General features: G+C 35.6%; 1 protein-coding gene and 1 long non-coding RNA gene across 9 annotated transcripts; both read left to right on the top strand.

Moving 5' to 3' along the window:
• The first annotated feature begins 18,007 nt into the window (after window positions 1-18,007).
• Window positions 18,008-482,826, top strand: SGCZ (sarcoglycan zeta). Of its 8 annotated transcripts, XR_010472224.1 has the most exons (12): window positions 18,010-19,218; window positions 41,847-41,897; window positions 262,949-263,143; window positions 345,299-345,400; window positions 392,223-392,310; window positions 419,449-419,571; window positions 442,884-442,956; window positions 458,111-458,234; window positions 471,042-471,177; window positions 471,313-471,378; window positions 472,614-472,677; window positions 473,270-482,826. XR_010472224.1 is itself a non-coding variant. In XM_065061006.1 (11 exons), exons 1-11 carry the CDS (start codon window positions 19,180-19,182, stop codon window positions 473,271-473,273), a joined length of 999 nt encoding a protein of 332 aa, XP_064917078.1. In that variant the 5' UTR covers window positions 18,011-19,179; the 3' UTR covers window positions 473,274-482,826. The 8 variants fall into 8 exon arrangements, 5 of the variants coding, with proteins under 5 accessions (XP_064917079.1, XP_064917074.1, XP_064917078.1 ...); XR_010472222.1 differs by having other exon boundaries at window positions 18,009-19,218; window positions 471,313-472,677; XM_065061006.1 differs by lacking the exon at window positions 471,313-471,378 and having other exon boundaries at window positions 18,011-19,218.
• LOC135579352 (uncharacterized) lies at window positions 51,256-104,371 on the top strand. Its single transcript, XR_010472221.1, has 3 exons — window positions 51,256-51,315; window positions 100,571-100,642; window positions 102,072-104,371. It is a non-coding gene; the product is annotated as an uncharacterized LOC135579352 (long non-coding RNA).
• Window positions 482,827-499,812: the final 16,986 nt, after the last annotated feature.

The raw sequence follows: 499,812 nt of genomic DNA, 5'->3' as shown, positions 1-499,812 counted from the left end.
GCTGATGTGACCCCAGGTGAAAACAAGTTTGACACACCTGGTGTAAAGTTTCACCGTCAACAGACAGTAAAAAACAGTTCTGTGGAGATTTAACAGAATATCTGAAACGTCTGAAGAACTTTTGTGGGGATCCACAGGCAGAATTACAGGCCCTCTGAGAGCTGGGTTTAAATATTTTATCACCAGAACTATGGTTTTCAGTAAAGATGATATGCTCGAAAACCACACAGAGGTTGTTTTTGCCATAGCTCAAGCAAAACGTTACCTTCATTCTGTCTATAATGAGACTGATCTTACTACCATGATTAATTCAGTACATTTCCCAATAAAAATCACCATAGCTCCATAGCTGTTTCCTAATTTCAGCAAAGTCAGTGTAGGAACATGGACACTGCTGCTCCCAGGCATCAGGAAGCACCTGCCAGAGCAAGCAGGGAAAGGAGAGAGCCTGAATTTCCAGACGTAAACTGGAAGTGGCCAACTCCTTAACTGAGCTTGATTTTAATTAATCAAGGGGGGTGGAGGGAGATATTTTTTTTTTTTTTCAAAAAACGTATGGGTTTGTTTTCTTTTGTTTCGACTTTGCAGCTTTAGAAGACACTCTTTAGACTGTTGGGGGCTTGCTGGTTTTGTTTTTGGCTGGTTGGTTTGGGGCTTTTTTTTTGCTAATGAAAATGCTTCCTTCAGGCTATTTGACCATTGCCAAGGGCCTGTGGTTTATTTGCTCTCCAGTGTAGCGGCTTCTGTTTAGCTCGCTGGATGGCAGCCTGTTTCCTGGCAGCTGCTTTATATCTGCATGACTAGGAAGGCTGGGAGGATGAGAATGAACAGCCCCATGTGCTACTCCAGAGGTAAAATCCACTGAAGTTTTAAAATGTTTTAGGCATGAATGCACTGGGAATGTGACTAATTAATCTTGTAATATATTTCTGCAACAAACCAAGAAGTGCTTATTTTCTACAAGCTAGCAAAGCAGTAGCTACTTGTGGTCTAGTTTGCATATTAAAGAAAAAAGGCTACACTAAGAGTTTTTACAACTGTGCTTTTAACAGCTTTTATATTTCTCTTTTCATAGTTTAAATGAAACAAAGAGGTTCCTGTTTTAAATTACAGAGCCTGTACTTTGTGTTTTGATGTCAATATTGGAGAATATTAAGAAGCTAGTATGCCACTACAAAACTCAAGAAAAGTAAAGGAAAGGACATTTTCCTTGGACTGTCTGAATTCTACAGGAGCCAAAAGCAGCATAAGCATGTTATGAAACAAAATGTTTCTTAATATAATAGGATGTGGTTATGAATGTGTTCAAAATTTGCCTGTTCAAACTGAACTCTCTTTATGACTTTTGTCGTAAAGTCGCTTGCTCCTTGCATCAGATCCTGTCATACAAGGACCAACCAAGCCCAGTATGCTGCACAAAGTCCTAGAGCTCAGGTTTGAAAAGGAGAACCACTTCAGAAGAAGCACAGAATAAATCCTGTGTACTTTGCCCAGAACAATGAATTTGAGCCTATAACATGGGATATCAGGATGTCTGTTAGTCTTAGTCATCATGACAATTCCTCTATTTGGCCTGTGTAAAGAGGGTGATAATTTTGCTCTTTTGAACCGAGAAGCATAACAGGTGCCTAAATATCTATTAAGTACCTATTATGTACCCATTAGGTACAATAATAGTCTATCCGAATGTGACCTTAATTTCTTCTATGTAAATGCTCCAGAAATTTGTGTGTTAACAACAATACAGACTTTAACTGCTGGAAGAAAACCTATGAACACAGTCGCAGCTTCTTGATAATGGGCCATTATCCATTAGCTGTATGCACATAAAAAGACATCTCTTTTTGCAAAATGCCCTTACAATGAGACTACAGCTGAGAGTATAACAAGTGTTGTCTAATCAAACAGAGGCAGCAATCTGCAAAGGCCAGAAGGGCAGCAAAGGAAGGATTTTGAAGGGCTAAAAGGTGAGTTGGGTGCTGGTGAGATGCCTGTAAAAATAAGTTGATGAGATCTACAGGGTCCTCTGGGCAGGGAAACCTGGACAAGTGGGCCAGGTGGAGTAAAAGACATGTAAGAAAGTACAATCAAAAGCCTGAAGATGAAGTTGAGAAAAGAGTAGCTGTAACATAGAGAGTGTCCAGCTTCAGACCTTTGCCTGCAATAGGGACTGCATATTGTTCCTCTGTCCTCATCCTTTTCCTGCTGAAGAGCAACCAAGAGCAAAGGAAAACTTTTTCACTGGATATGAAGGAAATAGGTTTTCTTTTTATGTGGTCAACATTCTTAAAGTCCAAGTCCAATTCCATCAAACCTTATTTTTACAATATCCAAAGTCACTTAGTAAAAAATCACATCTTTTGCATGCAGAAGTGAAACTCTTTCTTCATTTTTTTTAACAACAGAGGAATAAACGGCCAGAGGATCCCAAGCAGGAGACTGAAGGCCTAGGAAGCAGAACCCAAGTTTCACACTTTTGTACTTTTGTACACAAAGAGATTGTATGAGTTTGACACGTACTGTAAGTAAAAGAGATCCAGAGAGTTTTCCCTCCTCCTCATTTTTCTTCTCTCAGTGATCTGGGGAACAAATGAAAAAGTGCTGTTATACATGAGTAATGCTGGAGTTATCACAAGGCCTGTGATAGAGTATTCCAGTGAGTCTTCAGGCATTTCTATTGTTTGGAGTGAACACGAAGCCATAAGGGCATTTGAATGAGATAAAGGGTATTCTGAAACTTACTGTATTCAGGTGATAACCAGCCTTCTGTATCCTCATACATGTATTCTCAAGCAGTTTATTTATCCTGGCAAATCCCAGTGCTGTATCTTGGCTTTGAATTATGAAATTATTGTTTTGATCTTTCACCTGGGGACTCCAAATGACAAGGACTAATTAAACATACCTGTGATGTGAGATCAACAAGCATAACAATTTTGATTTTGCTTTTGACCGTTACCTAATGGGATTTTTTTCTCTCACTGAAAAATTCATATAATTTTTCATTAAAAATGCCACAATTTGAATGACTTTTTGATGACAGTGAGGTTAAAGAGCATTCTTTCTGACAGCTGTAATCACAAAGTCATGAGACCAGCATGCACTAATAATACAGTCAAAATAACACACTATATGCTAGTAATGATTTAATGTGTGCCACTTGTTTGCTTAATTTCTGTTTATGCAGAAAGAATTATGGCATCTTTTCCTAACTGCATAAATAAATGCATCAACTTCCAGCTCTTTTTCACATGATATCTCTATAAAGTAATGGAGCCCTTAATGTATCACAATGCTGCTTTCCTACTCTTGACCTGTAGTTTGAATTAAACCCCCAAATGACTCATCACAGTATAAAGTTTGTTTTCCAGTCCATGGGCAACTCACTGTAATAAAATCTGGCCACAGTTGTCAAAAAAGTTGAACAGTCCTATTTTATACCACCCTTATGCTAGCTAAGTTACACTGAGCTTCAGAATGAATGCAGAGTTACCTAGTCATCGGAGGGGTTAAAAAAAATATCCCAAGGTAATCAGATGGCTTTCTGAAATCTTTTATCCAAGCATTATTACACAAAAAGCTAAAACTGAAAAAAAAAAATAAAAAAAAATTCTTTCCACATGTAAGGAAATACCTTCCTTTTGTTAATTTAGGGCAACTGACTTTCACAAGATGCACAGGAGCTTTTCTCTTGGCAGCATTCCCCTAAGATGGGAGGAATGACCAGTCAGGGTAGGTAAAGGATGTATTATGTTCAACACGTACCCTTGTATTTCCTAAGGGAATAAAGTTTAGAAAAACACTAATATATCAATGCATGTATTTCCATCATCTGGATCTCTTCTAAACTAATTCTAGATGAGGAAAGTTTGCATCAGGTCTTTTTTAAAGTTTCTATTTTTATTTTTAAAATCTAGTAATTGTAAATATGCCTCTAATCTTGTGTATCTTACACCTGAATTTAAAAATAAAGCAGTGCAAAACTGAATTATCTTCTTTATTCAATAGATCAGGTAGTGAAGCACTGTGCTGAAAATAAATTACATGGAATTGAAGGCAACACCATTCTAAAATATTTGATGCATTTATACAGCTTGTTACCTTTGAGTTTTTGTCAGAGTTCTGAGAAGTCATGGTTTATACCTGATTGTTATCTTGCTGTCTTTCTTCACTGCTGTAGTTTTCTAATAACAACTGATATAATTTCTTTCTGAACAGATTTTGTAGCATTACTTTCATATGTAACTATTATGGCTCATACTGAACGAATGATGGGCGAAGCTGGTGAGTGCACTAGTCATGGTGAGTTCAAGATTATTCTAAAAACCTGTTAAAGCCTAATTTCTGTTGGGTAATTCAGATTTAGCTCCTATGTTGGATAACACTGTGCAAGGCTGGTCACAGGCAGAGTAATGAGAGTGGAGGCTGGATGAGGATCTCGAACACAGCAGCAGTGCCTATGGTTTGCATCAACAGGCAAAACAAATCTCAGAGCATCACAAACTGAGAGAGGCGAGAGACTTAGGGAAAAAAAACCCTTTGGAAAGGAGACCTTGGAACTCTAGGCAGGTAAACTGCCCTAAACTCCCTGTGTTCAGGGAAACAAAGACGTCATATCTATCAGCTGATGCTAATGAAACAGTGGGTAACAATATCTTTTAACCAAAATAATTCAGTCATTTTATTTATTTGATATCAACAGATATTTTTGCATTACTTGGGAAAAATACCCTAAGACTTTGTAATTCAGAAACAGAGGTTATCTCAGGGAAGGCTTTTTTTCTTTTCCACATCCAAAGCTTTATGAGAACAAACAATTCTGAGTCCTGGAAGCCACCTAGCCTCCTAGAAAGACTGAAGTGGCCAGCATGTCCCACTTCCACGAGCCACGAGGCTTCTGCTCTCCCAGCCTGGGTATCCTTGCCCCAGGCAGCGCTGCAGGGCAGCGGGGAAACATCTAGTGCTGGGGCTTCCCAGGCCAGCAGGGAATTTCCTTCACTGCCAACCACTTTGGGAGCTGCGAGAGTATGAATAGAAGCCATCACCTCCTGGGTCTATCGGAGGTGATGGAAGAGGCTAAATTAGTTGCATCATGGAGGCGCTGGCAGGCGTCTGTCATACTGCCCGGCGCTGTGCCGGCGCGGCAGGTATGGGGGAGCGTGGCAGCTCTTGGCGAGGATCCAGCCAGCCCTGGTTGTGTGAGGCAGAGACGGTGCCTGGGAGACTTGGAGATATTTTTCTTGAATAAAAGGGAAGGTTTCCATAGAAACTTCTCTTTTATTTTAAACAGATTTAAAAGAGAAATTTAGCAAACTCTAAAATCAAGCTTTTAGAGCCCAATTTAAGCTATTCCTTATTGATTGCATTACAAATGAACATAAAAGCCTGCAGACTGGAACTGACAGCAAGAGACAAGCTTTTGCCAGCTCCCTTGTTCCCTCTATCAGTGCATAACCTCTATTAGGTGATAGTGGCAGTGAGACACACTTTCTAGCACCCTCCATTTTATAAAAGGAGCTTTCTTAGTGTCTCATCTAAAGGCTCTTTGTTCGTTAATGAAAATGCATCTCTTGGATTTAACATGCAATGCAGATTTCACCCTTATTTTGAACATCCCTTACTTTAAATGCAGTTATTTACAAACAAGTAGAGCAGATGTAAAATGGCCACTTCACTGCTACACTACATTTCCCAGAATACCAAAATGCAGGAGTGAGGGCCAACACTTCTCTACCAGCTGTAGGTGTGGGAGGTGGTATCCCTCCCTTGCAAGGGTCTCATGCAGGGGAGAAGGTATTTGGAGGAGCCAATTAAATCAGCATCTTGGACACAGAAAAACACAGTTTGCTTCAACAAAAGCATACTGAGTTATCCCTTTGAGAGTTATTCAATTTTGCACATACTCATTTTATGATATTTTTGTATTAATTTTATAATATTATACTTATAATAATTTTATAATGTCACATACAAGTGCCCTTACCCTTATAGTTCCTTCAGAAACCTCTTTAATATTCAACCTACAGTAAAAGGGGAGATCTTAAAAATATCCTTATTTTTTTAATATATTTACAGGCTTTTATTCATTGTTTACTCTCATCCAAGTGAAAGCAGTTTGTTGATGAGGAGGAACTACAAAACCTTCTATGCTGTTTTAAAGCAGCATTATGCACTGGCAGTGCTCTGCACACTCCCCTAAGTGCATTGCTACCATTCCACTTCATCCCATTCAAGGTACTACTCTCTTTACCCACTTCATAAAAAGATGCTTAAATTTTCATTAAAGAACAAGTATCTGTGACCTGAGATGATGGACTAATCCATTAGGCATGACAGCTGTGGTCACATAATTCTTCAGTGACCCAGTAGAAAGGTTGTTTTGCATTTCTTTTCTTCCAGTGGAAAATTAAAAAAACCACATGCTTCATAAAAGGGGGGCAGCTTTTGATTGTGAAATGCTTTAGATATTGGAGGCTAGCACATTTGCCCATATATTGCTCGTTTGCATCTGCTCTGACAAAAGAGGAATCTGAATTCGAGTTTTTGCAAGCGACACAGAGCTCAGTAGGCTGAAAGGGCAGATGGCACAACCTCAGCTGCAGAGAGGGAGTGAAGGATGGGATTGCCTGTACAGCCAGTTCTTTGTAATTTGGCATCACTATGCTTTTGCCACTTTCTTTCGTTCATCTTGTGAAAGGACCCTGAAAATGGGAAATATTCCCACTTTTAGCAAGAATAAAACAAGATACTGGTCTGAACGTTTATTTTTCTTCCACTTCATTTTAAAGCTAGACTTCAGACCTAGAAGTCTGCTGCCAGGTTTCTGATGTGAGAATAGGTAGAAAAAATTGAAAGATGGGGTAGCAGAAGCGTAAAAGAGGTTTGGTGGCATAAGCTACCTGTGTATGCCTGTTCAGGAGAAATTATCTTACCTGTCTATCGTTAAAAGAGCCAAATGGATTTAACATCTCAGAAAAGAACTGTGCAATTCAAACTGCTGCTCCTCTGCCTTTTGTTCTGTGTGATCTTAAATCTCTATTCCTGGTAATAAAATACAGAACAGGTTGGAATTCACATATGCTGACTCACTGTGAATTGTTATGAGTAACTTAATAGCTTAGTCATCTAACATAGAGATACATTTGCAAAAATATTGAAATCTGAGAAGAGGAATGAAGTGCAACAGAACATAAATAAAATGGTCTTGTGTTTTTCTGAGATGAGTGTTTTGATTTTCATTTGATATCTGACAGTTGTTAGAAAAGTACTGCCTCAAATATTGAAAAAGAGTAATAATACAAAATAACCTCTTTTTTAATATATATGTTTCCATTTGAAATAGAAAAGGCACCCTGAAAAGGAACTGTGTTCTCACATTTCAGTTACATCTTGAATAGTTAGAATTTTAACATATTGACAGAAATGATGCCTTTTGCAAAGAGATAAAGTTTCATAATAATCAGAATCTTACTTTTTATAGTCATTTGTTTTAAAGTTAAAAGTCAGTAGGAAGTGGACATAAAAAGTTATGAGCAAAGATCTCTTCATTATCTGAGTGCCAATCAACATATATCTAAAGAAATTGTTGATTTCTGGCTTTGTTCCTTAAACTGCAACAATTGGCACAATTTTATTTTTCTTGTCCCTAGTCGACATCTCTGCATTTACTCGTTCCTCACTAATTTAAGTATAAGCATGTTTGCATCATCAGTTTGTGCCTATATATCCTAGCAAAACGTGAGACTGCATGTTCATAGGCATTGCTCCAGACGACATGCGTATTATACATAAAAATAACTTCCTTACACATTTTAACTCCATCTGTAGTTACATTTAAAAAGATAAGCAACTTATCTTCATATGGGCTGTCTTTAGATTATTAAATTTTGTCTTCGGCTTGGCTTAATGAAAGGCATGTTCTACTGGTGCTAACAAGAAAAATAAAAGATGTTGGCTGGCCAGCTGGTGGCGTACAGATAAAAGACAGGCTGGATGCTGCTCTTACAAGCCACTAAGACGGACAACATTTCAGAACAAAACAGCTGGAACTACTGACATCGGTGGAAATACTTAAAGCAGTTGCAGTGAGCACTTCTAGTGTTTCAGATGGAGGAACTTCTGAAGGTGCCATGTATTTATGTTTTATAAATATCAAAAAGATCGTTTCACATTTGCTTGTAACACAGTTCATTATATAAACTTGCATGAAGTCAGAGAATATTTCAGAACATTGATGTATTCCTACTATTATTAGTAGTTTATTTAGTTGTCCTAAAAAAATGAAAAATACATTCATTGGATTTAGAGTGGTTGATTTAAACACAATGCTCTGAAAAGGAATAGCAAAAACAGGAGAGGATTTAAAAAATCTCTAAACCAGTCATTTGGATACATAGTTTGGACAAGTGCACATCTTTAACTGAAAAAGGTTGGGAGTTTTTGTTTGTGTTTAATTTTTGTGTGTTTTTGGTGGTTGTTGTTGGTTTTGGTTGTTTGTTGTGTTTTTAAGTTTTGTCCTTCAGAATGAAACCCTCCTTTGGAAACATTTCATTATTTTGTTTCTTGCAATTCCTATCCACTGCAAACATTCCTCACACGAAGAGGCAGTATTAATCCCTTGGAAAGGAAATGAGAAAAACTAGGTAAGGATTATGGAAAAATATTAGCAGCAGTAGGAAAGTTAGTAGCACAGTTAATATTCTGTCATTCCTGGATTTAACTTTCACTATCGAGCTTGTACTGTTTTCTTTAAAAAATGAATTACTACTGCTATCAATCTTTGCTGTCAGAGATAACCCTATGCATACATTCTCTATATTAGCAGGTGAATGAATGGCTTGTAAAAAGCAGATAAAAGAGCAGATGCTAATAATTTACTTAAACATAGCTTTCTTGAAAAGGTTAACTTGTCACATTTCATCTTCAGTCATAAACCCCCTATTTTTATAATCAGCAATATTGACTATCTGCTTTTCCTTTTATTGGATGGGAAAGAACACATGAGAAGTACTAAAACCAGCCTAAAAAATAAGTCTTTCTCCATTTGTGAAAAGTGCTGCCTTGACAATAATGGAGAAAGTTCTTAACATGTACAAAGATGTAGTTTCAGCTTTTTCTGCCACCTAAAATTTCTTTATTTCTGCCTCTTGCTTCAAAACATTCAAACCCTAACCCTCTAAAACTGCTAAGCACTGTGAACACATATTAGACTGCTGTTAGATTTGCTATATTTTAAGTGCTCCTGAACTGTTCCTGCATCTTATTCGTCTTTTGTTATCTTTAAGACAGATATTTTGCTCATTAAGATTTTATATAATTTGAGTACAAAACGGAGAAAGTCTGAAATACACCGTGCTACTCAGTCGTAACTTGTATACGTCTTTTTTCTGGGAAAGCATCCTTTCTTGTGCAGTTAGACATATGGCAGCAATAGGTGGTAAAGCTCAGTTTCGTAATTGTTATGTGCTTATTAGTGCATGCCACATAGCTTTCTAAACAGTCGTTAATAGTAATTTATTAGGACTAGGTTGGATTTGAGCTGGTGGCCTGAGGAAACAGAATCTGCAGCGAACTAAAACCCTCAGAACAACCCAGTCATTGTTTGTTGCAGGTTTACTGAACATCAGTCAGAAATTAAGATGAGTATGGGAACCTACATCTGTCACAGGGTGTTCAAGAAATTCCCAGAGTCTGCCTGAATCTGAGAGGAACAGTGAAACTGCAGAAGATTTCCTTATGAAACTTAAGAGTAATGCCTCGCAGAGATTAAGCAAAATGGCTTCTTTCCAAACTTCATTTCGCAGAACAAAAAGTATCTCCCTCCAGCATTAAGACTTGATTATGCCCTCAGATATGCACAGCACTGAAAAGAGGAATAATTTATGCATGGGAAGGGCTATCAGCAGCCTCCATGATGAACTGTTGCTCCTTAGGGATACGGTCTTCCAAAAAGTGGTGCATTATGCCAGTTATGCATAGTGTATCCACACTTAAATATTTCCCCAAATGTAGAAATGCGGAATAAGTTTGACCTGATGTTGTGTTCCTACTTTTTTTTTTTTTTTTTTAATGCTGTTGGGGATGTATATAATAATTTTTGTTATGTACTTTTTTTCTGTACATAAAGGAATAGAAAATGCCAAAGATGAGTGTGGTGAGTTGATCCTGGTTGGATACCAGGTGCCCACCAAGCCTCTCTCTCACTCCTCTCCTCAACTGGACAAGGACGAGAAAATATAATGAAAGGCTTGTGGGTCGAGATAAGGACAAGGAGATCAATTACCAGTTACTGTCACAGGCAAAACAGATTCCACTTGGGAAATTAATCTAATTTATTGCCAATCAAAATCAGAATAGTGTAATGAAAAATAAAACAATCTTAAACAGCTTCCCCCCACCCTCCCTTCTTGCTGGGCTCCACTCCTGCTTTCCCTACATCCTGCCCCCAGGGGCACAGGCGGATGGGAAATGGGGGTTATGGTCAGTTTATCACCCGGTCATTTCATTACCCGTTTGCTCTGCAGCTCCTTCCTCCTCACTCTAGTCCCCTGCTCCATTGTGAGGTCCCTCCCACAGGAGACAGTCCTCCACATGCTTCTCCAACATGTGTCCCTCCCAGAGGCTGCACCCCTGGGTGTCTGCAGAGTTGTTTCTCTCATGTATTCTCTCTCCTCTCTCCAGCTGCTGTTGTGCAGCAGTTTTTTTCCCCTTCTTAACTATATTACCCCAGAGGTGCTACCACAGTCACTGATAGGCTCCTCCTTGGCTGGCATGGGTTCTGTTGGACATGGGGGAAAATTAAATATGAGAAGAAACTTCTTCCCAGTGAGAGTGACAGAACACTGAAACAGGCTGCCCAGGAAGGTTGTGGAGTCTCCTTCTCTGGACACATTCCTGTGTATCCTCATCTAGGTGTTCCTGCTCCAGTGAGGGGGATTGGACTAGGTGATCTTTCGAGGTCCCTTCTAATCCCTAACATTCTGTGACTCTATGATTCTGTGAAACTTCTAGCAGCTTCTCACAGAAGCCAGCCCTGTAGCCCTTCCCCTACCAAAACCTTACTGTGCAACCCCAATATAATGTGATTCTTTGATTATACCATTTCAGCAAAACCAAAGTTTGAGTGCTAAATTCCAGCAGAATGCTGGAATACACATCCAGCAGTAACTTAGACCAATAAGCTGATATATACAAAAATAAGCAAGCTATGTGCTTTTCGTATTGCCCAAAAAGATGTATGAGAACTCCAGGCTGTGTTTGCCATTTGACAGGACTACAGGATGTGGCCAGCTGCATTCAGTTCAGTAACAGAAATGCTTCTTAATGATTTTTTTTTTTTTTTTTTGGTAATAAGAAACAGAACCAGATTCATACACTCTAGTACAATTGACATTCTATTGTTTACAAGCTGTATTGATGCAAGCCGGCCTGTTGAAGGCATTAAAACAGATAAAATAGCGTATATATGTTTTTGAAGAGTATATAGTGGGAATTAAATATATACATTTAGTAAGTATAGCAATATCCTTTATACAATGTGTAGCAAGAAGCTGCCTGAGCGCTGCACCTAACAAAGCTTGTTTTCAGTTTAATTTGTCTTATGATTGATTGACATTTTAACTGAATTATACTAAGGCTGCAACACAAGCTCGCCCCTAATTAGACAGCAGAGAATCCACTGGAGAGATAAACATAACTGCAAAACCAGCTTTTTATCAAAGACTTATCATTGCTAGACACAAGAGGATCAGCAAGGGGCACTAAGCTTGATTGAATAGGCACTGCTCTTGGGTCTGATAGATTTATAATTAGACCTTTTTAAATTTATCATTTTCCTGCAGATTTTTGCATACCTAGTAAGGTACACTGACTTTACCTTGCAGTTGTCCCTTTAGTCAAGGTGTCAGCATGGGCTTTGTTCTCTTCTGTATAAAGTTGTTTACTTTCACAAATAGGTGGTAGAATTTATTTAAGTCCTCTATTAATGTAGGTTGAAGTTGGTCATTAGGTTCAAAGGTTACTAATGGAGCTCAGAGAGGTGTCCGTGCACACATACAGACACGCACAATCTCAAACCGCACAAATCCCATCTACTCAGAAATCTGACTTACAAATATGTACAGATTGCAAATACACAGGACTTGGGTATTTCTTGGTATTACTTTGGAATAGCTCCAGTTGCAATTGTAAGACTGTTATATTTACATTCCAAGCTGTAGTCTAACATGATTTTGTGAGAAAGTATGCTCCTCACTCAGAGGTATTATTAATATTTGGGTATTAAATATTAATGTATACATGTATCTTTGCATGGTACTTTCTAGATATTAAAAAGAAAAGGTCTCTGTCCTCAAGAGCTTACAGTCTAAATACCATTGTTGTAAAAAGCATTTACCTTCTGACAAAACTGAACATACTCTGAAACTATTTATTTCATATGGAAATGACCAACTTCTCTAAGCAGTGCACTAGAAAATGGATGCTTCTTCCTCTGTGAAGTGGGAATTTTTTTCCTGATTCATAACATTTATTTTAATTAGAGCTAAAAGTTTATAGATTTTTCAACCTATTTATCTAATTCCATATTTACTCATTAAAATGCTCACATTACTTGCTAGAGATCAGTAAATAATTTTGCTACGAAGCTTAGTTATTCAGGAATTGATATGCATTAAAAATAATTACACATATAGATTATGCATTATTAGAATACCTTACATTCTTTGAGCTACAGAAATACGTAATTTGTTGAACTGGAAGTGTGAACAGTGTTTCTTTCTTGAATATCCAAACTGATAGGCTGCAATTTGGATTACTATATGGTAATACTTTGCAGACTCTTTCATTCATAAACTCACACAGTATAATTTCCTTCATTTTACAGCTGTGGAAACTGAAGCAATAAGGGAAGAGAGTTGTTGAATTGCATAAGGTCACAGAGCAGGTTACTCTAGTGCAAAAGTAGTATTCCTAACTATGTCATCTCTCAGTTGGACTATTCTATGCATAAATCTGATCTCTTTGAGCAATCTGGTAGAAAATGCATCTTTTCATGACAAATACTACCTTATTTTTGCCCTGAAAAAATGAATTCCTTATTGATATCAGCTTGCATTTTGTCTAAATATCATATTGCCACTGTGTGTTAATTTAAATGGCAAACTGGGCATTATAAAGAATTTTCCAACAAGTATTATTTTTACCGTACAATCTCTAACACATCAGGAAACTGTAAGTTTGATAGGCAGCATTTGCAGCTCAACTCCTAAGAGTGAATGCAATTTAAATTAGTTGTCTTAGAAAGTTAAGAACTACTCCTGTATTAGCTTTCAAACAGGCCTTATACTGGAGTCTTCACATGTAACTTAGCAAGGACTTAGTGGTAAAGTCTTTGGAAAATGAGAAAGAAGCAGCATACGGATGAAGAAAAAGAGGAAGAGTTATTTGGATTAGGTGGAGGGATGACAAAGGCAAGTCCAAAAGTTTTGGGAAGGCAGCACTTGAACTTTCCAAGCCTAATTCAAGTTGACATGCTTCATCTCTTAAGAATTCCATATTATTAATTCAATTTAAATATTGCCTTTTTTTTTTCCTCCAGATTTTCTATTTGCCTTAAGATTCCATTCATACATTCCAAAGATTTGTAGGCTTTTCTAGGTTGACATAGAAGGGTGGCCTAGAAAAAATTATATGACCCACAAGTTAGAAACCAACACGCAGTATAGTGCTGCAACTATATTCTTTTGTATTCATGACCATAATAACTCCAAGTCAATGCAAACTGAGAGTATCACCCACAACATATCCTTAAATATCTGATATTTTGTTCAATATAAAATGACATCTGCAATGAACAGAATGATTGGGATGAGTTTTAGACATTTTAGTTGCCAACACATTTACCTGGTCACATGCTAAAGCTAAATGTAACAGTTCATGGGAAACTTATTTCTTTGCTCTTCGCTCTGTTTTTCTTGTTGCAGTGTTATGGTTCTTCCTTATTCTTCGCTCTCATGAGCCCCAGGGCACAACAAAGGTTTGCGAGTCCCCTGTACCTTAGAAGCCTTTGCAAGGCCGAGGAAAATTATTCTTTCCAGCTCGTGGTGGGTTCTGAAGTGTGGGAGAGAGATTGATATTTTGTTGACATCAGCCCAATGGTCTCCAATTTTATGTTACTCAGAATACTCTTACTAAAAGACAATTATAATGTAACATACGTATACCTATCTTAGCCTGGCATTCACTATTAAAAAAAATACACATTGTGGAGCAATACAAAAAACATTTTCAGCTATACAGATTTCCTTTACAACTTGGGAAATATGTAGTCATTTGGTTTAAGAACTATATGAGTACTTATATGTACTCATATTGGATGCTGAAGTCTGTATTTCTTGCCTTAAATGTTAGGTTTGTGGGTTTGAGTGGTGGTGGTAGGGGGGGTTGTTTGTATGTTTGTTTGTTTTGTTTTTCAGAATGGAAGATACCTATGAAATGTATCTGTATTGGGTTTTGAATTATTCTTTCCTTCTTTCTAACAGTACATTTTGAAAACTGTCCTTTGTATTTTAAAAGGATGAGAAACAAGAAAGCATAACACCTGTGGCTTTACTATGTATTTCCATAATTTTTCATGGTTCCATTATGACTGACAACTTTTTTCAGATGCATATGTGTAACCCTGGCTTGAGTTCAATCATATCTTTAGTAAGTTACTGAGCATGTGGTCCTAAATTCAGCTTTCTAACTTCAGGTTTTCCCCGTACCATCAGAAAGAAATAGTCACTTTCAGAGATGTTTCAGACCTTTATGAAATAAAACACCCTTTGAAAGTCTTCTTCTTGCATAGGCTATACTAAGAGCCTAAAGCAATCCAGTAAATTATGTGTGCCTAGAGAATACAAACTCATCCAAGAAAGTCTTCTAGGCAACCCTACCTTTGAAACTCTTCAATCCGAGAAAAAGTCTCTTTAAAAGATGAGATCAATGTGCTGATGGGAAGACAAACCACTCTACGCCATGTTATTTGGGACACATGCCCGTCTCTGCATATCTAGCACTGGAACTACTCTGCGTGTTTAAAAAGCGTGATTTATTGCTGAAAAGCTGTAGCTTCTCAGTGCTCCCAGCACAGGTTTGAACCTCACTTGCTCACTATTTGGATATATCACAGGGGGACTTGGCTGCAATCCCTGCATTAGCTTGCTAATACCTTATGTTTATAAAAGTGTTTTGCAGACTTTATTTAGGAAAATATGCTCCCCTGTTGTTTGCATGCAGTCTTAAATGACTGCAGAATTTAATTTTCTTAAGTCCAGCAGGCAACTTTTCCAGATTGAGTAAAATTGTGTTTTGACCTGGGTGACCGTTGCAAAGTCCTGCATCTGTTCTCTATCCTGCTCTTGTACTTCAGAGTCAACTCTGCTACAAAAACTTACAACAAGGATCTCCAGAAAGCAAGTCTGCTTAGCCTTATTAAAAGGGGAAAAAAAAAAAAAAAAAAAGAAAAAAAAAGAAAAAACCACCACAAAACAACCTAGAAGACTAAATATTAAAAATAACCTAACTTGACTTTAACCCAAGTCAACTACTTCAGAGTTAAACACTCAATTTTTAAAGATGCTTATTCTTCCAGGATTCTCTTTCTCATACGGTCTTCAATTATATCCTGACAATACAATCCTGATCCTGTATCCTATATGTAATCCTTACTTATACTTACCAGGAACGCCTGACATAAGAAGACTGAGGCACAGGAAAGACATAGGACTAGGCAGTGAATAACTTTTGTACAGTGGCTTGTTGGCTGGCAAAAAAAAAAGCTGGAAGGCTTAACAGATGAATGAAACAGATATGCATACATGAATAAAGGTGATACAGTAGCTAAGGCAGTTGGATTTACACAAAATAAAATAACTCTTCCATTGGTCTGTCACATGTTGACCTGCTGAACAAAGGGCCAAAGGTCAAAGTCACTGCTTGGTGACTCTGCAGACTGCTGCTTGCTTCGTGTTTTTCATTTCCAGATGCTCATTTGCAAGCACCAGGCTCTGGGCTCATTTTCAGAGCTCCGACTGTGATCTGCTTAAAGATTAGCTGGTTCCTCTTTGGATCTAGCCTCTTGGTTTGGCTTCAGTTTTCCTCTGTATTAATGGTAATGCTAATATTTAACCTTATAGTAAAATTTTGCATTGACACTTATGCAGAATACAGTTGTTAACAGTGCTGAATGAAATGGAAAGCCCTCTTTAATGAAAATTATAATTCCACACTGTATGCAACAACTAAGACACAGGGCCATACATGAATAATTAGGATGAAAATGTCATCCTTATCTTCTGAATGAGGGCCCTGCACTGAGAAACCAGATGGCTTACAGATTATTCACAAGATAAAAAATTAAGATATTTTAAGCAACCAGAAATTTGGTATTAATCAACTTTAGAATGCCTGCGTTAGCAATAAAAAACACTTTTAAAGACACTTGTGAGGATATACTACCTATGAAGACTGCAACATATTTTAAAATATTAGTCAAGCTACTGCAAAAATCAATTTGTTTTGTCTTGTTTTCTAAGGAAATTAGGCTTATATGATTGTCTTGTCGATTTTCCTCGTCTCTTCCCTGAACTCTTGACCAATATCAACCAAATTCAGCAGAGGATTCTCAAATGTATCACATTGTCACACATTTTGTGCCAATATGAAAGCAAACTGAGGAGTGCCCCATCCAAGCAAGTTGGTAGTGTGGCAGCAACAAGACATCAGAAGGTCACAGTGTTGCAGCCCTCTGTTTTTATAAAGCTGAAATTTGTGCAGCTGCTTGTTGGTCTACTAAGAGTCATGCAAACAGGTGCGGATGTATGGAGGAGATCAGGTGTCTTGGGGTTATCCAGTGGCACCATCCAGGGCACCACGGTTCTCTCATACTAGGTCTAGCGATAGGTGTCACATACTACAGCAGCCCCCTCCTCTTTCCAGGGCTGCATATTGACACATTTGGGGAGGCTTAGAAGTGCCGAGACAGGTTTTCCTTCAGCGTGGTCTCTCCAGGTTTTTTTTTTTTTATCTGGGGAGTGGGTAGGGTGGTATTTTTCTGTCAGAGAGAAACACTCTTTAAAATTTCTGCAGCTCCTACAGCAGCTTGATTTAGTGTCCACTTTGGCAGTCTTTTATTTGGACATGAGTCTGTTGGTTCAAATAGAAACACCAGACCAAGTCTTTAGTATTTACAAATTGCAGTTCTAGATTAGTAATATTTACAGTGCATTCACAATGAACCTGGAAGTCACGTACAACTTGAGCTGAAGAGAAATGTCATTTGCCTGTGTCTGCCTCGCATCTGTAGAGTTTTCCAGAAGATGAAGGCTGTATTCAGCCTTTAGAAATGGCCATCACTTGCCATCAACCAGGTCTTAAGATTATGTTACCCTTGAAGTGTTGGAAGCTGCAAATAAATCTATATTGAACTGGAAAGAGAGTATGCACTTTGAGCTATTAGATCTGTCTGCTTATGTCAAATTATTCAGGAATTTTACTTCTATGTAAAGTGGTGTAGAAAGGAGGTGGTAGTACTAGAAAGTGATAGTTTTGAATTTGTGATTCATGGAGTTAATAAATAAGGCCATTGAAAGACTGAGAGCATGAAACCAAAAATCACAGCCTTGTTCCCCAAAACTGCAAGTGACAGATTTACAATAGAAGGCCATGCTAAAATCAGGATCTTAGTGGGGAGGAATTTGAATTTTTAGATCTAATTGTAATTCTCCCTGAAGTGATATGAGAGCCACAAGACAGCGAATCCTTTGGAAAAAGAAATTAGGAAAGTAAGACCCTGAGAGAGACTCCAACTTAATCCATGTGCTATCAGAAATTCTGCACCACCAAAGATGCAGCACATTAATGGTACACTCAATGGCTGAACGAAAACCATGCACCTCAAGCCTAAGACTGAGAAGTTTCTAATCACCTTATTAGTTTAGACTCACTTGCAGAGATATATATATATATTTATATTCATATAGGAAGCGGTATGTGAGGCAGTAACAGTTTCTCACATGGGTGAGTGTGGCTGTTATCCAAGACACGTGGGTCTAGCAAAAGGAGCCATTTGGCGAGGGTGTCGGGGCCCTGAGGAGGGGTGGGGGTAGGGGAGCGGGGGTGGGCGGGCGGGGGCCGTACCCGCCCCCGGGCCGCGGCGGGGCGGTGCTGGCGGCGCGGCGGCCGCCGGCGTTAAGACCCAGAGGCTGCTCTGCTGTGGAAGGAAATGTTGCTTTTTGGGAGCTTGAGAAATCCCCCCGCACGGGCCGTGAGGCGAGAGGAGGGAAGCCAGTCACCTGGCGGTGAAGGACAGTAAAACAGGAACGCAGGGGGAAATCTCTCCCTCTCTCCCTTCTCTCTTCTGCAAGAGATCCACCTCCTGTTTTTCTCCCAACTCTTTTAGCATAACCTTCAAAGAAGACCATCCCCTACAGACTTTTATTATTATTATTATTATTATTATTATTATTATTATTATTATTATTATTATTATTATTATTATTGAGAGAATACCTTTAGCTGCAACACAATTTTCGAGACTATGCAGGACTTGGGGGATTTTGTTATCTTGTCAGCGAAATTGTTCATCGCTAATATCTTGCGTTCACAGGGTGCTAAATTAGCTACCAGAGTAGGCATGACGGAGAAAGGCTTATATCATGTACTATTCTCTTCAGTTTGAACACATTTGCTTGAAATTTGCTGCATGATGCTGTCCAGGGAAGCAGGATTTTTTCTCGGGATGCAGCGATTCGCCGGTTTCTGAGCTTATTGCAGAAGAAAAAATAATCTTTAAACTGAGTGGATTTTTTGTATGTGTGCTGTCTCCTCCTTTCTTTGCCAGAGGACGTGAATCTCGTTCACCAGGGAAGGATCACCTGTCGCTTTAATCCTTGAGGGAGTTATTATTTTTTTTAGAAAAGTGAAATATTTATTTGTTTATTTATTTATTTATTTTAACCGGTGGAGGCGTGATCGCGGAGAATGAGACTGAGGGGAGCTGCCAGGGTTTGGAGGACAAGGCTGAGTTTAGACTGGAAACTGAGAGACTAGATTCCCCCCTCCTTTTTTTTTTTTTTTTTTTTTTTTTTTTTGGCAGAACTTCCCTAGTTTCCCATCCGCTCCGCTCAGTTTCGTTCTATGGACAGATCAGCAAACCTGGACACGGAGGAGCTCAAGGTAGGCGACAAGCCGGGTGCCGTCATTGTGATTTGGGTTGGATCCCGTCCTGCCCTCTCCGCTGCCCGGCCGCGGGGGCGGGGGCTGCGCGGGGCGTTCCGCGGGGCTCCCGCGGCGCGGGGCGGTGCGATGCGCGGCTCCCGCAGCCCCGGGCGGGGGGCGCGGAGCCGGGCGCAGGCTGCCTGCGGTGAGGGGATGCGCTGGAGGGCAGCCGCCAGAGCCGAGCGCGGCCGCGAGCGTCGTCATAAGAGTATTAATAATAATAATGCTGGTGATGATGATGGTCATGATGGTGGTGATGATGGGTATGGTGCTGCCCGTGTGCTCTAGGCATTGCATCAGCACTGGGGGCAGCGCCGGGCACAGCAGTAATCTCGCCCTGGGAGGAGGTGGCAGCGGACCTGCGGGTTTCCCGACAGAAGTTGCCTCTGAAGCCTTCCTCGCCTGGGCATCTCTTCTTCCTCCTCCTCCCCTCGCCGCCGGGAGCAAGGGGGAACCCGTCCTCATCCTCCCGCCCCCGGCGCGGTGCCCCGGTCCCCTCTCCGAGCCGAGGAAGCGGCGGCGGGGCTCGAGGCAGGGGGCGCTGGGTCAGCCCCCGGCTCCGGGGCCGCCTGAACAATAAAACTTTGCATTAGGACGGTGCAAGTGTGAGGATTTCCATCACCTCCCCCCGGCCCAGCTCTGGCTCCCTCCCTGCTGAAGGAGCATGCCTGAGAGCGCTGAGCATGCTCCTTTGCGGGGATGGAGAGCCTGCCCACACCTGCTGTTAGCTCCCCTCCCCGCCCAGCCCTGAGCGAAATTGGGCTAAAATAATAATAGCAGTAACATAAATCTCTCTATCCGTCTATACGGGGGTAAAGAGGGTGGAGCGAAGGGCGGACGCAGGGGGCGATGGCAGCGGGGCCGCTGGGCGGGAGGGGAGCGACGTCCGAACAGGAGCCGGAGGGGCAGGGAGGGGCAGGGGGACACACATCTCGCCACGAGGGTGGCGGAGGTATCGCTGTACGGCTAAGTAAGTGATGGGAGAGAAAGGAGAAGATAGCCTTCCTCCCCCGCCGTATGCACGGCCATCCTCGGGACACCCACTCAGGGCGCCGGCTTCCCCGTGGCTGAGGAGGGCTCTCCGCTGGGGAGGTGTAACTCGGGTGAGCACTGAAGTCCTGCCGTGGGCTCCTTTTCTTCTCTGACAAGCCAGATCTCAAAGTACTTGTCTGTAAGACATCAATTAATAGATTGATTCACCCCCCCGGTCTTGCTCGCAACTGCCCTAAATCTCTTAGGGAAAGGCACACCAGAACAGTACCACTGCTTGGGTATTTGATGCGATGGAAGCACAGGACAGAGAAGGTAATAAAATAATTGCTTGAGAATCACTGATCTTCATAGTGCTTCAAGTACCGCCACGTCACAAATGCTGCCTGCCTGAGCCGGAGAGTCCTCTGTTTCCTTCCTCAGCCCTTCCAAGATTTACAGGAGACAGCTGGTGTGGGAAAGACAGGAGCTGAGTCTTCCAGTTAAGGGGGGGAAAAAAAAGTTGTATTTCAAGGGATTATTTTTACAGGGTCTTTGAAGAAAATATGTTTATACTAAAAAGGGACAGCACTTTGCAGGAATTGTCCTTTAAGCTTGAGAAACATGTCCCACTGTGAGCGGGGCATCCAACACAGGGCTGGTGTAGAGGAAGGGGCTTCTATTAATCTTGTAGCCATCCGTGCTGCAATTAAGACTAATGTTGCAGAGTGTACAGGCTGACCGACCTTGAGCAAAGCAGCGCAGCTGAGAAGTGCCACCGCTCCTAAGCATCAGCACTTTCATTATTTCTTTTTTCCCCTCATAAGAACGAGAAGAGCTTCTAAAGGAGGCATTTCTGTAGGCGCTGTTGGGGCCGGGGCAGTTCTCTGGGACGAGCCACTTTGGCACAGTGCATTCCCTGGCTCTCCAGGGTGTTTTGTTGGGGCGGGGATCCTGGGGGTGTGACCTCAAACCTCGCGGGGTGTCGCGCGTGGCGGGCGGGCGGGCCGCTGGCTGCTGGCGGGCCGCTCCGCCCGTCACCGGCAGGGGGCGGCACGGGCTCGGCCGTTGGCCTCGCGCCTCCTCGCCTCGCGCCCGCTGGCGCCGGCAGGGATTTCCCGCCCGAACGGGACCCCCTGTGCCAAGCGGCGATGCACAGCAGCCGCGCACCTCGCTCCGGCAACTCTGGGTTTGCCCGCAGTGCGAAGCGTCCGGCCGCTTCCCCATCAGCAGGAATGTAAGGGGAGCAAAACTCTTGGGGGACTAAAGCCCCTCCCGGCTGGTGACCTTGCTGTAGCTGGGCACAGTGAAGAGCATCTCCAACGCTGCTCTGAGTTGTGAAACGCTTTCATCAATTTCTGGCCAGTCTCAGGAGAGCTAAAGTCACTTAAGTGCTCCATTCCTTCTCCCTTGGGGCAACGCAGTCCCTTGCCAGACTAAAGGGACGGAGTCAGGATGTCTCTCCTGCATCCCTGCTGCTTGGAGGGTTCATGAAGGATGCCAAATATTGCAGCAGGGTGTTACAGCAGAATTTGCCAAGAATTTAGGAAACAGGCTGGATGCTTCCATGATACTGGGCTTCCTCCACTATGACAAATGTGTACCAGTAAGTATCAAAAAGAACAGTGAAAACTTCTAGTACTGCAAGTCAAATGTACTGGCTCTAATGATAATACGTAGTAATGATATTGAAAATATATACTATGTGATGTATAAAGTTTTTATACATCTCAGATCAGGCATTAAATATAAATTTGAAATGTGTGTTATTTATTGCAATAATTGTTATGAATTCTGAATTATATATATAATGACGTGTAATGAATATGTGTTTTGAAACGTCATTTTGTGAAAAACTGATCATCTTGTGTGCTACGCCTGCTGATGTGGATAGGTGTGCTTTCCCTTACTAGTCCATGCACGAATTCCTGATGAAACAGATCAGTACTGAAAAGAGAGACTACTCTCTTGAGCTGTTCCGATTTTCCTTTGATCTGTCTCATCTTCTGTCTCAGATGCATATATGAACTTGCCTCTGACTTTTTAACTCACAAGCCTATGGGGCTTTTGTTTTAAAGTACTAGTACTGAAAACACAGACTAAGTAATTCTATAGTGGTTGCACTGTAGTCTTGGGTTTCTATGACCTGAAGTATACGTGATTCTCTATACCTACATTCTGAACATGCATGAAACTGCACGACTATTTTATGTATATTATTGGGCTTTGTAATTTGTGTATGTGTATAAAATATGATTAATGATGCTTACAAACTTTGCATTTAATGTATACAAAACTTACATTGATGCATTTGTATTTAATTGCTTGAAATTGTCCGAGTTTGGTTTGCAAAGAAGAGTGGAGAGGCCTTTGTTTTTGCTGAACTGCTGTTGACTTCTGATTTCCACTGGCAGTGGATAGGCCATCACAGTTTTTGTCCTTCACATTTTTTCAGTCATTTGGCATACAGTTCCTCTAACATAGATGGTAACCACCATTTGTGTGTGGTCTTAGATAGTGGGAGATAGTATTTCTTGTGGTCTATAAAACACTCTTGACACTTTTATTGAGGGAAGTTTGTAGTTGAATGTATGATAAAAGTAAGATTATTAGCATGATAATCCTGTGAACCATTTCTTATTAGTTGAAGATGCTGGTTCAGCGAGAATTTTTCATTACAATCCCACAATGTTATTTTTAATAGTATGTTTAAGTGTCTTGAAATTATTACTTTTAATATGTAAAAAATGTTAAACACTACAGCATTTCTGAAGCGGCTTGTAAACATTAACTGAATTTCTTTATTCAGTTAATGAGAAAATATTTATAGTCTGTTTACAGTTTTACATTTCCTGGTGATATAAAACTACATACTTAGTATCTGCATGACACTGTTCACAGATGGGTTTTTGTGATAATAGTCTTCCAATACGATTTATGTAATTTATGAAATATTTGATAAAGGAATTCAAACAAACCACAAGAGATTAAACAAGAAGTTGATTCAGTAGGTTTGTGGTCTTAAACATGTGAATCACTTCACTATTTATAAACATTTAACAGGAGAACTAGTACCCAGAGGAATTATGTAATTTTTTGTTTTGTTTTGGTTTTGTTTTAAAAGAAGGAGCCGGAGAAACTCATGTGCTTGCTGTGGTGTGGGAGGACTTTTGATGAGACTAGTGGGTGGTTATATTTCTGTTTTAAGTTAGTCATTCCATAATAAAAAGTATAGTACTCTATAACACACCACATATTCTTATGAAAGTCTACTTCATTTATTTGTGTCTCTGTTTGGGACATTGACATCTTAGTGTGGATACTGTGGGATTTGTCTTCTTAATGCAAAACCTACTCTCTTCTACCCTTCTCTAGCTATGCTCCTCCAAGAAACTGTCACAGTTTAGTAGGGTCCAATCAGCAATACTCAATAAAGACTATTAACCTTTGCATTCACAGTCAGAGAATGCAGCCTTGAAACCATTCTTTGTGAAGGGTCAAGCAGAAGTGGTTTTAAAGAAATACACATGCAAATTCCTTTTCGTTGTGTTCCTATTGTGGGATTTCCTGTCTCCCAGTATGTATAAGGACTAGACATAGTCCAGGAGGCCAGAGAGGATTCTATGCATAAGATATACTTGTTCAGCAGACAGAAAAAAGGTCAAGACAACAGCAATGCTCTCAGTGTACATTTTAGGAATCATTCCTGTACTATGACTACCAAGAAACAGCACTAACCTGTGGCCAAGCTTTTTGACAGTGTACATTACAGCTTTGCTAAGCTCAACACTCTTTAAATGGAAAATACATCAAAATCTGAAAGCACAGTTAAAGGGAAAAAAGCACTTTATCTTCCTGTTCTCCATGGCTTTTGCGATAAATATTGTTGTGTTTTCCTCTGCCACTATATTCTATATTAAAAAAAAATAGATGTAAGAGATTTACCTAAAGGCTGGCAACACATTTTTTTTTTTTCCTGAAATGGAAGATGTTTGTGTGTGATGCTACAGTACTACAGTTCTGAATGTAAGACTTGTAGATCATGTATAACTTATGCTATAGCCTTTCAAAGTGAAATCAGTCTAATGTGAAGACATATTTGGGAATCCTCGGTCATACTTAGGATGTCCCTTAACCTTTAGGAGACGGATGTTACCTTCCCAGGTTCCTGTTAGGCCATGAGCAAAGCTGCTTGTGAGGTATTATGACAGAAATGTCACAAGAGACTTCTGTGAAACCATTTTGCCTTGTGCTATTTTATGTAAACTTTGTAAATCTATATCCAGCATAGTTGTTGATACATCCTCTAAGGATCCAGCATTCCAAAGGACAAAGACAAGAATTCAAATGTGAAAGAAAAACAAACAAACAACAAAACCAAACCAAACCAAGAAACAACCCACTGAGTTATGAATAGACTTTCTTTCTTGCTTTGATGTGAAAGTTCTAGGGGCTTCCCCATAGGGCAGTCACTCTCATTTTCTTCTCTCTTCATTTGAAAGAAACCTGGAGAACATAGCTTAGAATTTATGCCATTGTATTTATTTTGAAATGCTCAGTACATTTAAAGAGCTTACAGAAATGTACTTAATGTCCTGTTGTACATTTGACTGTGGCCAAATATAATGCCATTGTAGAGCTAGAATTACTTAACAGCCCAAGAATGAAGATTGACATTTATCTACTAAGCCATCAGATTCTTTGCTAGTTCTAAGATATTACATGTTAATTCTTTGTTCCACAAAAAAATCCTTTGAGAAGAAATATGTTGTTAGGTTGCTTTTCATGGGCACTGGGTTTTGTTCTTTGTCACAGGAAGGAATGTCTGTTGGCTAAGCCACAGCAGTGAGAGATCCAAAATGTAAGGCTTTATTCTCAGTTATCAGTATTACTGGAGCTCATCACAGAAGGCCAAATTTATAAAGGTACTGAGTGAGTCAAAGCAAGCTGTCGGTGTTCAACAACTTTAACCAAAAAAATGTTTTCTGTCTGTACCACCCTTCTTGTACCTCCAGATAATACAGTAGAGAGGATTGTGTGATATAACTCCTGTGTATTTGCTCTGCTTGAAAAGTACTATGTGAAGACAGAGCTGCAATTTTAAATTAGCAGTACGTTGTTGAATCAGTGCAGTTACACCAGCAGTACATCAGTGATAAGTCTAAAAGTCAGTGCCACAAGCAGTAGCATGCCTCAGGCATAAAAATCTGGCCTTTAGCCATATTTCTGTGCTTTATCAGTCCTCTTCAATTCATCTGAGCAGCATGGTCCGAAATTTATAGGTTCCACCTTCCTGCTCCTACAACTCTTTAGCAGGCAAATTATGTTAGTAAGCAGAGGCTGCCACTACTGAAAAATCACTTCCTTTCTGGTTTGCAACCGGATATTCTGTGATAGTTGTAAAAAGGTAATTGTGTACATTTAATGAAAGCACATAAACTGAAAATACAATTAATTTGAATTTGCTTTCCATATGCATTGTTCTTTTTACCATTAGCCTGAGTATGAAAATGTGTGGTTACAGCATTATAGATTCTGCACAGTTTTTTAGGCCTCATGATGTCTATCAGGGTACAAAGTGTAGTTTATTGAACCAGATACACACAGGTAATTTTGCTGTTTTCTCTCTTCAAGATCAGTGTTGATGATACTTGTATTTCTCAGTTATATAGGTTTCCTACTCAAAATTGTTCATAAGTTATTTTTAGTTGGATTCAAGAAAAGGGAAAAACTTGCTAACTTCATCTTGAACACAAGCAATGCAATGCCTTTGGTTCCGTTGGTACATAGCACAGCAGCTCTTCAAAATCAGGATAGGTTTTAATTCAGGAAAACCTTTATGGCAAATCAATTTAGCTTAAAATAGAAAAATTATCTGATTGGTGAATTGGCAGTTCATTTATTTTGGTGTATTGGGAACCCATAGCTGAGAAAAAATGTCATAAACCACTGAAATTACAGGTAGCATTATTTCCAAGTGAAGTTATTCAGTAATACTAAATTGCATTATTTCTAGTTAAAGGTAGTCCATATACACAAAGCACTCTATAAACAGCTCTGCCCTTTAACTAGTTGAAAACAAGTAAATTAACTGTGTTTGAGGAAGTTTTCATGTTTGCTCAGCCTAAAGTTGTATTTAGGGAATTGCCAACATATATAAAACAATCAAAACTAAAAGTAAACAAATCAATAGAACCTTTGCTTCTTTATCAGCTTGTATATTTCTGTACATGGATCAACAGAGATGACAGAAGTTGAAAGGCGATCTGAAATTTCAGGAGTTAGCTATGTTAAAGATTAAGAAAGTCAGTTGAATCAAGCCTCGGAATCTGGGTTTCAGCTTGTGTTCAATTTAAAGCCTTATATTGGAAAGGGTGTTGAATCTGAACTCAAAAAAATGCTTAGCCATCACTTATCCAGCCTGTGTGCTGTGTGCTGGGAGGGTGTAAGGGCTGGGTGACCTCCTCTCCACTCTCTGTTTTTCCTGATTGTGCTTCTGGCTTGGGCCTAAACATGGTTTGACTGTAAGAAGCTTTGGAAGCAGTCAAGCCATTAAGGGGCTCATTATGAGAACTCAAAGTCCTGTGTTTTCCGGGAACATTTATTAAGTCCTTTAGAATCTGCTATGAGGAGAGTGCCCACAGTGCAATAGTCTCGGAAAGCAATCCATGAAGACCCCACTTCACCCACCAGGCACTGAGCATCTGCAGATGCCTCAGTTTTCCCTAGTGCTGCTTAGGCACATCACGCTAATGACTAATGCATTTGCGTGCGTGTTTCCCATCTGGACTCAGAGGAGAATCTTAGGATTTATCCTGCTCAGGGGCATTGATATTCATCTACCAGATATGTAAAAGTCTCCTGAGGACTGCAATCCAAGGGTGCTAAAATGATGAGCATGAGTTTTGTGAGCATGAGTTCAGCACACACTAGTAGCCCCAATGGCTTTCACTTGATAAGTCGCCAAACAAAGTAAAAATGTTTGGGTCTTCCCTTTAAAGGGATTTTTTACTATTAGCTTAAACTATATATATTTTTAACAATAAAATGTGATTGTAGCACAACTTGGAGAGGTTGTTTCTATTTTGAAGAGAAGATTGAGCCAATTTTCTGTACTCAAGATGATTGCTTGGTGATCATAGTCCAGTAGAACATTTAAGAATGTGAATCTCAGTCCATTAGAGAAACTAAGTAATATATATATGCAGTTGGATGATCTATGCCCCAATAAACCTCAGAGAGCATTTCATAATGCTTTACAAAGAGACTGGAAGTTTTTCTGAGAAGACTACTTAGCCTTAAAGCTGAAACTCATGGCATCATGTATTATTTTCATTAGTTTGAAAACTAGCTGTGAACAAGTACAAACTAGGAGCCACTCATTACAAAAACACATTCCTTCAAAATGACACAAAATCCTAATCCTCTCTGATGTTTGGAAGAGTTCAGGCAAAAAAGAAAAAGACAAAAATTTGGACTAAGATCCATCTGTGCTTTGTTTTGCTTGAGTCATCACCAACAGATGGTAAATACTCTGTAGAAATCACTCAGCTGAGTTACTCCAGTTTGTGGGGTACCTAAGGCATCTACCCTTAGTTGTAAACTTATACTTTTTGTCAGAAACTCAGTTTCCTTTGGAGATTCAGACAAGTACCAGCATGCGGGCTTGTGCATAATTATGGCTTCAGATACAGTATCTGTTATGTAAATATTGGTAATAATTATTTTTCCTTGTATTTCTTCTGAAACAATAGGTTTCAGTCCTAACACAAGACTGCCTAGCTGTGTCAAACTTCATAGGTTGCTGCAAAAATAGCTAGCAACAAGCTGGTATTGACTGTCACTTCCTGTAGGTCTCAAGTTGACATCTACCATTTCAGATATACTTCAGTTTAGAAATATTCTGCATGCCATTTTCCAATGTATTCTGCAGTTGAACAGACATGAGATGAATGCAAAAGCTGTCTATTGTGTAGACTCATGTTTTCACTTAATCTTCATGAAGGGAAAATTATTATTCTATTTCATCAATGTTTTATTAGATTTTTTTGAAAAAGTTGCAAAGAATATCACTCTTCAGAGACTAACAACAAGTTAGCTGGTGTGTGCTCTTTTCTAAATACTGGCTTTGACATTCTCATTTCTGTAAGTATATCTTATTTTCAGGGGAGTGAGACGCTATTTTTAGAACTGATCTCATACCTTCCTTCATTTCTCCCCCAACTCATCATGAGGTGCAAGTGAGTATGTGATTCGAAAATGATCTGTTTTCCCAAAAGAGACCTCTACCTAGTTAAGCTCCCTATTTTGTTCAGTATTAATTTAGATGAGGTAGATAATATTCATTGTTCATGTAAATATGTCATCTACCCAGCCTACCAAGACCACTTGTGCTATTGCTTAATAAAATTATGGGTATGTGAGTAGTGTCTCTGTGTCTCAGGATAAAATTTCCATCATACTGCTGACAGGCACAAAACAGAAGGCATCCTTTGCCAAGGTGCTGTCTGTCCTATTGAACTTGGACTTTTGTAAGCCTTGATCAATGAATGAATATATCTAGTAGGCAGCAAACTGCTGCATGATGAGCAGGGCAGAGGGAGCACCTAGGAGAGCTACACTGAAGCCTAGCACCTGATATGTCAAGAATTATAGATTATATTGAGTAAAACTCCTTTCAGTTTTGGGCATATGCAGCTGCATCAAACTACAATGCTATTACTTTGCAACAGACATACAGAGCTTGCCAACGCAGTTTTAGAATGGCCAAGTGGAATGTAAAGATTTCAAGTCGGAAGGGAAGGCTGAGCAATAACAAATGACAGCACAGTGATCACGTGCTGAGCTGGTGGCCAACTGAATCCAAATGGCTGTATGGCTGTCTGCAGTGTTGTTCATGCTGATGCCTGGCTGACATATCTTAATTATTCACAGATTTAGAACTATGGTTTGTAATTTTTAAAAAACAGCATAACCACATGCTTTGTGATAATATTGCCATTCAGTAAACAGTGTGTGTGTGGCATGTGCAACATTTAAATGCATGTGAAAAATAAGGGTGAAATTTATTTCTCTAAGTGACAGAAAACTCAAATGACCACTCAGAAACTTTGTGGGAAGTGTGTGCCTGTGGGCATGGTCTTGCATAGGAGGTGATGGAAGCAGGAAAATCCGAGAACCTATGAAAGGAGCTGTTGTCAGTATAAGTTGTCTGTCCCAATGGAATATTGCCACTGAATTGGCATATGATATATTTTATAGTTTTCTGATCTAAGTATAGGATCAAAACTCATGCTTCTGGGCACTGCAGTTTTCCCCTAAAGCTATGATTCAGACCCATTTCACTTAGCTTTCACTGGACATTATTTTAGGGAAAACTTGTCCTCTTCTGTTGAACCAGTATACTTTTCTTTTATCTCATAATGCCAAATAACATTTTTGCTACCTCACCCTTTAATAAAGAGTTAATGGCACTAGCACAGACTAGCAATTATGGGTATCTATAATGTTTCCATCTGTGGAGGAGATAGCTTAAGTCTACTCTTAAAACTAATACAATAAATAGACTTATCTTTGTCTTATGATGATGCTGTGATTTTTCTTTAAAACAGAAGTCTACTTAAATTGCAATTTCCATTACTATAATCACATCTTTGTCTATGTACATAAAAGGACTTATTTACATTTTAAAGTATGGATTTTAAAATAATTCATCATAATGCCAAAATACTCTATAGCATTGATACATACATGCTTCCTGCACCTTCACATGATTCTCCCCTGATAAAACCAGTAGCATGAAGATGAAGGGAAGAAGACAAGATGCAGGTCTACTGGAAGAAGCCGGTACCGCAATGTGAGCCAAATGAAGGTGCCTTCCACTGTCTTACCCAAGTCAGTTCAATACAGGTCTGTGCTTTTCTCTCACCTTTATCTGACCTTCCAGCAAGTTGCACAGATTGGGTATGCTTAACTTTTCTAGCAATGATAAAGTGCCATATAGTTTAATTTTAAGGGGCATGAACAATTTTAAACCAAGATCCAAAGTAAAATGCAGCTTAGTCCAGAGGTAGTAAGCTCTGTTGGAGGGCTGGCAGCAGACAGCTCATAGCTGGAGCATCTTAAATTGAATCACTACTCACAAAACAGAAGCAGGGAACCACTGTGTTAAGTGCCCCTTCTGCATACAATATTTTTCAGATTGTGTGTATGCCATGAGTTGCCACTATGCACATTATTTCAGGATTTGACCGAAGAGGAATGGCATATGGACAGATAGTTGGTACATATTTTACACAAATTGCCTGCTTGCTGCAGAAGGTTATGATGATGGTTTTGCTGCTTTTTTTTTTTTTATTATTATCATTAGATGTCTGGTTTAAATAAAGAGGTCTACAATGGCCTGATTTGATCTTGTAAACAAAAAGAAAAAATTGTGAAAGTTTCACAATGAAAATAATATTTTCTACATGAGGCTGTTAAATACCTATTTCCACTTTAGATAAAAGCCCAGTTTCCCCTACCTTGCAATGATTTGGTGTTAACTCATATGTATTTTTCCCCTTCTAACATAGATTTTTCTTTGTGAAATAAGTTATGTGAAACAAATTTAAATGTAACCTTAGAGCACAAAACATGAACCAAGAAAACAGAGCTAAACTTTTAAAACAAACAATTTTATTCTGCACACATCAATTACGTCTGCTGTCAGCAGGAATAAAGTTACTGCTGTCAGAAACTTATAAAAAGTCAAATATGTTCTTCTAAAATGCCTTGCCAACTGCAAGTAAAAAAGACCACACCTTTCAAGACCTAGGCATCTCCTTATTTTAGTATCAATAAGGTTCGTGTCCTAAACACCTGCTCAGAAATAGTTACGAAAATGTGATTTAAACAAAGGGAAGGAAACGCTATATTGCTATGTAGCAAAGAAATCCTGCTTATTGACTTTCTGAACTGCCTCAGCCAGAATGCATGGGATTCAGCTGTTCATCTGATAGGGAGCTGATAGATGCCTATATCCAAAAGTTGAACTGGAATTAATACGAATATCTTTGTGATAGTCCACTTCAATAAAACTAATCTTTATACCAGTACGAGTCATATCACAAACAAGTTTAATGACAGACACAATCCCTGTTTTTAACGAAAATAATACCTTCTGTGAACCTTTAAGGGGATGAGGAGACAGGAGGACGAACTACCTGTCTGCTCAATTTATTCTATTTGAATCTAGAGCTGTTTATTTATTTATTTATTTATTTATTTATTTAAAAGTAAAAATACCTTTTAAAAGCTAGGCCATTTTCACAGGCTGGAGCTAAGAATGAGATGGCAATGCTGTTTACTGGGATAAATCAGGTGCTACTAACAGAATTTCAATACCAAAGGTTAATAATATCATCATCAGTAGCTCTTGAAAGAGACCTTACTGCCTAAAGGCTTCTTAATTTTAAACACTGAGACAAGTCAATCAGTATACACCTAAAAATATGCATTGAGAGATGCAGTTTGCATATATTAACTCCTTGTTTGTTCTTTCTAACCTGTGAGATCTTGAATTCTTTTGTTCACTTAGTCAAGAACATAGGCATATGCATATTTCTTTGCAGGGTATGGGTCTGTTTGTTGCTGGTCACTGCGTAGAGAAGGAGAGTTTCCAGGGGAAGGGCAGGGCACAGAGAAATAGCTTTGTGCTTAAAATCCTCCGCTTCTCATGCTAGTGTTAAAACATCTTTCTCACCAGGCTGTTTGTCCAGTGGTGGGTGGGTGTTGATGAGTTGAAAATGGAAACGTCATCTCAGCCAATGTACATTGACTATGGCCTGAGAGGTTAGAAAGTGGACCCATTTTCCCATTTTTACATTTTGCAGTATCAGAACTGATAGCCTGTAACATTTAAAGTGGCTAAGGGCACAGTGGAAAGCGAAATACAGAGATGTCAGTAAAGTCATCTCAGTGCTCTTGGGAGCACTAGGCTGGATCATGACTAAATGGATGTTTCTGACTAAGTGCCAACAATTTTGGCAAGGCTGTGTGAAGGAATAAAGCTGTTTTTTTTTTGTTTTTTTTTTTTTTTTTTTTTTTAAATTAAAATGCCTATTATCAGCTCCAAATGTATTTTTGTGTTTTATGGAACCCAGCATCAATGGTGCAGGGAGGAACCCACTTTCACATGATGCTCTTTGTTACAATTTTTTCTATGAATATGATATGACTACATTAATTATGTTCATGGTCATAGGATAAATTAATAAAAGTGTTATTTCCTAGACATCTGCTTTGACCATCAGCCTTAGAAAGAAAATAGCTCTGGAGCTTTTCAGTTACAAGGAAGAATAAGATTTATGGAAAAAATATATAATAACCCATTGACTCCTGGAAGGCGGTACAGCAAACCTGATTTTAGGTGTGATTTAGGATATAATGAATTCAGGAAAGTTACAGTTTTATCAAGGGCATTGCTCTTGAAGCTCTTCTGAATAGTCACTTTGAAAGACTACCGCTTGGCAGGCCCAATAATTAGTACTGCAGCAAAATATCTTTGAAGAAAAATAGTTGGTGGCAAAATACCACATCCACAAGGTATCAGTTCTGGAGCTTCCTCCAGTTTTTCCGTCTGTGGGACAGATGTATGCCTGCATGTACCTCTCCCTGAAGAAGTAGTATGGAGGAAGCAGACCCATCTGAAGTGACCATGAAGTGGGTCATTTCTCCACTATGAACAAGGTTAAGGTAAAGAGAGACTCCTATAAATCAGTGACTGCTTTGCCTGGTTTCTGCCTAGGTCCTTCCACCTAGGCTTCTTTTGCAGAGAAATTGACATTAAAGCTAATAGGTTATGTTACATTTTTAGCAAATTTAAAATTTCCTTCTGGGAAAGACTTTTGTTTCCTGTCATCTCTAAAAAAGGCAAGACCTGCATGAGACATTTGCTTCATCTGCACAATTTGAAGGGAAGATCATGTGCTATTTTACAAATACATAAGCAGAAAAATTCTTCAATAGCTTACAGCTGATATGGCTAAAGAGAACTGAACATAATAATTATAGTAGAAGACCACTGGTTCTGTTTATTTTCCCTTGCCTTTTTACCATACCTCTTCTGGGTTAGCTTTGTGGCCTTTCAATAGCTTTCTGAAAACAATCCCTAAGTAAAAGATTTTTGCTGGCCAGTTTGCTGTATAGCGTACTATATTAACTGAACCAAAGCCATCTTTTGCTTTGAATTATGCTCTCCTCTAAATTCCTCAACCTTTTTCTAAGTAGTATGTGTATCAGGAATTGTAGATCTGTACATATAGAGCTGTATGTGTGTAAGCTTTTATAGGCCTGTACAATTTTTCTTTTTTTTTTTTTCTTATTTTAGTTTTTAAACTTCTTTCTGACAACAGTGCTATAAAACTATATTACTGTAGAATTAGTCTGTGTTAGTTTGCATCTGATTTTGTAAGCCCTTATTAGAACAACCTCATTAATTTCAGTAAAATGATGAAAATGTTTCTGAGATTTTTAGATTAATATTAATTTTCAAGACTTGAAAATATGAGCCGTGTATTGTGGCATGATTGCAACAGAACAAATATTCACAGATGCAGATGGGAAAAATTTTCCTACGTTATGACCGGTGAGATAGGTTCAAGATTTGTGCCCACTGGCCTTTTTGCTATCTAATGGCTTTCTTCACTACACACCCTCGTTAATGGCAGCAGAAGTTCAATCAACACACAGAACCAGGGTAGTGTGTGTGTGTGTGATAGTGAGTATTTTGTAGCTGAGAGCGTAACAACAAAGACCATAGGTGTCAAAATTTTAAGTTCTCGACAATAATGGGCAAGGACACCTTAGGTTTTGGTAACTGCCATAGCAGTTAATCACTGAGAGGATCTTTTGATTGAATCTTTCCTTGGCCAATGTTTACTGAAGAGGGAGGGGCTTTGTTCCCACCCACCTCCTGCTTGCAGCAGTGCCAGGGACAGACAGACCCAGCCTCCAGGGAGGTGTTGGAAGTCACTGGCTCTTCCACAGCCATCTCCCTGCATGGTGCAGCACCCATGTCTCTTCATCTGTCTCTGACACCGAGACACTTCCCTTATATGCTATAAAATCAGCTCTGTTAAAAACAGAGAGGTCTCAGGCTGTATTATTTTTCATTTATGATAACTGTAAAGGAAGTCAGTCCCTGTTGTTACCTTTTCAGCTTTGAGGTGGCTGACTCTTCTTTAACAAGGTGATGGGAAATTGGCATATATGGAGGATGTATTCACCCCTGCTACTAGCTTTAATTTAGAAGATTAGGCTTCAGCTCAGCTTCAACTCAAAAAACTAGGCACAAGCGTATATTTTACAGCTCATCAGTACTTACAGTTGATGGAAGAAAATGTAGGCTAGTCATAAAAATAAGGGACAATGTTACAGCTTTTGTAGCCATGTCATCAAAAATATTATTTCTTTCTTTCTTTGTACTGAGCCACTTGCAGTCTGTAATACATTGAACAGTGATTTTATGTCTTCTTTTCCCCTCAGTTTCCAGCAAGGAAAAAAAAATGCTCTCCTTCAGCAAGTGAATCCAACCATGCTTGTGATACATATACAGGCTGTGTGTGAGAGTTACACCAACAATTACTGTTTAGGAGTGATCTGCATGCAGATGCCACATAGAGCATTGAAAATGTATCACATAGTTATGGGAAACACAATAGGAATCTTTCTGCAAGTGAAATAATTATATTTCAGCCACATTGGAACCAAACAATCTAGCCAGCTCTAAGTCTTTATTCACATGTAAAAAGAGCATTTATGCATTATAATGCACCCTTGTCCAAATAATTGTGCTGGAATATTGTATGAAAGTTTTTGAACAGCTCTGTAATGGCCATACTGTTGGATGACAGCAGTATCATTAGTAGCCTGCACTAGTATTTCTAATCATGTGCAAATTCATCTTTTATTTCATTGTAATTTATGACAGAGTTTTCACCTTCTATATATTTCAAGATAAATTAACTGTACTTGAAAGGCTTCCCTAGCACAATCAGCTCCACACATACATTAGGTGATTTCATATCCGTGTAGGGTGGAAGTGACACCATGTGATTTTGCAAGACCCACATCTGCAGAAGGATGCTGGAAGATCGGGTGCTTCAGAGGAAAGTCACAACATGGGGAAGGTTGCCTTTCAGGGTCAGTTGATCTGATGAGGCACAGTGTTGGGTAAGACAACCACAGGCTTCTCTCAAAGATCTCTAATGTGCCCATTTGAAATACTTTTGATGAGGTCCTTCAGTAAAGGTTCTTAAAACCTTTATAAAAATCCTCTCATGAACAGTAACTGAATGAAAGAGCAGACATATATAATCACTGCTACTTCTCCAGGAATGGAAAATGAAGAAAATATCCCTGAATACTTGTCCTGTATTTATATGATGTCCCCAAGCATCATCCTACGATGATCCATTATTTGTCTGATCTGCTGTGGCTGCTTTTTTGGTCCTAAATAACCAAACAACATTGCTTCTAATGCCTGTACTAGCTCAAGTACCTTGAAACAGGAACATCTTGAAAAATAACTGCCAGTGAAAGGCTGAATGAGCTTTGCCTGTTTAATTTAAAAAACAAACAAACAAACAAAGGAGACTTGACTTGATAGAATGCAGAGTAACTTGGGCATATTAAAGGACTTCATTCATAGTGGAGAAGGACATAATAATATGTGCTCAGGGCACGAACATAAATGTATCCCCAGCAGGCACACGAATTTGTAAGAGGAAGCATGATCAGCTGCTGGAGTAAATTTACGAGGAAAGAGATGAATTGTCATTCCCTTGATGTTTACAGGTTGAAACTGAATGCCTTTCAAGATGATTTGCCTGAGGCAGTAATAAATTATGCTTTAATCTAATTTATGTTACCAGCTTAATATGAGTAAATAAGGTAAATGGGTGAAATAAACCTGTGACATTGAGAATAATCCAATTGTTCCTCAAGACATTAAATATGTGGAAAAATGGAGTGAGCTCAAAGCCTCTGACTGAAACATAAACAAAATGAAGCAATGTTTGCAAGTGCCATAAGCACATTTTCAAATAGGCTGCAGATTTTTTCGTAGGTACTTGCAGAGTAATTAATTTTCTCACTTTTTATTTTGGCCAAGGTTTTGTGGAAGAGATGTATTGCATTTCTCAGAGTAACGTAGCCATCCCAAAATCAGCTGAATGTATGTGCTATAGCACCTTTCACAGATGCATGTGTATAGTATACAAATTGCAACCATGGCTTGATTACATTTTTTGTGAAGCCCAACTTCTTGCTGACTTTTTCAAAATAATTCAGTTACACGGAGATTTAAAAAATATATTTGTAGGACTTTGTCAAAAAGACATAGCATCTTTCATTTGGAAAATCAACCTCCCTATCCTTCTAGAATCTAACAAAAAGTAATTTCAAATGGTAATAGTATTTTAGGCAGAAATCCAGAGCACTATATTTGCTGTCTGAAAATATAATTTAGGAGTTGTAATATATTCCCTAATTAAAAATATCATGCACAGTAGTGATTTTATCATTCATTTATTTTCTGGACCATTGAACTAATCTGAAGAAAAACAGCATTATCAGGGTCACAAGTGAAGAGGTTCCCTATCTGTTTTTACAAACAAATGATTTACTTTTCATTAAAAAGGACAATAATTTTTTCGTTTGAAAAATAAGAACTTACTATACCTTGCTATGCAATTATTGTTAGACTTTAGCTAAATATAGGTTATATTTCTTATCCGAAGGAACACAGAGGATTAGTTTCATGTCCTTTTTGTTTTGTGATATATGGATAATACTTAATAAAGGTAAATAGATAGGAGATTGAGAACCAAAATAAATACCACATATAAAACCTAATTTTCAATAATTTGAAAGAAATTGGAGTACATAAAAATTAAAAATCAAAAGTGGTTTTTCTATAGTTATTTTTTGTTATGCCAGCCCTACACTTATAAGCTTGTGTTTCATGTGTGTTACGAGTTTTTGTGTTTGTTAATGATGAGTGGAGTCAAGCTGTTACAAATTCAAGCTGCAAAGACTTGGCTTTGAAGCTCAGTGTAGCAGCAGATCCAGGTGGGGTCAGCAGGTCCCCAGTTCAGCCCCCATGGATGGCCCAAAGGCATAAATTAACAGATTCTTCTACCTGGCAGAATATACTGGTGAATACTATATAATATAGAAAACATAGTATAGAAAAAATCTACTATATTATTTCCAAATATTTGTCCACTTTTTCAGTTGTATTAGGTGGTTTCAAGAAAGATGTTGGTCTGTTTTTCCTTTTACATCTGTGCCTACAAATACTACTGCTTTTGCTCTTCTCATCATTCAGAAGATGTCTATATGTCATGAACAAAAAATGATAAAGGAGAAAGGTTTATGTCTTCTAAATTTTATTAGACCCGCTTTTCATTTTCCAGAAAATAAATTTTCCATATCAAGTTTTTGAATGTTCATGTCTTTTTTGCTACACATCTTTTATCTAAAACGTCTCTGTCTCTGCTTTTCAAAACCATGAAATCAAGAATTCAAAAATTTGTTTGTGTAGCACAAACATATGTTTCATTTTTAGTTTCTTAGTAAGTTGATATAGGATAAAAAAACTGAGATTCAGGACAAATAATTTGAAAAACTGAAGTCTGAACCCCAGAACTGGGCCATGCCACAGTGACACTTGAGTGATCACCTTTCCTGTGTAGATCTCCACATGCTAAGATTCCCTATGCTTTACAAGAATTAAAATAAAACGTCAGGTATGTATATATTATCAAATTTATTTCTTTTGGAAAATAGCACTATTTGTATTGTAAAAATTTCTGCTTAGTTCATTTTATTTTATGTTTTTGTTGTGTCATGAGTGACTTTTTTACAGTATGTTACTTCTGCACTACACCACAAAAATAAAAATATTTATTTTTATAATATAACCAAATTCGTAATAATGTTTATGCAGCTGAGTTCTAATTTTGATTCTGTCTAGCTGAAACTAATGCAAGTTCCAAACTAATTCTTCCAGACTAATTGTTTGACTCATGGCAAGGCATTGTATTCAACAAATGCAGCATAAAATGTTAGGATTATGTAGACAAAGCTCAAAGGTAAGCTCAACGTTCCAGTCTGCTGACAAAAGTTGCTTATTTGTCTTAAATTTCTGAGCTGCTACACTTCAATAATTCTCTTTTACACCACAGAATATATCTAAAGTATTCCACAGCTTTTCCGAATTTTCTGTCAAACACATCACAGAAATTATATTGCCCTTTTATTTGCTGAGTGCTGTTTCACAAAGAAGTCATCAGATACAGAGAGAAGATAGCCTGAAGCCTAGGATATGGTTGTGGCCTAAAAGCGCTTTGCTTTTTCTCAGCATGAGTTTGCTAATTCGCATGTTAATTGGGTGTTCACTTATCATCACTTTGTCATTAGAAATTCAGTTACTGCATTCAAGCACAATATTAAGACTATCTCACCATATTTTCTGTTGGCACGGTGTACTTTTCCTTTCTATTAAAAAAAAAAAAAAAGAGCAAGTCCATGCAATACTGAAGTGGAAGTGCCAGTTATAAAAGCTTATATATATGTATGTGTAGAATTCTTTTAATAGTTTGTGTGCTAATAAAATTTAATAAGAAACTTCTGTACCTATCTGTTAAATCCATTACTAAATACACCTTTACCTTCAGAGAAAACCAGATTATGTCATTTAGTGTTGTCTAACACTATGCAATGAACGTTTTTTTTCATTCATGCTAAAGTACCTTAATCCATTAATCATTATGCAAAATATAAATGTTTACACTGGGCAATTAAAACCTGGTTTTGTTGTGCTCTTGTTCTATTTCTCTTTCAATATACACCTAAATTATTATTCAATAATTTTTGTCTTTCATATTTTTTCTCTCTGCACTATAACTCTGCTATTTGAAAATCCAGATGTGTGTTCTAGATGACACTAGGAAAAACTAAGTTTTCTTCTGGCTGGAAATTTTAAATAAGTGTTTGATACATTGAAATCTGAATTTCTATCTGTTTTGGATTTTTCTATTGAAATAGCTAAATGTTATTGATTGAAGGTTTGACGCTATTCCTTACTCTAGCAGGCAAAATAGGCAGCCAAAATATGCAAAATAATTACAATACACACATTAAGCCCCCCAAAATGCAGAATTCTGGTGGAAACTATATTGGTGTTGTGGAAGTGAAAAATTCTTGCATGGTACTTACTAAACCAAAGAAATCCAGGGAGAATCATCTCAAAATGGTATGAGATGACATATTCTTTTGTATAAAGTGAAAACGGATGGGGACATATCTGCAAGTACTTTGGAGGAGAGCTTTAAGATCTAAAACAATCTCGTTAATTGGTGATTTGGTCTGAAAAGCAAGATGCAGTTCAAGCAGGACAAATGCAAATTACTGCACTTCAGTAAGAATAATCAGCTGAGCAATGAAAGATAGAAACCGGCTAGCTAGGCAAAAGTTGCAGAAAAAAAATTGCATGTTTTATTGAAGGGAACACCAGTTGCCAAATTCATATTGTTGTGAGGGGGACAAAAAAAAAACAAACAAAGAAAAAAATTTCAAACATCTGGTATCCAAGTTTGGTTATTGAACTTCAAACAAAATACCAGACAGCTGAAGAGACTGTAGAGAAAAGCATGGAGATTGATCAGTGGTGTAGAAAACATGACCTCAGGAGGAAGAAAGCTGTTTACTTTATCCAGTGACAAGAAGGAATGAGCTAATGTTGCAAGAGGGGATTAACAGACATGTTTTCTAAGATCTGAGATGGACTGAAGAGAGCTGTTGTAGACTGTTCATCCTTGGAGTTTTTTACAGCTGGGTTACACAAAGGCCTGTGAGGATGATTTTGGTGCAGTTGATACTGACGTAGGAGGAAGAAATAAATAAAGATCTTATTAAATACTTCAATTTCTCTTTCGTGCGGTTAGTAAATATGGGTATTCTAGTATGGAAATACACAAAAGAAAGACCTATCTTAAAAAAGAAGCAAATGAAAACTACTAGTTCAAAATATTTACAAGCTTTTTTTTTTCTTTTCTTTTTTTTTTTTTTTAATTATGACTTTCCTTGAATAACTTCACCCTTCATACTGTGTAATTCAGCTTATGCTTTGCCAGTTAAACCAATATCAAACCTCACAACAGTTTTTTCCTACAGAACCCCTTCTGCATGATAGGAACTTCCCAAAGAGATCTATGAAGGCTTTGTCTTCCCCTGTCTCTCTCCTTAAAACTTACCATGGCTCTGAGTCTTACCCCATCTTCAGCAAGTTACACTCTTGGAAGGATGTAAGAAAAAATGTTTTTTTGTGATTTCTATGAGGAGAATACTTTTTTTTTTTTCCTTTCCTCTTTCCACATCTATTACTTGCAGCATAACAATATATCTTTAGATATATGAAGAATCTAAGAAATCTCTCAAAACACTCTCTCCCTGGAATGCCCACTGAATTTATCAATATTGCTATAAAATCCAAGTCTCAGCTCACTTGAGTTTGTTTCTGTCAGCTGATTTATGTTTCTAGTCAAAATGTATTGAAAGCAGAAAATGGAGCTAAATGGCCTTCAAAAGAAGTGGAGTACAAATTGAAACTCTGAACGTAAGAAAACCTTTCTAATCTTACAGTTTCCTTTGGATTATATTACTTGAAGATTTTATTCTTCCTTGAACATATTTTCAACCTTCTTTGATTTTTTGCCACTTTAGAAAGAAGGCTGTTTCTTTGGCAAGGTTACCTTGGGAAATTACATTTTCGTATACTCTACTGCAATGTGCTCAAATGGTGCTTAGGTCTAACGTTGTCTATAATTTACAATTGTGAAGATTCTAGAGGAATGAAACAAATGAAGGGAATTTCCATTCTTCAACCTCTCAGATCCAGCACTGACATCTAAAACAACCCTCCCCAGTTCTTTATTTTACTCTCTTCTCCCAAGTTCACTGTATCTCTTCTGTCCTTATGCTGTACCACTACATCTCTGAAAACAGAATTGCAGCCCAGTACTCTTTCTGTAACTTAAAGCACACCCACCTCTCATTTTCCCGATTTTCTAAATCTTCTATGTCCATATGTGGTCAGGTAGGACAAGAGGTCCTAGAACGAAGTCCTTGTAACTGGTTCCCACACATGTCAGCATTTCCCATGCTTGCTCTTACCTTCACATATTTTGTCCCAGGTACAACTTCTTCCACACAGCTGTAATAAATCCCTAGTAAAAGGAAATATACCTGTTCAGTAAGCCTATATAGAACATGAATTTTAGAAGCACAATTCTGGAAAAGTAAAAAAAAAATAAGGTGGAGAGGAGTAATGGAAAAAAAAAAAAAAGTGTGACACAATTTGCTGATACAGAGTAGGATTTCTGTGTTAAATCACTCTCTTTCTCTATTTAGCAGGAAGCCAAATATGTTTTGCTTCCTGAGGTAGTGGGAGTATGTATCAAAGAAAGAAAAGGAAAGAAACCTTTTATAGCACAGTTCCTCTTTTATGGAAGTCATGAATTAAAACACTCCACAAGACTGAGTTTCTCATTCATGGCCTCTGTTCCCCACAGATGGATGAAAAGTGGATAATTACAAGTGAGGAAGTCAGAAGACCTGGTGCTGTAAGTACTGTTGCTGTGAGTCATGAGCCTGGAGCAAATTTTTTTATGGCAACTTGGTACATCTTTATCCGTAAGGTTATTCATTCCAAGACAGTAATCAGCAGCACATTGGCTCAGTCTTGTTCCATATATATTCTTCTCTAGATAAAGAACAACATGATGTAATCATGGAGATACCTTTCTTTGGAGACTGCTTTAACTGGTAATAACTATTAGACTTCCTTTTCAGACATACAGAAATTGTGAGAGGTTGAAGAATGTCTCTAACAAAGCATCAAGCTTGACTTACCAAGTTCTTTCTTTAAAGGGGAGCTGATCAGCAGGCCAATTATCACAAGCAATCTGCCCCCTTTGGCTACTTAAGTGTAATTTGCCAGATGGTTGAAATTTTTTTTTTTTTTTTTTATCAGATTGGCATATTTCTTTCCACAGTCACAGATATTAAACTAGATTTTTGTGGCATATATCCAACTTCAAAAAACACCCAATTCCTAGCCCATGAGAAACATTTTTCTCCTCTACTGGAGAAGGACTGACTGCTCTTCAGTTCATAATCTAATAGACATTTTGGTCTGTCTATAATTTTATCTCCAAGCTGTTGGAGTCAAAAGCATCACCCCAGCTTCTGGCCCCAAACCACGAATTTGTTGAGTTTGATGGAGGTTTCAGTACTGACTCTGTAGAACTAACAACTAGAAATACTTACTTAAAGAAATAGCAAGATCTTTTCTTTCACTCTGTTCAGTCTTTATAATTTAGTTGTAGATTAGAAAATAACTGAATTTTCCAATATATAATTCTGGTACAATTTTTATTGAAACAATTTAAAAATCAGAGTGATAATCTTGCACTTTCTGGCAAGATTCTGGAAAAGAATGAATCAAGACAAAGCAAACTTGAGAGTGCTAAGGTGCACTGCATTCTTCCCCTGAGGATTTTAAACCCAAGTGTAATGCCCCACATGGAAAACACACATTTTTTTCATGATGCCCATATGCCAAAGTTTTTGAAATTATTCTCACAGTTTACCATATTTTTGTTTTTCTCCTAATTGTTTTCATGTAATTCGCCAACACTAAACACATGGCAGTGACAAAGATTATTTCACAAATGGTACACCTTTCTTCTCTTGCTATATTTTGTTTTCGTGCTTCTTTCATTTTTACAGTCTAGGCAGGTTATTGAGAAAGATAGAGCAAAAGAGCCACCATTTTGAAGCTCTCTCTGTATAAGAATATATGTATTTTCTTGCTAAGGCAGATCTTGACTGACATTCACTGTTGGCTTATTGGTATATCTGGAGCGTCCAAAGCTCCACACAACCAGGCAGCTGCAGGGCAGGCATACTAGATCAACACTGAACAGTTTGACTTTCATGTCAAACAGTTCATTGACTGCATAGCTCAAGAAAGCCAGTGCAATACATAGCTGAATAACTATGGAATCAAAACTTTGTAAAAGTGTAAAATTCACATTTATTAGCATAAATATGAAAAGTCAGCCAATTGTAGAATTAAAATAACTTCCAGGGATAAAATAATTTGTAGAGATTATTCTACATGTTACTGTTGAAGAAATTTCTTTTGCCCAACTTGGAAACAACAGATTTTAGCTTTTGTTTAATTGTATAGTCAGATATTAATTCACCTAAGGGATAATTTATAGGAAAAGGGAGGGGAAAAAAAAGTTGGAATATGTGCCTAATATGTTTCTCTTGCAAACAGATGGAAGAGTCTATTTTTCCCACCATTGGTGATAGAATAAGATTATCTTAACCAGGATACTTACAGAAAAATTAGCAAAGAAAAACTTAATTTTGCAACAAAAAAATGATTCAACCTACTTGCTCTAGTTTAGATTCTTCAATGCTAAAATAAAATTAGGAAGCTGCAGAATAGCATGAATACCTCAGTATCCATCTTTCCATGCTTAGCATATAGTAAATGGCTAGTTAATCAGGAATTGTCTACACTCCTGTTCTTTAAAGAAGGTGCTTTTTATTCATCAGATTATTTTAAGCCTATAAGTGTGCTCACAAAATGACTAGAAACCTTTTAGCTTAGGTACTTGTATGTATTATGCTACTTCAGACTTGGCAATTGAGTCCATTTATTGTTCCTGTTATAATTTTCAGTGTAAAATATAATCTGTTAATGTTGTCTACCTAATGTTACTGAAAGCTTGACTGTGTTTTTTCAGTTCATTCAGTCACTGGTGAGACAATTCATTGTGGTGTCTTTGATAGATTCAGAACAGAAAATCACTGACATGAAATGGCAGAAAGTTTCTTGTAAAATTTTTTAAGAGTTTGCACTTCTGTCTTTGAAAGTAACTGAGTTGAAAAGTACTCATAAAACTTGTTGGATGCTCACTTAAAGCTGAAAATTCTAAGACTGCAATACCCCAAATTCTAAGCAGCTCAAAACTTCAAGCTTTAACTTGTTTTCACTGAACTTCTTTCTATGGGAACACTGCTGATAAACTGGTTGACTCCTTTGAACCACAGAATGTCTAGTTCAATTTATGCAAGTTTGCGTTTTACTAAGTTGCTCATTCTTCTATCATAGGGAGGAAAAAACAGCATTCCTCCTCCCTGTCCTTTCTGTAGTAGATGGCCATTCATTGTATATAGTCAGCTCTTACATTTTAATCTGTAAGAGAAGCAGCAGGAAGTGTGATCAGAAGTTCACATAAAATTGTGTCTTTTCAGATGAAAAAAGAACTCTTCAAAAGGTGTCAATAGGAAAAGAACTTACAAATGTACTTGCTAATTGGTTGTGGTAGTAATGTGTGCCTAATTTCTAATTTTAATATGTGTCATTTTAGCTTCTAACCTTTGCTTCTTGTTTCATTTTCTAGATTAAAGAGCTCTGTACTACCTAGATTTATCTCTCTATGGAGATACTTTCATAGAGTGTTGTTTCTCTTACTTTTTGTTAAAAGAAGCAGCTTGAGCTCTTTGAATCTTTAATTGTAAAACAGGTTCTTAGGTATTCAAATTTTATTAGTGGCTTTCTTTCAACATAGTTCGCAATCCTTCAGCATCTATTATGAGCAGGTGCGAGGGTGAAAAATCATGGACTCCACACAATCCAATATGAATTCAAGCGAAGCCATTTATTACAGAAACAAGCCTCCTTATATATGCAGTGATTTCCTGATCTAGCATCCACGCTCCAAGCAGGCATTAGCTGATTGGATATTGTCCATGTTCACGAGCTGTCCACACGCCTGAGTCTCACTGCTAATAGGTCTTGTTAAGTTACGTCTTGTTGAGGCCCTGTTATTATAGAATTGCCTCACTCCCATAGCAGGTGCTGTTTTTCAGCCTTCGCGCTGGCCTTAAGATTCCTTTGGCTAGTTCAGAAATAAATCTCCATCTAATAGAAACCCATCCACACAACAACCTCAAGAAAATCTCTCAAATCTCCCACAAGCAGGGAGCATGAGAACATCTTTCTGATGAACAGAAAAGTCAGATACACTGCAGGGTCTACTTCAGAGTATATGTTAATATGTACATATATTTTTTATATATTTATATATATGTGTTTTTGTGTGTGCATGCAAAGGTTATATTAGTCCTTTTCAGGATGGTATTTCATGGGTGACTTGGGTTCATGAGCATCTTTTCATTGATGGCCAGTGCTTTCCAGAGCACTAGTCTATTCTTTCCTCTGTTTAGTCTGTATTTAATTTGTATCTTTTGTTCCTAAGTATGCATGTGAATTCTGTATTATTCAAATCCACAGTCAATACAGGCTCTCTTGTAGTACACAGTATCACAGCTCTTGAGGTGCCAGATGGGTGGCACAGTGTGCACTTCTTCCCCTGTGCAGCATTTGTTTCCTTGGTCATGCAGACCAGAAGGCTGATGTGCACACTCTGCTGTGATACCAAGTCTTGACAACAAGGAAGATGGAAAGAAACAATGACTTGACTTCTCCAGTACTTAAAATAAACCTATGTTTTTTCAGTTTATATTTCCATGGTGAACTGCTTCATGCATATTTCGGTTCACTGTCTCTTTGTGGATTGTTTCTGGATGTCAGTAATATTCACTGATACCCAGTGGCAGATACTACAAAGATCTTAGATAATCCAAACTTTTCGGAATGCTTCTATAAAACAACAAAAACGTGAACCCCAACAGTAGAAAAATTGAGTGCTACTATCCTGGAATCTGGCCCTCAGCAAAATAATACATGAAAGCACATGCAAACACACAGTAAATACGTGCTTAAACCGCTCGGTGATGCACATATGATTGAGCTGATTTTTAAAGTGTCTCTATATTTTTCATAGTATTCCTAAAATGATGAATAAATTATGAAAATTGTCACTGTACATAATGTACTCACACTGTGACAGTAAATCCTTGAACTGTAATGCCACATTTATAATCTATCTTTTCACATTTACTGTAATATTTTCAGCTTGGACTGTGATTAGATGTAGGTTCTAGCTATGGAAATATTCTGGATTTATGAAGTGAAAATTTAGCTACTGAAATGTTGTATAATTGTGAAATTCAAATATTGAGGGTTTTTGTTTTCTTTGTGCAGATTTCAGCAATAATATGACATATCTCATAATAGCATTTAATAACTGTACAGTATGCTCCCTGCAGTACTGTGTAGCTCTTTATGATCCAAGAAAATATGTAAGACATTTACTTACTGAATCTTTCCTAGTTGAACGCCATTACTGTGGAGCTCACATATTAAAACACATTAAACACATTGAAATTAATGAAGTACTGTCTTTCTGTGTCCAGTGGGTGCTGTATTAAGCTTATTTTTAGGCAGGTATAGAGGTAAATTTACAGAAAGAACAATCAGCTTAGATTGCTTAGGATTCAGTACCAGATAGATAGCCACAGGCACAATTCCTGTGCTTTTTACCGGTCCTACCACTATCAGGAGGACTCTGTGTTCCTGCTAGTTCACTTTCAGTATTACAGTCTGCCTTCTGATTTTTGGCATAAAGCAGATCAACAGATTTCCTGCAAAGAAATTGCTCTAACTTGGTCAGTAAAATACAGTAACTATGGAATATGTTTCGTACCTTGCTGCTAATATCTGTGGCTGGGCTGTAAGCAGTGTTTCTATTCACTGTTAAGGATGCTGAAAAAATAAGTATACCGAGTTGGTGTTGAAATCTTGGTGGAAATAGAATAGATATAAAAGATCCTCAAAAAAAAAGCAGTATTTTCCACCTTTTTTGTGTGTGTTTGTTTTTAAATCATGGAGTCAGAGTAACTCACTTGGGAAGGGACTTCAGGAGGTCTGCAGCCCAAGTTTATGAAAGGAGATCAGACAAGGTTGCTCAGGGCTTTATCCTGTTGTGTTTTGCACAATGTCACTGGGCAACCTGCTCTACTAGAAGACCATACTCACAGTGCAAAGGGTGGGTTTTGTATCCAATTGGATGGTTACTGTTGTGGGTTTTTTTGTTTATTTGTGGTTTTTTTTTTTGTCATTTCTTTTCTTCTTTTCTTTTTCTTTTCTTTTTCTTTTCTTTTCTTTTCTTTTCTTTTCTTTTCTTTTCTTTTCTTTTCTTTTCTTTTCTTTTCTTTCTTTTATTTTCTTTTCTTTTTTTCTTTTTTTTTTTTTTTTTTTCCCCTCAGTGTTACTGGGTGTATATACTTAATACTGTATTATGTTTTTTCAGGTAAGATCAATGTTGTTTTCCAGGGAAAATGAAGTAAGTATATAGATAGTGTCAGAATTCAGAGTCCTGGGACCTCAGTATATAGGGAACTCTTCTGCAAATCTTTGTGCTTAAATAACAAAAGTCTGTTGATGAATCATATTTTGCATTGCAGAAATGGCAGAAGTAAAACCCCTAGTCTGTTGTAAATAACTTTTATTTTGTTTCAACTTTGCAAGCATTTGGAAGTGTTTTTGAATAACTAGGACACATATTGATACCTTCAAGCATTTCCAATTGTGTGTTGCATGTAGAAAAACTTCAGACAAAAAATAAAACTGATCTTCTCTTAAGAGATTCTCCAGTTACATTTGCGGTAGTATTGTATGTTGTATGTATTCTGAAAGGCAATTGCATAGGTGAACTATGCTGATTGCTCAACTTATCAATCATTACTGAAGGAGAAAAACACACAAAAGGAACTGGAACATAGAAATAAAATTATTAATTGCAAAGGATATACGAAGACAATTTATTACAATAAACAACTGTCCTGGTTTTGGCTTGGATAGAGTTAATTTTCTTCCTAGTAGCTGGTATAGTTCTGTTTTTTGGATTTAGGATGAGAATAATGTTGATAACACACAGATGTTTTAGTTAGTGCCAAGCAGTACTTGCACAGAATCAAGGCCTTTTCAGCTCCTCACGTCAGTGAGTAGGCTGGGGTGTGCAAGAAGCTGGGAGGGGACACAGCTGGGACTTCTGACCTCAAATGGCTAAAGGGCTTTTCCAGATCATATAACATCATGCTCAGTATATAAACTAGGGGGAAAGTTAAGTTAGCCAGGGGGACACTGCTCAGGGACAGGATGGGAACCAATTGGCAGGTGGTGAGCAAATACATTGTGCATAATTGTTTTGTATATTCTAGTATTATTATTATTATTTTTTCCCTTCCTTTTCTGTCCTATTAACTGTCTTAATCCACAAGTTTCACCTTTTTTTTTTGTCCCTGATACTTTCTCCCATCCCACTGGGTGGGGGGAATGAGTGAATGGCTGTGTGGTGTTTAGCTGCCTGACAGGTTAAATCACAACAACTGAGGATGTTAAAAAATATTAATACATAGTAGACAATTTGCACTAATAGGCTGCATTTTTGTAAACTTGGGCTATCTAGTTTATTCCAAAGGCTGCTGGCCTGTTCACTGTTCACTATATTTTCGCAGTGCATTGCTACATTACTTGAAACACAGTAGGTGGTATTCTTAAGTCAGTGTAGGAGAGAATCAAGCATGGTTTCCTGCAGAATGCCTGCACAGCATGTATGAGCTGCAATTTGCTTATGTAACTTTAACATAATGTGCAAGCAACTTAGGGAGTAGGTGCAGTGTCTGTCTGATTTAAACAGTGACTGATTTAATGATTTTGCCTGTTTCAGCTTTCAAAGGCCTAATTATGGCCATTACACATAGTTGCATTCTTCATCCTAATTATATGCTAGCTCAATGATTTCTCATGATTTGACTGCTAATTGCTAACCAATGGCATGGGACTGTAATGAACTGTGTTCATTAGGGCAAGTATTCTCAAATGTCTGTTTTTTTTTTTTTTCATTTTTCATTTGAAAATTTAGAAATGCCAGAATCAAATAGTACAATACCTGTTTTTCTTTGTATCTTATGCTATATGGATCTTATATAGATCAAAATGAAAACGTTAAAGAACATTTTCTTTACTGTACTATACTGGTGTGAAAGACTGCAACTTTCAGCGTTCAACTCAGTGATAGATTTTGTTTTTCTAGAAACTTTCTGTTAGTTCAATTATTTTCAATAAGTTCTTAATATCTGTTTTTATGTTTCTGACATAGTGCAACTACTACATGTTAGAATTCATGATCTACAGAACTTCTCAGGATATCTGAGTGATTGAAGTAAAATCTCCTGTGTAAACATAACCAGAATTAGCCACTTTAAGGTCCTACCTTCATCTGTGAATTAATGAATATTTAATGGGTCTTATATTTAATTTCAAATCAACCACAACATTTGGGCTTTGTCCTTTTAGGCTTCCTCTTCAAAGAAGTAACATCAAGTGGATCTTTTGATCCAATGGTCTGGCTGCAAGAGGTTCAGTTTTGTCAGCTCTGATGAAGCACTTGAATAATTCTACTAAAGATCTGGACCTGAAACTTAGAACTGAAGATAGTTTAATGAGTTTAAGTATAATAACCCCTGTAAAAGTAAATAAAACCGTTTGCAACAGAGAGCACTATATCAACTAGCAATCTGCAGGATTTGTTCCTGACAGAGATTACTAACTCTTTCCCACTTTTGACAATTTCAGGTGCAGACAGATAGGAGAAAAGGGTTTCAGCAGTGACAAGCCACTGGTGCTGAAGAGTATTCGAGCCAGAGTTTATAAGCAGAAATACTTATTAAGAAATAGTGCATCATATATAAGAAAACAAAATTTCACCATCAAATATCTAGGTCTTTAGTAGTGTGCTATTTTTTTTTCCTCTGCCTCCCCCCACAAGAAGAACGGAAAAGAGTATTGATTTGTAAGAGATTGGTGTTGAGAGAATTTCCATAGTCCTGGGCAACCACCCACCTTTCTGTGATTACAACTGCAGGGCTGCTGTTTCGTGTTAGTTAACCTTGTTCTCTACTCATACCATTTGTGTGTGGTAGTTTCATACCATCACTGTAGATGTGGAGCAAATGCACATTGAAAACTTCTCGGCAATATGCACTGCAGAAAACAAGAAAGGACAGATTTAGCACCTGAGAAACTGGAAAATATTGTTAATCTGGACCAAATTCAGTTGTCTCTGATTTTTTAGCCCAGCTAAGAGACCAGAGCTTTTATTTGAATATAGCTTTTGCATTTTGCTCTTCACTAGGCAGACAGTTGCTAGTCCTTTAAGAACATTTATCTCTGAGAAACTATTGCTGTCCAATATCAGAAGTACAAATATTTGATTACATACTTTTAAGATTCAGTTAGTTCATGATCCTTAATATAATGTCCCTGAAAGTCAGAAATAGCTGTGACTGATTATTTTTTAAGGTATGTTCATGTAATGAAGAGGCTGCACTCCTTCCTATATTGCTTTCAGTTTATTCAGTGAAAATGGAGATGGTGTGTTTTCTGTTAGATTTCCTCTCTTTCACAGTTACAAAACTTAATAGCCCCATAAAGTGATATACAAAGTATCTACAATCTTATGTTTTCCAAAGTCAGTGCAGAATCATGAATTTTCATATACGGTACTTAAAGTACGTAATTTTAATTATCAGTTCATAAAAAGAAGTGCCTTTTTGAAAATAGGGTATTTCTCAAGAAAAGCAAACACGATTTATATTCAAACCTAATATGATCACCTAATTTAAATGCAATATTTTTATTCCTTATATTAAGTAAACTCTGCCATTTTGTTTGAAGTATTGTATATTACCTTAGCTGAGTCAACACACTGCCTGATAAGCATGTGTTTGCCTTTACTAATAATTGCATTTTCATACTTAGAACAAAAGAAGTTAATTTCTCAGGGTGAAAGGTAAAGTGAATTAAGAGCATTAGGGCATTAAGAAGGCCCAGCTGAGTCAGAGCAGCGAGCTTTGTATTTTCCAGCTGTGAGTATGGCAATGGGAAGTGTTACTTAAGGGAAGTACCTGAGGTTTTCTGTTTTCTGTAGTCTACTCTTCATCCTTCTTCTTTTTTGCACTGTCCCAGAACTGCTGTTTTAGGGGTTTTGGCAGGTAAGATCTTGCTTGTGCTTTTTAATTTATCTTTATGTGCTCATTGACTGTGAGGGGGTTTTATGTTTTGTGGTTTGGGTTTGGTTTTTTTTTTTTTTTAATGTTTGTCTCCACGAAAATTTGTCTTCCTTAAATATCTGCTTACTAATACCTGACGATACTCCCCACAGGGTTTGTAAGTAGAGTTTCTCTTTACTGTAGCTGTGCTGATGCTTTCTCAGCAGACCTGGTCTTTCCATATGCTAACTTGAAGAGATGCGTCTTAGTCTGTTTTTCAGAAGACTTTTTGTTTGTTTGTTTGTTTTGTGAATGATTGGTAGATGAAGGTGGTTTTGGTAGAAGCTCATATTTGTGTAACAGAATAGCATGATTGTGAAACAAGACCTAACATGATACCGGGCCTAATCCCACCTTGGGAATTTTACTGAAGTTTTGGGACTGTGTACTGTACTCTGACTTAAAATGGTGATGTTTTAACCGTTATGCCTCAAAGATGATAGCTACTGGCACCTGCTATGTTCTTCAGATAGGCTGAATTTATAATTGGAAGAAATCCATGACTACATGGATTCCTGATATTGTGTGAGATCACCCTTGGGCTCCTCTTGTACCTTGTCGAAATCCTTTCAGTTTTGGGAACAATTCTAAGAAATAAATATTGTTTGTATAGCAACTTGGGCTACTTATGCTTATGTGTCTGTGTATTTCTATTAAACATATTGAAAATATTATTTGAATGTAGAGAGTGCAAGGCTCTATTGTTAAACACATCAGAACATTGTAGTTCTGGTTGTCTGTGCCACTTCAGTCAGTAAGCTAAATAAGTTTCTAATTTTACAATTACATATTTTTCTTCACCATACTAGTTCTTTATGTTGTATGTAGATCCAGTTGGTATTAACAAACTGTAAGATTAAAAAAACTGGAAAGCTCTTTTAGTGTTTTTCTCCAAGAAAATTCTATTTCCTTGGGCACTGAGTCCTCAGCGTGGGTGTAAGTTTTTCTGTTTTCTTATTCAAGTGCTCTATACAGTCAAGAATTATATTGCTTCACAGTGGTCTCTTGTGCTTTGTGGCTGGTAATTCAAAAAAGTATCACTCTGGCTGTTTTTTTGGTCATGTGGAGATTTCCATCTCATCCTGGTGTTACTTATTATTGACTATGTAGAAAGCTTCAGGTCTTTTGATGCTGTCTTATATTTGAAATACGATATCTGTGAATACAGGTGACTGCTTTTATGTGATACTGATTTTCCTGGCCAAAACTTCATTGAGTGTGAGAAATGCTTTTAGGCTGATGATAACGCACATAATGCGGCTCCATGTCTGTGTATATATATCTATATATATATATATATAAAATGCACATAGGCAGCATATGGCTTGCTCTCCAGACTTGTAATACTTAAGTGTGTGCAGCCAAGACATGTTTTGTCAATTTTTAAGTTAAATATTTTGACAGCTCATTGGTGGATATTAGTAAAGTGCTAATGTTAGATGAGTGGACTGATTCTGAAGAGCAGATAAGAGAAAATAGCTCAGATTAAGTTATTACCCTTCTCATTATTAGTGTGTACTTTCATAACTCACACAAGACTCCTGGTGCTGCCCGTGAAGATAATAATACTTCTTCCTTGCTCCAAAGAGATCATAAGAAGTGCAAGTAACAGATGACAGATGGAAGTGAGATTATAAATGGCTTAAAATGAAAATCAGCTATTGCCAGCTGCCTGTCAATTTGTGATCATAGTGAAAGCAAAATGTGGAGAAAAAACGAATTAATTAAAAACACGAGAAAGAGGAAATCAGAAATGTAAATAGATAAAATTTACATTCAATTAATCTAATGGTAGCTTCTCTACTCATGTATAAGCTTCCCTCAAGAGGAAAAGTCTTTCAATAAAAACTCCCATTCAAATAAATAACTTCCTTTCAATAATTTAAAATGATCACAAAATTGAAGCTAAGTTTCCAAAGCTAAACCAGGCTCAATGCACTGAAGGAAATTTCTAGAATAAGGCTAGCATTTTATCCAAGAGGGTTTGCACTATTTTGGTACTTTGAAACATGTTGCCAGAAGGTCTTAACCTATTTCTAGGCACCTTAAAACAAGACATTTATGCAACAATGTCTTGTGCTTTCTGCAAGTTTCCACACACCTTCACATTTAAAATGACACTCCAACTATTTCTGCATGTGTCTTCAAACTTGTGTTAGATTTCTCTTCTGTTTTGCTTTTATGAAGTAAATGGGATAATATGACTTTCACCTGTCTGTAGCCATCTAAAACAAAGAGATCTAGTTTGAGCTCGTCTTCTACTATCTGTTTTTGATACATAAATCTCTATTGCCATTCTTAATGTATTGGAGTTGCTTGTATGGCTCCATCTATCGCTCTAGGTGAGTGAAGATTGTTCCCATGGTCCCCTGTCATATGTGACAGCCCTGTACAGAGACCTGAAATGGCACAAGCAGCTTGTTTGGGCACCTGCCATCATTCTCTCCCTCAGCCAGCTAAAAATTACTTTCTCCTGATCATAAAGTTAGCCAAATAGTCATCTTGGACTAAACAGCTAAATTTTAGGTAGTTAAAATAAAAATTATTCATGATGTAAGAAAATGTTGAAAGTAATTCCTCTATGTTTAGGCTTTTCCTCTCCTTGGTGTTTTTGCTGTATGTAAGAAAAAAGTATGTTTATGCTTATTGTCTGGTATAGTTATAACACACAGCAGTAGTGAATTTTCCTGTAAGGATCTGTTTCAAATCCTACAGTTAGTAGCATTTTATGAATTACTAAATGGTAATTATAATGCATAGGAAGATCTACTGATTCCAGTTCTTTCTGACATGGCATGTGCTGGATACATAGATATATGAAAGACATTCCTCTTTCCCGAGTTCTGCCTTTCAAAGGTGTATTTGTTATGTAATTGCTTTCATATTTCCTAGTGAATCACTTCTATGGTGTCAGGAATTTAATATTGATATTAATTATTATGTATTAATTTATTAATTTAATATTGATACTATTCCCTGCAAGCTCACAAATAAAGTTAGATCTAGCTGTAATTAAGTTTTATTTCAAGATGTGTATGGTTGTCTTTACACAGGAATTACTTTTTCTACACATGGAAAAATTAGTCACTCTAGCCAATTCCGAAATAATAAATAATGTCAGCTTGGTATCAAAGTTCTAAGTATTCATTAAATATAGGTGATGTTTATTATATAGTTAAATAAAAGGAGTATATTTTTCCTCAGATATTTGATTAATGCTGCTGAAAGTATTTGTAAAATAACTTATTCAGAGACTTTTCTGAAAGTGTACTTACTCTTTGTTTAAAAAAATGGGCCAGTCAAAAGCATTCAGAGCTGTGTTGCGTGATTTGTGCTGTGTATCAGTGGATTTTTAAGTGATGTTTAAGCAGCTGTGTATAAAACCAGTAATCTTTTTTGTTTGTTTCTGTAGAAAGGAAGAAAATAAATTACTATTGCGATGAAATGCAGCATAGAACCAGCGAAAGACATGAAATGCAAGTGAAGGGCTTAGTACATTCCAGGATAAATAAAGGCTCTTTCCAATACAGGTTTTTGTCTAAAGAGGCTTGTAGAAAGGAAGCAAATCAGAATTGTTAAGAAAATATTCTGGGGAAAAAAACCTACAGATTGGTTGTTCTAAGCATGTGTACCTAGGAGCCCAAGGATGGTGACTACACTGCCTGTGGTGATTTATGAAAAGTCATGGAGAACTGAGAAGCTCCCACCATGATATAAGTGCTGCTGATTGAAAGCATGATCCTGAAAATTACAGCACTGTGCAAGAGTCCTGACTTTAAGTCTTAGTAATGTACTAAAAAAAACGTTTTTGCAAACACTCAGAGTTTACTAAGCAATAGAATAGGGAAAGAACAAAGAATATCAGGCACACAGAATTTTAAAATTGCCTAATAAATAACTGACAAAGGGGATTTAGGAATACAGGAAACTTAATGTATGTAGAATTTAATGAAGTATTTTTGATACTAGGAATTAATAAAATAGTGGTTTGCAAAGTCTCATTGAAGAAATAATGGAGATTGACTTAAATAACACAGGGGTTGAAAACTGTCCAAAAGGCTGTAAACAAAATATAATAAGCAACAGCATATTGAGCTGGGATGTGAAGGGTGAGAAGCGTTTAGTGATGTGTCACAGAGATCAATTTTATGTCTGATCTAATTTAACATTTTCACTAGTGATTAGCAAATTATTTATGGAGTATGTTAATGAGTTTCCTCAGATAAAATGTACTAAGAAGAAATACAGTCCAATAAAGTCAGGTCAGAGATCTAGAAAGGTTAAAAATATGAGCAAGCTATTTGATCTGAGAGGCCACAAACTTGCATATGTAGTGAAAAATCATTAAATCGTAGGTAATTGTGGACTTTTTGTATTAAAAGAACACCTAATGTTGGGGTAACAAGAAAATCATTGTGTGCAAATCCTGATAAATAGGTACCACAAATCTGCAAGTAGAGCTGTGTGCCAAGTAGGACTGAAATGATCAGTACCTTGGTGTTCCTCTTCAGAGCTTGCACATGGATGTGGGCTGGCATTTCCACATTTGCCATAATGTTAACAATTGCTAGCTTTTCTTTGCTTTCTGGCTTCATCTATATTTTCCAGTTGCCTATAGACAGTGACATAAACTGCTGTAACTAATGTGAGCAGACGAAAAGAATGATCTATCACTTGAGTCTATTTGTCATGGACTTTCAAGCTCAGATAGGAAATCCTTCTCTAAGGACTGAATCAGAAATTTGTGCTTAATGCAAAATTTTCACAGGAAAAAAAATTGAAATGCACGCCTGCGCATTTTCCATAAAAATTTACAGGTCAAGCTGAAAGTTACCTTTCAGGAGGACAGATCTTTCCTTTTCTCCTGGCTTAGTTTCCTGCCAATGAACCCAAAGTGACCTGGCTTAGCAGTAGACTGGAGAGCTATGAAAGCTGCCATGTGTTTTGTAAAGCGAGAAATAAATCTCTAGACAGAGGCATTTAAAAAAGTTTAAGTATACTTTACATAAGACCTTAAGTGCTTATCCTGCTGTGTGATGGAGTTCCAAAACTTGAATTCTCAAGGCACTGGACTGTGAGATAGCACAATAGAGGTGGACGGCTTTTCCCTGTTACTTAGTAGTGATGATGGAAAGAACTTCATTTCTGTTTGTGCGTTGATTTCCAGACTCTCACCTTGAAGAAAGACGTGTTGATATCAGCTAAGAAGAAAAATTGCAAAACACTTGATGAGAGTAATCACCCTAGTCTGAGGCACTGTCAAATTCAGAGTTTGATTTCCACTCTTTGCTTTTTGACTTTGGATGCTTCATTCTTAAACTGTGAAGGTTAAAGTCTGCCTTTATTCTGCCAATTGTAAATGGATGATAGGTTTTTCTAATATGAGTGGATCTTGGAAGGGTTGCTGCATTGTGTGTGCTGGATCTGAATACTGTGTACTTATGCTGAACCAAATAAAATGCAGAATTTCTGGGTCTCATAACTTGTTTTGTAATTTCATCTACTAAAAGACACAAAGCCGCATGGAGTGTGGAAGTCAACTTAGTCAGAGCTTGTGTGAGTATCCTGGTTGTTCTAAGCTTATATGTCAAAATGGAAAGCTGACTGTGTCTTAGCTGAAGTGGAATGTGATCAATGTTTTAGCTTAAAACATTCTCAACTTTGCTTCCATTTTGTACATAACTTTCTATATGCTCTGGTTATAGCATAAAACCATGTCTGCAGTGTTCCTTCAGATAGTTGTGTAATCATTAACATACAAATTATGCTGCCATGCACTGCATTCATTTTTATCTTTAATGTATGTGAGTGTATATGCCTGGATTGTCAAATGCTAATAGAGTAAACTTCTTACATCCATATTTAGTCACATACTGATGTATAGATGTGCTTTGATGCATTTCAGAACTGTGAATGCTCTCAGCACAGCTGGTAATCAGGAAGCTATATCTACCTCATTGAGGACTGGTAGCTAGGGATAAGCTATACTGATGTTTGGGTTTTGATATTCTAATGGTTTATTCATGTATAGATCCCTTACTGTGTTTTTGGTTGTTTTTTGTTTTTTTTTTACAAGACAAAGAATTGGAAAACTCTTTTTCAGACTTGGAGGAAAAAGGAGGAGGTGTATTCTTAATGTAAATCCTGCTTGAAAATGGTAGGATTAAAGATCAATTTTCTGTGCTGAGTTAGTTAAGAAACATATTCATAGAAAAATGATCTAATAATGACACTAAAGCTCTGCTAAATTACACAGCTAGGTATTTTCTTATTATTTGACTGATGATCTTTAGGCTGTTTAGCTTGCACTAGCAAACTTGCAATTCAATAAATCTCTTCATTTTCACACAAGGGATATATAATGCAAAACACTTTAGCACAGGGTGTTTTAGACACCTGTCCATGAGTCAGTTATCTGTGCCATTCCTTAAATAAACTGGAGTAGCATCAGATTTCCAGAGGAGGGCACTTGTGGCCCTCCAGTCATTCTGTTCAAACAAAAACACTCTGTACTACAAAGTTCCTGTGACTGGGGGAAAAAAAGACTTCAGAGAGTCTTATCTGATTTGAGCCAAAGTACTATCAAGGAATTATGGGCTGTGCATGGCATCAGTTTGAAGATTTGCTTACAGGTTTCTGCAATTAGTTGACATACTTATCACACTACCTGATATAAAAATAGAGCAACACCTTTCATGTGCTTTCAGAACTGCAGCTGGTGGCTGTGGAAAGCCATCCTTTTACCATGAGGGACAAAAGCATATTTAGCCCAAAATTCAGTCTAACCTATTAGGCTTGATAAAAATTTAGATGGTGACACTGTGTTGTGTTGTTGTGTTTGTTTTTTTTAACAAGAAAAACTTGTTTTCTACTTTTGTTGGAGGAAAAAAAAGAACAAAAAGATCATGGAATGTTACACTTCATGCAAAAAAAAAAAAAAAAATCAGTATTTTGGGTCTCATATGGAAAAATAATTTCATGTAAAAAATCATTCTCTGTTAAAGTTTTTAGTCTCCTGCTTATTATGCCTGCAAAGCCAAGGTAGGTATTTGAGTATGATAGATGGATATGATGTTGTTATTTGATCATGTGGCATCAAAACCATGACACCTAAGTTCTACACAAACACAGCAGTCCAGTTTGTTCTTGAAGAGTCTGTAGTCAAGTGAGGAAGACTAGTCTAAGACACTAACTTCTATGCCTAATAGAGGAGGCATAACACATCTTCCAATAGAGTTACTACATTTTAATGTGTGTGAGGTTAGAGAAATAAAGCTTAATCTCAGTTTTTTCCTCAAATAAGCAGGTTTTATAGAGAACAAACATTTTGAAAATGCTATACTACAAAAAAATCATAGTTTCAGTAGACAAAATTCAATAGGTCTTCCAAGTACTTTCCAGTTAAATATTTTTATTAAGAAACACGCTATGAAAAGCTACAGCTGAACTGAGACCCTGTATTACTATTCAAAAAAATCCCAGCCTTAGTAAATCACTTTTCCAAGGGTTGCTGAAGCTTTCTAACAGTGTTTTTCTTCACTGCTCTGTTGGAACTAACAGACTGACTTCTGAGATCTGTGGATGTGTATCATGTGTCACACAGAGCATTGTGAAGACAAGAATTTAATGCTCTCCTGGGCTAGAGAAAAATAGGGTTTTAAGTAATTGCAATGACGAAAATGTGCTTTTATTGTGCTTAGTTTTTCCTCTGAGATTTCAACATATCAAACTAATTGAATAACACTAGATACAGTTTGTAAAGTATTATCAACAAATTCATTCCAGTTATCCCTCTATACAGTGTTTCTCACCAGTGCCCTCTTCAGTTCTCATTAAGTGAAATTTGATCAGCTGTGATGATAGGAGGGTCACCTTCCCTGATTCACAAATAAGCTGCTGAGTAACAATATCCTACAAAGGATTACAAAACTAATCCCCTAATTTCTCTTTCTGCAAAGACTGTGTTGCTTATCTATTCAGGCTGGCATGACAAAAAGAAAAAATACAACTGTTATTAACATATCTGCACAGTACATGTGGCTGAGGTGATCCTAAGTATAGACTGTCATCTTCTTAATGATGACTGAAAAAAATAGGTAATAAAAAGAAAATAGGTGTATGCATCCTCAGGAGATAAGAGAGTCCTAGAAGATGTTTAACTGATGCAAATGTCTGCTTAATTTAAGAGAGCAGAGCTGTGCTGTATTATATCAGCTGAGGCTTGTCTTTTCCAAATTAAAATTCTACGTGTTGAAGAGCACACAGGAAAGCTGTAAAAAAGGCTGCATGGAAAATCTTGTGTACGTTTCTTCTGTGAGATGGTAGGGATGATGAGTCAGGGCCATGAGGGGTTGAGGAGGATGTCCATGCATATTAGTAGTGTTTTACAGTTCCAAAAACCCATGAAGATCCAGTCTGGTATCTGCTTTTTAAAAAAATCCCATGCATTTAAAAGTGTCAGGCAGATGTCCATTATAATGAACTTAGCTAATTTTATTATGTTAAATCAACAGGATTGTTCATGGTTAGTGTTTGTATGACCAAGAACACTTTTTGAAGAGCAGTCAGAGGAGTACTGCGGTACTGAACATTCATTCTTGGTGTAGGTGGCTAGTTGTTAAATAGCTCAAATACGTGGCAAATACTTAGACTACTCTTGTAACTGGTATAATTTTTTCTGTTCCTTTTGTTGTTAGAAGATAGCATGAAATACAGAAACTACTAGCAGACCTTTCTGACAGAAAGTATGCTCTAACTAAAGCATTATTTATTTTTCTTGATGTTTTCAGAGATACTCCTCATTCAGTTATGAGTCTGCCACTAATGAATAAGTATGAATCTGCCTTTGGTCTATGATCAACAGAGCTGGTACTAATTAATATATCCAACAGCTCAAATTCTTTAGCTTGCCAGAAGCTTTTTTCTGCCGGAAAGTTGTCTGAATTTTCTGCATCAAAATTAAGTTTTTGAACTTTTTTCTGAGGCTCTGGATAAGCATTTTAAAATAGCAAAAAAAAGACAGCAGAAAAAACTTTGCAGAAAGTGTAACCTATAACGCATTACTTAAATTCAAAGACACATGTAGTGGTAAGGAACCCTGAAACTACTTCAGGCTACAGAGACCTTATGAGAGAGCAGATATTTTTACTAATTAAACAGTATTGTAGGTAGGAGTGAATAAGGAAGGATGAGGAGGATGATTATGAGAAGCTTATGCTCTGTCACACATCTGATCTCTTGCCATCCAAAATATGCACATACAACATATTGCTTAGATCACTGTCATTTGCTCAAAAATATAATTTATCATTTATTTTTTGTCTAATGACCTGCCTCATTCTCTAAAACTCATGCAAATTCTCATGTCAGCTAATAGACATTTAATTCTACTAGAGGGTGCTGGAAGGTATGGGATGGCTAGAGAATTTTTGTAGCCAGCTGGGTCATTATCTGTGAAGCATGCAAAGAACCCTGCATGTACATAACAAGATATCAAGGTGCCCCGGTATGGAATGAAACAATTTATTATACAGTTATGTCAGTATACTATAACCTGTCCAGTTAAGTAAATGTTTTCTTAACTAATGCAAATTATATCGTCAACACTAGTGAATTTTATTTATTCTTTAGTATCACTTCGACATATTGATTCAATGAATATAATCTATTTTAGCAGCAAAACAGATACACATAAGGATGTCTTTGGCTTAATCTCTTTTGCAGTCCATCAGTCATTACGACCTCCAGTAAACTTATTCTTCTGTCACATATGTTCCCCAGGCACTGACTGTATGTTTCTTTCTTCCATCAGTTAATTCTTGTGCCATGCTGGTTCCTTTCTTAATTTGACTTCAGTCCCTTTCCACTAGCTTTGTTCCTTCTGCTTGTCTCTTTAATACAAAATGCATTATGTTTTTGTATAATCTGAGAAGAACTTTGAATCTTAATTACTTTGTATGTCTTCCCCTGTACTTCCTCTCTTTCAGAGTGTCCTGCTTTGCTTCTGTGAATTTCATTGACTGCCTTTCAGTTTGGCTTTTTCTACTAAGAGTGTAGTAGTAAATTCTCACTAGAAATGCAACTGAATAAACAGCCTAATTTACTGTCTTTACTGTCAGCGCTTCTTATCTGGTGGTTCTGGTTCTGATAATAATTAAGCAATTACCTCTGAGCAACCAGTTCACTCCTCCTGTGCTTCTGCTCAGTTCTCCAATTATTTTGCCTTCTTTTCCTCTTAATAGAGTGATTTAGAGAAAATTACTTGCATAGATTTAGTCAAAATAGAATAATGCAAGTGTGGAATATTTTAGGTTGCAAGGGGCCTCTGAAGCTCTCTTATTCCCACACCCTGCTCAAAGCAGGTCCAGTCCTCTCAGTTTGTTCAGCTGAGTTTTGAATGTATCCAAGGACACAAATTGCACAACCTCCCTGGGCAACCTGTCTCAGTGTTTGGCTGTTCTCAGTAACTTTTTTTTTTTCTGTCTTCTAAGGATTCTGTATAGTTGCTGAGAGTTTGCTCTCTCCTAATTGTCCAGGGGTCTTCTACTTTGAATGAAATATGCTTTGCTGCTAGAAAGAAACTTCACAGTTGAACTGAAGTTTGCCAGTCTAGAAAATTTGAAGGTAACTTTTCTTAGCACTACATTTACCTAAGAAATTAAATAAAAATTATTCATTTCAGAAAAAAAGTTTGCTTAGGAAAAATTTCAACTAAACCCACAATTACAAAATTAAAGAAAAATAACATAAAACTGCCCTGATTGTATTGTCCAATAGATAACAACTCAATGTGTTTTTTGGCAAATACAATAGTGATATAATAGTAATAATTTCAATGTTGTTTATATTTACCTGTGTGTATTGTTTTGAGTATTCAGTAATTGTTTTCTTTGACATCGAAGTAAAGAACATGACAGCTGCATTTTCAAATTTTGAAGCACAAATTGTCTGATTTCTAGATGCATATTACAGGCAACTCTTGAAGTCAATATTGATTTAGGTACAAAAGTACCTTTCAGAGTAAGGGTAAAGTTGAGAACCCAGAGGAATATGTGAGACTAGTGTATGATTGAGTATGACAGCATTTTATCATAGGTGATAAAACTGTCTGTAAATTAACCAGTCATAACTGAAATAATATGAAGTCTACAACTGCAACCATTCACAGTGGGATATGCCTACTCCAAGTGCTGTCATAACTACTACTGTGCAGCTCCCAGTTTTATAACTCTGGATGATTAGATGGGTACTGCCTTTGCATTATTATTACTGTATAACTAAGACACTGTTTCCTATGTATTCTTGTTTAAATCCAGTCCTTCAGAGCTGAAAACTAGGCTCTAATCTAAGGTTTCCACAGGGCAGATCTGTATGCCCATGCAGCTTACAAATATTAAGGGATAAAGAACCTGCTTGGACAGAAAAATTTTATGGGCCAGGATATACCCATATTGCCTTCCTTCAGTCTGAAATAGTGTTAATGACTTTTAAACTCAAAAGACAAAGCTAGAAATTTCCTTTGGATTAATTGTCTTCTTTCTAGTGTCTCTTAATCTTACTTAGTGTTTCTTTCTGAACAGATTGCTTTCAAAGACTAATTGATTAATCCTACTTGTGCCAAGAACAGAGCTAAGAAGTGAAACTTAATTTGATAGTTGCCAAACACTTGTTAGAGTAGGCAAAACTGTGAGAGAAGCAAGGTAATTTTGGAAGTAATTTGTGAAAAGAGTGGTTCTTCCCATTTCAGTTTTGCTTGATTGGTATCTTGTAGCAGATTTGAGCATTAATGGAGTAATTTCTGTTGGCTATTCTGTGCTTCCCTTTTTGATTAAAGTGATGATCTTGGTGAATGTTCAGAGTGTTCAGTTGTATTTCTGCCATCTGCTTCTTGCTGGAGTTACTGGTCTATGCCTGACAGACAAGAAGGGCTTTTCCTCAAAATCTGTCTCTTGATGCTGACATGTGGAGTTCAAAGAGGCTTACCCCAATACCTTGGCCTTTCAAGTTTGTCTCAGCTTTGTGTATGCGTGGTTTAATGGGATTTACAAAGACTTCAAACAAACAAACAAAAACCAAACCAAAGCATCTCTATCCTTATTATTTAGCTGAATCTATTCTCACCTTGAAAGCTAGGCAAGATTAAATTTACAACACAACAAGATTCTAACATAATAAAGTCTGATTACAGAGATGGAAAATGGTTACTGAAAAGAACCAGAAAGTCATGGAACATTTCCAAATTATACTTAATAACAATTCATTTTTATCTTGATGCTTCTCTTCCAAGAATCTTGAGGAAAGTTTTGGCCTTAAAGGCTAGGCAAAACGACATGCTTAATACTTCCAGAGTGTTTGACACTTATCTTGAAGTAGCCTGAAGGTCTAGCTTGTTACCCCCGCTTCCTATTTCTGAGTATCTTTTTTCCTTTTTGCTCCAGGTAAAATGTTCTCCACCTTTTCTTCTGAAGCTTAAGAAATGTAGTTTCCTTATTCTTATGAATGCTCTTGATTTATATATCTTTGTTAAAGTTGATATGGTAACTCATGCTTTTGCCAGTTTTCTTTTGAGATGCTTCCCTTGCATATAGGTATCCTTTCCCTTCAGGAAATAGCCATGGAGTCTCTAAAGACCACTGAGCTCTATATAAAGAATAAGTTTGAAGATAGCACCTCAGTCAGTACTTAAATTGGGTTTTTCTTGTTGTCTCAGAGAAATAAGAAATCTTAATTGATCACCTTCAGGCTAAGTAAATATGCCTAATAAATCACCTTCAGGCTAAAACCTGGGCTTTTGAGATCTTCCAACTTATTTTGACTGTCCCCATTTAATGTGCTAGATCTGTTGAGATGTTATGTTAACATTGTTTCAGGCAGTTACTGCAGCAATGGGGTAAAACTTGTCAGTAGATAAATGCTTTGGTGTGTTTATGGTAGTGTTCATATCAATAACTGTGTGTGTTATGCTATGGCCTGAGCTTTACTGTATGTTTCCTGTTGTGTGTTTCTGTACCTTTAATTTGGAAAACAAGGGAAATAATATTGTTGATCAAATCAGCATCAAAGCTGAAAAATTACAGACTGTCAGTAAAACATTTGGGTTTCAGTAGGCCATACCTCTTTTCCTGTACACAATATATTGGCATAAATATTCAGCATTTCTAACCTTATTGTGTCAGAGATACTTTAAACAACATACCAACCAACACAACCAACAGCAAAAAATAGGAGATGCAAATGAATCAGGAGAAAACCCATTAAAAAAGCCATTAAAATGACAGCTGCCTCCTGAAAATGGTCTTTTAAAATATTAACAGAAACCTTCCTATGTGCACTTCCATAGCAGATGGGATGGAAATACAGGCAGCTTTAGCAGAGTTAGGACCCAAAATCTTGCAGATTCTCCATGCTGAAAAAGTGGTGCAATAAGCAGTTGACAGTCTGGCTTATCGCTGCAGAACAAAGAAGCAAAAAATAATTAATTTTTCTTGTGCTCATCCCTGTTCAAGAAACATAACAGGGAAAGAAGGATCCCAAAAGAATATTCCTATAGATGGGAGCTGTGTCTGTCATAAATTTAAAGTAGCATTTCTATGCCCTACCTAATTAGTTACTTGAGTTACACTTCAGTAACTTTAGAACTGCTTTTTAACTCTTTTCAGTTTGATTGCTGAGAGTAGCATTAAAATCTCACTCACTTTGTAACCAACATTCATCATGGTCAATTTATATAGGATTATCATCTGTGAAAGTGCAAGAATCTTTATTTTCCTATACTCTCCTTTCCCCTCACAGTTCCTTTAGGTACCCTGGTTATCAATAATGGCCTGGAGTTCCTTCTCAAACTGTTAATCTCTGTTTTCTTAATCTATTAATTAAAAGTTAATCTTTCAATTTTAATGTACAAATATTTAAAACCAAAATAGATTTAGAAGTGGATAATTGTTTCTGTTTCCACTGAACCATGAAGTATCAGATCTGTTGTATCTGTATGGGACCAAAATGAGCAATGGTGAGAGAGCCGCTACTGTAAACCTAAAAGTTTAGCCGTTACTTTGGTGTGCCTCTGGACTCTTGCATGTGTAGCCATATAACATTTAATTTGTACCCAAGTACTTTTCCATGGATTTGGGAAGTGGGTTTGCCTGTTTTAAGAAATGTATGTCAGAAACATTAGGAATAAAGGAGTGTATGTTTACAAGTATACACACGTGTGTATGTATATCTAAAAACTACAAATTAACTGAGCAGAGCAGTAAAACACCATCATTCAACATCTTTTTGAAACCTGAATGATAGATCTCTTATCATTGTTGAATTAAAGGTATAGATTTTAGACTCTGGTAAGCTTTCATCAAATATTCTTCTCCTCAGCAGTCAGTAGTGGGAGAATGGGCTGATTAATGATTAGATTGCTGCATCTAAACTTTTTCCCATTTGAGCTCATCTTGGTTCTCAAATATTGTTGAAGTGATGTTGACAACTTGCCCAGACTCAAAATTGGACATGGATTTTTTTATCCTGTCGAAATCCATCAATAAATATGCTAGCCTTTACAAAATGTGCAAATAAACTACGTTCATAATGATTTTCCTTGCAAACTAGCAGAATTATTGGCTGCAAATTTATATTTATGCAACACACAATGGAATATAAAAGGGCTTCGTCTGCCTTATGGGTGTTGCAAGTTGGTATAAACATCTCTCTCAAACTTCCAGCTTCCTGGAAATCAATATTCCAGTGTAGTGCATGATTTATTTAATTCCATGGGCATAAAAAAAATGGGAAAAAAACCTCATGTGTTGGAGACAATGCATACTCTTTTCAGATTTTCTACTTAAAAACACAATGGTAATGTAATAAAGGGTATATAACCTCTGAGTGTTTTAAGATGTGATGAACAGATCATACAAAAATGTCCATCCATGTGTATCTGCAGATGCATTGATTTTTTTAAGAGAAAAAAAATATATTTAGTAAACAAAATACATCATCACTCTTATTCTTACCAAGCTTAGAAATCAAAATCTGCTGAGCAATCAATACTGATGTTTAGAATATAAAAAATGAAGCCTTACAGCTATTCGAATGTATCAAGCTTTAAATTATACACACATAATATGACATATAAAAATTCTAATTCAGACTTTCTCAACACTTTACATGTGAACCTCTCTCATGATGTAGGGGGTGATAAGATGTCTATTTTCTTCAGTAAAAGTTCTTTAAATGTAACAGTCAGAGGTAACAGTAGTAACTTTCTTAATCTGTAATGCGCCTATTTTCCTTCATAATCTTTTGTTGGGGAATTTGCATAGCAAATGAAAGAGCAGGGTTGCTGTGGAGGTATGAAGGCTACTAGAGAGTGAGCAAGGAGATGGGAGTAGACAGAGAGGAAAAAATGATTAAACTGAATTGAGGAGTGGGAAAAGAGGGATTTTTTCCGATAAGACCAGGTTGGGAAGTACCTGACAGGGACACAAAAGGAGGCACCATACCAATGACAGACATATTTAAGAGTGAAATTGAGCTGGAATCATAAACTAATGCTGACCTACTTTTTTGTGCATGTAAATATTTTATTAGAAAACAAAATGGCATTTTCCCTGTATGAACTTCTAAAATCTCTTACCTTTTTATGTTTTAAATATTTTGTCACCTTAGACCTGTTACTCTCATAAAAACATGAGATAAAATCAAAGCTGGTGTTTTTCCCAGACAATTCTCAAATTTGGAAGTAGCAAGTGTCTTACTGTGCTTTTAATAAAGTGAGCAAACTAAAGGACAAATATGAAAATGCATTTCAAAAATATATTTAGGGATGTAGTTTATTTCAGCTTAATTTGCTAGTGGTGTCCTTTCTAGTCAAAAGCACATTGTGGGAAATGACTGCTTTATGTTATAGAAAACACAGGTGCTGCAAATATCACATTGGTAAGTACATGACTTTATTTGGAGCCACATACTTACTTCAATAGTGAAACATAGATATAAAATGTGCATGGATTCACTCTACAGATCTTCTGCTTCCTTATGTAGACATAGCCTCAGAGTTCAGGGAAGCAAAGGAAAAGAAAGAAAAGCCTTGTGGGACAAATTTGGATGACAGCCAGAAGGAAGAATATGATAAAACTGGAGATAGGTGAAGAGAGAGAGAAGTTGTGGCAGTTCTCCTCCAGCCCCTTTAAGTGAAGTGACAGAGCTGTAAGGAGGACTTGAGTGCTGCTTGTGAAAAATGATACTGGAATGGGGCAGGCTGAGACATGCATGAGGTAGAAGAGCAAAAGTCTGAGTGGTGAGACTTGGGAAGAGTGATTCTGGCTGCTCTGGAGAACATCACCAATATGTAGTATGAAAGCTAATACTTTCTTGCTGTTGACAGTCTATTTTTGAAGTATAGAGATGAGCATTGCTTGTTCCACCTCCTATGCTAGCCCATGGTGGTATTTTGCCATTGCTAGATAATCTTCCCTATACTTATGCAACAGCTCTGAAATAGATTCTAATGCTTCAGTTTTGGTGCCAAGTTTTGCAGACATATCAAAAATGTTATAGATGGAATACAATTTTAGTTTCTAAATGGCAAATGAGGCAAGCTTTGCCATGATGGTGTTGATTTATGGCATCTTTCACATCGTGAGCAGCTGACTTTGCAGCTTTCCCCTTTTAAAAATGTTTTATATTTCAGCCTATGTCAATATACAACGAACATGTTGAAGAATTTTTCTAGGTTAAGGTGTCTGAATACCTCTAGATTCCACTAATGGAAGTTTCCTGGAATTTCATTTGGGTTCTTATGCTGCTGTGTCTTTTTAAAAACAAATAAAAATTAAAAAGAAATTGAAGGGTCTTCAAGCTTCATATCTACCGAGTAACTTTAGCATCTGAGCTCATTTGTTGCTGTAGGTTTTCACCATATGACAAGATATATCAAGATTTTAATCTAGTAGCTCAGTAGCTGATACCACTGTGGCATTAGGAGTTAGTCTTTAGGTATACAAATGTGCTACTCAATGACAGAGACATGACTTCAGCCACTAAAGGGTAAGAGCAGCTGCCAGGTGCTAAGGCTGCTGGTTACTGATGGCAAAGGCTGTGAATGCTCACTGACGGGACCACACTTCAGCCAGAAGCTGGAGAGTGGTACTGATGAAGAAGCGGGGGGGGATTATCCCCACCACAGTGTAATAATTCTGCAACCATTGAATTTTTTTTAGCTATAAATAAGCGAAAACACAGAATATTCTGTTCCGTGTGGACCTCTCTATGATAACAATTAAAGACTTTGTATCAACCACATGCTAAGAGTTTCTGCTTTTCTTTCTAACTGATGATAGTGATGGATATTAGACAGCATGTTACACTAACAGTTTTGCAAAAATTTTAATTTTCAGGTCCCAAATTTTCAGGTTAAACTTTCTGCAGTTCTACTTTTCAACTCCCATTGTCAGTTAAAAAAAAAAAAAAGAGCCAAATACAGAATTAATCACAAGTTATCAACTTTTAGTTTTGGAGACAGAACAAGCAAACTTTGATACGTATTATCAGCAAGTTTGCTGATGATACGAAGCTGGGAGGAGTGGCTGACACGCCAGAAGGCTGTGCCGCAATCCAGTGAGATCTGGACAGGCTGGAGAGTTGGGCGGGGAAAAATTTAATGAAATATAACAAGGGCAAGTGTAGAGTCTCACATCTCGGTAGGAAAAACCTCAGGTTCCAGTATAAGTTGGGGAATGACTTATTAGAGAGCAGAGTAGAGGAAAGGGACCTGGGGATCCTGGTAGACAGCAGGATGACCATGAGCCAGCACTGTGCCCTTGTGGCCAGGAAGGCCAATGGCATCCTGGGGTGTATTAGAATGGGGGTGGTTAGTAGGTCGAGAGAGGCTCTCCTTCCTCTCTACTCTGCCCTGGTGAGACCGCATCTGGAATATTGTGTCCAGTTCTGGTCCCTTGAGTTCAAGAATGACAGGGAACTACTGGAGAGAGTCCAGCACAGAGCCACTATGAAAATTAAGGGAATGAAGCATCTCCCTTATGAAGAAAGGCTGAGGGAGCTGGGTCTCTTTAGCTTGGAGGAGACTGAGGGGTGACCTTATTAATGTTTACAGATATATAAAAGGTGAACGTCAGGAGGATGGAGGCAGGCTCTTCTCGGTGACAACCAATGATAGGACAAGGGGTAATGGGTACAAACTGGAACACAAGAGGTTCCACTTAAATTTGAGAAGAAACTTCTCAGTGAGGGTAACAGAGCACTGGAACAGGCTGTCCAGGGTGGTTGTGGAGTCTCCTACTCTGGAGACATTCAAAATCTGCCTAAACGCCTTCCTGTGTAACCTCATCTAGGTGTTCCTGCTCTGGCAGGGGGATTGGACTAGATGATCTTTCGAGGTCCCTTCCAATCCCTAACGTTCTGTGATTCCCCAGGCTGTAAATCTAACCTAAGATTAACGTGTTTAAAGAAAATCCAGAAACATTAAAGCTTATTTTGTGTGGTGATTTTTTGTTTGTTTTGTATTTTTTTTCTTTTGTGGTGGTGGTGGGTGGTGGTTGTTTTTACGACCCTTTTCAGCAGATCAGTATGGCTCTAATTGCAGACAAAATGCATCTATATGTTGTGTTTTCCATCTTTAATGCAAACTTTTTAGTTTACATTCAAATATGTTCTCTTCATATATATATATATGTATAGATGAATTTGTAAGATTACACTATTACAGCAAATTCTATTACATTGAATTATGAGTAAGAGATTTTTCTTCAGCTTTTAATTACATTGAAGCTAGTTTTTCAGATGAACTAGGAGAGATCCACCTGGTAGCTGAAGAAATTTCATTCTTGGGTCCCTCCTGGGACAGCATGAGACTGTTTGTTCCTGTTTTCAGGACCAAGTTCTAATCCCAGAGATTGAAGTTCAGTTTACTCTGGCTGTAAAGGAGCCCTACTCTGTCCTGTGAGTAGGAAAGAAATTGTGTGCTTCATTTTTCTGTTGGGCACTTGCATTAGGGGAGGGAAGTTGTATATTTTTAAAGAGCTTTAGCAGTTATGAGGTCACTTGTTTTGTGAAGGTTATGCTCTCTCCTTTGTGTTGGAGTTGGTAGCAATGGAAAAGGGGATTTAGGTTCTTATCGACTTTTGTAGCTTTTCATGTTGGTCACTCCTCCTTTTTTCAGTTCTCTCAGTGTGTGTGTTAGCATCATTTTTGCCGAGGGAAGAGAGATGAAACCATAAATATAACACTGACTTTTTCCCACAGTTACTGCTTAAGATGAATGGCCCCCTTGTCACTTAAAGGTGACACCAATCAGGTAAAGAGGAAAACTTCATTACAGTCCTTTTTGAGTGGAGATGTTACTTTAGCCTACTTGAGTACATTCATTTTTCATGCTTTCTAAGCCATATTGGTGATCTAGGCACGATCTGGAAACGCTAAAGACCTGAAAATATTTTTGCCAATGTCTGTCCATAATATCTTCACATTTTGACATAATTGTGTGCAGGCTTCTGCATGCAGGATGAATAAACAGTTTTTGCTTACTAAATAAAAAAGAAGGCACCCCCCCAAAATAACACCAAAAAACTCCTATCAGGCTTTGTATAATTGCATTTTTCACAGCACTGTCAACTGAGAAGAGTCTTTGACAAATAAGTAGTGCTCAGATTAAACTTAAGATGCAGTACACCACTAAAACTGGCAACTCTTATCTGAGTAAGGAAAATAAACACATTAAGCAAGAAGGTACTGTGGTGCCTCAATAATTACTTATTAGTAAGCTAAGAAACACTTTCTCTGCTTTTGTGGTGACCAACCTGACAGCATTGCAACAACTTCAGATTTTCAACTTTTGCTTATTTCATTGTTGTTACTGCTAAAAGACAGATGCACAGCTTGTGTTTTGTTGGAGTAATATTCCTTTCTCTGTAAGCCTTGGAAAATAAAAATACAATTTCTATCTATAAATAGACTGTGAAAACTGGAGAAGCTCCCTGCCAGTGTGTGTATGTGGGAGAGTGAAAGATGAGTTTTCTGGGAAGCTAGGATTATAAATGCCAGAAGAGAAATGTTTGATTAACATTTCTATATGCCTACAACAGCACATTGGGTTTGGAGTTGTTTTTTTTTTTTTTTTTAATTAAACTTGCACAATAGACACTTCATGAAGGTTAAAGATGAAAATCTGTTTTATGGGACAGATACTGATTTGACTGAAGTCAAAGGCAAGTTTCCAGTAGTATAAGGTCTGATTTTTTTTATTTTATTTTATTTTTTTTTTATCCTTAGGGGCATAATCCTAATTTAAGGAGAAATGCCCTGTAGTTTTAATGCTTGCAGAAATTATATTGCCACCATTACCCTTGCCAGATGTACACTTTTCATGGAAGAAAGGAAATGTGGAAGTGGGTGCTGATTGCATCACAGATAATATGAGAGAGACTTGTGCTTGCTTACAGCTATTGTATCCTGATTGCAACTCCATCTCAGTTATCACAAAATCTTTACTGAACATTAATGCCAAAGGCCACTCTTCTGTAGTTGAGAATATTCAAGATAATCCTTCCAGATTTAGTTACATATAAAATGAATTTAGGTGTTAGCTAGACTGGGAGAAAATAACCTGGAAAAGTTTTGATTGTGAGGGAAAAGAAGTATTACAAGGAAGTTCGAATGTTTGTAAACTACATTGAAAAGAAGGATGGTCATGGTAATGTGCAATTTTTTTTTATTTATTTTTTTTTTAATTCAGCAAATGTTTTGAACTGCTTGTTGAGCATGTGCTTACATGAGCTGATTTTAGGATTCAGATGTTATTTCATTAAATCAGATCTCATGGGCTTAGAATATTATGTAGTGTAAAGACTACTTCACAAATCATGAAGGCAAAAAATGCCTGGAAACTGTCTTGCATGTTAAGCTTTTAAGCAGACCTATGTTTTTCATCATATTAAGACAGTCATAAAATAGACTTTTTCTCAGAAATTTTTAGCTTCCTATCATTTTGACTACTTATTTTCAATAACTTGAATGAATTGGGATTCAGGTCTCTCATTTAACTTCACCTGCTATTGTATGCCTTTATCCTCAGGTAGTAAAGCCAGCAAGGGGAAGAGAGATACTTGGACTTGTTTATTGAGAGAAGTAGAACATATATGTGTCTGCATACGCCAGTCTCAGTTACTTAATACTTCGCAATTAAAATGCATTTCAGTAGAAAGTCAACGGAATCACTCGCTTATGATTCTGATAAATTTAGAAATGGTGGTACACATAATTTTGTGAGCAAGGTGGGGGAAGGAAATTTAGTCACACAAAGGGTAATGTTGATCTGTTACTGAAAGAACTAATAGTGATAATTGATATTAGATCTCTTCCACCTATGTTCCATTTTTCTCTTTGAAATATTTTCTTATAACATCCTCTATAGCTCTTAATTTTGTACAATACACAGTACAAATAGATTAAAGCATTGAACAATCACAAAATACTATTCAATATTCATATAGCATTTATGACAAATATTGCACTTTATAGGTGAAATTTATTTCAATGTCATGTCATTCTATCTCTGGGAATGATTTAGATGTGTACATTTGTTATTTATCCATGGCAAACCAAAGGTTATAACTATCTTGTTTTATCAGTTAGTTTGTATTTCAAATGAAATAAAAAATATTTTAAAAGCAAGCGTATAGATCTAATCTGGATAGATGGGAGAAATAAATATGCATTTGGTTTGTGCATCAAGTGATGAGGAGTGTGTCTGATTTCTCAAATCTTGATAAATTTAGGTTTGCAAAATTATACTAGTGAGCTACTCTAGTTCTCACAAAACAGTATGGTCTGAGGATCTTGTTATTCTTGTTGGGCTGAAAGTCACGTTCTGACTTCTGTTTCTGTGTGCTGGCAAATACAATTTTCTGCCTCTGTTTCTTTTGGCAAACTGGCTCCCCATACTTTCTCCTTCTGCCTTCTTATCCTTTTCCTTTTCTTTGTTCCTTCTTATGGTTGCTCTTGTTCACTCTGCAAGTCTTTTCTGTTCCTAGCAATTTTGTTATGATGTAGAACCTGAAACTGGGCTAGAACAACATCAATTCAACAGCTTTCCCTGACTACTCCCTGCAATGCGCCTACTGTGTACTGAAGAGAAACAATGTGGAAGAGCATCAGCTGATGTGAAAACATACAGTGTATTTTTTAAATATTAATTTATGAAGATGAAGTCTATGTCTTGAATTCTGAAGTATCTAGTAACAGTGACAAGCTTATCAGTTAGCAAGGAAATCAGTCTGGTTGTCAAGTGTTTCAGCACACTTTCTTGAGAGCTTGAGAGAGTTATGAACATTTCTCCAATGACATGAAAGGCCAGTTTACAAGTGAAAAGTAGAATGCTATAGCTAAACATTATGCAGAGTTATATGTAAGTATTTAAAGGGTGAGAAGAAAGGCATCAGTCTAATTTCCAAAACTCAAACTATTCATTACTCAAACTATTTGTTTCTCCTCTGCAGAAAGTGAGGAGAAAAAAATGTAGGTTAAGAGCAGTAGTTTCTAAGAAGCTGACTCACATGGTTTGCTTAAGGTTGTGTAATCCAACAAATGTTTTATCTGATTTTTTCTCACAGGAGTTTTCTATTTGTTAAATAAGTAGGGAAGGACAGTGTGCAGACTGATCTGTTATATTGACTGTTAGGTACATGTTTTAGCATGCAATCTGGCTATACCTGCCCTTCTGGAGCACAGTGCACCTAGTTATATATATTACATATATAATTCAAATTCAGTAGATATGCAGTGAAGATAGGGAGGCTTTCCATCCATATCTGCTGCACCGAATGGGTAAAATGTGAAATCTCATTCTGCATGTGAAGTTGTGAAGTGGTTCCTGGGGCACAGCTCAAGCTGCTGCCTCTTCTTTTACAAGTCACTTCCAAGCAGCTCCAGCAACTGCCTCTGAAGGAAGTGCTTTGGTCATGGGCTAACCTGACCCAGATCTGCCTTGCCTCCCTCTTTGATCAAACTGAAGAGGCAACTTATCCCAGAAGTGTTACACTATTCATTCTGCAGGAATTACTGAATTGCAAAGTTACCTTTGTGAGAACAGGAGAAATGGAAGCTACAGAAGGTAGAGGAATTTTCAAAAAGTACAAAATTCCTTTTACATAGAGGTTCAGTCTTTTTGGGGCATTGAGGCTCAGGAGAATTGTGGGAGGCCTGCTTGAAGGAAGGAAAAGAGAGGGAAGCAGATGTAGCTTTTTAGGCCAACAGCTCCAAGAGTTGTACTGTACACAGAGCAGAACTACAGGCTTGGTATAAACAGCTGTAAATCTCATTTAAAAATTAAAATTCTTCCCCTTCTATTTTTTTTGGTAGTTTTTTTTTTTCTCCTCTGTTTTGTACCTACCTGTTTACTATTAAGGGGCTTCTTGTTACAGTGTTAGTGTTAACAGGGAGTATGTCAAGAAAGAAGCTGATGGAGAAAACCTTGCACAATAGTACATGGCACTGTGGCCTTCCCATGTATTAGAACTACTTAACACTTTGATGTGTAATCAGAAAATGCTTATACGAACACTTCAGCAGAGAGGCTTAAGAGAAACAAAGATTGCTAGAACCGCACAATTTGCAGAAAATAACTTTATGCCCTTGTTTTTGCCTGGAAACATGGATTTTTCAAAGCAAAAGCTACTAGGATGAAAGAGAATAGAAAATGAAAGAAACATGCATTCCTCTAGCAAAAATAATCTCAGACTTCTGTAGTGATTATTTACATACATTGGCATTTGAAAACTGGTGTGTTGTTTCCTTGTGTAGTCCAAAAATGGATCTATGCATTTAACCTAGGATAGATGGCAATGATCATGTTGTAAGACAAAAGTAATAAAACAAAGAAAACCTTAAAAAGTCAGCTATGCCTGGCATAAAATAATTGTCCCTAGAGGCAAGAGAAATAACATGTAGAGCTAGTAGAAACCACAGAGTCTATGGAGTATTAATGAAATGACAGTAGGAATTGCATATAAATCAGGCCATACCTTCTTAAAAGCAAAAATTACTGTGTTAATGCTTAAGTGCGAAGTGCATTATTTAGTGGTAGCTGTACAATTCATGTAACATATACAATAAATATTATGCCTCCATGATTCTGTACTTTTGATGGCAAAAATGTAGGCAATTCTTAAAAAGCAGAAACCTCAGGTTTAAAAGGAAGGTAAGTGAAGTTGTATCTTGAGAGCTATGTTTATTACTTTTCAGAAAATACAATACAGTATTGTGACTGCCTTTCAAGATTTCAACATACAATAGACTTGTCAGAGCATATTGTGAAATAACTTGAAGGAAAGACTCATTGTTTAGAATAAGAAATAAGAATGACTTCTGGTAAATTTTTGCTTGATCTCAAATTACAGAACCATATGTGAACTGGCAGATAGAAAACGGCTTTTTTTTTTTTTTTTTTTTAATAAGTATTGATCAGGATTGTAGAAGCACTTCTTAATGTCCTTGTACTTAAAGTCTTAAAGCTTATAAAACAATTGAAGAACTTAACAACTATGACCTGAAACAAACTAGAGTTTCATCCATTAAATCTTCTTACTTTGCCGAAATAGGGAGTTAATGGATTTTTTAAGAAGTTTTCTTAAAACTCAAAAGGGTGTTTTATAATACGAAGTCATGCAAGACAGGATCCAGTTCTTCCTTAAGGTCTATTTTTTTTTCTTTATTAATCTGACTTGTTTAAATTAATCTGGATTTCAACAGTGTAAATTACACCAAAAGCTGAATCACAATGTTTTATTTTAATAGCCTGTAAATACTATGAAAAATGTGAATATATGTAGACTCTGTAGCTCCTTTTATATTGCATTATATTGCAATTAAGAATGTGAATTTTTGTCATGAATTTCACTTCCATTTAATGTACATTACAATAAGTTTTTTTTAGAATGCAACTTTGTTAATGTCCAGAGATAATTTACAGTTATTACTCTCTTACATTTCATTCAGTAGCATGAGTGCTAATTACTTTATCACTTATTTGAAGATACTGTACAGCCATCAGTTGATGCATAATTAGTGCTGGCCTCAGAATTTAAACCTGATCCTTCAAGGTGTGTAAGTTTCAATCAGAATAGGCTTTAAGCAATTGATTTACTTCTGATGAACTTGTATTTGAAACTGCAAGCACTAGGAAAGGCATGTATGTGCTCTTAAACTAGGTCCTTAACCCTTTTTGGAATTTATACCTAAGGGTCATTTCAGTGAAGAAATGAGAAGCAGTACTTGAGCATTTTGCAACCTGATGTGTTACACTGAGCAAGTCTTCTGTGTGGGGTGGAAGACTCCTGATAACCAGAGAATGTTTTCTTTTAATTTGGTAACTCTCTGTGGTTATGCCTACATGCACACGTGATACATGTACCCTCTGCTCCAACCCGCTGCCTGCCACTGGTACACATTCAGAGTCCAGCAGGTTTTTTTTTCTGAGTAATTACAATAAACTTTCCACTCTCCCTGGCTTGTGTGCTAAAAAGAACATATACTGACTGAGTGGAGTAAATTAAAGAGTATGGACATACTTCTATCCCTCAAGTTGCTGTTACTGCAGGAAGATTTTGCATGTTTGCAGAGCAATGCCACAAGATCTCCAGCCTGTGTTCATCCCCACTCTCTCCAGAGAAAGAGTAAATCACGGATGCAGAGCTCATATTTATTCTCACTTGCAGTTCCATACTACTAAGGAGTCCCAGTTCTGTCTCCTACAACCTGAGCTGAATGTTACCATCTGCTTCCCTACTGTGCCATAATTTCAAGACAATCCTAGGAACAGTGTTGAAACCTTAGGAAGGATCCTGGTATCAGTCTAGCCATTTTTATAAATAAATTTACTCCATCAAAGCATAAATAGGCTTTCAGAGTGTGGCGGAAAATATCTAAAAATGATGTGCCAAAATACATTGACTGCATAATGTACAAAATCAAAGGATTTGTGTTGCTTTAATGGCAACAGAAAGTGATCTAGAAGAATAAGTTAAGGCATTGTCAATATGTAATGAAGTGGTGGAGTTTATGGAGCAAACATGTTCCTCAACCATAAGAAAAGAGTGACAACGTCTCATATGTTTAAATAGGGAATGTTCATTGAGGGAGAGCAGGCTTTGTTTTCATTTCTCTTGCTGAACACTCTGCAGCTCTCCCTGCAGCTTGCATGTCTCTCCAACACAGAAGAGTAGGAATTCTTATCCTGGAGGACCTTGCAAACCTCTCGCCCACACCTTGCATTCTCCTTATTTATTCTACCTCTAACAGGAGTAACGTGATTGTTAACAGCAAACAGGTCTTAACAATAGCCCACTATTTAGAAAAAAAACACAAACCTTCAAATATATTCTGGGCTGCATAAATGTAATCTTTTTTGGCACTAAAAAGACCACTTTCATGACTGTTTTGTCATATTGAAATGAAATAGGAGTTAAATGAAAGCAGGAATTACTTTCTATACAATATTTATTCCAATATGCCCTGTCCAGCTTTTAGGGTATTCTATAAAAAGGCAATGATGTTGATATTATTACTATGACTGGTATATCTACTTCTGTGTACAACTATTGTTGCTGTTTTCACAATAACAACAATAATAGCATTATAATGTGGCCACCGATCAGTTGTCATACTAAATAATTGATTTCTATAGAGAATCAGTAAAGTAGTGACATATATTATGATGTTATTAACATGCCCACAGAATTATGTGGCCTTTGAGAAACAGTGTTCAATTTTATTAATAATTTTTAAGCATATGATTTTTGTTTTATTCAATTAATTTCAAAGGTAGTTCTCAAAGAAAAGAACTATGCTGAGGAAGATTAATGAAGTAGTCTTCAGTAGTCATTTAGTTTAATGATAATTGTTTTTGCAACACTTTTAAGAGACGACATTGAGCTAAATGTAATGCTGTTTTTAGTTTGCTAATTTCTGAAACTGGTCTTTATGATAATTGTTGCTCACAGATGAAGAGTAATCAAAAAGAATTCAGAGTGAGTAGCCAAAAGAATAAAGGTGTTATGTCTACATTCACTTAAACTGTTGGAAGGAAAGCACCATGTTTTTCCTTACTGCTTCAAATAAAATTGCAGAGCAGATAAATTCCTACAGATCCTTATGCTCAAAGGAACTAGCAAGCAGAAAATATATGTATTACAATACAGACAATTTTTTGGGGCTAGGGGTGGAAATAGTATTTTAGCAAATTCATAGTTGTTTCAATAAGTTTCTTGGTTTCAAATAGACTCCTTCAGAAACAAATCTTTGCTTTTAGATGTGTTGAAGATTTCCTTTGTTTCTAAAGGCTGGTTGTTTTTCATAGGAGCATTTTTAAGAGGCAAAATGAAACCAAGTATTTCAAGTTTCTTTGAGCATTTTTGGCCCAGCTTTGTGGTGGTGTTTCTTTGTGTTTTGTTTTTTTTTTGTTTGTTTGTTTTGTTTTTGTTTTTTAATTTTAAAGATGGGCTGAAAAAGATGTGTCCACTTGTGTCTCTGAACAGAAAAAAGAATTTTTGAATGAGTAATGTTGTATGCTTTGTCTGAATAGAAAGCTTTCGGAACTTTCATTGAATTCTTTGGTTATTCTCAGAGTTTTGGAAAGTTCTTGAGATTCTGGAAAGCTTTTGGACTACAGTCTCACATTGCTTAGATCAGACCAGTATATGTCCCTGAGTTGTGGGGGGGTAGAGGGTTTCTGTACCTGAGAGACTGTCTGAATTGTTTCAGGTGTGCAGCTCAGGTGAATGGTTGAACGGGAGCCTTTGAATTTCCATGTGATATGAGAGAAGTGTACACAACTAGTTTAAATAGATTTCTACATGTGGACAGCCCTCAGACAATTTATCTAAAAATGTGCAGGGACTGATTGTTGAGTTTCCTTCCTCCTTTCTGCTAGTGCAGATCATGAGATGTCTTTCTAAGGAATGGTTCTGTGCTCTTAATTCAGCTCAGGGTTGTCTCAAGATAACTGTATGTGCCTGAAGATCTGATTTTAGAGATTCAGGGCACAAGCCCCAAGTGACAACGGCTTGCTGTGGAGAGAAGAGTTTCACACCTGAGATAACTGACTGGGGAAAAATGTTTTGGTGCATTCAAGTATATAGTAAAGTGCAAGGGCAGAAAAAAAAAATAGATCAAAGTATGAAAAAGTAACCAAAAATGTTACTGGTGTGAGATGATTTCTCACTCTTAGTTTTGTTTTTAAATTGAACTGTCATTTCTAAATAACTTAACTCCCACCTCCAGTTCCAGTATTGCACTATATTGCTGTTTAATCTTGTTATTGTCCTTTATCCAGCTAATCAGGCTGCAGACAAATATAACACAAATTCTCATTCACTATAGTAACAGACATTGAATGAACCTAGAGGTTCTTTCTATAACCTCTAGGTTAATATGTCCTAATATAGCTTAGTGATTCATTATTAGAGAAATGGAGCACATGAATGATGTGCAAAGGGCTACTGAGTGAATACAAACATTGTTAATCTTGGACTGAATATTTTTCTTCATTGAATATTCTCAGGGGAGTAAAGCACATGAACATGGATTTTGAATCACTTCATTCTATATGGGTTGTAAAGAGCAGCAAGATATAACTTACATTCTACTGGATTCTCATTGAAGGAGGTCACCTATATTAGGAAAAGGTGTTAATAACTTTGCTAATTCTGTTAGCCACCAGCCTTCCAGCCTGAATTTTTCATTAATCAGTACTTAGGTGGGTGAGTGTTTTTTTTGGTTTTGTGTGTGTTGTGGTGGGTTTGTTGTTGTTGTTTGTGGTGTGTGTTGTGTTGTTTTTTTTTTTTTGTTCCTTTTGGAAGAACATTCCTTACTTTCAGTTAACTTTTCACTCTTTTCAGATAGTTTCAGTTAACAGTACAATGACAGATTATTTATTTTTCTATAAAGTATCAGGATTTGTACCCTGTGCATTAAATAATGAAGCAATTAGAGAGGGGAAAAATAATTAAAACCTACATTTACAGATGTATAGAAAACGCCTCCTAGAATTCTACACACAACCTTTTTTTTTTTTTCATTTTTATAATTTCCAAATCGTGTGGCTTTTTTAAACCTGCTTTTAAAGCAGGCTTTTATGTGTAGTTATTTGTTAAACAGCAGCATTGTGGTCATCTGTGTTTGAGATAAAATATTATTGTCCTTCTTTGCAAGGAATTTCCCTTCTAATAGCAATTCCATCTAAGTTAATATACTTCATGAAATATTCAATATCCCGTCCCCCCACTTCAAGGCTGCCGCTTGTTCTTCATTCATCGCACTTCTGCTTTCTGTCTTTTTTTTAATGTGGTATGTATTTGATATAAACACATTCTGTAATGATATTGAGGGGAATTTTATTAGATTAGAAAAAGAGCTTAAGAAACCACGTTTCACTGAAATGCCCAAAACCCCCATATGTATCACCTATGACCAATGCATCTATTGAAGAATAGAGTGCTACCACCACTTTTAGAGCTGACTTGAAGTTATCATATCCAGAGGGTAAAATGAACTCAAAACATTTTTTTTAACATCTTCCACTGTAGTATGTAGCTGAAAGTTATTTTCTGAAGTTAAACTTTTAAATCAATGCAGTCATGCATTGGATTTTATGAAAAAATACATTGAAGTACTCTGATTTAAGGTTTCTAGAGCATGTTAGTCTTAAATGCCTATCAAAGCAAACACAAATAATTCACTTTCTTCCTAGTTACTTAATAAAATTAACCTAATTACCCCAGTCCCACAGCAGAATTTTTTTCCAGCTATCTAACATATAACTCTTTAGTATCTTTGAAAAATTCCACCCCTCCGGCAAATTTGGTGTACCTGAATTTTGGCTGGTTTTTGACAGAATCACATTTCTAAGATGACTCAAAATATTTTAAAATCCTCTTGAACACTCATCTGCCCCTCAAATAATAGTATTTAATAAAAAAACACCACACAGCAAAAGAAGAAGAACCCAAAACACAACAACAAAACCCAAAACAAAACTGCAAAACTGAAAAAACCCAAACCCACAACAAAATCCAACAAATAATAATAAAAAACCCCCAAACACTCCCCCCAAAAAACCCCAAACCAAACCAAAACAACAAAACCAAACCAACCAACCAAACAAAACCACACAAACAACAACAACAAACTCCAGATCAACACATATGCCCCCCCCTTCCCCAATCAGGTGCTCTATGTGTTAGGAGGAACAACTGTCACATATTACAGCTGTAATAAGTGTCCCATCTGGCACAGATTTTCATCAGTCTTGACAGATGTATCACAGTAGGTCAGTACAGGACAACCCAGCTCATCAGATCAGACTAATGCATTGCTTCCTTTTATGGCAGTAGTAAATTTTAATTTTGCAGTATTCTTGGACACTATTCCTGGCAGTAGTTCGGTACATGTTGTTGTGTCTAAGCATATTTTAAACTGTTGAATGGATAGGTTACTGAAGGATAGTTTTCATGTTTGCTTAAACCTCATTCATTAGTCAGTTACTACAGCCCTTGGATGTTTTTTCTCCTCATTAGCCACAGATAAGTCTATTAAACTTTGCCCAACATGTGCAAGAAGAACCTAGGTGGTGAATGTTCTGTATATGCTAATATACAGTGATTCTTAAATGGATTAAATCTACTGAGGCATTCAATAAATGACAGTCTCATGCTAGAAGGTTAAAATTTGCTTGTTCGTTACAGTTTTTTAAAATGATGCAAAATTGCACTGGAAACATCTTAACATGTTCCCTACCTTCAGACCTGTAGCAACATTTGTCTATCTTTCTACACACAAATACTGTATACTCACAATACAATAACCATATTCTTGGATCTCTCAGTCACAATTGTTTAAAATTTTCTGAAGGCCTCCCTAAGCCATTAAGGTAGCATAATGCATTCCTGCATATCTGTGTAATTAAAGTTCTAATACTTTGTCAGATAGTGAGTGAAGTATTTGTCATTTTAAATTAAAATATATTCTTTTGTATGTCAGTATGCTGATAAATTATTCAGAATTAAGCTAAATTTCATAAATTACAAGGAATCTAACAAAAACAAAAGGATTACTGAGAACTTGAATAAAATATTTTGCCTTTTAATCTTCTTAGAGTTGCTTGCATGGGCTTCAGTCTGTGATAAACCTCTGCCAAAGAGAAAACAATAGTTGGTAAAAGGAAGAAAAAAGAGGAGGAAAAAAAAAAGAGAGAAATTAAAACTCAGAAAAACATCATGCCACATATTCAGAGCAATGTTACTTATTTTTTTTTTAAATAGCCTTGGAGGTATGATCCCAAGTCTTAAACAACTAAACTTTTGTGCATTATGAGAACTTCTAACGCTGCTATAATGACCACACTGCTTAGTGGGACTGAGTCAATATTATATCTAATAGGTAATATCTGAAATTGAGTCTTCTGAATTTGAGTGAAACTAAATTCTTTCAGGAACTGTAGGAATTCTACAGTCCTCAGTGGCTGTTGCTGGGCTTTCGATATCCTTTCTGGGTGAAGGAGCCATAAGGGAGAGCTTATGCCTGTCAATTTTCAGACAACTTGCATCCTTCTCTATCTTCCTTGTAGCTACAGGAGCTGTTATGACTAGGAAAGAAACTGCATAAATGCCTTAGTCTTTCTCTAGGCATCTTAATCTTCCTTGGAGCCATTTAGTGATAAAGAAATAAAGTAGGTTATCTAGCAGAAAAAGCATTCTTATTTTCCCTTCACAGATGTCTATATGCAACTCTTCAGTGTTGTGCTACAAGGGTTGGCTTTTGATGGGTCGTCCTTAACCTGTCCAGTGTGTTCATCTGCCATGGTTGGTGAAATCCAAGTAGCATGCCCAAACTGCTGTATATGTAGATCTGCACAATAGATCACTATGGACTAAAGATGAGAAATTTTCAGATAATATCTGTCAAGTACCAAGACTGCTTCTTTTTAGCTTATCTCATATCTGCGTTTCTCACATGTCCATTGCCATGTGATTATTTTGTCTTTATGGTATTTCAGCAGTCACTCAGAGCTGGAGACTCTGGTAGAAATATGCTTCATTTTAGAAAAATTTTTCAATTAGAATCTACCTTCTAAATATTTATCATTAATTTCTTTAGCATTGACCTGGTCCTACTTCCTCTAGAGTGGTACAGTTCCTTCACATCATCATTTCAGTCAAACAACACTAATGATAATTATCAAGTGTATGAAACCAAATGCAGACTGAAAATACTTGTAGCTCATCTGCTTAGAATTGCTCATCTCATGTGTTTTGAACTGTTAAAGACATGTTGGGTCTCTAAGAATCAGGAACTACTGCTGTAAAAGAGCAAGAAATAGAATATTTCTGCTTGTATCTTAAAGGACTATATGTGGACAATTTATATCACAGCATCTGATATGCAGGTGTTTATTATTATTTGTTTATTATATCCTTCACTTTGAAAATCTGACTCATAAGTCCTCTGCTACAATGATACAAATGCCGTTTTAGTATACAATCCAGTAGTTGAGCAGGAAGAAAAAATATTTAGGCCGCTTTAACATAAGTCAGAAGCTTTTTTAAAAATTCACCTCTAATTGTTTAGTGCTAGAAGCTTGGATTTTCTAACTCCAGGACTGAAGGAAATACAAAATAAGGAACTCGGAAAAATAAAAGCTTCTTCACATTGTTTTTGTACTAAAAGGTACAGTTACTATATCTATTTAATATTAACTAAAACTATTTGTATAAATATACTTGTAAGAATTCTGGCCTAGTGCTGTCATCTACCAGGTGTAAGCTGTGCTTACAATTATGCCCAAACTAGAGTAAACACAAGTAAACTATTTTCTATTAAATAAACTGCCTTTTACTCATGCCCAGGATATCTACCCAAAGAAAATAACCAGTTGTTCACCAAGTAAGTTTCACAGAACCTTAGGATATTTTAATAACTGAAATTGTAAAAGATCTCAAACTATTATATTCTGATTAATTTTTATATGCAACAGGAGAATTTGGAAATAACTGACCCTTGTATGGTAAAACCATTTCTGCTGCAGGTTATATTGTAAATGAAATTCCATTATAATGAGGGTAATGTAGCAACTATAGTAATTGTATTATAATAAGGAAATTTTAGCCTTGAAAGATTTAAAAGGTAATTGCCGAATGCTGTAGTGAAATAAATGGAATCCCTATTTCTGTTGTGGTAATATCTAAATTGCTACTAAGCATTTACTCAGTGAAGACACTTTCTAAATGATGGTAGGTTTAAATATTCCTGTTTAAGTTCTGAGATAGTTTTTGTACAGTAGCTGCTTTCAGTCTCATTGGCAGAGTTTCCTGCTGCTCTCCAGCAGAGTAGCAGCCCTGAGGAAAAGGTGAAGTGTTTCTTCATCAGGGTGGGTGGTGAAGAAATTGTCCTCTTTCACAGCGATGATGGGAATCAGCTCGAGTCCTGTCCTGACAGAGCACTCCAAGTCACTCCTGCCTTGTTCAGCTACAGCTTCCTAGTTGCCCCTGGGACATCAGCACGGATCTCTTGTGGGGATTCTCTGTTCACTGCAGTCATCCCTCATTCCCCGTGCCCCGCCAACCTCCCCCATACCCTTTAAAAATATTTTGGGAATAATATGTTCACAGAACAACACTTTTGAAGGGCAGTGGGAGGACTGACCAAGTAAGTTGGGTTTCTGATGTGATATATAACACAAAAAGAACCTTCTATCCATATGTAATTTAAAAATTTTTAGATTGGCTCTCTGTATTTAAACTCTACATAAAAGAAAAAATAAAGGAAATAAATAGCTCAGTCTGAATTTTGTTTATACTTTAGTAATTTAAATTTTAAAGTAACCTTAAATTATCTTCAGGGAGAGTAACTACTTGAAATTATATGTTATTCTCTCAAATCAAGCAGGCAAACAGAAACATTCCCAGTTAATGCATTTTGAGTTTATACTCTCCTTTAAACAGTGAGCATAAGTATTTACCAGAGTGCCTTCAGAAGCTAGTGTGTGCAGACTAAACAGAAATTGGCATTTCAACATAAAGGATTATTGTGAAAAGCAGTGAAAAACTCTAGTGTATGTGTGTCTGCTTCTGTTGTAAATTACTTATAGAGGTTTATAATATTTCTGTTGTGCCAGGCTCCTGGAGTCTGTGAAACTGTTGGGTTAGTGGCACTAGAAAGAAGCATTTTTATCTTCCTGGAGAGAAGCAAACATCAGGAATGTCAGTGGGACACAGACGTGCTTCATAGCTTTCCAAGGGAACAAGGTTTCTTCCTCAGTAGCTATAAAAATAGGATTACAAGGAGTTGAGCCCCTGTCTGCTTTCTCACCATGCTCAGCAATGTTTCTGGAGGGTGGTTATGGGAGAGTAGTGTATAACATTTCATTGACAGGATTCTTGTGCAGCTTGGTTTTAATTAGAGGCCAGCATTAGAAAATCTCTTTCGCATAGGAAGGTGGTAATTTATTTTGGAAGGGAAGAAAGACATCAGATACCCCATTAAAATATTTGAATCTTGGATTATTTGCCTGTAGGGACCATTTCAGCAGTCAGACTTTGAAGAGGACTGACTTCCACAGCAAAAGAACAGTGCACAGTTCAGGGTTTTACAGAGAAAAGAGAACCAAAATATCTCACTGTGTGTTCTTGATTGAATCTCTTTGGTCTTTTTCCACAGTGACCCGCATTCTTTTATTGTAATGCATAACTCTTGTCCTCAGAGACCCACAGACACTGTGCCTCCCTTCATTAAAGACAACAGGAAATTTGCCAGAAACTTCAACAGAGACAGGAACAAGTCATTTATTCTTTACCATCCAAACACATAAAAGCTTGTCAGTGTATGAATAGGTAGTTTCATTGTTTTATTCTTATTTTAGACTCTTATTTTCAAATGTTCAGGCACTGGATCTTCAATGAGAACTTTAACTAGGCTGGGCTGCTTAGAAATCTGGATACTATGAATAACTCTAGCCTGAAGTAAAGCATTTGACTCAGTCTCCCACAGCATCCTCACAGCTAGACTGAAGAAGTGTGGCCTGGATGATCAGGTAGTGAGGTGGACTGTGAACTGGCTGAAGGAAAGAAGCCAGAGAGTTGTGGTTAATGGGGCAGAGTGTAGTTGGAGGCCTCTATCTAGTGGGGTGCCTCAAGGGTCAGTACTGGGGCCAGTGCTATTCAGTATATTAATCAATGACTTGGATGAGGGAATAGAGTGTACTATTAGCAAGTGTGCAGATGATGCGAAGCTGGGAGGAGTGGCTGACACGCCAGAAGGTTGTGCTGCCATCCGGCGAGACCTGGACAAGCTGGAAAGTTGAGCAGGGAAAAATTTAATGAAATATAACAAGGGTAAGTGTAGAGTCTTACACCTGGACAGGAACAATCCCAGGTTCCGGTATAAATTGGGGAATGACCTATTAGAGAGCAGAGTAGAGGAAAGGGACCTGGGTGTCCTGGTGGACAGCAGGATGACCATGAGCCATCACTGTGCCCTTGTGGCCAGGAAGGCCAATGGCATCCTGGGGTATATTAGAAGGGGGGTGGTTAGTAGGTTGAGAGAGGTTCTCCTTCCTCTCTACTCTGCCCTGGTGAGACCGCATCTGGAATATTGTGTCCAGTTCTGGGCTCCTGGGTCCAAGAAGGACAGGGAACTACTGGAGAGAGTCCAGCACAGAGCCACAATGAAAATTAAGGAAGTGGAGCATCTCCCTTATGAGAAAAGGCTGAGGGAGCTGGGTCTCTTTAGCTTGGAGAAGAGGAGACTGAGGGGTGACCTCATTAGTGTTTATAAATATATAAAGGGTGAGTGTCACAAGGATGGAGCCAGGCTCTTCTCGATGACAACCAGCAGTAGGACAAGGGGTGATGGGTTCTGACTGAAACACAAGAGGTTCCACTTAAATTTGAGAAGAAACTTCTCAGTGAGGATGACAGAACACTGGAACAGGCTGTCCAGGGGGGTTGTGGAGTCTCCTTCTCTGAAGACATTCAAAACCTGCCTGGATGCCTTCCTGTGTAACCTCACCTAGGTGTTCCTGCTCTGGCAGGGGGATTGGACTAGATGATCTTTCGAGGTCCCTTCCGATCCCTAACATTCTGTGAATCTGTGATTCTGAAGTAAGCTAATTTTGTCAGACACTGATATTCTACAGTGATGGTAATGAAGGCTGCATTGTTTACAGATTTTCTAAAAATTGTAACTGCCCAAGATATTTCTATCTTTCTATAAACATCATCAAGCGAAAATCAGAATAACTTCAATCACATTGTGTGGTCTTACCAAGCTAGCTGTAATACTGAATGTGTTTATTTCTTAGTCTTTTCTGCTTCTCTGGTTAAACCTGCAACTGGCAGCTATATTACACTCTATACAGGAGACAAAATGGAACCCAACCACAGAAATGCCTTAAGGGAACCCTTCAGAGGAATATTTGAATTGCAAGTTTAAATGCATTTTCACATGTAATAATCCTTGCGGAGTTAAATTTCACGAAAGAGTGAACTTCGTTTGTAAGACTCAGGAGAGAAGATTATTAGCTGAACAGCTTTGTTTCATTATATGACTGCTAATTTAATATTCTCTTATAAGCTTAAAAATAGACATTTTCCTGTCGTTTTCTTAAATCATGCTTGTTTGACTTCTCTGTCTTAAAAGGTACAAAGATACTTGAAAGACCAGTTCTCTGTATGCAGAAACATTTTTCTGGCAGCTATAGAGATTTGTTATATTTGGATTATTTCACATTTATTATATTGTTGCAGAAGGAGTTTTTTCAAAATTACCATAACACATTGGAGTTATGAAAGAAAAAGTGAGGCTGGCAAGGACCTCTGGAGATAACCTAATCCAACTCCCCTGCTCAAAACAGGATCAACTAGAGTAGGTCAGGACCATGTCTAGTTAGGTTTCAAATATCAGCCAGAATAGAGACTCCACAACCTCTCCAGGCAACATGTGCCTGTATTTAACCACCTGCATGAGAAAAACGTTTTATTACACTTAAGCAGAATTTCCTGTATTGCAAGTTTGCATCCATTGCCCCTCGTCCTGTCACTGGGAACCACTGAAGAGGGTCTGGCTCCATCTTCTTTGCCTCTTTGTTTCAGATTTTTATATACATGAGATCTTCCTAAGCCTTTTCTTCTCCATAATGAACAGCCCAAGCTTTCTCAGCTTGGACCTCATAGGAGAAGTGCTCTGGTTCTTTAATCATCTTTGTGGCCCTCTTTTGGATTTGCTCCAGTATGTCCAATCATTTCTTGCATTGGGGACCCTAGCTCTCCAGATGTGCCTCACCAAGGCTGAGCAGAGGGCAAGGATCCCCAATTTGACTTGCTAGTAAGGCTCAGCAGCCCAGGAGGCTGTTGGCTGCCTTACCCAGAGAGACACATTGCTGGCTCATGGCCAGCTTGTTACCTACCAGGGCATTTTCATTGAAGCTGCTTTCCATGGTTTAATTTTATATATGTTAAGAGGAAAACATTAAAGGAGTTATTGAAGAGACCAAATTTTCTTTCCAAATGTGACTTCACTCTGTGTCTGTGATGACAGAAACCAGTCCAAAATGGAAATATAAGCATCTAATTCTGATTAACTTCCTTAAATCTAATTAATCTCACCAGCTCCAAACACAGGGGAAAAGTGTGAGTTGGTGTGTTATTTAAAAGCTGCTATGGGGTTACTGGAGACTGCAAAGCAAGGAGGTAATTTAGTAGGTGCACTGAAGTTACTGTGGTGGAAGTAGCAAGGCTTGGTTGTTGGTGTTTGGTGTGTTGTTTTTTTTTTGTTTGTTTGTTTTTTGTTTGTTTTTGGTTTTGGGTGTGTCTTGTGTTTTTGTGCTTTTTTTTTTTATGAGAGATATGTGCTATGTCTAAATAGCTTGTAATTTAAGACACAAGGTAGGGTGAGGGAGAAGGGAAGCACAAAGAAGGAAGTTCAAGGACTGCCTGTGTCTTCAACAGTTTCTCAAACTGAAATGCAAGCTTCTGGAAAAAGCAAGTTAAAGTACAAGTTAAGTGGCTAGAGTAACCTGTCCTCCTTCTTAATCTAAATCTGCATTATAGGTGTGTCCTTGAACTGAAAATGTTAATTTCCCAATATAAATCTGGATTTTCTTGTATTTGAAATGTTTTTTTTTTTTTTAGTAGTATGTGTCTATGTGCCCTCTTCCCTCAGTTAGCTCTGTGGTGCTCAGCCACCCTCAAGAGAAAGCAGCGCTTCTGAAGGGTGCTGCCGGTACCACGCATGTGTAATTGAGCTACACAGATGCAGCAGCTAGGTCTTTCTTAGAATCACTGCTTGTGTGATTGAGCTGAAATACTGGAGTTGTGGTGCTTATGCAGATGAATTATGCTTGTTTACACAGGACTATCCAGTACAAGTAAGGCTGCAAGTATAAAAAAAAAAAATCCTTTTATATCACCATTGCCAAAAGCACATCTGCTTTAGAGTCCTGTCCAAAGCAGGTGCAATGATAGAGCTTTCCCTCTAGTGATCTCAGAGTATCTGGCTGTGCCTTACAGCTGTCTTTAGACTTTTAAGGATTAAATAGCCGGATAAGATACAGGCATTAGAATTCTATAGATAGCTGTGAAAGACTGAGTGTTTGTAACTTCTAGTATTTTAACAGTATTTGAGCCTGCCTAAAGGTCAAGCTTTAGTGTGTGCAGGGGAATGTTAAGTTGTTGTTTGCTGTCAATACTGAAATTACGCTAGGCTTCTGTAAGAGCATATGCTGCATACAGACTATGTTTGGTTAAGGTGTCAGTTACTGATCTTCAAGCAAGCCAAGGCTTCCTATCAAGCTTCAGTTTTTGCTTTTGACTTTTCCACAGTTGTATCAGCACTTGGTGCTGATACAGCAAATTTTTACTTGTAGTGGGGGTGGTTTGGGTTTTCTCAGTTTTTTCAGTTGCTTCATTTCTCTGAGGCTGTGTCAAGGTTTAAGACAAGGTGGCAATAAACTGTGGCAGATGCTTCCTGTTACCCTCTTACCTCCCACCACCCCTTTTCCTTTATATCAGAAAGATGATAGGGAAGATAAAAGAGAAGGAAGAGACACTTAGACTTCAAGTTAAAAGCTTCTAAAGGCTTTTACTAATGCTACTAATAAATAGAGAATATATATACAAAATATACAAAACCAATCTTGAATGCTCAATGTGGAGCTGGCATCACTCCAGCAGCGGCGGAGCTGGGTGTGCGGAGCTGGCGGCTCCAGCAGCTGCAGCTCAGGCTCTTGGAAGTCATGGGTGGGACTTCACAGCAAACCAGAAACTGGTTGCAGCAATACAGGGCCTGAGGCCTGTAGATCACAGGCAGACAGGCAGGGTCCTCTGTAGATGCCGGCCATGGTCAAAGAGAGCTTGACCGTCGTGATCACCCTCTTATATAGGGGGTGTGACGATTATGGTCCTCAGGTGACCAATTCTAGTCACCTGTTCCATCCACCCCTTCTCAAACACGCCCCTCTTACAACGAAATGTGGGAAAACTTATCTGTCTTTCTTGGCTACCATAGTAATAAATCTAAACACAAGCTTCTTCAGCATTCCGTTGGTCTTCTTATCAGCACTGAGTACAGCATCTGAGGAAAAATTTTCAGGCTAAAACTCAGAAAAGTACAGCCACCTAGAAGAACTTAGCTGAAAGAAAAATCACTAAAAGAGAACTTGTCTTGTTTTCTACAAAACCAGGACAGGCTGACTTTTCTGTGCTTCACTGAATCATTATCTGTCATTTTATGATAGCAACATTTAGTTAATTCTGCATTTAGGTTTTAACTTTTCAGGGTAATATTCAGTGTATCGAAATGCCTTGAATAACACAGGAAATTGCGCAGTTCTATCTGTTGATCTCTTTATGTAAATGCCCATATTTAAAGAAAGGCATGACCTGGCTTATCAGAAAGATCTCATTGCAAAACTCACAACAGGTGAATGCCATTCCTAACTTGCAGTTCTTGCCTGCTGGAATGACTTCTCTGAAATCCCAGGTGGTCTAGAGTGGTTTCTCACTGTTATTGGTGGATGTACTTCTTTGTTGCAAGATGATTCAGGTAGCTGTTATAGAAACAGCACAATCATTTTGCCACCTCCCTGAGACATCTGTGTGTGCCAAGATACTGGAAAAAAAAAAAAGTTTAATGTGGTAAAACCTGCTTTTTTATTTAAGCTGAAAAAACACTGTCACTTTTCTTTGGTGCTTCTTGCTCACTCCTGGTTTTATTCGATGTTTTTAGAAAAAAAGCAGTAGCCAGGTTAAGATATAAGGGATTACAGAAGTCAGTGTGGTCTAAACTCTGCCTGTTTTGGTGGGTTTTCTTCTTGATGTTTTTTTTTTTCTTTTTATATGGATTGTGTGTGAGAGGTGGTGTTTGTTTAAGGTTTTACTTAAGTAGCCTTAAATGCAAGCAGTCATTCCATCAGAAGTCTCTTTTTATCTTCATGGTGTTGTAGCATGTCTCTGAAATCTGACATGACTGACAAATCAGATTTTATTTTCATTATGCTACTCAGGAGAAAGTGCCTTCACTCATGAACATCCCTTCTGTTTTGCTGTGACCATGGGTGTTTCACTGTTACTTTGACTTGCTATACAACAGTGCAGATGTTCCATAATGCCATCTGATCTTTCTACTCCAGTTGTTGAAAAGCTGCTGTGTTTTAAGCCTTGGAATGGAAAGAAAAGCAACAGCAGTAGATAACTGATTCTACAGTGTATTTAAGGCAAGGAAGAGCTTTGTTCTCACTTGGGTCTTTACTCTCGTCTGCTTTGCTCATGGGACTGCCATGGCTCTGCCTGAAAGGGTTCTCCTGGAAAAAATATCAACAGAAGGGGAAAAGGGGAGAGGCATGGAAGAAAGAGTAGGAGCAGGAGAGGAGTAGGAAGCACAAATGAGCCTTTAGTGGTCAAGACAAAATAGCCATAAATCTGAAGGCACTTGCCATTCATTCAGCAGTGTGTGACAGAAACAAGTTGACTCTCACCTAATGCTCATGCAAGCCTTAACTGTTTACAGGAAACATAGTAAATTGTAACTGAATGTGTGGGCTTGAAAGAGAAAACATTGGGTTTTGTGTGGAGTAATAACAGGGGCTATCAAAAAAGTGGAAGTGACTATTTGTCTAACTTATTTCCAGAATAGTAATTTCTAGCATAAGCCGCTGTTGACATGACAAGAAGCACTAAATGAAATTTAAGTGCTGTATTTAGAATCTGCTTTCTGCATCTCAGTAGAAGCGATACTTGACTCCTGCCCTTTTGACTTAATGTTTTTTAGACACCTATATCTGAAATGTTAATAATGAAACATTAGAAACTCAGCTTGAAATGCTAGTAAAAATAGTGTCTTCCTAAGGAAGGTTTTTTTCAGACTTGGTGTAAGACTGCAACTTACTGAAGTGTGTAGTACTTGTTTTTGAAATAACAAAATGCTTAATGGCTTATTGCCAAGTGTTAAGAATGAGAAAGTTCTAAAGAGATGCATCAGAATGCAGAATAGTTGGTCTTGATAATTCACTTAAAATTTCTAATGTTTTGCTATAACCTTTGAGTTGTGTGATATTAATCATTTCAACTGTCTATGAAGAGGGAAAACTTTGTATACTGGCTTGTCACTTTTCAAAGAGCTGTTTGTAAACTGTTATTCTTCAAAGAAATTGTGGGTTTTATGAGAGAGTTTACAACACGCTGGCGGTTGTAACATGAAACGTTCTTTCCACAATGAAAACTTGATGGAAAACTGCTAAATTCTGTGGTATTCATTGGTAAACCCAGAAGAAGATAGAAGTGACAATCTGGAACACCAGTGCAAACCTACTGGTAAGGCAACAAGGGAGTCTAAGGAATAGCTCTTGAGTATTTGATAAATTCTCCCCAGTTAGGCACAGTAAGAATATTTCAAGCAAGTATTCAACTGAGTCATAAAAATAGATAGCTACTTGTTTATTTTGTCACAGCGATGATATTGGGCCTTGACAGTAAGGGCAAACAGCTTAGCAGCTCTTTACTGAAATCTTAAAGAAAACAGAGGTTTGCAAGAAGGATTAACTTGTGGAAATCCTCTATGCCATGGCATGCTGGGATGGTAGCAGATGCTGAACGGTCCTTGCAGCAAGGCGTGCTGACGGCTTTGGTGCCCAGGACCATCAGCTTTTTGGAAGAAAATAAAAATGACACCTGATACCACATTTGAATAGCAACAAACTCTAATGACAGTGCTTTAGGCCAAATACAGTGAAAAGTTAGAACGCTCTACCAAGTTTTGCATGATCAATGTGCTGTGACATGACAACTAAAGATCATTTGGACCAAGTAGTAACTGTCATATCTAGCCAGTAGGGAGTCTTTCACTACCAATTTGGCATATGAGCATATGGCTGGAGTCCATAATGGCTAATATAGTGGTAGAGCCCTCTGAATTTGCAGCTGTGCCTCATCTGATGATAAAGCAATTCAAACACTATGAGATAAAGATGTCAAAATATTTCATGTTGCCACGACAAACTGTGTAAGCATGTGAAAGTTATGCCTGTAAGTTTCTTCAATGTGTAAACTTTCAAACTGGTCTATTATAACTATTACATATATAATTCCTACTTATATCTAACCAACACGAAGTATGTGCAGTAATTCTTTCAACTTTATAAAAATTGTCAATACATTCAGCAAAATTAGGTGACTATGCCTTTTATTTTGGTAAGGTTTGCACTCCTAAAATAAAACCTGCCCCATTTGAAGGCTGCTTTCTGATTATCTGCAAGAGAGGAGTACTTCTACACATGCATTAGTTATTTGCGATGGTATCAAAATATCTATGTAGGCACCAATTCAGTATTTTACTTAATTACTTCTGGAATGTATTTTAACAGAATTGCAGATAAATGTAGTTCATTGTAGGAATAGTGTCTTGAGAGTGGATTAATACAGCAAAGAACTTAACAGCTTAACTACAAATTAACGTGAAAACCATACCCCACATAAAACTTGTGCTGGCAAAAGATCCAGAGAAGAACCTCTCTGTGCCCAAATGTAGTGAAATTAAGAAATTAAAAAAAAAAAAAAAAAAAAAGCTGCTGAATTTTAAACTAAATCTCTACTGGTTAGGTCTGTTTACAAAAATGTGTAAATGGTAACTCAGTAAAGAGAATAAAAAGTGAGATATGTGTACTTTTCACTGAAGTTATTTCTCCTCTACCTATTTAAATCAACAATTACCATCAATGCTAAATACAGTTGAGTGAAGATGACATTTGCAGCTCATTCTGGTGAGAATTTTACTTAAACACCTAGTATCTGAGATATCTAGTCAATAACTCACAACAGACATAATGCCAAATGTGCTTAGATTTTTACTGCCTATGAAAGGCTTCATAACAAGGAACCTTGTTTTATTTGCAAATGTTGCACCATCTGACTTTTTAAAAAGTTGTTAGGTCCACTGTGGAATTTACAAAGAAGCCACTTTCCTCAGTTTCCTTCATTAGTTTGAAAATACCTTATATCTTCTGAAGGCTGGGCCTACCTGATTTAGTTGATATTTGCTCATATGTTGCCACTAACAGTCTTTTGTTATGCTTTGCCACCCCTTTTAGGACTTCAGGTACATCAGTTCTGAGAGATCTGCCTACAGCCCGTTCATAATGCCAAAGATTTGTTTAATGGAACATGTGGGAGCACTGGGCAACCAATACTATAATTATCCAAATGTTTACTTATTGCCAGCACACAATGTGTGCTTGGATAAAGGCAGCTTCTTTCTCATAGGCTTCTCCTTGCTGTGGTTAATTTTGTCTTCATGGAAGTGCGGGGGGTGGTTTCTGTAGTTGATTTGTTGATTCATTTGCTTTTCTATTATGCTACAGTAAAGTTTATTCTTAATCTTACAATCTTATTTAAAATCTAGCTATCTCATTGCAAGCCTCAGACATAATTACTATGCAGTCCTTATTTTATGGATGAGGGTGTCTTACAGCCCTAGCCTTTTTGTTTTAGTAATTGAAAAAGGTTACTTTTGCCAACAGGGCTAAACTCTGTATCCTGCAGCTACTAGTTTCATTGTTCACTTGAGCAAATAAACCATTCACATCAGGGAAGAAACTTCTCATCACAATTTTTAAAAGGTACTTGAAAAATAATACTAAAATTGTCTAAAATTTGTTTCACTGGTAAACAGGCAAATTAAACTTGTGAACAAAGTATCCAGATGATCTAATTATTAAATAACTTATTATCAGACTCATCAAGGCAAGATTTAGTGCAAAATGCTCTCTAACATTTTGTATCAAAGTATAGGCTTTAATGTGCTTTTAAATGTATGCATGCATTACACAATATGTACACAATATAAACTAAGTTTTTAAAGTAATACTGCTGTCTTAGGCTCATGTGATCTACAGTGAGAGAAGTCTTAGTTCTAGCTGTTAGTATAACCTTAACTCTGCCTCCAGTTGTGCATAGTACTACACACTACATATAGAAGGGAATACTGCTGTTGTGTTGTTGTCTACTCTAGACCCTATTTGTGCAGCAGTATAAGAATAAACATTATAACGAAGCCAGATCTGGTTTGTTCCAGTGGCTTTGTTGACATAACTATATTCTTGGCTATAACCCACTGTGATTCAATTTAGCCAGTGATTTCACTTGACTTACTTTTCAGAGAAAGCATACTATGCCACTAGTGAAATATTACTTAATATATAGAAAGAAGTTGTTGAAGATGCTTTCTATTGAATGCTACTGTAGTGATAATGAACCGCTGGAGTTCTTGCTTGTGCAATGAACAAACAAGTAGCACGCATGTGTAGCATGCAGTGCATGTTGCAGAGTAGTTTTTGTTTCAGCAAAATGTAAGGCCTCCATGTATGGCTGTGAACGCAGGTCAGAACATCCACCTGCTATCCAGCACTAGAGCTCTAATGCAAACTGCTTTCAGAATCAGAAAGGGAGAGTTTCATCCCAGCAGCCGCCTGGGAATCACTTGTACATATCCTTGTTACACACTATAATTCTATAATAATATTATGAAATCTAGGAAGTTCTTAACAGTTGCTTTGATGCCCTGAAGACTAATTAGAAAGAATCCCTTAATTGCATATGGTAGAGTGTCATGCTATGTCATTGAAATGGATGATTTGTTGTTCGAGTTTCCTGGAACTCAAACTAAGCTAGCAAAACTGAGTGTACTGATCTCACAGACACTTCCCACGTGGGAATACCTTTTTCGGTGATATATCTGCATACTGAAGCTGTGGACTGCCATTTGATGCAAGCAATTGAGGGTGACTATGTTACCAAGAGGAAATCTGTCTTGGCAGCCTCTGAAAAGTACCTGAAAAGGCTTTCAAAACTGTAATTTGGTTAAAAAATAATAATGGATCTATTAACATGATGTTTGAAGCATCACTGAATTTTTCTTCTAGGAACAGATAGAGAATAGAGAGGAAATATTTTAGGTGCTCTTACGTGGAATACAGTTGTTTATTCATCTAATTTCTCATTTGAAAATATGCATCCTTTTGAGGGCACTACACCCAACATTTTAGACAGGTGACACCAATATTGCAAAATAATATGTAGGAGTGTTCCTTTACACCTGAACAAAAGGATTTGCCTGATGCCATTGTCTGTTGTGGCAATAAGGAGCCTGATTCTCGGCTGGGGCATGCTAATGAACTTGCATTGACTCTCTGAGTGGGTCTACAAAGCATTGCTGCTATTGATTCACAGGATGAGTCATTCTTGAATGTCACCATGCAAGTATTGCAGTATAACTAATACTAATAAGTCAGAGCATGCAAAAACTTAGAACCCTCTATAAGCGAAAGGACATTTTATCCTTGGTCAGGATATGTAAATATGCATGTGTATATATGTGTATATACATAAATGTCTATTTATTTCTATACATATGCACATTGGTATGCAAATATGCCATTAGTGATTAAAAAGAGGAGGGCGTTATTTATGATGAAGATGCTAACCTGCTGATTTTTCTAAGGAAGTAATTTGCAGTAGGTTATTAGAACACATGCTAGTTTGTCAGAGATGGAAGGCTACAGTGACTTCACGGTCAAATGTATCATCATGTTAATTGTCATAATTAGCTTATGTCATAACTAACTAATTAATTCTAAGACTTCTACTTTTTTGGGGTAGATAGAGGAGTAAAGGAGAATCTCATAAAGTTGACAGATGTCTTAGCAATGACAACTGGGGCTGATAGCACTCCACTTTTTTCAGATGGGTAACTTATGTGTTTTTTTTCAGTGTTTTGACACTAAAAATTCAGGATCAGAAAGTACAAAATGCCATCACCAAAAGAAGTACTGAAAAATCTAGATATCATATCTATCAGTAATGTTCAGTCCATGCTCGTTATTAATTTTCTCCAATAACCTGCATGTATTCGAGCACATACTAGTGTTTTGGCTACTAGTCTGCTCCTTTTTCTTTATGTCCCTTCTACTGCCTCCTGCATTCAGAAAGAAAACATAACTTGTTCGGCACTGAATTTGGAAATGTACACTTTATGATTTTATTCAAAATCACTTAATTTTCCAACATTTGAAGTTGGTTTATATTTCAGCTTAGAGCCTTGTTTTTCTTTAATCTTTTTTCTTATTATTTTGATTTATTTTTCTTATAATGTTTGTCATTATGTGTTAGCCTTATAAGGAAGATGTTGAAGAAATTATTCTCTAATAAGGTGCACAATAATAATGTCTTCCCTTTAATTACTCTAATACAAAATTAGCTATTGTTTGTTTTGCTTTATCTGCAGCTCTGGATCACCTCTGGTGAAATCCCCCAGTCCTCTTCTCTTCCCTGCCCTCTGTGATCTCCTCCATATCCTAAGAGCCTAGTTGGCCAGAAGACTTGAACCCTTTTGGAAAGGAAAGAAATATCTGAGGCACAGGTGTTTGCCAGAACACTTACACTCATTGAATAGCTTGTCATTTAAGAAAGTGATTCAACTGAAGACTGTTCTTCAAAATTATCTGAAGAAAATGTTTTCAAACATGTTTGCTGTGTTTTTTCCCCATAAAGAGAAACTTTTGCTTTGTGTAGCTTAGGTAGTAAAACACTAGAGGAAGGTATCCTTTCAGATAAGACATCTTTTACAACAGGTGTTGACTGAAAGCGAATGCATACCTTTTTTTGTGTTTGCAGCAGTATTGTGACTGGCGTACTCCATCAGGTTGTTTTAGTCTTAGATTACCTTTTTTGCCACACCACTGACTTACATGACCACAGGCACTTAAAAGTCAGGAATGTAACTAAATATTCCTGTACTACTAGCTTTGCTCCGATTGATATAGACTATGATATCACAAAATAATTAGTAAGGCAAATAAGGAAATGTTTTTCTTTCCTAAGTTGCAAAACAGAAATGAAACTTTGTAGCTCTTAAAAAGCAAGCACTAAGGAATTGTATAAAGAAGGGAGCTATAAAATTCCTTGTTTAAGACCTTATAGTACAAGTAATGTTTCCTGAACATCTGGTTCATGAATCCTTTTTTCATGGAGGTAGCTCATTATCAACCTCTGTCATGCACTGTAGGTACTATTCCATCTAAAGTCAGTAACTGGCTGTTAAGTCTTCTTGAATCACTTCACCTATAAGGCAGTTAATCTATGTGGACTTAAGTGGCACTCAAAATAACTTTTCTAAGTAGGATCAAATTTTCAATGAAGAACAAGCGATTTTTCTTTGCAGACTTTTTTTTTTTTGGTGTGTGTGTGGGATGGCTTTTGCACATTCAAGTGATGTGAAGGAAAAAGAGAGGATGAGGACCAGTTTATTTTCACAGTTGCACCTGTAATTCCATCCTGTCATTTGGGTGAACCTTTCAGGCTAAAAAACCTTTCTGCAGCAGTGCTTGAATGAAAGTGCCTGCTAAGATACACATTTACTTCAACACGTCTTTTTTATTTTTTTTTTTTTTTTGTGGATGTCAGTAGTTTTGGATCAAAACTGAGGGCACCAAACAACAACATGTAAATGTATATATTTTTAATCTGACATCCTTGTCCTTCTCTGAGTTTCTGGAGAGCCTTACTATTATGAGTGTACTGTTTTGAGCTGCCAGCCTCACTGCTATTCATGCTGAAAACCTACTACTGACCTTTCACATGCTGTCTGTACTGTCCAGAGTAGGGTTGCTGTGATGATAGCTCCACATGAATGCCAAAAACAACTTAAAAACCATCTAATGGAAGATAAAAAATTTGAGTGACTCAGCATGTGCAAACTGGTGGCAATCTCAGTGGATGACTCTGCCAAATTGCATTTAGTTAATAGCCGAGCTTTTAAATCACAAGGAAGTGTGCAGCAGCTGTTCACCTGATGGAAGAGGGGTGTTTTCTACACTGTGCTGAACTGAGAATCTGTGGTTTTGAGACAGTTCTCTTTTCAGTGCAGTTATGTGTTTTGTGCCACGCAGTTATCTCTTTCAGCTTATTTCTCAGTATTGTGTCATGTACATGACTCAAGTGTTTGCATCAATAATGCCTGATATGGCAGCCTAGCTGAAGTATTTTGCTGACCACATAGCTGGGTTATGCTCTGAGGTGTTGGGGGACACCCATGTGTTGCTACTCTTCATGCACTTTCTTAAACTTCTTTCACAGAATCACAGAATCGACTGGGTTGGAAAAGACCTCAGAGATCATAGAGTCCAACCCTTGGTCCAACTCTAGTCTGTTTACTAGATCATGGCACTAAGTGCCATGTCCAATCTCAGTTTAAAAACCTCTAGGGACGGCGAGTCCACTACCTCCCTGGGCAGGCCATTCCAATGCCTGATCACTCTCTCTGTAAAGAATTTCTTTCTAATGTCCAGCCTAAATTTCCCCTGGTAGAGTTTAAGCCCATGCCCCCTTGTCCTATTGCTAACTGCCTGGGAGAAGAGACCAATCCCCACCTGGCTATAACTTCCCTTCAGGCAGTTATAGAGAGTGATGAGGTCACCTCACTAGCTGGTAGAGTGACCCAAATTCAGTATTGAAGCACTTATACCCCTTCAGTGTATGTCCACTTTCTACTTTTTTACTATTGCCGCTGTGTAAACTCCTGCAAACTAAAAATGTCTGTCCTCTATCAGGCTGTTTTAATCTTCCTACTGCTGTTACGAATCTGTTCCATTCCTCAGGCTGTCTGGCAACTGAGAAACAACTATGGTCTGATCCAGGATCTTAAGATATCGCTGTACTTCAGCACAGAGGTGACTTCTTTTTCTGAATGTAAGATTTTACTTGGGTAGTAAAACACATCCAAATCACGTATGAGGTTTTAATATAACTCCAGATCAAGAGGAAGTGAATTTATACTAACCCACAATTATCATTAAAGCTTGTGCTGATACATTAGTCATAAGGTATTAGCTGGAAAAACAAAACCTGAAAATGACAATGGAAATTAGATTCAGTCATTGAGATTTCCCTATGCTTTTATTTTACTGAACAAAACTTGTTCAGTCTCCACTTTTTTGTCTTCCCCAAGCAGGAATAGATGTTCGAGGACAATTTCCTTAAAATTAGCTGTGGAAACTGAATGCTATCTGGTTGCTAGGAGATCACTATTTGTTTCTCTAATGAGGGATCACTTCGGCTTCTTCGTGGGAAAGACCCCAGTTACAGATCTCTGCTGTCATGTTTTTACCTAGAGATAATAGGCCAGCAAAAGCTTTTATACAGAAGTACATGTCAGTAGACTTAAGCTAAAATCAATTATACCAAAACAAGAACTCTTAGGAATGTTAGCTGTCCTTCAGACTTGTGCATCCTTTCAGGAGAAAGGATGACTTAGAAATCTGAGAAGAAACAAAGGAGGAAGAAAGCTTCCAGTTGTTATAAAGATTAAATTTATACACGAACTGTCCCATGTATCTAAAGTTTGTGTACGCCGTATTCTGTGGTTCAATTTTAGCAGTATAGTGTGGGTGGCAGTTTCCTGAAAGGGGAAAACATACTTTTGGGGTGTATACAGATGTTCATTCATGAATGTTGTAGAGAGTAGTGAGTTCTTGAACAGCTGAAGTATGCTGTTCAATGTCTTCTCTGTTCAAAAACAGCAATTTTTCTCCTGTGAGATTTCTCAGCATTTATCCTAAGAAACTGCACAAGGGGAAGAACTTAAATTGCTGCTTTCAGTGTTCTGTCTGTGTACTGAACTCTATGTTCAAGGACAACACTGAATCAGCACTGATATGCTATGTTAGAGTCCCAGAAAACCTACCAAATTAGTCACACGGAAGAAAATAAAAGCTATATAATGGCATGTCAGCAACTAAACCTATTTTTGGATTGCCCTCATGCCCTACTGCTAGCTCTCATTTTTATTTTATTTTATTTTTTTTTTAATTCTGCTTGCTTTGAAAGCACAGCAAGTCTGAAAGAGGATCATTTTATAGTGAATATTACTCAACACAGACCTGGGACTGGATATTATAGTCTTTGGTGTAAATGTAAGGTCCCTTAAATTTGACAAAGTAAAAGCTGGCTGAGTTACTCTTCAGCTTGTAGCTATCCATGTTATAGATGACTTAAAATTTGAAATTATTCCTGTTGGTTTTATGTAATTTAAGCCATCTTGTTGGTGAGAATAGTCTTACTGAATGTTTATTTAATGTTTTGGATTCTCTAACTCTACAGGTACTCACTTTGGAAGACAGAGAACTAACTATTAATTATCTGCGAAGACACTGCCATCATCTGGTATGAAAGCTTTCCACTTGCAGAGAGCAACTTGTTGCACTATGTTGGACAGAGCACTTGATTACTCTGGGTGCTCAAACAAGTTAATCAGACTACCTTGTCAGTCTGGTCCTTGATCTACTACCACCAGTTTGATAATAAACTTGCAGAATTTTGAAAGAAAACATTTAAAACTTTGTTCCTCCTCAGAGTATAGGACTAGAAGGCATATGAAGAGGTCATTTGCTCAACCTTAGTGGAACTGATCCTTTCAGAGCATTAGTTTTATTTCTGCAAGGTTCTGCTTCTGCAAGGTTGGGCTCTTGCATCCCAACATACATTAGAAGGGTACACAACTTTCCAACTAAATGCACCCTTTGCTCTGAAGTGTTGATGTTCCCAGGCTTGACAGCAAGGCTCCCAGCTTGGTCTCCTCTACTCTCCTCCCTCTGCCTTTTCTGAGTCCAGGTCTCTTCTCATCTGTCCCACTCAAATGACTGTCTCATTTTTTTGCCAAATATGCCAGCAGTGGAAGCCTGTTTCTGTGGCTATTCCCCATGCTGTTCTGCTTGCTTTGATCCCAGCCCTTACATAAGCAAACCTCCTGCATTTTGCTGTGTTGTCACACAGTAACCAGACAAGTGGTCACAACTAAGTTACCTAAATTGGTTACCTAATGCCTCACCTGAGGCGTCTTAGATTTTGAATCATCAAGCCTCTACAGTACATTCACCTTTGTTTACCATGTTTGCTAAATATTTAGTATCTTGTCTTGCAAACAAACTGCAGAATTACTTGTTATCTGGGGGCTATTTTGTTTCTATAGTTTCTATTCTAACTAAGATTGTTGGTTGCCAAACTAATATTCATATACATGTATCTCTATGTGAATATATTTATTAGTTTGGCAACAGAAAGTCTGTTTGTTAAACATAAATCCTGAGTACAATTTACTGGTGTTGCACGTACTTAGTGTATCATATTTCTGTATCGTTTTGCTATTATGCTTTAAAACCTTTGACAATCAGGGAAAAACAAACAAATAACAAAAACAAACAAACAAAAACACACAAAAAAGTGAGAGAGCATCTTGCTTCATTTGTACAAATGGTATCCTTTGCTGCTTGCTTGACTTGAGGACCGCTGTAAAAGTTATAACTAATTGATTTTTTTTTTTTTTTTTTGAATAAGGTTAAAAAAAACTGTGCTTTTTTTTTTTTTTTAACAGGCTTTTGCTTTTATTGAAGGGATGAAGGTAACAAATTATCTTCTTTGGAAGACAGGCTACCAAATTCTTAATTCCCCCATCATTATTTTGCTCAGGAGCTAGAATACTGTTTTCAAGCAGCATAAATCAGCTTTATGTCACACTGATATGCGTGTTTGATTTTCTCCTGTTGCTGTATATTGTATGATTGCTGCAGTTCACCTGTTTGACAAAGGACTGTGTCCTGAAGCTACAGTTTTCAGTTGATCTAACAAAAAACTAGAGTATGAAAGTAAGTTTAAGAACCTCTTTTGAAAGACATTAGTGTGATCATCATTGTACCTAGTATATCTCTGTAGCTGAGAAAATAACATAGAGCTGATGTTGCTGATTAAATGCTTTCTATTAATGACACAAGTAATTTGAAATGGAAATCTTGCAACTGTCTTCTGTAAAGTCTGTATAAATGTCTGCACTGTAGAGTAGTGCCTGCATCTTTATGTAGAATCTCTTCCAGGGATGAGGCATCCACAGCTCCTCTGGGAAGCCTGTTCCAGTGCCTCATGGCACTGGTGAAGAGTTTCTTCTTTGTATCTAAATCTGTTCTCTTTCAGTTTAAAGCCATTACCCTTTGTCCTATTGATACATGCTCTTGTAAAAAGTCCCTCTCTAGCTTTCATGTAGGCCCCCTTTAGGTACTGTCAGGCTGCTATCAGGTCTCCCCAGAGCCTTCTCTTCTCCAGGCTCAACCACCTCAACTCCCTCAGCCTGTCTTCGTAGGAGAGGTGCTCCAGCCCTTTGATCGTCTTTGTGGCCGCCTCTGGACTTGCTCCAACAGTCCTTATGTTGGAGGTGCCAGAGCCAGGTGGGGTCTCACGAGAGCGGAGTAGAAGGAGAGAATCACCTCCCTTGACCTGCTGGCCATGCTTCTTTTGATGCAGCCCAGGATACAGTTGTCTTTCTGGGCTGCAAGCGTACATTACCATCTCATGTTGAGTTCCTCATCAACCAACACCCCCAAGTCTTCTTCCTCAAGGCTGCTCTCAATCTGTTCTCCACCCAGCCTGCATTTGTGCTTGGGGTTGCCCTGACCAAGTGCAGGACTTTGCATTTAGCCTTGTTGAATTTCTTGAGGTTTGCACAGGCCCACCTCTCAAGCCTGTCAAGGTCTCTTTGGTTGGCATCCCTTCCCTCTAGTGTGTTGACCACACCACACAGCTTGTTATCATCAGCAAACTCACTCAGTCCTACTGTCCATGTTGCTGACAAGGGTGTCAAACAGCACTGGTCCCAATATTGGCCAATATGAACACCACTTGTCACTGGTCCTTAGTTGAAGATTGAACTGTTGACCACAACTCTTTCAGTACAACCATCTAGCCAATTCCTTATCCACCAAGTGGTCCATCAGTCAAATCTGTGTCTCCAATTTAGAGACAAGGATGTTGTGTGGGACAGTGTCAAATGCTTTGTGCAAGTCCAGGTAGATGATGTCAGTTGCTCTTCCCTTTTCCACAGATGCTGTAACCCTGGTGTTAAAAGGACACCAAATTTGTTAGGCACAATTTGCCCTTAGTGAGGCCAAGTTGGATGTTGCCAATTGCCTTCTTATTTTTTATGTGCCTTAACATAGTTTCCAGGAGGATGTTCCATGATCTTGCCAGGCACAGAGGTAAGACATGTCTATTGTTCCCTGGGTATTCCTTTTTTCCCTTTTCAAAAATAGGGTATGTTTCCTCTTTTCCCATCGGTGGGAACTTCACCTGAATGCCATGACTTCTCAATATGATGGACAGTGGTTTAGCAACTTCATCTGCCAGTTTCCTCAGGACCCATGGATGCATCTCATCAGATCCCATTAAACTTGTGCAATTACAGGTTCCTTAGACAGTCTTGAAACTGATCTTCTACTGCAGTGGGCAGTCTTTCATTTTCCCGGTCCCTGCCTTTGCCTTCTGTGCCCTTTTTTTTTGTCAGTAGTAGCATGGTGGCTGATATTCAGTGCTCATTTTCTATAATATGCTGCTAAAGTGATGCAAGCAATGTTAACAGATGTTTTAACAATAAAATAATTAGAGGTCAGTCCTGCAATGCTTGGAGGCTAAACATTGGTGCAGGCCACAGCAGTGTCCAAAATACCTGAAGCAGAAAGGGTTTGGTTCTTCCTTTAATATCACATTGAGTCTAAGTTTTCTAAAAATAAGATAGAACAACCTGGAATTCTGGATAATTTGATTCCATGGCACCCTCATCTACATAACCCATCACATTCTGTCTTTTATTTAGCAGTCTCTTTTTGTAAAATACTAATTTTTAGCACCATAACTCAGCTGTTCCAGGAGTTAATCTGCAGATTTAGGAAACAATAATGATGGCTTAAGATTTCTGTGTCCTAGTGCTTGGTATATGTGAGCCATGAAATATCTTTTATTTGACATTTTTTGTATATTTTGTAATATGCTTTGGAAATGTTTCTGCCAGATGCTGTGTCTCATGAAATAGCTGGGACACAGGTAAATGTGCTGAGTATTTGTGAATTATAGTTGTCTCTGTAGCAATTGGTAGTACAACTGCTATCACAGTGTATAGTGAGTCAATCTGTCAAACTCCACCATGAAGCTGTTTAGTTTGTCAAAAATGGTGGATTTGGAGTTGACTCTCATTTGTTTCAGTGCAGGTGATCCTGTTGTGTGGTGTTTTTTTTTTTTTTTTTTTTTTTTTTTCTGTGTGTTGTTTTTTGTTTGGTTTTTTGTTTTCTTTTTTCTAAATAATTTCATGAGTATTTAACAAGTTAGAGCTTAGCACAACCTTTTTCTAGGAATAAAATGAAAAACCTTATGTTGGCAAAAATAGGGCTCTGCTGTTGATGGAATATTTTAGGACACTTCTTTTGTCCTTATTTTTTTTTTTTTCTTCCCTCCCCCAAAGGTTGTGGTCAAATTAGTCATTGCAACAGAGTGCTGTTTTGATATAGTGATGTGGTATTGAAGTTCTCACAGGCATAATTTTAAAGATGAAGAGATGCACAGATTAGAAGACAAAAATGGTAAAAGAATAAGGGTTAGATAGAAAGGGTAGGAGGAAAAACTAATATCACCCTACAGAAACAATCTGAGGAAATAGGTTGTACAATTTGTCCGTCATCTCGGACATTTTAATAATAAAACTGTGAACTCCAATACTGATTTAATTTATTTGTCCTAAACTTTTTCTGCCCCAGTATTTCTTATCTGGTCTAAGTTATATTTTTAGAAAGTATTGGTAAAACTCTAATGAATTTAACTATAGGTCTCACTAAACCTGAGTAGCTAAACTTTTTGCACAAATTGTTGATAATTTCTTTAAATTAGAATCAGTATATCAGTGTGCGTATAAACAATCTTTTTGAATATATATCCGTACGGAAAATGTTTGATAATACAAAGTAAACCAACAACGTGTGAACATGTTTGCAGATCTGTAGAATCACACAATGGTTTGGATTGGAAGGGACCTTAAAGATCACCTACTTCCAACCCCCATGCCATGGGCAGGGGCACCTTCCACTTGACCAGGTTGCTCCAAGCCCCATCCAACTTGGCCTTGAACATTTCCAGGGATGGGGCATCCACAGCTTCTCTGGGCAGCCTGTTCCAGTGCCTCACCACCCTCATGGTGAAGAATTTCTTCCTCATATCTAACTTAAACCTACCCTCTTTCAGATTGAAGTTAAATATTTTTTAGCCTTGGAATAAACAAAGTTGTGGCTGGGCAATTTATACTACAGTCAGATGTCATTAGAAATCTGAAATTATGATGATATACCAACCATGAGCAATTTGCAATTAAGTACATGCTCTGAAAATTATTAAAGATTACTAACATAATATTCAGTGCCTAGGGACTGTACTTTAAAAGTGTCTTTACAAATCTTTTCGTCTTAAATTCTGTACAAGATATTTATTAAGTGAAAGCCTTAACGTTTGAGCACAAAAATATGACATAGGTTTTATACGTCTGGCTATGCCAGAGAACCTGCCATCCCGTTTGCCAGAGGCATTGTCTATTTGACTCCAAATTCTGCTCTGAACTAGAGTAAATACCCAAATTTCATTTTATCCGTGCAGTAGGTGAAAAAGAAAGGGGAGGAAATGTGTTCGCTATCTCTTACAAAATGTTGTGTTTGTCTTTTGCAAGCAACATTGTTTGTATCTCTCATAAAACATTCAGTAGCTACTAAGCCAGCTGTTTTTTTTTGGTAACTAGAGTTAGTAATCAGTCAGCAAGATGACAAATACAGTGTTAGCCAGGCCCAGCTGTCAGTATTGTCATCAGTACTGGAAACGTGAGGAAGCCCATGCAGTATAAACGTGGAACTGTTGGGTTTTTACAGACAGTGATGAGAACATGCATGTGAATGGCAGCAGGGCAGTTGTGACCTACAGCTGCAGGTAAGACAAGGTTCCTCAGTGGACACAGTATGTTGTTAGGGTGTCAGTAGTGACTCGGAAAAGTGAAGATTCCATTAGTAGTTTGTACTTCAAACAGATGCACACATCCTCCTAGTTGAGGTGATGCTTGGTTCAGGTTGTCAGAGTTAGAACTGTTGTTATTTCTGACAACAATTTAGATTACAAAGCTGTTATGAAATGGTAGGATAGTTTCCTACAGCTCTGTATTTACCAGTGTCATGGACTTCAGAGTATTCCTAGAAGCTAGAGTTCCCATTGGTCATACACTTCAACAATATTGACTTTTGAGGGCTTCTTCACACTTTGTTGTCATGGCAAGGATTGATTTATGGTATATGTCTGTACTTATTTTGCACAATAATTTTCTTTTAGTACTAGGTTTGCTTATTCCTCTTTTGCCTTTGCTACCCCATGTTCTCTAGTCCCATCACAGTTTGGACCTCAGAATTTGAAAGTAAGGTTCTCCTTAGGAGAACAAAGAAATTAAAGTAACTTCAAGTTAAAACATCTGTTTTCAGAATGCAGGACAGGGTACTGCTGGAGAGAGCCCAGTGCAGAGCAACAAAGATGATTAAGGGAGTGGAGCATCTCCCTTATGAGAAAAGGCTGAGGAAGCTGGGTCTCTTTAGCTTGGAGGAGACTGAGGGGTGACCTCATTAATATTTACAGATATACAAAGGGTGAGTGTCACGAGGATGGGAGCCAGGCTCTTCTCAGTGACAACCAATGATAGGACAAGGGGTAATGGGTGCAAACTGGAACACAAGAGGTTCCACTTAAATTGGAGAAGAAACTTCTTCTCAGTGAGCACTGGAACAGGCTGTCCAGGGAGGTTGTGGAGTCTCCTACTCTGGAGGCATTTAAAACCCGCCTGGATGCCTTCCTGTGTAACCTCATCTGGGTGTTCCTACTCTAGCAGGAGGATTAGACTAGCTGATCTTTCGAGGTCCCTTCCAATCCTTAACATTCTGTGATTCTGTGAATACTTTCTTACAGGATCAGTTAGTGTTAGCACTTTTATCACATCACAGCTTTCTCCTGGCACTGCCTCATATGTCTTGTTTTGATCCACAAAACTGCTGATAAAACACCATGTTTTGTAAACTGATTATTAAAATCCCACATTAACAGATTTACATTCCTGAAATTCTGACTAATGTGTGATAACTATGTAGAGATAACAGAAGTAACTGTAATACAACAAAGGTAGTACTGGCTTTATCAACTGTAAATTGTCTGAGATGTAGCTGATTCTTAATAAGCCACTTCTAAAGACAAACATGGGATATTATAGCACTATCAATATTCTATGACATTGTTAATCCATGCTCTATACTTAATTTATTGTAACTGATAACTCAATACTTTAATAGTTCATTTAATTTAATTAAATTGAGTTTCTGTGCAAGTGAAATAATTCTAATTCTCATTATGAAAATATAATTATGAATAAAACTTAATATTTTCTTTTACAATTATCTGTGAACATAGGCTGTTTGACAAAATAATCCATGGGTATTCTGGGTTTGTTGGTATCTTAATTCACTGCAACACCTTCCCTTGACTATGTTTCACCTGGAAATATCAATGGACAAGTTTAAGATGCTGAAGCACCAGGAGATGCATTTAGACATGCTCAAAAAGAGCACTTTGGCATTCATCCTTGAGCAGCCATTACAGCTATGATATTGTACAAGCCATTATGCATAAATGCCACTGGCTAACCACTAATGGGTAGCACCAGGAATTTTGTGTGTAACTAAGGGCAGAGGAAAACTGTCAAGGTCAGGCCAAATATAGATACTATAAAACAATGTGTGAGGGGTGTTATTATTTATATACATCTGCACACTTAGTTTTATGATTTCTGTGTTGAATTTCAGAATTTCATCCATATTAATTTTTTCTGAGAGGGAGGACACTTAAAGTTTCTGTGTACCACATAAAACGTTAACATATAGTAACTGGACATATTTAGATACAGAAAAATATTTAACAATGAGTAATGTTCAGTAATATATTCGATATAAAAGAATTTTCTCTGAACTATTTCTCAAGTCTTGAAACCACCCCAAATAATTTTAAATATGTGAGGCTTTCAAGAGTTTTTTCAGATAAGGTCTCTGTTTGTGTGTTTGTGTGTGGGGTTTTTTTTTTTTTTATTTATTTATTCTGAGGTGATCACTGCAGCAAATACTTAAATACTTTTGCCAGACTTGTTAATATCCTTAAGGTTAAATGCTGAGGTTAGTGAAACTCCTGATTTTTGTCAGTGAAGTGGCTTCTTAACTGGTATATTTTTATGTAGACATGACTGAGTTTGATTTACTAAACAAAATAAAAGGATCCATTATGCTCTCTATACAATGAGTTTCTGTAAAATCAAGTAGTTATTCTGATTGTTATTCTTGCTAGAAAATGATTTGTTTCCTGTGGCGTTACATAAAAGTGTGGCAAAGGGTAATTCAAGTTCTTTAGTCATCTTTAAAAAAAAATAAATTAGGTGTGTTAGGATTGGTTTATACATAAACCTGTTTTAAGTTATTAATATCAATATTCTTGCTATATCTTTATTTCACTTTCACTTGTTTTATTTCCTAAAATTGTTTTATGGTAATCTCAAAACCAGAATGATTTAAAGGCTTGGAAAATACCAAACTCGCTGAAGTACTTACAGCATATAATGCAAGCACTGATCAGCTTCAGTAGTATCTGTCATGATATTTAATCTGTGAGTTCTGCACATGAAGTAGACCCTCTAATCAATTGACACATCTCAGTGTTCACAAGACTTGTGCAAATTGAGGAGTAAAAATGTTTTCAGTGTGTACAATTGAAAGAGCTAACGCATAGAAAGGAAAGATTGCAGGTGCTACTTTTTAAAATGGAAGAGCTAGAGAATCAGTTTACTACAGACAATTGCACATACGCTCTTAACTTGTTGCTTTAATTTCACAAATACCGTAAATAATGAAAGTAGCTTTTACATGTCCCTGTGGAATGTAAATAGCAACTGTTGTTTACACGCTTACTGCCTGGAGCAGCCTCTACATGGAGCTACGGAAAGAAAAAATCTTGCTGAATAATATTCATCCCATGGTGAGAGTTCTTCTTCCCTAATATAAGCTTTACGCAAAGACTATTTATGTCTCTCAGGTTCCAAATGAATGAAAAATATTACCATTATAGAAAGGTCGAATCACTTGCTTCAAACACTAAGTCTTGAAATGGAGATCTGCTTATGAATGCAACTGGCAATGTCTTTGCTGGTTTGTGTACTGTATATGTGTTTGACTCTGGTTGCACAAACCTAAGTGACTGATTTCCACCACTGCTTCCACACCACACACAGACTCCCCTCTCTGATTTTCCATAGTTTTGTATTATGAATGCTAGGCATGCAGACAAAGCTAAATTTGATTTCTTTAACGTGTTATCCACTAGGGTGCTATCTTACCTGTGTTATCCAAGTTTCACAGTTATGTAGGGGCTAGTAGAGGGCTGTAGAAGAAGAGATTGGAGGTAGACAGCCTGGGGGATTCATGTCCCAAATATTGGCATGCTGCCGAAAAAAAAAAACCCCAAAAACAAAACAACAAACAACCAAAAAACCAAGAAAGAGTTGGGCTGAGGAACAGCACGTTAAAATTCTGTTCTGGGATAAGCATTGAAAACAAGCCTCCTGTCTTTCACCAAAAAGGCTTTCCAGTCTGATTTTAACAAACAACAACAAAAACCACAACACACACACACACACACACACACACACACACAAAAAAAATCCCCAACCAACCAAAAACACCACACCAAAACTAAACACAAACAACAACAAACAAAACAAACAAAACCCCAAAACCAATAGCAAAACCAACCAACCAAAGAACAACCCATAAAACAAATGAACAATAGCAATCTCCTTTTAGTCTACCCACTAGATTAAGCATAAGTTATGTACTTGGTGTTCTAAACTTGATATATTCTATTGTGTATCAATTCTGTTGGTGTAAGACTTTTCTCTTGAATCAGAACATGTATGTGGGTTTAAAAAACAAAACAAAAACTGGTTTAATTGCAGTACTAGACTGCATAGTTACTGTTGTGTTACTGTGAATAATGCTGAGAGTTTATGGGAAGAGAAACCGAAGAAATGGTGAACTTATGCATTATTGTTTGTGTGTTACTCATAGTTATTAAAAAAAATTAAAGCAAATGAAAAACCCAACAAAACAAAAATGGAGAGCAGTAAGAAGGGTAAAGGGTCTAAAGAATGTAAACACAAAGCAAAACATGAATGGATATCTTTGCAATTATATTGCAGGTGTCAGTGGAAACACTAGTTAGATTAAAGATCTTTCTCACTTTTGTTGTGCTAAACATGAAATAGAATTTTTAATTGTTGATTCTGTGTACTCATCAATTCTGCATTCCATCTGCAGTGTACTTCCACTAAAAAGGAGCTCATTTACTGCTTGCGTGTTTACTTTTATCTCTATTTAGTGGTAAGTGGGAATCAAAGCTTTGGCATATTCCATATATAACACTGAATAGAAAACTTCAAAATGCAAATCCAATCACAGCACATTTAAAAAAAAAAAAATCAACCACAAAAAAGAAATTGAAGGATGTTTGAGAGGATGAGGTGAATAGGACTGGTAAAAGCTTGTCAAAAGATGAAAGAAAGTACATTCTGGGCAATTGAACTATAGAAATAGTAAACAGGAGCTAGATGCAAATGTTTTTTATAAACACCAATGGGCCTCTGTGCACTTGTTTCCCTTGGTATGAATAGCTAACTTCTGCTCAGAGCGGAAGAGGTGCAGGGAGAGAATTAGCTTCCTATAGTAGATCTGGACAAGTAGCAGCTTCCCCATCCCTTAGTTCTTTTGCAGCTTTGTAAAACTTCAGTTTCATTCTGATGTGAAGCCCTTTGAATTTATTGCATGGAGGGCACCTTAGATTGCATTTTGGTGTGTATCTTGGTGACACTCAACACACATCCAAGACTGAGGAGAAAAAAAGGAAAAAGTGCTTCCTATTTTATTGTGGTCAAGGACTTTGACTCAGCCTCCCGTATGCTGTGAAAGTTTTATGATAACAGGTAATCTTTGCTGAATTTCTGCTCTTGACTTTGTGGAATTTGGTCACTATAGAAGAGCTATGCTAGAACATGCTAGTCTTTACTAGCATGTTCCAGATTACTTGAACATTAGAGGTGATGTGGGATAATTTAGGCATGGATATGATTCTTCTGTGATTTCCACAATCTAGACCAATTGGCTGCATAGGGCAATGAATCTAAGCAGAAATCTACTATGAAAGAAGTAACAATCTCCGTGTGAATGCACTTGCCTGTAAATTCCCAAAAGATTTAGTAGATTGAAGATAAGACTGAGAATAAGATCCTGCAGTTTACAAAACAGTTTAGAAAATTATACCACTCATTATAAAACAGTTTTTCTTCACTAAGTTCAATATCTTCTCAACAGTGTTTATAGTTTCTAATTGAGATAAATATTGGAAGAAATACGCTTAGATTCTTCAAAGAGATAAGCAGCTGGTGGGACTCCTGAGGCTTTTTTCCTTTGCCTTGAAGTATTAATAGTCTATTTTTACCTGAAGTTAGAAGATAAGACAAATAACTCTATTTTACTTGTAATTCCACACTGAATCACTCTGTGACCTTTGAGTTGATCACTCAGAGCTGCATTTTTCCTAGTCTATAAACAATAATAGTATTTCTGTGAAGTCCTCCAGGAAAATGTTTCAGTAGCATTCTTAAGCTTGTTTCCATACATAGGAGTGGTTTGGCAGCTCAGAATGTGACTTTGGAGTGTTTCTGCATATTGAGTAAAGCTTCCATGAAATGCTGGTGCTATAACAAACTTAAATGAGCCAATAACTTTTGCCCCACCATGCCTAGAATGCTACAGACATTATTCTGCTTAGCAAAAACAACTACAAGCATACTGCAGCGTTCATTTCAGGACAGTTTGTTTTCTCGGTAACATACTCTGTTTGAGTATTTCCATATCACTTGAAGTCTTCTTCCTGTGCTGCTGAGGAACATGTCATATAAGGCAACCTAAAATGGGAGAAGCTGCCATGTAAACACCTAGTGCCACATCTAATTCATAGCTGAATGTAACTTGTCCAAAGCAGAGAGAGCTCCATAACCTGAGCTGTTCAGAGGCAAATGTTGCTGGGCAGATGCAAACAGAAATTAGTACTTCAAGTAGCTGTGAATCAGCACATTACTTTTAACAACTGTTCAAATTTATTGTATAAGTAGGTCAAATGTATGTATAGTGTCATCCAGAAATTTTGCAGGTGGAGATTCTTGGATCTGAAGCAGCTTACCTAAGCAAAATTATTTTAACCTGGACTGTTTCTGTTTCTTAGTTGATCTTGCTTACATTTTTTATTTTATTTTTTTTTTTTACTTCTCTGACGGAAAGTACAGAATACATTTCTCTCAGAAAGCCTTGATGCCTCCTAAAATTATTAGATGGTGAGCGTAATTATGTTAATGTGTTTACAGGATCAAAAGAAAAGCCATTCTCATATTATGAACATCAAAAACAAACCATTTGAGGAATTATTGTTGGAACTTGATGTAAGGGAAGCAACATATGAATGTAATTGAATCCTTTGGTGTGAGTGTAGACATTATAGTAAAGAAGTATACAGAACATCTTATTTCTGTGTTAGCTTCCTGAAAATAAATGGTAAAGCGTCCTCTCAAGATTCATGGCTTCTTAAATAGAATTAATACACTTCCATGCATGAAGTCCATTTAATATTGGCTGGCATCTTGGAACACAGAGAACTCTGACTCACCAGAATTTTTCACTCTTCTATCTGATCTAGTCATGGGTCTGCATATCAGACATGTTAGCCACATATTCAGTGGTCTTTCTCTTAAGGCTTTTGGCCTGTGAACTCTGTTACTAATATAATTGTTTGGTGTGGGTATTAAAGTTATTCTTAATGTCAAAAAGCCTCCTCTTTGCACTCTTATATTATAGGAGTGGCTTTGGAGAAATCTTAAGAGTATGCACAGCTTCTGAGCGCCACTGTTCTTGACCTGACTTTAAGTGAAATTAGAGGCTGGTTTGCAGTGAAGGTAAACTGATGTAGCTTTGATGGAGCTGTGGGGGAAAGCAAGATGAAATAAAAAGTCTAGTGCTGTGAAAGCCGTAAGACTTCTTTTCGAGCATGACTCGCATCAAGGACTGTGGTACAAGGGAACTACACTAAAAGAGATGGGCTAAATACGAAGGTAGCAATCTTATTTGCTAAAGAATAAATCATGGTAGTGATTGGAAAGTTAATGGTTCCTTAATATTTGTACCTGAGCTACTGCATATAAACAGGCAGTATAGGTGTGGGAAACAGGAAAAGAGGGAAATCACTGAGCCTCTAAAAGAGAATAATTTCTCAAGGCAGAATATACACGAATTCTGGTAAGAAAATAAATTGTGTAATAAAAATAATTTGTTAATTAGCTTATCTGCATATAAGAACATTATTTTTTTTAAATGATGAAAAAAATGTGTTAATCGGAGCATTTATTAATGTAATACATAGAACTATAATAAATGCTTAGCAAAGAATCCTGCAGGGTCCAGATGTGAGGAATGTCATCATATTAAGAAGCTTCATACAAGATCAGAAATGTTTTACAGCCTGGTAACAAATTCAGTAGTTTGCTGTATGATTTCTTGAGTTTATAGGACCTGTATTTGAACTGGGCCTCAACTTTTAATAAAATAAGGTACTCAAACTGTCTTGTGTCTGTGATGTAGAATCACCTTCTGTAAACAGGGAACTATACAGGCATTTTCAGCAATCACTTGAGCAAAAAACTGCATTGGATTTCTTCCTTTTTGTGTCCAGACTGAAGAGAATTGTATGTCATATGTATTTTTTGAGAAAGGCTGATTTTTTAAATTCTTTGCCAGGGCAGTTCTCTGGGGCAGCTGTCTGTCTTGGGCTTGAACACGTTCTCTGAACAATCAGTGCAGAACAAAAGACAGCACGTGGGATCAATCAGATATCCTTAATGGTTGTCTAAATGTGTTCACTTAGAAAGGAGAGATCTGGTGGACTAAATCCCAGAGAAATTTGTGAATGTTAACTTGGAGCAGGTTGTTTGGAGATTGATGTTAATCAGTGTGGGTAGCTGCTGATGGAAGATGACTTTGGTGAATTCCTTTGCTGTAAGGCGTAATACATCACTGCAGCAGGCAATGAACAGGGTTTGCTACAACTGCTAGCTAACCCTGAGGGGCAGAGGAAAATGGGCTGTAAATAGAGGACTTTTCTTCAATGCATCTGAGGCCAGAATGACAAGGAGCCCTACTAATAGCTTTAACTTTTATTTGATCTAACCATATGTCTATCTCTTGTGTCTGGAGCAGCTGCTCGATAGATATTTGTCAGAGACTTTGAATAGTATTAGTTTTTTCACTTTCTTTATGCTGTACTGTACCACTAGCTTGTAATCCCCAAGTACTATGGTTTCATAACTCAAGGTATATATTCATTTGCTAAATAGACAAGGAATAGTCAAACATATTCATATTTGAAAAATACTCAAAGACTGTTGTAGAAGGAGAAAACTTTTGAGAATTCTGGAAAACTTTTTTACAGTTTTTACACAGTGGAATTCATAGAACTTGTAAGGTTTTAACTTTTGAACTTTGTAACAAATAAAAGTATTTATATTTGGCAACAAATAAAATGAAAATTAATCAAATTAGTGACAGCAGGTCTGCAACTACCAGGCTAGGTTGCCTCATGGCTACAACTTTGTTAATTAACCAGTTTGTTATAGCCAATGTTTCCTTGAAGGAATATAGGGCAATTAATTGCTGCCTTGCTATGGGCTCCCTTTCTTCTTGCCTAAAACCATTATACAATGCAGAGTTGTGACAGAAGAAGACTTCAAACTCCTACTGCTTATACAAGGGAGGACAATTGAGTTTTAAAGTGTCTTATGATTGTGAAATGACAGCCTGTGTTTGGGGTGAGAGTGACAAGGAGCAATGGGTGTATACAGAGTTCACCTGCTATGAGTCAGAGTACCCTCATGGGCATGTGGGTTTAAACTCTGTGATATTTCAGAAATTTCTGCATATCTATGCTTTGAAAAGTAGTATTTTACACTGGGTCCAGAGAGTCATTAAAGAAGAAACAAGGTGTTTTGTTAAACTGTGCTGCGTGTGCCTCATTTTGATGCTACTGCACTTGAAGACCTCCTTGATCATTATCCAGACCACGTGCACAAGTAATCAAAGGTGGATGTTAAACACAACCATTTCCATTTGATCATACTTTGTTTTGCATTTCCTTTAAGTTTATATAAATAACCTCAGAAAATGAGGGGAATTACAAACTAGGCTTTAAATTCTTTTGCTTGCTAAAGGGAAGTGCTGAAATTATGGTTGTCCTCTATCAATGAAAATAATCTATAGCCATTTTCTCCAGTGGGATAATAGGCAAATGTATTCATTCTTACATATTATTGTTTGATGAAACACTAATAGTGATTCCTACATCTAATATAAAGAAACATACACCTCCATCCGACTCTTAAAAAAATAATCACCATTAAAACAAGGAAATAAAAATATTGCTCTGTCCTAAGAAAGAGACATATAACTTTACCTTTCCCTTTTTAAAAGCTAGCTTCTTATTTCATGGAGGAAGGAGTGAAGAACATATAAAGACCCTCATAATGTGTTAACTTCTCAACTTAAAACAAGCATAACATGAATGAATAATAATAAAATGTGGAAGCTGGGCACCCACTGATATTTAAAATGTCAGGTACCCTTTTCCTGCCATCTAGGATCTTGGAACAGGTACTCAAGCCCTCAAAGGAAGGTGAGGCCCAGCTCAAGCTACTGCCTTGCCTCCCTGGAGGAGTGTGCACTCTGCCCCTCTGCTTGGGAAGTGCAGCTCATGACTGAAAAGATTACTGTCCATCTCACCTGCATTTTCTTGCCATTTATGAGGAGATGGAATTGTTAGGAGTGATAAAAGTTAGTGTGCACATATTTTAACTAAAGTACCTCTCTCAGGTTCAGTCCATATATGAAAATGAATTACCCACCATTGCTATATTTAAGTTTTTTCTAGGCCTTTGAAAAATTACCATCTGAACTACTTGATACAGGCAAAACTGGCTACTTTCAGTATTCCATAATATTCTGTGGAATTCCTGCTGGATCAAGTACTGCAAAAAAGAAAAGTAAAATTGCTTATCAAACTATGCAGAGTATAAAAATGATGCCTGCATATACTGAGAGAAGGAAAAGATAGTTCTAAGGAAGCTGCTGTTCTAAGCAGAAAGAAGGGCATGCACAAATTGTTAATCCATCCTGCAGCTTGGCAGATTCACAAGACATTTTCCTTTTTGACTGAAAATATAGTAATAAAGCACTAAGACTTAAATTATTCAAAATCAACTACCAAACTGGACATTAATCTCTTAAATGTAGATGTTTCAAATACATTTTCCATTCTAAGGTTGCATGATACATTTTTATACTTCATAAAATGTATTTCTGTCAAAATATACAATGATTTTGACAGAACTTGAAGACAACAGTATGTAAATCTTTTTCATATAAAGTTTATGCAGACCCTTTAACTCAATAGAGTCTTATTAGAAGACGGATGGTTAAAGTTTAAGATTATTGCAGTATTCATTTCCTAGGAGGAATTATATGAAATGGCATTCATGTGTTTTACCTGAAATTACTTGAAGATCAAAGTGGTATGTAAAAAAATTTTCCTATTAAGGACAAGCAACTCATTAAAGAGCTATAAGTAGGTCTGGAATGGTATAAAGAAATGGAATACAGTATCATCTTGTGAAAAGGTTAATAAATACTTCCTAAGGCCATTCTACAAAACAGTCTTTTTTTCTTGACATTTATCAGCTTAATACAGGCTTCTAGGTACAGAAGAAGAGTATTGATCTGATTTTTCTAAAGTTTTGAGGCTCCACACATGGGTATCTGACGGTTAAAGAGATTTGGAAAAGTTAATGCAGAATAAAATTGTATGCCTTGTTCTGCATCTTACAATTGCTAGCACCAGCAGCAGTGCTTGAGCAGGCAAGAGGAGATAATTAGTTGCTCCAGCTGTGTTTACTTACCAAACTTTAGAACCTCTCTCCCCATTATTTTATGTGAAATATGGTTTGGTTGTTTTTTGCACTGTTCTCCTAGTATAATCAGTGGAAACTCCATCACTCTAAGCCATAAATGTGTACCAGAGTACACATTCAGAAAACTTTACAGCCCTAAAGCCCTACCTTTGCTTGACTGTTTCAGATGTATTGTAAGTCTGAATTCAGGAATTGCTTTGTGGGTCCTGGTGTGAGCTTGGGATATGTCCCCAGCATGCAAACTCTTACTGCAGTTTGGGGGGGATGGTTAGCTGCCCTAGAAAGCTCTGATCAGTGTGTTTCAGTGCTGGAGGGACCAGAAACCTGGCAAACCGAACTGCACTATGCAGTGTGTCACAGGCCAGTCTACTGTAGCTGAAGGACTTTCTGTCTTTGAACTTAATGGAGTTCCTGATGGACCGTTCTCTGCTTTGTTGTCCTGTCCTTGATCGCATCAGTCATGCACTCAATAAGTTAGATAAGGCAAAGAGAGAGAGGAGGCATTACTGACAGCCTTGATGTTTCCCTGCTCCCTCCGTCAATAGTAGGAATACCGGTAAAAAAAGCTGGCAAAATTTAAACCTTTCCTCTGTGTTGTGACAGAAGCTTTTAATTGATTTGTGCTTTTTTGTTCCTTAAAATATACCCCACTTTCCAAGCTCTGCTCTTGTCCCTCCAATGAACAACCCTGATCTCCTTGTGTTGCCTCCTAATCTCTACCACAAAGCACCCTGGATCTCTTCTGAGGCTGAGAGAATCTCTGGTAGGTATAGAACTCATTTGAGAATCTCAGTGTGGTTTAATTTCATAGATTAGTGGCTGTGATTGCAAAACCAAGACAGTCTAGAACTTTGATTTTTCATTAATAACTGATATTTGACAGAAATTATTCTAATTCAGATTCTGACAAAAAAATTAAAATTCCCGAATTTGCACATCAGCTTTAATATGTGATTTCAGTTTAACAGTATGAAATGACACCTGATTTCTTCTAAAATATGTATTGGTTTTCACAGTAATCTGATTATGTTGATCAATATGTTTGGTTTTGTTTTTGTTTTTTCCTTGCAATTATCATTACACAACCATGTTTTTTTCTTTGCCACTGTTCAGTACCTTGTTCTCTTACGCTGCTGAAAGAGCTTCTCCCCTTTGTTCTGGTTTAGCGTTCTAAGATTTTATTATTTTTTATTTTTCAGAAAACTGTGTATTTTGGTAGCAAATGGGATTGCACATACCACAGAAATAATGAATTCAGATTCTCAGCAAACTTCTTAGCTTCAATCTCTGTCACATCAATGTTCCTTATGTTCCCAGCCCACTAATTTTCCTCAATGAAAACCGAAGTATTGTTGTGTTGTTTTTTTTTCTTTCTTTCTTTTTTTTTTTTTTTTCTTTCCCCCCCTTGTTGGAAACGTAATCAAGAAGAGGCTGTGATGACGATACACCTTATACTCCTTATACTTAGCTTGATTTCATATTCAGTAACAACCACTGAGTTTCTGCCACCAGCTAGTATCTCTGCTTTTACTATGTAAGCATTATTTCAGCCCACAACTGTGCAGGCGGAATTCATCAACTCTTATTTTTGTGCTAAAGATCTGAACAAATTTCTGAGGCTGCTATTTGCTTTCCACCTTTGTCATAATCTTTGGGTGATGCCTTACTGCTTCAGTTTGTTGTCCTTGGTTACTTCCAAAGGTCTTTTGTTTCTGGTTCTAATGCAGTTGGTTTTCTTCCTTCTATGCACTTAAACATTTCTTCTCATGTTCCTTCCATGTAAGATGATGCAAACCTTAAATAATTTTATAAATCCTATAGCTCGCTCTTCAGAGGTGTTTGCTGCTTAAGGAATGCATGTAATTCTACATGTTAACTCTTTTCTGTAGAAATCCAAGTTTGTTTCACCTTTAGTAATATTGCAAAACTATTTTCTTTGAGAATAAGATCTTCTGTTTGTAATATTTAGTCGCTTACTAACTCTAAGTAAAGCATAAACTCTTGGTTTGAGTTATTTTAAAGTGCATGCTAGAGAGTTTTGAAGACATTGTAACAGTTTTTATTACCTGTCTTCTTTTTATTTTCCAATTAAGTGTCTTCCTTATGTCACTTTCAAGTATAACCTTAGATGTCATTTCTGTGGTTAAGAGATGAAATTTTATATTCACTGATTCTTTCCAATTATTGTTTTCTCCCTTGTTCAAATCTGTTTGTTCAACATTGGCCTCTTCAGATTTGCAAAGAAGCAGTTCTTCTACTAATTACAGGTTTTGAACACATTTGTTTTGTCAGACTTCTCAGTCTTAGAAAATAGAGAAGTCTAGGTGTCTGATGCCTTTCATTTGTTTCCAAATGATTGCTATTATTGTAATCAGCTGAATGACTGATCTTCATTCCACTTAAAGAGAAATACAAACAATTCACTTAATTACTCCAATCCTACCTTTGATTTCTAAGCAAGATATTATAGATACAAGTTTTGTAGACAGGGACTTGTGGAGTAAAGTAATCTGGATCATAATACCTAAACAACTTACTAAGTTTACTAAAATATCAGAGTTATTATCAACTTATTTTATTTCCTTGTTTCTTGCTAACTAGAATGATTAGAAACAAGAATAAAAAAGCCCCAAAACTTTATGGATCTTTTTATCTCTTCATTAGCTGTAGTTTGGCAGAAACAATTTAAGTTAATCGTGCCTACTTAGACAATACCTGCTTAGACGACAGGAGTATTTCTCATGGAATTTTTAAAAATAATGTAAAGGAATTCATAGCAGAAGGATTTCCCTGTGGATGAATTAGTATCCAAGTCATCATCTTGTATTATTTGCAAGTGCGTTGCTCCTAATTTCTTTCATTCTGCAAAACTGAGATTACTGAGTAAAATATCCAGAGCTCTACATATATCCTGTAACTGTAAATGTGTGAATGTATTGATTTTGGTGCAGAAGGAATTAATAAACAATGTAAGTGTTGAGTCAACTTGATAATTATCTTGTATCTGTTTTGAGATGTGTGGTATGAGCTTGAAAATTATATAAAAAAATTGAGTGAACACTGATACCTTCACCAACAGAGAGAAATTAAATTCTGAAGGAAAGTGTCATCCATCATCACTTCTCCCTTAATTTATGAGATATTCTTGAATGGAATCAGCCACTGTACAGACATGATGGCAGTAACTGCTGGTTATTATAGCAGCATTACTTGAATATAAGATGTGTTGTTTTGTGAGTTAGTAAAATCTTGACTTTTCTGGAAGAGGAATGTTTGCAAAGAATACGACTATTCTGAGAATTTGCAAAATCACTTTGTAAGTGTAAGATCACTTTGCACACCTATACTTCATCTTAGATGTTTTCCAGTACTCCAAGAATACTTTTGTGGGTGACATTTCTTATATTTTTTTTCTATTGCAGAAGGAACAATTAAAATACAAACTTTCTGATTCTGCCAGGCACTGTGTAATTTAAAAGATGTCACCTTGAGATAAAGCTGGCAGGAGATTTGTTGGTAGTGTACATTATTCATTTTATTTTCCTTTTTGCTAACTGATGAGAAAATAATTGTTATTATTTATTTTTTAAACAAGAAGTCTTTCAATAATAATTTTCATTAAATGTTTCAAAAGGATTTTAAAGTGTTGAAATGGTACATCATAGCAGGTCTTTCTTTTGACAAATGGTGTATATTGACAGGCACTAGGTATTACTGTCATAGGCAGAGCTATGTAAATAGTGCCATTTTTGCTACTAATGGAAGGTGGAGGAAGGAGACTTATTATTTTCTTGTTAGACATGAAACGCTTTTACTCAGGAGAACAAACAAAAAGTCTGTTTAAATTCTTTACTCCAAACAAAATGAGACAGCCTTAATTATTTGGAAAATACGTCCTCAAATATAAAGCTTGATTAAGTTGTTGATACTTCACTCTTCAAAAATTACCTGAACAACAAATCATTATTTTCAATTATTATTATTACTGCTACTCACAAATACCTAAATCAAAAGTCTTGATTTTTGTGTTATTTTCCCTTAGCTTTGGTTGAAATGTTTTGCCAAATTTAGTAATTCTAAAATTGCTGACATTTTCTACCAATTTGTCTGTCCAAAAGAAATAATTATTTCTACCATTTAGTCCAAGGGAAGAGGTTCCATGCATTCATCAGTGTGGTGCTTTTTTTTCCCTTTCCCTCTCCCCCCAGATTACTTTAAAGAATGAAGACCTTAAAGTTTGTTCCTCTTTACTCATGTTTACTTTGTAGAAACACTAGCTCTTTCTCCAAGTGAAGTATTTGAAAATGCTTCAATTTAAAACCTAGTCTTTAAAACCACTTAGGCCGTAACATATATGCATACATTTATGAATTAATTTTTATTTATTAATTGATAGCTTAGACTAATATTTCTTGATCTCAGACATGTAACTGAATTCAAATATATCTTTCAGGTTAACATCAAAATGTTTTGAGACTGTATCCAGATTAGTCATTAATAGTCATTTTTTTTCTTTTATGTGGAAAAACTAAATAAAAGCAAAATACTCATCTAATTTTAAAAACAGTGACTGTAAACTAATTAAACTGAGGATGGAAGCATATAAACACTAGTTTAAGATCTCAAAGGAATGCCCTGATTTTCACTGTCATTATTATTTATTTTTTTTTTTTATGAGCATGTTTGTCAGGATCTATGATGTATTTTCATACCAGCTAAAATAGCCTAACTGATTTTTCTAGTTTTGCCCTTATATTCCCCTTTACTTAAAGAGTAGTTCAACACACTGAGGAGATTTTTATTCTCTTAGCTTTTAGTGATTGTTGTGATATTTTTGTGGTTGTTGTTTTTTCCCCGTTATCAGTATTTCACGCTGATCATATAAGAGCTGACCTGAGAAGCAAGCACAGTGATGTCTATAGTCCAACATATGCTGTTCCTGACAGTAGAAGATGTACAAAAAGAAGGTACAAGGACCTTGCACAAATTATTATGGAATAACTTGATGACAGGGAAAATTTCTTAATACACAGTATTTTAAGATATGCTTATTCCCCATAGGTTTCTAGAGCCTATATAACTAATATCCTCATTTATTTAGTTTTTGCATTCCTGCTTTTTTGATCTCTGAAAGCATTGCTGTCTGCTATAGTTATTTCTTGCAAGATATTATATTTAAGCTGCCAAATGCAATATTTCAGTATTTTGTTTGTGGTAGCTGATATTTGAGATTATTATTATTTTGTTATATATCTGTTGTGGTTTAACCTGGCAGGCTCCTAAACATCACACAGCTGTTCTCTTACTCCCCTCCCGCCTCAAGTGGGATAGCAAATAGAATTAAGAAAAACATGCAAACAACAAACAAACAAACAAAACAACAAAACAAAGAGTAAAACTTGGGGGTTGCGATAAATACAATTTAATAGGACAGTGAAGGAAGAGAAAAAAATAATAATATAATTAGATAATATAATAAACAAGTGATGCATAATGAAATTGCTCACCACCTGTTGGCCAATGACCAGCCCATGCTCAAGCAGCAATCTTGTGCCCATTCAGCTTCCCCAAATTTATATACTAAGCATGATGTCATATGGTACAGGGTATCCCTTTGGTCAGTTGGGGTCAGCTGTCCAGCTGTGTCCCCTTGCAGTGTCTTGTGCGCACCCAGTCTGCTTGCTGGAAGGACAGTATGAGAAGCTGAAAAGGCCTTGACTTGGCATAAACATCTAAGAGAGCAGTGTAAGAGAGCAGTGTAGGGGAAAGGGACTTGGGGGTCCTGGTGGACAGCAGGATGACCATCAGCCAGCACTGTGCACTTGTGGCCAAGAAGGCCAATGGTATCCTGGGGTGTATTAGAAACGGGGTGGTTAGTAGGTCGAGAGAGGTTCTCCTTCCTCTCTATTCTACCCTGGTGAGACCACATCTGGAATATTGTGTCCAGTTCTGGGCCCCTGAGTTCAAGAAGGACAGGGAACTGGTGGATCACTGTCATAATGTCTGGGAGCTTCTGAAGTGATGAGAAGCATCATCAAAAGCCAAAAGGAAGTGTTTTTATACTTAGATAAATTAAACTGAATTTCACTCAGGTTAATTTAAATGGTTATTTTTAGCTTCTTAACAAGAGCAGTAGGAAAATAATAAAAGTCAACAAGAGGTTAAGGATAGCAAGTTTTAGAAATGTAATCATATGTAATTTCTGTTTCTTCAACCAATCGATAGGCAGTGGCAAAATTTAAGTGTGAAATGGCAAGGAACAACCCAGAGAGTGAGAGTCCCAAACAGGCTGAAGATACAGAGAAAAGAAAAAGACAAAACTGTTTCAGTTGCAGGTGTTGACAAAATCCATGAGGGGACAGCAGGATGACCATGAGCCAGCACTGTGCCCTTGTGGCTAGGAAGGCCAATGGCATTCTGGGGTGTATTAGAAGGGGGGTGGTTAGTAGGTCCAGAGATGTTCTTCTTCTCCTCTGTTCTGCCCTGGTGAGACCACACCTGGAATATTGTGTCCAGTTCTGGGCCCCTCAGTTCAAGAAGGACAGGGAACTGGTGGAGAGAGTCCAGCACAGAGCCACAATGAAAATTAAGGGAGTGGAGCATCTCCCTTATGAAGAAAGGCTGAGGGAGCTGGGTCTGTTGAGCATGGAGAAGAGGAGACTGAGGGGTGACCTTATTCATAGTGATCAATATGGAAAGGGTGAGTATCACAAGGATGGAGGCAGGCTCTTCTTGGTGACAACCATTGATAGGACAAGGGGCAATGGGTGTAAACTGGAACACAGGAGGTTCCACTTAAATACGAGAAGAAACTTCTTCACAGTGAGTGTAACAGAGCACTGGAACAGGCTGCCCAGGGACGTTGTGGAGTCTTCTTCTCTGGAAGCATTCAAAACTCACCTGGATGCCTTCTTGTGTAACCTCATCTATGTGTTCCTGCTCCAACAGGGGGATTAGACTAGATGATCTTTTGAGGTCCCTTCCAATACCTAACGTTCTATGATTCTGTGTGATCTAAACCAATCAACATTATAATCATCCTGAATCCAAACCAGAACATTATAGCAGCTACTTGGAAAAAAATGAACTCTCTCCCGGCCAAAATCAGGACAATATTGTATATATATGTTTTTATATAAACATGTTTTATATTTATAATATATACAATATTATGTGATTGTTGCCTTTTATTTAATATTTTACACTGAGTTATAAACAGGAGGGTTGTAATATTATGCCTTATACTGCTCTCACGAAGTTTAGTATTTTTGCCAGAATCTCAGTGTGGTGGGTATGTCGAAGTAGCAAGGACTAGTTTTACATTGTTACATAGACTTGGCATTTCCTTGTTATTCCCTTCCTCTTGCTTCCCCTCCATCCCAGACCCCCTTCCCCAACCTTTTCTGTGCCTAGGATTTCAGTGTGCTTACTTGGCAATTTGTAGAGCAGTGTTGAGATAAGTGAGTGCTATAAGATTACAGCTTCCTGCTATTTTTGATTTGACCTATGAAGGTGGGTGAAAGGCTTGAGTTGTGAGTTCCTGCCTCCATCTTCACCATTATCCAACTTTATTGGATCCATTCACAGCCTTCCAGCATGATGCTGTTTTCATACAATCATACAGCTCTTGGCTGGAAGTGACCTCTGGGGATCCCGAGTCTCAAAGCCCAACTACTGCAGACAAGTGGGAAAGTTTTATCTGTTTGCAGTTTTTAAAAATGCCAAATAGAAAGTTAATGTGATAAGTCCCCTACTTCAGCTACATTCACATCTATCTGTCTATATTAATAAACTGGAATTGGGAAATTATCCAAAACCCAGGATTATAGTAATGCCAGAGGTAGCTTGAAGGGCAGGAGGCAAGGTTTCCCATTTGGGGAGAATATAACTGGGGATTAGGTGACTCTATTTTCATTTGGAGTACTTACTGCATACAACTTAGCTGTATACTGGAGTGCAAAACTGATAATTAGTCTGACGGGACATGGATATATTCCTAGAAACTTGCTTAAAATATATCCCAAGTTGCATCTGTTATTTCCGATGATATCACACAAGATATACAGATGCATATTAGATATTGCTTTTGATTTATTTTGGTGGTCTTTGTTTAGAAAAGCATGCTTTAGGATGATTATACAAGTAATTTCTTACTGTTTTCTGGAAGGCTCTAACCTCAGGGTGAAGGACAAAGAACAACTACTTAAGCAGAGCAAACAACAATGTCTAATCAAGCACAGTAATGATGCAAAGCTGATTTTCTTGTTTATCTAATCTGTCTGTGCCAAACCAGGGCCTGATTCAACACCTCTGTAAGTTTGTGACTGGCAGTTTGATGTCAGTTTGCAGTATCCAGCACAAAATTTTCTTACAAAACCAATTGCTTAGGTTTTACTAAAAATTTGGAGACAGTATTAAGTAATTCACAACTTTTTTGTTCTTCTCCATTGTCATGTCTGTGGTTGATTATTTCTGGTCCTTTAATCAAACAGCCTGCCCTCAAATAATGAGTCATTACCAGATCTGTCTGAAAATTATCTGCATAAATATGATAGGCAATCATGAGAAAATTATATCCTTTTATCTTAAGTAGCATTATATGCTCTCAATAAATTAAGGTAAAATATCATGCCATTGTTAAAATGTAAAAATGCATGGAATGGTTGATTTCTATAGACATAAGGCATAAAAGTAAAAAGTATCATTAGGGAAATAATAGAATTAGTGAAAACAGTTATAAATATTATTAAGTTTATCTAAGAGTTTGTTAGTTTCCTCTTACATAATATCTTTAAGAAAGAGGAAGATTAGAGAGAAAAAATCTTTCCATCTGTCCCACTCTCCTTTTTGGGAAACAAATCTCTTCAGGGGCACTCAGATTTCAGTTTTGATGGATTTCTAGGCATCATGTTGTGCCTCCTTCTCCCCCACCAGTCTCTTCTACTCCCCATCCTGATACTTTCATTGCTCTTACCTAATGTTGCTCTGTACCTTTCCTAACAAACTCTCTGCAAATGTCTGCAGCCTTTGGAAGTTATTCATCTGTTTTAGCATTCTCCATGTCTTTCCCACATCCACAATCAGAATTATCTGCTCTGACTGTAAACTTGTGCAGATAAGCGCTGTTTCTCCTCAGGGCACTTTCGCAGTCTTGGCTGGGTCCACAACACCACTGCAGGGCTGTGCTATAATGATGATTAATGAATCTGCAAAAATCCTATTACTACAGCTGCCTTGAAATGTCTCGATGAATGTTTCATCTGTAGGTGCTGATTTGAGAGCTCAAAATGTGTCACCTGAAACATCTTCAAACTGACCCCCTGAGCTGCTGTCTGTCCCTGACAACTGCCTGAAACCTCATCCTCCTTACCCCCACTGGTGTGACACTGCTGTGCACTCAGCTGTTTAGCTCTTGTGGTGGCTCTTGTCACCTCAGATACCTCACTGACAAGCCACTGGACCATTTGCAGTTTTGCTCAAGAGAAGTAGTGTGTTGTTTTTCTCTCTCCTTGCAGTGGCTGAGAACATGTTTCAGTGTAAAATACTGACTTAGCTAAGATTTCTGCTTTGTACCAGCCTGTACACAACAAACATATCTGGTTCAGAATTCTGCCCAGGATAAACATGCAGCACTCATTACCGAAGTGACAGTGCGTTTGTACTGATTCCTGACATAATCCTAAATGCTATAAAATCTGGTGCTGGATCATTTGTTTATGTTCATGTACACAGGTCAAGAATCATCTTGGGCCAAACTCCAGAACATTCTCAGGGGCCTGGGCTGGAGGTTGAATTAGCTCCCAGCATTTTATTTGGGTCAGATAGGGTGGGGAAGGTAGAGATGCAGAATTCCAGGGTGTGATGCACTGTAATCCATCAAAAGATGGATTGATATTGAACTCTACCTATGTGCAGTATGAGTGTTTTGATTCTAAGCAAAAAACAGTGTTACAGATGTAAGACATGGAAATCACAGGGCTCTTGTGTGTAGACTGGCAGACCCTAACTGACATGCTTTGGGACCCCTGAGAGCTGTCTCAAACTGGTAGGTAATAAATATACAAAAGACTTGGGAAGAATTTTTTTGACTTCCCAACTTTGTTCTAGATTGAAATATTTGAATTCCTTCAGAAGGACCAATTTTCCTTTATCTTGGAAAGGCAATAGTCCACAAGAATCCTTTTCTGATGACTCTTTATGATGCATCTGATATCTCAATGCTGAAAAACTCTCCACAGTTGTTTGCCTTCAAAATTAAATTTGTGTATGAAATGTCTGCAGTGAGTAGTGAGTTGAGCAATAGGGAGTTTCTATTGGTGTGAGTGTTTTGAGAAGTGAAATACACTTTTGGTCCTAGTACTTAAAATTCTATCTGATTTAAGGTTAGGAATTAGATTTCAAAGTTCACTTCTGCTGTGAATACTTATGCAAGTAAATTTCAAATGTATGTTTGTTCTTGCAGATTTTTTCTTTCATTCAATTACAAAGGAGAAATATTATCAAAGCTTTCAGATGAATAAAATATTACTCTAAAATCTCCAGTTGGGAATAACTAGAAAAGAAAAACTGCCTGCTGTATCATAAATCAATCCTGAAATTTAAAAATATGAATACTATGAAACTGAAATGATTCAGTATGTTATATTAAACAAAATATCGTTCATACTTAATGATTAGGAGAAACACTGAATATGTCAAGTTTTTCTTATTATTTTTCCTTTTTAATTTTACTTTAACATAAGTTCATTCATAAATCAGTGCCTCTTTGTTCCAAAGTAAAAAGTCTATTTGACAGAATTATGCCAGGGTTCCAAAAGAAAATGAAGATATACACACTATACCAAGAAGTGCAGTAACTGTACTCACCAGTTTAGGTCCTTGTTGACCTCTGGTCAGGAAGGCACTGATATATTAAGATATTTATTTTATATGTAATTTGTAGCATGATGTTAATCGGGTAATTAAAGTTAGCTACTCTTTAGATGCTGAAGGAAACCTGTGTGAGTGAGTAGAAGATTTTAGAGTGATCACTCTGACTTGTTTGGTTCTACTTACTAAGGGAGTGTCCTCTCTGAGTGTTCATTCAGAGCAATGGAATAAAAGATTTTCAAGGAAAGTTTTGATCCACAGGAAACTTTTATCAGTACTAAGATCAATGAGGAAAACCTTGTTTATCTGTTCCATAAGGAATAGTAAATCAGATAAAAGATGTGAAAATGTACATGAGAGGAGAAAAAATATTGTTTCAGGTAAAGCATCTAAGAAGGTTGTTTTGTTCTCAGCACTTCTGAATTTAATATTTGAAGAATGAAAGTCAAAGTAATATTTTGAGTTCAGCAATAATTCAAACATTTTTCTAGTCTGCAATGTTATGAATATGCCATCTCTTACTACCATTGTTTATCTCAAACTTGCCTGATATATTCAGAAGGAGTACCAAAACATATCAAGACTTCCTGGGCAAAAGATAAGCTTTTTATTGTTCTGGCTGAGGCATTTTGTTTTTAAACTAATGTACAGTCTTAGTCTCATTCCTTTCATATTCTCTACAACAACCTTTTATTTAATTTCCATTCTTTATAGCAATTCTGATATGACACCAGTTCTGTTTTCTCTGACATAAATGCATCCTGCTGGAAAGGGCCCTTGCTGTTGAAGTACACAAATTACAACATGGCAGTTGTTCAATTAAAAAAAAATTCATTCTTGAATGATTTAGAAAATCTGATCATTCTAGGAATAAAGACAAGTAAAAAGAGAGAAAAAAAACCCCACAGATGAAACACACACACACACACACAAAAAAAAAGCATAAAACCCCCCTGAACAAAAAACAAACCTGGCATTTTAAGCTAAAAATCTTTTGACTCAAGTGAGGACCTTACCATTTTTCTAGTCCATACAGTATTAATTAACATGAAATGCGTCCAATTTACTGAAAACAGTCACATTTCTTTAAAAGGTGCTACACAAGTCTTGCACATACATGATTGGATTAGAAATGCCAGTCTTTATGCAATAGGCACGTCTTATTTTATTTTTCCACATGACATTATTTGTTAATAATTTATGAGTTAATGTGATATTCATTGGCAAATGTAGTTTTAAAGTACTAACACAAACTACATATATTTGGCATATAATTGCATTTTTATTTTTGTATGAATCCCTAAGACTCAGTTACCTCTTTTGGTTTGAATGCAAGTATCTTTCAGAAGGTGCAACTTGTTATTCAGGAAGCATCCTCAACTGTATCAAAAAGGGAAACAGATGACTACAGTATATTGCAACAAGGTGGCCTTTATTTGCAGCAATTAGCTAAAAGCTCTTTATGAAGTGAGAACTGTGCAGCAGTACTGAATAGGGAATTCAGAATTAAGAATCATTGGAGATCTAAGGACTCTATCCTCAGCAATTTCTTAATGTAGCTTAAATTGCATGATGGGAAAAATCTATTTTGTGTTATAAAATGAAACAAATATTTCTTTTCTGGTTAAAGCTTACTGCAGTGCTAGTGTGATTCTTCTTCTCCAGCTTCCACTATGGTCTATAATTAAGGAGCTTGCCCTTGTCCAAAATTTTACCATGTTTAATTTAGTATTGTTTGGCATGCTCTACTATTGGCTTCAAGACAAAGAATGTATTTGAAACATATTTCTTAGGAATATATGAGACAGGTCTAAAGTGAAGGCTTTTTTTTTAACCTGTTAATTAATGGACTTGACAGCTGAAAGCTGCAATGTTTGAGATATTTACACATAAACCATAAATGCAGTACTGGTGAAAAGTGGAGGGAGAAAAATCTTTTCACTATCCCAGTAGCATCATGAAAATAGTTGCTCCCTTGTTTCTCTGGAATTATTAATTCTGATAGGCATAAAATGTAGCTGGAAACATTTTAGTATTAGCTATAACCAGCAAAAAGAACTCTCCTGGGAAAAGGTTTGGATCAATTTACTGATTTTTAAATGCTTCAAATTATGAACAAGAAGTACATTAGTGTTCAATTGTACAAATTATCATTGTATTTTCCTCTGCCTTAAGGGAAAGAATATTGTAGTCCCTCTTGATTGCAGTAACTAGCCTGCTGCTATTTGGTCCTCTCTCTATGGCACTTTTCCTGATGTTTTTACATTGTTTCTGTGGTGGCTGTGTAATTCTGCTCTTTATGAGAATTGGCCTGAAAGAGGAAATTCTTCTCTATGACTAAGCCTGTACAATATTGTACAGTATTTGCTACAAATGAACTTTTCTTCGTCTTGCAAGACATGCAGAAAAAAAGGCTGTAGTTAATGGTAGTCTTGTCATTTTGCTGCCCAGCTGTGATAGCCAGAGTTAGCTATAGGCTTAATCAGAGCCCAGAGAAACACAAGCTCTGTGGTTTCAGAAATTCTCCAGTCTTGCAGTGCCTGTTACTGATACCACAGTTGTTTCAGCAGTTTCTGGGTTCTGTCAAATCCCCAGCAAGTTATTGAACTTCTGAAGGTGTCATATCCTTGATAAAAGGCAAAAGGTCTGCTGCGGCCTGTGTTGCCTGCTGGGATGTTGATCTAACTGCTTGTCCAAGCCTGTGAGGCTTTGCTTGTTGAACGAGAGTACCAAGGGGCTGGGGAAAAAAAAAAAAAAACAAAAAAAACAAAAAAAAAAAAAAAAAAAAAAAAAAAAACAAAACAAAAAACACCACACTTTTTCCTTTTTTCTATTCTTAGAAATGTGGAGGACTTAAACTTTTTAAATAGCTCAGGTTACTTTCCACCTTTATCCCTGCTACACAGTTTTTACAAATAATATATTTATATTCACATCATAACAGTAAAGTCTGCTAGAAAAATGCAACGAAATCACAACATAAAATTTAAACATTTTTTGAGTTGAATATATGGCTAGACCAGTAAATGGAATGTGTGAAGATCTAGCTGTAGCTGTGGTTCCTAAAAGGATTAGAAGATGTTAGAAAAATTGCAGACAGGTTGAAGTGTTTAATATCAGTACAGGTGAGAGTTAAAGATAAAAGGAATGAAAAAGCCTCAGGAATTAGCCTGGTCCATCTTTCTATCCACAATTAAGCCACACTAAAGGAAATATAAAACCAGTTGGACATACCCACAGCTCAATGAAACTGATCTCGTACATCTAAAGCATTGCTCAGACTCCCAATTCCTCCAAGTCTTGTCCTTGTATGGTGTATGTTGGTTTCAAAAAAGCAGTCACACTACTACTGCAAACCAATCCCTGGACTCTTTGGAAGCAATGGTAACCAAGTAAGTAGTAACACTTACCTTCTCTCAAATATAATTATGATAAGTATCTGTACACCTTTTGAGGACTGAGCCTTATACCTCATCTAAACCTTTTAGCAAAGGAATATGAAATATAAGAGTGTAAAGTCCACATATTTTCTGGGCTTCGAAAAAAAATCAGGTAATGCAAGTATTCTTCGTCTTTGAACTAAATAGCAAGGTGACATCCCTAAATTTTATCTTCCACAAAAAGCATCACTTCAATATTTTATCAGCACTAGCACATGCTTATATCCATATAAATAATTTCATTGACATTTCATGTCTCTAGGCTGGGACAGGAAAAGTATTAAACAATGCCAAACATAATATATAATTATTTGGTTGTGAACAAATACTACTTTTTTTTTTCTTTTTAAAGTGAAACTGTAACTAGTCATTTTCAGTCTTACATTATTGTTCTGGACGGCAAAATATGTCTTTTGAGAATTCCATAATAATAGACACTTAAAAGTACATTTCTAAGAAATTATAAAGTAGTCTATATTTATTTATAATACACAAGCAACATATTCACTCCAACAGCTTAACCTAGTCAAAGATTTATGTTATAAAGATATATAATTAGGATTTACATGTGCTCCGTAGACCTTGTCGCTTTTTGCATTTTCCATGGAAAATTTCAAGTACAGCATATTTTCTAATTTCGTAAATATGTAATATTTGCACTTGAATAAAATAATTTAGCAAATACATGCTGTGAAGAGAATTAGTATCTAGTGTTCAGTGAAGTTAGTGGATGGCATAGACCTCTTACATTAGTTTCTATTGCTGAATATGCAAAAAGACTGGATTGCTCAGTCTCACTTTTCTGCTAATGTACTTGGTAGACCACTTCACGTACCTAAACTTCGTGTAGGGATGACTACTGAAATGCCCTTTAAATTAAATCTGCAGTTTTGCTAGTTCTTAGCAAACCATCGTTTTTGATGTTTTTTGGTTGAGAATGTCAATTAGGTTCTAAAGCACAACATTGCTTTCAAAGTTTATAATTACAAAAAAACATCCAATTTAATGGTAACAGTAGATGGTAACAGTGAATATCCTATGAACTACATACACAAAATTAATAGTCTTAGTCTATTCTGCTAAAGGGCAATGTGTTTAAGGAACTGCAGCCTTTTAACTCCAGTGGTGTTCCCTGGTGAGGATCTGCTTATCTACAGCACAGCCAGTCCACAAAAGATTGAAGCTGAGAAAAGTTCTATTTGGATTAAAACTTGAAACAGGTTAAATGACTGAAGTATTTTTCTTTTTAGCTTGGTTTCACATTGCAATGACAAACTGACTGGTAAAAACATTAAGAAAATACAAGCCTATAGGTAAGTACGAGCAACAGTTCAGTAAATCTAATTGTAAACATTAGAAAGTCATACTGACTTGCAGCATTAAGCAGCATGTATGTTTCTGGGGCGTTATGGTATAGATTTATACACTGTGGCATGTGAACTCTGTAGGACTGTTTATGCATCTTTTTATAAAGAGTGCTGCAAAACTCCTGGTTCAAGAGGGAATGGTCTAATTAGACCTTGCGGGAGATAGAGAAAGCAAATGGACAAACGTAATTTTGGAAAAGGCAGTCATGGTCGAGTCTGCTTTACACAAGGAGTTAGGATTCTTTTGCTTTTACCTCTGATTCATCTTGCACGTCTTCTAAGACCTCTAGGTTATACACAACTCTGTTACAAACTCTGCACCTTTCTACTGACAAAGTTCTTGAATCTCTTGTATCGAGTTTTCATTCTTTAGCCGAGCACAGAAAATGGTACTTGGCAAGAAAATGAATATAGCATAGTAGAATACCAGGTTGGAAGGGGCCTCAAGGATCATCCGGTCTAACCTTTCTTGGCAAAATCACAGTCTAGACAAGATGGTCCAGCACCCTGTCCAGCTGAATCTTAAGTGTCCAATATTGGGGAATCCACCATTTCTATGCGGGAGATGATCCCAGTGGCTGACTATTCTCATTGTGAAAAATTCCCCTCTTGTGTCCAATCAGAATCTTCCCAGAAACAACCTGTACCCATTACCCCTCATCTCTTTCATGTGAATCCTTGTAAAAAGGGAATTGCCATCTTCTTTGTAGCCACCCTTTCAATACTGGAACATGGTGGTATGTCACCTGAGCCTTCTCAAGGCTGAACAAGCCCAGTTTTGTCAGCCTTTCCTCCTACAGCAGCTTCCCAGTTCTTTGATGATCTCTATGTCCCTTCTCTGGATCGTCTCCAGCCTGTTTGCATATTTTTTGTATAGCAGGGACCAAAACTGAACACAGTATTTCAAATGTGGCCTGATAAGTGCTGAGTGGGATAATGACTTCTTTGTCTCTGCTGGTGTTGCCTTTATTGATGCAAGCCAGGATAATCTGGAGAGAAGTTAACTTTCTGAGATGCCAGTCTTTAACTCTACAATGGTTTCTCTGGAGGAAAAGATAAAACCAGAGTGTATTGTAAAAAAATCTTTCAGACTTTTTTCCTTCTTGTCTACTCTCAAACATGAATACAGAGAAACAGAAGTGTGGGATATTTCTCATCAGATTTTGGAAATTAGATGGCTCTATCTTACATGTTCAAATGCAGGTATTTCCCAATTTGCTACTAACAACTTTTTTAAAAAAACTTACTGAAACCCCGATAGTTCTAATCATGAATGCTAGCTACAAAGACAGGGATGTGATAGTTTATAATGTGACAAGACTATTTTCAAGTGAATTTGCTTTTGATCTGAAATGTTATTGTACCTAGAGCTAGTTTTGGGCTTTATTCTGAGCACATTGTGGTCTACTACAAGCTACTAGACATTGCTTTTATCTGCTCCTACCTTTGCTTTCTCAATATGCTTGTCTGTATGTTTAACCTTCTAAACTACCAAGACCTTCTGGCTCTTTGTTTCACCTGCTGATCATGAGGAAACTCATAACTTGAGTGGCCAGCTGTAAAGTGACTGACCCAGAGAAGCAAGTTAACTACTAATACAAAACAGGTGTTTGTTTTATTTGCATCCCAGTGAAGTTATGCATATTGGCAAGATTTGCTCTGGAGGATAAAACCCTCTGCAATGCCCTGGCCAGTTGTTTCTCAGCCCTTACATTTACTGTAATTTTAAGCGGATAGCTGGAAAATGAAGCAAACTCTCCTGCTTTCTTCCTAATCTGAGAGAAAGCTGATCTCCAAGATGGTGCTGTGGAAAGCAGAAGAATATGGTATGCCTCTGTGAAGTCATTACCTTATTGCTAATCTACATTTAATGGCTTTGGTCTCTTCTCTGGCTGTAGTATATGCTGTTTGTTTTCATATCAGAGGATCATGGTATGTACCATGCTGAGGAAGCCCGAATGCCACTCCTTGACCATACCTTTCTCTTTTGATGCACTTTGATTTTGAGAAACAAACCAAGTAGCTGTCAAGCTAATTTTTTATTTTATGTTATCAACTAGGCTGACCTGCTGTTTTTCAGAGTGTATTTCAAGAAACGCGGGTTTTGGAAAAGCACTGGTGTAGAAAGCAGGTTGTGAGAGACTGCTGTATTTTAACTTGTAGTGATTTTTTTAAATCCAGTTTTGTAAGCTTGAAGAGCTTTTTCTATCACATAACTAGATTATGGAAGCTGAAGACTCTAGTTGAGTTTTGTGGTTGTTGCCCAAGCTTCACAGAACTGTGTAGAAAGAAATGTGTGTAGTGATGGGGGTCCTTAAAAGGCAGCAACTTGCCCAGGGTCCCTCTTGTGCTTCTGAAGTGGCAAAGCGTAGGGCCTAGCCAACACTGCAAGAGCACGTAGGCAGAACAGTAGCTTACTAGGTACTATTCCTGTTGTGTAACCTGAGAACCCATATGCTTACAGTTTTCAAGTATTTCTGCCTTGGAAATCATATGGATACTTCTGGTGGTTTTCAGATGTGGAGTTTTTTTCTGTTTGTTTGTTCTATGTTAAAATATTAGGAGGCAAAGCTTTTAAGATGAACCCAATAAAACCAGATGTATTTAGAAAGCAAAACTATACATTAGATATCATAACGTTCAGTTGTCTGGAAAAGCCTCTTGATAGTCCAACCAATGGACTTTAAGAACAAACGTCATATTTCACTTTCTTAATACTAAGTAACTTATGCACTTGAGGAATCACAGATAAAAGACTACTTGTGCCATTAAAAATATACTGGTGTAAGCTGTTCAGAATGAGGAAATATCAAACAATGTTCCTAGAGATATGCATTAACCTCATTTTAAGCTGCTGATATCAGCACTGAAGAAATCAAGCCAGAAATCAAATTGGCTTTCAGTCTGCAAAGGGGAAAAGACAACAGTGATTTTTGTGGAGGGGGTGTGGTTACAAAAGAACTACCTTTTAATTTATTTCTTGTATCTTCATTTTCATCCCTGGCTCCCTAAGTAGTTAAAGATTTAAGTCTCATGAATCAGAATAGAGAATATGTTTGTTGGAATGAAATGGTGATGACCAAAATTCATTGTTGGTGTGCAGTAATATTGCTGTTGAATCATAACTGTGGCCCCATTGGTCCACAAACTGTGGCCAGATGTTGGTGACATGGCGTGCACCAAAGAATCAAAAGATTGTGTTACTGTCATAACCAAAAGTTGTTTAGTTTTAAAGCTGTGTAGATTAAAGAAAGGGAATGTTGAACGAATGGTTGTGTTATAAAGGCTGTTCATTAAGAAAACTAAAGAAAAAAAAAAGGAGGTGAGGAGGAGCAAGTTAGTGTCATTAAGACTACGGTGACAAAATCCAAGCCACAGCATAGAAGATCAAGTTGGAGAGGTCAACAGTTCAAGTTGATGATAGCAAGTACCTCCAAATAGTAACGTTACAGACAATTTCTAAGCAATTTTGGTGTTCTATTTTGCTTATACGTCTTTTTATTATTCCTGTGACACTGATGAATAATGATTCAAAAGAAGTAAGATTTGCTTGGTAGCATTCTTGATTGGCCAAATTTTTCTGTTGTCTCTCTGGAATAAGCCAACACATCTCTTAACTAATGGATCTGACAGATATTCTGACAGTCCAATCAAGAAGGATCAACTGCTAAGAAGAATCCACAATTTAACTCAACAGATACTGGTTCAAATATTAAACTTGACAGAGAATATTTTTTATTTAAATGAAAGTTAAAACTAGCTAATAATTTTGAGATTATGTGAAATAATACAGAAATTTGGTGATTAATGCATTTTTAGCATTGTGCTGTTCATTCTTTAAAACATTTTAAAAAATATTTTTGCTTACTTGAGTTCAAGGTATTCAGTCACCAGCTTGTACTACTGTAGCTGTGGGTGCTGCTGCACCAGTTTAACCTTGGTCAGGTCATCTTCATTTTAACAGAAATGCTAAAATTAGTCTCTTTTCTGAGTATAGGTTAGTGAGCTGTTAGGATTTGTAGTGCTTATTCCAGAGGATAGCCACTCTGAAGTGAAAGCTTGTAGCAGTCATGCCCCTCATGCAGACTTGGATACCTTCAGTGTTTTTTGTACATTTTGTCATTCACATGTTTGTCTTCTTCATGCTTCTTTCAACACCTATAACTACCTTTTTCTTCTTCTCACTCTATTTTCAGCCTGTTCATTTTTGCTGTATAACTTGTATTAATCTTCACTCTGATGTTATCTGTTCCTTCTCTTCAACCCAGATAGTTACTTAAGCGTTGCTGCTTTTGAGCATAAACACAGATATTCTTACAAGGGTTTTAACACCTACAAGTCTGACCTGTCAAAATCTGTATTATGTTCTATTTCTTACCTCTTCACACTTGTGATGTAAAATTTGAGTTGCTTCCTTTCTGTTTTCTCTCTGCTGGAAGCACAACGGTGTGCAAAAGCAGAATGATGGTTATATGTGGCTTTTAAGTGCCTTATCTATAATCGTGCATACAAACAAAAACTGCAATATATGTATATTCTTTGAACAATGTATTATTTACCTACATATATATTTTCTTTAGGTTTAGTCTGCCTGACAAGTTCATTTGATAAATATATCTTTCTAAGGAGTTTTCATTAGTAGAATAAGAGTTTAGCTATAGTGTGAACTACTTGCACAGAAATGGAGGAATTGTTTTGCTGACACAGCAGCACAGATGACTGAAAGAATAGAGGAGTTGTGTACATAAGTGCACATAGAGTTTGTTTTAATTTAAAGCCTTTGATTTTTTTTTTTTCCTACTTAGAAATGTGCTTTTAGTATTTTAGGCACTTTCTAGTGCAATGTAATACCTTATTCAGTGATTGTGTCTGTAAAGGCTTGTAAGGACTTGAAGAGTTTTTAATATATATGCATAGATATACCTCCTATTGAAAACAATTTGTAAAACTTTTCCTTATATTTGACTTTGACTTTAAGTTCTCTTTGGACTGCTTTATCCCAGAAACTTGTTAACTAGGATTTTTATCATTCTTTTGCTAGAGATAGATGCTACTAAGTGTTAAGAAAACACCGTTTGTTTGGTTTTTTTTCAGGATATGAAACTGTCTTTAAAGATATATATACTTATGGTTCTTTATGTTCCTTCATAAATAGACATGGAGAAATGCAGTGGAAAAAAATGGGGAACTATTAAAAATTTCCTACTCCACTGAAGATAAATATCTCATTAGTGAGAATAAAGTTTTTAGCTGTCAAGCCATGTTTTTGGCTGATGTTATATGTACAATTTTAGTCTCTACATTTCTCTCTCTGGAGTTTATTCATTTCTTTTTTAGGCATTTACAGTGTTATCTTTTTGTATTATGGCAAAGGAAATGTGTATTTCAGCCTCATGCCACTTGGACCACCTTCTGTGGAGTTTTACATACCTCTGTGCAATAAGCTAGTTAGGATGGTGTTGGTTCTTGAACTCTCAGTGGTGCTGTCAGAGTTGAACACTGTTTTGTAATGTTTCTCTCATGCTCTGCTCAAAATATTCTTAATGGGTTAGTAGAAATTAAGCTTAGTAGTACCATTTTAAACAGGAAAGGTTTTCTTTGCTCCATAATATGTTCTACTTAAGAAAAACCATGACCTGTTTCATATAGAGTCCATTTAGGACCTCCAGCCGATCTCTTCTCACAATATATGGCATTTTTCTATATATTATTTTTTAAGCTCATTAAGATAGTTTCTTGTTTTCTTTCTTCTTGCAAACTTGATCTTGCAGCTGACACAGTTTACAGTGAATCAAAACACTGTGTAAACTTGCGAATCCTGAGTTCATAGATTTCTATCACTCTATTCTAATTTGCTTAACTATAAATGCCTGAGTAGCCAAGATATCCTGCTAGGATTTGAAAATGTCTTGTCATCCTCATGGTGGGTGCTGCTGCTTAGGTTTACAGGTAGTGAAGCTGAGTTTATCTGCTTCATAGCCTGAGATCAATAAAAATAAAAAAAAAAAAAATTAAAAGTCACTTGAATCTGAATACTTTTGTATTTTGGGTAAGCACTGGATGCACAACACAGGTTTTCAACTAGTTCCTATCTCAGCAATGATTACAACAACTATCACACTGAAAATATTTACAAAGAGAAAAGGAACTTGAGTAAAATACAGTAAAAAAAAATCTGTCATGTAATCCAAACAAGACAAAAGGCAAGGAAATAAAACAAAAACCAAACCACTTTAAATCATTTTTGCCATAATGATAAAAGCCTGTGCAGAAAGGGCTGCTCTGAAACAGTTGCCACTTACTGCTTTTGATTGTGGTCACAAGATTGAAAATTAATTGTTCCCTGTTATACTATTTTGGAAAGCTCATAGCAGGTAAATTCGCTGAAAGAGTTAAAATGGAGTTGTGTAGCAAGTGAACCAGGTTCATTTGTGTTCACTCACTGGGAAACAGTGATGGTGTTTTGTGGGTTTTTTAGAGACAATATAGACTGTATTGATGTATGGCTATACTCTGATTTTTGTGCACAGTTTCTTACAACTTAATCTGTCAAGTAGCATGGAATTATCAGCTAAAAAAATATTAGTTTTAAAACTAGGGAAACTTAAGATAAAGTTTAGAATTGTGTGTGCATATTGGGTTAAGTCACCATGAGAAAAGCTTCTGCAGTGGTCCTAGTTTCTGAAGAGGCAAAACTAAAATGTGAGAATAGATTATTTTTTTTTTCTTTTATACTTTGTTGGTCTCTAGACAAGATAAAATAGTTGAAATAACTAAAAATGGAGGACAAATTTAACCATTTCAATGTTAAAATACTTTGCCCTTCTATTTCATAATTTATCCTGAAAAGACCAGGAATGGAGTTTTGGCTCTTTCTAAACACATTTCTACTAGTTAGAAGTAATTTTACTCTTTCAAAACAGAAAGATCAAATCAGATCCTCTAAACAGATTTCTTCATATAAAAAGGTCCATGTGCAAATTTTTTATACAAGCATTATAAATATTCTCATTTATGTTTTCCTCAGTGCATTCACTTTGACTCGTGTGTTCAAGTTTCCTTTTTATTGTTATAATGATGCTTGGTGTTTCGTCTTGCAGATATTTCAATAAAATATAGAATTTGAAAAAAGTATTAGCATTGAAGCAAACACCTCACCCACTTCTGTTGCCATTTCCATGGGAAATTAACTGAACAAGTTTCAGCAAAGTATGAGTTTACTCCACAGTTAATGTTAAGAATCTGAATAAGAAATAATAGCATTTAAAATACTGAAGTATTGAATTAATTTTACGTATTGAAGTTGCTACCCAACATGGTAACAGGATTAAAAAAAAAATAATTGCATTACAAAAAGAAAATACATGCTGACTGTGTTTTTGTTTTATTTCTTCTTGCACTTTGCATGCTCTTGGTTTCTGTTTGGAAAGCCACACTCTGAAGCTTCCTATGAAACAGAGCTGTCTGTCTGAGATACCTTTTATCCATTAAAAATATTCAAGCAGAGAATCCTTTTTTGCTCAGTAGGATTTGAAGGGCATTGCTAAGAAAATACCTATTTCTAAATTTATCTCATTTTATGTTGAATTGAAGTCATGTGTCAATAAGATGAAAACATGCCATATTTCCTGATACCAGAATTTCCCCTTTTGCCCCAGCTTAGTTTAAGTACAGTGAAATGTACTTAATGAATCTACTGAGACAGTGATTCACTTGTTTTCCTTTATTTAGAATCAGAGTAGGATGCTTTTCAAAGGTACTAGATATCCACTCATCCTAATAAAGTCAGCACAAGCTGCAGGTGTTTCATACTGTTAGAAATAGGGCCATTTTAGTGAAAAATATATAGCAGGCCTGTTTAAACAAATACAGCGTAGAACAGCGTTTATCAGATTCTGATAGCTAGCCAAAAGTCTTATTCAGACTAGCACCATATTTTAATGAGTTATACTAATCTGTCATACCTCTGGAGTTTTAGAGAAATTGTGACATAAATTATTTGGTTTGCATGCTTAGCAAAAAGTATAAAAGAATCAGGAGAAAAATATATTTCCAAGCTAAGAATGCAGAAACAAATAGCTTAAGAAATTCTACTGGCTTTTTGCCAAGAAAAAATTTTGAGCCTTCCTAGTCTATGTCTGCATTTAGTTGATGAGGTTCAGCTTCTCATAGTTCTTGTTTGAATTGTGTTTTCTGCTCTGAAGGTGCTCTACACTTCAGAAATTACTACTACTTAGTCTCTTGGTGTTTCTGTCTGTGCCATGTGTTGAGTTGCATCTGTAGACATTCAAGGCAAAAATGAGCTTTTCCCTTTCAGCTTACTTTGCTGCATCGGCAGCCTTAAGAAGAGGAAACACATTCTTTTTCTGCATAAACAGTACAGTTTTCTGGTTTTCTCTGGAACAGAGTGAAGGGATTTAAATTTCATAATGGTCTCTGCAAATAAAACAAAGCCCCTCAGGTTTCAGCTGTGAATTGTCTCTTGCCTGCAGTTCTGATGATGCACTTTCCTCTTGAATGTTGTAGCGAATGTGAAAAGCTGATGATCCCTTTCAAAGTGGGAGCGCCTCTGGTTACACACAGAGGAAGTACTATTGCTAGGGAAGGGCAAAAGCAAAGTTATATTACATTTATCTTTTGTCTCTGTATCCAACTGAAGGAAGCAAACAGCTACATTTTAAGGTGTCTTTCAGAGATAATACCATTCCATAAAGTTGCGAAGTACCACAAATATTCAGAAAAATAGTCAGTACAGTTAATTACAGTCAACACCATAAATATTTTACAGTACTTTTTACAGTTAGAATTTTTAGTTCCAAAAATTTAATGAAGCATTGCTTAATTTTCACTATGAGCTTTTTCTCTTATTGTTTCTATATATTTCAGATATATGATATTGATGTAGTAACTGTGGATTTAGAGGTGTATGTTCAACTTTTGAAAATACCACCATAAAGAATGTTTAAATATGTTCTAGTTAAATATGTGCCCAAGTAAAGACGAGCTTTATCTTCTGGGCAATAGCTACCATTTATTTAAAATAATAATAATTTAAAAAATCTGACACAAAAAACACAATGATAGTGATTCCACAAACCAGTCTGTGCAATTTGTTGCCTTACTTCATTGTTCTCTCCTTTAGAAATATTTTTCTAATGCCTAACCTGAACCTGAGCTCAAGTATGATCCCTTTCTCATGTGAATGTTGACAAGTCTAATTTTCCTTCTCCTTGCAGTTTTCTCTGTATTAGAAGATCCTTGTGTGATTTGTTGTCAGACTTCCATTCCAAACTGGCCAGATAGGGACTCTCATCTTGGTTCCTGTCTACATGAGGCAGCCAGCTCTTGATTCTTGCAAGCTATGATGATGTACAAAAGGAACTTTCAACATACCGTTGTTCCAGCATCCTATTATACTATTCCTAATGCCCCACTAGGTAGCTTCTGAGTTAAATATATTAGTTCTGCTGTCAGTTTAAATGCAATGGAGAGAAAAATGAAGAGTCTTGCTTTCTCTCTTAAATATCGACTTCTTCTTTTATTCCATATATTTATTGAACCAAAAAGTTTGCACAGAAGTTCTAAGTTAGTTACAACCTGATGGCAAGCTGTTACGGTGCATTTCTTCTACAGCCTGATTCTCAGATTGTTACCTAGAGACATGTCGAAAATCCTCTGTGGTCCTGCCTTAAGATGGTACAAAAATATCTTCAAGTTCCTGGCGTAAATCAATCTGATGGGAATGTTATCGCAAATAACCGTATCATAACAGGACATGTGTTGATGTTTCTACAGTACTTGTAGCTTTCAACCAAGCACAACCCCCGTAGTCTTTTGCTAGATAAAAGTGATATTAACATCCCTATTTATGCTCGTTTAAGTCTGGTAATAGTAATAGTTGTGAATTTGCCCCAGGAGGGAATTCACCAATTTCATGGAAATATGTTGTTCTTATCATGGTAGAGAGACTTTCCTTTAGTGGAGGAGCAGTTGAAGGGAAAAAGGAAAAATATTATAGAATTTTTTGTGCTGTCATACTAATAGGCTTTTCTCTAATTTTTATTTATAGTTATTATTTTGCAGAGCTTGAACACAAATTTAAGGCTCTTTTTTATTCTTAAATGGGTAGAAACTTTATATTCTTGGTACTTCTCTTGAAATCTAATTCTGTGTGCATTTGTAATTTGAGTTAATAGTATTCACTTATTTGAAAAGGCCACAGCTCCATGTCATCAGCTGGATTTCTGTGGGTGGTTAACAAAAAAATAATACATATGCAAACATGAGCTCGTGTTTGACATGGCTATTCTCTTCCTTGCTGTCTAAAAGCATAATGATAACTGCTGTGCAACTGCTGTTGCAAATGCAACCACCACTTCATTAATCAGTTGAGAGTAAACAAAGAAGGAAAAACAGTATTTTCCATTTTTCAGAATGGACAGTGTATCTCTTCCTAAGTCTTTTTGGCATCTTAATAGCAGTTCTTAATGTGAGTGTTCATAGGAAAAACAAGGTGTCTGCCTCATGAGGATGCAACTTCCCCAGTGGCTCCTACCTTCTACTGGGAGGCTTTTGTCATGCTCTTTGGTAACCCATTAATCTTCAGGATTTTAGTTGCTTCTGTCTTCTGATTGACTTTTATATAAGCATTACACTGCTACTTCAGTAGTTGAAAGTGGCCTGCCAGGCAAGTGGTGGTCACAGCAGCATTTGCAGTTTATTGCTTCCAGTGACCTGACTTCTGTGTGGTATGAAAAGGAAATATTGCTTGCTCTGTCAAGTTTTCTGTTTCCCAAGCCACTTTTTATGTGTCATATTCTCTCTGCTCTGCTGTGATAATCTATTGGGCTGCTGAGAAGAGGGAAAATGAAATTAGGGAAACAATAATCTGAGGGGGAGGTGGGGAAGAGGAAAATGCTACTTTGATGTTAATTTCCACCTGATTTGCTAAGATAGCTGCTTCTGCAGAGTACTGCTGCCAGGAGTACTCTTTGCTCATCATGGTGAGAGGAGACTTGTGCCCTGGTTGTCCTGTGCCTGGGCTGTCTGTGGCCCCTGTGGCTGTGAGACGGGAGGAGGGTGAGCTGCTGCTGTTGTGTTAATGTCAAAATAGAAACAAATTGTATTATCTCTTTCTGTGTCATCAACCAGGAGCCTTAGTACAGTCCCTAAGACATTTTGAAATGAAACTGAGTAGAGGCTTCTTGTTTAGGAGCTATGCTATTTCTTGCATTCCCATGCAACAATTTCCCTCTTGACTGGAACAAATTATGTAGCTCTCACTGCAAAGAGAGATATAAGAAATGCCAGGGCTATTCCATCTAAGATGGAATTCAATTCTTACCTTTTCTGTTATGTAAATGTGAAGCAGAACTATTAACTCTTTGATGGAGGTCATACTTACTGAACATAAAGTAATACAGTTCAAGTGAAATCGTTAATGATTTTACATATAATTACCGGTAGGGAAAATAATGGTTTTGAGAAAATATGGCTTACTAAAAGATGATTCTCACCTTTAGACAGAAATATTTACCATTATCATATACTGAAATAAAGAACTTTGTCCTTTTTCCTCAGAGTATTCAGTTTTAAACCCAATTGTTCACCTTAATTAGCAGATATTTATCTTTCCTGCAGATTATTCCTTGAGAACTTAATGCTACACATATATGGGTTGTTCTAACACTAAGGCTTTCTAGAGGGAAGTATTAGGTAGTTAAATGTAATTCTTATTATTCTTCCAGCATCTTTACCTTTCTACTTCCTGTTGTAACTGTTTGGTTTTGCTGTGCTTTGAAATACAGTGATGTAAGTGTTATATACTTTAAAACATTCACTATATGTACCTAAATACTATCAAGCAAAAACAAACAAACAGACTAAATCTGTACCAGGGAGTATCTTCCCATTTGTATTTGTCAGGCATTATTTGTATGATTGCAGAAAATTTAATAAAAATAAGTATAAGTCAATTGAATTAATTTTGAATCCTCACACCATTTTAATTCTTGTGGGGGTGAATGTGGGTCGTGGAGATATTATCTAATAATAAACTATTTTTCAGTATTTTCTCTGTATTTTGGCATAATCCTTGCATTGAGCCAGCATGATGATTCTGTTTTGTACTTGACTGGCAGTTTATTCTGTTTAATCAACTGTCACAAGTTAGACATTTCATTTTCTATAAACCCGAGTCATTTTCTCATCTGTCAATAAGCTCTTGCCATCTTTTTCATATATAATTATATCTTGCTCTGATAAGGGTAAAAAACACACGAGTACAAAAGATGATGATGGGCCTCAACTAATCCTGGAAGGGGAAGGAATTAGTTTAGTTTGGGGCAGATCCCTGTGATGGAAAGCTCTTCAGGGAAGAAATGTATGCACTTTTCCTGACACTACCTCTTCTGCTGAATACATTACTTTGAAAATACTGGATTATCATTAATCTTCCTGTACACATAAATAATCAAGAAACCGTGCACTTCATCCTCAGCATAACCACATCAACAGTACAAATATCAGTGTACAACCAGCACTGAAAATAAGGTAACACTGAAGTACTTCAGATCTTCTGCTTTATCTTTCTCCAAATGTACTAATCCATTCTTCCCCCTCCACTCGTAGTCCTCAAGCCACAGCCCTGGTTGAGCACACCTTCTGAAATCACTACCCATTTCTTTCTGAAGATAACTCAAGGGATAAATTTTTGGTTTTTTTTCTGTGTAATGAAAAATAAGAGTCTGATACTTCCTTTGATACTATGGTATTGACAGTCAATTATCTCTTCAAGAAGAGGAATTAGGTTTCAGAAAATGAATGCGTGTAATTAAATGTACACTTTAAAAGATGTCTAAGGAAAGTGATGAGAGGATTTGACTTCATTGTTGGTGACCAATGCTTTTATAATAAACTCTTGCCATTTTTTCCCTCTGAAACTGAAGTATATCTGAACTTTTTGAGGAGCAGAGGAAGAAGGGTGAAACAAAATCATGTGTATATGATGAACAGCATGAATTTTTCATATCTCCTTTTTGCAAGCATGAATGGCTCCTTTCTTTTAATAACTTTGATGCTATTCCTTTAGGAAATGTACAGTACCTCAAAGCAAATTTTGTTCCCATTCAAAATACTTCTTTTATATATACATAATATGTATGTATTTTTTTTTTAAGCTGCTAGCTCCTTGATTTTATTATTTTCCCCATTTGACCCTGGTTGCAAATATATTTTTTTAATATTATATGCATAATAAACCCCAAATTACTTTCATTTCTACCTTATCCACAGAGGTCCACACTTTCCCCAAAATTTCATGTATCTTTCATGTATCTGTGTTTTTCTCATTAGATGTGTTATTTCCAGATCCGGAAGCTCAACAGTGTTAAGTACCGTACAGCACAAATGCAGAGATTATTTTGACTTTAAATACTGATAGTCTAAATGGACGAGGCAGGACACAATGTTCAGTAAGTTAAGGACAATTTCTTCCAGTGTAAATGAAAGGAATGAGCCTTTATCTATATTGTAAATAGTGTATTAAACTAAAACATGCCAAGGCCTCTGAAATTTCCCAGGAAGTTTCTTATACTATGACCTCTGTGTACTTTTGCTTTCTGTTGAAGGAATTTCACCAGGTCATATAGGTGTATTATCTCACCTAAAGCTTTGAAATATATATTAAGAGGATAATACTTCATTTGCCTATTTAATCTAATTTATGTTTTTACATATAAAATAGTACTTGCAATTAACATAAACATACAAATTACTGAGAAAATGGCTGTATGTTTGCTTAGAATATAATAATATCTGAAGATGAATTTTTACCATCCTCACTCACCCTCTTCTTTAATCTTGAGTGGCAAAACTGTGTGCTCCTATTTGCCCACAGTAAACTGTAAAATGTTAGTATCGTTTCGTATCTCTGGTGCACATAAGAGGAAAAACTTGACTGAACTGCATCTGGCTTTAAGTTTTCACACAGACTATAGCTAACAAAAAGCCTTGCATTTCTGCTTAGTTCATGTCTTTAAGCACACATTTCTTCCTTATTTTGGTAGATACAAGGGAAAGTGCCTTTGAGAGCCACGTAGTATGACTGAAAAATGCATGATCCTGTGAATATCCTGTTTCATATCCCATGCATAATAGTTAGTGATGTTGCACGTTAAGTCGGCAGGCCATTTATGAAGTATGTACATCAGACAATTACAGGTTGAGTAATTAAATTTGGTTTGGAATTTTGCCCTCTGTTTGCAGTGTAAGGATTCATTGAAGTACTTGACAAATACTGTACTGTCAAGTTCTGTCATAGAAATTAACACCTTATGTAGTTTGGAAAAACAGTTGAGAGATTTGTAAATCTAATCAGCATACCTTCTGCGAGAATATTATCATATTAGCCTTTTAACATCTTTCCGGCTGTATGCTCAAACAGGAGGTGGGACTGCTTTAAACAAATTTTCATTTATGTTCACATGTATGATCAGAAAATCTGGTAGTGTTGGTATAATGGTAAAGTTCTGGTATTATCTTAGTTCTATGTTTTTTAAAATAAAATATTTAAACATGTAGTGGAAATCAATGATGGCATTATTCAGTGTCTTTCTAATTAAAAATCATGATCTGCAAACAGATTGCAGAATATTTTTAACAATTTTGTTTAGTACCTAACCCCTCATGTTGTGCTGTTTTCCCATGTAGGATTGTGCTTTGACAAACATCAAACATATTTTAGAAAAAACAAACAAACAAACAAAAAACAAACCACAACAAAAAACCAACAAACCTTGACAAGCTGGTTTGACTTTTTTTTTTTCTTTTTTTTTTTGGAAATATTGCTGTGTTTGTAACTAGTAACATAGTTTTCTCTCTTGTGTAGATAGAAGGGGGACTGCAGTCCGACAACCACATCCTAGAGGAACTCCTTACTACCTGTTTCTCTTTTCCTTCTTTGTCTAGTTTTGTTTCTAATTTTCCTGTAAAACAAACTAGACAGATTTGATCTCTTGATTCCTCTGTACACTTCACCTGAGCAAGTAGTACCTTGCTATTGCATGTTTTACATGCATCGCAGGTTTACCTAGGTTGTTCACATCAGTTCTCTTACTTAAGACTTTGAAATTTCTGATGTTTTCTGCCATAATTTAATTTCAAGTGATATTAGATTTAACACCATCTCTGAATTAAAAGAGCATATTGGAAGTATTTTCTTCTATATTAGATGCAGGAGAGCAGGAAGTCTAACAAAATTTCAGCAGCAAGTTCATAGGAAGACTAAAGAAACACCAAACATAAGAACAGCATACCTTTTATAGAGATCTTTTTCACTATAAAGCATCTATTTATGGCTGTCCATGTAAAAAGGAGTTCACATCTGTGATGAGATCACAAAAAAAAAAAATCTCATTTCCAATTGTGGTAACTCTGAAACAAGCATTTTTAATTTATTTCCACCTGGCATTCTAAAATGTGCCCTTGGTAGCTCAGCTAACCACGAGTCCTACAATTTGACAGATGCTGCTCCTCTACAGCCTGCCAGGCCAGCCAGCAAAGAGATCCCAGAGACCTTGCACATAAATGTTTAAAGAACTGAGGAAACCATGGGCGTTGGCATTGAATGCACAATGAATTTTGACTTGTGGGATGTAGAATTTTTTTCTTTCTGTTCATGCAGTACACAGACATTGTTCATATGTACATTGACAGCTACCCAAGGGGACTCTGGCAAAATAGCAAAGCAAATAAAGATCTGTTTTGGTTAACTGACAAGTTTGAATAAAATATTTTGTTGGCTACCTGTATGGGCAAATGATAAACAAACAAAACAAAACAAAGCAAACAAACCAAAATCAAACAAATAGTAAAACTGCACCAAAACCCAACATCAAAACCCTTTTATTTGAAATGTTTCAAGGACTGGTAGCCAGATCACTAATCAGATCAGAGATCAGAATGTTTAGCTACCATCCTGCTATGTCCTTTTTTTTTTTTTTTTTTTTTTTTTTTTTTACCCCCCCCCCCCCTTTTAAATGTATCAGCCTTGATAAAGTGAAGGAAGTAATTTCTTTAATATCTGCTAATGTCCCTGCCAAAACGTTTGTGGGAGAATTGGAAGACCTAAGCTCAGATCCCCTTTCTTTCTGTTTTGGGGGAAGGATGTTGGCTATGTTTTCTCATTCTAGAGGGTTGACTGTTGGGTAAAGATCAATAGGCTTTATCAGTCTGGCTAGGCCTTGAGAAACTTACTCCAAGTTATTAAATGCAAATCAAATCCTCAAATAGTTTTGGGATAAGAAGGAAATACAGGTTTGTGGTGTGGTGTTTTTTTTTTTTTTTTTTTTTTTTTTTTATGAATGAAGCTAATTTAATTAGAATTATAGGCTGTTGTAATGTTATTTTTATAGACCCTTTACAAGAGTAAAGCAATATTTTGAAATTTTACTAAATTTCCTCTTGATATCTCTTGTTAATTTTGGAAATTTTCTGTTAAGGATAAGAGGTATCCATGTCATTATTGACCTTTTAGTCTGAAAAAAATGTTCTGTATCTGAACAACTTTATGCTTCGCTCTCTACGTATGAATATCTGAACATTTTGGTTTATAGCACTATCGAACTTGGTCACAAGTTTGCCAAAATAAGCTTATTATAGGACATAAAATATTTCTGAAGAATTAGGAGCCACAGAACATGACCATGGGCAAATTATAACATCATCTTTCTTGTGTTCATTGTTTAAGTATAAATGGACAAAGTAAGAAAATGCAGGAAAAAAACACTCTGGAACAAAAGATACTGTCAGAATTGGCTAAAAATAAGTGATCAGCAGTATCAGAAAAAAACAAACAAACAAACAAACTGAAGAGGACTGTTAATCCTGAGTTTATATGCGTGTTTCCATATGCATACCTTTAGGTCTAAGAAAAAACATACTGGGTTGTGCAGTAAAAAAAAAAAGAGTGTAACGTAGTCCACCTTAAAATTGCCATGACTTTCCAATAACATTGTAATTCAAACTCTTCAGTGATCCTGAACACCTTTAGTTTAAGAGAATCTGACTGCTCTATATATGCTACACAAGAATATGAAACACTAAATTGTTCGTGCTTTAAAAAAGGTAATGCCTTGCCCTTCATTTCTTAGTGTCATAAAAGTCATGCTACATCAGTTCTATAACCTGCTACAAAAAGGACATGCTGTAAGAAAATCCTCCTAATAAATTGCCATGCAGAGGGCTAGAGTTAATCTGAATATCCAAATGTGAAATAATTTTGGAATGCTTTATAAGGTTTTTGTGTGCTGTATTTATTAATAAATTAAATACATCGAACCCGAAGCTTACCATTATAGGACATCCCATCTTTGCCTCTATAAAACCGATGTAGTTTTTTTAAGAGTCCAATTTTCTCTTCAAAATCATAATCTATTGCATATAAAAGCACTATAAATATACACACACATATAGATAATATAGAGGTACCAAGTAGCAGTTGTATGAAATGATCTGTCCTTAGTATACAGATTTGCTGGTGTTTTCGTAACCTGCTTCTCAAACTGTGGACCTCTATTGTGCCTATGTATTGACTCTTACTAAAGAAAAAATGATGTTTTGTTGCTTTTTTCATATTTATTGTTGTGTGATGAGAATTGTTCTGGATGAGGTGAAATACACCATTTATTTTGAATTTGTGCACTTTTTGGTTTTACTCTACTTAAATGCAGAAATTCTAACTTTGCAGTGCAAACTTGGGTTAATCTAAAAAATGTGTACTAGTGGAACTTTCAAACTAATATTATCATCTGTTATTTTGCTTTTGTTGGTACAAAACCACATTTTCAGCAGGATGTTACTTAAAAATGGTGTTATACTAGTAAAATTTAAAGCTAAAACTTTTGCAACTGTTAGCTAATTAACAGAGGACACTTAAGTGGTGAGCTAGTTAAATAGCAAATGGCTTAATCTTAGCTTGGTTGTTCACTCTTTCTATATCAAATTACACCTAGAACTGATGTGGATATAGCTTGTGCTCTCTTCCTGATATTGAACTTTTCATTGAAAATTGGTGGTTTTAATCTTGGGGGTTTTGATTTAATTTGTTTTTAAGGGAGATTATTGCAGTCCTGATCTATGAGGTTGTTTCAAAGCCACTTCTTTACATTAATTTTAATACCTTCTTTCATACTATGTTGAGTTTGCTATATTGCTGAGCAGAGATTCTGAATCTCTTTATCAGAATTTAGTTCATCTCTTTACCTGAATTTTATTCTCTTTTCCAAAGATTGTTTCCAATCTTACTGAATACACACAATCATTTCATTATTGATTTCTCCTTTGGAGAAATAAATTGTAATAAGTGGAAGAGAAAGAAACTGGGGATAGAAAAATGAAGACTATGAAGATGCACGCTTGGTTTTGCTAACTGTTTAACACAATTTTGTCCATAAATTAAATGAGCTTACTTCAATGAAGTTGTAATAAACCCCCTAACTCACACAAGAACGTGAAAAAGACCACAGGCACCTGATTGCATGCATTTCCACGTTTCTAATTGCTACTCCTGAGAAATTGGCCTCTTTGCAATATATATTAAGAACTTTTTTAATTTGGCTCACAGCCTTTTTATCTGATTATTTAATTTCATATTTTCTGTTACATTACTCTGTGTGCATATATATGTACGTATATATATACTGCTTTTGAGATCCCAAAAGGCTGAGAAACATTCCTGAGCTGATGCCTCAGGAGCCACGTGTTAGAATGCCACTACAACTTCAACTATGCATTTCCTTTTTAGTATTTTTGATAAATTTTCCGGTAGTTTGTCTGCAGTGATAAAAAAGACTGCCAGGGTTATCTTGAGATTGAGAAGCCAGGAAGATAACTTTTCTGTGAGAGTTTATTTTAATCTGAGCCATAAGCACAAAATGTTTGTACTCTGAGGAGGAAAAATGTCCTAGTAGAAGATACCCGAAGAGAAGGTAAAACAAACAAACAAAAAACCGAAATGTGTTGGTGATTATTAAGTCTCAGAAGAAGTTGGTTATTCTCTAGCTTGATCAAATCTGGACTATGATCTTACAATGCAGACTTATACAATTTTCTTTTCTATGTTTCCTTCAAGATTTTCATAGCAGATTTTTAACAGAGTTATGGTAGCTTCTTTCTAATGTGTTTTGTTTTGTTTTTAAGAATATGTAAGCCAGTGTCTTGTGTCTTACAACATAAACATTACTGAAGGGCACTGTTATTTTAATCTAATGTTATTAGAAACATTCTAAATGTATGGCTCAGTTTAATTATTATGATTTAATGTATTGGATGTTGCAAAACAAAAAATTGCTTTAATAAAAAATACACATATGTAAGATTTTTCTTCATTAAATTTTAAACGTAGCTGAAATGACAGACCAAAATGTGCATTCTCATCTTTTGACTTTATTGTAGCAGCAGGCAATGGCTATATAGTTGAAACAAAAACTTGGCACAGTATCTCTTTGTTCATTTGTTCTTGGTAACTAAGAAAGGGTGCCTCATACTCTGAAGCACAGGATTAATTTGAGTTGTTGGACTTTATGGCTTGAATGCCTATTAGGAAAGGAAACCAGCCCTTTACTGATGATTACAATATTACTCTGAGCTTTTCTGCAGATTTAGCTTTCTTATTTAGCACTGGAGCATAGACAACCTTAAAGATCCAGCACTGTCATATTATATGCCATTTATGATAGATTATGATGCATTGGAAGAATTCTCAAAAGGGCAAAGTAAACTGTCTGGGTGACTAGAATACTACTTAATTTTTTTATACTCTTACCTTTTCATGACTGTCTTCGCATAGCAATCAGAATGGAAGAGAATCACCAAGTCACCTGCTCCTCAGATCAGAAGGTGATTGTGGCTTTGAATAGCTATTAAGCAGCCACAGCACTACCTGGTCAGAAAGAGCAAGTGTACTAGCCTTTTACTTCTTGAAGATATTGGTCCTCACCAAGCACTAAGGTTGATGACCTGGAAGAGAGTGCTGTCAGTTCCTTGTGGTTACCACATCACAAATTGTCTTGCCACATACAAAGGTATCTTTAATTAAAACTTCTCTTTAGAAGAATCCAGAGTGGAGTATCAAGACAATACAAGTGAGTGACTGTGCCAGACTCAGTGATGGAAAGCATTTCTTGTTTGTTGCCCTAGGAAGGTAAATTAATTTCTTCATTTTCTTGAAGTTATACCCGTAATTGCATTTGCTGTTAAAGACATGCTCAGTCAGGAACACTGTGATGTAAAGTTTGTCCTCAAATGTGAACAAATGCAAATTTTTATGGAGCTGGTGCCTGGTTTATTTCTGTTACAGAAATAAATAACTATATGGATGATTTCAAATACTAAGAATGAACACAGTGCTTTGGAAGAGCAATACTGTATTTTCTGTAGAATAAAAACATATACTGTGTTTGCATTCAGGTAGCATTAATACTTTTACTGTTTGTGATCTTATTCTGAAGAATGTGTATACATGGGTATGTTGCTGTACTTGTGCATACCTACCTTAGCAGGCTTAGATTGCACTGACCTGATGCAAACCTAATGACCTTGAGCTCTGTGCATGCTGAGAACTACCTTAGGTTTTACAGCCCATGCTAAAATTACTGTTTGTTGCTACATGATCTAAGTCAGAAAGTTAGAGCTAGCCTATGTCTGTAGGATTCACCACATTAATTTAATCTTTTCTTTGTCATAGGATAGCCTTGGTATCCAAGGGATTCATTTTTATTGGTGGTATGTGCTTTATATTAAAAAATCTTCAGAATCTGTATTAACCTTGCTAATAACAGACTTTTCTTTGCTTCTGCTTTTTTCCTGTTGTTTACAGTAACTAGACTCCTCTCCTGTCTCATCTGTAAAGATCAAACATACATATTTAATTTTTGTACAAGGAAAGGGGAAGAAAAGTTCTGATGCCAATCAGTGATTTAAAAGAAAAATAATGCTTTGGAAAAAAATGTTTACTCCATTTATGTTCTTATGCTTCAATTTAAGGAACTTGTTTTTCATTGTTTCTCATGGTTTCTTACTTTGTGTAAGAGTGTACTTTTCAAAGTACACTTTTCTATTATGCAGTATGTAAAATATTAACACATTTTGTCATTTGTGTGGCTTTCAAATGCTTTTTTATGTCACATGTTACTATTTCTCCGCATTTGCCAGTGACAAGAATGAATTCTTTGTGATGTAATATGGTAAGGAGGTCCAGAATGCATTCATTGACCACCTGCCACCAAGCTTGACTTCCATACAGTTGAGGTTCTTTCCAGGAGGACTGAGAATTGGGGTTTGCAGTAAAATTAAACTGGCTGGCTGGTGCAGAAGACAAGGAAGGGAATGGACACCAAATTGTTCAAAACTCAGGGACACTCTGATAACTCATGGTTGTGGGTGTTTTGTGCATGACTCCAAACAAATAAAAGTGGGGTCTCTTTGTTTGCTGATTTCTCTTTTTTTTTCTCTGGCCTGTGGGTGTGACAGGCTATATAAAAGGAAGTCTCCAGTCATTTCTACAGGTCTCTTCCACTAACATTTTGATAGCTCTGTGTCCAACCTGTAAGCTACTTCATTAGTAGAATTACAACAGGGATACATATACCAGACTATTTTAAGATTCAAATATAAACTTCATCTCAAACTAAAATCAAATGCACAAATGTTCCATGCATGTTTGACATTAAAAAATGCTAAAATGTCTAAATACCACTTTCATGAAAATTAGTAATTTCCAACAAACAGGTGACAAAATTTGCAGTCTGATACCTTTTACTTTAAAACAAACAAAGAAACCCACAAAAATACCTGCCCCCTCGTTTATTTAAAATTTATGTTAAAGACTGCAGAAATATGTGTTCATTATATTGCTAGGATATTTACGCAGCATAGGGAGAACAATTTGAGGTAAGCTTGTTTATGGTGTGCAGCTTTTAACCCTTTCTGAGCATTGCATTCTAAGGAAATATTTTGGTTTTTTTTAATATATATATATTTTTTTTAATATTTAAAAAAAGACAATGCTATAAGTTTTGTCATTAGGACAAGAAAAGAAACTCTTCCTATTTTACTCAGGTCAGCTATTTATAACAAATATTTTATCACATACACTTGTCAGTTAAATTATTTCCTAGTTCAGAGACTAGAATTTTATGAAAACAGAAGTGTCTATCAGTTTGTGTGAAATAAGGACTTAAATATAGGATGTTAAAGCAGAATATCATCTTTATTCAGTCCAAACAACAATTGGAAATAAGGAATATTTCTTCTCCTGCCTGAGACAGAGATATAGAAACTAATGATAGATACATGTAACTTTGGAGATTTCATTTTGGTAATCTTCTTCTGAGCTGGTTGTAGTAGTAATATTGAAATACTAGTGATGCTGTAATGAAAAATATGCAAAGAAGTTGTCCATCTTCTGGAACACAAGAGCTTGTGTGTATCGTTCATACCTGTGATTGTAGGGAATTGTGCATGCAAATTATTTGCTCATTTACAGCCTTAGCCCATTTGCATTCAGCTGAACTGTACTTAAACAGAGTTTAAAACCAAGTATGGAATCAAAGTTTAGGAAGCAAGTACAAGTCAAATTAAGGAACTGCTTCATTATCTTTCCACCCATCTTTTGCTACGGGCTATATGTATTTCATGATGCAGGTGTTAACTGTTGTATACAATGTCTTTTCAGCAGTGAAAACAATCATACTAATGGCTGCATACTCTCCAGAGTCATTAGTCCCATAGCTGTTACTTACTGTCATGTCTGTCTGAAGACCTTGGTGCTGGGAGTTAGAAAGCATAGATTTTTAAAATTTTTTCTTCTTCTCATTGGCTTGTAGGTGTATTGTTTTAAATGCTGCGGCCATGTTTCCAGTTCTCTGCATACACAGGAACTCCAGGTGCAAGGGAAACGCGGAATGGCACTACTGAGTGTTAAAAAAAAAAAAGCTTGGTTTCATATTGTTCTGATTTTCTTGAAATCTAAGTTCCAAGTTTAAATTTGACACTGCTCAATAGATTGTTCCTTAGGTTGAAAAATTATTCTCTATTGCAGAACTGAAGACCATACTTCGCAAGTATTGGGAGTGTGTTTTCCCCTATAATCAGCAAAAATGTATCTAGAAAATGGAAGCTTACCAGTGGTGATAAATGAAATAGAGAAAAAACATGACTGTTACATCTTTCCAAGCTTCAGTATCATTTAACCAAAGTTTAGAATGATATGTACCTTAGAGAATAACATAGTGACTAAAAAGTAGCTAGAAGGACCCTGTTTTGTATGTGAAGGCCATTTCTTCCTGCTGACTACAGATTACTTGCAAGTTACTAGACAGAGGGAAGCACAGTTGAAATGAATAAATGTAACCGTATACTGCCTGAATCGGGAAAATGGGGAGAAAACCCAGTGTCTTGTTTAACTAGAATACTTAACAGTGTAGATCACAGGATTAATTCTAACATTAAAGAAAAAATTCAGTGGGTTCCTTAGAAGGAAACAAAGTCTGTACAAAATTCAACTGTGCATTTTTGGAAATGAAAATGCTCAGCCACATCTAAGCATCTGACATCAACACTTCCTTGAAAAGAAACTCAGTATGTCTATTGAATGTGAAAATAAAATATCTCTTTTGCCAGAACCAGTAGAAATCATCAGTGCCAAGGAAAAGTGCTTTAGAAAGTTTGGCAGGAGTCCACTAAGACTTACTTTAATCAGATATAAGGAGAAAGGAAAAATGTCAAGCTGTTATTTCATGTTAATATTTACTCAAGTTAGCTAAAATCCCCCACCAAACAAAACCCCTACATACTTAAAAAATGTTTCATTGATTAAACTATGTTGTGATTTGTCACAAAGCTGCTTCTTTTTATTCTAGTATAGTACAGTATTTCTTTGAAAACAATGCTGATATTGGCTACTAACAGATAATGCTTTGCATTCCTATCAGTTTTACAGCCTAGTGCCTGATGAAGTTTTTCTTCACCTCTCACTCCATTTACAGTGGTTTGTAAGGTCAGTGTCTTCAGGAGCTAACTGTTCGAAGAACTGCTAAAGTTTATTATGGCTGAAATGTAAAAGACCAAAGACCACAGTGCATTATCCATGCCTCAACAAATACGTTTAACTATTGATAAGTGCATATGTTTCTGACTGGAATGGCTCATTCTGTATGTTTGAATTTACAAAGATTATAAGCTGCTACAGAGTAGACCAAAAGAATCAAGTTGTGGGACACAGTTACATTCATATTAGGGAGTCTTAGGCTCAGGGGTTCAGTCAGAGTATCAGTAACAAATGGGGAATAGGTGAGTGCTCACAAAATAAAATATTACTGTGCCAACAAAAAGAATCTGACTCTTTCCTCTCGTGCATCTAAACAAGCTGAGAAGGACTTGCTCAGGAAAACACCTATTGCTCCCCACTGAAACGCATAAATTGTTGTGTGTGACACAGCTTCAGGTTTCTAGTGCCTTCCTCTGACAAAAAACAATAATTTTATTTATTGTTGAATTTAACTATTTACTCTGACCCTATATGAATTTTGACTATATCACTTCACATAGGTTTTAATAAAGCAAAAACATCCAATATAGCATCACAATTTATAATATTTCTGAGAAGTTTAATTTCTCGCATTCTAAAACAGTTCTAGAAATATCACTGGGTCTGCACTGCATTAGTTCAATTACCCCCAAGTAAAGAATAAGGAAACCTGTATTTTAGCTTTGCTTCTGTATATTTTTGACACTTGTTTAAAAAACAAAACAGAAAAAAACCCCACAAATCCCAACCACTTCCCTGCCTGCCCCCCGTCACCACCCTCCTTCCCTTATCACAACAGTTGTGGTACTTCACAGCTTAAGTATAATGATTCTAAGGAACTATTTATGTAAAGAAGTAGTAACGTTGTAATTTCACAAGTTGAGAAGTAAAACAGATGAAATTATTAATTTGCTGTACTTCTTTGGAAAACTAAAAAATATATGCGAATATCAGCAACACACTCAGGCATTTAACCACACATTCTTACTATATCTATTTATTTTATTCTCTTCACATTTCTTCTCTTTTACTCAGTCTAGAATACTAATTTGCTCTAGAATTTCACATTGTATTAAAAACATTAAGTATTTTGATGTTCTGTGCACTCCTACAGAATACACCAATGTTGCAGAAGGCAAAATATTTACTATTAAAAGAAAAGGGAAATAGGTTTCACAAGCAATTTTAATTCCAGCTATAAATGAAATTTGCCTGTTTGTTAGTCTTATTTGTCCTAATTTAGATTTTGCTAGTTTTTATTTTGGGCTACTTTTTTTTTGGTAAACCTGTTTTCACTTTCATTGCTTTCATTGATTCCTTTAACTGTTTTTATCACTTATTTTGATTTATTAGATTGTATGCAACTGTATGTGAAGATATGAAAGGTGTTATATATTTTTTTCCCATTTATACATCAGTTTTCAGACTATAGATAGATTATATAGTTTGTGTCTGAAGCTACTGAGAAAATTGGAATACATATCTTGCACTCTTTTACCTAAGCATGAAGTAGTAGCCCTATGGAAAGTATTTCCTTCCAGTATTGAAGGGGAGGATATTTTCCAGTTTTAGTGAATGGGCTTTCAATTCACTAAATAACTCTGACTTGTTTTTTAGTTTAATGGTAAAATTTACTGTTTAGTTAAATCATTCAATCCATAAATCCTGAGAAGTCTTACTCTGCAATAGAGGTTCACTGTTTATTTTTTATTCTAATAACTTATACTAATGCTTATTAATTCTATGCTAATTCCTCAAGCCTTTACTTAAGTCTCAGATAGCAGTTCCTCTACATGTTTCACAAACCTTCATATTTTAAAAAAAACAGAATAATGAAACTGGTGAAAGCCGGGAAGTAATTTGATTAACGAAATATGAATATTTGAGAGCCATCGTATATCTTTGGTGGTTCAGGTTTGATGAGGCTTTTATTTGAATAAACTCTAGTGTGTTTAACCAGGTAACATAGGATCAGCTTATACATTACACTTGATTATATGTAAAAGCCTCTAAAATATTAGATGGAAATGTAGCATATTACTGTCAATCACTACCTGTTCTTTCTGTTAACAATACAACATTAAAAATGGGACAAGGTGTGTGCCTATTGTAAACATTGGGTTAACTGATAAAAGCACATTTGAGGACTGCTACTGAATGAGCTAATGCTGCCTTGTTTTAAAAAATATTGAGTCTGCTCTTTCAATTTGCATTCTTGCTGCCAAATTTCAAACTGTTTTTATCATATATTAACAAACTGCTTTTTCACAAAATTTTATCTTTGAACTATTTTTCCTTTCATTTCAATATGGTGCTCCTCTCACTCGGTAGAATTTTCTTTCTCTGTCCCATCCTTGGAGGGAAATATAATTTTAGTTTGACCTACCTTTTTCAATTCTTCCTGGCCTTAAATAGTAATGGCTGTTCCACAGGATGTAGCTTTCTTATGGGGCTTCCCTACTGTCAGTTTGCTTTTTGTTTCACCTAGTAGAAGGTGGTGGCTTTGCTGCCTCTTTCATTATAAAAGTCATCTCATCCATGAAGTATATTTTTCTTTAAATAATAATTTTTTTCTTTATAGCTTTGTCTATGATCCATTTCAAAACTCTGTTCAGTCTTTGTTAATGGAACTATAGTCTCTCTGATGGTATACTCTCATCCCCTCCTTCTTTCAGGCATGCTAAAAGGAGTAAAGGATACAATCAGAATTAGTGAAACTTGAACAAAATGTTGAGATTTCTGTGATCATGTGCACTCTGGGACCATTCTCCAAAGGCTCATCTTGTTCTTCTCTGGGTGTCTTGCATTTGCATCCAGAGACACCAGTATTCCTCATCTGAGGTGTTAAACAATCCACTTGCTCCTTAATGTAGCTCTAGGATGTAAGAGCCACTAGAGCTGACAGTGCTGGCAGGAATCATACTGGGCTTCTGCAAGCAGTACCATGGCATTCCACCTGGTCAAGTGTCTGACTGATTAGGTAGTCTGAAGGCTTTGTAGCACACATTCAATGGTATGATTAACAGCATGGTTTCCTTGGTTCTTTTTTTTTTGTTTTATCCTTTCCCTAAAAAGGGAATTGTGTACAGCAAGGTGCGTTCTCCTGCATTGTATTTTTCTGACACTTTATTTTGGCTTCATCATCTTCTGTCCTCCACTCCAACAAAAAGGGAGTAACTTCTACATCAAACAAATTGGGAGATTTGTGACGGTCTTTGCTGAGAATGTTAACACTGTTGTATTGAACTGGTTCCTGGGAAAGATTTAGGAAATAGACTGATGTAAATCTCTGAGTTATATTGTGATTGCTTTGAAAGTAGGTTCTTGTGTGTTGAACTAGGCTTGACACCTTAAGAAACTTGGTGTTGCATTAAATTGCATTTCAGTTTTACTCTGACAGTTGTACACAATGTCAAGGTTTGCTACAACATACAGATTAATATGTATAGTCCATGGTTCTAAAGTGCAGATCACAATGATTTCTGTTCATCTTCATGAAAAGATGCAGAATATCCAGAGGTGCCAAAAGATGGCAATCTGAGGGGATTATGACACATCTCAGATAGGGACACATGCCTGGCCTTGCACTGCTGCAGTTTCATGATGCAATAAATCTTTCACTGTCATCAGCTAACAGCTGCCTTGCAGCATGGGAAAAACAGAAAAAATGGCGGAAGAGTTCTGCTGTCTTTGTACATTCACCAGGGAGATTTGAATGGGAGAATATGAGCTTTTTTTCTCCTGAGTTTGTATTCATGCTGAGTAGTCTCTGCAAAGTAGTCTCTGCAGCCTGTAGCAATAAACAGTGAACTTTCTAATCCACCAACTCCAAACACTTTCAGCTGACCCATCTGCTATGAAAACAATAGTGTTTTCCGCAAATATTTGCACATATTTGATACTGTGAAATTATACGTGGCTGAAAGGCTATTGATTTTCTCTTTTCTATGCTTATTTTGAGTCCCTAGAACAATACATTGTACATAATGTTTTGAGGCTTGTCTCTTCTGGGAGTCCATGCTTTTTCAGATCAGATTGAGTAATTTTGAAAGTTGCTGTTACTTTATCGATTTTCTGCCTGAATCCATTTAGCTAAGTAAACTGATATAGGAAGTAGGGCTTGAGATCATCTTGCAGGTGCAATAACCAAGCCCTACCTCTTTCCAAAACACCAAAGCTTTATAATCTTTAAAACTGATTTTTATTAGATCTAGGTGACCTGTATAATATGAAAACCTCAGATCTGCTGGGTAAGATGGAATAAAAATAAACAAGTTTGCAAACCCATTTTCCCTTGCTCACTATGTCCTTGCAGGGATGAGTCCTTCTCTGTGAGCTTTCTCTCGGTCACCTGAGACAATCAGCAACCACAAACTTCCTTCAGTCCCTTCCTGGTTCCATGGATTTCTGACAGTATTTTCTAAGTGTGGATGGAGATAGAAGGGCATTGAGAACTTCACTTTTGTGGACAATGTTTTGGATTGGGTGATTTCATAATTTCTTCTGACAGTTCTTTGGGAAGGACTTACAGTGGAGTGGAAGGGGAACTAGTTTTTCCATTTCCGTGCTACTGTCCTGTCACATATCTGCTCCATATGGTTACACAGGAAGCTGTGTTCAGCTTGAGCCAAGTGAAGAGGGAGAAGCCTGACTGATTGCAGGCTAGAGGGAGTAAGGTTGTTTTTTCAGCCACTGGAGGAAAGAGTGAGAATACTCTTGGGTATTCTTACCCAAGGCTTAGCAGCTCCTGATTTCAGTGAAAGCCTAAATGAAACATTAGTGAGAGGTTTGGGTCAAATGAATGACATGGGTCCAAGCTTTGATGAAAGTCTACTTTATAAAGATTGGTTTTAGGGAGAACGAAGATAAACTTGGGGTGGCCAGGGTCCAGCATCAGGTAGATTTTTCCTTAGTGATTATAGAAGAGAGATTGACTGGCTGGCACCTACTGCTTGACCATGAGACTATGACATTTATATTGACAATCCACAGTACGATGTAGGAGGAGAAGGTGGGCTGTGGTCATTTTAGTATTTAAACTTTTTGATTTGTGTATTTCATAAGCCATTCACTCTTCTAATTATATGTTTGGTACCTAACTTCTTTTAATATGATTAATTAACAGCAGGTATAATGTCATGACGTATTTAAGCATTTGCACTGCTTTTAAATGAAATTCCTTTCGTGAAAAATGCTAACTTTTGATTTTTCTATGAATAAAGTACATTTTTGTCGTTTTGTTTACTTATGTATGGGATTCAGATTTTTGTTAGTCAGCTTCATATTTCTTTGTGCCCTGGCTACAAAAATTGTCTGGCTCCGTCCCACCTTAAATGCAGGGACAAAACTATCATATTTCTCCAAACCCAGAAGCTATGTGGAACAACCGTCTGCACATCCAAAACAGCTTTCTTTTCTATTTGTTCGCAGCTACGCTATTTTACAACATAAAGCACACAGTAGTGTTTGCTTTTACAGACTGAAATTACATCATTATTTATATTTTTTCATTTTTCTTTTTTTCTTGGAAAGTAACGTGTGCAAAGTTCTGTTGTGCATTGTAATACTGTTGGTCGCACTGCGTTAGGCAACCCTTTTACATTACTGAAAGAAAAAACATGTCCTTGGATTCATTATTGCTTAGTTTTGATAGAGAATATTCCAGAGAGCTAGTTTTCTGGTGGTTCCGAACTGTTCATTGGAACTTATCACTGGAGTTTCCCAGGGATTAGCAAAGGTTGGACCTCAAAATGAGAGTACTATATGTAATATTCTGCTATGCTGCAATGAACTGCAAACAGTGTCGTCTGTGTTGACTTTTAATAAGAATTAATGTTTGTTCCGAGCTGTTTGAGAACTGACTGTATAGTATGTTGGAAGAGGAAAGTTATAATACAAAAGGCACTTTGTGTCACTTCTGCATTTGTTTTGGCAAAAGAAACTGTGAAAGAAGTCTGAAAATCGTGCAGCAGCTTTTAACTAGAACTGCCATTAACAGCTGAATTTCCCTCACTTCTTAGGGACTTCATGTCTGTATTCTGTTGCAACTCTGTGTAAAGGAGAAATTAGGTGGTATCCTGATTTCAGGGCAGGAGGTTGTGCCAGTGCAGCCCCTGTGAATGAAATGCGTCTCTCTACATCAGGAGCAGAAAGTTGGCCTGGTGCATTTTCAGTCAGAGCTTTAAAATCCCCTGTCATGACCACTGTCTGTCTGCCCCTGTTGCCAACATCATGTCCTAGCACTGCCAGTATTTGTGTGCTGCAGCTCCACTGGAACCCAAATGCTCCTGGTACTCCGTGAGTCAGACAAGAATGGTGGAGGCAGTAAGCTGCTGCTGAGAGATGCCCTAGTGTGTCAGGTAAATCTGTGCTCAGCATGGCTGTTGTCAGGCAATATCCAGGATGTATAGAAACAAAAACTACTTGGCCATGAAGCTGACATAAAGAAACATCATCTTTTTATCTAAAAAGCATAGTATACATTTAGAAAAAAAATGAAGACCGTTGGTACAATGTTAATTATGGAAATATACAAACTGCTTTTTAACTACCAGTTCAGATTTTTATGACAAACTGCTTTATGAAAGGTGCAAAAAAAAAAAAACAAACTTGCCACCTGGGAGCTGAATTCTAGTTGTTCATATGTAACAACCAAGCTGTATCAAGACAGTATTTTGCCAGATATATTTTATGATTCTTAAAGATTATTTGAAATAATTTCCCATAGAAATCATGAAGGTCTTAAATATAATTGTATGATTAAATCAATTTTAAATAGATTGCTAACATTTGGTTTTGAACATTGTTAGCTTTCTTTGGGAATAGCATGGCTGGAACATTCTTTCTGTTTCAGATCCCTGTGGCCACCACAACATGTTCAGGAGTTAGCTCATACAGTTTTACATTATAGCAGGTGTTCTTGTGATGTTTGCTCTCAGTTGCTCAAGCTTAAATGTGAGAGTAAAATGAGTGAGGATTGAGGAAAGATGAAAAGCAGCACAACACTATGATTTCAATTGAACAGATGCAGCACTATTAAGCAGAGAAAAACTTAAAAAAAAACCAAAACCAAAACAAAACAAACCCCACCAAAAACCAACAATAAACAAAAAAACCCACCCCAAATGATGAAACAATAGCAAATCAAAGTTCTAGGATTATGTTAATGAATTAACCATTAAGTATGACACTGTGTTCTTAAATACATATGATTAGATTGAGATTAAATGGAAAGAGAAAATAGCATAACAATGTTGATCTCTTAGAGAAAACTAGACTGACATTTAATGCAGCTTTTAAGAGAGAGAAATCAGTTTTATTGTGTCCCATGCATGTTTTATAACCATTAATACCCTTGAAAAAGTGAGAAATTTTGTGACTGTAATCTTCTTTACATTTACCTGTATTCAGTTTATAAGACCTGACTTTCCTTCTTTTCTCCACCTCATCTCTCTCTTTTCATCTTCAGCAGTTTTATCAATTCCTTGGGTTTGCTTTATTAATCTTTACCATACCTCTTCTGGTCCAAGAAGGATATTACTTTTGCTTGTGAACTGGGATTAACAAATAGTAGGGTAGGTCTAGCTAGCAAACAAAGATATGTCATACATTTTAGCAGTTAACAATAGCAGTGAGGTAAAGCAGTATGTAATTTAAAACATGATAACAACTCACATATGGCACAACCTGCTATCGGACACATTTTAACCAGCCCAAGGCCATATCACCATGGTATCTTTCCCACTGTTATTTCTGTTAATAATGTCATTCATGCTATAGATAAGCCTTGTATGTTTTGAAAATCTTTAATCAGTTTCTGGATTTCTTGCATGTAAGTCTAGGTCCTTGATCATTGGACAACACTCCTTTCTCAACACGCAGTGTATGCTGTTTCATTTCTAAAATGCAATATTCCTCATTTTGTGTTACTTGCAACAGCTTTTGCCAAACACTTATTTCTCTATGTCTTCTTCTTAAGTCACTATGAAACTGCAAATGATTAAAAAAAGGTGAAAGGGAGTCCAGAAAAAAATGCGGTGGGGAAAAAATAACCTGTAACCTGGTTTGTATGTTTAGTTCTTAAATTCAAGATCTAATAACACTAGATTGTGGTCTCTGCTTTACTTTTAATTCTTTCTGTGTTATATTTGTATAATTCTTGATTAGAATTTAGTTCACCAAAAACTGAAATTTATGTCCAGCATGAATTTTATGTAAATTATTTTTGTAATTTATATCAGCTGTTAATACTGAAGTGAATATTTCAGTAGCTTAATCCCATTATGAGTTATTATTGTTGCAGGAACATAATTGAAAAGGATCCTAAGGCTGAGCAACTGTGAATAATAGAGACAAAAAATATAATAGCAAGTTAGTGGCATTGTGCATAGACACCTGTTGCCAGAGATGTTAAAGAACCTGTCTATCTTGAAATGGGTCTTATCTGGAGCAATGTTCTCTGCTTCATAAAAGAAGTTTTAAGCTATTTACATGTGAGCCTTCATGATGGCTCTAATTTCACTTGATACCTTCCTCTGCTGCAGAGGCTATGCATGTTATTGTTGCAGATTAATGTACATTAGACATGAATGCAAACTCATACTCTTTTTTTTGTTGTTTGTTGTTTTTTTTTCTTTTTTTCATGTTCCTCTTTTCATAGTTCTACTAGAAAGGTAAACATATATGCCTAAGATTACACCTTAAAGAGCCTTTTGTAGCTTTGTCTAATGTCTATGGGAACTAAGCCAACTCAGCTATTCAGTCTGTATCAGTTTTCTACTAACATGTGCAAAGTTGCACTTTTTTTGGGAAAACCAAGAAATCTGGCTATGTGTGTTTGCTTATGCATATGTCTCTGTTTTAGAATGATATACACATTTGTGTGTGTACTGTAATAATTGTTTATGTATTTATGGATATACATATTTGTACTTCTTTAAATATGCATTCATAATCTTCACCACCACCTTATCATCTTTACTGCTCTAGTCTGTAAGATGATGCTAAATTTCTATACTCTTTGATCGTATTTTACCTCATCGCTCTACTAATAGTTTACAGTTCAGAATATATATATGTGCCTTTTTGTTGATTAAAAACTTGAAGTCCACGTAAGGTAAGATCTTTGTCATCTTTGTCCTAACTTATATTGAATAGAATACAGCATATTCAATATTTATGAATTATTTTATTATTTAGTGCAGGTTATAAAGAGCATTTTGCTCTTACTTTCACCTAACAGTGAAAACAATTGTGATTAATTTCATCAGGTAAAGCAGTTAGTTTCCAGCAAATGCCAAAATGTAGGCTTTTCAGATTCAGGTAGTCTTGATTCTTTGTCTCTCTGAATATCTGTTTGAATATGTATATTCACACATAAAAAGACTAAATCTATTTAATGGTGTGTTGAAGGCAATTGGTAGAGTGTTTAATTTAATTTAGTTGTGAATAGCTTGAGTCTAAGAAATGAAACAAAGGTAGTGATATTAGATATGATATTAGATGTGGTATTATGATATTAGAATAGTGAACAACTCACCCATCTGCAGAGTATGGTCTCACCTTAAAACACGCAATTTGCTAATATCATTATTCCTGGAAAAGGAATTCAATTCAGACATTTTCCTTATGTATTGGCTGTCTGTCACAATCAGTTTTGTCTTGTTAGACTGTAAATTCTAAGGTTATTTGTTTATTGTTGTGCACATATAGTAAGCCCAACTGTGATAAGGCTTTCTGGGTGTAAATATCTATAAGCAGTAAGTTTTTCACTTTAAGGTAAGAATAGTCCAAGAAGCATTCCCTTGGCTGCTGACTGACTTCTTCACTTTACTTTACATTGATTTACTATGAAACCTTAGAAACATCTTAGAAAGTTGTTTCAAGTGGCAGTAAGTCAACTGAGAGAAAGAAGCTGTTAGCATGGACACTCTGAATCACCGTCTGGAATGGTTTGTTGGTTTGGGTTTTTTTGTTTTGCTTTTTGTTTTGTTTTTGGTTTTGTGGTGGTGTTGTTTTTTGTTTTGTTTTGTTTTTTTTCTTGTTTATTTTGTTTTTTGTTTACTTTTGTTTGTTTGTTTTACTGGAGAGATAAGTGGAATATACATGCTTGAATTAGGCATGTAAACTTGCCAGCTAAGGTTAAATGACAGAATATGAATGTGCTTAAAACAACCAAAATCCGAAGTAACTTCAGTATCTTGTGAATTTGACAAAACTAAAGAGAAATTACGATGACAGATTTTGGAAAGTAAAGTAGTGTCTGGAAAGAGGATGAATACCTGGAAAAATGGAAAGGCCACGGCAGCAGGATATGAATGTAAAGGAAGCTGGATTCATTTTTGGATTACAAGAAAAGTAAGGATAAGTAAAATGTATCAAAAACTGTTAAAAAAATCACAGGGAAATATGTGAAGTTGTATGACAATTCTGAGTATTTCCAGAGGTTCTAGAGAAATGAGAGAGGTTCAGGAGGGGCTTTGTTACTTTCAGCATGAGTTATAAACAGCTTTTTGTTGAGGGGGGAAAGAGAAGGAATGGGTGGTGGTGGAGGACATGGACACAATTTATATTAAATTAGGCATTATTTCCTGTGTTTGAACTGAAACATCCATTTCTTCTCCTAAACATAATTTCTGATTAGACAAGTTAATGTCTTGGGGTGTTATCTACTTGTTCTCAAACTAAGTCCAAAGTAATGACTGTGCTAGCTATGAAAAAGAAAGGTTTCTTTAACTGCATGAAGAAAATTAACTCATTTTCAGTCAAACCAGCACATACTGGCTATTCATTTATTTTCAAGAACATGCAGCTTTACACGTCAATTCTTTCTTCAAATTCAGGCTGACAATCTTGTTATGAATAGTTTGAAAGACTGGAATATGACTATATCATGTTACTGAAGCAGAACTACTCAATATTAATTTAAATGTGGGGAAACTGTACTGTTCATCCCAATATTATTTTCTAGATTTTTTCCTTCAGAATTATTGAAATGTGGGTAAATGTATATACAACTAAATAGTAGTACATATAGCTAAATAAATATAATAATGAATGATACAATGTAGTGAAAAATCAGTTCCTTGGTTCTTCTGGAAAAGAATGGTTTACACAAAACTATTAGGAACAATTAGAGTTCTTTGCCTCCAGACCATTGTTGTGATTTTATCTTGATTTAGGACTGACTGGAAAAGTATTACAATTTGATTGATGATTTATGACATAGTCACAACATTGGAAGAGGCAAAGGGGTTGAGTGGAGCTGTAAACATTGTAAGCAGAAGAAAAAGAACATTGAGGTATAGTAAAAATTTTAAAAGAAAAAAAACTGTGATTGTTTTGGATCTAGCAAGAAAATTAGCTATCAGTGATGTTGTTTTGAAAGCTTTTCAAACTAAAAGGAAGGGTTTTTTTCCGATTATGCTCATAGATTGGATAGAAATGTAATGAAGTAGTACCTCAAAGTAAGTTAACTGTGGATGCATGTGAATAAATGTAAGTTTGATAATGCTTTTATAAAACATACAATATATCTTAGTTCCTCTGGAACTCTTCTGCTCAGTACTTACAAACCTAAGAATTTTGATCATTAATACTCAGATTCAATAAATTACTAGTTAATTATAGGAAAGAATTTTACATTTGCTACCTTGCATTATCAAAGGAAATAATACACTCAAAGTATTTTAAGTATTATATGCTTTTAGAAGGCAGGCTATTCTGATGATCATAAAAGGCTTGTTTTATAAAGTGGGGAAAAAAAATAAATCCATGACACCACATACCACAATTAATTAACCTTATATGAGTTAATCTTAAATCAAAGAGAAGTTGTGTCATGATAAGCAACAGCAACAGAATATATGTATGTGAAATCTGATCTTGCTCTGATTTTTGTCTTTTAGAAGGGCTCTACATAACAGCAATGAAGCACTGTTACTTAATGTTCGGAAATATATAACAAGTTTATTCTTCAGAAATGTTTAAGACTGAGTCTTTAGAGATTGCTGCACTCAAATTGAAATTCCTCTTGAGACTCAAAACTCACTGAATAGTGCATACCCACAGAATAATAATCTTCAGTTCTTACCTTATACTTTAATAGATGAAAACACAACTGCTCAAACTCTTCCAATGTTCTGTCCTCATGTATAGTGGCTTTAGGGCAATTTTAAATCAGATTTTTGTAAAAAATATTTTTAGAAGGCATAAAAACTTTATTCATGCTTCTTTTTTGAAGAAGCTGTAACTGTGAATGAAAAACTGAAGTGGACAGGAAACTGTTTTTGGAATGGTGGGGAGGAACAAGTATTACGAAAGAGCAATGATAAAGTTTATAATGGAAAATGTCTCAGACTTATAGGGTTCTTGTTCCTCAATCAATTTGTTTAGAATTTTATAGAGGTGGTTGTTCATTTGTTTGTTTTAAATTTTTGTTTAGATACTTCATTTCCCAGAAATCTATACAGACAGTAGACAGAAATGTGTCTGTGTCTTCTGCCTCGTACATTTCCCTAACCTTCAAGCTCTGTTGCAGAAATCCAGTTCCTTTCTGCATCTTCACTACTGTACTACTACTTTACTACTGCCTTATTTTCAGACTTTCTGGTTTCAGAAAAGGCATGTTGTCAGATGCACTGCTGAACTTGTTTTGCATCTAGAGTCTGTCACGATTTGCAGCTCATATCATAATCATAAGAAATTAAATATTCTCATATTAAATATTCTCGTTTACTGGCTACTTGAATTCACACTGATTATGTAATTAGATGTAATGACACAAACTGTTGTGCAAAAGTGATCAACAATCTAAAGATGAGGAAAAAAACCACAGCAATTTACAGGATAATACCTAGACATGAGGCTGTGAGATGAATGGTTCCTGATTGCTCTATTTTGCATTTTCTTGGCATTGTGTACTTCAGTTTGAACTCTTAACTTTCTGTTTAAAAACTTGCATGTAAGATGTCACAGAAATATTTAGAAAGGCACAAATGCTCTTGAGAAAGATATCAAAGATTGTCCCAGTGATATACTGCATTAGGAGAAACTGCAGGAAAATTGCTTTTATGGTTCCTAACTGAAAGTATGAATTTTGAGCATATAAGAGAATTATGACTCTGGCTTCTGGGTCACTCTTCCTCAAATTGTAGGTTAAATGACCACACTCGATCTCTTGAAAAGAGATCAGAGTGCCCTTGTATTGGTAGCCTCTTCAATACATTTCTGCATGTAATTGTTACAGTTTTGGCTTTAATAACAGCTTCTTATTTAATCTTCTATCTACAAATTAGGTCTTTTACAACTGAGTGTAAATTAAGGGATGATGATCTGTTATGTGCTAGTCTCATTTGCTAATACATATTTTAATTCAAAAACTTATGAAATATAAGCCTTCTCCATAGTCAATAAGAATTATTCATAACTTATTCTATCAGCTGTATCTCCTGAAGGATTAAAACATTTGTAGAGTCTTTGCAACTTCTATGCAAAGTTATCAATGTTTTCCAATGTGTGCTGTATGTATAATGTCTGCCACTTTGAGTGAAGCCTGTCTCACACAAAAGATTTTGTGTCTAATGATATTTTACAGAGTTTTTTAAAATGATAAAATATTTGAAAGCCAGCTAATAGAATATGCTGCTCTAGCTGGACAAATAAGCGTAAAAGATAACTTTTATTGTTGCTAACAATAATGTCTAGAAGAATGGATATTTAAGTTCTGTGCATCTCTTTCAGACACCCATCCTTCTGCTATCACACTCTTTAATGACAAAAGATCATGAATTATTTACTATATAGTGCCATCTAATGTTTTTGTTTTTTATCTACTTTCACTATATCTGGTGAATTTGTTCCTATTTCCTAGTTCTACTTGCACTACTCTGGCTTTTGGATGAAGCCTTGAAAACAAATCTTGCAGGTGTTTTCACACTAAAAAGGTCATATCTTTGGTGACAATTATTTCTGCATGGCAAGGGGCAGTGACTTCTCTTACATCGTATGTTAAATTCTCTTACATTGTATGTTAAATCTATCCTATAGGTTCTGCCCATAGTTAACTTCAGTCAGTCTCACAATTTAAAATAAATGGTAGCCTTCAACATTCAGATTAGCTGAATAATGAGTTCAGGAGTCCAGAGCTCCTTCAGGAGCTTCAGCCTTGCAAGCTGTATCTTATGCTGATAATCTGCTTCTCAGGATCACTGTTTTCTAGGGCACCTGACATAGTGTCCTTTTATTTTAAGCATGTCCCTACTATCATGACAGGAATGTTGGAGAGTAGAATCAAATGCTGTGTTAGCAGCAAGATCCCTAAGACATTCAGTTCATCCTTCCTTGAATAGCTCTAAAGATATTTAGAATAAAGTATTCATACTGGCAAGTTCATTATATCAAGGAACCTTGTCTCTATAAAAGGTGAGTTTATTTTATATTTCACTAGACATTTCCAATTAATTTGAAATTATTATTTTTTTTTGTTAGTGAAGTAATGATAAGGTTGATAATGATAATGAACAGTTTATTAAAAAGGAGGAAGGTGACATCAGTCAGATTCATAGGAAAAGTGTAAGAAGGGCTATTAGACATGGGAGGTAGAATTATTTTACAGTTCAGGTATCTCTTATTAACACAAATTACTGACATTAAAAAGAATTTACTGGTGAGTGTAGTGCTCTGTATTTTCCCTGTCTTTATGCTCTCTTTCTGCTTATTGTCATCTTGATGTTAACAGACACACAGGACACTGAGTTAGATGGACTTTCCCCAATATAGTTTTGGTAGAATCATAGAGTCATTTAGTTTGGAAAAGGCCCTTTAAGATCATTGAGTCCAACTTTAAACCAGACACTACTAAGTCCACCACTAACCCATGTCCTTGAGCATAACATCTACACTTCTTTTACACACCTCCAGGGTTGGTGACTCAACCACTTTCCTGGTAAGCCTGTTCCAATCCTTGATAGCTCTTTTGGTGCAGAAACTTTTCCTAATCTCCAATCTAAACCTCCCCTGGTGCAATTTGAGGCCATAAGGGGATAGTGCTCACTGTTTGTGATTTTTTGTACTGTCGTAGTGGCTATTGATATATGACTCTGATACTCAAAGGTAAACAAGAAAAAAATATCCAAAAGAATCTCTGTAAATGTTAACAACCTAGTCATTTTGAGAAAATAAATATAAATTTCCCCCCTCAAGTGTATTGTTGAATAATGTGGGTCAGAGCTTTTAGAAATACCATGCCAAATCTGTACATATTTCAGGAACTTATCTTTAGTCTTTCACACTGGCGAGTAAGAGAGGAATGAATTTAAGATACTCATGGTTAAATGTAGGTATTCTATTATGAGTTTGAGTCAGGCCTGGTATACTAAGAAAAGAAAAGTTGGAAGATTACATTTGTATTTGAAAATTTAGAAGTGAAATGCACTCCATCTTTATTTTATAGTTGCTGCTAATTGTCAGAAATGTTAGTCAAAAACTATACATTCAAACTCCAAAGTAATTCTGGTTCAAAATCAGCAATGTTGATGTGCATATCATATGCAGACTCATATTTCTAGGTAACTCTTTATTAGAAAAAAATAAAGTTCCTGTTCTGATTCATTTTTAAAAATGTCACTCCTTTACTACAATTCAGTGAAAGAAATATAGGCCTGTCATTCTTCTGTTGTTACTTTGTGTGGAAATCATTTTACATGTGATGGATAAAAAAAGGTTATAGAGGATTTCAACAGGAAGAAAATATATGCAGTTACTCTTAAACTTATTAATATTGTGTCTTCTGATCCAAATTTGCATCTTTCTTAAATTGTTAAAGTGCTGTTCTAAGTACGCTTTTATATTGCAAACTCAAAAAACCCCCTTGACTTACCTGGCTACCTTTCTGAAGAATCTACTAGTTAATAAAATCTTTTCCATGAGACTTCGTGCCAATGTATAATCTATACATTAAAATAGCTGTAGTTCTATTAAAATTAGTATAGGAAGAAGTAGGCTTAAGAATTGCAATGTTATGTCTTTGGTAAATGGCAGTGGTTATAGAAGTATGTAGATGATCCATACTTGACATATAGGGATGTATATTTTTTATTAATTGCATAATGAGGAAATAAACATTGTATCTTCAATTATTGGGACTTACAAGACTTTACACTAATAGTACATTTGCTTGCATGCTTACTGCTATTACAAAAATAGAACTCCTTACCATAATGGGGATTTAACAGGATGGCTATAACAAGCTAATGAACTTTCCTGCTTAGAAGCTAAAGAGCTACAGCATTATTAATGTTGTGATCCACTAAACTCACTAGACTTTTGTGGAGAATGTTTATCTGACAGTTATTTCCCTGTCCCACTTTTGTATATTTTATTATTTTAGGGACCCAAACAAATCCCTCATAGAAGTGTAAATAATTGTGGCAGAAATCATGATGACTGACCTTGAGCTGCTGGCCAGATCCGTTTTATGTTACACATTTAAAAAGAAAACATTATTTAGGAAAAAAAATAGATGCAATGTATAAAATTGGCCTCTTAAAGGTTAATAGAATTACTCCAGTGGTATGGTTGGCTAAGTTTAACGATATAAAATAGTATTTTTTTGCAAAGAAAGCTTTTTTAATTAGTTAGTGATGAGTACAAGTGCCAAGGGAGGAGATATTTTTTTTTTTTCTTTTTTCCCAAACTGGTTCTGGTTCTTTGATTTATTGTTTTTTGCTAGAGAGACAGGGATAGTAATGAATTTTGTGATTATGACAGGAGAAATAGATGGATTTTGTGACTTAATAATTGAGGTAAGCACTTTTTTATGGTAATCATTAAATAATTCAAGACAAAAATAACTGTGCCATTTTGATGTAAAACCCATAGACAATGTGAAAAAAAAGAAAATTGAATTCTCCTAGTTACAAACAATGGTATTTGAAAATGATCCAGACCTATATTATAATTAAAAGCTTACTGAAGATCCAAACATTTCCTTGAGAAAATGTTTTCAAAAATGTAATTAGATGCATCCATCTTTTATTCAGACGTGAAGTTTTTTTTCTAGTTCCTTGCTACTGGATAACTTACTCTTCCCCTGTGGTGGTCTAGATAAAATAATTGATAAATAACAAAAACAATTAGCACAGATACCTAATTGTCCATTTGGATTAATTTATCTGTAGCTCAATTTGTTTGCTGCTAGCAACAAATAGGAAATGTGGTTTTATGGAGAAGTCAATACTGAACAGAGCTGAAATCAAACATCAGGAAAAAAAGAGACATTGAAGAGATAACAAATTGTTTGAGAAAAAAAATCACATTAGACATAAAGATGAAAACAAAGAGGTATTGTACTGAACCCAGCTCTCAGGTTGTTTTTTTTTAACATTTTGCAGCAGTTTTAAGGTCATATTTTCATACACGAATTATGTGAAACTGGGAACTTACTTTATAGCTTGCAAGGCTATAAATTCATAACTTAGAAAATTAATCTTTATTGCAGTAAAATTGTGTTTTTCACTCTTAAAACCTGTGGGGAAATAGCTTCAGCAGCAGCTACAAAAGACTTAGAGAAAGAAGAGACTGTTGAGGACCCTGGGGTATCAGCATGGTGAGAACTGTGGCTTGTAGTATCTTCATTTTAACGATTAGTGTAGAGTGGACATCAGTACCTCAACACAATAAGGTTTAGTGTGGTCATGTGTGCAGATTTTTATTATAGCTTGTTTTATGGTAATTATAAAATAGAAGTCCAGTCTAAATTTAAAAATTCGTCATTCAATTACTGTGTATAATCACCTTGATAGAAGTTATGGTATAGCTTTGATTTTTTTTTATCTGAGGACATAGATTAAAATTCTATTTTTATTAAAAATGCCATTCATTCTGTAGAAAAAATCCCCATCAGTTTAGACAAAGCTCTCAATATCCAGTAGTTCAAACACTTTTTTCCTGCCTGGTATTCTTTTATGATTAGGATGGTGGTTTCTTAAAGCACACACTGTTTTTCTCTTTTAGGAGTGGGGGGGAAGAGAGAGAGCACAAGGTAGTGGCCTAGAACCCAAAGTCTGAAAAAGGATGAAGAAATCAGTATCTGACGGCAGTTTTATGACTGGTTGTTGCAAAAGTAATTGCAGTTTTTGCGTTGTTGAAATTCACCATTTGATATTGGAATATATAAATGTGTATATCTTATACCATCACTTCAATGTACTTTATTTATGTTTTTGGGTTTTTTTGTTTCTTTTGCTACTGACTTAGTATTTGTTGTTTATTTTATATTTATTTTAACTATGAAAATGATGTTAGGCAAAAAGCAAATTCAAGCAATTTTCTTACTCACGTTCAAAATGAGTCATAAAGCAGTGGAGACAACTCACAACATCAACAACGCATTTGTCCCAGGAACTGCTAACGAATGTACAGTGCAGCGGTGGTTCCGGAAGTTTCATGAATGAGACAAGAGCCTTGAAGATGAAGAGAATGTTGTCTGGCCATCGGAAGTTGACAATGACCAATTGAGAGCAATCATCGAACGTGATCCTCTTACAACTAAGCGAGAAGTTGCTGAAGAACTCAACATCGACCGCTCTATGGTCATGTGGCATTTGAAGCAAACGGAAAAAGTGAAAAAGCTTGGTAAGTGGGTGCCTCAGAAGCTGACTGAAAGTCAAAAAAATAGTAATTTTGAAGTGTCATCTTCTCCTATTCTGTGCAACGACAGCAAACCATTTCTTGACTAGATTGTGATGTGCAAAGAAAAGTGGATTTTATATGACAACCAGAGGTGACCAGCTCAGTGGTTGGACCTAGAAGAACCTCCAAAGCCAAACTTGCACACAAAAAGAGGTCATGGTCACTGTTCAGTGGTCTGCTGGGTCTCTGATCTACTACAGCTTTCTGAATCCCAGTGAAACCATTCCATCTGTGAAATCTGCTCAGCAAATCAATGAGATGAACTGAAAACTGCAACACCTGCAATCAGTGCTTCCAAAGTTGAACAAATTTGGCTACGAAGTTTTGCCTCATCCACCATATTCACCTGTTCCCTAGACAACCACCTACCACTTCTTCACACATCTCGATAACTATTCACAGCGAAAATGCTTCCGCAACCAGCAGGATGCAGCAAATATGTCCGCCAAATCCAGAAGAACAGATTTGTATGCCACAGGAATAAACAAATATATTTCTCATTGTCGAAAATGTGTTGATTTTAATGGTTCTTATTTTGGTTAATAAAGATGTGTTTGAGCCTAGTTATTATTTAAAATTCACAGTCCAAAACAGCAACTACTTTTGCATCAACCTAACAGGATAAGAGCCAAAACAGTTAAATAACTTTTCTAGAACTGCTATGATTTTTTGGCGCGTAATTCTAAAATTGTCTGTTTTGTTTTACTTTGACCGTTGTAAAATATAAAATGGGCGATACATCAATATGATACAGCTTTAACTCAATGTACTGTTTTATATTCATGCGGCCTGGAGTGTACCATTGATCATAAAGTGGCCATTAAAAATTGTGTTTGAAACATTGCTCTTTCACAAATGCTTTTATTGACTTTAATATGTTCTTATTTTCTCTCCATGGTAGGATTCAAAGCTCTGTGTTTGCTTTGTAGGTGTTTCAGTATAGGGAACTTGAACCTCTCCAGAGCAGCCTTAGAAAATGAGAGGACACATTTTGATGCTTGGAATTCAGGCACTGGAAATAAAGCCGCACTGATGATAATGTTGAAACTGGAGCTTTCTACTGGAGTGTACCAAACTGAATATAACATCAAAACATTCAGACTTAGTTGTTAAAACAGTTAGACAGTTAAATTTCTGGCTTAAACAATTGTATGTAGGAAGAAAATAAATACACATTTAGAACCAAATTTTAATGTATAATATATCACAAATCTTTCTTAGCTTTATGTAGAATTTGGTCAGGAATTTAATCTAATTAAATACGAAATGAATATTCTTTTGTTTTGGATTAAAGTGCTGGGGTGTTAGCAAGTACTGGAAGCTTAGAATATATGTGACAGAATATTGTTGCATAATGTTTTAGATGTGTATCTCATCCTGTGATGTTTGCTTATCCTAAATATGGCAAATAGTAATATCTCAGTAATATTTCAGCATTTCAGCTTGGTTTCATATTTGCTTAGTATAAAAAGGATACTGAGGGTAATTTTTACCTTTGTGGGAAAGCAAGTTTTTGCATGATACTTGCATAAAGAAGCTTAGGCTAAATGGTTTAACCTCCAAAATCAATACAAATGAACTTATTTAAATGGCTGCTATCAGCTGCCCCTCAGTAAAAATATGCTTCTAGAGAGCAGAGGAACCCCATTTAGTACTGTTTTGTGTCAGGTTTGTATTCACAATTAAATGAGGGAGATAAAAGTTATAACAAAAATAGATCTGAAATGTATGCATTAGATGTGGTATTTATGTATCCAGATGCATGAAAAAAGCACGTACAAGCTCAGTTTTCTCTCTTTTTCTTCAAGCCAATTGACAAACAGCTCACGTGGAATAACAATGGCAGATTTCATATTTAGGAAAAATGAAATTCCAATTTAGTCTTTAATGATTAGTCTTTAGGAGAAGCTCCTGTTATTAACCATGTCAGTCTGATTGCTTTTCTGACTGCAGTTTTCAATTAGGTGTAAAGTGTTCTTTTCATGTGTGAAAGAAGAGGAGATAGCGAAGATTTTTGTTGTTAGCAAATCTTGAATTTGAGTAAGCACTTAGAAGAAAACAGCATATTGTACTTATATGCAAGTTATTTTCTAGACTGAAAAAATGTAGCTACCTTGGGGAAATATTATAACGTGGAGAAGGGGAGGACCTGTGTTCAGAATCCCCAGATATGCATATGTCTCTTTATGAAGGAACATATCTTGTTGAAATGTCCATTGTAAACCCTAACTGGTAAGTTGTGAATACTCCCACATAAGTTCTTATAACCGAGAACCGAAATGACTGCTCAGTAATGCACTGTGGCTGAATGAGGAGTAGTAGGGTTCCTTAGAGTAAGAGTGGAGGCCTGGAAGGAAAAAAAATGCACACCATTTGGAAGAGCACCTTTGGAAAATAATGTTAAACCAGCCTACTTAGAAGAAAAGTACTTATAATTTCATAATACGTGGTCTTACCTCTTTTTATAAATTGTTTTTCATAATGCATCTTCTACTTCCTTCCTACAAGAAATGTGTCATAGATTTGCATAGATGTACTCTGCCTGTCCCTCCAAACACCACAACATTCTACTCAAACCTCCTTCACAATCTGCAGTGACCTATTGATCATTGTATGGCTTCCTGCTCCTGGAAGGAGTATGTTAGAGAGAATCACAGAGGGATGTGATTCCAGTGTTACCAAAGTGGTAACACTGATTTAGATAATTGCAATTTATTACTTTTAAGAGTACAGTTCTGTCTTTTATGCACCCTGCTAGATTAGAAATAACTACAGTGGCAGAAGCTGCAACTTTTCCTCTGATTGTAGTGCCCAAGAGCTCTTACTCTTCAATTTTTTCTAAAGAAGTCCTGTGACTTTCCAGGTGGGCTTTGCTACAATAGTAGGTAAAACTTGAAAGGGTCCCTTACACAGGGCAGGATATCTGTTGTCTTTACTGTAGTCCAACTCAAATGAAACATGCTAGTTAAAACAGAAGAATGAACAAAGCAATAAGACTAGGTACCAACTACAAAAAAAAAATATCTGGAGGTGGGACTTCCAGTTCAACAAAAACCCACTCATTTAATTACTGACTGGTAGTTAACTAAGTGTTCCTTTCTACTAAACATGTTTATTTGTCTGCCTCTGCTTTTGGACCTTCGTGCATCATGACATGTAACTTACATTAACATTAATGGCAGGCTTCAGCTTCGTTCATTTTTGGTGGTGCAGATTCATGATTCTTCCTTTATTTATGTTTCCTTATCCATATAGCCTTATGTCATACTCCTAAACTTTACCAGCCATGGGTAAATATTTTGATGTGAACTGCACTCATCCTGTAACTTCAGAATGTCAGTTAATACCTTCCTTTTGGGTCTGAGATCTAGTTGTTACTTTCCGGGGCAGGGCAAAACAGTCACAGAAGCTGTCTTAGTGCACTTGTTGGCTAAAGGCTGATTGATAGAGCAACTAAAGCCCTTTTGGCAGGGACCATATGTAAAGCAGCTGATGTTAGTTTGCCTTGAGCTTTTGCCTCCAGCTTTTGTTGACTACCTTGTTTTAAATGCATTTTCACACATTAGTCTTCTTTAGGCAGGCTGTAGTTCTACATTAGGATGCTGCTATTAATTTTTTTCTCACTGGCTTCACAGCCTCTCTGAACCTGTCTTCCACCAATCTAGCAATTTAGTCTTCATATCTTGGGTTTCAGGCATCTCAGTGCAGTTTTCTATGTTGTCCTCCCAACTTGCATTTGTTCTTTAATCTGTCTGGGTATAAACCCAACTTTTTAATATAAAAACCCTTGACTTTAATTATAGGATTAGGATTAATGTATAATTAAATTTTCAGCTCTGTGAAAACTGACAATTATGACAACTTGGAAGTTGAAGTCATGATCTTAACCTGAATATTCAATTTTAATTCTGCAGATCCATTTTAGGCAAATGATCAATTCAAGTGAAAAAGTTTTTAATTTATACTGTTAACATTAATAATTTTTAACTCAAGTACTTTGAATGGAAACTGTGCATGTTGTAAGATTTTTGTTTTCCTCTTTATAGCTAGAAACTTGCAATGGAGTTGCAGGTTACTGTCTTGTGATTTCCATTTGGCCTTCAGTGACAAAATATTAAACTGTCCTCTATTGAAAGAAATGTATTAGAGGTGGAATGATCTTACTGGAACGTCTCCATGCTCGGGAACATCTTAGGTTTTAGATAAAATTAATTCAAAAACCTCTTACAGTTCGAGTAACTTTTTGTGGTAACACTTCTGTCTTTAATGCTCATGACACTCTTCTATGGAACACTGATACCACATTAAAAAAAAGGCTAGATCAGTACTTAAATTTATTAAAGGATGACCATCTGGTACGGTATACTATTTATCCAGAATTTGTTTTATCTGAGAAAGAGGTGCTGTAGTTGCAGGAGTTAAAGAATTCACCTCTGGTTTTAGCCTTTCCGTTACTTTTCACAGAAGACAGGCATTCTTAAAAAGACACTTTGTTCCAGTTGGTTTTGTTTCTGAAGAACAGTAATCCCTATGCCTTACTGTCATTGTGCTGATTGCCAAAGCTCTTATTTTCACACCCCAAAATGCTAGTAATTATATATTCTTTTAATGGATGGTCACTGCCATTGACCTAAAAACGTGAAGCAGCCTGTCAGTCTTTCTTGAAAGTCAAGGACTTTTTGTTATTAGACACATTCTTTGAAGGGTTTTGAAAAAAAAAAAACAACCAACCAAACAAAATGACCCAGGCAGTTTCAAGTCAGAGACCAGTTCAGAATTACTTCAACATGTTGTATGTTAACACATTCAACTAAAAGCAACAAGTTTCACTGTATAAATATTCCTTTTTAGAGAATAAATCTCACAGAAGTTATTGTTTCCTCATATCTATATGAGCTTGTTGCAATCCTAAGTCATATTCGCCAGAAGCAGACGTTACTGAATTATTTCATCATTTCCCTGAAAGTCACATGTGTGAACTCGAAGTCAGGAAATCTGAGCAGCGCTGAAAATAAATTAATCTACATGTTATTTTTTTCAATGTGTTTGGTTTACAAACTAATTCTGAAAGATAAAAGCAGTACAGTAACATACTGCAGAGGTCTATCTTCCTCAGCTGCCTCAATACAGTTCTGTTTGTGTGACTCATAAATATTATTTAAGAAATGCTTCCTTGGCCAGAAAATCTTAAAATGAATCAGAACTCATTTTTTTAAAACAGCATTTAAAAATATTTTTAAAACATTTGGTGTCCATTTTACCTGAGCTGGTGTACTCAGAAGTTATAACTGTATCTTCCCACTTTATAAGTTAAAAATGGAATGTTTCATGAATGAATATAGGAAATGTTGTTATGCTTCAGTGGATAGCATAGTTGAAGGTAGTTTTCTTTTTATGTTCATAAATAGGAATTGTAAGAAAATGCTGTACATTTTTTATTTGTTTACAAGTAGAATCTATTTTAAGCATTTGTATTAGAACTAAAAATAAGTTCTTACAAACAGCAAATTACACGTGCTTTATCATATGCAGGAATTGGAATCTAGCTAGTTCATTGTTTTTTGACAGGATTTTAATTTAATTTTGAAGCTCCGTGACAACCTCTTTATTTGGACAAATCATGTTAAATATTATTCTGCAAGATTTGTGTAAATAACATGTTGTTAAGGCACCTGAAATCATATATTTTATTCAGTGGTTAATAAACTAACTAATAACATAATTGTCTTTTGGGTTTCTAGAGTGCTGTGTACTTTTGGCAAAGAAAATTATATTTTTAGAAATAATTTACTCAATTTACTAAAGGATTTAGATCTTTTAGAGGAAAGTAAGCCTCCAAGGAGAGGGTGTCTAAAAATCTGATTAAGACTAAATTCTAAGATCTGTACCTTGCTTGTGGAATGTAATTTTCCTTACTTTCTCAACTCTGGGCAAAAGACTATCTTTTTGGAACCTTAATGTTGGAAACGAAAGTGATTGTTTGAAACAGCTGTGCAAATTCTAGAATTACTTTAAATGGTTATAAGTAAACTTTAATGTAATTTTCTAAAAATTACTGTGAGTTTCTAACTTCTACATTTAATCTTCGGACAAATACTTTACCTTTATAGTCCCTGTCTAATATTCTTACAGTGGGATCATGTATTACGATTCAGATGGTTTATTATGTCAGTGAACATATAACCAGTTATCATGCAGGAACTTTTGTTTCATGCTTCACAAACTCTGAAATATCAATACAGAGCCAGTATTTTCTAGCCAGGCCTTCGTGGCACTTTGGATATTATTTAATGCTTTATTGAATAAACATATATTTTAAACTGTATTAATTTTCCACATGATACTGTGTGACTGCAAGAAAAATTTTCGCTTCAGAATATAAAATGGTAATTCCCAAACTTTACTGGGTTTGACTACCACTTGTTCCAGGTTTGCAACTACAAGTATGGGCCATTTATCATTCTGTAAAGCTCTATATTCCTCTTCTCTTTCCATTGTCTTTCCACCTTCTCCCCATACCTGTGACCCCAGGGTTTTGGAACTGGGATTTGACCTGAAGAAGTGCAGTTTCACACTGAAAAAATTCAGATCCTTTTTGCTAGTACTTGAAAAGATTAATTAAAATTTGAAAAGGAAACTCCAAAAATAATCGCGATTACATCAAAAAAACATTGGTGTTTTGGTAATTGTGCTGTTAATCTGGAGTTTACATTTGTGAGTGAATATTCATGTTTATGCATATATTCAAAATGTTAACTGGATGAAAGTGAAAGATGGACTGATATGGCATTAGTAATATAGGATAAAGAGGTTTTAAAGAGATGTCAAGCTGAGTACTAAGGAAAAATAAATATTATGATTAAATATGACATTTGAATATATTTAGATGAAGGCATCATTAAGACAGTCAACTTTCATTCTGGCCTTCTCTAGCACCATAATTATAGTTGTGATATTTCAGTATTTCTGCAGATTAGATTAAAATGATGAAAAAAAAAAAAAAGTCTGTTTCCTTTTCTATCTCTCACCTATTTTTTCAGATATTTCCTGTAAGTTATTTTATTACTTTTCTGTATCTACTATAGAGATGTTTTTACAGCTCACAGCCTTGTTTTGCTCAGACAAGCTCCTGTTGTTTCTAAAGGTTTAGAAAAAAAATGTTTTCTAAGAGTTGTATTTTTTCATTAATGAAGTTGTCCATAATAGAGAATTTATATTAAGTTATAATTGCCTTTTATAAATATATATTTTTGAACCAGCATTGATTAAAACATTATTTCGTTGTATCAAAAGTTTGTATTCTAATGCAGGTTATGGTTATTAGTTTATAGAAATAGATTATAGACATTAGTTTAGAAGTAGAAATAGACTATAGAACTAGTGTATAGAAATAATTTCCTTTGAATCTAAAGTTATTTTACAGAAAATATAAGTACTTTGGTTAACCTAAAAGTTTTAACAAGTTCAATTAGAAAGTAGTGTTTTAAGCATTTAAATCAAATTTTAAATGCTTAGTTAAGCCCCCTATAGATTATTCCTTTAAACAATTTAAACTATAAGAAAACAAGATAGGAAATAGTAAAGGAGACAGTCTACTGCTTGCAGGATTATAGAAGATATTTCAGAGAAATACTGAATTTTTCACCTGTGATATTTCAAATTATTTGGTCTGAGTCCTTAAATATTTGTGAATAAAGCATGCACCAGTTTTTAATTATTATCACTTCAATCTGTGACGATTTAAAATCAGTAGGATGAAGTTAGTCAGCAGTTGTAAGAAAATGAGAGGCAGTATTAATCTATGTTCTGTCCACTGTCTGGATCTTAATTATTTTGAGGTTCAGCACTAAAAGCAGGTCCCATGTAGTACAGAAACTGCTAAAAGTTATGCAAAGCAGCTGTTGCTGAAGAGTCATTTTGTGGAAGATATTTTGCTAGATAAATGGTATTAGTGAAATAATATAGTATAATAGAACCTTCTTAATCACCCTGATAACAAAATAATATAATTAAGGATTTCAGAGTTAGGAAATATCAGAAATAAGACTGACTGTATTACCTTATATTGTATCTAATCCCCTTTTATTTATGCATTATCTGCAATTCTATATGTATGTAGCATTTCTAAGGAAACTCCATTCATTTCATAGGAGGGACAAATTTCAAAGAGTAAGTGCAAATTAATATATTTAGATATTTTTTTTTCTTCTCATTATTCTGTTCATGACCCCGTTCCTCATGCGTTAGTAAGTATTAAGTCATGCTCTGAAGACAGAGTTCTTATTTTGCCCTACCTTTTTTTCCCTACAACACTTATCTTTGTGGAACCCAAAAGCTTCACAATTCTTTATTAATTTATTTTTCTATTACAATGGAAGGTAGTATCCCCATTTTCATCCTTACTCTCATAGTAATTTACAAAGTATAAGTGGCAGGATTTTTAAGTCTGAAATATCATCTAATGCTAAATATTCCACCTGGAACAGTGAATATTTCAAAGGGGTGTCAGTATGGAAGCTTAGTATGTTCAAGCACATCTCCTTTGGCTTCAGTTGCAGATAGAAGCTCTGAGTATTTCTACATATTAGATCCCCTAGTTTGACTCAAAGCTCCTTTCTTTTGTTTGTGGAAAGATACTGCTGTTAGTGTCTGACACCCCAAATTGTAGATTCGTTAAGGTAATTTGGTGTCTTTCTTCCACTGCATTGCAGAAGTCAAGGAAAGTATAGTAACAAAAAAATCAATACATGCTGCAGTACAGAAACTGTTTTAAACTGCTTTTGTGGTAACTAAGGTAACCAGTTCTTCCAAGAAATTGAATTTATATTTATCAGTTTTCAGTATATAGTTTTTATGTGTGAATATTCTTAATGGAATTTTTCAAATTAATATCTAAATGTAGGCTAATGAAGGGACTTGAGCTTTTTCAGTGCTTGGTGTAGGTGATGTGACATAAATATATCAGTCATAGATGAGTCATTTTACTAGGAAAAAATTAACCCGACATTGGAAAAGAAACAGTCACTGAACTACTTAATAGTCTTTGATCTTTATTTTGAAGATTTGCTTTAATGTATATTCAGGCCTATGAGAAATGTTGCCAGCTTATGTTTGTACTAAATTTTCCTGTAGTTTGCATCACACTTTGAATCATAGACTTATTTAGGGAGGGAGGGAGGTCCTTTTGTCCATCCTCTTGCTCACTGATGATTTGGTTAGATTAGACTCTACAGGTCTTGCCCCACCAAGTTTCAAATATTTCTAAGGACTGAAATTCTTCAGTCTTCCAGTATTTGGCCACTGTCATAGTATTTTCTTTTTCTTATACCTAGTCAGATTTCCTGTGTAGTATTTTTTATCTGTACTCCCCTGTCTTAGCTCTGTGAACCTCTGAAAAAAGTCTGGCTGTGTCTTTAACTTCTCTCATTAAAGAGGGCAGTAACATCTTTCCCAGTCTTCTGCTATTAAGGGTGGGGGAAAACAGTTCTCATTCTTTCCTCAACCATCATGCACTCTGGACACCTAACCGCACCGTACATGTGGTCTCACAAGTGTTGAGCAGAAGGAAATAGTCACATCTTTCCATCTCCTTGCCACACTCTTGCTACTCCAGTCCTTTGTGTGGCTGAACATCTTTGCCACAATGGTGCACTGCTAATTCAGTTTGCTATTCACCAAAACGTGGTTTTGGGCCTGCTAGTGCAGGAGATAGATTCTGATGTGCTGGAGAAACCACTGAAGGGCTGCCAAGATGGTTAGGGGCAGGAGTGCATGCTGAAAGATGAGACGTCAAGAGACTGGGGTTTTGTTCATACTGCAGAAAGGAAGACTGGGCAGCCAGTTGCTTTCTTTCCATGTAAAGGCATTTAGAGAGAAGGCAGAGCTACACTTTCCTTAAGACATAATGAAAGGGCAAGTCACCAGCTGAAACAGTGAAAGCCTTAATTGGATATCAAGAGATTTTTCTCCATGAGAGTGTTAGTGATTGGAAGAAGCTACCCAGAGACTGACAGGACTGGGCCAGACATAGCTCTGAGGAGCCTCATTCAAGGTGAAAGATAATTCTGCTTTAAGCAGCCTTGGACTAGATGGCTTCCAGGAGTCCCTACCAGCTTCAATCTATGATTCTTTATTATGGCATTTCTCAGGCTAAAATTCCCCAGTTATGATAGCCCATTATTTTTTGGATAACTGTCTTGTTCTTCAGTGTACCTTTGGTGGAGAAATCTATTGCACAACAGCAAGGCACTGAAGTTGTTGTTGTTGTTTTTGTCTGTTGTTTTTTTTTTTTTCTTTTTAATTGCTTCACTGTGCTTTTTATTAGCTATTCTTTCTTCTCTCTTCCTGGCAAATATGATATACTTAGAAAGGTACACAATAATCATTTGGTGATAGGAAATGTCATTCGAAAGGTGAGAGCAGGACAGTTCATTGCTGAATCCATAGCCCAGGATAGATTCGTTATCAAAACCCTACAGACCTACAGTGCATGGATTAGCAAGCTTGGAAGATAAGAAATCAGGATTTACCTGCAATTGTGAAAGAATATAGACGTTGTAAGTTCATGATTTTCAGGGTATGGACAGTATTTCTACTTAATTGTTATTTGTGTATTTTTAAGGTGTATAATAAATCAAGAACTTGATGCATTTGGTGTAAAACAGTAGTCTAAATAGTAATGTAATAGTCTGAATACAAGTTTATAACACTCTGATTTGGTCTGTTTTTTTATCAGATGTCCAAATACCTGTCTAGTTTGTCCTCTTTTATATTAAAAAAAACCCAAATAAAACAAAACAAAACAAAAAAACCCAAAAAAAACCCCACCAAACAAAAACAGAAAAACAACAAAAAAAATAATAATAATCCTGACTGTAGCATCTCTGTTCTTGAATACTTCATCTTTGACCGTTAATGGAACAGCAATAATGGTCTAATTTATTCAGAATTCTCTTTTGTTTTCAACCTTATGCTTTCATATTCTAAGGTAACACCCTTCACAAATTCATCACTGACTTCTCATATTTCTTCCTTCTGCTGTGTAAAGAACTATTTTGGTTTTGTGAATGTTATTTTTACTCATTCTCTAAATTTAGGCTGAAGGAAGTAAGTTGGTTTTGTCACAATATTTTCTGCCTGGTTTTGAAATTCATAACACATTTTAGTTGCTTTCCTACTATGGCTTTCCCCACACCTTACAGTGCTTGACTCTGGCAGCTCTATTCGTTATATATTCATTATATTGCATGGTTTCTAACTGCAGAGTATTGTGTCCATTGTTCGTCTTGTAGTCTGTAGAAGGTAGGGATTTGTGGGATTTTTTTGTTGGGCTTTCTAGAGTGGATATTTCTTTTTAATTAGTGTAATCTTTAGCTTGATTAGAACTTCAGATCGGTTTCTGAGGGAGAAAGTATACATTATATTGATTAATCATGAAGTATTGCTGGCTTGCAGCTTTTACAGTCTCTTTTGGTATTTTTGTGGTCCATGTGAACAGGAATGCTGAAGTTAAAATATTTTTTTTTTGGGTCTAGGTATAGGGTATTCTGTTATTAAGAGGCAGGAAGAAATAGAAAAGCAGAATAGACAAATTCTAATTTATCCACAGTTATAATATTGTCTATGGATTTTTTCTTTTAAACTAATCTGTACAGAAATTTGTATGTATATATAATAATTCATAGCTATATAGAATTGCTACAGGTAATACTATAGAAGGAATTTTGTTTCTGATTCATGGGACAGATCTTCTAAGATCTCAAATGTGGAACTCACAAAAAATTCTACATGAAATGAGGAACTGTGCTTGAATTAGATTTTTTTGGTGACTATCTAAATAATGTGAAAATTTACCTAAAAAAAGTGAAGAGAATTTACTGTGATTTTGAAAATAAAAAATAGAAAACATACAGGGGAAAAAAAACCCGTCAATGTTACTGAGACCTGGCAATAGTGCTTCCCATTTAATTAGAGTGACAAGGCAAAATATTAATGTAGGTAGCTTTCCACAAAAAAAAAAATATAACTTATTTGAAGCTGAGTTCACTTGCCTTGAAGAATCAGTATTAGCTGAGATATAACTGGGTTAAACAGGCTTTTATGGCAGAATTGTTGAAATCTAGAGATAAATATCTGTGAAATATAGGTATTAGTATCTATATAACATATAAAATACATGCAGGTAACAGTACAATATAGATAATAATTGGGTAGAAATTGTGAAAACTATAGGCCTTTTTTTTTTTTTTATGAGAGAATATAAACTCTGGGATGTCTGAATGCTGTAATAGAGCTGTTGTTAGCTTAACACACAGCCTGTGACCTGCTGTCGTAATGGCAGCCCTGTATTTTACTGAGTTATAAGACTACAGTTGCTGCTACACTATTTTCTGCTGATGTTTTGAATGGTGAGAAAAATAATCCTACTTCTACATATTTTCTCTGTGATTTCTCTTTTCAATAAATAGTTAGTTATGTTCCCACTTAAGGGCTGAATGATGTCTCTGTCCATTTCTCTCTCTGTCATTTCAGACATTTTAAACCTGTATTATTTTTCTTGAAACTTATGATGAAAAGGCAGAACTTTGATCACAGAAATAGAGCTTTTTCTTACTTACTAAATGCTGAGAGTTAAAGCAGGAACTGACTGTGAGCTAGAAAACCATTTATATTAACAATTAGATAGTTTCAAAGTCCAAAATACAGTATAGAGAATCAAAACTGAAGGAGTATTGGGATGACATCCCTAGATGGACTTTAGCTCAGAAATTGTGTTTGTTGGAAGAAGGTTATTGAACAGAATTTATAGGACCATTGAACAATTAATATTTATAATTATGAAAGGGATTAGACCAGTACTTTCCTAAGTTTGGGGGTTTTTATTTTTTAAATTTTTGGAATATCACTGAAACTTGTAGATAATTTTCTTTCAGGTTCTTTGCTGTATTTCAGGTTGAATCCTAACAGTTTATCTTCTGAAATTTTACTTGTAACTCCTATAGGGTAATGGATTGCATTTCTGTTACTCTTGTTTTTAAAGCCTTTGAAATAAATCTCCAGGGATTAGCAATCTTCTACCAAAACACCCTGAGGAAAAATTTGTTAATGTATCTTAAACATTTTCTTTCATATGTTAACAGCCAGAACCCAAGATATCTTTTCCCCATTTTATAAAATCAACCAATTTTTACAAATATTCAAAATATCAATTATTGTGCCAGTGAGACAAACATTTAAGGCAACGGGTAAGTAAAGTCTTTCAGAAGTGGAGATGTTTCCTGCAGGACACTATTATGTGAGTCTTCTTGGGTAAAACAAAGTTTTCAAATAATTTTAAATTAATTATCTCTGTCCTTTACATCATAGCATTTTTATCTCTTAAAGTAACGAGACAGGTTCACAATTGACATATTTCAAAGGAAGATTCAGATTAAAAAAAAAAGCTTAAATCAGTTAAATAAAAGAAAATCAGACGTTTGCAAAGGTCTGTGTGTGTCTTCACACACATACATATGTATATATTAAATGTCTGAAAATTATAAATTAATGTATTAGTTAATTGAATGCAGAATGAGGATTAAGAATGTCAGTGTCTCACAAATTAGTTCCCACATTGCCACTAGGAAGATCCAGGGGAAATAATTTTTTTTTTTTTTTTTTTTTTTAATGTTAGTATAGATCAGTGAGAAGAGAGTGTTGGTTCATTGTTGCTTCTATTTCGTTTGTTTGTTTATTTTGTTTTTGTTTAAAAGAAGTAGTGGAAAGGGAGAGAGTTTTAACTAGAATACTAGATGGTCCCCACAAATGAGCTTATGCTGTTGTTTTTATTGTTTTTTTTTTTGTCCTCCTTTAGGCATACCCTGTACTACTTCCTCTAAAGTGACTATTGCTGAGATTGAAAAAGTTACCAATATCAGTCATAAAAGACCTAACAGATTAAGGAAAGAATAAGCACAATCTTGACTCCATTGCGCAACACTTCATCTTTCTGCTTAGTATAATAAAACATTAACAGAACAGAGCAGCAAAGATTCCACAGTAATTTAGAAGTAGAGCACTGGTTGAATTCTTTGCCAAACATACCAAACCTTTAACTTTTGTATAATTCCCTCTGATTGATATTAGATCCTTCTGTGCATTATCTGCCAGCTGGAATGAAGTCTGGCATCCAAAAAGTGGCGGTTTTGACATTAATACAGCTTCAGAGAAATTAGATTTTCTGTAAAGCTTTAGCAGCACTGACGATACATACAAAGGGTAATAAGCGGTGTAATGATCTTTGAATCTGCAGCTTCATCCTATCCAGTATCCCAGAAGGCTAACGTAATTCCACAGGAAAAGGTGCTAAGATGTATCACTTATCTTTCTCTTCCATGCCTGTGTTATCAATTCATATGTAACACATTAACATTTGAATGAAAAAAAAAAAATGTCAATCAAGAAATAGATAGAGGCATACATTTGAAGGCAGAAAGAAAGGAAGGGGAAATACAAGTACATTGATGCAGAGTTTTGTTATGAATTCTGACACTTATTTAATGTATTAAAATCTCTGCTTTGAAGTATAAATGAAAAGCACATATTCTATTGCTGATGTTATATTGCTTTTGATGGCCTTTTATTTATGCAGTTCTAATGTGAAGACTTTTCTGTAAAGTAATTGTGGAATTCTGAGTTAATCAAGGTATTTCAATACAAAATGTAAAAGGAAAAAAACCTCAGTGGTTTTTAAGGCTGTGAATAGATTACAACATAGATTTGAATTAATCAAAATGAAATTTTTACTGTGACAGAAATAAGTTAAAAGTAGCATCAATTCTTCTCCTTCTCTTTATTCTATCAGCTTTACTGGCTATGTTTAGTGTTTTCAAGGAAATTTGCAGAGATTCTAACTGGCTAAGATATCATAGTTTAAAAAATATTTCCTCATTTTATATTTTCAGGTAACATGCAGTTGGAACAGAAGTGAATACATTTCAGGCAAAAACAATCTTTAATACCCCTAGGCAGTCTTATATAACTGAAAGTCTACTATTAATATGCAGAAATACCTACTTTTTCAACCATATCTCTGATCCAGAATCTGTTTCTGTGGTTTCACAGTTTCTGTTATCCATATTCAGTGTTTCTTGCACTCTCTAGTCACTGTGAATCTTTTTTTTTTTTTTTTTTTTAACCCCAAGTTGCCAAGAAAGGAAAATCCTAATTTTTTGCCCTAATAATAGAAATCAGAACAGCATAACATGACCACTTTTTTTCTTGTGTGTTGTTTATAGATTCCTGTTCCAAATTATGTTCTGGGTTGTTTGAGCTTTCAGTCATCCAGTGAGCACTGGGTGAATGAAACCCAGGAAGTACTGCTTATTTGGAGGTTGCAAAAATCATAGACCCCTTAACGCTTCTTTGGCATAAATTCTACCTTAAATCCATAATTTCATATAAAGTCTCAGAAAAAGGTAAATTTGAGGAAAATGTTAGCTTGAAGTTGGGCTCTGCAAGTTCTGCCCATCTGTATCCTAAGACTTACTTTCTGTGCAGAACTAATTTTGAGAGAGCGTTGATAACCTGTAGCTTCTCATTGTGCATTAAAACGTTTCAGTATCTCAGAGCTATTTGCTTCTGATCTAATGAAAATAGACTGATAAAAGAAGTGTGAAAAAAATTTATAAAGTATCATCACTCAGAAGAAGGAAACTGAATGAATTCAGTTCTGTTTGTTAGGTAGAAATTTTTATTCCGTTTTATTGTGAATCTAGAGGAAAAAACAAAACAAAACAATTTCATTTACAAACTTAAAACCAAATAAAGTAGTTTAAGTAGTAAATTTGTTTTTCCATGATGGAAGTATGAACATTTGTATCATGCTTTGATACTAGCCATTTTGATGGCCTCTTTGTATTCCAGTAATTTTTCTGTTGCTGAAACAGGAGTTCTGCCATAAGCATTTTTCTTTCACTTATAGAATTATGTGTACTAAAGCCTAATTTAGGTGTGAGAATTTATTATTATTATGAATTATTATTATTTCTTGGAGACTATTTGGATGACCAAAGAGGTCTATGTCAATGTTAAGAGTAAGCAAGGAAGTAAACAAGGATTTAATTAAGCCTAGGTGCTTTGATGTATGTAAGCTACAGTCAGTGCTTATAAAATACAACATTTTAAATCAGTGTTTTTCCAGCGTAAGAAATATTCAGAATCTTTGAGAATTATATCTATGAATTATAGGATATGAGACCAATGAGAAACTGCCACGATTTCTATCATCTTTAGGTTAGGCTATCTAACTCTTGGAAATCAATGGATCTATTCCCGTTGCATTTCTGAGTAGTTGAAAGTTACATCTGGACCTAGATCTCCATAAACTTTACATAAAGGTAAACCTTTAACTTTTTCAGTTAATATGATTAATGAATTGCAAAAACACCTTTGGGGGAAGGATGTCCTACCTTATTGGAAAGAGAGTCAGACAGGACACCTATTTACTTAAAGCACCACCTGTCTTGAGAGGCAAGACTGTTACTTTTCAGTCCATGAGCATGGAGTTCATAATTTTCTTAGATTGTTTTCATACAGGTCCAGTCCTATGAATAATAAAAAAATAACAAAAATAATCCTCTACAGAAATTGCCTTCTGCTTACCATATTTTTGTTTTTTCTAGACTGATAGCTCCATATTTACTTATTCTTGTAATTACACAAATAATTTTGTGTGTTAATTGTAAATTATTTCGATTAAAATATTTGTTTAGCAGTTATTACAGGACAGCTGAGGCCCACTGGATTGCTTGCTAATGTGCCAATGTAAACAAATATCTTTTGTTTAAAACTTATAGGAGTTGATGAGATGAACTGCCCTACCTTTGGAAGTATTCTCTGTCTGGAATTCATAGGTGTCTTTCACAGGCCCTGGTTCAAGGCAGTGAATTTTAGAAATACTACAGGTTATTTTACATATTAAAAAGTAGAATTGTAATGGAGAATTTTTTTTTTTTTTTAGATATGCTTGTTAAGTAACTAGTCAGCTCTAGCTCAAGTATTTTGGAAATCAAAGCATTCTATTATGTATGGAAACTAATTGTTTAGTTTGTAAACTAGTAGATTTTAATTTATCATTTTAAAATATAGTTTTAATTTAAATTTCATATCTTTATAAATGTGTTTGCAAATTAATGCAAATTTGTAAATAATAATATAGTTAATAAATAATTATTAATAATATAATTATTAATAAATACGCAAGCCATCTACTAGGTTTATTATTTAAAAAAGTTTTTGCCAGCTATTAGTTTTCCAATTTGGAGTTCTTGGAAGCATATAACCATCTCTTTCCTAACACTGGAGAGTATCTTCATTCTACTATATGGATTATACCTTTGGTTTGGTAAGCACAGAACATCTAAGAACACAGAAGAAATGAGATGTGACACTGTCAATGTCATTATCCAAACATCTGTTGTGCAAGACTATTCCACATATTTTTGTGGGTGCACTACAAAGATGAACTATTTTAAATCTATTGACTCAGTGAATTAAAAGAAGTGTTTCAGCATACCTTATACATTATTGAAGGTTGACCATGCCTTCAATCCATATCATAATTCAGACAAGTCACAATCATCATAATTTTCATGCAAACAATCTGGACAATATTTCTTTTACTGGATTGTTTACTATATTATTACAAAGTGAGGTGGAAGATTTGCCATCTCTCTTGCTGCTTTTTCACTGAGCAGTGATAGCTTTCATCGGGCAGAGATCAGGTCCAACCATTGTCTTTTAACTGTATGTTCTGTGAAGTTAGATTCTGCAATTGTTCATTTAGGTACTTGGAACATTTTAAAGGGTGTGTTTGTTAATAGTAATGTAGCTTATTGATAGCTAGGAATCCTTTATTATCCTTGTACAGAGGCTGCTTTGTCTGTTTCTATGTTGGTGTTCTGAAAACAAAAAGGTACTGTGACTCTCCTTGGATTTGAGGGCCAGAAACCAAAACAGCATTCCTGCCATTCAGTTAGACTGCTTTGTTGGTTTCAATATAAACCACAGCTCTCAAGCAAGACTTTCTACATGAACTACCATAATATACAGGGAAAGGGTTGTTGGTCCATTATAACTGAAGCCAAACACACAACTAAAAAATTACCAAAATAAAAGATTTTGTTCTTAGAACTTCAGCATTGTAGGAATTATGCTTCCTTTAGCTATAAGCATTAATATCACATCTCTGCATATGAAAGCAGTGACTTAACAGTGCTTCTTTGAAGTTTTTGCTTTTGGGACTATGAAACCCTTAGAGCTTTCTACGGACTGTTAAACTATAGTGTTTCTCTGAAGATGTTTTTCATCATTTCCTGGAATATAAAATGTGTATCTAGCACATATTCTGTAGAGCTTTGGCACAGGATACTGGTTTTTGTCACTGATGAACTTATGCAGGATCTCCTTTTCATAGCAGTTGTAAAATGTAATGTTTGTCTTTAAGTTTGTATATGCAAAAAAAAAAAATTCAGAGAAAAGGGAAGCAAATATTAGGCCATGTAACAAAGAAATCTTGTGCTAAATGATGTATACTAGCAAGTACTTTAAGGATATTATTTTCTTAGATTGGATCTCTTTCCTTCTGAGAGAGAATTAAAAACTACTTAAATTAGGTGATCTATTGGTAACTGATTTACGGGTACTCACTACACCTTGGTTTGTAAATAAAGTTACTCAACATTCTGTGTATTTTTAATTGTATATTTTGTGTGTGTGTAGTCTAAGGTTGATTGTAGAACTAGAGACTATCAGGTTGCTTAAAGTATCAGCTGAAATTTTAGTGATCTCTGAACATAAACACGGGTGGTTGGATTGCTGGGCTTTGCATGTCCACTGTTCTTTTTTTCTCATTTTGCTCAATGTGTGTATTTGCTCTGTCTCTTCTAGAATTATTTTCACAGGTGAACTTAAGAGTTTCTCCTATTGCTTTGGAAGGATTATATTACAATTTGGAAATCTAATTTTTTGATTAAATCATTGAGGAACTAAAATATAGACTTCAGATGAAGAAACTTAAGTTCATCTGGGAGTTTGTAAAGATGCTGTTTAATTCTCTCTTTTCTTATGTTTTTGGTTTGCCTACACATTGTTATTAATCTTAGGATAATCTAATTAAGCCTTTTTTAGTACTCACTGGTATCCTGGAGAGGATCGATAATTATGGATTAGACTTTGTGTACTCTTTAAAAATGCTGAATAAAAGAAAGACCTGTGGGGATTTTGAACAAGCTATCATTCAGTAGGCAGCTGGAACCATTGAGTAAGAATGTAAAATAATTTAACTGAAGAAAAAAAGCCATCCTAATGTTCCTGAAGTCTTTGCGCTTATTTTCATGTCTCCGCTTACATTATTATTGTTGTTGTTGTTATCGTTATTATTTTCCTTAAAAGCATTTCTTCATTTTTTTCTTCCTCCCGCTCCCTTTCTTAATCATGTGCTAACTGCTGAACAAATTCTGAAATAATATTTGTAAATACAAGAGAAATCCTGACCAGAAGACACTAGTGATTCCACAGAGAACTTATGCAACTGTGCTGCAGAAATTGTTTTCATAATGTATCAAAATATACAGAATAAAATTTCTCGAGTCTATTCACTTGTACCACCTCCTCTCTAACTTAAAACGTAGTCTTGAAGCTACAGAAACTTCACTAACATTATGGTCCTTTTTAATCTTTTAAAACCTAGTCTGTCCAGGCTTTTCTTCTAATAAGTGAAAAATAGATCCTTCATAGTGTTCAAGAGCTCTGAATCCTCTGGTATTTGTGATTCATTAAGGGATGCACCTGGTAGATGCCAAATACTGAATGGGGTAAGCAGCCACCTTGCCTTACTGAAACAGAACCTTCTTCTACCTTTCCTATTATTGATATATTTTACACCTGAAAATGTGCTGTGGTATTTCTGGCAAATTAAAATGATCCTTTTTAGTGCTAAAAATCATATACAAGGAACATATTGGGGTGGATAAAATCTCTTGACATTATCTGACTGTGCATAAAAGAATGAAGTGGAATCTTCAATAAGCAAAATAGTTTTCAAAATGTTCAGCGTAGGTTATGTTTATCCTCCTCAATGTGTGCCTTGAAACCTTCTGCAACAAATGTAATTGAGGAGCTCTTCTGTTTGTAATGTAACAAAGCAGTGACTCCTTGAATATATTTATATAGCCTTTCCAATGGGGGAGGCTTACTCATTTGGGAGAGACTGTAGGTGAGAATGCTAATGGGAAGACTGTTTTAATGGTGTTTAAACAGATACCAGAAAGTAAGCGTCTTTCCAGGTGTGAAAAGGTACTGAACTTGGGCCTACTGCTATTTACTAAGAGTTGACTGTTAATCATTCAATGAATATATTCAGCTGAGGTAATAACACACATGGCCTTGAATAGCAACAGTGATAATGAAGGGAACATAAATGGTAAGAAAGCGGTAGGATTAATAGATTAGATGAGCAGCAACCTACTCAGATAGGAAATACAATAACAGTGAAATTTGTCTAAACCTGACATTTGTCTTTAAATTTTCTCTGGCTAAATTGGGGAGCTGAGTGGTTAATAAGCTATCAATAATGCAATCTTTATGGACTGCTGGATTTACCTGAAAGGAAATGAATTCCAGGAGGAGGCTACAGACTATGTGAGACAGCACTTCTTGTGCTTGTTTGAACATCTGAGCAGAAAGAATTGTGGATATGGGGTAAGGAATGAGGGGAGAAAAGAAAGAATTGTGAAATGAGGAAAAAGAAGAGGAAGAGAAAAAAGGAGAAAGAATAAAGGGCAAATGATGAAAACTAAGAAGAAAGCTCATGTGAGTAAAACAACAAAATAGAAGGAAGGAAAGTAAGGAATTAAAAACTGCAGAATGAAAGAAAAGACTTTATGTGCCTGTATTTTGTTATTATTACTATAAATAGCAACTGTAGCCATGAAGAAGTTTATAATATTTTTATGAGCTTTAGAATCTTTCAAGAGTCAGTTGCGGGGTCATGGGAGTTTGTACTTTCTTTTGTGACAGGGATAGAATGAGTTTTTATTTTAAAATTTGCTTTCCTTTTTAGACTTTCTTTTCTATATTTTAGTGATGTTCACTTAGTCTAAAATGCTGGTTGTCTTTTTATTTTTTTTTATTTTTATTTTTTAAGGCAACCAAAGATTTTAATTTATTTCCATTTTTTTTTGTGCATAAAGTTAGTACTGAATGCCTTAAAAGTATTACAAAAATTTCTATTGACTTAATTTTCCAGTCACTATAGGAGTCCAAGGTAAATAATACTCTCCTAAATATATTTTCCTCTTTCCTTTTCTCCAGTAATTAATATCACAATTCCTTTTTGTCTATTTTATGTTTTGGTTTAATTTTTTTTTTTTTTACTACTCATGTTATAATACTATATGAGAATAATGGAAGGTAAGAGGAAAAAAAAAGTTGAACTTTCTTTAGATCTTGGTTTTACTTTGAGTAATTGTATATAAGGGATGTTCTATACGTATTCTGATAATGTAGTAAATAAAATTCACAGGCAATAGAATTATTTCTGCTATTGAACCCAGCACTCCTAGACATTTTACTAGGTCTAATTATAACTAATTTATTTAAATTCCAATGAAAATAACCTAATAAGCTGGAAACCATTCTATTGCATTAGCTGTGGGTTTTTTGTTTGTTTGTTTGTTGAGAGTTTTTTAAATTTTTTGTTTTATTGTTTTGTTTGTTTGTTTGGGGGCCTGCAAAGCAGAATAGTAAATGAATACAGCAGTCACTGAGACCTTCTAAAAATCATTAGTTTAAATCTTCGCTTGACTTGCTCACTCATGGATTCATTCTTTCAGCATATTTTGGAACCATATATGTGCTATTTCCCCTCAGAAAGTGATCTCATATACAGCAGTCGGGGTCATCTGTTTAGCAAAGCTACAGTGGTGGTGTTTCTGCAGTTTTATTCTTTCTCATCTTAGCAAAGTCAGTGAAGCAACTGAACTTGGAACCTGCCAAAGTTATCCTTTCTTGCTTATACCATCTCTTTTCAGAATGAAACTGGTTGAAGTCTTTTCAGACTGTTGGATGTAGTGAGACTTTCTAGTTGCCCTTAGCCAACTCAATCTAAAAAGTACTAACTCTAGAAATACGTTTTTTATTTTGTCCAGGTAACCCGTGACTCCAAAGACTACTTTTTTTTTTTTTTAAAAAAAAAAAAAGCTTCTGGTCAGTATTCCTAGGAACACACCTCTGTTTCTGCTTTCTTTTTATAGAAAGAAGGAATAAAAAACCTTGAAAATATCACCAAGAAAGCTGCAAATATGGTCAAGTTTTATGAGAACCAGAAAAGAAAAAGGGCTGAAGTTCCTCACAATTCACACTTAGAATAGTGTTTTACATCTTTATGATACAGAAACTTGGTATTTGATGTTTGGACTGCTTTCAGATTGAGAGAATGATACTATGTGAAGACAAAATTCAAAATGGCAAATTTGGAGTTAAACTGGTTGAGAATGCAGCTAAAATTACAATACAGTTTCTTGTGAACAAAGGGGTTGAATAGATAGTGAGAACAAGGACTAATTTATTTTGTGCATCCAAATTCAAGACCTATTTTATTAAGTATAATACAGTTGTACAATGAGAAAAGGAAGAGGAGAATTGCATCTAAATGAATACAGTCAGATTCTGTTGAATTCTGACTGTCTCAAAATAGGCAACAATATTTTTTAGCTTATAAAATGGGGAACTGTGTTTAGTTTAATACAGTTTGTACTCCTTAAAAGAAAATACAGGAATTGCCCTATGTCAGGACAGCAATAGAACACCACATCTATTTTTTAATGTCAAATGCTTTATCAAAGGCCAAATACTTAAAAAATGGCTGCAATATCCAGCAGTAGATTGTTCAGACAGGCATTTCTTTTATCCTTTTTGCGTCATAATACCTGAAAGTAAGGAAGCTAACAGTGAGTTACCGAGTTTTCTAATCTTTCATTGGAGAAAAATGGAGATTTCCTTGGCATGTTTGATAGTAGTGTGTGCCCTGAAGGAATTAAATAGAAAATTAGAACTTTACACTTTTTTTTTTTGGCTTTTTCCTCTCATATTTTGTGAAAATATGAAAGATTATTTAATAAATGCTGAGTGATCATTTTTTTTCTCTTAATTTCCTCTCACATCATGTGTTGCCATGCATTCATTTATACAAATTAGTGAGGGGTTTGAGCTGTTAAGAGTTGAGTGGCCATAAGGCCATGAGATGTCATCTTTACAAATCTGCTTTAAGCTTTTCAGGTCAAAGAGCATGTTCTTCACTCTCATTTTAAAGGTTACAGTTCATAAGTAAAAGCAGAAGTAGATAGCACGCTTTTAGGATTTCTTAGGATTTCAGTGTTGGGTCCAGTCCTGTTTAACATCTTTATTGATGATTTAGATGAGGGGATTGAGACCATCATCAGCAAATTTGCTGATGACACCAAGTTGGGAGGGAGTGTTGACCTGCTGGAAGGCAGGAGGACTCTGCAGAGGGATCTGGATAGACTGGAAAAATGGGCTGATTCGAGTGGTCTGATGTTCAATAAGACCAAGTGCCGGGTGCTGCACTTTGGTCACAACAACCCCCTGCAGCGCTACAGGCTGGGCGCAGAGTGGCTGGAGAGCAGTCAGACAGAAAGGGACCTGGGGGTACTAATTGACAGGAAGCTCAACATGAGCCAGCAGTGTGCCCAGGTGGCCAAGAAGGCCAACGGTATCCTGTCCTATATCAAAAACAGCGTGGTCAGCAGGACAAGGGAAGTGATCCTTCCCCTGTACTCTGCATTGGTGAGGCCACACCTGGAGTATTGTGTTCAGTTCTGGGCCCCTCAGTTCAGGAAAGACATTGAAGTGCTGGAGCGGGTCCAGAGAAGAGCAACACAACTGGTGAAGGGACTTGAACATAAGACCTATGGGGAGAGGCTGAGGGAGCTGGGGTGGTTTAGTCTGGAGAAGAGGAGGCTTAGAGGTGACCTCATCACTCTCTATAACTACCTGAAGGGAAGTTATAGCCAGGTGGGGATTGGTCTCTTCTCCCAGGCAGTTAGCAATAGGACAAGGGGGCATGGGCTTAAACTCTGCCAGGGGAAATTTAGGCTGGATATCAGAAAGAAATTCTTTACAGAGAGAGTCATCAGGCATTGGAATGGCCTGCCCAGGGAGGTAGTGGACTCGCCGCCCCTAGAGGTTTTTAAACTGAGATTGGACATGGCACTTAGTGCCATGATCTAGTAAACGGACTAGAGTGGACCAAGGGTTGGACTCGATGATCTCTGAGGTCTTTTCCAACCCAGTCGATTCTGTGTGATTCTGTGATTCTTCCCTTTTCTCCTGTAACTTTACTCTAGTGATCGAGGTGGATGTATTTGCTGCCTCTAAAGCTGACGATTTTGTCTGTGTGTGTGTACATGTGTGCAACTTTTAGCTTCCTGAAGAGAGGTTTGGAATGCCCTTTTTCCAGACCAGTTGTGGGCTGAGCTCAGGGCTAAGAACTGTTTCTTGAAAGGTTTGAATTCTGCTTTAGCATTGGGAGGGAATCATACCTGTCTTTCTTGAGTGACTTCTTGAGCAATAATTCTCCTAAAATAAATGACCTGGCCCTTGTTTTGTTCTTGTACATCACAGAATAAAGTGCTTAACTCTTGAGAAGTGTTTAAAAGGCAAATCCAGGACAGAGCAAGGGCTCTTCCAGCAGGTGATGTGAGATCTAAAAATAAAGCAACTGACAGTTATTTGCTTTTCCTACTGTTATGATTTGTGCATCATAGGCTGGTGGTAGATGTTCTTTTTGGGTGACAGACATACTCTCTTCATGCTTCCTACTTGTGCTATCTTTTCTCTTTTCGTTGTTTTTGGTTGCAAAGAGGCAGATCATAATTTTCCTGAAGTAATAGCACTTCTCCAGGTCTCACATTGATTTCATCGTGTCTGTCTTGTCATGTTTCTGGAAGTGCTCAGTGTTATTGGTGTCACTTTTGACATCACAGACATTTTTTTGAGTTTTATGTTGAAGAAACTGTCAGTAGGTAAAAAACAGGTGTTTCATTGATGCTGTTTCATAATGTGAACTGATAAATACAATTAAGAGGATTGCTCTGCCATCTCCTTTCAAGAGACATTTATTATTTGACATAAATTTGTACTGTGTGTTCAGCTGTGGCTGAGTGATCAGTTGAAACCTGTAGTAACATGAACATCTGTACACAAAATAACTGATTCTGCTTAATTTGTAGTAAGATTTCTAAAAGGTATGTATGACTCTATGGAACAGCTGATCCTTGAAGGACCTCCTTTCCCAGGTGGTCATCATTTTTACATAGCTACAATTTCATCCCTTAAGGTAAATATGTTGATCCTAGTATACAACTGATCTGTTACACAAGTATTTATGGAAGATTATGGGTTAAGCATTACTCTGTTTTAGACAAAATGAGTCTGAACTGTAGGGTGACCGAGACCACTTTTAGAAGGAACGACTTCTGTCTATTAAACTGAAGTTATAGGGACCAGAAAAATAGTTTGCAACACCTAGTTCCATGCCCTAACTATGTTCAGGTAGTCCTCACCATTCTACCTCTCTCTCTTTTTTTTTTTTTTTTTTTTAATTAAAAAAAAACAAAAACAAAACCAAAAACCTGTTATTGTTCATCCACAGAACAGTCTTCAAAGAGTTCTGAAGGTGGGGACATATAATGATAAACGTATAAAAATCTTGTTGTTTTCAGCTAGCTTGCCTCTCCAGAATCCACTGGATTTTGGGCCTGGTAGTCAGGACACAAGAAAAGGATGATTGTAGGTTTCAGTCGTCTCAGGATTGTTTATGCCATTTAGTTCAGGAGTTTCAGATAAAAGGAGGAGGCAGCACAGATTTGAAGCTAGAATTCAGACAAAGATAGCTACTGTAATGGTGGGTTTTGTTGCCTTTATTATGTTTTTAATTCTATAAGTTAGCAGAGTTCCAGCAATCCTAGCTTCTTTAATGATTTGATCAGTAGATTAAACCTCTGGTCCAGGGGTGTCAAACTCATTTTCAGAAGGGGCCACATCAGCCTCGCAGTTGCATACTCCTACATTTATACAGTCCTAAAATTACATTTGGCCCTTTGAAAACAACCGCAAGGCTGATGTGGCCCCCGATGAAAATAAGTTCAACACCCCTGCTCTAGTTTCTCAAATAGCAGATCAGTCAGAATGTCCCCTGGGAGACTCAAGACCTCTATCCGTGTTAGAGAGTTCAGAATACAAGTAAATAAAAATTTGTTTTTAACTACATTTCAAAGATTAGTGACTACTGTAGAAAATGAATTTTTCAGAGGTTGTTTATGGTCAAGTAGATTGTGAGAGTCTTCTTGTCATAGTCAATATCAAATATTCTCCTAATAGAGATTTTTGCTTAATTAAATAGGTGGGATTTTGACATAATCTGAGAGAGTCCTAAGGTTGTTTAGTTTTTTAAAGGAGGTGAACCTTGGCATTGGGAAACATTTCCTTACCAAGAGGGTGGTCAGACACTGCAACAGGCTTCCTACTGTGGTGGTCAATGCCCCAAGCCTGTGTCAGTGTCTAAGACACATTTAGAAAATGCCCTCCATAACATGCTTTGACTTTTGGACAGCCCTGAAGTGGTCAGGCAGTTGGACTAGATGATTGTAACGACTTGAAATAGTCAATTCTATTCCATTTGTGCAGTCTCACTTTCCAAGGCAGATTAGACTAAGATTTTTAGATCTAGCCTTTTTTCATTATCAACCCATTCCCTTTTTCAGCTTTTGTACTCAAAAATTCACCACTGGATACAGTTGTGAACCACTGTTGTATAAGATAGTAGTGGCAGGAGTATAAGTATTGACTAGAAGTACTGTTTTATCCTTTGCTTTCCTTGTTTTTATTTTTTTTTTTTTGGTTGTTTTTGTTGTTCATGAAAGGTTTTAAAGAGTCTTATGATCTTATGAAATAATTTATGGTATGTGCTTTAATACTCCTCTGGTCTGGTTGACACACTGTTTATTCCATTCTTGGAAGTTTTGTTTTGATGCATTCCTATAGCATCAATCATTCCTAGTTGGTCTGTTTATTCTGAACAAAAGCACTAGGAAAGAATACCTGGCTCTGTAAATTGTGATGCAAGCCATTTATTTGCAGCAAGTGAAGAGAGAGAAACAAACAAACCAAAAAAAACCCACAAAAAAAAACAAAAACAAAAACAAAAAAAACAAACCCCAAAACAAAAAAACAATGCCCCCAAATCCCCCAAAAGCCACAACAGTTCTTATTTCCTTTAGTGGAGTATATAAAACCAAAAGTATTCTGTCAAAAAATGAAGAGAATTTTCATGTTACCATAGTCTGCGTAAAGTGCCTGTCTCTCTGAGAGATGAAATAGGGGCTTGCACCAACTGTTCATATATAACCATTCATAACATAACCATTATGATATTTCTGATAAATGAGAGACATTCAAAGACTTTATTTATAGGTCTTTGTTTTGGTGTGTGGTGGGGTTTTTTGTTTATTGGGGGGGGGGGGTGTGGGCGGGGCGGTGTTTTGTTTTGTTTTTTAATGCTTTGGACAGACTGATTTCTCGCCAGGAAGCAGATTTCCTATGCCTGCCAAAAGAAAGCAGAATGTGCTAAGAAAGCTGTCTGTATTTCTGTCTTCATTGGGTTCCATGATAAATTGCAATATTTTTTCAGTAACTGTAATGAAAATATGGACTGTTAATGTACTTGGAAATGAACTCTGAAGGCCACATTTCCTCCTTTATTCTAATGACTTACAAGTGCAGTGGAGTTGCTGGAGTGTTGCCTTCTTACATTAGAGATGAAATTTGGCCCAGAAAATGATGGAAGATAATTTTGAATATCATTTAACCAACAGCTGGGACTCAGCTTTTTGAGATTAAAATATAAAAACAGAGGTTTGGTTTTCACTAAAGCCTATGGCAATATATTTCACTCCAGATCAATTCAGAATGCAAGTAAGAATGCCAAATGAAAATAGCCACAAAATATCTGTCAAGATGAGTGACTAATGAAGAATACAGAATTTGTTTGTTTTTCAGAATGGTGAAAGCTAATTGATTATGGATATGGTATCTGGATAAACATATAAATGCTTATTTTGGAGCCAATTTCCCCAGTGTTCTGTCTTAAGTCCTTTGCATGGTGTATGCTTGCACAGAGAAACTGTATTTGAGACTGTGTGTGTCTTGCTCCTTCTGCACCTACTGCAGCCAACCCTTGTACCCTGACTGGAATTTCTAAGTGCTGTGATAGTAGAATGAGAAACAGTGTTTAGGTAAAACTTGCAATTCTTAAAATAAATTTTAATTATCCAAAACCAAAGCTGTACCTAAATATCTTATATAAAGCATGTACATTCTTGCTAATGCTAAGTTGAAAAGCAAGGAAGCAACAAGTGAAACCTAAACTGAGCAGGAATCTGTAAAGAAAATCAAAGAACACTTAGTCTTGGAAATATGTAGTTCTGCTTAGGTAGATGAGAACTCGCACGGTTACAATTTGGCAAATGGTCAGGAGACAAGAAAGACTAGCACGTGAGCAGATATTGCTCCTGTTTCAGTCATGGTGGATCATGCTCCGGATGTAAGCCAGTGTGCATCAACTATTGAATGAGGTCAAAATGATAATGTTTCTAGCACTGTTTCCCTTTCCTGTCTGATGTAGTTTCTAATTTTTCCAGATATACTTTAGTTACTTTAAACATCATAAAGGAACTCTCTCTTATTCACTATGATCTAAAATATTTAAGGGAAATTAATTTATTCATGCATGAGTCTGCCTTTAAAGTGTGCTGTCCAGCATAATTTGGCCTCAGAAGACATTACTGTCTCACAGTAATTATTTTGTATGTTATTTGCATAGTCATTTTATATAGGTCCTGTTTAATACATGCTGCTGGTGAAAATACATACAGCAAACAAAAGTAAATTTGGATTTTATTTTTTTTTTAATATATATAAATGGAAATTAATTGGTCATTAAACCATATACCTTTGTCCTTTTAAAATGCCATGTTAGAAGTTGTTCTGTAAACCTCATGTTATGGAATATCAGTGCTTCCTCATTTTAGATAACAGGTCTGGCTTGTTTGAGAAGCTTGTCTCTAGTACTTAGCGTATGAGCACTGTATTTTTGAGTAGCTTGGGATACAGAGAAAGAAATATCTTTGACTGTTAAAATAAAAAAATAGCCTGATTATTGTAATGAGTACAATCAAATAAACACAGTAGTGAAAAAAAAATATCACGGTTTCAGAGAGGCACATTGGTGACATTACATACAGTGCACTGCAAACTACAAATGCAAAGCATTTGTGTTGACTATACAGGAAACAAAAGTTTTGTTCTGTTTTCTGATATTTTGCTTTCCAAAATAGAACAGCTTCCTTATCCAAAAAGATAATTTTGACAATGTATGAAAAGTAGCTGAAGACAGGCAGAAAGGAGCTGATACTGCAGAACAAAAGGCAGAGGTTGTTTTTTCCTCCTGTATTGTAAAATCTCCCAGTGTAGGAGTACTTTGCTAAGATTTTTTTTTCTCGTGAAATACACTTAGATTTGCATATTTCAATACATTCAAGATTTCAACTAATTTACTTATTATTTTTAGTCTCTAGAAGAAGTTTTTACTCAGTTTTCTGCATTTATGCAGAAAATACCTGAATCAGTAAAAAATGACAGTGATTACACAGTTTAATGCTACAGATAATAGCAACTACAGCTGTAAATAGTCCCTTGTTAACATTTGAATATTGTAACAAATTTCTGTAGGGTAAAATGCTCCCACTGGAAAGGAAGAGATACTTGGGAAAAAAAATAAATCAATAAACCTGGAATATAATTATATTGGCAGTATCAAGCACCCTTACTGTGCTAGAAAAAAAAAAAATAGAATATATTGTATTTTTCTGTAAGAATAACTATAATGAGAGACAGGAATAGTTATTAGAAATGTTTTTCATGGAGCATAAGCATAAAATACATCTTTCAACAGTGTTCACTGTGTAATGAAAAAATCAAATAGTGAGTGTTACAATGATGGACGAAAAATCACTTTTAAATGTAAACACACAGACTTGAAAGCATGTGAGTCTAAATGTGAAAGATCGCTTATTATTGGGAAATTCATACATAATAAAAAAGATGCAGTTAGTTTGGAAAACTTTTCTAGATGACTGTGTGTTGTGTTGTCCTTTCCACCTGCTACCTTTTTCTTTAAAGTAAATAAGTATTTTTTAATCATTCCAAAGATTTCCCTACCCTTCACCCTTTTCTGCTGTGTCTCATTTAATCACACAATACATGCATTCAAGGTGAAATACTGTTTAGATTTATCTAATCATCAGTCTGCATACTTGTTCTTACTGTTAAGATTGTTTTCTAACTTCAGATTCTAGTAATACCAGTTGAATGCCTCAAATTCAGTTTGTGAGGGTTTGTTTTGGTTGTTGGGGTTTTTATTTTTTTTTTTTCTGACATACAGAATGCTCTTTTGATTCATTCCAATCCTAGTTCTAGATTCAAAAGTTTATTTCCTTTTTCCAAAACACATGAAATAATAATAATAATAATAAGCAATTAAGCATTTTGCGTGTCCTGGTACATTATAATTTTTTTTTTTTTTTTAGTTGTTGTCAGTTTGCAGGTTCTTCAGAATATAAAGGTTTTGTTTTCCATGGCTCTAAGTGTCCTTTCAGTCAGTTCTAGTCAAGATAATAATAGACATCAATTTTCTTCCACTAAGATTAGACTAGAAATAGTTTGGTCTTGCAAAAAGCATGGAGAAGTAATAGATGGCTGGGAAAACCTGTGAGACATTGAGGTCTGTGGAAATGAAAGCTGTTTCCTGCTTTGAAAATCTAGTAATTGCCTTAATGGGTAGATGGAAAATAAGGGCTAACTCAGTGGGAAAGAAAAGGTGCTCCAGTGGGTAAGAAGATTTAGATAATGAAGTAGAACAAGTACAGAATTGCTTTATTGTTTTTTTGTGGGACAAGGGAAGAAATTGTGTAGAAATGTTCCTATATGCCTTTTTTTTTTTTTTTTTTTTTTTCCTGAGATACAACCCTCTTGCATATAAAACTAATTTTTACAAAGCTGTAGTGGGTGAATATATTGCCAGCCAGTGCAAGTGCTTTCCCAATGCTAGGCACAGGTTTGTGAGTGGTGAAATATAGTGCTGCTTCACCCTATTGCCATTCCTACTGGTTTTGTGGAAAAAGGAAATAAAGTCTTGTTACACTGTGAATCCCCCTTGAGGTGGTAGAAAAAAGCTGAATTTGATAGAAGTGTGTTACTTCTTAGAGAGGAAGAAGATAATACATTTTTGTCATTGCCTAACACCATGAGTGTCTCAACATTGAAATTACAGTACGTTCAACGTAGCTAAGATGTAGAAAACATGAATAAAAATGTCTTCATTTTAAACAATGAAATCAGTGAAATATATTGTTGGAATTTATAAATATTATGAAATACCAAAGGTAGAAACTGAAACTTGACTCATAAATTTTAAATAGAATTTAAGTCTCAAGCAATATATATCACTCATATAAGTGATGGAGGTGTATGTGTGGGAGACATACCTTGAGCATCAGTCAGTGTGTTATTCCAGGCCTGTACTAAATGGAAGCATTATTTAATATGTTCTTTAAGGCTTTAGTCATTCAGTGTGAGAATGGAACAAACTTTAATAGTTAGAACCAATACCACTCACGCAGATGACAAATATCAAATAGACAATGAGAGGGCCTGATAAACTTTGGCTGTGGGTTCAGGAGGAGGTTGTGGTAGGATTTTTAGGATGTTGTGTTCCCCCCTCACCACAGTAGCATTAACAGCAATATGGTGACATAAACCCACATAGTTCTCCAAAGTTAACAATATGGAAATCTATAAGGAAATAAAAAAAAAAAAAAATCAGCTTTTCATTTACTTGATTTCTTAGCCATATTTACTATTTTTCACCCCCAATAAACAGTTTCACTGGATGGAGTTTTCTTTTTTGAATACTTTTTGTAGGCAGACTGAAAGTCAGTTAGTGAAAACAAATGCTGTAAGTTTTGTCTTTGTTTCTAAATTAACATCAAACAGTGGCTTCCTTATGGAAATCTATGGAAGTCCTATGAAAAACACAAATACTCTTTAATTACTTTGACAGTTTTATATTTGCAGGCTACCATATACATGATTTATCTATGTTTAGATGCGATTCATTTTATGCCATTAATTGAAAGTCAGCGTAAAAGGATTCTATGGTTTATATAATTTTAAGCTGTCATACATTTATCCAATTTTGTTATTCCAGTTTCTGATGGAAACAGGTATGGGATCACTATAAAATCGTATCTCTAATCGGAATGAAAACATGTTTGATTCCTTGAATAACATTACAGGTCCTAGCTTGCAGTTTTTCAGTAGATTTTCTAGCATTTTATTAAGTGAGTAAACATATTCTGGATGGAAAAACTGGAAAGATCGAAGTGAAGCTATGTTTAGGATTATGGAGGAAAACCTCCCTTAACCTGCTGTTCACACTCTTCTTGATGTGCCCCAGGATACCGTTGGCCTTCTTGGCAAAAAGGGCACATTGTTGACTCATGGTCAACCTGTTGTCAACCAGAACTCCCAAGTCCTTCTCTGCAGTGCTGCTGTCCAGCAGGTCCACCTCTAACCTGTACTGGTACCTGGGGTTATTCCTCCTTGGGTGAAGGACCCTGCCCTTGCCCTTTTCAAACTTCATTACTCCAGCCTGTCCAGGTCTCGCTGACTGGCAGCACAGCTTTCTGCTTTGTCAACCCTTCCTTCCATTTTGGTATCATCAGCAAACTTGCTGAGAGTGCATTCAGTTTTTTCATCCAGGTCACTGATGAATAGGTTGAACAGGACTGGACCTAATACTGACCCCTGGGGAACCCCACTACCTACAGGCATCCAACCAGGATCTGCACTGTTGATCACAACACTGAGCTCTGCCATCCAGCTGGTTCATGATCCATCTCACCATATATTCATCCAGCTCGCACTTCCTGAGCTTCCCTATGAGTATGCTGTGAGAGATGGTGTCAAAAGCCTTGCTGAGGCCACGTCTGGAGTACTGCATCCAGTTTTGGACATCCCAGTTTAAGAAGGACAAGGAATTACCAGAGAGAGTCCAGAGGAGAGCTATAAACATGATTAGGGGTCTGAAACATTTTTTAAATGAGGAGAGACTGAGAGAGCTGTGTCTGTTCATCCTCAATAAGGCTGAGGGGGGGATCTCATCAGTGTTTATAAATATCTCAATGGTGGATGTCAAGAGGATGGGACCAGACTCCTTTCAGTGGTGCCCAATGATAGGGGCAATAAGGGGCAATGAGCACAGACTGAAGCACAGGAGGAATCCATCTAAATATGAGGAAAAATTTGTTTACTTTGAGGGTGCCAGAGCACTGGAACAGGCTACCCAGAGAGTTTGTGGAGTCTCCTTCCCTAGAGACATTAACAACTCACCTGAACACATCCCTGTGTGATCTGCTCTGAGTGAACCTGCTTTAGCAGGTGGGTTGGACTAGATGATCTCCAGAGGTCGTTTCCAGCCCCAGCCATTCTGTCATTCTGTGATTATTCAGCTGTCTATGGTGTTTAGATTCCTTTTGTCCAAGTCCAATTAACTGGACTGCAAAGACACCCAGAAAATGTATTCACAAGTAGTTTTTGTATATTTACATGCATTTTTAATTGCAAAAATATATGCTTGATCTTTTAAAATACTTTACAATTATATGTTATTTATTGTTACAGACTTTGATGGAAGACTTCATAATAATATTAAAAGTTATAGCTTTAGTGCTATGATCTAAAATTTTTAAAAAGTAGTTAAGTAATTAACTTGCATTAATATTCAGCTCAGCAGCAGAAAGCATGAGATTTTCAGAAGGCCGGTAAATTTGAAGAAAGCTGATGTTTTTCAGGTGCTTCAAGTGCTGTTTTTTTGAAACATTTTAGTGATCTAATGAAACAAAGAAAAAGGAATATTTTTCACACTGTTAATCTTGTCAGAAAAAAGACCCAGCTCTCTAACTGTAAAAGTATTTGCATGAGCAGTGCTGAAGCCATGAACAGTAAGGATATAAAAAAATCACTTTCCGAAAGGAAAAGAAAAAAAAAGAGGAAAAGTTGCAATCATGTTTTTTGTCCTCAAGCTCATTTCTGTAACCTTGCCTTATTACCTTTCCACTCATTAGTGCCAATCTGGCAGCTACTGATACCCTATTCATTTAAACAACCACAGATTTTTATAGCTCAAATAAAGTCAGTGGTGGGTAGTGATACCTAAGTGTTACTTTTGCTAAATTTAAAATGTTCACTTATCTACCCAGCAAGGATTTTTTTTTAATCTGATATCTCTGATTTATTTATTTTTCCCCAGGCAGTAAAATTAATAGATCTTTTTAAAGCAAATGTTTTATTTTATTTATCTATCACTCTGTAACTAGATTGTTGCCAAAAGGCTCTTGAAAATTGTGATAAAAATTTCCCGAACAGTACCCTTGTCACCAAAACCAATTTATTTAAATCATATAACTAACTTCTAAACATCTGGAATACATTTAATATTTCTTCTATTTCATATTTTAAAAGAAAATTTGATTTTTTTTTTCCTCAGTTTCTTCTTTTTGTCACTTATGCAATACGATATTTTTTTTCAGGTGTTTTTTTTTTTTTTTTTTTAGTTCACTGTAATACTCTAAAAATTCTGAACCTTTTGTATTTGGAAATATTGTTGACAACATATATTTTTATAAAGGAAATTTTAATAAAAGAAAAAATCAAAATATACGGAAGAGTTAAATGCAAAAGAAACATAATATCAAGAATTAGACATTCCAATGTGCAAGTTTTTGTTTTAAAAATAATTTTTCAGAATTTGCAATTAAAATGTTGTCTGCTTTATTCGAGCAGTGTCTGGGCTTTTCTGAAAAGTTTTATGATTGTGAAACTCCAGAATATAAGAAGAAAAAATATGGACGCAACATCTGGAAAAGATGTCAAAGAAATAGTGTGTTTGTTATGTCATGCTCCTATCTTATCTGTCTGAAGAAACTTTTCAAAAATGGTAGAGAAACAGGAAAACCTTCATGCATAAGGTTAAGGTTCTTCTCATGATCTCATGATCTTGTACTTGTTTTTCTAGTGTAATTTTGGGGAAAAATTATGGCTGAGTGCCAGGATATTTTTCCTATTATGGTACATATTTTTATCACTTTCTTAATAGCATGTGGGAAGGCAAATCCCAGCTATTTCAAGGACTTTGGGTATAATTAAACATAAAGAAATACAGATAAAATGTATATGAAATTAGTAACTGTCAATGATTTCTGTTTGGCTTACATTAAGCTACAACATGATACTATTATCTGCTAAATCCTTCACTTATTTTTATAATGGGGTAAAAAGACATTACTTAAAAAAAAAAAAAAAAAAAAATGGGGAAAAGACTTAATTTTCCAAATCAGCTAGGCAAGTAAATACATTATAGTATAATATATAAATTATTGTTAGAAGCCTATGTGTCAATGACCTGTTGAAATATGTGGAATGATTCATTCAGAAATTAGGGGTAGTAAGGAGTCTGACTTCTTAAATGTATCACTGCCTCATTTTCTGTAGCTTAGGCATGTCTAATTCATTTTATGTATTTATACCATTTCGTATGACACAGTGTCTTAAGTCACATCAAGAATTTTAACATCCTTAGAGTATTTGTTAACTACCGTGTAGGAGCATGCTTTTTTGCCTTTTTTTCTTTTTTTTTCTTTTTTTTTTTTACCCCCTTTTTTTAAACACCTATATAGTTGTGTTTTACAGTTGGTTACAGTAGAGTAGTCAAAATCAATTATTTTATAAAATAATGGCAAGAATATTGTGATTGTAATGGAGACTTATGCAATGCTAACTGGAATAAGAATGTAGAACATCACATATGTAATCAAAACACCAATTTGATGTTTTCAGAATTTAAAGTCATAATAACTCTAAAAATCGCTCTACTTGAAAACAGTAAATATTATTATTCAGTTCACTTTTGAACTAACATGAAAAATTAGTCAGGATAATTTCCAGTGTTTGTTCATTATTTAGTTGCTAATCACTTGGAATACAAAAGTGCTTCATCAAGTATTCTTAGGTATGTTTTATAATATTTACACTAATACTTCCATAGTTTCAACAGACAAAATTAAAGCTTCAGACTTATTTACCTTCTGGAGGGTGACCTTTGTGCTAGGAAAAAGTGGATGATACATCCTTAAATGTTAAAAGCCTGAATGATTCTGTTGTGCTTAGCATATGAATTGTCATTCACAGCCTTACAAGACTTAGTGCAACTGCTCTCCCTTCATGCTGCTGCCAAAAATTAGCATGTGAAACAATTGTATTTGCTCAACACAGGATTCTGTATTATGTTGAAAAAGACAGTAGAAGAGTTAATCTTCACTGCAGAATAAGAGAAGACAGAACTATGCTTGTGAGTGTATGAGGTTAATCCTTCAGCACTTGTGCTCTTCTGAGATTCTTTTTTGTTGGATTTTCACATGAGTTGCCCAGCCCAGGATGCCAAGCTGTGTATCTCTGGTTCGCTACAGAATCTGTAGTTTTCTGATTTTGCAGAAATCACCTTTTTGACACAGAATTGTCTTTGATTTGTTTATTGTTACAAGATAATTTAGTGTGGTGCTAGAATGTCTAAGTGTTTATAACAATGTATAGCACTGGAATTGTAACAAGAACGAGAATGTATTTACCTTTGATTGTAGGTCTTGCCTATAGTTAGTATCACTCTCAAACAGCAATCCCAGTTTGTCTGTAAGTGTTGCAGAATTAGTAGTCAGGTAGGTGTGTCTAGTAAAGTAAAAATATGGTCAGTGGCTAAGAAAATGCTTATGGGGAAACACTGAATTTTCATTTAGTCTTATAAACTGTCAGTCCTTAATTTTTGTTTGTTTGTTTCCTTATGGAAAACAATTGTAGAGAATAGTTGTTTCATTTAAAACCAACCAACCTTTGAACTTTACAATGGCTGTAGAAATTTGTGGAAGTCTTGAACACCAGAAGAGCATGAGGTGAATAGAATAACTATCTTGGAAAATGTTCTCCAGAGTGGTATTTCACCATGGATTTCTATATGGAATTTGGGAATTTTCCATTTTTCCTATTTAATAACTCTAATTCTGGACAAAATAGAATCTAAAATAACATTTATATTGTTGTCACATACTGTCCTTTCTAACCAGTTATTACAACTCTCTTGAACTTCTGGATTTAAAAAAAAATGTGCTCTGGATTAAAATAAAACTTATTAAATATTTTTGGATGGCACTTTCTTTAACTGGCATCGTGCTGAGTCTTTTTACACTCTAATGGTAGAAGTTTGGGTTACCATTTTTGTCACTTGTTTTAAACTTAGGTAGGGCTTTTGGAAAAAGTATGAATTGCAGTTGAGCAAGCAAGTGTTTTTTAAACTATCAATGAAAGAAAATATGTATTAATTTTTAAAAATTATTTAAATGGTAGTTTGATTATATGGCTCTGATTAATTTGTAAACAGAGGATTTCTGTGCTCTTAGTAAATTCTGTAGAATATATGTAGGTTTCTCATTATTCTTACCTTCATATGTTTGATTTCAGAATAGTAGCGCTTGACAGAGCTTGTCACTTGAGTTTCAAAAGTAGGAGAGCATTTAATTTTCACATTAAAATTAAGATATTTGACAGGTAAGCAGTCTTACATTAGAAGTTATCAAGAATTTTGAAGTATGCTTTAGCAAAGACACTAAGCTTATGACACCTGCACAAAACAGAGAACTAATGTCACTGCAAACCTTGTAATATTACTGAGATGGTACGTGATTTCAGCCAACTTGTGTGTAATGAAAAATTAAACATTGTCCGTTTTTAGCTTTAAAGTTGGTACCATTCAGGTCTATCTGCAGAGAGCTTTGAAAGTAACAGCTATGACCCTTAGACAGGAATGATGATTTTGTTTCATTTTTCTTTCTCTAGAATGCACACTGTCAAGTGTCTTTTGATATCCATAAGAAACAAAAATTCGGCAAGTAAAATAGATATGCTTTTTTATGATGATGGAAAGGATTTGAGGCAAAATAATTGGTTCATCTGTGGTCTATAATTATATCTCAACAAGCAGCATTTATATGGAAATTGTTGATGGGTGATTCTGTTTTCTGGACTCCTGCATAAACAGTCACAAGTTATTTTTGTTGTAGATGGCAACAAAAGCCATAACTGTATTTTCTGAAGAAATGTCATCAGTAGCTACATAAATTAATGTATTTATTATGTATTGTCTTTTAAAGTAATCGAAGCATTTTTACCTCTGTGTAAATTTTGAATAAAGGTTAGAAGCTACAGATTGTTGCCATACCAAAACAGCTGGATGGACTGAAAGACTCGCATGCTGCCAGAGGCTCATGTCGCTGCTGTCAATGTAGGGACCTCTATCAACCAGCTCAGAGTCATGGAGAGAGGCTTACAAAAGCTGCTATTTATGCAACTTAGACTTGGATTTTGCTATAAATTTTTATTTTTGTAACAGCTTTGGTCTTTCTTTCTGATGTGTTATGACTGGTAGCCAGAGGATTATCCTTGCAAGTGCCCTCAGTTGGGATTTAGTGTGTCAAAACCATGGTTTTGCCCGTAACTTGAATTTTTCAGTGTTGTTTACTTGTCTGGATTGAGAGATGTCAACAGAAGGCAGCAAAATATATTCCGTTTAAAATCTGTTTTCTAGTTTAGTATGTCAGTATGGATGTGGCTCATTGGATCTCTGTAAACCAGATAAATGAATGGATGTAGTTTTAGGCAATATAAATAAACTCTATTCACTTATACAGGCCAGGCAGGTGGGTTGTTATTACATGTTTTACGTTTTCAATGCCTATATTCATTGTGTGGCTGAAGTTCTAGCAAATATTGTGAACAGTGGGTGGTAGGTAGCAGCTGAAAGCTGGTAACAGCCTAGTTCCCATGTTAACCACAATCAGGCTGGTGGAGGAAGAACTGTACATAAAATAGGGATAGCATCTTAGATCCATATAGTCTGTGCAGGAGGCATCTACAGATCTCTTGGCTATCAGTTGTATTGTTGATTGTTTCTGTGATTTTTTTCTTGTTCCACCAATATGATACACTGGTCTGGTTCTTACATGTTAAATGTGTAGCTGACATCTAGTCTGGCCTGTGACTTACGGTTCCTTTTTATGAGGTTTTGTTATTAATTAAAAAACATTCCCTGTTTGATGATGACTGGATCAACATATTAGGGAAAAGAAAAAAACACACAAACACACACACAAACACAACACAAACCACACAAAACAAGTAAACAAATTGACCGCCACCAACAAGCAAACAAACAAAAAAAAAAAACCCAAACCACAAAACCCAGGAAAGACATGAGAAATGCTGGGGTTTTTTGGTGTCATCAAGTTATGAGTCCTGATTCATCTTGGCACTCCAAAGAAAAGCAGAATCAAGTAGCAGGCTTGAAAAATGTATTGCAAGAGAAATTATATTGCTTTAGAAAACTTTTTTGGGGGACTGTTTGCTATGTAGTATTATCAACAATATCACAGTTTAATAAAAGAAATATTTGATTTTTTATTCACAGAGTAAACAGTATATACTGCAGTTTCAAGCCAGTAGAAAAAAATGTATCTTTTGGTAACCATTGCTTGAGCCAGATACACAGATACTACAGGATAGCTTACATTCACAGACTGTTTCTCTAGAAGGTGCTAGAAACACTAAACAACATACAAAAGTCCATGATCAAAGACAGAAATGATGAATCCTTTGATGAGGAATACTTAGGGTAAGAAATAAATCCTGATTATAGGAAGTGTTCTACTTTTCCAGTTCTTTACAGGCTAGAAGGTACCTCTGACAAAAGATACGTCCTCTACCAAGTTATGGAAAGTTGTTGGACTTGTTTTCTTTAAAATTTTCACCAATTACATTTGTGTTGTCTCCAATGGAATTTATTACAGACTCAAAACCAAAGAAAGTTTGCTTGAAGGGTCTTTGTATACAGTACTCGCATGCACAGAGAATTTTGCACTGTACCTGGTTTATTTCCTGTAATACCAGCATTTGATTGGAAGAATTTTGTGTTGGGATGGGTTTTGTTCTTTTTTTTTGGGGGGGTAGGAGTGGGAGTGGCTTGGGTATATTTGTTTGGTTTTAACTACACTGTCTTATCACAGACTTCAGAAGCTTTCTTAGTAAAAGTGTTGCCTTGCACTTATTGCAGGGGTTAAGCTGAAACTCTTTGCTGTATTGGACCCTGCATTAGGAGTGTAGTCTTCTGGTAGCAGGTTTATTTATGCTCAAGGACTAGTGATATTAGCTATGAGGTTTAAGCCAGCCTATAATGAAATTAGAGAGGAGCTGGAACTGAGAATTTTAAAAAGCTAAACACTCTATGGCAGAGGCCATAGGAGTCTGGGAGAAGCTATAATATCGAGCATTTTCTTAAACAGCTTATGGCTTTGTGTCATGCTACAAAAACAGATGTGAGGCAGCAGAAAGTGCAGCCAACTTCGATCTTTGATGGGAAATTAGTCAGAAAAGGAGTTAGATTGGATTACTTGGAAATGCACTAGTGAGAAAATTAGTGATCAGTGAAAATATACACATTCCTGAATATAAATTCAGTATGATGCACAGATGTGGATAGAAAAACCAAGATGTTTTTTACACTGTTTTCATGTTTTCTCTAGATGTGCAGGTGCATTCCTCTCTTTTTCCGATTAAAAAAAAAAAAAAAAAAAAAAAAAAAAAAAGATAGGCCATAGGCCATACTCTTTTATGTTTGAATTAAGATCTGAAATTATACAGAGAATATGAACGTATCTGAACTGATTTTTTTTTTTTTTTTTTAATTCTGATTTACCTGATGAATGTCTTCCACCAGATTTTTCAGTTGAATTATTAGCCATACGGTGAATCTTCTGTCATTGGTATACAAAGCACAGGAGTTAAAAGCAAGAGGTTTCTGACACAATTACTATTATGTGGTTAATTTTATATCTGAGCATCGTGTATGCTTAAGTTTTGAGAATGTTACCAGTTTATACCCTGTATACCAATTTTAAAATTACTTAGGCTGCTGAAAGTTGCTACTGACTAGTTCTGCATTCATGGTTAACTCAGTTGTGAAAAAGTTAAAACCTTTAGTTGTATGATTTACTGCTTACTTCTACCTCTGAAATTTCACACTGATATAACTCATTGAGTAAAGAAAAAATTAGTCCAGGATTTGTAATTCCCTGTATAGGATTTAATGTGTTACAAAGAGTTTGAAGAAATTAATTACTGGTCAGCTCATTGCAAGTATGGCTTGTAGTATCTAGAGCTGGATTTTGTAATCAAAACCCCCTAAGATTTGGGGTGCTAGGTAAGTATGAAGTAGGGGCATTAATGGTCAAAAAACGGCAGTCTGCTGCTTTAATTAGGGTTTCGTAGCTTTACATTTTTACGATGAAGTTTCAGAGATAGCCTATGTTATTAATTATAAAAGTTGAAAAGCATTTTTGTTAGAGAGGAAGAATATACAAACATTCATGGGTATGATTAATACAGTCTATGTCACACAGTCTATGTTTTGCATGGAAGTAAATCTCTAGTAATCATATTCTTAGTCATGCTTTATACTTGCCTCTGTAACTAATGATTAATGTCAAATAATGTATTTTAATGCAATTTCATGAATTTGAAGCTTTCAGTTGCATCAGCTGTGACACTTATTTGTCTGTGTATTTATATATAGTTCAAAGTATTAATCTTAAAGGAGGCTTCAGAGAGAGCACTTTTGTGCAATTCAGTGTTTTGTTGGTCTAGTCCGAAGTCCAGTGTCTGCCCCTTTTATTTCCTGACATCCAATATAGTTTATAATGTTTGGGGTTTTTTTCTGTGTTTCATATCCGTACTTTACAAGAACTTTCATTTAATAAAGGAATGTAGCCTAATCACAGACTGAACAAAACAGATGAAATTAGGTTGCTGAGTGCCACTTCAGTAATTCAGTGTTCTTGATGGAAGACTATGTATAATAAACAGAAAAAGTAGGGCAGTGCGATTGCTAATGCACTCTTACAGTAGTTTGGATAGAGGATTTTTATCATCAAAACATTGGAAATAAAGGGAATCATTCTTTACACAGAAATAGAATACTTCATATCCTCTCTGCATTACCCATAGAAATTCTTTGCTGGTAAGTCAGAGAAATACATTTAAATGATAACACTTGTTTCTGTGGTTCTCAGTTTATTTCTGTGATTGCAAGAATAGCCTGTCTGTAGATGTATCTGAAAGGAGTTTTGGTCCTCACACTGTAAATTCAGACTACTGTTTGCTCATTCTTTAGCAAATGAACATGAAAACTGGAAGGGGTTTTGTGCTGTGTATAGGTGCTGTAAGTCTGAGAAGTACTATTTCCCCTGCAGCAAGAGGGAGAGGAAGGCACCTTGGTCTGAAACCCAGTCATATGCAATGGATGATCTAGGGCTGTCAGGTGCCAGGCACTTGAACGTGGCAAGGGATTATTGTATCAGCTACATTTGTGGGAGGGAGGGCAGGGTTTCCTTTGGACCTGCTGCTTAATATGTATCTGTGGGTGAGCCCAAATTTATCTCATGTTATTTCAATTTATATTAAATCTCATTAGAATAAAATATTAGCTGTTTGTTGTAACAAATTATGTGTTCACGTTATATTACATTTTAATGATTTCATGATTATTTCGATAGCTGTTTTCCCACAACTTTGCCTCATTAATGTCAATGTAATCTGCTCATGCCATTCATCCTTTTATTTTTGGAAACTTCATGCTTTCCCCCCCAACCCTTCTTTCAGAATTCCCAAATCTTCAACACCAGCATTGTATCATGTCTGCATAACATCCTCAGGATTTATATTGATGTTCTCAATTGTTTCTTACACAGTTTTCTTAATGTATCAATGTACATTAAAACCTTTAGATTTAACTTAACAATGAAGTGTTAAACACTTTTGCGATAACTTCTGAGATTCATATCCTTTTATCATTTTAATAGTTATGTCATGATATTTCTTACATAATTTGTCTCTTCTATATAATAATTAATGATTTATGCTTCCAGTCTAGTTAAGACAAGACAGTTATGTTTTTTTGAGTTGTGTTCATAAATATTCTAACTTACATAATCAGGGGTTTGAAATTGAGTGTGTGTATTTCTGTCTATATTAACTTGTATGTAAATGTTAATTTCCTGGACTACAATAACTTTGCTTGTGCTTAAACAGGGGAGATAGGACATGATTGCTTCCACCTAGAAAGCAGGATGCAGTTTAAGTTTTGTTGATTTGTTCACCTTTATCTGATGGAGGAAACAATAAAATAGTTACAAAATTTCTAAAATATGCCATATTCTGACATCAACTCTGAGTCGTGAAATGATGTACACAAGGATAGAAGCATGAAATACCTACAGAAAAGGCTATGGAAAATACAGAAGATATTCTAACACCGTTCAGTCTGACTCCCATAGACTATATTTCTTTTTATGATTTTCAGTCTTTTATTTGACGAACAGTATATTTGTACCTTACAGTGATGGGTATGTGGTTTTGATTTAGTTTTCTATTTAGTTTTCTTATGTTTGGACATTATTCTTCAATTCTACAAAGATGAGACAGGGACACTCCATAACAGTAGAGTAACAAATTACAGTTCATCCCTGCTTTTTGCAGTTGTGGTAATATAATACTGTTCTCATTGCTCAAAGTCTAGGAACCAAGTATTTATCACCTTATCAGGAAAACCTTTTTAGCTTCTATTCACATGTATAATGCAAAACTTGTGAGAGTTAATAGAAAGTCTTTTGGATGAGCCTCTGTTTTTAATAGCTTCATCTGCTGATGCACTTTAGGATGCTTTTACTAGTAAGAAAACTACACCTTAGAATTGCCTTCCCCCTCCCCTTTAAACTGCAACAGTTGGCATATTTCTGTTGGTGAATTGCAGTGCTGCATTTCTGTGGGCTTTCATCTGTTTTAGGAAAGTAAAATTCCTGAACTGCTTAAAGAAATGTTCCCACAAAATACATGGTTGCTAGAAGAACTTGGCAAGACTTACTGGTTTTAATTTTAGAATCATAGAATCATTTTGGTTGGAAGAGACCCTTAAAATAATTGAGTCCAACCATTAACCTAAGTCTGGCACTAAATCATGGCACTAAGAACTTAATCTGTAAATCTTTTTAACACCTCCAGGGATGGTGACTCAACCACTTCCCTGGGCAGCCTGTGACAGTGCTTGACAACCCCTTCTATGAAGAAATTTTTCCTAATATCCAATCTAAACCTTCCCTGGCACGTTGTTAAGAGCCCAGTAAGGTCACAACACTCAAAGCAGGAAAACTGGTAATGTACTTTGAGTGCCAAAAGCCTTCTGAATCAATCCTGTGCTGGTTTGCTTTCCTTTTTATGCAGGTATGCATCCACTCTACTACTATGTGATAACTGCAGCCTGAGTCTTGTGCCCTATCTGTAGCCAGGTGATTGAGATATTGATCCTAGAAGCCTGAATTTAAACACTAGCTCTGAATTAGACAATCACAGAATCACAGAATGGTTGGGGCTAGGAGGGACCTCTGGAGATTATCTAGTCCAACCCACCTGCTAGAGCAGGTTCACCTAGAGTAGATTGCACAGGAATGTGTCCAGGCAGGTTTTGAATGTCTCCAGAGAAGAAGATTCCACAACCTCTCTGGGTAGCCTGTTTGAGTGGTCTGGCACCCTCAAAGTAAACAAGTTTTTCCTCATATTCAGATGGAACATTCTATGCCTCGATCTGTGCCTGTTGCCTCTCATCCTATCACTGGGTACCACTGAAAGGATTCTGGTCCCATCCTCTTGACATTCACCCTTGAGATGTTCATAAACATAAATGAGATCCTCTCTCAGCCTTCTCTTCTCTAGGTTGAACAGACAAGGCTCTCAGTCTCTCCTCATAAGAAAGGTGTTCTAGGCCCCTAATCATCTTTGTATCTCTCCTCTGTACCCTCTCCAGTAATTCCTTGTCCTTCTTAAACTGGGAAGCCCAGAACTGAACGAAGTTCTCCAGATGTGGCCTCACCAGGGCAGAGTAGATGGGGAGGAGAACCTCCCTTGACCTGCTGATCACACTCTTCTTGATGTACCCCAGGATACCGTTGGCCTTCTTGGCAAAAAGGGCACATCGTTGACTCATGATCAACCTGTTGTCAACCAGAACTCCCAAGTCCTTCTCTGCAGTGCTGCTTTCCAGCAGGTCCACCTCTAACCTGCACTGGTGCCTGGGGTTATTCCTCCTCAGGTGAAGGACCCTGCACTTGCCCTTTTTAAACTTCATTACGTTCTTCTCTCCCCAGTCCTGTCCAGGTTTTGCTGAATGGCAGCACAGCCTTCTGCTGTGTCAACCCTTCCTCCCAGTTTGGTATCATCAGCGAGTTTGCTGAGAGTGCACTCAATCTTTTCATCCAGGTCATTGATGAATAGATTGAACAGGACTGGACCTAATACTGACCCCTGGGGAACCCCACTAACTACAGGCGTCCAACCAGGATCTGCACTGTTGATCACAAATGAAAGTTTTTAAAACAGTTTCCTACATTCTTAATGTCTGTGTTACTGAATGAAACCTAATAAATAAAAACAAAGGTTTTGAAAGCCTATTCCATTAAGCCATGTAATCCACCTATACTTGTGGGTCCAACTACAGTCTTCTTAGCTTCATCATTCCTTATTTCTTCTATTTCTTAGTTCAGCAAAGTAGTACTAACTGGTGAAATTGTCCTTGGGCCCTTCCAGCTCCAAAATGAACCCAGAGGAGGGTGAGGGGAAGGAACTCTTTCCCAGTATATGTCTCAAAGTGCATTCACACACCTTAGCAGATTCATAGAACAATTTGTATTTTGAAGAGTTAGGGAGAATTTCCATTGTAATATATCAGGTAATAAAAATAAGTATTTCTTCACTGCATATTGCCATTCAGGTTCAGTATTGAATTATTACTGCCTTCACTGATAGGTGATTCAAAATGAGTGTGTTTTTAAAAAACTGTTTCAATGAGGAGTAGCTTCAGCCAGTGGGAGCTGCAAATAAAAATTGAAGCTTAATGCAGGAGTTGAAAAGTTTGCATGATGTAGAGAAAATGAAATATACAGAAGGAGAAGTATTCAGAACACAATACAGTTGAAGGGAAAGCAAAAGACACTTGTGGTAGAAACATGGACAGTATATTATGCATACTGTATATCTATATGTAAATATATATTTTTATATAAATTATATTAATTTAGTAACGATATTTTGAGATATATTAGGAGCAATAATGTATTTTTCTGCTGTTTTGGTTCATTCTAGTGTTTAGATTCATGACTATAGTTTCAGGCATTTATCACAGGATGCCTGTGCTGAGAGAAGCTTAGTTTCTCTGGATGGTTCATATTTTGTTGCTGGACAGTGAGTGACACTTCCAAGGGGCAGTTCATCCCAGCTTAGAGCTGAATTACTATGTTAAGGTGTTTGCTTATCTTGTGCCACAGTATTAGAAAAAGCTTCAGGTAAATGGGCTGGCAATCTGAGAATTCATTTAAATGACTGAATTGCACTGCTGAGTTAGATGTCAGTACAGTTGGTGTGTGTGTATGTGTAGGTCTGCAGTGTTTTTTGTTTGTTTGTGGAGTTGTTGTTTTTTCCCCCAAGAGGTATTCTGAAAAGGTCTGGGTAGTCATGCAGTTGCCTTCTTATTTTATATTGTATGTATTGTTTAGTATACTTACACTACTTGTTAATTGTCATGAATCAGGAGCAGAACAGCTTTGCACTTGCGTTTCGGGTAACAGGCAAAAAAAAAAATTAAAAAATTCCTTTACCTCTTAAATTCCCCTGAGAACTAAGATTGGCTCTTTGTAGTGATGGGGCTGCAGCTACCTCTGCAATACAAAGCAATAGAAACTTCGGTAGTAATTGATATATTTTAAATTATACAGTTGGTGATTAGTATTATTTATTTGTAAGTTGTAAATTTGTCTTTTAATTATGTACACTAAGAAAACTGAATAATATTACAAGTAGGTGAAGGAAATAAACACTGAATGAAGGGCTGCCAGCTTTTAATTATGCAAATGATCACCACTGCGGAAGAATTATTTAGTAATCTTTTTGTATTTAGAATTGCAAATCTATCTCCATGATTGTGTTTAGAACAAATGAAACTGGATTTGTGTAACCTCTTTTCTGTACATCTTTGCAATTAATACAATTGAGCAAAGTATCAGTAGTCTTAAGAGACCTTGTAATGCGCAATGGGTCAGGGTAGTAGAACTAAAGTATTACTGTCAACATTCTTCTTGTAGGGGATCCTGTTATATTGTACTGCATTACTCAGGAAGCAGCAATTAGCTGGTTTTACTCATTTGTATGTATTATATTTTTATTAAATGTTTTCTTAACGTTTTATAGCTGTATGTTTTTGTGTTCTCTTTTTGCTGTGGAGCCCAGTTGGGTGTCTAAGCTATGGCTCTTCCCAGGTGGTCTATTTTGTCATAGTCTCTCCCACACTTGCAATACCCTGCGTTATTTTCCTGGGGTGCCTCTTCTTTTTATACGTTTTTGTCTTGTGTAAATTTTACAGCCTGGTGCTGCTGTTTCTGGCAGAGTACTTGGCACTCTGGCACTAGCTCAATGAGTAAAGAGTACTGAAAGAGCAGGCTAATTTATAGTCTCTTCACATCATCCTAAAAATGTATCTGAGCTTCAGTAATGCTGGTAGGCAGTAGGAAGTGTATTTTTAAAATTCATTGTTGGGTGAAAAAAAGAAGGAATTAAAAGCCCTGCAAAACAGTATTATGACAGAGGGGATACATAATTAATAAAGTGTGTTTAGGAGATTGTACACTAAACAGTGAATATAAAAGAGATTTATATATGAGATATTTGTATGAGATATATAATCAGGGAAAGAGATTGTGAGAGCATTGTCTGTCACTGTCCAGGTAGATTGAGCTTTCCTGGGAGGGAACTCTTGACTTTCCAAGTGTAAGAGTCAGACTGTGCTTTCCAAAACACTGCACATGGGTACATGTCTTCCCCAACACTGAAGGACAGGCATATATAGATGAGTCATGGAGGTAATCTGCGAGCTATTCACACCCAGAAATGTTATTTCTTACATTTTAGTGGTTTATCTATACTACACAAAAAGGACTGGTGTGAGACATTGCATAACGTTGTATAGTATTAACATTTTGTAAATAATTTTTCCCTCTTTTTTTTTTCCTTTGTGTGGGACTGGGACTGTGATGTGGAAATGGTATTTGAAAAAGAAAAATGTAAGTATTTAGAGGTGGGAAGCCTGAAATTCAGAATATGACCAGAATTGCCCATGGATGATGAGCTCTCCCAAAATCTAGTAATATAACTTCTGAAATGCAGGGTTTCCCAGAATGTCATTAAAGTTATGACCCTTTGATGTCTTGCACTTTTGCAGTATCTTTTTTGACAATGCCATTTTATGAACAGTGACAGAAAGCACCACATGACAGGCCAGCCTCAAAACATTTTATTTTTATGTCTTGAGCATCCAAGAAGTCTAGCTTCCTAGTTTAAGTAAAAAAATTAACCTAGATATGAAATAAGATTCCCAAAGAGTAATTTGTGTTATTTTTTTCCTTTTCGTTTTTAAGATAGGATTATGTCTAAACAAGGACTCCAAAATTAACACTATCTTAAATTTTAAGGAATTTTATGTCATTTTCTAAGTTGTAAAGCTTAGCTGATACTTAAATTGTGTTAATCACTATATCTTCAATTAACATGGATATGAAATTTTAGTAATTAAATTTGAAATAATGGTAGGAGAAAAATAGTTAAAAGGGGAATTTATACTAAGAGAAAAATAGAGATTAAAAAAATTAACAAGTGTGATATCCAAACAAACTCTTTCTCAAGACAGGAAGGAGAATTTGTTGTAAAAATTATGTGGAAGTTGTCCAACAGACACTTTGAGTGAAACACAGCAAAAGGAACCTTATGCTTTGATTCACAAGACTAACTCTTAATAAAGTGTTGTGCAATCTGTGTTCTTTGCTCTAAATCAGGAAGCTGTGGTGTGAGGATGTTCACAATTTGACAACTTGTAGGAAGTTTTGCACTTCTCAGGTAGTTTGTTTATTTTTTAGTTAAATATTCTACTCAAAGCAAAATAATAAGACCGATTTAATTCTTATGTCAGTTGTTTATGAGCACTGCTCATTTGTTTGATAAATGTGAATAAGACAGTGTAAACCACCAAAAGGTCTGTCTAAATGGAAAAAAGCATTTGCCTTTGTTTTATTCAGTTCTGGGCCCCTCAGTTCAGGAAAGACATTGAAGTGCTGGAGCGGGTCCAGAGAAGAGCAACACGACTGGTGAAGGGACTTGAACATAAGACCTATGAGGAGAGGCTGAGGGAGCTGGGGTTGTTTAGTCTGGAGAAGAGGAGGTTTAGAGGTGACCTCATCACTCTCTATAACTACCTGAAGGGAAGTTATAGCCAGGTGGGGATTGGTCTCTTCTCCCAGGCAGTTAGCAATAGGACAAGGGGGCATGGGCTTAAACTCTACCAGGGGAAATTTAGGCTGGATATTAGAAAGAAATTCTTTACAGAGAGAGTGATCAGGCATTGGAATGGCCTGCTCAGGGAGGTAGTGGACTCGCCGTCCCTAGAGGTTTTTAAACTGAGATTGGACATGGCACTTAGTGCCATGATCTAGTAAACGGACTAGAGTTGGACCAAGGGTTGGACTCGATGATCTCTGAGGTCTTTTCCAACCCAGTCGATTCTGTGATTCTGTGATTACATGTTCTGTTCAGGTTTTTGAGGCATGTTGTTTGCAGAACAGTAAGATTCTCTGTATTATATCTACTATCTTAATAAACCTTTCTTGTTCAGAATGTTTTGGTTGTTTTTACTTGTACTTTATTTCTCCTATCTCCTTCATACATAAAATGTATCTTCGTAGAGCTTTATCCTTTCATTATTATGCTTTTTCAATCTGATATATTTATTTATACATTCAAGTACATTTACTACATTTTTGTTACTGGTGTTTTTGCAGCATGTTGTTCACTATTATCAAAGTAGTCTGAAAGTACTGCAAGCTTGATTTCTAGACAAGTCAAAAGCTCAAGTAAAGAAGAAAGATCATGGTGTCTCCACTTAAATCTGGAAGTGTTACAGGGATCAGCTTCATTTTACAGTTGGGCTACATGCAGAAACTGTTCTATCAAATGACCATGGTAACCCTGATCTTTCTCTCTTTATTCTCCTTTTTTTTTTATTTTCACTGCCATTATCAACTATCACTATTTTATGTCTACCATATGGGAAAGTGTAGTATAAATCTGAGGTCTTGACACCACAAACACTAACCGAAAAAAAACCTCCTCACCCCAAGCACCTTAAAATTCAGATATATTTTTCTACTTGGTACATAATAATATAGAACTGTTTCTCATAAGAGCCATTAAACATTATAACTTTCAGCAAAAATAAAGGATAGGGAAACAGACCAAAACATTGTTATGAACAGAGAAGATATTAAGAGACCAAACATAATAGAGTTTGTTGTTGTCCACCATTAATTTTGAATGGTTCTGCTGAGATTATTATTAGCAGAGAAAGAAACATGACCACTCAGTAATTCAGGATATTGTCTGTGAACAAGTTCTGTTTACTGAACAAGTTCATTATAATGTGTTACAGGAGATTACAGCTGCTTGGTATTTAGTTCACTTTTTGACATGTCCAAAAACATAAATCATGAGTTTGTGGTTTCTTTTCCTATAAGGGCTCTAAAACTTGTCCTAAATTAATTATATGTGCAGCCATCAACACGATCCAATAGCCAAAGTCATGCTTGCATGTAGTTCTGCATAGGGAAATAGCGTGTAGTGATCAGCCAAAGGAATTTGCCATGCTGCTAGATCTTGCATCCATGAAGAAATAAATGTTCCTCACAGTCCCAAATATGGATAAATTTTCAATTTCAGCTTTGGTTATCATTATCATTTATTCTCATAAATTCAAAGAAATTAGGTGTTCAAAGCTTGAAAAAAAACAAAACAAAACAAAACCAACCTTGTTGTAATATTAATTCTGCTGCATTCAGATTTTAAAAAAAAAAAAAAAAAACAAACCAAAACAACACAATAAAGGCATATTCACAGCAAATATCACAAGATTTTACATTGATCTTGCTGTAAGGTTATTCAGCAGCAGCAGCATGCTTTTTTCTTGTTATGCTTTTGCAACAAAAGCATTGCTGCTATTTAGAGGAAGCCTGGTGTAGCATTGATGTATTCTGCTCATTACTAGTTGATGTATAGGATAAAGAAGTACATATTGAAAAAGGGTGAGAAAATAATGTTTTTTTGCTTTACTGAATTGAGAAAATAATGCTCAGTCATTAGAAAGAAATTTAGGCCTGTGAGTGGGTATAATTCCGTCTCTGCTTCATTCGCTTCTAGCTGGCATTCTGCTAATTTGGAGTCTAGAAAATGAGCGACTTTGGTCATTCTTTGCATTTAGAAATAGTTTGGGAAGGTGGAAAATGCTTCTTCTAGAAATTGTGGTTTATTATATAAGAGAGAAGTTTAAATAGGAAAGTAGAATTGTTAGTGCTATTAGTGCTGATAATGCTAGGGAAAAAGGAAGAGGTTTTAAGTTCGAAGGGACAGCTCATCTTTTTTATGTACAATCTCAGAAATATATATTTTTTTTTCTAGTTGATGAAGGGTTTTATTACAGGATGCTTGCTGGGTTTTCTGTCAATGCTGTGGGTAGTTGAAGATAGTTTAAAGAGTTTATTTTTGTATCTCTTAATTTGGGCTTCATAAATTTCTCATCTAAGCAGAAGTGTATGCTTTTAATCAAAAGGAAGAGAAATATGACAATTTCAGAAGCTCCTTAATTTGAAAACCAAAACCCAAATTAAAAGTATCAGTGAATTACATAAAACCCCCTACACATAAAAGACAGTGGAAAAGCACATTTTCCACAGGACTTTAAATTACAAATAATCTTATAATCACAACTTTAGTGTTTCTGTCAATATGCATATGCAGCTTGGCTTGAGGGAATTTTTTTCAAATCAGTGAAAGAAAAGTTACAGCTGCATCTTTTCCTCATGTTTTGTAATGTTCTTGTAATGTTAACTGTCTTTTCAAAGCCTTATAGTCACGAAATGTAACACCTCTGGAAAATTCTAAATAAATGAAAGTTACTGTAGTTGGCTGTTGGGAAGACTGAAAAAAAAGGAATAGATCCCTTTTCTCAGTCAAATTTCTGTGCCTAAGTTTTGTTAGTTTAGCTGTCGCTATAGTAAAATATGATGTTGCTGGCATCAAATATGAATAAGTGAGCATAATTCTTGAATTTAAAAAGTCTAACTAGCTTGTATAACTTTTGCTTTATGTGGGAGCAGGGTGGTGAGTTTTTTTTTTTTTTGTCGTTTGCTTGGTTGGTTTGGTTTGGTTGTTTTTAATTCCTGAAACTAGTCTGAAGTGTCTTCATATTTCAGTAAGATGTAGAACTCAGAATTCAAGCAATCCTCATCTTTAATTGATGTTTCTTGTGAAATAATCCAAGGGTGTATATAATACTAAGAAATACAGCTATAGGATCAGGACTGAACACGTGGTTCATTATTGTTTCCTTGGAATCCTGATGAATTTATCTTGAATTACTCTCAAATTCATTTTCAGAGTAAAGGTTTAATTTCATGGTTATGGGTGAGATACTTGCCACTGGTTTATAGCTAATATATTCCTGAAATTTTCCAGCATCCTATTTTATAGATTCATATTCAACTCTTCACCAGGTATTTGAGAAGCTTTAAAATGTTTTGATAACTTTGTAATTCTTAATTTGGTGCTCAATTTCCTTTTTATTTGTAATATTTTTAAAGTGTTTTTGGTACACGCAGCATGTAATTTGAATAAAACTCGAATTTTCTAGAAAATGTTACCGTTTCTCAACTGGTCGCTGACTCAGTTGAGTGAAAATATTTACCTACTGCATCTGTTAACTTTGTATTGAAAACATAAACATGGACATTCGTATTTGTTATAAACATAATAATTACATGGTAACCTCTCAGAAAACTAATACTGTCATAGCGGAATACTCCGTTTCTCCATTTAGTCAGCCAAGAAAGATTCATGACTAAGGACCTTCTTAAAGTGGTTGTGCTGTTTTGAAATAACAGAAATCTTTTTGTATATTGTTTTTGAAATGGCTAAACAACTTATACTACATGGGGAAATGAAATGTGTACAGATTTCTTTTCTTCAATGTCGTGCAAATTGTTGGCTTATTTTTCCCATATTATTTGCTTTTTTTCCTTATTTTTGCAGCATCAGATATGTAATCAAATGTCAATGTAAGATTTTTTTTTTCTGTTTCATGGTGGAATTTTGAAAGGTTAATAACTCCACATATAATTTGCTTTGAGGCAAAACTCCAAAACTTGACAGTGAAGAACTATTCTGCAAGCATATTTTCTTTTTTTTGTGTGATTTGAAGAACTGTGAGTATTCTTACATAAGAAGAAAAAATATCAGTATTTCAGACATTTTCTGCAAAGCAAACATGTCTGAAATACATGATATGAAATGTAACAGATGTTTCCTTTGTTATCTGTCTACATTTCATCCAAGAAAAAAAGGAATAAAAGCTATATCAAAAATAAAATGAAAAATAAACTGATTGATACAGATTATAACGTCTGCTGGTGCAGGACAGAGCAGTTCACATACTGCTCAACAATGATCACTGTCATAATGTCTGGGAGCTTCTGAAGTGATGAGAAACATCATCAAAAGCCAAAAGGAAGTGTTTTTATACTTAGATAAATTAAACTGAATTTCACTCAGGTTAATTTAAATGGTTATTTTTAGAGCTTCTTAACAAGAGCAGTAGGAAAATAATAAAAGTCAACAAGAGGTTGAGGATAACAAGTTTTAGAAATGTAATCATATGTAATTTCTGTTTCTTCAACCAATCAATAGGCAGTGGCAAAATTTAAGTGTGAAATGGCAAGGAACAACCCAGAGAGTGAGAGTCCCAAACAGGCTGAAGATACAGAGAAAAGAAAAAGACAAAACTGTTTCAGTTGCAGGTGTTGACAAAATCCATGAGGGGACAGCAGGATGACCATGAGCCAGCACTGTGCCCTTGCGGCCAGGAAGGCCAATGGCATCCTGGGGTGTATTAGAAGGGGGGTGGTTAGTAGGTCCAGAGATGTTGTTCTCCTCTGTTCTGCCCTGGTGAGACCACACCTGGAATATTGTGTCCAGTTCTGGGCCCCCGAGTTCAAGAAGGACAGGGAACTGCTGAAGAGAGTCCAGCATAGGTCAACAAAGATGATGAAGGGAGTGGAGCATCTCCCTTATGAGGAAAGACGGAGGGAGCTGGGTCTCTTTAGCTTGGAGGAGACTGAGGGGTGACCTTATTAACGTTTACAGATATATAAAGGGTGAGTGTCATGAGAATGGAGCCAGGCTCTTCTCGGTGACAACCAATGGTAGGATAAGGGGTAATGGGTTCAAACTGGAACACAAGAGGTTCCACTTAAATTTGAGAAGAAACTTCTTCTCAGTGAGGGTGACAGAACACTGGAACACGCTGCCCAGGGGGGTTGTGGAGTCTCCTTCTCTGGAGACATTGAAATCCCGCCTGGACACATTCTTTTGTAACATCATCTAAGTGTTCCTGCTGACAGGGGGATTGGACTAGATGATCCTTTGAGGTCCCTTCCAATCCCTAACATACTGTGATTCTGTGGACTACTGGCTTTTTCTGAGGATAATGACCTAACTGGCCCAAATTCGGTTGAAGGAAGATAGTTGAAATATGTAACGCAGAAGTACACAGTATATAGGAAAGTTTAGGGCAAGGGGGTTGGTAGTGATGATACATATTTTAAAGTGAGATATTATAACAGTCAATAATAAATCCTATTTTTTTTCTGATGGTATCAGAAATAGAAAATCCTTCACACATTGTAGGAGGAATGCACGTTCAAGAAGGCAAAGCCTCTGCAAGATAAGACCATGGAAGAAAGACTAAGTGATATTTTTGCATCCATCTTCTCTATGGATCCACTTTATATCATAGCATGCTAAAAAAATGATTCAAATCAACCTGTTGATAGAAGACAAAATTGATGAAATGAACTATAGTAAACTAGTTACTCTGCCCTTAAGAATTCTTAGGCAACACAGCCATGGGATAGAGGAGCTACTAACCATCACATGTGGCCTCTTGCTTGAAGATGCCTCTGTATCAGGGGATGAGAAAGTGGCAAATATAATGCAGATTTTTAAAAAGTGCTGTAGAATGCTAACTTCCACCGTGAACTCAGGTAGGAGTCGATCTGGATTGCCAAAGGTCATGAAACAAAAACTCTTATCAGGTGGAGAAACTGAAGTAAATTATTGCCCACAGGATGAGAAGGAGCGTCCTGATACAAATTAAGACCTGTTTAGGAGAATAAACCCAGCGATATAAAGGGTTAATGATAAAATTTAGAACTGAACTAAATCTGCTCATTTGTGTCCTGATTCTTTGCACATTTAATGATATTATTGTATAGAAAATGAATGCAATTTGAGTGTGTAAGATAAGCACATTTACAAATCTTTTCACTAGTCTGTATATTTAAATACTGTTTTGTTCTTTAAGTAGTATGGCACTGTTATGTAAGACATTCCAGAATACATTAAAAATATCAGTGTTATCTTGAGATTATATTAAATGGCGAAAGCCATTTTCAGTTTTAGGCTTCACTTTTGTATACCAATCTAAAACAATTTTTCCATCTAACATTTCAGTATTAACCTGATATAGAAGTGTATGTATATATCCTACACATTTTTCCTCTTCAACTTTGTCTTTCCATCATCAGTTTTGTACAATATTTTATCTGTAGAAATCTGTATGAAAGAGCAACAAGATGACTTTAACATAAAACTAATGAATATTTCTGATTCTTTCATTTATTATTAGTGAAAATCCCTTCTTCACTTGTTTCATCTGGCAATAACTTTTCCACTATTTTATGTGATTTTATTCTGCATGAAGAGGGTTTTATTTCTTTTGTTCGTTACTATCTTTATAATACTAGGACTCGTCTCACTTATCACTGTAGTTCTGTTCCTTTAAGTGGCTTTTTAGGTATTTCAGAAAACTAAATAGCAGTTATGATATTTGACTTCATCTTTATGCTAATGGAAATGATTTCTTTGGGCATGTTAAATGGTGTCACAGACACCTGAAACTGTAATTCTTGCAATTTAATATTAGTTAAATTATCCATTACCAAATATTGGAAAATTTGCCTTTTTTTAATAAAAAAGTAAAACTGAATACTATTAGTAAAGAGAAGAAAGTTACTTTAAGGGAGCAGTAGATGTATTCTTCAGACTAGCTAAATATTTTAGAGTTGACATTTGTTTTACTGCTGTGATGAGTTTGTTTTTTTGAACTTACTGTTCTATCAGTGGAGTCAACCTAAAGAACTTAATGTGGAAGTATCTCATGAATTACTTTAAAACAGCTGTTGTTTTATATTTACATAGCAAATCCTAGGCAAACAGCAGGCTGTGGGGAAACATTAATGAAGGTTTTCTACAATATAAAAATAACATCACATTCTTAATACCCTTCCTAAAGCTCTCCCAGCACTTTATTGGCTTATTTTGGCTGCTGTTGTACATTGAACTGATAATTTCAGAGAAACATAGCTAATGACCCCTAGAGCTAGTTATCTAGGCATGGCTTAGATTAATTTCACTAGGTTCATTGCCTTACAGTTATCAACTTTGAAGATCATCTGCCAATGTGTTACCCACTTACTTGACTTGGCAAAGGCGTCGTAACAGGAGTCGTAACACTACCCAGAAGATCTTAATATCATGTGCACAGTGTGTAGCCTTCTACAAAGCATTAATTAAATCATTGAATGAACCCAGCACCAGTCTTGAACAATAGCTTGTCCTCCACCCAACAGCTGCTTAGCTTTTTTCACTTACTTTCCTGTGGAAGCTTGTTAGTGGCTTTCTGAAAATGTAAATCATTTTTGCCCACTGGTTCCCCTTGGCCATGTGCTTACTGATATCTTCCCAGCCATTCAACAGGTCTCTGAGCCAGGAGTTCCCTCTGCAGAAGTTGTGAAGGCTCTTTCCAACAGACCATGTTTGTCAATATGTGCAGTGACATTATTCTGTATTACAGAGATTTAAGAGATTGCCAGGAATGGAAGTCTACATAGATATGTTAGACTGTTAAACACTTTTTTTTTTTTTTTCTGGGGGATGAGGAATCAGAAAACTGTTCTTTGTTTTCCCTGTCTTTTCTTTCTTTTTTTTTTTTTTTAATTTACTTGCTAAGTGTCTGTGACCAGTTACTGATGTTTTTTGTCACAATGCTGAATGCACCCTTAGATGTTTTCACAAAGAGTAATTAAGAAAAATTTAGATAAAATTGAAGATATAATATCCTAAGTCTATTAGTGAGCATTCCCAGAATATAGGGATATCAGTGTGTGTACATATGTGTAACAGGTGGAATAGTTCAAGGAAAAATGCTAGCAACAGTTAGATGCAAAACAAGTGCCTTTTGAATCTCTAATAGTCTTTTTCTTTTTCCACCACTGTTTGTCTCAGTACTAGGACTATTTGTAGCACTTTGTTATCTTCCAGGCCATCAATTAAGCAGCATTAATCTGAAAATGATTCCATATGAGTTGTGTTAGGAAATAATACATGTGATCCTGCACAAATACAAATAATAACCAGCTTTGAACATGCTGGAGTTAGATTTTCTATGCACTGTTTTATGATAAGCCAAGAATACTCTTTGAGTTCATGATGCTTCTGATATCTTTTCAACATTTGATAGATATTACAATTATCTGTAATCTCTATAAGCTGTGAAAAGCATCAGATGGCATCTAGCCGTGGTGGTCATCAAAACCAGTCTTAATTTCTGAAATCATCTAATGTTTGTCAGGATAAAGTTGCTGCACATATGTATATTTAAAACTATTTTTCTCTTATGTTCTGATTTACAATAGATGTGAATATCCAGGATTTTGGTTTTGTTTTTTAGTATGGTGTTCAGAGGTGTGGTTGTGAATATAGTTAGTATAGCTGGGATTCTTAATTAAGCAATTCTTTGCTGCCAGATATTTTACCGTAAGTAAGAAAATGCTGTGCACATTATCCATTTTCTTTTTGTGGTGTGTGTGAATATGTAAGTGTATAAATGTTATAATAGATTTTGTCTGGATTTCAGACTCACATTTGTGGTTCAGCATCAAGTTTTTCACTTCACAGTGAATATGTCTTTGTGTTCTTTAGGTTTCTTGATGAATGTTTGATAACCAGAGGAATCTAAGATTTGAAAACAATCCTGCCATAGATTGTAATTCCTGGACTGATCATGGTAAAAAAGTTTTGGCTGGAATGTGCTGACCAGCCAGTTCCAGTTCAGTTTTGATGTCTCTTGAGTGATTCTACTTTGCGTGTACTTTAACAGGTGATAGTCTGAAGTACAGACATAGATATAACTGTTGTTTTGGTTTTCTCTCCATTGATGTTAATGATCTTGAACTCCATTCCTGGGTATCGTGCTTAGCTGGGTTTCAAACTCCATGTCACACATGGCCATTCAGAGCTTCTGTTAAGACACAAATCACATTATTGGACACTGACAGATTTTTGTTTTCCATCTATTTCATGTGGCCACATTTGTGAGAGATAGATAATTTTAATAAAAAACAAGTTCTCTCATTGAGGAACAAGCTCACATATATAATTCTAAGAAAACATTTTGAAGATTTAAACTCACCCTTGTCAGATGGACAACTTGGGTTAGATTGGTGAAACAGGCTATTTCAAGTGGCACTCTTGTACTGATTGAGTTCAAATTGAGCTACTTCTCAGGGAATTTTTTTTGCCATATTGCACATTTTAAAGTTGGAGATAGAGCTGTGTTATGTACTTTCCTCTTGGCTAAATGTGTCAGCCTATATGTAGCTTCCTTCCTGCTTCTATTTCATAGTTAAAAAATTGTGCGTTAACGTATTTCACTCTTGTTTTTTTTGTGTGTTTTTTTTTTTTTTCCTGTTGCCTTTTTATTTCATTTAGTGGATTTCAATGAGTATTAGTTATTATGGGAAGTATGAGGAAACGACTGAGTTGTTAGTAAAAAGTGCTAAGCAACTTCAGTGATTTTACTTGAAAGTCGAACAGCAGATATTAAATTTAAAACTTTATTTTCTTAAAGTAGTTATTTAATGAAGGAAATGTAGAGAACAAAATATTTCCTTGTAGTGATTAATTCATTGCAATTCTATATTGCATTTAAGTTTTGCTTTTTATTATTAGTAACTAACAATTGAATAAAGATAATTCTGGAATTAATAATAGCAAAATTAATAGTTGTTTAATAAAGAGTATTTTAATCTTTGATAGCTTTCAGAAGCTTTTTGGATAAATGCTGTTCTTTCAGTTATTTTAAAACATCTAGTGTAAGCCTTTAAGGGGACACCCAGCATGTGCTATGGTTCTGCCCATGGCAAGCTTTTGATGTTGCAAGGAGGAGAAATATGTCCCTGTTTAAAAGTTAGTATGTTGATATATGCAGTAATTGTTTAGATACTTCCATTGACAAATACATTTTTGTAGGACTGTAGAGATGTATTAAGTGGAAAACCAGAGCAATGTGCTTGTTATTTCTTTAAATTGTGATCATATTATGGAAAAAGTAAGTACAAGAAATAGTGGGGTAAAATGCTTGTAAATGCCATTTCCTATTTCTCTATAAAGCTACAAGTTTTACAAAAGATTAAATGGAAGAAATAATAAATTATTACATTTTCCTTTATGCAGCACTTGTTATATGGCTTCATAAAATCTTGTACGTCTGTCTAAAATATTAACAGAATGAAAATAGAGCATAAATTAAAAGAGTTTGTCATAAATAGTGACAAGCGATAATTTGGCTTCCAAATAAAACACAACACAATAATGCAAGCAAGTAAATACTAATATGGCTGGAAAGAAATGCGTTACCTTTCAAGTCTCTCTTTGAAGTTGACTTGAGAAGACTTAAAGAAGAAATATTTAAATCCATTGGGTATGACATAACAGAAAAATGGATATAATCTTTCCTAAAAATACTGCTTGAAATTTTGAAGTCTCTTAAACAGACCATCATGTGCCATACAACATCATTCTGGATGAAGTTTTGGTTAAAAATAATAAGCTTTATTAGGTTTCCTAGTATTTATAAAAACAAACAAAATAACCAAAAATATAAAACAAAAAACCCAACAACAACAAAAACCATGGTATCAGCAATCTGTATGGCCAAGATTAACTCCGCATCTCTTTGTGACTTCAGGCATTAGATCCCATTGCACGTTAGATCCCCATGCACATTTATTTAAGAAAATTACTTCTCAATGCAGTTTAATTTAAAAACCAGCAAAGCTCTGACTTTGGAATCTTCCTGAAGGAAATAAAAAGTTACAGGAATTAACATCGTCTTCCAAAAGAGCTAGGACCCAGCTCTGGCCAAGAAGGCCAACAGTATCCTGGGGTGCATTAAGAAGAGTGTGACCAGCAGGTCAAGGGAGGTTCTCCTCCCCCTCTATTCTGCCCGGGTGAGGCCACATCTGGAGAACTGTGTCCAGTTCTGGGCTCCCCAGTTTAAGAAGGACAAGGAATTACTGGAGGGACTCCAGCCATGGGCTAAAGAGATAATTAGGGGTCTAGAGCACCTTTCTTATGAGGAGGGACTGAGAGAGCTGTGTCTGTTCAGCCTGTAGAACAGAAGGATGAGAGGCAATCTCATCAGTGTTTATAAATATCTCAAGGGTGGATGTCAAGAGGATGAAGGACTCCTTTCAGTGGTGCCCAATGATAGGGGCAATAAGGGGCAAAGACCACAGACTGAAGCACAGGAAGTTCCATCTGAATATGAGGAAAACCTTCACAGCGAGGATGCCAGAGCACTCAAACAGGCTACCCAGAGAGTCTGTGGCATCTCCTTCTCTGGAGACATTCAAAACCTGCCTGGACACATTCCTGTGCAATATATTCTGGATGAACCTGCTTTAGCAGGTGGGTTGGACTAGATGAACTCCAGAGCTCCCTTCCAACCCTAACCATTCTCTGATTCTGTGACCTTAGCTCAGAAAGAAAATAATGAAATTAAGATAAATTAGCTCAAGAACAAAATCACTCTACTGATTGAAAGAGAGGAATATTTTCAGAAAAGATGGATTTTAACATGCTTACAAAATAGAAAACCAAACAAATCAAAACCAGTCATCTTAAAGCCTTGAAGAAAATGCCAACCCACAGTGATTCTGGATGTCCTGCAAGGAACTCCAGCCTGAAATTTTGAAGTCGTGTTCATTTTCAATTTTGCCAAATGATGTGCTAGCAACAGATAATTTTCTTTCTCTTTTTAAGAAGCATTTGTTGAGTTTCTGGTAAAAAGAGGCATTATTAATTTCTTCCACTGACCTCTCTGTGGGTAGCCTATTATACAAGTTTAGCTCTTTATCTTCAAATACAAGTATTTGAAAACAATATATTGAAGCAAATTATTGTGGTAACACTGGAACCATGTCTTTCACTGTCTTTTGTGTACAAGTTCTACATACCTATCCATTTTTTTCTCAAATGAATTGGGGTTGTATATTTTAATATGGAAGAGCAGATAATTTTAAGTGAAGATTAACGTAAAGTTATTGTGCTATTTTTTAAAATGACAAATTTATATTTAGAGTAATTCTGATGTACTGTGTATTTTAGAGAAAGATCAATTAATAATGGAATCTATTTTATTATATGTACTACAGCTGGTAGTTTCAAAATTAAATATTAAAAAAAATCCACCATTTCCTCATTTCAGTTTGGCTTAGAGATTTTATCAGGTTCTGTTTCCTCATAGGAAGGTAAATATGTTAACTGGCAAATACGTTCATTATGATGAAAGAAACAAATAGTTTTATTTAACAACTTGTACTTATTTCTGAGACATTTCTTTAAATAAATAGTATTTATTAAAACATACATTGGAATGGCCTGATCACTAATCTTGGAAGTTTCCGTGCAAAATAAGACTTTCTTGAAAAAACAGAGATGCTGGTGTTTCTGAAACAGTGCTACAGATGGAGATTAGATTTGCACTTCCAGGCCATTTTAAACTATATTTGTGGTTGGCAGACCTTATTAAGGATAGATGTATTCTAAATCAAATGTGACAACTACTTAATTGGTTTTGGGCACATTGTTCACTCCTTCTCACCTCCTTGTTTTCACTACTTCCTTGTTTTTCTGGAAATAACTAGGAGATTTTTGTCTGAATGACAACAGTAATCAGAACAATTACATGACTGAGAAGGGATGGAGTGGGTAAGCTCTGCTTAGGAGTTTAAGGTTCCTCCTGTCCTCTTGCCAGTAATATGTATTAAGACTGATCTTGTGCTTGCTCAACTTAATTATTTCTAAATATCCTTGGATCAGAAAATCAACTTCGCTCATACCTGGCAGTCTTTATATCAAACTTGGGCAGTGTGAAGACTTTCAGTTTTTGTAAATGTAAGCTGTTCTTTTGGGTGGCATATTAAATACAACAAGAAGAAGAAATTTAAATTAAAAGAAAAAAATGAAATACTTTTTTTGCAACACAGTGATAATGTTTTAAGGTGTAACAATTATAATCTAAAAATATTGCTAACATATCTAATATTCAAACAGAAACAAGACATTAATTATAAGCTCAGAAGAAATGCCTGTAAGAATAAGTTTTTCAGTATTGTAGAATGGTGACTTATGACAGTAATACCATTATAGTTATGCTTTTGAGAGATCCTTCTCTCAGTCTGGAATTTATATGAAAAAGACAGAAATCCATAGGCTGTAAGCTAATTAACCTCAGAAAATTTGTTTTGGATGTGCTTTTTGTTCTAAACAGCTAATCAAATGTGAAAACTGAGTTTTTTGAGATTAAAGCCATGATAGGTCTCAACAGCTCCCTTGTGAATCCATCTGTTCATAATATTATCTCCTTGAATCATGAGCACACTATGAATATCTGCAAAAAATTTATTTTGTAGTGAACATTCCTTTTAGCGGCTTCTTAAATTATGTTGTGATACCCAGCAACCTAAGTCAAAATACAGGAATGGGGAGCCAAATGAAGCCCCAGTAATCCAAGGGGAAATGGTTGGTGACCTGCTACACCACCTAGACACACACAAGTCTATGGGGTCAGATGTGATCCATCCAAGGATACTGAGGGAGCTGGTGGAAGTGATAATCAAGCCACTTTCAGTGATTTATCAGCAGTTCTGGCTAAACAGGGAGGTCCCATTTGATGGATGTGATGCGAATGTGATGCCCATCTACAAGAAGGGCCGAAGAAGGATCCGGGAAACTACAGGCCTGTCAGTCTGACTTCAGTGCCAGGGAAGGTCATGGAACAGATTATCCTGAGTGCCGTCATATGGCACATACAGGACAACCAAGCAGTCAGGCCCGATCAGCATGGGTTTATGAAAGGCAGGTCCTGTTTGACCAACCTGATCTCCTTCTATGACAAGGTCACACACTTAGTGGATGACGGAAAGGCTGTGGATATTGTGTACTTAGACTTCAGCAAAGCCTTTGACACAGCATTCTCCTGGAGAAGCTGTCAGCTCATGGCTTTGCTGGGTAAAGAACTGCATGGCAGGGCTCAAAGAGTTGTCACGAATGGAATTAAATCCAGTTGTTTGCTGGTCATAAGCGGTGTTCCCCAGGGTGCAGTATTGGGGCCAGTTATGTTTAATATCTTCATCAATTATCTGGAGTGCACCCTCAGTAAGTTTGCAGATGACACTAAGTTGGGTGGGAGTGTTGATCTGCTGGACGGTAGTATGGCCATACAGAGGGACCTGGACTGGGTGGATCGTTGGGTGAGGCCAGTTGTATGAGGTTCAACAAGGCCAAGTGCTGGATCCTGCACTCGGATCACAACAACCCTGGCAGTGGCACAGGCTTGGGGAAGAGTGGCTGGAAGCTGCCTGGCAGAAAAGGATCTGGGGGTGTTGATTGACAGTGTCTGAACCTGAGCCAGCAGTGTGCCCAGGTGGGCACACGGCTTGTGTCAGGAATAGTGTGATTAGCAGGACTTGAGAAGTGATCGTCCCCCTGTACTCAGCACTGATGAGGCCCTACCTTGAATACCGTGTACAGTTTTGGGCCCCTCACTACAAGAAAGACATTGAGATGCTGGAGAGAGTTCAGAGAAGGGCAATGAAGTTGGTGAGGGGTCTGGAGGACAAGCATTATGAGGAGTGGCTGAGGGAGCTGGGGCTGTGTAGCCTGGAGAAAAGGAGGCTGAAGGGAGACCTTATCGCTGTCTACAACTACCTGAAAGGAGGTTGCAGTATGGAGGGTGTTGGTCTCTTGTCCCACTTAGCAAGTGATAGGACAAGAGGAAATGGCCTCAAGCTGCAACAGGGGAGGTTTGGATTGGATACCTGCGAGGGTGAATTATCATGGACTCCACACAATGCAATATGAATTCAAGTGAAGCCAATTTATGACAGAAACAAGCCTCCTTGTATATGTAGTTATTATCACTTATCCATGCTCCACGTATGCATTAACTGATTGGATATTGTCTATGTTCACAAGCTGTCCATGCGCCCGAGTCTCACTGCTAATAGGTCTGTTGATTTACCTTGTGTTTTCAGCTTTCCAGGGTGGCCTTGAAATTCCTTTGGGCCTGGCTAGTTTAATAACAAATCTCCATCTAATAGAAACCCAACCACACATTAACTTCAAGAAAATCCCTCAAATCTCCCACAGATATCAGGAAAAAATTCATCATGGAGAAGGCTGTCAGGCATTGGAACAGGCTGCCTAGGGAAGTGGTAGAGTTACCATCCCTGGAGGTGTTTAAAAGACATGCAGATGAGGTTCATAGGGACATGGTTTAGTGCCTCACTTAGGTTAATGGTTTGACTCGATCTTGAGGGTCTCTTCCAACCAAAATGATTCTATGATTCTGTGTTTTAAACAAACATGTATACATGATTATTTTTTAGTAAAATGTACTGTCTAACACAGAATCTTCAACAGCACACAAGTCAAAAATCAATCGCCACGGTACTGACTGTAGAGACTGATACCAGAGAATGATACCAGGTACTGTAGAGAATGATATCAGAAACCCTACTGAATATTGATTTTAAGCTCAGGCATCCCTTCATCAGTGCTCTGTCAGTCTTGCAGTAGAAACAGCTTGCTGCTTAACTGTAATGTTTCCAAATTGTCATAAATGAGTGCCTTGGTATGCTGCTTTTATGTATTTTTTTTCCATGTATATTTAGGCATATATCCTCAGTACACATTGTCATCTTCATTTTTTCCCCACTGTTTTTGAAATAACAGGTTCTTAATGTTTACAGACAAATAAAGGGTGCGTGTCACGAGGATGGAGCCAGGCTCTTCTCAGTGACAACCAATGATAGGACAAGGGGTAATGGGTACAAACTGAAACACAAAAGATTCCACTTAAATTTGAGAAGAAAATTCTTCTCAGTGAGGGTGACAGAACACTGGAACAGGCTGCCCAGGGAGGTTGTGGAGTCTCCTACTCTGGAGGCATTCAAGACCTGCCTGGACATGTTCCTGTGTAACCTCATCTGGGTGTTCCTGCTCCGGCAGGGGGATTGAACCAGATGATCTTTCGAGGTCCCTTCCAATCCCTGACATTCTGTGATTCTTGTGTGATTCTATGGGTCAGTACATAAAGATCTTTGTTTAACTGAAATAATGATACAATGTGGGACTTGATTCTTCTGGTTATTCCAAATCATCATAAGCTGTAGATGCCTTTAGTGTCTTTCAATTCTTTTCCATTGCAAGAATATATCACCAGTCTTGAGTGACTAATATGATAAGTTATTCAAATTAACAAACAGTACAGTGAATAAAGATGCAACAGGAAATATTTACCAACAACTATAAAGCAAATACAAATATATTTTTGCAGATAGTAATTTTTATACCTTGAAGAATCTGTCTCATCAGGAGAAGAGTAGAAAGGAAAATTCCTGCTCAAAAGAAGAAAATACTTAGATAAGAATGTTATCTTTATATTCATACATAACTGGGTTTTCAAGGATAATAGAGTATGCTGATATACCTGACCTAGAAATTTAAACTGCAATATTAAATTCATTCCATCTTTAGGACAGAGTCCCAAATTTTAGTGGTATACATGCCAGATTGCCTTGAAAACATTTCCCATGGATCTAATGAGATGATGTCCCAGAAACTTGACTTTTAAGGGAAGAATGACTCACTCTCTATAGACTGAATGCATAAGACACAAATAACAGGTATAAGTTACTTGCTAACCAATTTTGCCAGTGCCTCAGTGAGTATTTCATATTTTCTAATATGGTAAAGTAGAACTTTATTTCATTTTTTCTTGGCAAAAGATGCTTCAAAATTGAAGCTGATTATAATTAAAGAATCTAATAAATATCTCCTTTAAGCATAAATATTTTTTTTTCCTTTTTAACTTTTAGTCATATTAAATCAGGCCATTTAGGCTTTCTCAGGAATGATGCTTCTCATCATTAAATGGAAATATAAGCTTAAATTGCACTACTTCACATTCTTCTATACTAAGTATAATACAGACAATGAAGGGCTCAGAAGAAAAAATTTTATGTTCACTAGGTGAAATATCTTCCTGTACAGAGGGCTCAGGGAAAAACTTAGCAGTTTCATTTTTTTGGTCTGTCTGAAATTTAAGAGTCTGTATGATAAGATGAGATGCTTCTTACATAAACAAGATCAATCTAAGCTCTCTGAGGGAAACGCATTATGAATGATAGTGGTTACTCTGCCTTTTTTTTTTTCTGTCTGCTACATTGATTTATGCACTATAAATGTTTGATTTCAGTCTAGATATATGAAAGTGAGACTAGTGTAACATGGTATACGTAGAATTTTATTTAATTTAACAGACCATAACATTGCTAAAATTTAGGGTTGAAATATTTATTGACTGCAAAAGCCAAGCATAGTGGTCTAAAACAAAGCAGCAAGCCCATCCTTGGAGTTAAAAAAAAAAAAAAAAGTCAAATTTTGATATCTTGTAAGCATATTAATTGACTTTTAGGTCTCATAATTCCAAAAGGGTTGATTACCCACTCTCTTGCAGTGTTTTGAATAAATAAATTAAATCTCTTATCCATTCATAGGGTCCAGAAGAGCTTTTGCAGTCTAGTCATACGTATTATAGGTTTACACATTAACAGCACGATATTGCCTTTCTGACAATGAATGGCGTTGTAGACTCAGGGAAAAACAGTACTTTGGATCTGACATTTCTCTTTGTCACATGTTCATTTATAGTACTTACTGTTAATATTTATTAAGTTTTCCCAAGATGGCTTTCTGAAAAATAATGAAGGCACTGATGGTGGTTGGTGTATGAATGTGGACGAGGTTGGAGTTGACTGAAGACCTTGTGACTGGTTACAGGGGTAGAAGCTTCAGATGGGAAGAAGTATACACTATGCTGGCAAAGCTCAAAACAAGCTTTACATAGTCTAAAAATGTTTGAGGAGGTATTGTGATTCATCAACAACCTAAGAAGTAGCTGTTTCTAGTGAAGAGCATATAAGGTGAAGTCCTTCAAGAAGATTTAGAAACAGAGTATGGGAATCATCGTACTTCCTTTATCTAGGATCTGTGTGCAGAAATTGAGTGATTGACTCATTTCTCATTTTAGAAGCCAAAGATAATTCACTTTACTTTTTGATTTTGTCAGTCCAGATGTTTTTCTGCCTTTTTTTTTTTTTTTTTTTAGTTTTCTTTGTGAGGTATCAGAAATGAAGTATTTGAAATCTTCTCTGAGATGCAGAGATAGTGTTATTGCCCTCTTCTACAATAAGATACTTTTGACTCTGAATTCTGAAAGTGATTGCTATTCTTGTCTGTGCCAAACCCTCTTGGCTCCACTTACCTTTTTTTCCTGTTCACCACCAGCCTCGCTTTTCCTGGTTCTTCTGCTTTCTAGAATTCTTTTTCGCACTTAACAACTGACTTTTGGTTCTTGATTTATTTCTGAGAACCAGCTTGCATTTTGAAACTAAAAAATGCTCTATTATTATTTTAGCATTCATAATAATAGGATTTTTAAAGTTCTGTGAACACAATGTCTTTATCTTCACTGTCATTTGTGTGGATAAATGATGCTGTGTACCCATTCTCTGAAGTTCTTAATGAAAATATTAAGTAAAAGGAGACTCACAATTGCTTCATCCAATCAGATAATTTGTTAATCAGTTCAGCAAAATATTCTTATGTGATGTCATAGATAATACACTGGAAATTTATTTTGTAAACATTTATGAGTACTAGTGTAAATGTTTTATGAAACTATATTTGCATATTGTTCTTAGTTCTATTGCTAATTTTTAGTTTATTTTCCATTTTGGATTTCATTAGAAAGTCAATAATTCTTTGAAACAGAATTGAAATAGATACATGTAGTGTTTACATTTTACCTCTTTTTCCATAGTTAATACTTTCTGAAAGGATTCTTATTTGTTGACCAACATTTCAGCTAAACGACCCTCCTAAATTAATCAAGTATTTAGTTGTTATTGGTTGCTTTCGTAGGTCTACTCCTCTGTTCTTAATCAAAAGCTCAGTATATATGTTAGCTAATTCCCATAATTCCCTGAGATTTATATTCCCTATGCTTGATTTATAGTTCTTCAGCCGTTCTTAATTATTCTTTTACCTGACTGCATAGGAATTATTTTTCATGACTTCTTATGAGTTATAAATTGAAAACAAAAACAGGAATTCAGAATCATAGTGATACTGTACCAATTACTCATTTAGAGGCTTACGGTTGTGTAAGATTCAGCAAGAGGTTGATATTCACCGAATAGTTTCCTGTCTCCAGTGTGTATTTATGTCATGCATCAAAAAAATCCCAAACAAATAAAATCAAGGCTTCAAGGAAATATTCTCTCATTGATTAGACAGCGAGATTTTGCTTGCCAACTTATTCTCCATATTTATATGGTACTAACCTTTAAAATTATCTATTCTGAATTTTAACAACACAATCTATCTGCTTATTCACTCTGTTTCCAAAGCTGTTGCACCATTTTAATTAATTGTTCAGGCATTCTGAGTTTCTTGACAGCAATTTTCTCAGAATCAGCCAAGTGATAAGACTAGAGTAATACTTCGCATGTTCCAGATTCCTTTTTGTGAACTACTGTCTTCAGTTCAGGAAATTAAATTAGTTTATTAAGAACTTCGATACATATAGAATACTATAGTGAATATTTAAAATTTTTGAACTGTATTTTTTCACAGTTTTTCCAATAATGTGTTATTAGGCTTTTTTTAAAAATTGTGGTTTTTAACATGTTTTTATTTCTGTCTTTCTACAAGGATGATAGTTGATTGTCTCAGAGTTTGTTACTAAACACTACATTTTTATTATTTAATTGCATTAAAAGAGTCAAGATTGAAGAGATGAGACTTTTAAGTTTTGCATTATGGTATGGTTTGTGACAGCCTTCAGTAGTTTTTGAAATAAGATAATGAGGATGATGGGTTACTTGAAGACATGGGAGGCTGAAAAATGAAAGCAATTTCAGTAGCCATTTTAGAAATCAGGCAGAAGGAGATTGTTTTCAGAAACAGTGCTGCTTTAAGCCATTTTCAAGGGACTTGGACAACAGGCCATGGATTAGAAATGATGATCATAATCTAACAACAAATTATTATAGTCACCAAATATTATAATGGGGTTTCTCACATTAACTTTTAAATCCCTAATATTTTACAGAACTCATAAAGAAGACAGATTTTTTATATTTCTGCCACTCACAATTACCTTTTCAGGTGTCCAAAAGCAGTTCTCTTAATGATGCACATATACACGGGCTGGATGCATGGCATTTGTCACACATTCTATTTGTTTAATCTGAACAAATGTATGGTGGCGAATCAGTCTGTTTTATTAAGTCTCTGTATTGTGGATGTCACATAGTATATCATGTAGTCTGTTACATGATATATATAGACTTAGGAAGGCACAGAGATTAATTTATTCACACTGTAAAATAATTACCCACTGCTTTTTCCAGTAGAAAAATACTCTGTGTATGACTCACTCGCCTGAGGAATTAGGTGTCTGCAACTTGTGTTGCCTATAAAATGCTTGAAATGAATCTGTGCTAAAGCAAAAGGTGCCTTGCTCTGAAGGAGCACTCGCAGTTCGGAGACAAGAGACACAGAGTGGGATATTTAATTTCTAAGAGGACTCTGATCAAAATCCCTAAAATATTTCAGATAACTTAGGAAGTCGAGTCAAAAAAAATTATAAACATTTATTATTTTTAGCATGTTCATTTTTTATGTTGTTGCAAGAAATAGAGAACTTTGGAACCGTAAAATGCTAGGTTTCCTCCTGCTTTAGAGGGGAGAGCTTGGCAGGGATGTTGGGAGGGAAGGAAAGGCTAATGTTAGGGCAATTATGAGGTCACTTACATCAGCATAACTACCTCAATAATATGCTGAAGTTAGCAAGGAACTAGCTTTCCCTAGAACTGGAGTTTACTGTGGAATGACCCCAGCATCTTCAATCAAGATCATAAGTCTGTTGGTGTCTGGAAGAAGCAAGTGTTTAAAGGCTGCATCACCAGAAGTTTGCATAAAGAGGAGATAATAGACCAAGAAACATTAGCTGCATCAACCAAAAATTAGTGGTGCTGAGGAAAAATGCATCAATGCAGTAGGAACTTTCTTAAGTGTTAGAGGCTCTATTCTCAGACTTTATTATGAATTATCGATAAGTCTGTTGATCAGAAATGTAAAATGTAGGAATCATTTGTGGAGAATATTCCTAATCAGAAATACAATACAAAGAATGAATGTCAGTGTGTTGAATTGGATTTTTACAAACTCTGTCTTTATTATATATCATTAATCACTACAAGAGAGGAACTATTCTGAACATTTCTGATTAGAAGGCTTGATTCATTGATATAAACATCAGTGAAGTATAAGAAGTTGATCAAATGAGAGGTTCTTTTCTGTTTCTGCTATACTTCTAGCATCTTTTCTCTGCCATACTTATCAAGTTTATAATTTATGTTGAGATGCTGATTAAAGTCATGAATGACTCTTAAGTACTGGTGAGTTACAGTAGCTAAATTAACTCCGAAGAATAATATATGTTATTTATTAATCTGACAGACTTTATCTAAAGGAAACTGCGGAGGCTTTCTCTTATTGATGAGACAAGTTCAGCATGGTAGTAAAGAGAAACTATTGAAGAAGTGGTTGTATTGCTGATGATTTTTGCTGAATCTGGAAGTTTCATTAATTCCCTAGATTGTGCCCAGTAAGAGTTGCTTCTTTCTTTTCACAGCCACAGACAGTTTCTAGGGTATGCAAAGGTGTTTTTCTGCTGATGCGCTAGCTGCCTTCCCAAAATGCACAGAGAATTAGCTTACCTTTGCCAGTTTTAACAGGGAATGTTTGGCTTTTCTCCCAGTTCTTTGTTTACTGCAAAATTTGTTGCTTTTTGAGCCACAGTTTTGTCCCTTCTCTCTCTTTTTTTTTTCTTTTTTTTTTTTTGTGTGTGTGTATGTTTATTCTTTTCATGCATTCTTTGCATAGCTTTACTGATTGTATCATGCATGTCTTCCTCAAAGCTCATTAAGTAGGCTTTCCCCCCTTGTCTATGGATATGTAATCAGTTATAAATTCCAGTCTGAGTCACTTGTAGCACGAAAATAGACTTCTGGAGGACATCTGCTCATTCTCCTGTCCTTTTATACCTATCTTCCCATTAACATATTAATTTTTTTTTCCAGTCTTTGTCTTCTTCTGAATCATTAAGGAGTTTGTATCTCTCTTTGCTGTACCTAATCTCCCTTAAATAACCTGTTCACAAGAATCACACTGAGTAATGACATCTGAACACACAGTCTCCAAAAAATCATGTGTTTCATGTTTGTCAATTTTCTGTTTTGCTGACCCTAAGCTTCTTGCGGGGACAGACAGCTGCACACTGTTTATTCATAAAGCTGGCTCAGTATAGTTCCAGATAAGAGCACTTATTTTTCCTTCCATTCTTCCAATAGTGCTTAGAAGTATCTTGGAAGATAAAATGGTGTAGGCACTGAATCCTTCTTCAGACTCTCAGTATAAAAATTATGACTGACTTTGTTTAATTCCAATCAGTCTTCTCTTCATGAAGCTATACTGATTCTGTTTTCACAGCAGGGAGAACACATTATATGTAGGGTGAGTCTCATTTAATTTTCATTACTCATTTGAGAAATGTTGGGAAAAACTTGCACCTGCATTAGGCTATCAAAGAATTTAGCCCAGTTGCCCCCAGTAAAGAACTGAAGGTGGCTGAATACAGTAAAGATGAGATAGAGATGAGTTGTAGATGACCACCTGAATCTTTCTAGATTTCCCACAGTGCTTGAAAGGATTGTAGATTTTTACCTCAGAAATTGAGTACAGTTCTGTTGTTTAAACCAAGGAAAAAGATACAATGAGCTCAGTATTGCCAACTGAGCTAGTTAATGTGTTCATGCGCCTGGCAGAAATGTCACATTTCATTATTACATATTTAGTGTCTTCCTTACTAGCAAGATCTTGGAACCCTTGTTCAACAAGGAAACAACTCTTGTGTGGTTGATCTTCCATCCTCAGTGTTTTGCATCCTGCTAAATCTGAATAGGTTGACCATTAGGGAATCCATGTACTTCTGCATGCATTTTCTGGAAGAAGAAAATGCAAACAGAAATGGAATGGAGGAAGAGAAGGTGTGAGAATAATTACAAGAATATAGTAAAGCATGTACTTCCATTTTTGATTAAAAAAAAATTCCAAGGTGAAAATTTTGCAAGGGTGATTTAGCAGTTTAGATACCCTTTTCCAAATGAATATTATGCCTTTAAAACCATCAACTGCATTTAAAACAGATTTTGAAAATATTGACTAAATATTTTCACCTTGAGGTCTTATATCATTTAGGAGCTTTCAAGCAAACCTGTTACATTTCTTTCAAAAATATCAACTAAAATATGAAAAGAAAATAAAAGTTGTTTGCTTTTTAAAACATGGAACTGAATTGTTTATTTATTAAAGATTAATTTTAAAATGCAGAAAACAGTAACTCCACATTTCATGTAATAAAAAAGGAAATGTTACTCCAGTGTTATATTTGTAATGCTTTTTTCACATCATTGAGGAAGATGATTCTGAAGGTTACACTCACTTGAGAGTTTTATAAATTGCACTTCATGTTCAGCATCTGTTGGTATGCGATTCTTTGTGTGACATCTCATTGGTCATGTGGGTGCTGGAAAGATGCAAAGACTTTTATTACAGTATTAAAATGCCATGGTGATTGTTTATAAGGAGACAGGTGTCGGTACAGGCCATCACTATGAAAACACATTTATAAATTGTGAGACTACTAATCCCAGGGAACAGTTACATCCATTAGTAACAAGGAAGATGAGAAAGCTTAATGTAAGGGAGTTTATGCTGAAGACAAAAAGGGAAACAAATTAGGCACTTATCATATCAAATTAAAAACATGTGAACTTAAGCAGTGGAGCTGTAATTTAATCTTAGATTCCTGGTGTCTGCACAGACATCTCAGTGTTCTCCATCTCCAATTATAGATTAATAACTGAAATCTGTATTTGTTTTCTGTTTGTTTCTCCAACCATTTCCATCAATGCAATTTCTTTGAGACACTCTGAGATTATTTTAAGTATTAGGTTGTTCATGAGTGTTATCTCAGCATGATGGTGGTAACTAAAATATTTATTTACTTATTTATTAGATTTATCCTGTGGTAAAATGCACCTGTTAAATTTTGTTTGGAGCAGGACCCCATTTTGGTAGGTGCTATAAAAAGAGAGATTACTATACACACACACACACACACATATATATATATATGTATTTTTTAATCTAATTCTGGCAGTGTGATCTATCTGCTTCTATTAAGAAAAATTCTGCTATTTTCTTGCTGTACTTTATCAGGCAGGCAAGTGAAATATAGCTTATATTTGTAGAGCTGAGGATACCAGTAAGATTTGATCCATGGATCTTTCATTTGTGTATCGATATCATTATAGTTGCTATCAGTTAAGAAATCTTCAGAAAGGATGGGGAATCTGATTCAGATGAAATATAGGGTCATCAAATTCACATTAAGATTAAACCGATTAACTTAGTGTCACTTTGGGACATATTATTGTTGCCTGCTTCATCACAGAAGAAACTCAACAAATACAAATCAAACCCAAAAGTATTTGTTTCTCAGCCATACAGCAGAGTTACACTACAAGTTTATGCAAATAAAAGGAAAAGGAACGGTACTTAAAAGCTTGTCATCATTCTAGAAATCCATTATTTGGTTTACACTTCCCATCTCTTCCATGTTCTTTGATCTGGACTACATCATTATACCACCACATGAATTTTAGACTTTAGCCTACAGGTAGGAGCAAACTAGTTAAAGTGTATCTTTCCTTTCACGGTTAAAGTGTTCATTCCACTTATTTCTTCTAGTCCAGATGAGTTTGTTACCCTTGATCAATCTGCCACTCTTCAGACTCTTTCCTGACTCTTGAAGATTGCATTTTTCTATGCCACCATCTACTAGAACTGATTTAACCAAGCATATCACTCAGAGGAAAATAAGTGCCAGCTTGTGTGAAACTACTGAAATGTTGGTCCTGCTTTTGTCCATTTCTGCATTTGCTGGGTTTTCTTCTCATGCAATATCCTGAACAACAACATTCTTCACCTTATCTTCTCAGTGACCTTAAGTGAGGTAGACAAGTAGAAGATGTAAAATTCCAGACACGGTACTTGTGGACATGACCTGCCTTATTGTGATACATAGAGTGACAGGGATGAACACCAGCCAGGATTATAACAAAAGTGGTGTGTTGTTTTAACTGAAACCTGATGATCTACTCTGGTTTTCCTGATTTTGTTGATATTTTAATAGACTTTTTAAATTTCTTCAGTAAGACAAATTTAATCTGTTTGTCCAGTAGCAGTAATATTTGAGAGAAAGTCCAGAGAGCTATAACAGGTGCTAGGGCTGTATCCTGCTGCATCTTTCAGCATTCTATGCATCATTTACTTGTCTCCTCAGGTATTTTTTTTTCTCAACAGAAAGTCAGCAATACTGAATCTTGTGTTGCTGTTATTGCACTACTTCTGCTATCCCACCTAGTTTAATTAACTTATACAATTTTGACAGTGTAGAGAGATATAGATATAACTCAAAAGTTACTGTAAAACATAACATGCAAATTGAGATATTTCTAAAGCTAAATAAAGTGGAGTAATGAGTAAACTTCAGAAACCAAAGTTTATTTAAAAATACATACTGCAAGTAAATTGTAATTGTTCTGGTTATTGAAAAATCAGCTTAAATAGCATATTACTAGGAAACATCATAGCCTCAGACATATTGGAATCCAGCTTCCTGAGGAATACAGTGTAGTACATCACTACTTAGAAATCTTCCAAATCACTGGATTGTGGGAAAAAATATGACTCCATTTATTACAATTTTATTTATTCTTGTTAACATACTGTGAACTTCATTGTGCAGTGGGCATTACGATTAAATACGTTAAACACAGAACAACCATAGATGTTCTCACTAAGTAATAATGGTAATAGTATCAGCTTACTGGTACCTATTTTTGTGAAGTGATAATTTTATTGGAGAACAATATTCAAGATGCAAACATTTATTGTCCTTTTATAGATAATTGTTCCAATAACCGTTTAGTAAGTACTGGCATCATAGGGAGAAAATTGTGTACCTCAGCTGCTGTCCTGCCTGTGGCTGTAATGAAGTGTCTCTAGTAATCTAATTGTATTGACTTAGCAAAAAAAATGGAATTCTAATTGACAACATAAAGCCAAGCAAATTGTCAGTAAAGATGCACAGACTTAAGCCTTTTTGACATTGATGTCTAAACTTTTCTTTGTAACAAAGAAGAAAAAAGATTCTTCTGAATTATTGAACTTCAAAACACATAAAATATGTAATCCACTGATATTAGGTGCAGCTTGATAGTGAAGTTATTTGCGTGTTCTTTCCTTTAGATTTTCAGGAGTGCAAAGGGGTTGCTGAGTGTGTTGCTTAAGAAATGTCATTTTTGAGTTTCGAGTACAGAGGGACCTCTGTTTCTGAAGTGGCCAGGGTAAAAATCTATGCCTGAACCAAAAAGTCCTCAAACTCTCAGATTAGAATCCTGAAATCTCTCATATTTGGCAGCTCTTCCTGGCAAAAGTAGTTGGGTCTCCCTAAGTAGGCAATCTGCACGAGTTTTTCCAGTTGTGGATTGAAGACTGAAAAAGTGAAACCTTCCCTGTATCATCCTTCACTGTAATGTGGTACTGACTAGAATATGCCCTAGCCATAGTCAATATAAAATAAGGAGCATAAAATTTCTCCAAAATATTAGTGGTCCCTAAAGTTTGACTGAGGGCCCACTTAATTTACGTACTTTCTGCTCAGGAATCAGTACCTGAAGAGATTAATTTTAGGATTAAGTGCCTTTAAAAAATAAGTGATCTGTGTCTGGATCCCAACCGGGAGTTTTTTTTTTATAAAAGACAGGACATGAGCCAGCAACGTGCCCTTGACACAGAGAAGATAAATGGTGTCCTAGCCAGCATCAGGAAGAGTGTTTCCAGCAAGCTGAGGAAGGTGATCCTTCCCCTCTATTCAGCACCAGTCAGGCCACACCTGGAGTACTGTGTCCAATTCTGGGCTCCCCAGTACAAGAGAAACATACAGATCCTGGAGAGAGTCCAGTGAAGGGCTGTGAAAATGATTAAGGGATTGGAGCATCTTTCCTATAAGGAAAGGCTGAGAGAACTGTGACTGTTTAGCCTGGAGAAGGGACAGGTCATGGGGAATCTTACATATGTATACAGATACCTGAAGGCAAGTTGCAAGGAGGACAGAGTCAGGCTGTTTTCAGGGGTTCCTGATGACAGGACAAGAGCCAGTAAGCACAAATGGAAACACAGGAGGTTCTGTCTGAACATCAGGAAACACTTTTTTGCTGTGAGGTAGACTGAGCACTGGCACAAATTGCCCAAAGAGGTTGTGGAGGCTCCATCCTTGGAGATACTCAAAAGCCAGTTAGACACGGTTCTGAGCAACCTGCTCTAAGTGGCCCTGCTTGACTAGGGGGCTGAACCAGATGACCTCTAGAGGTGCTTTCCAAGCTCAGGCATTTTGTGATTCTGTGACATAGCCTAATGCAGGTCTCAGAAGGACAACACTCTCAAAATGCTTTTGAGTTACTGTTTTAATAGTGATTTATCCCAATTCTAGTAAACAGAAAATAGAATCTGACACATGTAAAATTTTCGATCAGGACAATAAGATTTTACACTGTTTCCTGTTACAGTAATGTACAATGGAGTGATGTGACTTTTATCATATCTGGGCAACAATTTATGGCCCCATGACCATTTTTACCTGTGTCAGTTGCTGACATGCTTTTGTCTGCCTTTCGAAAGGCTGATACCATAAAGAGAAAACTTTGCAGGTCTCATGCATAGCCCAGATAAGATGTTTTAAAAGATGGCTGCTCTATCCATTCAGTATTTAATTCTCTAAGAATGCATCTCTACTAGCTTGTCAGTCCATTCAGAGTAGTTAAAATGACCCACACTAACTCAAGATGATACCATAATTTTCTATTATTTTTATAAATCAGTTTTAGAGTACCAAACTTACGAAAGAGAAGAAATCATTTGGCTGCTTCAACACATGCTGTAAGTGACAGCAAGAGCTTTGTATATAGCTGTTTGGCATTTTAAAAGCTTTCCGAGAAAATCCATTCTTTTATTCATAAGGCCTTTTCAAGAGATACAAGCCACTTGCTTGCCTTCTTTGTATTTATTGTTGTAATGAACTTCTTGATCTCATCCCAGTTCTTGATTTTAGTGTCAAGTTTGGGTTGTAACGTGTTTAGTGTTTGTGTATTTGCTGTACAAGAAATGTTACAGTTCTTGTAGTATTTCCTGCTTTGTGTGATACATTTTTCACTACATACAGTAGACTTCCACCTAAAGTCTATAGAGAAAACCGTAAACCAAAATTTCAACTGTGGCTTAATTAATGTCACATATTGCATAAGGTGGAAGCAAAATGAATGACCTATTATAGTGTCATACAAAAGGAGAGCAGTCCACAGCATGAGCTACTAGCCAGAGGCCGTGCTGCTGTCAGGGTCAGTGGAGAGACACAGCTTGTTCTGGTAGTAAATAATCTATATGATGTCCTGAGCTATGGCTAGTTATGAGCAGATTGTTTTTGTGGGGTTTTTTTCGCTCTAAATGCTGATGTGAAGAATTTTCCCTGTAAGCTATAGTTTTTCTTCTATTTTTTACCTCTACAGCTCATCTGATTGCTGATAGATTCCTTACCAACCCAAATAATTATTGGGTCTATACGCTGCCCTAATGTGTTTTTATATTTTAAAATTCCTTTAGCTTTTCATTCTGTCTATGAATTAAGAAAATAATGTGCAGAGAATTATCAGTAATGAAAATGCCTAGAAGCAGTGTCATGTGCCTGCCCACAGTTACTATACCTGAAGTAACAAAAAATATTTTTTTTGGCTTATCTGTTTCACAATGTGAGTAGTAAAAAGTTTCAGATCTTTGTATCTCTCAAATTAGATTATGATTTCATAGTTTTTTTGAGTATAAGTATTTGCTGTGATAATACATTATCAGATTTGAAAATTGCTTGTAGATTTAAAGAAACATTTTCCATTTATAATATAACAATTATAAAATTGTTCCCAGAAATATATTGCTTTCACCATTAATTTTCTTACTTACATCTTGATATACCTATATTGGTAACTCCTGTTAATAAGAAATATCACCAAAAAAATGAAGTCTAAAAGAATAGTCATGGAAAGAAGTAATGCTTTTCTTTCTGTTTCATTTGTATATATAGCAAATAAAATAATGATTTTGAAGTTCTAAATCTGGAATGTTCTGAAAAATAATGGGAGTTCTTATTAAAAAAAATCTATCTCATGGCATCCATCTTCATTTTATTGGGAGCTTCTTCAAATGGACAAATTTCAGTGAGTCAACATGTTCTCGTTGAGAGCACTCATCATTGAAAATTTCAAACCACTTTTAATCATTGTACTGGTGTTGCAAACATACTGAGTGTGGTTTTTCTGTTCTACAGCCTTGGGAATGCAGGCAGGTTTTATTTAACACTTAAAAAAATCTGTTACTGAATAATATTTTTCTCAAAGGTAGGAATATGAAAACTTGGTTAATAGCAAGGACTGTCAAGTGAAATGTATTATCTGAAGCTTGCAGAAAATCTGAGTAAGACACTGTGTTCTCTAAGAAATCTGAGTTACAGCATTTGCTGTAGGGATTGTGAAGTCTTTGAGACATTCAACTCAAGCTTCTCAAAAAGCTAAAAAGAAACTGGGAGAGAACATGAACTAGAAAGCCTAACTCTTGACCAGCTCTCATTGTAATGCCTCCAAACTTATATTGCCCCTAAAGCAGAAGAAAAACTCTGAAAGCAGTGCCAAATGGAAGGTGGTGGAATGAGACTTAAGTGATTCAGCTCTGAGTTCTTCACTCGTTTGCTTGTTACCTATAGGGAAGTTTTTCCCTCCCTGAGCTTCCACTCCTCATACGTACAACGATGCTGACACTGATCTTGTAAAGAGCTTTGCCTGCTTGAGACATATTTTTGGGACAGGAAAAAAACTGGACTCCCAGCCTTAATTACAAGAGTAGAATAGTTCTTTTAGAACTGAAAAAAAGTGTAATTATCCTGGCAGATCATTCATGAAGCTTCTTTCTTCCTTCATCCCCACTGAGATACCAGGATTTTATTTGGATGCCTGATTTTCAAACATGTAGAAGCCAAATGAACTTGTGTAAAAGCCAACTGATAACTTTCTGCTCTTTCTGCTAAGTATAATCGTACTTTTTGGTAGTCATCTTCATTTCTTAAAACTTTGATCAACTGTATTACACCCAGTTTAGCCGCCTACCTGTTTAGCAGCTAGATGAACATACAAAGAGGTGATCTTCCTAAGAGCTTCTTCATGTGTTATGGGGAAGGTACTGCATTAATTTTGGGTTTTATCCAGTCAACTACACTAAAAATCCTATTTTCTCTTCAAAACATACAAAATAATACAATTTTATTGCCAGTAAACTGGAAGTCAAATTGCCTGCCCAGACGTTAAGAGCAAATATTGGATTGTTTTGCCTGTTTGACTAACCATTTGTAAATAAGAACAATGACCCTTTTATTTCTTTGCTTAGTTTTGAATCAGATTCTTCTTTTATAACTCTTAGAAAAGAGCCATTAGCCATTAACACAAATTTCTGTTTCTCTAGAAAATTATTTGCAAGGCATTATCGTATTGTAAAAAGATTTTGTTAGCGCTTAAGTAGATTACCACCCTAACTACAGGATTTATACCAACAATCTCATCATCTAGATTTAGTTAATTTGCTCATTGTCTTCTCTTTCATTTTTCTCCTCTGAAATTTTACCACTGTAAGAGATTTTTCCAAAGACCGAAATAAACTTTGAAAATGTAAAATGTCTCTGCTCCATTCTTTAATTACTTTTATAAGTTGAAGCTATCTGTTCCAATATTACATTATGACCCTAAAATATCAAAAATTTAAAGGTCGTTGGCTTATTTGTGGCATGGATTTCTTGCTGTGTGCTTACTCAGATTCATCTCTGCCTAGTGAATATGCACAATCATATTTGTTATGGTACTGAATAAGATCAAAATATGTAGGGGTAGGTGAAAATTAAAATTAAGAATTGTGAATAATATATTCAGGTACAGTTTGGACATGACTAAATAGTTTACATTGTTATGATAGGTTCCTTTATCTTGCTTATGATACTTGTTCATTGCAGTGTAAGAATTAGTTTTATTTCTTTGTAGTTACTGAATAATATATCACATATTACTTTGGATTTGAATTAGAAATCTCATTAATTATGAGAGCACAGGAGTTATTTTTAATTTCTTTAGTATTTGGCTCTGGGTTTCTTGTGGCATCGTGTATGTATGTGCACTCCATGGAGGTTACTGTTTAAAATGCTAACACTGAAACATTTCAAAGATAAAATGGAGCCTTTCTGTAATTTAATTATTTTTGGTTTGAAACCTTCAAGCATCCTAATGTCAGAAACCCAGATAAACTTTCAAACCATAGTTCTTGTCTCATTTTGAAATGTTGTCATTAGTCATTTCATATTTACAAGATCTGGATAATGGAATAGCATTAAGCTTACACTGCAGATATTTTTTTTAAATGCCCATTTAATAATAGTTCATCATCAATAACATCTGTCAGTCACTTAGTTTAGAATGTATATTTTTTATAATGCATTTTAAAAATTCAATAGGATGAAATAACTCAGTCATCAAAAGCCTGTATGCATATTTTTATGTATTTCTATTATCTACACATATGCATATTTATTAATAAATACCAGTGTATGTATTTTTATACATAAAGTATGTCCTTTTAGTGTTCTGGAATTTCTTTATCTTTTCCTGATTTACAAAAACACAGAGTTCACAGCAGTTCTTCCTCAGTTGAAAATACTTATCTGAAGTAGATATGGTCTAGTATCCTTCCAGTTACTGATGATAAAAGCATGATACTAACCAGAGATATTTATCAAACATTTATGTGTTTTTTGTCTTAATGCTTTCAACATTTCCAGGTACTAATTACCAGACCAGCTAGGATTTGTTTTGGTTTTTACATGAGTATAAAAATCAGAAGTGAGAGTGCTGCCAATAACTGTAGCTGGCCAGATTAATAATCTTAAAAAATAAAGGCAAAATAATAATAATATTTTTATATTAATAGCACACAGTAAATTCTTTGGGCGTGTTTACTATGTACATATGTGCAGTTCTTAGAAAACTGATCCTTGTGGGTGGTTGGGAAGAACTGATGGTCTGAACAACTTGCCTTAGGTCTGAAGGCAGCTGGTGGAGTGTGGACCTGTGCTCCACTGTGGAGCCCTACCAACGGGAGTCAGTCTTTCACAAACTTCTCCAACCTGGGTGCTTCCCATGGGGTGCCATCCTTCAGGAACAGACTGCTCCAGCATGGGTCCCACAAGGGGTCACAAGTCCTGCCAAAAACTTGCTCCAGTGAGAGCTCTTCTTTGCCTTACAGACTCATTTGGGCACATCCTCCTGCTCTGGTGTGGGGTTCTTCATGGGCTGCAGGTGGATATCTGCCTCACCATGGACTGCAGGAGAATCTCTGCTTTAGAGACTGGACCATCTCCTCTCCTTCCTTCTTCAATGACTTTGTCTGCAGAGTTGTTTCACATATTCTCACTCCTCTCTCCAGCTACCGTTGTGTAGCAGTTTTTCACCTTCTTAACTATGTTATCCCAGAGGCACTACCAACCTCACTGGCGGTCTCAGCCTTGGCTAGCAGCGGGTCCAACTTGGAAATGGCTGGCATTGGCTCTGTCAGACATGGGGGAAGTTTCTGGCATCTTCTCACAGAAGTCACTTCTGTAGCCCTCCTGCTACCAAAACCATGTCATGTTAACCTAATACGTTGATATTTTCAGAAAAAGATAACATCACTTTAATAGAAAATGTAGACTGTGTATGAATTAAACTTTATAGAAGACCTATTCCTATAATAAGTATCTGAAAGAAAGGCCATGATATCCATGACAATGGTCAACTGCAGTTAATATGTGGGTTCAAAGACCTTTGGGACCTAATTATGATTTTGGCAGGGTTTTTTTAATGTTGTTGAAACAATTGAGGCTTTTCTCCAAAGTTTTTTTTGCAAAACCAGTATAAGTCTTTGGTGATGATTTAACAAGTTTATGGTAGCCATGCATTTGTCAAATATTAAAACAAGTAACAAATCACAGCACATAACTTATCTATCATAAAGACATGAAATAGAATGTTATAATAAGCAGCCTCACTCAGTTGAACAGTGTATATTGAGGGAACTGACTGATGCCTGCTTATGGTGATGAAATAAAATGTTACCATATTTAACAATTGTGTTACAAATTGTGTTACATGTGTTTCATGGGACCCCATTCATAGTTTTAGGGACAGCACTGCTTCGGGCGTTCTCACAATCTGAAAGTTGACTTTTCAACTATTTTTAATGGTAATAATTGTTTTGTAAGTAATACATAAACTAAGGTCAAAAGACAATGGAAATAGTGTAAAAATACTCATATAAATGTACAAATCAAACTAAATGCAAAACTAATGACAAAATGTAATCATGCATTGCATTTATTTTACAATGGCTGGCTAAATAAGTGTCTAGAAATTAATTATAAGGAGGAAGATGATTAAACCTTTCATGCAGTCAGTTTCTGAATTCATAAGGAATTCAGACACAGCAAGGATGAATACTGCCTGGCTACAATAAGGGGGTGATCTAAGATCTTGAATCACAGTGATACTTTGCTCTGGGAGGACTGAAAAATGTAATCGAGGGAAGTTCTGTTAGTGAAGGTTCACTGCATAAGTAAACTGCCAAACATTAAATTTAATTTGAATTATGAGAAAATTTAAGCAATTCCTATTGAAATAAATGGAATAAAAGTTAAAAAAATGCTTATTTATTAGCTTATTTAAAACCAAATTCATTATTTCTGTTTTGACTTATTTCAGTGATATGTGTTGTAATATGGATGTGTATTCTATGACTTGTAGCTGTTGTAGTTATTCACATGGACATGTTTCAGGAAGAACTTTTATATAAACAGAAGCCAATTGCTTTAGTTTCATGTTTAAGTCAAAGAGAAAAGTTTACACCTTCCAGTCTAAAGGCAATGTGACAGCTGAATATGAATATTAGTATCTGTAAAAGAAAGTTAAGGTTGTAGAATATGTTAAGTGGTTTCTTATTAAATGCCACAACCATTTACTCTGAAGAAGAATTAATGATAATTTCTTTAAGCAGTTTGGAAACAGTCACTGTTTATTTGTATGCTAGAAGAACATAAACTGGTTCAGGAAAACAACAAGTAGTGGTAGCATCCATATCTCCTAAAGGGCAAAATTAAAGCTTTGAAGGGTTTTTATGTTTCTTTTTGTGTAAAACATGATATATACAATGGCATACTTTTGTGTAAAATATGAGTATATGTATAATGGCATAAATTATTGATTTAATATACTAGATATAATAAAAGTAGTGGTAACCTCATTTATGACAGATGCTTTTCTAGAATGAATACATTTTTCTTCTGTTTTTATGAAAGAGTGTACTGGTTTTGGCTACAAGCTATTATGAAGAAAATTAATTTTATCTCAGTCAAAACCAGTACAAAAAAGGTTATATGATTTATTTGAAATTTTTATGTCAGGGAAGACATGGATCTGTTGGAGAGGATCCAGATGATGCCACAAAAATGATCAGAGGGCTGGAGTGCCTCTCCTATGAGGACAGCATGAGACAGTTGCAGTTGTTCAGCCTGGAGAAGAGAAGGCTCCAGGGAGACCTTATAGCAGCCTTTCAGTACCTAAAGGGGACCTATAGAAAAGATAAGGATGGACTCTTTATCAGGGAGTGTAGTGATAGGATGAGGGGTAATGACTTTAAACTAAAATAAGGTAGACTTAGACTAGATATGAGGAAGAAATTCTTTACAATGAAGGATGCCACGTCCCTGGAAACATTCACGGTCAGGTTGGACAGGGCTTTGAGCAACCTGGTCTAGTGGAAGATGTCCCTGCTCCTTTCAGGGCAACTGGACTAGATGACCTTGAAGATCCTTTCCAACCTAAACTACTCTATGGTTCTGTTCCTCTGAAAACAAATTTTCCTGAATGACCTCATAAAGGAAAATAAAGCCATGTTCAGAAATAGAATGTAAGATACATATATGGATTTTACTGTTTGTTGCTGGTAAATTTGAAATGGAAATTCAATTTGATATATATCAAAGCAATTGTTTACTTGAACTTTGTGAAAGCCACCAAATTCTTACTAAATGCCTAGTAAAAATAACATTTTGGTTTGTGCCGCATCAATGCATCTCTTCTGTGCCTATAGATACTGATTTCCTATATGTACTCAGGCGATGTTTATGTAATAAAACCTATGAAAAACAGACCTCTCATTTGTTTACTTATGCTTACATCTTTCTTTTCCAGATGACACGAGAGCAGTATATATTAGCAACACAACAGAACAGCCTTCCAAGGACAGAACATCCTCAGTTTTACCCCGTAGGCATTTATGGATGGCGAAAGAGGTGCTTATACTTCTTTGTCCTTCTGCTGTTGGTTACCATGATTGTTAACTTAGCAATGACAATATGGATTTTGAAGGTTATGAATTTCACAGTGGTAAGTATCCCAGTGACTTTATGTATCGTGCTTCTTGATGTAATAACTTACAGTTTTAGTTTTCTTTCCTTTACCATGCTAAAAATACGAATTTGGTAGTTTTGGATTAAAAGTTGTATCTCCTTTGAGTGCTACTTCCGAAATTTTTTTTTTTTTTTTTAAATATATTCTGCAGTGAGTGGGCCTGTGCCTTATCTATTCAGATATTTTTGGTTAATCACACCTGCTGAAGATAGATATGGATCTTGTTTGCCCAGCCAATAGCATCCTGGTGACTGCCCCAAAAGCATCTCTTATTTGCTTGTCACCACTTACAGCAATCAGGAGGAGTTTGCTATGTCTGTTTTGTATGGTATCTCTCAGGAGGAAACTGTTAGTTGGGTTGACTTAGGGTGACTTTTTACATTTTATGTTGTTAGTTTTGTCATCATGGGTTTTTGTTTTATTTTTAGTTGTTTTGTTGTTGGTTTTTTTTAGTTTACTGACCATTTGTATTGTGTTTCACCTAGAACTTAGAGTAGCTATTTTGATAAGAGTATCTATTTTGATAAGTTATGGGTAGGTGAGTATAGAAGTCATGGGCTGTTATGAGACAGCCTCCACCTGGAGTTGTCATTAACAGCATAATATTATCAAGCCTGTACTTCAGATGGATACATGAAAGAATATCTGCATTCAGTGGAAACTATGTTATCCACTCAGCTGTTTCCAAAGCTTTGCTTTGATAAACGTGGTAGAAGTTCTCACTAGCTGGCAGTGGAGTAGTGTATTTTTATATATCAGAAGACAAGACAGAAAACTCCATAGTTTAAAATAACAGTGCTTTTGCTAGGATCAGTGTAGTCTCTGTCTCTCTTTCCATCTCTCTGGATTTTGACCTTCATAAGCCTTATTTTGATGTAGCTGGTAAAACCTTTCCAATTCTTAGGGTCATAGTACATTTCTATTCTCAATTAATTTCATGGAAATAAGAAAAACAACCAGTATTAAGCATATGTCTAAAATTGTTCTGTGTCTGCTAATACTCTGTAATGCATAGCATCATCTGAGTTCATTGCCTAGTGAGACATACTGTACCAATACATTGCTACTTCTGAGTTGCCACAAGTGGATGAATATGTTGGATTCATATTTTGACAACTGTATGACTTTTATATTCAGGCACTGAAATGTTTGTTAGAAGTTTGGTGTTGGGATTTTTCATTGTTTTTGTTTGTTTGCTTGTTTTGTTGGGGAGTTGTTTGGGTTATTGTTGTTTCTCTTGTTTTTTGGGGTGGTGGGTTGGGGGTTTGGTTTGGTTTGGTTTGGTTTTAGCATAATGTCCTTGCAAAACAAGTAATCCATATATGCTCTTGCTGTTTGTATTAGAAGTGTATTTAGTCATACCTGTTGACTTCAGTAAAATGGTCTACTATTATTCCAGAGAAGAATTAAGCATAGAAATTTTAAAAACACAGGATTTTTCTCTGTGCAGAAGATTGCATTCTAAAAAATACTTGAAACTACTGCTTCCATACCTAGGCAATGCTTGGTTCTCCACTCAGCAAGCTACTGTATCACTATCTGGTTTAAAACACTTATAATTAAAACATACAAACTTTTTAAAACAAGATAAAAAAATATTTTAAAAAGTTTTCTTTCCCACATGTCAGAGCTTTATTTGCATGTTAAAGGTTTATGGTGAATCACCAAATCCGTATGTAAATCTAACACGGGAAACAACAGGATTGTTTCAGCAATTCTGTTTCCTACTTACTGGATTGAAGACCTTGTGAAATGTGTGTGTGCATCTGAAATAATTATGCAAACACGGGCTTAATAATTTCACAGAAATAGTGTTTTAAATGTTATGCACTTCATTTATAAACCGATTCTTTCATTATTATGATTCAGAAATAACAAAACTTATGTACATCTTTAATGGTCCTGTATTTTTTATAAATACAGATAAATAGTATGTCATTGACTAGTGTGAGTTAATCTTTCACCCTCCTGTTACAGAATTAAAATTAATTTTGTATATTCACATTTACCATAGTTATATATAAGAGTAACTGATTTGGAAAACAAAAGTAGACCATATCACTCCTCTTTCATATATATATATATATAATTTGCTTGGGGAACACTGTTTATTTTGTTCATATATCCCTTAACTACCTCAGAAATGAAAATTCCGACTTAACAGTTTGTTATGAACAATTTGCAAAAAATACTGTTTCCAAGGGGCTTTGTACTTAAAAAAATTGACAGTAGAATTTTGTGTGATCATACCACCACTGGATCATTCTTACTGGAATTTATATGTAGTGTATCTGTGTTGACAGAAAATTATTAGCCATTATTCTTTTAATGGCAAAATATTTCACGCTGTTGTTTAATGAAATGTACTGCTTCAGGACTGATTTGTTTTTGTCTTCCAACTTCTATATAAATTTGGGAATGATCTGTGGTTAAACTGTTGTGGAAAACAGAATTCATAGGCATAAAACTGTGGTTTATGACCTGAAATGGTATATCTTGAAGCACACACATTTGTTTTGCAAAGTAATTAAATGACACGATAATATTTTTTTTTTAAATATTATAAAGCTACATGTAATAGCTGTAGGCATATCATATAACCTAAAACTGAAAGAATGAAAAATGTCTGTCATTATTTTCTTCTGGTTTTATAAGCACCATTACTCTGGATCATGTTCAAATCCATTTTATTAAATATATACTGAAGAATACCAGTTTTCTTCTGCCAGTTCATGGGATGGTAGTCTTCTATTTGGACGAGTTAGTATTCACATTAGTCTCTGTATGGGTACAAAAATAGGTTGCTTGAGGATTGTAACAGAAAAAGTTCAGTAAAATCTTCATGTTTATGTCCACACATGCACATTTGAGCACCAGTGGGAAATTTGAATCAAGTCTGAAAGAGTCACATTCTTAGTGACAGATATCTGACAGTAAAATAATTTAGTTTATGAACCTAAACTTCACGTGCTTAGAGAATGCAATAACTTTGAAATATACATAAATTTCTTGTATGCACACATATGTATGTATAGATAGATATAAACTAAGAAATTGTATTTGCATATCTGAGCAGTGATAGGAAATCAGAAATGCAGCTAGAAACCTTCTGAAAAGGAAAACACTTTCACTAAACTGGTTTAAAGAGTATCTGCACGAAAGAAGAATCTAGCCATGATAAAATAATTGTTGAAATTAAAGTGTTTTGATATTTTGACATTATTTTAAATATTTGCTGTTTTAGTATAAGCCAGTGTCGAGCTTTTTTTATAAAACAATAATAATTGCAGTGCTTGCAGTTGGTTGTGAAGAGCCAGGGCATGGGTTTGTCATTACTGGCTGACAGCTGCAACAATATTAATTTGTATTAGCTGTTCACTTTCTATTTTTAACTGTACAGCTGCAGCCACTGGCCAACTGGCACAATAAAAGCCTTTCTGAGTTCAATTTATAGATTCTTCAGTTGGAAAAGTTTTCTGAATATAATGACCTTACATGTAAAAGTCGCATTCTAAATCTGAACTAGTTATCTCCTGCTCTCTTTATGCACAGAAAGGAGAAATAAGTTTTCCGTAAGGCTATTAATCTCATAATAAGACAGGCAACTGAATTATCCTTAAGCATGGATGTTGAATAGGTCATCAAAGAAGTTATTAAAAAGGAAATATAGTTTATTTGCAATTGTGCAAAAACATAGTACAAGCAAGTTGTGAACACCTCTTTTCACCAGATTAAGTAGTATAGCCTGGAAAGGTAGTGAGACTTTTGGGTATTCAGCCTCTTCTTCTAATGTATAATGTAAAAAAGACACTTGAAAGGTAAATACAAGTTACAAATAATAGCCCTGATATGATATGTATCAGACACGCAAACTGAAAGTAATTAGTATCTGTCTAGCAAAAGGAATATTAGATGGAGTCATAGTAATCATTTTTTGAAAGATATTCTCCCACTGGTAGCTTAGAGTTACTGTCCTTAAATGTCTAATTGAGATCTGTTACCTCACTGTTCGATCATCTGTTTAGAAAAAATATGTATGAAAGCATATAAGAACTTCAGAACAAAGAAGTCCCTAAACATTTCCACTGGTAATTGCAGGTAGCTGTAATATACTGTACTATCCTGGATTTACGTGGAAAGCAAATGCTCAGGAGCAGGCTATGTTAGAGGAAGATCTGACCTTGAACAGAATGCTCAGCAAATAACTTAGCCATGAAATAATTCTGAGGCTAAACTTGTCATTGGAATAAAACTCTCCATTGTTTCATGTGCATCAAGTGGATCTGCTCTGTCTTGAGTGGTAAGGATAAAATAATTTGACAGCCTCTATGGTATATTGTCCCCTAATGGAACTATCAAAATGTCTGAATCATATGCTTTAACTTCAGACTTCATCTATTATATTAAATTATTTCCTGAAAAATAAACAACTGCTGTCTTCAAGAGTGAATTCAACTTTCCTCTTTTTTTTTAAGCCTGATCTTTAAAGGAGACATGGAAAACATCTTGGAAAAATCAAGCTGGGAACTAAAATCTCTGGTTTTTGTCAATATCAAAATAATAGATTTAGGAGATGTGAATTTTATGAACATTTATAATTTCCTTTCCTTGTACTAACCTTGCCATGGTCCACTAGCTTCCCATGGAAATGTCTCTCACCTTCCCTGAGGATGTAAATACCTCTCATTTATTCTAGGTTGCATGTGTCTAATGAAGTGCAAAGCTGTTAGTTACTTTTCATGTCTATACAATTAGTATAACAGGTGTTTCAAGAAGGATGGGACACTCAAGTCATAACTTCGTGACATAACCATAGGGTAAAGTATGGTTATGTTGTGTATTTGTAACATCCTGGTTATTTCACGTACGTAATATATAAGAATTTTAATGGATAGCAAGGAAAGAAATCTTTTTTACTGTGCCTGTATTCTTAGTGTCATGTATTTGAATGGTCTATGGCATAGGTAATTAGTTTACTTTTTTCTTTAAAGATATAATCAGTTGAACATCATTCTCTAAATAGAGCTATGGTTTTGTATTATTTATTCTTCATATAGCTGTTAACAAATAAAGTATGTTGACAGTCTGTTAATCAGATTACTTCCTCTGTAAAAGAGATTTACTTTTTTGTCACTAAACAAATACCAGTGTATTTCTCTTAGTACTGCAAAGTGACATTGTGAAGGGACATGGAGCAATAGAAACTTAAGTCCCCCTCTTTGTGTGAGAAGCATATAATATCAGTGAATTTTCTAGTGTGTACATAATTGATATTGAAACTGGCATTTACTTAATATTAAATTATTCTGTTGCTTACTACGTTATACATTGCATTGAAGTTTGGAGTTTACTAAAGCTGAAAAAACTGTGATGGTAGGAAAAATGCAAATGTGAACCCCTTTAGTTCTTAGGATGTCTTTTGGGGTTGGTGTGCCTCAAGCATGTATCTTTGGAAGTATCAGCACCAAATTGTTTTACTGGTTTTGGTTGTACATCTGGTCTTTTATATCTCCATATTCTGCTTTCCCATTAGCAATCGATGTATGAAAATACTCATTTTGTTACCCCTCTAAGAATGCAGTAGCCCAATTCAGGTATTTTCTTTTGCTGTAATTACTTGCAGTGTTTTAGTCAGTTTTGACTCCTGTCATGGCACAATATTTTCTGTATTCATACATGTTAAACTCCTCTTGCCAGTAGTACCATGACATTTACTTTTAAGATCAGGAATGCGACAACTTATTATCTAAGATGAGACAGTTATTTCTCAAGGGAACTTGAACTTCAATTTAGCTTTAAACACAAGCAGAGCATAAACAGCAGTTTGAATTTCCTGACTAGAATTCACGTGCTTGATACTCACAATAGAACACACTCTGGTTGCTGGCTGCCTGGCTCCAGCTTCATGTTGTTTGAACAGCAGGTAATTTGCAAGATGCTTGAATGTCTGCCCGAAGATACACATGGCAACTAAGCATGATATCTTTTTTATGTGACAGCATATATAGTAATGCAGATATATGCAACAATTAGCTCCTCTCTGTTTGCATCTTTATAGATTGTCTCTATATTAATTTAGGAATTTGACTTTTAGAGTTAGAATCTTTTAGATATGCAAAAATCTAAATCTGAATGATTGTATTTTGTGAATGTTACTAACAGAGACCAGTAAACACAAATATATTTTCTTGGGTTTTGGTTACTCTGCAAGAATGAGGAAATCTTTCAAATATTTGATTTTCTGTGTTGTTGGGTTACACAAACATAGACACACTTCTGATCCTAATATCCAGTATGGAAAAAATACTTATCACTTCTTTAAAAGTACAGTTTTTCCATTAAAGCTATAATTTTATACTTCAGGTTTTAGTGGCACAGAACTAAAACAGCTGTGTTAAATGCTTTCATCTAGACTTCTAGCAAACTCTCTTGGCATACTGTAGAATTAAAATACAAATTGTTTGCAAAACTATACTGTAATACTCATCTATTTTTCGACAAGCATGCCAGTGATATGAGCTCTCAGGTTTCTAAGATTCCTCGACTACCCAGATCTCTTTATTTGATGTTCAAAATAGTATATGTTCTGTTATCAGCTTGGTTCTGCTGATCTATGCAATAAAGAACTGAAAAAAAAAGCTGTTTTCCATTTCTTAGGTACTTTTGCTTGAGACATGTCCAATTTGTAGCAGATTGGTATTTGAAATTTATGAAGTTGTATAATAGCTGTAGTCATCTCTACTCAAAAATAATTTGTTTTTTTTTATGGCAAACAGACAACTTCTTTCATTTTACCAAGGCAGCAGTTTGTTATTAGGTTTTGAATAAATATTATTATGATTTAATAGTAACACTTGCTGGATATGTAACAAATATGTTCTGTCTTATATGCAAATTTCATTTATTTCAATGGTAATTTTAAACAGTAAATTATTTCATTTTCAAAACTTGTTATCTTTTAACTAGATAGAAAACTATTTCCGTGCATTCCTCAATATTTTAGTTTTCAAGAACTTGATGTCCCATTTTGGGATGAATGCAAGAAAGCTTTTGTTTGCTTTTTGTTTGTTTTTTGTAGTGAGAAAGATCCAGTCCAGAGCAGGCAATATCATTAATTATTAATGAATAAGAGACTTAGTCAAGATATCGGAGACCAAGGTTCAAATTCATGCAGTCTCCAATATAGATCATGTCCCAGGTAAGTGTCCTACTCATAGGCTATTAGTCCTTCTGATCTCTGATGTTTTTTTTTAATACATACATGACCTCTATCTTACTATCTTCTAGTGTCAAACATCAGATATCACCCTTGTGAAAAATTTCATTGAAAATTCCTATGAAATAGCTGTGTATTCCTCAAGGATATTTTCTGCTCAGATTTAGGTTTCCTTTGAAAAATGTTTAGAAAATTGTCAGCCAGCTAAAATGAGTATTAGAGAACCATACACATGTGTGCATGTGTATATGCATACACACACAGTCTTATTTATATAATGGTCTGTATTCTCATCTCCTTTTTGCGTTGCACTGGAAAATAGAAACTTAAGCTTCGTGATTGAACCTGTCAGCTCTGTGCTCTTGCTCACAACATATTAGCAAAAGGATCTTGCTACAAGTTAATTTAGTTGTACTTTAATGTCCTGTTTGCTAATTTTCATGTAAAAGAACACATTTATGGAGTTGGAGGGTATTTTGTAAAACTTGTATCCTCTTTCATTTGGAGGGCAGTGGGTAGGAATGAACTGATTTATTCTTATTCTCTTGAGTATGTGAGATAGCTGCTGCCCTGAGTAGAAGAACTCATTTTAACTATTTCCAATACCATTCTTCTAAATCACTTTTTATCTCATTTTGATATGTATCTCCTGTATTGTATACCTCCTTTCCTAGTACTTACAGAAAAAAAAAATCAATTTGTTGGTGCAAGTATGGTGTAGGTTTACTTGAGTACATAGTAACAGATGTGCACAATCCTAATTAATTTCTATAAATCTCTGTTATTTCCTTTTTTGTTTGTTTTCCAAAAAAGGGAAAAGTAAAATTCTGTCATGTCACAGTAGAAAGACAATCTGAAATCAAATTTCCAATCTCCTATTTGTTACATAAACGTGTAGCAACAGTTTGCATAAATGGCCAAACCACTGTTAGACATATTTGGTTAGCTGTTTTATAGTAGTAGGTATCTCATATAAAGGCATTTTCCCGTAAAAAGTAGGAAGGTGTTATTTAAAACAGTGCTATTTAATAGGACTTCTTAGCAAACATGAGGTGACTTGATTTGATGTGCAGGTTATGTTATTGACTCTTGGTGGATGAATGCAGATTTTAGATAGTTAATTTTATTCCTGAGAAATATATTGATACCTTTTGGTGTTTATTGTTAAAAATTAACTCTGATGAAGAAAAAGTTGAATAAAATTCATTTATCAGTCTTCTCTTTGTTTGGCCATGAAAATTTAATGGCAGAATTCTAGTAAGGTTCCCAAAAGAAAAAGGGAATAAATACTTGGTACCCTGCTTAACCTTGTAAAAATGTGATTTAATTCACTGTAGGAAAAAAAAAAAATCTACTTATACAATAGTTCAAGCAATTTCAACCTGACCTTGTAGTGGCTTTGGAAAATTACACTGTAGTATCTAGAACTTGAATGCTTAGGGAAAACTGCTTATAGATGATGTTTACTTTACAGAGATACAGTGAGAGCATAGAAGTATTTGCCTGTACAAGGTCACTGCCTGCTCATTTGTCTCATTGCTTCAGACTTGTTTTGTAAAGTGTCAGGACTGATTTAAAATCAGCTTAAGGGACACAGGTGTGTTACTTATACCTTTATCCCATGTCAGCAGTCCAGCAGCATGTCATGGGTAGCTTGCCTCATGTTTCATAAAAAGTGTGGAATCACTGCAGTGATTCTGATGTGCATTAAAACATGACTTATGCAACCTCTTGTAAGAGTTTTAACATTTGGAAAGAATGCTGAGTGTGACTATAGAAAGTACAGAAGAGGGCAACAAGAGCTTCAATTCTTGTGATAGGTTAGATGGTAATGAATATATATATTTATTTTCATTTTGTGGACATTTACCTTCTATTAAATAATAATAACGTATTTCAGCTGAGTGAACAATGTTTACAAGACAGCTTATTCTTAATCATTCACTGTATAAATAGGCTGGAACAAGTATCTCAGAATTTTTTTTTCAAATATTTGCTTTCATGAAAATGGAATAACTCAATTTCCATGATTGGCTTTTAACTGTGTTTCCTTTCCATGTGTATTCTAGCACGACCTTAGTGTTTGTGGAAAGCGAGATTTTCAAGAGAATATTATACAAAAATAATTTTGAATTCTTAAAGGTTTATCCAGTAAGCCCATTTTGACACTTGCACAGTTGCACAGCCTGAATAGCAGATGTTTGAACAGAGTTGTTGATGTGCAATCATTTTTTAAAGGGAGGAGGAAGAAAAAAACATTTTGTATATTAGTATTCAAGAAAATAATCAACAGATGGTCATTACATGAAACGAAAAGAAGGCTAATGCATTAGCAGGTTTGTCTCAAATAGGGCAACTAAAGCAGACCAAGTTGATTTTGGAGTTCAGCCCAAGCAGTAATGTTATTTAACAGTAATTAGAAAGATATCAAACCATTTTGACAAACTTTAGTTACTTACAGGCACCAACAGTCTGTCATTCTGTAAGAATGGTGAAATGTGTCATGGTTTCTTTTTTCCCTTCCATTATTTGGATGATTTGTGTGGGTATAGTCAGTGCTTGGAATCCTGCTTCCATTTTGAAATCAGTAGTCTGTGTACAGAGCAGAATGTACTCATGTCAGTCTAGCCTAAATTAGACCTTGTACATCTAGAAATTATAATAAAGGAGAAATAGGAAGAGAAGATAGAATATGTAGTGATTGGTCGCAGACAGGATTAAATGATGAAATCAAATGTTTTAAACAGGAACAATACAGTAGCAAGACTTTTTTTTTTTTTTTTTTTTTTTAAATAAAAAAATGTTAATAAGGTCCTTGTGTGGCCTGCAGGAGGTGAGGAGGAAAGGTTTTAAAATCTTTACCCAGAAGATGCAGCACTGATGGGATATCTTGTTTATGTCTGACATGTTTTACAATATTGCTAGATATAATCAAGGAATAAAACTCATGACAATCCTAAAGCTTTTGATTGTAGTATAAATATAGCTGCCTTTTCTTGAAAAGCATGGCCCAATAGAGCATGTCTAATGATTTGTTGTTGCAAGGCACATGGTGTATACCCTTTCTTTCATTAATATATCAGTGCCCATCATGCCAATAACATTTTCAGTTGAGCATCAACCCTCAGAGACTCAGTGCCATTCATTTAAGTAAAACAAATTGAGCAGAGCCTTCTGTAAGATCTTGGGAGTTTTGAGTCGATTTATTGCATCTTACAAAAAAAAAGAAAAAACAACAAAAAAAACCCAAACATATTTTAACCTCTCTAATAATGGAATGTGCATTTTTATGGTGCACAGAATTGTTTTTAATTATAGACCTTCATTTCCTCTGACCCTGTTGAAATCCATCTAAACAGAAAAGCAATACCAAAAAATAGTATCTCACAAAAAATTTTCTAGTTACTGAATTTACTTTTCATATTACCTTCAAAATTCGGGTGTATAAAAGCAAGCATGTGCAAGAGGATAATAAGTTTCTGTCGACAAAACCTAGTTGAAATGAGGATAAATGCAATATGAATTAATATATAGGAATTTTGACTGACTATGTCAACTTTTAATCAGTCATTTTATTTTTGTATACTGTGATGGCACAAGTAAAAAAGAGAAAAATAGTTATTTTCATAGAATGAAAATCAAAATTACCATCCTCCTCTCCTCTGCTCAGTAGACATATTTTAATACTGAAGTTAGATGAAGGCAGATGTGTAGATAGAGAGAAGTAATATAAATTATATATATATATATACTTGATCATCTTCAAATTTTGCTTTTATGACATTTTTAATAGAGATGGAGCCCTTTCTCATTTCCATCATTGTCTTCAGAAATATACAACTCATTTAAGCTAACTCTCCGGGTCTGGACATGCTACAGAGAAGTAGCAGAGGAGACAAAAATCTGTGTTAGCTCATGCTGTCCAGAAGACACTTTGGTTTGAAAAAAAAAAGTCATGTTATGTGCTAAGGCTGGTTGTTCGGTTGTTTGTTTTTTAAGTAATGATGTAAGAAAGAAAGTTTGCTATTTAAGTCAAACAAATGAAGTAAGTAAACTCTTATGAATTATTTAAAGTTCAGCTCTTTCTAGATATAGCTTAAACCATTGCCAAGGCCCTTTAAATTGAAGACTCTCCATTTTCTCTAAAGAAAACCTTTCTACAGGATACTACTGGGAAAATCCCTTTCTCATGGTCACAAAAGGAATCAGACTCTTTTGGGGTACCTAAGCAGCATCTGCTGGACAGCAAAAAAAAAAGGGCAGAGTATGGCAACACAGAGTCTGTGGCAGATATTAAAGTTTTGGGGACTATTCTTTCTACAAATGAGTCTCGAGTCACCTCTGATTTTTAACAGGAGTGTTCTGATCTTGAATTCTTAATATAAACTGAGGAAAAATAAATATCCTATTACAAATTATTATCTGAGCTTTGGACTAACTGTCAAAGGACAATTACATTTGTGGTTTAAGATTTAATACAACTGTAATCTATATCTCACTGAAAGTTAACAAAGCAATTACTTTCAAGAAAATAAAATTAAATGGCAGATGAAGGCTTTTATTACCGTACAAATTAAAAAATAATTTTTGTAGTCTGAAGGGAAATATTTGTGGATTTTGGATTCATGGTGTGTGTGAATAAAATGACTTCAGATACCCTACGGTTTAGGTGAAACCTAAGCCATTTATGTAAAGCAAGAATACAACAAAACATCTGATAAGAATTTTTTATTAAATAAACTTGTAAAGGACAAACTGTTTGAAGAATTGAAAATATTCTTAAATAATTGCTTCAACATTTAATAAGCTCATGATGTACAAATATCCCTAAATAATTTTACCTCAGGTAAGCTGTCCATATTACAGAGAAAATTTCAAAAATTCTTGTTTGATAGCTTTGTAGTTTACTGGACATTGAAACCTCTGACTACATTTAGTGTACTCTGCTGAAAGTCATTAGAATATTTCTAGAAACTTTTTCACACTTCAGTGTGGGTTTTTTTGTATGCTGTAATGTTCGGTATTTTCCTTATACACACAATCTAAAAAAGTTCAGTTTCAGGTTAACAGTTAATGGCTTGGTTTTCAAAAGTAGTTGTAAGTCAATCTTAATAATATGTATGTTGTTTTAAAAATACCATCCTACACACTTTCTCCCATTGCTCTTGCAAAAACACCCTGCTAGAGTAATTTATATGTGAAATATTTCCTTCTTCAGCATTAGGGTCCTTACAGTATTTTTTTGTGTGTGATATGGGCAGTATGCTGGGTGGACTCTGGAAAACAACAGATGTAGGACAAATAAATACTATGTTATAAAAGGCAATTAAGAGAAGTATGTGCTAAATCACCCAGGCTCTGAACCTTCAAAGCACGATGCTGAAAGTACTGATTCTGGTAGAATATTACAGTGTGGAAATACATAATTTCTGTGCCTGGCCAGGATAGAGAAGTTCAGTAAGTTGTACAGGAAAGATATGCCAGAGTGACACAAATCTTGCAGCTTCCTTTTCATTTAGTGACAATGCAACAATTGTAAGTACTAATTCCAGGGGGAGTCCAGGGAAATAAGGCAGGTAGGAGAAGGTGTCTATGAAATAGAGAAGCGGGTTGAACATCAGCTACAGAGATGGGACAGTCATTTGGCCCACACAAGGAACGTGCTGTGGTGCTTTGTCATTTGGCTGGAGAGAAGTTGTGAAAATGGGGGAAAAGAAAAACATTACTCTGGCAGCATCCTCTGTAGTTAATCTGTGGAGCACTTCACCACATTGTGTGTATGCTAAAAATTTATAGATGTTTAAGAACTGGCTGGGCAAATACATAGAAGAAAAGTGTACCAAAGACTATCAAAGAATGAGTCAAAATTGCTGAAGGGCAAGAGATTTACCAAAAAATGCCTTTATCTGCATAATCTATTCTTATGTTTAGGTGTCTTTTGTTTACTGCTGTCAGAAATGAGATGTGAGACTAGGTTGACTTTTTTTCTCACCCAGAATGGCTGTTCTTAGGTTTTTATGAAAGCAGTGCTGAGGACTTTTTTGAATATTCAGGTAATGACATAATAATATTAACTATTTTTCCCTTTTCTCCACTTTAATATGAGCCATTGTTATGTGGTTATCAGCACGGAGGTCATATACTGATATTATTTGCATGTTAATTGAATGTAGTCATATGCTAGTGACAAGCATGAGGTCAGAAACTTGAAGAAATAACTAATTGTACATGAGTGGAACTATTCTTATAGCTAAGCTTCAGCATCTGTTGTATACATTTGAGTTCCTACATGCTGCAAAATTAAAGTAAAAGGGTGTGCAGAAAAGGCATGTATGGGAAAGGGAAGAAGAAATGGAAAGGAGAAGAAAGGACTAAGGTAATGTGGTGAAAATTATGAGATCGAAAAGTTGAAACAAATTTAAAAATGCTTTTTATGTGTTATGTAAGAGAGGTTTCTTAGCTAATAGATGTAATAGCTTCAGGCAGCAATGTGTTTCAAAATGAATAACAAGACATACTTTTTAGACAACTAAAATTAAAATGGTGACAGCCCTACAGGTATGATATACTGCAAAGAATTATTCTGGTCTTCTGAGTAAATAATGAAACATGAATGAATATCATGACTATGAAAATCGGGGGTTGATTTTTAGCACTCTTTGCAGTTGCCAGGCTGTGGATATTAATGGCTTATTACTTCAAAATGGAAGCTATTGGAAAACACACATGAATATTTAAAAACTAGATAAAGAGATTAACATTAATATATAAATTACTGGAATTTTACAGATGAAGAAATTTACGACCCAATGGATCAGTTAAAGTACCTGTTTTTTTTGACAGCTAGTATATTTCTCTCAGTATTATAGGGATATATGCAGGAGAGCTCAATTACAATGTAGTGACAGAGTATGTTTTGATCTGGGGAAGTTCATTTAATTCTTATGTATCTTATTTCTTTGCTTTTTCATGCTGTTTGTGTAAGAAGAGAATGGCATTTGGTGAGGTAGAATAAGCATTTTTCTTTATTAAGAGGGTTGATTTTTGAATTATTAAGTGCTTGACTTGAATATTGGTAACAAGCAGTATTAGTGCATTCCAAAAAGTATTTAAATCTTGATAGAATTTCATAGATTTTGTCTCATAGATTTTATAATTTCTTCTGGTCATACACTGTCTTTAAGTAAATAAACATTGTAACTAAAAAAAGCTTTTCTGATAGTAATCACTCTAATTATGAAAACAAGATTTTTTAGTTTTGGAAAGGAAAGAAAGTAAATGAGAGTCAATAAAAAAAAAAAAAAAGGGAAAAAAACAAGAAATAGAAAGGAAAAAAAGATAAAAAAAGACATTAAAAGCAGGACAAAACCCATAATTGTACTCCTTATTATTTCAAATGGTCTAACATAGGACTATAACAATTTTTAATAGCACAGTGAGGTACTCTGAAATACACCTAAAAATGGGTTCTTGAAATGGTTCTGTCATTTTTTTAATGCAGAACTATACTTTGTAGACTCTTTTATTGTTCATTGGAAATAGACACTTGTTTCAGCTTTCTGTGGAAGTCTGTCCTGGAGGAAATACAAGTAAATTCTTGTCACTTATGATTATCTTTAATGTCTCTAAGATAAATTCTAACACATTTAGCAATACTTTTAATGTGTTACTTATGTGGGTGTGAGTTTTCAGAGTGTTATTATAGATGTCCTCATGTATGTGTTGCCAGAGAAGCATGAAGTACCTGGCATATTCATTTTTATATGATTTATAGTATAATGTATCTTGAAATATTTAAGCATGCTAAAAGTGCTTGAAATATCTAAAAGCTATTCATTAGTTTTTCCTTTATTACTTTGTTCAGTTAATGAAGGGCTATAAATTTTATATTAATTTAGAAATGCATTTGGCCTCTAACCATTATGATCTTTCATGATGTGATGGTGACATAAAATAAATACAATTGCCAGATGCCTGAACAATTTTAGAAATATTTATTACTTACAATAAATCTGTCTCTAAACTCTATAATAATACTATAAAAATTACAGTACCAAGACAGAAAGATCTTTAGTAAGAAGTGTTTCAGGCTGATGTAACCTCATCTAGGTGCTCCTGCTCCGGCAGGGGGATTGGACTAGATGATCTTTCAAGGTCCCTTCCAATCCCTAACATTCTGTGATTCTGTGATAATAAGGTAGAACAAAAAGGAGGAGAGTATCGTCTGAGTCTTGAAATAGAGAGATTTAAAAAGAAGGAGGAGGAAGAAAAGAGGGAAGGAAAAGAACAAAAGATCGTATCTTCAATACGAATTAAGTTGACAGATTCTAGGTGTTGACCTGAGGCTTATTAGCCAGGCATAGCTATTATGGCTAAACAAGCTTGAAGGATAATAACAGGTGAGAGAAAACAAGGGCAAAAGTTGATGGATTAGCATAGAATTATTGATACTGACAGCCCTGTGTTTTCCAGGGAAACATTGGTGCGAAGTTAAGAACAGATGCTGAACAATGTGGCACATCTGATTTCATGCTGCTCATGCAAGCTGACCACTGGTATTCTGTGTGTGATCAAAAGATTTCTGAAATTTCAGTCAGCAGGAATAGTGGAGCATGTAGGCTGATGGCTAAAATCAGGTGTGTGCCTTGGTTTTCAGCAAGTGTCTGATGTTTGTGTTTTTAAGTAAAATCTAAGGATCAGTAGAGAACACCTGCAATGCCAGTTTTTGTATTATTTTGCTGCTTTTTAAGATGTTTTGTATAATCTGTAGTAATTTGTTCCTCTTTTAATTTTTCAGAGTAGAAAATATTATTGAAGTTAGTCTTACCATTGAGAATAAATTTCAACATAACAGATTGTAATGCACCGTTTAGGAAAGGATACACAGGAATAAATTGCTAGAGTTAGCTAGAATTGCATTTATTACCCGAAACACCATTTTGTTTTAGTTGCATAAGAAAAATAATGAGTCATCTAACGATCCAATTTTCACTTAAAACTTAAATTAATGTTATCTCTGTCCAAATAGTTTACATGCTGATTTTTAACATTTAAATATTGTTACTTAACCGAACCCAGTGTGGTTTAGAATCTATTAATAGGAGTTAGCGGAGACATTTGTCTCTAGCTGCTCTCTCACCTACACTTTTGCTGATATGAGATAGGGATTTAAGATAGTCAGCAGAAAACCTGTGTTCCTCCACGGCCTTAACTAAAACTAACATTGTTGAGATAAATTACTTGATGACATACTTATCACATATTAGATCCAGGTTCAGTATCTTATCTCTGACAACAGCAAATAGTGCATGTGTAGGAAAAAATGTAGACCAGAGCAAGTGTATAGTAGTGCTTCTCAGTGTTCTCCCATGTTACAGATTCAAGGTTTGGAGATTTTAAAGTGCTAGATGATAATAGCCTTGTGTTAAGAGGCGGTAGATGGAGTTGGGGAATAATGACAAAGGTTTAACATCATCACCCATAGTGGGATAGAAGGCAGACCAAAGCTGGCTTTAACCTCACACTTCACAAAATTTAACTTCCTTGGATTCTGAAATGTCAGGAAAAATAGCGGAGGAAAAGGGAAAATCACACCTTGAAAAGCGGTGTGATTTGCATACTGGCAGACAACTCTAAGTGGGTAAAACATCCTCCAGTGTTCCTCGTTCTCACCTGCTCCTCTCTCCAGATAGTGTTTTAAGTCATTCATAAATATGATATGAATACCAAAGTTCATGTTTCACTGAAGGTTTCAGCTGCCGCATAAATACAACTGTAGCTTTTTTCTGTAAGGTCCATGCCACTTTTTGTGATAAGGTACAATATTACAATCAATATCAAAATGAAAATTTGGGTTTTCAAAGAGTCAAATAATCCAAATCATTAAAGTCCAAATTCCAGCTGCATTTATAAAATTACAGGTTATGAGATTAAGGCTTTATCTGTCTCAGTAAGAATCAGAATCAAAATTTTGATCAGAAAACTACTTTCCTTATTTACAATTTAAAGGATAGAGGAAACAATTGCCTAAGACGCTGTGTTTCATTTCAGTTTTTCTAAAACTGTGACTGAGACCTTCAAGGTAGTATTGGTCATCCCAGACTACCATACTCATAAAAGGAGACAAACTATTAACGGGAAATATTTTGTTTTGGACCTTCCTTGATATAAGCATTCCTGTGTAACCTCATCTAGGTGTTCCTGCTCCAACAGGGGGATTGGACTAGATGATCTTTCGAGGTCCCTTCCAATCCTTAACATTCTGTGATTCTGTGAATATGATTGGATTCAATGGCAGTATTCTAGGATAGAATGTTTGCTTTCTAATATCAATGGAATGCAAAAGTATTTTAATACTTATGAACATATTATGAACCCTGTTATTGTTTGATTTTTTTGCCATAAACTCCAGGATGTGTTCACCTTCAGTTGATTAAAAGAGCTTGCTTTTATTTTCTGAAGTGATAGGCTTTTACATGGAGATGCCATTCATATGCCATAGAAATAGTAACTGCCTGAAAAGCTAGATAGAAAATTCTATTAACTTTCTAACAAGCTAAAAAAAACCCCTAATAAAGACATAATCTATAACAACATTTCAGATAACAAAGGATATAATTAAAAATGTAAGCAAATACAGCAATTTTCCTGAACAGTTATTGGCAAAAAGGAACCGATGTAATTAAGATCTGGTGCTGGACAATTTTATAGAAAGTCTCATTATTTATTATTAAATAAAAAAAACCTTTCAGAGTATTCTTAGTACTGATGTAGTAAAAAAACCTGTGTGATGGTAGATGCATTTGCAGTGTTGTAGAATAACTGCTTTGATCCTAGGCTTTCCTTAAAAAGGTGAGTTTTTTCATGCAATGGTCTATGGCACTCAGGACATACATATAAAGCAGCATAGAAACAGCAAGAGTTGTCCACAAAATCGTGTTTGTTGTCAATATTGTGATATTCCAGTTAACCCCATGATTTAGATGAAAATTTGGATGTGGTGGCAAACATTAGTTGTTAAACATGTTTACACAGAGATATATATAAAAGATAAAGCTAAGTGGGTAATAAAAACACATAGGACAACAAAAATTTTTGTATTATGTACAAAATCCAAGGTAGTAATAGACATAGAAGTCTAACTCCTGTTTAGAATTAGTTTTTTAATCAAAGATGGCTAATTTCACACCTGCTGATTTAATTTATGACAATCTAGTTTTAAAGTGTGATGCAGTATTGCTGCTTTGGATGTACATGGAATATTTTCTGGAAAGGGTAAAACTGTTTTCTCTCCTTAGCTGTTGAGCTACTGTATTGTATACTTTCTATTGAAATCTTTATTTTGTGAAGTAAAGGTTAGCATGGCATTGCTCTGGTACCTAGTTGTGTGAAAATGGGAACTTTATTGCAAACACGAGGAAAAAAAGTAATGAGTAAGGCCTATGTATTGGTGACAACTATATACCTGGGGAGCATTTTAGGTGTTGGGTACCATTTTGCCATTCTTGATTAACCTTGGTGGTCTTTTATATCTTGGGTGTTGAGCACTATTCTAGGTTATTGTTGGTGGCTTTTTATTTCTTGAAGGTGACAAATATCTTTCAGGGTCCTGTTTCATGTATGAGTGATGATGTCTTGCATATTCCTGGGCATTTTATATGGTGATAAATGCCTACCCTCAGCACCTTGGAGTTTTTTATTTGTTTTCTGTTTTATGGGGATACATGAGTATGGTGATGAAAAAATCCTTTCTATTAATGGGAAAATTTATGCATATTAAGCATTTTACACAGGCTATTTTCCTTACTTTTTGCCAAAACAGTTATGTCTGGCATTTGAGGCCATTAAAAATCAAGTGATTTGAGACACATTGTTCTCATAGTGCCCTTTAACACTGTGATCAAATAAATTCCCACTCACTAGAAGAGTGCAAGTAATCTACTTAATAAAAAAAATCAGGTTTACTCATGTGGTTTTAATATTTACTAGAGTGTCCTCTTATAGAATAATTGTTCTCAGCAATACAAATGTTTTAAGAGAAAAAAAAAATACCATTAATCATGTTAAACTGTTCTGCTCTTAATTCAAATCGCTCAGTGTTTGCTGTTTACATACTTCAGTTCATTTTAGAATATGGATTATAACATACCTTGTCCTTTAAATGTCAGTTGGCTAAAGATGCTTTACCAAATATTTGTTAGTTTTCCTAATGGAACAAAGGAAATTTTTCAATAAGAATAATATATTTTCACATTGTACCATTCTGAACTCATGTTTGGTCTCTAATTCTAAAGAAAAATTTGCAAAGTATCTTCAGCAAATAAATGTTGGAACTAAAACTAGCAGCACCAAAAGATACAGCAAGAATGAACTCAGTGGAAATACTGGGTTTATGACACATTAAATTTTCCTTACACCTCTCTCTCAGATCTCCCTTAATTTTCCATAGGTAATAACTACCTTTTTCTCTCTTGCTGTTCCTCCAAAGTTAATGACTTATTCCCCTGCTAATATCTCTTCCGCTCCACGGGTGCTAACCATACTTCTCTCTCACATTATCTAGCTGATTAACATAATGAAGTTAGAGTCAAAGGAGTTGTACTCATTTTGTATTTGCTTTTGTTTCCGTGTGAGTTCAGTTCAGTGTGTGAGTTATCTCAGTTGGTCTAAGAAGTGATATTACTTTTTCCTGTATCTCCCTTCAGCTTTCCAGCTGGTTACCTCCGATATTTTTCATATGTCATGGGGAAAGGTGGTGAGAAGATGATTTACACTTGCACATGATCAATGTAAATCTTCATTGATCCTGCCAAATTATCAGAATGTAAACACAAGATAAGAGATTTGGTAGCAATACTGTCTTTTGAAATTCCTGTCCAAAGTTTGTAATCACCACCCTTGTAGCCATTACAATTTAATTTTTTTATAACTAGGTGACTGAAATACCTCACTAAAAAACCAAAACAAAACAAAACCGCACACAAAAAAAACCCCACATTAAACCAAAACCAAACAAACCACCCACCCTAGACAGTGATGCGGTTTCCAGGGGAGCACAGCTCAGAGAGGTGAACAGTGCCTGGGAGGTGATGAACAGCAGGATAGTTAGCACTTTAGGCTTCCTGTGTTGCTTTGAGGGTGGTTCTTGCTGAACTGCAAACAACTAGTTGTACTCTGAGGGTTAATTACACTAAGATCTAGGACAACCAGATATGTAAAAAGCAGTGTCACTTTTATAAGAACTGATTTATGTTTTTTTCTTTGGATTTCACATCAAATTGGATTTCACATCAAATTGGTCACAGGTGCAGAAGTCTCCCTGTGTCATTACTACTTTCACTAGATGAAAAAAATCAGCCTTATGTTCCAGCACGTAAACAGTGTTTAATTAACAGCCTTCTTATATTAACAGTGATTTAGTTAAATGAATGTGTTTTATGTGTTTTTTTTTTTTTTTCACATTGTACTGACATTCTCTTTCTGATTCCTTGTGAGCAAGACTATCCAACTTTATTTACCAGTAGTTAAGTTTAAAGGGAGAAAACCCAAAGATTAATGAGTTTACACTAAAAGAATGCAAAGTTGAGGCTGTCAGCAAACCAGAAGAACATTTGGAAGGTGTCAGCAAGGAATGCAGGAATAAAGATCTATTACACAACCATATTAAACGGAAACCTCACCAAGTTGTGGGCTCATCTCTGCTGCCATGGAAACTGTTTTCTGGGTAGTCTCTGAGTCAGTGCACTTGAATTGATTACAAGCAGGGAAGGATGTGAAATATAGTGTAAAACTTATTTTGAAATAATGATTAATGCTTAGACAGATAAAATGGGTGTAAATAAGTGAGTAATATACAGTAAAATATTTTGAGCTCTTTGTAAACTTTTATGGAGTCCCACTGAAACGCAAATAAACTTTTAATTGTTTTTAAGAACTCCCCAGCAGTCTCACACTAAAATGCAATTATAGCATGTAGGAGACAAAGTTCAAAGGAGGCAGTATAGCAGTTTCAATGTGTTTGACCACATATTCCAGTGTTTCTGAAGAAATATTTTCAAATCAGAAGTCAGCATAGATGATGCATTTTCTAGTAATTGTGAGGAGGTGTCTTTCATTGGAAAATTTTATTATTTGAAAATTTTGCAGATACCTGAATAATGACAAATAATGCATCCCAGTTAATGGGATGCACTTTGTGGAATTACATTAGTAGAACATATAATAAAATGTCATAATTTTCTTTGTGAGAAATTATAATAATTTGTTTTAGTTTCAACCACAGAAAAGCTCCCCATAGTGAATCTTCAGCTTTGAAATTGTGTGTGGTGTTTTTTTTTTTTTTTTTTTTTTTTTTTAAATCAGATATCCTGCGAGTAAAATTGCTTACCATTTTTAGTTGCTCTTTTGTGAATTATATATATGTAGACTATTCTGGTAGTGGAAATGGCTTTCAGTTCATGGCCTGCTAATGGCTGTATGCACTCAAGCAAAAAGTTTCTAAATAGATCTTAATAAACAAACCAACCCACTTTTTATTTCACAATAGTGAACTACAGGCAAAGTTAAAATACTTTGTTCCCTGGGAAGGCATACATCCAAAATGAAATATTTTTAGGCTGGCATATAGGTGAAGAGTCTGCCTTGACCAAAATTATTTACTCCTCAAGTGTTCAGTTGGATATGTGAGCACAGTCCTGCAAAAATGACCACTCCAGCTCTTCTCTCATGTTCTTTTACCAGCGTAATGAGTTCACTGGACTTGTCATGGCATGTGAGGAGCCCTGGCAGTTGGGATAGTGGGCAGTATCAGAACTCCCTTTCAGCTGTCACAGGTTATTATATCAGGGCACTTTTATATCAGACTGCAGCCTGAGGCTGGATGGAGTCACACACTCTTAGGCACTTGTAAACCTCTGTTGTTCTCTTGATTTTAAAACAGTGAATAGCATAGCTTCTGCATTATACCCCAGTGCCAGGACAGGAAATTTTCAGGAGCAATACCATTTTCACATATGCTCTCCTCTCTTCCAATACACATTTCTGTCCCTTCAGCACAATAGGCTTTTGATGTCAATATTTAGGGTTCTGTTTTTTTTTTTGTTTTTTTGTTTTTTTTTTTTTTTTTTTTGCATTGGGGCACAGAATCAGAAACTGTAAGGTAAAATAAATATTTTAATTTTTATATGTGTATAAATTTTTATATAGGTGTATGTATATATGTGTGTGTGTATATAGTTATGTTTGTTTTTTGTTTTTTTTTTTTCTACTCCCATTTTCCCCATGGTAAAGAGCTTGGAGAGAAAAATAGAAGGAACTGGAACAGCAATTGCTGCTGCTGCAGATTTCATGTTGTGAGACCACATGTTGAGGCAGTGTGAGCCAGTGCTGGATGCAGCTGCTGTTGCCTGGGCTGTCTGCTACTACGGGTGTCTCCTGGCTCTCGTGTGTTCCCCTTCCACTATCTCCCATTTGATTTTGTAGAGTCTGGCAGACCTTGACGGGTGTTTTTTGTGCTCCCTTGATTCAAGTAATAGTATGGAACTGTGAATAGATAAGAGTTTGTACATGGCCGTCACACCTACATGAAAAGATCTTACTATTACAGTCAGTGCTTGTATGGTGGCAACTTATGCCTTTGTTCAGAGGACATACGTCTTAAAAGTTTGGGGTAGAATAAGCTATTGTATACTTAACAGAGAGGCCTTGGTCTCAGCTTTTATTCATACCTTCTGTCAGTTTTACAAAACCCAGAATCATCATTTTGGAAGTACTGAATAACCAGTTCACATCTCCTCAAACTCGTATTAAGTTATATAATTTGAAAGTTAATAAGGACAGTGTGCACATTTAGAAGCACGGAATTTAGCACCATATATTTTGTTAGGCATTTTCCTCCCCTCTGGTGTGTTAAAGTGGTCTCATTGATATGAATTCCCCACAAGAGTCTGCCCCAGGAACCTGCTGGCAACATAATTGTGACCTCAGGTACACTTGCCAAAGAAGCCATATCTTTATGGTAGACACATAAGGGAAAATGAAATGCACTGACTTTCCAATTACCTCACTTCTGGATATGAGAAGAGATTAATAAAATATTGGTTTTATTATCTGCTTTAGAACTGAAGTAGTAGATGAAACAAATCTTGAGATAACTGCATAGCAGTTGAAACTAGGTAGGATAGGACTTTTGCAATGAATTCTGAGATATTTTGAAAAACAGTAATATATTATTAGACTTGTTTAGTACTCTTGTGTGAGACGATAATTGCAAATGGTGAAAAATAGCAGTAATATAAACTGTTACTGAGATACAGAATGGTTGAGTGGTGGATAGCTAAAACAATTTCTGAAACAATATCTGTTCTAATCGTACCAAAACCTTCAGTAGTTAAATAGTTATCACATAGGTAGTGCATAACTTAGTTTTGCCAAATATTGTTTTTGTAAAAGCATATATGAATTTTGCTCTTTGTAAAACAGACACATTTAATGTATGGACTAAACATTCATGTCACTTAATATGGGTTCTAAAAATGAAATAGAGCACTTTCTGGTGTGTTGAATTCTTGGCTATTTGTACCACAGCTTCTTGGTAGGTGAGAAAGCACTGAGGGAAAAACAAATAGCTTTTTGTTATCTGTTAGCAGTACCCTTTCTGTACTACACCATAGTTTCCTTTTTTAATGCTATTGTGTGAAATTAAACTGCTCATTTGCAACTCTGAAAAACTGTTTTGGGACACTAACTGCTTCAGAAGGAGCAGTTTTCTCTTTTATGGCATGTGGTATGAAGAAGTTTCTTCATAGCCTTCTGCTCTGTCTGCATCCTTCTACCAACCCAGACCTGCTCATTCAGTTGAATTTAACCCTTTATGAAAAGTTTAGGGGTGTTCTGTTTCCCTACAAACAGCAAGGAATTGTGAGTCTGCAAAAGGAGCGAGTTGGGTGGGTATGGGTTTCTCTTCAGAGGCCTTCCTTCAATTTAGCACCACCTTGAAACGGAATCTGCAAAGTGGTATCTATAACTTTGTATAAAAGAACATCCTTGTATTCAAAACTCTGTATAGGTTCAGTAGTGTAAGAAATAGAAAAATGTGCAAAGCAATGGAACACGCATTTTTGAGTCAATACTTGATAGACAGAACACAATCAGGAAATTGCTTCAGAAACTAAAAGTGATTAAATAATATAGCATGAGTTGAAAATTATTAACTTGACATTTTTAATATAACATTCTATTTCTATACACCAAAAGTTATCCCGCAGGCATTTGTAGTGTTACCTTGAATAACAGATTAGTGACTTCTTGATACATGGTGGTAATAGGATCTATTTCTTTGAGTGCTGTAGTGTTACCTTCATGTAGATTTATGGAACTGTGCTTTTGTGTTTTCTGGAAGCTCTGCAAAAATCTGTACTGAAGGAAGGAACATATTCTGAGACTTTCTGTGGTATTTGTAATTTACTTCACTATCTTCCATGGATTTATTTTTTCTTTTAGAAGGTCAGAATTCAGTATTTTAACTGAACTCTAAATGTAACTGAACTTGGAAGATCAAAAGGAAGGGACGTTAACTTAAATGTTTTAGTTGAAATTACTTTATTAAGTCCAGTGGGAATTTTGTTTCAGTAAACTGTGTAAAGGATGATAGCATCTGGGCCTACATTTTTTTAATACCTGTATATAAGAAAGTAGGATATATCTTAGGATATCTTGAGATTTTAGAGTTTCTTTTTTTTAATTATTTTGCTGTAACAGTTTTTTTAGCTAGTGCAATTTATGCAGCAATTATCTAATAATGTTGGAGAATGAACTCCTAATGAAACAGTCATAAATAGTGATGCAAGACAGTAAAATAATGTCTTACAGAGAAGAAGCATAATCTTTTCTCTCACAATACTGTGTGGTTACCTCTTTAGAGGCAAAAATATCAGACATTTTACGTTGTTTTTCGAGAGATTTACAGGCCATGTCCACCTAGAGCATTTACTGTGATTCATTGGAAACTGTACACTTAAAATCCCTAAAACCTAATAGATTATATGAATGAAAATAATTTGTAATTAGAGTTGTATGTTGCACCTAACCAGCAGTTGATTCAAAAATATTCAATGTCATTTGCTCAGTGACTATATGCTGTGTATTTGAGCATTTCTCATTTTTTTTTACTCTGTTTGACACTCTCTGCTTGCATGTAAAGCCTAACATGAAAGTAAGGAGTGATGTTAAAAAGTAGGAATTGTTTTTGCAACTTACAGGCTATTGCAATTTTGCAAGTGTATTGACCTCTGTGTGCGCTCTTTGAGGACTTCCTTTGTCAACATAGTTTAATTTTTCTGAACATTCACAAAGTACTCAAGAATATTAATCAAAATTTAGGAGGATGTAAAATTCAACTAGGTATAATGGAGTCTTTTATCCCATTAAAATCCAACTACTATTTTTATTTTCCTGTATGTTTGAAAAAGTTCTTGTTTGTCAATGACAATTTTCATTTGTATTTTCCTTTCAGAAGTATTAAATCTCCACCAATTAGATTAAAAATCATGTACATGTCATAAACTTCACATGACAACAAGCATATGAGAATTTATAAGTCTCTTAGTATACACTACTACTTTATATGCACTCAAACACTTATTTATTGTACTATCCAAATTATGTCTCCCTGCCCAACTCCCAAAGCATATTAGCACAGTCTAGAACTAAGGAAAAAGCAAGTATATAACCTTCTCTCATGTCTGTTCAGGCAGTGTTTATTACTGGAGTCTGACATATTCTGTCAATGTGAATGACAGCAGAATGCTATATTTTCTGTGTAATGCCTACTAGACAAAAATTGGGGATTGGCTGATTTTGCTGCTGCGTGAAGTAATGTGCTATTTAGTCACATGGAGTTGCTTGTAAGTCTTGCTCTGTTGTTCCTCTTTAAGTTTTCTGCCTGACTATTTACGTGGTACTGATAGTTTGCTCAGTTTTCTGCCAGTTTTACAGTTCACTCTTCCATTCCACATATCATTTGTTTGGCTACCAGGACACAGTGAGAGACTGCATCCAAAAGCTTTCAAGATAAATTACATCATCTGCTCTCCCTCCCATCTATAGAAATAGTCACTTGATTATAGAAACTGTTCCGTTAATCAGGTGTGATTTTATAAAAATCACTTTTTTATCCTCATTGTCCTTTAATTGGAATATTAAATAATGTCAGCTACAAATAAGATTAACAGTATGTATTATTTAATATTAAATCTTTTAACAAAGAAAATACTGTTTGCTTTGCAATAGAATAAATTCTGCTTACTGTTAGCTTTTGACATTTTAATGAGTTACTTTTAAATTTCCCCTCCACAGGAGCTGGGATTGGAGGAATAGATTACAAATAAATGAGAAGTGAAATAATATGTTAATTATTTATGCTTCTGTGCTGCTTTGCAATTATTACTTTAATAAAGTAACCTCAGGGAAGCCCCTTGGTATTAAGATTTAAACTCAGTTTGGTGAGAATAACTGAGTGGACCATGAACATCCGCACTTGAATAGAAATGAATTACCAAAAATACAGCAGATTCACAGCCACGTTTTCCTATATAGGTTCAATTATTTCATAGGCAATAAATACAATAAAACTTGAGATCTATTGATACATCACTTGATATAGTCCTTTTACTAGGAAAGTATATAAGAAGTCAAAGCATTAATATATTGTATCCAAAATATAAAGAAATTCAGGCAAATGAAGAATCAACAAAACAGGAAGAGTCAACTACAGTCTAAAAAAGTCTAAAAGTCTAAAAATGGTCTAACTCTGAAAATTTCAGCAATAATTTTTAATAGTAAAGGACAATGGTTTTCAACTCCACTCATAAAGACTTCCACTACAAATATGAAAAAAAAGTATTTTCTTTAAATTTAATTGAGTACATTTAGATTCAAAAAGAACATAAAACATAAAACAAAATTGAGAGAACAGCTGTTTTATGGGCAAAAAGGTCAGAAAAGAGGACAGTAAATGCAACTGAACTACTCTTCATATTTATTATGAGTTGAACTCGAAGCCCATGGTCACTTATTTTGATAATATCTTAGTGAGAAATTTAGGCCTAAAAAATATAGGACATTAGATATGACTAGATCATACAAAAAAGCATACACAAGATAACTGTATATCTTAAGACTGTTTGTCCGTGTGAATGCCTTAGCTAGCTAAAACTCCTTCAGCAATCAATTTGAGTAACTGTCTGTGCCTTATTTCTGTACCTATTTATTTACAGATGATTATCCTTCCAGACAAAGGTTTGTTTCCATACATTGTTAACTGTACTGTTTATTTCTAGTATTTTAATAAGGTACATCATAAAATAAAAATTAGAAAAGGTGTTTCTTTTTTTAAAAGAAGTCACCTATGGTTAACTGATTATGCAGCACAAAAGCTTGATGATAGAAGCCAAATGTGTCTTATATTAAACTGCTAACATAGTTTAAAAATTGATCATTGTTTGCTGAGATATTAACATACTTGAAAAATACTATATCAGATAACAATCCTGTTTCAAGATAGTGTTATAGTGCTGCAAATCTCTGTTACTAGAGATGCAGTAAAAAGGTAAGGCACATTAAGTAACACTGCTAGAGAAATCAGTTTCTATTTCATGGGCCAAATTTCAGAAACTCATAGCATAAACTTTATGTTGTTTAAGTGGCATACTACTGTATGCTTTTATAGTTTAATTATGTAACATTAATTATCTTTACAGGATGCAGTGTATGGGATAGTAGTAACAGAGAGGTAAATTCACTGGGAGAAGGGATAACTAAAGCTCTGAGGGCATTGTCTGATGCCAGGCAGGCTCTCAGGGTGACATGACTGGGAGATCTGCCACACTGCCTCACGCTCCTTTTCCACTCTCCTTCCCAGTGAATGCAGCTGTGTCTGCCATAGATTGTTTTTAGACTAGTCTACATTTGTGCATGTCTTGTGTTGTTCATTAGAAACATCTCAAAAATAGAATGTAAGTGGTGACAGAACAATTTAGAATGGTTTAGGGAGAGGGAGAAAATAGCAGAATGGATTAATCCCTAAAAGAGAGGAAGGAAGTTCACAGAAAGATTTGGAATAGACTCTGGTAATGCTCCAAAGCATAAATCTTACCCTTATGAAAAATAACGTTATGATGGTGTTTTCTTATAAATAGAAATATATCCTGTTTATCAGCATTGTGTCTTTATCATCAGAGTAAATAATCTCCTTCCCCTACTTTCCTTTCCCTTCCCTCCCCTGCTGCTGGGGTGTGGAAGGGATGCTTGAGTGTCTTTATCTGTGTGTTTGTGGGAGGTCCAACTTTGCGTTAAACTCTTTCACCTGATGGCAGCAGGAGCAGCTTGTCCTAGATCTTCCAGTCAGCCTTAAGGATAACTTATCTGTCTCCTTGTGTCTCCCAGACCTTGCCCTTCTTGCAATAAGTAACCTCCATCTTTCCCCTCCATATTTGAGAGAAACACTCTGAGAGGAACAAGACAGACTACGAAGGGAGGGAAAAACTGAAACTGCTGAGCAGGAGAGAAAAGGCATCTTTTGAGGCTTCTCTTTTCACCCCTCAAAATCCTCACAGTTGCTGTGTTCCCCCAGATTCGTATTTCTTCTCCATTGGTTTTAGCACCCTAGGGTACCTCATATATCCTCTTTTCTCTGATAACAACTGCATTTCAAAGCAGTGAACCTGATACTACTTTAGTCCTTACTGTATTTTCTAACAGGAATTGTTATTAAGGATTATTTTAAGTATTTTAAAGGTTACTAAAATGTTAAGATGATTCTTATTATACTTTGTGGCACAAAAGGTTAATGTAATGGGACAGTCTTTCCACCTGTTTTCAGAGTAATTAGTTCATTATTTTCTGACTTTAAAGAAGAATACCTCATATTTGGTAACTTTTACAAAGCCACCAAGACCACAAATGTCTCCGAGTATTTGGGTCAGAGCTCCTTCTGGAAAAGAGAAGTGACCAGAGTCTTTGTCAGTGAATTGGGGAAAATATCATCGACTGTTTCAACGATGACCAAAAAAAGGTAAATAAATAGAATGACATGCTAGTGAGATTGAAACTTAATTGTAGCCAAAAAAAACCCAAACAAACAAAACTGTGACCTGAGAATGCTAAATATAATTAGTAAAATTCTGGTACATAGCTATCTTTTCCAAACAGAACTGGAAAATGAAACAGCATTTCTAGCTAGTATTGTTTAAAGGAAAAACATGATTCCATGAGAGTATATAAAAAGAAAATAATGTGAAGACTAGAAATGAATTATATTTCCAGGCTTGATTCTTCCTTACTCTTATAAATAATGTAAAAGCCATCCTGTCCCTTCTTTACCTTGGCAAATGCCACACTGGCACACAATTGTAGTGCAAATGCAAGGCAGGGGGCCGGGGAGGGAAAAGGGACACTTACTACCTGTATCTGGAACTATCAAGTCCTGCCCAAATAACCTTTTCTCTTCCTTAAAGGTTTCTCTGTTGCTAATCCCAAAAGTGAAACTCATTAGTTTAAACTGCAGTGATAATTTAATGCCAAGTCAATTGTGAAGTAAGTTCTAGTCATCTTGACTAGAAGACAGACTGTGATCCACCACTAGAAACCAACTTAACATTTAATCTATTTTAAAAGCTTTATGATAGTTACTCAGATGACATCAGTACAAACAGGTTAAATGGGAATTGCAGAGTTATAAAACAGTGATTTAGCTGTAGTACTGTAGGTTATTGTCATCCAGATGACCTATCAAAAAATTAAGTAGGGATTGTGCAGTAAGTCTATTAGCAATAAGAAAATGTTCATATTGTTGAAGTTGCTTTAGCATGAAACAGATGGCCAAGGTTTTTATCACCTCTACAGTCTCACATTGTTTTAAGTGCAGTAATATGATGCTGTCTTTGAAATGCCAATGCAGTTCACCTCATTACTCCTGGGTAAGCCACACTTGCTAAAGTAATGAAAAAACTAATGTGTGTAGTTTTATAAGCCACTATATTAGTGGCTTATGAAATGACTACATCAACCACCTAAGACAAATAGTAAAAACAAGTTGCAGGAAAAGACCTGGTTTAGATTTTAGATGGAATACAAATTAGTAGAAAAAATCCTCAGTCCTGAATGAATAACCCTAGCTTAACTTTTTTTTTTTTTTTCCTCCAAACAAATCTTGAAAACAGCAATTTGCAGTATCCTGAAGGATCATAAAAGACAAAATATTTGGTACCTGTACAATATTAGTCATTGAACTGAACAAATCCAGCAAGATAACAGCATTTACAAGTTAAGACACAAACTAGGTTCTGAGGTATTTTATAGAAATGAGTGGAAGCAAGATAAATATTTCAATCTCTACGCATACTTGCACTGCACTAAAGTTTGATGTAGAAGGAAAGTTTGCTATATCATTACAAAGGAGATTTATCTTAAATTAGATGGGTTTAGATATTCAAGTTCTGCAACTCTATTAGTTACTTAGAAATTCTCTTTAAATGATGACTGTTCAGTATTCTCAAGTGAGAATATACATTGTAGCCTTGCTTTAAGGAGAAATTCTCTATAATATTTCAAGGCAATATTGGTGTTATTCAACAGGTTTAAAAATTCTGAATAAGTCCTTCTTAGAATATTAATTTTCTCTATCATGTAGATGTCGTCAAGATTTTTGTATTTTTTTTCTTTTTGTGTGAAAATGTTTTTGAAGAACTGCGTAAATTCTGACAATTTAGCCATTTTAAGGCTTGAATTTCTCAAAGTTGAGAAAATTCAGAGCACCTGAAGATCATGCAATTTTATTCTCATGTAGAAAGTTTACACAACCTGTTTTCTGGTAGTTTATTACATACAAAGCTGGAAATAAAGTTAGTTTGGTGTCTTTCATATTTGGTCATTTTAATATCGTGAATTGGAAATATGCTGCATGCTGGAATTATTTATCACTAGTAGCGTATTTCTCATCAAAACTGATGCCATAGAACCATATAAATCCTAGGAAGAAAGATACGTTTAACCTAGTCTATAAACTGCAAGGATAAGATTACACTGGAAGAATTAACAGAATGCTGTTCTTCCATTTGTCATTAACATTTCCTTTAGACTCTACAGTCAGATTTGGTGTTCTAAATAAATGAACAAAAATCTTACTAAATAAACCCTGCTTGATATATTTAAAGGGGGCATGCTTTCAAGGTAACTTGAAATTACTTCAAGTAATGGCTAGAGTGTGGATTGAAAAAAAAAAAAAAAAAACAAACCTCAAAGATAGTTTCCTATGCCTATACCTGTATTGTCAGTTTATAGATTTCATTTCTTGGATTTTTTTTTTATTTTTTTTTTTTCCATTTCTGGCACCAATCAGCTCACAGAATAATTACCTGATTTTAGTTATGTTTAGTTGCTTTACTTTCGTGTAGTTGTGGAAGAATTTGGATGTTTAATGGACTTATTATTTCGATTTTTGAATTCTTGACGTTTGCAGTGACATTAAAATAGGGGAACACAAGAAAAAGAGAAAAAATATGGCCAATTCAATTTCAAATAATTCTGTATGACCTGTACATTTCTGACACTTCAATTTCTTATGGGAGTTCCCTCACTGCAGGTAGAATTCCTTTGCTTTGAACTTTATTGTGTAAAAGCCAGAAGATCTATTAAGACTTTATGAAATGTGACTTGGGATGGAGTTTCAACCAAAAGAATAGGTTGCACAAAACTACCACTGGCATGGCAATTGTGTTTTCATACTGTAGAGCCTTTGGCTGTCAGATTATGCTTCACTCTGTTGCTAAATACCTATTAAAACAATGCTGAAGCACTGAAAAATGTGTATCTTGAATTTTATTCCTGAAAAAGATACAGGTAAGATATTAGTAACAAAACAAAATAAATAGTGGACAAAATAAAGTGGGCTAACATATTTATAAATAAATGTTTTCCTAGAGTTCTCAATGATATCATTGTCAACTATAACACAGCAGAGAACTCTAGATTTGACCGATCAATCATTTCATCTCCTATTGCAAGTACAGAAGTAAAAAAAGACTGGTAATCTATCTCCCTGTCTTCATATGATAGATACCCATCAACTGTCACAAAAGGAAGGACTGATTGAAAGAGCTAAGGTTGGTCTTTTGTTGTTTTTAAATGCAAAGTCATCACATTTTAATTAAATACAAAGAAGTGGTCAAAGCTTCAATTTTTCTTCCATTTCCAGAAAATATTTGAACATTCAAAATACTTAATTTTTGAAACAACATCAAAATAAATTAGAGGGGAAATGTAAAGTTCATTCCTACCAATCCCGATGTGGCTTTCTTTTTTTCTATAAAATATCAGAGTAATAGTAGCAGGGAGAAGAATGTGGCATATGACAAGATATGAGGGATTTTAAGTAGAGGATTCATGACTTGTTTTAAGTTTACAATATGAAGGAATTGTGTTTTCTGAGATTTTGCATGTGTATCTTAGACTAGAAAGAAAAATTGCTGCACACAACCAATAGAGTTATGGAAAAAGACTGCAGAGCAAATAACCAAGTTTAGAAATAGATTTGGTTTGTTCAATGTAGAATCTAAACCTTATTTATTCCTGAACAATGTCTTAACTGCTTTAATAAGTTGCTATATCAGCACATATCAACATTAATATATTTTATATTGCTCTGATTAACAGTGTTTTCAAAGGGTTGGCATTTTAATTCAGCAGCAGTAAGCAGATGTTACACATGTTAGTATGTTTTCTTATTTCTGGTAACTTTACAGTTCCATGCTTGTTCTTAATCAGTGTGAATAACTTTGAAATGCCATTGGTTTGCAGAAGAGTAGATGTAATTCAGACATGTAAATAAAGCTAGTATGTTTATTTATAACCATCTTATTTGTTTTGCTTTTGCTTTAATTAATTCTCTGTTGTGGTTTGGTGGAGGTTTGTTTGTTTGTTTTGGTTTTGTGCTGGTTTTGTTTGTTTGTTTAGTTTTGTTTTGGTGGTTGGTTGGTTTGTTTGGTGTGGTTTTGTTTTGTTTCATATTTTCCAGTTTCCATTTCTGTATCTCCAGCCCCTGAAAATAAATGGTTATAAACTGTGTGCTCTGTTACTTCTAAAAATATAGGTAATTTACAGTATAAATGTTTGAGTGGTTTCTATACTTGCTGTGATTATAGAAATTGTTTGCATGCATATTTGCTGTACTTAAAATTTAAAAAAAATATGTAAATAAGTAAGAATAGGAAAGAAAGTTGATTATAATTTTTTTTTTTTTAATTCAAGAAAAATTCTTGGCATTTACTCCAGTAGTTTTAAAGATATAATAAATTATAAGTTAAATTAATTTTATTTAATGGATATTTTTCCTGGATCATGTTAACATATATTTAAAAAATAAAGAACTCACACATCTTGCACAGTGATTATTGAAGGAAATTGTAGAGAAGTATAAGAAAGTATGCAGTGTATGAGGGATTTTCCTTAACATTCCTAGTTCATTCTGTTACATTTATCTCTAAATTGGTTCTTGATTCTGCTGATCAGCATTGTTATGACAATGCACTTGTTAACGTCAGTATTTCTGTCTCATATCACTCAGTTTGGCCATCTAGGATCTTCACGTGTAACTGTGTACTACATCTGTGGGAACAGGAAGAGTGTGACTAAAAGAAATACAATCAAATCTTACAAGGTTTATTTAAGTAACTGTGTTCTTGTTCATTTCCCAGTTGGACATTAATTTGACTTCTTTTCATCCTTCCATTTATTAAAAGAAAATTAAATTGAAGAAATTTAGTCATGTGGATGTAATTTGTATTTGTGCCTGAGGTATTAATGAAGGAATTAATGTAAGCTTAGGAAAGCTATCTGGACTGTTTCCATACCTGGATTACTGGTATTAGAGAAAAGTTCTGTAATTTAAAGGCTCAAGGAACATCAAGAAATTTGTCTGATTCAGGAAATCCCAATCTGGAAAATTCAGTAATCACCTCTCAGCAAAGGAATGAATAAGTTGACACATGATATCTTGAAAAAGTGATAGAACTTACTAGTGCCATGCTTTCTTGTGAGATAGCAAGGGCTTTATGAAGAGATGCACAGTATCTCAATAGAAATGACTACAGAAGTCTATCATAAAAGCAGTCTCTGAAGCATTTCAATACCAAAGGCAACAGATATCAGTATGTACCCCAAAATAACTTAAATCGGGATTTACTGACATACAGCTGCTTGCTGAAGCAAAATCTCAAACATAATAGATTACTGAATAACACAGTCTGCGTGTGAAAGTGAAATTTCCCCATATACTCATGGTCATGGCCAAGTTCTTATACATCTTGATATGAAAGCTTCTGAAGCATCTGGATTTACTAATATTCCTGCTATGAGAAATCTGAACACCATATTCCAACTGTTGCCTCAAACCATTATCTGTCCATTACTTTTTTGTTTGCAAGACCTTTTTTATTTTTTTCTTTTAATTGTCATGAAGAGTCTGGCAGTGTGTTGGTGAATTTATATCTTATGACATACACTTCAAGCTGTTTCACAGGGACGGAATTATGCTGAAGTCCTGTGTCACATTCTTCCGTATGGGAATCCCAGAAGTGCACCCGAATCAGCCAATGCATCTATTGTCTTTCAAACTATACCTGACAGGATATATCTGAAGAATGGATGTGGTCAGTCCTATTCTGTTACTATAATGAAATGTGAACGCACTTTTATACACCATGGCATGGATCCCCCTCCCTACTCCTACCAGGCTGTTTGTTAATTTTATGAATAGAAGAAAGCCAAATCTAGCATGTGTGCCTGCCTGTGGCCATATATTGCCCTTCAGAAAGTGCCCCAAAATTTCTAAGCTTACTGCAACAGAATGCAGACAACATCTTCTGCCTCTTTCAGTAACCAGCTGATAACTGAGTCTGCAAGGCAGCAGTGTGTCAAATAATATATCTTAGCTCTGTGGTTAGATTAGATATTTTCATTTCACTACTGAGTTGAAACCTGCCTCCCACAGAGAATATTTCTCAGCTGTCACCTAAATGGGAATTAACAGTGACAGATCAGGAAAAAAATAGGTATTCTGCAAGACATAGTTTCTGAGTATCTTAGAGTAAAGCCTGTGACTCATTTTCTGACTTCTTCCTCTTCCAAATCCTCACCATCAGTGTGCTTTTAATTGTGAAACCATGAAAACTAAAAAACTTTCTATGCCTTCTTGTAGGGTATTCACACAACTCTGGCGAATACTAGTATTCAGTCACACAAAGCATGGATTCGTTTCTACAATTGGACTTTCCTACTTTTTCTTTCCAAAACTTGCTAGAAGTAACATCAGTAGAAAACAGCGTAAACTATGAAAAAATCATTTTTTCTCCAACTTGAAGAGTACAAATGTGTTGCAATGACCTCTATAGCATTCATTAGATCTTTTCATGAAGGAATACAATGAAGTTTCCTACAGCCAGGTAGAAATATGTTTGGATGAAGTAAACCTCTCATTTTTATATTATTTGAAATTAATAATGGTGCTTATTTTAAGAGGTCTAGAAAATGTCAGAAAATTTGCTCAGGTTCTAGTCTAATAGCCCTCATACAATGCTGTGTTGTTTCCTTCCTGAATGATACTGGTGACTGATGAAATCATATTAGAAAGAAAACTAAGCTACATCCTTCCTACCACAGACGAACTATATCAAGGAGCTTAATGAGCTTTAACTTCATAGCTTTATTTGCAAAAAGCAATACCAATCCCAAACTCTAGTGTTACTTAAATAAAGAAGCATGTTCAAATCATTGCAGGTTAATCCAGTGTAAGCTATGTTTGCAAAAAAAAAAAAAAAAAAAAAGGTAGTGGATGTGAACATTCTAAGCCTATTTTGAAGTATCTTGTGATAGTAGAGTATGGAAATACATATTTTCATTTAATGTGGGAGTAGAGAAAGCTTTAGAAAATCTTGGCTATGTTTTCTAAATTCACTATGGGAAATTTTGTGTAATATATAAGTTCTCTAGTAGGTTATGCCAGTAACGGTATTTTACCAAGTTTTTCTCAGTTGAAGCATGGTCCAGGGTCACTGCTGATGATGCTGACCCCTACTCCTCTAATGATACATCAAAGCATCAATAACATTCTGAATTGTTTGTAGAGTGATGATAAATATGCACACTGAATCCAGAAAAAAAAAATCTGAAATAAAAAGCTTTGCTCAGAAATAATGGTTGATGTTATTTTTAATTAATGTATGGCTGATTAATTTCTTTTGTCTCTAGGAATTTTTTAAAAACTTTTCAAACCTGCCCCCCACCTTCCTCTTCTTCAAGTATCTAAACTAAAAAAGACAGTTGTTTGTGGGATTTTTGGACAAAATTTTCCTTTCTTTCTCTCTTTCTCTTTCTTTCCTTTTCCCTTTCCTTTCTTTTCCTTTCTCTCTTCTCCCTTTCCCTTTCTCTCTTTCTCTTTCTCTCTCTCTCTCATTCTTTCCCTCTACTTCCTCCCTTCCTCCTTCCTTCCTTTTTTGCAGAGATTTATACTTCTTTGCTGGATAATGTTAATAATGGTGCAAATTAGAGGGAAACATTTTCAAAGGATAAAACTCATCAGTTACCTTAGATCAGATATATATATATATATATATATAAATATAGATATATATATATATTAGAAAATTGAGGGGGTGGGGCAAAGCTGCAGAGCTTTAGCTTAAGGACAGATCTCAAGCCTTCAAGAAATGTTAGAAACTACATTCAAATATTGGAATGAAGAAAATGTGATTAATTTCTTTTCAATGAAAACTACTATTGTCTTTAGAATGGCAAAATAATATTGGTAGACAGAATAATGGATTATCACTGTGGAAGTAATATGTCACAAGTTATTCCAGTGTTACATAAAATATCACATAAAATATTTGAAGAGACTAAATAGTAATATCAATATATGAAATTAATAATTACAGAATTCCCTGTGCCTTATATTCGGATCATATTTTTCAGCAGTGAAAATAAAGGGGTTTGAATTTACCTATGAAATGAATATAGCCAAAATTATATACTCAAGTAGAGTAGAGCTCAAAATTATGTATGTAGAAATAAAAGACTACTAGCAGTATCAAAAGGAGAGGAAACTGAGAAACCTAGCAAACAGTTTTAATACATAGGCTCCTTTTGCTGTGCTCTGGTAGATAAAGCCTGTACATTGTGACGTGGCATATAAAAATATTGTATAAATTCCAGGATGTGGTCTTTGCTATATAAGCTAGCAAAACTATATGTGATCAACTATGTGTGATACAGGCTATGTGTATGTAAAACTTGGGAAATGTGTTTTGACCCTATTGGTGGCACATTTCCCAACTATCAGCACTGCCTTTTCAGAATTTGTACTGAAGAATAAATCATCTCTGAAAAGTTAAAGAGAACATTGCTATTTTGGGGATAGTTGATGTTGTGATGAATTAAAAGGTTCTATCATTTAGAAAATTTTTTAAAAAATCAAGTAATTTTTGGTGATTAAGATGTAGTTCTTTTACATCACTGTCTCAGTGTGTATTGTGGATTGCAACATTTTTTGTGGACATATTTAAATGCATTCACACATCAAAATCCAATACAGAAAATAACTAAATGCATTAGCTACATCGCAGCAACGCACAGACCTGTAATGTTTGAAAGACTTCATTGTTTGATGAGGGCTTAACTACAAATCGCCATACGTGATGAGATAGTACAGGAACCTGAGGCTGGAGTCTCACAAGATTATTTGCATCTGTGTCATGTGATCAGACTGGAATGAGGGTGTGCAGTGGAGTAATGTCAGACAGGGCACAAGGATTCAACCAGAAAGTGTCCAAGACCAGCAGAACCTGGACCAACTGCATTGTACAAACAGGTTGTACCTCTTCCATCCCATTACCTTGGCATTGCAGTCTAAGATTACATTGGAGAAGTAATCTCGGTTCTTAATAGAAACTAGCAATCAATTACTGTGTAAATCAAAGTCTGTCTGCTCATGGAAGAAGTAAACACACACTGCCCCTTATGACAAGGACGTAGTCATTTACAATGCAGAAAAATAATAACTCTTTTCTGCTGCCAAGAACACTATTTATTTATTTACCTACTTGCTAACTGCACTGTAGTGTAGATGTGATTTTCCGCATTACCTTTCTGTCAATATTACCGCAGCATGTGTGTGAATATTCATGATGCTACACTTTTCTGGCTGTTCTTATAAAGCCAGTGCCTGGCAGTGAAAGGATGATAAAATCAGAGACCTTACTGAGGTTACTGCTCAGTGAAAGTCGAGGGAGTGGACTTTATGAGCAGGGATATCTATTCTAGTTGTATAACTCTCATCACAACTCGTGTTCCTGTCCCAGCAATTAAAGAAGTATTCAGTTGAAGACAAAAAAAAAAAAGGATTGAAGCAGAATCCTACAGTTTGCAAATGTCTCTCCTTAGATAATGTTTTAAGGCTTAAAAATCAGGCTTTTACAGACCTCTCTGACTGTGGCTTTTAAATTATTTTCATAAAGATTATGCTTGATAAATCTAAGATTTTTATTAGTATGATATTGAGCTTAGTAGAATTACAACTGATGGAATAGTCTGATGACTGCATGAGTTATATTTTAGTTGTTTTTGATGATTGACTCAATTCATACAGGTTAGTGCTCATGTAAAGTAGAAATAAAATAGTGAAAGGGAACAGAATATAGACACTGGCATATAATTTGCCTCTGTTGTTTTGTTTACTTCCCTTTATAGTCTAAAACATTAGCATCCGGTATGTGACTACATACCAAAGCTGTGTATTGATAATGTAAATAGGGTATACTTGAAAAGAAAACAAAACCAACAACAATAACAATAAAAAAATCTACAAAACAAACAAACAAATAAAAAAATGCAAAACAACACTGACAAAAATATTCCCTTGCTTACCTGAGCGTTATTATAGCATTTTTGGAAAGCTTAGCCCAAACTTCAAAGCATAGGCTACACTTTTGTATATGTGAAGGTATTTTCTAACTGACTTCTCCAGTTTGGATTGACACATAAAATAATTTCAGTTAATCTTTCTTGCGGGTACTAGAGAAGTTGCTTTGTGTAAATCTTTGCCATTTTAGGTAATGTGTCTCAGCAATGGATTCAGTGCCATTGACCACTCATGAGATATGCTTGGCAGCAGTAAACTCCAGATGGTGAACTAAAAAAATCTGCTTTTCTGCAGCAGCAGTAGCATCTGGGTATGTGGCTGCCTTTCCTGTTGATTTCTGCTTAACCTACTGGGCTCATTTTCTTGTTTAATACCGTCATAGATATCAAACTGCTCATGAGAAAGCCTCCTTTTAGGATGCATTTTCTTGTTAATGAAAAGTGGTTAGCTACTTTGATGTGCTCCATAAAGTTAAAATTTTTGGGATAAAATATGAAGCATGGTTTTATTGTCATGAATAGTATTTCCCACGGACTGAATACCCATTAGTGGTTAGAGCCCATTAGTAGTTTCAGAGTAAAAGACTCAGCTATTTTTACACTTTGAGAATTAAACAGCATAAGTGGGAATAATTATCTGGAGATAATCTTTGGCAGATTCGCACCTGAATTAAAACTATGAATTTAAATTCACCCCCAGAGTTGTTTCCAAGGCTTCTGCAGGCCTGCAAGAAGTTTAGAAAATTAGTATCAAGCTAGGTAAGGAATACACAGCACAGCTGTTTTGCAGTGAAATTCGAGATGCAGGAATTTAGGATGAAGAACACTCATCAAATATGTCCTTCTGTATCAAGAGTTTGATTTACATGAAAACAAAGCAACTTTTCCTGTGATAATAAGATGAAACTCTGCAACTAGTTGTCTTTTCATATCAGAGTGAAAGATAGATCTGTCATTACTATTTACTTTTTTTTTTTTTTTGGTAGGGAAGAAGTATAGAATATATTAGTTGGTGTTTGACAGAGTCAAAAATGATGGAAAACCGATATTGGTATTATGCTGTGTGTTGCACAGGCTCAAATATTTATTTTTTAAAAAAAGTTTGGGTTTTTTTCTGTGAGGTTATATTTTATTCTCTAGTGCAAAGCACTAGGAGTTTCCCAAATGTATTGAAAATTAATACATACAGCTTACATAAATTTATACTGGAATAATATAATTACAGTTATATAAAAGAAAGCAAGATTGTGCTTTATAGCCACTAGTAACTTAAAATATTCACTTACATTACAAAACTCTTTATATAGTAACAACTTCATGTTTTTGAATGATGAAGGCAAGGTTATTTAAGATATTGTTCTCCAAATGACCACATTTATAGTAACACATTCTCACCATGTAACATAGACAATCCTCTTTATGTGCTGTTTTAATAATGTTTTCCAATTGTTTTCTTAACTTAATTGTTTCTTAATTTAATTCTTAAATTTGTAAATGTTCTCTTAATGTTTTTTGACACTTAATGGGGGCATATAAGAAAGATGGAGTGAAGCTTTTTACCAGTGCCTGTAGGGATAGGACAAGGGGTAATGGTTTTAAACTGAAAGAGGCTAGTTAGATTAGATATAGGGAAGAAATTCTTCACCATGAGGGTGATGAGGCTGCCTAGAGAAGCTGTGGATGCCCCATCCCTGAAAGTGTTCAAGGGCAAGTTGGATGGGGCTTTGAGCAACCTGGTCTAGTGGAAGGTGTCCCTGACCATGGCAGGGGGATTGGGCTGGAAGGTTTTTAAAGGTCCCTTCCGACCCAAACCTTTCTATGTGTCTATGATTCTTCTTCAGTGTTTCGTCCGTGTAAAAGGGAATAATGCACAATTTGCTACTAGAAACTACGAAAACCGTAAAATAGAAAATAAATAATGTTACACTATTCTGTTCATAATGGGACACAATCTTACAGAAATTTACTTACCTCCCATATGTACTGATATAAAGGGGATAATTCCTGCTATTCTAATCAGACACAGCGAATTGGCAACAATAAAATAGTCAAATTTAGGACTGGAAAATGTGAGTCTAAATAAAGAGACAGGAAGTGATATGTATGCATTTCAAGCTTTTGTATGAATTTCCATATTTGGGCTGCAAAGAAGATAACAAAGACTGGGGTGCTAAGAGAAGAATATGTGTCTGTATGCCTGTATCTGTTTTGCCCTTTCAGCATTTTTCAGTGTAATACAGATGAATATACTTATTGTAAATAAACGTTAACATGTTTAGCACAAAAATACTGTATGAAAATGTCTCACTTTTTATCCCTTCAGCAGGAAAAAAAAAGGCAGAATGAATTAGGGTATAATATGTATAATGAAATATAGGCTGTGTGGTTTTGGATGCTTTGTTGCACCACAGAAGTGTAGAGAAGGCCCCCACCTTTCTTCAGGGAGCTAGCCTTCTTTCTCAAAAGCACTATCTGGTTCCTAAGGAAAGAAAGATGATAGTGGAAATACAAAAATCCTATAGACCTCATTTCATATATTAAATGAGGCACAAGAAGACCTTGATCTTCTCAATCTCACAGTGGCAGCCTGAGGCACAGCTGGGAAGAGCAGTTTGAGATTTTGTCCTGTGTTACTCATTTGCCTCATCAGCTAAAACCTCAGGGCTCCCCAAAGGGAACTGAAATTATCAGTAGGACCACAAAACCTCTGTGAATAATTCTGAGATACATGTAAGCCAACTGGCAGCATTAATTCAGTCAAAGTCATTTCCTATTTGATAATTTTCCCCAGTAGCTAGTCATACAACCTGTTTGTGTCTACTTGATTGCAACAATTAATGTTTGTACATGCTTTTTTATTGAATGGCTAAAACCTATCAAGCTACATAGTATACAGAGTCTTTTGGAAACTTGTAGCTCAGTGGTCACAAAGCAAGTATATTTTATCTCCAACCAGATTAGTTCTCACAGCTAGCTAAGAGTAGCACAGAAGCGCTAACATTGGCACAATTAAGAGGCCAGGTACACTCGGCCAACAGCAAGGGTGAACAGATGCCCCATAACCAGCATCAGCCTACGCTTAAATTGACTTCAACTCTTCTATATAAATTCAGTTTCACAGAAAGAAAAAGAAACAGCAACAGCAAGTGATATATCAAGAATGGAAATAAAATACTCATTTTAACCTTTTTAACTGTCCATCCAAAGGAAACAAGGCCATCTTGTATCACTTCTAAGACAATAGATTTCTACTTCATTTCCGATCCTATTCGTATCCCGTTTCTTTAGTGCAGCAGGTACTCATCATTGTTCTGACCCTAAAGGAATTTAGGTTAAACTGAGGAGATCAGAACTGCATCCAAATATGCTAATTTTCTCAGGGGATTTGACAACCAATAGGGAGCAGACAAACTCTGTAGGGTGTAGAAGAATGCAAGAAATAGCAGTCTATGACTGTGCTCCTTGACCTTCTGCCCCTTCTTTAGGAAAGCTCTTCTTCACAAATGAAGTAGTTTTCTCTCATGTCACTCATGTTGATTTGCTTTTCTTAATGCTTCCATGTACAGCTTTTGTAAGCTGATCATTCAATTTGCATTCCAATTGTCCAGTTTAACTGTGTTTAAAGGGAGATTTGGCAAAAAGCACTGAGCAGTGCAACAACTCAATTAGTCATGAGGTTGGTCTTAGTGCTTCATTTTTCTGGATAATGAGTAGATTATCATAAGTACCATGTTACTATTGATTTTGTTTTTCAATTGATGTTTGCAGTCTTTTTTCTTCTTTTTTTATTTTTTTTTTTTTTTGAGAGTAGAAACGTGCATATCTAAACAGAGCTCCGCTATTAAAAATTCTTGGATGTTTACTGATTCAATTTAAAATGACTAGCCACAACCACCGGTACTTAAAAAACCCTTCCAAAGAACTTGTCTTTGTTAACTACAATAGGATTCATCTAGTATTGCCTAAATCGAATTTGGCTTCATAAAAATTCAAGTACAATAAGCTGTCATACTAGATTCCGACTGCATAGACTTTTCTGGTAGGAATATCAGCCACACTTTTTTGGTGAGAATACTGTTTTGCAATTAGAGGATCAGAGTATCTCATGTTTTGTACAATTTCAGTGACTTGCAAAAGGGTCACTTGTGAAAAAAAAATACCATATGTACATTGCATTAATATTTTGAATTTGTATTTTGCAAATTTAGGTGATGCTTGTTAAATTGTCTGTGATACCTTTTCAAGATGCCCTGAACTTAAGGGACAGTAAATCTACCCATTTCTTAAAACTACACTGAGGCTGTTGTTCTGAAATACTCTTTACATCTGTAATAAATGTTTTCAGAGAACATTTTCGATTGTCTTGGGAAAACAATGTAAAAGGAATGGCTGTCATATATTCATATGGTCATTCTTCATGGTTGGGGTTTCTGGGGGTTGTTTTTGAGGGTTTTGTTTGTTTGTGGTGGTGTGTTGTTGGTTTTGTTTGATTGAGCTTTGTTTGTTTTGTGGGTTTTTTTGGTTGGTTGGTGTTTGTTTGTTTTCTATGACAGATACCACCAGAAAACTATATTAACTTAACTCCTGTTACTATGACTTAGCAGAAACAATCATAAAAATGTGATGGTTACTTAGAGACCCTTTTGCCCGAGCATCATTGCTAAAGAAATCATTTTAGTCGAACAAGTGTCCAGATCAAGGAGGTTCAGCTTAAGATGTAAGTGGAGAGTAGGAATTAAATATATTCTCCTTCTTTGTAAGTAACTGAATTAAGCTAATTTTGCCATTGTTTCAAGGTGTTAGTGATAGATTAGTGTCTTAAAATTATACAAATGGTAAAACTTCATATTTTTCTGCCTGAACATCTTACTATTTCAGCATCTTATAGCAATATGTGTTACTATTATTCTGCCATTGCTGACTATGTGTTATTGATAAGTTAAAGAGGATCAAAGAACAACCACTGTCCTAGAGGCCAAGTAGCATAGATTAGCTACATCTATACTACCTAATGTTTGGCTTGTCTCCCCTTTGGATCCCATATGGTCTTCTCTTGTTCAGAAATACAGATGTTATTTTTAGATTTTAGTTTAAGTTGTCTGAAATAATGTAGCCCACGCATAATTTTTTTTGTATAGCGTGAAAGTCATGCGGTTTTATACCCTAGCATTTAACACAAAAACATTTTGTGTTTGAAGGTGTAAAGTTTCCCTGACTGCTGAAGCATGGTGAATAACAAGAGGATGCAAATCTGATTCAGGCTTGCACATGCTGCCTACAGCAATGGTCAATGGGGGCAGGAGGGGATGTGCTCTCTCCTGTCACCCTGCTTGTGTGCTTAAGTGGAAAACTTGGGCAAGAAAAATGTGCCAGGAGTTCAGCTCTTGAGCTAACTCCCTAGCCCTGTTTACTTGTGTAGATGTAGACTTTGCCCATTTTTCCTTTTATGGTTTATCTGTCTTTGCATTTCACAGTTTTACCAGTAGCACCTGAGTTACTTATCAAAGACCTTTTGGTTCAAGATTTTAGTTCAAGCCATAGTTAATTTTTTTTTAAATGCTGCTTTTCCAAATAGAAAACAGGTACATGGGTGGGGTTCATGTATTTTGGAATCTAAGCTTTGCTTGTGAGTTGCCTAGATTTGCTGGTTTTAATTAGAAGTCTATATTTTATGGTACAAACATATTTTTCTTATGTTACTTGCTTTGTGTACTGTGATCAGTCTCTAAACCCAACAAGTGATTAAAGAATCATGCAGTTATTCTGTAAGGTAAGATATGCAGTGAGCATTCTGGATTGATTTTAGCTAACCAGTTGGTAGGCTATTCATTGGCTTAGCATCATATACATCAGAAAGTAGTGGCAAACTATTTAATATGCATATATTATTTGTGTACAGAGCAGATGTTGATCTTGTTTGTAAAACTGCACCCTGTCAATACTATTCTTTGCAATTTCTTGCTATGAAATCACACTTTTTTTCTCAGTGTATTTATTTAACAATGTTTTATTTGTGTTCTGTTTTTAGAAGATCAGAATTGGTAAGTTCTGACCACAGAGTTTCCATTTTGGTCAGCAAGATCCAGTCAACAGTGACCCTTTTGTACATCCTTCAGAGATGCTTAATTATTCACAATATTATATGAATTTGGCTATTTTATAGCACTCTTTCCATAAATGAACCTACACAAAGATGGGGTTGTTGCTTAGAAAGGTATGGTTTTGTCAGCTCCCTAAAGTGGCAATCAGCAAAGATATCACTTTAACCAGTCAGTAAAGAGATATTTCACTGCTACCTTATTGTAATTTTTGTCTTTACTGCTGTGTTAATTTGCAAACATCAAAAATAATGCTCTGTGCAGCAGCTATCATCATCAGTTTAACATGATTAGCTTGTCTAAGCAGTAGTGTAATTAAAAAAAAAGGGGGGGGGGAGGGGAATTAATTCATCACGCAGCTGGTTAAAGATCTACTGCGGTCATTTAGTCTAACTTCCTGTGTTATATATATCAAGAAAGTACATGTATTTTGTCTGTATTGTACCTTGCTTTCATATGTACTTCCTAGATACTGGACTTTCTAAACTGAACAACATTGTTATATTTTTTTATTTTTTTACACATAATGGGTGTTCTCATTCAGATTGTACCACTTTGATTCCTCTCTGTAACTCTGAAGAGCTTCCAAATTAGAGTATAAGTTTTTACTGCATTTACACTTTTCTAAACTTTCTCTTCAATTTATCAATGTGTTTCTTATTGAGTTTCTGTTGACCTTTACACTTCGAATTTCATATAAAGAAGAAAAAGCCAATATTTCATCTCACAGAACTTGGCAGGTCCCTATCTCTCTGTTCTACCATGAAGATTCAGAACAAAGTTTTCACTTTCGAGATTAATATTTTGCAGAAACTAGTTTCCCATCTTAAAATAATTATATTTCACTATGAAGACATATGTTGTTGGACCTAATACATATAATGAGTAATACTGTAATTTAATTTCTTGCCCTAACAATGCCTCAGTAGTGAAATATTCTCAATTTGAAACCTGTGGTCAGATATTTGAATCTAAAAAGTGCTTTGTGTAATCAAAATAGTGAAAGCCTAGCATGCAGTGATTTATCTTCATAAATCAATAATTTCACTTCTAATGAAACAAGAAATATTAAATTTGTTATCAGCTGTGTTTCCAAACTTTACAAAAGTTGTAAACTAAATGCTCTAAATTCATACCTGTTCTTCTTGTGGTTGTGTTTTAATCCATGGAAAAATAAAAACTTAAAACCAAAGTAGTTTAGTTAGGTTATTTTTTCACTTGCTGCTGTAAGAAGTTCTTTTGTCAAACAGTTTATAGATAATGGCTTACAAAAAATATTTATTTAATTCTTGGCCTGTTATTTGATGCAATACAATAATCTGCCTAATTCATCTGAGTGGCTTAAAGGGTAATGGTTGTAATTAAAGGTGGATACAGTGCCCATCTGATAGTGTACATATTTTGTATAAAGTATATACAAAGCCTGTTTTCTCAGCACCCTCAGATTCAGCCCATTGGGTCCTATTGACTTGTATGAGTTATGTTCTCTCAATTAGTCCTTGTTTCAGTCCTCAACTACTGCTGGTAGCTCTGTTCTTTGAACTGTTTCTCTGAGAGGTCTGGGAAACCTAGCTGGTGGTGATCAGTCCCCGCTTCATATAACAGTTATTTGATCTTTACAAGGACAATGCAACATTGCATTATATCTAACATTTATTATCTCATATATAACAATTAATATGTTTTTATATTTTCAAGTAAAATGAATTGTCTCCTGTGATTTTTTCTTTTTTTTTTTTTTCCTCCTATCTCTGTATTATCAGTATTTCTAAAACAACATAAATCTGCTGTTTAAAATTTAACATTTACTGTTTAAATTCAATGTTTTGCAGCTATAAGAAATCCCTGTTTTGATAGCTAGGTTCTTTGAATTTTTCATGTAACTGACTCATAGAACAACTGCCCTAGTAGAATCTAAACTAAATTGGAATTCATTACCATTGTTTTTGGAAATAGGCTTAGAGAAATAAAAGACAAAATCAGGTTTACATTTTTGGTTGGGGTGTTGGGTGGTTTTTGTTGTGTTTTTTTTCTACTTTAACAAAGTAAATCCTCATCAGAACCCTGCTGTTAGTGATTGCAAATTACCTGCAACTGCAGGAGCACTAGTAAAGCATTGCCTTAATTAGAGAGGCCTAAAAATGCCCTTGGGAACTAAGCAAGCATAAATGTAGCTGAAAGGTTTTGTTTCTCCTTCACAGGCATCAAATTTTGTGCAGAAACCACTGATAGGCATTCTTGGAAACACCTTCACGAAGCTGCTATGTATGTACTGTTATTCAAATTAGGTAAATTCACCATCTTGATATTAAGACTTTTTTTTAATGGACTTTTTTTTTAAAGTGCAGATTTTGTAATCACAGGCAGATATGCAATGACCATTCATTCAGAATTGTTTGCTGTTATGTTTGTGCTATTCTGTGCCTATCAAACTCCTGAACCTGTTAGACTTTCCAAACAATATGTGTTTAAAAAAAGCTTTTAGAAAGAGTGGAATGTGGTGTCGCTTTTAGAATTTGTTTGTAAGACTTTTTGTATAACTTCTGTATGGTCAAGCAGACCTGTTCTTTGCTCTCTCTGTTTCTTGTGTTATAACAAATAATGACTCTGAGCTGCGTTAACTAAAGCATACTGAATCTTTCTGGTTAGAGAGAATCTTATTTTTAACAGGTGTATGGTTTGCCCAGATATTTTTATTTCTTCTTGAACTGCATTGCCAAAAGTAAATCTTAATTTGCTAACATATGTTGATTAAGCTTTAGAAAAACCTTAATCACAGCTCTCTATTAAAACAGTACTATAGATGAGGTTTAGTTCTGTAGGGGGAAGTCTTTTCTTTGTTTCTTTCTTTGCCTGTCAATCCTGTGTAAGTACAAGAGATTCTGGTCATCTAGTAGTATGTACTAGGTGCTTACAGTAAGACTGAAAAACAATAGTTTCCTAGGAATAAGGTAACGAGTATGAGGTGTCTAATACTAAATGAATTCTTCCTACAGTAGAAGTGGTTACAGTCAGAAGAAGCTTTCCATGAAAATGCATCACTCATGCCCGCTTCAGACCTCCCCTTGCAGGTTGGGAATGCTTTTGCGAAGCTGTCAGTTTTTCTCAAAGTAGCAGTCTTCCATCTGAAACTGTGTGGTTGACCATGTCAGACACTAGGTGTGCTGAATTTCTCACCTTTATTTGCCTGCTTCCTCCTGCTCTCCTGTTTAAATCTAGATGCCTTTTCTTTGATCTTTCAAATGAATAGTGCATGTGGATTATTTAAAACCTACTGGCTTTACTGTAATAAATACAACAATAAGACTACTACTTCTAACTTTCATATATGAGCCAAGGCTATTTCACCTGGTACAAAAGAAAAGAGAAAAGCAAGATCAATTTCAAGTTAAGAAGAATGAAACTGCTTCAGATAGTATTAAAACCAGAAACCATCAGCATTGTAGACATGGCTAGTTTCAATGTGTCATAAATCTTGTGATGACTTTGTTTTTTTGCTTTTTACTTTATGTAATGGTTGAGCTTTGAGTGTTAAGTTACCATTACATATGACTTCTAATCAAGTATTTTTATTGTGTTTGCGATATTATAATTGTTTTGCAAAATTATCATTGCATTTAAAGACAGAAAACATTGTTATGAAACTTTTCTGTTTTCCAAATTGAAAACACCTTTCAAATTAACTTTCTATTGTATTAGAAGATATCCAGCGAATATGTTTGATAGGCATTTACAGCAGTAATTAATTTAGCTGCTATTTAGTTATTCTCTGAACTTATTTTCTGGCTGATAGAACGTTTATACTAGAGTGTTTCTTTTGAACAAGATGTCAAATGTATCCCGCTCCTAAACTCTCCATTATATTATACAGCCCTGCTGGCGTTACTGTGGTGGAACTGTGGTTAAAGCATAGATGACGTAAGAGCAACAAGACTTTGGTGGTGTTTTTTTGCTTGCTTTGTGGGTTTCTGTTGAGGTTTTTTGTTGTTGTTGTGTGGTGCTGTTGTTTGGGGTTTTGGTGTTCTTGTTTTGTTTTGTTGTTTGGGTTTTTTAACATTCAGAACTTGATAAATTGTTTACAAAGTGTGAAAGATCATCTTGTCACTGTACAGATTTCTAGATACTATGCAGAAATCATCAGAAGAGAAACATCTACACAAATTAATTCCATTGCATTAAAACAGTACGTATTGCCATCATCTAATTTGTTTAAAATTAACTCTAACAAAAAAAGCTACCTGTGTCCTTTTCCCAATACTTCTGCAGCTTTCCTGTATAAGCTGTGATAAATAACTGCAGACCAGATTACTTCTGCTGCTTTTCATGGACAAAAAAAACAATTACAAGCTTTTCTCTCACAGAATAAAATATAGGTTAATTTCATCGTGGTAGGTCATCTGAGCAACCAGGGTTTACTCTTGTATAGACTATATCTAAAAGTAGAAATACTGCAGTGTCCGGATACCTTTTCTTTGTTTCTGGGGGAGGAGAATTTTTCTTGAGAGGATTTCAGAATTCATATTTCTGTTGGGTTATTTTGGTTTTGTTTTGCTTTTTGAATTAATTTGTAAGTAGACATTCTTAATTGAAATAATGATTTTTTTTTTTTTTTTTTTTTTTCCTGTGCAGCTGAATGACAGAAAAGCAATCTTATTTAGGAGTGAGAATACCAGGGAATATTTCCAGAATAAAAATTTCAAACTGGCTATTTTGAAGTTTCAGGTCTAAATGAACATTTTAATATCAATTATAGTGGTATATTTTTACTGTATATATAATGTATGACTTTTATTTTTTAACCTTAGTTTGGTTTTTGTAAAATTTCCTTGAACTTGAGCACTAAAATGAAAAAATAATGCAATCAAGAGCTTTCTAGCCTTTATTTTTCATCTTGATTTTAGTATCGTAGAATCATTTTGGTTGGAAAAGACCTTTACATAGAGCCCAACCGTCGACGTAGAACTGTCAGGTCATTTTTTTCTCTTTCATTTTTCAAAGCTTCATATCTGCAGGTTCAATGTGGATATTGTTGTGAAAAGTTCACTGGGACAGTATCTCTGAATTTGAATTGTTCATTCTTTCTGAAGAAATCTGATTTTAGTAGGTTTTTAGAGAAAAAAAAAAAAAAAGAAGAGGAAAGTTAAATTCTTGAATTCTGGATTTAGCGGTATTTTCATGGCTTTATGGTCACTATGGATAGCATTGTTGTGAAGGGAGAGAAAAATGGGTGGGTTGTGCTGTTGTTTTGTTTTTATTTGTTTTCTTTATATGAATTCAGCTATGTGGAATACCAGTATATACACTAGTCTCTGCTTTGCAAGTAGCTGAGGGGTACTGGTGTGGTGACCCTCTGAATGAGAGAGAAGTCTGCTAGTGATCCTCCTAAGGCTCATTGATTTTGAAGGAGGAGGTGTTCTCATGTGCAGCCATTTTTCTCCCTTATTTGTTTTTTTATTCTGCAAAAGGATTGCATTTGAATATTTTAAGTATCAGAATTATGAAAAATGGTAATCTTTTTATTATAAAGTCTGGAAAGTGAAGCTGGGATGAAACAAAGAGGACTGCTGGTACAAATTGCTCAAGTGAAGAATAGGTGTATGGGCTTGGTGTTAGTTTTGCATAATGCAATTGAATGTAATCAGGAAATGTTCACACTGAGTATTTAATTAGACTCTAGGAGATCAATCTTGGTAGAGACTTTGCTAATTATTAAGTGTCTGAGACACTGAGAAAAAGTCAAAGTAATGTTTCAAAGGACTGTACTTCTCTGGGGAGTTTGGATGTGTGAGATGATGTGTTTGAGGTGATTAATATTAAAGAAGGTGGATGGAATAGGAAAAGGTTTAGTAAATTATTTAAAGTTAATCATGATCCCTTCCCAGGGTGGAGGTACAGACATATGGCTGACCGGAACTCTAGCCTACAGTAATCTGTGTAAACTATAACTGATCATCTTAGAAGATAGTGCACTTCTGTGAGGACAAATATGTAGAGGTTAAAAATAAATTAACCACTTAAAACAAGAGAGACTTGCAGTGGATGGAAATAGTTAAGAGAGAACCCTTCCCGAAGAGAGGCTGTGTTAGCTCTGAATTGTAATTGTGGGAATAATTCTGTTGTGTTCTACTCTTCCTTCCTCTCTTGTGCACATCTCCTTGCTGTATTAAGTGTGAATTTTATAGACCTACGTATGCTTATGCAGAGCAAGCAAATTGTGTGTAGACTTTCTCCCAAAAAGAAATAACAGTTCCATTGGCTGCAAGAAGGGGTAGAAGAAGGACTGCAAATTCAGCATCTGTCTCATCTACTTCCCTGTGGTAGCACCTGCTTTCTGCTACAGGGCGTGGAAAACAACTATACCAAATAGCATAGAAATTTCAGGGATTGTTGCTAAAGAATGTTTAGTAATTAGATTTATTTGAATATGTAAATTAATGTACTTAATACATCTAAGTATGAATAATTCTTCTGTGTATGTAAATTCAACTTTCTACTAATGCTTCTGTATTTTTCCGTTACTTGTTTCTTGCAGTTACATTCATTATTCAATGCTTGTGATTTATTACATTACAAGCTTTATGTTTTAGATAGCAGTTGTTTTTACTTTCTCTGTGTACAACAAAGTACAGTTGGATTTTTACCAGGTAAACTGTTAGACACTGTTGTAACACAAGTAATAAATCAAATGTAGTAGATTACTGTAGCTGTGGAAAAAGTAAAATTAATTTTGAAGAATTTATGCAAATAACCTGTTTTTAAAAGTCCATGCATAGACATATATTCTTCTTCTTTTAGAATACTGAAACTGTTACTCAAAGTATTTTTATAGGTATTTCAAGACATACATATTAATTTATTTCTAAAATTGCAAATACTAAATATTTACTTGGGAAATAAACATAATTTCAGAAAGAACAGCAAAAACTAATACAATGACAGTTTATGTGGAATGTGTAGTTTAACTGCAGTGCTCCTTTCAGAGGACAGAGGTCCACACTTTTAGGTCTACACAGAAGACGTGGTTACTCTGCAGAGCAAAAAATGAATCAGTGTGTTCATAATCCACAGGCATGATGAAACTATACTGTCTACTTTGTGTTTGAAATAAAGTATTTTCATAAAGTCACAAGTGGGATGCTAGATTTTGAAAATCTATCTTATTTTTAAAGACTTTTGCATGATTTAATCTCCTTACTGTAAAATAATAACTGATGAGGCAAGACAAGGATTAGTCTAATCCTTAGATGTGTTAGTGGTCACAGTGCAATAGAGAACACAGCCCTGGGAATGTTTTTCTAAGTTATAAAATTCTGGTGAGGATGGATTTAGTGATTCCCAAGCCAATAGCTGCCTATGAGTTGTATAAACTTCAACATGGAGTGTGGTGTGTTTTAGCTGACGATGTAGACAGATATCTAGTGTGGCTTTTTGGTTAGGTGGTTGGGGGTTGTTTGAGGCTTCTTATTTTGTGTTTTATTTTATTATAAGTAAGGCACATGAGATACAGATTTCGGGGAAGAAAAACAAAACACACACTCACAAACCCCCAACAAACTAACAACCCAAACCCAAAACCAAACACCACCACCACACTACAAGAAATTAATTGAAGAAAATTCACTCAAGGATCGTTAAATAGAACAGTATCTCCTGTAGCTCAGAACGTACTGCTGTCTGCTGTTTCACTCTCTGCTGTCCTAACCACTCTAGTGGTTGGCCTAATTATTCTCCTATTTAGGAGTTATTTTTTTAACTGTTTTCTTTGAATGTAATTTGAAAATAGTTACTGTCATTTGGTCAAAGATCCCATTGTGTTTTCTAGTGTTGTGTTGGAGGATGAGAAAGAAACCAAGATATGGCAAAGGTAGCAGTTACCATATCTGACAGACTTGTCTCTACTTGTGACATCCAGGAGTTCAAGGATATTAGGTGGTAGTCAGTTGTTTTTTTGAGATTATTTCCTCTACCTGTTGCAACCTAGAACTAAAAATAAATCGATGAAGCAACATAATTCAATTTTTAAATAATGAGAAAGAAGAGGTAACCTATTAAGTGTTACCATCACTCGATAGTATACGACCACCTGTCAGAGTTGCACTTTATTTCAAATAGAAAGCAGATGGTAAGTTCTCAGTTAAATATGTGTGAAGTTGCTTGTTCTATGGCAATATTTTTCAGGCTTTCACTAATCTTGCCAACCCAGGAGCTGGTGCTCACTTGGAAGCGTGTTAAACAGAGGGAGCTATAACTTAATGTCCCAACAAAGGAGTTACACAAATATAGCAGAAATTTTATAACTGTTGCAGAAAATAAGAATCTGTAGGGCAAAACTGTTTGAAATGTAACCAATATATAGTAAACTAATAATTAAAATGGATTTCCAACATCAAAATCATGTGAGACTAGGGATGAAAACCTGCCTGCATGCAAAGCAAAATTCTTCCAATAACTCTTCTGATGCTTCAACTTCTATATTTTCTGTGAGAGCCTGATTTTCCCAGGCCTTGAAGGATTGTGTTAGCAAAGCTTACACTGAACTGTGACTCTGCCTGTCCTCGAGGCCTCTGTTTGTTGGGTAATACTGGATTGGTTTGAGCTGAAACAGGTGTTGCAGATGATCCATAAAAACTAATAGGGACCTACTTTTTTATAGAAATAATTTCAACGTTATTTCTTTTGTTCTGAAAGTGTACACACACCCTTGTAACAAGGTATATTCCATAATCATCTTTCATTTAGATATAGAAAGTTGAAAGAAAATATACCATGCTTTCTTTAATGACTGCAGTAGGTTTTAATTTAGTTGTCTTCAAGCTTTATTGGACTTAATGTAGCATAAAATATGGCTACTTTGAAAAGAAAGAGTTCAGTACTGATGTGTGTTTGCTTCTTGGTATCTTTTTTTTAATTTCTCATCCTCTTGGTGTCCTGGGTAATTCACTCCCTAATTTTGGAATGGCTGCAAAATGTAATTTTATAAAGTTTAATTATGAAAAATAATTGAGATTATTTTCCCAGCTCTTTCAGTATCGTAGTGACTAATGTATTTCTGAAGATTATCAGGTGAACTCATGAATGGAAAATATTTTCCCTTTGAAGTGTTTTATTAAACAGGTGTATCATTTTTTGCCACTGTTTGCAAAAACAATTTAACTGTATTGTGCAAATATCTTTCCCCTGCTAAGGAAAACATAGTTTTTAGTTATATTTAATAATTTATTTAATGAAAAATTTAAATAGAATAGGATGATTTTGGATTGTAATTATAAGCATGAGTACTGAGGTGAAATTTATTTTAATTCCTCAAATAATTCAACTTTGTTCTGTTTTTATGATGTGTCCCCAATGTCATGACCTCTTATATTTTAAAACTAAGCACAGTATTCATGGGGTGAGAATGTTTATTTACAGATCAGTGGATATTAGATAGGTCCCCGTAAAGCCTCAAACCTATATGTGCTCCTTCATTGTGTGAGGGACAAGTTACCTTGCTGAATTCCTCAACATCAGATAAAGGAAAAAATTCCCAAGCTCTCTGTGTGTGTGGAAAGACATGGAAGGTGTGTAAGTCCTCCAGAGCTTTAAAGGTTTCTTTAATATATGAAAGAGATAGAAAAGATCCAAAAGCTTATTTGATTGTCCTTAAGTTTTGCATTGTCTAACCGACTGGAAATTAACAATAACTCATAAGGTAATAGTCCAGATATTAGTTCAGTTTTCTGAGTGACGTTATTCTTTTTAAGGATGAAAACAAACACGTTTTATTCTACAATGGAAGGTCTTTTGTTTTCCGGTCACTGTCATTTTAGTGAAGATAGTATTCTTCAAGTATACTATCTGGAACTTCTGAAAACTTGAGATCAGTGCTTAGTCAGAAGAGAAACTATGGTTTTGAAATTTATCAAGAAGGTACTGAAAACCTGGAGAATGTTATTATTCTACTCCATCTGTCTGTATTCAGTTACAACTGCAAATATGCTGTGAAGCTCTTCTTGTTGCTTCTTAAGAATGAGGTATTGGATCATAGCATGGAACAGCTTCCTTGTGTGTAGAATGGCTCTTAAACATGGAAGAAGAAATAAATTGTGAAGATTGCAGCTGGGCAAAAGTATAAATAGATTAAAGAAAGCCTAGACCAACTAATAGAAGATATATCCACCCGAGATTGTTAACAGAGTGAACAAAGTCTCACCTCAGAGTCTTTAGAGCTGGTAAAGTATCATCTGTACTGGTCCTATTTTGTTATTATTAGCTGGCAGGACAGGATGTGTTACCAGACAGACCTTGGGTCTGACTCAGTACAGCAGTTTTTGAAATTTCTTATGAGAATATTACAATGTTAAACCCATTGTTCTGGGTTGGATTTTTCAGAGCAGTTTCAGAAATTTTGGAGTTTTGTTTTGTTTTTTTTTTTACTTTGTTTTGATAAATCTGTATTTTTAAACAAAAGCCTGTTGCACCCACAACTGAATGTGTCAATTTTGGTGTTATCATTCAGAAATGTTTCTAGCTTTTGGGTTGTGTTTGCATTTGTTTTAATTTTTCAGATCAAAGCTTTTTGACTTTATAACATATTAAAAATTGATCAGAATAGTACATCTAGCCCGCAATGCTTGCTAGTGACCATGTTCTTCCTGGCCGCTTTGGCCACTTTGGAACAAATTACTCTGGTCACATTAGTCTGCTTCTAACATACACATTTTCTGAGGATTGCTAGAAAATAGAATCCAAGCAATTTCTACAACTCTCACCTCTCTGCCCCTTCAAGGGAAGGGTGGGATCTCCTGTTCATTTTGAGTTTACTGCACTGTATGTGCCATAGTCTGATAATGTGAGCAGAGGAGTCCTTGTGTTCAGCCCTTTTCTGTACCTGTAACAAACTGTACAGACTATTCAGGTGGAAGTATTGGAGATCACTGGACTGCGCAGAGATTACATCTTTTGCTTAGCTGTCATATTATTTTTATCTACTGGACTGTGAGATGTCATAACAGGATTCTAACCTCCAGGGTATCTCATATCACAGGTTACTGATAAGCATTTCACCTGCAGAAATATCAGCTATTTGAGAGTGATGTAATCTTTCTCTTTAGTCCTTGGTATGAGGAAGTAAAACTAACACTTATTATTATAAAAAAGTGCCAAAAATATTGGGAGGAACCTTTAAAAGGTTTTGTTTTTTGTTTTTTTTTTTTTAATAGAAGGCATCATTCCAAAATGTCGTATTTCCATTAGGTGGGAACACCTGATTTCCATCCAACTTTTTATAGATACTAATTTATGTGTGTGTATATGTATGTATGTATATCACACTGTTTGGAGTTTTTGCTTTGTTTTGTTATGAATTGACAGAGGCAGTTAACAATTTAAAAACAAACTAACAAAACAACACTGGAAACTGCTGTAAGTGATCAGTGTTCAAATTTTCCGTGCTCCAGGCAAGTTACAGTGATATAATAATTCATCTGGTGTTTTACAGTGTGTAAATTTCTCAAAACACTGGAAGAACATTGTAAAATTTGTAGTTAAAAATAGTTTTTATATCTTGATTTTTTTTTTTTTTTCTGTAATGAAAATTTTAGCAAATATTATTCAGCATTTTTTTTGTCCTTTTGAGAAGACAGAACAAAACTGGAAATATTGTGTTAATCTCTCAAAGTAGCTTCAGAACAGACAGAGATGTTTATTTTGATTTTACGTGGGAGTTATGAGAGAGTCACCCTAAACATCCTTGCACTCGGGGATGAGTTCTTCTCCTCCACATCCATGGCAGGTCTGGTGCTGTAAGGAAAGCCTTAAAGAGACTTTACAAAGGTATTACTGCAGTAATTCTCTGGCCTGGCACGTAGCATTAATAACAGACTATGTAAATGTTGGGCTCTAACTTAACATGCTTGGACACTTACATTTCTGTAAAAGAATACTCTTTAAAGCTTTATGTTGCATTTTTTCTGCATCTGCAGACTTAACCTCCCTTCTGACCAGAGGTTCTAAGAATCTTGTGCCTCCATAGGAATTAGAATCTAAGGCAAAACTTTACCTGCATGTGCATCTGTTTTACAGCCCTTATCGATTAAATTACATACTGTTTCATAAAGCAGTAATGGTGATCAATGCATTTTAAGGCTTTTGACATGATTTTATATTACCCTTTCTTAATCAATATAAAATGAAATAGTAAGAGATGTATTTACATGTTCATAAACTGGCTTTTTAGTCTTGGAGCATAAATGGATGTTGTAATCTCTCAGGTGATTTCAAAATAAATATTTTTATCAGTGAGATGGAGTTGATGCCAGAGATTATTATTGAAAGTTAATAGCTGCATAAGGCATAATATAAACATTGGATGTGTGAAAATTACTGAGGATGACAAATTGCTAACCATACATTATAACAATGCACAAGTCAGACATTCATATCAATGCCATGTTAAAACAAACAAAACCCCCACACAACTTAAATGAAAGTTATTTGGCTAGGGACAAAAATCATTGACTGTGCACCAGGTTGAGGAATGTTATCTTGAAGAAAAGCTTTTAAGAAAGTTAAAAATCTTAATGGATAACTTGATGTAGCAAGTCAAGAGATTTGGTGCTGTTGTGAAACATACTTAAAAACAAACAAAAAAATCCAATTCAAACCCCAAACACCCCAACCCTCCTAAAGGCCAAAATAAAAACCAAACAAATAAAAAAAACAACCTTACCCCTAACACAGACATAAATAACTGACTGAGTTTAATTTAGGGTTAATGCCTTAAGGGGAATACTGGGATATTTCTTGTATTTTTCCTCCCCAAGATGAACAATAAGCTGAAAAGAACTTTAAGGCACAACTGTGTACATCTGTGGTGATTTGAAAATTAGTTTTAAAATTTAATACTTAAGGAACTCAATTTATTCCTCATACTAAGGGGGGGCACTTATTCGTTCTTTAGATGTAGGGTCTCACTTATTGAAGGCTCAGAGATAGCTTTCTCATCGAGAAAGTGAATGTCATTAGAGGTCTTTATGCAAGGCTGGTGTGAAATCTTTTGACAAGGAAAAAGCCTAACTATACTTCTGAAGATATACTGCCTATGCCATCCCTGGAAGTTTTAGTTTTCAGTTGAGATATTGGCAATTTGAATTCCCAGAGCTCTCAATACTGTGTTGAAATCCTTTATTGTGAAAATCTTTATTATCTGTAATTGGTTTTTATTGACTCAATTTTCTCATAATCGCTTAAAAAGAAAAAAAAAAAAATGCTGTAGTGTGAGTCTGGGAAAACTATCTCCTGCCTTCAGGTAGAAAGGAGTAAATTTCTCCAAATCCCAGATGCTGATGCCACTCTACAGCTGAAATCATAGCTACAAACTCCACACATTGTTGTCATCTGTTAAGTGACATAATTTAAGCATCTGTTTTGCATAACATGACTCCTTAAAACACCTAATACTGAAGAATCAGACATGTTATATAAGGGGAATGTAAAGCCATCACAGTGAAATGAGTGTATGATTGGAGCCCTGCACTACTCTTTCTGCTTCCAATTAAATCTCTGAAAGAACATTATTTCCTATAATGATAGTTCATGATTAATTTATTTCCTGATTTGTTTCCTCTTTGCCATGAAACGTGCTGGGTTACATTGTGCAGTGCTACCATTAGATTTTGTAGGATGCTTGGATGCATTTTTTTTACCCCTGATTCAGCACATGTTTGCATATTTTTGAGTCTCTGGTTATTTCTAACCAGGAAATAAAAGGGCATTTAGAAGATAACTTAAAAAAATTATGCTAATGTATACTTAATAAAATATAATGTAATAATATCTAAGGTATAAAAATATAAGATGATAATGGAATTATTTTGATAGTTTTTGAATATAAATGAGATCCTTTTTTACCCTAGGATTTCTTGTTTTAAAAATAGGATATTCTATATTATAATTGTGGCTAAAGCTAAATGTTAATTACAAGATAAAATTTTTTTCCTGATTATACTTTGGCTTATTTAAAGAGGAGAACATCCTCTAGAATTATTTAAACTTTAACCTGACCCCTGGCCTAATGTACCAGCCAGGCTGATTTTCATTTTTTACAGTCTCTATCTACCATGGTTTGGAATGTCAAATAGCTTATGAAACCAATCATTTTTAATTAAAGCAATGTCCTTCCTATATCTATGAAAATAATTTTGATGCCTTGTCATCTTGATGGAAAATACTTTTTTTTTTATTTTGTCTTGATTATGCTTGCAAGCATGATGTGCTGTTGACCGCAAAAGCTTCCACCACAGTTGGTGGCTATTCCTATTTGTTGAAAAATGAACTCCAAGTTAGGATTATAATGTTGGTCATAGGAAATTATCTCTGTAAATTGCAAATATCTAATCTTGATGCAAAGCACATAGAATTACCTGGTGAATAGGTGGCTTACTTAAACCAAACAGCACAAAGCATTTCTGATAAGTTAATGTAATTCGATGAGTTTGAATGGGAATGATACCAAACTGGAAGATTTATGACACTTTTAAATTTCAAAGGATATACATCAAAGGAGACTTTGTACCCTTATTTTACATTTTAGTAGTTGAGTTGGCTTTGCCCTATAAATAATTAATACCACTAAGAACTTAACATCTGAAATTATAAATAGTACTTGGCAGTAATAATATATTGTTATGGACCTAAGAGTGCGTAACTCTAACAGCCGGACTTCAAAAGGCATAGTAGAATAAATTGTATTGTCATGTGATTTATTATCATGGAAAAAAATGAAAGATCCAGGGTCTTGTCACATAGGTACTTCAGAGCTGTCAGCATTTTAAAAGGTAGAAACTGCTTCAAATGTGTCTTTGCATGTGTGAGCCTTTCCAGTGTTCAAAGCCTCCTCTGAGTACACCAGTGAACTGCCTTGACCTACATACTGTCAGTGGTCAGTACTGGTCTCAGGAAGTATTTCAAAAAGTCTGTTACTGAATGGTTTTTCTCCCCCCCTTTCCCCAAAAATTTCTGTTACTTAGTGATAGGCTTCTACTTTGAATCACAGAGATTTAATGTTGAATTGTGGCATGGAATTGTACAAATTAGTTGTGTAGATAGACTTGTTTGTTTGTTTCAAGTTTAATTTTACTTTCCCCCTCACTTTCATTTTATATGACAGCTATTTTTGGCACTCACTTTTTTCTACTCTACTTCTAGCTGTGTTTTATCTTCCTGCTGTGTTCTACCTTAGTAATACATGCCATTTCTAAATTAAATAATTTCCTTTTTCAACCTCAATTTTTTATATGCAAGGCTTTCCTTTCTTTTTGTTCATTTTTTTTGTAATTTTTTGTTCAATTTCTACATTATTTTCTTATTGGAAGAAACACTTTTCAAAAACTTATACATCTTCTGTACTAGATAGTTCCAATGGAATTTTTTAGTTACAAAGACTCACAGGAGTATTGGTAGAAGGGACCTCTGGAAGTCCTCTAACCCAGCCCCCTGTGTGAAGTGTCATGAGTACCAAGCAGGTTCAGCTGGTATCCTGACCACCTCTAAGGACGAAGCTTCTGCAGTGTTTTTCAGCATCATTCTCTCACACTGTCCTTCTCTCCTAGGAAACTAGATTTTCCTAATGTTCAGCCTGAGGCTTGCAGGCTGCAATTTGTGGTGATGAATCTTTGTTATATTGTCATTATTGAGGCTCCACATCTCTGTAACTGCCCCCTATGTAGTTAAAACCTGTGTTATATCTCCCTTCAGCCACCTTTTCACCTGGCTAAACAACTCCAGCTCCCTCAACATCATCTTGTAAGTCCTGTGCTCTGGGATCCTGACCATCTTAGCAACCTTGTGCAGGACTTCAGTTTTATACATCACTCCCAAGCTGGGGTAAGGGTGGATGGAGAACTGTCCATGTATTCCAGATATGGCTTCATCAGGACCAAGGGGAGGGAGCAAGAAATTTCCGTTAGTCTCCTGTGTACCCCCTTCCTTTTACTAAACCATGGACAATTTGCTTTAGCCTCGCTGAGAACCTGGTGTCGTCTTGTATTGAACATGGTATCTGCTATAACCCTCAAATTCTTTTCATCAGGGTTAGTACTCAGCTAGCTGTCTACCAGCCTGTATATAGGGTTTTTCTTCCTAAAAGCATAACTATGCATCTCTCATTGTAAACTGTGGGATGTTTGTTGCCACTATTCTTGCATCTCCTAAGGTCCTTTAGGACTGAAGCTCTGCTTGTTCAACAAGGGCAAGTGTGGGGTCCTGCACCTGGGGAAGAATAACCCCAGGCACCAGTACAGGTTGGGGTTGACCTGCTGAAAAGCAGCACTGCAGAGAGGGACTTGGGAGTTCTGGCTGACAACAGGTTGACCATGAGTCAACAATGTGCACTTGTGAACAAGAAGGCCAATGGTATCCTGGGGTGCACTAAGAAGAATGTGACCAGCAGGTCAAGGAAGGTTCTCCTACCCCTCTACTCTGCCCTAGTGAGGCTGCATCTGGAGTACTGCATCCAGTTTTGGGCTTCCCAGTTTAAGAAGGACAAAGAATTACTGGATAGGGTCCAGAGGAGAGCTACAGAGATGATTAGGGCCCTAGAGCACCTTTCTTATGGGGAGAAACTGAGAGAGCTGTGTCTGTTCAGCCTGGAGAAGATCATCAATGTTTATAAACATCTCAAGGGTGGGTGTCAAGAGGATGGGACCAGACTTCTTTCATTGGTGCCCAATGATAGGATGAGGGGCAATGGGCACAGACTGAAACATAGAAGGTTCCATCTGAATATGAGGAAAAGCTTCTTTGCTTTGAGAGTGATAGAGCACTGGAACAGGCTGCCCAGATAGGTTGTGGAGTCTCCTGCTCTGGCGACATTCAAGAACTGCCTGGACACATCCTGCTCTAGGTGAACCTGCTCTAGCAGGTGAGTTGGACTAGGTGATCTCCAGAGGTCCCTTCCAGCCCTAACCGTTCTGTGATTCTGTGATCAGCTCCTCTTGAGTCATCCATACTGGTCTCTTGCCATCCTTACCTGATTTCTTACACCTGTCCTTAAAGATCTGCCAACTCTGTTCTGTTTCCTTGTCCCTGAGGGAAGTTTCCCTGAAGATCCTGTTGATTAGCTTACTGATGCCTGGGATGCTCTGCTTGGAACTGGCTACCATCTCTACAGCAAACCTTTGACTGCTGCCCAATATATCTAGTGGCCCAGCCTTTTTCTACCCAACTAATGGTTTGTTCTTGCAGTTCACACTTCATCAGGTTCCACAGGAGAGCATGGTGGGAGGTGGTGTTAAAAGCCTTTTCTGAAGTAATGTTTGTCATTGTCTGCATACATGTGCATTTCCCTACAGAAGTGTCTTGCCAATTACATAGAGTGTGGGGACCTTTTACACGCAGGCTGTTGAATTTACTGAGCCATTTCTGCAAGCATGTATGACTCAGCAGTATTATTCACACTGAAATTACTTTCTGCTCTTAACATCTGCACAAAGTGACTGAAGTGTTTTCCTAGTGAGAATATAGCTCAGCATTCATCTTAATTGTTATAGAATGCTCTGTAAGTTACATAATTGTTATAGAATACTCTATATTTTAAGCTGCTATTAAATATCAATCAAAAATAATCTACATGTAACAAAATTTTCAAAACATGCAATAATATAGAAGAAAATGTTATGATTGAGTTAATAGACAACTGCTGTGGAATGTGTAGGGGGTTTTAGTTATTATTTTTGAAAGGGACATAATATGGGTCTTATTTCTGGTATAGGTAAAAATAAAGGCTATTTCACAACAAAAAAAAACCCGCTACCCATTGCTTATCTCCAAAACCACTAAGAAGCATGAGTCCAAAGCCTTATGAAGACCCTTATGTATAAGAGACCTCAAATATAGCCAAAGTCAATCCATTGAGAGTTACTGAATCACAGTAAATTTAATCTATATCAAGGTCCTTCCTAAATAAGAATGAAAGGCAGGTCAGCTATGCAGTAACAAACAACAGGTCTCCTAAGATCAATGGAGAGAGTTACAGGAATGAGATGACAGGATTGAGGGGGCGTGCACTATCAGCAGAGAATTGTGCAGAGGAAAATAATGTTGAGGAGTGGAGACATAACATGTCAAAATCCAGGTTTTATACTAGTTTTTAGGATCTAAGGAGTTATGATTTGTTGGTTTGTTTTTTGTTTTTTTTTTTTTTTGTTTTTTTTGTTTTTTTGTTTTTTGTTTTTTTTTTGTATCAGCCCATATTTAAATCACATTTTTTATAGGTTTATGGAGAAATATTGTATTTCAGTTTATGAAACTAAATATTATGATTGCATGGTATTGAATGTTTGTATATAAGTAAAATATATATTATGGATTTGAGGCATTGGTAGAAGTATCTTTAAAATACCCTTTTTTTTTCCCCTAAAGCATTTTATCTTAATAAATTTTCAAAGTATTTTTTTTTAACTTTTGATGCAAATGTACTTTTTATGCAGTATTTTAAAACATAATGTAAGAAAATATTTTTACCATCTTAATCCTTTTCTAACTAATATTTGGTGGTGATGGGTTGTGGTTTTGCTTGGTTTGTTTGTTTTTAATTTGCGTGTGTGTGGGTAATGTAGTGTGCTTCTGTCTTGCTTTGCAGATAAAATTTAGCCAAGTGTCCCAAGTTTAAAAAACTTGGATCAGGATGAAAATTGTTTTGTGTGTGTTTTATGTTTGTAGATATAATATCATAGTGGTGTGTTCAACATTTATTAAAAAAAAAAAAAAGTTTTAATCTAATTTTCAGTGAAATTTATTTTGAGAACAATGGGGTTATTCAGGCTACTTACAGAGTTGATAAAATATAAGCAAATATTATTTTTGCACTTTATTTTTCTCCTTTCATTCCCAGGATTCCCAGTTTCCAGGATGGAAGGAAGAGGGAAACAAAGCTAGTCTCATTCTTTTTTTTTTTTTTTTTGTGTGTGTGTGTCTGTGTAGTAATATCAAAAGACTTGTCGTATTAATCATTTCTAAAGCCATGCCTTCACCCCTCCTCAGTATTTCTAGTTAATAATTAGCATGTACTGTCATTAAAAAGCCATTAATTTTGACATATACTGATGCCAATACACAATTAAATTAATCTAATAAAACAACATATAATCTATTTCAGACATATGTGATAAATTTAGCCTGTGCCAAGGGAAATAATAAAACAGATGGACCTGCCAAACATTTTTAGTTATTTAAATCTGGAAGCTGTATGATATACTAGTATAGAAGAAAAAAATGCTTGACATGTAATGTATACCTATTAACATTATTTTTTATTATGCTTGCTTTGATCTAATTTCCTACACATGTAAACACAGACTCTAATCTCAGAATGGTAATGCATGTATTTCATCTCCAAATATGTAGAGATAAGACGACATCAGATTTTTTTTGAGAAACAGAGTACACATTAGAGATTAAAAGACAAAAGAGCAGTCAGGATTCTGGTAGTTTGTTTCTTGTTTTAATGTAGCATTTTATTTATTACATGCTAATATTTGTGTTGTTGATAGTCTGAATTTTTCTTTCTCCTAGTATGGTTCAGTGGCATCATTAGTTCAGACTTTCTTGAAATCTACTGTGGATTCTTAGACAACATGAGAACTTGTCTGTAATCTAGGACATTTCAGCTAATGCAGTCTGTCTTCCTAGACTGGGTGCTGTGTTACAGAGAAGGATACACAGCATTCTGTGACTGTATCTGTCTGAGTTATATTTATGAGACTAGCTAATGAAAAATGCAATGAAAATCAGAAAATACATTCTGGAAATGATGAATGGGATTTGCATTTCTAAATCTGTGTTCTTGATATAAGTGAGTTCTTTAAGTTCTTTATGGTATTGAAAATTAGGAGCTTGGAGAGAGAATACTTTATTGTGAGATCTGGGTTTAACAGTATATTTTTCTTTCTCTTTCGCTTATTGTTACATAAGTTATTTATGTTGGAGATAAGGACTAACATGGTTTTGAATGTTTTCAAACTTTGGGTTTATAAAGATGGGGTTAGGAATGTAGGGTTAGGATGCGTTTAAGTCTGCATATAGTATTTATCAAACCAGCTAAGAAATACTGTGTACTGTCTTTGCATGGATGTTTTTAGAAGAGTGCATGATGCAGGGAAAGATATTACCAACGCAAACGAAGACTTATCTATTTATTCTTATAATTGCATCAGCAGTCAATATCTATCTGGGAGAAAAACTTCAGGCAAAGTTTCAGACAAGCTCAGTGTAAGGATAACTAAGCAAAATTGAATTACTGAAGGAATCAGCTCAGGTGCTTTATGGCCTCCATTTCTGTGTGAGAACTATGATAACTTCTGGGCTTCTAGTATATCAATATGAAATTTGAAAAAGTTTGAAATTTAGTCAGGTTGTCATTATATGGTTGATATTCACTAGGAGAAAAAAAGACAAAGCACTGGATTTCATCTTTTGTCAAATTTATTCAACTTTATTGTAAAATTACAATTAGGATATTAAAACTTGTATATTGGAACTTATATTGCATATATCTGCTGAAATACTGACTATAGTAAAATTGGTTGCAAAAATCTCAGTGCCTTCACCTGACCCAAGTTTTCCCGCTAGGAGTTTCTCTACTTTGTATGCAATTTGCATTAGTTCTGCATGTTCCAGGTTTGAGTTAGATTCTTTGACAGTATATTCTGTTCTCTTACTGTTTTTCTAATTTAAACGTTGAAGGCAAACACCTTAGCTTTTAAACTTCTGTAAAGTGCACCTAAGAAACTATTTTTTTTCCTGTGAGGTTGATAGGGCACTGAAAAAGTTGCCCAAGGAGGTTGTGGAGTCCCCATCCTTGGTGGCAGTCAAAGCCTAACCGGACAGTGTCCTGAGTACAGTGTTCTAGCTGATGTGGCTCTGAGCCTCTCTGGGCTAAACTAGGCAAAGCCCAGAGCTGCCAATCAACTGTGACGATTCTGTGTTTCTATTGATTTCTTAATTGACTGAAGAAATAGATGCATCACTGCTGACAGTGCATGAAAACATGTTCTGTAATCCAAGACACACTTCTAAATTTCCATGTTTTCTAGACCTAGTTTTCAGATGTATATGAGATTAGCTGATATGTGTACACACCAGGCAGATCGAATGTTATGCACAATGTCTTTGAAACCTTGGTGTCCTTTCCTGTGTTTAATTCTTGATGTTATTTGACAGCTGCATTGTGTCTGACTATGGCATAACCTTAACACATTTATCACTCTAGTATGTGTCCACCATTTGACACATACTTTTCACAGAACCACAGAATGTTAGAGTTGGAAGGGACTTCAAAAGATCATCTAGTCCAATCCCCCTGCTTTTACATCAATGGATATCTCAGTTTTTCACTGTATACAGTGATAGACTACCCACAACTGGATTTGTGCTCTCTGGGGTTTCACTGAAGTTTTCTGTTAAAATAACATAATCAAATAGATTGGTCATACTAGAATTAAAGGAAACTTCCTGATAAAAATACATACCACTATGAAAAGATTCCTGTATTCAATGACACTATTACCAACTGATGCGTTTTGAGAACATATGATTCTAGAAAGGTAGACAATAATGTTTATGGATGATCTTATATTCACTCAGTGAAACTTCAAATTTATGCAGCCAGAAATTAATTTCCATCTGACATCAAGTAGTGTTAGCTTATAGAGAGATTGAGTGGGAAACCCAGCTTGCCAACTAAAGAAATATTGCTCTTCTGGCTGTTTAAAAAAAAGTGTTGCTGAGATTTTTCTAGATACAGTCTTTTGCCTGCTCAAGAGCTTTTTATAAGTCAAAGCATGAGAGTGACCTAGATAGATTGGAACACTGGACAATCATTAATAGGATGAAGTGTAACAAGTGCAAATGCTGGGATCTGCATCTAGGATGGAATAATGCTGGGCACAAGTATAAATGGGAAGAGGAGTGGCTGGAGAGCAGCCCTGCAGAAGGGATCAGGAGGTGCTGGTCAATAGCAAGCTCAGTGTGAGTCAGCAGTGTGTGCCCTGGCAGCCAAGGGGGCAACCCATGTCCTGGGGTGCCTCGAACACAGTATAACCATCTGGTCAAAGGAGGTGATTATCCCTCTCTATTTAGCATTAGTGTGGCCTCATGTTGAGTAGTGTACAATTCTTGGCCCCACAATTTAAGGAGGATGTGAAGGTCCTTGAGTGTGCCCAGAGGAGGGCAATAAAGCTGGTGAAAGAGCTGGAAGGCATGTCCTGTGAGGAGCAGCTGAGGATTTTAGGCATTTCTAGTTTGGAGAAAAGGAGACTGAGGGTTGACCTCATGGCTCTCTACAGCTTCCTGAGGAGGGGATGTGGAGACCGAGGTGCTTGTCTCTTCTTCTAGTGGTAGGATGTCTGGGAATGGTTCAAAGCTGTGCTGTTGGAGGTTCAAACTTCACATTGAGTGCTTGAGTGTGTCCAAAGATGATCAATGGAGCTGGTGAAGGGTCTAGAGAACAAGTCCTGTGAGGAACAGCTGAGGGAACTGGTGTTGTTTTAGTCTGGAGAGAAGGAAGCTGAGTGGAGTCCTTATCACTGCCTACAGCTACCTGAAAGGAGGTTGTAGTGAGGTGGATATTGGTCTCTTTTCCCAAGCAACAAGTGATAGGACCAGAGGAAATGGCCTCAAGTTGCACCAGGAGAGGTTTAGATTGGATTTTAGGAAAAATTTCTTAACCAAAGGGGTCATCAAGCACTGGAACAGGCTGCCTGGGAAGTATGCCTCCACTATCCCTGGAGGACCAGGCTTCCTAGAGGGATCTTCAGATGCTGTAGCATGTCTTGTCTGTACTAGCAAGAGTGGTTTGTGTCCATAAAATCTCCTTTAATTCTCCTGTTTTCTGACTTTGTTCTCTCTAAGGGTCGGTGCTTATAGGCATATTTTTGTACTTGTTTGTTTGTTTCTTTTATAATTATGGAACCCAGTTTTCTTGCTAAAACTGGCATTCACACTGGATCCACATTCTCTAGAGAGACTGCACTGCTTAACTGAATTTGTCAAACCTTGTCACTACTGCCTGGAGAATGACCATGTCCCAACACATCTTTACTGTTTTTGGCCCAGTTTTCAGGATCTTCTTTCCTTTATCTTCCATCCTGTATCTAAACAAGGATCCTGGTCACCCTCCTCTTGTGAGTGATGTAGAATATGAATAGATGAATCTATGAAAGTGTTGATGTGAATAATCTACTGCATATTTAATTGCACTACAGAACACCTCATGTAGTATTCTCAAAAACTGCCTTACTGTCTGCACAATATGAAATTATGCTTGTTCCATTACTCTACCATTTCTGCTACAAAACCCCCCACCCGTATGGATTATGTTAGTTATTAAGACTAGGAACAGGTACTTTTTATTTTTGCAGTGCAGTAAAACTTTGTCAGGGTTTACTCCTGATCAAGACAGTAATTTTATCATAATCCTGAAACAGTCAAAGCAAAACACTTGCATAGGTCTTAAACAAACTAAATGAACATATATTTTGCTGATCAATGAAATCACCAATAAATGTTGAAATTGAGATCATATGTTAAATATACTGATTTTATGTGGATTCAAAGGCAATGTTAAGCCAAGTTATGATGTTTACAACCACTAAAAGGTCAATTACTGAAAATTCAGATATATTTCATTCTTCATCCCTTAAAACCTTCCTTCTCTCTCATTATTTTTATTTTTTATCTTATTATTTTGATTAAAAGCTGTCTGGGAAAATATGCAGATATGCTGCACTTGGACTTCTGTAAGATGTTTGAAAACAACATTCCTATTTCCCTTTGTCTAGAAGTATGCTCAGTAAATTAGAGTAAATATGATAAACATGGGAGAAAAAATACGTTCTGCAAAAAATAATGAGTATCAAGTCCAATGTATTCTACTGTGTCTTTTGAGTTTTCTTTAATTGTGTGGCTTAGATATTTGCAGTTATAAAGTGGACTTTCCTTGTACAAAATGTATTTAAAGTTCTTTCTCAACAAAGACAAGGCAAAAATCTAGTTCTGCACTTTGTGAAGACACATACTGTGTTTAACAATCTGTACATGGAAGTCTAAAAATAATTATAAACAGAATGACAGGAAGAGATTCCAAAAGCCACTTGTTTCACCCTCTGACGTAAGTTAGCTTAAACTGTACATCAGTCTTGAGAGATGTATGTCAAGTACTGAAGTCTTTGTGGATGGATAGTGTACAACCATGCAAAATATTTCTGGTCCAGTATCTAGAGTTAAAATATTCTACTAATAGCCACTCATTTATCAGTTTCTTCATTTTAAGTTTATTCTGTTTATTGCTTAATTATCAGTGGGCATGAATAAAGTGTTTTCATACTTTATTATTGAATGCCTTCTTAATTTTTCTTCACCAGGCTGAACAATGTCATCAAGTTTAGCCCTTCCTAGTAGGTCTTTTTAAAAAAATTATTATTTAATGCTTATTTGCATTGCCCAGTGTTTAATTCTTATCCAGTTACTGGCTTTTTCATTGCTTTGCAACTCATTGATCTCCTGGGCATCTTCCAGCTGCCTACAAATAGCTTGTCTGATTATCTACTGTGGTATAGAGCTCGTGGTATTTTTGAAAGAGTTCAAGGTAATTTGATCTTTACTGCTACTGTTTTGTCTTTTAAAAGATAAATACCAATTCTGCCTTTCTGGTTTTCACCTTTACAGTTTGCTCTCATCCATCCTTTATGGGGTCTCATAGACTTTGTGCTCATAGGCTGTGTAATTGTAAGCCACAGAGCAAAAACTAATGTGGTACAATATGGGTGGCTCAGTAGGAAGAAACAATTTGTACCATGGACCAAAAAGCTAGACTATAGGTGTGCATATTTATTTACTTTGATTAATCTGGTGTCCTAGACCAAACATTCCTGCTGCATGTGGTGCTCAAAGATAGCCAGAAAAAAGCTGTCCTACAAACTCATGCTTTCAGGTGTGTAAGCTTCTCAATGCTGCTTCAACAAGTGCCAGAGCATCCTTTCATCCGTGATGATGATAGGAGCGTCTGGGTGTTCTCATAACCTTATTCAGGGAAGCAAGTCTTATTTCTATTCTTGTTCAGTTACACATCCTGTCTGCTGCTTCCTGACTCTAAATTTGGGTGTTGGCCAGACAGAGGCTCAGAATGGAAGAACTTGTGCCTTAAATCTTGTGGCAGGGGAAACTGATCAAGTGGACACCATGAAAATAATGGCTTCCACTCTCTCAGTTGTTCATTTGTATGAGGAACAGGCAGAGTAAATGAGAGAGGATATGCAGAGTTCAGAGCATGGACAGATGGAATTGCAAGAGATGCAGAGCTTAGAGATTGCAAGGGGGCATAGCTTGACCATGATCTGCCACTATGACTGCAATATATTAAATCTTTTATGAGACCAAAGAAGTTGATTGGGAAGGAAAGATGGAAAAGGTCAATCGTTATTAATTTAAAAAATAGAAAAAAAAATGAGGTAGGCAATTCAGAAAAACACTGAAAATGGATACAGAAGTTGAAAGAAGAAAAACTGTCTTGAACAACAGGAGAACTTGGAGCTGGTTACTGACCTTGAGACCTTTAGTTTTTTAAGTGCAGAACACAGGAGGTCTCTGTGGTTTGAGAGTAATTCTGCCTGTGCATGTGCACTTGGTATTTGCTGTGGGACTTGATTTGTGCTGCAGATCACACATTGATTGGGACCTTTTTGTTCCTTTTAGAGACTGATGCACTCTGAACAGAACTTCTGATTTAATTTCATCCAAAAGGAATCCCCTTCATGTGCAGAAAAACTGCCCTACAGTCTAAGCCAACATGGAGTAAGTGAAGAAACAAAGTACTGCTGCGCTCTACTGCTCTGAGCTGTGTTACTGTTGTAGACACATTTTAGCTAACCATTTATGGCTTGCAGATTTTGAGTACCTCAGGATGAAGTTCATTTTCCTCAGGTGTCTTGAAAATACCTAACTTATACAAGTATTCATAAATACATTCTTCCTTTCCCTAAAGAATCTTAATCCTTTATCACTGGCGCACCAATTAAAACAGAGAGCAATTTATGTTGACCTTCTGACTAAAGAAGAAATTTAAAAATTAAAGAATAAGGCATCAAAAAAGTCAATATTCTTCAGAATCTATCTGAAGCCTTTCTTCTCCTTTGGGTAAATTGGTTCATTAAGAAACTACCATTTCACTATAATTCTTTTTTCACCTTAGGCAAGTCTCCCAGGAAATCTCTCTAAGAGTCCTTTTACTGAAGCTTACAATCTTGAAATACATTGCTTTTAGTTTGAGTTATTTTCCTTCTAATCTAGTTTTTGAGAATTCTGTCCTTTATCCTTTATCCAATATCCACTACATTACCAATAATCTTCACATTCTTCACTGTTTCTTCTCTGTTAATTAGAGCAAAAGTGAAGCAGCCCCTACCCTTGTTATTCTTTTCATGAAACAGTTTCAGGAGCTTCCTCTTCAGCCTGTTTCCTGCTGCATTCACAAAGGATGTTAGTCGGTTACCAATGTTATCACTCAGGTCTGTGCTCTCGTTTACTCTTCACAAATACATCACCTACTTTATCCTTCTGGCCTGAGAGGGAACTCTTTTTTAATTTATTACCATTCTTTGCAGTCACTTAGCTCTTTCTTCCTTTTGGACTGAACCTCAGAACAAGTGTATTCATCCGTGCTCCCTTACGTCTCTTCCTCAACAAGATGTCCTACATGAATATGAATTCTTCCATTTCCTGATCTCTCTAGATTGTTATATTATTACTGTAATTATTATACAAATGAGATGCATGAAGTAATAATCAGATAGCTGGTGAGTCTTAAATCAGTCAGACTCACGATTCTTGGTGTTAAGGGTGCATAGCTTCTTTTTCGGTAGCACTGGGACATGTTCTTCATTTGCTCTTGGGGTCTGGACCACTGGCTGCTTCCCTAATCAGCTGCTTCTCTGGAGGATGTCCAGTTTATTCTCCATGACTGGTGCTCCTGCATTCCTTTTCGGCTGGTCAGGACGTCCTCATTCCTAGTGTGTTATTGATGTCCTTTTGGATCATATGGGCTTCTTCGTTTCACAACTTTGTTTGTGGGTCTTCTACCAGTTTCCTAAAGAATATTTGCAGGGACTCTTTCATTCCTGGTTTTGCTTATAGTAACGTGTAGGTCTGTGTTTCCTGGTTTGAGCACAGAGCCTGGATTGAAGAATTCCCCTCCAGAGTTCTTGTGTGGACACAACTGCAAGTAGCCACCTTGTATCTGCCCTGCATCCTCACAGCTGTAGATTGAGAAAAGATTTGATGACAGAGAACACACTGCTGTGCTTTTAAAGGGCTGAATTGTGATACTGAAGTGTGCTTTCTAAAATTCCCTTCTCCAATCAGCCTTTTAAATTGCTGTTACAAAAGTCAGTGAGATACTGAACTGTTGATTCACAAATACATAACTTTCATTGTCCTTCAGTGATCAGGATTTTAGCCATACCATAAGAAGTTTGTTATATATGAGAACACACTGTCACCCCTCAAAATGATGCAGTAATTTAATTTTTAAGATTTCTCTTGAAATTATCCCATTCAAAAAACTTCTCTCATTTTCCAATATAGCTGATAACTTTGAGAAGACTTTTGCCGTGCTGAGCTATGCGCAAAGACAATGGGGTAGGTCCCTTGGTCATTGTGGTTATAACACTCCTCAAAACAGTGGAGGTTGTGATTTTTAATCCCTTTGGACTGCAGCAAAGTAGCTTGAAGTTATTGGTTAGGAGATAAGTGTTCTATTGAGCAGGTTGTTAGATAAAAGAAGAGTTATTTTCCAGCAACTTCATGGCATTTCTTACACTTTCATTTCTCTTGCCATGATAGCAAGAGATGTATCTCTGCAGCAGGCTACTTTGCTCTTAGTCTCATTTATTTTATTAAGTGTATCTATAGAGCAAGGTGTTGCTTATTGAAAGATGAGTGGTAGCTGTTTTGAAAAACCTGCAGTGTTTGTACTGTGATATTAAGTAACGTGTATGAAGTTAGATACTATGAAGACTGCAATGTGAGATAGTCATGCTTCTTGAAAATTAAAATTCTGCAACTACTAAGTTGGCTACAACCTTTTTCCTCACATTGAAATAATCTCTTTTGGTTTTGACAGTAATAGGTTCTTTAGAGTATCTTGATAATTGATTTCTTTAATGCTTTTTGCTTCAGTCTGATCAAGGAAGTGTAATGGCTCCTACTTAATGATATTTGTTTTGTTACAAGAGCAGCACATTTTGAATATGTGTCAATCCAGGGAGTGGATGTGCTTGTCTGTAGGTACTTCAGTACTTCTGTTGCATGGCTCATGAGGTTATTTTAAGTTAAGCCTTGCTCTGTAAAGAATACAGAGTCACTGTATGAGAAAATAGTGCCTTAATATAAGATAAATGGGCCTTAATACACAAGTGTAAATTATTTTAGAAAGGGTAAAAAAGGACCTTCTGAGTCATTTTGCCTAGTTACTGTAAGCAGCCCTGAGAGGAACAAATCCTCATAAAATTGTTAAAATGTATTTTAAAACTTTTAAAGTGGATTCCCTAGTTATTCTTATTCACAGGGTTAATGTGTGATTAAATTTCCAGCATGACTAAATTATCTTCAAGATGTTGTGTCAAAATTACAACCAAGCCTCAAAGGCAGGGAAGCAGGTTAAATAACGTGTGTAATTTATATGGACTAAATAAACACCAGCACCCAATAATTTATTATTAGTCTAATTTAGAAAATAGCAGTCTTACCAAAATAACATTATTAGTCCAGTTACAGCGATGCTAAGACCACATCCAAAACATGCATGCAATTATTGCAACTTTCTCCCGATGATAGAATTAAAAGCAATATACACAAATATCCACTTTTTATTCCTTTTTGTGGTGCTAGATTCACCCTTCCTGTGTATGGCAATGTGTCATTATAACGCTTTTCCAGGAGCAGTATGGAGTTGATGGTGGGGGCTTCTTCCACTTTGCTCTTTGGTCCCCCTTTGGTTATTTTTGCATTTGTGAACATAATTGGATTGCTTGATTTTTCTTTTATTATTTTTTTTTTCTTCAGCAGTTGATAAATTACATATTGTAGCCAAGAGGTGCAATGTTCAGCCCATACTGACATAATTACACTTCAAAATTTTTTCTGAACTGTAATTTAATTTAAAAAAAACAATTACCTTCTGTAATCAGTTTGTCTTCATGTACGCAAAGAAAAGCGGGAAAGTTGGTGAGTAAAGGAATAGCAGTTCTGCGTTTACCACTTCTCAGTGTTTACCTTCAGATGAAGGATAGACAGTCTTTACCTGATTCACCTCATCTCTCCCTGTTTTCTCTTCGCCTATCTTTACTAGTTCCTGGTGTCCTATAACTGACTCTACAGAGACCAGAAATGCTTCACTAACTTCTACTTAATAATTTTGCTGGTGATTGCATAGAAGAAAGTTTCCCACTCCCTGACTCTGTTTTATACTTCCATTCCACTTGCATGAAGTATGGAGTTTTAAGGAGTGTTCTGCATTTTCTGGCTTGTTAAACATTGATTGTAAGAAGCTATATTGGGATAGAAATTATTTTTTTGTTAGTCTGACCACACATTAATCAAATCACAGAACTTGAATTTAAACAGAACATTGAATAAAATAGTAGAGCAGAGAACATGCACCCAACTAAAGATAATGATTGGTTTAATTTCCAAGAGTTTGAGATGTTAGGTATAAGACTGTTCATTTCTATATTATTTGGTGTAGACTTTATATCCTTTCACCACACAGTTTCTGTAGGAATTGCAGGTGTTCATTGGTTCTGAAAATCTTGTATTTATTTTTTAAATTCCTGAAATATCAGATATTTGGAGGGAGAAGAACTGCGTAGTTAGGTTCTATAATTTTCCTAATGTATTAATTGTTTGGTTTAAGAATGTGCAAATCATATTTTATTGTAAGAAAAACAGTAATACTAAATATAAGAGGTCTAGGAAGATCATACCTTAATCTGGAATAGCTTATAAGAACTGATCACATAGAATTCTGCATTTTTCAGTTGATATTGAAGGACACTTCTGTGTATGAATGAAAAATAATATAACTATGCAGACCAGGAAATAAAATCAAACTTTTAAGCATGAAAGATGGATTTTATCTTGTTGTCTGGTCTTGATAGGTATATATTTTCTATTAATGTATGTACATACAGTCTTTATTTTCATGTCAGGATTACTTTTGAAATTGAAGAAGCCAGGCCATGCTCCATACATTCAAAAACCATTCTAAAAGACAGAATGTATTCAGGGTTTTCTAATTTCATTTAGTTTGGATGGCAGTTTGAATTCTCTTTGTCTTTAAAAGCTTCTCCACTTAAAATGTAATTGTCAGTTCTGAATTTTCACAGATATTTTTTTCCCTTAGTCTGTATCACTTCAAACATTGCTGCACAATACTATAGTAATTTCTTTCCCAGCTTTTCCCTGATATCTACTTTTACCTGTCATTTATACCATCTCAGCTATTATTTTCAGCAGATGGATGAAAGCAGATATTTCCATCAAAGCAGACTTACCTTTCCAATGTGTTTTCCTGGACATCTTTCTATCGTTTTACCTTTGGTTTTGGTTACTGAAATTCACAGTTATCTTTCCTGATAATCCAGGAAAATGCTCTTTGTTTTCATTGCTGATACCACTACCTATTTTCTGTTCATGTGCGACTGTAGCTGCCTGCAGTTTTTATTTCAATTGTACATCCGTAACCATGTCCAGATACAATTTTTCTCCAGTTGAAATTATGCTCCAACTCTGTTTTTGAAATCCAAATTTATGTGTGGACACAACACAGATAATTTCCCTTGTCATCTTTCTCTCAGACTTTTGTGTATCTCCTCCATTTTATCAACAACATACCTACTAATGGCTTTCATCTTCCTAATCATTCATATCACTGTTGCTCTTTGCTTTTTGTGCCATCATATCAAATTCAGTATTTTTTCCCTCCTCAGTATAATTCACCACTACTTCATGGCTTCAACCACCTTTCTTCTGATATCTTGCTCTCCTGTTTTCTTCTTTTTGCATAGCATCTTTGTACACTTACAGGTGTTTCATCTGTGCTCTTTCATAGTACTGCAACCACATCATCCAGATGATCTTTTGAGGTCCCTTCCAATCCTTAACATTCTGTGATTCCTTTTCATGTTTAGCCTCTGCTGTGATGCCTGCAAGGCAATATACAGTGAATGTTCATTAATTTATAGGATGTTGTGTTTAGGCACTTTGTTTAAACAAGCTGTTTAAGCATGCCCCCCCTCCACCCCATCCTGCCCTGTGTTTTGTGAGCTGCTTCCCTCTTTAGCTTTTGAAGCCAGAATCTGGACTTAAATATATATACTCAGAAAACAAGTAGAATATCATATCTAACGGCATGCTACCCATAGATTTGCAGACTTTTGTAATATTAAATGTATTCTTTTGATCCAAGTTTCATGCAAAGTAGTTTTATTTCATCTAGGCTGAGTTGTAAGATGTAGTTACTGTCCTCCAGAAGAAGTGTTATTTCTAATTGAGGTAGTCTGCAGCCTGACTTCCAGCCTTCCCTTTCTGTAGCTTAAAGGTCTTCCAAGGCAGTATTGCAAATTCCCGGTTCTTGTCATGTATGGCACAGAGAGCTGACTATCATGAAGATTACTAACCTTTTTCTTGCATGCTTCTTGTTTATCAGCAATTTGTATAGAGTTCCTTATCTACTTCTCCTTATAATGCCTTAGTGTCTAAATAATTTAAGAAAAAAAAAAAAAAAAAAAAAGGAGAGAGAAGAAAGCAGAACACAGCACATTTCCCATTTCCTTATTAGTCATCCTCCTGGTTTGTTGAGAAGTATTTATAACTCTGTAATATGCTTTGCTACTTGTAGTTATCGTCAAATATGCTGCTTCGATAGTTCATTTGGCAGAAACAGAATTTACTATATAAGTAATACTCCCTTGTAGAATTTTCAGCACATTGTCAAGAAGTAACTTAATTTTTAAAAAGATGATTCTTTCTGTTTAAAGACAATATGAATTAACTCAAGACATTCTTATATACCAGTTTTATATACTATTTTATGTATTATTTACAGGACCATCTGAGGACATTAATCTCTGTCCACTTATATACAGGTCAAAGCTTGACAAAATTCTGAATGTCAGTATTAGAACTCTTCTTTTTTTTTTTTTTTGTTTTTAATATGCTGTGACTCAGTTACAGTCTCTTTATTGGAGATTTATAATAATTATAGTTTGGGATTTCATTGACCTTAATGTAGTGTTCAAATTAAATAAAACTATTCCTAGATTGCTGCAGTTATAAGATAAGCAACAGCATAAAATTAATGTTTAGTTTTCCTGTTTTAACAGTTGCTTGTTTGAATTTCTGATGTTCACAACTGAAATTTAATATGATCAAAAAATACCATAAAATGTTGATAGTGATTATTTTTCTCTTATTTTTTTAATAATATATGTAAGGCTGGTATGTTTATGGGTTTAAAGATGGAGCAGTGTTTTTTTGTTTGTTTGTTTTTTCTTGATGGGAAAAAAACAAAATAAGTGAGGCAGGGTCACTGTTAGTTTCTTTATGTTCTTATATGCGAAAAAGGGAAAGTTCTAGATGTAATAACAGTCTGAGAATAATAATAAATATTAAATAATCATAAAGAGGAAATGAAGCAATGGAAAAACAATCACTCATCACCTACCACAAACAGACTTATTCTGAGTCAGTCTCTGAGCATTGGCCACCTTGAGAGACAACCTCCCTCTTCTCCCTCTCCACTTCTTCCTCTACCACCATTTTTTATTGCTGAGCATAATGTTCCAGGTATGGAATATCCCTTCAGCCAGTTCACATCAGCTTTCTTGGCCATGTTTCCTCCTAACTCCTTGCCCATCCCCATTCTACTTGCTGGGGGACAGAGAGGAAAAAAGACAAAGGTTTGACACTGTGCAAGCACAGTTCAGCAACGACCAAAAACATCAGTTTGTTATGAGCACTGTTTTAGCCAAAACACAGCACCACACTGGCTTCCATGAAGAAAACTGACTCCATCCCAGCCCATCTCAGTGCATTAACTTAGCATTTACATATTGTAAGAAAGTATTGGAATAGTTCATTCAAGTGTATTTTTGCACTTGAATAAAACCAAATTGCACCAAGACAACAATCTGAGTATTCATTGCCTGGAAAATATAAAGTAACTTAGGCAGTTGATTTGGAAAATTAGCAGAATGAATGTCTAAATGAATTATACTAATAATGTTACATCAAAATCATATCTACAGGAAGATGCAAGTATGTTTTAAGACAGAATTCTTCTGTGGTTCTGTTTTAAACTCTTGAATATTAATATTAGTCTTTCTTGGGGAGCCTCAAAGTTAAAAGGAACTTCATGGTCATAAGGGCATTAAATGAGCCAAGAAGACTGGAATTTGCTCTTATTAATCTCTTCAATCATAATAACTTTTTGACCAAGCTATGTTACTTCTGAAAACCCTTGAATTTTTATCTATAACATCACAGTTCCAGCTCAATGACACAAGAAACTCTTCTTATTCTAAACCCTCTTTAAACTGAATGGGGAATTATTGATGAAGAAAATGTACTGGGCAGTGATTCTTTGCATGGAGAGAGTGTCATTAAGCACATTGTAGTACATGTCTCACTCTTGTGTAGCCTCATCTAAGTGTTCCTGCTCTAGCAGGGGGATTGGACTAGATTATCTGTTGAGGTCCCTTCCAATCCCTAACATTCTGTGATTCTCTGATTTTCTGTATTTTTCCATTCAGTCTTACTTTATATAAGTCGTTACACACTTCAGGAAGTTACTTTGTGGAAGATTATTGCATTTATCAAGCAATTAAAGTCACAGTCACCCTATTTCATTCAGTTTTAGATTTTAAAACACTATTTGCAGCTGATGCTCCAGAATGTAGTGTCTGTCTTCTCATTTTGAATAATGTAATATTACTGAAACTAGAGTGCTTCTGTCGGTCCAGAGTCTGTCTGCATTTGAATTGTTGGACTCTGCTAGCTGAGTAGCTTACTGCTGAAGGACGAAAGAATGAGGGCTTAGAAATGTCAGTCAGAAAAGGGGAAGCTCTTGTGGATGCAGGAGGTTCTGTCACTAGTTTGTTTCTGAAACGTGGGCAGTTTAAACTTGTTACCGAAATTAATTGCTGAAAATAAACAGACAAAATATGCTGAGTACCAAAAATTAGAAAACAGCTTAATTTCTGTGCTTCAGTTCCCTTTCAGTAACAGCCTGATTGTTTTCTTTTGTCAGCTTATTCTTTTCTATTACAATTTTATTATGCTAGTACTATAGCATATATAGACAAGCAGGATTGGTGAAACTGAGAATTAATGGGTAGTAATGCAGATTACACATTCAAAAGCAAACTCTAATTTCTTTATCTTTTCAAAATTAGGCACCACAGTTTCATATTGCACTCTGTGAGAAAGTCTACAAATGCCTGAGGTTTTGTATTTGAAATTATTTGTATAGATATCTCATATCTAGATTTAAGAAAAATACTTTAAAACAAAACATCACCTCTTTAAGAAGCAGTATTTGATAATTCATCTGTCATAGAGTACTGGGTTTAGCTGGGATAGAGCTAATTTTCTTCATACTAAGTGCTATGGGCCTATGTTTTGGATTTGTGTTGAATACAGTATTGATAACGCTGGGATGTTTTACTTATTTCTGACCAGCACTTACACACAGTCAGGCCCTTTTCTGCTCCTCACACTGCCCCACCAGTGAGTAGGCTGGGGGAGCACAAGGAGCTGGGAGGGGACACAGCTGGGACAGGTCACCCCAACTGAACCAAGGGCTATGCCATACCCTATGACATCATGCTCAATATATAAAGCCAGGGGGATGGCATTTGTCTCCCATGTAGCTGTTACACATGATGAAGCCCAGCTTTCCTGGAGAGGGAGGAACCACCTACCTGCTGAGGGGAAGTAGCGAATGGATTCCCTGCTTTGCTTTGCTTTTGCACATGGCTTTTGCTTTAACTGTTAAATGGTCTTTACCTCAACCTATGAATTTTCTCATTTTCACTCTTCTGATTCTCTCCTCCATTTCACCAGGAGGGGGTGAGAGAGCAGCTGTGTGGGTTAAAGTACAATATGGAATTTGAGAAAAAATAGCACTTCTGCTGAAAAAAAAAAAAAAAAAAGACAGTTTTTGGCTTTATATAATTAGCTACAAGTTTTGTTCAACATTATATGGGCTATTACAGAGTCTGCAAATCTACCTTGGTGCCATATTTCTTTAACAAGTATATTCTGTAATATAGATAGCCTTAGTATTATCTTTAATTTTTCTGTATTTTCTCTGCTTTGGAAAGGAGTTACATTTATTTTCTGACTGTGGTAGTTTCTGGTTTTGTAGTCACAGTCATCTAGGCTTCTACTCATATAACTGACATGTGAAGACATGATTTCCAACAGTATGTTCTTTGCAAATCTGTCATAGCAGGGAAAGCTATCTATCACTATGTCCTTGTTGTGTCTTGGAAATGATACCAGCTGAATTACATTGTATAAAATGTAATTCTTTTTGTTGTCTTAAAAAATTAACATTTTTGTAGTCTTGCATCAGATGTGGATGCAGTGGTGTCAATCAAATATCTGCCATATTGGAATAATTTTTGGTTTAGAAAGGGAATAGCTGTAGTGGTATAGTGGATACACTATCTTTCAGTAAGTATATTGTTGTTTAATTTGGTGTACTCTTCTAGCTTCAGCTATGCCACCTGTGGACACTTTTATCCAGCTTTTTATGACTGCCCAGCAAGTGGAAGTTACTTGTTTCACAGTTCAGCCAACAGAGCAGAAATACAAGTTCTCAGTGTTCTGCTACACTACAGTCAGCAATGGCTTAAAAATGGTTAATCAGCAATTAAATTGAATTTGCTAATTTTGTACTTAAATGGATCAAGTTGAATTCCACTGGCAGCACAGTGAAGAATTACCTTCTCTCAGGGATACAGTAACAAGCATCCAGGGATAAAAGGTCTTGAAATTCTATCATTGTGCCAAATGACCCTTTGTCTTCACTATCAAGCAGTTTAATTGTGGTTTTTTTTTTTTTTTTCTATAATACAGCTGAAGCTTTATTACGCCACTTTCCTATGCTCATATTTTATTGAACATTGAATCAGTCGGTTTCCTTTTTTTATCTGTACTTTTACAATGGCCTTTTCCCTATTTCTATTCAGATTAATTAAAACAAAGAAAAATAACCCCCAGCATTCTGAAGTTCTTATTTTCACCAGCCACACGTTCTCAGTAGTGATGAGCAACTTATAAAAAACTCTTTTTCTTCCTATAGGATATTTTGCTATGTATTTTAATTGCTGGGAAAAGTAAAAACAGTTGATCTAAGACATAGCAGTGATATAATATTTTTCTAATATTTCATAAAAATAATTGTTTTACCAAATATAGTTTTAGAGATAATTAACTAAATGTTTTGCTTACCAGTTCTTATTCAAGATCTACACCTCTACAGTAAAGGAATGCTTACGTATGTTTGCACCCTTGCATTAAGTCAAGCCAAGGAATAACGTACACAGTCCACTATCAAGCTGCAGTTAAATACATCAATCCTAGGTGAAGCTTTACTTATCCCCTCATATAGCTCCTGTTGAAGATCATGAGGAGACATGGGGAAAGTGGGATAGCAGTCAATACTTTTAGATATTAGCCCTATGTTTTTTTTACCTTGTTCTGGATATGGTTATTTCCTGAAGTGAATATATGTATATATATTATTGATTGTAGGATGGAATGGGAAATTTGAGAGTCACTAGAAAAGGAATACGGCTTGAAGGAATATCTGAATTTCTACTTCCACTGTATGTGAAAGAAATCCATTCCCGAAAGGTAGGTGGCTTTTGTCTTTTTTATTAATTTACACCTGGTATAAATTCATCTCTTCACTCTCAAACTAAAAAGTTTATTTTTTATATCTCTTAAATTAAGAATCAGTGGAGCTTTTCTTTAAGAATACCTTAACAGCGAATGTTTCCTTCATGTCCAAAATGATTTTTATTTTTTTTTTTCTGACACTTTGTCTGCCCCTTAAAGTAAATGTCTTATAGTAAAGAAAGGACATTCAAAGCATGTGTGTTTTATACTCCAAATGACCTCAACACTGGGAATGGAACATATCACTCTTCTTTTGAAATGAAGTCCAGGAGAACAAGCTTGGTGATACATGCAAAATCCAGTGAAATAAATAATGGTTTTGTATATGCTTAAACTCTTTCTGGTATATTTAGCTAGCATAATTTTTTTTCCCATCCTTTTTTTTTACACCTCAGGCACAGGCGATCTAGTTAAACTGCGTGATGTGTCTAGGATTTATTTTTTTCAAAGCAAACCATCTTTAGTTTATCTTAAATTTAATTGTTTTATCATGTAGCAGCAAGTTGCTACAGAGGAAAAATAAAATAAGAATATTCTGTATTCAGAAATTCAGTGTAGCTCATTTTTAACCTCTGGTTGTTTGTTGTTTGTTTTTTGTTTGATTGTGGGTTTTTTGGGTTTTTTTTTGTTTTTTTGTTTTTTTTTTTTAATTGTTGATGTGGGGGTATTGGTGTTTGTTGTGTTTGGGTGGGGGGGGCTGATTTGTTTGTTGGTTTTCTTTTTCTTCAGTCATGCTGATTATATTAATATTGTCAATGAACTAAAACAATAATTTTGAAATACCAGAAATCTCTTGAGTTCTCTTTACCATGCAAGTGATGACCTGTGATCAGAGAGGAATGCTACAATGGTTTTCAGTCAATCATTAGTGAAGGATTTTCATAAGCATAGTGCGAAAATTGATAGGAATAAAAAAGTATGTTTACCTTAAATACCTTTGTGGAAAATTCTGGCTGTTGAAATCTGTCTTCTATGTATATAAATGAAGTTTCAAGTGCATAGATGAGATCATGACAGTTTCTCATTTCTCTTAATTAGTTTATTCTGTTAATAGGCATGTGAGATGAACAGGTAGTCTCTTTGTTCTCTTTTTTTGGTAAAACTAAGGTCTTTCAATGTTTGACAGAATAGCAACATTGTCCTAGGTAATGAGAAAATTCTCAAATACTTAAGTAACAGTATATTCCCCAACAATGTTGAATTTTGGTCACTTTATTGAGCAGGTATGTGCTACTTTTCAACTGGCCATATGTACAATGTTAAAAAAACCTTGTTCATAATGTTTCTTTTATAATAGTAGATAAAAATACTAATAAATACCTAAGCTAAATCTATAATAAAACATTTGGTGGTGAATTATTTCTAAATAAATGAAAATACAATAGCTTTGATATTGATCAGAATTTTGAGGGGGGTAGAAACAATGGAATAGTCAACACTTAAGTATGTAAATGACCATTTAAGTACCAAGCACTGCTACCAAGAGTAAATAAATAAGGCCACTTTCTGCCTTCAAAAATCTACAAAAGGGAACTTTGGCTGTGGGTTTAGTTTTTCCTCAACCACCTTGCCATGTAAAGGTGTAAGCAACTCTCAATTAGTTTCTGCAATTGTCTAATGTTTTCTTTACATTTTGAAACTATTGTATTCTTCAAATTAACTGGAATACTTTCTCTTTTATTTATATATAAATAGAAAAAAATATTTTAAGGGTTCTGTTAGACTTTAATATCTAGTACAACAAATCCATTTAAAATAATGCCTAAAGCATGAACCTCTTTGGTATTAATATTCCAATATGTAGACTTTATGAAATTGGTGTAAAATTTCCAAGATGTATAACCTTTCAGGGATCATACATTTTCTTATATATTGCGGAACATAAGTTTGTGCATTTTTCCTAGTTCCTTTCTGTAGGTAGATGGTGTCTCTTATTGTTCCATGTCCTGTTAGTGTATATGAGAGTTATGATCTGGGATATTTGCAAGCACAGAGCTTCATGTTGTAGAACATTGGTTCTGTTAAAGTAAACATGGAAACTTTCATTTTTTAAGAGTAATTAGGGGCTCAAGTAGGGTCCTAATTTCTTCAGAGCTGCTAAGCAGTCTTAGAAAAAAGTCCACACAAATGTTACTACTGTAAAGGAACAGGATGCAAAGTGTACTAGTAGCCCAACACAAGGTCACACCATTTCTGTGAGGCTTATTAAACAGATACACCTGACAGTAAGTGTCCTCAAACCAGCAGCACAAGAAAAGAGAGTGGGTCATTAGCTGGGCAAAATATTTCAACGAAAATATTTTTGGTGTTGAGGGTCTACTTATATCTATTAACATTAAAATACTTGTTTACTTGTTACCTACCTGCAAAAGCAGTATGTATGTAGACTTTGTGCTCATCTTGCAGTGCTTATGAACTAGGTTCATATTCCAGCGTTTTGCCAGTTTGTCCAGTAGCTGTGATAAAGTTTTAGCAATTTGTGATGAATACAAATGTGAATGTCCTGAGGGAATGATGAAAAACCCCTCTGAAGCTGTACATGTTATGTCTCTGCATGGCATCTGCATGTGACATTAGCTGTTTTGTCACTTACAGAATTGACCTCGGTGTTGTAGAAATCTCTGAGTGAGCCAGGCTTGCTTAGCTGTCATTGTAGTCATCAGGGACCTAATCAATGCAGAAAGTGGATTCTGAAGAGCTGTCCTGCTCACCAGCCACTAGTGTTTACTTTGTGTGATAGAGGGGAATGAATGCTTTTCCCTGCCTTTTCCATGGAAGCAGTAATGATTCAAGTTTGATGCATATGGGAGTTAAAATGTGCTGTGGAATTTAAAACTCATTTGAAGTTGATGTCTCTGCCATCTTTTTCACAGGTATGTTGCTTATTTATTTCCTAAAAGGAAAGTTTGCTCTTTAAGCAATTTTATGCATTCCCTTCTAAAGGAAGACAAACATTGAAGTGACGTCAGTCCATTAACTCTTGATATGACTTGTAACATATCCAATATTAACTTTGTGGAACTGGGTGTATTTCCTCTGCACGGATGATATGGTTTATAGAATGGCCATTGTGGGACCTTAGGGTACCTCTGATTTCCCATTACTCTGTACTAAGCAGAGTTAGGTGGGAAGACCAATGATTCTAGCGGCAGGGTGCAGCAGCACTTGTGCTATGTTGTGGCTAAGAGGCATGAATGGAGTTCTTATGCGTATGCTGGAGATATCTTTCAGCTGGCTAGATCTGGAGCTGATAAAATGTGTCATTGATAGCACAGGGTTCACCTCTGATGCGGATAGTGAGCTACTTTCTGGTAAGAGCCCCAGGCAGTCTGCTGAGTAGCTGGGCTGAACTGAACTCTCCGCTGCTGCAATTTAAATTTGCTAGAGTCAAGTTCACATATCCTTACAGATGCTGAAATCACCACTTTGTCTGCAACATACCTGGATCTCCAAGTAAGATTGTTTATGTAGGTTTAAATGCTGACCTTAAATTGCCTTTATCAGAAGAGATGTTTTGAACTTTGTACATAGGTTGAAAAATTGTCTTTTATTTTGCGGTTCCTTCGTTAAAACCATGAATGTTAAAAGTAAATGCTAAAGTATTTTGAGTTAAGTCAGCTAGAGAACAAATATGCATGAATTTTAAAAACAAAACCATTTGTATTTTCTCTTGCCAGTGTACAGCTTTGTGTCAAAAAGTATTAATACAAAATTCATGTCTTGCGTAAACTGACCATTCATGTTTTTTCTGTAGAAGTTGTCTAAATGAGAAGGCTACTCAGAGGGTGCCATTTCTCTCATCTTGCTCCTTTTACTTTGCCCTTTTTACTCTATTCAGTTAATGGTGTCTGCAGACCCATGGGCACCTACCCAAAATCTCACATATAAACAAAAAAGATACTTCTGTATTTTCATCAAATGACTTAACTGCATGTCAGAACGTGAACTGATACATCAAAACTTGAGCAGATAAGGGCTCTTTTGATCCTGAATCAACATATTTATATCTCTGAAACAAGGGTATGCATACTCTATGAACTGAACTTTACTGAGAATTTCATTTTGACTATGGCTGGTCTAGTTGCATACTTTAACCTGAAACCAGTAAGTTTAGTGTAGACAATGTTATATTTTACATGTTTATATCATTTGCATTGATATAATGCAATGAAATATAGCAACTACATTCTTCGGCGTGTATCATTAATGACGTGTGAAATCAAATAACATATAATGCAATAACCTGAATTATTACAATGTTTCCATTTTTCTGAATTAAATTTTTTTATTATGCTACAGCTGCATCCACACTGCTGCATTTGTGAATGGAAACAATCAAGGTATAGCTTTACTAGTTTTTTTTAATAATAATAAAATCAGTTCATGGTGTTTTCTTGGGAGTGTATTCTTGGACTTTTTGATCTTTCATTTTCACATACAGTACTTAAGTATTGTAGAAAATCAAGTTTGTTCTTTGTTAAATTGTTTCCACTGCAGACAAAATAAGTAACTCGTCCCTTAAATTACAAGGGATTCCTTCTTTTTTGTACAATTAGCAAGGTTAAAAGTGTATTCTCTGAACTTAAAGAGTACGTGTTTTCAAGAGATTTCCTTAGAGAACACAGAATGTAATGATTTAGTTAAAATTCATTAGAAAAAAGGTCTGGCAAACAAGAAACACTGAATAAACTTCTAACTGAACACAGGAAACTCTGAAAACTGTCTGTATATCTTGTATTTTTAAAGTTATGATTGTATAATAACTAAGAAATTGTAGGCAGACTTCAAAGCAAAACTTCTCTCTAGTATTCCTTCTTTCTAGATTTTCACTCCAGAGACTGAATATCCTTGTAAATACTTAGAGAACTTTTTATGTATATATATATATATATATATACACACATATATATATATACACTTTGTTTTATTTGCAAACCTGAATCAACTTTGACAAAAGCTATTCTACAATGTATTTCTGTCTTCAATGTCTCTACAAGTGTGTGTAATAATTAACACAAAACTAAACTTTGTCAAATCCAACCAGCACATTGCACATATTTAGGATTGTGCTGGCACTTTAGATGCCTTTGTGAGAACCCCAGATTCCTTTTCTGAGAGAATGCCTTTGAGCTTCTCTGTCTGAAACAGTTAAAAAGAAGTAGAATAGATTACATCAAATGCCCTTATGAAGTTGGGGAAGGACATCCACTGTGCTTGTCCGTTGAGCCAGCCTTCTCATTATATAAGATCACTAAATCAGCTGTTGCCTACCTTTAGTAAACTTATACTTATTTTTCCCAATTGCCTTATTTTCCTTCATCAGTTTTGAAATTATTTTCAGGGGAATCTCCTCCATAATCTTCCTAGGAAATGAAGTGAGACTGACTATGCTGTAGTTTCCAAAGTCTTATTTTCTTGAAAGATGTGCATAATCTCTTGCAAGGTATGTCATATTTGTTGACTTTTGGGGCTTGGGAGGAGGAACATGTTCCCCCACCCTCCCCTGAAACATATTCTTCTTAAAATTCAGGGACAAGTTGTTTGTTAAATCTACTATCTTTTCTGCTCTGTAAGTTACCCGATTTCCATGCAGCAAAACTACTTCGAGAGTTCTTCCACTACTGAGGTATATGGATATCAGAGAAACTCCAATTAGGAGATGTTATTGGTCACCTTTTTTGTACTATCACAAAAATCACAAAGGCACCTAAGAATCTGCCACCTTTATTGCTCAGGGTGAAGTACGATGCTTGTTTCTGCAGCTACACATCACAATCCTCTTGGATAAAATCTGAAATGCTCCCCAGTTCATTTTTCAAATATCTACTCTTCAGCTTTGCCCTTGGGATCACTCACCTGTCACTGAGAATAAAGTCATTACTATGGCATAAAAGACTCCTTCAGTCATTTTGGCTCTACACATGATGTAGTTCCAAGGTACTGAAAGCCCAGTGTCAGTTTATTGGCTATGAACAAGATGTAAGGTTTTCTTAATCACAAGCTTTGGAAGGGACAAGTCATTCTTGTATTTGTTGGTGGTCTCTGTAGGGACTGCCGCTTTGAAATTGAGTTGGCTGTACTCGCTCTTCACTGACAGCTGATAAGAAATTTTGTGATTCATGATTTTGTCCTTGATTTGTTATACTTCACTGAAACCTGTTTGGGGGTCATCCAATTGTACAACTCTATCCTTTGAACACATCATTTTTTCTTGTCAGCCTGTATTACTCTTATTATTACTGTGCCTCGTTGTTCAGTCAAGGAGGATCTCTGCTTGTTGTATTGAAAATTCTGAGTTAATAATATCCAAGCTTTTTACTTTGGTTGATTACAGCTCATGAATAAATTCATGAGTGGCCTATATCCACCCAATTTTATACCAGCCTTAGGAACTGAATTTGATTTGGAAACACAGCTTTAGAAGGGTGTGGGTAAGTTAATGAAGTAGCAACTATTTTTCTGGCATTTGTTGCTTTCATTAGCAATTACATTTTCAGTTTTCCAAGTACTTCTTTCATGTAATACATCTATGTTCCGCTGGGGCAAATTTCAATGAAACCATGTGATATTTCAGTGTGATGTTCATCATGTCTTATGTCTCATCCTAATACTCATTCAAAGTGAATTTGGTTTGAGCTATTTTAACTATATGAGCATCTTAAGCTGAGGAACAATATTTTTTGCCCTGAACAACTTCAATATAATATAGTTGCAATTTGCAGAGTCCAAGTAGCTACTTAAAAAAATCCTGTATGTTTAAAATGACGGGAAGTCGTTATTAGTATTTCCATGGAAAATCTGATCAAAAGCAGGAATGTAAAAGCAAATTACTTGAAAGAGACTTGAAAAGGAGAAAAATCTGTCATCCTTTATCTCTTCATACAGGAATTTACTCATGTTTCTTCACGGAGAACAACTTTTATACTTTGCATCCCATTTTACAAACTTAAGGTAGACCTTACTTTTTGCTCCTCTGTAGAAACATTAAAACTATGGATGCAGAGATAAAAATGGGGGGGTGGGGGGGGAATGAGAGTCATTGGGGGAGGGCACTATCCATATAAGCTATTAGGCTCAAAGTACATAACATAATTTCATCTCTCTAAAATACATGTAGTCTGTTAACCCTGGCTTGAGGGCTGCTGAGATGGTTTGAAATGAATTTCTTACAAGCCAGGCTGTTCAATGATCTCACTTTGTAGGTCTTTAGTAGGCAAAGAAAAATAATAAAAAAAAAAAAAAGTAAACTGTGTTTTTTAAGTTAGGAGATCTACTTCATAACCAAAGACTCAGTGTATTAACAATGAAGAATACTCGTGTAATAAAATCATATACTATATCAAATGTTGTTGTAAGTTGTCGGCATGGATTTCTGATCATGCCTGACCACCCTGACAGCCTCCTACATCAAAGTGTCTAGCTTGGTGGATGTGGACAGCTAATATCATTAATCTCATCTTTTGCAAGGCTTTTGACCCAGTTCCCCATTATATACTCTTAGCCAAACTGATGGTGTACATGGTAAAAGGACAGCGAGGTGGGCTGAAAACTGGCTGAAGTGCTGGGCTCAAAGAGTTGTGACCAGTGGCACAAACTTCAGTAGGAGGCCAGTCCATAGTGGTGTACTCATGGGGTCAGCACTGAGGTCAACGTTGTTTAATTTCTTCATTAATGACCTGGACCTGCACAATGCACCCTCAGCAAGTTTGCATACAATACAATCTAGGAGGAGGAGTGTACGAACAAGTAATTTGTAGAAGCAAAAGAGAAGCAGAAAAATAATAAAAGCATTGCTGGTTTAAGTGTTCAGAGGTTTAATTATTTACAGCTCATTAATAATACTTTTTCTTTCCGTTTCATATCAGATGAATCTTAAAAGTATTGGGGTAATAATCAACTCAGAACTTCAAAGCTAAAGTTTTGAAAGTTAATATAAGAAAGATTCTCAAGGTATTCATTCTGAAACAGAAATTGGTGTAATTTCTAGAAGTGTAAGCCAACTTACAAAATTAGTTTTTCCCATTAGATATGGAAAAAAATCATTTCTGGAAACAAAATTATTATAGTCCTCTTTCACTTGTTCAGCTTTGCTTTCACTTGTTCAGCTTTGTGTTTTGTACGACGTTTCTCACTTTAAAAAATATTTGTAATCAAATTATATGGACCAGATATACCGTGCATAATCTGCAAAAATGAATAGCAATAAAATTCAAACCCAAAATAAATCTGCTTGTTAATCTAAGAGAGATGTGAGTTATTCAAATAGAGGTTCTGAAGTAACTTTTGTTTTAATCGTACCTGAAGTGAAGTTATAGAAGCTTACTTCTAGAGTTTGCTGAAACAGTTCAGGAAAAATAATTTCTCTATCTTCATATATAATTTACAGACTTGTATTGTATTAGGCTGGGGTGGGTTTTGTGTGTTTGTTTGTTTGGGAGAGGTTGGTTGGTTTTGGTGTGTGGTTGTGGTGTTGTTTGATGTGGGTTTGTTTTGTTTTTCATTGTAATTAGTATTTCTATATTCTATCACAAAGAATAAAATTCGAAGCAATGAAATAAAATTATATTCAAGGTTTAAGATGAAAAAAAATTATAAATCTTACTTTGACTACCTGGAGTGAAATTAATAGGATCAGATTTAGTATAATAGTCATATCTGTTGTGACAGTCCCTGATGAGAGAACACCATTCCTCTCTTAAAGGAATTAACTGCATTTTCATTTGCAGCTTCTAATAAATGGCTATCAAAAAAGAAAGTCATAAGGGTTGCATTTATAATACTGTCCATTTCCTGTTTGAAATGAACTTTGTATTTTCTTGCTATTCAGTAAGAACAAATATGGATTTTACTGCTTCATAATCAAAAACTTTTTTTTTTTTTTTCATGTGCACACGGATACATAACTTGCATATATATGAACAACATTTTAAAATTACTGGTCAGTCTTAACAATTGGAGCCTTTTATTTGAGATAGCAAGCATGTTTTTTGAGTTTATGTTATACAGCCTTTGTCTCAAGAAATATATCATGCCATAAAACTCTACTTTCAGAAACAACTTGTCATCAGCAATGAAATTTTCTACTTTGAAAATGCTTTTATAGAGTATTTTTTGTTTATTTTTTTACTATTCACTATTCTCTGAAGGAGTTTCCCATCCATCTAGTACTGTGACTGAATCTCCTTTATATAGTTCTGAAATCCCTCCCTCAGTGACTTAAAATTTTAATATTTTTGTGCTGCCAGATCAATTTGTCAGGAGACCTGCTGAACCTCCATTAGGTTTAGGAAGCAATGTGACTGTAGCTGTAACGAGGAAGTATCAAGTTAAAATGAGGCAGAGAAGATAAATAGATAAAAAAAGTGCTACAAGCATTTTAATGAAATAGTATGGATTGCTAAAATACTCGTAGGCCCAACAACTGCTGTATTTTAGAAAAAAACAAACAAACAAACTATCCTTTTTTAGGCAGTGCTGGAAACATATCAGATATATTTTTTTGCTCATAGATCTTCAATGTGTGGTTAATTCATTCCCTCCTTAAAAAAGGCAGGTGAAGTAATTATTCTGCTTTTATTTGTAAAATGAATAAGTACCACATTTTATTATTTTATGGATTATACTCTTGAATCTTTGCTAAAAGTTACCTCAGAACAGTTTCAAATTTATTATTTGAAGAAATAAAATGGAAGCATTGATTATTTCATAACAAGGACCATGTTTTGACAGTGACCTACATCCAAGAATAATACATAACACTAAAGTTATTTGAAGCCTTGCTGACTTGGAGAGCATCCCCATGAAATAATTGCACAAAGCAAAACAATTTAAATTTTTTCTGTTACAAAGTGTATGATGAGTAATTTACTTTGAACTCATTTTATTAAAAGAAATTGCAAGTCCAAATGAAAAATTACCTGAAAATTGTTGCTTCTTGTCTGTAACAAGTAACTTGAATTACCATGCATTCTACAGATTAAATAAAAAATACATCAGAGTTCCACTAAAGTGATGTGCTCTATGTTTTATTCCTGTTGCTAATGTTGCGTATAATTATGCTGTTCTTTCTCAAGTGTGATTTCCTGTGGGTTTTGTTCCAGTTTTCCATGGAATATTGTTTTCCCATAATCTTCTCACTTCATGTGATGTTAAGGAAATGAGAAACTGACAGAAGACACTGAAAGTTTATTTTTTCAAAGCTCTGATTTTTAACATCAACATACTCTGCTGATTTGCAGGTGACCAAAAAGTTCAATTGTTCCAAATTGTTCCATTGTAAGATATTATCAAAAGCTGTTTCAAAAAAACTCTAAGGTGGTAGTGAAGTGTGTAAGTGTTTTTGGTTTTTGTTTTTTGTTTTTTTTTTTTTTTTCAAGGATAAATCTCCAAGCTATATAAAGATTTCAAATTTAAAAAAAAAAAAAAAAAAAGAGAACTATAAAACAGTAAACTAGTGCATTGCTTTGCAATGTATTATTTGTGTCTGATAGGCACAAATTAAGGGTAATTTTTTATTTTTATTTTTTTTAGCATTTCAGCTGGAAATAAACACTGATAAGCACTTCAGACTATAGATGTTGAAATTCATGGGTGGGATTGGGATAAAGAAAACTCACAAGGAAAGCAGAAGTCTTATAATGGAAGCAGCTGAACAAGTTAACATCCTGTACTGGAATAGGTAATTATGGTTTCAGCATTATGATTGTACAAACAACATCTGGGGATTTAGAGTAAAGTTGGCTCTTGGGCTTCAGCCAGAGGCTCATTTATATCTCTAGCTGAATTCAGTTCTTCTGCAAAGCAAGTAACTGTAGTTCACATAGATGGTTAATTTAGGGGGGCAATCTGTCATCCACAATTTGCAACAGCTACAACAGTATATACTCTTGCTGAAGTCTTTAAGTGTAAGTGGTAATTGCAGTAGCATATGTGTAGGTTGATAATGCTGAATTTTCCTTCGCTTTGGAGCCTAACTAAATTTTAAAAATACAAAGTTATTGTACATAATTCTCATTAGTTAAAATATAATCTGTGTTGATACTAAACTTAGCACTTCAGTAATGATTTGCATGAAAGATGCTACAATCATTTTTAGTAGAAAGGATAACTGGAGAATATAGAATGCCTAGAAAGATTTTTTTTTTTTTACATTTTTTTTCCTCTTGCTAGATTAGCGTATAAATATAAGTTTTGGGGAAAGTTTATTTTTCTTCAAGTTTCTCCATTGGCATCTACCAGATCAGAATCTTCCTATATATCCATGGTCTCTCTTTATGAATAAGTTAAGTAACTACAACATCCCAGAAGGAAAGTATTTCATTCTTGTGTTGTTATTTTAATGAAATGTAGGGATTTTGGCATGTCAGCTAACTCTCCTGACAAGCTGAGCCAAAACACTGGCACAGGGAATGTAGGAAGTAGATGATCTTTTTGCAGGAACAACTACTGTACATTCTACAAGGAGAAAAAGTGTTTTTACATTTATTCTTTTTTTTTAATAAAAATATTGTTATGTCTATTTAGATCTGGGATATGACATAATATTCTTCTAAGATACAGGTGCTGCTTCTAAGATATACCTCACTAACATTGAGTAGATTTTTGAAACACTCTCCTTAATTTTTGGATTGTTCAGCATGAATAAGGGCAATATAATTCTGTTATTATGAAAGTAAGGAAAATAATATGTTAGCACACGATTGTTGGAACTCCTATACTGCACAGATAAGGTGCTGGAATTACCTGAAAACAGCTGATACAAGAATGACGTGGTGCTTCCTTATCTTATGTTACATAGTGGTCATTGAATGCTAGGGAAAAAAATCAGGTAAATATATGGAAAAGACAGGTATGTTGGGGGAAATAAATACCTACTTAAGTTTATACTTTTCTGTGGCACTGTTCCTTTTTATTTCATTGGAGTTTTTCTTCTATTACTTGAAAAGTAACATCTTGAAATGTTTTGAAAGTTTTCACACACAATTCCCAGAAAATTGATATGAATATTTGAAATTTGAAAGACTGTCAGCAGAGTGTGCAAGAGGCCATATATATATTTATTTTTTTTTTTTTTTTCCCCTGACTGAAGACTACAGTTTTTCTTAACTACATACTTTGGTCTTAACATTTTAAGGCATTTACCTATTTCTCTTCATATAAACAGAAAAACATTAAGAAAACTCTTCTGAACTACAAATAGAGTTGGTGTTAGTATTTGTGTATTTATGGTAATTTGTTCTGTACCTTTCTAAGGTTTGCTGTTGTTTATTTCCCTGGGTATTTCTCTGTGGATTTCAGCAATTTGAAATTGCCAGTCAAAATATTGGAAAAGGCACCTGGTGAGCATGGCACAGATGCTTTATGTGTGAGTTCAAGTACTATAAATCAATAACTAATGATGTATTCTACAAAGAACGCTTTGTAGCATATGTGTATTTCTGTAATAGTAATAGGGATAAATCTGGTTTTGACCATGAGTACAGCACTCAATGTTATCTGTGTATGTCCATGCTGCTTATCTCTCCACTCAGATTTCAGTTCAGAGACTGTGTATTTCGTTCATGTCCCTATTTGTTAGTGCAGTGAGAACCAGGTGGGCACTAACAACCTCCTTATCACCCAAGTATCTTAGTTTTTACACAGGAGTGACCTACAGACTTGCAAACTACAGATATCTGGCATGTATGACAATTAGGCCAGGATCACAAAGCATGCTGCATGATTGAAAAGGAGTTGCAGACGCATTCAGCTTAACACAGCCTCCTGCTAAATTCCCTTGCATTGAATAAACCACGTTTAAAGTTGGAACACAGCAAGTAGAGTAAATAAACATAAACCAAGCCTTAACTGTTGATGAGTCCAAGCTAGAATCTAGCACATGCCCCAACTTTAGCCTGAAAAGACCCTCCTGCCCAAGCAAACGAGTCCTTTCAGTTCTCCTAACACAGCAATTAAATTATTCTTTATGAGGTACATAGAGACACTTGCTTCAGGATGTCTGATATTACCAATTTATTTTATGTAGATGTCTGTGTGAAATGATGAGACACTTTTATTCATACACTTGGGTGAAATTCCACTTCATGTACAAAAAGTTTGCTGTTGCATCACTTATCCCTGAAAGCAAACTACTCATATCAAATAACTAAAAATATTAAGCATATGAATGCTTCCCTTAATTGTATGAAGGTCAATAGACACTTTTACCATTATTTTTGTTATGCAGAATTGTGAATTTTAATAGTTTTGCTGTAGCAATTAAATAATAATCTTAAAATTAAATCAAGCATTTTAATGACTATTTATTTCTTCTTAATAGATGAGTTTAACATTTGTTGTTGAAGATAAATTACAGATGAATGACTCACTTCCCAGTAGCTGGGCATAGTGTTTCAGAATTTCATTTTCATCTTGTAGTCCTTTTCAAATGTTATTCTAGCTCTTTAAAGCAGAATCTCCTCTGATCTGTATCATCACATTTAGCATTTTAGTTTTCATCAAGAGTGTGTTTTTTGAGTGCCTCTCCTGATCCTGTCCTTCGGGACACATTTTAGCATGACATTGCAGCATATTTAAATAATTCCTCCTTAATAGCAGACCTTATATGTGCTTACTTAAGTGTGCTAGGCCTCTGGCTTAGCAAGCTTTAATCAATATTGTTCCAGTATCTTGGAAGAATCTTTGGTAATTCAATGTTTTAGGTAGTTTTTTGGTGGTGTTTGTTTGTTTGTTTTAACAGAAAGGCCATTCTAAACTGCATGTGATTTTGTCAGAAATTGTTAATAAAAATTATTTTAGAAAGCTGGGAAACTCAACAAGTATTTGCCTAACCTTTTGTATTTTATGGTCTTCTGCCTTAAGGCAAGAATGAAGGGTAAGGCTGGTAAGACACTTGGACAGTAAACAAATTCACCTTATTTAGACTGAGATTAAAGGTAAAAAATTCCTCTGAAGAATATCTTGTCCCCCAGCACGTTCATGTTTAATACCACTTTTGAGACCAAATGGTACCGTTTCTAGAAGTTATGTGAATACTTAGAATTTAGACTTTTATTATCTTTATACCGTTTGTTTTTGTACTATAGTGGGTACAAAGGTTAGGAGAGGCAGAACTAGGATCATTTCTTTTTCAGTTTTTCAGACAAGACAGTTTCTGCACCTCAATTTCTTGTCTGTAAAAGACCGATAATAGCACTTTCCTATGTCACAGAAAGTTGTATGGCTAGACACTTTAACAGATGTTGTGTGCTGATAGGCAATGCAAGCAAATATGAACATCAAGGCATGGTGGTATTAACACAAAGTATAGAAGTATTGTATTTGTATAGAGAGTTCTGTATCAGACATACTGACATGCTCCATTATTGTTCAGTTCCCTTAGTTACTATTTTTTTTTTCCCTGTCTTGAAGCTCAAGCTTATAGCCATTGTTCTAAGCTCATCCCTTTCTTAGATATATTTCCTGTGTGTTTTGAGAGTGATGAGCTATAAATTTCTCATGAGTTGTGATGCTTTTTCTAATTAGAAACTATAAAGAATAGTGCCTGGCATTATTTTACTGCTTTACTAAACAGTTTCTGCTAATGAGGCTACCAATACAATGATGTCTTCATTAAAAATGATAATGTCATTGCTCCTGATTGGTAAAGACAGATAAACAGTTTTATTATGAATTGTTTTTTAGCAAATGTCTTCACCTTTTGAGATGTTTTAGGGGCAGGAGCACTAACAATAGAAATAGAGGATGTGAAAGTGAGAGGCAGGTCTTGCAAGGTAAGATAGAAAAATAGGAAGATTCAATTCATCCTGCTTTTCTCAAATGTTTCCTTCCACAATAGTGCAAGTAAGCTCTGAATCTCAGTGAATGTATTTATAGTATCATAATACCATATTTTTACAAAATGCATTAGAAATGCAACATCACATCCTATCACATTTTCACAGCCCTGATGTTTCCTGCAGCTTCTTTTCCTTGCTCCCTTTCAAAAGTGAATAAAATTTGATCATAAATACAGTATACAAAGCGTACTGTGTTCTGAGCAACTGAAGGTGTCATTGACTTAGTGGAGCCAGACAACTCATAAATTGCCTTCCCCTCTCTATGAAATGTTATTTTTTTCTCAGTCCTCCATGAGAATTAATCTTCATCCTTTGCAAGAAGTAATCTAAAACTTTGACTCTCTGCATGCATGTAGTTGTGTGGTTGTCTGAAAGAGGGAGAAAGTCATCCTCATCTCAGACATAGAGCTGTGGGAGTTTAATGTTCATGTCTCTGGTCTTAGTTGAGATGACTTAAGTCAAGAGGACTATGGTCACTAAGCAGATGTTTTTTACTGAAAATATTTTTTTTTCTGGTTTTCATTTTGAAAATTATTTCCTTTTCAAAATTTCATCTGGTTTTATGTAACAGTTCCTAAATAGTTGGTTTCCAGGCACTTCTTGAATTTCCAGAATAAGTGAGGAAGCCCTACCTGGTTCGCATGCTTTTAAAGCATGCTTTTGGTAAGTAGTAGTATTTACCTACAGCATTCTTTCTCAGTAGATTGGCTAACTCTGTAGTTTCTCATGGATTTTAGAGGCCTCTGTGGAGAAAGGAAGAAATAATGCATAAGGCTTAAATTTTAGTCAAAATACAACTGCTCTTAAGTACTAAGGTTTTGAGCTTATTCTATAATAGAATTGCTTCCTCCTTTTTAAATGAAAATTAGTAATTTTCCATACGTGTAAGGTAGACTTAAGACTAAGGTAAACTATTTTTTTCAGACTTAAAATATCAGATGGAAGATGCCAAAAAGATGTTAATTACCATAATATTCACTGACAATGCCCTTGAGCACAACAGTTGCCATTGTAGTTAATGCTAGTGACTCATCTGCTGTTCTTGTCTTCTTTCTCCTGAATCGTCCAATACAGAAACCTTGAGAGTGAATCACAGAAGTATGTGTGATAGTTGATTATTATTCTCCTTCAGTATTCCCAGTTTGTGCTATTTAGTGACTCATTCAGAACCCTCAATATGAAGATAGCTTGTTTGATGTGTGGGATTTTTTGTTGTGTGAGTTATTTTTTTTTTTCTTTTTTAATGCTTTATCTATTGTAGCAGTAAGTGTTCTGTTTCCTTGTGATAATCTCTAATCCTTTCTTAAACTATGTAGGCTGCTGTGAATCTCTAGTAATTCTCTTAGGTCAATTATTTGTTTTGTAAAAAAATAAATAAATAAAGAAAGAAAGAAAACAACAATGAAAAGCCATACATATTATATAACCTTGAGCTTCGTCAGCTGTCTCTTGTTAATGTATTAGAACAGAAAGGAAAGAGAACACTGACTTTCTTTCAATATATTTTGCACTACAGTCTTGATTCTGTTCTCACTTAAATCAACAGCACAACTTTCAATGGTATATCTAATGTAGCTTCTGTCAGAAATAGGCATTTTCCAATAACTAGTTCAATTTTAAAATATTTTTAGTTAGTATCATTATTTTAATACATTTTAAAATGGTTTCCTGTATAAACCATGTGTTTGTTTTTTTTTTTATTGAGGCTTTGACACCGTGCAATTAAAACAGAAGTCAAGGTATTAACTCTAAAGTCTACAGACAGTAATACCAACACTTTAAATTGTCAGTCATTTTTCCAGTTGACAGCTTATTTTGAATAAATGCTTCTGTTGAATCATTCCAAATGAGTCTCCGTTAGTAGAAATGAAAAACCCAGCTATCAGTTAGTCAACAGCTCCAATCTCCTACTTTTTGACAACTTCTGTGATGTACCTGATTTATTGACAAAAAAGTTTATAAATTGAAAAGCTGAAAGCCCACTGGTACCATAAAATACTCTGTATTCATCAGCATAATAATTCAAAAGAGCTTTTTTCCTGGTTTTAATTTATATTTTCATATTTAATTCAATAAAGGTCATTCTTAATTATGAAATATGGTGCAATGAGATTTCACCTGCTGCATCCAAAAGCAATTGTAACTGGGAGCCTACCTTGGTCTTTCATAATTTAACATTGAATATTATCTGAAACAAAATCAGTAGCTAGCAACTTTAAGATTTACAGAATTACAGAAGCAGTGCCCTTTAAACATACTATCCCTGTCTGGACACTGTGCATCCTCTTTATTTAAATCGCAGACAAACATTTAAGCTGTGAATGGCTAAAATATGTGTTCAAACCTGTCTCTGATTTGCATAACTTAAGACCACTGTCTCTGTTATCTTATTCAGTTACTCTGCTTTATGCAAATATACTTTATAATGGCATGAGCAAATTTCAGAGAGTCACTGTTTCCGCAGGAGAGTGTGCGCACTGCAAACCTAGCCTTTAGAGCTGCTTCTTCCATTATTTTTATCTGTATTTATGAAGGGTGGGGGAGGCAATCAAAACCCCAGTGAAGACAAATTCATGTTATGTTGACATAGAAGAAATGCTCTGAAGTGCTCTATAACAGGGGTGTCATACTCATTTTCACTGGGGGCCGCATCAGCCTCGCAGATGCCTTCAAAGGGCTGAATGTAATTTTAGGGCTGTATAAATGTATCTACTCCTGCTCTACAAGTACCTGAAAGGAGGTTGTAGCATGGAGGGTGTTGATCTCTTCTCTCAGGTAGCAAGCAATGGGATGAGAGGAAATGGCCTCAAGTTATATTAGGGGAGGTTTAGATTGGATACAAGGAGAAAAATTTTCACGGGAAGGGTCAGGCATTGGAACAGGCTGCCAGGGAAGCAGTTGAGTCATCATCCCTGGAGATGTTTAAAAGAAAAACAGATGAGGTTCTTAGGACCATCATTACCAGTGTTAGATACCAGTACCAGTGTTAGATTAACGGTTGGACTCGATGGTCCTGAGGGTGTCTTCCAACCAAAATGATTCTATGATCCTATGAAGTATTTTGTGATATTTGAAAGCTGGCACAACCACTATTTTTAATGGATACCTAACTGATCATCAGGATCTTGTCTCTGGTGGGCTTAAATGCAATCAGAAAACATTAAATTCTGTTGTGAAAACTGGTCAATTAATGTTAACTTGCAGGTAATTAAAGGCATGTGACTTTGGTTCCCTTCACAGAGTTTGTAAAAGTTTCTATAGCATGTTATTAATATGACTGACATTGGTGGAGGCTGGATTTTTTGTATTCTAAGAGCGCATTTTTGTCAGACGAAGCTTCCCTGACATTTTAGGTTCAGTCTATGTGTCTATGTATCTTCAGCTTTTAATATCTGTAAACAACATACAGTACTGTACAACATTGGCACTACTGTTTTCTTATCTATCTACTAGTGCTACTGTCTTAACTGTCCAAGGTAACGGTTTGAGTCTACATAATTTATACATTATGCAATAACAGGTTTGTTTGTTTTGTTTTGTTTTTACTAGCTTTTATATATAATAACTAGTGTGGAAGACATAGTGGTTCTGTAGCACTGTCATGCTTTTTTTTAGTGATTTTCTGATATATCTCAGCTTGTCCTTTTGAGTTCAGTTCTACCTCATAAGTCTTGGGGTTTTTTTTAAGATGCCCTATATATTTATTTTAAAGAATGAAAAGAAATGAAAGAAAATGGAACTCTGATCATTATGGTATTACACAGTATTAGTGAGAATGATAGAATTAGTTGCCTGGTGACTATCTACATCATGTATTTGAGTGGTTGACTTGTTTTGAAGTTCTTTGAAAGCTCATACCTGAAACACATTTTTCGTCACACTAGAAATGATCCGAAATTCTTTTTGGTTAAAATACTCTTGTTCTGAAGACCAAATAAAACTTTGCTTGCATTTTCAGTCTTTCTGATTGGGAGGGTGACTGTGAAATCAGAATAGCACTAATTTAATTAGTTATGAGGCATTTTGCAGTGGTGTTCTGTCCCACTTCCCTCTCGCATTTTCTCACACCCTCTTTCTCTTACCCCCCATTTCTCTTTGTCTCTCATTTGCTCCTTGCTCCCCCCTGCCGTTCTATTTTTCTTTTTTTTTTTTTTTTATTTTTCTTGTTGAGTCTGTTTCATTTTGTATAAATAATTTTGTATTCCTGAGGACTAGGAGTAATTAAGAACTCATTAACATTGTATTATGAGCAGGTGGATGTTTAGAACACTCACCTGGAGGAGTAGCACCTCAGTTCCAGTTCATAATTCAAGTAAAATTTTGTAGATTTAATATGAACTTTGAAATGTTTTCAGCCACCTTTAAAATTTCCTGAGGTGAGTTTGCCCAACTCTGACTCAACACGCTAGAGTAAAGGCATTTCCATAAATTTCATTAATCAAAATTTGATTCTTAATCCTGAGAAGATGAAGGATGTATAGGGCTGATGCATCTTCACACGCAGTTCCCAGATGATTAAAAGTGCTTCATCACACCATTGTGATACTCATACTTCAGCTTTCTCGTCTGTGTGGTGTACTCTCTTTGTATAATGCATGCCCCACAATGACGCTAAACCTCTCCTGCCTTAGAAATTTGTACTAGGTACAAACTGCTTCTGTGTTTTGGAGTGGAGGGATTTCATTTGTTTGTTCTACTTGACTATAGAAAGCAATAGTTTATCTATCTGAGTCAAGATGGTATCTGTCAATTTTTCCCAAATATGTGGAAGAAAGGGAGAGAATATAGGGTGGGAAAATGCTTACAGGAATAATTTTTCTCTAACAGTTCGCACAAACCCTTATGTTGTCATTGAAATTATCAAGTATAGTTTCCAATCTTTCATAAAAATCAAGTAGGTCTAATTGTAATCCCAGACTAATACAATAGAAGCCTCCGAATGGGTTAGTTTTACCACAGGAAAATGTTGCCTCCTCTTGACATCTTGCAAAGAGAGTCAGTCTGTCTCAAGCAGAATAGCACTGTGATTGTGTCAGTGTCTGCTCACAGTATGGTGTCCTGCAAGGTGAAGGAATTACGCTGACAAATTTTGAACATACTTTAAATATAATCAGCAGGTTGTTGTCTTTAGGACAAAAATCTTGCAGAGCAGTCAGAGATTTCAAAGTGTGTTAGGAACAGCGCAGCTTTTCAGCTGAAATATTAACTAATCAAAATCAAGACTAGGTATAAACAGAAGTAGAACAGGCAGCTTTTATTTGAGAGAGGGGGGACAGAAGGGAGGATTATATATACCTGGATAGAAAATATCATATACCAACTTTTTATTCTTTTTGGAAAGATATTTGTAATCCAGAACAGACTTTTCTGGCTATCAATCTCTGATTCTGGAGGAGAAAAATACATAAAAACAGTCAAACATTAAAAAGATCCAAAACCCATTTTTTAAGTTTTAACTCCAAAATGTAAACAGAAAACTGGCAAATGTATATAGTGAATCCAGAGGTCTAAGCATATTTTTATCCTCACCTGGTCACCTCCACCATTCTTTGTACCTTCCAACAACTACAAGAAATTAAGCATGGACCCTAAGTGTAACAGTCTTCTACTGCACAGTTTTCATACATTATATATAGACTTCCTAAGAATGACACTTATAGGAGAAAAAGCATGAAATCACCTAATGAATGATTGCTGTAGTAGAGTGCAAAAGTAAAAAAGGTGCTTGTTTAAACTTGCACAAGCTATGATAATTTGGACATTTCATGATTTCTTGACTTTGCTATGTTAACACTTTCACTTCTTTAGATTGATTTCCAAGTTAAACGAAAAAGCAAAAAGATTGAATCGCTCAGTACAGTTTATTATACAAAATCATGCCTACTTTAGCAAGCTTATTGTCAGCTGTATGCCCGCACCCTCATTTAATTTCTACCATTTGGGCAAAAGGATTAAATGACACCATGCAGCAAGCTTTTGACTTCTCTGTAGACCGTCCAGTAGACACAGATAGCAAGAGCTCTATATCAGTGTGTTTTCTGGTAATTTGATGACATCAGTAGCACCACTGTTATGTAGACTCTAGAAAATTGGGCTTTATTTCACTTTTCAGAGGGAATGTCTTTTAGAAGTCAGAAGTCCTCTTCTGTTATCTCATGTCTTCTAAACATCAGCTTCTTTTTCAAGTCTTGTGTACTGTCCATGTTTGTGGCAGAATTTATCCCCAGCTGGAGCAACTTCTCATCTCAATGATAGTTTTGGATTCAAATTCTGTGTTTCTATAATATTTAGTTCTTAATAAGTTTGAAAGAAGTTGTGTATCTGAAGCCTCAGATATTTTTCTCTCATTAAATAATGAAATAAGAGTGCTTTTTTTGTAATCTTGATTCTAGCAGCTTCTGCTTCTTGTCTCTATACTCATGGACAATTTTTGCAAAACCAGACATGTTTAGAGTGCTCCTGTTTGTTTTTTTTTTTCTGAACATTTTCAAAAGAGAAAAGAATGTAGCAGAGATTTCCTGAAGTTGCCTATCCTTTCCCAACTGCCTGCTCATATCATCAAAATATGTGATCAGCTCGTGGGTGATTGGGACACCTTGTGTTCACACCCTTTATGGAAGAACATCTGCTAATGGGAGTGCTTTCCAGGGATTTTAGAGTATTATCTAGTCAACACTGGCTAGATGTCTTGATGTTTTGAGCTCACAATGAAGATAGTACATATTTAACATTGCTAAGCTCATAAGGTTATTTGGATGTGTGTGTACAGCCTTCTTCCTCCAGAACTTGAAGTGCATGCATATGGTATGCTGCAGTTTTAATTATGACTCTTTCATCTGCCTGCCTCTCAAAAAAAGAGTATACTCTATGATGACCAAGAACAGTAGACATGATACTGTTACATAACTTGCACATTGATGGCATTTCTAAAAATTGGCTGGGTAAAACATAGAGCAAACTGTGATGCTCAGAAACCTGTAGGCATTTACACTGTCATTATAATTTGCAAAATGTGCACTGATTCAGATGGAAATCTGCTGAGAATTGAAATATGCTCTCCTAGATACACTAAGAATAAATTATTATGTGGATTAAGGCTATAGTCTTTGAATAAATGTCATTCTTTTATAAAAAGAAAAAAACTATGAGGCGAATAATTTGAAGCTTGGAATTAGACCATGAAGAGAGGTAATGATATAATGTCCATAGTGGTCTTTGTTTCAGTTCCTCTTATTTCTCTTCAGTTTTCTTTTTCCCATTTTCTTCTGTGCTTGCAAAACATAAACATAGAAGTCTATTAAACTGACTTCTTTTGGGGAGTTGCAGTGAATTCTGAGACACAAGCTTTTGTACCCTCTGGTGCTTCATCATCATTCACCACTTAAGCAGCTTTCAAGAAATCTGCTTTATTCCATAGACAAGTTCTATCTGGCTGCACATAACAAAAATCTTCCAGGAAGTCCTCTGAGGTAATTTTTCTGAGAATCCTAGCCCTTAAAGGATTTTATTTTTCAGTATTTAAATCCTATATTATTCCTAATCCATATTTTAAATGCTGTCACAGTGGTTACTTGACCTTGTCTTGGAAGTAAAGATAATCATTGAATAGACATCACAATGTCATATTTTGCAAAATACTGTCTCTCCAGGTCAGCGAACACATCCATTGGATCATATCCCAAGATGTGGAACAAACCCACAAATGCCCTCAATGAGACATTAATTCTTTTTTCAATAGACTATAAGGAAGAAGAACATGAAACCAACATATCTGTTTTCCCTCATTTTTGGCCCTTTATTTGGTTAAATAAATAGAAAAGGAAATTTGGCTCTACTGTGCTGATCACCATGATATCTGAAAATTACTGGATACTTGCAGCGTAAACACATTTATTTTGAATTATGAATCAGTGCCAGCACATATTTAGAACTGCAGTGCTTTTACTAAAGAAAGCCATTTATTCAAACCATGGTCATAAGAATGCCTTCTGGTTTATTCCTAAGAGCATCCACCTGTGATTGCTCTGATTCTGCCATGCAACAAGACAGTAAACTCCTAGTGGACCACACTGCTTCATTTCCAGGGCCTTAGCCAAGTGATGCTTCTCAGTTTTCTCCAACAGAAGGTTAGTGGGTAAATCTGATATCTGGATTCATTATTTCTCAAAAATAGTAGAAATCTAGAGTTTAATGAATAAATAAATAATAGTAAAAAAAACCCAAAACAAACTGCAACAAAATAAATGTGGGTTTGTTTTGTTTGTTTTTTGGTGTTTTTTTTGTTTGTTTGTTTGTTTGTGGTGGTGGTGTTTGTTTGTTTTCCGGTTTTGTTAGTTTGTGCTAGTGTAATAATATTTTTTTCCATTGGTCTGTTTTTTTGTTTTGTTAACTTTTTCTTTACTGAAATAAAAATTTTTAAAAGGTATTTGTACTTTAATGTTGCCAGGCAAAGTAATAGGAGAACAGTTCCAAGTGGTCTGAATCTCCATTTTACATTATTTTGTAACCTGAGCTCCATTTTTTCTCCAGAGGGCAGAATTTGAAGTGGTAGGTGTTTGAGAGTGGTAGGTGTTTGTAGTAACAACCTTTAAACCATATCACTGCTATGTCAGCCAAGTTTATGACTGATGATAGCATGTGGATGTGACTTTCAAAGAGACTTTTCAGTCTTTGTGATTGTTGAATAAATATCAGTATTACAGTTAATAGCCATCCTTATTGAAAGTTAAGGCTGAGAGAACTGGTTTTGTTTATCCTGGAGAAGACAAATCTCTGGGGAGACCTTATTTTGGCCTTTCAATATTTAAAGGGGGTTGATAAGAAAGATGGGGACAGACATTTTAGTAGTGCCTGTAGCAAGAGGATGATGTTTATAAAATAAAGTGGGTAGATTAAGAATAGATATAAGGCAGAAATTTTTTAGTATGAGAGTGGTGAAATACTGGAACAGATTGCCCAGATAGGTGTTAGATGCCCCATCCCTGAAAACATTCAAGGTCAGGTTGGACAGCGCTCTGAGCAACTTGATCTAGTTGAAGATGTCCCTGCTCAGTTCAGGGGACTTGGACTAGATAGCTCTTAAAAGACCTTTCCAACCCAAACTGCTCTATGATGTTACTAACTATAGGTATGATTTGTATGCATGCAAAACTAAGTATGAGGGGGCTTAGGTATAAACAGCAGAAAAGGACTCTGCTGAATGTTAGGCCTTAAATAGTTATTGTTAGGCATATATCAATTAACTAAAGAATTGACAGATAAAAATATAAAAAATCATACATTCTTTGTGATTATCTAAGGCAAAATCAGAACATCTCTAAATAAATTAATGAACTTAAAAAAAATCTTCTTTCAGATTTTTATCAGATGAGGCAGGAAAGCCAGTCTTAGGCATGTGCAGCATCCATGTCTCTATTGGAAGCTGAAAACCATTAGTACTGTATAGCAGGGTTCAGTTTGGAAGGAGGAAGGAGTTTGGTGTTTTCTAAGTGCCTAGTACTTGAATATGATTTATCTGCATAGTATCTTTATGAGATTGTGTTGGATTTGTCATGAATGTTTCCAGACGGAGGCTTGAGGATGTGACAAAATGGACCTTAGAAATCACTCCAATTATTAGGTTGTAAAATTAAAATTCCCATCCTCCTATAATGAAGCATTATTTTGTTTTATTTTTGAGTGGCGTAGCACCATCTTCTTGCTCATAGGGTGGTTGACACAGTTGATGAGAACGTGCAAGAGAGACATTTGAATTCTGTTGGGCTAAAAGGGAATTAGACCATATCTCCTACTTCTTGGGCAAATGCTCTGTTGAACAATTATCAGAAAACTGGGTGGCAGTAGTGACAAAATCAACATATCTAGTCTCTGTGCTGTATTTGTGGGTTGATGCTAGGAATCACCACAAGTAGTTAACAAATGCCAAATTATTTTTGTCAAAAGAGAGACACCTGAGTAATTCAGTTCAAGCAAGACAGTGTTACTGTTGTATATGGACGGGATCAAAACTTTCAACAGCTAAGAATTTTTTTTTTTTTTAAAAAGGAAAACCCTGAAGGCACGTGAGGTACCAGAGTGGATTAAATAGATTTTTGAGATAGGTTTGATTTCAAATTAGCCTTCATGTAAGACATCTTGATGCATTTTTTGCACCTCACCTTTAAATCCTTAGATGAATTTGAACACAGATTGTCAAGTATTGTAGAATTTTTTTAATGCATTTGGTAGAAGTTTAAGAACAGAACTATATTCCTTAACCATTCCTATAGAAACCACACTTGACTCCTTTAGAACAAGTGACTTTTCCCTTAGTTTCTTTTAGTTTTTCCTTTTAATGGTAGTTCTTGGTGGTTTATCATGGCTTGTAAATCAGCAGTACATAAACATTTTAATTTAAAACAAAACAACAACCAAAAAAAATCCTTTGCAGATGTAGGATAGTTGATTTGCCTTAAAAAAAAAAAAAAAAAAAAAAAAAAAATCTGAACATAGCCAGTCAGTCTTTCAGACCCTATTATCTTTCCTCGCTATGATGTCAATTTTGCTTCTGGTCTTTCTGCTTTTGTTCCCTTTCTCTTCTTTAAAAATCAGAGAGATTTCTCAGCAAAAGGCCATATAAATCTCTGCTGCTATTTCCTGCTGGAGACATAGTTGCATCAAATCTCTGTATGAGTTTTTTTTCAAAAATGACTCAGAGTTTGTGATATATCTTGAGTTTCATATTGTCCTGGTTTTGTTAAAAACAATTTTCTCTTTTAGTGAATTTTTCTGTCAGCTGAAGTCTTCTTACTAACTGCACTTTCCTGAAAGTTAGACACATGTTTTGGTAGACATAGCAATGGTATGCAAGGTCATTGATAATGATGTATCCCATGAGAGGTGCAAGCAGGAGGCGACTGAAACTGACCAGCGAGACAAAATTCTGTGCCTTGTATCTGCACTGTCAACATATAGTAGGTACAAATATGTCCTGGGGCTACCATAGTACCCCAGCAATTTTGGTAACAGCCTGTAGAGATCTGGTGTCTCAGCAGCAACTTAAAGATGCTTTTACTTACTCAATTTGCTGCAGGTTGGTCTGGTTCAGATATGCTACCAGGACTAATTTGTTATGGATTTATTCATGGATTCTTAACTCAAAAATGTGTCTCTCTTTATGCCATACTGAAAGCAAGAAATCACTTTGTAGTTGGCCTCCATCTGTAAAAGTTTCCATGCTACTGGTTGACTCTTCATTGAAGTGTTCCTTCACACCTAGTGAGAGCAGTAATGTATGTCCTCAGTTAGACAGTCTGCAGAGCTAAAGCATATCCAGTTTGAAGCAAGACTGGAAAAGTTTTGTGTAACCTGCCAAATGAAAGGAATTAAGAAACAAAGGTATTATGAAAATCAAATAATTGATTTCCACTTCCACTTAATCTTACTATTTCCTTATTCTTGAGTATCTTTTGAATATTTGGTACTGGTGCCAAGACACATGTATTAGTTATTTTAGAAAAGTCTTTGGTAACTTAATCTACCCAAACTTCTTCAGAAAAAGCCATATAGCATTAAGGTACTAATATTTAAAACCCAGAAACTTTAGAAAAAATGGGTAAGTTACACTAAATTATTTTTTAATATTACTTAATTTATTAATATTAATAAATAATGTACTATTGTAAATTGATTTAGATGACAGCATGACAATATAGGTGATACAGTTCTAAATTACCAGGCTGTTGTATTTGTCAGAAAAGGAAAGTTGAGATTTGTCAGAGTGCTGTTTTTACTCTACAGCTTTTTTAAGTGAAACAAATGTTTAACTAGCCTAAATAAGGTATAAGGTACTGCCTGTTTCTGTGAAGGTTATCAAGTTTAAGAACAATCTGAATGTTTTTTTTTTGTCTGCAGTCTAATCCATGTCCTTTTTTTTTTTTTTATTTTTCTTTCACTGATAAATACTGTCTAAGAGTCTCTAATGCAATTCTGAAGGAAACTTATCTCCATGTTTGCCACCTGGAGATCACATAAGGTTCTAAGGGAGATGCTTTTGAAGAGTTTTTCACTGAGGTATGGTACAATAGCAGGTTTCAAGTAAAGTCTGGTCTTTATATATGAACAAATACATGACTGATTTTTATTATAAAATTTGTTAATTTACTTCCAAGGACAGAAAATGCTGTGAACTTTATTGACAGTGAAGTCAGAACTTAAGGAACAAAACTTACTGCTATTCGTACTCATTAACATTCATAGAATCACATAATTGCTGTAGTTGGAATGTAACTCTGGTGCTCATCTGGTCCAACTTCCCAGCTCAAAACAGAGTCAGCTGGAACAGTCTGTCCAGGTTTGAATAGTTCCAAGGATGGCAACTCAGAAAGCTCCCTGGGCAACCTGTTGCAGTGCTAGACCATGCTTGGACTATTTTTTTTTTTTTCTTATGTCTAAATGTAATTTCTTTTTTCTCAGTTTGCACCAATTTCCTCTTTTCCTGTCACTGGGTGCCATTAAGGCTGTGAATCAGTCTTCTTACTCCCTCTCATCAGGTATAGACATTGCTAAGATCCTCCGTCCCAAGGAGCTCTCTCTTCTCCAGGCTGAACAGTCTCAGTTCTCTTAGCATTCTTTCTTATGGCAGATGCTCCAATTCTTTCATTATCTTTGTGCCTCTTTGCTCCAGTATGTTGATGACTGTCTTGTACTGGGGAGCCCAGAACTGATCCTAGCACTCCAGATGGTTCTCAAAAGGGCTAGGTAGAAAGGAAGGGTCCCTGCTTTGAGGTGCTGGTGATGCTCTTCCTAATGTAGCTAAGAGGCTGTTGACTTTCTTTGCCTGTTGTGGTCTCTCTGAATAGACAGCACAGCCATGAAGTGTATCAACCAGTCTTCCTGGTTTTGTGTCATATGCAGAGTTTCTGAGGATGCACCCTGTGCTGTTGTCCAGGTCATTAATGCATGGATCAAACACTGTTGACCTCAGTATAGATCCCTGAGGAATACCCCTATTGGACTCACCTCCAGGTGGGCTTTGTGCCACTGATCACAACTTTTTTAACTCAGCCCTTTAGCCAATTTTTAGTTCACTTAATTGCCATTTTATGAAGGCAATTGGTTTGTCTATGAAGATGTCATGAGCGACAGTGTCAAAAGCCTTAAGATAAACAACATACACTGTTCTCTCCTCATCCATCAAGTTAGTTATTTCACTGTAGAGGGCTGTCAGTTTGGTCAGACATTTCTTCTTCATAAATCCATGCTGACTACTCCCAATCACCTTCATCAGCTTGGGGTTGCTAAAACTATTTGGAAGGTGTAGTCCTTCAATACCATTTAAGTGTCTGTTGGTGTGTGGGGTGAGTGTTTCTTTTCAGTGAACTAAATAGAAGAAAATAGATTAAGAAACATTTCTAAAAATACTGTTCCTCTAAGGTCTTTATGTTAGTAGATTGTTTTGTTTTCCTCTCAGAAAGATAAAGTGAAATGTAGAACATTCTCTATCAATCCAATTAGATTGCATTGAACACCAATATAAAATGTATTAATGAATGTTACCACATTAGATAATATTTCAAACTAAATAAGGCTAAAATATAACTCAAAAGATGTTGACAGAGTTTCTCTCCAAGCACATTTCTAATGTAATATCACCAGGAAAGAAGGCCATCTGTCCATGTGTGTTTCTGTAAGGATATTCAGGCTTGTTTGGAAAACAACCAGACCCTGTTGTTGTAGGGGCTGATGAATCTGATATAAAATGGAGTCATTTATCAGATTGAAGGGTTTTATATGCACAAACTAGAGTACTGGGGGAAGCAACTGCATCAGTAGTGAAATTCAGTCTATGCCCTGTCTTCGTCAAATAATAATAATGGTAATACTTAGTGCTTGATAGTTCTTTGAATGTTAATAGGTACAGTAAAGCCTAAGCTAAGGTAATATCAGCTGCTGCACTTACTTTTAAAGTTCTTAGTAAGTATATACTGAAATGCCAGGGAAGGATATAGATTATTATTTATTTTTTTTTTCTCTGCATTACTTTGATATTTTCAGTCCTTCTGTATTTCCTCAAGTATGTTTTCTTCCTAAAGACATTAAAAATGATATGCATACGTGGTACCTGTCATTAGTGTATTGAAACTTGAAGGTACATCAAGAATTAATTTAAACTGTAAAACTGCTCTAGAGATCTTATGCAGTTTCTCTGAATAGAGCGATCTTGTTAAATGCAGGGGAAGGTTTTCCTTATTTAAGAATTCTGCCATCAGGCTATTTGTGGTAGAGGTATTCTACTTAACAGCCATATATTCTCGCACCTGGTAGCCTCTTAGAGTTTTATCGCTAACTTACAAATCCTTGAAGGTGTACAAGAATGCTACACATTGCTACTAATGTAACTAAGGTTGCATTTCATAAATAAATCTTCTGGTTTTTGACTCTGCCTATATTTTAGTTTCCTATATTTGAAATTATTTCTTTCAGAAATCTTTGCCTTTATTGATTTTTAATAAATATAATAAATTTTGGTTAGTTGGAAATGTGCATGATGTAATAATTTGCCCAAGAGATACAGTAGAGAAACCAATGCAGAAGATACTGACTTAAGACTCTGTGGTCTGCATTGTACTGAAAGCCAGATTAATTAATTATTCTGATTTGAAAATATATGGATATAACCATTTAACCTTTTTGTCTTTTGCTAAAGAGGTGAGACATTAATTACTTAAATATCATTGGATTCAGGTATGTCTTAGCCTGTTGAAAGAAACGACCTTCCCTCGTTAACAACTTTTAGCTTACAGATGCACTGTTCTTCCTGGGTATGTTTGGTGATGGGTGCTATTGTTGTGACATACAGGAAGAGAGACTACACTATGTAACATTTAATTTTGGTCTCTAGATTATATAGAACTTAATAATTTTACAACAGTACCATGTGTTGTGACCAGAATATGAGAGTAAACCAATTTAAAAACAATGCAATATGTTCCTTGAGGATAAAAGGAAGGCAAGGGGCGATCTGCTGTTGCAGTTTCAGCTTCAGCACCCCATAGAGAAAATTCAGTTCAGGAATGATATGACCAATGCAAAAATTGTTTTGGGAAGGTTTGTGTCTAACAGGAAATCTTACGACTAAATGACTAATAAGCTAGGTATAATGAAAAAAAAAAAAACAAAAAAACAAACCTTGGTCTAGTTATACTTTAGATGGACTTGTGCTTAGTGCTTGAATCTAAGAATACCTCTTAAAAAGGGACAACCCTAGATGAAGAATGAACCATATTTTTCAGGGACTTCAGTTTTAAGAAAACAGGATTTTCAGATCTTTTTTTTTTTTCAATCCTTCTGGAACAGTCTCACACCTGACCAAAAAAAATAAAAAAAGTCTGTGGACTACAAATTAGCAATTCATAATGTTTTAGTTTATATATTTATTGTGTAACTGAAAGATGCATTCAAATTATGACATGTGCAAAATATGTGAATGTTAAACCCACTTGAAATGTTTTTTAAATACTAGGCAATAATGACACGTAAGCTCAGTGATTCAAAAATTCAGTGACAGGGCAGCCAATGTGAATTTAATGTACTCATTAGTGCAACTGAAAGTAACAGTTTATTTACTTTAGAAGTTTTACGATTTTTTTTAAGGGAAAAGAAGTGAGGCAGGAGGATCTAGACACAACATAGAAAATAAGTTTCTGAAGAGATCAGCCATAGAGAAAATTACTTCTATTTTTTAGCTGATAAAAGAAATTGAATTGCCACATAATCTGTTGTTTCTGATAGTGTTTCATGATGTAAAAATATCAATTTTGAGTCCCAAATTAGACAATCCTGTGTGTCACAGATGTGAAATGTATATTGTTTCGTTTCAGTAGGTACAGAATAAAACAAGTTCTTGAAAGCCGGAACAGATATGAATCATAGGAATTGAAGCATTCATTATTATTTTTGTCTTTTCTTTGTTGAACAAATCAACTCATCTTACTCTTATAAAAGGCTCTGACACTGCAATGACATTTGGGCTTTTATGCATCCAATGTTTGTAACTTTAAAGAACAAACAATCCCTGATAGCTGGCCTTGTGATAAAGTCTGACTTTGTCTTGAGAAAGAATGCTTCAAAGTGATTTATTGGCCAAAGTAATTTTCTACTGAATTGTGGCAATTAGAATAAATATGAATTGTCATTATGCCATACAATTTTGTCTTAACCTTTTGAAATCTGTGTACAAATGGGCACACAGAACAGCTGAAGCAATGACAGCTCAGGGACACTGGTATGAAATATCATTTGTTATTATCTCAATCTCGGTAGTGAAATTATTTTAATAATTCAGAGCTGTTTCTGTGATCTCTGACACTTAGCAAATTGAAAAGAATTGTAAGCTATTTTCAGTACTCCAGGAATGAGGCAGAGTTCCTTACACTTTACCATAATGTTTTACATGTGTCCTAGGTTAGTCAGTGGCTGGAGAAATGGAATAAGAATTTGCCTCAGAGAGGGCCAAAGGGGCCCTATGCACTGTGCTGCCTGTGGGAATTGTGAGAACCTGAAGCACTGGCAGTGTAGATGGACACTTGTATGTGTCTTTTCTGGAATGACTCTTAAAGGCACCATAGATCTGGCCAAAGAGGCTAGAGAAGTTGCTAGATAGTCTGGGATTTGTCTTTATTTCCTTTAAGTCCATGTATCTGTGTCTACAACCTTATCCACCCCATCCTTTTTCTCAAATGCGAGACTCCTGTGGTTTTAAACGTGTTCTCTCCCTATTGTTGCCTGAAAATTCTAAATGAGCTAAAATACTATAATTTGTTAATTCGCTAAAATGTTAGTAATTCACAGAGTTCAAACTAGGTAAGAGTTTTAACTCTTTTGCTGGTAGGTATGAATCCAGATTTCTGCCCTCAAATCACTGTTTCGCAATTTGGTTCCTAATGCCACACCAGTATTCCCTTCTGATTTTTATGATTATTTAAAACAAACCTGTGTTGATTTCTTTTTTTAACCTCAGTATTGAACTAAAAATTATACCGCCACTTTTCTGAAATAGTGAGTGAAGAAATTTAAGATAATTTAAGGTTTTTGGGCAACAAAAGGTATAGAATACATATTTGTATTGAAAATCTGAGCCTTTTCCAAAAATCAGTTAGTGATATAGAAGAGATGCAGCATAGATCCAGCACCCAGCTCACTATCAGCAGTGTCAGAGCAGTAGACTTTGGTTCTTTGCTGCTATAATGACTAAATAGAAAAGATTGCTTACAAAAACACTGATTTTTCTGTTCTGCTTTACGTTGTTCCTGAAAGTTCAGAAGATTCAGATTTTACCCTCTATCTTTTAATTACAGTTCTATATCAGAAATATTTCTGCAATTTAGAAGGCAGTGAAGTCTAGATAGTACAGATAGATCATTGCTGCATACAGAAACTGAAAGGCTCTGTTGTAGTAAGCAGAGAACATCAGAAATATCTTTCATAGCTATCCTTCATATGTACAAGACCACTATACCTGAATCGGCATAAAGAATCCTATGCCATCTCTAGCACCAATTGTTCTACAATTGTTATTAGCCATTTACCCCTATCAAAATTGCTGTGTAAAACTTGAGCATAAAATAACCTCTGTTTCATAAAACATGTTTATGGGATTTTTGTAAGTCAGCACCTGACTGATGTGTATGCCTTTATCCCTAACATTAGCAAAGCAGAGCCAGTGCTTTTTCTTCAACTTTCAGAAATCATAAAACATATTGTGGTCTAATCTATGTCAAGGAACTGAATGAAAAATTTAAGAAAACATTTTAAGTTAGTAGCAGTCTATCACTTGGTGACTGGACTAACAGTTCAAGTAATCTAAAATTGAAAATTAAATTAAATTTTAGTAATCCATTATAATTAACACTGTGAAACTGATTGCTTACATTTTCTGAAGGGGGACCTCAGAATCAATTGTACTGTGCAGAACCTGATTTTACTTTCCAATTTTGTGAATTTACCATGTTACTTGTCATTCTACTACAACACTTACAGAAAGTTTGCTGGTAATTCAATCAGTCCTGCTAAGTTATGGCTTAAGAGGAGCCTTTAGATACCAGGAATCACAGTTAATATGGTAGAATTGAATGACTCTAAATAAATATCTATGAATAAAAGAGTACTGGTAGACATATTATACAATACATTAAATAAAAGAAGACATAGGACAATAAAACACAGAGATGTTTCAACCTTAAAGGGACACTGTGGCATTTATGGAGTCTTCCTACTAAGTTAAAGCAAAGGCTGAAACAGTTGACACGAAGTTGTGCAGAAGAAGGTTAAACTGCCTCCATGGCTTAAATTCCAAACCTCTTCTCCTGTGGAAATTTGTTTTAAAATCATATCAGAATAAGCTTCTTGCATTAATATCTAATAAAACCTGTGTTAGATCCTGGCTAGACCAGGAGTGAATTATTTTGAGTGCAGTTAGTGAAAAAACATGAAGGTGATGTCTGAAATGTATAAGGCATGGGGAAGCAAAAACCTTTATCTTCTATGGAAAAAAAAAGTTACAGCTAGGGAAATACATTTGTGTTGTGGATAGCATTTCAGATTGGGTACTCTATTCTGTCTCTTTTGCAGCAAACTTCATATAGAGCATGAATTTAGGTTTGAGAATTTAGATCCACTGATAAGATGTTGGTTTGGTTGGTTTTGTTAGTGTTAAAAGCAGCTTAACAAAATTAAAATTGAACATCTGAAAAACTAGTAACTTCTTCTCATTGTCTTTTAGAATCAAATAGATAAAATTGATTTAATTGCAATACTAAGAGTAGGAATTCTACTAGTTTTAGTATTTAATAAAATGTGCATTAGTAGACTGAACAATATTTTTGCTTAGTTTTATATCAACAAAGTTCTTATGACAAATTTATTTATTTCAGTTGTGAGACTGAGTTTAAGGATGACATGTTTATAAAGTCACATTGGTTTTTAGTGAGCATAAATCTCTGGCATTCTGGAAGGGCTGACAGGATTCTGGGAATAAAGAATAAAGACAGGCTTCGAGGTGCCCTAAAGAACTTCATGGAAATGTTAATTGTTAAACATTTTAATTTATTAAAATATAACATATACAGCTGTTAGAGCACATTTGCACAACTTTGGCATATTTTTCATATATTCAAACACTTGAAGAGTTCTAAACCAAAGACTTTATTCCTTAGATGACACGTATAGTGGCAAGCGTGAACCAAGTCTAAATTTTGCTAATTACCTTGGCTCAAAAACCAGACCTCAAAACACAAACCAGAACTTTTTTCACTGCTCTTTAGGATAGATATGAGGAAAAAATGTTTAGAGACTTCAGTTTCACTGAAAAAAATCTAAGGCTCACTAGAAATATTTTAATAACTTTATAGAAGAACATTAATAAGGTTACAATTAAAACATATGTATATTTTTTTTCCTGACAACTACTGTAATGTTCCAATACAGAATTACCTGGAACAGTTTGATCATGTCTTTTTATTTAGTAGAGCTTGACTGGTTGCCAGAAACACAACATGAAATATTAAAATCACTATTGTACCAGTAATAATGAAAAAAATCCAGAGAGACTTCTTAACTTTCTAGTATGCCTACAAGTGCATTGTTTTCTTTATGCAGAAGTATGAGAAGTACTCAAACACTATTCCCAGCCTGAATGACATATTTTTGGCAGATTAACACTGCGAAGGAAATACAACCATTTTTAATTTCCCAGATTGCTCTGTGATCTTAAATTTAAAAGAAATTCAGTCTTTTAGAAAATTACAGACTAATTTTGAAGGTTGCACAGGTGATCCAGGTCCATGGCATTTCTCATGTTGTTTTAATCAAAATGTCATCTGTGGAAAACTGCGAAGTCACAGAACTTCATTTCATAGAATCATAGAAGAGTTTGGGTTGGAAGGGACCTTTAAAGGTCATCTAGTCCAACCCCCCTGCAGTAAGCAGGGATATCTTCAACTACATCAGGGTGCTCAAAGCCCTATTCAACCTGACCTTGAATGTTTCCAGGATTGGGGCATCTACCACCTCTCTGGCCAACCTGTTCCAGTGTTTCACCACCCTCATTGTAAAAAATTTCCTCCTTGTGTCTAGTTTAATTGTGTCCTCTTTCAGTTTGAACCCATTACCCTTGTTCTTGCTACAGACCCTGCTAAAATGTTTGTCTCCATCTTTCTTATAAGCTCCCTTTAAGTATTGAAAGGCCACAATAGGGTCTTCCCAGAGCCTTCTTTTCTCCAGGCTGAACAACCCCAACTCTGTCTTTCCTAATAGGAGAGGTGTTCCATCCTTCCCATCATTTTTGTGGTCTCCTCTGGACCCTCTCCAACAGGTGTGTGTCATTCCTGTGCTGGGGGTCTCAGGACTGGATGCAGTACTCCAGATGGTGTCTCACAAGAGTGGAGTAAAGGGACAGAATCACCTCTTCTGACCTGCTGGCCCAGGATGCCATCCATCTTTGTCACCGGAGGCAAATGACGTATTTTAATATCTGCAGTGGGGAAGTGTTTGGTATGGAAAAGTTAGCCTGTTACTGAAACAGAATTGAATTCTGAATAGCTAGATAGTAGAAAAGAAAGACAAATTGTTAATTATATCCTTTGGAAAAGATCTGCATTATTAAAAGGTGGCAATTATCTACAACCGCAAAATTGTTGATAGTGCTGTTCCCACTGAAAAATAACATGCTTCCCTGAAGGGCCATGTGCTTTCTCTTTCTCTGAACAATAATCCTCTCTGTTTTCTCAATTTTGATCTTCAGAAAAGGACTAGTGACTTTTTTTAGTCTGTGAATGGCAAATCTCAAAGCAAGTTTTCTAACAGAAAGGCAATTTGTTTAACTACCAAATCATATCCTACAATAAAGGTAGGGTTGGATATCTACTTTTCACAGATAACAAGTTTCAGAGAAGACACAAAACTTCTGAGCTCAGATATTGGCCAAATTTGTGCCACACTAATGACAAAACCTTATATTAAATATTTGGCAAGGTTAAAGAAGGTACAACAGCAGAACCTGAGATAATACTTTTGAAGATGTTGGTATGTCAGAATTAAAAGTGAGTACATGACGTGTAGGAATGCTTGGGGTTTTTAACCTCAAAAGACTCTCTTCTACCTGTTGTGTTCAGGATAATGTAGGTTTTGTATTGATTTTTCATAGCTTATGGTGAGAAAAGATATATAGTTTACTAAAAAAAAAAAATTCAGATGAAGATCTTGTAGTTTGTGCCTGGAGAACTGGAAACACAGACTATTCTGCCTTACTTATTAGGTGTTTGCATAGCTATTCAAAAATTGAGGAGACTATACCAACCAAATAGGTATGAGGCATTTTAATTCCTTTTATTGTGAGCAGTCTTCGCTAATGGAGGTTTTTCCTGTTTTTTTCTCAATATGAGATAACCACACCCTTCTCCCTCAAGTGGGAAGAAAAGTTGTCAGGAATTGTGTGTAGCATGGAGGAGGAAGAGGACATTTTACCGATGCAATATCACCTTAGGAAGTCTAATGACCAAAAAGAGAAAAGGATATGAAATAATTAAACTTCTCCTTATGAGAAGATAGGAGACTGAAAAGAAGATTGGAACTGACCACAGGGCATATGGAAAGGTGTAAGTCATGGTTCCATAATTAAAAGAGCAGAGGTAAAAAAAAATAAACTTTTCTTGCTCTCCTAAAGCCAAAGAGTATGTGGAAAGTTATCTGACTCTTCTAGCTAGACAGCCAAAATTGAATTTTCTCAGTAACACCACAGATGTTACTTTCATGAAAGAAATGCTGCAAAAACATTTTTGGAATGAATTCCTGTGCTTAGCAGCTGATAAACTACACGTGGAGATATTTACCATAAATGTTGAAGTCCTCTACCTTGGGCTATCATGATCAAGATACTTTCTGAAAATTTAGAGAAGTATACTTTTCATAATAGGCATTACTAAAGGTAATCAGTGGATTACCTGTAATTGCCATTCTTATTCTTCTTGATGCCTCAATCAAAGCCTCATTACACCTCTTGCTAAACATTCATGGAAGTCATAGTGCTTGGATCAGGCAAGTGCAATAATGAAGCCTGAAATCATCTAACAATTGATATAATAAGCAATGGAGGCATGCAAGGGAGCACTCAGTAAAGTTACAATATTATTATCCCCTTTTCCATTAGGGTGTTTAAGAGTTTATTTGAGATATATGTGCTTCTGGTTGTTTAATACAGCAACAGTAGAGAGAAACAGCAATGAAGAAAGCATTGAGAAGGTAATTAGGGTCCAGCAGTGAGTGATCTTCTTGAAGGAAGGCTTATCAGGAAATATCAACATTGTAGAAACTAACATAGATATGTGAAGCAGCAAAAAATACAGATAACTATTTGTGCTGGTTTGACTGACCTTTCTTTTTCATTGCTAGCATGGTCATTGTTTGGGCTTAGTTTGAGAACAAGAAGATAATGCCCTGGGGCAGAGTTAATGTTTTTAATTCCTCTCGTCTGAGAGCCAAGGATGTTCTGGGGGCTCTGGCAACAGGTGGCTAGTAAGGGGGGGCATGGATGGGGCAGAGCTTGACTGACATCCAGACTGATCCATAAGAGTATTCCATCTCTGACTTCTTAATTTTTTTACTCTCTTTGTTGGAGCCGAGGAGTTCTGTTCAGGACTTCTGTTAGTTTGGCCTTTTGCCATCCTGCAATTTTGCGGAGACCTCTGGGCCTTTCTGCCTTTTTCCTCTTTTCTCTCACCGGGATCGGCTGTTGGGACCAGGTGCTGCTTCATGGGACTGGCTGCTCAGTGTGGATGGAGTTCATGAGGAATTGCATTTATATATATATATATAAAAATATATAAATATATATATAAATATATAAATATATTTATATATATATATACCATGTATATATATATAATATTTACTAGTAGTGTATTTAGTAGTGTATTAGTATTTTGTTATATTATTAAACTGTGTTTATCTCAGTCCAAGTTTCTCACTTTCTTATTGATTCTTTCCCCTATTTGGGGGCTGGGGGAGGCGGTGCGTGAGTGGCTATCATGGTTGTATTGCTAGCTTGCGTTAAAACACAACACTATTTTTGGCTTTACCTATTGAAGCTGCTGCTTATACTAGTGGCATCATTTAATCAAATAGGTGGCCACTACCTTAACTTTCCATAAAAAAAGAAGTTTAATTTCAATCTAAAAATACACCTTCTAATTAAACATGTTTAAAATTAGTGACTAGTCTTGCCTTACTTTTGTGTCTTAATTTTTATTTAACATATTAATTTTAATATGCACTAAATAGACTTTTTATTTTTTTTTTTATTAATAGCATGTCTGTCTTTGCTGCTTTGTCTGAGCTACAAGACTTCTGTATGTCTTGTAGACTTCTGCTACAATTTATGTGTTTCTAAAGTTCTATTTTGTTTCTTAACCTTCCTTTAGAATTTGTTTATCCTTCTTCAGGTTTAGAATTTGAAAAGTTCTGACATAGAAATCACAGTGAAATAAAAACTGGTGATGTAAATATTATTTCCATATAGTCATTTGCTGGATGTCTGCAAGATGCCACAAAATGGGAACCCAGATATGCTGGAGAACTCATATTTTTCAGAACTGTTATGCAGATTTTTCCATAGGATTAGGTAAATATAATAGAATAAGTTTATTTTTGTTATTTTTATAGTTTTTTCATTTTTTTTATTTTTCAACATGTAAGCTGGTGTATATTTCTCTTATGCATCAAGTGAACAGGGGCTGATGCACTTTTCTCTGTCATAGACATCTCAGGAACTTGGAATCTCATAAAAGATTTATAGGTATCCATGTTATCAGACCACTGACTACAGTTTGCCTTTTTTTTTTTTTTTTTTTTTCTCTCAGCCCCTGAGTCTAAAATAAATGCAATTTGAATTCTGTAAAGAAATGCTCATTTGATAGGGAATGGTGGGAAATTACTCTTAGATGTGTAATATGCTTCGATTTGTGTACATTTTCCTGTAATATCTTCAACTTCTTCCTGGAGTTAGTTGCTGCTATATTTCAAGTTTTAGCTCTTCAATGTAAAAAGGCATGAAAAACACACTGTTGTTTCACTGTAATGGTATATCACGGTTGACATCTACACACAAACAGGAACTGAAAGTCTGTTTTCCAAGATTTAAAATAGCATAACAGACTCTTAGATTACTATTGAGCTTAACTTGAATGCAAAAAATCCTTTCAATAACTGATATACTGACACTGTAATAAATGATGTTTTGAATGAAGTACGGTGATTCCACACTTACTGTTTTGGCTTTAGATTTTAAGACTTGCATTGGTTTTCTACATTTCTCCTAATTAAAGTTTTGTGGGGGCTTTGCAGCTCTCTAATATACAATTTTACTTGCTGTGTCACAAGCTTAATGACTAAGGAGTGAGCTTTGGGCATGTAACAAGCTTCCTCCAAGTACTTTTGTAGACTTGTTTTATTTTTAATTGGGGTGTTTATAACTCAAGTCCATTTGAAATTTTGTTTGATGTTTAAATCAATTCCAGAAAGTCATACCTTTTGTCTACTGCTTAAATGTCTGCTTCTGCTTTGTCACTAAGTTTTTCTATGCATGATTGAGTTCTACCATAATAAAAATTTCATGGTGCGTTATACGAAGAAGTAAAACAAGGAGGTTATTTCTATCTGGAGGTTATAGCCGTGATCACTGTGCAGCTTTACATATGCATTTGGCTCTTTGGAGTGCTGTTTGTTTCTTATTGGCTACACCTATCTTACTTTGAAAGCTATAACCAAAATTGTCTTCAGATTTATCATAAAGTTGAATGATATCTGTGATTGATTTAGCATATGAGAAGGCTGACATGGAAATAGAGCAGAGATTGGGAACCAAGATAATATGCTTCAATGAACAGGAACTATCTACAAAGTATTTTTCTTAAACCGTATCCATACCCTCAAGTATAATATTTCTTTCAGTATCACCTAGGGTGTATTTTTTGTCAATTTCCTTGTACTTTGTCTACCTGTCTTCCAGAGCTTTTGATTTTTTTTTTGGTGAGTCAATTAAGTGAGGTCTTTGTCCCTCTTTGAATTGGAAAAATAGAGTTTGTATCTGACCGGAAGTGTGGCTCTATATCAATATGTGGGGTATTTTTACTAAATCAGTTTTGACGTAAAGTCAAGCCTGCTACTCATTTTAGCAGTGTGTTATATAAAAAAAGTTGATTTTTTTTTTTTTTTCCTGCTTGCATTTCATGACAATTTTATGTGAATCAGTCTTGCTATGGACAAAGAAAATATATTGACCTAAAAGTTCATCATAGAATCATCAAATGGTTTGGACTAGGAGAGATCTTAAATATTATCTGGTTCCAACTCCCCTGCCATGCAAAGGGGCACCATCCATAAAACCAGGTTGCTCAAAGCCCCCTCCAATGTATTATTTACTTAAATACTTTTCCAAACATCCCTAATGTGCAAAACTGGTGTGAAAAAAAAAACAAAACAAACTGTTTTTCAATAATATTTTATCAAACTTTTAAGATATTTGGACTCTTTCCTTAAAGTCCAAAAATGTTATACGTGATTTTGCAATTGGCAAAATTTACATTCTATATATAAAAATATGTATATTTATATGTGGATGTAAGCTTAAATTATATATATATATACACACATTAGATTGTGACTTTTAGGTTAGAACAGACAATTAGGCAGGAACAAAAAACACCAAAATTTAATGTTAAAATTTGGGGAGTACAAGAATATAGAAAATAGTTAAAGTATCTAATTTAGATAGATCAATACTTATATTAACTCTTCTCATCTTGGAATTGTTCTGCAACAATTGGATAATAAATTATTCAGTTCTATCTATTTGAAGTACTCCTATGTTGGGGACCCCACTCTCCTGACACCTCAGGAATATTCTTGAGAATATTCTTGTGAATATTGAATACTGGTAAACATTGATAAATAGGAATGGGCTCAAATAACAGAATAGTATATAACCTTATATCCTCTCACAAACTTCCAGCCGATAGAGTTGGCAGATATAGAACCTTGCCTAGTTATGCATTACTTTTTACATCTGTATAATACTGCATGGAGGTCTAGAAACTTGAAGTGGTGTGCTTAACCATGGACAGGAATTAAATCATAAGAGAGGTAGTGCTTGCACTATAAGCTATGGGATGCATATTGACACTATTCCTAAGAGTGTTCAAGTGGATGGTGTTAACTGTGTTTTGAGCATAAGTCTGGGATTGTATTTAGTGACATAATGTAGCATCTTACTTAGAGTAAACTAATGTTGTATTAAACTAACTGGAATGAAATTGCTCCATTTAGACCCTTTCTAATTTAAGGGGTGCATTTTGGAAATACTCTGCAAAACTGAGCTAATTAGCTGGGATTGCCTATTTGAACGGTGTGCAAAAGGCACGAAATCTGTCCAAAATATGTTAAAAATAATTGACTGATCTGTAAAAAAAATGAAAGTTTTGCTATAATTGCTCATGCAGAAGATTCTTTAGTAAAATGACTTTAGAAAGCAATCTATCAGACTTTCATATGCGTACAGTAATGTGATCATTTAATTCTAAAAATAATAGTTGATATGTATCAGTACTGCACTGTTATCCTTAAAACAAAACCAACCAAACAGAAAAACTACACCTTTTTTTTTTTTTCCCAAAAAAATTTTCATTGTAGTTATAACTGGATTCAGATTCAAGAAAGCTTTTTAAAAATATCCCCTGAATTAATTTATTTTTCCCTCTATGAATCTCAGCTGCAAACTTGTTCCAGATAAGAACTGACTGTAGTAACACCATATTCATCTGCTTTGCCATTAATACACTACTGAAAAATTTTCAGTGGTAACATTTCAGGGCTTATATCAGGAGTCATCTCATACCCCCCAGGGGTGGGGAAGGCCCTGGTGAGGTTGGGAAGGGTCAGTAAGGGCTGGTGGTGCCCTCGTGGCCCTGAGGGTATCTATCTACAATATGTTAGTTAGTAGCATATTGTTATTATTAAAAACTCTATGTAACTGTAGAGGTGTTCTTAATATGTGGCTTTTTGTTATCCATGCTATAAGTTTTGAAATGGCATCACAAATAATTTACTACCTCTTTTCTGAAGACCACATTTATATAGCAGTGCAGAAATAGAAAGTTAAGTGTTCTGTTGATAAATGTATATATAGCCTACTACACTCCATATGAAATTACATCTGCCTTTTTAAAAAATAAATTATTAACAAATTAATAATATCAAAGACATTTTTGTGTCAATGTGTCATGCATCAGATATAAAGGATTATAGTTCAGTACAGAATTTAAATCAGGAGAAATTATATTTGAGGTGAAAAATTCTTATACTGATACAAGTGATTCATGAAGGATTGAGGAAAAACACAGAAAGCTGCATTCCCTAAATATATATATATATATATATATATATATATATTGCTTTAGGTGTTTTAATTTAAAAGGTTTAACTTTTTTTAGAAAAAAAAAAATTTCAAGATGCGAGATTCAGTATTCTATTTGGCACGGCTGAAAATATTCCCTATTAAGATAACTGAGTTCAGAAATCGTTTCCAGAAAACATCAAGCTGGCATAATCTACTGTCTGAAATATTTGTTTTTTTCACGTGTCTGCAAAGCATGTTTTTCATTGTCCAGTAAATGGGCAGTATAGCTGAAGGAAAGGAACTTTCCACTACGGAGCTAGCTGCCATCAGTGTGCATGAAGGTTACTTACAAAATCATCTTGTGAACAGTATGACTTGTTCCACTTGAAAATCTTTCACTGGCTTTGCAGTGTACGTGAAACACCTCCTGTAAGTGCTTAACAAATACAGGTAATCTCAGAGCAAATTTATTGTAGTACACTAACTGCTATGCTTAATTCATCACACATTCTTGGAGTTCAAGTTAGAATTATAAGGAATGGGAGAGAAGCCATGGTTGTGTGTGTGCTCTGCAGAATGAAGAAACAGGAGGGCAAGAGCTGAATTTCCATGACAGAAAGGGGGAGGAAAAAGGCTGACTCTCCAGTTAGTTTGTTTTTTTGTTTTTTTTTTTTTTTTAATGTGCTTTGTAATGGAGGAAGATTTCATAATATAGGTTTCAGACTGTAGTATTGGATTTTAGGGACTATTTTGCTCCAAGTTCAAATAATAATGGTAATCCAGAAGTGGCCTAAGTTTCCTGTACTTCAGGAAATTCCCTGTTCAGGTGTCCTGTACCGCAAGTTCAGGAAGCAAGAACAGCTTCTGAACTCAGGGGACTGGGGCTACAAGTATGGCATGACCTTTTCCAGGAATAGAAAGTTTGGGATGGGCCAGAGAGACCTGCCTTTTTTTTCTCTTTCTTTCTCCTCTTTTTTTTTTTCTCTCCTTTTCTTTCTCTTTTATTTTTCCTCTTCTCATGCATTCAGATCAACACCGTGTCAAGAAACAACATTAGGTGATTAAGAACTTCTTCAAGGATGTCACTTGGACTTGCTCACAATAGCTTTTGCACTTCATATATAAGATTATTTTCTAAATATGGAACATATCTGTTCCTGATATTCATAATACTGAGCTACAGAAATACATGGAACTCGGTTTATAGCACTACATTACTTTATTACATAGGAGGGAATATATTCTTTCTGTTCACCTCTAAATGGAAGATCTGATAAGCTGTGTAATCTCAGCAACAGATAGATCTTTGCTACTTTTTCATTTTCATGTGTGTTCTTTTTGTTTTGGTTGGGTTTTTTTTGTTTTGGTTGTTTTTTTTTTTGTTTTGGTTGTTTTTTTTTTTGTTTTGGTTGGTTCTTTTTTTTTGTTTGGTTGGTTGTTTTTTTTTGGTTGGTTGTTTTTTGTTTGGTTGGTTGGTTTTGTGTGTGTGTTTTTTGGTCAGGTATAACCTAAAGCTTTTTAAATTAAGTAAATATATAAAAATTATTTACTAATATAGAAATCTGGGGGGAATTGTACTTTATCAGCTGTCAGGTGACATCAGCCTAGAAAATTATAGCAAGAAAGTAACTATGCATGTTCCTAGGCTTGTCTGATATCAGAACAAATCTTCTTTACTTCCAAATACTTACACAGTATTTGGAGAGCTTAATCAGCCTTGTTGGTTTTGTTTTGTTTTTTTCCTATTCCTTGTATTTATTTATTGATCAAAACATTTTTTTGAATTTCCGATTTCCAGGAAAGCAGTAGGATAACACATTTCTAACCCCAGTCTGGCATCTGAAGTATTTCGTGACTTATCAAGTCTGTTAAATTACAAGCTGAAGTTCCCATCAACAGAGGACCAAATCTGGTGACCCAGGGACAAAATTATTCAACATTTTTATGCTGTAGATATGTTAGTTACTGTTCATATGGTTGACACTCATCTCACTTAATACTAATTTAAAGATCTATAATTCCACTGATTTCTGCTGAGTCTTCTCTTACTTCCTCACTACTGTGAGCAGATTACCTTTTAATGCCTTGAGCCTCTGTTTTACACACTCCCCGTGGAAAACAGAGGTGCAAGTAAACAGTGTAGACAAAATACTGGACTGCTTAAATTTATAGGAGTTTTGCCACTGGGTTTTCTTTAGTCCAGAATTTAAGCTTGCAGCTCTTTGTTTCATGTCCAAGAACTAAGAAATATAGATTAAAGTTCTTCTTCATCCTTCTTTTTTTTCCTTTTAAATAAGGTAAGCAAAGGAGAAGGAAGGTTTGGCTCACCTAATCTTTCATCATCTTGTACCTGAGAATTTGATACTCAAGGTCTTCATTTACAATTAAAGCCTGAAAACAAGAAACTTGAGAGGCAGATGTTAGCCTGAGAATCTTTTTAAGTACTTTCCTAAGGTGAAAGGAAAGAAACCTTCAGATCTGACTTTGAACAGTGTTTGAAAGTGTAAACTACCAAACCCTTAGCTGAGCAGGAAAAAAAAATAGGCATGCAGTACCCTTTCTCACTAATGGTAAGAGTATTCCAAATACTGACTAAGCAAAATGAAAAGGGCTCCTTAAAAATATACTTTGACTGTGCAGCTATCAGGACAACCTTCTTTCCCAGAGCAGCAGTTGCCTGGACTAATGATCTTCAAAACACCATAAGGAAAGTGGAAATCAAATCAAGTGTTGAGAAAAAGGTCCTTAGCAGCTGCTTTTGTTGCCAGAAGCTCCCTTGATTGCATCATATGCTTAGCTCAAATCAGTCACATTGAACACAAAGTCTCACTGATAATTATGGCTTTTTATCTAGAAAGATGGACAAGACAAACATCAACTTTCATCTGCCAGATTCTGTGATGCAGAGCTAATTGGCAGGATGTTAGAGAGGTCATACCATGGTCTAGTGAGAGATGAAGCACACCTGAACTCTTAGAAATTAGCTCAGAATAATTTCAGACTTCCAAGGGAACTGACTATCATTTAAAGGTAGTAATCACCATGAAAAAACTGGGAAGAGTATTTTTTGCAGAGGAAAGCTCTGGCTTCAAAGGAAAGGATTGTAAGGTATAGAGAATTTGAGTGAAAATATAACATATAATTCAGGTATAAGTAAATCTTTATATATGGCTCCTTAACTCCTTTCATTCTCTTTTTAAAAAACTTTCAACAATAGGAAGAACTGATATATTAAGTGACACACCTACACAAGAATTCTGTCTAAGTAATATGCCCAATCTAGGAATGACCAATAATGGATGGTCAAGGAAGAAACTGAAACTAAGAAAAGAATATATAATAACACTCAGAAATATTTTCCTAGCACTTAGTCATTCCTACCTAAGGCACTTCCCCAGCTGTCTCTGTGAGGTGTTTTACTGGTGTTGGATAAATTTACCTAAGCATAGGTAGGTGCTAGCAGACTGCCAGAAGCCCATGGTCTCACTGTGAGCTTCAGGGTAAGAACATTGTGGTAGCGGGTGATTCCAGGCAGGAAAGTGCCTCTCTGCAGCAGCAGCCACCATCCTAATTTTCCCTCCCCTCGTGCACACACCTGCCTCCAATGAAGGCATGATCAGTAAGCTCTTTGTGTTTTTGTTTGGTTTGGTTTGTTTTTTTAGGCTGTGTTCCCCTTGACTCTCTATTGAAGCTCTTCCCCTTCCCTTGGAGGAGTGAATTTGGCTTCTTATTTTTCAGGAAGCAAAATTAAATTCTCTCTTCATTTCTGATATTCCTTAATCTGGCTTTGGACACAGGATATGCCTACAAATATATATGTAAACATTCCTCAAAAGCTTAAAAGCAATAGGAAGCTGATAGCAATGTAGTTATGCTGCAAATTTACTCTAAAAATATTAAGATTGTACTTAGCATCAAACAGTGTCTTCGTGCTACATCAGCTTGATCACTACCTGTTAGATACTGTTGACAATGGGTCAGGCTTGTCTGTCACATGACCTCACCTTCCAGTGTTCTCTTACTTTGTTTTTTGAGAATAATGATACATTTTACCTTCAAAGAAATACATGGCCCTGTTAGTAAGGCTTTAGTAAACACAATCCAAGTACTATAGATTGCACAGATGAATGGAATAATGTAGTATAGTGTCAGTTAGGTGCTTCCAAAAGTCTATGTTACCAATACATGGAAAAAGGCTAAATAAACAGGTTTGTGTTAAGGCTTGTGGAGTTTGGGACATTGTAATATCTTCAGGAAATAAAGCCCAATTAATATAAATTAACTCTGATTTCTAAGGCAGGGATGCTATGCACAAACTAAGTGTTCTTGTTATGCTGTCATATAAAAAAAAAAAAAAAAAAAACAACAAGACTTGTAAAATTCTTTTTGAGGTTGTTTAAAAAGCTATTATATTTGACACAACTCCTCTCTCAGCATGCATGCTTACATTTAGTTCTAACTTAATTCTACCTCAATTTTTTGTTCTCTCATTTATTGTCTTATACATGTTTCCCAGGATAGCCCGCTGGTCTTACAGTCTGACAGAAATGTAACAGTGAATGCAAGAAATCACATGGGACAGTTAACTGGACAACTGACAGTAGGTGAGTGTTCTTTATTGACTGTTATGTACATCAGTTTAGCTTTATTAATAGGTCTCATTAATTAACATCAAAGATTAATTATTGCTGAATAGTCATAAAATCTCATCACCATACTCAAACAAAAAACAATTTGTACAATGGATTTTAAGAGCATGATTCAGCATTAGCTGAAGGCAGAGAAAGTAGAAATGCCTCAAAACAGTTAAAACATAGCTTAATGAAAAACGATTACTTTTGAGACAGCTGTAACAAAACGGACTAAAAAAGAACCTCAGCAAAATATGTTTCAACAACAATTTCAGTGGGCAAATAATCAGCAGTCTTCCACTACTTCAGTGGGAATTGGTTTGTTCCCATTACTCTTGCAGTGTATTTATATCAGTATGTATTGAAAACAGTTGGAGTAACAGAATGGGAAGGAAAAAAACAACAAAGGAACAAAACTAAAATCCAAATGCTTTCCTAGTCACTACAAAATTTGAATGGAAAGTGATCATGCTGCCAGTCATTCACTAAAATGTATGATATTTTGAGAAGTATAGCAAATCAAAGTTCCAAATGGAAATTAAAAAAAATCATCTACTTATCTGTTCCACTTTTCCTGCATTTTTTCCCTGATTTTATTAAGTTTACCATGTTATATTGCATTTTGAACACAAATCATGCTTATTGTGTTAGTAAATTGGAAGTATTATGATAATTTTTATTAATATTTTCCGTACTAGAGCAGGACTGAAGATATTAGTTTCTTTTTAAGAATATTGGCCAAAAAACTCAGTACAAAGTGATGTTTTAGGTCTGTTAGAAAACAATATATATTGACTGGGAATGGGATGGAAAATACACAAACATATGTGTAAGAGACTAATGCATCTATAAATTTGAGGGAAGACCCCTTAGACTCCATGTTTTTTCATATTTTTCACTTCTGAATTAAGCTGTATTTTATCCACTCTTTTTCCTCATGTGCTGGGGATATGCTCACAAACAGTTAAGTTAAACTCTAATTGTAATCTATAGTGATATTTTGTATTGGTGGGAGACAGTGGCTTCAAGTTGTAAAAAATCTTTGACAAGTGCATACAGAGTGACACACCATCTGCACTGATTTCCCTGAATGACCACATCAAATGAGTGTGCAAAGGTAACCAGACCTGTTTGCAGATAAAGATGATGAAAATTAACCCAACACCTGTTCTAGCCATATTGTATTTGCCCAGCATGTTTATGGAATGAAGTTCTGTTTCATCTAGTAGATGTATTATTAAAACCTTTCACTTCAGATGGTAGTTGCTGAAAGGTGGGTTGCCCATAGCAAATATCTGCATTGACTGAAATAGATATGATATTTTGATTGCTGACAGCATTTCTGCTAAATAAATGTAGGACTGAAAATGTATTTGAGTGTATTGAGACTGACCTACTTAAAGGTGTCACATGAGAGGTTAATACTGTAAAAACATAAATGCCTGAAGAAAACATGTGTTCTTACATTACTGTTATTAGAGTAAACACCTGTAAGCTTTTGGTGTGCAGCTGGTGCAGAGCATCTGGAGAATGGAATTTTGCTAAATTGCAATATTGTATTTACGTTATTTCTTATTATTGATCTTCCTCTTCTTTTTCATAATGGCTATATATCCTTTATTTTTTCCTATATTCATATAAAAATCTGCTTCTTTATTGTTTTGTAAATTCATCATACATTAAGGTATACATAATAAAATATCCCTGATTTTCTTAATTTTTTGAAACTTGTTACTACAGGCACTCATAACTACCTATGCATTCAGTAAAAGCCTGAACATTCTAGTATTGAAAATCAAAGAAATTAACAGGCATCTAAAATTCAAAATGTACTATTCCTGCCCTCCTTTCTAAAGATTTTGGTTGTGTAAAGTTGGAAAGAGAATGACAAATTTTTGACTTTTACCTAAGTAAAAGCATGGAAACTTTTGCTGAGCGAGGTGAAAGTAGCTGTAAGTGTGCTATTGGGAAGTCCCTGTCTTCTTCAAGAATGGTCTTTGTCCCTTCACTGGTGCTGCACAGTGAAGGAGCTGTGTTTGTGGCTGTCCAGTGAAAAGGGATGAAAATAAATAGTGGAGGAAGCAGTGAGGAGAAATATTGTTAAACTACGAAAAATCATTATGCCTTCAGGAAAAAAAAAAAATCTAGTTAAAAACTTTGAAATGCTTTTATCAGTTAACTTCTTTGAAAAGTTGAATAAAAATATTAAAATAAAAAGAAAGCTACAAGTTTATATGCATGGCAGGAAAGAAAGAAGGATGTCCATGCATTCAGATGGATGATAAAGCACTTCCTATACATGTGATATCATTGGTGTTTTATCTGTATTTCACGGGACATATATGATGTTATATGGCAAAAATAGGCTGATCTCTTGTCTTTGACATTCAAACTGCTGGTCATATAAAATTTAGGACAACTAAAAATTCTTACTGTGGTATTTGGAATTGTGCCATTAAAGACTAAGCCTTAAGAGCATCTAATTAAAACTGCAACTGGGAGACAGATTAGTGTAATGAAGTGGGCGTGGGGCTTTGAGGAAGAAGGCTATATGATCACCCAGGAAGATGCAAAAAAATTCCAGTGAAGCTCTTGATAAAAGGTATTTAATTCTGTGACTGAATATGGAAGAAAAAATATTTCTGTTTAGTGCATCAATAAGGTATCTTGGAACACATGCTAATCTAAGAGCAGTGAAGAAAAACTATATTAAAAAAAAAAAAAAAAAAGAAAAAAAAAAGAAAAAAAGCTGAGGGTACTGGATGATTCAGTGATTACATGTTCAAATGGTGTTAAGTCATAGAATCATATAATAGTTTGGGTTGGAAGGGACCTTAAGACATCATCTAGTCAAACCCCCCTGCAATGAGCAGGGACATCTTCAACTACACCAGGTTGTTCAGAGCCACGTTCAGTCTGGCCTTGAATGTTGCCAGGGATCTACGTGGGTCCAGGTCTTACAATACCTGGGGTGTATCCATTATTACAGCACAAGGTATTTATACTGACACTGAAAACTGTACAGAGAGAAAGCCACAAGTGTAGCAATGCTTTCTGTTGGGATCTATACCAACTGAGCTAAGAATGTTGGCCTGTGCTCCGGTCTATGCATGACATATGGTCAGGAAACTGCCAAGTTTATATCTGGATCTCCAAAAGGACTTCACAGCCTTCAGTTTTCAGACATGCCATTTAAGACCAACAGAGCAGATGTAGCACAGACATGAAGAACATCTACAGAATAAAGATGATCATCCATTGATTTTTGTATCTAAGCTGGATGAGGACAAATAATCACATTTCTCCTCTCCCAGTGCTTAGCAGTACCCTTTGGGTTATGGACACAACCTTTTCTCTCTCTGTAGTCAATGTTTGCATAGTTTAAAGCTGTATGGGAAAAGATCTACTTTTCTGCCAACCTGAGAAATGCACTATAGTTGTAGACTTCAAGCCAGAAGTATGTTGTCTCCATGCTGTCTGCACATATCATCTACATCTCTACCTGGTTTTGAGTGGAGGGCATTAGGCTGACAGGAGCTAAAGGGATCAAAATTAAATATGGCTCAAAAGAGACATTTGAAACCCACATGTGCACTTACTTTGCCAACGTTTTTTCATGAGTTTTTTTTCTTTTTCTTGCTGCAATAATTTCATCTGACAGGTATTTCTGCTATTGTTTGATCCTTCTCCATCCATAAAGATCTCTAGGGATATCTAAAATGTACAAAAAATGTGTATCTCACTTTTGCTAAGCTTTGGGCTCTTTAAGACAGAATCATAACTCTCACAGAGGTCCAGAGCTGTGCAAGTCACAGCTTTAGAGAGCTCCTGAACCTGTAGCTCCACTCACTGACATTTCTAGAGCCATGCAAATTGAGAAAAATTATTTATATACCAATTGAAATTATATCACACTTTTGCTATTACTTTTTGAAAATAGCAGACAGGTGTATAGTTTTCAATTACAGCACTTTTAAATACTGATAACAGTACTATAATAATACACTATAATAGCTATAGCTATTCTTATAACTTGCAAAACTTGATGACATTTTCCTTCTACCACAAAATTTTTGTAATGTATTTGAGATTATTTTTTTTCTTAAAAATGTGCATGCTTACTTGTTGTGTCCCACCAAAACTACATGGGGTATTGTTTAACTATTAGACATCAGAAACTACAGGTGTGTCACCTTGTGGGAGTGGAAATAGTCCCCTTCATCAGTCTTACCTAAATCACATATGCCAATCACCTCTGCCTATATCTACCTCATCCTGCTGCCCCTTCACTTCAGAGGTGATCAGAGTAACTCATTACCTGTCATGTTCCCTTTGCAACATCTAGATGTCAAAGAAGATCTGAAGGAAGAGACATTTCAAGTATTCTTGCTTTTAGAATTACCCATGCTAGAACTTGTAATATGTGTGTACATGTTGCTCTACATCTTTGATATCTATTGTCAGACATTTGCTTATTTAAGATTATTATGAACTTGAGCAAAGTATCCATTATGACAGTGGAAGAAATAACATGCTTAGGTAGCAAAGGACAAAAAAATGTTTCTTTATTTTTTAATGTTGTTTGCATGCATAGCAGCCTCAAATGTAACGTCATTCTCCTAATTATTGTAGGAAGAGGGCAGTTTCAGAGCGGTCATACACATATATCCTTACCTCCCGCCAGGAAATTGGAACAAAAGGGCTCAACTCCTCTTTCTTACCTGTATGGTTGTTCTTGTATTGTCAATAGTAGGGTGCTGGGAAGAGAAGGGGTGATGGTGCTTTACAATCCCTGTTTCTACCTTTTAACTGTGCAAATATGGATCAGAACTTAATTGTCAGGAACATATAAAATAAAGCTTTTCTCCTTTCCTTTCCAGGGAGGTTTGCCTACCTGTAGTCCTAAACTACACCAAAATTTCAAAAATCTAGAATCTTTTAAACATACTACTAGTCTAATTTTCATATTAAAGCAATTGTTTTTATAACCATTGTGGTACAATAGGATGATGAATATTGTTAAGACATTTCGCAAAAACGAAGTCAGATAAATGACTTATCCATTCCTCAGCATTCTCTGAATTGGTATTGCTTAACTAAAACACAGACTGAAAAAAACCCTAATTTTGGTCCTTAAAATCATTTTAATGTGTGGAAATAAGAAATGCAGGTAATTCACTTCTACCATACCTAGATGAATTAGTGATCTAGCTTTTGCAGTGATGTACAAACAGGAGTATTTCATATTGAACTTCACATTGAATATGTAGTATCTTAAAATCTTCTTTTGGGGCATTTTGTCATTAATTAGACTCTTATTATTGTAGCAGAGGTTTATAACTTACTGTTAATGTACTCTCTCCTCCTTTTCTAATCCAGAAAATTAATACAAAATCTGTAATTTCTGTGCTAAATTTCTTGCATTGCTTACATTTTTTCAGCTGCTTTTGCACCTTAAATGGAATTTTCTGGTGAAATGACTCTGTCCAATGTTTTCCTTTATTTTAAGTCAGTTACATGTCAATTCAGAAAATATTTAGATAACTTACACAGCAAAATATTATACATTATGAGTATACAAATTTTACAGTGCGATGTTTCTTACCAAACTTTTATAGCCAGCTAAACACTCTTTCCAAGTATAGGAATATAAACAATTTATCAGGAGGTGAAAATATAGCTCATCTGCTAGTCTGTATACAAATCCATTGCCAGATCTTTTAAACAGAAGTTTAAGTTAACTTGCCTTTTTTAGTACAGGTAAGCTACTTTGTATTTAAATGCAGTTAAAGGACCTCTTTCAGCTTCAAGAATCACTGCAGAAGGTACAGTGGAGCCGTGCCTGAGAGGCCATATGGTTTTATGTCCTCTTCTGACAAAGCATCTGAGATGAGCCAAGAGGCAGTCAGAAAGTGAGCCATGTTGTTCATAACAGAGGAGATATCTAGCTGGAATTTGAGGCTCATCCTTTTTCACAATTTATAGTGCAATGTGATGTTGCCTCTGTTTGTCTAGTCCCTGGGAGTCTTTTAACAAACCATCTGCACTTAAACAGGTTTTGTAATGGGAGTTCACATAAAATATATTCACACATACTCTTGCTGACTTTGTCTAAGCTATCATGAGAATCTACTACCTTTAGTTATCTTGAAGTGCAGTACTAGGAAAATGTGAAGCTCTGAAAACATCACACCAATCTCTTTGCCAGCACGTTGATGATTCTGCCAAAGTAGCCTTTTAAAAATTAACGTTATTTATTTGAAAATCATCCATATTTCTCCTGCAATTCTCTATTTAAGTTATCTTCTAATAGTAGAAAACCTCTTGAATTGTTTGTTCAGATTCAGCATCAAGAGGCAGTAATTGTTAATGGACTAATAAAGAACTCTTTTTTGGTTTTTACTTCTATTTCACTTGTTAAATTAGTTTCATCATTCACTATGTTAATCTGCAAATGTACATTTGGCATTCAGCAGGTGTGAACTAAGGCTCTTGTGACTAGCCTTTGCATTAACTGGATTGAAAATAATACTTTTTTTATATAACCATTACATAATTAACTCATAAAACTATTAAATATACTTGGTACCATTAGCATACCTATAGCAATCCACTTTTTGCTTAGGTAACAAAATCTCTGAAAGAAAGAGATACATTAAGCAGTACTTTAGATTTCTTTTAATCATTTAGGTAAATTTTCAATTTTTAAGCAATATCTCTCATATCCTTGTGATACTTTTATTATATGTTATGTGCAGTCATAAGACTACATTGCTGTGTGATACTTGATACACCATATGGTGTAAAATATCTTACGTGTTACTTACAAATTGCTACATAAAAACTGTGCTATAAAAATAAAAAGAAGTATGTTGTTTCTCTGTCATTCATTAGCACTGAATGGTAATTCTTTCTGGCAGGTTTGTCCATTATTTAACCTGAAACCTCCTCCTTGAAATACAAGAGCATATAATGTCAGTTGATATGTCAAGAATTAAAAACTAAAAATTCCCCAATGAATAAACACAAATGCAGACAGAAGTAGGTCAGCAACTAAATTCTATGCTATTTCTGTGTCGTTGTCTTGGCTTAACCCTAGTCAGTAACCAAGCACCACCTGATTTTGCTCACTTTCCCCCTGGGCAGGATGGGGGAGAGAATCAGAAGAGTAAAAAATGAGAAAACTCGTGGGTTGAGATCAAGACAGTTTAACAGGTAAAGCAAAAGCCACACATACAAACAAATCAAAACAAGGAATTCACTACAACCCATGCGCAGGCAGGTGTTAAGCCATCTCCAAGAAAGCCTGGCTCCATCATGTGTAATAGTTACATAGCAAGACAAACACCACTGCTCCAAGCATCTCCGTTTTCCTCCTTCTTCCCCCAGCTTATATACTAACTATGATGTCATATGGTATGGAATAGCCCTTTGGTCAGTTTGAATCAGCTATCCCTGATGTGCATACTCCCAGCTTCCTGTGCATCTCCAGCCTACTTGCTGAAAAGTCTTTGACTTGCTATAAACATTGCTTGGCAACCATCAAAATATCAGTGTATTATTGACATTTGTTTCTTATTAAATCCAAAACACAGCATTATACTGTTATTAGGAAGAAAATTAACTCTATCCCAGCCAAAACGCAGGACAGTGGTTATTGCAGGGGGAATAGTGCTTATGCATTGTTGGTTTTAAACAACATAGCAAAGGCGGTCTATACTGTGGATGTAAAATTCCTTGCTTTAAGTGTTGTCATCCTCACTAGAGTGTTATATAATATTTGATGCTTAAAAATAAACACTTTTTGTTGAATTATTTAAACACTACATCAGTACTTCCAGAGTTGCAGTTCTGAAACCTCTTATTTTTGCGTTCAGTATATTTTTTTCCTCTTTCTGCCTTCTTCAGACTAAAAGCTTTTGGCATTTGAGTCTTGATACAACTTTTCTTTTTCTTTCCCTCAGTCTATGCTCAGAAGGACTATTTCTACTTCACATACAAGGTACACCTCATGTTAGTTAATATCTAAAGTTGTATTGATCTAAAGTGGAGAACACGTTTTCCTGTCTGTAACTGACAGACCAAAAGAAAAACATACTTTGTACTTTTATAACTAGAGTGATACTTCTCTCTTTAATATTTGTAGCATAGACAAAATACCTTCAGGTTATTTTCTCTCTCTTTTTTCTAAGTTTATTCATCATTTGTGTTTTGAAGGATTTTTGGATTTTTGAGGTCCAATACCTGTTTTAGAATGTGTGTTTTTCTTTCCATAATGTAGGCCTGGTTTGGAAAGGACAAGCACATGGAGGAAAAGATATTTTTTGGAAGTCGGAATATGCATTCTTAAGTTTGAACTTTAGAAATCCCCCAAAGCACATGCAGCCATTGGGTGATGTGCTTTTTTTTTTTTTTAATTCTGCATCTGTTCCAATTTTCTTGTATGTATTCAGTATAAACCTTAACTTTTGTTGAGTTGCTGTTATGAAATTGGACATTTTTTCTTTTATATGTGAAAGAGGTACGAAGCTGTGTCAGAGGATGTTTAAATTGGGCTTTAGGAAAAGATTCATCACTGAGAGGATGGTTAGTCACTGGAATATGGCTCCCCAGGGAAGTGGTCACAGCACTAAGTCTGTAAGAGTTCAAGGAGCATCTGGGTGATGCTGTCAGTCATGTGGTTTAGTTTTAGATAGTTCTGTGAGAAGCAGGGAGTTGGACTCAATGATCCTTATCGGTCTCTTCCAATGTGAGATATTCTAGGATTCTTTCAAAATGGTACAGAATAAATCCATGAATCCATGGAGGTGAGGAAGAGGCACAAGCAGCAGGTCTTCCTCAAGCAGCCTGCTGGAAGCCAGGCTCCAAATGAAGCCTCAGGTCTCAGCTGCTGTCAGTTGGTGGTAGCAGGAATTGCCCGGCACACAGAGGACTGGCCGTGTGCTGGCTTACCACAGGAGGGCCTTCAGAAAACAGCAGCCACAGGCCTCTTTTCTCATGAGAACGCAATCGTTATTGTTCTATATGCACTGTCCCTTTAGAGATGATGGGAAAAGGAGGAAAGGCAACCCTAAATCAGTCTTTTCCAGGCAGTGATTGTGGAGGGGAGTGCAGCAGTGACCCTGTGCAGAGGGCTGTCCAATACGCCTAGATATGAGCCTCCGCTCAGTGCCTTGGTATTTCATCTCAATGCTAACTTTGACTCCAGAGCATCTGTAGTGGGACTGGACATACCCTGAAGTAGATTTCATTTATCAATGGCTATTTTGCCAGCTGTACAGCAGTTCTCCACTTACTTTTTCATGTTTACAGGCTTTTTATCTGACCGCACTTATTTTACATGAACATTTCTACTGTTTCTAGAAAATTGGCCCTGAAAATTTGGAAAAAGTATATTCTGTTTCAATTTTCAAATGTTGTATGCTCGATATTAAAACATATATATTTTTTTCCCCCGATACTAGATGACACGAAACTATGAGCAGTGGTCGGATTTAATTGTAGAAGTAGAGTCCTAGTGGGGTGAGGTCATTAGTTGTTCGCATGGTGGTACAGAAATGTTAGTGTTTAAACGTTAATCCATTGCCACCTTCTCTGCTGTTTGTACCCACATGCTCTTGGTCAATACAGACAGCATAACTACTACCCAAACCTTCAGAGCAGCGAAGAAGTAATTTCCTTTTGTAGGAGAGAGATCCCAAAGTTCAAAGAAACAGACATTATTCAGAGGTATTTAAGTAGGCTTTGAGGGATACAGCACACATTATCAAAAGTTGGTTCTAATTATTTGATTTTAGCTTTATCGACTGCTAATACTGCAAAAACAGGTGCTGTTCATGCACTGTGACATTCACAAGGTGGCTGCTGGGTGCTAAGCATTATTAAATTACCTACAGCATCGGGACCTTTATCGAGTCTGTGACAGGACATTAAGATGTTATTTTTACCTTTTATTTTTTCCCTGATGTTCAGACAGCTCATTAATATTAATAAGAATATATTATTCTGATAGTAGTGGCTTAGATTAAGAGCAAAATAGGGGCAACTAAGTGAGAAATCTTAATTAAATTTAAAAAAAATAAAAAATGAGAAAGAGAAGAGCAGTGAAATCTTTCTGATGTTCTCCTTTACTTCAGAGCAACAGAGAACACTTGGAAGAAGAAATTCAATGGCATGCTGCTGTTATTCCAAAACAACATTCTTTACCTGGTGTGCATACAAATGACCCCAATACAGCACACAGAGATGAGATATAGTTTTATTACAGAGTTACACAAGTCTGGATTTGGGAATAAAGCCAGCATGCCAGCAAGAGAAGTAGAAGGCATTATATACAAAATCTGCTAAGTTTGCACCCTAAAGAGCCAGTTGGTTACACATGTGCACATTGCATTACATAATCCTTTTAGCATATAATGAGCAATGTTCAGCTAAAGGATGCTTTATCCAACAGTCTTGAGATATGTGTAAAAGCAAGACTTAACTAATTGTGCAGGCTTCAAAATGTCTACAGCTGCAAGGTCAGTAGTGTGTGAAGTTCATGATTAGGTCAAGTGCAATGCAAGTCACTCTTTGTTAAATGAGCAGACTGACCTAAAAATGAAAAGATTTATATGTCTTTAGGTTAGTAATTGCAGACAGGATTCATTCTTTTAAGTGATGACAACACTGCTGCTGTAATAGATGTTAAAGTGACAGCAAAGAGATTTTGCAAAAATACTGGTAAGAAGTAATTTCATTGCAGACTTAGAGTCTTCATTCAGTTAAAATATCTTTAAGAAGTCTATCAGTTGTAATAATGAGACAGCTATGGGGAATTAGTCTGTTTCTGTATGTGAAAAAGATTTTTACAAGTGGATAGTCAAACTTGGAAACATTTATCTGTCCATAGAACTTATTTGTTCATACAAGATTTTTGAACCTCTGTTTAACCTGATCTAGGTGTTCCTGCTCCAGCAGGAGGATTGGACTAGATGATATTTTGAGGTCCCTTCCAACCCCTAACATTTTGTGATTCTGTGATATCTATGACTGGTATTAAAAAGTAAATAAAAAACCATTCTGTTTTCTAGAATTTCCTCTCACATCTTTAGACTATCAGAAATTGGATCTCACTGTTATGTTGCAACTATTGTGTGTTTTTAAAAACACTAAACTCAAAGTTTACTTTCTATTTATTGCAGCGCTTTGTCTGTGTCCTATAAAAAATAAGCAGTTCCAAAAAATCAGTGTCAATGATTGGAAAATACTAGTTAATATCCTTAACTAGAACAAAGCTGTTCTGTTGTGCTTATTTAATTAAGATTATTATGTTTATTTGCCTTTTAATTATTTTGCTTCCATCTAGAACAGTATGGAGTTTCAAATACCATATTACGCCAATACTAGAGATATTAATTGAGCCATTTATAAATGGGCAGAGCTGCCTTGATATAATTTGTCTCAAGCATTTACAGGAGATTTTAAGGTATATTTAGTAGGGATTTTAAAATTTTCTATAATACGTGAATGTATCTCTGAAAAGACCTTTTCCTTTAGGTTATTCTTAGAGTGATAAATATTGCAGTTGCAGATGAATTATGAACAGAGGGCACCAAATTAATGCTTAGCTCAATATTTCAAAATTTTTACTATATTTCTTACTGTGAATTAAAATATTCCACAAGTCTGGAATTAATTAGTTACTGGGAATAGTTATCACTCACTGAATCACTAATATCAGTTATAGATTAAAATAATATGGAGTGAACATTTCTTCCAATAAAAAACTAAGGACTACATTGCCTTTAAAATAAGTTATTCCAACATTAGAATCTCAAAACTTCATAAATTTCCTTTTGTGATGTTTTGAGCAGATGTTTTGTTTGGAGTAGCTGTTTTGTTGCTCTTCTCCCACATGAATTATCAAGGCACCTGGACTCTTTACCACCTTAAAGATGTCAGACATTAAAAGATTCCTAACTGTTTTGCTTTTGGAATGGGGAAGTGAGTTTGTTTGTTTTGGGCAGCGTTATTTGTTAGGTTTTAATTTCTTTTCTCTGTGGAACTTGTATATGAAGCCAGATGTTAATTTACCACATCTATTTTTCTCTGTGGTGGAGTGATTCTAGTTGGTTTGCCATATTGCCAAAACAAAAGTTTTCAGCAAATACAGACAAAAATTCCACCTGTGCTGCAGGTCTTGCCTCTGAATTTTTACATCCATCTTCATCTATGTTAGATTTCTTTCCAGGTAAAAAAATCATCTATTCCTTTGAGGACACTTCAGATTTCCCCATGATACTTCTGTCACCATAAGATGTTACTCCCAAGGCTATCAATATAACTTTTTGAAGTGGTGTATTGGAAAGGTAGGTGATCTGGGAGTGATTCAAATCACACAGAAAGATGCAGAATTTAAATGTCAGCCATGTAGGCATCTGAGGTAGGTGTCTTTATCTGTGAATTGAATTGCTTCTTCTGTGTTACAAGTCAACAATGAAATCCATTGAGAACTGTAATCAGAAGAGACACTTCCAGAAGCTAAGAGCCCAAATCTGCTTTTATCCTGCTTCTGAAGCTTTCCTGGCCCTTGTCCCAGTGTCAAGGGCAAGGAGACAAGTAATTTCCTAAATGGATAGTACAAAAATCCTGAGAGCTGAGCAGCTAAACCATCATCATCTTATGCTATCATCATAGTAGATGCAAGTTGTTCAGAAGTCTGTGAATGCAGTTCACAGATCTAAAAATTAACAGAAGGGTTTAAAATTATCATTTTCTGGTCATCAGGCTATAATTTTTTACTCTTGTTTTACTACCTGGTAGCAGCTAGTGGTAGCCTTTCTGTAGATTAATCCTGTGTATCTTTTGATATTATATACGTTCTTTCATTAAATCTTCCTCATTTAAAGAGTGATTATATAAAATGCTAAAATAGCACCTTTTCCATAGATAATTTCAGCATATTTGTATATTTGAACTAAAGCAGATAAACTGAATAAAAGTCAGTTTGGAAAAAATAGATTTTTCTAGTCCTCCCTGTGTTGTAGCTATCAGTGTTGAATTCATTCTATAAATATACATATGTTTTTTAATATTGATTTTTTCAAGAAAGCTTCTAAGTACTCTGGTAGCTTATATCCTTTGCTTCAGTCTTTTTCTCTCAAAATGTAATTAATTCAGTTATTTATTTCAAAAAGTTTAGTTTGCATTCAGAAACCTTTTAACAGTCTAATTCAATATATTGTGAAAATATATTATACAATAATTTATATAGTCACAACGAGTTGTATTTGAAGTTCATGGAAAATTAGCCAAAGCATCTGGAAAAAACAACTTGTATATTTTTAATAAAATCAGGGGAAGAAAAAAAAAAATTGAAAATAAACCCCTGAATAATAATTGTATATAAATAATACAAGTAAAAATATTTGTTAGCTTTTAATTTACATTAATAAACCACAAAAATGTTCAAAATACCTGCAGACTAGAAACAAAATTCAGAATGACTCTGTCTAATGCCTAGAGAGAATACTACCAGTAAGAAAAAAAAGAACTGAAATGCTTTTATTTTTAAATCTTCACAAAGTATTACATAACAGTAAAAAAGTTGAAAGGTAGAATCAGGAAGCAAAAAGATAAGGAACCCTCAGGTGACATGAATGTACTTCATTCAATTTCAGTCCAGTTCACCTCAGAATGATAAAGCAGGCATCTGAAAGCCACTTGCACTATTAGCAATTATTTTAGAGAGTAAGCAGATGAGAGGTAAGGACTCAAAGGATGCAAACAGGTCAAACACCAGATCTGATTTTAAGAAAAGAAAAGAAAAAAAACATGGTTGTAGAGATTTACAGGTAAGTGGTTTTCAGTAGAATTTCTGGGAATTTTTTAAAACATTCAATAGAAAAGTCAGACTAAAAGCCTGACCTAAAGGAAATATCTAATGGTAACTAGAAACAGTTTTAGAGAGGAATGAATGACCTTATGTCGAGGGTTAAGATTGCGGGGTGACAATAAAACCCTGGCAGATGTATTGTTAACCCCCTCTCCCCGCCCCCACTTCCCTCTTCCTCTCCCCCCTTTCCACTAAGGAGAGGCAATTGGGAGGAAAAGAAGGACAGAGTGAAGAGAGTTGGAAAAAATTAAAGATGTTTTACTAATGCTACTAATAAGAATAGAGAAAATAATACAAAATATACAAAACCAATCTTGAAAGTCTCAGCAACTGCAGAGCTGGCAACCAAAGTCCTGGATTAGACTCTGCAGCCAATCGGAGCTGGATTCAGTCTCTCACTAGGCCTCAGTTCGCAGGGACGACTAGCAAGGTCCTCTTCTAATGTCGGCCATAAGCAGAAGGGAAAAGGGCAAAAGGGATGAGATCCTCGTGATCTCCCACTTTTATATGAAGTATTCACATGAATGGAATGTTATACACAGTTGGTCAGTTTCTTGCTCACTTGCTTCTCATCGCCCCTCTCGTGAGATGTCCATCCGTGCTTATCAATAAGTTTTCATTCCATTGCTAGGTTTACCAAAACATGTGTCTGGTTCTCCAGGAAAATGCAGTTAATATGAAGGCTTTAGCTGACAGGCAAAATTCACTAAAAGAGAAACTTGTTTTTAACAAAACCAGGACATTCCACCCCTTATAATATGCCATTCACTGAATGCTTAAACCTTATCAATACAATCTATCAATACAATCTAATTAATCACTACTACTATATATATACACATATGTACATATATACACAGGAGTAATTAATCAGTGGACAATCCTTTAAAAAGTTCATTAAGTTCATTTTGTCACGACAGTCTCCCAGGGCAGGAAAAATGGTACAAGTGCATCTCATGACCACTGTTTGTGGGTTAAAGACATCAACTTCGAAGAAGTTGTCAGGCGCCACTCGAAGAAGCTAGCTCTGGTTTCATCATCACTGTCTTGATCTGAAAGACACTTATTAAATACTGTTAGTATGGCAGTTCACATCCTGCAGTTCAGTATTGAATATTTTCACCTAAACTCAAATCCCCTTGGGGTACACACCGAACTTCTCCATCCTTAAGCATCACCCACCAGGTGCTGCCAGGTCCCTGGGCAAAAACAATCCCACGAATGGGCTTGCCTTTGCCTGAGACAGGAGTAACCCAGACTGCCTTTCCTAACATGTTTTTCATGTGTACTAAAGGGACTTTATCTCCTTCTACAGTCCGTAGAATTTCTGATTGGGCAGGCCCGGCTCGATTGGTTGATCCCCTGGTGTTGACCAACCAAGTGGCTTTTGCTAAATGTGAATCCCAGTTTTTAAAGGTTCCACCACCAAGTGCCTTTAGTGTAGTTTTTAGTAAACCATTGTACCTTTCAATTTTCCCAGAGGCTGGTGCATGATATGGAATATGATATACCCACTCAATACCATGTTCTTTGGCCCAATTGTCTATAAGACTGTTTTTGAAATGAGTACCATTGTCTGATTCAATTCTTTCTGGCATACCATGTCTCCAAAGGACTTGCTTTTCAAGGCCCAAGATAGTATTTCGGGCTGTAGCATGAGGTACGGCATATGTTTCCAACCATCCAGTGGTTGCTTCCACCATTGTAAGTACATAACGCTTACCTTGACGTGTTTGTGGAAGTGTAACATAATCAATTTGCCAAGCTTCTCCATACTTATACTTTAACCATCGCCCCCCATACCATACAGGCTTTAACCGTTTTGCTTGTTTGATTTCGGCGCAAGTCTCACATTCATGAATAACCTGTGAAATAGTGTCCATAGTCAAATCCACCCCTCGATCGCGAGCCCATTTATATGTTGCATCTCTACCTTGATGCCCTGAAGCATCATGGGCCCACCGAGCTAGGAAAAGTTCACCTTTATGTTGCCAGTCCAAGTCCACCTCAGCTACTTTAATCTTAGCGGCTTGATCTGCTTGTTGGTTGTTTAGATGTTCCTCGGTGGCTCGATTTTTAGGCACATGAGCATCTACATGCCGAACTTTCACAGGCAGGCTCTCTAGCCGAGCAGCAATGTCTTGCCACAGTGTGGCAGCCCAAATGGGTTTACCTCTGCGCTGCCAGTTACTTTTCTTCCATTGCTGTAGCCACCCCCACAAGGCATTTGCTACCATCCATGAGTCAGTGTAGAGATAAAGTATTGGCCACTTCTCTCGTTCAGCAATGTCCAAAGCCAGCTGGATGGCTTTCACTTCTGCAAATTGACTAGATTCACCTTGTCCTTCAGTGGCTTCTGTAACTTGTCGTGTGGGACTCCACACAGCAGCTTTCCACCTTCGATGTTTTCCTACAAGACGACAGGATTCATCTGTGAACAGTGCATACTGCTTATCAGTCTCTGAAAGTGTATTATACGGTGGTGCTTCTTCAGCACGTTTTACTTCCTCCTCATCTGGAGACATCCCAAAGTCTTTACTTTCTGGCCAGTCTGTAATCACTTCTAAGATCCCTGGGTGACTGGGATTTCCAATTCGAGCTCGTTGCGTGATCAATGCAATCCATTTACTCCACGTAACTTCGGTTGCATGATGTGGAGAGGGAACCGTTCCTTTGAACATCCAGCTCAGCACCGGCAGTCAAGGTGCCAGGAGGAGCTGTGCTTCAGTACCGATCACTTCTGAAGCAGCTCGAACTCCTTCGTATGCTGCTAGTATGTCTTTTTCAGTTGGAGTATAGTTGGCCTCAGATCCTTTGTATCCTCGACTCCAAAAACCTAAGGGTCGACCTCGGGTTTCTCCTGGTGCTTTCTGCCAGAGGCTCCAGGTAAGTCCATTATCTCCGGCTGCGGTGTAGAGAACATTTTTAACATCTAGTCCAGTCCGAACTGGTCCAAGGGCCACCGCATGAGTTATCTCACGCTTAATTTGTTCAAAGGCTTGTCGTTGTTCAGGGCCCCACTCAAATTGGTTCTTTTTACGAGTCACTCGATAGAGAGGGCTCACAATCTGGCTGTAGTCAGGAATATGCATTCTCCAAAAACCTACAACGCCTAAGAAAGTCTGTGTCTCCTTTTTATTAGTAGGTGGAGACATTGTTGCAATTTTGTTGATCACATCCATTGGGATCTGACGACAGCCATCTTGCTATTTTATTCCTAAAAACTGTATCTCTCGTGCAGGTCCCTTGACCTTGCTTCGTTTTATGGCAAAACCAGCATCCAAAAGAATCTGAATTATTCTCTCACCTTTCTTGAAGACTTCTTTCGCTGTGTTGCCTCATAAGATGATGTCATCAATATACTGCAAGTGTTCTGGAGCTTTACCTTGCTCCAGCGTGGTCTGGATCGGTCCATGGCAGATGGTAGGACTGTGTTTCCACCCCTGGGGCAAGCAATTCCACGTGTACTGGATGCCTCTCCAGGTAAAAGCAAACTGCGGCCTGCACTCTGCTGCTACAGGAATAGAGAAAAATGCATTAGCAATGTCAATTGTAGCATACCACTTAGCTGCCTTTGACTCCAGTTCAAATTGCAGTTCTAGCATGTCAGGCACAGCAGCACTCAGTGGTGGCGTAACTTCATTCAGGCCACGATAGTCTACAGTTAGTCTCCACTTGTCACTAGACTTACGCACTGGCCAGATTGGGCTGTTAAAAGGTGAGTGAGTCTTACTGATCACACCCTGGCTTTCCAATTGACGGATCAATTTCTGGATAGGAATCAAAGAGTCTTGATTGGTGCGATATTGCCAGCGATGCACTGTCGTGGTAGCAATTGGCACCTGCTGATCATCAACCATCAGCAGTCCTACAACAGAAGGATCATCTGAAAGACCAGGCAAATCAGACAGCTGTTCAATTTTCTCAGTGTCCACAGCTGCTATACCAAATGCCCACCTATACCCTTTTGGGTCCTTAAAATACCCTCTCCTGAGGTAGTCTATGCCAAGGATGCATGGAGCATCTGGACCAGTCACAATGGGATGCTTTTGCCAGTTTTTTCCAGTTAGGCTGATTTCAGCCTCTACAACAGTCAGTTCCTGGGATCCCCCAGTCACTCCAACAATACTGATGGATTGTGTTCCTTTATAATTAGAAGGAATTATTGTGCACTGTGCACCAGTGTCCACTAAAGCTTTGTACTCCTGGGGGTGTGTTGTACCAGGCCATCGTATTTGTACAGTCCAATAAACTCTGTTATCCCTTTCCTCCACCTGGTTGGAGGCAGGGCACCTCTAATTTCTGTTTTGCACAGTCTCTGGGTGTGAATTAGAGGTTCCTTCAAGAGCATCAGAATCTCTTCTGCTCCTTTTGTAAACTGGAGCAGCCACCTTCCTAGGAGTTTTTCCTTTTATCTCACGTACTCGTTCTTGAAGTTCTGAGGTAGGTCTTCCATGCCACTTATTCATGTTTTCTCCCTGCTCATGTAGGAAGAACCACAGTGAACCTCTTTTTGTGGGCTGCCTCTGTCCTCTCTCTCGAGATTGGAAACGCCTTTTCCTAATAGCTGAAACATAGGTTTGTGCAGGTCGTGAATGGTATGTGTCTTCTCTGAGTTCTTTGATTTCTTGCGATATCTTTTCAAACCGGTCATCAGATTTTTCACACAGTTTCTCCACAGCAGAGACACAAGCCCGTAGAGAACCAGCAAGGCTGTCCTCAAAGTTCCGGAGCTGCTCAATCACTTCATTAATCTCTTGTAGACCTCCAGCTGACAAGACCATTCCTGCCAATGACTTAGCATATGCAGGGGGTGCACTTTGTACAAATCTGCGCCACAGAGGTCGTGTACAATTGATTCTATCTGGGTCTGTCCCCTCTTGGTTGTCTGATCCAAAATAGATGATCTCTCGCACAGCTAATTCTCTCAGGAACTGAATACCTCTCTCCATAGTATTCCATTTCCCTAACTTGGATATACAATCTTCCTTGTAGGGAAATCTTACTTTCATAGCTGCCAGGAGTCGGGTCCAGAGAGTAGTGGCATTAGACTCTCTTGAAATTGCCCTATCAATGGTGGAATCTCTTGACAGAGATCCCAGCTGCCTGGCTTCACCACCTTCCAATTCAATTGTTTCTGCCCCATTGTCCCAGCATCGGAGCAGCCAGGTTAAAATATTCTCGCCTTCACGACGACGAAAGTCTTTTCGCAGATCTCTCAGCTCACCTGGAGAAAAGGACCGAATGGTGGTCACTTCATCTCCTTCCTGTCCTGATGGTGCCCCTTGGGTTGATGTTGGCTCTGTGCCATCATCTGCTGCATGAGTAGTCTTTCTAGTGACTTTCTTACAACCAGCAACTGATGCTGATATGGGTTCACCATCATTTGATTTATTTCCAGAGTCTGAATGACTGTCACAGTGGTTACAGCAGCAACAGTGCCCAGTGTGTGAAGAAGTGGGGGCTGCCTTGTTAGCCTTTGAGGCTGGAGAAGTAATGTTATCTGCAGCGACCTTGGCAGAGGAACTCTGTGGAGGAGCTGTAGCTTCAGCCTGCGAAGCCGCCGTTGGGGGGGCAGTGGCTGCAGCGGCAGCTTTTGCTGTTTTGCTCTTTCTCGAGCGGCTCGGAGTGCTTTTTGCTAAAGCTTCTGAAGACACACTGCAAATCTCAGGACAACAAAGAGATGCAAACCTCCTGTTGAACGCCATTTCTCTTAACAGAAGCACAAACTGGCACACATTCAGCAAACCAGATAACACCATCACAGTTCTATCAAAACTCCAAGGCTATTCAAAGTTCTCTAGAACATTTGCGAACTGTCCTAGCGAAAAAACGAAAGTATTGTTAGTCAGCCTTTCTAAAGATTCGCTCGACCAGTTAGCAAACACAGAGCCGTATTGCTCTTTAATCTCTCCTGGAGGCTTTTCAAGGTAAAGCAGAAGCGAGTAGAAATTAATTAGCGGCTGCAGGATCTGCAGGATGTTATATTTCCCAAGGAGAAATGCAATATTCCAGGTCTGTCTTTGAGTTTCATCTCTGCATTGAAGACATTTCATACTCCCGTTACTGTCTTGTGTGTGCTCTTCCTATTTGATTTGAATGTGCTGTTCATTTAGAACAGCATGTAGTCAGGTATGTTGTGCTATGTATTGTTCTGTCTTTTTTTAACTCTCATTTCTTTTCAGTGGAATACTTCAGTTACTTAGTAGGCAACTTTAGATTTTCATAAAACATATACTGGCCAAACAATGTAACTGTAACCTTATAGCCTAACTCAGCTAACAAAGACAATGGAAACTTTCTCACTGGTTTTGTATGGAAATGTAATGCACAGACTGCTTGAGCAGGCCTCAGCTTCCAAAAAGTGTATGATCAGCTTTGTAAATTATTTCGGTTGTAAAAACCAGTTGTGTCTTGGAAACCTAAAACTTCCAAGGTTGAGGATCATGCTGAAAACTTGGTTAAATTTTCTTAGGACTTAGAATTATTCATGTTGCATTCATTATGAAGAAGAAACACCTGAGGGAAGGGATGCCATCCAGAGGGACCAGGACAAGCTTAAGAAGTGAGCCCATGCAAACCTCATGAGGTTCAACAAGGCCAAGTGCAAGGCCCTGCATCTGGTTTTAGGGCAACCTCCGGTATCAGTACAGGCTGGGGCATGATGTGATTGAGAGCAGCCCTACCGAAAAGGACTTGGGGGTACTGGTGGATGAAAGATTAGACTTGAGTTGGCGATGTCCACTTGCAGCCCAGAAGGCCAATTGTGCCCTGGGCTGCATCAAAAGAAGTGTGGCCAGCAGGTTGAGGGAGATGATTCTGCCCCTCTACTCCATTCTGGTGAGACCCCACCCTGGAGTACTGTGTCCAGCTCTGGAGCCTTCAGCACAGGAAAGGCACGGACCTGTTGGACATGGCCCAGAGGAGGCCACCAAGGTGATCAGAAGGAGTGAACACCTCTCCTATGAGGACAGGCTGAGAGAGTTGGGGTTGTTCAGCCTGGACAAGAGAAGGCTCCGGGGAGACCTTATTGTGACCTTTCAGTACTTAAAAGGGGCCTATAAGAAAGACTGGGGGAAGACCTTTTAGCCGGGCCTGTTACAAGAAGACAAGGGGTAATGGTTTGAAACTAAAAGAGGGGAGATTCAGGCCAGACATAAGGAAGAAATTTTTTGATGAGGGTGGTGAAACACTGGAATAGGTTGGCCAGAGAGATGGTGGATGCACCATCCCTGGAGACATTCGAGGGCAGGCTGGATGGGACTCTGAGCAACCTGATCTAGTTGAAGATGTCTCTGCTTATTGCAGGGGGATTGGACTAGATGACCTTTGAAGGTCCCTTCCTACCCAAACTACTCTATGATAAGAAAAATAGATAAACTTTCTATTCCCATTCACACTTTGGAGTACTTTAATATACACTAGAGTTATTATTAATTCATCTTCATGAGTTTAACATTTGACCTTGTAACTGAAAGCTGAGTTGATAAAGGCAACTATAAAAAGGATTTAATGTGGTGTGGCTATTTACTGACATCACAAAGTTTCCTGGACAGTAGGGGAAAACATCTATAGGAAAGATCATGCAGTAGGTCTGGTAATAAAAAAAAAAAAAAAAACCAAACAACAACAACAACAAAAATCAAACAAACAAAATATTATAAATAGACCAAAACATACAGTCTGAAGTCTTACACACAATTGGGTACCTGGCATGTCTTCCTTTGGCTTGCTTGCCAAAGAACCATGCTACTACTGTACCTGCCGTCTGATCCACTCAGATGGTTCTACTTAATTTTCTTCTTTGTTCATATATGTCTCTTAATAAATAAATGTGTGGCTTATCCCTATGCTAATAATATATGTTGACAGCTGGTATTATTCACTGTACCCTGATGCTAAAAAGGGTAACAAATATTTACACTGCTTCTTCTGGCCTTCGAGCACTTGCTCGAGTTTCCCTTGTCTGAACAGGTAATCATTCAGACCAGGAGACCTTGAAGGTCAACCTCTCTTAAAAGTAGTAGCTTTCTGACATCTCCATAGCATATCCATAAACAATTGACAGACCCAGATTGTTTTTTTTTTTTTTTTTAACTGCTACATTCACCATTTTTGATACAGCAAAGATGGTCTCTTCCCGTCCTCAGCAAACAGAACACAGGATGTATTCTGATTGCTGTGAATGTTTGCCTGTGTAGATATCTTGCTCTCAGCTGAAAGCTCTCTTTATTCAAATTCGTCAGTGCTTCTATTCAGTTCGTATGAGTCCTTCATTTGCATTATTTAATTTGCATTCACTGAAAAATTTCTGAGACCTCTGGTGGACAAAATATAATATCTAACATCCCTATGAATATTTTTTTAAAAGTCTACATATATATTTCACAAATATTGATTTTAGACCTGTACAGGGGTTGAATATTTATTAAAAATGCTTTATCTGCTATCTCAGAAGCGTCAACACAGTCTTATAAAAGTAATTTTGTCATGCAAAAACACCTTGCATGTAATAAATGTTTAAATAACCCATTTTTCATTGAAGAATCAGAAGACAGTACATTGGATTTAATTACGTTTTGCATTTACATGGTGGTAATTCCCTTTGAATTCTAGGCCCTCTGTTTAATTTAAAGTGGTTGATTTCTTATCTATTTCTGTGCCTGAATTTGTTGTCTGCCAGGTGGACACAGAAAGTGATTTAGAAATCAGACACAACTGCCAGTTTTCATCTGCATCTGATATAAGCCCACAAAATAACAGAAGAGAAAACATTTAACTTCTTTGGTATTGTTGATAGTTACTATTCCTCATACACCTCACTTTCATCTTATGTTTCAGTAAGTTGAGAATGAATGGAAATGCATTGTAGATGACTGGAAACATACCAGAAGAGAAAGCAAAGCAAAGCAAATGTTAACTTCACCCTGTTTTTAACATTTGTGTTACTTTTATTGTTTTTGATAGCAGTGGGAGTGGAGCGCATTACTGCTGAAAGAAAGAACATATGATCTCTTAATATAGAGTTACATCCCAAACATATTTTGTTTGCTAAATGAGTAATAAGTCATATTAGATATTCTTAAAACTCTAAAAACTAATGTTTGTGTGGGAACTGTTGCAATTAGGGAAATGATGACTTTTATTTTGTCTGTCTTATCTCCACAGTAATGACTTTCTGCAACACATCTTATGTTCACAAGTATCATATAAGCATTATTACTTCTATTATATCATTTTATTGAAAATTGGAAGGGGCATAAACTTTGTAGAAAATACTCAGAAAAAAAAAAAAAGCACCTCAAACTTGAGTATCCTTTCCCACACCAGAAAACATGATACAGTGTATTATAAAGCAAAATATGCATAACCACAGAATTAGTTCAGAAGAGGTTCAATCTGCTGGTAGGGGAAATGTGAACTCGCCAGCAAGCTGTAATGACTGTACATGCTTTCCAAAGAGTGAAAAAACCCACTTTATGCTGCCCAGAGTGAGCAGCAATTTCCACAGCAGTAAGCTTTGTAGTAATGCCCCCCAAAAACCCACCCAAACTATCTATGCACTTATCACATACAGAGAATTTGATCTAATCTATCTAATCTCTTAGTAACAATTAACAACTGTTTACACTCTTATATGATTTACAGCATCGTACTAATTGACATTTTTAACTGATCAGCATTAAATCATGTTTGGTAATTGAGTTTTTACCCTTCCTTCTGTCTTTGAAGTTGTATCTTTATAATCATATGTAAACCTTGGAAAACGGGTAGTATTTATTGTAATTCCAGATAGTAGGTATAAATTGTTTTCCTGAATAATAATATAGTACAAGGCATTATTGACTTTAAAAAGCAAAATGTTAAAAGTATGCGTTCTTCATGGTTGTTATTATGGTGTTACTTAACCAGTCAAGCTATACACTTACAAATTCAAAATAGACTTGTCTTCAAATTTAATCTATATTAGTGTTAATCTGAGTTACAGTACTATAATTTTCTATATCCATATTGTATGTACTGCCCAGAGTTTTCGTTTAACATGTCTTTACTATAGCTAAAATGAATAATTTTATGCTTTGTACCATTTTTAGCCTGTTTAATGATAGTTTTGATTATGCAACTTCTGTGCAACAAATGTGTTATAAACCATCACTACATGTGATTTGTGGATTAATATGAAATGTACATTTTTCATCTATATGCTTTAAATGAATGGAATTTCACAGAAATTTAGTAATTTGTTAAGTAGTATATAACTGAATCTACAAGTCCCTCTGGAAACAAGGTGACAAGAGAGTTTGCCATGGACTTCCCTTGATCCTGATTAAAGCTATTAAAAAGTTGACTGCATCTCTGGTATGAAGTAGGTTAGTAGTTTAGTATAAAATGGCACAGACTTTTGGATAGCCATGTGTACAGTAGAAATTACCTTTCCAAAGATAATTTGGAAGATAGATTTTCTTGTGTGTTTCACTGAAGTATGCATTATTCAAACAGATATGATTTGCTGAAAATAAGCATAACAGATAGTGTGATTACTCTACAATTTTGAGCTAGAAATTTTGAAAGATGTGCTCTGTTCATGCATGGTATTCTGACAGGTGATTCTCTTATCATTTTTGTTAGTAATACTATTAAAGAGTTAAACATTTTGTGAGATGTGTATGTAGAATGTTTTTGGAACACAGCAATTTGCATTACGCCTAAGAAGATAATACACTAATACATTGCACATGTAACCACTTACTCTTATTTCAGTTGGGAAATGAAAATGTAATGAAACAGTTTGATAGCTTTGATTACTCTGTAGGCAGTTTAACTTTTAACATCTGGTTTTACATCAAAGAGCCAAACTTAAAATGTACTATATTTTGTTAGTAATCTCTCAAGTGTCTTGAATACGCTAACCACTGTTTCAGCAATAAGTGTGTAATACTAAGTGATGCACTGTTAAGTCCTGAGTGCAACATAAAGGAAAAGCCCATTTCTTTTAGCATAAAAATAGACTGATATTCTGTAATTATATTTTGGACTAGCTGAATTCTAGGTGTGCCTTTATACAATGTGATGCTGAAGAAGCATGAATGCTGACCTGTAAAATATATGCATTTCCTTGTGGAAGCTCCAGATCATTATTCTGTTAGTCTGTCTTTATGAAAAGCTGTATTATCTTAAATATACCACAGATTTTAAAATGCAGTTAATTGAAACATGGGCAGTCACTTGCAGTGATATATAATGAGTAAGAATGTGGCATATATTTTTTCTCTTTGATTTCTTTCACGTTTCCTGTTAATTCCTTTTCTTTACAGAACTAGCAACATTCATGTGTGTAAATTAACATCAACACAGTACTTATACTGCCAATATCAGCTCTTAAGTAAAGGTGAAACTAGTTAGTTTTAAGTTATTTGTGATTATCCTTTTATTTCCTGACCTGTAACAAGGACAGGTCCTTCCTTCCATCCTTTTTCAGCTTTGCTTTCCTGTCCCTGTGGGATGCTGCTGCTGTTGTCAGGCAGGCAGCACAGAGTGACGAACCCCTTGCTTTGCAACCCATTGTTGCTAAAAAGCAAGTCCCCTGGACAGTAACAGTAAACACTGTTTGTATTTTATTATTTTTGTTCTAATTAGGTGAATGTTTTGTTTTTTGTAGAATCATATAATGGTTTGGTTTGGAAGGGACCTTCAAAGGTCATCTAGTCCAACCCCCTGCAATGAACAGGGACGTCTTCAACTACGTCAGGTTGCTCAAAACCCCATCCAGCCTGCCCTCGAATGTTTCCGGGGATCAGGCATCTATGAGCTCTCTGGGCAACCTGTTCCAGTGTTTCACTACCCTTATTATAAAAAATTTCTTGCTTGTATCTATTTAAATCTACCTTTTTTTAATTTAAAACCATTTCCCCTTGTTGTATGGCAACAGCCCCTGCTAAAATGTTTGTCCACTTTTTTAAGTTCTCATTACCTATCTCCATAAATGAGTTTAGTATTTTTACAAACAGCTCTCCAGATGATGCTTCATGTAAAGCAGAATGTACTCAGTCTACCTGAGTTTATGACCTGTTACAGCACAGGTCCTGACTGACCTTCATTTAGATGTTGTAGGAAGGATTGTCAGCTTTTTGTCCTCTGATGGTTGAAGTGAGACTCAAAGGCTCTCCCTCCTCCTCCTTGCTGTAGTTTCCTTCCAAAGGAAATACAAGCACTCAGGCAGGGTGCCCAGCAGGCACACCAGTTCAGATGATGCCACGTGAGTCCAGCATGTGCAGGGGGACCAGGTACTGAGCACCATGAATGCACTGACTGGTAGGAAATGTCTGCCTTCTAGGGACTGGTGGTATCCTCATGTCTTGTGCAACATCTTTGTCAGTGAGAAAACTGTCAGAGAATTATTCCCCGAAATCTTGTAAATTGCCTTACAGCTGGTTGTGCTATATGCAGTTCATTGCTTTTCAACACCATTTTCAGAACTTAAGTTTTGCTTTCACTTATTAATAAAATAAAAATGGTTTTGTAAATAAAACACTGAAGAATAAGGATAAGACCTGTAAATTAAAAAGCATAGGAACTTTAACAGAGTTTTGGTATCTTCAGATTTTTTTTTATGGCACTGTTAGATACAATTCCATAGGTTTGTTTGATTTCAGAATTATTTTAGGGTTTTGGAACCTTGAGACATTTGAGAGTTCTGTTTCATAGAATATGGAATATGTAATATCTCAGTTCAAATTTTTGTTTGTTTTGTTGGGGTTTTTTGTTTTGTTATTCCACTGTTCAAGTTTGAAGTAGAACTGAATCAAAACACACTTTTCTGCTGTGCTGGTTTATTGGTCTTTATGGAATAGGCTCATATGTTATCTTTTTACCATTGGCAAGAAACTGCAGTTTAAGCTGAGCAAATCTCAGAAAGCTCTGTCTGAATTAGCATTTCAAGATCTCAGAATTTTAGTACGTTCTGAATTCTTGTGTTGACTTCCACACGTGACACTGAAATAGATATCTTTCCTAGTTACTTTAAATTCTATCCTGATACACAATAGTGAAATAGTTACTCTGCAAATTAATTTAATAATGTTTTATAGTACAAATTACCTACCAGGTTCACAGAAAGCCAAGTATTTCATAAAAGACTCATGTATTTGATATATTTTGGATATTCCACATATGCTGATGATTACTTTAATTCTTACAAAATATCTTAGATGAAACATTAACTTCCTTGATTTCAGGAGCTGATGCTGTGGAGGCCCAGTGTAAGAGATTTGAAGTGAGGGCAAGGGAAAGTGGAAAAGTATTGTTTTCTGCAGACGAAGATGAGATTGTCATTGGAGCTGACAGACTGAAAGTAACAGGTATGGTAATAATAAGTTTTCTAAAATGGATGTAAACCCCTTTTTTTTTTTTTTTTGCTTTGTAGTAATAATTAATCTATCAGTCTTCTAAAAATTTTAGTACACTGGAGAGGAAAATCTCTTCTTATTGTCAGTGATTGCTTGACTAACAAAAAGACATTGCATAATCTAAAAATAAATTCCTGTAAAGGCAAATTTGAATTTAAACTCTGCAGAACCAATGATCGTGCAAACTATCCTTACCACAGTGCTTTGACTTTTATATATTAACACTAAGCATTGTTTCTATGCCATTTGTTTAGGTAACACCCTTTCATAATGATAAAAACTATTGTTGTTTACTATGACCATTGTTTATTCTGTATACAAAGTATGAAGTCTAACTTCCATGTGAATTAAGCATAGGTACTCTAACCTAAGAGGCTCAGCTGAAGTGTAGTAAGTAGAAACCTTGTTCAATAAAATAAGAAAAATAATTTTCATTGTTATTTTACTGTCATCATTACATATATATATATATATATGTAAGTAATCAATTAGATATTGGAAATGTGTTAGCTTATTAAAAAAAAATCAGTTACTTAAGTTTTCTTTAAATAAATGCGTCAACTTTGATTGCTTAATAAAATCTTACCTGATCTTAGGCTGGACTTGAGCTATCCACTCATAGCCTAGAATAAGATAGAAAACTTGCATTGTTTCACCAGTCAAGGGTGTTCAGCTTTAGGTCCATCTATACCTAGGGATGCCTCTTTACAGAGTTTGAAATCAGTCTGGTAGTTTGAAAGTTCAATTGTGTAGAAAGTATAAGATGGTTCTAGTTTATGAGGATTATGATAAGATATCCCTTTCTGTTCTTTTAAACTAAGAAATGCATTCCTAGCAACTTTAATAAATAGCCTTTATTAAGGTTTAAAAAAGCCTTTAATAAAATATATTAGGGAGTTCTACTTCAGTGTAATGCCAGATGTAGCATTAGAAGAGCACCAGGAAGTCCAGAGTCAAGCTATGACTGAACTTTTCTTATTAAGCCTCAAGATTGTTGCTTGCCAGTGTATGTGGGATAACTTTTATTCCCCTTTCATTGCTGTCTGACCTTTGCCTATCTTCTCTAGCCAAGCAGTCTTATAGTGCTAAACCAAAAGAAAAAGGCTTTTACAAGCAGGCAGTTTAGTGGTGTTGCAGTATTCAATATAATGCACTAAATCGTACTAGCTTACCAAATTTGGAGTTAGGAGAGGGAGATATAAGTGTTTCATTAAGTGAGCAGTAATTCTTCACAGATAGTGGTTGTACAAGAATTCTACCATGGTAAAACCTAAGACAATAAGTGGAATAACAGAAGAAGCAAAAAGAGAATCATACTGAGTCCTGCTAAGTTTCAAACTTGGTCAGAATATTAAATACAGAGAAAGTTATTCTTAAACACACAACCAACACGGGAGATTTCAAAGCATATATCACAAGTTAAAAAATAAAACATCTTACAAATGGCACTGAGGATTAGACTTCCTGACTTTAAGAAATGTAATCAGAAGTTGTAGATGTCATGGTATTTTTTTTTTTTATTTTATCAGACTTCAAAAGCAAAGCACTGCTCAACTGCCTTTAGCTTCAAAGTGGCTTGAGTTCACACAGCACCTGTGGACATCATTGGTATAGAAAGCAGAACAACTAATGAAAACTTATTCAGTGATGCTTAGCATCGGATATAAGATTGTTCTTTGTGAAAAGAACAGGATTCTGACCTTAATTCTAGAAATACACCTGACTGTATGTATATTTATATTAAGCTTTGATATATTCATCTGAGTTTCAAGGATTACGGTATACCTGTTGAGTCCTACAGAGAATCTCACTACTAGACTTGTTTGTACAAGTAATTGATTTTCCTTCTGAAGCTAAAATGAAAAATAAGCAAGAGTTAGGGTTGAATTTTCTAATAAATTATTTTCATTAAACTAGAAAAATTATTTTAGGGTTAAAACAATAAAAACATTTACTTTAATTAGTTGCATGCACACACACATATAGAAGAAGAAGGATTTAGGCAACATTTAAATATCACAAAGAAAATATGCATATTGAGGATTTTTCAGGTTCTAAGTGTTGCCATTTAGTTCATGAAGTTAAGTACAAATTATGTTCCATTGAATAGCCTGAAGTCCAACATTTCGGTAAGTTTCTTTAGATAAAACATGTTAAGGTATTTTTACAATTGTGATTAGAAAGAGTAATTTTCTTTTAAAAATCACTTGCAAATTATTGTCTTCTTTTGTGTTTATTCAAAAGTAACGTAACGAGTTGGCATCATTCTTTCTAATGTCTGAATAATAATCTTACCTTGAAATAATAGTTCATTAGTAAACTATCTTATAATGTGGCTATAAAGGGCTAGTTTTAAAAAAATTATGCTTTAGATCCCTAGGGCCCACTTTAGGTTAACACTTCTGTCATTTTGTTAGAGAAGAAAAATATTATCCCACAGAATGAAGGGAAGAGTATTAGATTTCTAAATAAATGAGCATTTCTGAAAGGCTTAGACAGAATAACCTCATATTCCAACTTCTTTATCCCTAAAAGTCCTTTTTGCAACATAAGTACTAACCCGCAGCCTAATAATAAAGCTATAATGAGACATCTATGTTTTACTGTTCACTTGAGTCTAAAGCTGAAATTATTTAACATAGATTTCCCAATGGAGACTAAAAGTTGCATGATCCATTCAGCCTCAAGAAAAATATTTTAAAAACATCCCAAAAACTAAAAAAAAAATATCCTGTCTCTTCATGGAAACATAAAATAATAAAAACTTCCTTTCATCATAGTAGATCTTTGAATTCTGTCCAAAGATTTTGTGATATCTTTAAATTCTTCAACAAACACATGGAAGGTGATGTGTCCCTGTGAGTTGCTTCAGTCAGACTGCATTACTCTGTACAATATGATATGAATGATGAAACCTGGCAAGGTGTCATAATGTCAAACATCAACCACAAGGGGTTTTTTTAGTGTACTTTTCTCAAGCCCGTGTTTTGATAATCATGATGTCTTGAGGTGAATATAGGAAAGGAGTTATGGAAGAACAGAGAAAAGAAAAAATAAATATTAAAAAAGCAAAAATAAGCTGTGCTTATTTGTAGATGAAACTCTCACGTGTGTCACTACAATGAAAACCTGGTTTTATTTTCATGTTTAGCTGCATATAGCATCTCTTTGGAAACACTTCACTCTGAATGTGTCCAATAAAGGATGCATTTTGGTAATTAATTTTCTAAAGCAGACTTGCTTCATGGGCATTTATAAACCACTATGGCAAGGTGGGATTGATTTTGTATGATTTTTTTCTCAGTTCAGAAGAATACTTTTGTAATGCGCAGCTTTGAAAAGCAATCTATCATAAAGCAGTGTAAGAAATTATTGATTAATAAAAACTTGAAAGAGTAAGTTTACAGCTTCTCATTGATTATTTTTGTAGCATTTTTATTTGTAAATTTTTTACATAGCAGCCTATTCCAAGCGGAAAGGTATAGTAGAAACAGGCTACTAATCTAGTTATCGATATATTTCCCAGGTAAGTTTTTTTGTTTTAGAGTAATGCCGCTATATATTTTACTATTAAGCTACTCTCACTTTAAAATTAGGCAGTTGGCTGATTTAATTTCGTTGTCTTATTCTTCTTTCCATCGTTACTTTTGCTTTTTCTTTTAACTGTGTTAGCTTTTTTCTACGTTGTCATTCAAGCAAAGAAGAAAAAAGATTCTACGTTTGTTTTGTTAGACTGAGCTGTTAGAATTTCAGCTGACTGTTGCCCCTTTCCGCAGGGATGCTTCCTACCAAGGTTAACACATACCATAGAGTTTGTAAGGAGGGAAGAAAAAGGCATGATGAAGTGAACATCTTGCCAAAGAGATGGGAAACAAGCAGGAATAAGGAGCTGAGTTTCTGGTGGGCTGACAGGTTTCTTTCTGCACATGGTTAGGTGTTTCTCCATCCCTTGTATTCACCCTGTCGCAATGCGTGGACAGAATCTATGGAATCATGGAGTCTTTTTACCTCCTTCTGCAGTTACAGAACAAGAGTATCTGTTTGACTTTTAGCTCTGTTATTTAAATTCTAATACAATTTTTTTCTGCCCTATGCTTTTATTTCATATTTATTTTAATTGCAGTATTATGTCTCTAAGATATTCTTGTAGCAGATCTTGAATACACTGTATTGGTTGCACTTGTCTGTGAGAGTACAAGAATATATTGCAACTCAGCTTTATTCTGCCAGAGTACTTTTGAGAAAACAGATTAAGGGTGCCTAGCTCAATGTACATTTTTTTGAGACACTGCTACGAAAAAAGGTTGTAATTCTTTCTATAAAAACTTGCACTGAATCTCTCTGTTAGTAGTTTGTCTTCCTCTAACTTGTGGTTAGCAGCTGCTTGGTTCTAAGCAAAATACCTGCTTTCTTCGACAATGTAACTGAGATTTTTTTCTCCTCTGACATTTGGGGAGATGCTCAGTTAAGGCTAAAAGCACATTATCATAAACTTATTTTTTCTTTCCATTAAACTTCCAATATTTTATCCAAATTATACAAACATCTTGCTTTTTTTTTGAAAATAGTGTTTCTCTCTGTCATTTTTTGAAGGATAAGAGACTGCAATTTATTGCTTGTATTGTCTTCTACACATTGTTCTTTCCTATGTACTTCATTCAGACTTGGTTAGTGTGCCATGATTTTATCTCTGACCCTTCTTCCAAGACCCATAAAAACAATAGCATAACTTGATTTGTTACAGGTTTAGGTACCTTCTTCTAAATCAGTTGTAACTGTACCTGTGGGGTTTTTATTACTAATTTTTTGAAAAAGACAAGGTAAAAATGGATTTGCAAATTAAACCACATAGGTCTTCCATGAGAAGCCATTGCTGTTCTGCAGTCAAATCCAATTATATTTTCCAGATGCAGCAAATAAGCTGTATCACTTTTTCTGAATAATCCAATCTACATTGTTTAGAAAATATTTCTCACCTTTATGGAGAACTAATTTATTTTGTTTCTTATTACTTTCTTAACTGCTGGTTTATTTTCTTTCATCCCTTATTGCTGCATGTCTGAGTGGTATGATCTGTTTTGGCAAGGGACATAAAGTTCTTTCTGGAAAAAACTGTATCTTGGTATAATGACGATTAGTATGTTAACAGTAATATTTTTCCTCTAAAAATAAATAAGAAGCTAATTAAAAACTTGTCAGTTAATGTTTTACCAAGATTTTACTAACAGTTCTGTGGAGTTCAACTGCTTCCAGAATTTATTGAAATACAAAACTTTTCAGATATGTGGAACTCCATGTCTGTAATATGTGAGAGGAAATAATTAGCTGAAGATCACTTTGTTTCAATATTTCAAGCACAATAGCACATCTCATTGTGGGAACTGCAGTTGTAATAAGGCTTGCACATGGTTGCCAGCCGTAGTGGAAGAAACAAAAAGAAGAGGCATTAAAGCCTTGTGGATGAAAGTCAGAGAAGAGCAGAAGACAGTGTACTTCAGTTCTAACAGAAACATTCTCAGATTAATATCAGAACATATGTTGGTAGGATCTACTTGGACACCAGAACAGTGTCAGGAAAAAAATCTGTGAAGGGTTGCAAGTGTCTTTTTCATTATGCTCAAGTATATACTTATAGTGGATTCAGTATGGCTTTGATCAAAGCCATTTTCTTCAATAGACAAAAGACGAGAGCCTTGATGTATCAAGGAAACATCAGAAGGTAGATACATACTTACATTCTAATAATATTCTAATAATATCCAGAATTAACATGTAGAGGAATGCCTCAGTACCTCAGTTTTGATTTTAAGATTATGCTGTAGAACTGTGAATCTGCAGGTAATTAAAATAAAGGAAGGTCTTCCAGAGTAGTTAAGATGAAAATATAAAGTAGAAATATGGCTTATGGCTATAAAAAAAAATATGACAGAAATATGAGGAAATATATGTGAATTGCAAATTAGGTTGGAAAGGTAAAAATAAAATACTTATAACAAGAACTGAAAGGTAGAAAAATAAGTGATTATTTGATGTACATTGTTATTACAGTAGGCATCTAGTGCCTTCAGAAACTGAATAGGAATTTCAGTATGAATGGGGAAGATCTTGGAATTACTGTGTTCAGTTGGTGGATTGTCATTCAGGACAGATGGGGATAGAGAGTGAAGTGGCACGAGACGAAGGAAGCACTGAACCACTTTAAGCTGGATTGCGCAGCCAAATTATGTGACCACAGCGAAACTACAGTATTTGATGTTGTAGTAAAATGTTATACCTTTAAGTAGATATGTCAGACTCTCAGTACCATCAGAATTATTTTATCATCATCTGTCAGTAACAAAAATTTATTACATATATAGAATTTCTGTGTTTCCTCAATAATGACTACATTAATATGTGCCCCAAAATGTACAGGAAAAATAAGTTTTCTGATAAGTTGATTTAGACCTCAGAGAATCGCTTAATGTCCAGACTTGTCTATATGAGAGTTCTGATTGAAATAAAATATTATCGCAGGAGTCTAACTGCTTTGCAACAGAGTAATTACTCTTGAGGTACACCTATTACAAGCATGTATATGTGAGCTCTAAGCTGCCTATGAAGTGGAACTTTTTCAGGCCAGCTAGAAGTATTGAGACTCAATAGATACATTTCTTAGCCAGGACATTGCACAAATAGATTCATATATTCTAGTTAAGGGTAGAATGCATGCAGCCAGATCAGATTACCAGCAGGGTATACTTGCATCAGTCTGCAGGTGACTGTGTAGATTGTTGCAGGACTACATTGACCTAAGGATAATAGCAGTCCATTTGTAAAAGAAAGATTTTGATTTTGGGGACTTGAACAAAAACATGCCAAGGAACAGAATTATTGGTCTTAGGAGTGTATGTTAAGAGAAAGAAGCCTTGATGGAAAGTTTTTTTCTGAAAAGGTAATAGATGCAAAGGCAGAAAAATGTGTAAGCAGTTCTGCCACCTCAGGAAAATATGTTCAGTTTCTTACAGCCATTCCACTGAAAAATACTCAACAAGGCTGTTCTATAGACAGAGACACAGAAGGAGCCAGTGTATAGTCAGTATATAGTCAGGCAGGAGAACAGAAAACAAAGGAAAATTTAAAAATATAAGAAAAATAAAAAAGGCAAAATTATACTCTTTTGATGTTTAGGTAGAGGAAAATAATCCTTTACCTAGAGAGTCAGCCTTTCTATAGTCCATGCTTTCTGAATGACTCTTCTTCCATATGCAACTTATATGCAACTTTTCTTCTTTTTTTTTTTTTTCATGTTAACATCAGTTATATGAGAAGAGAGATTTTAACCTTTTCCTCCCCTTCTGGGCTGTAATCTGTTTAATTCTGTTAAACAGAACTTATGTTTCTGAGCTGACTCTCTGCTTGTTTCAGCTGTTCCTTTGCAGAACACAGCCAGCAGCCTCCCAAGGTTAGTGAAGACACTATTTGCTCAGTCTGGTACAGGGGAATACTGAGGCAGAGACTAACTTCCAGATGGAATCTGTTTTTCAGGTTAAACTGTTGACACCAAGATTAAGTTGTTGGATATTTGTGACTAATGTAAGAATGAATATTTTCAGGAAAAACTGCCAGTATCTACATCATATTTCAAATCATATCCCACATTCCCTATTAAAGGACTTTGCAGAGTCCAGAGATGCAATTTAAAGTAGTTCTAGTTTTGAAGGGTCTGAATTTCGTGATACCAGGCAAACCCACATGGCCTATGTAAGGATCAAAACCCAGTGGAAAATTGCCCCCATTATTAGTAATCTGAGGTAACTCTTAAATCAAACCAAACCAGCTTGTTTGGGAAACACGAACTAAACTTTCAGAAGGTTTTGATTCAGGAACTGAATATGAATTGAGTTCAGATTTTGTAGTAAAATTCTAACTCTAAAAACCTGAGATAAGGCTTTGGAAGTTTTGAAAATACACATTTAAATTGCAGCAGTCAGACCCATCTCTATTTTTAAGATATAGCTACTTACAGGAGAGAAAGGTGAATCATAAAGGAGCTCCAATATTCCCATTTTCTTTTTTTTTTTTTTTTTTCCTTAAAGTGCTTGCTCGTGATTTATTTCTACCTGGAAACAAAGTTCTATTGTTGAAGATAAGGTTCAGGCTGCAAAGCGCTACAGGACTTAGGTTCAGTGAAAAAGAGTATGTGGCTCCAAACTCTCATCCTATAATGATGATACTACAGGCCAAAAATATCTTGCTTTGTCCTGGAACAGTGTTCTCATTAGGTGCCAGAAGATGAGGTAATTTGGATTTCAATTTGTAAAGGCTTCAGAATAGGAGGAATACTATTATATTTTTAGGAAATATTGCAGGCACCTGACTTTCCTCAAACCATATACAGATGTACTGTCAGCCATGCAATACATGTCAGAACACCACTGTTTTCTCTGAATCCTGCCTCAAATCACTAAAAATTGGCTTTTTCAGTTTTATCTGATCTTAAGGCAAATTTCTTACTCAACTTTCAGTACAAGCTAATGTATTTAGTAGCCATAAATTGTTCTGTGAGATTATAAAAATATGTCATGACATACATCATACATTCAAAACTTATGTGAATGAACAGGAAGATCTTGAGTCTAAATTTAGGTAGAAAGTAGGAGAAAGAATAAATACAGAAATCCTCAAGGGGAGGTACTGTATGAGTTCATGGCGGTCACAGTTTGAAACAAAGCTTTACTCAGAAATAAAGTTAGCACATTTCCATCAGTAACATCTTGGACTTTACTGTTATCTGTAGTTCTATTTATAAAGCTGGTATGAAATCAAAGCTGCGAAAAAATATAGATTTAAAACATTTTTGCTCTGTAATACATCTCAAAGCTTATTCATAGCAGACCTCTATAAGTGAAGAATTTCACCCACAGGAAGCAACTCCAGAAAAAAATTATATCAACCACAAAAATATGGCCTGCAGCCTTCAGCCTACATTGTGAATTTAAATTTCTATCCTCGTTGTGGCTAATGATGAATTTACATTTCACAGTATTTGACAGCATAAAATTCAGCACACCAAGAAACAGATATAATAAGCCATCATTTTGGCTCTAGAAAAATGTCATCAGTGTATGTAAGCCTTTGTATTTGAATTAAAAGTAGATAATAAGTATATGTATCTTTGTTCAGCTTTCAGAAAGTGCAGAGGTCATACATGTGTATGAAAATTAAGAAATGTAGATAGAAATGTTATAAGAATTCAGAATGGGCAATGTAAATTCCAGAAGGTAGTATGGCAAAAATAAGCATATATTCTATAAAAGAAATGAAGTTATATGTAGTAAGAATCGTCTCATAAAAAGAGAATGAAGCAAAACCCCTCAATATCCAGACAGAAATGAATGCATCTGAAGAATGTGTAACTGCTCTGAGAATCAAAATCCGAATGAGTTTATACTTCGTGGGTACTGATGAAAGGGCAAAGAACAAATGTGGTGATGTTGACCACCAAACCAAAAAGATTATATAGATGAAGCTTTTTATAAAGAAAAAGTGATATTTTTGTCACAGGGCCTGCTGACAGCATTTTGGAATTTTGAGGGCCTCTTGTTTCTTTCAACTGCATAGACAATCATCTCTTAGGAAAAAATAAAAAAGGAATAAAGATCAAGACACAGACTGTGCAAAAGATTTATAGATTATAAGGATGACTTAGTGTTGAAAATGTAATATAAGGAGTGTTGTTGATCTGTGGAGAGGAACTGAGAAGTGTGAAAGTGGAAGGAAATCTGAGAGAGGGCAACCATCGCGTAATGAGAACATCCCCTGTTTGAAAGTTACAGTGAAAGACAACAGAAAATAAAAACCTAACTTCTAGCGGTCAGTTTTAAAACCTCAGAGAATTCATAAGTAAAACTCACAGGAGTCCTCAGAAAAAGAGTTAAGAAGGATTTTGGATAACAAGCTGAAGAGCCTGATGTGATGCAAGAAAGTCAAATATGAAACTGGAATGTATAAACATGAGTGGAACCTGCAGATCTTCTGCTCTGTTCAACACTGGTAAGGTCTTCTCCAAAGTGCTCAGTCCAGTTTGGAGTACCAAACTGTTCAGTAAGCCACTTGATAGAATCCAGAGCCAGGAGACTGATTAATTGTCCAGAAGCATAATGTCTGAGGGAAGAGGGAACAAAATGGTGCTGTTTAGCTTGAAGAAAAAAATACCAAAGGGAATATGACATCAGTCTTGAAGCCTTGAGAAAGAGCCTGTAGGAAAACAAACAAAAAACAAACAAATCAAAACCCAAAACAACAAGACTTTTTATTGGAAAAATATAGTGAAACACTGGAATAGTTTGGCTGTAAAAAAATATAGAATTTCCTTCATTTTCTTCTACAGAACAAATTATAGCAACATCAGCTTGATCCTGATTTGGTTTTGAGCTTTATGAACACAGCAAGGTATGAGCCTCAGAGGACATCAGATATTTTCTATTTACCTCTAATCTCAAGCAAACTAATGTAAATTCAATAAAATTTGTACTTTCTAACCCGTCCTACTATTTGCAGCTGTCATTATTAAGGGCAAGCACACTTATAAGTTTCTGCCTTTTGAAAAGAAGCCTTCTCTAGATTAATTTCATTTTAAATGTTGTATGTAGCTGTATTGTTCACATAGAATTGTTTATTATTTTAAATAATTTGAAATGCTTCACATTATTGCATTTGAATACTTTATGACTAACTAATATTTTGGACTTTTTTAATCTTTTATTTGTCAGAACAATCAGTCACTAAAGGAACCCTACCTCACACTTGAATTTATACCAGAAATTATAAAAAGTTTCCTTCCATAACAAACAGGAATATTTTTCTGGGAGAATCATTTAAAGCTGATAAATGTAATGTGCATATTATTTACTAAGAGCATATAGAAAATGTGGAATTAATAGATTATATGAGGTTTTAATGTAAAACACTTAACAAGACTAGATGGAGACTGCAGACAACTTAATTTATTTCATCCTCTTACCTCTTTCTTAGACTTTAATTTCTAAATTTGAGTGTTACCTGATTGTTTAGGTCCAGATAACTTGAACACAACAGGGACACTAATTTTATAGTCAAAGGACTGATCTAAAAGGCCATGACAGCCTAGCCTCTCCAAAAATATTAATATCACCAGGATAATAAAGTTTCAAAGAACAGAAATAATACATTTTTAAAAAGTTGTGTTAAGCAGTTCTGCTGTAGAAATGGGTGACTTTTCAGTTGTGAAACATCTGTAAACAAATTGCATTTCTCTTATATTTGTTTAAATAACTTGTGATAGTGATTTGATCATGATTACTTTTTTGTGGCCTGTTAGGATTTGAAATCCAAACTTTTTTGACCTACGTCAGAATTTGCAAGGCCAATAGCTAAGCCTTATAGCAGTAATCCTACAAAGCATTTGAATGTATGCTTGGATTCTGGTCCTGTGAGTTATACCACTGAAGCTAAAGCACCTAATAAGGAACTTTGCAAGACTAGAGCAATAAATAGTTCTCAGGATCTCAGGCTGTGGCTGAGATCTTATTGAGTCAGTTATTTTTCCTTCTGCAGTAATTAGCATCCCCATTTATTAATTTAGAAATAATTTAGCAAGGACCTCTTCCTATTTTGTATTTAAATTCCTTGGTAAAAATTAATCTTTTCACTTTCCTTCTCTGCTTTTCAATTAAGCTACTTTCAGTAGCATATACTCTATGCTTGATAGATTTCTAAAAGTCATTCTTAATAGTTTAATTGACTGTTATTTCTAATTTTTTTCCAAAAGTGTTCAATCTTTTTTTTTTTTTTACAATATTGTTTCATACTGTACAATTGTGCATAACACAGTGTGCAATTAACATTATATATTTTTTCTTTGAGTGATCTCCTGCAGGTTTTTTTGTTTTTACTTGAAGTGAGGTGCAGTTGTGAGATATTCCATTCCAAACCCAGGAGATCAGTACTAACCTAGGAATGCAGACTTCTTGGATCCTGTTTGAATACATGCCATCACAATCAAGTATACTGGTCCAAACTCTATGCTTTGATGAGGTGGGCATTCCTAAGTGTGATATTGAGCAAAGTTATTCCCTAACTGCAGTGTTTTGGAACAAAGAGCAGCACTACAGAACACTATTGTTTCACTGGATTAATTCACAAAATGGCGTTAGAACTGTATGAAGGGAAGAACACCTAACAAATGTGACTGGTTTTGATCATGTCTTGGCAAACTAAAGCACCCATGGTTAACCACATTGACATTATAAGATAACATTTTACAGCTAGACTTTCATCTTGCTGGAGAGAAAATGAAAATAGTTTGGGTTTGGCCATAAAAAGGGACCGTTCTCTTGTCCTTATCTCTGTGTACAGTTCCTCTTTGCATAGTGTTTTTCCTGTACTTCTGTTTTAAAAGTTAGTTACTTTCGGTATGTGTTTTCAAATTCACTATTAAGTAAGATTCCATACAGTGAGGGGAAGATGAGAAAGCTGCATGAACAAGAACACTTCACTACAAGAAGGGATAGGATGAATGAACTTAGCAAGGTAAAGCAACTAGAGACCTTTTCTTTCAGAAATCATCCTACTGCAGGTATGAGCCCACACTAAAACCTGATATATTGCATTCATAGATAAACTGAAGGAATCATGCATACCATAAATTTTACTGGCTTTATATATGAAGAGCACTTTTACTGATCCTGCCAATACTAATATCAACAATGGGTGTAGTGAGTTATGTTTATCTAGGTGTTTCTATTTAGCATTAGAATTCAGTTTTATGGTAACTCTTCTTTAGAAAATATCTTTGTTTTCATTGAAGCTATTAGACAGAAAGTTTGTAAAACATTTAAAGCATTTTGTGAGAATGCTAGAAAAAGCCTGCTAGACCACAGACCTTAGAACACACATACACAATCATGCACATGCAAATGCCTTTCAGTTCTTCCAGGAAGCCTTATTCATTTGAAAATGCCAAAATGTCATTTAGCTCAAGTGGAGATTTTGCTCTTAAGACATTATCATTGTAAACCAATCTGATACATAAAGCATGATAGAAGTGACAGCAAGTACTATAGGTTGCACCACTTACAGTGTAACTAAGAATGGTGCTTTTTCATGTCCTTTTTCGGCATCAATTTCTGCAAAGCAAGTATGTTATAATGGTCAAAGGTCTAGATACAGCAGCATATAAATCTTTCAAAGTACCTGGATACCCCAATAAGAAACAAGATATGTCCAAGACCAGCAAAGCAAAATACTGGAAGTAGCTGAATGTTTGGTTCACTTGAAAAATTCCTTTCCCAATTTATGGTTGAAAACATGAGGTGGGACTGGTAGTTAAAACAAAGAAACAGCTTTTAAAAACAATTTGTTCTCATATCAAGCTAACCAGATGTATTACTTTTGCTATTTTTATCTTAGCAGTGTTACCAAATGACAGACTACTTTTTTAATCTGTTTTTACACTCTGTGTGGAGCAGAGAATATGCAATAGATAAAGCATACTGTGCAGAAAAAGTATTTATCAAGAAGCTTTTTTCATGCTTTAGCCACCAGGTCTCTTTTCAGGCTTTTTATAGTTGCAATTTTTGCATTTCTTTTTCTTCTCACTGTCATTCTTGGCCTTGCCTCCCTGGTTTATATTTAGATTTAGGATGAAAGCAAAAGACCAATAGGAGTTTCTGAATTTGAAGTTTTAATGGAAACACTCTTTGTTTTGTTTTGTTTTTTTTCTTAATGACAGCAAAACTAACAGTAGGTCAAAACAATTTCATTTTTGAAAAACATTAATCTGAAAAATCAGTATAAATATTAAAAGGAACTTTCAATACAAAATAAGGAAAGGAGCAGGAGTATCCTGGTTAAAAAAAAAAAAAATAAAAATAAAAAAAAAAAAAATACATTATTTACAGTGATAAGATCTCCGGAGGCCAGAGGGAGACTACAGGACAAGGAAGAATGAATCTAAAAGAAAGAAATTCTTTTGGAAGGCTTAAGAATATAAGAATAGAGGTCTTTCCACATAAGGTTCTCTTCAGGAAAAGCCGAAAGACTAGGCTGGTAAGCATCATGAAAGTTTATTAACTGGATAATATGGAGAAATACCTCTTAGAATTGATCTGAACAAAATGCAAAATATAATAAGAAAGGTTTTCTTTTCTGTCTCTTGCCCTGTTTCTGAATCTGGTATGGTATTTTGGTGATAGATGGACATACCGAATATGTTATTTCTATAATTTTAACATAAATATGGAAAAGCAAAATAATTGATTTTATGATGACTGTCAAATTGAGTCCTGGGCTCAGTGTTCAGTTTCTGTTCTGAAAGTGCCTGAACGTTATGCACTTTAATGTCTAAAAGGACATGAACCACAGGTTTCTCTAACAGCTGACCATACCAAATTTTCCTGCAGAAGTAAAACCTGTTTGCTTTGCTGATTTTAGCTAGACAGGCCTTGGTATGTAGCAAGGCAATGAAAAATGCTTAAACCTTAGAAGTCTTAAGGTGATTTTAGATAGGTGTATTGCAGCAATGATACGAATGTGGTTTTTGAGTCTCTTCTGACTCACAAACAGCAAAAGAGCAAAGACTAGACTAGGGTTATGCCACAAGACTCACAGCAGAGCTGGAGTTATAAGGTTTGCCAGATAATCTCAATTGCGGTTGTAACCTGAGTCCTGACACTGCTCCTTGGTGACACAGAATGGAGTATTGAGACCAGCACTGACAAATGACTCTGTGACCAGCTCAGTCCCATCTTGAAAATGGACTGGTAGCTCTACCAGTAAATTACTGCCATAAGCCCTCTTATCATCAGCCTCTGCAGGGTATGTGGTTCTTGCTTGCAAAAACACCTGTGACTTCGGCAAAAGATGCCTATTTCAGCCAACTTCAGCATGTTGCTGTAAGCTTTAGTATCATGTCTTTCCTGCAGAAAATATGCTGTCTTTCCTCTGGTTAACACCGATCACACATGGGCACTTGTTTGCTAACATGACCATTGAAGGTTTACAGTCATTGTAGCTAACTAATTTGAAATACATCTGCTTCCATTGTGTTGCTAAATTAAAAGGCCTGCTTCACTGCTATGCTGACTTGAAGGTGAAAATATTAGCTGACAAAATTACTGTTGCACATTCACACTCTCACAGCTGCAGACTTACCTAAGTCATTTTTCCTTTTGTGTTGCTGTGATGTCAGGTATGAATGTGTTGTGTTCATCAGCGTAATTTACTTCTAGAGAGAACACCAGAACAATAACAAAAATTAGGAATAAAAATACAGTCATAATAGGTGATAATCAAGATAACTAGTGGTAATATCAAATAGAAATTTCTTAACAACCCTGTAAGGAACTGATATTGCAGCTTCATTTTATTTCTCTTACCTAAAAAGCAACAACAAAAAACACCCCCCAACTTTCAATAATGTCTAATTTTGTGTAATAGGCACCAAATTTTGTTTTATCAACATATCTCAATTTCAGCATTGTAGAAATACATGTGGCGATTCTTCTTACATTTTAATTTTTTCATTAATTCAAAAGTATGTGAAGGCACTTTTCCAGTGACTTTTTAAGTACATACTATTTACTTGCATACAATAGACTTTTTATATGTGTATCAGTGCCCTCTACAGGGTGCACAGATGCACTCATCTAAATCTTTGTTTATAATTTATCAATGGCATGCTAATTTCTATACAGTGAAGATGCTATAATAGAGCTGTTTCACAGATCTGGATAATAGTCCTGCCTTTTTGTGGCTTCCTTTAACATAAAGAAAACAATTTACTAAATTGTAAGAATGAAGCAGTAATTATCACATAATCATAACAATTTTTAGTATGCTGCAGTAATGTCAAAGCAGAAAACAGAAATAAATGCATATCTACATATGGCATAGAGAACTGGCCTCTAAAACCTATTTAAGACACTCTATGAATCAGTTGTAATGCTAAGGGTAACATAGATTACTTCTGATATGGTTAAAATGAGATTTCCAAATAAGCTTTCCCAATTCAGATAAAATTTAGATGTATCAACTTCTAACCAGATGTTGAAGGCAGAAACTTCAATGTGTTTGGGCTGTGTGCATTGTTACTGTATTCTCAGTTCAGTATCAGTAGTTAAGTAACCTCTAGAGATGCCCATTTTTCTTTTTGAGCTGTAGATAAAATATAAGTAATCTGTACTCCTAATTTAGGCAACTAATGACATATTGAGATTTAAAGAAGAATCTCCTTATAAATGCATCTAAGCTTTTGACTTTTCGAAATCAAAACATTTATTTAGGCAATATCTTAACTGAAGTGCAAATGCCCTTTTTTGTCAAAAGCTAATCATTAATTCCTTTGTTTTAGAGCTTTTTGAAGCAAATTGTATAGACACTTCTGGTAAGGTTTTATGGGTAGGCAGCAGTACATTGTAGAAGTTTCAGAAAACTTCAGAATGGGAAATTATCACTGATTGTGCTTGAAACTATGTGAGAAAGAATTTTCTCTTTCTTGCACGTTTCCCCCTTCAGATTTTAACATTTTTTTCCATAGTATTCTGTACAAACACATGGCACTTTGCTTTTACTAAAATTCAAGACAAAATTATAAGATAATATAATTAACCTTGAAGTTAAAACCTTAATTTTCTACTTGGGATATCCAAGTTCATGTCCCGTTCTTTTACATCCCAGGTGAATTTTCTAGTTATGAAGCTATTGACTGTTGTTGGATAGTCCTCCCATTCATTGATTCATTCATTTTTCATCAAGGAAACAGCAAGCCTGTTTTGTAACTGATTAACTATTCATTAGGGCCTAAGCCTGAGTGTTCAAAATCCTGGGGTTATCTTCTACAACAAAACAAAAATACAGTCTTTTTGATCTATTAAATATAAAAATAATCTCATTAAAATTCAATTTTTTGAATGTAAGCAAGGACAATTTTTGCTCTCTGTTCCACTGTTGTGAACCCAGAATGATTTACACCATTTTAAGAAAAATGTAAATCCAGACTATCAAGGAAAAGATGATTTTTTGTTTTTCAGGAAATATTTGATGTGAAATGTAAATTTAAGCTTTAAATCTATCATATATCTAGGTCTTGAAACTTATCAAGGAGATTGTATCAATTCAAGCAGAAAATGGCTGTAGTTACTAATTTTTATTGTCATGTTTGTCTCCATCTGTCATATATCAGAGGGGAAAAAAGTAAAAGGTGTTACAAAAATTATTTTTTAAAACCTGTTCTTTGTAAAGCTCTTATTATTCAGTTTCACTCATGTTTTGAAGAGATATTAAATTTTAATGTCACTTTTCAGCAGTTTCATTTAAATATATTGACTTTTTTCATCCCAGTATCATTTAGAATAGCCATTTCCAATTATTAATTTAATTATGTTACTACTGTACTCAACCCAAATTTTATTCAAATAGATGCACTTTTTCAGCTGATTGTAAACCAAGTGGTGGCTAAACATAGATTTTGGATGTGGAGCTTCCAACAAGCGTGTGGATGAACAACTAAAGACCTAGGTGCAATCATTTGCACTGCAAGACAAGAGGTGTCTTATCTGCCTACCTATAGGAAGCAATATTACAAATGTTTGCACTCAACAGAAATTAAGATGATATTTAAGAAAACAAATACCGTTTCAGATTTACAAGTATTTCCTGGAGTTGCGATTTGCTTTGATCAAAATTTATCACACTGAAGAGGATGAATTTTAATTTATTGTGGAACTCATTCTTCTTATCTAAATGAAAGGCTTAGTAGAAGTCTTGCTTTAGTAAGGTCACCACACAGAAAATATGCATCAAACATTAGTCATGTTCAAGGGCCTTGGGTAATGAATCTAAATAATTCATTTTAGAATTTCTTTTTTAAAAATGGCTTACCTCTGAAGACTTTGATGCTTATGCTTCAGTTTACAAGCAAACAGCTGCATTTAGTCAGGCCACACTACAGCTTCCTACCTACTTACAATATGGCTACATCAATATCTTGCCTGAAACCTTCACTATTAAACATTAGTCTGTATTGCTGCTGAAGGACTAACAGAATTTAAGTCTCATCAATTACGGCAATGATGTTTTCAGAAAATAACATACTTACTTTCATTTTAGTGATGTACACTTCCATAGCAAAACTCCTGTTTCATTGTGCTTTTTTAATATTAATACAAGTACCTAGCTAAATTACATTTCAAGCCATTTATTAAAACTGAACATCTTGAAGAGCTGCACAATCAACATGTGGTCCAGAAGCTGCATTCTGACTTCTCTGGGTTTCTAATCAGCTTGAGATATATTACAATAACTGAGCTCTTAAGAGTTAAGCAACACTTTTTGTGGTCTTTTTATGATAATTTATCTGCCTGGTTGAATATTTCTGGGGTTTTTTTTCGGTCTGGCAGTGATTAGCTTTTCCAAGGTCTTAGTATTGGACAACAGTTGGCTAATCTCACCATGGCACTTTTAAATTTTGGTTATATTCACATGTAAAAGAATTAAGGTAGTGGGTTTTTTTTATTATTGCAATTAAATTTTTATAACATAGAGGCTATGTTTCCAAGGTCTCTTCAATGGTAAAAGAATCTTGATTAATTACTCATATTTCTCTGAAACCTGTGGATGCTTTAACTTAATAACGAGTGTGCAAAGAGTAAAATTGCAAGCTTCAAAAATGATAAATGTTTTACAAACTCTTCTTTAAACTCTCTAACTCACAGGACAAATTGGCATTGCAGTCTAATATTTGCATAATCTTAGTACTTCATCATATTTTTACTTGATGTGTCTGAAAAAACGAAGGGAAAGATCAAGGCAGTAAGATTCAGTTATGCCTGTGACACTGCAAGGTAATTTACACACATCAGAATGCTACATGATTCCGTGGCCTGTACATTTGATGTGATTTGCTTACAAGAGTGATGTGAAGGAGTGGGATAATGCTAATATCGGGCTTATTTTTCACAGCAAAATAATTTATTAGGTTTTGCTTCCAGGTTCATCAACTCTTCAGTCAGCATACTTTCCACAAAAACAAACAAACAAGCAGACAAAAACAACGATGACAACAAATCCCACACTACTAATCAATATGCTCAGCTGCTGCGCTTTTCATGGTAATCATTTATTAAGCCACTGAAAGGTACCTGTGTTGTTATGTGAGCTAGCTCACAAGTTACAAAAGGATTATTTGCTGGTTAAATACATGACAAAAAGTAGATATAATCTGGCAACAAATAGCAACATTGTACTTCCATTGTTTTTAAGTAACTTGTTATTTGCCAAAGGCTAAATTTCAGTGACCAGTAAATTGTGCAGAAACGAGTACTTTACACTGGTATCTCTGAACTGTGAATATTGTTTCAGCAGGAACCTGTGACTAGTTTTGCTTTTAGCAGAAGGAACACTTTCACACACTCAGTGTCAAAAAAGTAAGTTTTAAAGGTCTGGTGTTTATACATCTTCTATGCATAAAGAGATTTCTCTGTAAATAGACAGCTAGACTTTTGTTTTTTTTACCTGAATCGTGCTACTTACTGAGTTTTCTCCAGCAAACTCTATATCGACTGGAATTCTTTGACCAGGAGTTTGCCTTCACAGATGCTTCTTTCTTTGTGAAGTCTTTACTTAACTCTTTCTCTCCCACTAGAAGCTGGAGGTGGGGGTAATTTTACTCAGTTACACTTACAGTATTTATTTTATATCTTTTGCATATACTCTGTGCCGTTGCTGTTTTATTTCCTCTGAAAGGTTCACTTTGTATAGCTATCCATTCTAACTCATGTTCCTTTGAATTCAGTTCCCTAACTACTTCCTTTTGAGCTGTATTTGAAAGGACTTGAAAGTTCAAATCTTTTTTCTTTATCCTTTTTTTTTTTATTCATTCATTTGTCCCTAGAATTTCAGTCATCTCAAAGTAGGTCCTGGCTACAATTCTGTAAGTCAGGGAATACAATTCATACACCATTGTCTTATTTCTATAAAAAATAAGTATTTTAATATAGTAAATTAAGTGCCTTAAGTCTAGTTCATTAAAAAATCATGCTATTCACTTTGAATCCTGATTCATATTGTTATCTTTATTATTCATAAAAGCCTATGCTTGTAACACCATTTCCTAAGCGGTACTGAACTATGTGATACAACTTCCATCAAAGCACTACAGATTTTCATATAGTAAATTAAAAAATAAAGAATATCTTCATATAGTTGTTGTTTTTTTTTTCTGTATTTTTAAGTAATACTGATCCATGGTTTTTATTTGCTATGCAATCCCGTTCCATTTTTCTTGATCCTGCTGTTTAACTACTCGAAACACCTCAGTAAAGTCGCTTTGGCTGATCTTTTTTTCATTGCAATTTCTTGCTTTTTTCCTAGTATAAAATAAAAGGGAAATATTCTTGGACTTGCTCATAGCACATTTTTGATGATAAAGCATTTGCCACAAGAACTGTTATACTTACCATATGTGACATTATATCTTAAAAAAGAAAAAGGAACATGTTTAGTTTGGTTTTAGTTATATTTTATTTAATTATATCAGTTTATCCTTAACTCTGCCAGGCTGGATTTTCAGTCTGCTTGGACAGATTGATCTTTCTTTCCAAATTTCTGTTTCCGTTAGAGAAGAAATGCCTTCATTTTTTAAACAAATGCTGACGCAAGTGAGGAAATACTAACGCTGGCTTAGAACCAGCTGTCACTTATGTTTTGTTATCAGTCTTCACTTGATGCTGTCTTTGGCACTTCTGATTGATTTAGTGTCTGACCTATACTACAGTGATGTTTAATACATCTTTGCATTAATTCTTTGAAATGTTACAGCTGTGGCTTTCTCGTAAGACAAGACTGACAATTCTGCATCCTGCTCAGTTATTTACATCTTCGTGTCCCATTGCCACCTCCAAAAATACAAATAGTCCTTGGCCTTTAAAGTGTTTAATTTTGCTGAGAAAAAAGATGAACAGGATCTGGAAGCGTGCTTCCTGACACCTCGTATTCAGCTGCAGTAGAATTTCTTGCATGCCATTATAGATAGGAGTGAGATTTCTGTTTTGAGTGACAGAAAGCCTGACTATACGGCCATGCTATTCCTGCCTCTTAAAGGTTGCAGAATTGCAAGGCAATGTCAGGTTTAAAAAGCAGATTCTGCACAGCACATCTGTGGATCCACGTAGGTAAGAAGATACAGTGCTTTTTCCTTCCTGTGGTTCTCAGTAACACTCAGAAAGTTTGGTTACAGAAAGTGAATTTGGTTGTTTTCTTGTGAGACTTTTGTAAACCTCATAGGACTTTATTTCATTACTATCAGAAATCCCATCTTCCTGTCTAGGATAATCCATATTAGTAGAGTATTTTACATTTAAGTGTTGTTTGGGTTTTTGTTTTGTTTTGTTTTAATTTGGTTTGTTGTTTGTTTGCTTGTTTGTTTTTTAGTTTTTGGGGTTTTTTTTGTTTTTTTTTTTCTGATTTCTTCATTGTCATTAATTAAAGTGGAGTTTGGAAGATAACTGACAATGATGATTTTTCTGACAGTAATTTAGTTTAACATTTAATTAGGGTTTTTTGTGGTTTTTTGTTGCTTTAAATTCTTGCTCAGAAGATTTTAACACTGAAAAATGGTATTATCAAGTAAACATTCTACAGCTTCATTCTGCTTTCACATCCTGGTAAGATCAGTTTACTAAATGTCATTTGTTAACTGCAAAAATTTTTAAATTTCAGTCTCCATGAACAGCCAAAATTTCTGAAAATACTTGAGAAATATTTTTAAAATATTTAAATAATTGAAAATAGTTTCTTATTTTGAAAATATTATAACAGAGTGGTTCCTCTGTTGTGCACTTCTTACACAGCTACTGTGAGATATTGTTGATGTATTTTTAAGTTTACTCAGAAATCAGAGCTCAGAATATAAGAAAATTTCTGTTATTGAAAAACAGCAATTAATCCCAGAATACATAGTAATCAGCTATAGTTATCCCAGACAGTTTCCTTGATCTCGTTTCTAGTGATAGAAGGTAAATGCATTCCCTGTTTTACATGCATTTTTATTCAGGACTTTCATCTTTACTGTTGATTCTCTTTTGGAATGTCTTTCACACAATAGGTCTAGGCTATTTTCATTACACAGTGCCAAGCACCATCTTCAGAGAAGGAAAGTAAAAGCTTATGGGCACATGGATATTGTATGTGGAAGACAAAAAATATGGCATTTGACAAATCAGTAAACAAAAACAGACATGAAGATAAGGTTCAGAAAAAAACAAACAAAACCCCCAAACAATAACAACCAAAAAACCCACAAAAACAACAACAACAAAAGAAAAAAAGAAAACCACACCAAACTTTTGAATGCCTAATAATAGGCTATTTTTATCTATTAAATGTAAATAACTGAGTGGCATAAATTACTGTTATGCATTCAGTCCTTGTATCTGAGAGTTAAGAGAAATACTGATTTTCTAGTGCTGTTCATTACTTGTGTTTTCTATTGTTTTAATAAAGAACTGTCTGTAATCAGAGGGGGTTTTTTGTATTTTTTCATTCTCCTTAAAAAAAAATAATTGCATTTTAAAATTAATTGTGTAAATACTTTTATTTTTTTCAAATAACTTCAGTGAGCATTTATCAGAACCCTATTTTTTCATTAAAAGGAGGTTTTCAATTAAAAGTCTTGGCCTTATAATTCAATGTATAGAATTATTGTATGCAACTTGGACCTAGTTAAATAGATTAAAATTCAATAGAGAAACAGTTCAGATTTAGGAAATAGTTACCCATTTTCTTTGCCTTGATTTTGGGTGCCCAGCAGGAGATACATGTGTATCCACTGTCAACACTAAAATCAAAGAACATTGCAAATAAGTCTTTCTAGTTTATTTGGGAGCAAAGGTTTTCAGTGAGAAAGGTCTGGTGGAAGGAAACTCTTCCTCATCTGTAAAACGATCCATCTCCAAAGCATTGAGATGACTGTTCAAGCAAGTCAGTGATGGAAAGTTTAGATCTATAAATGTCTTCAGATTTGTATGTGAAATTAATCTACTCATAAGCCGAAGTCTAAAGTTTCACATGATGTCGCTCCAGATTTTGATGTAGAAATGCAAACATAAATATGAAGAAGCATTGGTAATAATTAATAAAGGATTCAATCAGATATTTTATCCTAAAAATGTCAATTTGTGGTCATACATTTCAATGTGTTTTTATTTTCCAAAGTAATTGTACTGTATTTTATTTATGTATTTTAGGCACGGAAGGGGCAGTGTTTGGGCACTCTGTGGAGACACCCCATATCAGAGCAGAACCTTCCCAAGACCTCAAGTAGGTGTTGTTCAAAAAGTTGTTTTAAAAATCAAATATTCTCAAAAATAATTAAGTCTTGATCAAAATAAAATATCTGTATAGTAACATATACTGCCTCAATGACTCATACATATCTAAAACACTGGTAGACTCCAATTTATTCTAACTAGTCAATAAAAAAACCACAAACTTTTATCACACAAAACATAAAAAATATTACTCTCTATAAATTACTTGCCTCCTGTAGCAGAATCCTTGCTAAGTATACTTTTGCCAGAGATTGGAATAGTCAGGCATTTTTAAGGTCAGTTGACTGCAGTAATATTTAATAGCATTAGACTTGGATTTTCGTTTTTCCTTATGAGCCACCACAGCATATGTAAGTCAAGTTCAAGTAAATAACCCAGATTTCTTCTTCAAGTGGTGCTTCTGGGTTTTGGGTTTTTTGGAATACTACACACACATACTCCAAAAATCCATTACCAAGTGAAGCTACATTTGTAAATGTAAAAAAATCCAATTTTTTCTGTACATGTTCACAAAAGCAGAAAAATAAGTAAACAGTAAATGACCAAGTCTAAAACTTACTAAAGCCTCTATAGACTGAGAAAGAGAAAATTAAGAAAGACTGGGAGTGAAAACTTTTTCTTCAAGTACATGTATGTGCATGGCAAAATATTGATCTGTAATTTACATGGATGACTAACAAGAACATATGACAACCACAGAAAAAGTCCTTCCTTGTGTTTCTCTTGGCAGAACTGATGAAAAACATATAGACTTTGTTTCAATTCTTCTTTCATTTCTTAACATACACCTATCCCTTTACCTGACCAGCAGTTTTTACAATGAATTGCTACTGAAAAGCATTGTTAAATGTTAAATGCTCTTCCTTATATTTGCAAAGGGATTTAAGATCATCAACCGATAATGATATTGCTGAAATCACGTGCAAGAAGTTGCCCATGTGGGCAGGTTTGACCATTGTATGTGGGGTGCAAGAAGTAAAAGATTGTGTTTGATCCTTTACATCAAGAATGTTAAAGTAATGTGATGGTTTAGGGTCTTCCAGAAGATCCTAGCCACTGGATTTTATCTTAAAATTCCCTATCGTCTACCAAGACTCATGTCAGTCCTTTGTTAAGAGTAGTTATAAAGACATTTATTAATGATGACCATAAAGGTGGTATGGTTTGTAATCAAAGGGAGTACAGCAGACAACAAACTTTCCTTTTTGGGGGAGTGCAAAAATTTGAATAAGAAGGTGAAACTCATCCCACTGAAAAGATTGTGGAGACACTGCTTTGTCCACTTCTTTCTAATACTTCAATAATAATAATGGAATACAAACATATGGTGAAATGATAATCCTGTGGCTTCTGAATTAATTTCACTAGGATTAAATTCACCTCATATTGCCTCCTATCTTTTAGCTTTATTGATTTACATGATTCCCATTGTTGCTTAATGTTTTCCAACTCCACTTCAGCTCATTTTTTCAAGGTGGAATTAATTAGTGAGAATTCTACTGAATTTGCCATTCAACTTTCTGCCCTGCCATTAATACTGAATTTAACCCACACTTTTTGTTTAAAAAAATTATGAAATAAAAACTCTTACTGTCTGACCAAGCTGCATTATCTTATGTCTAAGTGATTTTATTCTTAATATGTTCAGTCTGTATCACGTTCTCTATATTAGTTAGGATTCAGAGACATTCCTCTTTTAAAACTCTCAAGTCATTTTCATCTTTTACAAATTATGACAACTACTATTAGGACAGAGATTTCTTGGCTTTTGGTATGAATCTTTCTAGAAGGTAACTTGCAGACCTTTTTAACCTTGTAGCTTGAAAGAACTATAAAAAATTGTGGGTTTGTGTGATATTTTCTGACAGCAAAATAGAGTGACACTCATATCTATCCCTTTGAAAAATCCAGTTATCATATACCCTTTAATTTTATTTCAAATTATTTTTTTAAATCTGATTGTTTTTTGTTTTGTAGGGGTTTTTTTTGTGAGTTTGCTGGTGGTGGTGGTTTTAAGTTTAAGCCCTGCATTCTCTTTCTTAAAAAAACAAAACAAAAAAAAAAACCAAAACAAAAAAGAACCCCACAAACCTTTTTTTTTGCTAATTTAAAAAAACATTGCAGAAAACAGTGATTTACCATTTACATGACTGTTTGCTGAATATGCTCAAACAAACAGGTCAGCAGTCCCTATACAACTTCCCCACGGCCTTGAGGCTACCTCTGTCACAGAAACAGAATGATACCAGAACCCATTTCCTGGTTTCAGGCCCAGAGATACATCTACATTGATATTGTAAAATAATTTTTATCCTCTAAAACAGAAAAGTTGTGTCCTAAATGACAAGAGGTAATGGCCTTTGTCTGATGCTGCCCTCCAAATAGTGCCTGCAAATTGTCTGGAAGAGTCGTAACTGACTCTCAGTTAACTCTCAAATATGCCAGCAACTATTTAACTGCATAGATGATTGAGTTTCAGTCCTCTGGCCTGGGTTCCAGCACTTTTTAATGTTTTAGTATAAACTTAGCTAAAGTGTCCAGTAGACGATACTGTCAGTCCTAAAACTTTGTACAGTATTTTCCAAATTCCACATCCCTGTGCCTCGGGACTTTTGAAATTAACAGTAGCATGAGACAGCAGAGACTTTGCTGATTTGACATTAAAGTTTGTTTTTTCAGTGGACACAGATAATTGCAGTTTGATAGCAAGTTGTAGTGCATAAATGCTAATATATTTGTTTATAAGGATACTTGTATACAGGGCTGAAAAATAAAAACATTTACAGTATTAATTAAAACATAAATGAAACCTTATTTTTCATATTGGAATATGTATTCGTGGTCAAGTAATAAACCTCAGACATCCAGATGTGAATATATTTATTTTTTTTCTTTTTTTCCAAAAAAATCTGCTGAAAAACTATTCATAAACTTGAATATATGAAACAATTCACTACTGAATTGGAAACTGGAATTCTGAACACCTTGATTACTGGGAATTAAACTGAACTATAAAATTTGGGCTAAGATATTGATATCCACAAGGTTTATAGTGTTTGCCCCAAAAGTCCTGAGAATTTAGCTCAATCTATTCTGGACAGGGAGCAAGAAAGTCAGATTCATGTTACCTTGACATATCTAAACTTTGCCTCAGCCACTCTTTATTCTGTAGCCAGATTTTAAACTCTTCAGACAGAGAAACATCTGTAATATTTGCTATTTAAAAATGCTTTGTGTAAAAATAAAATTCAGTTGAGATTTGAAAGAATTCCTTCCTATGTGCCCAACCACTTTGGTGACATCTTTCTCATCTTACATTTTCAAATAATAGCTGGTGAGATTTTGCTTTCATATAACATTTTTCTACAATCCTTTGTGAAAGCTGGCAAGCTCTTTTGTGTCAAATCCCAAAACCTAATTAAATCTGACTTTCATTAGCTGGGATAAGCAGCAGAAAAGAATCATGCTTTAGAATCAGGAAAATGAATTATATCTTAATAATTTAATCTTCATATTTCTCTCACTACTTTTTCTCACAGGAACGCAGTTACAAAAACTAAGCTGCCAATATAATAAGTCCGCAAATATTGCTTTTAGACTAATAGTGCATTAAAACAGGGTGCACTAATAGGTACTATCGATGCACAAACGAGGCAGACAGTAGTTAAATGCAGATAGCTTTGCCCTCAATAACCTCCTTAATAAGGGGGGTAAATTACTTTGTTGTTGTTCTCTGGGGATAACTGCAAGATCAAATTTAATAGGCTTTTTCTCTTCTGTGTCAAGCCTCGCATACCATTGACTGTCAGCTAATCCTGCAAGCTAATACTGGGCATAATGAGATGAAAATTGATCAAGCAACAAGGAACCACCCAAGCTAGTAGGATCCTGCTTTATCTCTGATAAGAATTAAAAATACACAGATCTTGCACAAGGGATCTGTTTCACTCAGAGTTGACTGACAGTTTGTAAGAGCCATCTTTTGTAACATTTAAGGGAGAAGATGCAGTAGAGTAAAAAAAACTTAACTTCCTTCTTATGCTGTTTTAGTGATGTCAGGTTCTAGTTACTTTCTCAGTATTTGTTTTTAGTAAAGAGGAAATATTTACTGTTTCTGTTTTTAGAATTTGTTTGGTGTTTAAACAGTTATTTCAGTGTTTGGACCTGTGTATTGATAGAAACTTATTTTCTTAGTCTTATCCTTGGCTGTTTAAAATATGATTTTTATTTTTTTTTTTCCACATATATGTTCATGCAAAAATAGAGATGGGTGTTGTAAAAATTTGGACAATTGCCAATAGCCAAGCTTATTGTTGAGGTTTTGATTGAGGGGTGACAATAAAACTGTGGCAGATGTATTGTCATCCTTCTCTCTCCCCGCTTCTCCTTTCACCCCTTCTCTCTCCCCCCTTCCCACTAAGGACCGGCCATCACGAGGGAAAGAAGGACCAAAAGAAGAGAGTTGGAAAAATTAAAAATGTTTTAATAATGCTACTAATAAGAATAGAGAAAATAATACAAAATATACAAAACCAATCTTGAAAGTCCCAGCAACTGCAGAGCCAGCACCCAAAGTCCTGGATTGGACAACCAGAGCTGGATTCAGTCTGTCACTAGGCCTCAGATCACGGGGATGACTCGCAAGGTCCTCTCCTAATGTTGGCCATAAGAAAAAGGGATGAGATCCTCGTGATCTCCCACTTTTATATAAAGTATTCACGTGAATGGGATGTTATACTCTGTTGGTCAGTTTCTTGATCACCTGTTTCTCGTTGCCCCTCTCGTGAGATGTGCATCCATGCTTATCAATAACTTCACATTCTATTGCTATGTTTACCAAAACTAAAAGAGAAACTTCTTTTTAACAAAACCAAGACACTTATATATTAAAAAAAGGGTAAAAGACATTGAAATAAATAAAGAAGAAAGCCAGTAATAAAAGGTTATAATTACCATTCAGATGGGACACAGTAGGAGTAAAAGGTAACTAGGTATGGCTCTTAAATTGAAAGAATAATTTGCTTTGATTTTCAGTGATGATTATTATATTTGACATTGGAGAAGGGAAAAGGCTCTAGTGAGAACTGGGATATAAATGAAGAAAGTATTACTATCACAATAGATAGCAAAATTCATGGAGTTTCATGTGGTTAATTTAAGGTGCCTGATGATCTTTGTCCCTGATCTCTGTCTGAACTAAATGTGGAAAAAAATGTCAAATAGCCAAGATTTATAATGAAACTTTCAAACTGGAAAATAGACACTGTGGGACAGATGGATTGTTAAGGGTATCATTTCTAGTGAAGTGGATGGAAAAAATTGGTGAGGAGCAGTTGCGGGATCTGGGGCTGTTTAGCCTTGAGAAATGGAGGCTGAGGGGAGACCTTGTTGCTGTCTACAACTACCTGAAAGGAGGTTGTAGCGTGGAGAATGTTGGTCTCTTCTCACAAGTAACAAGTGATAGGACAAGAGGAAATGGCCTCAAGTTGTGCCAGGGGAAATTTAGATTGGATATTAGGAAAAAATTATTTGCAGAAGGGGTTGTCAGGCATTGGAACAGGCTGCCCAGGGAAGTGGTGGAGTCACCATCCCTAGAGGTGTTTAAAAGACATACAGATGAGGTTGTTTAGTGCTAAAGTTCAGTTAGGTTATGGTTGGACTTGATGATCCAGAGAAATATTTTTCCTTCTATAAGGTACCTGATCTAGAAAATAGAAAATGGGTAGATCTTCTGTCTGGAGTTTAAGTATAGAATTTGATATAGAGCTGTATCTAATGATAAATCAAAAGACAAGACAAAGAAGAGTGTATTTAAAGAAACTTTAAGTGGTATATAATAGGCATATATTGTTCAGATCCCTCCTTCAGTCTGTAGAGAGATTATAAGGAGAGTTTCTTCAGGAGTGATCTTATTTCTAGTTTTGATAACTCCCTTTGTGCTAAAAGGAGGTACACAGGTTTGGAAGCACTGTTAATCAGAAGATATTGAACACTGGAATAACAATATAATGAAACTCAATAGTGTGATGGTGAATATTAGATGAAATATTAGATAGAAATTAGCATTCTGCCTCTCAGATGCAAGAGGTTCTGAAATAGCCTTTCAAAAGGAATGAGAGGGACAATTAAAATTCTTTATTATCAGTGACTGGGTTATGTTTGCTTTATGATTATGCTATTCCACGTTGTTAGGAACACACAGATGGGCTCCAAGCATAGCTGTCTCAGGCTAACAGGGTTATGACTGTAAATATAATACCCTATGAGTCCTGTCTCAAACCCCATATAAAGCTTGGTGCAATAGAAAGCATTTGCACAGTGCTGAGTTAATGAAAAACGAGGCAACTTTACACTCTGCAGGTTAGTGTGAAGGCAGCTGAGTACATTGAAGCCCACTCAGGTCTAACAGCAGCTGTGAGCAGCAGGGTCACCCAGAGCGGCAGGGGGGATGCTCAGGTTTTCAGCAGCACCCTGCTGGGTGCTGGCAGCCCCAGTACTGCTCATTGCAGATGAGGTTGCCCCAGGGCTTTTACACCCCTTCCAGACCCAAGCTGCTGCATGTTCAAGAAATTCTAGTTACACATAGGTCCAGACTAAGGATAGATACGAAAGCAAATGCTTGGTTCAAGTGTTTCATTTTCACAAATATTCCAGGTAGAAGTGGTTTACTGGTTTTTGGTTTTTTGTTTTTTATGTTTTGGGTTGTTGTTGTTGTTGTTTTAAAATGGAATTTGAACAACAGTCCTCAATGCTGACCATGCTAGTGACCCCAGAACTCATTTCTGAAATACTCTAAATCAAATACAGTCTTGTTACACCATACCTGCATACTCCATTTTGCTGTAGTTTTTCTAATAAAATGTGATTTGATATACTATTTCTAGTTCATAAAACTTGTACTATACATCATTGAGACCAAGTAATGCCACTGTAACAACAACGTTTTCATTTTCTGTCTTTCTTATGATTTTAAGTGAATAGGCTTACTACTGCAACAAGAAAAATGGATTTTTTTTTCATTTGAGCAACATTTAATTTCCTTAGTCTTTCCTTATGCTAAATTTCTCTCCAGAGGCTTTTTTTTTACTCTAGTTGTTCTTTTTCCACTTCCTAGGAGCATCTACATTATCTATGCCACTCTTCAGACACTTTCCCAAGAAAACAAGGCTTCCTAATTTTGCTGTCTATCTATTCTCTTCCCTCATCTCCCTGATAATTTGTGAAGCAGATATGTAGTTTCATCCATGTTTGAAAGGCAAAACATCCCTGAGTTTCTATGAGTTTTCTGTAAACCAGTGCCTAACTAGAGATGCTTATATGCTTCCATAGGAAAATCAGCTGGAATTATTAGTATTTACTGCTGTCAGTATTTACATGGCCTCAGACTACCCTTAACTTCTGATGTATTTTGCTTTGTGGTCCAGGTCATGGTTATAGTACACAAAGGACATGAAGTTTCTAGCCGTGTTGTGTTTGTGGGTGCAGAAGATATGGTTTGCGTTCTTGTCCTAGCACCATATTGGACCTAGACAAAGGGTTTGAAGCCTGTACAGGTGAGGAGGTAGCATGGATGGACATTGTATAGTGGGTAGTTACAGGGAATACACAAGCTTGTAAAACTATTAGTTCTGCAGTTCCCCAAACAGCTCCTGTTGCTTTTACCTATAATTATACAGAGAACTCCAGAGATACCCTGAGCAGTGGAGAAGAATGAATGATTTTACACATCTTGTTCTGCAATTTTTCTTCTATCTTTGGTTGTATTTCAAGAGACTTCACTCTCTCTTGTTCTTTCCAAAATGGTGCTTGCCATACAAAAGTGACTCAAAGTAAATTCAACAAGCATTTAGTGATTTCTTCTTTTTTCTTTTTTCCTTTTCTTTCTTTTTTTTTTTCTTTCTTTTCTTTCCTTTCTTTATTTTTTTTTCCTTTTTTTGGTGGGCTGATTTCTTCTTGGACTGTTCAGATACAATCCAAGTACAAGCCACTGGAGTGTATTCCACGCTCACTGATTTGCTTATTCTGCAGAGGTTGAAGCAGACCTGTCAAACAAATTTCAGCAGAATAATTTTACACATGAGATGCAGTTTCATCAAGATAGGGATCAAAACCACGTCACAGTTTATCTCAGCTAAAATATAACTATTTATATCAGCCTAAGGCCCCTTGGGGAAACAATATTCAAAATATCATTGAAACATTAGAGGTGGTCTGGACTGTCACTTACTAATCACAGGAAGCTTATGGTTTTCAAACCTGAGAATATTTTATGCCAGCCAGTTCTCATGTGTTTCCAGTAGTTCAAAGAGCCAAGTTCAGCTCTTCAGCCTCCCCCACGTACCTTATGTTCAGATCTCTTGACAGCCACTTGAGCATTGTCTGTGGGCATGTTGCTTCCTTCTCTTTCTGACAACGTAGATTTCTGTTTTAAGAAAATATATTATGAAAGACAACTCAGGTAATAGAACTATAACTGGATGGAAAATAATCTTCGTGGATGGATGTTTAGTGGACTGGCAGGGAATGTGTAGAATGATTTCAGGTCAGAAAAAGGTAAGGAAGATTATAGGAAGGGGAGTATTTTGGGTGGAATAAGGGTAGGTCTAAGATGTCAGGACTATGAGGAATCCTTTTCCCATACCTTTTCTTAAGGGACTGTTTTGGATTGTCTCATTTGCAGATCTTTGTCTTACAGCCTGAAATTTTAGAATTTCAAGCATGTTGTGATGTTTCTCTAAGAAATGAAAGTTTGTATTTTAAACCTTACTTTTCTACTCATTTTCTTGATTTTTCAAAGGTCTGAGTTTTAGGGGACTTTACATTCTAGAATGCATGACTTTTTACTACCAGAGATTTCATTAGGTTTTTGGTTTCTTATGTTCTTAATATTATTTCTAATTTTGATTGTTTTCCTGTCTTTAGCTATTCTGACTATGCCCTCACCCACTCTAAGAAACAGCCATGCATTAAGTTCTCTTTAACCTTCCTCATATCACCTGCTTATTTTGTCAAGCTCTTGCTTTAAAAGTTTTCTCTCTCCAGCACTCCTCACCCTTCCTTTATATTTCTTCACTTTTTCTAGTCTTTTAATGACATAAATGAAAAACTCTTCAATGACATTTTATTCCTTACTTTTCCTCCTCAGTAACTAATATTCAAATATATATATATATATATATATATTCTCAGAAGAGATCCTTGATTTCCCTATGTGTGGAAACTATTTTTCTGATTTATCGTCTGTGTCAAGTAACATTAAAATATTCAGATGTTTCAGTTGCTACTACGATAATGCAGACCCACTGAACTGAAACCAGTGGTATGTACAAGGCAATTTTAACTCAAATTTGAGTTCAGTGAGGTGATTTCTGGGTTAATGAGAATTCTAGGAGTTATAATAAGGGCATCCTGGCACATGCCAAAGTCGGTGACATGCAAAGCATGGACGTAACATGAAATACTATGCTGAATACCATTCTACCATTCTAATTTAAGTCAAGAAAGTTTCTTCTCTGTTTAAGTTTATTGTCCATAAGTTGCAAAATTGGATATTGGGGAAAAAAAAAAAAAAGAAGTCTTGTTGATATTTACTGGTTTAGACCATTACCTATTGTGTAAAGTACTTAAGACTCATGTTGTGAAGTGACAAAATACAGAGGCAAATTGTGCCTTTAAAGGTTAGGTTCCAAAATAAATCAGAAAGAGCTTCACAAGAATATGTGAGACTTTTTTTCTCAATAAAAGATAGCTAATATTTTCATATAATAACATTCTCAGAGTGATGTCAAATGCAGCTGATCAAGTATCCTCTGAATAATTCCAGTATCTTAAAAAAAGGATTCCAGGTTTTTTGTCATCATGATCATAAAAGTCTCTGGTTATTCTTTCTGTATACTACTGGAGTTTGCAACCTGACTTACAGGAAACGGGCTGAATTGAAACCCTGGTTTTATCCAGCAGCATCAGTGTTCAGTGGACTCCTTTAAGAAATCTTGGTCTCACTGGAGGACTCTTGAAATCAGTTTCCTTAAGCGTTAGGGCAGCCAGCTGTTCTTTTAATAGCAACAGTAATTGAAAGAATATATATTTTAAACTGTTTGGGTTTTATGAAAAACAATGTTTTCAAAATTATTTTTTAAGAAAAACCTCTTCTTTCTAATGTGGAATGAAATAATTTCACTTGTGTAAGAGGAAAGTCCCGCATTTCGGGGTTGAAAGTGCTTTTTTACAATGAAAAAGCAGGAAGAAGGATATAGAGAGGCTTGCCACATCCATTTACCTTCTTTTTTTTCCCTTTACGCATCCTACCTATCTGCAACCTCAGTCTGCCATAACTCTCTGCCTACAGGCAGCAAGATCGATATCACAATTATCTTAATGTATAGAAATCTACAAAAAGTTTACCAAGTCAATGTGTAGATTTTCCATTGGTTTTATATTTGCAATACTTTTATTTTTTCTTTTTTTCCTATTCTAAGTGAAAAAATGCCACAACAATGTATGATGTCATAGACCATCACATATAAAAACTAAACCCCTGGAAGTACTGAAGTATTTCTTGACTTCCAGCTGTAAAGAAGCCAGTAAATGAGAAATGAGTACCTGCTTTATATGTGTGATCTCATGTTGACAGCATAGTTTTTTATCCCCTGTTTTGAATAAAAATTTCAAATTGGTAGAGGTTCATATCAGTTGTTTTACTAAGGAGCAAGTGTTGTATCCACTGCTTAAACAGACACAAAGAAAATGAATTATTCACATTTTCACTGGGGAATTTTCTGTTTCCTTCTATTTTAAGAAATACCTTCTGCTAACCAACAGAGCAAAATTAACATAGATAAATTATATCCCATGTGTGTATGAAGGATATACAAGAGGAAAATCTAAAATATTTCTTAAAGCCCAAAATGAAACGTTTTGGTTCACATTAAAAAATGTTTTCCTTTAATACAATCTAGGTCAGCTTGTAAACAGAAAATACCAAATGAAAAATAAACGTTTCTGCATTTTTGATGAGAAATATTTTAATACCTTCAAAGGAACATATTCAAGCTATTTTTAAAAGTTTCCTTTTTTAGCAAGAAGTCTTTGATAAATTCAACTCAAAGCCACATAGCTTTGATCCTCTCAAATGGATCTTTTTTCACAAATTAGCCATTGATAATTAAAAAGAAAGAAGCCCTTCTCTTCTCTGGATAGATCACCTGTTTGCATCACATATCACCAATTGACAGATTATATTATTTAAAAACCTCTTTTTAAAAGCTTCTTTGTCTTTCCTACAGTGTTGTAGTTTCTGTCAAATCATAGCAGTAGTTACCTTCTTCATATAGCTGGGTTTTGTTTGGAAAAGAAAAAATAAATTATATGAATAGGATTCACTCATAAATGTGAATGCCACTGTGACAGGCCACCAGTAAATCTGAAAGGAAAGCAAATTCTTGATATGTTGTTGTAATAATGCACTTTTCCTTAGAGGGATAAGTATTACAATGTAGTGTGTTACAGTAAGTTTATAGTAGAAATTAAAGCTTTCAGAAATGTGACAAAGAAAAAAATATTATAAAGCAGCTGTACATCAAACATAATTTATCTCAAAATATTGAAGAAATAATCTCTCCATGTGCAAAGACTTTTGTGTTTCCAGTAGCATGCTGGAGATTGCATAGCAAAGTCACTTTTCAGATGTAGATCATCTGAAGCATATTAATAAAAACAGTAAATTAGTAACAGTAAAATAGATTTAGTCATTGAATTTTACTAATAGATGGGTGGCGGTTTTAAAACTACTCTGCTGATCATCAGCCATTCCATTCATTGACATTTCTACCACATTGTTTTATTTTAAGAGACTGCTAAAAAATCTGTTGTCTGAAAAGTAAATTTGTCCTCCATTGTATATAGAAGGCTAATATTAACAGCTTCTTCTCAAGTTCAGAAATTAATTGCCCAAATGTTTACATTTTAGACAAGCTGGAAATCATGTATGTTAATGTAGTTCATGAAAAACAGTGATGAAACTAGACAAAACAACTCTGAGCTATACAGCATCATGTGTTTTGGAGGAAAACAAGGTTTGTTCTTTAAACAAAGTCATAGTTTCCTGAAAGATGTTCCTAAATATATATATTTTTTTAATGTCCACCAACTGAAAAATTTCAGTCAGCTCTGAGAGTGGTTTTGATATTATGAAACCAGAAATATTTGTGACTTCCCTAAAACCCACCAATTCAATGCAATAAATGTAGCTAAGAATATTTTTGTCTTCATGATTATGAAATGGCAGCTGAAACCACTGAGAAATTTAATATTCCTGGAAAGCAGGTTACAAATTACAAAAATATGGTGCTGAAAAATATGGAATAAAAGCATCCAATCGTTTAACATTTATAAAATTAATTTTATTTTTAAATTCAAGGTAAAACCTCATTAAGGCAAAATAATACTTCCAAAAACCTAATTTCTAAACTTTATCATTTAAGTGTTTTCTAAAAGATTTTGGAAGCAATTTTTCTCTCGTATTATAGCCATCAGAAGTTCACAAACCACCACCTGAAAAACACTGATATACATGAATAAATAATTAATGAGATATAGATTCTTCCCTGGTTCAAGGAACTGCAGAACTTTCTATTAACTTCTTTCTACAGAGTGTCAAAAAAATGAAAGAAAATGGCATACCGCTAGCAGAAAAATAGATTTTTCTGCTTCTCCCATCTATATGTATCCAATGTATGCTTTTTTAAATATAGGTAGCTAGAAGTAGTGTTTTTGTCTACCTGGACACTTGCTATTAATAGTTTCATTTTGCATTGCCAAATAATTATTTTCCTTTGTTTTTTTGTTTTTTTGGTTGTTTTTTTTTTTTTCCTTTCCCTATTGAGTGTCAGTGACATGTAACAAGTACAAATATTTCACAGACACCATCTCAGTGACTTACTTTGCAGGCAAATGTGCCGGTTTTGTTTCAAAGTGATAATCCATCACTATTCTGTATGCTTTAAAAATCAATAGGTGAAATACACTGAAATTGTCTTGTTCCATTATTTGATAGATCTTTCATTTGGCTTTTCTGTAGCAAGTTCTTTGTCAAACTATTCTTTCTTTTATATATCTAGTACCTCATTATGTTTCTGGATGGATGTGACCTAACACTCAAAACACAATTTGTTGAAGAGGGAAATACAGTGTTTTCTTCAAGCTACTCATTCTAGACATTTCTATCATTAATACATTTCATCTTACAAAAAGTCTTTATTCAGGTATAATAGAACTGTGTTCTGTCATTATATTATTGGGATACAAATAGATTAAAAGATTTGTCTTGCTCTTAGCAGGTCTATGCAATAAGTCTACAGCTGAACACAACCTGAATCCAAATTTTTGTTTCTTAGTTCATTACAGTTTTCATCCGATCATCTTTCCTGTTCAGTTGGTGAGCATGACTGCTACAAAATCCTTGCATTAGCACTTCCATTTCAAGAGAAACCTGTACCATACTGTGAGATAACATAGCTAAGAAAGTATCATAGTTCTGCAATAAGGTTGATGAAGGATCTTGGATATAGAGTAGAGAGAAATTAAAAGACTGACAGGAGTAGTATAACAATAGCTGCTTTGAGGAAAGATAACAAGACCCAGGGCCAAGTGCCTTAACCCTGTTATAACAGAGTTAAATAACATAATGAGTATTTTGCAGAACAGAAAAATAGCATGCAAAAAAACAATAACACAGATGTAACAGATTTTCTTTTCCTTTCTTCTGCGTACATAATGCTGCTACACCTAGCTGAAATATGAATGAGCCAATGAAGGTTAAGTCATTCTAGTCAGTTTTAAATAATTATTGAAAACTTTAAATAATTATTTAAAACTTTTGAAGTGCTTTGTTTTGGTTTTATTTAGATGAATATTTGTCAATGGTCACTAGCAAACTTTAGTTATGAACCTATCATTACAGAAGCACTCAAAGAGACTTGGAATCTTATGTAGCTATATTTTAATATTAGTACAGTCAAGTAAATTAGGTACTGATGTCAGAAATCATCACTAAGCAGGCAAGCTTGTATTGGTATATGCTTAAATGCTGTCTTAAATAGAAATAGATTTGAACATATGCTTTTTTTTTTTTTTTCTTTCTCTGGGCTGTGGAGAATAGTGAGAGAATCACACATATAACTAATTTTTTACTTCTTTACTGTCACAGTTTCTCTTATCTTTCCCCATATGGGTTCTCTTTTTCCCATATGGCTTCTCTATCCCTCTACGGTCCACTAATTAAATCTGTCAAGGTCTAAAGCAAGGTGACAATATACCATGGCAGATGCCCTCTGTTAATCTCATCCCCACCCTCTCCTGATATGAAAGACGATATGGAGGAGTAAGGAAGAGGCACTTTAAAGTTGGAAGGATTTTAAAGGCTTTACTAACACCACTAATAAGTAGAAAATATATAAAAATATACAAAACCAATCTTGATTATCCTGGGTAACAGCTTTGCCCCTCCTCACGAAGCTGATGTGCCCCCAGCAGCAGTGGAGCTGGGTGGGCAGAGCTGGAGTGGCTCCAGCAGCTGCAGGGCAGGTACCCAGAAGTCCTGAGTGGAACCTCACAGCAAACTGGAAACTAGATGCAGGGCCTTGTATCACAGGCACGGGTGGCAGGGTCCTCTCTAGATGCTGGCCATGGTCAAAGAGCGTGAGACGCTCATGATTTCCCTCTTATATAGGGTGTATGATGTTTATGGGATGGAATGCTTAGTTGGTCAGTTTTACTCACCTGTTCTGTCTGCCCCTCCTTTCAAATGTGTCCCGTTAGCAGTTAACTTTGGTTACCATAGTAATCAATCTAAGCATGGGGCTCTTCAGCATTCCATTGGTCACATTAACAGCACCGAGCACAGTGTCTGAGAAAACATGCAGGCAAAAATTCAGAAAAGTGAAGTTACTTAGAAGGCACTTAGAGGAACTGAGCTGGAAGGAAAATTCACTAAAAGAGGACTGCTCTTGTTTTTAACAAAACCAGGACATTTACCTTTCAAAATACATTTGTATCTACATCCATTGTGTGTTTTGTGGGCTAAATGGGTTTTGGTGGTTTGATTCAGTGGATTTTTTTTCTCAGTGCTTGTGTTTGCCTTTCAGACTTGAATCTCCTACTAGATCTTTGGTGATGGAAGCACCCAGGGGAGTACAAGTCAATGCAGCTGCAGGAGATCTAAAGGCTACCTGTAGGAAAGAACTGCACTTACAATCCACAGAAGGCGAGGTAAGTTCAGCTGGTAGAAAAATGTTCTACAGCTCTGCCCAGCATAACGCAAACAATATGAGGAGAGTTTGTTCATTAGCAAGGTAAACATCACAAGAAGTATTCTGCATTTATCTATGTTAAAGTAATTTTAGTTTAGCTTGCTCAATTATTAATACTTATTTACTTTGTGCAAATATTTGAATCACTAAGTTTCAATCACACTGAAGAAACTGTTAGTTAAATGAATATAGGCAAGACCTATTTTTAATCTAAGAGTCAAAGAAAAAGCTACCCAGTCCTTCAACATACCTGTGGGACAGAGACAGCTAAGTGACAGTGGTAAAAAATTACTCTGGATGAATCTGACAAACTGAGAGAGAGAAGTTTGAATTAATTTGGATTAATACTTTATTAAATTATGTTGAAGAGGTTTGACAAATTTGTTGGGTGGTTTATTTCCTTGAACTGTTACTAGCTCTGTAAGAGAGACAGAGTACTTCAATGGTATGTTCACTGTACTGTTTCATAAGCATCTTGTTTCAGTGATCAGCTTGACATAAAAAGATTTTGGTATAGATTCTTCATGTGTAAACTCGTGCAAACTCATGAGAACAATTTTAAATTGGGTCACTGGTTTGGTTGGCAATCCAAGTATTGGATAAACGCATGAGAGATTACTAGTATGAGAGTCCTTTCATCTTCAGTCCTTAAAATGAGATAACATTAAAAATATTTGTGCAAGGGTATCAAAGGCTCTCAGATTTCTGTTAGGCACTTCGGAGAAATGAATACATTTTCAAATTGTTCCCAGTGGGACTTGCCAGGTTACAGTGCTTTTGGAAAACCAGTAAGTATCTAATTGGGAATGGAGCTCTTTAGAAATTTTTGGCCTTTGTGTTTGTATTTTCTGTGTTCCCAGATACTTTACAAACTATCCAAATAAGCAACAACAAAGAAAACCAGCATTCGCATCTGTGACACATAATCTGCAATGCATACTCTTTGCATTACAATACAGACAGGAACATTTTTGGCCAATAACATCAAAGGCCTCATTAATAACATTTTTCTATTTATGCAAGTATCTGTCTTGCATAAATAAAACACAATATTTTCCTAATTCAGAGCCTCAAATATTTATATACCACATACCCATTCTTATTTCTGAGTTTCTCCAAAAGCCAGCTCTTCCCACAATATCTCATTTTAGTTACCACCTCCCTGAATATGAAGTCTTTGTTACTGTTTCCTAAAGTTGCTGAGATAGCAGTGAGGACAATCTAATCCTATTTTAATAGTAAACAATAAATATCATCCTCCCTCACCCTTGTTCTTCCTGTGTGTATTTTTATTGCAGAGGCTACAGCTTCCTGTAACCTGTCCTGCTTCCACTCCATAAATCCCTACCTGGCCCAATCTAGTATGTGACCTACATTTATTAATACGAATCTTTCACCTAGAATGTATTTCTTTGTTCTTTTGCTTCATGGTGTTATCAGAGGGGAAAAAGTAACACTTGAAAGTGAAAAACAAACAAACAAAACCCAAACCAGCTAAAAAAAGACAAAAACAAACAAACAGAAAAACCCTGTTACTTTTCCTCAGTGCCTCATGATCCCTGAAGAAGTGTCTGTCCCGTCCCAACAGATGGGATGAGGGATGAGTTAACTCTGAATGCAACACAGGCCCTGACTCAACAGATGAGACCAGGTGTGAGTTAACTCTGGGTTAATTCTGCACAGTTATGTGAAGTGAATGACAGACAATCATGCCAGGAGTCCAATTCAATTATGAGTTTTACTAAAAATATGTGTGGGACTACCAGTTACAACGAGTAGTGCCTTGGCAAAAGTATAACAGCAAAAAGTCCATCTACAAGCAATGTAGAAATCTACCATTAGGAGCAATAATACAAAATTTAACAAGAATCCAACAGCAGAGCTTAAGATGGTATTGTCCTTATATGTTCAAAAGGAAAAGAGAGAATGAGATTCATAGAGAAGGAAGGAAAACTAAGGTATAAGAGAGAGAGAAAGAGAGTATTATATAACGGAAGAAGAGACAAAGAAATAGGGATATAGGAAAAAGAAGGAAAGAGCAGAGAAAAAGGAAGAAAGAAAAGGGTGAAGGATCCAGCCACTCTTACGGCTCTGCAGCATGGATGACAGGACTTGTATCATGATGTATGGCATCTGGTGTCCTGCGGCGAGGATGCTGGGGTTTGTAGTTCAGGAGTGCAGCATCTTCTGATGTCTGGTCTAGTTCCCGTGGCAAGGCTGGTGGGCTAAAGGTCCTCAGAGTGGTAGGTTTCCTATTAGTGCTGTTTTAGGTGAGCATTTTTATAGCTTTCAGAGTAGAGGAATGTCTAGGGGGAAGGGGTGATTGCGAAAGATCAACAAGTCTCGACAAGTCTTGGGCCATGTTGAAGGGCTCAGCTTTTCCCCTTTGGGTGCCAAGCTGGGCATATCAGAAGATGGAGCTATGTGCCCTCCAGCTCATCCCCCACCTCCAGTATTGGCCAGCCAGCCTCTGTGGCATTAGCTTGTTGTTGATATCGCAGTTCCCCCTGTACTGAATGTGTCATCTCCTGTGACTGCATGAACTAGTTTTGCCACGATGTTTTCATCCACGATCCTTATCAATACACAACAGTGGTTATAGCTATAATGTCTTGGGTTAGTATCATGCAATAATGTGGTACTATGTACAAATATTTAATCTGTGGATTCATCAGGCATTTTTGTCTGTATCAGCACTGAGTTTATTGCATGACTTCTAATTTTTCTTAAGTATGTACTACAACTTATTGAAAAGGTAGTTTTTGAAATAATGTCCTATGACCTCAATTGGACTTTGAGAATGGGAACAAAAGAAAAGTTATAATGACTGTATTTTCTGTTATTCAGAATTGGAAATCAATTCAGTGTAAAAGAGACTTTGCTGAACGTCATATTAAAAAACATTATATTCCTCTACATGGTAAGAAAGACTGCACAACTGTGAGTTCCCACTTAAATGTTAGATTTATATTTATCAGAGAACATGCTACCATACTTTCTCCACTCTTTCCCAAGGAACTGTTCTGTAAACATACAACTGATAAAGTTCAAAGTGTCTAATTATCTCTTGAATATTTGCAATTCCAGTGAGATCTGTAAAGAACTGTATCATAAATCCACAGACAAATTCCATCATGAGGCCTGACCAATGCCTTTACAGTCCACTATTTTATCTCTTACATGAGAGAGGGTCAGAGGAAAAGGTAGAAACATTTTGAAAGGCATACGAGTGCCCCCAGCATCACAGGTTGTACAAAGTTACTGTGACCACATTAGGAAATTACTGGACTAATTACAGTCTGGTGTGAGGAACCAGGGTAAACCCCTAATGGATAAAATGTCTGCGTAACAAAATATTGATTAATGTCCTTGCATGCAGCCAACAGATACACCACAGACTAGCAGACAGAATGGAAAAAGAGTGTAAAGTGTTTATCATTACTCATTTTTAAGAAGACACATTCTAAAACAAAACAGAATATCTATGCAAAAAAATGATCTTCATTTTAGCTTAAAAATATATGCTTTATCCGTCAGATTTCTTTCATGAATACAAAATGTTGTCTTTGAATTGGACCTATGAACCATTTTTGTGATAAGACATTTTTTGTACTAGAAAAAAAACTACAAGTTTTTTGTATTATTCTTTCGCTGGTTAACTAAATTTAACTTTTTAATGTATGTAAGTTTATTCAAGAAACCATCAAAGATATGTGAATTAGTATTTCCTTCTATAGCATAATTATTACCCTATTATGCCAGAAAATAATTACGTGGCATCTGGAATCAACCAGTTATAACCATTATGAATTTACTGTGGATTAATCTGTGAAACATGTATTTTTCTTTCATTTAAGAATAACTTCAGAATATTTAAAGAACATAAATATGTTTATGAAATACTTTTCCTCTAGCCTTATTTCTCATGCAGTAAATCTCTAGCCTCCCACATCATAAACTGAAAGCCTCTGCAAACATTTTGAATTCTGCTGTTTGATGCATCATCTTTTTATTTACTGCAGTATTATAATAATCCTTTTAGCCCTATTACGCATTATAATGCATGATCCCAGACTGAATACTGGGGGCTGTAATTTAGACTCAGATTTTGCTGCCCTTTATAAAGCTCTTGAGCTGCACCTTTGTGAGTCGAGGCATCAGCAGAATCCTTTGATTCAATTATAGCTTGGCATTTAATTGTGAACTATGTATTATTCTATAAATAAACCATAACCAATGGTTTAAAACAGCAGCCATTTACAAGGAAAATGAAATGTGAAGCTCCAGGCTCTAGCTGACTCCGTTGGTTCACATAAGAAGAAAAGGAACATTTCTTGTCTGGAAAATCAGTACAATGACTGTTAGTTGACTACTGCATCTTTCACATCTAAACACAGTGCAAAGGTACAGATCAATTTTGAATTCTGTAAATACTAGATTTTGCTAGGCACAAAAATATGTTAGAATCGAACCCGAAACACACTGTCATATAATGATAAGAAGCTTAAAGGATTATTTGATGTTGTCCACTCATTGATCTGACAACTAATTTTAATGGTTCTGACAATATAACATCCTTGAAAGGGCAAAACTGCTAACTAGCCCCAGCTCTTATGAGGTTTGTGCAGCTGCTACGTACTATTGCAAACAGTTTCTGTATAAGCTTTCATTGAATCCTATTGACCATTAAAGACCAAGTAAATAAAAGGAGAAAGATGCAGAGAGGCCTCACATTTTTACAAACATATTCATATTAGTCACCCTGTCTGTGACCTTTTTCCTGTTTACATCTTTATGCCCTTATATTTTCTTGTCAAATTACACTCCATAGCACTGTTGGTAGACTATATTTGGTCGTCTCTGATATAATGAGGATAATCCCTTGGTGAGTCTTATAGCTGTCACATTAAAAATTAGCAATACTCTTTAACAGAAAAGTTTACTCAAAATCAGTGTAACAGTCAGAACGCCAAGTTTATATTTCCCATCTGAGCACAACACAGTTTATAAAGCATACACACAAGATTATTTTGTAGAGACTAACAAATGCATATAGAACTAATATTTGATATATAATCCTATTTATACTTAATAAAACTGGAGTAATTTTCACTTGTAAGCCCAACCAACGGCACCATTTTAAAGGTTTGGTTTTGGTGGGGGTTTTGTGGATGGCTTTTACGTTCTGAAACAGAAAGAAAAAAAAAAGGGGGGTGGGGAGGTGTGGATTTTTTTATTAATCGAAATACACTTAAATGGAATTACCTTGTTCTACAAGCTTCTTGCCCTGACTACAGAGGATGGCTGATCAAAGGCAACAACTTTTCCAGGATTAGTTCAATTCAGCCAACTTATGTTTGTCTGAGATTAAATGTTTGCAAAAAAATTTAAAATGTTTGATATGAAGGAAGGAAGTTCAATAAAAAACAAGCAATGGCAGGCTATAGAGCTCAAAGATCCACTGCTTATTTACCAAAAATTGTTAGCTGCATTTTGTTTTCAAAGCTCTTTTTCATGGTATTAAGCAGCTGACTTGTCACTGTTCTCTGAGAGGAAAGAGATTAGTGGAATTGAAGAGATTTTTTTCTGTGTTTTTTTAATTATTGATTTCAAGAATTCTATTAAGATGTTTTGACAGATATTTAAAATTATTATAATGCCATGATATTTTTAAACAAAACCTTTCATTTTCAGCTTAAAACAGTTTTAATGTTTAAGTTAATTTATTTGAAAAAAAAAAAAAAATTCTATCTAGAAGTCTAAAACCAAAATACAATGTTTCCAAACTACAAAGTGTTTTAGCTGACAATACACATCTTTGAACTGTTTGCTCATGGGTAAATTTGGAAGACCAACACCATAAGCTGTTTTATTAGAAAAAGAAGTAACAATAATTTATTACATAAATAAAACTTTTTTCTATTAATATCACATTATACTCTTTGGTTCCATCACGCTGATCACTTATGAAGATATTAAACAGTGTTGGGCCCAATATTGATCCCTGGGGGACCCCACTTGTTACACGTTGCAGTTTGAAAGGGAGCCATTTACCACCACAGTTCCTCAGTTGTTATGGAGAGTGTCCTTGCAACATCATCAGCCAGCTCTCTTAATACCCTCAGGTGGATGTTGTCAGGGCTCATCAATTTGTAGGAATCAAGCTCCTATAACAGTTCACATACCAATTATTCCTTCACAGATAGTGGCCCTGTGTTTGCATTAACCTGGATTCTCGTTGCCAAGGCGTGGGACCCAACAATGCTGGTAAAGACAGAGGTGAAGAAAGTGTTGAGAACCTCTGCCTTTTCAGTATTGTGAGTACTTAATTCACCCCTCCTGTTTGACAGCAGGCCAATATTTTCCTTTGCTTCCTCGTTATTTACATACCTGAAGAACCTTTTCTTGTAGTTTTAGACATCTCTGGCCAATTTCAATTTGAGCTGAGCTTTTGCTTTTCCAACTGCATCTCTGCAAGCCTTGGAAGTGCCCTTGTAGTTGTCAATGGGTATTTGTCTGCTTTTCCATCTCTGGCATGCTACTCTTTTGGTTTTAAGCAGACTCAGAAGCTTGCAGTTAAGCCAAAGGAGTCTCTTGCTCCACCTACTTCCCTTACTTTTAAAGGGGCTAAACTGTTTTTGTGCTTCCAGAAGAACATTCTTGAAAAACACCCAGCGGTCACTAGCTCCTTTATGCTCCATGGAAGCTTCTCATGGAATCCCTCCAAACTGAGTTCTGAGTGGGCTGAAATTTCCTCTTCTGAAATCTTAAATTTTTGTCTTAGTACTAACCTTCAGCACACTCAGCAGGATCCCAAACTCCTCAACATTGCGATCACAGCAGCCAAGGCTATCACTAAGTGAGATATTGCAAAGCAGGTTTTCTTTGTTTTTGAGTAGCAACTCCAGCAGTGCCTCATTCTTATTTGGCACATATAACACTTGGACGAGGAAGCAATTCTCTGTGCATTCCAGGAACCTGATGGATGACATGTGAGCTGCTGTATTGTTCTTCCAACAAATGTCTATGTAGGCGAAGTCACCCATAAGAACCAGGTTCTGTTGACCGAAGCTTGCTTAAGTGACCCAAATATCACCTCATTTGCCTTATAATCTTGGTTTGGATGGCAGTATTAGATGCCTACTCTGAGATTCCCCTTGGAGACAACCCCTCTAATCTTGACCCAGAGGCATTTGATAGGGCTTCCAGAACTGCTGTAGTTAATTTCTATACATTTAAAGTTCTCTTTAACATAGAATCCTCTTCCTCTTCTTCACTGCCTGTCTTTATGAAACAGCCTATAGCCATCTGTCATTTTCCTCCAGTCACGTGAGTTGTCCCATGTTTCTGTTATTCATATAATATTACAACTTTCTGACTGAGTGCAAAGCTCTACTTCCTCCTGTTTGTTCCCCAGGCTGCTTGCACTGGTATGGGTACACTTGAGGTGACTGGTCTTCTGGTTCTCATCTTGGAAGGCAGCTAAGGAACATTTGTTCCTGCTCTGGTTGACCTGGCTTATTCCCCAGTTGTTTGCAATGGTGTGAGCATTGCCACTTTGAACCCCACACCCTGAGTTCTTCAGATTAAACCAAGTTACTCCTAGTATTACAGAGAATACATTTTCAACACACAGGTTGTACAAGATCTTTTGGTATTCTCTGAATATCTACTATATTCAGTTTCATCACAGTAACCACATTAATTTCACTGTTTAACTGTTCCTCAATGCTATTTATCATTAGTTCCAGATATTGTGCCAGCATATGTTTAGATTTTACAGTATATATGCTATCAAGTTAATATTCTAATGTTCCATTATGGTTTCTTTTTCTCAGAATTATCTTTCAGATTTAATGAAAGCTAGTTTAGGTGAATGGTTTTAAAATAAATGTCAAAACCACAGATAAATGTTAGAACAATTGGCCTATGGGAACTGAAGTACTGCAATTTATCCTATAGTTCATCTTCACCTTGAGTGCTAAAACATATGAAAATTATATAGTTGAGTCTAGTGACAAAATCTATATAATCCTCTTTGTATTTATGCTTCTGATAGTATATGTTGAAGAGCAAAAAGACTTGACAAAATCTTGCACCGTTATAATTCATATTAATTCTGAAGAGCCTGTGCAAATCCAAAAGGTTTTTTTGGTGAGATGTCACTACACTGTCGTCATACTGGTTGATGACCACCAACCTTTCAGCTTTTCTTTTATTACACATTTCTCTCTACACTAGCTATGAAATATGCCTTTGCAGCTCTGTAGAGTTACCTGTGTAATCAAACTGTCCATGAATACAGAAAATTCTTCAATGTTTATGAATCCTAACTTTTTCATTTGGCTTTATCAATTTAGCTTATCGTCTCCTCCTTGAGAGGATTTAGTCAAGGGCCCAGTGGTGACCTTTTATACATGGAAGGTTCATATGTCTGTATGAAATTACTTGTAGGAATATTTGATTTTTTATTATTTTTTTTTTTTTACTTCATGTCTTTCCCTCCAAAAGTTCTCTCCTTCAATTTAGTTATTTGGTTTGTAGATAATCCGTACTTTCTGGCTGGTCTTCCTTTCCCTCTTCCTGTTCAGATTAACAACACAGTCTGAGGAACAGATGACTTCAAGACCTCCATTAGCAAAAAATGTATGTAAAAAGAGTGCAAATTTTGCATTCCTATCACATGCCCTACATGTTAATCCGGTTTGTTACTTTAATTAGTCAGAAATCAGGTCTACTTTTAAATATACTACAGGGCTAATCTATTTTTCTTGGCAATAAGATGCTCAAGATGAAGGGGTGATCTAGGATTTCTAAACCTTAAGCGTTTAGAGGCTATAATGCTGCTTAGTGCTCTGGTCTCTGATCTGAAATGGCATTTCTCTGAGTAGCTGCTGCCTTTTCCATTTTGTAGTCTCTTGGTCAGTCTCCTACAACATTTCAAGAATTGATGAAACTTTTGGTTTTATCCTTGCTTATTTATCTGCTGAGATGTGAAACTCTGAGAAAGAGTGTGACTGGCTTGCATGGCCTTAGAATCGTAGAATCATTTTGGTTGGAAGAGACCCTCAGGATCATTGAGCCCAACCATAACGATGCAAATGAAGTATTAAATGGCATATCTAGTACCTTTCACAGCACAAAACATAGAGAAAGACTGTGTATACAGGCACTTCCATTAACTACTGTCATCTAGCAACAGTGTTCCCTGGGAAAATAATACTCTGCAGTTTTTGTCTTGCCACTTCTTCTCTTCTCTTTAAACACTTCATAATAGCAGGCATAAAACGGTAAGTAGTTCAAGTTTTACTGAAGTCAGAGGACTTTTCAGCCGTGAATTTCAGTTTTTAGGAGAAGATAGGAGCAGAGTGGATATATACTCAAATGTGGACTGTGTTCCCCTGAAATTCCTTTTGTATTGGGCTATTATGATGGTATATTTGTATTCCTGCTTAACTAATGGATAGCAATGTTGCATCTATAATTTTAGTCTTTTACTTATAACCTTGGCAGTGTATGTACAGGGTATATTTTAATGATGGCTTTAAGCGATTTTATTAATCCTCTTCATTTTGGGGTTCTCCAGGGATTAGCTATAGGATTCTGTTTAAATTGCACAGCCTTCCCATATTTCTGCAAAGGCATGGACCTTGTTAGACTCACTACAGCAGATACACCCGCATAAGAAGGCACTTCAGTTTTTCTCAGATTCCATGCCCCATTATCTACGCTGCTCACTAGATGTACTGGGATGCTGCTGGGGCAGGATCTGATAGCTACAGTGCAAGATTACAGTCCCAGAAAAATCTGAATCAGTCTACAAGGCAGTGTGAAATTGGAAAGCACGCACAGCTATGCCTAAAAAGAGCATTTAATTTAAGGAGCAAAATAACTGAGCTACATTGAATTGTAATGCACACCAGAGTAAGGTCCACTGGAGTAAAATCTTAGAGCAGTATAGTACAGAAAATCTTCAATGAGGATTGCAGAAGCATAGATGTCCTGATGTAAACAAATGCGTAAGAACATTGAGGTCCTCCGAAAAAAAAAAGATAAAGTTGAAGAAGTTTTAATCTAGTCTGATCTCTGATGCATAAGCCCTCTGATTTTTTCTGAGCTAGTTCTTTTTCGAAATGACTAAAAACCATTCTTTTTTGAATCAAGACATCTTTTAGAACCCATTTGATTTTGATTTACTGATTTCTCGTGATATTTCCTCATCACCACTGCAGCAAAACTGTTAAAATGGCCACTCACACTCTATGTCAAAAGTACAGAGAGCTAATCTTGTATTGTTGTTGGATTTTCTTATATGTATGTCTTCTACACTGAAGTATATTTTAATATCTCCTGCTTCAATTTTTTTAAAACAAAAGCATATAAGTGGTCTTTTTCTTATCTTCTTTGGTATTCCAGGTGTATCAGGGCTTACTGAAAATCAGTACTAAAAGTCCAAAAGGGTACCCACATTTTTTTTTTTTAGATCAATTTCTTAACATTCATCAAGAGCTACTGGTTAACAATATATTACATTAATGGTTCCTGTTTAATATCCTGTTGAGTTACTGTTGAAATTGAAAGTATTTTATCACAGTCATGTTCTGGCATCGATACTTGATCTTTCTCTAAGTACAGAACTATGCTGAGCACTATTCAGTATGAAAGATACACTTAACTCGCATAGAGCTTACACTGTTGAATGCTACTGGATTTTTATGCAATACTCCACTATTACTACATTAATGGTGGATTTGTTAACATATCTTTATTCCTGATACGAGAAAGAGTGCTTGTTATTACTCATTACTCTTCTCATGATAACGTCCTTTGTTTCCTTACTACATTTTACTTATTCCTAGCTTCTAGTTTGCTATCAGATTCTTTTTTTTTCACTATCTGTTACTTTGTTTTCTTATTTTGCTTGCTATAGTTACTTTCACTTTTACTCCTAGCTCAGCTGAATGTTTTACGTGTAATCTTCTTTTTCAGCAGTAATTCTAACAGAACATTATTAAATTGCTCCCAACACCATCTTAATTCCTTCCATCTAAATTATTTCTGCAGGGGTTTTGACTTCTGATTATTTCAGGTCTCTGATACTGGACTTTTAAAGCAGCAATGTGTGTGCAAATACATCATTGCTTTGCCATATGAATTAAAGAACAAAAATAGTAAGTTGTTGCATTTTAGTTTTGTAGTAAATTCCTCCATGAGGCCAGGATGTTGTGCCTCTGAGATTCTCCTTTTCTGTCCTTTTTGGTGTAAATTCCCGATGAGGACAGTATCTTACTCTCAAAGCTGAAGAGCTTGCAATGATGGGGGTTATGTTGTTTAGGGCTACTTTCAGCTTGTAGTTCCTTCAATAGTCCCAGTCATTTACAGTGCTTCTTCTGTGGATGGTAATGGTACTGTGTATCAGTCTTTGTATGGGACTTCATCCAGTCTTCTCAAATTTTTCCCAGCCTGCTCTCCTTCACTGCTGTCCAGTAGGGACTTTGCTTTTGCACTGCTTTTCTGCCATATACCATTGACTTTATAATAAAATAATACTTGTCACCTGCAGAAAAATACGATAAATGCTGTATCTCCTCATATTATTTACATGTTCTGCCAATGTTGTGATATAATGCTGTCAAGTTGGCTTTGTTGATTTTCAATACCTTAAAAAACACACTAGTAAGTATTTAAGGAACTCACTTTTTCCTAAGTTTCATACTGTTATCCGCAGGGCTGAAAGCCATTTTGATTTGTTACCTGTTTTCTTGAAGTTCATAGTCTACATCTGAGGTAATGACTGATCTTATTTTGGCTCTCATTTACTCCTTCCATAAACAAAAAATAAACTCTAAGCAGCTGGAAACCCATCTGTGCCAGTGGAAGACATTGGTTTTTCCTGCTTTAGCTCCTTAGTTTCATGATATTGTTTATTCAACACCCTGAAAATGTAACTTATATGTAAATATTGCAGAACTCAATGCAGATTCATGAACCTGACTGGTATTTACAGTTTCCTACTGACTTATATTATTTTCAAAGGAAGGAGGTTAAAAAAATATTTTTAATCATATTCACTGTTCAGAAACAAATGGGAATAGCTTGATGACCTTGTTAATAAGAATTTAACCTGATTTTTTTTCTCCTCTTAACTTAGGTCAAATAAGCTCTTTATTTTGTGCATATGACTTTGTACTCTTATTTAATTATTCTTTGGATGTAGCTATTGTTAAGCCCCTACAATTTAACACAGTTCAGCGCGTATTTCCAGCTGCTTACAGCAACACACCGGGGAATGTGCTTTAATATCACTTCACACTTATTAAAATACAAATTCTTGCAGAGCAAGAATATGCTACTGCCATAAATGAATAAATTTTAATCATAAAATGTACTAGTGAAAATGGAAACTGTCGAAGACTATTGTAAAAATGTTTTTGTATGACACTGCTTGTATTTGAATAAACACGTCAGGTGAAGTATTTGCATACTGTAGTAATGAGTGTTAATGGGTGTGTAACTAGACTGAGTTGAAAAACAAGAAATGTAAGAAATGTCAGCTTTTTTATTTCTAAAAAGAATTATTACTGCTATGTATTTCTATGTATTTCTAATAGCCTTTGTAATATTTCTAATAATATATTTATGATTTTAAAAAATATTTCTAAAAAACTCAGACTCTGCCTCAGAACGCATCTTTAAAATATGTCACGATGCTGAAAGAAGTTTACTTACACTTTTTTTTTTTTTTTCCTTTTTTTGCTCTGTGTAGATATTTTTAAATGCAGATACAATCCGCCTGGGAAATCTACCAGTGGGTTCGTTTTCCTCCTCCTCTTCTTCCTCCTCCTCACCCAGCTCTTCAGCTCCTCGCCAGACTATCTATGAGCTCTGCGTCTGTCCCAATGGTAAACTTTACCTGTCCCCAGCAGGAGCAAGCTCCACATGTCAATCCAGTAGCAACATCTGCTTGTGGAGCTAGAATGACTCCAATTTATCCTCACACCAGAATAGCCTTTCGTTACTGTCCCTCTGCTTCACAGTTCTGCTCGGTTTCCCTTGTGACAAGTTCAACGCTTCAAATGGCCTGCAGAGCAACTTTTTCCAGTGTAAGCAGGAATACAGCGCTGCCTTCTCTTGTGGTTTGTGTTGCCACTCAACGTAGAGATGGGAGTGAGATATTCAGAAATCAATGTATTCTTCATCAGGAAACCTGGAACATAAGATCATCTTTTGTCCATAAGGGAGAATAACACAGGTGCCTTTGCTACATGAAGTGAAGCACATAGTTTTAGATTTTTGCAGGACCTGGATGTGAACTGCACATATATATATATATATATATATATATACAGTACATAAACAAATTCGCCCAGAATCTGATGATGAGATGAATCGGTTCCCCCTGTATGATAAATAACTTTACTGTCTGAAAGCACAATTTTCCATTCATCTCTCTGGATGTAAACTTTTATCCCTGAATTTTAAAATTTTGAAGCATTGTGTGATGCTTGCTTTACTAAACAATTAAATTAAGTACATGGTTTTTAACACAAAAAGAGACAGAATCCTTCCCTGAGTTTGCTTTCTTTAAAAGTGTGTTGTTACTCTTTGTCTATGAAGTCTAGGGTTTTGTACACTAGGTGAATTTTGCAAGTGCTCAGCAATATTACCTTTCAGAGTTGAAAAACATCTGCTCTTGTTGGCCTTATACAGTATTTTCGTGGCTACTACATGTGAAGTGATTGGATTAAATAGAACATACAGTTTCTGGGAAAGAAGAACAGGGTGAAGAGGGAAATACTGATGACATGATTGTTGATCAGTTTATTGCTCTTCACAAGGTGTTTATAATTGGCAAATTCTAAAACAAGAAAACCTTCAAAGGTACATCTTGTCCATCTTCTAGCTATGTCTAACTGCTGCCATTTGAACACAGTACAAATGTTACTACTAATGAAATGTGTAATGCTGAGAAGCAACGCACTAATAACTGGTGTGACATTCACATTCATTGTTCTGTTTTGTTTATCATCTGGTTCTAAGGTCTTCAAAGTAATAGCAATATATATAAAAACACATATTAAATGACATTTAATATTAAAAAGTACATTGATATTATATTGACTTCATCAGGTCTGTGTTTAAATTATGCAGCTCCATGTGCATTCTAGTCTCACTACTGAATTCCTTTTTTCCAAGTTTGATGTGCGATTTCTTTCTTGTATCAATGTCCATAATTGTTTGGCTTGATTGGTAATTGAAATCTCATTAAAAATGCTTTGGTATGCTGCTAGTAAATTTATCACAACATTGATTAACAAAAGTATCTTGAAACTTGCAGAACCCAGGACTGTAAAACAGTATAAAAATGTTTCCTATTGTGGAAGATGGCTTGATTACATGAGGTAAGTGTGCTTTTTAATTCTGTCCTTTAAAGTACATTACCTAGCACATAGCTTTAGAGGGTTCTGAATGTAAGTGAAATCTCCCATGCAATGACAGCTTTTGCAAGGCACTTAACAGGAGCCTCTAAGAAAGATAGGGACAGACTTTTTACCAGGGCCTGTTACAATAGGACAAGGGGTATTGGTTCAAAACTAAAGAAGGGGAGATGCAGGCCAGACATGAGGAAGAAATTTTTTTACTGTGAGGGTGGTGAAACACTGAAGAGGTTGCCTAGAGAGGTAGTGGATGCTCCATCCCTGGAGGCATTCAAGGCCAGGCTGGACGGGGCTCTGAGCAACTTGATCTAGTTGAAAATGTCCATGGTCATTGCAGGGGGGTTGGACTAGATGACTTTTGAAGGTCCTTTCCAATTCAAACTGTTCTATGATTCTAAGCTAACGCTGAAGTAAGGGCAGAGAGTGCAAGTTGGGTATTTCTACGCAATAGCTTTTTTCTTAGAGAAAAAAAAAAAAATGAAACAAGAAAACTAATACTGTGATTACATTAATATTTTATTGCCACCTAATAAGGTTGATTTTGGTTTCACTTCAGGTGAAATTCACTCCTATGCAGAAGACCAGCACAAGACGTGTCCACGGCTTGACTGGTGCTTGCCTTTCCTTTGGTTCTCTTCAGAGGCGTGAATTTCACCCCATAGCAAGAATTCTATTTTTGCTATTTCTACCAGTTAAACGAAGATTTTAAATTGATTATTTTGTCTCTTCTGAAGAAGGCTGTTAATAGAAGATTTGTTATTTCTTTGAGAATTTTATTCTTCCACTTGAAAAGAAAATATATTAGAAAATATTGCAAGAAAATATATTAGAAGCCTGAGGACTTTTCCTAAGACGGACAGAAAGAGACACAAATGGCAAAGAAGACGATAATAAAATATAAGAAAGTGTAGCCATACAATATACACTTAAAACTGTAGGGAAATAGCCGTCTTTTTCTTATGCACACAAATAATAGAATGGTAGTGTGAAAGTCATGTGGACAAATAGTATTCCAGGAGAAAATGTATATAGATCTGTATGAGGACACAACTATATGTATTCACTATTTGTGCACACCTACATACACTGGTTGCTTAAAAGATGAACAAACATTATAGTGACCAATCTATTTGGTAAATTAAACTGTGGCTTCTTACAAACTGCACACAAGTAGACTAAGATTTCTTTTTTCCTCCTCAAGTAAACCCACAGAATGGCTTGGAGATTCTTGGTCAACTATTTTCCATTGAGAATTTCTTGTTTGTTTGATCTTCACCTCTCTGATTATGTAACTGTAATAGGTATGAAAAAGGTTTCTGCCCACTGGATGGAAACACCCAACCTTTATAAATTTTGCACAAACTTGGGTGGGATAGGCAGGTAGAAAAAAGCAAACAAAACACACATACCAAAAACCAAAACCACACCTTTTGTTACTAGTTTCATTTTAATAGCAAGGCTGGAATAATTTGTTACTTTGTATGAAGAAAATTCAAGGCAGAGGTGCAAATGGCATATTGGACTCAACAAAAGCAAGCCAGTAAGTCCGCATAGCTCCGCACTGTCAGGATTTTCCATTCAGTCTGAAGTAGAGAGTATTTGAGAGCTTCAGCAACCTATGAGGTAGCATAATGAGTTCTCATAATGTCTTAATATTCTGGTGAGTTTCATAATATTGATGTTTTACTTGAAATCCACTGAAAACTGTAAGAAGGTGGAAAATCTCAGTTTTCATTTTAAGGGATATTTCTAGCCCACATTATTTCAGAGAGTATTGGAAAAGTGATTTCAGCATGTTTAGAGAACTAAAAAATGTAAAGACCAATAATCTGTAAGCCACGTCCTAATTCCTGAGTGGAAGGAGAAACAAACTCAGTGGTTTTGAATGTTTGGAGCTGGCAATAGTAAAAACCTCAATAGCAGAGATTTTCCATTTATAGTGCAACCCAAAAATATCAGAAAAATGGCATAATCCTGCAATGTCATTTCAGATGGAAGGAAACTAAAAGATCTCAGAGCAAATACCATATTAAAATGTGGAGCTATAGCTGTGATATTTCAATGTTGGTTTTGTAATGTTGAGGTCTTTGTGTGCAAAGGCATAGGAAAATTTCAGATTCCTTTTGTCACCTTCCTCATAGATTCCTGGTCCTGCCTGCAAGTTAATTCAGTCTTTGTTGGCCATTTATAATATCTAACATTCAGGTTATGATTAAGTCCCAGCTAATTTTTCTCTAGGTAGAGTGCTTATCTGAACGAATATTTTGATTGTGTATTTTAGAAAAGAGGTGTCATGTCTTATTCTGGTTAAGACAAGAGTTTCAACTCTTTTTAAGCATTAATATTAGCGCAATTTGAAAAGAAGTCAGTGTCTAAAATATTCCTCTGAGATTTTTAATACTATATTGATACATGTATCAAATAAAGCTTCTTTTTGTAGTAGAATGTTTGTATGAGAATGATGATATTGTAGCTGTTTGGCTTCTTCAGGGCCATCCTTATGAGAAAAACAAAATATATGAAAAGACCTTATTAGCTACATGTATTTAATATAGACAATGGATTTATCTTCTGTAAAAATATCTGTGTCATGATATTATAGGATACTGTCTCTTTCTTGTTTAAAAAAAAAGAAAAATAAAAATATCAGCCAACCTCTCAGAGCACTGTAAGCTGTATGGTTTTCTATCGCAGTTCATTCATTGGTTAAGTGATAAGACCAAAGACTGACACTTCTATTATATCTAACACTATGACACTGCTGCTTCTACTAATTCTGTTGGAATGAAGAGATAACAAGTTGTAATTACAACATGAAATTTTAACATAGTTTAGATTTGTGCAGCATTTTGAGCTGTAAATTGTTCACTTTTTTTTTTTCCAGGGTTTAAATTCCTTTGTCAGTGTGGTGCAATTACATTACTGTTCATGCATACAATGATCTTTTGGTATTCCTAAGAAAATGAAAGAGTATGTATTCCAAAATATGCCAAGACATTGCTTGTTTCAACTGAAGTTGTACTATTTTGCTTGCAAAAGAGTGGCTTAACTGGATAATGGGATTCACTTTGAACTATTTTAGATGCAGAGGGCTATTAAGTCTGGATTGAAGTTACAGCTGTAAATGTCTAGAAGGATTTAATGAAGGATGGTTAAGACATGCAGTTGCTAACACCATGTATTATTTTTTATAGGTTTTTTTAGATTCTAAGACATTGTCTAAATAAAAATAAAACATAAAACCCCCAAAACATTAGACTATGGATTTGTTATCAGCTGATTCACTGTAATGCATATGTAAGTTGGTTCGAAGTTTGAGTGTCATATTGTTTCAGTCAGTACTCAGTAAAGGTCTGCTAACCATTTTCGTTTTGTAATCTTCATGTTAATTATTTTCTTGTGTATATAAATATACAAAAAAAAAAAAAGATGGGAACTATTTTCTTATACATTCTATGCAATATATTTGTAAAACTGCAATATTACCAAAATTACAAAAGCTGTGCTTTTGTACTCTCTTGCTTTATGTAAAACAAATTGTTTTTCTATTTAATGGACTGTCTGTCTTATAATTGTAGATAGTTATTCAAAAACAGTACATTGAACCTTTAAGATTTTTTATTTTATTTTCCTTGGACTTTTTGTTTTATGAAAATTATAGCAAGGTTTTGGAAGTTGGAAATTGCTTTTTCTTGAAAAGCTAGATCTTTTAAAGCATGTAGTTAACACAGTCAGTTTGAAATCTCTCCTGTAGTACTTTCATTTGGCCTTAGCATTTTCATCTGGTTCTAATATATAACCATAAATAAATGTGATACATAGAATAGGAAACATATCAGAACCCATTTCAAGAATAATCAAGCAGGAAACTTTCTGCCTTTCTAAGAGTGAGAGGAAGATGTAGGATAACTGATGAGAAATTTTCAGTTTTTCTGTATATTTTAATTTGATAGATTTTTTTGTTAGTATGCTTTTCCTTACCTATGTCTACATTAGCCATACGATAATAGCTTTATTTTGTTTTTCACTTTTTATCCTCACACACATTACGCTAGAGTTTTATTTAAAAAAAAAAAAAAAAAAACACAAATCACTGCATTTAAATGCAATACATGGGTTAAGAAAAAACAATTTTAAAGAAGTGTAGGTTTTATTTTTACATCAGCATTATTAAATTTAAAATAACAGTGCTGCATCTCATCTACTCAACACTCAAGATCCTTTGTATCTTGCCAGAATAAGCATAAGCTGTGCGTTTATGTTTAAACTACACCAATTTACAAGCCACTTGACTTCTATGACAATTAGACGGTCATGGAAAAGGCCTTGCAGTGATGTCATCAATGTAAAGAAATCCTTTCTATGGTTAAACTGGTAAGCATCAGTCACGCTAACAGCACAGCCTTTGATAAAAGGCAGATTGAGGATTTCAGTGCTTTGTTTGCACTGAGCTCCTTGATGCCGTGCTGCAATTTTAGCAATATCCACAGTAGCTGGCTACATCATGCCTACAAAAATTATAATTTCTGTACAAGAGCAACAGTTGTAAAGAACTTTCAGTAAAGTACATCCTGGTAAACATCAAGTGACTAAAACATGATAGCTGATAAAGCAAGAAAAATTACTCTTAGCCATTTTATTCAGTAGTATTTGATCTTGAACCAATACTGTTCTTTTACAGGCCAGGCCAAGGAAAAGTTTCACAAGCGCAAAGTAAAAGCATATATTGTCCATCTGATCTGACTAGAGAAAATATTACATATACCACAAATAAGTTTAGCCTCCTTACCTGAGGAAAAAAAAAAAAAAGATGAAATTAGAAAATTTCTCTCCCTTTTGGGAAAACTTAAATCTTTTAGGCCAGTTGACCCTTCTAAGGAGTGTCCAGCTCTTCCAGTGCCTCACATTCTGTTGTGTTTAAGCACTGAGAGTCATTTATATTTAAAAAAAAGCTTTTGGCTTAATCAAGTTCGTTTAATGAATTACTTGACCTGAGAAGGAGAGGTGTCTTTTAATCACGTGTATAACTCCTTGTTGGTGAGACCTGTGAGGGAGAAAGGCAGCTTCCAGCATCATCTAGAGAACAGTGAAGAATTAGACTTAGGCATTAGGGAAGCATTCCTGAAGGCAAGGCATTTTGTTTTCTGTGCTTCATGGTTGAGAGCTTGCATACAGTCATTCTTCACTGCTAAGAAATCTGCTTTCTAGCACAATAATCTATTTCTAAGCATATGATTCAGAAGTATTCTGAAAAAATATGCATCATTGTTTTCTTTCTAGATGATGTTTACTCAGTTTTCTTGTCCCAAACGCTACAGCATTTAGTGAAAGTGAAATCCCCCCCATTATCTCCCACACACTCTTTTTCAGCTGTTTCAGTTCTCTCCCTTAGCCTTCTCCTCTCTTCCCAAATAACAAAAGAATAGACAACAGAAAGATTTATCTAAGTCTCTTTATCAGACTTCTTCCTGTGTAACATACTGGAACTGTATCAAAGGGGAAGTTTCTACCAAAGAGGAAGATTATTTGCTTTGTGAAAACAAAAGTTATGTAAGGAGGAAAAGAAACACAGGTAAATATCAATTTTAGTCTGACTTAGTAGAATAAATAGTGAAAGGTTTTGGACTATAAACTTCTCAATAAATTTGAATTTCTCATAAATTTTTATTCAATTAATTTATTTAAAATATTGGAAAATAAATATGCAAACTATCCTACGCTGTTACATTTTTCACTGAGCTCATTATTGGTTTGTGTGATCTTTGGGAGATTGGGAGCTACTGCTGACAAAGGAGATACAGTATCTGTGTATTAGTAGTAGTAGAAGCAGCTGTGATACCATCTTCCACGCTATAGCGGAACTGAACAAGGTGTGGGGGCATGTACTCATGTGAGGAGGAAGGTTCTCCTACAGCAGTTTGATGTTGTGAAGGCAACAGTCAGGATGCTTTCCAGCTCCATGCTTCCAGGGTGAATAAGACATGGCATTACACTAGCCTTGGATGGACAGACAGACAGAAAGGCAGTTGGTTTTGATCTGTATAGGAATGGGTAGGACAGAGATGCATAGGTAGTAAATCCAAACCAGCCACGTTGCAACAACACACAATTGAAATATAGTTGAGATCTGGATTTTTTTTTTTTTTTTTTTGAGTGAAAAAAACAGTCACTAAACTAGGAAATGGTGAAAAATTCCTTGTCTTTGGGTTAGGTTTTAAGTGTTCATTAGAAGTTTGTGCAAAAAAAAAAAAAAAAATCTCGTGACTTTTTCACACTGTATTTCTAAAATACATCATTAACTTTAGTATAATTTTCTCTCTGAAAATTGTTCCCACCTCCAACTACAGGTACCACTTTCACTCCGACACATGGAGAGCTCTAAATGATAAATGATCGTCCAGTCTTTGCTCATATGTCAAAAGCAAATTAACAACTTATGAGATGTCCAAGATGAGACATAAAAGGAAATGGTAAAAACATATATTGTCACTGCCTTTTCATATTTCAGCTCAGTTTTCTCCTTGTGGTGAGGGACCTGCAGTGCTTCTGGAAGCAATAGATTTGATATTCCTGATTTCATTTCTAAAGAGATGCTGCAGACCAGGCTGGTTCCATTCCCTCCTCCACAGGGGAGTTAAATTAAGGAAATTAATCCTTACCACTGGGGTTTGAGCTTGAGTTTTGTCACAGAGTCTATCTTTAGACTTTCTGTAATCCCTATTTTTAAGTGTAAAGGGGAGAGAAAAATCTGATGGCAGCTACTAAAACTGACAGTACTCATGGCTGCAGGTAGTGGGTTATTGCTGGAGATGATCATTACTGCTACAGTGGAGAGAAATGCAGGGAGAGAGAGGGAACATATAAACAAAATATTAAACAGAGAAAGACCATGGAAAGAGAATAAGGGCATGTAAAAAAGAGACAGAGAGGGGTATTAAAAGAGGTTTACAGCTCAAAGGAGAAGACAGTAATTTGGTGTTAAAATTTCTCTTTACCTCTCTGGCTTCATCAAATATGGCATGCCTAAAGCACAGGAAGCAGAGGAAAAGTTTTGAGATACCATTGATTCAGAAATAATTTCCAAGAACAGAAAAGTGGTACTCACAAGAATGGTACAGGCAATATCAGAAAACTTCTGTTGCTACTCTGGCCATGATGAGAGGCACAGCTGTGGATCCTGTATGGCTGTGGAAGCTAAATAGAAGACAGAAGGCTATGTGTAGAAAAGGGCAGTCCTTGAAGAAGAGGGAAGGCACGAAGTCTTACATTAGCCTATAACAATATAAATAGAAAATAGATGGTGTGCGAACTCAAAAATGAAGTATAGCCCACGGGTTTGTGTGATTTTTTGTTTTGTTTTGAGAGCGGTTTTTTGAGGTAAGAGTCTGAACAGTGAGGTATTTTCTTTTGTTTGTTTGTTTGTTTGTTTTTTGTTTTAAACGGCACCTAGGAACAAGCACTGACTTGTATTGTGATTTCTTTCACAGCAGCCAAGAAATAGATACGTATATGTAAAAATATATAGGAAAACAGGCCTACTTACAAGTATTTCAGAAACAACAGCAGCTTTCTTGTGTTATGAAAGGTTGATTCACCAGCTAAAGTATTGGGCTGGTAAAAGGTTTCATTTGTGTTGGGTTTCTTTTTTCTTTTTCGAACACAAACTACATTTATGTCTACCCACATCACATTTTACAGTTTTAGAGCCCAGATGTGTCCTCATGTCACTTTGTAAAGATATAGCTTATATCTCTAGTTATAAATTAGATCATATGCTGTGCAAATTTTACATAAGGGTATTTAATTCTCTATGGTGACTTTTGCCACCTTGTCTTCATGTTTTCTAACATAAAGTTCTGGACTACAGTAGACCTACTAAAAATCTGATATTAAATTATTGGTACTTCCATTTATCTTTGGGAATCTCTAGAACATTGTACCAGTCCTTTCTACAGTGCTGTGATAATAAACATCTCTTCTCATGCATGTTAGCATATTTTTGTGAGCAAGTCACCACAGGAGTAATCAGATTACTGGAGCTGCTTCCTAAAATGATTTGTTTATTTACCTCCAGTTTCCAAAATCTTGCATGGCTTTAATATAATGTAAGGTTTATCTTTTAATTTAACTACAGTACATTATGTACTTTTTAAGAGATTTAAATTATATATCTAAACCACAAAACTTTATTAATGGCCATATGTTTCTGAGAACTGAAAGGGAAAAATACATTTAAATCCCATTGTCTCACATTTTACAGAACAGTATAATTTCAGTCAATTTAGGCAATTTTCCTATCTATTTTTAGGAAACCTAACAAGCAAACATTTAATTAAATTTGACACTGTACATTTTGCCTAGCAAATATCACTTCGGTCAGACTATTGTGGTGACAAAGTATTTACATTCCAAAGAAAAAATTCTAAATGGTGTATTATTCCCTTTTAGAACTATATAATGTATTATCATGTTGTGAGTATGAAAAGTTATATCAATTTTTAAATACATGTAAATAAAATTCTTAATATAAACTTCTGTGAAATGTGCACCTTCAATTTATTGAACTTTTCGATTAACATAATTAATCTAGAAAATTAGTTCAGCTGTATGCTAATTTTCGTATTTTATGTTGGTTGGCATTGTCTCACATATCCTTTGTATGAGTGCGATATACTTTTTGATGTTTGCAACACTTTTTTTTGTGCAGGGTGCATACATTTTTGCTCTATTATTTAATGCATATCAGCTTATCCTCTGGATTTATTTATCCTGAATGCAGTTTTGTCACTATACTTAACATTTAGGTTAAGCTCCTTCAAAGCTCTGAATATGTATTTAACTATGTGAGTCACTCCAGTAAACTTAATAGAAGTTCTGAAGTTTGAAGTTAGGAGCATGATAAAATATTATGCTGGATCAGTCTCCATAAATCAAGCAAAGTAATTCAGTACCCTGCAGATCTAAAAATTACTTACTATAAAATAACAAAAGTGAAAGACTCTTCTGAATATTCTACAGTGATTCACTTAGTTTAGTTGAAAAGATACATTAATCAATATTTCCACTTTCAGATCTGTGTGTGACTTTGATGCACCACTGTTTGTCTGCATCATACCCATTTTTACTTTTTATTTGAATTATATCAGCATCTATTATGTTGAAAGTATTTTCTGCAGGTCCTAAAAAGCCCTGCTGACATTACATGAACATACTCTACCATGTCTTTGAGGATAAGTGCCATTAATCAACAAAGCAAATTGGTGGTGTTTGGCTATGTTTCACATACACAGCTCTAGGAATGGTCTGTATTTGAGGCTTTGAAACATGGATAAAACCTTTAACCTGCACATAAAGGACAAAAGCAGCTTGATTCCACAATTCATCTCTTGCAGTGCAGTTTGCTCATCCTGATGCTCTCATACTAAAATAGTCTTCCCAGACACATTGGATGGTGTGAATGCACATCATCAGGCAATGAACACCCCTAAACTCCACATGCTAGGCTGAAGAAAATCAATTTAAATTCTCAAGAGATGAAGGTAGTGCAGATGGCCACAGTATATTGCCAGCTGTTCCACAACACCGAAGTCTTGGAGAGGGATTTAAAAAACAAACAAGAAATTGGTTTGTAAATTGTAACAAGCTACTGAGCTGCATGACTGCCCTATTTATTATCACGGGACACAGGATAGCTCAGACAAATGGAAAATGGAGTTTTCTTTACATCTAAAATAATCAGTAATCATGGTATGGTAGAAGGGAGAAGAGGAAGTAAATAACAGGTTTCACAGCCTTGCCTCCATGAAAATGTCAGCTCTGTAATATAAGATTTTGTATGGGAAGATCTGGCTATCAGCTGTGTAAGAAATGACTGTCAGCTGTACTCTAGGGAGAAGAATTTCCTGAAAAAGATTTTTAGTTGTGTGTTTTCAATCATGGTGATTACTCTGCTCATGCCTTCTCTTTTTCTACCCATTAGTCTTCTATCTCATTAGGATCCTTTCTGTAAGAATCTCTAGTAAATACTAAGATTGTAAAAGTTCTCCAGATTAATGGCCTAACCTTCTCAAGTTTAATAAAATAACACATGGAAGTAATGTTTCATTTTATAAACCAAGTTTAAATATCTTGTAATAATTCCATATTAAATGATCCAAATCATCCTTTGAATAAAACACCTTTGATATCACTCTTGTTAGCATTCCTATTGGACCTCTGTGGGCTGTGGAGAAAACACTCAAGCGGTGCACTTAGGCTAACCAATGTCCAAGTCCAGGTCAGACCATGTACTCTCTGGCAGTCGCAGCAGAGGATGGTGTTTAGGTACAGCATGGGAGTCTGGCCAATTCCACACAGACTCCCCTAGTATCCACAGTTATATTCCCAACCTTGTCCCTGGGGTATTGATTTATGGGTCTGTGGTCCATGAGTTCCTGTAATCCTTTTTCAGAGCTGCTCACACAGCTGCCTTCTGTGGCAACAAGTTCCAAATGTTCATTACCCGCTGCTCGAATAAGAGCTTTCTTTCGTCTGCTTTAAACTGATCTTCAAATAATTTCACCAAGTGCCCTTGGTTCTGATATTGTGGGATTTAGAACAGAACAGAATAGATTGTTTCCATTGGAAGAGACCTACTATGATCACCTAATCTGACTGCCCAACCACTTCAAGGATGACCAAAAGTTAAAGCATGTTATTAAGCTCATTGTCCAAATGCCTGACAGGGTTGAAGCATCAACCACTTCTCTAGGAAGCCTGATCCAGTGTTTGAGTGCTCTCTTGGTAAATAAATGTATCCTAATGTCAAGTCTGAACCTCCCCTGATGCAACTATTTGGTGAATAATAGCTCTACAACCACCTTATTCACCACTGTAAACATTAAACATATCCCCTTCAGCCTTTTCCAGAGTCCCTTCATACTTAAAAGTCAGAGTCTTCTCTTCAGTTTCTTCTTAAAATGCTCCAGAGCACTCAGATAAATCCCACCCAGTCATGCTCACTCAATAACACCTAATTTATCTGGTTTAATACTTCTAAATGTATTATCCAGTGATCTAGCCCCTCTGATCTATCTACCACAGAGGATTCATTGAGTGTGGGAATATCCCGAGTGCCATCAGCAGTGAAGAGCCTACCTGCCCCATCCTCTGCATTAGGCTTGTAGTCCTGGCACAGAAGCACTTGTAAATTTTGCCCTTACTCCACTGTTTGACATTGGACATGCCAGTCACCCTGCCTGGTTAGCAGTATGGTTTGTCTATTTATTGTGATTGTGATGTTTATTCCCTCCTGGCCTTTCAGGGACACACTGAACATTAACCACATCCTCTCAGGGGTCACATCAGTCTGAACCAGGTGCTCTTATATGCCTGTTGGCTTTCACCCAGCTTCTAGGATAAATACTCTTCTACAACCTTTTTAATTTTCAGTGCCAGCAGACTGGCTCCATTTCGATTAAAGTGCAGCCTTAATAGGACCACTGAGGATTTTAAAAATCTATTACCATCAAAGTGTCGCTGCAAAGGGTACACCTGTTCCTCTGGCATTGTTCATCTCTCCTGACAAGGGTCATGCACACTCCAAGGTCCCAGAGGTTCTACAGCTGCATGTAACCACCCTCCCCAAAGCACATGAATGGAGTTTTGCTAGAAAGCAAGAAAAATATGGTCTCAGAACATTGTTTGGACCTTTTACTCTCCTTTTCTAAATATGTTTTAAAACTAAAGCACTGAAACAGAATGTTTAGGGTTTTTTTTTTTTACTATTTTATAGTTCAGCAAAATTTAGCTTTAAAAAACTTCTGGTTCCTCCTTTCCTAGTAATTACTTTTCTAATTTTAGTTTGCTTATCCTCATATTCTTAAAAAGTTTATTGCAATAAAAGGTGTCACACATATTCAACCGGCATATAAATTACGTTGCTCTCTGAAAATTCAGCAAGATAAGACAGGATTTTCTTTTGTCGTAGGGTTAAGGGAGTTTTTAAAAAATGTTACACTTGGAGAATATTGAGGGATACTTAGGGGAAATCAGAGTAAATTTTGTATTTTGAGCAGCTTGCTGAATTTTTCACTTTCCAAGTGCCTGACTAAGCACTTGTATACTGGTTGATCCAGTGTGGTTTCTAGCCCCATCAATCTCACAGAAGGTTTGTCTCCTTGACTATCCATTATCTGTAGAGCAAAGGCTTCCAACCCTTAACAGTCCACCCTATGTTCTTGCCTAACAAATCCCATAAAGGTCAAAAGGTGTTCAAATGCTATATAAGACCCCAGAAGAGCCTGCTGGTTGCTTGTTTGGTAGTCAGTGCTTGGAGTTGTTGCAGCTGGAGGCTCCTGCCTTCCTGACTAGATTCAGCTATAATTCCTGATCAAGTCCCCAGGCTTCTTGTGCTGGCTTTTGTTGCTGAGTTTTGCATCAAGACATGCTTCATACCATTAGTGTCACATGTGGAACAGTGCGGTAAGTACCTCTGGAGGGAAGGGAAATGTCTACCAGCAGGTGCCCTGTGGCTGGTGACTGCTCCATTTGAGACCTCTGTTAGATAACATCTTCAGTTAGTGTTATGGGACTGCTCACAGGGTTAATGGCTAAGTGATCAGTATAAACATCAGTAAGTGAGTTTGTATTGCCTACACTATGCACATTAACCTAATTCAGAGAACTAAAATAATGTGCAGTGCTTAAGACTAGGTTTTTTTTTTTCCCTAATGCCTTGGATCTAGTCTTAAGAACTATTTTGAATTATCTAAAAGATCTAAACAATTCAAGAAAATTAGATTAAACTAAAAAACAAACATTCAGAAGAGTGAAGCATCATATTCTTTAAAGGGAAGAATGATGTTTTTCTAGTGGTGTCAACGTGGTGCCTCCTATTGTGCTTTAAAAATAGAAAACCAAGGGGTAGTAGATTTTCAATTAACACCTGAAGAGCTCTTAACAAAATTAAGGCATTAAGTGTTTATAGTACCTTGGGAGCCATGTTTTTAATATCTTATGTAACTAGATTTTATGCAAAAGCTCTTCCTCTTTTGTACTTGGCAAGAATATTTATAAGAAACAGAGGAGAAAAAAGTGGTCAGAAACTTTTGTCATGATTTTTACAAGTCAAGAATTTAAGTGTATCTGCTTTTTCCATGCCTGCCTTATCGATGAATATGATAACAATTGACATTGTTTGTTTTCAATCAATGATGAACAGACTTTGAGTTTAAGAATTTGAGTATGATATGCAAACATTCATATATGCTTTCATAATTTATCCTGACTTGTTTGGCCATGTTATTTTTCTAGGTTGATGAAGACTTTTTTGACTCTTTCAATAACTTCCTGTTATTGGTGTTTTTAAAGGATATCTGCCATTGTTCATTTTTACATATGTAATAATTTGATAAACCTCTGGTTTATTTCCTTATTACAATAAAAATTTGTTGCTTCAGAGAAAATCAGGGGGTGCTACTGTAGTCAACATTATTGCCAGATGTAGTGATACGAAGCAAAATCCAGAGATAGTCAAGTAAAGCAAAATCCAATAATAACTCACCGCATCTATAAATATTTATGCCACAGGCAAAGATGTGTGCTCAATTTCTTCATAAACTTACATGCGGGATTTTTTCTGATTCTCCAGTTCACGTAGTTGATATTTCTTCTCCACAAAATGTATGTGCCCTTAGTTGCAATATTACCTGCTATTACCTATTTGCAATATTCCTGCTTCAGTAATTAGACCTAAAAATTGACACTGTAGCACACAGTGCAATACATGTAGATGCATTTGGTACTTGGTATCTATGAATTTTGTAAGAAGCTTCTGATTTTATGTAGCCTGACCATTTGCGAACTGTTTTAAAGAGCTTCTCCTAAAATAAAGTTCAGAAATACATGAGGTATTGTTGTTATGCTTGCCACTATTTATGAAATCTCAGGTCTTTAGATATCTTAAATTGTATTTTTAATAATTACGATGGTTCAGTATCCAAAATATAGGGATTACAGTTTAACAGGTGTCAGCTAATACCATGCTTGAGTGCTACAAATAGCCCAAGGCGTATATTTGTGTCTAATTGTCTACACTCCAGAGCACAACAGCTGCCACTTGTAGCAAAAGCATCATCTGACTGATGATATTTTCCAAAGTGTTGACAGGCTTTTCTGGTGCAGCTGATTATATATGATTGTATTTGGCATAGCTGCATACCCTTAATAGACACTTCTATCATTGTTCACTGAACATTGAAATACTTTAGTCAGCTGTTTATTATGCCAGCTATGATGGGGTATCAGCCAAAAAATTTCATTAATGTGGCTGTTTACTGGACTCTGTAAAATGAATCATTGACCTTAATGAACTAACGTCCGCATGCCACCAATCCCCTACAATGGGTGAAAACAGCAGCCTAGGTGAGAAGTCTTTATGCAGAGAATGGATTCTCTTCTATTCTTTATGGGTAGTTCCACTAGTATTGGGCTGGTACATAGTTAGGTGATCATTCAGGAAACTGTGATGCTGCTACCTTTGTGGGTTGGTACATCAAGGTCTAAGTCTTCTGAAGTTCTTTGCAGCATGAACTTGTTTGACAGGCACTTATTTCCCAGGTCTTTTTATCATTGTATTGGGAGAGAGGGAGGGAAGGAAGAAGAAAAAAAGGAAAACTAAAAACTAAAAAAAGCCAAACCAACAACAAAAAAAAAAAACACACACAAAAAAACCAAAACACCAACCAACCAAACAAAACCCACTACAAACCTATATTGTTAGTATCAAGTCTAGCTTCTTTATTTCTTTAAAGGTGAATCTTGTGTCTAAATGAGGCTTGAGAACTGGGAAAAAAATAACCAGCAACAGTTATGAGATTTGTGAAAATTAGTATTTCTGTAATGCTCATATATTTTTCTCATGTGGTTTGGTCCATATTCTTGATTTTACTGGAAATTTAGTCACCTATCACTTCCTGTAGGAATGATTATAAGGCATCTAATGACTTACCTAACATTAGTCTGACTTTTTTTTTCCTCCCTTCTTCTCTATTTTTCTTTCAAAGCAGATGTTTCATTTTTATTAACTGCTTAGTTTATTAACTGTGTATTTCATATAACTACCCAAACTAGGTTTCCTTTATTTCTTCTTGTTTTCATGACAGAGGTCTGTTTTTAAAAGCAATTTAAACCAGAGTATCCATAACACTAACTCCTAGTAACCTGATAAGGAAGGTATCCCATTCATGAAGCTGCCACAAAACAAAATCCAAGTAGTGGACTTGGAAGTTAGATGAATCACCCAATATTATACCTCTCACAGTTTTCAGCATTCAGGAAGGAGCTTTCAGAGATTATTATTCTTCAGCAGGTATAAACTGTTTGAGTTTGTTTAGTTCTATCAACTTAATGAGTGTAACTAATATCAGTAATTTAGGGAAAATTGATTTTGGAACCCATGTTAGATAAAAGTAAGGTAATTGTTTGCAGCTGCTTCTGATTTCATGGCATGAGGTCTATCCTGGACAGCTAAGTTTGGTTTCCTGATTCCCAGAAGCAGAATAAAGCATTGTCTTAAAATAAATCAGAAATGTGGGACAGAGATGAAACTTTTAATGGGAGCTACTAAAGAGGTGACAACATGGTGGGTTTTTGGAAGTAAGCTAGTGAAGGCTGATAAAGGTCTTACAGCTGGAGAGAGTGATTAGTTATGGGATCATGGCCTGCACTGCTTGAATTCTTGGATGATCTGAATCAAAGCTGAATTTATTAAGACACAGGTTTTTATATCTTGTTCATCCCAGAGACTCCTCTGTAGAACAGATGTAATAGCAAGAGGTGTCAAGACTATGTGGGCATCTGGAGCACGCAATAATCTGTTAGGCCATGGTAATTTATTAGAATTAATTAATTTCTCCACAAACAATTTTGACTAGTTGAAGCAAGGTCTCATGAGAAAGGATGCCTTTTGTATTTGTTGAGGTTAGTGGTGTAATTTTAGTATGTGCGGTGTTTCAGACTTCAGTACTCCAGCCTTGTGGAGGTATGAAAAACTTTCAAAATGCTGAAAAATATACCTTTGTACAAGGAATGTCAATATTTTGCAAAGCTAGGAGAAAGGCCTTGGAGGTGTCGCTGAGAGCCTGCATTCTGTAAAAGTTTTGCTTAGATTCTGGATAGAAGACAAGTCTAGTTGTAGCAGATGAGTTTGTCACCCTGGAATGACCCTGGCTGGTAATTTAAGTGGAATTACACATTTTAGATGGAAGAATATGAAGAAAAAAATTATCTGAAGGATGAATTACATCATGTTGACTTTAAATTTCCCAAGGTTATAATAAACATCAAAATACTTAAGTAATTAATAATGAGGAACAAGGAGTGTTAAACACACTTGCTTACATTACAGTGCAGAGATACTGCACCAACGTATGGAATATATATGTGTGTATTTATATATAATTCAAATAATCTGTCAGTGGGATATCAGATTCCAAGTAGTCAAAAAGGTGAATTGTGAGTTCCTTGTCTTAAACCTTTTTTTACCATTGTTTCTATCTTGGGTAAAATTTTGCAGATTGTTCTTTGTGCTTAATATAAGCTTCCTAAGCACACAGAAAATCTTCAGTTGGGATTGCATTGTTCTTAGTCACTTAGTTTGCTTTGCTCTCATTGTGTTTTATCTCAACAAGACAAGCATGTGAAATATTCAGATTCTACATACTAATTATTATGTGATAGAAAATCTCTAAACTTCAGTTTTATCTTAACAGAACTGAATAAAGAGAGTTACCAGCTGCATACAGAGTTGGTTGCAATTTGACATTCTTAGCTGTAATGGGAATTCAAGACATATCAATCAAATCAAGCTGTCACTCAGGGGGTTAGGCAAAAGAATGTCTGATACCTGACAGGACTGTGTATCTCCAATTCCCATATCTAGGAAACGTGTACTCACAAAACTCTATTACCTTGTAATAGCCTTGATGTTCTGTTGTGGCAGAAATGTGTTAGAAATACTATTACGCTAATCTTTTAATGTTACGGAGAGACAAAAAAAATATGCTTATTTGTGTGTTCTGTACATTGGCCAACGTGTCTCCTTGTAAAAATGCCTACACTTCACTTCTCAAGTGGCTTACGTGTAGGTATGAAAAGATAACTCTGAACAGGATCATCTGCTAAGTACAATAGTTGGTTGGTTGTTGTATTCAACCACTGTCAAAATATGCTAGACAAAATGCAAGTCATCGTCCAAGATTGTTTACCTTGTACATCAATTGCACTGGCAGGAAGGCATCAGAATGAGGCATCTAAAATTGTAGAAACACACAGTAGATAGTGCAGAGTCTGAGCATATTTGATGTAGCCCTCTATAACTGTTTATTTGATTTTCCTCCACAATCAATACAGTGCAAATACTCTGTGCAAATAAGAATTAGCCCTGCATTCAAATGTGTGTTTTCTAGGTTGTGCATCAATATGCACAATTTGTTGATATAAATCTATCATGGGCATTGCTTGATGATGAGTCACACTGAAACTCTCTATATAATATTTTTTCCCATGGGCCACTGTTTTTTCCTTACTGTTTACATTGTGTTCTGTAAAATCTTTGATTACAACCTCTGTACTAGTAACTCCTCAAACTCCAGCTTTGCCTTGGGCCTTTCCCTGCATTGTAGACTTAAAATATTTATCCATCCATCTCTTTGCTAATGCATAGTCAGTAACTCAAATTAAATTTCTCATTGTGAGTATTCACCTTAATATATTTGTAGTGTTTTTCTGCCATTATTTAGCATTATTATTCTTCAACTTGCCTGAGATGACATTCAAGATTTGTACATTATAAAGGGAGAAAAAGAAAAAGCACAACTGTCTATTTTTTTTCTTCCAGTATTTACATTTCTGTTAAATCTTCTGTGTTTCATGATGAAAAATATGAATCTCTCATTCTCTTAATTCATCTCTCCCCAAATCTGTCTAAAATGTTGTTTTCCAATTATGAACTTCTTTAAGAACCTTTTTGATTGCTTCATTAATGGTCCTTAATTTCTCCAAATCCTTCTTAGAGCTCTTCACCTTTGAAGGTCTTAATCCACTTTTTTTTTTTTTTTTCCACTGCATCTCTGTCTTTTTCATGCTCTACAGACACGGATATGAACTTTTTTTAGTAATCCTTCACTGGTCTCTCCTCATTCACTATAATGTTTGTGGGGTTTTCTCCATATGAGATCTTATAATGTTCCTGTTATTGTGATATTTCAGCATTCCCGAAGGTGATAATCACAGTCATTAGAGATTAGTAACTAACTCACGTTATTATCTTTCCCAAGGAAATTTTAGAGCCAATTCTGAAATGCTGTTTAAGGTCTATATGCTACTTAACTTTACTCCCTCAAATCTATCTTCAGTACTCGCTGATTTTATCACACAATGCTACTTTCCTATATCTGAAATTAAATTTTAAGGGCAAAAGTGAAATGCTTAATAAGGACATTAACAAGGAAAGTATAAATATGTGTACATCTATTTCTTTTTGCAGTTGTCTTTCTTCATGCAATGTGTCAGTATTTCAGAGCATTTTAGGAAGTGTTTTGGACTTTCATCTTCCTTAATATTTAGTGCCAAACTATTATTACCAATTGCTATACAGAGATAATGTGATCTTTAGATTTCTCAGTTGACAAAGCTGAAGTTAATGTTTGTCACTTACAGAGGCAGAAGAAAGTAGTCATTGTCAATGAAGGGTGTCAGACTAGGTTTTGCTGAAGTTGATTTCTCTTCAAGCAGGCTATATCTTTAGGAGGAAAAAGCTATCCTGATTTCAAATCTACATTGCCATCACAGTACCTAGCAAATTTTACCAGTGTTTAATGAATATTTCTACTTGAAATGTACCTTAATTCTAGTCTGAATTGTAGTTCCACATATTGTTTTAATCTTGACTGCTAGTAAAAAGCATTTTTCGATCAATTTCCATTATCACATTGAGATTAGTCATTTTTCTACCTTCTCTTTTTGTTTAAACAACCGAAGTTAATTGAGAGTTTTCTGTTTTCTACATTGGTCCAGTAATTGGTCCATTCCTGTCTTCTCTAAAGATTCCTCTATCATACTTTTAATTTTGGAAAGTTGACATTCTGTCATCAACTAAAAGGATGATGTATGTTTTCAGGTTTTTTACTCAGGTTGGGTGATACCTTTCTAGAAGGTCTAGAATGGCTTTAGGTCTGGCCTCAGTAGATGGATACGTACCTTGACTCAACACAACAGCATACCAGTGTTTTGGCTGTATTTGGCACTTCCCTGATTTATACAGCTAAGGATATTAACTTTTCAGGATTATGAATCCTAATATCCATATCACTATTCCTTCCCCCATTTTTGACCTTAAATACTTTACATTTTATGTATTAAACATATATGTTGTTTGCCTGGCTTCAAGTTAACAAATTATTCTGATGGTAGTGTAATTGACTCCTGAGGTCTGAGAGAAACTTTCAGATGACAGAGCTGTGCAATCATATGTTCAGAAAACAAATTTGTTATTCTTCTGCTCTTGTGTCCCCATAAGGAAGATGTTTGGAATCTCGTATAGAGAATAGCTGTTGAAGACAAATGATTCCACCTCTTTCCTTTGTGGTCTTTGTTATTCCATACTGCAAATAACTTTGCTTTATTCACTTTGCAGAAGAAGGAAACATTTAAAGCTGTATCATGGTGAAGAAAAAAAATTACCTGTACCTTATGAAAATACTTCTCATTGTCTCACTTATTGTATTTTCATTGCCTCTGCATACCAAACTCCACACGCATGTTTGGTTTCTCACACAACTTTCTCTAGAAATAGGAACCAGGATTCTTTCAAGTCTATTGTGTAGATTTGTGATTGTTCTGGTTTCTGATTTACACTTACTCTGGGTATGCATTATATAATGAAGAAGCTGAGCCATACTTCTCTCAGGCAATGCTTCTGACTTTGTCCTCTGGTATTTCTTAAGCTATTGGTTTTTGGTTTTTTTTTTTTTTTGCATCCCACCTGTTTCATAGACCTCTTAGCTGAGGTATCTCAACGTATTCACACTGTAAACATCCCAAAGTGTTTACCAATATGCAGTATTTGTAACTCAATCCAGAGCGGCTCAGATCTGTCACAGCATGATAGATACAACTTTTGTCTGAGGGAGATGCACTCATCAGCATGAGATGTTTTTGATATAAACAGGTCAGGCTACAGGTGTGCCTGTGAAGAACCGCCATTATTAAGTTAGTTTTTACTGTTACTTATGCTAGCCTCCAGAATTCATATCCAGCCTTCATACTTGGGATATTATTTCTATAAAAAAGAATGTGCAATTTGAATGTTTGAATGTATGCTTTCAAAGCTGAGGTTATTTTTAATTTATATTTATATTTAAAGCCTCATGCCTGCCTCTAATATTATATAAATAATAAAGGAGTATGAGACATCTAAAATTATTAGTTCACAGGGTAATGTTTTTCTTTGTTTGAGATATGCTAAGCTGTAAGGGCAAATATAGAGGAAATCAAGGGCTTTTCTATGGCAGCAGACAAACTGCATTTTATGTAACTTTTTATGTAACTTTTAGCTAAACTAGCAATCCTCTCAAACATAGAGGGGGAAAACAGCAAAATGTCTCTTGAAAATTATCAAGAGAGTTCACTGAAGTATTCAGAAGGTCCTTTTTCAGTGAATTCAGACACTCAGAAGAAAATAATCAGTCTCTATTACCCCATGTTTGCCTTTCACAGCACAGCAACAATGAGAGGAAGAGAACAGCCTGGTGGATAGAGCAATTGATACAACTGCTGGTTAAGGATCAACAAAGGTGGAAAACTTCTGGCTTTAGAAACCTTTGTTAAGAAGAGTCTGTACACTGAATAAACTTTTGGAAGAAACTGAAAGAGAGACTTCAGAGAAGGTGTTTTGATAATAGCAGGTTGATTGAAATGTGAAGAGGGCTGTGTTAACCTCTTCTGGGAATGCTGCTGACAGAACGTGCCAAGTAGGTTGTTTGGATAGTTTGGATTTTTGATTTTTTTTTTATGGAAAGGTACAGTAATGTAAATCAACCTTTGGCATTTGATGCAGGCATTTTTCTAGACTGAAGTCTTTGAGATTCTCAATATTCTGCAGACACAATAAAAACTCACAGCTAGTAGTGCTTATGCATATTTTTATTCTACACTTATGCACTTCAGCTTTTTGAACAACAGTCTGTTGAAGTTCTTGTATGCGTGTGATAATACCTCTACCTTTAATATCAACACCACATGCAACTACCTCTGCAGCACTTAGTGAATACTTTTGTCAGGTTTCTGTACAGGATCACTAGAATCGGAAAGGAATCATGTTTAAAATTCTGTTTTCACCTGTACGTGCAAGGCTCAAGGGAGCTAAAGATGGACCTCAAGATCTGGTATTATTCAGGGAAAAGTCCTAGTTTTCCTTGAAATAGCCTCTTTTGTGTGGAGAACAGAGAGGTCCCTGAACATGTGCATCACATATTAAGATCAGGAAAGATGTAAGGTTTGCAAGACTGAGACTTGTGTGAAGCAGAAGAAAGGGGTTGCAGCAGGCTTACCAGAAGAGGAAACAGCCAAGCCTGGATAGGCCTACACAGTCAATGTATTGATGGACGAGGGGATAGTGCAACTAAATGGATGGCATAAAAGGGGGAAGAGCTTTTTGTATATTTCCTATGAACCATCTTCTGTCACACAAAAAGAGTACAGTTTGTGGGATCTGCTATGGCAGAGTAGAGGTGAAAAAGAAAGACACTGCTAATGTTTATGCATTTACAGAAGCTTATTTAACTGATATAAAGAAAAATATTAGTCTAACTGATCTGAAAGGTTGTACATAAGATTTTAGATCTTAGAACAGAATAAATGACTAAGCAGTTTGTTGGAAGTCAGAAAAACTGAATGGTGACCAGGGTGTGTTTTGGCTATCTGAAATAATAGATCAAGTACAGATTGAAGAATCACAGAAAGAACCATTTTTCTGCCTGGAAATATTCAATTCAGTTCTAAATATGATGTTCCATGTGGTCATATATTTGCAACAAATAATTTCTTTACTATTCATAATTGTGTTCTGCAATCTGCACTTAGACACAAGTGTATTCATCATATGGCAAAACCGCAGTGCAGATCCCCAGAGCAATAACACCTCTTCACAGAAGTTACTAATAGGACATGGCTTGCTGGATAACAGTGACTTTTAGAACTTTTCACTACTGGTGTGCTGCCTGCACTAGTTTTATGCAGGATGTTCAAAATTGCCATTGCAACAGTATACCCCTTTCAGCAGAGTTTTCATTGTGCAACCCATTGCACATAGCAGCATCTGCAAAAAATATTTCCCCTGCTGAGATCACAAGCATTAGCTACATGCTGTTCAACCAATCAGTTCTCTGCTGTCAGACCAGCTTACATCCCAGGGAGCACCTGCTGAGGAGCTGAAGGGAGTTTGTCATGCAACTCCAGGAAAAGCTTTTTTTTTTATTTTTTTATTTTTAAGGTTCTGAAGTGATGGCTACATGTCATAGATTGATATCACAGACCTGTGCACAGACCTGTGCACTTAGCAAGGCATTAAGCTGCTGGTTCACTGTGGCAAGTATTTTAAAAGTCGTTTACAGGACTGTTGATCTTCACACACTGTCATCCTGCTCCTTGCTGTCCCAGCTATTTATCTTGCTGTTAGAGTGGACCTTACAAGTATTTCATCTGAGCATGCTGAGGAGTGCTGAAGCCATTTGTTTTTTTCAGAGTCCAGGGTTTTGAAAGTGAACTCAGGACATCAAAAAACCCCACAAGAGATTGGGGTGTAGGAAAAGACACCCATTTCTGCTCTCAAAGAGGAACTGTCACACACATGGAAAGATCACCATTCTCTGCTGACTGGTGCAGATGTACCACAGGGTCTTCACTGTGCCTGTGACTACAGTTCACAGAATCACAGAATCGACTGGGTTGGAAAAGACCCCAGAGATCATCAAGTCCAACCCTTGGTCCAACTCCAGTCCATTTACTAAATCATGGCACTAAGTTCCTCACATTGTATTGAATTGTTGGTAGCCCTGTTTAAGCACAGGCGAATCAATGCGTATGCAGACTATTTGGCAAAGCTCTTTCAGGGAAGTTTGCTGACAGGGTATTTCCCAGTAGAGTTCTGTGGTTTATGTAAGGTTTTAATCTTGTGCCTTCCAAACAGTCTTTTCCCTTGCCTTGTCTATCCAGACTTCATGGATGTTTTCGGCTGTGTAGAATTCCCATAAGATTGTAGGCCAGGGGCCTCGTCTTTTGATCCTTTTGCAAATTGTTTGGCAAGGTCAGTTTCCCCCTGACCACTGAAGTAAGGGAGTTCCTACTCATTGCCCTTCCACAGCAGACATTGGTGGCATCATCAGCCTGAATAAGCGTCTCTGGGCTGCCTGGCTTCTTGGCTGGCAGGATGGTTGAATAATCAGCTCTTTGGATCACTGAAATAACCCAGTCCCTCTGCAGCCCATCTGATGGGCTGCAGGTCAGACTCTGTTTTCTTCTCAGCTCTCTCTGGTGTTACTGATGTTGCAAGTATCCATTTTGAATGAGACAATAAGAGTATAACAAAAATGAGCAGAGATCTACGATATCACACTTATGGGAAAATTGTGGAAACTTAAAATGTGTGATCTAAGCAGGCTATGAAGTGTCCATATCTGGTGGTGTTTCAAAACAACTTAATGACCCTGGGTTAGAGTAGATAAGTTCTTTTGTTCTCCTTCAGCTCAATGATCCTCTATAAAGTGTTAGAAAATTAAAATGTCATTGCTCTCACAGTTACTGATAAAAATTATGCAATAAAGCAGGCATTTTAAAGTCTTATAAATAGTATTATTGAAAGATTCCTGAGAGATACAAGTGATTCTCTGAAATTACTCCTCTACCAGCTCTTATGTGTGAATTTTCCCTTATCCATTTAGAACAGTTCAACATACTTTGCCATTAGGCATCCAATTTGTGAGAATTTGTCTAGAGAGCTATTACCAGTGCTGGTGATTTGTTTCCTGGAGGAAGATGGCACTGCACTATCTAATCAGCATTTAGAATAAAGTTCCAGTTTTGAGGGAGGAATGGGGGATACTCACAGGCATGAAGCCATCTGAGCAGCCCCTGTGAAGAGCTTGCCTTCCTGCTGCTAGCCTAAGCAACGTCATATGAAGTGTTAGAACCGACAGGATGTAAGATGTGGCACTTCACATGCTCAGTATGGAGCTGTCAGGAATTTGGGCACTGAGATGCTGAGGATGAAGGAAAATAAAGGTAAAATTCGCACACACCTTCTGAGTCGTCTCATTCTCCTCAGCTGCAGTTGAGGATCTGAGATGGTAGTTAAAGCACAATGGAAGAGAGTAAATATTTTTGGCTCACTGCCTGGACTCCCCAGGCTGTGGGATATAGAGCCTTGATCTTGGCCTCACTGGAATGTGCACACATAACGGCTCCAAATCATATGTATGCAAAATATGTGGAGTCAAACTTCGGGTGCGATCTTGCAGAGTGATTAGGGATCAGGGACTCTAACAAAAACCCTTACAACCTTTCCTTAATGGCCACATTCCCATCAACGTCTTTGATTTGTGTGTGTGTGTGTGTGTGTGTGTGTGTGTGTGTGTGTTAAAACATACATAAACCTGCTCTATTGCTCACAGTTTATCCAGTACTTTTTCTGTAGACATTCAAGGTTGTTCAGAGAGAACCTTGAGGGTTCATCCCAGCACAGTCAAGCAGGTATTTGTTCCTAACAAATAATAATAAAGAGGTATTGTTAACAGAACTCTGTACAGAGCCTAGAGAAACTGAAAGTGGGAAAATTATGCAAAACAGCACTGCAAAACTGTAAAGCACCCAGGCAACATTAGCTTTCCTCAGGGAAGAAGATTTTTGTGAGCAAGTCCTGTTTTACTAGGTGCTTTCAAATTAGACAGATAGTTTAGCTCTGTGCAGTCAACCTAGCACAGTAATATAAGACCGTTCATCTTTTCAGGTACATTAGCCCTTTAGAAGCCTATCATGCTACCTCTGGTCACTCTGGATTAATGAAAAAAAGTATTCAGAATAAGAGAGCTGTATCTTTTTGTTTGCACTGTTCCTTTGCAAACTAAAATTGTTAAAACTGTGAAAAAAATAGGTTAGGGTTGGTTCAGCAGTTCCAATTAATTCACTTTTTCATCAACTGCTTAAGAATTAAAGGTGACACAGAAATAGCTTCAGCTCTTAGATAATTGTTTTACTGCTTTTTCTCCAGGGACCAAAAGACTATGCTGGAAACAAATAAATCATTTTTAGTTTCTTACATTGAATAATAAGATCATATATATTGAACTTTCCTGCTAAATTTTGAAATAAGTTTTCATTAAGAATATAATAGTAATCATTTTTTCATTCAGTCCCTTTTGCTACATGGATTAAAAAGGATGCTCAAGTATTTCATATCTAATTTAAACAATTTTTCTCATTGGAGATATCTTTGGGCATTTGTTAGATAACCGTAAAAAGATGGCTATACTGTGAAGGAGATGAAGAGAGGGAAAAAACCAAACAAACGAAAACAACACAAGAAACCCCCACAAATGGCTCTAAAAGCAATTGGAGTAGTCTGTTACTGACTGCCTATAAGAGCTGGCATGATGTTACATTGTTGTTTCTTTGTGCTGCTACTACTGCAAGGACAAAAGAGAAATACTGTGATGCTACTAATTTTAAATGTGCATTATTCTTAGTTTTATTGTTACTATCTTGTAAGTATAGTAGAAACACTGAGTATCTTTTTTTTTCTTCAGTTGCCTCTAGGTTCTCTACTTCTTTGAAAATATAAAATGTGGCTGATATAGGCCTTCTCTTAAAAAATAAACTATATGGAAATTCATATTTGAGACAAAAAGCATTTTGTAAAAATCTTTGGCAAGAAAATGTTTTGATCCCAACCATACAGGTTAAATTTAATAGATTGGGATGAAATCCAACCAAAATTAACATTTATTTCATGTGAGTTTAATACTAACTTCTGGAAATAGAATTTATTTAAATTGAATTTTATTTATAAACATTTTACTTAGAAGATAAGGGGAAAAAAGTCACCTGAGAAGGAAGACCATATGTTGTTTAATGTCCTAAAATGTCTCTCAACTCAGCAAATCTCCAGAGATTATAAACTGAAACGGCAAAATCTGAGTTTTATCCAGAGATTCTCAATATTTCGCTTCCATTCTTTTCTTTGAGTGTTCTCACAGGTAAAACAACAGAATGAAGACAGTGTATATTATTAATTTCAGTTTCTGCACTTCATCATTGAACCTGTAACTGATGAATGCAGTCAGTTTGTAAACTCCTGGAAGAAAGCCAAGATGTACTTAAACCTTTGTATGAAGCATAATATTGCTCTGTCTTTAAAATTGCCAAGGGAAATGTCATATCTTTATCCATACTTATACAAATAGGCAGTTAAAAGTCTCCTTAACAATATAATTGTTCTTATGTACTGCATAGTTTATATTTTATTTCAATTTGTAATATCTGATTCATATCTCTATGGGATTTTTTTATCCCTTTACACCATCCAGAAGGAACATAGTCAGAAATTTTTCACATAAAATGAGGATGTATTCTGGAAATATTTCAAAGTTGATTCAATTTTTCTTCCATTCAGATCACAACAAATAGGATCCCTGTGTTGACCCTGTATGACTGAAAATGTGTTTCATGTGCTGTGATATTGCAGTCACCCAGTGACTGGGTGAGAAAATAACTTTCCCTACACTGTTCTACCCTCTACATCATTTTCTACATGGCAAAAACAATCTTAGTGTCCATCCTCCAGTAAGATTATGAAGCTGGTGTTATTAATCACCTTAGCAGAAGCAAAGGAAAAAGGTTATATCCTCAAGTATTCAATATTGGCTAGATGTCAATAGAATTTCAAGTTGTAGCTTTTTTTAATGGTCAGAGCTGCAGTGAGGCATTAGGCAATACCTGTAAGATGCTGACTGATGTTTCTGTGCCCCCCCGTCAACCTGAGGTGGTCCCTTTAAAAGGGATTGTCCA

This window comes from Columba livia, chromosome 4, assembly GCF_036013475.1.
Source record: "Columba livia isolate bColLiv1 breed racing homer chromosome 4, bColLiv1.pat.W.v2, whole genome shotgun sequence".
Classification (NCBI taxonomy): domain Eukaryota; kingdom Metazoa; phylum Chordata; class Aves; order Columbiformes; family Columbidae; genus Columba; species Columba livia.
The sequence above is the reverse complement of the archived record's forward strand: the minus strand, read 5'-3'. Positions and strand labels throughout refer to the sequence as shown.

Coding starts and splice junctions, on each gene's coding strand:
- SGCZ (XM_065061002.1), top strand. CDS start 19,180: ATGGACAGATCAGCAAACCTGGACACGGAGGAGCTCAAG. Junction 419,572..442,883: donor TGACAGACTGAAAGTAACAG/GTATGGTAATAA, acceptor TATGTATTTTAG/GCACGGAAGGGGCAGTGTTT. Junction 442,957..458,110: donor GAACCTTCCCAAGACCTCAA/GTAGGTGTTGTT, acceptor TTTGCCTTTCAG/ACTTGAATCTCCTACTAGAT.